Raw genomic sequence first — 576,716 nt, 5'->3', positions numbered from 1 at the left:
GGATTGCACTTTCTCATTCGACAAGCTGACTTATATCTAGGCCACTTATTAGTTTTGGGCATACACATACTTCAATGATTGTTAGGTTCCCAAGTAGACCTTAGTCTATTTTAGATAGAAGAGCGCAAGTGTATGGGATGTTGGCTTCACATAAGGCCTGGCCATCCATCAAGTTACAACTTAAAGTGCAATTTATGCAGTATTATAACACAAATACAATTAATCATATCTTGTCTAGGCAAGCATGTATACATGGGGTATGCTACCTTGAGTCCATAACTACAACACAATATAGTTAATCCTGATACCTTGCTTAGGCAAGCATAAACACATGGGGTATGCCACCTTGAGTCCATAGCTACTTCATAGCCTATATGGGCTTGATTACTTGGGTATATTTGGCTTTGTTCACTCTTTTTGATGGTGGCTTCTTCTTCTCCCTTCACTTCGTGCTGATGTGGCCCATGAGTGTGGAAGTCGACCTATGGTTTACCTTGGGTTAAATTGGGCGCAATCACATTTTTGACTTGAAAACATCAAAATAATGTTAGGATGAATTGGAAAAGGGTTTTTTGGAAAAAAGGAAAAAAATCTAATAAACGATTACATATTCAGAACTTTGGCCTTGACAAGAAAGACGAGGATTCATTCCCATACATGTTAACAAGATAAAAGACATAATTAATTAACTTACAAGCATTGGTGCACTGGTGGAAGAGGAGGATGCAAAACTAATACTTCTAAAAATCACGACTTTGGAAGAGTATGGGCCATTTGTGGCTACTGTCAAGCACCTTCAGGGGACCTAACATTTAGAGGAATAGAAGTAGATCTTATGGAGGAAGAGAAGGCACAAAAGCAAGGATACATCAAGAACACAGGACCAAAGTACAAAGGATCACGGAGCAAATTCATTTGCCACTACTGCAGGAAGGTAGGCCATGTGCTTAAGGATTGTTGGCATAAGAAGTAGGTTGAGGAGGCTACCATTATGGCTATCAAACAAGGAGACATCAATGAGGCTTCTCAGGAAGGAAGAAATCCCAATCAACTCTTCTACATGTAAAAAAAGGCCATGACCATCATCTTGTTAATTATAATGCTAATCCCTAGGTCCTTATGTAAAAATCCCATGTCTACATGGTATGTCTATTTTATAAAGGCAACTAGATTAACCCATTCATGTACCTTGGGGTCCAATGCCATCCTCTGATACCTTGTGGCCATTCATGGCATGTACCTTAGGTACATTTATGCCTATTTTATAAAAAAAACAAAGTGGTTCATGGCATGTACCTTGGGGTGGACTCTAGCACATAACAGAGATGAGATATGAATTTATCACTTGAGGGGGTGTGTTGGAAATATTGGTGATGAAGGGTGGAAAAGAATTGCATTAAGGGGGGATATGCAACCTTAGGACAAAATGGAGATGGATTTGATGTAGCAGCTTGTTGGTCCAGAGCTGGCAATGGCAGCTTTGACTATGAGTATGTTAATGAGGAAGATGAGGAAGAGGATGTGTCTGAGTTGGCTTCAGTGCAACCACCACTTGAGCTTGGTCTCTCGCTTGCAAGCCACCCGGAGGATGAAGATGAACAGGAGGAGGAGGAAGAGGCGGTTGATGGGTCCCTTATGAAAATGATGAGGCCTTCGCTAGAGCTTTACAAGAGGCTGAGCACCATGATGTAACCGCTTACATGTTGGGCATCATTGGTGTCGACGGATGAACATGCATACTTGCTTCTCCATATTGGTAATGAAGGGAGTGAATATGATACATCTGGCAGTGGCAGCTTACGTGTAATACCTTGAGGAAATCACCCGCCAGCTTACGTGTAATACCTTGGGGAAATCTCTCGAAGAGATACAAGCAATAAACGAGCGCAGCCTTTTTTAAAATGGAAGGCCGATTCTTAAGCTGCAAAAGGTGATGCAACGCCGCATCTCTTGCGGGAAAAAGGGGGAAAATAACCAGAGCGTGGGGGGGGCGAAAAGAAACCAGTGGGGCAGAAATCATAACCAGAGAGGAAAAAGACCAGTGCTTGCAATTTCTTGAGGACGGCGACTGTTCATGATGTCCTGGGTTTCAAACTGAAGAGGAAATGAAGAGTAATAAGAGGATACGATTCTCAGAAAAACCTTCATGCTACACATAACAGTGTCCTGACGCCTACAGCAAGGTGGCGAATAAAAGAAAAGAAGCGAAATCTGAAATTCGTTTCTTTTTCTTTTAAAGAGATAAGCGAATGCTTTTTTTTAAGGTTTCCCTCAAAAGGTTTTCGAATGAGGTCTTGTATAAGTTTTTTTTTTATTATTACTTTGGAGAACCTTGAAGCTTGGATTTCAAATTCTATTTAGCTGGTTTTTTGAATGCAAGATAGGGAACTTTCAAAAATCACAAGATTATGTGGTACATATGCTATGTTATTTTGCTTGTGAGATGTTAGAATATTAAGGCAGGTTTTCAGGTGATAAAGAGCATCTTGAAATGATGGTTTTGATGGCACTAGATGTAAAGAATGTAAATGGTCACATGTATGTTGGAAAAAATTGAAGGTTATGTTATGCCTACATGTGATTGGTTCAAAGGATTTGGAGAAAGGAGTCAGTGAATAAAGGGACAAGTACTTGATACGCAATTTTGTGCAATCATTAGGATGAATTCAAGGATGTATTGAGGTGATTCAACACATGTATATGTCATTAAAAATGGAGATGTCCAATACTCCTTGGGAAATTTTGTGTGCGAGTTTCCTTGTTAGATTTGGAACCTACTCTCACAGCTAGAAGTCTCGTACTTTCCTAGCTATACCGCACACGTCACGACAACGTGCGTTCAAGGGATATTTAAAAAAACCTTTCTGTAAATGTATCTTTGTAAAAAAAAATAACAATAAATTAAAAAACCCCTTCATTTGAACTCACGTGGTATACTTACATATTTTTAGGTGAACCCCCCGAGTTTCAGACATTGTGTGTCCATCTCATGTCATTGCCTAGATATTCTACTAATCTAGTTACTTCTAAAACCGTGTCTTTAATCCATTTCTACAATCCATAGCTTACTCTCAAGGTGTATTTAAACAAACCCTTCTATAAATGTATCTCTGTAAATTTTCTTTTTTAAAAATGAATTAAAAAACCCCTTTATTTTAACTCACGTGGTATACTTACATATTTTTAAGTGAACCCCCCGAGTTTCAGACGTTGTGTGTTCATCTCATATAATTGCCTTGGTATTCTACTAATCTAGTTACTTCTAAAACCGTGGCTTTAATCCATTTCTACAATCCACAGCTAACTCCTATGCTACATTCTCACATATATAAGTGCCTATAATAATGCATCAATATTAATGCTCATATAATACACCGGTACAAATGCCAGCAAAGCACTCCACAACGACACCTACACGGATGCAAAAATAGTGATGTTTATATACATGCTTAAGGTGCTACCCTTTTCTTTTCTCACTTCATTAGAATGTCAATTTAAATGTTAGGAACACATCTATCTCTTGTAGTGGATTTAATCAAGAGAAGACTAGGTAGCCTTTTATGCTTGTGCTCTTTTTTTTAGGGGGTATTTTTGTGTATCGACGTCGTATTAGTGGTGGTTATGCTCAGGTCCACCTGTAATCAAAAGAAGGGGTATTTTGATTCAAAATTTAGAAAAATTTTAACAGGATTACAATAACAGGAGGGATATTTTAATTCAATTTCAAACAAAAATCCGTTAGTTTATAAGTAAAGAGGGGTGGTTTAGCTAAGGGATTTTTTAAATGCCCCTTGAAAGCACGTGATACAATGATTTTTTAGAAGTGTACCCCCCAAGTGGTTATACTCCTTTATTCATTATTGTAGGCCTTTTCAAATCTAAGTTTAAGCCAAATCAAGAAACCAAATGATCAAGTTCTCTCCTCTACACTCATACTTTAGTAGAATATCAATAATCTTTTCTTTATATCCATACATTCTAAGTTTATTATATATTATTGGATGCCACTTAGAGGTCGGAGAGTTTAGATGGGATTTATTATCATTCTTCTTCACCTAACTTTAGGGAGAGACAAATAGGATTAAAACTATGAAGAAAAAGAAGAAGAATTTCTTATTTTTCTACCTTTAGATGTAAAAAAAAGAACTTTTATTGCATAGACCATAGAGCAAAGCTTGCATGTGGGACTAGTGCCTCTCCACAATCTTAAACCAAACAACAGTCGCATTATTCAACACTCAAGAGCATCAGTTTTTGCATTTTAAATTTTTCATTCACAGAAAATTTAACCATACCCTAAAACAAACCCTTCTAAAAGTTGATTATGTATCATCGATTCTAATTATGAATCTCCTCATGTATTTAAAGTAGTGCGATTAACTTATCACATTTCTATAAGTAGATCTAATATTTATTATCATTCCACCTTTGTTTATGATCATTTTACTTGTGTCTTGACTATTCTAAGAAATATAAGTAGGAAATATGTGGTCCATGATATACAAATGACCTTAAGCATGAGCTCTTATTTGCCTTACTAACCTCTCATGGATGTTTGCGATGAAAATATAATTACTTATAACATGTGGGTGGGTGTGATGTGTGTATAGAGGCAAGGCTTCTTTAGTTCTTAGTTGGATTATGGTGGGGAGATGCTCATGCATGATTATGGGTGTCAAGGTAATTCCATTCTGAGCCTCATCAACATGCAGATCTTATTGATTTTAATTAATTGTGATTGCATATGGCGACCCGTATAACTTATTTGTGCAAGAAGGAAGTGTATTTCTGCTCGCGTGTGCTGGCTGTCGGAGATACATGCTAGTGATATATATATATATAGATGGGTCATGTGCATGCGCAATGCGCATAACATAGCTTGGGATCTTCGCTCTCTCTTAATAATAAAATGGCAGACGGCACGGATTGTTGCGGCGGCAGCACTACCGTGTCCCATCTGCATGGAGCGCGCCTTCACGCCTGCTGTCACTAGATGTGGCCACCTCTTCTGCGAGCCTTGCGTTCAGACGTGGCTACACAAGACAAGTTCGTGTCCGTTCTGCCGAGCGAGACTGCCCAGGAGCCGGCCTTTCATATCCGTCTCAGTCAACGGCCCCTGCTCGTCCCCGCCGGACGCCCACAATACAGCCTTCTCTTGCCGCCGCTGCCTCAGGCTTCACGCTTCTCAGCCCGTCGTACCCTCTATTGCTGGCCGTGCCTGTACGCACTCCATTATGAGCACGAGCAGCCCAGCGACGACAAAGAAGCAGACGATAGAAAAAGATGTGCATGCGCATGCTTAGTGTGCTTCTGCGCTTTCACGCTCGAAGACGTTACTCCGGTTTTCATCGAGGAGGAGACATGCATGGCAGTTGCAGAAATGATACCCCCGCGTTCTGTACTGAACTGCAAGGTTAGCACAGGAAACTGCGTCTTGGCCGACGTAGAACGTGCCGAGCTCATAACCGGATCAAGCCAGAACAACCAGTCACTTCTGAGGATCTCAGCTGAGATGCAGGACTTCCTCCGCTCCATGGCGGAGCTGCGACGCGCCCTGGATCTACGGAGGCTTTAGCACATGAACGGACGCGATTACTTCATGACCCGGCCTCTTCAAATTACTGAAGAACCTTTTTGTCTATATATTTACCTTTTTGTCTGTGTGCATTAATTTGTTGCGTGCTTCAGTGGGCACCAAATTCGTGACGGAATTTCAGAAGGGGTGAGGTTACACGAAATTCATTACATGAAAATAAACGAGACAAGCAGCAGTTTATCACAATGGATTTTTAGAAACGAAAAGGTAACGTGGTGAACGACAAACAAGTGTCGTAGAGAGAAAAAAGCAACAAGATCAAAGTAAAAACACACAGTTCTTCTAAACAGAGAACTATAACCACGCTACAGGAAGCACGCGTCCGAATCCCAACAAATTTACAGACACATTGGGTGATAGCGGCACAAAGTCATCGCGATTGACGATGGCTTTTTTGAAGTTCTCAGTTTTCTCCCATAAGGAAAAATATGATGCTTGTTAGGCATGATCGTTCTCATAATCATCATATAGGATTGCTATGAATGCTCGACTCTGCATCACAACATGCATCTTCACTTTTTTCATTCTCATCTTTATTTCTGTCATTCTCATCTTCATCGACCTTGGAGTGCCCATGCAACGGATTGAAGTATCTTGCAATAGGAGTATCCATGAAGAAAATTTCATCTATGTCTATGCATTCACTACAACAGAATGATGGTCTAAGATCGAAAATAGCATCGTTTTTATAACTAGAAGGGTAGCTAGGTGTCGGGCCATTTTCGTTGCTCGAAACATTGCTATTTTCGTTGTAACGGGTTCACTGCTCAACAACAACATATCAATGCTCAACAATGACATTTTGTTGCAGAACAATGAAATATCGCTATACTGAGATCACTGCTCAGCCAACGATATTTTGCTACTATTTTCGTTGCTATAAGCAGCGACTTATATTTTTGTTGCTAAGCAGTGAACGCTCCGCACAGCAAAAAAAGAGCTGGGGTAGATTGGGGAGTGTACACAGGACTCCCCTGTCTACCTTGGCTCTTTTTTTTAAAATTACAATAGTCAGAGTTTCAGATTTATAATTTCGATAAGGTTTATTTTTCCTTTTTAAACCTTCAACAACACTCTGATACTTAGATTTAATGGGATCGAGAAAAAATAACTTTAACTAAGTCGAGCAATTGGCAGAAACTTAGAAAAGTTCTATCAGTGTATCAAAAATAGAGTATGCGTACTAGATGTGAATGTGACATCTGAGATGTGAGGAGTTGTGATGGGATGTAAATGGATGTGGATGTGAATGTGGTGAGATATGATGGGATGTTAATGGAGGTGGATGTGAATGTGATGAGATGTGATGATATGTGAATGGGTGTGAATGAATGGATGGATGTGAATGAATGTGATGAGATGTGAATGGTTGTGAAGGGATGTAAATGGATGTGGATGTGAATGTTGTGAGATGAATGTGATGAGATGTGAATGGTTGTGAAGGGATGTAAATGGATGTGGATGTGGATGTGAATGTTGTGAGATATGATGGGATGTAAATGGATGTAGTCAAGAATGTGACGAGATGTGATGATATCTAAATAGGTGTGATGAGATGTGAATGAATGGATGGATGTGAATGAATGTGATGAGATGTGATGGGATGTAAATGGATGTGGATGTGATGGGATGTAAATGGATGTGGATGTGAATGTGATGAGATGTGATGATATGTGAGTGGCTGTGAGATGAGATGTGATGTGATAGATGTGAGTGTGAATAAATGGATGGAGGTGAATGATTGTGATGTGATGTGGATGGATGTGAACGAGATGTGGTAAGATGAGAATGGCTGTGACAAGATGTGAATGAATGTGATGTGATGTGAATGGATGGATGAGATGTAATGTGGATGAATGTGACGTGAATGGATGTGATGTAGATCTAGGTAGATGTGAATGGATGTGATGTGATGTGATGAGATGTAAATGGATGTGAATGTGATGTGATGAGATGCGAATGGATGAGATGTGATGTGGATGGATGTGATGTGGTAAGATGTGGATCTGAATGAATATAAATGGATGTGATATAATGTGAATAGATGGATGATATGTAATATGGATGAATGTGATGTGGATCTGGGTAGATATGAATGGATGAGATGTGATGTGGACAGATGTTATGTGATGTGATGTGGAGAGATGTGATGTGGACCTGGATAGATGTGAATGGATGTGACGCGATGTAATGAGGATAGATATGGATAGATGTGATGAGATGTAATATGATGTGATTGGATGAGAATGGATGAAGGACAATGGGAATAGATATGACTCGATGTGGAATAAGCAACGTGAATTAATAACGAGAAATGATGTGGAACCATGTGGAAAGATAAGAGTTTAATAGAAATTGTATTTATGAAACCTATTTTTAAATGATTGTTTTATGTAAAGATTGCTGGGGGGAAGCATTTTGACCATCTTGTGAATGAGGTCGGGGAGACCTAAGTGATAAAGTTGTAACAACAGCTGATGGAAAGTCAATGGAGGACATCTCGCATAGCAAGGGAGACCGAGGTCTTGACTAGCCTCGGTTTCGATTTAAATGGTGAGCTTCTGGTACGGTGGATGAGGGACCAAGGAAGCAGCCTATGAGTGAAGCGCTAAGTGACCTGCGAAGGAGCCTAGAGGGTGCTGACCATACGGTGCTCGGTCTCTAGGTCGCCGAAGATACCCACATATGCATTGGGGAAAAAAATAGAACAAGGAGTTGGAGTTTTTTTCTGAACTCGGGCATGGATCTAGTTGATTGGCCTTGCTGGTCCTCAACAACAGATGAGTCCATGGCTCTTTTTATATGGATCTATTGGTTGATCTTGCGATAAAATATGGTAGTGGAAGAGAGCACTATGCTTGGGAGAATTATGAGTGTGGAAGAGCAAGGAAATAAGAAGATGAATGAGAGCCATATGTTTGAGAGAACTATGCTTGTGGCACAACAAGAAAGTAAGAAGATGAATGAGATAAATATTGAAGAGAAGTTGGGTAAGTCATGCACAACAAGCGTATTGCAATGTATCACAACTCAGGTGGGTGAACCAATTTTTTTCCTAGCCACATGCCTATTAGCATGGCTATAAATGTGGCTTTACACAGGACACAGCTCGCATACCTACACTGGTAGTTTTAAGTACAACTACGTGTATAGACACAACATATGCCATTGATAAAACTACTTGCACCATTGATATAAATACCACTCATACAATGGTAGGTGTTTGTATAACTATGTGTATAGACACAAAACACTCTTGAAAACATATTAGATGTTACCATAGTGGACTTACACTTGACATCTTGTAGTATAGTAAAAGATCAACTTGTATATTACTCTATGCCAACTTTTTAGCTTCACAAAGGTACCTCTTTGAAAAAACAAGAATGGAAATTTGTATGCCAAGGGGTGCAGTTGTTGTCCCATAGAGAGTAAGTGCTAAGAATTTAACCACAATCCCCTTGATAAGTCCATCAAGTATGCCCAAAATTGCTCCAATTATATAGCCTACGTAATATTTCTTTCATAGGGTTTGTAAACTTTTGCATTAAGGTGGCCAAAGTGTTCCACTTGTCATCTGTGATGAGATTGTGCACTTGCATTGCTTCGATACTTGTAGAGCCAACTTTTCTCTCTGGGTAGGCTCAAAAGTCAAGTTCCTTTTCTCCACCCACCTGTGGCTATTGTATTCCTCCTGATGGATTCATCGTCCTCCCACTAATCTATATCCTCCTCTTCCCTCACTAAGGGATTCATCATCTTCCCACTAATATATCTCCTCTTCTTCCCACACTAAGGGATTCATCTTCCCACTGATCTATATCCTCTTTTTCTTCATCGAGCATGCTCAAGCAAAGGACAAGAAAAACAAAACCATACTTGAATACATATGAAGGTGATTCTCTTTCATTCTTTGAACTTTTTTTTCATTTCTATCCCTAATAGCATTATGTTGTGTATGTTTTTCTAATTCTATTAGAGGTATTATGGATTGTATTGAACACTATTAGCATTAGACTTAGTATAAGGGAAAGAAACCCTAAATCTATCAAGTTTATAAAACATTTCAAAATCAAGTATAAAACAAAGTTTGATTCACCTCTTGATAGTTTTTTTCCCTTGGTTTCTTCTTAACTATATCTTTCTCTACTTCTTCCTTGATAAGTATATTTTTGATTCGGGTTAGTTGGACAATGATCTTTTTTGTATTTTTTTAATGTTTAGTATTCTTTTTTGTATTTTTTTGGAACTGATCACACACTTGCATTCCTTTTAGTATTTTAGGGCTTTGAAGCATAACTGTACATATGATCTCTCATGCTCTTAAGCATAGAGAGAGCTATGTACATAAACTATGCATAGCTCTTATTCTTGTATGCATGATATCGCTTATGTATGATGGAGCTATCTTATGCATATTTCTCCTGCTCTGTGTATATATTGAGAGCTCTTATGCATGTCTCATGCTCTTACATATATTAAGATTTCTTATGCATGAGACCTCTTGTGTATATCTCTCACACTCTTTTGTATTTTGAGAGATTTTATACCTAAAAGGGCTCACTTATGCATATCTCTCATGCTCTTATGTATATTATTAGCTCTTATGTATATTATTAGCTCTTTTGTATTTTGAGAGATTTTATACCTAAAAGGGCTCACTTATGCATATCTCTCATGCTCTTATGTATATTATTAGCTCTTATGTGCACTCTCATATGCTTAGAGCTATTTATAAGCTCTTTTGATCTTATAAATGAGATATATTGTGCATTACATTTCCTCTTATCCATGAGCTAATCACATGCTCTAATAATCTAATATTTTTTGGAACAATGATATGATCTTATTTCTTTTTTCTTTTTAGGGATTTAAAGCACAAGAGGCATCTCTCATTTAGGGATTTTAAGCGCAAGATTGTTCTCCCATTTAGGACTTCTTTTGTAAGATCCCTCCTTGCATCCCCCAAGGCTTGTATGTGAAAATCCTTCGATTTTCTACGTAAAATTTTAGAGAGGGAAAAGAGAAAGGAAATACTGATAAAAAGAGAGGAAAGAGAAAGGAAAGCTTTCCTCTCTTTTAAGTTTCTCTTTTCTTCTTTTTCCCTTCTTATCGAAGCTTAACCATTACGAGTATTTTTCCTTCTTATTTTTCCTTAATTAACACCTCTCCATTAAAGCTTCAAATGGTAAGAGATCTTGATTTTTCTTAATATTTTTTTTCTTCACTTGGTTTAATTTTGTAGGTTTTCAACACATACAAGCCTCATAAGAGATCTCTTTCTTGTATGTTTCTTCTTTCATGCTTTTACATGTTTTTAAGCTTTGTCACTTTTAAGGCTTTTAAGATTAGAATTTGCACTACCTAATATAACAAATTTCCCAAGCCTTATGTGTAACCTAATGCACTTCCTTGAAAAAACTACAAAACTACTAATTAAAATCCTATAACACTCAAACACATATGATGAATGTGCAAAATATCTAACAAAATCTTACACACTAACTAATACTAACAATATTTTAGCAAAAATCATAACAAGAACAACACATTCAACAAAAACTCATTTCTAATTCTCATTTCATCCAAATCAAATATCGCACTAGTTCTCTCACCAAATGTAGCAACACAAGCAACCAGCACTAAGTCTTTCAACCAAATAGAAATAAGAAAAATGAGCCCTACACAAGATTATTATCAAAAGCTACAACAAAGAAACCATGCTCCTTGGTAGTGGTGGTGCTATTGGAAAGCCCAAATACACCATGGTCAGTAGCACAAGACTAACCTATTACCTTTCTCTTGTCGTGGGGGACTTAGATGCTTGCTCTTATTGTCTTAGAGAAGAGAAGAATAGACAGTTAACACTTGAGAAGATTGTTTTATATAGTAAGCTAGCAAATGAGAAGATTGTCTCCCATTGTCACCATGTGATTTGTCTATGTTAAGGTTGAGACTCCAAGGGCCCGTAGAGCTCCAAGGTAGCTTTAAGATAAAAAGCCTCCCCTCACACATACCCTTACACTCTCAGTAGTAGCATTAATGGCAAGGCACATGGGAATAAAGAAATGACACACTGCACACTCTCACACCCACACACACAAGTATAGAACTGACAATAGGTAAGAAAGCATAGAGCTAGAGAGAGCAAGAGCACAAGAGACAAGAGAATAGTACTTCTTTTTAACCAGATCAAACCTAGCACTGGATCTCTCACCAAATGCAACAGCACATGCAACCAACACTTGGGTCTTTCACCAAATGGTTAATAAGAAAAAAAATCCCTACACAAGATTCTTATCACAAAAGCTAAGGCAAAGCAACCATGCGGTAGTAGTGGTGGTGGTAATGGAAAGCCCAAATACACCATGATTAGTATCACAAGACTAACCTATTACCTTTCTCTTGTCACGGGGACTTAGATTCTTTCTCTCATTGTCTTGGCACTTGAGAAAAAATGCATTGTAGAGCAAGCTAGCACTTGAGAAGATTGTGTTGTAGTAATCTAGCACACGAAAAGACTGCCTCCCATTGTCACCATGTGATTTGTCTATGTTGAGATTGAGACTCCAAGGACCCGAAGAGCTCCACGGTATCTTCAAGATAAAAGCTCCCCCCTTATACACATCCTTGCACTCTCACTTGCATTAATGGCAAGTCACATGGGAAAGAAGAATGACACACTACACACTCTCACACCCACACACACAAGTATAGAACTAGCAATAGGCAAGAAAGCATTGAGGTAGAGAGAGCAAGAGCACAAGAGGAAAGAGCATAGTTCTTAATTTGATAGGCAAGAAAGCATAGAGCTCAAGAGAGCAAGAGCACAAGAGGCAAGACTCACGTAGTCCTTAATCCAACCCAAGGGAATTGCCCTTTCTCATTAGGAAAGTTCACTTATATCTTGGGTTGTTAGGTGCTTAAGTAGACCTTGGTCTAATTTAGATAGAAGAGTGTCAGTGCATGGGATGTTGGATTCACATAAGGCCTAGCCATCCCATGGGTTACAACTTGAAGTGCAGTTTATGTAATATTATAACACAATACATTTAGTCATTTCTTTCTTAGGTACACATGTACACATGGGGTATGCCATCTTGAGTCCATAGATGCAACATAATACAATTAATCCTCCCAACTTGCTTAGGCAAGCATGTACACATGGGGTATTTCAACTTGAGTCCATAGCCACTTCATAGCCTGAGTGGCCTTGATTACTTAGCTTTATTTTTTTGTGTTCATCACTCTTTATTTCTTAATGATGGCTTGTACTGCTCCCTTCACTTCGTGTTGATGTGCCCAAAAGTGTGAAAATTGCCCTGTGAATAAAAATCTTTTCCAATCATCTCAACATTCTTTTGATGTTTTAAAGCTAGAAATGTGATTTTCCCTTATTTAACCCAAGGGAAATACTCTAATTTAAGATTATATATTCAAAATTATTTCCTTGACAAGACAGAAGGGGATTCATTTCCCATACATGAGAACAAGATGAAAGGCATAGTGAATTAACTTGCAAGAGTTGGTGCACTAGTGGAAGAGGAGGATGCAAAAGAAATCCTTCAAAAAAGCATTACATTGGAAGAGTATGGGCCATTGGTGGCTACTATCAACAAGAACCTTCGAGGGACCTAACATTTAGAGAAATAGAGGAAGATCTTGTGGAGGAAGAGAAAAGGCACAAAAGCAAAGGATACATTGAGAACAACAGCCACAGAGATAGCATTTCTCTCAAGTCAAAGTACAAAGGAGCTAAGAGAAGAGGATCTACAAGATAGAATTTCTCTCAATATAGGACCAAAGTAAAAAGGATCTAGAAGTAGTCATGTGCCACTACCATGGGAAGGTAGGCCATGTGGTGAAGGATTGTTGGCATAAAAGGTAGGTTGAGGAAGCTAACATGATGGTTATCAAAGGATCCATAAATGAGGGTTCCCAGGAAGGAAGCAATCCCAATCAACTCTTCTAGATGTAAAAAAGGGCATGACCCTCACCTTGTTAATTATAAAGCTAATCCCTACCCTTATGTAAAATTCCCACATCATACCTGCATGATATGCCGATTTTGTAAATGCAACTAGATTGGCCCATTTATGGGATGTACCTTGGGGTTCAATCATGGCATGTACCTTAGATCTATTTATGCCTGTTTTATAAAGGGAACTAGAGTGGTTCATGGCATGTAACTTGGGGTGTATACTCTAGCACATAACAGAGATATGAACTCATCACTTGAGGGGGGGGTGTTGGAAATATCGGTGATGAAGGGTGTAATAAATTTTCATTAAGGGGGGGATATGGAACCTTACGATAAAATGTAGATGGATTTGATGTAGCTTATAGCACAAAAACAAGTGCAATGTGAACTAGAATTAACCCCAAACTAGTTCAAAAGCCTCCTTAATGTGGGCCACTAGATGAGTTGTACTCAACAATCAACATTTACCACACCTCAAAGTGGAGGGAGGTTGCCCTTAATTAGTGAGATATTGAATAGGGATGATTATTGAGCCATGTTAGTGCTAGCGTTGATGTAATCTCTGCCTATTTAAGAGGCACCCATTTAATGTGTGTGTGTATTGCATTGTTATTTTACTAATGTAGTTACTACTAAAACCATGAGTTTAATCCATTTCTACAATCCTAAATTACTAGATTTCTATAAGTAAATCTAATATTTATGCTCATTCCACCTTTGTTTATGACCATTTTACTTGTGCCTTGACTATTCTAGGAAATTTATAAGTAGGAAATATATATTTAAGAAATATTTATGATCATTCCACCTTTGTTTATGACCATTTTACTTGTGCCTTGACTATTCTAAGAATTATAAGTACGAAATATGTGGTCTATGATATACAAATGACCTTACGCATGAGCTCTAATTTTCATCAATAACCTCTCGTGGATGTTTTTCATGAAATATAATTACTTATTACATGTGGGTGTGTGTGACGTGTATAGAGGCAAGCCTTCTTTAGTTCTTCATTGGATTATGGTGAGGAGATACTCATGCATGAATATGGGTGTCAAGGTAATTCAATTCGACTTAAATCAACATGCAAATGTTATTGATTTTTATTAATTGTGATTGTGTATAGTTCTTATCGTTGCCAGTGTATTTTTGCATGTGTGCTGGGGTGACTTTCGACTATCAGAGATACATGTGAGTGATAACTTGGGAATCCAAATGGATTAGTTGTAGGGTGGTAGTAGCCTTCAAATTACAAGGACTATGCCCCCTTTTCTTAAAAGGTTACCTTAAGCTCATCCCTTCAAAGAAGAAGGGAAAATTTCCACATTACCATTCTTTTGTAGGTTAACCCTTGTCCTTCTGTATTACAACTCTATATACACAATTTGGAAATTTTTGTTATACCTGCTCAATCTTACAAATCTAGACAAATGAATCCAGTAAAAGATTTAATTCATACCAAAAATATCAATTACAAATTACTCTAGAAAGATGTACTCCTGATTTAATTTTGATATCTTCTATCCTTTTTTGACTTCCACACACATCAAATATGTGATCCCAATTCACATTTTCAAGATTCTCTTCAATAGATAAGGGCATGAACATGAGCACATCTGAGGTTTTCAAGCTAAGACAAGACCTATAATAGTGACTCTATATTTGGTTTTTTTTCGAGAACCCTCTTTCACGCATGACTGAACTAGCGGTACAACAAGGACAGCTTTCCATAGCTTCAACATTTCAGGAAACACTTTCCTCCATTCAATCTGAGTACTACATTGTACCCAAGAGTTAAATATACCCCTAGTTAGATAAGACCACTAATTTAGGCACAAAACGAGCAAGTTCTTCTTTGCAAAGCTCTTTGTAAAATAATGAAGATGAGCCATCACCATCAAATCGATCGCATAATCAATATAAAAATTTTCTTGCAAAACGTTATCCTTCTACTTTATGGTCTGGATTTTTTTGGTAAAAATAGCTTCGTTGCATTAAACAAGTTACAATCATAAAATCTTTAATCAAAATTTGACACAAGTTTTTGAAAGAACTCCTTTGCTAAAAAATACACCCTTCCATGTCTTCTTCAGGAGTACTAGTTGGAACACTTTCATACTTGAGAACATGTGCATTTCTCAAGAATTTCATACTTGAGAACATGTGCGTTTCTCAAGTCTTCTTTGTCTTCCCATTCTAATACCCCACCCCTCGATATTTTTTTAAAATCCTTAAGATGTTTGGAGTCATGACCAAATACACTTCCGAAACACCTATCTTTTAATGCCTCAATCATAGTATTTATGTCTCTTGCAATAGTTGTGATATCTATATATATTTTTAAAAAAATTAACTTCACAAAATCCGCTTCTATAAATACATCAACCAAAAATGAATAAGAAATTGAACTTGAAATATCTCCCCTTGTGCACACAATCTCTCATTATTTTGCTTCCAAAATAAAAGAAGTGTAGGCATTATTTCTACCCTTTCCTCTTGAGAGCCATCTAGCACCATGCATTTGCAAAATTTGATAATGCTTCGTATCAAATGCATCATATATATCAATTAGCTTTTCTCGTCGTAGGGAAGATTCACCTAACCATTCTCTCACCTAGTTAGCAAACTTATATCAAGATACACAAAGTCTACAAAATTCTCACATGCATCTTTAAAACAAAAATATTCTCGTAGTGGTGCAATGTAATGCAAACCCACAACATGGGAGGAATCTTGTCTAATCTTTGCAAACAAGTCCTTCATTCATGCCAACCAAGGCACTAGTTCGAGCTAAAGCAAACCCAACCATCTTATCCTCTCTTAATTGCATATCTTTAAGCAATTGTTTCACTCCTTCATACATAGATTGGTCCCTCGCACCATGCATGTGCATAAGACTAACAAATAAAGTTATACACACACCACATCCTTCATTAAATAAGGATGTTATAAAAATAATTAGATATTTCTCATAACGATGATCTGTGCTTTCATCCACCAATTGTAGAAAAGAATGGACTTGCATGAATTTTGTCTTTGAGAATCTTCCAATATACTTCATAGCTTGCTTCTAGAAACTCCTTCCTAGATTGTGAATCAGTATAAGAAGAGTATTCACTTGACAAAGATATATTAGCTGTACACATATACATATGACAAGATTACTCTCTCTTAATTGAAAATCACCATCTCACTCTCTTTCTTGGTTGAAAATGAGCATCTCTGTCATAATCAAAATCCCTTAACAAACTCTCTCTCTCTCTCTCTCTCTCTCTCTCTCTCTCTCTCTCTCTCTCTCTCTCTTTAATTTGATTCAAAGATTGCTCTCTCTTTCCAAATTGAAAACAAGCATCTCTCTCTCTCAATCGAAAAACCATTTCTCTCTCTCAAAGTCAAAAAGTGACTAACATTCTCTCTCTTCCTCCTTCCCTTTTCTTTTCCTTTTGTGTGTGTGTGTGTGTGTATGCACGTTTTTTTTTAAATCTTAAGCTCTATCTAACCTAAGCTATTACCATCCATACTACTCCTAATTAGTAATTAATACTATTCCTAATGCTTCAATTAAATATTATCGCTAATGTTTTACATTAATGCTAACCCTAATACACTAATGACTAATAAACCTAATATAGTAGCTAATGTAAGCTAATTAAGTCATTTAAATATGTAGTTACTATAACTTAATGCACTACCTAATAGAATAGATTTCTTAATACACAACCTAATGCACTACCTTGATAAAACTACAAAACTACTAATTTAAATCCTATAACACTCAAACACACATGGTGAATGTCTAAAATCTCTACCAAAATCATACACACTAACTAATACTAACAATAGTTCAGCAAAAATCGTAACAACCACAACAACTTCAACAAAAAATCATTTCTTATCCTCCTTTCAACCAAATCAAACCTCTCATCAGATCTCTCATCACCAAATATAACAACACATGCAACTAACGCTAGGTCTTTCAACAAATGGCAATAAGGGAAACAAGCCCTAGAGAAGAGTCTTATCAAAGGCTAAGTCAAAGCAACTATGCTCCTTGGGAGTGGCACTAATGGAAAGCCCAAATACACTGTGCACTCAGTAGCATAAGACTAACCTATTACCTTTCCCTTGTCATGGGAAATTTAGACGCACACTCTCATTTTCTTGGACAAGAAGCATTGTAGAGCAAGATAGAACTTAAGAAGAATGCATTAGAGAGAAAGCTATCAATTGATAAGAATGTGTTGTAGTAAGCTAGGACATGAGAAGGGTACATCCCATTGTCACCATGTGATTCGTCTACATTGAGCTTGAGACTCCCACAGCCTGAAAAGAGCTCCAAAGTAGCTTGAAGACAATAGCCCTCTCCTCACCACACACCCTTACACTCTCACTAGCATTAATGGCAAGGCACATGGGAAAGAAATGACACACTGCACACTCTCACACCCACACACACAAGTATAGAACTACCAATAGAAAACAAAATCATAGAGCTAGAGAGAGCATGAGTAGAAGAGGCAAGAGCCTCATTCTTTATCCAAGAGGCAAGAAAGCATAGAGCTAGAGAGAGCATGAGTAGAAGAGGCAAGAGCCTCATTCTTTATCCAAGAGGCAAGAAAGCATAGAGCTAGAGAGAGAACGAGCAAAAGAGGCAAGAGTGTAGTCATTAATCCAACCCAAGGGATTGCGCTCTCATTCCGACAAGTTGACTTATATCTAGGTCATTTATTAGTTTTGGGAATACACATACTTCAATGATTGCTAGGTTCCCAAGTAGACCTTAGTCTATTTTAGACAGAAGAGCGCAAGTGTATGGGATGTTGGCTTCACATAAGGCCTGGCCATCCATCAAGTTACAACTTAAAGAGCAATTTATGCAGTATTATAACACAAATACAATTAATCATATCTTGCCTAGGCAAGCATGTATACATGGGGTATGTTACCTTGAGTCTATAGCTACAACACAATATAGCTAATCCTCATACCTTGCTTAGGCAAGCATAAACACATGGGGTATGCCACCTTGAGTCCATAGCTACTTCATAGCCTATGTGGGCTTAATTACTTTGGTATATTTGGCTTTGTTCACTGTTTATGATGGTGGCTTCTTCTTCTCCCTTCACTTCGTGTTGATGTGGCCCATGAGTGTGGAAGTCGACCTATGGTTTATTACCTTGGGTTAAATTGGGCGCAATCACATTTTTGACTTGAAAACATCAAAATAATGTTAGGATGAATTGGAAAAGCTTTTTTTGGAAAAAAGGAAAAAAATATAATAAACGATTACATATTAAGAACTTTGGCCTTAACAAGAAAGACGAGGATTCATTCCCATACATGTTAACAAGATAAAAGGCATAATTAATTAACTTACAAGCATTGGTGCATTGGTGGAAGAGGAGGATGCAAAACTAATCCATCTAAAAATCATGACTTTGGAAGAGTATGGGCCATTTGTGTGGCTACTATCAAGAACCTTTGGGGGACCTAACATTTAGAGGAATATAAGTAGATCTTATGGAGGAAGAGAAGGCACAAAAGCAAGGATACATCATGAATAGCTACAGAGATAGCATTTCTCTCAAGTAGAGGACCAAAGTACAAAGGATCAAGGAGCAAATTCATTTGCCACTACTGCAGGAAGGTAGGCCATGTGCTTAAGGATTGTTGGCATAAGAAGTAGGTTCACTACCACAGGAAGGTAGGCCATGTGGTTAAGGATTGTTGGCATAAGAAGTAGGTTGAGGAGGCTACCATTGTGGCTATCAAACAAGGAGACATCAATGAGGCTTCTCAGGAAGGAAGAAATCCCAATCAACTCTTCTAGATGTAAAAAAAGGCCATGACCATCACCTTGTTAATTATAATGCTAATCCCTAGGTCGTTATGTAAAAATCCCATGTCATAGCTACATGGTTGGCCTTTTTTATAGAGGCAACTAGATTAACCCATTCATGTACCTTGGGGTCCATTTCCATCTGATACCTTGGGGCCATTCATGATATGTACCTTAGGTCCATTATGCCTATTTTATTTAAAAAAATAGAGTGGTTCATGGCATGTACCTTGGGGTGTAGACTCTAGCACATAACAGAGATATGAATTCACCACTTGAGGGGGTGTGTTCGAAATATTGGTGATGAAGGGTGGACAAAATTTGCGCTAAGGGGGTATATGCAACCTTTGGATAAAATGGAGATGGATTTGATGTAGCTTGTAGCACAAAAAAGAGTGCAATGTGAACAAGAATCAACCCCAACCTAGTTCAAAAGCCTCATTCAAGTGGGCCACTGGATGAGTTATACTCAACAATCAACATTTTGTACACCTCAAAGTGGGGGGAGGTGACTCTTAGTTAGTTGAATGAGGATAATTATGGAGCCATGTTAGTTGCTAGTCCTGATGTATTCTCAGGCTATTTATGAGCTTGGGGAGTGCACTACTAGGAAACACGTGCATTCAAGGGATATTTAAAAAAACCCTTCTGTAAATGTATCTTTGTAAATTTTCTTTTTAAGAAATAAATTAAAAAACCCCTTCATTTGAACTCACGTGGCATACTTACATATTTTTAGGTGAACCCCCCGAGTTTCAGACATTGTGTGTTCATCTCATGTCATTGCCTAGATATTCTACTAATCTAGTTACTTCTAAAACCATGTCTTTAATCCATTTCTACAATCCATAGCTTACTCTCAAGGTGTATTTAAACAAACCCTTCTATAAATGTATCTCTGTAAATTTTCTTTTTAAAAAATGAATTAAAAAACCCCTTCATTTTAACTCACGTGGTATACTTACATATTTTTAAGTGAACCCCCCGAGTTTCAGACGTTGTGTGTTCATCTCATATCATTGCCTTGGTATTCTAGTAATCTAGTTACTTCTAAAACCGTGGCTTTAATCCATTTCTACAATCCATAGCTAACTCCTATGTTACATTCTCACATATATAAGTGCCTATTATAATAATGCATCAATATTAATGCTCATATAATACACCGGTACAAATGCTGACAAAGCACTCCACAACGACACCTACACGGATGCAAAAATAGTGATGTTTATATACATGCTTAAGGTGCTACCCTTTTTGTTTTCTCGCTTCATTACAATGTCAATTTAAATGTTAGGAACATGTCTATCTCTTGTAGTGGATTTAATCAAGAGAAGACTAGGTAGCCTTTTATGCTTGTGCTCTTTTTTTTGGGGGGTATTTTTGTGTATCGACGTCGTATTAGTGGTGGTTATGCTCAGGTGGTTCACCTCAAAAAAAATTAGTGTACCACGTGTAATCAAAAGATAATAGGAGGGGTATTTTAATTCAACTAAAAAATAATAATCCGTTAGTTCATAAGTAAAGAGGGGTGGTTTTATTGGGGGAAAAATTTTAGCTAAGGGATTTTTTAATAAATGCCCCTTGAACGCACGTGTGATACATATGATTTTTTACAAGTGTACCCTCCAAGTGGTTATACTCCTTTATTCATTATTGTAGGCCTTTTCAAATCTAAGTTTAAGCCAAAGCAAGAAACCAAATAAGCAAGTTCTCTCCTCTACACTCATACTTTAGTAGAATATCAATAATCTTTTCTTTATATCCATGCATTCTAAGTTTATTATATATTATTGGATGCCACTTAGGGGTCGGAGAGATAAGATGGGATTTATTATCATTCTTCTTCACCTAACTTTAGGGAGAGACAAATAGGATTAAAACTATGAAGAAGAAGAAGAAGAATTTCTTATTTTTCTACCTTTAGATGTAAAAAAAGGAACTTCTATTGCATAGACCATAGAGCAAAGCTTGCATGTGCGACTAGTGCCTCTCCACAATCTTAAGCCAAACAACAGTCGCATTATTCAACACTTAAGAGCATCAGTTTTTGTATTTTAAAATTTTCATTCACAGAAAATTTAACCATACCCCAAAACAAACCCTTCTAAAAGTTGATTATGTATCATCGATTCTAATTATGAATCTTCTCATGTATTTAAAGTAGTGCGATTAACTTACCACATTTCTATAAGTAGATCTAATATTTATTATCATTCCATCTTTGTTTATGACCATTTTACTTGTCTTGACTATTCTAAGAAATATAAGTAGGAAATATGTGGTCCATGATATACAAATGACCTTAAGCATGAGCTCTAATTTGCCTTACTAACCTCTCATGGATGTTTGTCATGAAAATATAATTACTTATAACATGTGGGTGGGTGTGATGTGTGTATAGAGGCAAGGCTTCTTTAGTTCTTAGTTGGATTATGGTGGGGAGATGCTCATGCATGAGTATGGGTGTCAAGGTAATTCCATTCTGAGCCTCATCAACATGGAGATCTTATTGATTTTAATTAATTGTGATTGCATATGGCGACCCGTATAACTCATTTGTGCAAGAAGGAAGTGTATTTCTGCTCGCGTGTGCTGGCTGTCGGAGATACATGCTAGTGATGTAAATATATATATAGATGGGTCATGTGCATGCGCAATGCGCATAACATAGCTTGGGATCTTCGCTCTCTCTTAATAATAAAATGGCAGACGGCACGGATTGTTGCGGCGGCAGCACTACTTCTAGTGCCTTAACGTGTCCCATCTGCATGGAGCGCGCCTTCACGCCTGCTGTCACTAGATGTGGCCACCTCTTCTGCGAGCCTTGCGTTCAGAGGTGTCCGTTCTGCCGAGCGAGACTGCCCAGGAGCCGGCCTTTCATATCCGTCTCACTCAACGGCCCCTGCTCGTACCCGCCGGACGCCCACAATACAGCCTTCTCTTGCCGCCGCTGCCTCAGGCCCGTCGTACTGTCGGGCTGCGGCCACCTCTATTGCTGGCCGTGCCTGTACGCACTCCATAATGAGCACGAGCAGCCCAGCGACGACAAAGAAGCAGACGATAGAAAAAGATGTGCATGCGCATGCTTGGTGTGCTTCTGCGCTTTCACGCTCGAAGACGTTACTCCGGTTTTCATCGAGGAGGAGACATGCATGGCAGTTGCAGAAATGATACCTCCGCGATCTGTACTGAACTGCAAGGTTTGCACAGGAAACTGCGTCTCGGCCGACGTAGAACGTGCCGAGCTCATAACCGGATCAAGCCAGAACAACCAATCACTTCTGAGGATCTCAGCTGAGATGCAGGACTTCCTCCGCTCGATGGCGGATCTGCGACGCGCCCTGGATCTACGGAGGCTTTAGCACATGAACGGACGCGATTACTTCATGATCCGGCCTCTTCAAATTGCTGAAGAACCTTTTTGTCTATATATTTACCTTTTTGTCTGTCTGCATTAATTTGTTGCGTGCTTCAGTGGGCACCAAATTCGTGACGGAATTTCAGAAGGGGTGAGGTTACACGAAATTCGTGACGTGAAAATAAACGAGACAAGAAGCAGTTCATCACAATGGATTTTTAGAAACCAAAAGGTAACGTGGTGAACGACAAACAAGTGTCGTAGAGAGAAAAAAGCAACAAGATCAAAGTAAAAACATACAGTTCTTCTAAACAGAGAACTATAACCACCCTACAGGAAGCACGCTTCTTAAGCCTACACACATTGGGTGATAGCGGCACAAAGTCATCGCCATTGACGATGGCTTTTTTTAAGTTCTCAGTTTTCTCCCATATAGAAAAATATGATGCTTGTTAGGCATGATCGTTCTCATCATCAATGATGATAGGATTGCTATGACTGCTCGACTGTGCATCACAACATGCATCTTCACTTTTTTCGTTCTCATCTTTATTTCTGTCATTCTCATCTTCATCGACCCTGGAGTGCCCATACAACGGATTGAAGTTTCTTGCAATAGGAGTATCCATGAAGAAAATTTCATCTATGTCTATGCATTCACTACAACATAATGATGGTCTAAGATCGAAAATAGCATCGTTTTTATAACTAGAAGGGTAGCTAGGTGTCGGGCCATTTTTGTTGCTCGAAACATTGCTATTTTCATTGTAATGGGTTCACTGCTCAACAACAACATATCGATGCTCAACAACAACATATTGATGCTTAACAATGACATTTTGTTGCAGAACAACGAAATATCGCTACTGAGATCACTGCTCAGCCAACGATATTTTGCTACTATTTTCGTTGGGCTAAGCAGTGAACGCTCCGCACAGCAAAAAAAGAGCTGGGGTAGATTGGGGAGTCTAAACAGGACTCCCCTGTCTACCCTGGCTCTTTTTTAAAAAATTACAACAATCACAGTTTTAGATTTATAATTTTGATAAGGTTTATGTTTTCTTTTTAAACATTTAACAACACTCTGTTAATTAGATTTAATGGTATCGAGAAAAAGTATCTTTAACTAAGTCAAGCAATTGGCAGAAACTTAGAAAAGTTCTATCAGTATATCGAAAATAGAGTAGTATCCATACTAGATGTGAATGTGACATCTGAGATGTGAGGAGATTTGATGGGATATAAATGGATGTGGATGTGAATGTGGTGAGATACGATGGGATGTTAATGGATGTAGATGTGAATGTGATGAGATGTGATGATATGTGCTACTGCCTAACACTGGTATTGTGGAGCCACAAAACACTAGCAATCTTGGAGAGAGATGCATGTGCTCGTGCACACGTTGTAAGTATCAAGTCACTCGAAAATGGAGAATTTGTAATAAGCATGTACGCATGTATGGTATATATCCAATGGAACATCTACAACATCTACATTTTCACTCTCACCAATATCTTTTTAATATCAATGATCATGTCGAGCATTTAGAAATCCATCCCGAGAGAACACTACCAACTATAATTTTGAGGGCAAAAAACCAAACAAACCAAAGTATACAAGAAAGTAATCCAGGGGAACCCATCCACCAACAGCATCAACAATGAGAGTACATGTTAGAGGAGGCTACGATGGACGAGATGTTGGATGCATTTACAGAATCACTTGGCAATATAACAAACAGTCATGGTGAGAAGAAGAATACCACAACACGAAGTTAAGATACAACACATGAAGAAGAGGAATTGTGTAAGCTTTCACAACTACCACTTTATCCTCAAGCTCGAATATCCAAATTATGCACGTTCCTGTCTATATTGAACTTACAATCAATGTTTGGGTGGTCTAAAGCTTGATAGAGCTATTCAATTATATATGACATGAGTATGATGTAATTTTCTTATGTGTATAATGTACACAGTGTTGATTAAGCATACCTATTTCATCTTGGGCAGGTTACTAAAGGACCAAATCTTGCCAGAGGAAAATGAGATGCTGAGATCTCACATAGAGGCCAAAATATTGTTAAGTGTGATGGCATGGACTACAATTGTATCCATGTTTGTCCCAACGATTATATCCTATACTGACACAAATACACACATCTCAGGGAATGTCTAAGTTGTGGGGCACTCAAATACAAGCAAGATGTTCAAGGGAAAAAGTTTCCTATGCAAGACACTTCCCTATCATACCTCAGATAAAACATATGTTCAAGTGAAAATCTATAGCAAGTTTAATGACATGGCATTAGTCTACTAGATCCACGGACAATGTCATGCGAGTCTCAGTTGATTCGCTCCCAGAACACATTGAGGAGAAGTGCCGTATTTTCAAGGAAGAGTCTCGTGACATTTATCTAGGGCTGTAAATGCATGGTATGAATCCATTTGGTCTACGGAGTTCATCATGGAGCACATGACCTGTTTGCCTTGTAAATTATAACCGTCCACCATGGTTGGCAATAAAGAAGGGACACCTCTTACTATCATTGATAGTTCCTCAGAAGTAGAAAGTAAAAAAAATGGATGTATACTTGGCACCATTGGTAGAGGAGATTCAAACACTTTATGATGGCATTCAAGTTCACGATATGTCCAGGCCCTATGGGCAAAGAGTGATAACTATGCAAGGTATACTAATGTGGACTATGCAAGATTGGCCAGGCATTAGGGAAAATATGGATTAGCTTAAGTTGCTATTTTTTTTGGGTTTAGAATGCTAAACTCGGCTCCATAGTAGGAGACAAGCTAATGAATACCCTACTTTTGGGTCCCTTTTTAGACTAGTAACTCCTAGATCCTCTCCTATTGTTACTCTAGGGTCCACTCACTTTTTCAAAAAGTTACCACTATTTTTAGAGTCCATTCTCATTTTTGAATTTTTTATGTTTGAGATTCCTCGAACAACTTGCCTTTTTTATGTGGTCCCACACTTCTCTCTTCCAAAAATTTAAAAAACGCGTATAAAAGGGACCCTAAAATTATGGTTTGTTTTTGAAATTTTGAAATTTCAACATTTTTAAATCAAATAAAGGTCCCTCAATCATATGTAACCTCCAAAAGTACCTTTCCAAGGTCACTTTAAGTCAATAACTTTCATCCTTCCATTTTAATCTAATCCTTCTTTCATTTTGTTGACCTTTGTCTAAACCATGCCTCCTTTAGGAGATATTACTAACACAAGAAAACATAAGATAGATCTTCATATTCGTGTAGAAGAGGAACATGCATCAATGAAACGTCCTTACATAAGAAAACTTTTGGATAACACATCCATTTCTTTACTTAGGGCTTAGGGAAAGAAACATCTAGACTTATGGGTTGATGGTGCACTCAATCCACGTGACCCATTAACCTTAGATAACCCAACGTTGATTCACTGATCTAACTAGTTTAGTACGTCACATTGGTGATGGGAAAAATGGGCTTCCTGGATATTGTAAACATCTAACAGTTTGTGGAGGGGCTTTTAAGCAAAATATATGCACATCAAATATGCATCTTCAATCAAATATTGAAGATTTAATAAAACAAGTGTAAAATTTAGAGAATAATAATAAAGACCGGGAGGTATAAATTAAGGAACAAGAAAAGAATTAAATAATTTTAGACTCAAATTAGATCATTTGAAGAAAACCCTAGTTGGTATAAGGGAATGCCAAAGAGAGCTATTAGAAATTAATAGGCTTACAACATGCTATGGTGTTAGGAAAAGGCGAATCATGGCAATAAGGTGATTAAAAATAATTGTGTTGAATAATTTTAATAAGAGTTCTACAAAACACTTTTCTTCAATGTTTATATTTTAGGAACTTTTTGATTTATGCATCGATGGGAATTCACAAACACATATCCAGAGTCTTTTGAAATCTTGCATTAGGAAGAAGGATGGCATGTGGGCTATTCTTTGTGACTCTAATTATAGGGAATTTCATGATGTTTTGACGAAAGATATTATGAAGGACATTGAAGGGATATTGAGTGCAGATGATACTCGAAGTGCTTGTGATGAAGCAGGTATAAGTCGCAAAGGCTATGAGTCCATCCATGCCATCACAAAGGAGGCTCTTCAGAACAAAAGTAAGAGATCAAAAGCCACTTACTTCCACCTCCGTACAAAGTTGCATTGGTAAAGAAGAGAAACAATGCACATGTAAGATCACTTGTCAGTGTATTTCCATGTGCAGGGAACAAAAGTATTGAATGACAAATCAAAGGGCGATATCAAAGTAGATTACGATGCCTTAAACAACATTCCCATGGATTTAAAGAGACTTCAACAAGGAATGATCAAATTTTATAAAGTCTCTCGTGAAGGTTAGTATGAATTAAACTTTCTTATTCATGGTGCATGAAGAAATCAAAGTAAAAAGTGCAAGAAGGAAGATGAATTGATGGAGTCATATCATGCAACTTGGAAGCACCGCCAGACAGAGATGCAAAGGATAATACATGGAATCGCATTATCTCATTCCCATGTGAAAAAATTCACTTCTGCACATTACATACCATGATGAGAATATTTGATAAGGTGTTCAAATTGTACATTGACTTTGCATTAGAATCAAAGAGACGTATTAGAGGAAACATTTATTATGGATATTTGGTCAAGTATAAAGGAAAACCTATGAAAGATATTGAACCAAAGTAGTGGGCTAAAATGCCATGCTACATGCTACGATGGTCAGAAATGACAAATTTTGGGTGAAACAACATTTAATTGTAAAGGACATTAATTTTTTAAGTTTCACACTAAATTTTCATTTTTGAAAATTTGACCTAATGTTGTAGTGCCTATAATAAGACTCTATCACCTCATTTTTATCATTTCACTTTGACTCTCCTCACTTTCTCACCCATGGCTCGAACAAAGAATATTGTGTGTAAAGTACTTCCTCGTCCTGCCATTGTTGCTACTGGTAGTAAAGCATCCTTGCGATCCTAATAGTAGGGAATTATCAACTGACAACAATGAGCAGGAGCAGGGTCCTCCACTATGGGAAGGACAAAATATTTCACCTCCACGAGGACAACGTTCTGGGAAGACCCTCCCTACCAATATGTGTCCCCTTCCGACACGAGAGGAAGTCTAAGTAGCAGACGAAGGACCTTTTTTGGTAACCTTTTTTGAGGATGCAAACCTCTGTGCTATCCATGCCAAGAGGGTTACTATAATGACAAAGGATCTTAAATTAGCTAGGCTTTTGCATCGTCAAGACTTGTAATCAATAGTGTTGCTATGTAAAAACTTATCTTTATCAATAGAAATCTCAAGTCTTTTTTGTCTTGTCTCATTTTAATCTTTATCTGCTATGGGGACCAAAGTGTGGTTTTGCCAATCTCTACATATGCGACCCACTCTTGCATCCTCTCCATTTACCCTCCATACAAGGAGCACAAAGCATGACAATATCCTTGATCATAGTGCAATAGTATCCGTTTTAGAATATCTATTTATAGAGTGCATAGACGATGAACATTTTACCATCATATAATTCCAATTATGGATTCTATGGGTATCAGTTTTAGAATATCTATTTATAGAGTGCATAGACGATGAACATTTTACCATCATATAATTCCAATTGTGGATTCTATGGGTATCACCTTTCTTTACTTCCCAAAAAACTCAAATTATTTCCCTTCTTTGCTTATCATAAAAGGTTGTGGATCTATTACTGAGGTGGACCCTCAAGAAAGCCACAACTTTAGCTGCACATGTAAGGATGACACTATCTATCTTTAATTGCTCATGTGTTAGAGCTCTTTTAATAACTACCCAGCGCCATCATGCTCCCCCTTTCCATGGCTTGAACAAAAGAAATTCCATGTCATTTCCATACCTGTGAGCTCCTAGTATCTAACAACAAAGTAAAAAAGGTTTCTTTTCTTTAAACTATGAAGCTACTCCATCACACCACACCCAGTGCTGCTTGAATGCAAGCCCTTGATCTTTTAGTCATTTAACATGTAATAGGAAATAATTATGCCCAACCAAGGTATTATGCACTTTATCATGTGAAATGAAGAAACACATGGTCTTCTTGATCTCACCCAAAGAAATGCGAAAATATATAATCATGACAAAAATGGTTATTTGACTTGTGAACCAATACATTGACTGAACATTTTCTTCTTTGAAGGAGTAGTTCTCCATAAGTCTACTACAGAGACCACATAATCATTAGGAAACTATGATAGACATTCCTTGAATTGATGAGCTTGCCACTTATATATAAAGTTATTCATAATAAATTTTTATAGGTGGTCTTTAAAAACTATAGAATATCATTTTCTTGTGAAAAATATCTTTACGTTTTTTCTTCTTCCCTTCCTCATCTTGCCCTATTTCTTTATCTTCAAAAACCTTAATAGATAGCTGCAAATTCAAGTATACAGGCTCTCTAGGACACATGCCCAATTGTGTCACACCACATGTATCACATGTTCCCATTACAAATTTGTATACATGAAAGGCAGACCCATTAGGGATGGGTAACAATATAGGCTCCTAAACAGATATAACACTCGTATATGTATTGCATGAGGTGGAACAGTCATGAGTGGCTCTCTTTACTATAAGACGTATCAAGCAATGACATCCACATGATGCCGCATGTATTCCAAACTAGTGATGACACATCTACTTAACTAAATCCTTTAAAAACATCATTTGTACATGTGCAATACAACAACAGGTGTAGTTGTCTTTCAATTTTTGAACAAGAAAAGGCTTTAACCTTTCAAAACAGCATTGTGAGATCTTCAATCCTAGATATGATGCCTTAAATCTTAAGAAAAGTTCAACTTGCAATATCCATATATGACTTAAAGCCCTTGAAAACCATAAAATGAATAGAAATTAGCATCTTCAACAAAACTCAAGTTGAAAACACAAATAGAAATCCACATGTACTAACTACTTCTTACTAGACAGCTTTCTCAAGTTGAAAACACAAATAGAAATCCACATGTACTAACTACTTCTTACTAGATGCCAATAGACAGTTTTCTCACCTGAGGCTCATCAAGAAGATGAACTGGATGCTTCACATATGCAGATCTAGCCAATCTTGTGACAAAAATCTTTCTTGTTAGGGGAGACCCTTTTATCACTTGACCAAAAAGCAAATACAAGGTCCATGATCTTTTGAGTGATATGGGTTTTGCATCCATGTTTTTGGCATGCCGCTAAAGGCAATAATCTATCTTCATCAATTAATAGCCAAGATTTTGCCGATTACAAATTTCTCTTATGGACCCCTAAAACCTTTGCACCTTGTGGAAGACTCATGTCATATGCTTCACTACCTTCACCATTCACCACCATCATGAGGGCTGATTTCTTCATGAAAAGCTCAGCTGACAACCCTCTCACCTTCACTCGGTTTAAGGTGCAGCGAACATTACTTAGAATTGTAGGTTCAACTTTTGAAGATTTATCTTGTGCGTACTCGCAAAGCGAGGTTGAGGAAGAAGTTGTTGGAAAATCTCCTTTCAAATACTTGAGTCCATTCCCATAGTCTCTTGATTGCACCATAGCCTGGCATATGTTGCATCTTCTTGCTCATCTACCACACCACTGTCTTGAGTCACTATATTATTAAATATTTCTCATTGCTTTCATTTGTGTTTTGCCCAATATTATCTCGAAGTATTCCTCTTAGATTTATAAGCCTCATGGTTACATTCTTCTGCATGTTCTTGAGAAATTTGTAGTAGTTGCACAGGTCGTATCTTCGTTCAATTCTTGTGATGGAGATGTCTCCATTTCCCTATGCCAATACATAACCATTTTCAGAAGAGTTAATATTTTCTCTAGGTATCCACCACAACTCCCTAGTAATTATGTAATTAAAATCTAGATTCCTTTGAGAATTCATATATGTAGCTACACAGTTTGTAGCTACACAGTTTTTATCCATAAGGAACACTCAACAAGAGAGGGTTATAGAGAATAACTTCACAAAAGCGCATGCGTACATAGAGAAGACCTTCACAAAAGTGCTTACGTACATTTAGAGGCATGCACACTTTCTTGTGTACATAGAGAGGCTTGCAGAAGAGCATATATGAGAAAAGTGAATCCTAAACACACAAAGAGCGGGATAAAGGGGGGATTCAGAGGGCGGGAGTAAATATTTGGATGGTGGGTGGGAGGTCACTAATGCTTACTACCCTTTGTGAGTTGGCAATTTAAAAAGTTAATAATATACATAAATTTTAAATTGCCTTTTATTTTAATTGTATTGTTAGTCACTTTTAAGCACCAAAAAATCAATGTCCTTGACACTACTTTTAGGGCTACCTATACCTGCTTTCATCTGAATGTCTCTCTCATATTTTAAAGTATGCTTATCCTCCATAAAGTAATGCTTGATACCTATTTAGAGATATGAGAAAGAGGTTTAATGGTAGGTTTTTCTTTTCATAAAAGTATGCACTTTTGAGGGTTTATGGTTAAGATAAGTAACTCTAGAGAAATCAAGAAAAACTCTCATAGAAAGATAGCAAAAATATGTAACCCTTAATATGCAATGTTTCTTTATTCTCTTTAAGTAGTTTTCGTAAGATAAATTGAAGACACAAGAATAAGGAGATTGTCTCCTTGTTTATTATTAAGAGTAGGGGTAATCTCAAGGACTAATAAGTATTGACTCATGGATATTATAGGATCTTGAATTCTAGGAGAGGTAACCAAGGGTCTATCATTTTAATGAACGGAGGAACCCTTGATCCTTGGGATCATTCATTAAGAAGTGAATTTCTAAGATAGGGAAGATGGTTGCTTGAATTCTTGTTTAATTTAGTTTGTTCCTAAAAGACAATGGATTTGAATCTGGTTAACACTCCTACGTTATCTTACGTACAAGTCTCCTAAGTAAATATATCGCCTATCAATGGTGTGTTTATCCCCAAGAGTGTGAAAAATATTAAAGAATGGTTTTAATTCTCTCCTCTTATTGATGGGTACTTGTATGATAAGACTAGAGGAACATTCTTGAATGAGTACACGTGTCATTATGAGCGGGGAGGTAGCTTACTCAATAGGTACAAGCAGGGCCAAGATCAAGGCTACCCCGATCACTATCACCCCACCTGACCTGAGACTAGGTTGGATCTTTTGATTACTTCTAAATCATTTTCTTTATCAAATAAAGGTAGACATAATGCTTAAATTTAGATTTAAGGTCTTGACTATATGATGCTTTGTTTGATTCTAAAGGATGTATTCCTAATTGGTTGTAAAAAGAATGATTTATGCAATTATGTGGAAAGTGATTACAAGCATGACCTAGAATATGGATGTTGCATTACAGTCCCAGTGTTTATGATAATGAAGATCTAGTGCACTAATGAATATTTCCATATGGTTTTCACCCGAGTGGTGCCTTAAATGGATCCATCTATCGAGGTAGTGATCCTCCTCAATATGTCACTAACGGTGTGCTCACAAATAGTTGGATGAAGAGAAATGAATCATCCTTTGAGTGATCGATATTGGTGGAGGTCTAACCATGGGGTCTTACAATTTATATCCAACTTAGGGGAAAAAGACCATTGGTGTGGTCTCTGCATGGTTGTGGGATTGGTGATGATAAAGTCATTTGTGGATAGTTGAGGGGAAAAAGACCATTGGTGTGGTCTCTGCATAGTTGAGGGGAAAAAGGCCATTAATGCAAACAACGAGTGGTCATAATTTGTGGATCAAGCCATTCATAGAGTGACTCATTAGTGGACATGTTCCCACAAAATCCTATGAACCCAGGCAAGTTTTGGAGAGGGAGATGTATGGTGATGTTTCCTCTATAATGTGCATGTTATAATTCCAAAACTAGACAAGGCTATCATTTGAGAGACCTAAAGTAATTGGTCACTTATGATTGTGGGGCCTAATGGGATTCGTCTCAGCCCAAACAAATTGGCCATGTGGGGCCTAATGGGATTCGTCTCAGCCCAAACAAATTGGCCATGAGTAAATTGTCTTTTGCATATGAAAGTGATGGTATTAGGTTGACATGTTGATTAATGGTTAAGGAAAAAGGATGGCTAAAATAATGAGTAAAACAAAGATAAAAGAGTGTTATTTTCAATATAAAGTTTTATTTTTATAAATCGGTATGCCTCTATTTGATGAGTGCATGAACCCTTAATACCAATGCTAAGGCTTAGAGAAGAACTCCCTTACACATGGGAACTTCCCTAATAACCCAAATTAGAATGCCAAATCCATAGTGTGATTGGTTGGGCAAATGGCTAGACCCATGACAATTGGATGAGGCTAGGATGAATTAGTGGATTCGGGAAGAAGGGAGAAAAGAAAAACTCAAGTAATGTAATTAGATTACAAAATCTTAGCACAACAAAAAGCCAAAGGAATCATCTACATTTCACCAAAAAGGAATTTTAGAATCATTTTTGGTTTAATCCTTAGAAAACCTTGGAGGATCCTCTACATTTCTCTACAAGATATTTTTGTTGTTGTGCCTCTCAGAGGGAGCCACTAGGATAGATAATTGTAGGAGAGCCCCCAAGTAATATGCTTTGCCCCCTTAAAATAGAATTCCATTATGTTGACCATTTAGAATTAAAATTACAAGGCATGAGCCTTATGACTAGTATTAGAGTGTTGTTTGATTTCTAACCACGAAATGTATTTCTTTTGTTTAGATGGCCCTAATTGTGATACCCAACCTTTTTCTAGAGGATGAGATGATAGCCTTTTCTTTTACTTATGTTGCTTCCAAGGGCCAAAGGGAGGACCATAAGATATAGTAATTGATAATTTTAAAGACATTTTCTTTCTAACCTAAGCGAATTAATGGCTCATGTGTCATTTTGGCAAGAGCATCCATGCTTATGTTGGGATGACCTGCTAGTGCTCCTAGGAGAACATTTATCTTACTATGATTTTGAGGCTATAGTTGAAGAGGTAATCCTTAGGGTACAATAGTGTGTAATAGGAGGTGTATTTTGACTATATATAGTCTTTTTCCTCTATGTACTGCATCATGAAACTATATCTGTATATCATTATAATACCACTAAACTAGTCTACCATGGTATACCTCTATGAAACTATTATTATTCCATGAGTTTGATGATAATATCTTATATGTAAAAGAAGAAATGAAAATTCTCTTTTTGTCTCTAAAATTGGATATGAGACTCTTTTAAGAAACATTGAGACACTCGTACAATAAATTACAAGGACCATGTCATCTAATGATGATGATACCCTTCTCAAAAGTCTCCCAAAATGAGATAAGAGTTTATGAGCAAGAAGGAGATCACCCAAGAAGCTCTCTTTCACATTTGTCATCATGAGAAGAATTATTATAAGGCCATAAGAATTGGAAAGATCTTAATGATTTATTATATCCAACTTCCCATCGGGCATCTAGATATAATAAATCATAATGTAATACTATGCCATGAATTAGAGGCAACACCCTGGTTGAATATTACTAGGTCATTGATCTAGACAATGCCTCTGATAACAAAGAAATAAGAAATTCAAGGGACCTTGAAGACAAACTCAAGCCATGATGAAAACTTGTAATGACTTGGGAAAACTTTTTTGGGAGAATGTATATTAATATAATATGTCCAAGGATAGTTCTAAAAAATGAAATCCTTTTTATTTAAATAATTTCTTTTCTCTACTAAATATATGTGCTTTTCACTTTAGAACATAGCTGAAGCTTAAGCCCTTGTCCTATCATGATGCTCCACTGCCGAGGTCTATGAATCATCTAGCACTGAGCAATGTTCTAGCTTTACATAAATTTCTTCTATTGACATAAACAACTATAATTCCTCTTTAGCATTGCTCCCAAACTCCTTCTTTCTAAGGCTTCAAAACATAGCTCAAGATTAAGCCCTTGTCCTATTAGGATGCTCCTCTGCTGATGATTCATGATCATCCAGTGTTGATGAATGCTCTAGCTTTACATAGATTTATTCAATTGCCACAAACAAATCCAATTCCTCTTTAGCACTATTCCCATACTCCTTATTTCTAAGTCTTGAAATTGCCATATTTCTCATCTTCTTCCTTTAGTCTACATACTTTGAACATGTGAGTGGGCTTATTATAGTAGAAACACTTTGCCTTTACAAGCTTAGCCATACTTGTGTGCAATGTCCAACATCTTTGTATGAGTCTCTCTTGTCTTTTTCTAGCCTCTTTTTGTGATTCCCTCTGAATCTCCTTGCTTTTATTATCCCTCTCTTGGGGCTCATGTATTCCCATGAGTAACTTGAGTTAAGGGCCCATAGTAATAGTGAAGCTTTCTACCATTAAATGAAAGTTTGCATTTGGATGTCCTCTAGAATTTCTAGTCTCCATTTAATGCAGGCAGAGCTTGCTACCATTAATGAAAGTTCCCATTTGGACACCTCAACACTTTCTAGAGTTTTTAAGTACACTGCAACACTCTTGTAGAATTCAACCACTTTGTAGGATCCTAGTCCACAAAGTTTTAGTTTCTTTTTTCCTTTCATACTATTATACACCAATACTAGGTCACCCACATGAAACTTGTATATCTTTACATTGGTATTAAACCAATGCTTCCTTTGGAACTTGTCTGTCCAAATTCCCACCACTACTACATATATTCTTGCCTCATCTAGATTTTCCAACTCTACTAATCATTTAGATAGACCATGCCCATCAAGATTTGCTTCCCTTAGTGTAGGGATAAATATATTTATAGGGGTGATATCATCTAGGCCATAAACAAGCTAAAAGATATTATGCCAATTATAGCTTTATAAGTTTTTCAATAAGGTAGAGCTTATATGCATTTGCATAGAGGGCTCTACCTGATACATGATGGCTATATATTCACATAAGGGCTCTACCTTATGCATGAGAGCTATATATTTACATAAGAGATCTACCTTATGCATTTCCATAGAGATCTCTACCTTATGCATTTCCATAGAGATCTCTACCTTATGCATGAGAGCTATATATTTACTAAGGTAGAGATCTCTATGGAAATGCATAAGGTATGCATGAGAGCTATATATTTACATAAGAGATCTACCTTATGCATCTCCATAGAGATCTCTACCTTATACATGAGAGATCTACCTTATGCATTTCCATAGAGATCTCTACCTTATGCATGAGAGCTATATATTTACATAAGAGATCTACCTTATGCATCTCCATAGAGATCTCTACCTTATTCATTTGCATAGAGGTCTCACCTTGTGCATGAGGTCTCTACCTTAGACATGAGAGCTATATCCTTATTTACATAATGGCTCTACCTTATGCATTTGCATAGAGGGCTCTATCTTACGCATGAGAGCTGTATATTTACATTTTCTTAGAGGGCTCTACCTTACGCATGAAAGCTATATATTTACATAAGGGCTCTTACCTTATGCATGAAAGCTATATATTTACATAAGGGCTCTTACCTTATGCATGAAAGCTATATATTTACATAAGGTCTCTTACCTTATGCATAGACATCTCTTTGATCTCTATTCATAAGGTAGATCCCTTATGTAGTTTGCATAGTACGCTCTACCTTTGCAGGAGAGCTCTCTACTATGAATTCGCATAAGGGATCTTACCTTATGCATAGATCTCTCTATAAATTTGTATAAGGGCTCTTACCTTATACATAGAGTTCCCTTTGAGCTTTATATATAAAGTGGAATCCTTATGTATGTTAAAATCTCACTTTGAACTCTATACATAAGGTGGAACCCTTATGTTAAAATCTCTCTTTGAGATTGATGAATAAGGTAAAGCCCTTATAATGCAAGTACAAATATGGATATATGCATAAGGTAGATTACTTATGCATATGGCTCTCTTTGAGATCTATGAACAAGGGAGAGCCCTTATGCAAATGCATAGAGGGATTTACCAAATGTATGAGAGATCTCTATGATTTTATATAAAGTATCTTACCTTATGCATAGACCTTTTTAAGCTCTATGAATTAGGTAAAGCCCTTATGTAAATGCATGGAGGGCTCTAACAAATGCATGAGAACTCTACTAAATGCATCAAGGCTCTCTATGCATTCGCACAATTGCTCTATATGCATGCATAGAGCTCTCAATGTTGTGTTGCCTTAAATTTTTGAAGTTCTTAAAACCATTTCTCATCCAAGATTTGTAATTGCACCAACACACATTAAGCATAAGCCTCATCATCATCATTCCTACATGCGAAGAGGTGCGAAGGCTAGTGATTTCCAATTCTATTGATATAATCCACTTCATAAACCACCTGAAAGGGATGAAACTGAGAGAGAGACAAGCAGAGTGATGCTCTAATTGCACCAGGTAATGTGATTTTTAATGAATTCAAATCTGATAATTGGGTTTACCTCCAATCGGTTACACTGTACAGGAAAAGAAAGACATTTTGGGTGGTTCTATAAGCCTATAAGCCTATAAGACTTTTGGTAAATGAACATCCTATCTTCTCTTCTTAGCATCCACAAGAAAAAGTAAAGATTCACAACTCTTTTCCACTCCATTATATTGCAATGGTGGCGACAATAGGAAGTTGATATAGCATGATTTGTTTAAATTTATGCAACAATGATACAATTAATTCATTCCTAAAAATTCTTCCTTCATCTTTAAGTATTTCCAATGGACATCCAAAACGAGTACATATGCACTCCATGAAAAATGATGTTATAGTGTCATCTCACTACCTTTGACGAGTTAGGAATCCCCTCTATCTATTTCACTTTATCCTTCAATAAATCATCTTTTCCATAAATAATTATATTATATTCAACCACATTATTTGATCTAGGATTAGGAAATTCCTTACCCTTCACCCAAATTACCTCTATCTATTTCACTTTATCCTTTAATAAATCTTCTTTTTCATAAATAATTACATTATACTCAGCTGCATTATTTTAGAGTAGAGGGAGTAGTAAGAGAAGGAGGAGGGGAGGAGGGGGGATCATGTACTGAAGTTATATTAATTAAATGCCACATCACTGGCATTTAATTAATACAAATATAATAATTTGAGTAATGAGGGCCCAAAACAATTTCTAAGGTTTTATTAATTTCTTGCCATGCATTAGTGTACACGTGTCTTGTTCTTCCGAATCATATCTTTCGCATGAGTGGACACATGTCCTTTGTCCATGTCTTCACATGTTCTATAGCACTTATTCTTCTTTGTTTTATCACTGGTCACATGGGTGTTCGTGTCATTCATCGATTGTCCACTGTGCTCTCGGCACTGCTGTCTTCTTCGACAGTTGTCCATGTTCATGGATTTTCTCTATTTGTGGACCAGCTCTGGCCTTGTGATCTTCCTTGCATGTTCAAGTGTTCTTGTGCAACTAGCCATTTTTCTTCACTTATCATGCTTCTAGATGTTTCATTGCTCGTGCTTTCAGATGGCACCCTCTACATATCATTGTGTCATTAGCTTCCCTAGTTATTAACCGAGAACCTTCGTGGGCGCATGCTTCTAGACTACTTTTGGACAACCTTCCCCGACGTGCTTCTGGACTTCTTTTGTGTATGCCATCCTTCTCGACGGTTTTTGATGGTCGTGGTTGTCGTTGCGTCGATGTTATTTGTTTGGTTCTTTAACATTAATATCCTTCCTTCACATGGCAGCTTCTACATCATCGACATGCATGTCGTTGTGTGATTGGTATCTGTTGGTGTTGTCCATACTATAGTGTGTCTTTCGTTTTTGGTTCGTATTCTTCCTTCACATGGCACGTTCTAAATCCATGCCCTACATGTCTCTATATAATTGGTATCTGTTCGTGTTGCCATACTATGGTGCGTCGTTCTTTTTTGGACTCTCTGTTACTTATTTAATGAGCTTTACTACTTCTTTGTTGCTTATTTAATGATGTTTACTCCTCCTCTATTGTCCTCGTCATGCCTCCTAGAAGGAAACCACTTAGAAATTCAAACATCAATGTGCTGTGTTGCGAACCACTGGAAGAGTTCATCAGAATGGAGTGCTTAAAGGGTTTGTTTGCACTGGAGAAAGGAGGCACTCTGAATCATTTACACTTTCAGATGGTGGTCACTCTCATAGCTCCATCACAAGGTCATTAACCGATACATGGGTTGGGACCTCTTCAAACTAGAGGGTGATATAGTCATGTACAGAGGTTTACCGAAAATAAGAATGCATACATCAGAAGACATGCTTGGCTATTGCACATGAAAGACTTGCACACACAACATTTTAAGTTCTTCTTGATAATAACATCTCCACAGAAGAGATAACAAGAGGGTGGCAACTTTACGCTCACCATGGATAGACTAACTTAAAGAACAAGGTTTTCTTATTGCCTGTTAATCTTTTTTAATGGCCTTATGTTTTCATGGATAATTACATTGCTAACAAGCTTGGTGCCTCACTCCAAAGCACTCTCCTAAGAATGGTCTGCACACTGGTAAATATTATCTAGCTGTATCTTGAATAATACCAAAGATGGGAAATGAGATGAGTAGTAGAAGGTCTTTTGAAATTTGCAAACTAATGAAGCTCCCTTATCTTACACAATCATTACACCATGTTGGGGCCATAGCAGCGTTTTTTACCAACGTTTTAGCGGTACTTTTTTTGGCGAGATGTTGGGGATTCTGTTCACTTTGAACAGCGCTCCTAATAGCAAAATTTGCCTGTTCCACAACGTTTATAGTAGTGAAATTTCGTTGCTAGGTAGTGCCTTTAGCAACTAAATTTCACTGGTATACTCTGATTGCGCTGCTGAACAACAAAGATAACATCAAAATTATGTTGCCATTTTTGCTGCATGAAATTCTAGAGAGTTATTGGATGCCAAATTCTGCAAATACATGTCACATACACATATAAAATGATATATAGTTTTAAAAAAACGTCCATTAAAACCCTTGGAGCTATGTTTTGAGTTAAAAAAAAATAGTTGAAAACTTTTGAGAAGCGAAACAATGTCAAGATCATGAATCTATCCCATCTTGTAATAAATCCATATGTGTTTCTTCACTAATGTCTATATTTAATGGAAGCTCAATGAAAAGATGGGATTCTATATCAATATCAATATCACTATAATGATCCAATGAAGCATTGTCATGATTGATAGGTGACTCATCATCTTCTTCCGATTGATGTTCCTCATGCTCTTTATCGGCCCCATCCAAAATGTTTTTTTTATTATCTTCTTCCAACAAACAATGAGCCTATTTGAGGTAGTACTTGAATCTCATATAAAGATTCGGCCTCCACATCTTGATCTTAAAAGATATGTTTTGAATGAGGGAAAACTTGTATAACATACCACCACTTTGGATCAATTCAATCAGCGTAAAACACAACCTAATATCACAAAGTAAAGGGGTTACACTTTTATTATACTACATCAAGATTTAATTTAGGATTGATTGGGTTACTAACTTGTGGATAGTGTTGAGGTAGTATGAAGGTATCTTTTGCATCATTCGAAAACTTGGTGGAATCAATTTGAAAGAACCCATTTGGATGTTTCTTCACGGTTTCTTGAGCACCTCTCTGTATCACCTTGAACCATTTGACATCAAAGATGAATAGACTGAATGCTCTAAATCCAACCTCAGGAATATCCTCTTGACATTAAAAAAAAGCATGACATTTAGTATAGTGCATTAAACAAGGTATATACGTGTGATAGAGATGAAGAATGTACTTACTTGAGGAACATATCCTCTTGCATACTCATGCTCTTCTTTTGTGATCATTTCTCCATTTTACGATGCCATTGATATTGCCATACAAAGCCATTCTATATTGATCACATTTGGTAGAGGCTCCAAGCTAGGCGGGAGTGGCAAGCGTATGTTTGCTCTTCTCCCATCCTTTCGTCTATTAATTGAATCCTTGTATCTCCCAATCCACTTATCCATGATGGGACTATTCAGAATGCAGAATGTATTCATCTTGTGGTTTAATGCTTCATCGAGTCTTCGTTGCCTTCATTTTTCCCTGAGGCACATTAGTCTGTCATTCTCCTTATTCCTTCACAATCATGGCATGGAAGGATCTATTGGAGATAGATGTTTTGAGATATACACAAGAGACTCTTTCATCAACCATCCCTGTGCCATGCCTGCTTCTGGCCTTGCTCTTTGTTTCACAAAGTTCTTAAGGTTCTCATGAAGGCTTTCAAGAGAAAACATCCATCAAACATGAACAACACCACTTCATCAACCAAATGCACCTCAAGATGCAATTGGCTAGTGAGAATTGTTCTAGGAAAGTTGTCCTCCTCGATCATACACATTGCCTCAACAGCATTGAGAACAGCATTGCCTCAACAGCATTGAGATAAGCCATCTCAATGGATGTAGGATATATCTCCTTTAAGGATATATACCTACATACATAGCAATTATGTATACTATTCACCAATACATAACTTGTGAGTGCATGAGAATTCCAAATGAGCAATATAACTTAAGTGAATGTAAGAGAATATTTATACCTAACCAAGCTTCCCATTTGTAAATATCCTCTCTCACCTTCTTGTCTCCATAACCAACTATAGCAATTGAAAGAATAAACTATGCATAGAAAAAATTGAAAATTAGTATATGAGCTTACAAATTATGTACCACAAAAAGAAAATGAAAAAGTGAATATTTATATATCTATAATATCTTGTGCCAGTCATGTGTCTTGAGGCCATATAATTGTTCCTCTCATTTCTTTTTGGTATTTGTGAAGACACCCTTCGATGAATGCATTACTCTTGTTGGTGTAAAAAAGGAGAAGATCATACTTTTCACCTTATTGTGCTCCCTCTTAGTTAATACCCATGGTGCCTTTGGTAGGACTATTTTGCCACTCTCACTTTCAATTGGCCATGCACTTTGAAGGTGTCCAATGTTTTGTAAGTCATCCCTTACACCCTTTGTATCTCTTTTACCAATTAAATGGTCCCAAATATTTGTTGCCACATTCTTGAAAATATGCATGGGATGTAAGAGAGATGATTGATCATGTCACACCAATATTTAAGTCGAAAGATGATTGAGTGTCTAGACATCCCATTTGGTGGTGGATTGGCAGTGCTTCTCCATGCCTCAAACCAATCTCTCCCTCTCATCACAAGTGGTGAGACATCATATGGCACATACTTCGGATGTGAAGGAGGGAGAAATCGATGATGTTTGTCATACACCACCTTCTTAAGTGTAGAGGGTCTTTCCAGAATAAGTGTTGGTCCACAAATCGGACATGATGTCCGAAGGTTGCCAGACCTATTTTAAAATTTAATGATTGAGATAGAGATATAAACTTAAAGTTTAAAGGCTAAAATCTTATGCATATAAGGTTCAAGTAGGTACCTGAGCACTCTGAGAAACTAGGATAGTCATGGATATAAGGTTCAAGTAGGTACCTGAGCACTCCGAGAAACCAGGATAGTCATGCATCATCCAAAGTAAAACTCCTTTCACCTCCGTGTCATTCCTATTTATGGCCTTGAAATGTCATGGACTTTGACACCTCGCCACAGTGTCTCAAGCTCCTCAATCAAAGGCTCTTGGTACACATCCATGTTTGCCACCTTGCCTGGTACAAGGAGAGCAAGCATGATATGACCTTTCTTGATTATCACCCATGGAGGGAGGTTGTAATTCACCAATACAATAGGCCAAGTAGACCATGATGTGGACTTGAAGCCAAATGGGTTCACACCATCCATGCCTAAGCCAAGATGTAAGTGACGAGGCTCCTCTTTAAACTCTGTCCATCGATGCTCCACATGTTTCCATGATAGTGAATTAGCACGATCCTCTCATGATGCCATCGGTCGAGCGATGTGTAGCATGCCATGTCATGAGTTCTACAATCCCCTTACATTTAAACGTGTTGGATGCGAGGAATGATAGGGAAGTGTCTCGAAACCTTTTGAGTAACTTTATCTTCTTGCAAATCATCCCTATAGTGGCTCTCCCCACATTGTAGACATTTTGTTGCATCTTTATTAACCCCTCTAAATAGTATGCAATCATTGGGACATGCATGTATTTTTATGTAATCCATGCCTAGCAGAGAGAGCATTTTACAACACCCATATCGTGAGTTCGGTAATAGATTTTGAGGGGGAAGAATCTTCTTGAGAAGCTTACAACATAGGGTAAGAAATCATATGTCAAAATATTAGCAAGGAGAGTATATAGAACATGAAATATTTTCAATAGAATGAGGCGGTCTTACCGAAGAAGACTTGTGACACTTGCATCGTTCCATCCATAAGTTGTTTGCAAGTTCAATATCTTCAAGTTTGCTCGGAGTGTGGAGTATGAACACCCCTCATAAAAAGGTGTGCTTGCCTCTCTATGCAAGTTTTCCTCCTCTTGTGTCATTGGAGCTTGCTCACCATCATCTAACTATGACCTCCCGTCCAAAGAAGTCTTTCACCATGTCATCCATGATGAGATTCTCTTCCTCCTCATGTGGCAATGGTGGAGGCACATCATTCATTGATTGGGGAAGATGAGTCTTAGACATGCTTTCCATATGAAGCCTTGCCACCTTCCACACTCTACCCCCACACTCTACCCGATGTCACCGAATGGTGTGGCATGTTATCTAGAACTCTCCTATGGTTCTCCTCCATGTCATCATCCTTACCTCTTTATACCTCTTCATTGTAAAAACTTTATGTATATAAGGCCAAAGGCCCAACAATTTCTGAAATATAATAACTTTTTGGGCTTAATTGCATTCTTCACAATGTATGTGTTTCTTATATTTGTGTTTGTGTTACAAATCTGAAACTGTGACTGTTTTAATTTTTTAAAAAAGAGCTAGGGCAGACACGAGAGTCCTGTGTAGACTCCCCGGTCTACCCCAGCTCTTTTCTTGCTGTGCAAAGAGAGTTCACTGCTCATTAACAAAAATATAAGTCGCTGCTTAGCAACAAAAATAGTAGCGAAATATCATTGCTAAGCAGTGATCTCAGCAGTGATATTTCGTTGTTCTACAACAAAATGTCACTATTTAGCATCAATATTTTGTTGGTGAGCAGCGAACCCATTACAACGAAAAGAGCAATGTTTGGAGCAACAAAAATTGCCCGACACCTAGATACCCTTCTAGTTATAAAAAAAATGCTATTTTCGATATTAGACCCTCATTTTGTTGTAGTAAATGCATAGACATAGATGAAATTTCCTTCATGGATACTCCTATTGCAAGATACTTCAATCCATTGTATGGGCACTCCAAGGTCGATGAAGATGAGAATGACAAAAATAAAAATGAGAATGACAAAAGTGAAGATGCATGTTGTGATGCACAACCGAGCAGTCATGGCAATCCTATCATCATTGATGATGATGAGAACGATCATGCCCAACAAGACTACAGTGCATCATATCTTTCTATATGGGAGAAAATTGAGAATTTCAAAAAAACCATCGTCAATGGTGAGATGACTTTGTGCCGCTATCACCCAATGTGTGTAAATTTGTTGGGCTTAAGAAGCGTGATTTGTTTAGGGTGGTTATAGTTCTCTGTCTAGAAGAACTGAGTGTTTTTACTTTGATCTTGTTGCTTTTTTCTCTCTAGGACACTTGTTTGTCATTCACCACATTACCTTTTCATTTCTAAAGTAATAAAATGCTTCTTGTCTTGTTTATTTTCACGTCACGAATTTCGTGTAACCTCACCCCTTCTCAAATTCCGTCACACGAATTTGGTGCCCACTAAAGCTTTGCTTTCCATATGAAACCTTGCCACCTTCCGCACTCTACTTGATGTCACCAAATGGTGTGACATGTTACCTAGAACTCGACTATGGTTCTCCTCCATGTCATCATCCTCACTTGGTCGTGCCACTGCCTCATGAACACCATATGTTTGGACATGCTCAATTGTTATACGACATTGTATATACTTGATCTTGCATCGATCACACACACATCAAATTTTTTCTCTCAACCATGTCTCAGATCCAACTTTTGGTGACTATGACTCTCGCCTACATCGCCAGCCGACAAGTGTCAATACCTACCTAGTTCCCCTATCCTTCACATGCACAACCCACACCTGTAGCGCTCAAGTTTTCCTCACACCTTAACTCATCCCTGAAGGGTATCGGATCAATCAAGTCTCCCTCTCCAAGGTAAGAACTTCTTGCTTTCTTTCGTCTTTCATGGTTTCATGTCTTCTTCCAAGATTTCATGGAAAGCTTGAAAATAGTTTTATGTGAGCTTCTCTCCCTTCCCCTCTCTCTTCTCCCTTCCCCTCTCTTTCCTCTCTCTTTTCCTAACCCTAGCCTAATGCATAGAGCTCTAATAGAGAGCTTTAATGCAGAACTCTCCATCAAAGCATTCTATGCATTATGCTAGGGTTTATGCTTAACATAAACTAGTGTTTACATTCACTTATGCATTAAGAGTAGGGTTTAGGGTAGTCACCTCTTTTTTCACTTCTTCTTCTTGCTTACTAATATGTTAATGTGAGGAGTAACTTTTCTATTTATTATGTTGCTTTTTTGTAGGATTATTCAAGTGAGCAAGGTTTTGGGCATAGCCTTTCGTATGGTAAGCCCTCTTTCCTCATTTGTGATTCTTGTCTTTCTGTTTTTGCACCCTTGGGTGCTGGGGATTAGGGTTAGGTCAATAGGCAATAGGCTTCTTTATGCAAATCCCTTATTATGCATAGCCCTCTTATGCAATAGGTATAGGCTATGCATAGGGCTTATGCATAGCCCCCTTCTGCATAGCCCTCTTATGCAATAGGGCTTATGCATAGCCTTATGCATAGGGCTATGCATAGGGTGTGCATAAGCCCTATGCATAGTCCTCTTATGCAATAGGTATAGGCTATGCATAGGGCTTATGCATAACCCCCTTATGCATAGTCCTCTTATGCAATAGGGCTTATGCGTAGCCCTATGCATAGGGCTATGCATAGGGTATGCATAAGCCCTATGCATTGTCCTCTTATGCAATAGGGCTTATGCATAGCTCTCTTCTGCAATAGGGCTTATGCATAGCCTTATGCATAGGCCTTATGCATACGCTTATGCATAGGGCTTATGCATACCCTTATGCATAGGCCTTATGCATAGCCCTCTTATATGCGCAATAGGCCCTATGCATAGCCCACTTATGTAAAAGGGCTTATGCATAGCCCTATTATGCATAGGCCATATGCATAGGCCTTATGAACTAAATGAACTAATGTTTTGATTTATTATGATAATCTTTTGTAGGTCTATTCAAGTGAACAACCACCAAGGGCATAGGCCACACATACGGTTTATACAGATTCGGCTCTCGTAGAGGTAAGGCCTATTTTTTTATGCTTCTTCTCTTTGTGTTTTTGCACCCTTGGGTGCCACGAATTAGGTTTCGGTCAGGAGCATTTAGGCCTTATGCATAGCGTATGTATAGGCTGTATGCATAGGCCATATGTCGTATGCATAGGCCTTATACATACTTTATATGCATAGGCCGTATGCATAGCCTTATGCATGGCCATATGCATAGGCCTTATGCATACCATATGCATACAGCATATGCATATGGCATACAGACTATGGTCTATACATATCATCTATGCATAGGCTGTATTATGCATACGCCGTATATGTATACGACCTATGCATACGCTATGGTTTATGCACTGCGAGTAGGTGGTTATAGTGCAGGGGGAGCCCTCGATCTTCTCACTATCCTTCTCTTTCAAAAAAAGAGTTGCCCTTGGCTTTAATAGTGGGGAGCATGTGGAAAGTCCTTAGGAGCTATCATCCAAAAGGAGAACTTTCCAGCCTAATTGTCTAAGCAATATTGTAGAAGGTCTTAACAATGTTCTTATATCATATGTTGTATTCTTTGTCGACACCGTGGAGGGAAAAATCTACCCCACTTGCTCAGTCCAGGCAGGCCACGCCTTTGATAGGTGCGGAGCCGAGTGGTGCAGGCCCATCACGATATGGTTGTGAGATGATGAGCCTACACCACCTTCCTCTACTTGTGCCATCCCCGCTTCCTCACTTCCATCTTCACCACATGAGGACAATGTAGTAGGGAGTGTGGGGGGGTAGTAGATGTGCTAGAGGGGGGGCAGGCTACTTTTGCTTTAGCAAAAGTAACACTAGGTCTCTCGATGTCTCCCCAAAGGGAGGCTCTTTATCTACACATTATGAGCCAGCCCCAAGGAGACCCTTGATGAGGATTATAGTTAGACACCTCTTTATACCTCTTTATTGTGAAAGCCTTATCTATATAAGGCCAAAGGCCCAACAATTTCTGAAATATAATAACTTTTTGGGCTCAATTGCATTCTCCACAATGTATGTGTTTTTTATATTTGTGTTTGTGTTATAAATCTAAAATTGTGACTGTTGTAATTTAAAAAAAAAGAGCTAGGGCAGATAGGGGAGTCCTATGTAGACTCCCCAGTCTACCCAAGCTCTTTTTTTGCTGTGTAGAGCGTTCACTGCTCAGCAAACGAAAATATAAGTCGTTGCTTAGCAATGAAAATATAAGTTGTGCTTAGCAATGAAAATAGTAGCAAAATATTGTTGTTGAGCACAACGATCTCAGTTGCGATATTTCGTTATTCTGCAACAAAATGTCATCGTTGAGCATCGATATGTTGTTGTTGAGTAGTGAACCCGTTATAACGAAAATAGCAATGTTTCGAGCAACGAAAATGGCCCGACACCTAGCTACCCTTCTAGTTATAAAAACGATGCTATTTTCGATGTTAGACCATCATTCTGTTGTAGTGAATGCATAGACATAGATGAAATTTTCTTCATGGATACTCCTATTGCAAGATACTTCAATCCGTTGTATGGGCACTCCAAGGTCTATAAAGATGAGAATGACAGAAATAAAGATGAGAATGACAAAAGTGAAGATGTATGTTGTGATGCACAGTCGAGCAGTCATAGCAATCCTATCACCATTGATGATGATGATGAGAACGATCATGCCAACAAGCATCATATTTTTCTATATGGGAGAAAACTGAGAACTTCAGAAAAACCATCGTCAATGGCGATGACTTTGTGCCGCTATCACCCAATGTGTCTGTAAATTTGTTGGGCTTAAGAAGCGTGCTTCTTGTAGGGTGGTTATAGTTCTGTTTAGAAGAACTGTGTGGTTTTACTTTGATCTTGTTGCTTTTTTCTCTCTACGACACTTGTTTGTCGTTCACCACGTTACCTTTTCGTTTCTAAAAATCCGTTGTGATAAACTGCTTCTTGTCTCGTTTATTTTCACGTCACGAATTTCGTGTAACCTCACCCCTTCTGAAATTCCGTCACGAATTTGGTGCCCACTGAAGCACGCAACAAATTAATGCAGACAGACAAAAAGGTAAATAGACAAAAAGGTTCTTCAGCAATTTGAAGAGGCCGGATCATGAAGTAATCGCGTCCGTTCATGTGCTAAAGCCTCCCTAGATCCAGGGCGCGTCGCAGCTCCGCCATGGAGCGGAGGAAGTCCTGCATCTCAGCTGAGATCCTCAGAAGTGACTGGTTGTTCTGGCTTGATCCGGTTATGAGCTCGGCACGTTCTACGTCGGCCGAGACGCAGTTTCCTGTGCTAACCTTGCAGTTCAGTACAGATCGCGGGGTATTATTTCTGCAACTGCCATGCATGTCTCCTCCTCGATGAAAACCGGAGTAACGTCTTCCAGCGTGAAAGCGCAGAAGCACACCAAGCATGCGCATGCACATCTTTTTCTATCGTCTGCTTCTTTGTCGTCGCTGGGCTGCTCGTGCTCATTATGGAGTGCGTACAGGCACGGCCAGCAATAGAGGTGGCCGCAGCCCGACAGTACGACGGGCTGAGAAGCGTGAAGCCTGAGGCAGCGGCGGCAAGAGAAGGCTGTATTGTGGGCGTCCGGCGGGTACGAGCAGGGGCCGTTGAGTGAGACGGATATGAAAGGCCGGCTCCTGGGCAGTCTCGCTCGGCAGAACGGACACCTCTGAACGCAAGGCTCGCAGAAGAGGTGGCCACATCTAGTGACAGCAGGCGTGAAGGCGCGCTCCATGCAGATGGGACACGTTAAGGCACTAGAAGTAGTGCTGCCGCCGCAACAATCCGTGCCGTCTGCCATTTTATTATTAAGAGAGAGCGAAGATCCCAAGCTATGTTATGCGCATTGCGCATGCACACGACCCATCTATATATATATATATATATCACTAGCATGTATCTCCGACAACACGCGACACTTCCTTCTTGCACAAATAAGTTATACGGGTCGCCATATGCAATCACAATTAATTAAAATCAATAAGATCTCCATGTTGATGAGGCTCAGAATGGAATTACCTTGACACCCATACTCATGCATGAGCATCTCCCCACCATAATCCAACTAAGAACTAAAGAAGCCTTGCCTCTATACACACATCACACCCACCCACATGTTATAAGTAATTATATTTTCATGACAAACATCTATGAGAGGTTAGTAAGGCAAATTAGAACTCATGCTTAAGGTCATTTGTATATCATGGACCACATATTTCCTACTTATATTTCTTAGAATAGTCAAGACACAAGTAAAATGGTCATAAACAAAGGTGGACTGATAATAAATATTAGATCTACTTATAGAAATGTGGTAAGTTAATCGCACTACTTTAAATACATGAGAAGATTTATAATTAGAATCGATGATACATAATCAACTTTTAGAAGGGTTTGTTTTGGGGTATGGTTAAATTTTATGTGAATGAAAATTTTAAAATGCAGAAACTGATGCTCTTGAGTGTTGAATAATGCGACTGTTGTTTGGCTTAAGATTGTGGAGAGACACTAGTCCTACATGCAAGCTTTGCTCTATGGTCTATGCAATAAAAGTTCCTTTTTCTACATCTAAAGTTAGAAAAATAAGAAATTCTTCTTCTTCTTCTTCATAGTTTTAATCCTATTTGTCTCTCCCTAAAGTTAGGTGAAGAAGAATGATAATAAATCCCATCTTAGCTCTCCGACCTCTAAGTGGCATCCAATAATATATAATAAACTTAGAATGCATGGATATAAAGAAAAGATTATTGATATTCTACTAAAGTATGAGTGTAGAGGAGAGAACATGATTATCTGGCTTCTTGCTTTGGCTTAAACTTAGATTTGAAAAGGCGTACAATAATGAATAAAGGAGTATAACCACTTGGGGGGTACATTTCTAAAAAATCATATGTATCACGTGCGTTCAAGGGGAATTTAAAAAATCCCTTAGCTAAAATTTTTCCCCCAATAAAACCACCGCTCTTTACTTATGAACTAACGGATTTTTTTTTTGAAGTTGAATTAAAATACCCCTCCTGTTATTGTAATCCTGTTAAAATTTTTCTAAATTTTGAATTAAAATACCCCTTCTTTTGATTACACGTGGTACACTAATTTTTTTTAAGGTGAACCACCTGAGTATAACCACCACTAATACGACATCGATACACAAAAATACCCCCCCAAAAAAAGAGCACAAGCATAAAAGGCTACCTAGTCTTGTCTTGATTGAATCCACTACAAGAGAGAGACATGTTCCTAACATTTAAATTGACATTCTAATGAAGTGAGAAAAGCAAAAGGGTAGCACCTTAAGCATGTATATAAACATCACTATTTTTGCATCCGTGTAGGTGTCATTGTGGAGTGCTTTGTTGGTATTTGTACCGGTGTTTTATGAACACACAATGTCTGAAACTCGGGGGGTTCACCTAAAAATATGTAAGTATACCACGTGAGTTCAAATGAAGGGGTTTTTAATTTATTTCTTAAAAAGAAAATCTACAAAGATACATTTACAGAAGAGTTTTTTTAAATATCCCTTGAACGCACGTGATACACACGGTTTCTTACTAGTGCACTCCCCAAGCTCTTAAATAGGCTGAGAATACATCAGGACTAGCAACTAACATGGCTCCATAATTATCCTTATTCAACTAACTAAGAGTCACCTCCCCCCACTTTGAGGTGTACAAAATGTTGATTGTTGAGTATAACTCATGTAGTGGCCCACTTGAATGGGGCTTTTGAACTAGGTTGGGGTTGATTCTTGTTCACATTGCACTCTTTTTTGTGCTACAAGCTACATCAAATCCATCTCCATTTTATCCTAAGGTTGCATATCCCCCCTTAGTATAAATTTTTTCCACCCTTCATCACCAATATTTCGAACACACCCCCTCACGTGGTGAATTCATATCTCTGTTATGTGCTAGAGTCTACACCCCAAGGTACATGCCATGAACCACTCTGTTTTTATTATAAAATAGGCATAATGGACATAAGGTACATACCATGAATGGCCCCAAGTTATCAGATGGCAATGGACCCCAAGGTACATGAATGGGTTAATCTAGTTGCCTCTATAAAATAGGCCTACCATGTAGCTATGACATGGGATTTTTACATAAGGACCTAGGGATTAGCATTATAATTAACAAGGTGATGGTCATGGCCTTTTTTTACATCTAGAAGAGTTGATTGGGATTTCTTCCTTCCTGAGAAGCCTCATTGATGTCTCCTGCCACAATGGTAGCCTCCTCAACCTACTTCTTATGCCAACAATCCTTAACCACATGGCCTACCTTCCTGTACTAGTGAACCTACTTCTTATGCCAACAATCCTTAAGCACATGGCCTACCTTCCTGAAGTAGTGGCAAATGAATTTGCTCCTTGATCCTCTGTACTTTGGTCCTCTACTTGAGAGAAATGCTATCTCTGTAGCTGTTCATGATGTATCCTTGCTTTTGTGCCTTCTCTTCCTCCATAAGATCTACTTCTATTCCTCTAAATGTTAGGTCCCCCAAAGGTTCTTGATAGTAGCCACACAAATGGCCCATACTCTTCCAAAGTCGTGATTTTTAGAAGGATTAGTTTTGCGTCCTCCTCTTCCACCAGTGCACCGATGCTTGTAAGTTAATTACTTATGCCTTTTATATTGTTAACATGTATGGGAATGAATCCTCGTCTTTCTTGTCAAGGCCAAAGTTCTTAATATGTAATCATTTATTAGATTTTTTTCCTTTTTTCCAAAAAAACCTTTTCCAATTCATCCTAGCATTATTTTGATGTTTTCAAGTCAAAAATGTGATTGCGCACAATTTAACCCAAGGTAAACCATAGGTCGACTTCCACACTCATGGGCCACATCAACACGAAGTGAAGGGAGAAGAAGAATCCACCATCATAAAGAGTGAACAAAGGCAAATATAACAAAGTAATCAAGCCCACATAGGCTATGAAGTAGATATGGACTCAAGGTGGCATACCCCATGTGTTTATGCTTGCCTAAGTAATGTATGAGGATTAACTGTATTGTGTTGTAGCTATGGACTCATGATAACATACCCCATGTATACATGCTTGCCTAGGCAAGATATGATACTGCATAAATTGCACTTTAAGTTGTAACTTGATGGATGGCCATGCCTTATGTGAAGCCAACATCCCATACACTTGCGCTCTTCTATCTAAAATAGAATAAGGTCGACTTGGGAACCTAACAATCATTGAAGTATGTGTATGCCCAAAACTAATAAGTGACCTAGATATAAGTCAACTTGTCGAATGAGAGCGCAATCCCTTGGGTTGGATTAATGACTACACTCTTGCCTCTTGTGCTCGTTATCTCTCTAGCTCTATGCTTTCTTGCCTCTTGGATAAAGAATGACGCTCTAGCCTCTTCTACTCATGCTCTATCTAGCTCTATGATTTTGTTGTGTATTGGTAGTTCTATACTTGTGTGTGTGGGTGTGAGAGTGTGCAGTGTGTCATTTCTTTCCCATGTGCCTTGCCATTGATGCTAGTAAGAGTGTAAGGGTGTGTGTGAGGAGAGGGCTATTGTCTTGCCATTGATGCTAGTAAGAGTGTAAGGGTGTGTGTGAGGAGAGGGCTATTGTCTTGAAGCTACCTTGGAGCTCTTTTCAGGCTGTGGGAGTCTCAAGCTCAATGTAGACAAATCACATGGTGACAATGGGATGTACCCTTCTCATGTGCTAGCTTACTACAACACATTCTTATCAACTGATAGCTTTCTCTCTAATGCATTATTCTTAAGTTCTATCTTGATTCTTTCTCTACAATGCTTCTTGTCCAAGAAAATGAGAGTGTGCGTCTAAATTTCCCATGACAAGGGAAAGGTAATAGGTTAGTCTTGTGCTACTGAGTGCATGGTGTATTTGGGCTTTCCATCAGTGCCACTCCCAAGGAGCATAGTTGCTTTGCCTTAGCCTTTGATAAGACTCTTCTCTAGGGCTTGTTTCCCTTATTGCCATTTGATGAAAGACCTAGCATTGGTTGCATGTGTTGTTCTATTTGGTGATGAGAGATCTGATGAGAGGTTTGATTTGGTTGAAAGGAGGATAAGAAATGATTTTTTGTTAAAGTTGTTGTGGTTGTTACGATTTTTGCTGAACTATTGTTAGTATTAGTTAGTGTGTATGATTTTGGTAGAGATTTTAGACATTCACCATGTGTGTTTGAGTGTTATAGGATTTAAATTAGTAGTTTTGTAGTTTTATCAAGGTAGTGCATTAGGTTGTGTATTAAGAAATCTATTCTATTAGGTAGTGCATTAAGTTATAGTAACTACATATTTAAATGACTTAATTAGCTTACATTAGCTACTATATTAGGTTTATTAGTCATTAGTGTATTAGGGTTAGCATTAATGTAAAACATTAGCGATAATATTTAATTGAAGCATTAGGAATAGTATTAATTACTAATTAGGAGTAGTATGGATGGTAATAGCTTAGGTTAGATAGAGCTTAAGATTTAAAAAAAAACGTGCATACACACACACACACACACAAAAGGAAAAGAAAAGGGAAGGAGGAAGAGAGAGAATGTTAGTCACTTTTTGACTTTGAGAGAGAGAAATGGTTTTTCGATTGAGAGAGAGAGATGCTCATTTTCAATTCAAAAAGAGAGAGCAATTTTTGAATCAAATTAAAGAGAGAGAGAGAGAGAGAGAGAGAGAGAGAGAGAGAGAGTTTGTTAAGGGATTTTGATTATGAAAGAGATGCTCATTTTCAACCAAGAAAGAGAGTGAGATGGTGATTTAAGAGAGAGTAATCCTATCATATGTATATGTGTACACCTAATATATCTTTGTCAAGTGAATACTCTTCTTATACTGATTCACAATCTAGGAAGGAGTTTCTAGAAGCAAGCTATGAAGTATATTGGAAGATTCTCAAAGACAAAATTCATGCAAGTCCATTCTTTTCTACAGTTGGTGGATGAAAGCACAGATCATAGTCATGAGAAATATCTAATTATTTATATAACATCCTTATCTAATGAAGGATGTGGTGTGTGTAAAACTTTATTTGTTAGGCTTATGCACATGCATGTGGTGCAAGGGACCAATCTATGTATGAAGGAGTGAAACCATTGCTTAAAGATATGCAATTAAGAGAGGATAAGATGTTTGGGTTTGCTTTAGCTCGAACTAGTGCCTTGGTTGGCATGAATGAAGGACTTGTTTGCAAAGATTTGACGAGATTCCTCCCATCTTGTGGGTTTGCATTACATTGCACCACTACGAGAATATTCCTGTTTTAAAGATGCATCTGAGAACTTTGTAGACTTCGTGTATCTTGATATAAGTTTGCTAACTAGGCGAGAGAATGGTTAGGTGAATCTTCCCTACGATGAAAAAAGCTAATTGATATATATGATGCATTTGATACAAAGCATTATCAAATTTTGCAAATCCATGGTGCTAGATGGCTCTCAAGAGGAAAGGGTAGAAATAATGCCTACACTTCTTTTATTTTGGAAGCAAAAGAATGAGAGATTGTGTGCACAAGGGGAGATATTTCAAGTTCAATTTATTATTCATTTTTGGTTGATGTATTTATAGAAGTGGATTTTGTGAACTTATTTTTTTTTATAAATATGTAGATATCACAACTATTGCAAGAGACATAAATACTGTGATTGAGGCATTAAAAGATACGTGTTTCGGAAGTGTATTTGGTCATGACTCCAAAAATCTTAAGGATTTTAAAATATCGAGGGGTGGGGTATTAGAATGGGAAGACAAGGAAGACTTGAGAAACGTACATGTTCTCAAGTATGAAAGTCTTGAGAAATGCACATGTTCTCAAGTAGGAACGTCTTCCAATTAGTACTCCTGAAGAAGACATGGAAGGGTGTATTTTTTAGCAAAGGAGTTCTTTCAAAAACTTGTGTCAAATTTTGATGAAAGATTTTATGATTGTAACTTGTTTAATGCAACGAGGATATTTTTACCAAAAAAATCCAGACAATAAGGTAGAAGGATAACGTTCTGCAAGGAAATTTTTATATTGATTATGCGATCGATTGATGGTGATGGCTCATCTTCATTATTTAACAAAGAGCTTTGCAAAGAAGAACTTGCTCATTTTGTGCCTAAATTAGTGGTCTTATCTAACTAGGCGTATTTTAACTCTTGGGTACAATGTAGTACTGAGATTGAATGGAGGAAAGTGTTTCCTGAAATGTTGAAGCTATGAAAAATTGTCCTTGTCATACTGCTAGTTCAGTCATGCGTGAAAGAGGGTTCTCAAAAAAAAACAAAATATAGAGTCACTATTATAGGTCTTGTCTTAGCTTGAAAACCTCAGATGTGCTCATGTTCATGCCCTTATCTATTGAAGAGAATCTTGAAAATGTGAATTGGGATCACATATTTGATGTGTGTGGAAGTCAAAAAAGGATAGAAGATATCAAAATTTAATAAGGAGTACCTCTTTCTAGAGTAATTTGTAATTGATATTTTTGGTATGAATTAAATCTTTAACCCGATTCAATTGTCTAAATTTGTAAGATTGAGCAGGTATAACAAAAATTTCCAAATTATGTGTATATAGAGTTGTAATAAAGAAGGACAAGGGTTAACCTACAAAAGAATGGTAATGTGGAAATTTTCCCTTCTTCTTTGAAGGGATGAGCTTAATGTAACCTTCTAAAAAAAGGGGGCATAGTCTTTGTAATTTGAAGGCTACTACCACCCTACAACTAATCCATTTGGATTCCCAAGTTATCACTCAAATGTATCTCTAATAGTCAAAAGTCACCCCAGCACACATGCAAAAATACACTGGCGATAAGAACTATACACAATCACAATTAATAAAAATGAATAACATTTATATGTTGATTTAAGTCTAGAATTGAATTACCTTGACACCCATATTCATGCATGAGTATCTCCTCACCATAATCCAATGAAGAACTAAAGAAGGCTTGCCTCTATACACGTCACACACACCCACATGTAATAAGTAATTATATTTCATGAAAAACATCCACGAGAGGTTATTGAGGAAAATTAGAGCTCATTCATAAGGTCATTTGTATATCATGGACCACATATTTCGTACTTATAATTCTTAGAATAGTCGAGGCACAAGTTAAATGGTCATAAACAAAGGTGGAATGATCATAAATATTTCTTATATATATATTTCCTACTTATAAATTTCCTAGAATAGTCAAGGCACAAGTAAAATGGTCATAAACAAAGGTGGAATGATCATAAATATTAGATTTACTTATAGAAATCTAGTAATTTAATCGCACTACTTTAAATACATGTGAAGATCTATAATTCGACTCTTCCAAATCGATGATACATAAAAAAACTTTTAAAAGGGTTTGTTTTATGATATGGTAAATTTTTTTGTGAATGAAAAATTTAAAATGCAACATCTTGATGCTCTTGAGTGTTGAGTAATGTCAGCGTTGTTTGGCTTAAGATTGTGGAGAGACACTAGTCACACATGCAAGCTTTTCTCTATGGTCTACGCAATAAAAGTTTTGTTTTTTATATCTAAAAGCAAAAAATAAGAAATTCTTCTTCTTCTTCTTCATAGTTTTAATACTATTTGTCTCTCCCTAAAGTTAGGTGAAGAAGAATGAGAATAAATCCAATCTTAGCTCTTTGACCTCTAAGTGGGACCCAATAATATAAAAAAACCTTAGAATGCATGGATATAAATATTATACTAAAGTATAATATTTATCTTAGCTCTTTGACCTCTAAGTGGGACCCAATAATATAGAAAAAACTTAGAATGCATGGATATAAAGTTTATTAATATTATAGTAAAGTATCAGTGTAGAGGAGAGAACTTGATTTTTTGATCTCCTATTTTGGCATAAAGTTAGATTAGAAAGGGTCTACAATAATCAATAAAGAAGCATAACCACCAAAAAACACAATCACAAAAGGCTACCTAGTCTTGTTCTTCTTTGCCTTATATGTCGAAAGGAGAAGAAGAAGATAATCATAAGGAATTCTTCTTTCTCCTCTTCTTATTCTATTGATTGAATCCACTAGAAGAGATATTCATCTTCCCAACATTTAAATTGGCACTCTAGTGAAGTGAGAAAAGAAAAACTGCAAGGCTTTAAGCATGGATATAAACATCACTATTTTTGCATCCGTGTAGGTGCCATTGTGGACTACTTTATTAGCATTTGTACTGGTGTATTATATGAGCATTATTATTGATGCATTATTAAAGGATCTTAGATATGTAAGAATCCAACATGGGAGTAAACTATGAATTGTAGAAATGGATTAAACTCATGGTTTTAGTAGTAACTACATTAGTAAAATAACAATGCAATACACACACACATTAAATGGGTGTCTCTTAAATAGGCAGAGATTACATCCACGCTAGCACTAACATGGCTCAATAATCATCCCTATTCAAGATCTCACTAATTAAGGGCAACCTCCCCCCACTTTGAGGTGTCGTAAATGTTGATTGTTGAGTACAACTCATCTATTGGCCCACATGAGGCTTTTGAACTAGTTTGGGGTTAATTCTAGTTCACATTGCACTTGTTTTTGTGCTATAAGCTACATCAAATCCATCTACATTTTATCATAAGGTTGCATATCCCCCCCTTAATGCAAATTTATTACACCCTTCATCACCAATATTTCCAACACCCCCCCCTCAAGTGATGAGTTCATATCTCTGTTATGTGCTAGAGTGTACACCCCAACTTACATGCCATGAACCACTCTAGTTCCCTTTATAAAATAGGCATAAATACATCTAAGGTACATGCCATGATTGAACCCCAAGGTACATCCCATACCTCTGTAAAAGATGGATCGTGCTCACATAAACCACGTAGTGATTCCAAGAAATCATTCTTGAAGACTGTGAAACTAAGTTCATTAATCTGTGTGGCATGCAACTAAGTGCATCTGCCACCACATTATACTTACCTTTTTGGTAACGTATCTGAAGGTCAAACTCTTGTAGAATCTTTGCCCACCGAGATTTTCTACCCTTCAGTTCATTTTGACTTGAAAGCCATTTCAGACTTTCATGGTCCGTCCGGATCTCAAAAGTAGCACCATATAAATAGTGTCTCCACTTTTTCAGTGCATGAACTATCGCTAGTAACTCTAGCTCATAAGCCGAGTAGTTACGCTATGCACGGTCTAACTTTCTACTCTCAAATGCAATTGGGCGTCCCCTTTGCATAAGTACGGCCCCAATGGCCTCATTACTAGCGTCTGTTTCCAAAACAAACGGCTCATTTGGATCGACAATAGTCAAAACAGGTGCAGCTGCTATGGTCACCTTGAGCTTATCAAAGCTTTTCTGTTGGGCATCCCCTCAACTAATGTTTTTAGTTTTTGACCGTAACTGGTCAGTCACAACGGGATTGCGATCTTTACGTAGTCCTTTACATACTGTCGGTAGAACCTCAACATGCCAAGAAAAATCTGCAGTTTCTCGAGATTCTTCGGCGCTGGCCATTTAAGAATAGCCTCTACTTTTTCTGGCTCCATCCGTGTACCATCGACGGATATAATATGGCCAAGGTAGTGAATTTCTGTTTCAAAAAATTCACATTTGCTCTTTTTTGCAAATAGTTTGTGGTCTCGCAATAACTCGAACACTAGACACAAATGCTCTATGTGTTCTTTCTTTGTCTTACTGTACACAAGAATATCATCTAGGAAAACTACTACGAATTTTCCTAGATGTGGATGTAAAATGCTGTCCATCAGCGTCATAAACGTCGCTGGAGCATTGGTTAGCCCAAATGGCATAACCAAAAACTTAAAATGCCCGAAACGGATCCTAAATGCTGTCTTCGCAACATCTTCTGCTTTTATCCTAACGATGATACCCAGATCTCAGGTCTATTTTTGTAAAGTATCTCGATCCATAGAGTTGATCAAACAACTCATCCATGCATGGCATTGGATACTTGTTCTTAATCATTATCTGATTTAAGAGCCCTATAGTCTATGCACATCCGTCTTTCTTCTTTACCAGAAGAATAGGCGATGCCACGGACTTGAACTAGGCCGAATAAAGCCTTTGTTTAAATATTCTGTTAATTGTTTTTCCACCTCCTGTGCCTCGGAGTGGCTTAATCTATAAGTAGGTTTGCTTATAGATTTGGATCCTGGCATAACTTCGATGCCATGGTCTACTTCTCTAGATCGTGGTAAACCATGGTAGATCATCAGGAAAAACATCCTGAAATTCCTCTAATAAATTCATTAAAGTATCTACCTACTTTTTCTTCAATGTCTCTTTCACCTTGGATTTTTTCTTGTTTGAATCGCATGCATGCCAAATAGAGTTTTCAAACAGTGGGTCTCGCCAAGGCTATTTTGTTTTCCTTGTTTGTCTACGCAAACATCAATTATTATTTCATCTATGGAAACAGAATTCAAAAGAGGGTAACAAGCATATACCTCTGCTATCTGGTCTCTACGGACTGCTGTACACAGCTCCATGGAGGAAATAAGTGGTGTGGCAGGGACAGTATAGTCGCCCTGTAGGGTAATGACTCTACCTCCGTGCTCAAAACATAGCGTATTATGTAAGTAATCCCGAGCTGGACTAGGGCCCAAGCCATATAGCTACTCCCTGCCTAGATATACGTCTGCTCTGGCTAAGTGCATGACCTGAAAGTCAAGCGGAGCCTCGTAGTCCTGCATAGATAATGGGACCCCCAATACTACGGTATTCCATACCGTTTTGTCATATCCGTTGGCTAGGCCAACAGTATACTCATGATCACTCCGGGTCTCAATCAACCCCAACTTCTTGACTAACAAGTAGTTCAAGAAGTTGTGGCTAGCTCCATCATCAATAAAAACTATGACTCTACGGCCACCTGGTGCCATACATGCGCACCAATGCGGACCTACAGTAGGCTACCACATCGCTGGTGTCACTGAACTAGCGTGATGCTCATCACAATGACACACTATCACCTCTCTGAACTCTGCGGAACTGAGAGGGAGTCTCTGCATTGTATGCAACTGCCTAGAAGATTTACCATCTTTTTTGGGCTCGTTGCCACTCGTGCTGGCTTTAGGCTTTGGACACTCAGCCTTCGTGTGCCCTACATCATTGCAATTAAAGCAGCGATTTTCCTTTCGCGCTTTAATATACTGCTCTTTCTTTTGGATTTCGCTGTCTCTTTTCTTCTTGGATGGTCGTGCTTTTTTAGACCAATGACCACCCTGTCCTTCCTGGTGCATCCTATCCCCTTGTTTATCACTGTGGAACCCTTTTCTTTTAAGGCCTGACCTCCTCTTTTCACTACCCTTGGCCCTGCTAGAACCACCACGCGCACTACGGCGCTTGATGTCATCAAATATCTGCGCATACTTAATTGCCTCTGCTAAGTCTTTAGGCTGTAAGGGCTCTACGTACTCAAGGTAATCATCTTTGAAGCCTCTCTTAAAGCCTCGCAATGTCTGGAATGCATCGATTCCCTTTAGCTTGAGTACTATCTCCCTATAGTCTGAGATGTACTGAGTTAGGGATTTGTTCTCCATCGAGAACTTGTCCCATAACTCCCAGCTTCTCTCTGCCTCATTGACAGGAAAAAATTATTTTCGAAACATCGTTTCAAACTCCGTCCAAGTGGCAGGACGAGTTGTCAAACTCATCCACCACTTGAGAGGCTAGCCTCTATACGGGCTGTATACGGCTAGGCTGCTATCGCAGCGCATGCAAATCTGACCACTTCGCTAGAAACATATTGACCGAGTCCTTGTTTATCTCCTTCTCCTCGCCACCAAAACTAGGCGGCTTTAAGTCTTTTAATAATGATGAAGCTATCGCTCGGACGGCCCCGACGGAGGCGCGTCGACATGTACTTCTGCAACCACTGGCGAGGCTACGCTCACCCGTGTCGCAGGAGCTCGGCTACCACGAGGAGTCGCAGTACTAGCCGAGGCGGCTATTAGTGCATCTAACCATGTGGAGATGCTCTATAGCATCGTGACTAAATCAGCCTGGACTTTACCCATATTGTTCAGTTTGGCATTAAGATATTTAAACAGTCCACTAGAGAGCTCCGTCTCTGTCAGGACGTCGGTAGGGTCCAATAGGTCATAATCATCGTCGTCGTACTCCAAGAGGTCCTCTTTGGTCCCCTCGGCGACGTCGGTGTTCATGTCCTTTGGCTCATCGACCAGAAAGGAGTCATTTGCTAATGCGACCACTGCGGGCTCGCTGGGTTCTAAGGTGGGGTCAATAGACGAGGAGGGCACTGGCGGATCACGCGTGATCAACGAGCGCACTCCGGACCGAACAACGGTCGCGGGCGTATATGGCCTGACAATTCGGTCGGGGTCAACCGAGGACAAGAGACCTGAAAACCCTACAGAAGTAGAAGGCGGTGGGGACACACTATGCCTAGCAGACATCTTTAATTCTTGCACAAATGACAATGCGAGAACTCAAAAATTACAAAAGAAAAACGCTAATAAAATGAGCAGTGGTGGAGAGAGAGAATAGTCACCCCCCTTACGGTCACCTGCCACCACCGTCGTCGACTGTAGATTTGTGTTGCGCTACGAGCCTCTACAAGCGTCGCTACTCCGGGATGCTCCGATCCGAGAGAAAAGTGCCTGCAACTCATAAAAAATTTAATTTGCTCAGGAAGCTGTGCCTGAAACACTCGGATTATTCCTTGTCGGGATTATCCCTCCCCAGCCAAGAGAGAGGATCCGTGTGAATTTACTTTCATTTTTCATTTTATTAAAAATGAATAATTAAAATATGAAAAAAAATTAATAATTTATTTATTTATTAATTTATTTTTTTGACTGGTTGCCTGTGGCTCGCCCGTCGGCTGCTTTGGTGGCCGTCGCCTGGCTGGCCACTGCCTGCTACGCTGGTTGGCTGGCCACCGCCGCGCTGGCTGTCGCCGTGCTGCTAGCCGCGCTGGCCTGGCTGGTCGGGTATGGCTTGGCCGCCGCAGTCGGGTATTCACAACCGCGAGGCCACAAGCTCCAGCAGCCGACTCAAGCCCGGAGGCCACAACTCCAGCAGCCGACTCAAGCCCGGAGGCCACAACTCCAGCAGCCGAACTCTCTTCACAGCTCGGAGGCCACAACTCCAGCAACCGTTAAGAGGTCGTGGGGCTGGTCTTCGCCCCCCCCCCCACAACTCCAGCAGCCGTTAAGAGGTCGTGGGGCTGGTCTTCGCCCCCCCACACAGTGGACAAACGCAGTATTTGCTCGTGGGGCTGGTCTTCGCTGCCCCCACACAGTGGGACAAACGCGTTATCTGCTCTACTCTCCTCCACCAAAACAAAACGTTTTCTGCAGACAAGCTTCAACGGCAAAAGAGAAACAAAAAATGCTTACCTGCTCTGCTGTCTGCAGATTCGCTACCGAGAGAGAGAGAGAGAGAGAGAGAGTTCTTCCTTTCAATTCTGGCCGCCTCCCTCCACACACTCCATTGTGGAGATAAGGATGAGATTTGAATGGTTGAAAACCATTGAGTGGGCTCCGGTCCCCGGTCACGCGCACAAACCTTGACGACCCAACCGAACCGATGCTCTGATACCAATGTTAGATACCCATAACGCCACTATGGGTGTTACCACGAGAGGGGACGGCCTCTGGCTCACCACCCAGCCATAGAGGAAGAATGAGGATTGCCCCTCATCCCCCAGGCTATATAGTGTGTGGCCTGCCGTCCACACTAGCCTGGCCGTCCAGGACTCCGCATGGGCGTCCTCTCCCACTGAACCCCGGATGGGCGTCCTCTCCCACTAAACCCTGGATGACCACGTCCTTGGCCATCTGGTCTGTCGCCGTCCGTCACAGGCGTTACAGCCTACATGACAAGTGTGATGGAGGTATTGCTTTGTGCCAAACAAAGTATATTGAGACATTGTTACGGAGATTTGGCCTTGAAGACTGCAAGCCTATTGCTACTCCAATGGAGACAGGTTTGAAGTTGAGTCTTCAGGATGCTGGAGATCACTTTGATGTTACACTGCCTCATTTATATATGCATTACGAGGCCGGGTATGCATTACGAGGCCGGACATTCAGTTTGCAATCTCACAGGTGAGCAGGTTTATGCATAGCCTAGGGTCTCAGCATTGGAAGGCAGTTAAACGCATCTTTTGCTACTTGAGTGGCACCATACATCTTGGGTTGTTTTATCCCAAGGAGGGATCGTTGGGATTGCCCGCCAGATTTGCATGCTTTTTCGGACTCAGATTGGGCTGGTTGCTATGACACAAGAGTGTCCACAAGTGGTTTTTGTTTCATGCTCAGTAGCTCATGCATATCTTGGTTGAGTAAGAAGCAACCTATTGTGGCAACTTCTAGTTGTGAAGCTGAGTACAGGGCAGCTTTCACAACTACGGTTGAGTGTGTGTGGCTCAGACGGCTTATGGTGGCTGACTTGGGTGTTGAACAAGAGTCTGCTACCTCTATCTTCACTCACTGATAGTCAGAGCGCATTGGTAGTTGTAAGAAACCCAATTTTTTATGCTCGCACAAAGTACATTGAGGTGCATTATCACTATGTCAGGGAGAGACTCTCAGCAGTCAGCAGAGATCAGCTTGGCCTATATGCCAACACAGGACAACCTTGCTGATCTTTTCACAAAGGCACTTCCTCGTGAGAAGTTTGAAGCTTTCCGCAAAGCTTTGGGCTTGCTCCCCTTTGTGGATTGATCTACTTCGGGCATGGCACTCCCCTATACATGAGTGCTAGCTCTCGTTCACACCATCACTCCCAGGGGGGATTTGTTGCCATATATATAGGCAGTGATGTGTGTGAACACACTTAGGACCGCTTGGGCACTTTTTCCCTCTTTAGGAGGTTTTTTCCCCCGGCTTGTATATACGCCCATCCTTCTAGGGCTAACTTATCTTTTGTACATTGACACAATCTAATACACTTTGTGTTGTGTGCATTCTTGCTTCTTCTTCTCCAAGATTTGTGTGCTTTCCTGCAACCCTAATTTCAACAAAGAGCTATTAGAAATTAATAGGCTTACAACATGCTATGGTGTTAGGAAAAGGCGAACCATGGCAATAAGGTGATTAAAAATAATTGAGTGTTGAATAATTTTAATAAGAGTTCTATAAAACTCTTTTCTGCAATGTTTATATTTTAGGAACTTTTTGATTTTTGCATCGATGGGAATTCACAAACACATACCCAGAGTCTTTTAAAATCTTGCATTAGGAAGAAGGATGGCATGTGGGCTATTCTTTGTGACTCCAATTACAGGAAATTTCATGATGTTTTGACGAAAGATATTATGAAGGACATTGAAGGGATATTGAGTGCAGATGATACTCGAAGTGCTTGTGATGAAGCTGGTATAAGTCGCAAAGGCTATGAGTCCATCCATGCCATCACAAAGGAGGGTCTTCACAGAACAAAAGTAAGAGATCAAAAGCCACTTACTTCCACCTTCGTACAAAGTTGCATTGGTAAAGAAGACAAACAATGCACATATAAGATCACTTGTCAGTGTATTTCCATGTGCAAGGAACAAAAGTATTGAATGACAAATCAAAGGGCAATATCGAAGTAGATTACGATGCCTTAAACAACATTCCCATGGATTTAAAGAGACTTCAACAAGCAATGATCAAATTTTATAAAGTCTCTCATGAAGGTTAGTATGAATTAAACTTTCTTATTCATGGTGCATTAAGAAATCAAAGTAAAAGTGCAAGAAGGCAGATGAATTGATGGAGTCATATCATGCAACTTGGAAGCACCGCCAGACAGAGATGCAAAGGATAATACATGGAATCGCATTATCTCATTCCCATGTGAAAAAATTCACTTCTGCACATTACATACCATGATGAGAATATTTGATAAGTTGTTCAAATTGTACATTGACTTTGCATTAGAATCAAAGAGACGTATTAGAGGAAACATTTATTATGGATATTTGGTCAAGTATAAAGGAAACCCTATCAAAGATATTAAACCAAAGTAGTGGGCTAAAATGCCATGCTGCATGCTACGATGGTTAGAAATGACAAATTTTGGTTGAAACAACATTTAATTTTAAAGGACATTAATTTTTTAAGTTTCACACTAAATTTTCATGTTTGAAAATTTGACCTAATATTGAAGTGCCTATAATAAGACTCTATCGCCTCATTTTTATCATTTCACTTTGACTCTCCTCACTTTCTCACCCATGGCTCGAACAAAGAATATTGTGTGTAAAGTACCACCTCGTCTTGCCAATGTTGCTACTGGTAGTAAAGCATCCTTGCGATCCTAATAGCACGGAATTATCAACTGACAACAACGAGCAGGAGCAAAAGCAGGAGTAGGGTCCTCCACTATGGGAAGGACAAAATATTTCACCTCCATGAGGACAATGTTCTGGGAAGACCCTCCCTACCAATATGCATCCCCTTCCAACACGAGAGGAAGTCTAAGTAGTAGACGAAGGACCTTTTCTGGTAACCTTTTTGAGGATGCAAACCTCTGTGCTATCCATGCCAAGAGGGTTACTATAATGACAAAGGATCTTAAATTAGCTAGGCTTTTGCATCGTCAAGACTTGTAATCAATAGTGTTGCTATGTAAAAACTTATCTTTATCAATAGAAATCTCAAGTTTTTTTTGTCTTGTCTAATTTTAATCTTTATCTGATATGGGGACCAAAGTGTGGTTTTGCCAATCTCATCATCAATAGTGTTGCTATGTAAAAACTTATCTTTATCAATAGAAATCTCAAGTCTTTTTTGTCTTGTCTCATTTTAATCTTTATCTGATATGGGGACCAAAGTGTGGTTTTGCCAATCTCTACATATGCGACCCACTCTTGCATCCTCTCCATTTACCCTCCATACAAGGAGCACAAAGCATGACAATATCCTTGATCGTAGTGCAATAGTATCAATTTTAGAATATCTATTTATAGAGTGCATAGACCATTGACATTTTACCATCATATAAGTCTAATTGTGGATTGTATGGGTATCACCTTCCTTTACTTCCCCAAAAACTCAGATTATTTCCCTTCTTTGCTTATCATAAAAGGTTGTGGCTCTATTACTGAGGTGGACCCTCAAGAAAGCCACAACTTCAGCTGCACATGTAAGGATGACACTATCTATCTTTAATTTCTCGTGTTAGAGCTCTTTTAACAACTACTGCCATCATGCTCCCCCTTTCCATGGCCTAAACAAAAGAAATTCCATGTCATTTCCATACCTGTGAGCTCCTAGTATCTAACAACAAAGTAAAAAAGGTTTCTTTTCTTTAAACTGTGAAGCTACTCCATCACACCACACCCAGTGCTGCAAGCCCTTGATCTTTTAGTCATTTGACATGTAATAGGAAATAATTATGCCCAACCAAGGTATTATGCACTTTATCATTTGAAATGAAGAAACACATGGTCTTCTTGACCTCACCCAAAGAAACACATGGTCTTCTTGACCTCACCCAAAGAAATGTGAAAATATTTAATCATGACAAAAATGGTTATTTGACTTGTGAACCAATACATTGACCGAACATTTTCTTCTTTGAAGGAGTAGTTCTCCATAAGTCTACTACAGAGACCACATAATCATTAGGAAACTATGATAGACATTCCTTGAATTGATGAGCTTGCCACTTGTATATAAAGTTATCCATAATACATTTTTATAGGTGGTCTTTAAAAAACTATAGAATATCATTTTCTTGTGAAAAATATCTTTACGTTTTTTCTTCTTCCCTTCCTCATCTTGCCCTATTTCTTTATCTTCAAAAACCTTAATAGATAGCTACAAATTCAAGTATACACACTCTCTAGGACACATGCCCAATTGTGTCACACCACATGTATCACATGTTCCCATTACAAATTTGTATACATGAAAGGCAGACCCATTAGGGATGGGTAACAATATAGGCTCCTAAACAGATGTAACACTTGTATATGTATTGCATGAGGTGGAACAGCCATGAGTGGCTCTCTTTACTGTAAGACGTATCAAGAAGGTACATCCACATGATGCCGCATGGATTCCAAACTAGTGATGACGCATCTACTTAACTAAATCCTTTAAAAACATCATTTGTACATGTGCAATACAACAACAGGTGTAGTTGTCTTTCAATTTTCGAACAAGAAAAGGCTTTAACCTTTCAAAACAGCATTGTGAGATCTTCAATCCTAGATATGATGCCTTAAATCTTAAGAAAATTTCAACCTGCAATATCCATATATGACTTAAAGCCCTTGAAAACCATAAAATGAATAGAAATTAGCATCTTCAACAAAACTCAAGTTGAAAACACAAATAGAAATCCACATGTACTAACTACTTCTTACTAGATGCCAATAGAAAGTTTTCTCACCTGAGGCTCATCAAGAAGATGAACTGGTGGATGCTTCACATATGGAGATCTAGCCAACCTTGTGACAAAAATCTTTCTTGTTGGGGGAGACCCTTTTATCACTTGACCAAAAAGCAAATACAAGGTCCAGGACCTTTTGAGTGATATGGGTTTTGCATCCATGTTTTTGGCATGCCGCTAAAGGCAATAATCTATCTTCATCAATTAATAACCAAGATTTTGCCGATTACAAATTTCTCTTATGGAAGACTCGTGGAAGACTCATGTCATATGCTTCACTACCTTTACCATTCACCACCATCATGAGGGCTGATTTCTTCATGAAAAGCTCAGTTGACAACCCTGTCACCCTCACTCGGTTTAAGGTGTTGCGAACATTACTTAGAATTGTAGGTTCAACTTTTGAAGATTTGTCCTGCGTACTCGCAAAGCAAGGTTGAGGAAGAAGTTGTTGGAAAATCTCCTTTCAAATACTTGAGTCCACTCCCATAGTCTCTTGATTGCACCATAGCATGGCATATCTTGCGTCTTCTTGCTCATCTACCACACCAATGTCTTGAGTCACTGTATTATTAAATATTTCTCATTGCTTTCATTTGTGTTCTACCCAATTTTATCTTGAATTATTCCTCTTAGATTTATAAGCTTCATGGTTACATTCTTCTGCATGTTCTTGAGAAATTTGTAGTAGTTGCACAGGGCGTATCTTCGTTCAATTATTGTGATGGAGATGTCTCCATTTCCCTATGCCAACCAATACATAACCATTTTCAGAAGAGTTAATATTTTCTCTAGGTATCCACCACAACTCCCTAGTAATTATGTAATTAAAATCTAGATTCCTTTGAGAATTCATATATGTAGCTACACAGTTTGTATCCATAAGGAACACTCAACAAGAGAGGGTTATAAAGAATAACTTCACAAAAGCGCATGCGTACATAGAGAAGACCTTCACAAAAGTGCTTAGGTACATTTAGAGGCATGCACACTTGCTTGTGTACATAGAGAGGCTTGCAGAAGAGCATATATGAGAAAAGTGAATCCTAAACACACAAAGAGAGGGATAAAGGGGGGATTCAGAGGGCGGGAGTAAATATTTGGATGGTGGGTGGGAGGTCATTAATGCTTACTACCCTTTGTGAGTTGGCAATTTAAAAAGTTAATAATATACTTTAATTTTAAATTGCGTTTTCTTTTAATTGTATTGTTAGTCACTTTTAAGCACCAAAAAATCAATGTCCTTGACACTACTTTTAGGGCCACCTATACATGCTTTCATCTGAATGTCTCTCTCATATTTGAAAGTATGCTTATCCTCCATAAAGTAATGCTTGATACCAATTTAGAGATATGAGAAAGAGGTTTAATGGTAGGTTTTTCTTTTCATAAAAGTATGCACTTTTGAGGGTTTATGGTTAAGATAAGTAACTCTAGAGAAATCGGGAAAAACTCTCATAGAAAGATAGCAAAAATATGTAACCCTTAATATGCAATGTTTCTTTATTCTCTTTAAGTAGTTTTCGTAAGATAAATTGAAGACACCAGAATAAGGAGATTGTCTCCTTGTTTATTATTAAGAGTAGGGGTAATCTCAAGGACTAGTAAGTATTGACTTATGGATATTATAGGATCTTGAATTCTAGGAGAGGTAACCAAGGGTCTATCATTTTAATGAACGGAGGAACCCTTGATCTTTTCGATCATTCATTAAGAAGTGAATTTCTAAGATAGGGAAGATGGTTGCTTGAATTCTTGTTTAATTTAGTTTGCTAAAAGACAATGGGTTTGAATCTGGTTAACACTCCTACCTTATCTTACGTACAAGTCTCCTAAGTAAATATATCGCCTATCAATGGTGTGTTTATCGCCAAGAGTGTGAAAAATATTAGAGAATGGTTTTAATTCTCTCCTCTTATTGATGGGAACTTGTATGAAAAGGCTAGAGGAACATTCTTGAATGAGTACACGTGTCATTTTATGAGCGGGGAGGTAGCTTACTCAAAAGGTACAAGTAGGGCCAAGATCAAGGCTACCTCGATCACTATCAGCCCACCTGACCTAAGACTAGGTTGGATCTTTTGATGACTTCTAAATCATTTTCTTTATAAAATAAAGGTAAACATAATGCTTAAATTTAGATTTAAGGTCTTGACTATATGATGCTTAGTTTGATTCAAAAGGATGTATTCCTAATTGGTTGTAAAAAGAATGATTTATGCAATTATGTGGAAAGTGATTACAAGCATGACTTAGAATATGGATGTTGCATTACAGTCCCAGTGTTTATGATAATGAAGATCTAGTGCACTAATGAATATTTCCATATGGTTTTCACCCGAGTGGTGCCTTAAATGGATCCATCTATCGAGGTAGTGATCCTCCTCAATATGTCACTAAGGGTGTGCTCACAAATAGTTGGATGAAGAGAAATGAATCATCCTTTGAGTGATCGATATTGGTGGAGGTCTAACCATGGGGTCTTACAATTTATAGCGAACTTAGGGGAAAAAGACCATTGGTGTGGTCTATGCATGGTTGTGGGATTGGTGATGATAAAGTCATTTGTGGATAGTTGAGGGGAAAAAGACCATTGGTGTGGTCTTTGCATAGTTGAGGGGAAAAAGGCCATTGATGCAATCAAGGAGTGGTCATTTGTGGATCAAGCCATTCATAGAGTGACTCATTAGTGGACATGTTCCCACAAAACCAGGCAAGTTTTGGAGAGGGAGTTTCCTCTACAATGTGCATGTTATAATTCCAAAACTAGACAAGGCTATCATTTGAGAGACCTAAAGTAATTGGTCACTTATGATTGTGGGGCCTAATGGGATTTGTCTTAGCCCAAACAAATTGTCCATGAGTAAATTGTCTTTTGCATATGAAAGTGATGGTTTTATGTTGACATGTTGATTAATGGTTAAGGAAGAAGGATGGCTATAATAATGAGTAATACAAAGATAAAAGAGTGTTATTTTCAATATAAAGTTTTATTTTTATAAATCGGTATGCCTCTATTTGATGAGTGCATGAACCCTTAATACCAATGCTAAGGCTTAGAGAAGAACTCCCTTACACATGGGAACTTCCCTAATAACCCAATTTAGAATGCCAAATCCATAGTGTGATTGGTTGGGCAAACGGATAGACCCATGACAATTGGATAAGGCTAGGATGAATTAGTGGATTCGGGAAGAAGGAAGAAAAGAAAAACTCAAGTAATGTAATTAGATTACAAAATCTTAGCACAACAAAAAGCCAAAGGAATCATCTACATTTCACCAAAAAGGAATTTTAGAATCATTTTTGGTTTAATCCTTAGAAAACCTTGAAGGATCCTGTACATTTCTCTACAAGATATTTTTGTTGTTGCGCATCAAAGGGAGCCACTAGGATAGATAATTGTAGGAGAGCCCCCAAGTAATATGCTCTGCCCCCTTAGAATAGAACTCCATTCTGTTGACCACTTAGAATTAAAAATACAAGGCACGAGCCTTACGACTAGTATTAGAGTGTTGTTTGATTTCTAACCAAGAAATGTATTTCTTTTGTTTAGATGGCCCAAATTGTGATACCCAACCTTTTTCTAGAGGATGAGATGATAGCCTTTTCTTTTACTTATGTTGCTTCCAAGGGCGGCCAAAGGGAGGACCATAAGATATAGTAATTGATAACTTAAAAGACATTTTCTTTCTAACCTAAGCTAACTAATGGCTTATGTGTCATTTTGGCAAGAGAATCCATGCTTATGTTGGGATGACCTACTAGCGCTCCTAGGAGAACATTTATCTTACTATGATTTTGAGGCTATAGTTCAAGAGATGGTCCTTAGGGTACAATAGTGTGTAATAGGAGGTGTTGGTGTATTTTGACTATACATAGTCCTTTTCCTCTATGTACTACATCATGAAACTATATCTGTATATCATGATAATACCACTAAGCTAGTCTACCATGGTATACCTCTATGAAACTATTATTATTCCATGAGTCTGATGATAATATCTTATATGTAAAAGAAGAAATGAAAATTTTCTTTTTGTCTCTAAAATTGGATATGAGACTCTTTTAAGAAACACTGAGATACTCGTACAATAAATTACAAGGACCATGTCATCTAATGATGATGATGATACCCTTCTCAAAAGTCTCCCAAAATGCGATAAGAGTTTATGAGCAAGAAGGAGATCACCCAAGAAGCTCTCTTTCACATTTGTCATCATGAGAAGAATTATTATAAGGCCATAAGAATTGGCAAGATCTTAATGATTTATTATATCCAACTTCCCATCTGGAATATAGATATAGTAAATCATAATGTGATAATATGCCATGAATTAGAGGCAACACCGTGGTTGAATATTACTAGGTCATTGATCTAGACAATGCCTCTGATATAAGAAAGAGTTTTGCCAAGAAATCTAAGTGCTCAAGTGATTGCTACCCATTAATAAAAAAAAATATCTCTGAAGAAATAAGAAATTCGAGGGACCTTGAAGACAAACTCAAGCCATGATGAGAACTTGTAATGACTTGGGAAAACTTTTTTGGGAGAATGTATATTAATATAATATGTCCAAGGATAGTTCTAAAAAATCAATCAAAACCTAAAAAATGAAATCCTTTTTATTTAAATAATTTCTTTTCTCTACTAAATATATGTGCTTTTCACTTTAGAACATAGCTCAAGATTAAGCCCTTGTCCTATCATGATGCTCCACTGCTATGGATGCCCATGAATCATCCAGCACTGAGCAGTGTTCTAGCTTTACATAAATTTCTTCTATTGACACAAACAACCATAATTCCTCTTTAGCAATGCTCCCAAACTCCTTCTTTCTAAGGCTTCAAAACATAGCTCAAGCTTAAGCCCTTGTCCTATTAGGATGATCCTCTGTTGATGATCCATGATCATCCAGTGTTGATGAATGCTCTTGCTTTACATAGATTTATTCAATTGACACAAACAAATCCAATTCCTCTTTAGCACTATTCCCATACTCCTTATTTCTAAGGCTTGAAATTGCCATATTTCTCAACTTCTTCCTTTAGTCTACATGCTTTGAACATGTGAGTGGGCTTATTATAGTAGAAACACTTTGCCTTTACAAACTTAGCCATACTTGTGTGCAATGTCCAACATCTTTGTATGAGTCTCTCTTGTCTTTTCCTGGCCTCTTTTTGTGATTCCCTCTAAATCTCCTTCCTTTTATTATCCCTCTCTTGGGGCTCATGTATTCCCATGAGTAACTTGAGTTAAGGACCCATAGTAATAGTGAAGCTTGCTACCATTCAATGAAAGTCTGCATTTGGATGTCCTCTAGAATTCTTAGTCTCCATTTAATGGCAGAGCTTGCTACCATTAATGAAAGTTCCCATTTGGACACCTCAACACTTTCTAGAAATTTTTAAGTACACTGCAACACTTTTATAGAATTCAACCACTTTGTAGGATCCTAGTCCACAAAGTTTTAGTTTCTTTTTTCCTTTCATACTGTTATACACCAATACTAGGTCACCCACATGAAAATTGTATATCTTTACATTGGTATTAAACCAATGCTTCCTTTGGAACTTGTCTGTCCAAATTCCCACCACTACTACATATATTCTTGCCTCATCTAGATTTTCCAACTCTAGTAATCATTCAGACAGACCATGCCCATCAACATTTGGCTCCCTTAGTAAAGGGAAAAATATGTCAATAGGGGTGATATCATCTAGGCCATAAACAAGCTATAAGATATTATGCCAATTATAGCTTTATAAGTTTTTCAATAAGGTAGAGCTTATATGCATTTGCACAGAGGGCTCTACCTGATATATGATGGCTATATATTCACATAAGGGCTCTACCTTATGCATGAGAGCTATATATTTACATAAGAGATCTACCTTATGCATTTCCATAGAGATCTCTACCTTATGCGCATGAGAGCTATATATTTACATAAGAGATCTACCTTATGCATCTCCATAGAGATCTCTACCTTATACATGAGAGATATACCTTATTCATTTGCATAGAGGTCTCACCTTATGCATGAGGTCTCTACCTTAGGAATGAGAGCTATATCCTTATTTACATAATGGCTCTACCTTATGCATTTGCATAGAGGGCTCTATCTTACGCATGAGAGCTATATATTTACATTTTCTTAGAAAGCTCTACCTTACGCATGAAAGCTATATATTTACATAAGGGCTCTTACATTATGCATGAAAGCTATATATTTACATAAGGGCTCTTACCTTATGCATAGACATCTCTTTGATCTCTATTCATAAGGTAGATCCCTTATGTAGTTTGCATAGTAGGCTCTACCTTTGCATGAGAGCTCTCTATGAATTCGCATAAGGGATCTTACCTTATGCATAGATCTCTTTATAAATTTGTATAAGGGCTCTTACCTTATACATAGAGTTACCTTTGAGCTTTATATATAAAGTGGAATCCTTATGTATGTTAAAATCTCTCTTTGAACTCTATACATAAGGTGGAACCCTTATGTTAAAATCTCTATTTGAGATTGATGAATAAGGTAAAGCCCTTATAATGCAAGTACAAATATGGATATATGCATAAGGTATATTACTTATGCATATGGCTCTCTTTGAGATCTATGAACAAGGGAGAGCCCTTATGCAAATGCATAGAGGGATTTACCAAATGTATGAGAGATCTCTATGATTTTATATAAAGTATCTTACCTTATGCATAGACCTTTTTAAGCTCTATGAATTAGGTTAAGCCCTTATGCATAGACCTTTTTAAGCTCATCATTTTCATAAGGGACCCATCAACCGCCTCTTCCTCCTCCTCCTGTTCATCTTCATCCTCCGGGTGGCTTGCAAGCGAGAGACCAAGCTCAAGTGGTGGTTGCACTGAAGCCAACTCAGACACATCCTCTTCCTCATATTCCTCATTAACATACTCATAGTCAAAGCTGCCACTACCAGCTCTGGACCAACAAGCTGAGAGAAGCTCTTTTTGATGGCTCGACGGACTTGGATGAGTTCTCACAACACTGGCTCCCACTGAATTTCTTTTAACTCATCTAGCATCAAACCTTTGCGTTTCCATACATGTCAAGAAGGGTGTTCCCTACTACAAGGTCCACCATATGCATAAAGCTCCATAATTCACACCACACTCATGTACAAAAACTCCTAGATCTGGCTCTGCCTCAACTCATCTTATTGAACCTCATTTAAAATATGACATATGTACATGGCATCATATAATGACTCATCATGGCACTTAACTCATGCATCTGGATTTGTATTTGATGGCCTCACATGCATGGTTTCACACCATAGACGTGCCATGGCACGACATCCACCCCCTCTAAACCTGCACATCCTCTGGTATGTGCCAAATCATCATCAAGGTCCACATATAACTGGATGTCGTCTTCATCTTCTGCATTACCAGGAAGATCATTCTCTTCCTCTTCAACCATATCCATACTACCACTGTCAAGCCTCTCATCCTGAGTCTCTTGTGAATCAAAAGGATCACTATCATGCCTTCTTTTAAATATCTTGATTCTTTTGCCTGCCACAAGATTCTTTATTTGTGTTCCATCAAGCTCACACAGAGTATACGTGGCATTTCCATGCACATGCTTGATAATGTAAGGGCCAAACCATCTTTTCGCAAATTTTCTTTGAACAGTGAATTGGTTGTCAAGGCTACTATCATACATTAGAACCCAATCACCTTCTTCAATAGGTTTTGGCCGGAGTCTGTGTCTACTATCAAATCTTTCTTTATTTTTCAGCCTTGCATCTTTCAAGCGAGCTTTAGCAAGCTCTACATCTTCAGGCCTCCTCTCCAACTGTCTTATTCGCAATGCAAGGAGGTCATCTCTGCTCAATCCTTCCAGGGCAATACATTCCAAGTTAGAACTACTTCTTCAACTGGCATCACTGGCTTCTGACCATACATTAATTCTGCAGGCATGTATCCTGTCACTGAGCTATGAGTTGTACGGTCAGCCCACAAGGCATATGGTAGCAGCTTTGGCCACTCTCGCATTCTTTCTCTGCATGCCTTAGCCAAAGCTTTAATGATTGGAGAATGTCCTCGCTCACTTTTTCCATTGCCCTCAGGATTGTAAGCACATGTTAGGGACAGTTTGATACCAATTCTAGAGAAGAATTCCCTTGCTTCTTCAACATCTAGCTCACCCCTATCAGCTGTTATTTTCCCAATACAACCATACCGACAGATCACATCTTCCAAGAGAAATTTGCATACTGTTTCCGTACTCTTTATTCTAAGAGCACGTCCTTCTACCTGATTTGTCAAATCTTCTCTTGCAAGTGCTATATACCGCATCTGCCAAATTCCCAAAGGCATTGTAACTAGATCCACTACCCATTTATAGTGTATGGCAGGTGGGTAGGTTGGTTGCAAGCCATCACGGTGCCGCACATTTGAGTACATTTGGCATACCATGCATGTTTCCACATATTGGGAAATATCCTTGTACATTCCTTTCCATCAATATTTTTCCTTTATTTTGGTAAAAGTGGCCCACACACTTCTATGTCCAGCCCAGAGACTCTCATGAAATTCTTTCATAAGCTTTCCTTGAGTCTCTTTATCACATATGACTCTCTGTGGCATAGCATTCTTCTGCTTAGGATGCTTCCAGAGGTACCCATCCTTTAGGAAATAACCATATGCTTTTCTGCGGATCCTCTTAAATTCTGAGTCAGACCAATTTCCTTGCCTTGTCAGAGTACTCAAATATTGACCAATAAGCAACCAATCTCCTTCATATATTTCCTCAATAAAAGACTCAAGTGCATTTGATAGGCAAATATGGTCCCCCTTTGCATATGCTGTAGTATAGAACTTTGTATCCACATCATCAATGTCACTTATCATCTCTTTCTCATCTTCATACCTTGCTCTTGATAGCATATCTGCAACTGGATTATCTTTTCCCACAATATGCTCAAACTCAGGATTTAGTGACTTGATATAAGCAATCCACCTAAGCATAGCAATATCTGGAGTGGTACAACTTGCTATCATCCCAAGAAGTGGCAAGCAATCTGTTTCCACAAGTACAGATGCCCCAATAAGATACTCTTTTTCACATTTTAGAGCAGTGACTATTCCCCATAACTCTCTCTTGATCTGTGGATACTTTCGTTGCCGAAAGCTTAATACCTTTGCCCCAAAACTAATTACATACCTATGATCATCCTCATCATCTTGCCCTACTGCCCATCCTATCCCAGTAGGACTAGTATCAATTGTAACAATCACAGGCCTGCCACACTCATAATCTGCCTTTCTCAGAGTGGGTGATGATTGGAGCAAACATTTCAGCTTCCGCATAGCTTTAATATGTACTGCACTCCATAGAAATTTTTGATTTTTCCTCAAAAGTTGATAAAGAGGATCTGCTACATGTGCATAATGTGGGATCCAAATAACATAAAAGACACATGCTCCAAGAAATCTCCTCAGCTCTGTAACATTAATGCATGTCTCTTTCATTCTTTGTATTGCATCTATCTTGGCTGGACAAGGTCGACGTCCACTAGTACTACAAAGATGTCCCACTATTAGCACTTCACCAACTCCAAACACTGATTTCAGCCCAGATAAAGTAAGATTCACTTCTTCAAGCCTGGATAGAATCATGTCACAATCCTTTATATGATTTGCCACAAACTTGCGGCACCCCTTTGAATCCAAATCCTCATCTTTATCTTTCTCATCACAACCCTTTATTGGCACATCATCCAAAAATGGCATAGTTTTTTTGTGGTATGAAGTCTCGTAAGACTTTATTCATTCCATTCATCATATGTGCCACTGAATTGGTGGCTCCCTGTGGTAAGGTACACATCCTTACTAATCCCAAAGGAGTTCTCATTGTGGTCAAGTCCCTGCTTTGTGGAACTGATCATATCCTGAATACAGATCACCTATAGAGTATATAGCTTTCCCTGCAAATGCTTCCGCAAACTCATCTACAATCGGACCTGCTCCCACATTCCTGATTGTGACTTTGTTTACAGGTTTCATGTCTTGGATAAAGCGCAATGTTCCATTTTTCTTTGGTACAGTAAACCATCTGTTAGAATATGGGGCACATGATGGCTCCAAGATTCCCATCCTGATCTTTTCTTTTAGTAATTCCATCAACTTTGGCAAGAGAGCCTTTGGTACTAGAATTGGCCGCAGGTTCCAGGGCACATGTGGAACAGTAAAGATCACCATTGGTGCTGTTACACTTGGATCAACACACCCTATTTCATGCGGCTGAAAAGCAAAGGCTTTCCCATGTTTTACAAGCATCTCCTCAAAGCATTCCCTTTCAACTGGCAACAGAAACTCCTCCTCACCAATCTTCAGCTCTTTTAGAGTTTCTTGGGTAAATTTATGCCCAATTTTCTTCGGATCCCTAAGATTTGGTTGCATAGAAGCTTCATCTATCTTCTCCTTGCTTCCTGGTGGCAAGGGCAAGGCAACTGGTTTCACCTTCTTTGCAACCGTTTTGTACTTTGTATCAACATGAGCATCCATCTCGCAATTCATGTTTTTACATTACACCCCTTCAAATTCCTGGATTATATCATACATCTCCACAAATGACACCTCTATCATTTCATTTCCACCCTGTAAGCATGCTCTTCCCATATCAAAAAGCACATCCATAGTATCTACAAATGACACCTCATCAAGCACCCCTGAAATAAACTCATTCTTCCCAAAAAGACCACACTGCTCAAAACTTTTTTGTTTATTTTGTATATGTTTTCGCATGCCACGCTTCAAATCCTTGCTTTTTACAAAAACCAATGACCCATAGCTGGAGAATCCCTGAAAATTTGCTGAAAAGCTATTTACATTGATTGAGTCCCGCAAGAACTCATTTCCCCTTGTACCATTGGAATCCCGCTTTACAATGGCACCTGGCCAAAATCCCTCATCTCCCTGTAATTCATGAATTCTCTATTTATCTTTGGAAGTGACTGTGCCCGAAGAGACTCACGATTTCTTTCATGGTTAATACAAACTGTCAAAAACTGAACAGCTTTTTTGCCATCTTTACTCCTTATTCTTGCATATGCTGAACCATCATCCAAAACCTTTGTTTCCATCCTTACAGCTGTAATGTAGGGTTGCCCAAGAATGAGGGATACAATGACATCTCCTGAACAAAGAAGTTCTGATCATCTTTCACATCCCCTATAGTTACCCTTACATTTGGACATGCTGCATAAAGCTCTCCAGATGAGTTATTAGCTGCCTTAATCATCCACCCATGATCCACATCCATTGGCCACTTACATTTGTTGTAGAGATTTTTAGCCATAAGATTTATTTCAGACCCATGATCAATTAGAGTGACATATGGCTCTTCCAAATCACCTATCTTGACAAGGGTTTCAGTGGTTGCTCTTGCCCAATGGCTCCTAGAGTAATGACTCTTTGTAAGAACTTCTTTTTCATCATCCTCTTCCACAAAGCGCACTTGTCGTGCCCCATCAGCAGAGTGATTACATTCCACCACATTTTCTCTCTCTTCCTTTTTCTGTACCCGTACTCCATGAGTCTTGGAAGTGCTTGCCTCCCCTTGTGATGGAATAGATTCAATTATGGACTGCCTTTTCCTTCGTATAATATCAATTATCTCATCATGAAATTCTTTCTTTGCAATCCCCAAGACTTCCCCTAGTGTGAATTCCACCGTGCTGTTTAGAATCCTCTCTTCAAGCACCTTTTTGAGATCTGTTGCAACTTCAATATCAGATTGAAGCTTGTAGAGTGGACTTTTCCCTTTATCCTTCTCCTTCATTTTTGCTGGCACTTCTTCCATTGAAACATCCTGTGGAGGTCTGCTATGCTGTGGAGGCATATGTGATGGCCCAGGATCCTTCTTTTCACTTCCACGTGTAACTCTTTTTGATGGCCCTCCTTCCTCATTTTCCCTTTTACGCTTCTCCTCTACCTGTGCCTCAAGACGTATACAATCACCTGCTTCATGCAAAGCTTGCTTTGACACTTTCTTCGACGCAATTAATTCCATTGTTGATGGCCAAAAATCCTCATTCTCATAATCCTCATCATTCTCAAATCCTTGCCAAGGGGTATAGTTGGCCAAAAATCCTCATTCTCATAATCCTCATCATTCTCAAATCCTTGCCAAGGGGTATAGTTGTTGTCCCATAGAGAGTAAGTGCTAAGAATTTGTCCATAATCCCCTTGATCAGTTCATCAAGTATGCCCAAAATTGCTCCAAATTATATATAGCCTACCTCCTTGGCTAAGAGAAGGATTTTTAGTAACATATTGTATTCCTTGGTGCCAATGCTTTACCCTTCCTTGACTTTGTTTTGCTAAATATTTCTTTCATAGGGTTTGTAAACTTTGGCGTTGAGGTGGCCAAAGTGTCCCACTTGTCATCTGTGAGAGCCAACTTTTCTCTCTGGGTAGGCTCAAAAGGTAAGATCTTTTTTTCCACCCACCTGTGGCTATTGTATTCCTCGTGATGGATTCATCGTCCTCCCACTAATCTATATCCTCCTCTTCCCTCACTAAGGGATTCGTCATCTTTCCACTAATATATATCCTCTTCTTCCCACACTAAGGGATTCATCTTCCCACTAATCTATATCCTCTTTTTCAAGCATGCTCAAACAAAGGACAAGAAAAATAAAAGCATACATGAATACATATGAAGGTGATGCTCTTTCATTCTGTGAACTTTTTCTTTCATTTCTATCCCTAATAGCATTATGTTGTGCATGTTTTTCTAATTCTATTAGAGGTATTATGGATTGTATTGAGCACTATTAGCATTAGACTTAGTATAAGGGAAAGAAACCCTAAATCTATCAAGTTTATAAAACATTTCAAAATAAAGTACAAAACAAAGTCTGATTCACCTCTTGATAGTTTTTTTCCCTTGGTTTCTTCTTAACTATATCTTTCTCTACTTCTTCCTTGATAAGTATATTTTTGATTCAGGTTAGTTGGACAATGATCTTTTTTGTATTTTTTTAATGTTTAGTATTCTTTTTTGTATTTTTTTGGAACTGATCACACACTTGCATTCCTTTTAGTATTTTAGGGCTTTGAAGCATAATTGTACATATGATCTCTCATGCTCTTAAGCATAGAGAGAGCTATGTACATAGACTATGCATAGCTCTTATTCTTGTATGCATGATATCGCTTATGTATGATGGAGCTATCTTATGCATATTTCTCCTACTCTATGTATATATTGAGAGCTCTTATGCATGTCTCATGCAATTACATATATTAAGAGCTCTTATGCATGTCTCATGCTCTTACATATATTAAGAGCTCTTATGCATGAGACCTCTTGTGTATATCTCTCACACTCTTTTGTATTTTGAGAGATTTTATACCTAAAAGGGCTCACTTATGCATATCTCTCATGCTCTTATGTATATTATTAGTTCTTATGTGCACTCTCATATGCTTAGAGCTATTTATAAGCTCTTTTGATCTTGTAAATGAGATATATTGTGCATTACGTTTCCTCTTATCCATGAGCTAATCACATGCTCTAAAAATCTAATATTTTTTGGAACAATGATATGATCTTTTTTCTTTTTTATTTTTAGGGATTTAAAGCACAAGAGGCTTCTCTCATTTAGGGATTTTAAGCGCAAGATTGTTCTCCCATTTAGGACTTCTTTTGTAAGATCCCTCCTTGCATCCCCCAAGGCTGGTATGTGAAAATCCTTCGATTTTCTAAGTAAAATGTTAGAGAGGAAAAAGAGAAAAGAAATACTCATAAAAAGAGAGGAAAGAGAAAGGAAAGCTTTCCTCTCTTTTAAGTTTCTCTTTTCTTCTTTTTCCCTTCTTATCAAAGCTTAACCATTACGAGTATTTTTCCTTCTTATTTTTCCCTAATTAACACCTCTCCATTAAAGCTTCAAATGGTAAGAGATCTTGATTTTTTCTTAATATTTTTTTTCCTTCACTTGGTTTAATTTTGTAGGTTTTCAACACATACAAGACTCATAAGAGATCTCTTTCTTGTATGTTTCTTCTTTCATGCTTTTACATGTTTTTTAAGCTTTGTCAATTTTAAGGCTTTTAAGATTAGAATTTGCACTACCTAACATAACAAATTTCCCAAGCCTTATGTGTAACCTAATGCACTTCCTTGAAAAAACTACAAAACTACTAATTAAAATCCTATAACACTCAAACACACATGATGAATGTGTAAAATCTCTAACAAAATCTTACACACTAACTAATACTAACAATATTTTAGCAAAAATCATAACAAGAACAACACATTCAACAAAAATCCATTTCTAATTCTCATTTCATCCAAATCAAATATCGCACTAGATCTCTCACCGAGTGTAGCAACACAAGAAACTAGCACTAAGTCTTTCAACCAAATAGAAATAAGAAAAACGAGCCGTACACAAGATTCTTATCAAAAGCTACAACAAAGAAACCATGCTCCTTGGTAGTGGTGGTGCTATTGGAAAGCCCAAATACACCATGCTCAGTAGCACAAGACTAACCTATTACCTTTCTCTTGTCATGGGGGACTTAGATGCTTGCTCTTATTGTCTTAGAGAAGAGAAGAATAGACAGCTAGCACTTGAGAAGATTGTTTTATATAGTAAGCTAGCAAATGAGAAGATTGTCTCCCATTGTCACCATGTGATTTGTCTATCATAAGGTTGAGACTCCAAGGGCCCGAAGAGCTCGAAGGTAGCTTTAAGATAAAAAGCCTCCCCTCACACATACCCTTACACTCTCAGTAGTAGCATTGATGGCAAGGCACATGGGAAAGAAGAAATGACACACTTCACACTCTCACACCCACACACACAAGTATAGAACTGACAATAGGCAAGAAAGCATAGAGCTAGAGAGAGCAAGCGCACAAGAGACAAGAGAATAGTACTTAATCCGATAGGCAAGAAAGAATAGAGCTAGAGAGAGTAAGATCACAAGAGGCAAGACTAGCATAGTCGTTAATCCAACCCAAGGGAATTTCCCTTTCTCATTAGGCAAGTTTACGTATATATAGGTCACTTATTAATCTTGGGCATCCATGGACTTCATTTATTGTTAGGTGCTTAAGTATACCTTAATCTAATTTAGATAGAAGAGTGTCGATGCAAGGGATGTTGGTGTCACATAAGGCCATAGCTACAACACAACACAAGAAACTTCGGTAGCAGAGAAAAACACAAGCAATATCACACACTAACTACACATGTCTTATCTCATTAGGAAATGCAAAATTCACAACAATATAGGACTATTGGTCATTAAACATTTATGAGGCTATTTAGGCAACAACATCCTTTTCTTTGGTTTTCCTCACTTCTAGTTTAATAACCATTTCTTGTAGCCCCCTTGTAACCCAACACAACTTGAACTTTTGAGGGCAACAACATCAAGAAAGCAAGGTACAGCACATAGGGAGGGGGCTAGCTAGTTATGTAAAAAATGGGGTAGAAAGATGGGTGCAAAGAGTAAGATGGGAGGTGGATCACCTTGATCGTCAGGTGGATTGTGAGGTGGGTCTCATAGATTGTGAGATGGACTTGCCTATATAGTGCTTGAAGGTTCCTTCCTTTCTCTATCTCTCCTCAATTTGGAGCAAGGATTAGATTACTCTCTCTTAATAGAAAATCACCATCTCACTCTTTTTCTTATCTCAAAATCAGCATCTCTTTCACAATCAAAATATCCTAACACTCTCTCCCCATAATCAAAGTCCCCTAACACTCTCTCTCTCCAGTTTGATTCAAAGATTACTCTCTTTCTCTCAGTTGAAAACCAGCATCTCTCTCTCTCTCTCTCTCTCTCTCTCTCTCTCTCTCTCTCTCTCTCTCTCTCTCTCAATAGTAGACCATTTCTCTCTCTCATAGTGAAAAGTCACTAACGCACACTCTCTTCCTCCTTCCCCTTTTTTTTTGTATGTGTGTACGTTTTTTTGAAAAAATATTAATCTCTATCTAACCCAAGCTATTGCCATCAATACTAACCCTAATTAGTGATACATACTATTCCTAATGCTTCAATTTAATATTGTCCCTAATGTAGTACCTTAATGATAACCCCAATACACTAATAAGTACTATTCCTAACATATTAACTAATGTAAGTTTATTAACTCATTTATATATGTAATTACTACAACTTAATGCACTACCTAATACAATAAATTTCCCAAGCCTAATGCACAACCTAATGAACTTCCTTCATAAAACTACCAAACTACTAATTAAAATCCTATAACACTCAAACACACATGCTGAATGTGTAAAATCTCTAGAAAAATCTTACACACTAACTAATACTAACAATATTTATGAAAAAATCATAACAATCACAACAAATTCACAAAAAATAATTTATAATCCTCTTTTTAACTAGATCAAACCTAGCACTGGATCTCTCACCAAATGCAACAGCACATGCAACCAACACTTGGGTCTTTGACCAAATGGTTAATAAGAAAAAAATCCCTACACAAGATTCTTATCACAAAAGCTAAGGCAAAGCAACCATGCTCCTTGGTAGTAGTGGTGGCGCTAATGGAAAACCCAAATACACCATGATTAGTATCACAAGACTAACCTATTACCTTTCTCTTGTCACGGGGACTTAGATTCTTTCTCTCATTGTCTTGGCACTTGAGAAAAAATGCATTGTAGAGCAAGCTAGCACTTGAGAAGATTGTGTTGTAGTAATCTAGCACACGAAAAGACTGCCTCCCATTGTCACCATGTGATTTGTCTATGTTGAGATGGAGACTCCAAGGGCCCGAAGAGCTCCACGGTATCTTCAAGAAAAAAGCTCCCCCCTTATACACACCCTTACACTCTCACTTGCATTAATGGCAAGTCACATGGGAAAGAAGAATGACACACTGCACACTCTCACACCCACACACACAAGTATAGAACTAGCAATAGGCAAGAAAGCATAGAGGTAGATTTAGAAAGAGCAAAAGAGGAAAGAGCATAGTTCTTAATTTGATAGGCAAGAAAGCATAGAGCTCGAGAGAGCAAGAGCATAAGAGGTAAGACTCACGTAGTCCTTAATCCAACCCATGGGAATTGCCCTTTCTCATTAAGAAAACTCACTTATATATAGGTCACTTATTAATCTTGGGTATCCAGAGACTTCACTGATTGTTAGGTGCTTAAGTAGACCTTAGTCTAATTTAGATAGAAGAGTGTCAGTGCATGGGATGTTGGATTCACATAACGGCTAGCCATCCCGTGGGTTACAACTTGAAGTGCAGTTTATGTAATATTATAACACGACATTTAATCATTTCTTTCTTAGGTACACATGTACACATGGGGTATTCCATCTTGAGTCCAAAGATGCACCATAATACAATTAATCCTCCCAACTTGCTTAGGCAAGCATGTACACATGGGGTATTTCAACTTGAGTTGGATACTACTCTGAGTATGAGTACGGTAGATCATCCGGAGTCTGATGGTCAAATTGAAAGAGTTAACCAAATTCTAGAGGATATGTTGCGTTCTTATGTTAGTAAGAAGCAATCTAATTGGAAAGAGTACTTGCCCTTATTGGAGTTTGCCTATAACAGCTCCAAACACTCAGCGAACGAGCGACTGGATTTACACCATTCATGTTAATGTATGGATTCCAGAGCTGAGATCTCCGATGGTTCTAGGCCTAGAAAAGGAGAAGATTCAATCTATCAAAAAGAATTTTCTTGAAGATATGAATGATATGCTCAGAGCCGCACATGAGAGCATTCGTAGCGCTCAGGATCGCGCTAAAACTTATGCGGATAAAGGACGTAGAAAGGTGACCTTTGCAAAAGGTGACTTTGTATTCCTCAAGGTTCCTACACAGTCACAAACCATGAAAACAGGAAAGTGTGATAAACTTTCCTCGAGATATTGTGGTCCTTTTAAAATCCTTAAGAAGATTGGGGACGTAGCATATAAACTTGAGACCGGAGAGTTCTCAAGTCCATCCTATCTTCCATCAGTACACTGAAGAAATCAGTTCTCACGGGTTAGAGAACGTAGTTTCTCTAGAGATTTTGGTGAACTTAATAGAGCCACCAGAGATACCACATGAACTTGAAAAGATTCTAGAGTATCGTGACAGACAAACCCGACATAAAGTGTACCAAGAGGTACTTGTTAAATGGACAGATAGAGATGAGGAGGTAGCTACCTAGGAACGCTGTAGTGCAATTTCCAAGAGGTTTCCCCAGTTTGTTTTCAAGGACGAAAACTCTTCTTGCATACTGGCAATACATGCTAAACACCCATTCTGTATCCTGCACAACATTACAGAATCTGCATTTGTAGAAGCATATGCTATTGTGGCTACATTTGACTCTTTCTTCTTTGCCTCTTTAGCCTTTAGCTTAGGGCAATTCTTAATGACATGATCAGTTGTCTTAGAATAGTTGCACCTGGTCTTTTTCTTGCCTTTATCAAGAGCCTTCTCAGACTTATTGTTGCTACCTGTGGAAGGAGAAGAAGTTGCAGACCTATTAATATGAGAAGAAACAATGGAAGGGGCTGCCTTACCACTTCTTCTCTGTTAGAGGGGCAGCAACAAATGCCTGATCAAATGTACGCTGCCTAGCCCTGTTTTGCCTGAACTGCGCTTCTTGCAAGAGCTTGTTGACTAAAGTATCATACTTGACAACATCAGGTCTGTCCTCAGTAACAAGTCTCCATGTGGAAGCAAAAATCTGATATGACTCAGGTAAAGCATCAAGAACAGTCTGCACTTATGCATAAGAACTATATGTTCGCATTTAGGGACTCTACCTTATGCATTTGCATAGAGAGATCTACCTTATGCATGAAGGGTCTACCTTATGCAAGAGAGCTATATACCTTATTTACATAATGGCTCTACCTTATGCATTTGCATAGAGGGCTCTACCTTATCATGCATGACAGCTATATATCTACATAAGGGCTCTTAACTTATGCATAAACCTCTCGTCAATTTTAATGCATAAGGTAGATCCCTTATGCATTTTGCATAGCATGCTCTATCTTATGCATGAGAGCTCTCTATGCATTTGCATAAGGGATCTTACCTTATGCATAAATCTCTCTATAAATTTGTATAAGGGATCTTAATTTATGCATAGAGCTCCTTTTTTGAGCTCTATACATAAGGTGGAACCCTTAAGCATTTGAAAATATCTTTGTGAGCTCTATGAATCGAGATCTATCCATAAGGTGGAACCCTGATGTTAAAAGCTATCTTGGAGGTCGATGAGTAACGTAAAGCCCTTACGCAAATAGAAAGAGGAATCTATGCACAAAGTAGATCACTTATGCATATATCTCTCTTTGAGATCTACGAATAAGGGATAGCCCTTATGAAAATGCATAGAGGACTTTACCAAATGTATGAGAGCTCTCTATGAATTTATATAAAGGATCTTACCTTATGCATAGTTATCTATGAATTTATATAAGGGCTCTTATTTTATGCATAGATCTCTTTTAAGTTCTATGCATTAGGTAAAGCCCTTATTGCAAATGCATAGAGGTCTCTTCAAGCTCTATATGCATTAGGTAGAGCCCTTATGTAAATGCATAGAGGGCTCTACCAAATTCATGAGAGCTCTATGCATAAGGTCTCTTACATTATGCATAGAGATCTATGCACATGGTTTTTCCAAATGCATCAAGGCTCTCTATGCATTTGCATAAGGGCTCTAGATGCATTCATAAGGCTCTTTATGTTGTCTTGGCTTGAAATTTTGAAGTTCTTGAAGCCATTTCTCATCCATGTTTTATAATTGCACCACCACGCATTGAGCATGAGCTCCACCATCTTCATTCCTACTTGCAAAAGAGGTGCAAAGACGAGTGATTTGCAATTCTATGGGTATAATCCACTTCATAAACCACCTGAAAGGGCATGAAATCAAGAGAGATATTTTGGGCAGTTCTATAAGCGTATATGCCTATAGGAATTTTGGTAAATGCACATCCCATCTTTCCTTCTTAGCATCTAGAAGCTTAGCTAAAGATCCACTAGTCTTTTCTAGACCTTTACATTGTGGATAATAGGAAGTTGATATAGCATGATTTATTTTAATCATTCACCACTATTAGAGGTGGGTGTAATTTTGACATTCAATATGGCAATGGGATGGCTTGTTCAAGAATCTCTTGTATACATAACAGAATTTCTTAGTACGTCAGACCTAGATATGCCACTATTGTTCAAGGAAGAAGAGGGTGGCTCATGTACTGAGGTTGTAACCTCAATTAAATGCCACGTCAATAAAATACAGCAATTTGAGTGATACGTACTACAGGAATTTGAAGAAGCCGGACAAGTAAGATAAGGAAGTAATCTTTGACAGCACGTGCCACCCTAAATTAGATGATTAACCAGAACATTGCAAATAAAAAGATCTTCGATTCCTCAGCAGTGACTTCTCGCTTGATCGCAGTTTCCTGTGCTAATCTTGCAGCTCAGTACAGATCGCGGGGGTATCATCTTCGAGCGTGAAAGCGCAGAAGCATGCACATCTTTTTATATCGTCTGCTTCTTTGTTGTCACTGGGCTTCTCGTGCTCATTTTGCAGTGCGTACAGGCACGGCCAGCAGCCCGACAGCACAAGGGGCTGAGAAGCTTCAAGCCGGAGGCAGAGGCAGCAAGAGAAGTCTGTATCGATACGGTGGGCGTCCGGCGAGACGGATATGAAAGGCCGGCTCCTGGGCAATCGCGCCCGGCAGGACGGACACGAGCTTGTTTTGTGTAGCCACGTCTGAACGCAAGGCTCGCAGCGGTGGCCACATTTATAGTGACAGCAGGCGTGAAGGCCCGCTGCATGCAACTAGAAGAGTGCAGCCGCCGCAACTGTCCGTGCCATCTGCGCATGCACATGATCCATGCATCTCCGACGGTCCGAAAGCAGTCACCCGAGCACGCGTGCAGAAATACACTTCCTTCTTGCGCAAGCTATATGGGGCAGTATTTTTTCCAATCAATCAAAATAAAACTTGTATTTTAAAATTTTATCCGGGATTCAAAGAGCCATGGCATTTTAAACCGGAGCTTTAAAGATGAATCAACTTATAATCTAGCCCTTTAAAGATGAATTGACGTATAATCTCGCCCGTGGAAAAAAGCTAAGTGTAGAGCATACTCAAATTTCTCGCTACCATCTCTACACACCCAAATTTCTCGCTCTAAAAGAGGTCCAAGTTGAATCATCTTGGTCGTTATAGGAATTGATTAACTCTTTGTCTGTCCATCAATTTGTGGATGTTCAGATGTACTCGTACTAAATTTGTGGATGTTCAGATGTACTCGTACTAAATTTGGTCTGCGACTTTTTGAACGCTTCTTTCCAAAAATGGCTTGTAAACTTTGTATCGTGATCGCTTATTATATTTGCTGGCAATCCACACAATCTATATAGATGATGGATAAACATTCTAGCTAATTCTGGTATTTTTATTTCTTTTTTAGTTGTTGGTAAAAAATGTACCAACTTGGTTAACTTATCCGCTACTACCCACATTGAATCATGCCCTCTACTTGTTTGGGATAATCCTACTATGAAATCCATAGAAATACTTTCCCTTAGGTATTTGTAGTGGTTATAATATTCTACCTACTTTTAGGTACTAGCTTTACTGACTTGGCATCTAGGGCTTATACAATAATTATGGACATCTTTCTTTAAACCTGCCCAATAAAGCTATCTTTTAACAAGTGCATAGGTCTTAAAAATCCTCGAGTGCCCTGCACTTGAATTGTTAGGACATTGTAGTAAAATACTCTCACGAATATTTTCTTCTTTGAGTACACAAATGCAACCTTTATATAATAAGTATCCATTATCGATGGAAAAAGTTTTCCAATGATCTTTTCCACTTATTGACCAATCTTTAAGTGATTCCTTTGAACCACTATTTTTTTAAATAAGTGACATCCTTTTATCACTAGCGCAGTTGCATTTTCTTTACTCTCTAATTGAGAGTTATATTTTTTAATCAAGTAATTCCAAACTACTTGATAGCTAGAGTCATTAGCACAGTTTCCTTTTAAGTGAACCAACAACTCACTTTCTAGTTTAGTAAAACTCAACCCATTTATTATGGGTGCTTGATTTAGAGCATCTGCCATGACATTAATTTTTTTTAATATTTCATTTGAAAATCAAACTCTTGTATGATTTCAACCCATTTAGCCTTCCTACCTTTTAACTCCTTTTGAGTACTTAATCATTTAAGCTTTTCGTGGGTGGTCAGATAATACTTCAAAATTAGCACCATAGAAATAATGCCACGTTTTTTAAGAGCATGTACAATTTCAAGTAGTTCTTTCTCATAAGTTGAATAGCTACTTTGAGCTTTGTTCAACTTTTTACTTTCAAATAATTTTAATTTTTTAGGAAATAATCATATTTTCCTCAATATTTGAAATACTTTTCCAAGGTGCTTTATATGCTCTTATTCATTTCGACCAAAGACTAGTATATCATTAATAAAAACCACCACAAACTTCCCTAAATAAGGATGAAGTTGTGCTCATCATGGTCATAAAAATAGCGGGAGCATTAGTTAGACCAAAAGGCATAACTAAAAACTCAAAGTGTCCAAAAGATGTCTTAAAAGTTATTTTTAGCACATCTTCAATTCTAATTATTACTTGATGATATCCAAACGTTAAATCTATCTTACTAAAATATTTAGCACCTTTGAGTTAAACAAACAACTCATCTATCCTAGGAATAGAAAATTTATTTTTTATTATAATTGAATTCAAACCACGATAATCCCATATTTTTTCTTCACCATAAATATTGGTGAAGCCTAGGGAGACTTACTCCTTGTCCTAAATATTCAACCAACTACTTTTCAACTTCTTATCTTTTAGTTAAACTTACTCTATAAGGTGGCTTACTAGTTTACTTTAAATCCTTTAAAACTTCTATGGGAAAATCTATCCCTTTATCTGGAGGTAAACCTTTAGGCAATGTTTCCAAAAAAACATATTTAGATTCTTATAATAAATTATTTAAAGAAGAATTAACTACTTCACAAATACTTGAGTCAAACTTTTCACAATGGTTTTTAAACTGAGGCATCGCATAATAGAAAAACAATTGTTCTATTCCATTATCTTGATGAAGGTTTTGGAGCTCAATATTACATATCAAAGGAGAAGATGGTATATTGTGCTCTCCTTTTGCAATCTAATAAACTTTCCTTTATGCTCAAATGTTAGTGTATTATGTAAATAGCTTCTCAAAAGTGTTTTTCCTAGTCAAAATAATTCAACTATTTTTCCTTTAAGCTTATCATTATTACCATTCCTAGTTAGTTCTTGTATTTGGGACTTAGGATAATTTCTTTATCATGTCCCGGCTCAAGACAAGAGAAACAAAGTTTTTCTTTAATCGCTCTCAAATGTCTTCAGTGAGGCAATCCTTTATTGCTATGGGGAGTACAATTTATAAAAACTTGTGCCAATCATGAGACTTGAGGCCACTAAGATCATCATCCTTTGTAAATGCACTTTTCAAGCAATGCATACAACCTGTAGGAGTCTGAAACTTTGAAATTGTCCTCTTCACTTGTTGTTCCTCCATCTTACTACTAAAAACCGATGGGACTCTTGGAAGTAGCACCTTTCTATTGGGTCTAGTGCGAGCCCACAACTCTTGCATGCAACCTATCTCTTCTAAGTCATCCCTTTGGCCTTTAGTCTCCTTTTTTCCTGTCATGGTCTTCCACAGAATGTCAACTACATTCTTGAAAATATGCATCGAGCAAATGGTTTATAAGAAGATCACCCCAATAGGGGAGTTGGTGAAAGATAGAGAGCCTCTTCATCCCAAGACATGCCAAGTTGCCACATTCCTCCCATTTGAGCTTCCAATGGCTTGCCTTCAGTGCACTTGTTGGAGGAGGTCTTCCTAGATTACCATCCCGCAATTCATGATTTTTTGGAAGATACCTAACATGTCCTTGATAGACATTCTTTCGTAATGCTTTTGAGTATCTTGAATCAAGTCGAGGACCACATAGAGGACATGCATTATAACCCGATATAGACAAACCTAAGCATTCTCCATAGACAGGCCAATCATGCATTGTCCACATGAGAATACCTTGCACAAATGCAAGTCTTTGGCCACTCTGCTTTGACATGTCCATCACTTCAATTCCGTTCCACAAGGTGCGTAACTCATCAATAAGTGGTGCCAAATATACATCCATGTTCTTCACCTTGTACTTTCCTGGAACTATTAAAAATGACCTTTCTTTATTGCTAACCATGGCGAAAGATTATAATTCACAAGGCAAACATGCCATGTGCTCCATGAAGAGCTCCATAAACCAAAAGGGTTTACACCATCCATTGCTAGGTCAAGACGGAGGTTACAAGGATCTTCCCTAAAAGCAAGCCATGGCGGAAGATTATAATTCACAAGGTAAACATGCCATGTGCTCCTTTCTTTATTGCTAGCCATGGTGGAAGATTATAATTCACAAGGCAACATGCCATGTGCTCCATGAAGAGCTCCGTAAACCAAAAGGGTTTACACCATCCATTGCTAGGTCAAGACGGAGGTTACAAGGATCTTCCCTAAAAGCAAGCCATTTCTCTTCAATGTGTCTCCATGCGGGTGAATCAGCAAGCACACGCCTCACTTCATCTGTGGATCGAGTTGTGGCAAGCTTGCTATAGATTTGCACCTGAACATGCTTTTTATTCTTGGGATGATTGCTAAGAACCTTTACTGGGACAGCTTTTTATTCTTGGGATGATTGAAAAGTGCCTAAGAACCTTTACTGGGATAGCTTCCCCCTGAACATCTTCTCTATATCTGTTAGAGCCACAATGGGGACATTCTTGCAAATGCTCGTATTCATGGCGGAAGAGAATACAATCATTGCAAAAAGCATGAATATTATTATAATCCATGCCTATGGATTTCAATAACTTCTTAGCATCTGCACGAGATGGAGGCATTTCGTTGTCGTATGGCAATATCTAGTCTTTCAAAAGCCTACAAGTATGGCAATATCTGATTGTTACTATTAAGATTTAGTCAGATACAAGTTGAAAATTTATCATTCCAGCATTAGGTGTAATCTCCATAAATCACTTACTTGAAGAGTTCAGTCAAAAATTTATCATTCCAACATTAAGTGTAATCTCCATAAATCACTTACTTGAAGAGTTCAGTGACACTTGTATTAGACCATCCAAAAATGGACTGTAAATTTAGGATCGTAAGAGATGCACTCAATATAGATATCTTAGCACCATTGTATAGTGGAAGGCATGCAAGTTTACGCATGACCTCTTCCTCTGGTTCATAATTTGACCGTTGAGAATGTCATGGTTGATGATCTTCATGTTCATGCTCCTCGAAGACACCTTCTTGTTGCCCGAGAAAGGCATCAAACATTTCCTCCATTGGATCTTCTTCCATTCTCTCGGGTGCTGTTAATTGAGCTCCATCTGTCACTCCCTCCTCCGATATTCTCATCCTTTGTTGGGGATGAGAATTCATAGGCGCATTGTTATCAAGATGTGGTTGCACACTTGCTTGGTTGTACGACTGTAAATTTTGTAAGCGCTCCATTGGAAATATGCCAGCGTCATGAATATGTTGGTTGCAAATCCTTCGTTTTTGAAATATTTAGTACTTACATCACGACATGCTATTCTCTCTTCAAGATTGAGAGGCTCTATCTAGTAGGATAACATGTATATGTAGCTCATTAAATGCAAATCATTACGCATTACACAAATCATTAAGCATTATTATGTAAACCATAAAAAGAGGGCTACTTTTTCCCAGCCGTGAGGGAGATTTTAAAAATAACATTTAAAGTGTCAAACCAGCTTCTTTTCCCCAGCCGTTGAGGGAGATCAAGTATACATTAGCGATGTTTAGGCATATACATTAGCTTATGGATATGTGCTTTAGGCATATACATTAGAGTATATACATATAGACATAGCATTGACATGCATGTCTTAGACATTAGATTTCAAGTCGAAAAAGAGACCGAAACACCATGGGTATGCGCCAAAAAGAAAATCTCTCTCTCTCTCTCTCTCTCTCTCTCTCTCTCTCTCTCTCTCTCTTGCAAAGTGTGTGTGTGTAAAGACAAATAATCACGTACATTAATTTCTTATGCACTCACATATATGCTAATATTAGCATATATGTGCATAAAACAACAAGCTGGCATACTCATAATTTCAATTAATAATTACAAATTGAGAACAAATTAAAACATAACAAAAAGAGAAGTAATAAAACAACATAATTGGTAATGTGCTTACCTATCGTGCGTGTTCGAAGCAGATCTGCAAGCTAGGACACACGCAGGAGGAACAAACCTACACACACATTGCATACATTAGTAATACATGCACATACACAAGCTCTCTCACTCTCTACATCTCTCACAACACACACATACAAATCCTCTCTCCATACAGAATTAAGAAGGTAAGAAGAAGGATGGAGAGAGGGAAGGGAGATATACACACACATCACACATTTACCCTAATTCTCTCCACACACACACACACACACACATAAGAAGATGAGGAGATGTGGAGAGGCAAAATGTCCAAGGAGAGAGAGGGAGATCTACACACACACTTCACTAATTCTCTCCACACACACACACACACACATGCACGCACGCGCACACACACACACACATCAAGAGTGGGTCGAATGGAACAAGGCGAGCACATCAGGGAGATGAGGGGAAAGACACGCATACCTTGTCTTGACACTCCAAGCCTTGCAAATAGAGAATGAGAGGTTCTTGGCTGTAAAAAAGTTATGGGCATCAGTATCTGCGTCAAAATTTACGTCGATATGTGCGTTGATATATGCGTCGGTATATCTGCTATACGATATAAGCATCGGTATACTCCCTTTTGAAAATTACCCGCCCATACTCTTTGCCTCCAAGTTTAGGACGTACATACCGACTCTCGACATTTGCGTCGATATTCTAGCATCGGTATGCCCTAAACCTCTAGTAGTATAGATGCATCTAGCTCTATGCATAGAGCTTAATGCATGCATTAAGTTAGATGCATCTAGCTCCATGCATAAAGATTAATGCATGCATGCTTCTTGCGTAAGCTCTATCATAGAGCTTACACAAAGTAAGTAACTTTTTTTCTTTGTAAGAAACTTTTCATTTTACTTATTGTTAGAGTAAACGGCTTCTCAAGGTGGAAAGGATAAAAATGGGGAGAAGGGAGAAAACCCAATGTTCTCTTTCCACATGAAAGAGGATATTACAAAAAAAATGAAATAGATAGGAAAGATTTAGATCTTTATAAGTATGATGATATAGAAATAAAGGAAATGAAAGAAAAAATCTCTAATATAGAGAATAGAATTGAGAAAGTAATGGGTCTTCTTAGCTCCTTGATGGGAGAGGAAGGATTGGGAGTAAAAGAAAGTAATGGGTCTTCTTAGCTCCTTGATGGGAGGGGAAGGATTGGAAGTAAAAGAAATATTTAAAAATAACATTGATGAGAAAAGGAAAAAAACCATTAAAAAAGGATTGAATGAAACCATATTTAAAGAGGTTCTCAAAACTAGAGATGAGGGTATGGTATTCAAAGATTTAAAGGCACCTACTTTTAGTGGAGAAGAGGAAATAAATAAAGATGCGGTTCATATTTATCTACAAAAATTGTAAGATTTGTATCTTTTAAGAAATGTGCTTGATCATAGCTGCCCCATTGAAGCTAGCCTATCCTTACAAGTCAAAGCTTATAATAGGTGGATGAGTTTAGCGAAAACTAAGACAAGTATCAGATTCTTGGAATTCATTCAAGGAACTATTCTTAAAGGAATATCTTCGTAGAAATGAAGAAGATCGAAATTGGAAAGAGTGGAAAAAGTATTTTATGGAACAAAAGAATTTAAATCTCACTCAATATATAGCTTGCTATAGATAACTTGTTTTAAAACTTAAGGGAATAGACAATTTTCAAAAAGTAAGAGGCTTCATTAGAGGCATAAAAAGGGAGTACAAGAAGGAAGTTCGCTCTAAAGAGCCGAAAAACTTAGATGAGGCTATAAAATTTATAAAAAAATTTGACGATACCATGGATAATGGTAATCGTAAAGAAAATGATAAAATATTTCATATAAACCTCATGAAGAAAATTTTGGCTCTAAAAAAAGAAAGGGTTTTTCTTTGAAAAGAAAGAATCTCTAAAAAAGGAAAAATCTAATCCTATTAAAAAAGCAAGATTTTGCTACTATCTATAAGATTAGCACATTGGTGCATTGGATTTCTTCAAAACAGATAAAGAGAGACACTTTGGAGACAGTGCGTTTAAACTCCATAGAGGCACTCTGCATGGTAGAGAAGTTTTTTCCTACAAGTTTATTAACAATCTAGATGCATCTGCTAGTTCATGTTGCTGGAACAGTCCATTCAAGATGGATGTTCCTTTTGGAGAGGTTTATGAAGACATCAAAGAGATTTGTTCGCCAAATGGCTCGACCAGAGGAAAGTATGTCAGAAGAGTGGCTGATACAAGAGTCCCTTGTTTACATCACTGAATATTTAAGTTCATTAGATCCAGAGATACCTCGACTATGGTCTCAAGAGTCTAACAGGCGAGTCATTGGTGAGGAACCTCAAGGCCAAGGCATTAAGAGAAAGATGGATAACAATTTACGAGAAAAAATCAACAAATTTGCATCTTGAACTCGCATTTAATGGAGAAGTGGATTGAGACATATGAATCTCTCAAGCGACAGCGACGATGAGTACAAGATCGTTTAAGTTTCAGAAGGAATCGCACTGCAAGAAATCTCCCATATCTAGAAGGTCTGCAAGCTCTTCCGGACTTTCCCATAGGTAGATGGCTAGAAGCCAAACGTGCTCGTTTAACTATAACAGAGGAAGAGGAGGAGCTTACAAAAGGATGCGATTGGCATGTAAGTGTTTAAGTTCTACATGTCTCTCTTTTTTTTCTCTACATGTCTCAGTTATTATTTGTCCATCAACAATCTTTATGTGCTATTTGTAGTATCACAAATATGGGGCGTTTTGGTCACATGGACGTTATTTTCGAGTAGAACGAATAGACCAAAGAAGAGCAACCTTTGATTGTGGTGTCACAGTACAATTTGTTCAAGAAAGTCGAGCAAGTGCAAGTGATGATAACACAATTAGTGGAATGCTTGATTACTTTGGAACCATTCAAGACATATTAAAGGTTAGCTTTAGAAGTTTTGAGTTGTTTATCTTTGATGTGAAGTGGTTCAAGGTAATCACAAATGGGCCACATGCAACTATACGTAGAGACAAGAGTGGCCTCATCCAAGTGGACTCCACAAAGGTATGGACCGATCAGCGAGATACTTTTGTGCGCCCAAAGCATTGTGAGCAGGTTGTCTTTAAAGCGGATCCAAAAGATCCGCGCTCGCTATTTGTGGTTCAAGTCGTGCACGTAGTAGGTCTTCGGGGGGAGGTTGTTGTGGTGGTAGTGCCACAGATGCTATGACACCACCACGTGAGTGTCCACTCTCATCTATGGATAGCACACCCATGGGTTCACCTTCCACTCCTTGGGGTGCACATGACCATGACAACAACAAGATATACATAATTAGGCATGGGGCACCTATAATGAATAGTGCAGGGAAGGCAATGAAGACACAAATTCGACAACTGTGCACTATACAGTTTCAAAACTCTGTTATGACTTTATGGGATCAGCAAGATAAGGAGAAGAAAAATTACATAAATACAAAGATAAAGCAAGAGTGTTAGCCATCTGACCGTAGGAATCCCGTCTCTAATGAGTGGATACAATATACAGCTCACATTTTGATGGGGCATCGTAGGTCAGAGGCGAGGGATGCATTTAGAGAGGGTAAAGAGAAACCTATTTGGTTAGATGATAGGGAGTGGGAAGGCATAGCTCACGAGCTCACAGAGACACCAGAGAGGTTTCAACAACAAAGAGAGGCGGCAAGGAACGAGACTCCAAACAGTAGGGGCTTCTAATCTTGGGAGTGGTGGTTACGAAACCATGCGCCATGAATTCGTAAGTATTTGTAGCAATTTTGTTTATCTAAATGTATGTATATGGGCTAAATGTTGATTTCTAAAAGCTGTAATTGTTAATCGTTTATGTAGGAGTTGGTCATGAATCGTCGCCTACCAAGTACGCGAGAAGAGAAGTACGCTCACAAATATGGCCTTGTGGCCTTACTTGAGATGCTTCAAGCAAAAGGAGAGACCATCAATTGGGAGGCATTACCATAATGTAAGTCCTCTAAACTATTAGTATATGATCAAAATATTCATGAGTAATGTTTCTTTATCTGAAAAATACAAAAACGAGCACGGTTGTCTTTTGTGCTCTATTTTGGAAAAAATGGTACTATCTGTTTATTGCTGTTGAGTCTTGTTGACTGCACCATGTAGGAGGCAACACCATTCTGTCTAAAAAAGATTATTGTTATGGTCGTCGGTATGTGTGTCGGTATGTGCTTCAGTATGTGCATCCGTATGTGCCTTGGTATGGCCTTCGGAGAGAGCGTCGGTACATATATAGAGTATTACCAATGCAGATATCGATGTTGTAGTTTCGACGCAGATACCGAGGTTTATACCGATGACAGGGCTTTTTTAGACCCCGTTTTAATGACGTCGATATAAGCACCAGTATTAGGTTATCATGTAGTAGTGCTAGCTCTATGCATAGAGCTTAATGTATGCATTAAGCTAGATGCATTAAGATCTATGCATCTAGCTTAGTGCAAGAAGTATGCATAGAGATTAATGTAAGAAGCATGCATGCATTAAGCTCTATATGCATAGAGCTAGATGCATCCAGCTCTATGCATAGAGCTACATGCATCTAGCTCTATGTATCTAGCTTATTGTAAGAAACATATATAGAGAAAGATGCATTAAGCTCTATGCATATAGCTTAATGTAAGAACCATGCATAGAGCTTAATGTAAGAACCATGCAGCTCTATGCATAGAGCTTAATGCATGAATTAAGCTAGATGCATCTAGCTTAATATGCATAGAGGTAAACCTAAGCTTGCATCATAGAGGTAAACATAAGCTTGCATAGAAGACTTGCATAGAGGTAAACCTAAGCAAGAGCTTGTAGGAAGGTTGTGCATAGAGCTTGCAACAAGAAGCCTATGCAAGCTCTATGCATAAGCTTCATGCAAGCTTGCAAGAAGCTTATGCATAGAGCTTACGCAATAATCCTAAGCAATCTCTATGCATGAGCTTTATGCATAAAATCTATACAAGGAAAAAAGCATATACGCAAGGTTTATCTACCCACCTCCCCATCTTGGGGCCTCTTTTATGCAAAGAAAAAAAGAGAAACAAAAACATAAGCAACAAGGGTTTATGTTACATACCTGAAAGTGAAGATATTGTGTAAAGAACTTGATCTCAAAATACACACAACACAAGCAAACCAAAAAGTGTAAATTAGACCATATTAGAGTTGGGAAATGCAAAGGAAACAAAGACCCATTACTTTTCACACCATTACCTTGAGTAGTAAGAGAAGGAGAATAAGAAATAAACTTGCAAAACAAAATAAACACACATACTAGAATACAAATAAACACACACACACACACACAAACACAAATTAGTAAATTCATGGCCATAAGAGGGAAACATGAAAAAAAAGGAGAGGGTGAGGAGTCTTCACCTGTGGATCCAACCCAAAACATCAAGAAAGAGGAATAACAGTTGCACAACAGAGTTCTGTAATTCTTATGGACGCCGGTATCAACATTGGTACAATAATTAAAATCATTTTTAAAATTGGTGTTTATACCAGTGATATCGGTGTTATTACCAATGTCCATAAGTTTTCACAATTTTTGAATTTGAATCTTTACCTTTTGATTTGCACGGCATTTGACATTTCATATTACATTGACCCTAAAAAATTTGGTCTTCCTTATATAAGAGATCCCTAGTAGCCCAAATTAAAAATGTAAGATTCCTCCCTCTAGTTTTTTAGATGTAAAGGTGTAAGAACCTCCCCTTCTGTTCTTGTAATTATTCCCCTCTCTGAAATAGAAGAAAGATCTTGTTTTACCCTATTTTGGCCTAGAGAGTGAAAATGTCTAGAGATATCTTTGGATACAAAAAACCTCCTAATTTCTAAAATGGATTCCCTTGAAACAGAAGTTCAAAATGAACTTTCTAATGTGCATTAGGAATTAATTGAAAATGGTATAAGGGATCTTAGTCTAAGGGTGTTTTTGGATTATGATCCAATTAAGGTTCCAATGGGATTAATCCAAGTGCTCGGATGAGATAAATCCAAAGAATAAAAGAAAATACCCAAAAATGAGTAAATGCCCACATAAGATGAAGAGTTGACTAAGTATAAGGTTTATTAGTTAAAAATTAAGAGATATTAGTAAAAAAACAAGATATTTTAGAGAAATGATGCATTTTTGCCATGTTGGTAAGGAAAGGGGGAACTTTGAGGTAGACTCCTTTTTCACATGTGTGGAAGGGTTCTTTTAATTCGAAAAAATGTGATATTTTTTTCTCTCCTCTCTCTTGGATCTAACTAAATCAAAAAGGGAACCAAACTAGTTCAAATTGAGTCAAACTGAACCTGGAAAATTCTAGAACCTAGTTCGACTTGGTTAGTGGCCTCCCTCACCTATAAATAGACCCTCATTCCTTTTTATTTTCATATTGGAGCTATACCATGCTAGTATTATATTAAAATAATCATATTTCTATTTTCCCTTAAATTTTCCTCTCTCTTGGGAGCTTGGAGCTTCTCTCTCTCTCTCTCTCTCTCTCCAACAATTCTTGAAGTTTCTCTTCTCCTCTTGGTGGACCAATTGATTGGTTGGGGGCTTCACTGCTAAATAAAGAATCAAGCCAAACTTGGAGGTAAAAAATGATTTATATGGTTTTTTCAAATTGTCTTAATTACTTTCTTCTTCTCAACCCCTCTCAAGCTTGAGAAGCTTTCAAAATGCTAGTTTTTATTCATATCAAGCTTTCCCTAAGTATCTTAATGTTTAACTAGCATTAAGTTAATCTTTATGCTTATTTGTAATGCTTTCTTTAAGTAAATCTCTCTTTCAAAAAGAATAGTCATCTTTATGGCTAATTCTTTAACAAAAATGTTTCTCAAAGATAATCTCTTATTTCAAAGCTAAACTCTAGGCATGATGAGCTAGCGATTGATATTTTCATGATTTTGTGCTATTAGAATAATGGCTATTTCTTTTAGATTGTTAATGAGTAATTAAACACTACTTTAATTCATTCTAAATGAGAAATGGATTATGCTAACAAAGTGAAAAAAGAGAAATATTGCGATTAGCTTAATCTAGTGGGATAATCATAGTTATGTTTATAATTATGGTTAAAATTATGATTTGAATACATAGTTTGATTTTAAGCATAAAAGAAGAACTACTATCATATTTTCATTACAAGCTTTTATAATTAGTTCACATTAATGAAGCTTAAGGAATGAAAATACAATACGTAAATGCTCTTTCTAAGTTTTTACAAAATTTTGATAAGGTTAAATTTTCCTTTTTAAACCTTCAACAACACTCTAATACTTAGATTTAATGGGATCAAGAAAAAGTACCTTTAACTAAGACAAGCAGTTGGCAGAAACTTAGAAAAGTTCTATCAGTATCGAAAATAGAGTATCTGTACTAGATGTGAATGTGACATCTGAGATGTGAGGAGATATGATGGGATGTAAATGGATGTGGATGTGAATGTGGGAGATATGATGGGATATTAATGGATGTGGATGTGAATGTGACCAGATGTGATGATATGTGAATGGGTGTGATGAGATGTGAATGAATGTTATGAGATGTGAATGAATGTTATGAGATGTGATAGGATGTAAATGGATGTGGATGTGAATGTTGTGAGATGTGATGGGATGTGAATGGATGTGGATGTGAATGTGACAAGATGTGATGATATCTAAATGGGTGTGATGAGATGTGAATGAATGGATGGATGAATGATATCTAAATGGGTGTGATGAGATGTGAATGAATGGATGGGTGTGATGGATGTGAATGAATTTGATGAGATGTGATGGAATGTAAATGGATGTGGATGTGAATGTGACGAGATGTGATGATATGTGAGTGGCTGTGAGATGAGATGTGATGTGATAGATGTGAGTGTGAATAAATGGATGGATGTGAATTGGATGTGAAATAAGCAACGTGAATTAATAACGAGAAATGATGTGGAACTATGTGGAAAGATAAGAGTTCAATAGAAATTGTATTTATGAAACCTGTTTTTAAATGCTTGTTTTATGTCAAGAATGCTGGGGGGAAGCATTTTGACCATCTTGTGAATGAGGTCGGGGAGACCTAAGTGATAAAGTTACAACAGCAGCAGTAGCTAACAGAGACTCAATGGAGGACATCTCGTGTAGCAAGGTCGACCGAGGTCTTGACTAGTCTCGGTTCGATTTAAATAGTGAGCTTCCAGTACAGTGGATGAGGGACCAAGGAAGCAGCCTATGAGTGAAGCGCTAAGTGACCTGGGAAGGAGCCTAGAGGGTGCTGACCATACGGTGCTCGGTCTCTAGGTCGGCGAAGATACCCACCTGTGCATTGGGGAAAAAAATGGAACAAGGAGTTGGAGTTGTTTTCTAAACTCGGGCATGGATCTGGTTGATTGGCCTTGCTGATCCTCAACAAATGAGTCCATGGCTCTTTTTATATGGATCTATTGGTTGATCTTGCGATCTTCAACGGAGATTCCATCTGAATTTTTTTTATGTGATTATATTTATGGATACTATGAGGTAGGAACTATTGAAAATTCCCCTGAGTGAACAGGTGGTGAGTGTTCTGGTTGCCAATGATGCCATACATACATCGATGAAGGAATGATTGGAAATTAGAATTCAAGCTAGATATTTTGGAGGATTATATGAGTGATACTATGTGTAGAGCGGTTCTCTCTACCGTGCAATATAGTGCTCATAGAGTACTACCGATCAACAAATGTGTTAAGAAACACAATGTCAAGAATGGATTAGTGCATGAAGGCTTATCCCTTGAGGGAGAGCTCACATACACAAACCACCACTTGACGATTCAACCATTCAAACACCTCAATCAATCTCTCAATCCCTTAAATCCACTACACTAATCAAGAGAACAAGCAATGCATGGCAATCTCTTAATCCCATTCAATGATTAAATCTTAGCTTTCCCTAATGCTAGCAAACCCATAAGCATGCATCTACTAACCCACAAGCTTAAGCAAGCATAGAATGTAACATTCACAAACCCACAAGCTCATAGGGAGATTCTATCCATGAATAACTCATTGCCAATGAAGTGGGCAAGAGCTTGCATCAATGGAGACTACACACACACACTACAAGCATGCAGCATACACAAGAGAAAGAAAGAAGCATTCAACTAATCATAGATTAATCTACTTCAATGATGCTAAAACAGATTAAGAGAAAGAAGTGGAGCTATACTCATTGGAGCTTGATGCTCATTAGAGTACAATAGAGAGAGAGTTAGAGAGTTGCCATAGCTTGAGAGCTCAAGAGCTTCACTCAATAGCTTATGAGAATGGCCAAAAACGTATCCTTTTCTTTAGCTAACATCTCTTTTATAGAGATGTCACTAACCCTAACCCTAGGCCTCTTTCACACATGGGTGGAAAACCCCATAAGTGAACCTTGCTTAATACACGTAGAACTCTCATTTAGAACCCACATTGGCTTAAAATGATTTACATTGCACTTCGGCACAAAAATATGAAAAAATTATGTGCGTCTTTATGTTCCCATGGCTACAATCCCACTCTCTCGCATTAATTGCTTCCGGTCTCCTTCCAATAATCCGTGTTCCCATGAGTGTTCCCGTGGAACATTCCCCTCTTCCTAAATCGCGCACGTCCTCGGGCGCGGTATAAACAAAAGCTACAAAAAACAATGGAAGACAAGTAAAGCCTTTTATTGAAAAAAAAACCAGCAATGACAATCTCACACGTGAGCATGCAAGTGAAAGGCCGATTAGAGTTTTAAAGAGTGCTAAAAGAAGCGAGTAAAGACTAGTCAAAGTAAGACTAAGTGGTAGATAGTGCTATATGCAAAGGCAAGTGTGCTTGTACACCGCAGGTTATGACCGCAGTCTCAATGTCCTACAAGTGTAAGTTATTCCTAAGTGGCAACCCTACTCCTAAATATAAGTTATGGTGATTGGACCTGTCTTCTTCTTCTTCTTCTTCTTCTTTTAAGAGAATGATTAAAGAGAATTATTATTTTTAGCTTGATAGAGAGGAAGGTTCCATCCCAATGAGACCCAAGCAATGGCCAAGAGACCTCCGCCAAGAGAATCTAAAGGCCGCTAAGTATCTCAAGGGCGACATAACTTTTCTTTCTTTTTGACATAAGGAGTACCCCATGAAGATGAGGGCATCGGTCTCGAGGGCCCATAATGTACCCAAGAGTCCTACCAGCATCTATCAAGGCGATAGAGTCCTTGTAGGTCTTCTTCTTAATCTTTTAGACGTCAGTGTTCACCCCATGGAAACCAAGGCATCGGCCCCAAGGTGCTAAAACAACCCAAGTTCCTACCAAGCATTCCACATGGCCGTAGACACGTTATGTCTCAAGTCACTTCTATATATTTTTTAGGGCATGTGTTTCGTGAATTTTTGTTTATCGTAGCACCTAGCCCATACCTAAGAGGTAGCTACCACTAGGGATAACTAATATACTTCTAGAGCATAAGAACTTGGCATACTCCGTTGGTATATGTCTTACACCGTCTTCAAATAGAAATACCTTCTACTAAGTCCTCTAAGAATCTAGAAATCACTCGCCAATAGTAACAACTAATTTAAAACTTAAACCAGCCAACTGTGTGTGAACATGCAAACAATATATGCAAAAGTGAAAAGCACATAAAGAACAAAAGATTATGATTTGAATACACCTGTTGTAGTGCTCGTTGATGTGGCGCGTTTGTCTTGATGCATTGCAGATGTGCAGATTGCTTCTCTTTGCTCTTTGTAGGCATTGAATGTCTCCTCCCTTCCTAATTTGTGTGCACTGTAGGTGGATTGTTGGAGCCTGTTTGTATGCTCTTGTTTTGCTAAGATCTCTGCAAAATGTCTTATTAACAAACAAGAAAAGAAAAGAATAAAATTTGTTATTGCCAATCGAATATAGCCGAGGGGAAAAACCCAGTGGGAGAAAAGTGCCCTGGCTTGTTGATCTTATTGTGGAGTTGATGTGCTTATCCTTGCACTGGCGGTGGATCCGTTTCCACTTCTGCTAGAAAGATTGTATCAATCACTTCAGGATGCAAGGACAACCCTGTACAAAAGCCGGCCTCTGGAGAAGGTGGTAGAGGAAGGAGTGCTTCCTCGCTAAAATATGGCATTAGTTCTATGGGAAGGTTAAACAGACAATTTCGATTTTGGAATTGCTCAATGTAGGTGCTCATAGTGATCCAAAATTGACATGTTGAGGCTAGGGGAAGAAGGGCTTGCAAGATAGGTGGTTGCAAGTCATTTATGCATGGATCCCTCCATTATTGTGCTTGAACCTCCTCAGGTAATCTACGTTGATTTGGTCCTCGGTCTGGTACTCTCACATCAAGAAGGTTATGGCATTGGGGTGTAGTCCCCACTATTTGTTTCATTAAGCCCATGCCATATCGTCGAAAGTAAGAGTGGCATAGCCAACAAATGTGTGAAGCTTCCCCTAATCTGAGTCGTGCACACTCTTGACAATGTGAAAATGGATGATGCTGTCGATAGAATAAAGTGACAAAGTGATGCCCACAACAAATTTCACCTGAGGGAGCATAAAAGTACCTAGAATGAGTTTGAAAAGGAGGATCACTATAACCCCCGCGATGTTCAGGTTGAGTACTATCAGGGTCAATGCATGGTGGACATGGATCTTGCCAAGCCTGGCCTTCTTTGAGCAGTGACTAGAGTAGTTGGAACATGCCAGCAGCAGCAGCCATGGCCCTTATTTGAGGACTCATCGATTATCCACATCATTTGTCTTGGAGCTTGAAGAGTAGATGTTGAAAGTGGGTTGTGTAAGGTAGAACTACCACCCTTTTGACATGATAAAACTGGTGGAGCAGCAGATCCCAAGATGCAATCAGAATCAATTTGCAATTTGTATTGTCTATTCTTCTAATCTAATGAACAATTGGTAGCACTTAACCATGATCGACCAAGAACAACCTCTACCACTGCCTTGGACTTACTAGCCACAAAAAAGGAAATTGACATCTGGTGATCTTGAATGGATATCATAATGACACATTTTCTCTCTATAGGGTTATCTTCACATGAGAAGCTTCGTAAGTCAATAGGAATGTGCACAAGTGTTGGTTGTCCCAAGGCTACCCATGTGTAAAATGAGAGAACATTATAATCTGCACCAGAGTAAATTAAGGCAGAGACAAAGTAGGTAGAGAGACAAAGTAGGTAGTCTCATGAAGATGAAGACACACGTCAATATTGAAAGGATCGACATATTGTTCATCATCAGTAGCCAACTGTAAGGTCAACACAGAAGCCTTGCGACACTCCTTGGCTTTTGCAACTCTAGCTTTAGCTTCTTCTTGAGCCTGATGTTTAAGTAGGTCATGTGCTTCTTTCCGTGTGTGGGCAGCATGCATTTGTTGAAGCATGGCTTCAGTTAATGGTTCATTGTATTTCTTGAGATGACTTCCATTAATGAAGTTAGGCATTTGCTCACCTTCTAGTGTCTCTAAATGCACTGCACCACTAGGAGTAAGCTCATTAATCACAAACGATCCTAGGCCAAGTTTCTTGAGCTTTCTCTTATGCTTCTTAAGTGTGTACAAGAGCACAAGGTCTCCTTTTTTGAATCGGCCAGTTGTTACATTTCGATCATACCATTGCTTTTGTCTCCTCTTCTCGGCATACATCCCCATTACCGCCAAATAAGCGGGTCTCATCAAGCTTTTCCAATTCATCAATGCGTTGAGAAAGCTCATGACCAGTCCAGTCCAATTGTTTAGCAACTCATAGAGTAGGTACAAGAAATTCAATGGGAAGAATTGCATCTAGCCCAAAAGCAAGCTCAAATGGGGTTGTGCCCACAGATGTTTTATAGGCTGTTCTATATGCCCAAAGAACTGAGTGCAACTTTTGCTCCCACAATCAGTCCTATGTCCCTCAACAATCTTTGTGAGTGCTGTGAAGAGAATCTTGTTAGTACTCTCAGCTTGACCATTGGTCTGGGGATGATAGGGTGCAGAACGCTTGTGAATTACCATAAATTCTTGAAGTAAAAACTCTATGACCTCATTCACAAAGTGCACACCTTGATCACTAACTATTTGGTCAAATAGTCAATTTTGCGACTATAATATATTCGGCATGCGTGTGACGAGCTAGAGGTTTAATGGGACCGACAAAATAAATACCCCATTTGGCAAAAGCACGTGTGCTGAACATAGGCCGCAATGGCATATTGTCCTTTGTGATGGGAAGTTTGGTCCTTTGACAATCGTCACAACATTTTACATATTCTTCAGCATCCATTTGTAAGGTTGGCCACCAAAGCCCAGACCACCTAATCAACTTAGCTGTGGTATTACGCGAAAAGTGTCCACCCCCAACACCTGCATGTGCATGAGTCAAGATTTTCAAGTAGTCAGCTTCACATACACACATGCGCAATTTGCTATCCTTGCCCCTCTTGTAGAGTTGGCCCTCTATCAGCATATATTTGGCCGCTTCAACTTCAATAGCACGCTTTCGATATTTAGGAATGGTTCGATCAGTATGACCATGCTGAAGATAGTCCACAATATACTTACTCCAACTTGGTGTAGTTGAAATTTGGAATAATGTGACATTATGAATTGGTTGCTAAATTTGACATGAAGCACAGTTACAAACAATTTTTTTGCATCTGCATGCATGGTAGGCCACCACTGCCCATCCTGAGTTATACGTCGCACACAATTGCATGGATTCCACCAATACTCTCATGTGCCCATGCCAAGATCTCCTCATATTGGTCACGCGGTTAGGTACAAGCCGCAACACTCCATCATTACCCTGACGATATAATCTCCCTGAGATTAACTTGAATGGTTGCCATAGGTCCACATTAGGACCCGCTAGTTGTATCTGCCCACTTGTCAAAATTTCTAAGATGGGTTCAGACCATTTAGGAGCTGTCTCTACAAGGAAAAGTGTTGAATCTAACATATCATCATCTACACCCACAAGAGCTTTGTAAGATTTCTCCCCCAGCCTCTCAGGATGTCTAGTATCTTCCCCTGTAATCAAATCCCTCTTCAGAAATATAAAAGATCTTGTTTCTATCAGTTTTGTCCTAGAGAGAGAAAATCTTCTAGAGAGTGGTTATTCAGATTTTAAATATTTTTGGATAGAAAAATACCTCATCTTATTAAAATAAGTTTCCTTGAAACAGAAGTTCAAAAAGATTTTCAGAAGGTGCATTAGAAATTAAGTATAATCTATTCAAGAGGCATTATCCTGGGGGTGAAGATTTTTTTGAAATTTTAAATTAAGGTTCCTATGGATCAATAAGATTCATCCAAATGTAGGGAGGAGATAAATGAAGAAATAAAAGGAAAATCTCCCAAAAATGAGTAAATACTCACATAAGATGAAGAGTTGACTAAGGACAAGGTTAATAGTTAAAAAGAGAGATATTTAGGTGAAATGATGCATTTTTGACACCTCTGCATGGGGAAATTCCCCTCATGAAGAGGGCGCCTATTTCACATGCTTGAATGAGTTTTAAACTCCCAAATAATGAGATATTTTTATCTCTCCTCTCTCCTATTTCAACTAGATCCAAAAAGTGAGCAAAACTGACCTAAAAATGGTTAAAAATTGACCAAACTGATCTGAAAATTTCTAGAATCAGTTTGCTTGGTTAGAGGCTCACTTTTTCCTATAAATAGAAGCCCTCCCCTTTGTTGAAACTTAATAATGTTTTTGCACTGTTACCCTGCCTCTCCCAAGTGCCAAAAACAATGAATTTTACTCATAATTCATTAGTTTTTGACCTTCCCTCTTCCAAAAGATTGGTGGCCACTCTTGTCTCAAACAAGAGTTGAACCCTCAAACCATCAAGCCAAAGGAAAGATCTCAAAGTCATTAGTAAGTTGGTGCTTCTTCTCTTTTTACACTTATTTTACGGTTTTTATGGTTTTAAATGGTCTAAAGTTATGCTTTATGTCTTCTCTAAAATTGTAAATAATGTTATGCCTCATTACAAAAAGGCATTCCCCTCTCTTCTCTAGTAAATCCAATGATTCTCTATCCTAGGTGAATGGTTAATGATTAAAGTCAGTTTTTTATAATATTTATCTTAATTAAGTAGAAAAATATTTACTTTAGAATAATTTCAATACTCTTGGTGCACTCTTAATTAGTTTTAAAGACTTACAAATTGAAAAATGGTCAGCCATACAAAGGAGGTTATGGTAAAATTTTTCAAAATTAGTGAAATAAAATTCATCTTTTATTATTCTAAAAGAGTAATCCTTATGGTTTCTATATTCTAAAGTATCATTTTCATGCATAGAAGATGCATTTTGATTTTTTGTATAAAGAAATTTAGTTCTATTATAAAAGATATTTTTTTAATTATAAAAGTGTTACTTTTATCATATTTGATTTTCATGCATAGAAGTATGCATAAAAGATAATTTTTTTATTATAAAAGTGTTACTTTTATCATAATTGATTTTCATGCATAAAAGTATGCATAAAAGATAATTTTTTTAATTATAAAAGTGTTACTTTTATCATATTTGATTTTCATGCATAGAGGTACGCATAAAAGATTATTATTTTATTGTAAAAGTGTTACTTTTATCATATTTGATTTTCATGCATAGAGGTACACATAAAAGATTATTATTTTATTGTAAAAGTGTTACTTTTATCATATTTGATTTTCATGCATAGAGGTATGCATAAAAGATTATTATTTTATTGTAAAAGTGTTACTTTATCATATTTGATTTTTATGTATAAATGGGTGCATAAAAGATATTTTTATATTAAAAGTGTGATTCTCATCATAAATGATTTTATGCATAAATTAGATGCATAAATAAAATTCTTTTATATTAAAAGAGTGATTTTCATCACAAATGATTGTATGCATAAACATATGCATAAAAGATATTTTTTAATTAAAAGTGTGATTTTCGTCATAAATGATTGTATGCATAAACATATGCATAAAAGATATTTTTTTAATTAAAAGTGTGATTTTCGTCATAAATGATTGTATGCATAAATAGGATGCATAAGAAAAATTCTTTTATTCTAAAAGTGTAATTCCTACTAAATTGAATTTACGCACGGAAAGATGCATAAAGAATTTATTTTAACCCAAAAAAGTTATTCTCATCAATTTCGATTTTATGCATAGAAAGATGCATAAAGAAATCTAATTTTAGTTCAAAAGAGTTATTTTCTTCAATTTTGATTTTATGCATAGGAAGATGCATAAAAGATTGATTTTTAAGTAAAAAATGTCATTCTCATTTAAAATGAATTTATTCATAGGAAGATACATAAAAGATTGATTTTTATATCAAAAGTGTTAGTCTCCTTAAAATGGAATTTATGCATAAATAGATGCGTAAAGAAATCTTATATCAAAAGTAACAATTCTCTTGTATTATATAAATAGATATGAGGATGTGAAACGAATCAAATAGATGAAAATGAACAAGGAATAGATGGAGATGTATGTATGTGAAAGAAATGGATGTATGAATGTGGGATGTGGGTATGGATGTATGGATGTGAATGTGAATGTGGATGTGGATGTGTGAATGGGGATATGGATGATATGGAATGTGGATATGGATGTATGGATGTGAATGTGAATGTGGATATGGATGTATGGATGTATGGATGTGAATGTGAATGTGAATGTGGATGTATGTGAATGTGAATGTGGATGTGTGAATGTGGATATGGATGTAGATATGGAATGTGGATGTGGATGTATGTGAATGTGAATGAGGATGTGGAATGTGGATATGGATGTATGGATGTGAATGTGAATGTGAATGTGGATGTATGTGAATGTGAATAAGGATGTGGAATTGGATATGGATGTATGGATGTGAATGTGAATGTGAATGTGGATGTGTGAATGGGGATATGGATGTAGATATGGAATGTGGATGTGGATGTATGTGAATGTGAATGAGGATGTGGAATGTGGATATGGATGTATGGATGTGAATGTGAATGTGGATGTGGATGTATGAATGTGGAATGTGGGTATGGATGTATGGATTTGAATGTGAATATGGATGTATGAATGTAAATGTGGAGCAATGATCAAATTTTATAAAGTCTCTCATGAAGGTTAGTATGAATTAAACTTTCTTATTCATGGTGCATGAAGAAATCAAAGTAAAAGTGCAATAAGGAAGATGAATTGATGGAGTCATATCATGCAACTTGGAAGCACCGCCAGTCAGAGATGCAAAGGATAATACATGGAATCACATTATCTCATTTCCATGTGAAAAAATTCACTTCTGCACATTACATACCATGATGAGAATATTTGATAAGTTGTTCAAATTGTACATTGACTTTGCATTAGAGTTAAAGAGATGTATTAGAGGAAACATTTATTATGGATATTTGGTCAAGTATAAGGAAACCCTATCAAAGATATTGAACCAAAGTAGTGGGCTAAAATGCCATGCTGCATGCTACGATGGTTAGAAATGACAAATTTTGGGTGAAACAACATTTAATTGTACAGGACATTAATTTTTTAAGTTTCACACTAAATTTTCATTTTTGAAAATTTGACCTAATGTTGAAGTGCCTATAATAAGACTCTACCTCCTCATTTTTATCATTTCACTTTGACTCTCCTCACTTTATCACCCATGGCTCGAACAAAGAATATTTTGTGTAAAGTACCGCCTCGTCCTACCAATGTTGCTACTGGTAGTAAAGCATCCTTGCGATCTTGATAGTAGGGAATTATTAACTAACAACAACGAGCAAGAGCAAAAGCAAGAGCAGGGTCCTATGGGAAGGACAAAATATTTCACCTCCACGAGGACAACGTTCTGGGAAGACCCTCCCTACCAATATGCGTCCCCTTCCAACATGAGAGGAAGTCTTAGCAGACGAAGGACCTTTTTTGGTAACCTTTTTTGAGGATGCAAACCTCTATGCTATCCATGCTAAGAGGTTTAAGCTTTTGTGTCGTCAAGACTTGTAATCAATAGTGTTGCTATGTAAAAACTTATCTTTATCAATAGAAATCTCAAGTCTTTTTTGTCTTGTCTCATTTTAATCTTTATCTGCTATGGGGACCAAAGTGTGGTTTTGCCAATCTCTACATATGCGACCCACTCTTGCATCCTCTCCATTTACCCTACATACAAGGAGCACAAAGCACGACAATATCCTTGATCGTAGTGCAATAGTATCAATTTTAGAATATCTATTTATAGAGTGCATAGACCATGAACATTTTACTATCATATAATTCCAATTGTGGATTCTATGGGTATCACCTTCCTTTACTTCCCAAAAAAATCAAATTATTTCCCTTCTTTGCTTATCATAAAAGTTTGTGGCTCTACTACTAAGGTGGACCCTCAAGAAAGCCACAACTTCAGCTGCACATGTAAGGATGACACTATCTATCTTTAATTGCTCATGTGTTAGAGCTCTTTTAACAACTACCCTGTGCCATCATGCTCCCCCTTTCCATGGCCTGAACAAAAGAAATTCCATGTCATTTCCATACCAGTGAGCTCCTAGTATCTAACAACAAAGTAAAAAAGGTTTCTTTTCATTAAACTGTGAAGCGACTCCATCACACCACACCCATGAATGCAAGCCCTTGATCTTTTAGTCATTTAACATGTAATAGGAAATAATTATGCCCAACCAAGGTATTATGCACTTTATCATCTGAAATGAAGAAACACATGGTCTTCTTGATCTCACCCAAAGAAATGCAAAAATAGATAATCATGACAAAAATGGTTATTTGACTTGTGAACCAATACATTGACTGAACTTCATTTTCTTCTTTGAAGGAGCAGTTCTCCATAAGTCTACTACAGAGACCACATAATCATTAAGGAAACTATGATAGACATTCCTTGAATTGATGAGCTTGCCACTTGTATATAAAGCTATTCATAATAAATTTTTATAGGTGGTCTTTAAAAAACTATAGAATATCATTTTCTTGTGAAAAATATCTTTACAATTTTTCTTCTTCTTCCCTTCCTCATCTTGCCCTATTTCTTTATCTTCAAAAACCGTAATAGATAGTTGCAAATTCAAGTATACACGCTCTCTAGGACACATGCCCAATTGTGTCACACCACATGTATCACATGTTCCCATTACAAATTTGTATACATGAAAGGCATACCCATTAGGGATGGGTCACAATATAGCCTCCTAAACAGATGTAACACTCGTATATGTATTGCATGAGGTGGAACAATGACGATGAGTGGCTCTCTTTACTGTAAGACGTATCAAGCAAGTACATCCACATGATGCCGCATGGATTCCAAACTAGTGATGTCGCATCTACTTAACTAAATCCTTTAAAAACATCATTTGTACATGTGCAATACAACAACAGGTGTAGTTGTCTTTCAATTTTCGAACAAGAAAAGGCTTTAACCTTTCAAAACAGCATTATGAGATCTTCAATCCTAGATATGATGCCTTAAATCTTAAGAAAAGTTCAACCTGCAATATCCATATATGACTTAAAGCCCTTGAAAACCATAGAATGAATAGAAATTAGCATCTTCAACAAAACTCAAGTTGAAAACACAAATAGAAATCCACATGTACTAACTACTTCTTACTAGATGCGGAGGCTCATCAAGAAGATGAACTGGATGCTTCACATATGCAGATCTAGCCAATCTTGTGACAAAAATCTTTCTTGTTGGGGGGAGACCCTTTTATCACTTGACCAAAAAGCAAATACAAGCACTACAACACAATGCTGCCATACACGCATTTCATACACGCGATAAATTACGAACGTGTGTATGGTCGCGCCTGTATTTGAATAGAATCGGGCGCGTGTATTTTAGCATTTAAGTTCGCATGTATGTTTGCATTTATCAATGCGTGTATAAACGCGTTTATATACACGCAGTAATACACGCATCTATACACGGTAATATTCACGGATTAATACTCGCTATTATACACGGATAAATACACGCTACTATACACGGATTAATACACGCATGGCAGAGAAAAACTGAAGAAAAACTGAATTCCTTTACAAAATTAAAAACTATTTTCCTTAAACCATCTCATAGTACATTACAGTATACATCATTACACAATCCCACTACATGCATTTACAACAATGAAATATATTCAAAAATAAATCATGCATATGAGATGATAGAAATGTCATCAATTTAGAACATACAGTGACGGATTGGTTAGGGTTCGATCTCATCTTCAATAAGATCCATCCTTGCCAAACGATCAACATCAATATCCATTTGATCAATTGGTAAGGCTACGATTAAGTTTATTCCACTATCGATATTCTGTACTCCATTGATAATGGTATCGATGTCCTGATCATCCTCATCAACATCGCCATCATCCTCAATGGTAGGGTCATTCTCATGATCATGAGAAATGGCATGCTCATCCTCATTATCATGATTATCTCTTATTTCTTGATCATCGATCACAACATCTTCAATGGCATGTTCGACATCATCTTCATTGCGGCTTGTTACATCCTCCATATGCTCCATATCAGTGAATGTATTGTACATCACTTTGGAACATGGTGCAATAGAGATGACGTACCACCATTTGATGTCATGCACCATTGGTAGATAGATAACCTACTCAAATACACACAGTACAGTAATTAATTAGCATATCAAAAGTCCAGGGGTACGCGAGCTTAGATATATATGTACATGAAACACATTAGTAAAAAAATGCATACCTGCTCACATTGTTGTGGCAATACGAGCCTATCTTTCTTTGTTTGCCAGAACTTTGTAGAGTCAATAGTTACATATCCACTTGCATGGCGTTTTATCGTTGCATCAGGCCCTTTTTCCACCACGTTCATTTGCCATTTGACATCCAAAACATACACAAAGAAGCGACGAAAGTCAAGCCTAAATATGTCTTGGATTATGCCACAATAATCATCCATTTTTCCATTAGCTCCCTCAAAGCTACTAATGACACCGCAATCTTGTGTATTTCTCTTTTCATCAATTCTTTGTGTTCGAAAATGCTTGCCTTCACACCATATAGCATTGAACATAGTGCACTGGACCAAAATAGAAGCAATATTTGTGTAAGCAATGTGAATAAATATTAAAAGCAAATCACTTACAACTAATGCAAAACATTAGTTCTATGTACCTTTGACATGCATCCTCGTGCATACTCCCATTCTTCCGCCGTGATATGCAGCCCCTCGTCGCTCTCTGCTCTCTCCATTTCCTCATGCAACCAATCAACATGGATATCATTCGGAAGTGTTGCATGCAGCTTCTCCTCTTCCGCGTCCACCGAGGAGACATACCTCGTCCCAGACACACTCACGTACACCCTCACAGCCACCATCACATGCTCCCTCAGAGCCACCATCACGTCAGGGCTCACAGGCACCGTCACGTAGACAATCCCCCAGTCGTGACTCCACCCGCAGCAGTAGGAAGAGTGGGAGTGGAGGATGCGGCGGGTGCTTTGGTGGGGGAGGTGGGGGAGGTGGGGGAGGTAGTAGGGCAGGCGGTGAGAGAGGAAATAGAGGGAGAAGAGTTAGAGGAGACAGTTCGGAAGAGGAGGAGATGAGAGAGATGGAGAGAGTGGTCTGCTATGATGTGACGGATAGGGGCGGGATAGTGATGGATGCGAGGGGAAGGGAGGTAATGGAGTACATGCGTGGGGTAGTATCAAACTCATATAGAAATTATTTTATTAAATTTAAAGATCAAAATAGCCGATTAGTTAGGGAGGTGATGGAGGCTGTACATAGTCGGTACCCCAATCCCCCACATGCTACATTCTCGGATGTATGGGGAAGGACGCGAATAAGGGAGATCTTAAGTAATAAAAGATCTCACCTTAAAAAACTCGCGTACGATGACCGGCTAAATGTAGCTGCGGGTGGCTATCCTGCCGAGAAACCTGCCACTGCGCACAAACGCGAGTGGAAGGAGGCAAAGAAACGAGCAGAGGGTGGCGTGAAGAGCAGGCAGCATGTGGAGGCATGACGGATCCAGATGGAGACCATTGGATCTTCGCATTTCGGATCTGGCAGCGTCGAGTCATGGGAGGCAGAGTTCGTAAGTATCTTGCCACTTTATTTGATTGTTTACTTAATTCATTGATTCTATGATTGTTTTAATCTTACAAATTGTGTTGATTATAATACAGCGACCGGTTACGGGGAGGAAGCCCACAACTCGCCGGCATAGCAGACGTGACACGTGGGCCATCTTCAGAGCCGAGGGACGTATTACGGACGCGCAGTTTGAGATGGCCATGAGACCATACGGTCGACAGGTACTTGAAAATTCTAAACGAATGGTTTTGGTTTATTGAATTACATATATATATACTTATATACTATATATTACTTGAACAGGCACAAGCTGCTGATGATCCACCGGCCGCCGCTGTGCAGAGGGTGGACATGAGCACTATTCATCGGACATTTCGACCGATGTGAGCTCATCTGAGCATGGAGGGAGCACCGAGTCATCATGTGGGTTTGAGTAGTACTCAGACTTATAGTATCACATTCAATATTGAGGATGTGATTGTATATATTTTTTTGTAAACTCAAGCCATGGGCTACTTCGAGATATGGACTCCCTTGTATACATGTATGAAATTTTGATCGTAATATTGAATTGATTGATCGATAGTATTACATTCATGTCTGTCTTGAATCGTGTATTGACAATGTATGCATTCATGTCTGTCTTGAATCGTGTATTGACAATGTATGCATTCATGTTATTCTTGTCTTAATCTCCCTCGTGCATATGTTCTTCGTGGATGGTCTAATGGGATGGTCTAATGCACAAAAAAAAAATCCAGAGAGTGCTATTGGGTGCTGGAATGCTGGAATAGTATTCAGGCACCAAATAGCACTCTCTGGATTTTTTTTTTGCTCTCTGTTCGCGTGTATAAACGCATCAAAACTGCTAAAACGCGCGTGTATCTACGCGGATACCCTGTAAAATACGCGTGTATTGATGCGTCAAAACTGGTAATTACGCGTGTATAAGCGCATCTAAATTCAAGAAACTCGTGTATAGACGCTAGTATAAACGTGTCTGAGACATCTGAACTTAACAGAACGCGGCTATACACCCGTGTATAATCGCGTCTAAAATAAGAAAAAGCGTGTATAGTCGCATGTATTAACGCGTCTGTAAAAAGAACGCGGCTACACACCCGTGTAAAAGCGCGTCTGAAAGGTGCTATACACGCGCTTTTACACGCATGTCTGTGGCCGCGATGATACACGCGCTGATACACGGGCCCGCTACTTTTTTTCACAAGTCATTTTTAGCGGCTAGGAGCGCGGGTATGAGCCCGATCCCTTGTAGTTAAGGTCCATGACCATTTGAGTGATATGGGTTTTACATCCATGTTCTTGGCATGCCGCTAAAGGCAATAATCTATCTTCATCAATTAATAACCAAGATTTTGCCGATTACAAATTTCTCTTATGGACCCCTAAAACCTTTGCACCTTGTGGAAGACTCATGTCATATGCTTCACTACCTTCACCATTCACCACCATCATGAGGGCTGATTTCTTCATGAAAAGCTCAGCTGACAACCATATCACCTTCACTCGGTTTAAGGTGTTGCGAACATTACTTAGAATTGTAGGTTCAACTTTTGAAGATTTATCCTACGTACTCACAAAGCGAGGTTGAGGAAGAAGTTGTTGGAAAATCTCCTCTCAAATACTTGAGTCCATTCCCATAGTCTCTTGATTGCACCATAGCCTGGCATATCTTGCGTCTTCTTGCTCATCTACCACACCAATGTCTTGAGTCACTGTATTATTAAATATTTCTCATTTCTTTCATTTGTGTTCTGCCCGATATTATCTCAAATTATTCCTCTTAGATTTATAAGCCTCATGGTTACATTCTTCTGCATGTTCTTGAGAAATTTGTAGTAGTTGCACAGGTCATATCTTTGTTCAAGTATTGTGATGGAGATGTCTCCATTTCCCTATGGCAATACATAACCATTTTCAGAAGGGTTAATATTTTCTCTAGGTATCCACCACAACTCCCTAGTAATTATGTAATTAAAATCTAGATTCCTTTGAGAATTCATATATGTAGCTACACAGATTGTATCCATAAGGAACACTCAACAAGAGAGGGTTATAGAGAATAACTTCACAAAAGTGCATGCGTACATAGAGAAGACCTTCACAAAAGTGCTTACGTACATTTAGAGGCATGCACACTTGCTTGTGTACATAGAGAGGCTTGCAAAAGAGAATATATGTGAAAAGTGAATCCTAAACACACAAAGAGAGGGATAAAGGGGGGATTCAGAGGGTGGGAGTAAATGTTTGGATGGTGTGTGGGAGGTCATTAATTCTTACTACCCTTTCTGAGTTGGCAATTTAAATAGTTAATAATATACATAAATTTTAAATTGCCTTTTCTTTTAATTGTATTGTTAGTCACTTTTAAGCACCAAAAAATCAATGTCCTTGACACTACTTTCAGGGCCACCTATACGTGCTTTCATCTGAATGTCTCTCTCATATTTGAAAGTATGCTTATCCTCCATAAAGTAATGCTTGATACCAATTTAGAGATATGAGAAAGAGGTTTAATGGTAGGTTTTTCTTTTCATAAAAGTATGCACTTTTGAGGGTTTATGGTTAAGATAAGTAACTCTCGAGAAATTGGAAAAAACTCTCATAGAAAGATAGCAAAAATATGTAACCCTTAATATGCAATGTTTCTTTATTATCTTTAAGTAGTTTTCGTAAGATAAATTAAAGACACCAGAATAAGGAGATTGTCTCCTTGTTTATTATTAAGAGTAGGGGTAATCTCAAGGACTAATAAGTATTGACTCATGGATATTATAGGATCTTGAATTTTAGGAGAGGTAACCAAAGGTCTATCATTTTAATGAATGGAGGAACCCTTGATCTTTGGGATCATTCCTTAAGAAGTGAATTTCTAAGATAGGGCAGATGGTTGCTTGAATTCTTGTTTAATTTAGTTTGTTCCTAAAAGACAATGGATTTGAATTTGGTTAACACTCCTACATTATCTTACGGACAAGTCTCCTAAGTAAATATATCGCCTATCAATGGTGTGTTTATCCCCAAGAGTGTGAAAAATATTGAAGAATGGTTTTAATTCTCTCCTCTTATTGATGGGAACTTGTATGATAAGACTAGAGGATCATTATTAAATGAGTACACGTGTCATTATGAGCAGGGAGGTAGCTTACTCAATAGGTACAAGTAGGGCCAAGATCAAGGCTACCCCGATCACTATCAGCCCACCTAACCTAAGACTAGGTTGGATCTTTTGATTACTTCTAAATCATTTTCTTTATCAAATAAAGGTAGACATAATGCTTAAATTTAGATTTAGGGTCTTGACTATATGATGCTTAGTTTGATTTAAAAGGATGTATTCCTAATTGGTTGTAAAAAGAATGATTTATGCAATTATGTGGAAAGTGATTACAAGCATGACCTAGAATACTATGATAATGAAGATCTAGTGCACTAATGAATATTTCCATATGGTTTTCACTCGAGTGGTGCCTCAAATGGATCCATCTATTGAGGTAGTGATCCTCCTCAATATGTCACTAAGGGTGTGCTCACAAATAGTTGGATTAAGAGAAATGAATCATCCTTTGAATGATCGATATTGGTGGAGGTCTAACCATGGGGTCTTACAATTTATAGCCAATTTAGGGGAAAAAGACCATTGGTGTGGTCTCTGCATGGTTGTGGGATTTGTGATGATAAATTCATTTGTGGATAGTTGAGGGGAAATGCAATCAACGAAGTGGTCATAATTTGTGGATCAAGCCATTCATAGAGTGACTCATTAGTGGACATGTTCCCACAAAATCCTATGAACCCAGACAAGTTTTGGAGAGGGAGATGTATGGTGATGTTTCCTCTACAATGTGCATGTTATAATTCCAAAACTAGACAAGGCTATCATTTGAGAGACCTAAAGTAATTGGTCACTTATGATTGTGGGGCCTAATGGGATTCGTCTCAGCCCAAACAAATTGGTGATGAGTAAATTGTTTTTTGCATATGAAAGTAATGGTTTTATGTTGACATGTTGATTAATGGTTAAGGAAAAAGGATGGCTATAATAATGAGTAACACAAAGATAAAAGAGTGTTATTTTCAATATAAAGTTTTATTTTTATAAATCGGTATGCCTCTATTTGATGAGTGCATGAACCCTTAATACCAATACTAAGGCTTAGAGAAGAACTCCCTTACACATGGGAACTTCCCTACTTAATAACCCAAATTAGAATGCCAAATCCATAGTGTGATTGGTTGGGAAAACGGCTAGACCCATGTGACAATTGGATGAGGCTAGGATGAATTAGTGGATTCGGGAAGAAGGAAGATCAGAAAAACTCAAGTAATGTAATTGCACAACAAAAAGCCAAAAGAATCATCTACATTTCACCAACAAGGAATTTTAGAATCATTTTTGGTTTAATCCTTAGACAACCTTGGAGGATCCTCTACATTTCTCTACAAGATATTTTTGTTGTTGCGCCTCAGAGAGGGAGCCACTAGGATAGATAATTGTAGGAGAGCCCCCAAGTAATATGCTCTGCCCCCTTAGAATAGAACTCCATTCTGCTGACCATTTAGAATTAAAATTACAAGGCACGAGCCTTACGACTAGTATTAGAGTGTTGTTTGATTTCTAACCAAGAAATGTATTTCTTTTGTTTAGATGGCCCAAATTGTGATACCCAACCTTTTTCTAGAGGATGAGATGATAGCCTTTTCTTTTACTTATGTTGCTTCCAAGAGCCAAAGGGAGGACCATAAGTTATAGTAATTGATAATTTTAAAGACATTTTCTTTCTAACCTAAGCTAACTAATGGCTCACGTGTCATTTTGGCAAGAGGATCCATGCTTATGTTCGGTTGACCTGCTAGTGCTCCTAGGAGAACATTTATCTTACTATGATTTTGAGGCTATAGTTGAAGAGGTGGTCCTTAGGGTACAATAGTGTGTAATAGGAGGTGTATTTTGACTATACATAGTCCTTTTCCTCTATGTAGTGCATCATGAAACTATATCTGTATATCATGATAATACCACTAAGCTAGTCTACCATGGTATACCTCTATGAAACTATTATTATTCCATGAGTCTGATAATAATATCTTATATGTAAAAGAAGAAATGAAAATTTTCTTTTTGTCTCTAAAATTGGATATGAGACTCTTTTAAGAAACACTGAGACACTCGTACAATAAATTACAAGGACCATGTCATCTAATGATGATGATACCCTTCTCAAAATTCTCCAAAATGAGATAAGAGTTTATGAGCAAAAAGGAGATCACCCAAGAAGCTCTCTTTCACATTTGTCATCAATCATGAGAAGAATTATTATAAGGCCATAAGAATTGGCAAGATCTTAATGATTTATTATATCCAACTTCCCATCGGGAATCTAGATATAATAAATCATAATGTAATAATATGCCATGAATTAGAGGCAACACCCTGGTTGAATATTACTAGGTCATTGATCTAGACAATGCCTCTGATAACGAAGAGTTTTGCCAAGAAATCTAAGTGCTCAAGTAACTGCTACCCATTAATAAAAAAAATATCTTCGAAGAAATAAGAAATTCGAGGGACCTTGAAGACAAACTCAAGCCATGATGAGAACTTGTAATGACTTGGGAAAACTTTTTTATTTTGGGAGAATGTATATTAATATAATATGTCCAAGGATAGTTCTAAAAAATGAAATCCTTTTTATTTAAATAATTTATTTTCTCTACTAAATATATGTGCTTTTCACTTTAGAACATAGCTCAAGCTTAAGCCCTTGTCCTATAATGATGTTCCACTGCCGATGTCCATGAATCATCTAGCATCGAGCAATGTTCTAGCTTTACATAAATTTCTTCTATTGACACAAACAACTATAATTCCTCTTTAGCATTGCTCCCAAACTCCTTCTTTCTAAGGCTTCAAAACATAGCTCAATCTTAAGCCCTTGTCCTATTAGGATGCTCCTCTATTGATGATCCATGATCATCGAGTGTTGATGAATGCTCTAGCTTTACATAGATTTATTCAATTGCCACAAACAAATCCAGTTCCTCTTTAGCACTATTCCCATACTCCTTATTTCTAAGGCTTGAAATTGCCATATTTCTCATGTTCTTCCTTTAGTCTACATGCTTTGAACATGTGAGTGGGCTTATTATAGTAGAAACACTTTGCCTTTACAAGCTTAGCCATACTTGTGTGCAATGTCCAACATCTTTGTATGAGTCTCTCTTGTCTTTTCCTAGCCTCTTTTCGTGATTCCCTCTTTTCCTAGCCTCTTTTTGTGATTCCCTCTGAATCTTCTTCCTTTTATTATCCCTCTCTTGGGGCTCATGTATTCCCATGAGTAACTTGAGTTAAGGACCCATAGCAATAGTGAAGCTTGCTACCATTAAATGAAAGTCTGCATTTGGATGCCCTCTAGAATTTCCAGTTTCCATTTAATGGCAGAGCTTGCTACATTAATGAAAGTTCCCATTTGGACACCTCAACACTTTTTAGAGTTTTTAAGTACACTGCAACATTCTTATAGAATTCAACCACTTTGTAGGATCCTAGTCCACAAAGTTTTAGTTTCTTTTTTCCTTTCATACTGTTATACACCAATACTAGGTCACCCACATGAAACTTGTATATCTTTACATTGATATTAAACCAATGCTTCCTTTGGAACTTGTATGTCCAAATTCTCACCACTACTACATATATTCTTGCCTCATCTAGATTTTCCAACTCTACTAATCATTCAAACAAACCATGCCCATCAAGATTTGCTTCCCTTAGTGTAGGGATAAATATGTCAATAGGGGTGATATCATCTAGGCCATAAACAAGCTGAAAGATATTATGCCAATTATAGCTTTATAAGTTTTTCAACAGGGGTGATATCATCTAGGCCATAAACAAGCTGAAAGATATTATGCCAATTATAGCTTTATAAGTTTTTCAATAAGGTAGAGCTTATATGCATTTGCATAGAGGGATCTACCTGATACATGATGGCTATATATTCACATAAGGGCTCTACCTTATGCATGAGAGCTATATATTTACATAAGAGATCTACCTTATGCATTTCCATAGAGATCTCTACCTTATGCATGAGAGCTATATATTTACATAAGAGATCTACCTTATGCATCTCCATAGAGATCTCTACCTTATACATGAGAGATATACCTTATTCATTTGCATAGAGGCCTCACCTTATGCATGAGGTCTCTACCTTAGGCATGAGAGCTATATCCTTTTTTACATAATGGCTCTACCTTATGCATTTGCATAGAGGGCTCTATCTTATGCATGAGAGCTATATATTTACATTTTCTTAGAGGGCTCTATCTTACGCATGAAAGCTATATATTTACATAAGGGCTCTTACCTTATGCATGAAAGCTATATATTTACATAAGGGCTCTTACCTTATGCATAGACATCTCTTTGATCTCTATTCATAAGGTAGATCCCTTACGTAGTTTGCATAGAGGGCTCTACCTTTGCATGAGAGCTCTCTATGAATTTGCATAAGGTATCTAACCTTATGCATAGATCTCTCTATAAATTTGTATAAGGGCTCTTACCTTATACATAGAGTTCCCTTTGAGCTTTATATATAAAGTGGAATCCTTATGTATGTTAAAATCTCTCTTTGAACTCTATACATAAGGTGGAACCCTTATGTTAAAATCTCTCTTTGAGATTGATGAATAAGGTAAAGCCCTTATAATGCAAGTACAAATATGGATATATGCATAAGGTAGATTATTTATGCATGTGGCTCTATCCATATATGTACTTGCATTATAAGGGCTTTACCTTATTCATCAATCTCTCTTTGAGATTGATGAATAAGGTAAAGCCCTTATAATGCAAGTACAAATATGGATATATGCATAAGGTAGATTATTTATGCATGTGGCTCTCTTTGAGATCTATGAACAAGGAAGAGCCCTTATGCAAATGCATAGAGGGGTTTACCAAATGTATGAGAGATCTCTATGATTTTATATAAAGTATCTTACCTTATGCACAGACCTTTTTCAGCTCTATGAACTAGGTAAAGCCCTTATGTAAATGCATGGAGGGCTCTACCAAATGCATGAGAGCTCTACTAAATGCATCAAGGCTCTCTATGCATTTGCACAAGGGCTCTATATGCATGCATAGAGCTTTCAATGTTGTGTTGCCTTAAATTTTTAAAGTTCTTAAAGCCATTTCTCATCCAAGATTTGTAATTGCACCAACACACATTATTTGATCCAGAAGGAAAAGAGGTATGGGCCAAGGGTAGGGAATTTCCAAAGTAAAATAATGTGGCTGAGTACAATGCATTAATTTGGGGATTAGAAGATTGCATAAAAGATGAAATTAAAGAGGTAGAGGTTAAAGGGGATTCACAATTGGTCATCCGACAAATGAAAGGAGAATATAAGGCAAGGAGTCCTAATCTCCAAAAAGTGTATAAAAGGGCAATGGAGTTGAAAGAAGCATTTGGGTTTTGTAAATTTGTGCATGTTAACAGGAAGGATAATCAAAAGGCTGATGAATTGGCTACTAAAACCTTGGCTTCTTTCAAAGTAGCTACTCTTGCATTAATGGATACAGGTTGGCCTGAGCTCCAAGATGTTCAACACTATTTAGATACAGGATACTTCCCTCCTAGATTGAATCCTCAACAGAAGCAAAGGCTTACCAGGAAAGCTCATCCTTACACAATTCTAGGGGATATTCTTTACAAGCAAGGTAAGGATAAGATTCTTAGGAGGGTGGTGAGCTTGGAAGAATCTAAAAGAATTATGGAATTATGTCATGAATGTTCAGGTCACTTTGCCTCAGCCAGCACAACTCAGAGGATCCTTAACACAGGGTATTATTGGCCTCGACTCAGCAAAGATGTCTATGAGTGGTGCAGAAGCTGTGAAGTATGCCAAGCATATGGGCATAAGCAATTGGTTCCCGGACCCTTAAACCCTATCCCAGCATATGGTCCATTTGAAAGGTTGGGATTAGATTTTGTGGGCCCACTTCCTCGTTCCTCACATGGAAAGTATTACATATTGGTGGCCACAGATTATGCAACAAGGTGGGCAAAAGCAAAGGCAATGGTCAATAATAAAGCAGTGGCTGTGGCATCCTTTCTCAGGGAATACATGTGTGCCTGATTTGGGTGTCCATTAGAAATCCTTACAGATGGGGGGAGGTCTTTTAGGAATGACTTGATTGAAGCTTTGGTGCAGAAATTAAAAATAAAGCATGCTATGTCAACTCCCTATTATCCCCAATGTAATGGTTTAGTAGAAAAAACTAATGGACTGCTTTGTGGATCTTTGTCTAAGCTAGTGGATACTATGAAGAGAAAGTGGGATGTGCATTTGCCAGAGGTCCTATGGGCCTACAAACTCTCTCTTGGTTTCACACCTTTTCAGTTAGTTTATGGAATGGAGGCTATTTTGCGAATAGAATTGGAAATCACAAGCCTTCGCACATATTTTGCACGCTTGAATAATGAAGAAGAAACACATGCCCGGGTGGTTGCAAGATCAGGGTGCCCAGTTTTGTCCACTCAGGCACCCTGAAAACAGTAAAAAAACAGGCATTTGTTTACCTTTAGTGGCTAATCTCTCCTAGTAAATGAAGGAATTTCATTTGAAGTTCTTTTGTTGGAACATCATATTCAAAGTTGAAAATATAGTTGCATAATTTGATTAAGCATTAGATAGTCAAAAGTCCTCATTTTCTTAGGTACAAAGTCAATGTATACACCCTGTCCCAAATTTAAACTGATTCCATAAAATGCTAATATCTTTTACATATAAACTCATATGAGATTCCCACTTTGTACCTTAGATCTTCACATAATATGGAGCTTAACTTGATTTTTTGAGAAAATTTTTAAGATATTTGTCTATTTTCTTTAAATATTTTAAGGTCTTTAAAGTGTTATAATATACGCCACATTTTGTACCCACACTAGCTACCACTTAAAATCCTCAATCTTGTAGATCAAAAGAGTAGGTAGATACTGAGACATTAGTAGAATGTGGTGGTTAGTAAAAATTGCAAATCCAATGGTTGGATTTTTAATGATCTCTTTTTCAAAGTTCTTCCAGACTGTCAGAAGGCCTGCAAATATTAATAATCTAATTAGTAAAATTACATTTTTGATGTGAATCATCTAAAACCTATAGGGACTAGTGTACTTGTAATGGTGCATCTATGGAAAAATAAATTGGATCACTCTAAGTATGGAAAGATCATTTGTTATCATTTTATCATATTTTTTATATATTTTAATTAATTAGACTAATTTATATTAATTTAAGTTATATTGAGTTAATTTAAGGGCAAGCGTATTTTCTATTATTTGCTTGATCTCGTTTTAAGTACCTTGTCCCCCAAAATTTGCTCTCCAAGCATTGTCCCAGTCCAGCATAAACTGGATAAAACTAGACACCCTGATCTTGCAACAACCCGCCCAACGCTTAGCACAACTGGAGATCTTGGATGAGAGGCGACTTCAGGCACTTCAAAATTTGGAGACTGCACAACAACGGTGCAAGGCAAGGCATGACACTCTCACAACAAGGAAGAAGAAGAAGCCAGAACTCAAGCAAGGAAGCTTAGTCATGAGGTATGATGGCCGTGTGGAGAAACGGCTAGATAAGAAGCTTCTTCGATGTTGGGAAGGCCCCTTCAGGATAAAGCAAACGTTCAAAAATAACACCTATCTTCTAGAGAATGCAAGTGGCCACCAGCGGACGTGCCAATGAGTACCGGCTAAAGATATTCTACCCTCGAGCACCATGGCTAGCAGACCCCCCAGACAAGCATGGAGGATCTGCTGGGGGGAAGATGTGACCTAAAAAATTGATATCTTTCATTTTTAATTTTGTGCATATTTTGATGGTTTTGCAATGGTAATAAGGTGGAAGCTTGTCTAAGAAGATTGCGGCACCCACAATGGAAGAACGGCGTGGTGATGCGGCGGCTTGGCGGCTACCTTGATAACAACATTCTATCTTCAAATATAATGGTTTTACTTGATTTAGGGTGCACACATTGTAAATGCCACAAGTATGCTTGATAAATACTTTGGTATGGTAGATAGGCTAGTAATGTGGAAAATAAAATTGGGCCTTCATGCTCACATGGATTTTAATTGTATTATTAATATAGTATTCACACCATAAGGCTACAAGTTGGGGAGTGTGGAAGGCATGTGGAGGAGTGTGTGTAGGTGCATAATTGGGAAAGATTCTTCTAGAATGCCTACATGGAAGAGGAGAATTCCGCCATGTGTAAGTGGGATCTCCACCTACATGCCACTTAGACTTGGCCATTATCTCATCACACTTTCAAAGTCAAAAAGTCTTCAATTTATTAATCAATAGAAGACTTAGCCTAAGAGGACAATTGATGGTGACATCTACCCTTATGTCACTGATGAAGGGTTGAAGATTTTTATGTTGTAATTTGTAACAATGGAAGAGAGGGTGATTCTCCACCTATAAAAGGAGCCCTCCTCTCCCTTTCAAATCAAGAAATGAGCCTCCTCAATTGAGCATTTTGTGTCATTGCCATTCTCTTATCTTTCAAACCCTTATTCAAACACTTTTTTTACATGTGAATATCTCATTTAGCATTAGCTCCTCATGCTTAACCCAATTTTGGACCTCTTTCATGATTCATGATAAGTGGGATAAGGAGTTATTATCTTGGTGGGCCTGTGACTTCTCAAGGTAGCCCTTGCCTTTGCCGTCCTCCTTTGGAGGTACCAATGGTTTTAGCGGTAATGAGCATGTGGAAAGACTTTGGGGACCATAGGTAAATCTTTACGATTTTCCGCTGAGCAATGTTAACCCTTACCCTCTAGCTTAAATCATGAAGGAGGTGAAAGGCAAGAGGCTATGTGAAAATTGAGGTTTCATGCAAAGAGAGGGAAGTGCAGTTTTTGTGGTCCAATACCCATATTTCAACCTCATCACTCGGGTATTGATTTCTAAAATTGATCATATGGCTAGGAAGCTCTTTATATACTCTTTCCACTCATGTAACTAATTTCTTAATCCTTTACTTCATTGATGATCAGAATTTCTCCCAAAGTTGCTAACTTTTAGGCGAATTTTGGCAGTTTTATAGTCTTGTAGTAAAATGCTCATAACTTTTCGCTCGGTTGCCCATTTTTGAAAGATTTTATATGGGTGCGAAGCTCTCTTCAATCTCTACGTATCTATCTAATCCTCTCTTTCACAGCCTATATGAATTTAAAACTGTAATTCTCTGTGTCTCTCTATTTTTATAGAATTTTGGCAGTTTTATAGTCTTGTAGTAAAACACTCATAACTTTTCGCTTGGTTGCTCGTTTTTGAAAGTTTTTATATAGATGCGAAGCTCTCTTCAAGATCTACGCATCTATATAATCCTCTCTTGCACAACCTATATGGATTTAAAACTGTAATTCTCTGTGTATCTCTATTTTTATAGACTTTTGGCCATTATTTCTTCTTAATCATAATTAATTTCTTCTAATCTCTTATCAAAAGGCAAACCCCATGTGTCTTATCCTCTTGTAAGTGATTGCTATATTCATTTCTTTTAATATGTTCCGTCCAAATCGCCCAATTCGAATGGATGGACCTTACCAATATTCCTCGTATGTTTCCGTTCACATAATCCTGAGTCGGAAGATTTTCTTCTAACAAAGAATCGCCCTCTTGTTTGGAGCTACAAGACTGGCAGAAATTCTTACTTCTCCGGAGCCTTTCATCTTTCCTTCCATGAATTATGATCTCACTTTCGATGTGTATATCTTTATCTTAACCTAGGGAGAGAAAGGGAGGTGAGGAGGCTGTGAGGTTTCATACAAGTGTGTTTTGATTTTAAGAAGTGACCGAAGTCCAAACCCCAACTTCGTGTCACAATATTATACTAAAGTATAAGTGGAGGAGAGAACTTTATTTTTTGATTTCCTTTTTTGGCATAAAGCTAGATTAGAAAGGGTTTACAATAATCAATAAAGAAGCACAACCACCACCAAGATAACACAAACCAAAAAAAAAAATCCAAAAAGCACAATCACAAAAGGCTACCTAGTCTTCTTCTTCTTTGACGTATATCTCTAAAGGAGAAGAAGAAGATAATCATAAGGAATTCTTCTTTCTCCTCTTGTTATTCTATTGATTGAATCCACTACAAGAGATATTCATCTTCCCAACATTTAAATTGGCACTCTAGTGAAGTGAGAAAAGAAAAGCTGCAAGGCTTTAAGTATGGATATAACATCACTATTTTTACATCTGTGTAGGTGTCATTGTGGAATACTTTATTGGCATTTGTACTAGAGTATTATATGAGCATTAATATTGATGCATTATTAAAGGAGCTTAGATAAACTATGGATTGTAGAAATGGATTAAACTTATCGTTTTAGTAGTAACTACATTAGTAAAATAACAATGCAATACACACACACATTAAACGGGTGCCTCTTAAATAGGCTGAGAATACATCAACACTAGCACTAACATGGCTCAATAATCATCCCTATTCAATCACTAATTAAGGGAAACCTCCCCCCACTTTGAGGTTTCATAAATGCTGATTGTTGAGTACAACTCATCTAGTGGCCCACATCAAGGAGGCTTTTGAACTAGTTTGGGGTTAATTCTTGTTCACATTTTTGTGCTATAAGCTACATCAAATCCATCTACATTTTATCGTAAGGTTGCATATCCCCCCCTTAATGCAAAATTATTGCACCCTTCATCATCCGTATTTCCAACAGCCCCCCCTCAAGTGATGAATTCATATCTCTGTTATAAGCTAGAGTGTACACCCCAAGCTACATGCCATGAACCACTTTAGTTCCCTTTATAAAATAGGCATAAATAGATCTAAGGTACATGCCATGATTGGACCCCAAGGTACATGCCATGAACCACTCTAGTTCCCTTTATTAAATAGGCATAAATAGATCTAAGGTACATGCCATGATTGGACCCCAAGGTACATGCCATGAATGGGCCAATCTAGTTGCCTTTATAAAATCGGCATACCATGCAGGTATGATGTGAAAATTTTACATAAGGGTAGGGATTAGCTTTGTAATTAACAAGGTGAGGGTCATGCCCTTTTTTACATCTAGAAGAGTTGATTGGAATCGCTTCCTTCTTGGTAACCTTCACTGATGGATCCTTTGATAACCATCATGTTAGCCTCCTCAACCTACCTCTTATGCCAACAATCCTTCACCACATGGCCTACCTTCCCATAGTAGTGGCACATGACTACTTTTAGATCCTCTTTACTTTGGTCCTATACTTGAGAGAAATTCTATCTTGTAGATCCTCTGCTCTTAGCTCCTTTATACTTTCACTTAAGAGAAATGCTATCTTAGTGACTATTGTTCTCAATGTATCCTTTGCTTTTGTGCCTTTTCTCTTCCTCCACAAGATCTGCCTATATTCCTCTAAATGTTAGGTCCTTCAAAGGTTCTTGATAGTAGCCACCAATGGCCCATACTCTTCCAATGTCATGCTTTATGTAAGGATTTCTTTTGCATCCTCCTCTTCTAGTGGTGCACCAAGTCTTGCAAGTTAATTCATTATGCCTTTCATCTTGTTCACATGTATGGGGAATGAATCCCCTTCTTTCTTGTCAAGGAAATTTTTTTGAATATATAATCTTAAATTAGAGTATTCCCCATTTTTCCTAAAAATCTTTTCCAATCATCCCAACATTTCCACACTTTTGGGAACATCAACACGAAGTGAAAGGAACGGTACAAGCCATCATTAAGAAATAAAGAGTGATGAACACAAAAAAATAAAGCTAAGTAATCAAAGCCACTCATGCTATGAAGTGGCTATGGACTCAAGTTGGCATACCCCATGTGTACATGCTTGCCTAAGCAAATTGGGAGGATTAATTGTATTGTGTTGCATCTATGGACTCAAGATGGCATACCCCAGATGTACATGTGTACCTAAGAAAGAAATGATTAAATGTATTGTGTTATAATATTACATAAACTGCACTTCAACTTGTAACCCACGGGATGGCTAGGCCTTATGTGAATCCAACATCCCATGAACCGACACTCTTCTATATAAATTAGACTAAGGTCTTCTTAAGCACCTAACAATCAATGAAGTCTCTGGATACCCAAGATTAATAAGTGATGTATATATAAGTGAACTTTCCTAATCAGAAAGGGCAATTCCCTTGGGTTGGATTAAGGACTACGTGAGTCTTGCCTCTTGTGCTCTTGCTCTCTCTAGCCTATGCTTTCTTGCCTATCAAATTAAGAGCTATGGTCTTTCCTCTTGTGCTCTTCCTCTCTCTCTACCTCTATGCTTTCTTGCCTATTGTTAGTTCTATACTTCTGTGTGTGTGGGTGTGAGAGTGTGCAGTGTGTAATTTCTTCTTTCCCATGTGACTTGCCATTAATGCAAGTGAGAGTGTGAGGGGGGAGCTTTTATCTTGAAGATACCTTGGAGCTCTTCGGGCCCTTGGAGTCTCAATCTCAACATAGACAAATCACATGGTGACAATGGGAGTTTATCTTTTCATGTGCTAGATTACTACAACACAATCTTCTCAAGTGCTAGCTTGCTCTACAATGCATTTTTTCTCAAGTGCCAAGACAATGAGAGCAAGAATCTAAGTCCCCCATGACAAGAGAAAGGTAATAGGCTAGTTTAAAGTTAATAGGTTAGTTTTGTGCTACTAACCGTGGTGTTTTTGGGCTTTCCCTTAGCGCCACCACTACCAAGGGAGCATGGCTGCTTTGCCTTAGATTCTAATAAGAAACTTGTGTAGGGATTCTTTTTCTTATTATTAACCATTTGGTGAAAGACCCAGTGTTGGTTGCATGTGTTGTTGCATTCGGTGAGAGATCCAGTGCTAGGTTTGATTTGGTTAAAAAGAGGATTAGAAATTATTTTATGTGAATTTGTTGTGATTGTTATGATTTTTATCTAAATATTGTTAGTATTAGTTAGTGTGTAAGATTTTTCTAGAGATTTTACACATTCATCATGTGTGTTTAATAACTTGGGTTAGATAGAGATCAATATTTTTTAAAAAATACGTACACATACAAAAAGAAAAGAAAAGGGAAGGAGGAAGAGAGAGTGTGCTATTGGCTTTTGACTGTGAGAGAGAGAAATGGTTTTCAATTGAGAGAGAGAGAGAGAGATGCTAGTTTTCAACTGAGAAAGAGAGTAATATTTGAATCAAACTGAAGAGAAAGAGTGTTAAGGGACTTTGATTATGGAGAGGGAGTGTTAGTGTATTTCGATTATGAAAGAATGCTGATTTTGAGATAAGAAAGAGAGTGAGATGGTGATTTTCTATTAAGAGAGAGTAATCTAATCCTTGCTCCAAATTGAGGAGAGATAGAGAAAGGAAGGAACCATCAAGCACTATATAGGTAAGTCCATCTCACAATCTATGAGACCCACCTCACAATCCACGTGACGATCCAAGTGATCTAGCTCCCATCTCACTCTTTGCACCCATCTTTCTACCCCGTTTTCTACATAACTAGCTAGCCTCCTCCCTGTGTGCTACACCTTGCTTTTCTTAATGTTGTTGCCCTCAAAAGTTCAAGTTGTGTTGGGTTACAAGAAATGGTTATTAGACTAGAAGTGAGGAAAACCAAACAAAAGGATGTTGTTGCCTAAACAAGCTCATAAATGTTTAATGACCAATAGTCTTATATTGTTGTGAATTTTGCATTTCCTAATAAGATAAGACATGTCTAGTTAGTTTGTGATATTGCTTGTGTTTTTCTCTGCTACCGAAGTTTCTTGTGTGATGTTGTAGCTATGGCCTTATGTGACGCCAACATCCCTTGCATCGACACTCTTCTATCTAAATTACACTAAGGTATACTTAAGCACCTAACAATCAATGAAGTCCATGGATGCCCAAGATTAATAAGTGACCTATATATAAGTAAACTTTCCTAATGAGAAAGGGAAATTCCCTTGGGTTGGATTAACGACTATGTTAGTCTTGCCTCTTGTGATCTTACTCTCTCTAGCTCTATTCTTTCTTGCCTATTGGATTAAGTATTATTCTCTTGTCTCTTGTGCTCTTGCTCTATCTAGCTCTATGCTTTAGATTGCCTATTTTCAGTTCTATACTTGTGTGTGTGGGTGTGAGAGTGTGCAGTGTGTCATTTCTTCTTTCCGATGTGCCTTGCCATTAATGCTAGTGAGAGTGTAAGGGTATGTGTAAGGGGGGGGTTTTATCTTAAAGCTACCTTGGAGCTCTTTGGGCCCTTGGAGTCGCAACCTTAACATAGACAAATCACATGGTGGGAATGGAAGACAATCTTCTCATTTGCTAGCTTACTATACAACACAATCTTCTCAAGTGCTAGATGTCTATACAATGCATTCTTCTCACGTGGTAGCTTGTCTACAATGTATTCTTCTCTTCTCCAAGACAATAAGAGAAATCATCTAACTAAGACTCCATGACAAGAGAAAGGTAATAGGTTAGCCTTCTGCTACTGAGCATGGTGTATTTGGACTTTCCATTAGCACCACCACTACCAAGGAGCATGGTTGCTTTGTTGTAGCTTTAAATAAGAATCTTGTGTAGGGTTCATTTTTCTTATTTTCCTTTGGTGAAAGACTTAGTGTTGGTTGCTTGTGTTGCTACATTCAGTGAGAGATCTAGTGCGAGGATTGATTTGGATGAAATGAGAACTAGAAATGATTTTTTGTTGAATTGGTTGTTCTTGGTATGTTTTTTTCTTAAATATTGTTAGTATTAGTTAGTGTGTAAGATTTTGTTAGAGATTTTACACATTCATATGTATGTTTGAGTGTTATAGGACTTTCATTAGTAGTTTTTGTAGTTTTTTCAAGGAAGTGCATTAGGTTGCACATAAGGCTTGTGAAATTTGTTATATTTAGGCTGCCATAGCAGCACCTCTGTACTCGGCCTCTATACTGGATAGAGCAACCATAGGCTGCTTCTTGCTTCCCCAAGTCACAGCAGCCAAAGAAAACATGAAGCTACTAGTAGATCTCCTATCTGAGATGCTACCAGCCCAATTAGCATCTGTGTACCCATGGACACATATCTTTGTCTCCTAGTTTCATAAAATAGTCCACAATGCAAAGTAGACCTCACATACCTCAGTATGCGTCTCAAGGCATCCAAATGCAGCTTCCGAGGAACGTGCATAAACTGAGTCACCGAGGAATCTGGCCTGGTGATCGTCATGTAGATCAAGCTTCCTACTATGTGCCTATACATAGTAAGATCCTCCAAAATCTCTCCTGAATCTGCACTCAACGTGCCATTTTGATCCAATGGCACAGAGATAGGCTTACAGCCTGTCATACCATACTTGGACAACATGTCCAAGCCATATTGTCTCTGCAGTAACCCAATACCATGTGGTGACCTAATCACCTCAATGCCCAAGAAATATCTGAGCTCCCCCAGATCCTTCATCTCAAACTTCTGTCTAAGTCAGATCTTTACATCAAAGATCTATGCATCATGGTCCCCTCTAATTCTACATAGATGGCAGCAAGCACAACCCCTCTATCACCGTCTCACATACAGCGAGAAATCTGCATTGGCTACATGAAAGCCAATAGTGAAGATATTCAGAAATCTTGTCAGATCATGCTTTTGGTGCCTGTTTTAAGCCATACAAGGATTTCTTCAACCTGCAAACATGCTCCGGGTGACTCACATCCTCATAACCAGGTGGCTGCAACATATACACCTCTTCCTGCAAATCTCCATGCAAGAATGCATTCTTTACATCCATCTGATGTAAAGACCATTTCTTTGACACAGCCCACTGCTATCACAACTCTCACTATTGCCATCTTGGCAACTGGGCTGAAAGTTTCCCCATAATCAATGCCATATGTCTGCACATATCCTTTGGCTACCAATCTAGCCTTGTACCTACTTATGCTTCCATCGCTGTTATGTTTTACTTTGTACACCCACTTGCATCCAATGGCTTTCTTGCCTTCAGGCAATTGCACTAGATCCCAAGTCTCATTTCCATATGGTGCATCCATCTCCTCATCCATAGCTTTCTCCCAACACACATTTCCAACAGCCTCATCAATGCATGTGGGCTCTACAACCTGCACAACCTTTGCCATGTATGCATAGTGATGTGCCACATAACCATCATAGGTAAACCTCTACATAGGGTTCTTTACTCTCCCAGATCTTCTGTAGAAACAGCCTCAGCCCATAGCTATGTGGCATATTCTTCTCTTCCATCAATGCTTGCGCAATCTCAGCAATGTGCCTGTTTTTCTGCTCAGCAACTCCATTTTGCTATGGAGTGTATCTACATGTAAACTGTCTCCGAATACCATTCTTCTTCAAAAATTCGGAGAACTCATTGGAGAAATACTCTCCCCCTCCATCTGACCTTAGGCACTTTACATATTTCCCTGTTTTCTTTTCAACCCCATAACTCTGAAATTTTGAAAGTGAGTAAACACCTCACCCTTCTGCTTCATGATGTATACCCACACTTTCCTTGTGTGGTCATCAATAAATGCACATAACACCTGCAGCCTCCTCCCATAGACATGGTCTTCGTAGGAACCCATGCACAACATCTAGTGCATTTCTGCTCACATTTCTGTTATGTGGAAATACATGCTTTGTTTGCTTTCCAAATTGGCATGCTTCACATATTCTCAGCATACCTTCAACTTTAAATTCTGGCAGCCCTGTCACAATTCCTTCAGTCTGCATAGACTTCATTCTCTCCACATTTACATGTCCAATTCTTTTATGCCAAATGTCTATGTCTGCAATAATTCCTGAACCATTTGCAAACATTGTATCACTCACTTCAGGCATGTTTACATTCAATGTAAACATTCTGCCCACTCTGTTACCTTTTGCAACCAACCTACACTCGTCTTTAAAGTCTTCAACATAACAACCATCAGGATTAAATTGAACCTGCAAACCCTGCTCAATCATCTGGCCAACTGAAACCAGATTCTTTGTTATATTTGGAACATGAAGTACATCTGTAAGGTACTTCACTTTGCCATCCTGCATAGACAATGGCACATCTCCAACATGGGCAATTGGATGAGCAGTGTCATCCCTTGTTTCCACAAACCTAGTCTTTCAAGGTTCTTCATCTCCTTGAACCACTCCCCATGACTTGTCATGTGGTTGGAAGCACCTGAATCAACGTACCATACATCATCTTTATGTGCTGCTTTAACATTTTCAGACATGGCATTAACGATATGTTGCATAACAAACAACCTTTCATTATCCTCATTGTTTTTGCTCGAGGATGCATAGTTGTTTTTGTTGGAATTAGGGTTGCAGGAATGCACACACAACTTCAAGAAGATGAGGAAGCTTGAGCACAACACAGTAGTGTATTATGAGTGCCAAAAATGAAAGATAACAAGCCCTAGAAGATAATGGGCGTATATACAATGCACGGGGGAAAAAACCTCCTAGTGAGGGAAAAAGTGCCCCGGCGGTCCTAAGTGTGTTCACACACATCACTACTATAATATGGTAACAAATCCCCCCTGGAGTGATGCGGTGAACAAGAGCTAGCACTCATGTATAGGGAAGTGTCTAGCTATGTGGACGAATCCACAAAAGGGAGTAAGCCCAAAGCTTTGCGAAAAGCTTCGAACTTCTCACGAGGCAGAGCCTTTGTGAAAAGGTCTGCAAGGTTATCCTGTGTTGGCACATAAGCCAAACTGATCTCTCCTGCAGAGAGTCTCTCCCTGACATAATGGTAGTGCACCTCAATGTGCTTCGTACGAGCATGGAACACTGGGTTCCGCGCAACTGCCAATGCGCTCTGACTGTCAGTGAAGATGGTGGTGGCAGATGGCTGCCCAACACCCAAATCAGCCATAAGGCGTCTGAGCCACACACACTCAACCGTAGCTGTGAAAGCTGCCCTGTACTCAGCTTCACAACTAGAAGTGGCCACAGTAGGCTGCTTCTTGCTCAACCATGATATGCATGAGCTTCCAAGCATGAAGCAAAAACCACTCGTGGACACGCGTGTGTCATAACAACCAGCCCAGTCAGAATCTGAAAAAACATGTAAATCTGGCGGCAATGATCCCCCTTTGGGATAAAACAACCCAAGATGCCGAGTACCACTCAAATAGCGAAAGATACGCTTCACTGCCTGCCAATGCTTAATGCCTGGGCTATGCATAAATCTGCTCACCTGTGAGACTGCAAACTGAATGTCTGGCCTCGTAATGCATACATAAATGAGGCAACCAACAGCTGTCTGATAGAGTGTGACATCAAAGTGATCTCCAGCATCATGAAGACTCAACTTCAAACCTGTCTCCATTGGAGTAGCAATAGGCTTGCAGTCTTCAAGGCCAAATCTCCGCAACAATGTTTCAATATACTTTGTCTGACACAAAGCAATACCTCCATCACACTGCTTAAATTGTATCCCCAAATAATGATGCAAATGCCCCAAATCTGACATCTCAAAAGAGGCATTCAAATCAGCCTTAAAATCAGCAATATGACTCTCATTTGGTCCTGTGAGCAGCATGTCATCGACATAGAGAGCAATGATTAGATGTACACCATCCACACGTTTAACATACAAAGTGCTTTCTGTTGGACTATTCTGAAACCCATGTGCAGTCAAATATGCATGTATTTTTTCATACCAAGCTCGTGGAGCTTGCTTTAAACCATATAAAGCCTTTTTTAACCTGCACACTTTGTTTTCCTGCCCTCTTTGAACAAAACCACGAGGCTGCGATACATACACCTCCTCATGCAAATCTCCATTTAAGAACGCAGTCTTTATGTCCAGCTGATGTACATTCCAACCATTATGAGCTGCTAATGCACAGATGCTACGAACAGTGGTCATACGACATGTGGGAGCAAAAGTCTCATCAAAATCAATGCCCTTCTCTTGAGCATAACCTTTTGCAACAAGCCTAGCCTTATGGCGATCCACTGTGCCATCAGGCTTACGCTTCAATTTGTATACCCACTTAGTGCCAATGGCCTTCTTGCCAGGGGGCAAGTCACATAAAGACCATGTACTATTCTTCATAATAGCATCGTATTCTGCTTGCATAGCAGCCATCCAATTTTCTGAACTTTGTGCCTCATCAAATGAAACAGGCTCACTTTCATCGCACATACTAGAAACAGCCAATGCATAACAATCTGACGCATAAGAGGCACCATGAGAGCCAGAACGAGTGCGACTAGACAAAGGGGCATCCAACTTGCTGTCACGCAAAGTCTGCACCAGCCATCTAGGCATGTTTCTAGAGCCCTCAATCTCTTGTCTCTCATCCTCAAGTGCATCATGCACATCTGCATCAGATATAGGCTGATCTGTGCCATCATTTAAAACCTGCATAGGCTGAAAAACTGCCTCATGAGGTATTGCACTTGACTGTGCACCACTGAAAAGAGGCAACAATGTATCATAGACATCACGTGAGCTGATATCTGTCTCCTTAGTACATGAAACCAAGGGCTGAACTGCATCTTCCACAAATACAACATCACGGCTAACCAAAATGCGCTTTGTCTGTGGATGATACAAACGATAGCCTTTGCTCTCAGCACTATATCCAACAAAAATACATTTGACAGCTTTGTCATCCAATTTTCTGCGATGTTGCACAGGCACTAATGCATATGCCAGGCAACCAAAAACACGTAAATGGCCAACAGATGGCTTGCGGCTATGCCAAGCCTCATATGGAGTGACAACCTGTAATGCTTTGGTGGGACACCTGTTTAGTACATAAGTGGCACACATGACAGCCTCAAGCCAAAAACCATGTGGTAGACTTTGACTCTTAACCATACATCTTGCCATTTCCATGAGAGACCTGTTTTTTCTCTCAGCCACACCATTTTGCTGTGGTGTATACGGCACTGTACATTGGTGTTTTATCCCACGCTCAGCCAGAAATGCATTAAATTCTGAAGACATATACTCCCCCCCTCGATCTAAACGGAGGGTGCCCATCTTACTTTCTGACACATTTTCAGCCATAACCAAAAACTGTTTGAAGCACAAAAACACTTCGGACTTTGCCTTCAAAGGATATACCCATGCATGCCTGGTAAAATCATCAATGAAAGTCACGAAGTAAAGGTAGTTTCCAAATGATGGAGTTTGCATGGGACCACAAACATCACTGTGAACAAGCTGCAATCTGCGTTCAGCTCTCACTGATCCATCTTTGGGAAAGGAAGCACGCTGCATTTTACCCAATATGCAGCCCTCACAAACATGCTTGACAGGTGCCTCAAGCTTAGGCAAAGAAGACACCATTTCAGATTTCTGCAGGCGCAGCAAACTTGCAAAATTCAGATGACCAAAACGTGCATGCCACAGTTTTGCATTTGAAATAGCCTGCGTATCCATAATAGCACATGCTGAATCCTCTACACATTTGCCATCCATATTGAGCTTATACAGCCCTCGACATAGTGAACCAGATGCTACAATGATGTCACCACAAGAGAGATCATGAACAGTACATCTGTCATCCACAAATTTTACAACCAAACCTGTTTTGGCAAATGCGGAGACTGACAGCAGATTCTTTTTGATCCCTGGCACATACAATGCATCAAAAAGTGTAAAGGTGTTGCAATTTGCAACATTCAGCACAATCTGTCCAACTCCTTTAACGCGATAAGAGGAGTTATTGGCACAAGTGACAGTATTCCCTGTGGGAGCAGACTCAAGGAAAGTGAATAAACTGCGCTGCGAGGTGATATGCTTAGTGGCACCACTGTCAAAGTACCATACATCTGAATCTACTGCAGACATACATGTGTCATGCAAAGATGGGTCATAACTGCACTGCGCATTGAATGCCCATTCTGTATCTTGAACAACATTAGCAGATTCATTGTTAGAAGGAGAGGCATCTGCAACAACAGCCATACCAGCCTCTTTCTTCTTAGCCTCTTTCGCAGCCAGCTTAGGACACGCTTTGATGACATGATCATTTCCCTTACAGTACTTGCAAAATGTCTTCTGTTTGTCACCCTTCTTCTCATCTTTGTCTTCCTTCTTTGGTTGCGCAGCATTTGCAGATTTCTGCTTACTAGAAGAAAAGCCAGCTTTACCTTTCCCGCTTCTCTGACTAGCAACGAAAGCTTGATCTGCGACACGCATAATATTCCTGTTTTGCCTTGACTGGTCTTCTTGCAGCAAAACAGAAACTAACTCCTCAAATGATAAGGCATTGGGATTGCCTTTCATCATCAAGCGAAGAGTGGAAGCAAAACCCTGATAAGAATCTGGTAGACCATTCAAAACAGTCTGCACAAGTGAACTGTCTGACAGGATTTCATCTGCAGAAATGAGCTGCTCTTTGAAATCCTTGATCTTTGTCAAAAAGCTATCCATAGAATCACCTTCGTTCATATGCTCACTCTCCAACTGTTTTCGGAGGTAAGCAACACGAGCCTCATTTCTTGCCTGATACAATGTGGCAAGTACATCCCAAGCATCCTTAGAAGTCCTGCAGGAGCGAATATGTGGGATAATGGTACGTTTGACAGACAGCGCAATCAAGGCATGAGCCTGCGCATCTCTACCATCCCAACGAATCTGCTCTGCTGAAAGTGGTGGTTCTCGAACAGCTGCTACAGCACTTGTGCCTGCACCATCATCAACAGTACCTGTTTCTGATGTGTTTGCAGCATTCCCAGCCACAATAGGACGTGCATCAATACCCTGCACAATGTTCCATAACCCCTTTGCTACCAATACATGTCGCATCATATATGCCCACAATGGATAGTTGGTGCCATCCAACTTATCCTCAGCAGCCAACATGCGGAATACATCATTGTTGTCAGCCATGGCCAATGACTGTACTACTAGATGTAAATGCTGTCTGTAAGAGGTAAACCTGTATAAAATCGACCTGTGCTATGTAGCACAGCCCAAAACAGACGAATGGGCACCTGTCCTGCAGATTTTAATCTTGACAGAAAATCTGCACAGTAGGACGATTTTGCCTGCGCAGTACTTGGAATGCAAAAACGGAGGGCGAAATGACTTCAGATCAAAATTCTGAAACGAACAAGCCCTATGGGCTTTCCCACGGCATATACTAACCTGCAGACGCTCGTGAAACCTCGTCGCAATCGGAGGAGATGAAGTGGCAGGTGCCGGTGATGCTGCCCGGGAGGAGGAAGCCTGCTCTGATACCAATTGTTAGAATTAGGGTTGCAGGAATGCACACACAACTTCAAGAAGATGAGGAAGCTTGAGCCCAACACAGTAGTGTATTATGAGTGCCAAAAATGAAAGATAACAAGCCCTAGAAGATAATGGGCGTATATACAATGCACGGGGGAAAAAACCTCCTAGTGAGGGAAAAAGTGCCCCGGCGGTCCTAAGTGTGTTCACACACATCACTACTATAATATGGTAACAGTTTTGCTACAATTTCCCATTTGGCATGTCACTCTGCTTCTTATAACAATCTGTCTCGGCACGTCGAGGCTTACCATAATAAAAGCATCCACGTGTATCATTATACTACCTTTGCCAATTTTCACGACCTCTGTGACTCCCTGTGCCTTCTGAATTGGCCTCTTCCACCTGCGTGTTGTTGTTGTTGTTGTTGTGAATTCTGGGACTGTTGTTGTTGCTCCTATTGGCCATAATTCTGATTACCTATTCGGCCACCTCCTTGACCGCGTTCCTGAACTTGTGTAGAAGGCCTGTTGCTCTGAACTGTTTTTTTTTTTGTGAAGACTGTTGGTCTCTTCTCTTCTATAATCAACATAGACACCAAATCTGTAAAATTGGGAATCTTTTCCCGAGTATGAATAGACGTCTTGAACGCCTTGTATTGTGGCCCAAGACCATGTAGACAGACTTCCACCTTATCATCATCATCTACTGAAACACCAATTGATGCAAGGGATTCCACAATACCCTTTATCTTCAATGCATAATCATTCACAGACATACTCTTTTTCTCCACAGTATGAAGTTCATTCTTCAACTCTATTTTGCGTGCCTTGGTATTCATGGATCCAAGGGCTAAATTTATGAATATGATTTAAATATTGCGTGTGGGTGTGGAGCCACACACGTTGGGGGGAGATTGCACCCAATCTTGTGTTCTTTTATTTTCATGCTCTTGATTTATGCTATGATGTTATGGTTTATTTATTTTATTATTTAATTTGTGAAATAATCTAATATCCATGTACCATGGTCTTATAACACTTTAGGGCATACGAACTCTCCTTACTCCTACACAATAGAAGGTCATCCATAGCCTAGACTTTGTTGTGGTATGATTTTTTGCAGCCTCATCATTCATCCTAATTAACCGTAAATGACCAACATCATGGGATACATTTCACCTTATCTTTGATCTCAATGAAGGCACGGATTAAGATCACATAGCTTTCTACTACTACCAAGTGTACAACTTGCCTGGTGACTACCATGTTACCTTTAAGGATACTCGCTTTATGGAAAACACATTCGGTGGATTGACATCAACACATGCTTGTCGTCATCATCAAAAACTCTACTTTGAAAAGAATAAAAAATCATTCACTGTGCAACCCAAAATAGTTTTTAGAGTTTATCATCAAATTCAAAATAGTTTAGAGTATGTCATTAAAACACAATTGGAGAGCTTTCAATCTTGGTCAATCTTTGTAACATGTGCTGTGTCATGTTTTCATTTATTTTCTCATTATTCATCATTTTTTGAGTCGCGTGTGATGGAGAGACATACATAAGATTCTAAGGGAAGTCACTTGTGTTAGATGGACAAGCATAAAATGTCAAACAATGCCTTATAACCCTTACGTGTATCCAACTAGGCACTTGCATTTGCATCAACATACTTACCTTTTCACCATCGACAATCTCCAGAAAATGATCCCCCCCAAGATTCGTTAACCTTGCCACATCAACACCTCCATTCTCTAGGCTTGATGATGAAGTTTGAACCTAGAACCAGAATGGCATAAGCAATCATTCACTAGTCTAAGTGTTAAGATTACATATGAATTCAACTACTTAATCTTATTATAATCCAACAATTAAAAAAAAAAGTCAAATTAAATATTAATCCACTCATTCTCAAGCTTACATTAATCCATTAAGCTAATGTTTAATCTTGTATTACATTAATCCAATGTCTATGTATATCTTACTCCGAGCATTCAAGATTGTTTTAATCCAAGCATTCAAGTATTCAAGATTTTATTAATCCAATCATTCAAGAATTCGATCGTGTCTTAATTTAAGCATTCAAGCGTGTCTTAATTCAAGAATTCAAGTGTGTCTTAATTCAAGCATTCAAGCTTGTCTTAATTTCAGCATTTTGATTCATGCATTCAAGCATTCAAGCATGTCTTAATTCAAGCATTCAAGTGTGTCTTAATTCAAGCATTCAAGCTTGTCTTAATTCACACATTCAAGCGTGTCTTAATTCACACATTCAAGCGTGTCTTAATTCACGCATTCAAGCATTCAAGCATTCAAGCATGTCTTAATTCAAGCATTAAATCTTGTCTTAATTCAAGCATTCAAGCTTGTCTTGACCCACCATTCAAGCATAAAGGCTTGTCTTGACCCACACATTCAAGCATTACAAGCTTGTCTTGACCCAAGCATTCAATCTTACCTTAATCCAAGCATTCAAGCATTCAAGATTGTCTTAATCCAACCATTTAAGCATTCTATTTTTTCAAATCTAAGAATACAAGTATTTATACTCACATTAATCTAGTGTCTAATCTTGAGCTGCCTATGTAAACAAATACTAGGCCTTCACTGTACACATTAGGATTTAATGTGAGTACTTGTTAATCCAATAAATTTTTTGATTTTGGAACAAAAAAGATTACTTTGTGAAGCTCAAATTACTCCAATAATGCACCATTTGATGTGTTTATCAAGCCCATACACTAACATTATGTTAGTATAAGACTATAGCTAGTGATTATGGCAACAAAATAGATCTAACAAGGAAAGGGAAAGTTTGCGCTAGAGAAATGGGAGCTTAGAAATGTTAATTAACTGAATCAACTGGTTAGAATAAATCTAATTTTTAGTTTTTGATAGATTAGTCGGTTCATGTGTACAAGACATATGGGGATTAAAATCAACTAAAAAACAAGAGAATTAATAGAATGGAATTTCCACCTTTCTTGCAGCAAGAATAAAAAATAAAATTAAGCAACTAAGCAATAGATTGATTCTTGAGTTTAGCATGCCTGGGGAGAAGGGCATGGTGATTACCTTGTGTGGAGAAGAGGCAGAGAGGTCTTTCAAGCTTGAGGTAAAGCAAGGTCACAAGCATGTGGAAAGAAGCCCATGCATTTTGTGAGGTGGAAAAGTAAAGAAGCTTAAACCCATTGGGTTGATTTATAGCCTTACACTAAATTTTCCCATATTAGTGAATATAATATTCACATGTCCTCACTTATGGAGCTTTGATTTGTGTTCTCCTTTTTCCTTTCACCTTCTTTATGCATGGGAAATTTCTAAAGCTCATTTATTTTGAAAGGATACTTAAGTTAACAATTTTTAATAAGGTTTTTAGTAAGGAATTTCCTAACTCTGCGTAAATTATTATTTCTAAAATTACATTCATCTCAACTTGGTTCTACACATGAGCTTGCTATTCCAAGGGATATTTACACAATGGTGCTTCATAGGAAACTTGGGGTGTCAAGTGAACATGGTGCATTAATGGCACATAATTATTTATAGGAGTTTACTTTCACTGTGAAGATGCTTCCAAATATCTTTAAATATTCTATAGACATTAAGAGGTTCCATGACCACATTTGGATCCTACATGACATCTTTGAGAATTTATATCCTATGAGATTGACTTTATAGCTCCGATTATGCGAGATGATATCTTAAAAATCTCACTTGTATGACACTTGATTTGAGCTCTGTTTGTTTGCACGGGTTCTTGGGATTTTAAGAACTTTTATTCATTTTTTTTTTCAAAATGTAAATTCTATCCCTAGAATAATTTTCTCTCTCTACTCTCTCTAATGTTTTACTTAGCAACAAATAGAAGGATTTTCACAGATACCAACTTTGGAGGATACAAGGAGGGATCTTTAAATGGGAGAACAATGTTGGGCTTAAAATCCCTAAATGAGAGAATCCTCTTGTGCTTGAAATACCCAAAAAGAAAAATTATCATATCATTGTTCCAAAAAATATTAGTGTATTAGAGCATGTGCTTAGCTCATGCATAAGAGGAAAAGTAATGTACAATATCTCTAATTTATAGGATCATAAGAGCTTATAATTAGCTATACAAATATGAGAGTACATGTATAAGATCTCTCAATATACATAAGAGAATGAGAGATATGCATAAGTGAGCCCTTTTAGCTATAAAACCTCTCAAAATACATAAGAGTGTGAGAGATAGTTAAGGAGAAACCAAGGGAAACAAACTATCAAGAGGTGAATCAAACTTTGTTTTATACTTGACTTTAAAATGGTTCACTTGATAGATTTAGGGTTTCTTGCCCTTATACTAAGTCTAATGCTAACAGGGTTCAAAACAATCCATAATACCTCTAATAGAATCAGAAAAACATACACAACGTAATGTTATTGGGGATAGAAATAAAAAAAAGGATCAGAGAATGAAAGAGAATCACCTTCATATGTATTCATGTATTCTTTTTTTTTATCGTGTCCTTTGCTTAAGAATGGTTGATGATGATGATGAAGATATAGATTAGTGGGAAGATGATGAATCCATGAGGATTAATACAATAGCCACAAGTGGGTGGCAAAAAAGGATCTTAAGTTTCGAGCCTACCGAAGAGAGAAAAGTTGGCTCTATGGGTATCGAAGCAAGTGCACAATCTCATCACAAATGACAAGTGGATCACTTTGTCCACCTTGACGCTAAAACAAACCCTATGAAAGAATGAGTCAGTAAACAAGGTCAAGGAGGGGTAAAGAAATGGCACCAAGGAAAATAATATTTTGCTAAAAAACCTTCTATTAGACAAGGATGTAGGCTAGATATAATTTGGAGAAATTTTGGGCATTCTTGATGGACTAATCAAGGGGCTTATGGATAATTTTTTAGCACTTACTCCCTATGAGACAACAACTGCACCCCTTGGCATATAAATTTCCATTGTTCCTTCTTCAAAGAGGTCCCTTTGTGAAGCTAAATAGTGGGCATAGAGTAATACACAAGTTTATCTTGTATTATACTAAATAATTGACAAATAATAGGCTCATAGATTCTAATTTTCCCCACTTGACCCATCATGGTAACATCTAATATGTTTTCAAGAGTGCTAAAGTTCCCTTCTCACATAAAAACTTGGCAACAACCATAGGCTTAGAAAATCTAATTTCCCCACCCCCATGCATTAAACCAAGCCTTCTACTAGCTTGTGTGTAAGTTTTGGCACTCCTTGGCATTCTTGTTTCCATGCTTCATTAAAAAAGGGGCCTAATATTGAGATATCAAGCTTACTAGTGTTCAAAAAGGGGCCTAGTCATTATTACAAGAGAATCAAGGCCATAGCCACGAAAGGTAGTCATAAAATAGTGAGAGAGTGTTGCAAGTATTAAATCAATGGCACCAACCATGATGTAGATATTTTGTGTCTATACACGTAGTTATGCGCATAGACCTACCAGCATATGAGTGGTAGTTATATCAATGGCACGAACCATGATGTGAATATTTTGTGTCTATACACGCAGCAAGAAAGAAAGTATTGAGAGAGTGGTGCAAGTAGTTATTTCAATGGGCCATGATGTGGATGTTTTGTGTCTATACACGTGGTTATACATACAACTACCAGCATAGATATGCTAGTTGTGTCATATGTAAAGCCACATACTACCTTTAAGAGTTAGTTCTCTATGCATTCATACAATGCTCATAGAGATAGAGATATCTATGAGCACATGATGCATAGAGGGTTTCACCATATGGATATATATATCTATACATGCATAGAGTTCTCTATGATCTCTATGCATAGAGGACTCTACTAAATTCATTCTATCTCTATGCATATGGTAGACCTCTATGCATAAGGGCTCTACCAACTCTACCAAATACATGAGATCTCTATTCATAATAGCTCTACCAATGCATAATGGCTCTACCAACTCTACCAAATACATGATATATCTATTCATAAGGGCTCTACCAAATACATGAGATCTCTATACATAAGTTGGAGCTTTATGCATAAGGGCTCTAGAAAACACATCAGCTCTAGTATGTATAGGTAGAGCCTTTATGAATTTGGATAGAGGACTCTACTTTCTGCATTAGAGATATACCTTATGCATTTGCATCGAGAGCTCCACCTTATGCATGAGAGATATATACCTTATTTACATAATGGCTCTACCTTATGCATTTGCATAGAGGGCTATAACTTATGCATGAAAGCTATATATTTACATATTAAGGGCTCTTATCTTATGCATAGACCTACCTTATGCATAAACCTTTCTTCAATGTCTATGCACAAGGTAGATCCCTTGTGCATTTTCCATAGCAGGCTTTGCCTTATGCATGAGAGCTCTCTATGCGTTTGCATAAGGGATATTACTTTATGCATAGATCTCTCTATAAATTTGTATCAGGGCTATTGCTTTATGCATAGAGCTCCCTTTCACCTCTATACATAAGGTGGAACCCTTATGCATGTGAAAATATCTTTGTGAGATCTATGAATAGAGCTCTATACATAAGGTGAAACCCTTATGTTAAAATCTCTTTTTGAGCACGATGAATAAGGCAAATCCCTTACATAAACACAAAGAGGGATCTATGCACAAAGTAGATCACTTATACATATAGCTATCTTTGAGATCTATGAATAAGGGAGCGCCTTTATGAAATTGCATAGAGGACTTTACCAAATGGATGAGGGCTCTCTATGAATTTATATAAGGGGTCTTACCTTATGCACAGATCTCTATGAATTTATATAAGGGCTCTTACCTTATGCACAGATCTCTATGAATTTATTAAGGCCTCTTACCTTATGCATAGATCTCTTTAATCTCTATGCATTAGGTAAAGCCCTTATGCAAATGCATAGAGGTCTCACTTCAAGCTCTATATGCATTAGGTAGAGCCCTTAAGTAAATGCATAGAGGGCTCTATCAAATTCATGAGAGTTCTTTGCATAAAGGCTCTTACCCTATGCTCTATATGCATGCATAGGGCTCTTTATGCTACGTTGGCCTGAAATTTGAAAGTTCTTGAAGCCATTTCTCATCCAAGTTTTGTAATTGCACCACCACACATTGAGCATGAGCCTCTCATCATCATCATTCCTACATGCAAAAGAGGTGCAAAGGCGAGTGATTTTGAATTCTATGGGTATAATCCACTTCATAAACCACCTGAAAGGGCATGAAAGCAAGATAGATATTTTGGGTGGCTCTATAAGCCTATATGCCTATAGGACTTTTGGTAAAGGAACATCCCATCTTCTCTTCTTATTAGCATCCAACAAGCTTAGCCAAAGACCCACTAGTCTTTTCTAGTCCATTACATTGCGGATAGTAGGAACTTAATATATCATGATTTATTTTAATCATTCACCACTATTATAGGGCGGGTGTAATTTTGATGTTTTTTTTATGAAAATGAACATGTCAAAAATCTTCGAAAGCATCCATATGCACGTCAATAAAAACGTCGATATGGAGCCATAGATATGCATGCTGATATACTCATGTATACATACATCAAAATACAAGTCCCTAAAAATGTCAAAAAAGGTCATTTTTTACAACATTGTTTTCGAAGCTTATGCGACACTCTTTCTGACATCAATACTGACAGTTCTTTCAATGCTTGTGTCAACATCTATTTCGACGGATGCAAATTTTTTTGAATAATGGTACACCCACGTGCAAACCCAAAAAAATATCAAAAGAATAATAAACATTTAAAAAAAATAAAAAAAGAACACTGTCCACCTAACTTGAATAAAAAATATACTTATCAAGGAAGAAGTAGAGGAGAAACCAAGGGAAAAAAACTATCAAGAGGTGAATCAAACTTTGTTTTATACTTGATTTTGAAATGTTTTATAAACTTGATAGATTTAGGGTTTCTTGCCCTTATACTAAGTTTAATGCTAATACGGTTCAATACAATCCATAATATCTCTAATAGAATTAGAAAAAAATACACCAAATAATGCTATTAGGGATAGAAATGAAACAAAAGATTAGAGAATGAAAGAGAATCACCTTCATATGTATTCATGTATACTTTTATTTTTCTTGTCCTTTGTTTAAGCATGCTTGTTGATGAGGAAGAATATATAGATTAGTGAGAAGATGATGAATCCATCAAGAGGAATACAATAGCCACAAGTGGGTGGTGAAAAAGGATCTTAAGTTTTTAGCCTACCAAAGAGAGAAAAGTTGGCTCTATTGGTATCAAAGCACTGCGAGTGCACAATCTCATCACTCACAAATGACAGGTGGAGCACTTTGGCCACCTCGATGCCAAAACAAACCCTATGAAAGTATTGCATCATACTTATGAAAGAGAAGATCTCGTTATCCTTATATGTATGATGTTTGTATTAGATAGAGATTTGTGAAACTAATAAAATATTTCATGAGCATTGATTTTCATGTATAGATTGCATCATACTTGTGAAAAAGAAAATATCGTTTATTTCTCATAGAAAATAAAGGTTTCTAGGAGAAAGAAGATCTTTCGTGAGTATATGTTTGCATGTATATATTTCTTCATACTTGTGAAAGAGAATATATTGTATGTTTTTCATAGTAGAGAAAGATTTTGGGAGAAAGAAGATTTTTCATGATATTAGTTTGTGTATGTATTGCATCATTCTTGCACATGTATATATTGCATCATACTTATGAAAGAGATAATATCTCGTGTTGTTCATAGAAGACAAAGATTTTTGAAAAAAAAAAGATGATCTTTCATGAGATTTAGTTTGCATGTATATATTGCATCATCGCACTTGTCTCACAAAGAGATAATATTGCATCACACTTGTCAAAGAGAGAATATTGCATCACACTTGTCAAAGAGAGAATATTGTTTGTTACTCATAGTAGATAGAGATTTGTGATAGAAAGAAGATTTTTCATGAGTATCAATCCTACTTATGAAAAAGAGGATATTGTTGGTTGAATATAGTAGATGATGGTTTGACATTGAATATATAAGAAGATAAGATTTAGTGTTTTGCAACATTATATTTCTCATATGTTGTAGATTTATTGATATCTAATTACTTCTTGATATGCACTCATAGATGCATACGAATCTTGTTATTGCTAACTATGTGATAGCCACTTATGGAAACAATATGGAAACAATGGGGATATTGTCAGTCAAGTTTTGAACGATGTAGTCCTCATACAGTTTACCTTGAGTTTCGAAATGTGTATTTCAGCTATACCTACTAGAAAGACAGTTGCCTTGGTTGGAAGGCATGGTTTTGGAATAAGCAGCATAATTTCTCTGGTAGATGGAAAAAATATCAACTATTCAGGAGTAGTTTGTGACTCTAAGGAAGATCTTGTGGAGACATAATCGTTATCTCCATCATACAATGGTAGCATTGGTTCTCCATCACGAAAACTGCTATATGGGTATCCATCAAGTGCGTGGAGGATACTCAAATCTCACTTTTCAGATGAGGAGCTAATAGATATGATTCTCATATGAAATCCTCAAGAAAAGGTATGTCAATTGTTTCTCCCATATTGATTGTGATGCTTTTAAATGCATCTTGTTTCTTTCATATTGATGGAATGGGCATCCATTGACTTGGTTTATCTTTGTATTAATGCTTTGGTGTTGGTTTCCTTCCATGATGATGGTTACATGTTTCCTCAAAATGTGCATGATGCCACGGTGCTGTTTTATGATGATTTTTCAAGCATACATATGGATGCTTTTTCGTCAAAATGTCCATGATGCCATGGTGTTGTTCCATGATGAATCATGGTTACATGTTTCATCCATGATGGTTGACTACGTTTCCATGGATTGTATCCATGATGCCATGGTGTTGTTCCGTGATGATGGTTACATGTTTCGTCGTCGATGATGGTTGACTATGTTTCCATGGATTGTATCCATGATGCCATGGTGCTGTTCCATGATGATGGTTAGATGATGGTTACATGTTTCATCGATGATGGTTGACTATGTTTCCATGGATCGTTGTTCCATGGTGATGGTTACATGTTTCGTTGATGTTGGTCATTCCAAGCTACATGTTTCGTTGATGTTGGTTCACTTGGCTAATCTATATTGGTTGATTGTGTTTCCACAAGGATTTTATCCATGATGCCATGGTGTTGTTCCATGATGAATCATGGTTACATGTTTCATCCATGATGGTTGACTACGTTTCCATGGATTGTATCCATGATGCCATGGTGTTGTTCCGTGATGATGGTTACATGTTTCGTCGTCGATGATGGTTGACTATGTTTCCATGGATTGTATCTATGATGCCATCGTGCTGTTCCATGATGATGGTTAGATGATGGTTACATGTTTCGTTGATGTTGGTCATTCCAAGCTACATGTTTCGTTGATGTTGGTTCACTTGGCTAATCTATATTGGTTGATTGTGTTTCCAAGGATTTTATCCATGATGCCATGGTGTTGTTTCATGATGATGGTTACATGTTTCATCAATGATGGTTGACTACGTTTCCATGGATTGTATCCATGATACCATGGTCATCAAGGATGCACCATGCCTTGGCTTTGGCTCATCAGATTGACTAGGTTTATTTAAGTCTATCAATGTCTTTTATGGTCGACAATGCAGCCATGTAGGTCTAAATGGTTATAATGGTGGTCAAGTCTTGGAATTCAATCTATGGCAACTAACAAGAAATTCTGTTGAGCATATTTCCCGAGAGGTTTGATTTCTCGTCCCGTCAGCTTATAAGGTTTATGTTCACGTCATGTCATCCTGACTACATGTCAGAGGTTTGATTTCTTGTCCCGTCATCTTACGAGGTTGGTTTACATTCACGTCATCTTACGAGGTTGGTTTACGTCATGTCATCCTGACTACATGTCAGAGGTTTGATTTCTCTTCCCGTCAGAGGTTTGATTTCTTGTCCTATCAACTTATGAGGTTTATGTTCACATCATGTCATCCTGGCTACATGCTGCCTGCGGATGTCAAAGGTTTGATTTCTCGTTCCGTTATCTTATGAGGTTTACTATCCTGATTGTGAATGTCCCGTCAACTTATGAGGTTTATGTTTACGTCATGTCATCCTGACTACATGTCAAAGGTTTGATTTCTTGTCCCGTCATCTTACGAGGTTGGTTTACGTACACGTCATCTTACGAGGTTGGTTTACGTTCACTTCATGTCATCCTCCTGACTACATGTCAGAGGTTTGATTTCTCTTCCCGTCTCAGAGGTTTGATTTCTCATCCTATCAACTTATGAGGTTTATGTTCACATCATGTCATCCTGGCTACATGTTCTTGTCCTATCAACTTATGAGGTTTATATTCACATCATGTCATCCTGCCTGCGGATGTCAAAGGTTTGATTTCTCGTTCCGTCATCTCATGAGGTTTACTATCCTGATTGTGAATGTCACATGTTTGATTTCTTGGCCTATCATCTTATGAGGTTTACTTTCAAGTACGTCATGTCAGAGGTTTGCCTTTTCATCCCGTCAGAGGTGTCTACATCCTAATTATTGTTTCATGTTAGAGGTTCGTTTTTTTTCATCATGTCTGGTCATCCTACCTATGGACGTCAGAGGTTTGATTTCTCGTCCTGTCATCTTATGAGGTTTACTTTCATATCATGTCATCCTAGAGGTTTGATCCAAGTTATAGTTGTCTCATTATCTTGACTCATAATATTGGAGGTTTGATCTTATGTCATAGATTTTTCCCATGGCAAAGATATGATTCTAGCTTTCCATGATATCCTTACTAACTAGAATGAGTGTCATTTTCTATTTTAGTGTTTATTGACAGGTCAATCTTCCAAGTCAACTTCTCCAAGTAACCAGATTCTCTTACCAAATCTAGCTCATTTAACATTGATTGGATGATCTTCCACAAGTTGACACTACCATGCATGTCCTTGCGGATGGACTATACTCCTAAGCAACCATATAATAGATACCTTTATGTCTATTTCTTTGTGTACAGCTTTTCGTGTACATCTCATATTTCTATAACAAAATTATGGTTTTCCATTTGTTATGGAGACTTCTTCCATATTACAGGGTTTATGGATCAGGATTGTATTTGGATATTGTTGAGCTTCAATATAGAGAAGAGACTACAAAAATATTATTTGGCATCATCACGAAGATAGACTCGCACCCAACCTACATGAATGGATCAAGACAACATGAAGATGGATGACGATGACTCCTTCGAAGCCTTCATGGCTATTGTACACATAAGAGTGATGAAGTATATATGGGAGTGATGTAGCCTTCATGGCTATTGTGTATATGGGAGTGATGTAGCTCCTTTGAATAATACCTTGTAACTATAAAATAATTTAATATAGCGGTAGGTGTATATAGAGCTGTGGGTTTTTCCCTTGAGCCCCCAAGGGTTTTTTCATCCACAGTTAGAGACCCTTCTTTGAGTGGGGGTGTTGGCTATATATAGAATGTCTCTATATATATAGCCCTAGGATCTCCTCTATATATACTCATCTATTGTGTGTATTCCACACACTTTGGGGTTTCAGTCTCTATGTCTCGTCTCTCTCTTCCTCTCACCTCTCGTCTTCCCAACAGAAAACTTTAGCTCCTGAAAAGAATTTTAGATACCGTGACCTAACTAGAAAGATCGAGACAACATTAGCAAAAGTTATCTTCAAGATCTAGTTGCCCAAATTCAAGTAAAAATGATTGCTAGATATTTCATAGAAGATTAAGACCAATTTGAAGATTCAAGAACCAAGCAAGTTTCTCGAGCCTTTGATTCAAGTTATCAATTGCTTCATCATCGAATTTTGTGATGATGAGAAAAGTAAAGAAATAGCTCTCAAGTGATTAAAAACCAAGCTTAAGTTGTATACCAATCACAATTACGAAGTTTATACCAATTCAAGTAAAGTTTTGTCTAAATTTTCAAGTGTTTTAGTTTAAGATCCATCCAAATACAAGATTCTTTCTAGACCAAGAATTGCTCTAAGTGAAAGATATATTCAACCACAAGATTTAAACCCCTTAAGAACAAGATTTATTCAAGAATTGTAATTATGATTAATTAAAGACTAATCTCTCAATTTTCATCCATTCAAGTATTTTTAATCTAAGCCAAGATTCATTACTAATATATCTAGTTCTTGCTATCAACTAGGGCACAACATATCTATTTTTCTTCAAGTTCTGATTTCAAGTTTAAGATTAAGCTTAAGATCAAGATCCCCTTTAGATTTCATTGTTTACAAGTAAGATTCACAAATTCAAGAATTATCAACCTCTTCAAAGTTTATAATTTTTGAATTTAGTTAGACAATTACAAGATTAAGATCAAGAACAAATCCCCAGAATTCATCAAGTTATTGACAGTAATGTAAGTGATTATTTTTCAATCTTAAGTTGATAAGAATTTCCATTTCGACCTAATTCATTTTTGGAATAAGACTTGTAGTCTAATTTTGAGGATAGAGAAAAGTTATGTCTGAATGAAAGTTTCAGAGGGAATTAGCTACCCGGTCTCAAACTTCTGTTCTTAAGGTAGTGTCATGTGGAATTAATCTATGGTATGGGACATTAGATTGATTTTACATGGCTACACTAGACGTATCTATGTCTTCTATCTTTCACTAGAGAGTGTTTGTATGTGGAAGGTACCTTTGTGGAATGGGACACTTAGATACATTTCACATGCGTTCACTTGTTTGGTTTTATTTTCAGAAATCGTTTGATGTGATGATCTTGCTCTCCACTTGTGCCATGAAGCCATCCACTTGTGCCATGAAGCCATCCACTAATTGATTGTGTAACTAAGGACAATTGATTCCCAATAGGGGGGACTGTTATGATCCATGTTATTTGACGAATGATAGTCATGGTCATTTCATATTTAATGGATACCTGAGATATGTTTTCGAGCTTATCCTGAGATCCTTCGTTCTTTTCAAACCCACGAAACGTGCAATTGAGGGCAATTGCAAACTCAAGCAAGAGGGATGTTATGAGAATATATTTTAAGTCCTCTTTAAAAATATTATTTTTTCCTCTTGAGTAATTTGGGGACGCCTACATTACTCTTGCGTCATGCTGGCTAGGTTAATATCATGGGTGACACCACTATAAATATTAATACGTGCAGTATATGATGTATGCTTGGGGCCGTCTATGATTATTTCAGTTAGGTTTATATTGGCAGAGTGATTCTCGAAGTACTTACGCCTGGTAGTCATGAGTTGGTTATGGTTTGTGCCTGTTTAATATTTGTGGGATTAATTTAATTATTAATTGAGCTTATATTTTTAGGTGAAGAAGATTACGAGGATTGATGAATAATGTCGAGGAGAATGTTTCTTATGCGTAATTAATTTAATTATTAATTGGGCTTATATTTTCAGGTGAAGAAGATTACGAGAATTGATGAATAATGTCGAGGAGAATGTTTCTTATGCGCATCATATTTAGTAACCTTAGTAGTTGATTTTTCCATTTTGATACATTGGAAAAAATACATTTACAATGTTGAATTTATTAAAGCCTAAAGGCTTTACCCTAGCCTCAATTTTTGGGACACTCTATTTTTGTTGTAGAAGAGTGTCGTGCTCTCTAAAAGCACACTTTGTATATTTTTTGGGGGCTATGGCCTATCTTTGGTTGAAAGCTAATAAAAATACTCTTGTGTGGGGAAGGCCACGCACAAGGGGGGGGGGAGATTGCACTCAGCATGGTGTTGATGGTGATGTTTTTATTTCTCTTGCCTTATGTTTTGTTATATGCTTTAATTTTTAATTTAATTCAAGTAGTTGTTTTAATATTTGATATATTTTATGAGTTTTTGATTACTCTTCAAGAAAATTGAAGGGTCCCGTGAGAGTGGTATCAGAGCTTTGGTGTAATTTAATTTTCTTGAAGGCAGTCAAAAGAGGTGAAAGAGACAAAAACAGAGGTGATTTCGGTAATTTTCTTGAATTTAAATGAAAGAAGAACACATATTTTGGGATTTTTGTTTATGTATGGATGAAATAAAGCTTGTTTTTAACCATTGGGTAATCAATCTCCATCAATCTATTGCCCAAAGGGTAAAACTAGGTGGACAACCATTAGTGGGTTTCCCAAAACCATAAGACCACCTTCCTCTTCACTAATCCTCTTCTTAATCTGTCTGTACGGATTAAAAGAGCAAGCAGAGGAGCATGAAGGGTCATAGCATGATTGCTAAACCAATAAGACTGTCTGAATTCTATAATCAAGGGTGGGAGGTGATGGATTTTTCTTAATTTCTCTCAATTAGTAATAGCGCAGTCTATGAGAAAAATGAGTAAAAGCCATATATATATATATATATATATACATAATCCTTCTCCTCCTCCCTGGCCAATGGCGTGCGCATCCTAAAGGGCAGGTCGGTTGTGCAAAATCTAGGAGGCGCTGAATTTTTTTCTCTTCTCCCTTTTTACTCTTGGGAGCTACGTGTGTGGCGCTGATTTTTTTTAAGTATTATTTTCCGTTTTTAATCTTGCACGCTACGTGCTGGTGTTGCGCGAATACTAGTGGGAGAGGTTGAAAATGTAAAGCTTATAAAAGCTTTAATAAGCTTAATTAAAAGCTTATTAACCAGCATAAAAGCTTTATATATATATATATAAGCTGCACCTATTGAAATCGTTGTGCAATTATAATTTCCTCCAAAGTCTGTGCACCCGATTTAGTGGAAAATCATGTTAAGTAAAGCTTTTATTAGTAAGCTTAATTAAGAAGCTCTATGAGCCTTAATTAATAAAGCTTTAATTTTAAAGGATATATAGATTATTTCTTAAAAATTTATGCATTTGTGTATTGAGCTAACTTGGCAGGACTCACATCTAGATCCACGTTCCATATGGCATAAGAAACCCTATCTTTTCTCTTGTTTTAAATTTTTCCTATTCCTTTTAACTGTCAGGAAATGGGTGAATATCTGCAGCACCGTCGTACTATTCAGGAACAGCTTGATTCTCTCCATATTCTTTTGAATAAAGAACGAGAGCATCGGGACAACTTTCAAAGAGAGATTGAACGATATCTGTCTAGAATGAACAAATATATTAAGAAGAAAGTTAAAACTGTGGAAGCATCTGACATGCTTAGCCCGACCAATGACATCGTATCCAAGCGGTCTATTGTCAAGTGTTTTAGGTATAAGATGATAGGACATTATGGTAGATCTTGCCCAACTAAAAAGAAAAACCAAATTGCAGCAAAGGACATGTTTGACACCAAAGAGGTTAACGCACTCGACACATTAACCAAAGGTGGAGGTATGTGTAAAAAAATTCTTTATTGTATAGAATTTCTTGTTTGCTTTTGTATCTGTTTTTTGAATATTCTTTCCTTCTAGACCTAGTTAGAAAACTTTAGCTCCTGAAAAGAATTTTAGATACCGTGACCCAACTAGAAAGATCGAGACAACATTAGCAAAAGTTATCTTCAAGATCTAGTTGCCCAAATTCAAGTAAAAATGATTGCTAAACATTTCATAGAAGATTAAGACAAATTTGAAGATTCAAGAACCAAGCAAGTTTCTCCAGTCTTTGATTCAAGTTATCAATTGCTTCATCATCGAATTTTGTGATGATGAGAAAAGTAAAGAAATAGCTCTCAAGTGACTAAAAACCAAGCTTAAGTTGTATACCAATCACAATTACGAAGTTTATACCAATTCAAGTAAAGTTTTGTCTAAATTTTCAAGTGTTCTAGTTTAAGATCCATCCAAATACAAGATTCTTTCTAGACCAAGAATCACTCTAAGTGAAAGATATATTCAACCATAAGATTTAAACCCCTTAAGAACAAGATTTATTCAAGAATTATAATTATGATTAATTAAAGACTAATCTCTCAATTTTCGTCCATTCAAGTATTTTTAATCTAAGCCAAGATTCATTACTAGTATATCCAGTTCTTGCTATCAACAACTAGAGCGCAAGATATCTATTTTTCTTCAAGTTCTGATTTCAAGTTTAAGATTAAGCTTAAGATCAAGATCCCCTTTAGATTTCATTGTTTACAAGTAAGATTCACAAATTCAAGAATTATCAACCTATTCAAAGATTATAATTTTTGAATTTAGTTAGACAATTACAAGATTAAGATCAAGAATAAATCCCCAGAATTCATCAAGTTATTGACAGTAATGTAAGTGATTATTTTTCAATCTTAAGTTGATAAGAATTTCTATTTCGACCTAATTCATTTTTGGAATAAGACTTGTAGTCTAATTTTGAGGATAGAGAAAAGTTATGTCAGAATGAAAGTTTCAGAGGGAATTAGCTACTCGGTCTCAAACTTCTGTTCTTAAGGTAGTGTCGTGTGGAATTAATCTATGGTATGGGACATTAGATTGGTTTTACATGGCTACACTAGACGTATCTATATCTTCTATCTTTCACCAGAGAGTGTTTGTATGTGGAAGGTACCTTTGTGGAATGGGACACTTAGATATATTTCACATGCGTTCATTTGTTTGGTTTTATTTTCAAAAATCGTTTGATGTGATGATCTTGTTCTCCACTTGTGCCATGAAGCCATCCACTCATTGATTATGCAACTAAGGACAATTGATTCCCAACAGAGGGGGGACTGTTATGATCCATGTTATTTGACGAATGATAGTCATGGTGGTCATTTCATATTTAATGGATACCCGAGATATTTTTCCGAGCTTATCCTGAGATCCTTCGTTCTTTTCAAACGCAGCAAACCTGCAATTGAGGGTAATTGCAAACTCAAGCAAGAGGGATGTTATGAGAATATATTTTAAGTCCTCTTTAAAAATATTATTTTTCCCTCTTGAGTAATTTGGGGACGCCTACATTACTCTTGCATCATGCCGGCTAGGTTAATATCATGGGTGACACCACTATAAATATTAATACTTGAGGTATATGATGTATGCTTGGAGCCGTCTATGATTATTTCAGTTAGGTTTGTATTGGCAGGGTGATTCCCGGAGTACTTACGCCTGGTAGTCATGAGTTGGTTATGGTTTGTGCCTGTTTAATATTTGTGGGATTAATTTAATTATTTATTGGGCTTATATTTTCAGGTGAAAAAGATTACGAGGATTGATGAATAATGTCAAGGAGAATGTTTCTTATGCGCGATTAATTTAATTGTTAATTGGGCTTATATTTTCAAGTGAAGAAGATTACGAGGATTGATGAATAATGTCGAGGAGAATGTTTCTTATGGACATCATATTTAGTAACCTTAGTAGTTGATTTTTTCATTTTGATACATTGGGAAAAATACATTTATAATGTTGAATTTATTAAAGCCTAAAGACTGTACCCTAGCCCCAATTTTTGGGACACTCTATTTTTATTGTGGAAGAGTGTCGTGCTCTCTAAAAGCACACTTTGTATATTTTTGGGGACTATGGCCTATCTTTGGTTGAAAGCTAATAAAAATACTCTTGTGTGGGGAAGGCCACGCACAAGGCGGGGGAAGATTACTCCCAGCATGCTATTGATGGTGATGTTTTTATTTCTCTTGCCTTATGTTTTGTTATATGCTTTAATTTTTAATTTAATTCAAGTAGTTGTTTTAATATTTGATATATTTTATGAGTTTTTTTATTATTCACTTCAAGAAGATTAAAGGGTCCCGTGAGAGTGGTATCAGAGCTTTGGTGTAATTTAATTTTCTTGAAGGCGGTCAAAAGAGGTGAAAGAGAAAAAAACAGAGGTGATTTCGGTAATTTTCTTGAATTTAAATGAAAGAAGAACACATTTAGGGATTTTTGTTTATGTATGAATGAAATAAAGCTTGTTTTTAACCATTGGGTAATCAATCTCCATCAATCTATTGCCCAAAGGGTAAAACTTGGTGGAAAACCATTAGTGGGTTTCCCAAAACCATAAAACCACCTTCCTCTTCACTAATCCTCTTCTTAATCTGACTGTACGGATTGAAAAAGCAAGCAGAGGAGAATGAAGGGTCATAGCATGATTGCTAAACCAATAAGACTGTCTAAATTCTATAGTCAAGGGTGGGAGGTGATGGATTTTTCTTAATTTCTCTCAATTAGTAACAGCGCAGTCTGTGAGAAATGAGTAAAAGCCATATATATATATATATATATATATATATATATATAATCCTTCTCCTCCTCCCTCCATCCGACGGCCGGCGGCGTGCGCATCCTAAAGGGCAGGTCGGTTGTGCACGCTACATGCTGGTGTTGCGCGAATACTAGTGGGAGAGGTTGAAAATGTAAAGCTTATAAAAGCTTTAATAAGCTTAATTAAAAGCCTATTAACCAGCATAAAAGCTTTATATATATATATATAAGCTGCACCTATTGAAATCGTTGTGCAAACACTGATTATAATTTCCTCCAAAGTCTGTGCACCCGATTTAAATTAGTGGAAAATCATGTTAAGTAAAGCTTTTATTAGTAAGCTTAATTAAGAAGCTCTATGAGCCTTAATTAATAAAGCTTTAATTTTAAAGGATATATAGATTATTTCTTAAAAAATTATGCATTTGTGTATTGAGCTAACTTGGCAGGACTCACATCTAGATCCACGTTCCATATGAGATAAGAAACCCTATCTTTTCTCTGCAGCACCGTCGTACTATTCAGGAACAGCTTGATTCACTCCATATTCTTTTGAATCAAGAACGAGAGCATCGGGACAACTTTTAAAGAAAGATTGAACGATATCTGTCTAGAATGAACAAATATATTAAGAAGAAAGTTAAAACTGTGGAAGCATCTAACATGCTTAGCCTGACCAATGGCATCGTTTCCAAGCTGTCTATTGTCAAGTGTTTCAGGTGTAAGATTATGGGACATTATGCTAGATCTTGCCCAACTAAAAAAAAAAACCAAATTGCAGCAAAGGACATGTTTGACACCAAAGAGGTTAACGCACTCGACACATTAACCAAAGGTGGAGGTATGTGTAAAAAAATTCTTTATTGTATACAATTTCTTGTTTGCTTTTGTATCTGTTTTCTGAATAGTCTTTCCTTCTAGACCTAGTTAGAAAACTTTAGCTCCTGAAAAGAATTTTAGATACCGTGACCTAACTAGAAAGATCGAGACAACATTAGCAAAAGTTATCTTCAAGATCTAGTTGCCCAAATTCAAGTAAAAATGATTGCTAGATATTTCATAGAAGATTAAGACCAATTTGAAGATTCAAGAACCAAGCAAGTTTCTCCAGTCTTTGATTCAAGTTATCAATTGCTTCATCATCGAATTTTGTGATGATGAGAAAAGTAAAGAAATAGCTCTCAAGTGATTAAAAACCAAGCTTAAGTTGTATACCAATCACAATTACGAAGTTTATACCAATTCAAGTAAAGTTTTGTCTAAATTTTCCAGTGTTCTAGTTTAAGATCCATCCAAATACAAGATTCTTTCTAGACCAAGAATTGCTCTAAGTGAAAGATATATTCAACCACAAGATTTAAACCCCTTAAGAACAAGATTTATTCAAGAATTATAATTATGATTAATTAAAGACTAATCTCTCAATTTTCATCCATTCAAGTATTTTTAATCTAAGCCAAGATTCATTACTAATATATCTAGTTCTTGCTATCAACTAGGGCGCAAGATATCTATTTTTCTTCAAGTTTTGATTTCAAGTTTAAGATTAAGCTTAAGATCAAGATCCCTTTTAGATTTCATTGTTTACAAGTAAGATTCACAAATTCAAGAATTATCAACCTCTTCAAAGTTTATAATTTTTGAATTTAGTTAGACAATTATAAGGTTAAGATCAAGAACAAATCCCCAGAATTCATCAAGAATTCATTTTTGGAATAAGACTTGTAGTCTAGTTTTGAGGATAGAGAAAAGTTATGTCTGAATGAAAGTTTGAGAGGGAATTAGCTACCCGGTCTCAAACTTCTGTTCTTAACACTAGTTCTGTCACATTGGACACTTAAGTGTCCTGAGACACTAAAGTGTCCTGAAAAGTTCTTGAAATTTTGTGGGCAATCTATTAAGAGTTTTGAAATGCTTAACATCCACAGATGTTCCTCAAGACCCAAAAAAATCCTTGAGATTTTTTAAATTGCACTTTTCTTAGCTTTTGCAAGGTAATATTTTAATTTTCTTAGACACATGCTGATAAAATGCATGATTTTTGCTGTTTTCAAAATAGTAGTAATTTGGACATAACTTTTAGAAGGGACATAGTTTGATCATGAAACTTGGCTTGATGGAAAGCTCATGATGTAAACTAAATCCTGGAATCATCAAACGACAATTATTGGATAAATTTTTGACTCGCTAATATTGAAATGACGTTTTTTATACAAGTGGAGCATGAATTTTTCTCCTTCCATATGCAAGCTAATAATGTAAAACTTGAGGTGCACCCATGTTATATAGGGTAAATACTACTTTGTTTTGAATTTTCCAAAACTTTAAAGCCACTTTTTGGGCCTCTTCTCATACATGACCTTTTGCGTAACATGTTTTTAATACATAAAATGTCTAATTATGAGCCTAATTTTGATTTTCATCAAAGGAAAAAGCTGTGTAAGTGCATTATTTGTTGTAACTATAGGTGTAGACTACTTGTGTAAGCATAGTTATGATTAGTTTTTTATAAAAGATGATCAAATTTTGCATTTTTATTTTTTTCAGTTTTTTTAGAACTAGGCGATAAGAACCTACTTAAGTGGAGGCTAACTTAGTGTCATACACATCAAATTATGGCTTATTTATCTCATATCAAGCATGAAAACCAATAATCAACATTCTCATTGATAGGGCTACATTATTTTTTAGTAGCGTGATTGAGTTTTGATAATACGCGTTACTTTTGCTGATTTTATGCAACTTTTTGGAAAAAAATCTAGGAAAGGAAAATGATTTTTTTGGTGAACTTCTACCTCCTTGGACTGATTTATGCTATCAAAATATCTTGGGAAAAATGCTATTGATATCATTGGATTTTTTTTTTGAGAGAATGATGCTTGCATATTTGGAAAAATCCTGAAAAATGTTCATTTTCAAGACATATGCTACTTTGTTGCTTATGTACTTCCAAATAAAAAGGCATTTTATATGTTTAGCATTTTTTACATAAGCATAGGGTTATGTTCTACATGCCCAATGAAGCATTTTGGTTTTTAAATCCTACATTAGGAGTTTGATTTTTTTTCGCAACCCCCAAAAAGGACACTTAAGTGTCCTGTTTTGGTACCAAACTAGTGTTAATGTAGTGTCGTGTGGAATTAATCTATGTTATGGGACATTAGATTGATTTTACATGGCTACACGAGACGTATCTATGTCTTCTATCTTTCACCAGAGAGTGTTTGTATGTGGAAGGTACCTTTGTGGAATAGGACACTTAGATACATTTCACATGCGTTCACTTGTTTCGTTTTACTTTCAGAAATTGTTTGATGTGATGATCTTGTTCTCCACTTGTGCCATGAAGCCATCCACTAATTGATTGTGCAACTAAGGACAATTGGGGGGATTGTTATGATTCATATTTAATGGATACCCGAGATATTTTTCCGAGCTTATCCTGAGATCCTTCGTTCTTTTCAAACCCAGGAAACGTGCAATTGAGGGCAATTGCAAACTCAAGAAAGAGGGATGTTATGAGAATATATTTTAAGTCCTCTTTAAAAATATTATTTTCCCCTCTTGAGTAATTTGGGGACGCCTACATTACTCTTGCGTCATGCTGGCTAGGTTAATATCATGGGTGACACCACTATAAATATTAATACATGCGGTATATGATGTATGCTTGGGGCCGTCTATGATTATTTCAGTTAGGTTTATATTGGCAGGGTGATTCCCGAAGTACTTACGCCTGGTATTCATGAGTCGGTTATGGTTTGTGCCTGTTTAATATTTGTGGGATTAATTTAATTATTAATTGAGCTTATATTTTTAGGTGAAGAAGATTATGAGGATTGATGAATAATGTCGAGGAGAATGTTTCTTATGCGTAATTAATTTAATTATTAATTGGGCTTATATTTTCAGGTGAAGAAGATTACGAGAATTGATGAATAATGTCGAGGAGAATGTTTCTTATGCGCATCATATTTAGTAACCTTAGTAGTTGATTTTTCCATTTTGATACATTGGAAAAAATACATTTACAATGTTGAATTTATTAAAGCCTAAAGGCTTTACCCTAGCCCCAATTTTTGGGACACTCTATTTTTGTTGTAGAAGAGTGTCGTGCTCTCTAAAAGCACACTTTGTATATTTTTTGGGGGCTATGGCCTATGTTTGTTTGAAAGCTAATAAAAATACTCTTGTGTGGGGAAGGCCACGCACAAGGGGGGGGGAGATTGCACTCAGCATGGTGTTGATGGTGATGTTTTTATTTCTCTTGCCTTATGTTTTGTTATATGCTTTAATTTTTAATTTAATTCAAGTAGTTGTTTTAATATTTGATATATTTTATGAGTTTTTGATTACTCTTCAAGAAAATTGAAGGGTCCCGTGAGAGTAGTATCAGAGCTTTGGAGTAATTTAATTTTCTTGAAGGCAGTCAAAAGAGGTGAAAGAGACAAAAACAGAGGTGATTTCGGTAATTTTCTTGAATTTAAATGAAAGAAGAACACATATTTTGGGATTTTTGTTTATGTATGGATGAAATAAAGCTTGTTTTTAATCATTGGGTGATCAATCTCCATCAATCTATTGCCCAAAGGGTAAAACTAGGTGGAAAACCATTAGTGGGTTTCCCAAAACCATAAGACCACCTTCCTCCTCACTAATCCTCTTCTTAATCTGTCTGTACGGATTGAAAGAGCAAGCAGAGGAGCATGAAGGGTCATAGCATGATTGCTAAACCAATAAGACTGTCTGAATTCTATAATTAAGAGTGGGAGGTGATGGATTTTTCTTAATTTCTCTCAATTAGTAATAGCGCAGTCTGTGAGAAAAATGAGTAAAAGCCATATATATATATATATATATAATCCTTCTCCTCTGGCCGACGGCCTGCGCATCCTAAAGGGCAGGTCGGTTTTGCAAAATCTAGGAGGTGCTGAATGTTTTTCTCTTCTCCCTTTTTACTCTTGGGAGCTACGTGTGGCGCTGATTTTTTTTAAAGTTGCACGCTACGTGCTGGTGTTGCGCGAATACTAGTGGGAGAGGTTGAAAATGTAAAGCTTATAAAAGCTTTAATAAGCTTAATTAAAATCTTATTAACCAGCATAAAAGCTTTATATATATATATATATATATAAGCTGCACCTATTGAAATCGTTGTGCAAACACTGATTATAATTTCCTCCAAAGTCTGTGCGCCCGATTTAAATTAGTGAAAAATCATGTTAAGTAAAGCTTTTATTAGTAAGCTTAATTAAGAAGCTCTATGAGTCTTAATTAATAAAGCTTTAATTTTAAAGGATATATAGATTATTTCTTAAAAATTTATGCATTTGTGTATTGAGCTAACTTGGCAGGACTCACATCTAGATCCACCTTCCATATGAGATAAGAAACCCTATCTTTTCTCTTGTTTTAAAATTTTCCTATTCCTTTTAACTGTCAGGAAATGGGTGAATATCTGCAGCACCATCGTACTATTCAGGAACAGCTTGATTCTCTCCATATTCTTTTGAATAAAGAACGAGAGCATCGCGACAACTTTCAAAGAGAGATTGAACGATATCTGTCTAGAATGAACAAATATATTAAGAAGAAAGTTAAAACTGTGGAAGCATCTGACATGCTTAGCCCGACCAATGACATCGTATCCAAGCAGTCTATTGTCAAGTGTTTCAGGTGTAAGATGATAGGACATTATGCTAGATCTTGCCCAACTAAAAAGAAAAACCAAATTGCAGCAAAGGACATGTTTGACACCAAAGAGGTTAACGCACTCGACACATTACCCAAAGGTGGAGGTATGTGTAAGAAAATTCTTTATTGTATAGAATTTCTTGTTTGCTTTTGTATCTATTTTTTGAATATTCTTTCCTTCTAGACCTAGTTAGAAAACTTTAGCTCCTGAAAAGAATTTTAGATACCGTGACCTAACTAGAAAGATCGAGACAACATTAGCAAAAGTTATCTTCAAGATCTAGTTGCCCAAATTCAAGTAAAAATGATTGCTAGACATTTCATAGAAGATTAAGACCAATTTGAAGATTCAAGAACCAAGCAAGTTTCTCCAGTCTTTGATTCAAGTTATCAATTGCTTCATCATCGAATTTTGTGATGATGAGAAAAGTAAAGAAATAGCTCTCAAGTGACTAAAAACCAAGCTTAAGTTGTATACCAATCACAATTACGAAGTTTATACCAATTCAAGTAAAGTTTTGTCTAAATTTTCAAGTGTTCTATTTTAAGATCCATCCAAATACAAGATTCTTTCTAGACCAAGAATCGCTCTAAGTGAAAGATATATTCAACCATAAGATTTAAACCCCTTAAGAACAAGATTTATTCAAGAATTATAATTATAATTAATTAAAGACTAATCTCTCAATTTTCGTCCATTCAAGTATTTTTAATCTAAGCCAAGATTCATTACTAGTATATCCAGTTCTTGCTATCAACAACTAGGGCGCAAGATATCTATTTTTCTTCAAGTTCTGATTTCAAGTTTAAGATTAAGCTTAAGATCAAGATCCCCTTTAGATTTCATTGTTTATAAGTAAGATTCACAAATTCAAGAATTATCAACCTATTCAAAGATTATAATTTTTGAATTTAGTTAGACAATTACAAGATTAAGATCAAGAATAAATCCCCAGAATTCATCAAGTTATTGACAGTAATGTAAGTGATTATTTTTCAATCTTAAGTTGATAAGAATTTCCATTTCGACCTAATTCATTTTTGGAATAAGACTTGTAGTCTAATTTTGAGGATAGAGAAAAGTTATGTCAGAATGAAAGTTTCAGAGGGAATTAGCTACTCGGTCTCAAACTTCTGTTCTTAAGGTAGTGTCGTGTGGAATTAATCTATGGTATGGGACATTAGATTGGTTTTACATGGCTACACTAGACGTATCTATATCTTCTATCTTTCACCAGAGAGTGTTTGTATGTGGAAGGTACCTTTGTGGAATGGGACACTTAGATACATTTCACATGTGTTCATTTGTTTGGTTTTATTTTCAAAAATCGTTTGATGTGATGATCTTGTTCTCCACTTGTGCCATGAAGCCATCCACTCATTGATTATGCAACTGAGGACAATTGATTCCCAACAGAGGGGGGACTGTTATGATCCATGTTATTTGACGAATGATAGTCATGGTGGTCATTTCATATTTAATGGATACCCGAGATATTTTTCCGAGCTTATCCTGAGATCCTTCGTTCTTTTCAAACCCAGCAAACCTGCAATTGAGGGTAATTGCAAACTCAAGCAAGAGGGATGTTATGAGAATATATTTTAAGTCCTCTTTAAAAATATTATTTTTCCCTCTTGAGTAATTTGGGGACGCCTACATTACTCTTGCATCATGCCGGCTAGGTTAATATCATGGGTGACACCACTATAAATATTAATACATGCGATAGATGACGTATGCTTGGGGCCGTCTATGATTATTTCAGTTAGGTTTGTATTGGCAAGGTGATTCCCGGAGTACTTACGCCTGGTAGTCATGAGTTGGTTATGGTTTGTGCCTGTTTAATATTTGTGGGATTAATTTATTTATGAATTGGGCTTATATTTTTAGGTGAAGAAGATTACGAGGATTGATGAATAATATCGAGGAGAATACTTCTTATGCGTAATTAAATTAATTATTAATTGGGCTTATATTATCAGGTGAAGAAGATTACGAGAATTGATGAATAATGTCGAGGAGAATGTTTCTTATGCACATCATATTTAGTAACCTTAGTAGTTGATTTTACCATTTTGATACATTGGGAAAAATACATTTATAATGTTGAATTTATTAAAGCCTAAAGGCTTTACCCTAGCCCCAATTTTTGGGACACTCTATTTTTGTTGTAGAAGAGTGTCGTGCTCTCTAAAAGCACACTTTGTATATTTTTGGGGGCTATGGCCTATCTTTGGTTGAAAGATATTAAAAATACTATTGTGTGGGGAAGGGGGGGAAGATTGCACATGCCGTTGATAGTGATGTTTTTATTTCTCTTGCCTTATGTTTTGTTATATGCTTTAATTTTCAATTTAATTCAAGTAGTTGTTTTAATACGTGAGGTATATGATGTATGCTTGGGGCCGTCTATGATTATTTCAGTTAGGTTTGTATTGGCAGGGTGATTCCCGGAGTACTTACGCCTGGTAGTCATGAGTTGGTTATGGTTTGTGCCTGTTTAATATTTGTGGGATTAATTTAATTATTAATTGGGCTTATATTTTCAAGTGAAGAAGATTACGAGGACTGATGAATAATGTTGAGGAGAATGTTTCTTATACTCGATTAATTTAATTGTTAATTGGGCTTATATTTTCAAGTGAAGAAGATTACGAGGATTGATGAATAATGTCGAGGAGAATGTTTCTTATGCACATCATATTTAGTAACCTTAGTAGTTGATTTTACCATTTTGATACATTGGGAAAAATACATTTATAATGTTGAATTTATTAAAGCCTAAAGGCTTTACCCTAGCCCCAATTTTTGGGACACTCTATTTTTGTTGTAGAAGAGTGTCGTGCTCTCTAAAAGCACACTTTGTATATTTTTGGGGGCTATGGCCTATCTTTGGTTGAAAGCTAATAAAAATACTCTTGTGTGGGGAAGGCCACGCACAAGGGGGGGGAAGATTGCACCCAGCATGCTATTGATGGTGATGTTTTTATTTCTCTTGCCTTATGTTTTGGTATATGCTTTAATTTTCAATTTAATTCAAGTAGTTGTTTTAATATTTGATCTATTTTATGAGTTTTTGATTATTCACTTCAAGAAGATTAAAGGGTCCCGTGAGAGGGGTATCAGAGCTTTGGTGTAATTTAATTTTCTTGAAGGCGGTCAAAAGAGGTGAAAGAGAAAAAAACAGAGGTGATTTCGGTAATTTTCTTGAATTTTAATGAAAGAAGAACACATTTAGGGATTTTTGTTTATGTATGGATGAAATAAAGCTTGTTTTTAACCATTGGGTAATCAATCTTCATCAATCTATTGCCCAAAGGGTAAAACTAGGTAGAAAACCATTAGTGGGTTTCCCAAAACCATAAGACCACCTTCCTCTTCACTAATCCTCTTCTCAATCTGTCTGGACGGATTGAAAGAGCAAGCAGAGGAGCATGAAGGGTCATAGCATGATTGCTAAACCAATAAGACTGTCTGAATTCTATAATCAAGGGTGGGAGGTGATGGATTTTTCTTAATTTCTCTCAATTAGTAACAGCGCAGTGTGTGAGAAAAATGAGTAAAAGCCATATTTATATATATATTTATAATCCTTCTCCTCCTCCTTGGCCGACAGCCTGCGCATCCTAAAGGGCAGGTCGGTTGTGCAAAATCTAGGAGGCGCTGAATTTTTTTCTCTTCTCCCTTTTTACTCTTGGGAGCTACGCGTGACGCAGATTTTATTTTAAGTATTATTTTTCCTTTTTAATCTTGCACGCTACGTGCTGGTGTTGCGCGAATACTAGTGGGAGAGGTTGAAAATGTAAAGCTTATAAAAGCTTTAATAAGCTTAATTAAAATCTTATTAACCAGCATAAAAGCTTTATATATATATATATATAAGCTGCACCTATTGAAATCGTTGTGCAAACATTATAATCTCCTCCAAAGTCTGTGCACCCGGCCGATTTAAATTAGTGGAAAATCATGTTAAGTAAAGCTTTTATTAGAAAGCTTAATTAGGAGCTGTATGAGCCTTAATTAATAAAGCTTTAATTTTAAAGGATATATAGATTATTTCTTAAAAAATTATGCATTTGTGTATTGAGCTCACTTGGCAGGACTCACATCTAGATCCACGTTCCATATGAGATAAGAAACCCTATCTAGATCCACGTTCCATATGAGATTAAGATCAATTTGAAGATTCAAGAACCAAGTAAGTTTCTCCAGTCTTTGATTCAAGTTATCAATTGCTTCATCATCGAATTTTGTGATGATGAGAAAAGTAAATAAATAGCTCTCAAGTGACTAAAAACCAAGCTTAAGTTGTATACCAATCACAATTACGAAGTTTATACCAATTCAAGTAAAGTTTTGTCTAAATTTTCAAGTGTTCTAGTTTAAGATCCATCTAAATACAAGATTCTTTCTAGACCAAGAATTGCTCTAAGTGAAAGATATATTCAACCATAAGATTTAAACCCCTTAAGAACAAGATTTATTCAAGAATTATAATTATGATTAATTAAAGATTAATCTCTCAATTTTCTTCCATTCAAGTATTTTTAATCTGAGCTAAGATTCATTACTAGTATATCTAGTTCTTGCTATATCAAGTAGGACGCAAGATATCTATTTTTCTTCAAGTTCTGATTTCAAGTTTAAGATTAAGCTTAAGATCAAGATCCCCTTTAGATTTCATTGTTTACAAGTAAGATTCACAACTTCAAGAATTTTCAACCTCTTCAAAGTTTATAATTTTTGAATTTAGCTAGACAATTACAAGATTAAGATCAAGAACAAATCCCCAGAATTCATCAAGTTATTGACAGTAATGTAAGTCATTATTTTTCAATCTTAAGTTGATAAGAATTTCCATTTTTTTATTTCTCTTGCCTTATGTTTTGTTATATGCTTTAATTTTCAATTTAATTCAAGTAGTTGTTTTAATATTTGATATATTTTATGAGTTTTTTTATTACTCTTCAAGAAAATTAAAGGGTCCCGTGAGAGTGGTATCAGAGCTTTGGCGTAATTTAATTTTCTTGAAGGCAGTCAAAAGAAGTGAAAGAGACAAAAACAGAGGTGATTTCGGTAATTTTCTTGAATTTAAATAAAAGAAGAACACATTTAGGGATTTTTGTTTATGTATGGATGAAATCAAGCTTGTTTTTAACCATTGGATAATCAATCTCCATCAATCTATTGCCCAACAAAGGGTAAAACTAGGTGGAAAACCATTAGTGGGTTTCCCAAAACCATAAAACCACCTTCCTCTTCACTAATCCTCTTCTTAATCTGTCTGTACGGATTGAAAGAGCAAGCAGAGGAGCATGAAGGGTCATAGCATGATTGCTAAACCAATAAGACTGTCTGAATTCTATAATCAAGGGTGGGAGGTGATGGATTTTTCTTAATTTCTCTCAATTAGTAACAGCGCAGTCTGTGAGAAATGAGTAAAAGCCATATATATATATATATATATATATAATCCTTCTCCTCCTCCCTGGCCGACGGCCTGCGCATCCTAAAGGGCAGGTCGGTTGTGCAAAATGCAGGAGGCGCTGAATTTTTTTTTCTTCTCCCTTTTTACTCTTGGGAGCTACGCGTGGCGTTGATTTTTTTTTTTTTTTTATTTTCCGTTTTTAATCTTGCACGCTACGTGCTGGTGTTGCGCGAATATTAGTGGGAGAGGTTAAAAATATAAAGCTTATAAAAGCTTTAATAAGCTTAATTAAAAGCTTATTAATCAGCATAAAAGCTTTATATATATATATATATATAAGCTGCACCTATTGAAATCGTTGTGCAGACACTGATTATAATTTCCTCCAAAGTTTGTGCACCCGATTTAAATTAGTGAAAAATCATGTTAAGTAAAGCTTTTATTAGTAAGCTTAATTAAGAAGCTCTATGAGCCTTAATTAATAAAGCTTTAATTTTAAAAGATATATAGATTATTTCCTAAAAAATTATGCATTTGTGTATTGAGCTAACTTGGCAGGACTCACATCTAGATCCACGTTCCATATGAGATAAGAAACCCTATCTTTTCTCTTGTTTTAAATTTTTCCTATTCCTTTTAACTATCAGGAAATGGGTGAATATCTACAGCACCGTCGTACTATTCAGGAATAGCTTGATTCTCTCCATATTCTTTTGAATAAAGAACGAGAGCATCGGGACAACTTTCAAAGAAAGATTGAACGATATCTGTCTAGAATGAACAAATATATTAAGAAGAAAGTTAAAACTGTGGAAGCATCTAACATGCTTAGCCCGACCAATGACATCATATCCAAGCTGTCTATTGTCAAGTGTTTGAGGTGTAAGATGATGGGACATTATGCTAGATCTTGCCCAACTAAAAAGAAAAACCAAATTGCAGCAAAGGACATGTTTGACACCAAAGAGGTTAACGCACTCGACACATTAACCAAAGGTGGAGGTATGTGTAAAAAAATTCTTTATTGTATACAATTTCTTGTTTACTTTTGTATCTGTTTTCTGAATATTCTTTCCTTCTAGACCTAGTTAGAAAACTTTAGCTCCTGAAAAGAATTTTAGATACCGTGACCTAACTAGAAAGATCAAGACAACATTAGCAAAAGTTATCTTCAAGATCTAGTTGTCCAAATTCAAATAAAAATGATTGCTAGACATTTCATAGAAGATTAAGACCAATTTGAAGATTCAAGAACCAAGCAAGTTTCTCCAGTCTTTGATTCAAGTTATCAATTGCTTCATCATCGGATTTTGTGATGATGAGAAAAGTAAAGAAATAGCTCTCAAGTGACTAAAAACCAAGCTTAAGTTGTATACCAATCACAATTACGAAGTTTATACCAATTCAAGTAAAGTTTTGTCTAAATTTTCAAGTGTTCTAGTTTAAGATCCATCCAAATACAAGATTCTTTCTAGACCAAGAATCGCTCTAAGTGAAAGATATATTCAACCATAAGATTTAAACCCCTTAAGAACAAGATTTATTCAAGAATTATAATTATGATTAATTAAAGACTAATCTCTCAATTTTCGTCCATTCAAGTATTTTTAATCTAAGCCAAGATTCATTACTAGTATATCCAGTTCTTGCTATCAACAACTAGGGCGCAAGATATCTATATTTCTTCAAGTTCTGATTTCAAGTTTAAGATTAAGCTTAAGATCAAGATCCCCTTTAGATTTCATTGTTTATAAGTAAGATTCACAAATTCAAGAATTATCAACCTATTCAAAGATTATAATTTTTGAATTTAGTTAGACAATTACAAGATTAAGATCAAGAATAAATCCCCAGAATTCATCAAGTTATTGACAGTAATGTAAGTGATTATTTTTCAATCTTAAGTTGATAAGAATTTCCATTTCGACCTAATTCATTTTTGGAATAAGACTTGTAGTCTAATTTTGAGGATAGAGAAAAGTTATGTCAGAATGAAAGTTTCAGAGGGAATTAGCTACTCGGCCTCAAACTTCTGTTCTTAAGGTAGTGTTGTGTGGAATTAATCTATGGTATGGGACATTAGATTGGTTTTACATGGCTGCACTAGACGTATCTATGTCTTCTATCTTTCACCAGAGATTGTTTGATGTGATGATCTTGTTCTCCAGTTGTGCCATGAAGCCATCCACTCATTGATTGTGCAACTGAGGACAATTGATTCCCAACAGGGGGGACTGTTATGATCCATGTTATTTGATGAATGATAGTCATGGTCATTTCATACTCGAGATATTTTTCCGAGCTTATCCTGAGATCCTTCGTTCTTTTCAAACCCAGCAAACCTGCAATTGAGGGCAATTGCAAACTCAAGCAAGAGGGATGTTATGAGAATATATTTTAAGTCCTCTTTAAAAATATTATTTTTCCCTCTTGAGTAATTTGGGGACGCCTACGTTACTCTTGCGTCATGCCGGCTAGGTTAATATCATGAGTGACACCACTATAAATATAAATACGTGAGGTATATGACGTATGCTTGGGGCCGTCTATGATTATTTCAGTTAGGTTTGTATTGGCAGGGTGATTCCCGGAGTACTTACGCCTGGTAGTCATGAGTTGGTTATGGTTTGTGCCTGTTTAATATTTGTGGGATTAATTTAATTATTAATTGGGCTTATATTTTCAAGTGAAGAAGATTACGAGGATTGATGAATAATGTTGAGGAGAATGTTTCTTATGCGCGATTAATTTAATTGTTAATTGGGCTTATATTTTCAAGTGAAGAAGATTACGAGGATTGATGAATAATGTCGAGGAGAATGTTTCTTATGCACATCATATTTAGTAACCTTAGTAGTTCATCTTACCATTTTGATACATTGGGAAAAATACATTTATAATGTTGAATTTATTAAAGCCTAAAGACTGTACCCTAGCCCCAATTTTTGGGACACTCTATTTTTGTTGTGGAAGAGTGTTGTGCTCTCTAAAAGCACACTTTGTATATTTTTGGGGGCTATGGCCTATCTTTGGTTGAAAGCTAATAAAAATACTCTTGTGTGGGGAAGGCCACGCACAAGGGGGGGGGAAGATTGCACCCAGCATGCTATTGATGGTGATGTTGTTATTTCTCTTGCCTTATGTTTTGTTATATGCTTTAATTTTTAATTTAATTCAAGTAGTTGTTTTAATATTTGATATATTTTATGAGTTTTTGATTATTCACTTCAAGAAGATTAAAGGGTCCCGTGAGAGTGGTATCACAGCTTTGGTGTAATTTAATTTTCTTGAAGGCGGTCAAAAGAGGTGAAAGAGACAAAAACAGAGGTGATTTCGGTAATTTTCTTGAATTTAAATGAAAGAAGAACACACTTAGGGATTTTTGTTTATGTATGGATGAAATAAAGCTTGTTTTTAACCATTGGGTAATCAATCTCCATCAATCTATTGCCCGGATGGTAAAACTAGGTGGAAAACCATTAGTGGGTTTCCCAAAACCATAAAACCACCTTCCTCTTCACTAATCCTCTTCTTAATCTGTCTGTACGGATTGAAAGAGCAAGCAGAGGAGCTTGAAGGGTCATTGCATGATTGCTAAACCAATAAGACTGTCTGAATTCTATAATCAAGGGTGGGAGGTGATGTATTTTTCTTAATTTCTCTCAATTAGTAACAGCGCAGTCTGTGAGAAAAATGAGTAAAAGCCATATATATATAATCATTCTCCTCCTTCCTCCATCCGACGGCCGACGGCCTGCGCATCCTGAAGGGCAGGTCGGTTGTGCAAAATCCACGAGGCACTGATTTTTTTCTCTTCTCCCTTTTTACTCTTGGGAGCTACGCGCGGCGCTAATTTTTTTTTAATTATTATTTTCCTTTTTTAATCTTGCATGCTACATGCTGGCGTAGCCCGAATACTAGTGGGAGAGGTTGAAAATGTAAAGCTTATAAAAGCTTTAATAAGCTTAATTAAAAGCTTATTAACCAGCATAAAAGCTTTATATATATATATATATATATATAAGCTGCACCTATTGAAATCGTTGTGCAAACACTGATTATAAGTTCCTCCAAAGCCTGTGGGCCCGATTTAAAATAGTGGAAAATCATGTTAAGCAAAGCTTTTTTTAGTAAGCTTAATTAAAAAGCTCTATGAGCCTTAATTAATAAAGCTTTAATTTTAAAGAATATATAGATTATTTTTAAAAAAATTATGCATTTGTGTATTGAGCTAACTTGGCAGGAGTCACATCTAGCTCCACGTTCCATATGAGATAAGAAACCCTATCTTTTCTCTTGTTTTAATTTTTTCCTATTCCTTTTAATTGTCAGGAAATGGGTGAATATCCGCAGCACCGTCGTACTATTCAAGAATAGTTGATTCTCTCTATATTCTTTTGAATTCAGGAACAGCTTGACTCTCTCCATATTCTTTTGAATCAAGAACGAGAGCAACGGGACAACTTTCAAAGAAAGATTGAACGATATTTGTCTAGAATGAACAAATATATTAAGAAGAAAGTTAAAACTGTGGAAGCATCTGACATGCTTAGCCCGACCAATGACATCGTATCCAAGCTGTCTATTGTCAAGTGTTTCAGGTATAAGATGATGGGACATTATGCTAGATCTTGCCCAACTAAAAAGAAAAACCAAATTGCAGCAAAGGACATGTTTGACACTACCGAAGAGGTTAACACACTCGACACATTAACCAAAGGTGGAGGTATGTGTAAAAAAATTCTTTATTGTATACAATTTCTTATTTGCTTTTGTATCTGTTTTCTGAATATTCTTTCCTTCTAGACCTAGTTAGAAAATTTTAGCTCGTGAAAAGAATTTTAGATACCGTGACCTTACTAGAAAGATCGAGACAACATTAGCAAAAGTTATCTTCAAGATCTACTTGCCCAAATTCAAGTAAAAATGATTGCTAGACATTTCATAGAAGATTAAGACCAATTTGAAGATTCAAGAACCACGCAAGTTTCTCCAATCTTTGATTCAAGTTATCAATTGCTTCATCGTCGAATTTTGTGATGATGAGAAAAGTAAAGAAATAGCTCTCAAGTGACTAAAAACCAAGCTTAAGTTGTATACCAATCATAATTACGAAGTTTATACCAATTCAAGTAAAGTTTTGTCTAAATTTTCAAGTGTTCTAGTTTAAGATCCATCCAAATACAAGATTCTTTCTAGACCAAGAATTACTCTAAGTCAAAGATATATTCAACCACAAGATTTAAACCCCTTAAGAACAAGATTTATTCAATAATTATAATTATGATTAATTAAAGACTAATCTCTCAATTTTCGTCCATTCAAGTATTTATAATATAAGCCAAGATTCATTACTAGTATATCCAGTTCTTGCTATCAACAACTAGGGCGCAAGATATCTATTTTTCTTTAAGTTCTGATTTCAAGTTTAAGATTAAGCTTAAGATCAAGATCCCCTTTAGATTTCATTGTAAGATTCACAAATTCAAGAATTATCAACCTACTCAAAGATTATAATTTTTGAATTTAGTTAGACAATTACAAGATTAAGATCAAGAACAAATCCCCAGAATTCATCAAGTTATTGACAGTAATGTAAGTGATTATTTTTCAATCTTAAGTTGATAAGAATTTCCATTTCGACCTAATTCATTTTTGGAATAAGACTTGTAGACTAATTTTGAGGATAGAGAAAAGTTATATCAGAATGAAAGTTTCAGAGGGAATTACCTACTCGGTCTCAAACTTCTGTTCTTAAGGTAGTGTCGTGTGGAATTAATCTATGGTATGGGACATTAGATTGGTTTTACATGGCTACACTAGACGTATCTATGTCTTCCAGAGAGTGTTTGTATGTGGAAGGTACCTTTGTGGAATGGGACACTTAGATACATTTCACATGCGTTCACTTGTTTGGTTTTATTTTCAGAAATTGTTTGATGTGATGATCTTATTCTCCACTTGTGCCATGAAGCCATCCACTCATTGATTGTGCAACTGAGGACAATTGATTCCCAACAGGGGGGACTGTTATGATCCATGTTATTTGACGAATGATAGTCATGGTCATTTCATATTTAATGGATACCCGAGATATTTTTTCGAGCTTACCCTGAGATCCTTCGTTCTTTTCAAACCCAGTAAACCTACAATTGAGGGCAATTGTAAACTCCAGCAAGAGGGATGTTATGAGAATATATTTTAAGTCCTCTCTTTAAAAATATTATTTTTCCCTCTTGAGTAATTTGGGGACGCCTACGTTACTCTTGCGTCATGCCGGCTAGGTTAATATCATGGGTGACACCACTATAAATATTAATACATGCGGTATATGACGTATGCTTGGGACCGTCTATGATTATTTCAGTTAGGTTTGTATTGGCAGGGTGATTCCCGGAGTACTTAGGCCTGGTAGTCATGAGTTGGTTATGGTTTGTGCCTGTTTAATATTTGTGGGATTAATTTAATTATTAATTGGGCTTACATTTTTAGGTGAAGAAGATTATGAGGATTGATGAATAATGTCGAGGAGAATGTTTCTTATGCGTAATTAATTTAATTATTAATTGGGCTTATATTTTCAGGTGAAGCAGATTACGAGAATTGATGAATAATGTCGAGGAGAATGTTTCTTATGCGCATCATATTTAGTAACCTTAGTAGTTGATTTTTCCATTTTGATACATTGGGAAAAATACATTTATAATGTTGAATTTATTAAAGCCTAAAGGCTTTACCCTAGCCCCGATTTTTGGGACACTCTATTTTTGTTGTGAAAGAGTGTCGTGCTCTCTAAAAGCACACTTTGTATATTTTTGAGGTATATGGCCTATCTTTGGTTGAAAGCTAATAAAAATACTCTTGTGTGGGGAAGGCCACGCACAAGGGGGGGGGAAGATTGCACCCAGCATGCTATTGATGGTGATGTTGTTATTTCTCTTGCCTTATGTTTTGTTATTTGCTTTAATTTTTAATTTAATTCAAGTAGTTGTTTTAATATTTGATATATTTTATGAGTTTTTGATTATTCACTTCAAGAAGATTAAAGGGTCCCATGAGAGTGGTATCACAGCTTTGGTGTAAGTTAATTTTCTTGAAGGCGGTCAAAAGAGGTGAAAGAGACAAAAACAGAGGTGATTTCGGTAATTTTCTTGAATTTAAATGAAAGAAGAACACATTTAGGGATTTTTGTTTATGTATGGATGAAATAAAGCTTGTTTTTAACCATTGGGTAATCAATCTCCATCAATCTATTGCCCAGAGGGTAAAACTAGGTGGAAAACCATTAGTGGGTTTCCCAAAACCATAAAACCACCTTCCTCTTTACTAATCCTCTTCTTAATCTATCTGTACGGATTGAAAGAGCAAGCAGAGGAGCATAAAGGGTCATAGCATGATTGCTAAACCAATAAGACTGTCTGAATTCTATAATCAAGGATGGGAGGTGATGGATTTTTCTTAATTTCTCTCAATTAGTAAAAGAGCAGTCTATGAGAAATGAGTAAAAGCCATATATATATATATATATATATATAAAATCCTTCTCCTCCTCCCTCCATTCGACGGCCGACAGCCTGCGCATCGTGAAGGGCAGGTCAGTTGTGCAAAATCCAGGAGGCGCTGAATTTTTTTCTCTTCTCCCTTTTTACTCTTGGGAGATACGCGCGGGTCAGTTGTGCAAAATCCAAGAGGCGCTGATTTTTTTAAAATTATTATTTTCCGTTTTTAATCTTGCATGCTACGTGCTAGCATTTCCCGAATACTATTGGGAGAGGTTGCAAATGTAAAGCTTATAAAAGCTTTAATAAGCTTAATTAAAAGCTTATTAACCAGCATAAAAGCTATATATATATATAAGCTGCACCTATTGAAATCGTTGTGCAAACACTGATTATAATTTCCTCCAAAGTCTGTGCGCCTGATTCAAATTAGTGGAAAATCATGTTAAGCAAAGCTTTTATTAGTAAGCTTAATTAAGAAGCTCTATGAGCCTTAATTAATAAAGCTTTAATTTTAAAGGATATATAGATTATTTTTTAAAAAATTATGCATTTGTGTATTGAGCTTACTTGGCAGGACTCACATCTAGCTCCACGTTCCATATGAGATAAGAAACCCTATCTTTTCTCTTGTTTTAAATTTTTCCTATTCCTTTTAATTGTCAGGAAATGGGTGAATATCCGTAGCACCATCATACTATTCAAGAACAACCTGATTCTCTCCATATTCTTTTCAATCAAGAACGAGAGCATCGGGACGATTTTCAAAGAAAGATTGAACGATATCTATCTAGAATGAACAAATATATTAAGAAGAAAGTTAAAACTGTGGAAGCATCTGACATGCTAGCTAATAAAAATCCTCTTGTGTGGGGAAGGCCACGCACAAGGGGGGGGACGATTGCACCCCCAGTATGGTGTTGATGGTGATGTTTTTATTTCTCTTGCCTTATGTTTTGTTATATGCTTTAATTTTCAATTTAATTCAAGTAGTTGTTTTAATATTTGATATATTTTATGAGTTTTTGATTACTCTTCAAGAAAATTAAAGGGTCCTGTGAGAGTGGTATCAGAGCTTTGGTGTAATTTAATTTTCTTGAAGGCGGTCAAAAGAGGTGAAAGAGACAAAAACAGAGGTGATTTCGGTAATTTTCTTGAATTTAAATGAAAGAAGAACACATTTAGGGATTTTTGTTTATGTATGGATGAAATAAAGCTTGTTTTTAACCATTGGGTAATCAATCTCCATCAATCTATTGCCCAAAGGGTAAAACTAGGTGGAAAACCATTAGTGGGTTTCCCAAAACCATAAAACCACCTTCCTCTTCAGTAATCCTCTTCTTAATCTGTCTGTGTATGGATTGAAAGAGCAAGCAAAGGAGCATGAAGGGTCATAGCATGATTGCTAAACCAATAAGACTGTTGGAATTCTATAATCAAGGGTGGGAGGTGATGGATTTTTCTTAATTTCTCTCAATTAGTAAAAGCGCAGTCTATGAGAAATGAGTAAAAGCCATATATATATATATAAAATCCTTCTCCTCCTCCCTCTATTCGACAGCCGACGGCCTGCGCATCCTGAAGAGCACGTCAGTTGTGCAAAATCCAGGAGGCGCTGAATTTTTTTTCTCTTCTTCCTATTTACTCTTGGGAGATACGCGCGGGTCAGTTGTGCAAAATCCAAGAGGTGCTGATTTTTTTTTAATTATTATTTTCCGTTTTTAATCTTGCACGCTACGTGCTGGCGTTGCTCGAATACTATTGGGAGAGGTTGCAAATGTAAAGCTTATAAAAGCTTTAATAAGCTTAATTAAAAGCTTATTAACTAGCATAAAAGCTATATATATATATATATATATATAAGCAGCACCTATTGAAATTGTTGTGCAAACACTGATTATAATTTCCTCCAAAGTCTGTGCGCCTGATTCAAATTAGTGGAAAATCATGTTAGGCAAAGCTTTTATTAGTGAGCTTAATTAAGAAGCTCTATGAGCCTTAATTAATAAAGCTTTAATTTTAAAGGATATATAGATTATTTTTTTAAAAATTATGCATTTGTGTATTGAGCTTACTTGGCAGGACTCACATCTAGCTTCACGTTCCATATGAGATAAGAAACCCTATCTTTTCTCTTGTTTTAAATTTTTCCTATTCCTTTTAATTGTCAGGAAATGAGTGAATATCCGTAGCACCGTCGTACTATTCAGGAACAACTTGATTCTCTCCATATTCTTTTCAATCAAGAACGAGAGCATCAGGACAATTTTCAAAGAAAGATTGAATGATATCTATCTAGAATGAACAAATATATTAAGAAAAAAGTTAAAACTGTGGAAGCATCTGACATGCTTAGCCCGACCAATGACATCGTATCCAAGCTATCTATTGTCAAGTGTTTTAGGTGTAAGATGATGGGACATTATGCTAGATCTTGCCCAACTAAAAAGAAAAACCAAATTGCAGCAAAGGACATGTTTGACACCAAAGAGGTTAACGCACTCGACACATTAACCAAAGGTGGAGGTATGTGTAAAAAAATTCTTTATTGTATACAATTTCTTGTTTGCTTTTGTATCTGTTTTCTGAATATTCTTTCCTTCTAGACCTAGTTAGAAAACTTTAGCTCCTGAAAAGAATTTTAGATACCGTGACCTAACTAGAAAGATTGAGACAACATTAGCAAAAGTTATCTTCAAGATCTAGTTGCCCAAATTCAAGTAAAAATGATTGCTAGACATTTCATAGAAGATTAAGACCAATTTGAAGATTCAAGAACCAAGTAATATTCTCCAGTCTTTGATTCAAGTTATCAATTGCTTCATCATCGAATTTTGTGATGATGAGAAAAGTAAAGAAATAGCTCTCAAGTGACTAAAAACCAAGCTTAAGTTGTATACCAATCACAATTACGAAGTTTATACCAATTCAAGTAAAGTTTTGTCTAAATTTTCAAGTGTTCTAGTTTAAGATCCATCCAAATACAAGATTCTTTCTAGACCAAGAATTGCTCTAAGTCAAAGATATATTCAACCACAAGATTTAAACCCCTTAAGAACAAGATTTATTCAAGAATTATAATTATGATTAATTAAAGACTAATCTCTCAATTTTCGTCCATTCAAGTATTTTTAATCTAAGCCAAGATTCATTACTAGTATATCAAGTTCTTGCTATCAACAACTAGGGCGCAAGATATTTATTTGTCTTCAAGTTCTGATTTCAAGTTTAAGATTAAGCTTAAGATCAAGATCCCCTTTAGATTTAATTGTTTACAAGTAAGATTCACAAATTCAAGAATTATCAACCTATTCAAAGATTATAATTTTTGAATTTAGTTAGATAATTACAAGATTAAGATCAAGAACAAATCCCCAAAATTCATCAAGTTATTGACAGTAATGTAAGTGATTATTTTTCAATCTTAAGTAGATAAGAATTTCCATTTCGACCTAATTCATTTTTGGAATAAGACTTGTAGTCTAATTTTGAGGATAGAGAAAAGTTATGTCAGAATAAAAGTTTCAGAGGGAATTAGCTACCCGGTCTCAAACTTCTGTTCTTACGGTAGTGTCGTGTGGAATTAATCTATGGTATGGGACATTAGATTGGTTTTACATGGCTACACTTGACGTATCTATGTCTTCTATCTTTCACCAGAGAGTGTTTGTATGTGCAAGGTACCTTTGTGGAATGGGACACTTAGATACATTTCACATGCGTTCACTTGTTTGGTTTTATTTTCAGAAATTGTTTGATGTGATGATCTTGTTCTCCACTTGTGCCATGAAGCCATCCACTCATTGATTGTGCAACTGAGGACAATTGATTCCCAACAGGGGGGACTGTTATGATCCATGTTATTTGAGGAATGATAGTCATAGTCATTTCATATTTAATGGATACCCGAGATATTTTTCCGAGCTTATCCTGAGATCCTTCGTTCTTTTCAAACCGAGCAAACGTACAATTGAGGGAAATTGCAAACTCAAGCAAGAGGGATGTTATGAGAATATATTTTAAGTCCTCTTTAAAAAAAGGATTTTCCTCTCTTGAGTAATTTGGGGAAGCCTATGTTACTCTTGCGTCATGTCGGCTAGGTTAATATCATGGGTGACACCACTATAAATATTAATACGTGTGGTATATGACGTATGCTTGGGACCGTCTATGATTATTTCAGTTAGGTTTGTATTAGCACAGGGTGATTCCCGGAGTACTTATGCCTGGTAGTCATGAGTTGGTTATGGTTTGTGCCTGTTTAATATTTGTGGGATTAATTTAATTATTAATTGGGCTTACATTTTTAGGTGAAGAAGATTATGAGGATTGATGAATAATGTCGAGGAGAATGTTTCTTATGCGTAATTAATTTAATTATTAATTGGGCTTATATTTTCAAGTGAAGAAGATTACGAGGATTGATGAGTAATGTCGAGGAGAATGTTTCTTATGTGCATCATATTTAGTAACCTTAGTAGTTGATTTTTCCATTTTGATACATTGGGAAAAATACATTTATAATGTTGAATTTATTAAAGCCTAAAGGCTTTACCCTAGCCCCAATTTTTGGGACACTCTATTTTTGTTGTAGAAGAGTGTCGTGCTCTCTAAAAGCACACTTTGTATATTTTTGGGGCTATCGCCTATCTTTGATTGAAAGCTAATAAAAATACTCTTGTGTGGGAAAGGCCATGCACAAGGGGGGGGAAGAGTGCACCCAGCATGGTGTTGATGGTGATGTTTCTATTTCTCTTGCCTTATGTTTTGTTATATGCTTTAATTTTCAATTTAATTCAAGTAGTTGTTTTAATATTTGATATATTAAAACAACTACTTGCCTTATGTTTTGTTATATGCTTTAATTTTCAATTTAATTCAAGTAGTTGTTTTAATATTTGATATATTTTATGAGTTTTTGATTACTCTTCAAGAAAATTAAAGGGTCCCGTGAGAGTGGTATCAGAGCTTTGGTGTAATTTAATTTTCTTGAAGGCGGTCAAAAGAGGTGAAAGAGACAAAAACATAGGTGATTTCGGTAATTTTCTTGAATTTAAATGAAAGAAGAACACATTTAGGGATTTTTGTTTATGTATGGATGAAATAAAGCTTGTTTTTAACCATTGGGTAATCAATCTCCATCAATCTATCTCCCAAAGGGTAAAACTAGGTGGAAAACCATTGGGTAATCAATCTCCATCAATCTATTTGCCCAAAGGGTAAAACTAGGTGGAAAACCATTAGTGGGTTTCCCAAAACCATAAAACCATCTTCCTCTTCTTAATCTCTCTGTACGGATTGAAAGAGCAAGCAGAGGAGCATGAAGGGTCATAGCATGATTGCTGAACCAATAAGACTGTCCGAATTCTATAATCAAGGGTAGGAGGTGATGGATTTTTCTTAATTTCTCTCAATTAGTAAAAGCGCGGTCTATGAGAAATGAGTAAAAGCCTTATATATATATATATATATATATATAATCCTTCTCCTCCTCCCTCCATTCGATGGCCTGCGCATCCTGAAGGGCAGGTCAGTTGTGCAAAATCCAGGAGGCGCTGAACTTTTTTCTCTTCTCCCTTTTTACTTTTGGGAGATACGCGCGGGTCAGTTGTGCAAAATCCAGGAGGCGCTGATTTTTTTTAATTATTATGTTTCGTTTTTAATCTTGCACGCTACGTGCTGGCGTTGCCCGAATACTATTGGGAGAGGTTGCAAATGTAAAGCTTATAAAAGCTTTAATAAGCTTAATTAAAAGCTTATTAACTAGCATAAAAGCTATATATATATATATATATAAGCTGCACCTATTGAAATCGTTGTGCAAACACTGATTATAATTTCCTCCAAAGTCTGTGCGCTCGATTCGAAGTAATGAAAAATCATGTTAAGCATAGCTTTTATTAGTAAGCTTAATTAAGAAGCTCTATGAGCCTTAATTAATAAAGCTTTAATTTTAAAGAATATATAGATTATTTTTTAAAAAATTATGCATTTGTGTATTGAGCTAACTTGGCAGGACTCACATCTAGCTCCACGTTCCATATGAGATAAGAAAGCCTATCTTTTCTCTTGTTTTGAATTTTTCCTATTCCTTTTAATTGTCAGAAATGGGTGAATATCCGCAGCACCGTCGTACTGTTCAGGAACAGCCTGATTCTCTCCATATTCTTTTAAATCAAGAAAGAGAACATCGGGACAACTTTCAAAGAAAGATTGAACGATATGTGTCTAGAATGAACAAATATATTAAGAAGAAAGTTAAACTGTGGAAGCATCTAACATGCTTAGTCCGACCAATGACATCGTATCCAAGCTGTCTATTGTCAAGTGTTTCAGGTGTAAGATGATGGGACATTATGCTAGATCTTGCCCAACTAAAAAGAAAAACCAAATTGCAACAAAGGACATGTTTGACAACGAAGAGGTTAACACACTCGACACATTAACCAAACGTGGAGGTATGTGTAAAAAAACTCTTTATTGTATACAATTTCTTGTTTGCTTTTGTATCTGTTTTCTGAATATTCTTTCCTTCTAGACCTAGTTAGAAAACTTTGGCTCCTGAAAAGAATTTTAGATACCGTGACCTAACTAGAAAGATCGAGACACCATTAGCAAAAGTTATCTTTAAGATCTAGTTACCCAAATTCAAGTAAAAATGATTGCTAGACATTTCATAGAAGATTAAGACCAATTTGAAGATTCAAGAACCAAGCAAGTTTCTCCAACCTTTGATTCAAGTTATCAATTGCTTCATCATCGAATTTTGTGATGATGAGAAAAGTAAAGAAATAGCTCTCAAGTGACTAAAAACCAAGCTTAAGTTGTATACCAATCAATTACGAAGTTTATACCAATTCAATTAAAGTTTTGTCTAAATTTTCAAGTGTTCTAGTTTAAGATCCATCCAAATACAAGATTCTTTCTAGACCAAGAATTGCTCTAAGTCAAAGATATATTCAACCACAAGATTTAAACCCCTTAAGAATAAGATTTATTCAACACTTATAATTATGATTAATTAAAGACTAATCTCTCAATTTTCGTCCATTCAAGTATTTTTAATCTAAGCCAAGATTCATTACTAGTATATCCAGTTCTTGCTATCAACTAGGGCACAAGATATCTATGTTTCTTCAAGTTTTGATTTCAAGTTTAAGATTAAGCTTAAGATCAAGATCCCCTTTAGATTTCATTGTTTACAAGTAAGATTCACAAAAAATTCAAGTATTATCAACCTATTCAAAGATTATAATTTTTGAATTTAGTTAGACAATTACAAGATTAAGATCAAGAACAAATCCCCATAATTCATCAAGTTATTGACAGTAATGTAAGTGATTATTTTTTTGTCTTGCACCCTTTCTAATAGATCTTCCAAACCTCATTGTAATCTAGAATCATATTCATCTTGCATAGGGGGGAGGTCCACTACTTCAAGCTATGAACATACAAACAAATGAACATTTTAGAAAGTTGTTATTAAAGATAACCTTCTTTAATTAAGATAAGATATAATTTGAGCCTCTAATATATACTTACAAATATTATTCGGATATCGAGTCTTCCTTCACATGTATCATCATGCCACAAGTTATTTGCCATCTAACCAAGAAAAAATATAAATACTTAAAACTCTTATGCACATGGCCTTATGATTCCTAGGCATGCATAGCAAGCTACTGGCATACAAGGTTGCTATCGGCATGCATAGGAAGCTACCGACATGCATAGGAAGCTACTGGCATGTATTGGAAGCTACCAACATGCCTAGGTAGCTACCGGCATGCCTAGGTTACTACCGACATGCCTAGGTAGCTACCGGCATGCCTAGGTTACTACCGACATGCATAGCAAGCTAACAATATGCATTGGAAGCTACTAGCATACCTAGGTTGCTACCGGCATATGTAGGTAGCTACCGGCATGTGTAGGCATCTATACTAGCATGCCTAGGTTACTACCGGCATGCCTAGGAAGCTATTGGCATGCATAGGAAGCTACAAGCATGTATAGCAAGCTACCGTCATTCATTGGAAGCTACCGGCATGCATAGGAAGCTACTTGCATGTCTAGGTTGCTACCCGCATGCATAGGAAGCTACCGGCATACATTGGAAGCTACCAGCATGCCTAGGCATGCATAGGTTACTAGTACTGGCATACATTGGAAGCTACCGGTCTACATTGGAGCTATCGGCATGTCTAGGTTTCTACTGACATGCATAAGAAGCTACTCATATGCCTAGGTTACTACTGGCATGCCTAGGTTGCATAGGAAGATACCGACATGCATAGGTTGCTACTAGCATGCATAGGAAGCTACCGGCATGCATTGGTTGCTACCAGCATGCCTAGGTTTCTACTGACATGCATAGGAAGCTACCAGCATGCCTACATTGCTACAGGCATGCATTGGAAGCTATCGGCATGCATAGCAGTGCACAACGAAACCACACAATGGAATTATAGGTGGATCTCTCTCCCTTGTAACATAGAACTTTGATAAGGAGTCTTGAAGAAGGCCAAGTTGCATCTTTGCCTCAAGCCCATGAAAAATGATTACTCTTGATCTTCATCTAATTCGTTGTTTGCTACATTAGTATCATTTTGTATGAACTCTAGTGCATCACTTGGTTCCCCCACATCTTCTTGCACTTAACCACTAAATGTTGCGTATTGCTTACTTCCATCTCACTTAACAATATCCGACATTGTTATGAGGATGAATTCATGGAATATTTTATATATTCCCATGTTGTGTATTTATGGATTCTTAAAAGAATTCATTGAATATTTTATATATTCCTTGGTTTTTATGTTATGAAATCTCATAGATGGGTTTAGATTGAATATTTTATATATTCCCATGTTGTGTATTTATGGATTCTTAAAAGAATTCATTGAATATTTTATATATTCCTTGGGGTTTTTATGTTATGAAATTGCCTAGATGGGTTTAGATTGAAACACCTTTCTAAATCCGAGAAATCGTAGCTTACTTTACGGGTACATGGGTGAATCTTTACATGCGTGAGAGTATTGGCTGCATCATCTTGATGATATGAAGTTTCGTATAGTTACTTGTATTTTGAGTCAATTAATTTTTTAATTCATTGGAGTAGTTGATGTAAGCGCAAATCATTGGATGTGATAATGGAAGCGAGCCCGCCGTGGGGGTAAGGAATATATTTTGTGAGACTCAACTTTGGATGTTGGTAGATACATGTGCTGAAAATGACTATTATCAATAATCTAAGATTGATTATTATTATTATCATTATCTTTATTCAAATCAAAATAATATAAAATATCAAAAGTAGAAATACCTGTTTTGTAAGATTTGTAGGTTCCTTGAATATGAAACTTTCCTTTCTTTCTATATCCTCTTTTCTTTTCCGATGAGATGTCTCCAAAGAGATTGATTGTACCAAATTACTTCATATCTTAATAAATTATTGAAATACTCATGTGTGAGACCGGGTCTCATGCATGGGGGGAGGGGAAATTGGACCCAATATAGTGTTTATGTCTCTATGCTTTATTTTCTTGAAAATATTATTTGAAGTTAAACTTTGATTAGTTTGATTTCAATTTGATCCACCACGCAATAGTGCTATCAAAGCTATGGCAATGCTCCACTCTAATGTGGAACAGAGTTTTGACCTAGTAAACGATTGAACCAGATTTCAACTTCTTCTATAAAGATGTAGAGCTTCTACGCTCAACCATATTTTAAGTGGAGCTGCCCATGATTATTTTTTATTTTGTGACAACTGAGAATAGTTATTTGTCACCCCCAGGGTATGTTATGAGGATGAATTCATAGAATATTTTATATATTTCCATGTTGTGTATTTATAGATTCTTTAAAAATTCATGGAATATTTTACATATTCCCTGGTTTTTATGTTATGAATTCTCCTAGACGGGTTTAGAATGGGGCACGTTTCTAAATCGAGGTGATCGTAGCTTACTTTACATTTATGCGGGTGAATCTATACATGCATGGGAGTATTGGTTGCATCGTCTTGATGGTATGAAGTTGAAGAGAATAATCAAAAACTCATAAAATATATCAAATATTAAAACAACTACTTGAATTAAATTGAAAATTAAAGCATATAACAAAACATAAGGCAAGAGAAATAAAAACATCACCATCAACACCATGCTGGGTGCAATCTTCCCCCCCCTTGTGCGTGGCCTTCTCCACACAAGAGTATTTTTATTAGCTTTCAACCAAAGATAGGCCATAGCCCCCAAAAATATACAAAGTGTGCTTTTAGAGAGCACGACACTCTTCCACAACAAAAATAGAGTGTCCCAAAAATTGGGGCTAGGGTAAAGCCTTTAGGCTTTAATAAATTCAACATTATAAATGTATTTTTTCCAATGTAACAAAATGGAAAAATCAACCACTAAGGTTACTAAATATGATGCGCATAAGAAACATTCTCCTCGACATTATTCATCAATCCTCGTAATCTTCTTCACCTGAAAATATAAGCCAAATTAATAATTAAATTAATCCCACAAATATTAAACAGGCACAAATCATAACCAACTCATGACTACCAGGTGTAAGTACTCCAGGAATCACCCTGCCAATACAAACCTAACTGAAATAATCATAGACCGGCCCCAAGCATACGTCATATACCGCACTTAAATAATATTTATAGTGGTGTCACCCACGGTATTAACTTAGCCGGCATGACGCAAGAGTAACGTAGGCGTCCCCAAATTACTCAAGAGTAACATAGGCATCCCCAAATTACTCAAGAGGGAAAAATAAAAATTTTAAAGAGGACTTAAAATATATTCTCATAACATCCCTCTCTTGCTTGAGTTTGCAATTGCCCTCAATTGCAGGTTTGCTGGGTTTGAAGAGAACGAAGGATCTCAGGATAAGCTCGGAAGAATATCTCGGGTATCCATTAAATATGAAATGACCATGACTATCCTTCGTCAAATAACATGGATCATAACAGTCCCCCCTGTTGGGAATCAATTGTCCTCAGTTGCACAATCATGAATGAGTGGATGGCTTCATGGCACAAGTGGAGAACAAGATCATCACATCAAACAATTTCTGAAAATAAAACCAAACAAGTGAACGCATGTGAAATGTATCTAAGTGTCCCATTCCACAAAGGTACCTTCCACATACAAACACTCTCTGGTGAAAGATAGAAGACATAGATACGTCTAGTGTAGCCATGTAAAACCAATCTAATGTCCCATACCATAGATTAATTCCACATGACACTACCTTAAGAACAGAAGTTTGAGACCGAGTAGCTAATTCCCTCTTAAACTTTCATTCTGACATAGCTTTTCTCTATGCTCAAAATTAGACTACAAGTCTTATTCCAAAAATGAATTAGGTCGAAATGGAAATTCTTATCAACTTAAGATTGAAAAATAATCACTTACATTACTGTCAATAACTTGATGAATTGTGGGGATTTGTTCTTGATCTTAATCTTGTAATTGTCTAACTAAATTCAAAAATTATAATCTTTTAATAGGTTGATAATTCTTGAATTTGTGAATCTTACTTGTAAATAATGAAATCTAAAGGGCATCTTGATCTTAAGCTTAATCTTAAACTTGAAATCAAAACTTGAAGAAAAATAGATATCTTGCGTCCTAGTTGTTGATAGCAAGAACTGGATATACTAGTAATGAATCTTGGCTTAGATTAAAAATACTTGAATGGACGAAAATTGAGAGATTAGTCTTTAATTAATCATAATTATAATTCTTGAATAAATCTTGTTCTTAAGGGGTTTAAATCTTGTGGTTGAATATATCTTTGACTTAGAGCAATTCTTGGTCTAGAAAGAATCTTGTATTTGGATGGATCTTAAACTAGAACACTTGAAAATTTAGACAAAACTTTACTTGAATTGGTATAAACTTCGTAATTGTGATTGGTATACAACTTAAGCTTGGTTTTTAGTCACTTGAGAGCTATTTCTTTACTTTTCTCATCATCACAAAATTCGATGATGAAGCAATTGATAACTTGAATCAAAGAATGGAGAAACTTACTTGGTTCTTGAATCTTCAAATTGATCTTATTCTTCTATGAAATGTCTAGCAATCATTTTTTACTTGAATTTGGGCAACTAGATTTTGAAGATAACTTTTGCTAATGTTGTCTCGATCTTTCTTGTTAGGTCACGGTATCTAAAATTCTTTTCAGGAGCTAAAGTTTTCTAACTAGGTCTAGAAGGAAAGAATATTCAAAAAATAGATACAAAAGCAAACAAGAAATTGTATACAATAAAGAGCTTTTTTACACATACTTCCACCTTTGGTTAATGTGTCGAGTGTGTTAACCTCTTTGGTGTCAAACATGTCCTTTGCTGCAATTTGGTTTTTCTTTTTAGTTGGGCAAGATCTAGCATAATGTCCCATCATCTTACACCTGAAACACTTGACAATAGACAGCTTGGATACGATGTCATTGGTCGGGCTAAGCATGTCAGATGCTTCCACAGTTTTAACTTTCTTCTTAATATATTTGTTCATTCTAGACAGATATCGTTCAATCTTTCTTTGAAAGTTGTCCCGATGTTCTCGTTCTTGATTGAAAAGAATATGGAGAGAATCAGGCTGTTCCTGAATAGTACGACGGTGCTGCGGATATTCACCCATTTCCTGACAATTAAAAGGAATAGGAAAAATTTAAAACAAGAGAAAAGATAGGGTTTCTTATCTCATATGGAACGTGGAGCTAGATGTGAGTCTTGCCAAGTTAGCTCAATACACAAATGCATAATTTTTAAAAAAATAATCTATATATCCTTTAAAATTAAAGCTTTATTAATTAAGCCTCATAGAGCTTCTTAATTAAGCTTACTAAGCTTTGCTTAACATGATTTTCCACTAATTTGAATTGGGTGCACAGACTTTAGAGGAAATTATAATCAATGTTTGCACAACGATTTCAATAGGTGCAGCTTATATATATATATATATAGCTTTTATGCTGGTTAATAAGCTTTTAATTAAGCTTATTAAAGCTTTTATAAGCTTTACATTTTCAACCTCTCCCACTAGTATTCGGGCAACGCCAGCACGTAGCGTGCAAGATTAAAAATGAAAAATAATAATTAAAAAAAATCAGCGCCGCGCGTAGAGCCGCGCGTAGCTCCCAAGAGTAAAAAGGGAGAAGAGAAAAAAATTCAGCGCCTCCTAGATTTTGCACAACTGACCTGCCCTTTCAGGATGCGCAGGCCGTCGGCCGTCGAATGGAGGGAGGAGGAGAAGGATTTTATATATATATATATATATATATATATATATGGCTTTTACTCATTTCTCACAGACTGCGCTTTTACTAATTGAGAGAAATTAAGAAAAATCCATCACCTCCCACCCTTGATTATAGAATTCCGACAGTCTTATTGGCTTAGCAATCATGCTATGACCCCTCATGCTCCTCTGCTTTCTCTTTCAATCCGTACAGACAGATTAAGAAGAGGATTAGTGAAGAGGAAGGTGGTTTTATGATTTTGGGAAACCCACTAATGGTTTTCCACCTAGTTTTACCCTTTGGGCAATAGATTGATTACCCAATGGTTAAAAATAAGCTTTATTTCATCCATACATAAACAAAAATCCCTAAATGTGTTCTTCTTTCATTTAAATTCAAGAAAATTACCGAAATCACCTCTGTTTTTGTCTCTTTCACCTCTTTTGATTGCCTTCAAGAAAATTAAATTACACCAAAGCTCTGATACCACTCTCACGGGACCCTTTAATTTTCTTGAAGAGTAATCAAAAGCTCATAAAATATATCAAATATTAAAACAACTACTTGAATTAAATTGAAAATTAAAGCATATAACAAAACATAAGGCAAGAGAAATAAAAACATCACCATGTGCGTGGCCTTCCCCACACAAGAGTATTTTTATTAGCTTTCAACCAAAGATAGGCCATAGCCCCCAAAAATATACAAAGTGTGCTTTTAGAGAGCATGACACTCTTCTACAACAAAAATAGAGTGTCCCAAAAATTGGGGCTAGGGTATAGCCTTTAGGCTTTAATAAATTCAACATTATAAATGTATTTTTCCCAATGTATCAAAATGGAAAAATCAACTACTAAGGTTACTAAATATGATGCGCATAAGAAACATTCTCCTCGACATTATTCATCAATCCTCGTAATCTTCTTCACCTGAAAATATAAGCCCAATTAATAATTAAATTAATTACGCATAAGAAACATTCTCCTCGACATTATTCATCAATCCTCGTAATCTTCTTCACCTAAAAATATAAGCCCAATTAATAATTAAATTAATCTCACAAATATTAAATAGGTATAAACTATAACCAACTCATGACTACCAGGCGTAAGTACTCCGAGAATCACCCTGCCAATACGAACCTAACTGAAATAATCATAGACGGCCCCAAGCATACGTCATATACCACACATATAAATATTTATAGTGGTGTCACCCATGATATTAACCTAGCGGGCATGACGCAAGAGTAACGTAGGCATCCCCAAATTACTCAAGAGGGAAAAATAATATTTTTAAAGAGGACTTAAAATATATTCTCATAACATCCCTCTTGCTTGAGTTTGCAATTGCCCTCAATTGCAGGTTTGCTGGGTTTGAAAAGAACGAAGGATCTTAGGATAAGCTCAGAAGAATATCTCGGGTATCCATTAAATATGAAATGACCATGACTATCCTTCGTCAAATAACATGGATCATAACAGTCCCCCCTCTGTTGGGAATCAATTGTCCTCAGTTGCACAATCATGAATGAGTGGATGGCTTCATGGCACAAGTGGAGAACAAGATCATCACATCAAACAATTTCTGAAAATAAAACCAAACAAGTGAACGCATGTGAAATGTATCTAAGTGTCCCATTCCACAAAGGTACCTTCCACATACAAACACTCTCTGGTGAAAGATAGAAGACATAGATACGTCTAGTGTAGCCATGTAAAACCAATCTAATGTCCCATACCATAGATTAATTCCACACGACACTACCTTAAGAACAGAAGTTTGAGACCGAGTAGCTAATTCCCTCTTAAACTTTCATTCTGACATAACTTTTCTCTATCCTCAAAATTAGACTACAAGTCTTATTCCAAAAATGAATTAGGTCGAAATGGAAATTCTTATCAACTTAAGATTGAAAAATAATCACTTACATTACTGTCAATAACTTGATGAATTATGGGGATTTGTTCTTGATCTTAATCTTGTAATTGTCTAACTAAATTCAAAAATTATAATCTTTTAATAGGTTGATAATTCTTGAATTTGTGAATCTTACTTGTAAACAATGAAATATAAAGGGGATCTTGATCTTAAGCTTAATCTTAAACTTGAAATCAAAACTTGAAGAAAAATAGATATCTTGCGCCCTAGTTGATAGCAACAACTGGATATACTAGTAATGAATCTTGGCTTAGATTAAAAATACTTGAATGGACGAAAATTGAGAGATTAGTCTTTAATTAATCATAATTATAATTCTTGAATAAATCTTGTTCTTAAGGGGTTTAAATCTTGTGGTTGAATATATCTTTGACTTAGAGCATTTCTTGGTCTAGAAAGAATCTTGTATTTGGATGGATCTTAAACTAGAACACTTAAAAATTTAGACAAAACTTTACTTGAATTGGTATAAACTTCGTAATTGTGATTGGTATACAACTCAAGCTTGGTTTTTAGTCACTTGAGAGCTATTTCTTTACTTTTCTCATCATCACGAAATTCAATGATGAAGCAATTGATAACTTGAATCAAAGACTGGAGAAACTTGCTTGGTTCTTGAATCTTCAAATTGTTCTTAATCTTCTATGAAATGTCTAGCAATCATTTTTACTTGAATTTGGGTAACTAGATCTTGAAGATAACTTTTGCTAATGGTGTCTCGATCTTTCTAGTTAGGTCTTGGTATCTAAAATTCTTTTCAGGAGCCAAAGTTTTCTAACTAGGTCTAGAAGGAAAGAATATTCAGAAAACAGATACAAAAGCAAACAAGAAATTGTATACAATAAAGAGTTTTTTTACACATACCTCCACGTTTGGTTAATGTGTCGAGTGTGTTAACCTCTTCGTTGTCAAACATGTCCTTTGTTGCAATTTGGTTTTTCTTTTTAGTTGGGCAAGATCTAGCATAATGTCCCATCATCTTACACCTGAAACACTTGACAATAGACAGCTTGGATACGATGTCATTGGTCGGGCTAAGCATGTCAAATGCTTCCACAGTTTAACTTTCTTCTTAATATATTTGTTCATTCTAGACAGATATCGTTCAAACTTTCTTTGAAAGTTGTCCTGATGTTCTCGTTCTTGATTGAAAAGAATATGGAGAGAATCAGGCTATTCCTGAACAGTACGACGGTGCTGCGGATATTCACCCATTTCCTGACAATTAAAAGGAATAGGAAAAATTCAAAACAAGAGAAAAGATAGGCTTTCTTATCTCATATGGAACGTGGAGCTAGATGTGAGTCCTGCCAAGTTAGCTCAATACACAAATGCATAATTTTTTAAAAAATAATCTATATATTCTTTAAAATTAAAGCTTTTTTAATTAAGACTCATAGAGCTTCTTAATTAAGCTTATTAATAAAATCTATGCTTAACATGATTTTCCACTAATTTGAATCGAGCGCACAGACTTTGGAGGAAATTATAATCAGTGTTTGCACAACGATTTCAATAGGTGCAGCTTATGTATATATATATATAGCTTTTATGCTGGTTAATAAGCTTTTAATTAAGCTTATTAAAGCTTTTATAAGCTTTACATTTGCAACCTCTCCCAATAGTAGTCGGGCAATGCCAGCACGTAGCGTGCAAGGTTAAAAACGGAACATAATAATTTAAAAAAAATCAGCGTCTCCTGGATTTTGCACAACTGGCCCGCGCGTATCTCCCAAGAGTAAAAAGGGAGAAGAGAAAAAAATTCAGCGCCTCCTGGATTTTGCACAACTGACCTGCCCTTCAGGATGCGCAGGCCATCGGCCATCGAATGGAGGGAGGAGGAGAAGGATTATATATATATATATTTATTTATATGGCTTTTACTCATTTCTCATAGACTGCGCTTTTACTAATTGAGAGAAATTAAGAAAAATCCATCACCTCCACCCTTGCTTATAGAATTCCGACAGTCTTATTGGCTTAGCAATCATGCTATGACCCTTCATGCTCCTCTGCTTGCTCTTTCAATCCGTACAGACAGATTAAGAAGAGGAAGGTGGTTTTATGGTTTTGGGAAACCCACTAATGGTTTTCCACCTGGTTTTACCCTTTGGGCAAATAGATTGATGGAGATTGATTACCCAATGGTTTTCAACCTAGTTTTACCGTTTGGGCAATAGATTGATGGAGATTGATTACCCAATGGTTAAAAACAAGCTTTATTTCAGCCATACATAAACAAAAATCCCTAAATGTGTTCTTCTTTCATTTAAATTCAAGAAAATTACCGAAATCACCTATGTTTTTGTCTCTTTCACCTCTTTTGACCGCCTTCAAGAAAATTAAATTACACCAAAGCTCTGATACCACTCTCACGGGACCCTTTAATTTTCTTGAAGAGTAATCAAAAACTCATAAAATATATCAAATATTAAAACAACTACTTGAATTAAAATTAAAGCATATAACAAAACATAAGACAAGAGAAATAAAAACATCACCAACAAGAGAAATAAAAACATCACCATGCTGGGTGCAATCTTCCCCCCCCTTGTGCGTGGCCTTCCCCACACAAGAGTATTTTTATTAGCTTTCAACCAAAGATAGGCCATAGCCCCCAAAAATATACAAAGTTATCTTTTAGAGAGCACGACACTCTTCTACAACAAAAATAGAGTGTCCCAAAAATTAGGGCTAGGGTAAAGCCTTTAGGCTTTAATAAATTCAACATTATAAATGTATTTTTCCCAATGTATCAAAATGGAAAAATCAACTACTAAGGTTACTAAATATGATGCGCATAAGAAATATTCTCCTCGACATTATTCATCAATTCTCGTAATCTTCTTCACCTGAAAATATAAGCCCAATTAATAATTAAATTAATTACGCATAAGAAACATTCTCCTCGACATTATTCATCAATCCTCGTAATCTTCTTCACCTAAAAATATAAGCCCAATTAATAATTAAATTAATCCCACAAATATTAAACAAGTACAAACCATAACCAACTCATGACTACTAGGCGTAAGTACTCCGGGAATCACCCTTTGCCAATACAAACCTAACTGAAATAATCATAGACGGTCCTAAGCATACGTCATATACCGCACGTATTAATATTTATAGTGATGTCACCCATGATATTAACCTAGCCGGCATGATGCAAGAGTAACGTAGGCATCTCCAAATTACTCAAGAGGGGAAAATAATATTTTTAAAGAGGACTTAAAATATATTCCCATAACATCCCTCTCGCTTGAGTTTGCAATTACCCTCAATTGCAGGTTTGCTGGGTTTGAAAAGAACGAAGGATCTCAGGATAAGCTCGGAAGAATATCTCGGGTATCCATTAAATATGAAATGACCATGACTATCATTCGTCAAATAACATGGATCATAATAGTCCCCCCTGTTGGGAATCAATTGTCCTCAGTTGCACAATCAATGAGTGGATGGCTTCATGGCACAAGTGGAGAACAAGACCATCACATCAAACAATTTCTGAAAATAACACCAAACAAGTGAGCGCATGTGAAATGTATCTAAGTGTCCCATTCCACAAAGGTACCTTCCACATACAAACACTCTCTGGTGAAAGATAGAAGACATAGATACGTCTAGTGTAGCCATGTAAAACCAATCTAATGTCCCATACCATAGATTCGATGATGAAGCAATTGATAACTTGAATCAAAGACTGGAGAAACTTACTTGGTTCTTGAATCTTCAAATTGATCTTAATCTTCTATGAAATGTCTAGCAATCATTTTTACTTGAATTTGGGCAACTAGATCTTGAAGATAACTTTTGCTAATGTTGTCTCGATCTTTCTAGGTAGGTCACGGTATCTAAAATTCTTTTCAGGAGCTAAAGTTTTCTAACTAGGTCTAGAAGGAAAGAATATTCAAAAAATAGATACAAAAGCAAACAAGAAATTGTATACAATAAAGAATTTTTTTACACATACCTCCACCTTTGGTTAATGTGTCGAGTGTGTTAACCGCTTTGGTGTCAAACATGTCCTTTGCTGCAATTTGGTTTTTCTTTTTAGTTGGGCAAGATCTAGCATAATGTCCCATCATCTTACACCTAAAACACTTGACAATAGATAGATTGGATACGATGTCATTGGTCGGGCTAAGCATATCAGATGCTTCCACAGTTTTAACTTTTTTCTTAATATATTTGTTCATTCTAGATAGATATTGTTCAACCTTTCTTTGAAAATTGTCCCGATGCTCTCGTTCTTGATTGAAAAGAATATGGAGAGAATCAGGTTGTTCCTGAATAGTACGACGGTGCTACGGATATTCACCCATTTCCTGACAATTAAAAGGAGTAGGAAAAATTTAAAACAAGAGAAAAGATAGGGTTTCTTATCTCATATGGAACGTGGAACTAGATGTGAGTCTTGCCAAGTAAGCTCAATACACAAATGCATAATTTTTTTAAAAATAATCTATATATCCTTTAAAATTAAAGCTTTATTAATTAAGGCTCATACAACTTCTTAATTAAGCTTACTAATAAAAGCTTTGCTTAACATGATTTTCCACTAATTCGAATCGGGCGCACAGACTTTGGAGGAAATTATAATCAGTGTTTGCACAACGATTTCAATAGGTGCAGCTTATATATATATATAGCTTTTATGCTAGTTAATAAGCTTTTATAAGCTTTAAATTTGCAACCTCTCCCAATAGTATTCGAGCAACGCCAGCACATAGCGTGCAAGATTAAAAACGAAAAATAATAATTTAAAAAAAATTAGCGCCTCCTGGATTTTGCATAACTGACCCGCACGTATCCCCTAAAAGTAAATAGGGAGAAGAGAAAAAAATTCAGCGCCTCCTGGATTTTGCACAACTGACCTGCCCTTCAGGATGTGCAGGCCGTCGGCCGTCGAATGGAGGGAGGAGGAGAAGGATTATATATATATATATATATATATATATATATATGGCTTTTACTCATTTCTCATAGACTGCGCTTTTACTAATTGAGAGAAATTAAGAAAAATCCACCACCTCCCACCCTTGATTATAGAATTCCGACAGTCTTATTGGTTTAGCAATCATGCTATGACCCTTCATGCTCCTCTGCTTGCTCTTTCAATCCGTACACAGACAGATTAAGAAGAGGAAGGTGGTTTTATTGTTTTGGGAAAGTCACTAATGGTTTTCCACCTAGTTTTACCCTTTGGGCAATAGATTGATGGAGATTGATTACCCAATGGTTAAAAACAAGCTTTATTTCATCCATACATAAACAAAAATCCCTAAATGTGTTCTTCTTTCATTTAAATTCAAGAAAATTACCGAAATCACCTTTGTTTTTGTCTCTTTCACCTCTTTTGACCGCCTTCAAGAAAGTTAAATTACACCAAAGCTCTGATACCACTCTCACGGGACCCTTTAATTTTCTTGAAGAGTAATCCAAAACTCATAAAATATATCAAATATTAAAACAACTATTTGAATTAAATTGAAAATTAAAGCATATAACAAAACATAAGGCAAGAGAAATAAAAACATCACCATCAACACGGGTGCAATCTTCCCTCCCCCTTGTGCGTGGCCTTCCCCACACAAGAGGATTTTTATTAGCATTCAACCAAAGATAGGCCATATACCCCAAAAATATAGAAAGTGTGCTTTTAGAGAGCACGACACTCCTCTACTCCACAGAAGGTAATCACCATGCCCTTCTCCCCAGGAATGCTAAACTTGTAGAAGTTTAATCAAGAATCAAGCTTTTGCTTAGTTCCTTATTTTTTTCTTTTATTCTTGCCACAAGAAAGGTGGAAATTCCACTCTTAATTCTATTGTTTTTTAGTTGATTTTAATCCCCATATGTCTTGTACATGAACCCACTAATCTATAAATTAGATTATTCTAACCATTTAATTGAGGTAGTTAGCATTTCTAAGCTCCGATTTCTCTAGCGCAAGCTTTCCCCTTCCTTGTTAGATCTATTTTGTTGCCATAATCATCACTGGCTATAGTTTTATACTAGCTTAACATTAGTGTCTGGGCTTCATAAACACATGAAATGGTGGTTATTGGAGTAGTTTGAGCTTCACAAAGTAAGATTTTTTGTTCCAAAATCTAAAAATTTCTTAGATTAACAAGTATTCACATTAAATCCTAATGTGTTCAGTGAAGGCCTAGTACTTGTTTACACAGGCTATTGAAGATTAGACACAAGATTAATGTGAGTCTAAATACTTGAATGCTTAGATTAAAACTAACTAGAATTTCTAAATGCTTAGATTAAGAAAATCTTGAATGATTGAATGGTTGGATTAAGGTAAGCTTGAATGCCTGGGTCAAGATAAGCTTGTATGCTTGAATGCTTGGGAAGACAGTTGAAGCTCATCGCACGGATTGGGATCTAAAGCTCACGACAGCTTTATGGGCCTATCGTACTGCGTACAAAGTGGCTATTGGTGGGTCAAGAGAAGCTTGAATTCTTGGATTAAGACACACTTGAATGCTTGAATGCCTGAATTAAGACATGCTTGAATGCTTTAATTAAGACAAGGTTGAATGCTTCAATTAAAACAAGCTTAAGATAGGCTTAGACATTGGATTAATGTAATACAAGACTAGACGTTGGGTTAATGGATTAATGTAAGCTTGAGAATGAGTGGATTAATATTAAATTTGACTTTTTATTTTTGGTTTTTGTATTATGATAAGCTTAAGTAATTGAATTCATATGTAAGCTTAACACTTAGACTAGTGAATGATTGCTTACACCATTCTGATTCTAGGTTAATCCTCAAGCCTAGGGAATGGAGGTGTCGATGTGGCAAGGTTAAGGAATCTTGGGGGGATCATTTTTCTAGAGGTTGTTGATGGTGAGAGGGTAAATATGTTGGTGCAAATGCATGTGCCTATTTGGATACATGTAAGGGTTCTATATATGAGTGCTTGAATGGTGTAAGCTCCTACATACTTATACGTATCACAAAAGTAAAAATACTATGTGGTGCAAGTAAGAGTATGTACAAGGAAGGGTGCTTGTTGTTGTTGACAAGGCTCTAACCATGGTGCATATTGTGTGTCTCAATGTATTGTGTATGAGTGATGTACAACCATGATAGATATATACTCCCCCCTCCTACATATAAGGCATTGTTTGACATTTTATGCTTGTCCATCTAACACAAGTGACTTCATTCAGAATATTATGCATGTCTCTCCATCACACGAGACTTGAAAAATGATGAATAATGAGAAAATAAAGGAAAACATGACACAAAAAATGTTACAAATATTGATCAAGATTGATAGCTCTCCAACTGTGTTGTGGGATTTGATGACTTTCGGCTTGCACAATGAATGATTTTTTATTCCATTTGAAGTAGAGTTTTTGATATTGAAGGAGAAGCATGTGTTGATGGTAATCCATTGAATGTGTTTCTATAGGTGAGTATCTTTAAAGGTGACATGGTTCTACAATTGGTAGTAGTAGAAATCTTTCTGATCTAGATCCGCGCCTTCATTGAGATCAAATATAAAGTGAAATGTATCCCATGATGTTGGTCATCTATGGTCAATTAGGATGAATGATGAGGCTACAAAAGTCACACCACAACAAAATCTAGGCCAGGGATGACCTTCCATTGTGTAGGAGTAGGGAGAGTATGTAGGTCCTAAAGTCCAGGAAAGAAGGCTAATGTGCCTGCTTGAACCTTGAAACGTTATATAGACATAGTTGGCATCCTTGTTTTGGAGTTTGTTAAACTCCTCTCATGTCCTCATTGATATGAGACAACCAAGATTTAAGTCGATGATTACCATCCCATACTAAAAACGTTTTCTTCTCAATTCTGACCACTCATCAAGGAGCTCTTTTTCAAACATAGTGTTGATTCTTGTCCACATTGGACCCCACTCCTACATATCATCATCATTCACTTGAATAAATCCCTACCTTGGCCTTTTCAAACTAATAATAAATGGTGTTGTAGCCTCAATACAACCAACTCTGTCAAATCTATCACAATATTGGTCACATCGCCTTGTGCCATCCTTTCTAGTCTCAGTGCACAGCTAAATCAGACAATGGAGTTAGAGGTGGATCTCTCTCCCTTGTAACATAGAACTTTGATAATAAGGAGCCTTGAAGAAGGCCAAGATGGATCTATTCTTTGAGCCCATGAGAAATGACCGTTGGTTATTGTTGGTCTTCATCTACTTTGTTGTTTGCTAGTAGCATTTTGTATGAACTCTAGTGCATCACTTGGTTGCACCACATCTTCTTGCACTTAACCATTGAATGTCGTGTATTTCTTACTTCCATCTCACTTAACAATATCCTTGTTTTTGTTGTTTGTGACATTGTTATGAGGATGAATTCATGAAATATTTTATAAATTCCTTGGTTTTTATGTTATGAAATCTCCTAGATGGGTTTAGATTGAAACACCTTTTTAAATCCAAGAAACCATAGCTTACTTTATGCATACATGTGTGAATCTTTACATGCGTGAGAGTATTGGTTGCATCATCTTGATGATACAAAGTTTTGTATGGTTGCTTGTATTTTCAGTCAATTAACTTATTAATTGACTGGAGTAGTTGATATAAGGGAAAATCATTGGATATGATAATGGAAGCGAGCTGGTGGGGGTCAGGAATATGTTTTGTGAGACTCAACTTTGGGTGATACGTGTGCCCAAAATTACTATTAAAAATAATCTAAGATTAATTATTATTTTTATTATTTTTATTCAAATCAAAATAGTATAAAATATTAAAAGTAAAAATAAATATACTTTAGTATCATATAATAACAACATATATATATATATACTAAAAAGATAATTAATAGACAAATAAACTTATCTCAAAATAGACCTCTCTACAGTAGCCTATTTTTACATATAATCGAATTTAGCGAAATGACCCACTTGGGATTGGAGACCTATTTTAGTCCCATAATTTTAAGTATGAACTCGACTATATATTTTGGTCGAAAGACTAAAGAGATATATCTGCTTGCAAGTTGTGCATGCCTATACCTACATATAGGGAACCAAGATAGGCTAAGACACACAAACGGCTATAGAGAGTATCAGTTTCTTTTGTAGTTTCTTTTAGTGTTTTTATTATATATTTTGACAAAAGAGATATAGCTGCCTGCAAGTTGTGTATGCCTATACCTACATACAGGGAACCAAGACAGGCTAAGACACAGAAACGGCTATAGAGAGTATCACTTTCTTTTAGTGTTTTTATTATATGATTTAATTTTCTCATGAGAGAGAGAGGGAGTGAGATCTCTATTAAATGTGTTTTGTAAGATTTCCAAGTTCCTTGGATGAAGCTCTCCTTTTTTTCTATATTCTCTTTTCTTCTATGATGAGATGTCTTCAAAGAGATCTATTGTACCAAATTACTTCATATCTTAATAAATCATTAAAATACTCATGTGTGATACCAAGTCTCACACGGGGGGAAAATTGGGGACCCAATATAGTGTTTATGTCTCTATGCTTTATTTTCTTACAAATTATTATTTGAAGTGAAACTTTGATGATTTTGATTTCAATTTGATCCAGTGCGCAACACTGGTATCAGAGCTATGGCAATACACCACTCTAACATGGAACATAGTTTTGACCTAGTAAACGATCAAGTCAGATTTGGACTTCTTCTATAAAGTTGAAGAGCTGCTGCTGCTCAACCATCTTTTAAGTGGAACTACCAAAGACAGTGAATTCATGGTTATTTTCTATTCTCAATTACATTTTCTTTGTTAATTATAGAATTAAAGAGAGGTATTAGGGGAAACATTTATTATGGATATATGGTCAAGTATAAAGGACACACTATCAAAGACTAGTAATGGCTTCCTGATAATGTCCTCTTGCCTATCCATCCTTGATAGCAAGGATATATTATTTTTTATTTTGTGACAACTGATAGCTTCCGATGCTTCACAAGGTAGTAAGACATCTCTTTCTTGTATGGTTCTCTTCTTATGCTTTTACATGTTATAGGATCTGTAAGTTTAGGGTTTGTTATTTTTTCCATGCTCCATGCATGCCGATAGCTTCCAATGCATGCCGGTATGAACCTACGCATTCTGATAGCTTCTAAGGCATGCCGATAGCTTCCTATGCATGCCGGTAGCTTCCAATGCATGCCAGTAGCAACCTAGGCATGCCAGTAGCTTCCTATGCATGTCAGTAGTAACCTAGGCATGCCGCTAGCTACCTATGCATGCCGATAGCTTCCAATACATGCCTGGAGCAACGTAGGCATGCTGGTAGCTTCCTATGCATGCCGGTAGAAAAACACAAGCAATATCATAAACTAAGTACACATGTCTTATCTCATTAAGAAATGCAACATTCACACTATTATAAGACTAATGGTCATTAAACATTTATGAGGCTGTTTAGGCAACAACATTCTTTGGTTTGGTTTTCCTCGCTTCTAGTCTGACAACCATTTCTTGTAACGTCGAGGGATTCACCTAAACATAGTTCAAATGGAAGGGTTTTTTAATTCATGAATTTAAGGTACATCAATATAGAAATATATTAATAGAAGGGGTTTTTTAAATAGTTCTTTTCTTTAAAATGTTAGTCTATAAAGAAAAAATGGTCATTTTATTCATGAGGAGTTAATAGGTTAGGGATTTTTTTAATACCTCTTGTGCAACCGGAATCTTATTCTAGGAATTGATTGTGGAAAGATAGAGAATTAATTCAATCATAAAAACCATTGCTTGTAAGCTTCAACTAAATCAAAGCAATTGAAAAATTAAACACTTAAACAAAAATACTTAGCTCCAAAAAGACCATATTGGGTGCAATCTTCCCCCCTCTTGTGCGTGGCCTCTCCCCACACAAGAGTATTTCTTTATTAGCTTTTCTTTTCACCAAAATTAGGCCATAGCCCCCAAAATACAAGATGTGCTTTTTAGAGAGCACGGCACTCTTCTTTAACAAAAATAGAGTGTCAAATTGGGACTAGGGTAAAGCCATAAGCTTTAATAAATTCCACAAAAATAAATGTATCTTTCCTAAAGTTCAAAATGGAAAAATCATTTAATAAGATTACAAGCTACTATGCTTGTCAAAAATGAAATGTGATGATCCAAGACATTTCTTCCAAAGTAAACTCTTCAATTCCCATAGTCTTCATCACCTGAAAATATAAGCCCAATTAATTATTAAATTAATCCCACAAATATTAAACAGGCACAAATCATCACCAACTCATGACTACCAGGCGTAAGTACCCCAGGAATCACCCTGCCATACAAACCTAACTGAAATAATCATAGGTGGCCTCAAACATACGTCACATACCGCACGTATTAATATTTATAGTGGTGTCACCCACGATATTAACCTAGCCGGCATGACGCAAGAGTAATCTAGGCGTCCCCAAATTACTCAAGAGGGGATAAATAATATTTTTATAGAGGACTTAAAATATATTCTCATGACATCCCTCTTGCTTGAGTTTGCAATTGTCCTCAATTGCGGATTTGCTGGGTTTGAAAAGAATGAAGAATTTCAGGGTAAACTCGGAAAAATTTCTCAGGCATCCATTTAGCATCTTCTTGTGGATGATTCTTAAAAGTCAAAAGATACTTGAAGTATTGATTACATGTCCTTGTTGTTGTTATCTCTTGGTCAATGATTGCATCAGGAACTAAGACTTCTTCCTCTCCTTCAATAAGAGGTGGTTCCTCATATGTTGGGTGAGTAGGAAGTGTTCCTCGAAAAGGTTTCAAGAGATGGATATGAAAAGAATTGTGGATATTCCAATTAGATGGAAGCTCTAGTCTATAGGCCACATCATTAATCTTTTGAAGGATTTTAAATGGCCCATAATATCTAGGCGCTAGCTTCACTGCAGGGAATTTGTCCACACTCTTTAATCGACGCTTTTCAATTCTCAAGAGTACATAATCACCTTCTTGAAATGAAAAATCTTTGCGCTTCCTATTTGCTTGAGATGTATACTTCTCTTGAGCTCTTTGAATACAATGACAGATAGAATGCGATCAAAGTCTCTAACATATTGGTCGGCTGCTTCAATCTTATGAGAGAGTCTAGTAGCCGGAATAGGCAATGCTCTTCCATAGATGATCTCAAATGGTGCTCGACCAATAGCAGTATGAGGAGTATTATTATAAGCAAATTGGAGTAGGTGTATGTACTTATCCCATGCACTAGGTTGCTGGGAAACATAGGCTCTAAGCATATCTAAGATAGTGCTATTTGTAACTTCGGTTTGTCCATTCGATTCCGGATGGAAAGCCGTGGAAAAATCTAACTTAGTGCCTAAGTTTGAGAAAAGAGCAACCCAAAAGTGACTACAAAATTTAGAATCTCTATCAGAAACTATCACTTTGGGTAGACCATGATGAACAAAAATTTGCTTAACAAATATGTTCGCGGCTTGCTGAGAAGTTAGTGTCTTTTTGCATGGAATGAAATAGGCTTGTTTACTAAATCTGTCCACTATTGTCCAAATCATATCATGGTGACTGGAAGTAGTAGGGAAGCCAGTAATGAAATCCATAGACACTTGTTCCCATGGTCTATCAGGAATAGGTAGAGGCATAAGCAATCCTAAAGCTTTGCCTTTGTAGCTTTTGATTGTTTGGCAAATGTTACATTCAGCTACAAACTTAGCTACATCATTCTTCAAATGGGGCCAATAGAATTCTCGAGAAACTACTTGAAGTGTTGCAGAAACTCCTCTATGTCCGACAAATGGTGGTTGGTGCATCTCTTCCAAGACAAGTTGTCTGTAAGGTTGAGTAACACACAATCTTTTCTCAAAGAAAAGATAGCCATCATTATGTGAATAACTTCCTTGAGGTGTCCAATTGTTTTCACGCAATTTGATCCATATTTGAGAAAAATCTGGATCAACTTCGTCAGTTTCTTTCATGAGAACGAATGGTTCACTTTCAATTATAGAAATGTTGTTGATATTTGGTCTTCGACTCAAAGCATCGGCAACAACATTATCTTTTCCAGGTTGATATTGAATCATAGGTTGGAAACTTTGAATGAAAGCTGTCCATTTGATATGCCTATCTGAGATAAGAGGTTGCGTAAGCAAATGCCTAATGCTTTGTTGGTCTGTCTTGATAAGAAATTCAGAGCCCATTAGGTAATGCTTCCAGATTTTCAAAGCATGCACTACTGCTGCTAATTCTTTATCATAAGTGCTATAATTTTGCTCTACAGGCTTAAGCTTTCTACTTTGATAGGCAATAGGATGGTTGTCTTGCATAAGAACAGCTCCAAATCCTTTGCCACTAGCATCAGTCACTACTATAAAGAATGGTCTTTGAAAATCAGGTAGTGTAAGAACTGGTGCTTGTGTTAAAGCATTCTTGAGTGTTGCAAAAGATTTATCTTGCTTATCAGTCCAATTGAAATTTGTAGCTTTCTTAAGGATTTCAGTCAAAGGATTGGCAATACAAGCAAAATTCTTGACGAACTTCCTATAATAACTACATAAAGCCAAGAAAAGATCTAAGATCATGTATGTTTCTAGGCGTAGGCCAAGAAGCAATACACTCAATTTTCTTAGGATCTACACGAATTCCTTCGGCCGAGACTATATGTCCTAAGTATTCAATCTCCTCTTGAAAGAAAGAACTCTTTTCAGGATTGACATACAATTCATTTTCTCTCAAAAGTTTGAACACTTGTTCCAAGTGTTGTTTATGCTCTTGTCGATCCTTGCTAAAAACAAGAATGTCATCAAAGAACACTATAACAAAACTTTGAAACTTAAGGAATGACTCAACAAAGGACTCATTTCTCCTTTGACTTGACACTGGAAGATAATATTTTCATTGTCCTTCATTAGAGAAATACTATGAGTGTCATAGTCTATAATAGGATTGTATTTGTGTCTCCAAGGCGTACCCAAAATTATATCTACCCCTTGTAAAGGTGCAACTAAGAAATCCCTTTTTTCTGTTAAAGGTTTGATGCATAAATCCAAATCTTTCACTACTTGCATGCAATTGTACTTTGTTCCAGTAAATGCTGCTTTGACTTTATAGTGCGTAGGTGAAGAATGAAGATTTAATGCTCTAAGTACCTTTTCAGAAATGAAATCATGTGTACTACCATCATCATGAAAAATAAGAACTTCATGTCCATTTATCGTTCCTTTTATTTTAAGCAAAGAATGAACATGAGGTTTACCTTCTTGTTCTGAGTAATCTGGATCGGAATTACCCTCTTGCTCGAATGATTCTTCTTCATTGTCGTCTTCTTCAATCATGTTGACTCGAGCTGCTGCTGCTGTGCGGTTGAATTCTTGGTACGCTCTGGACAATTCGGTGCTATGTGACCTTCTTTGTGGCACTTGAAACATTTGATAGGCGATGTCTTCGGTTTGCCACCATTGACTTTCTTATTGGTACTCATGTTGCCTTTAGCCTCGTCCTTGCCTTTGTCATAACCTGGTTTATACATCTTCTTTGAAGCATAAAAAGATTTAGTAAATGGTTTAGAAGAAGTTCCCTCATGTGCTTTAGTCTCTTTAGGAAAACCATTTTTACGTTTTGAATTAGTTGCCAAGGATATTGCAGAAGATAGTGAATGAGGTCGAATCATATTCACATCGGCCCTAATGGTAGATCTAAGGCCCGATATGAACTTCCTTTTTTGATCCTTCTCACTAACTCTATCCACAACCTGCACCTGTAATAAAGTATTCCAGAACTTTTCTACATACTGTGACATAGTTTCCTTTTCCAATTGATGCAAAGTGTCCCATTGGTGCCTAACTTTGGACTTGAATTGTGAGGGTAAAAAGTGCTTTTTGACCAGCCGTTGAAATCTTTTCCAAGAATCTGGCTTGTCACGACCTTGCTTAACTACACTCCACCATAAAGCTGCACTGTCTACCATATGATTGACTGCACATTTAATCTTATCATTCTCTGAAAATTTTTCTCCAGAAAAATAGTCATCTAGTTGACTAAGCCAAGCTAAAATGACCCTAGCATCCTTCTTTCCATCATAATTTTGAAATGTGAAAGCTTTCCGACTAATCTTGGATTCTTTTTGTGACCTTTGTGCTTGCAATGTAGCATTTACAGCCCTTTGAATAGTGTCATCTTCGTCATCAAAAGATAGCGAAGAGTCACGCTTGCGTCTACGATTTGAGAGCTGTCTCTCCAATTCAATACGCTTCTCTCTTTCTTCTACAATTTGATGTTGTAAAGAAAGGAGTTGCTCTTGAATTGATGGCGAGATAGGCAAATCTGCCATAGTGCTTGTGCAAATGATGTAGATAAATAAAATTTTACTTTATTTGATGTAAATAAATAAAGCAAAAATGAGTACTTATCTTATTTTTCTCCTGCAATTCGATCTTGGTTGAAGCTGAACAAGACGTTGTTCAATGGCTGAATTGAATTCTCGTCGCCTCAAACAAATCCCGAACGATTCCGCGTGATTCAAGAGTCTTGGGCTAGTCGAATTGTTGATGAAATAATTTTTTTGCACTTTGAAACCTGCTGAAACAGTCCTATAAACCTTGCCCAAACTCTGTAATATTTTTCTGAAATTTTCAGAATTTTTCAGAAGCGATTTCGGAATTTTCTAGCCTTTTCTAGGCAATTTCCAAGCTTTTTAAAACCTGTAAATCACTTTTCTGCAGCCAAAAATTTTCAGAATTGTAAAACCTTTGAATTTCTCCTCAAATTTGGAAATTGGGAAAAGTAGAGGTTGAAAAAGGAGTGATATGACTTGCATAGGGATTGGGAAAAGTAAACTTGATTAGGAATAAGAGAAAATCAAGATTATGGAGTGATTAGCTTATGAAGCTAATTTTTTTCTCTTTCTTCTCTCCACGCGTTTTGCGCCGGCAGACTGCCCGCCGGGCGCTCCTTGCTCCAAAAGATTATTGTGGTTTATATAATGTCTTTTGCATGGATTTATCTGCTCCATCCATTATAGATTCACTCAATCTTGAAGCTTTCTGATTTCTGAGAGTTACCCGTGAGGTTTTTGGCTATGAGAATATCATCCATACGGTCAGATTCTGATTTCACTGAGTATTTGGAAAAACCACTTTTTGATAAAGAGGGATGGTTTTGCAGGGTGGTGAGTGGGTTTGAGAGTAGATCTAGTTTTGAATCTTTGACCTTTGGGTAAAGACCTGCAAAACACCCTTCTGTCCACTGGATAAATTCCTGCACTTTCTTGATTTTTGAGAAGTTGAAGCCCTTTCCTACCTTCTCCACAAATCTCCTAGCCCAAGCTCTGATACCACTGCAACCGGAATCTTATTCTAGGAATTGATTGTGGAAAGATAGAGAATTAATTCAATCATAAAAACCATTGCTTGTAAGCTTCAACTAAATCAAAGCAATTGAAAAATTAAACACTTAAACAAAAATACTTAGCTCCAAAAAGAGCATATTGGGTGCAATCTTCCCCCCCTCTTGTGCGTGGCCTCTCCCCACACAAGAGTATTTCTTTATTAGCTTTCCTTTTCACCAAAATTAGGCCATAGCCCCCAAAATACAAGATGTGCTTTTTAGAGAGCACGGCACTCTTCTTTAACAAAAATAGAGTGTCAAATTGGGACTAGGGTAAAGCCATAAGCTTTAATAAATTCCACAAAAATAAATGTATCTTTCCTAAAGTTCAAAATGGAAAAATCATTTAATAAGATTACAAGCTACTATGCTTGTCAAAAATGAAATGTGATGATCCAAGACATTTCTTCCAAAGTAAACTCTTCAATTCCCATAGTCTTCATCACCTGAAAATATAAGCCTAATTAATTATTAAATTAATCCCACAAATATTAAACAGGCACAAATCATCACCAACTCATGACTACCAGGCGTAAGTACCCCAGGAATCACCCTGCCATACAAACCTAACTGAAATAATCATAGGTGGCCTCAAACATACGTCACATACCGCACGTATTAATATTTATAGTGGTGTCACCCACGATATTAACCTAGCCGGCATGACGCAAGAGTAATCTAGGCGTCCCCAAATTACTCAAGAGGGGATAAATAATATTTTTATAGAGGACTTAAAATATATTCTCATGACATCTTGACTCTATGTTATACATAGGATTTCTTAGTAGTGTGCCCCCCCACCCTCTCGAGCTTGTAACCCACCATAACTTAAACTTTTGAGGGTGACAACATCAAGAAAGTGAGGGGCACTTGGATCGTGATGTGGATTGTGAGGTGGGTCGTGCCATGGATTGTGAGGTGGATTGTTAGGTGGGATTATGAGGTGGGTCTCCTAGATTATGAGATGGACTTACCTATATAGTGCTTGATGGTTCCTTCTCTTTCTCTCTGTGTCTCTCTCTCTCTCTCTCTCCTTAATTTGGAGCAAGGATTACTCTCTTAATTGACAATCACGATCTCACTCTCTTTTTTACCTAAAAATCAGCATCTCTTTCACAATCTAAATCCCCTAATACTCTCTCTCCATAATCAAGATCCCCTAACACTCTCTCTCTCTTTAGTTTCATTCAAAGATTACTCTCTTTCTCAATTTAAAACCAGCATCTCTCTCTCTCTCTCTCTCTCTCTCTCTCTCTCTCTCTCTCTCTCTCTCTCTCAATTGAAAACCATTTCTCTCTCTCATAGTTAACGCACTTTCTCTTCCTCCTTCCCTTTTCTTTTCTTTTTTGTGTGTGTACAGTTTTTTGAAAAAATATTAATCTCTATCCAACCCAAGCTATTACCATCAATACTAACCCTAATGAGTGATACATACTATTCCTAATGCTTCAATTCAATATTATCCCTAATGTATTACCTTAATGCTAACCCTAATACACTAATAAGTACTAATCATAGTATAGTAACTAATGTAAGTTAATCAGTTGATTTAAATATGTAATTACTACAACTTAATGCACTACCTAATACAATAAATTTCCCAAGCCTTATGTGCAACCTAATGCACTTCCTTGAAAAAACTACAAAACTACTAATTAAAATCCTATAACACTCAAACACACATGATGAATGTATAAAATCTCCAACAAAATCTTACACACTAACTAATACTAATAATATTTTAGCAAAAATCATAACAAGAACAACACATTCAACAAAAATCCATTTCTAATTCTCATTTCATCCAAATCAAATCTCGCACTAGATCTCTCACCGAATGTAGCAACACCAGCAACCAGCACTAACTCTTTCAACCAAACAGAAATAAGAAAAATGAGCCCTACAAAAGATTCTTATCAAAAGCTACAGCAAACACTTGAGAACATTGTTTTATATAGTAAGCTAGCAAATGAGAAGATTGTCTCCCATTGTCACCATGTGATTTGTCTATGTTAAGGTTGAGACTCCAAGGGCCCGAAGAGCTACAAGGTAGCTTTAAGATAAAAAGCCTCCCCTCACACATACCCTTACACTCTCAATAGTAGCATTAATGGCAAGGCACATGGGAAAGAAGAAATGACACACTGCACACTCTCACACCCACACACACAAGTATAGAACTGACAATAGGCAAGAAAGCATAGAGCTAGAGAGAGCAAGAGCATAAGAGACAAGAGAATAGTACTTCATCCGATAGGCAAGAAAGAATAGAGCTAGAGAGAGTAAGATCACAAGAGGCAAGACTAGCATAGTCGTTAATCCAACCCAAGGGAATTTCCCTTTCTCATTAGGCAAGTTTATGTATATATAGGTCACTTATTAATCTTGGGCATCCATGGACTTCATTGAGTGTTAGGTGCTTAAGTATACCTTAGTTTAATTTAGATAGTAGAGTGTCGATGCAAGGGATGTTGGCGTCACATAAGGCTATAGCTACAACACAACACAAGAAACTTCGGTAGCAGAGAAAAACACAAGCAATATCACAAACTAACTACACATGTCTTATCTCATTAGGAAATGCAAAATTCACAACAATATAGGACTATTGGTCATTAAACATTTATGAGGTTATTTAGGCAACAACATCCTTTTGTTTGGTTTTCCTCACTTCTAGTCTAATAACCATTTCTTGTAGCCCCCTTGTAACCCAACACAACTTGAACTTTTGAGGGCAACAACATCAAGAAAGCAAGGTACAGCACATAGGAAGGGGGCTAGCTAGTTATGTAAAAAATGGGGTAGAAAGATGGGTGCAAAGAGTAAGATGGGAGGTGAATCACCTCGATTGTCAGGTGGATTGTGAGGTGGGTCTCATAGATTGTGAGATGGACTTGCCTATATAGTGCTTGATGGTTCCTTCCTTTCTCTATCTCTCCTCAATTTGGAGCAAGGATTAGATTACTCTCTCTCAATAGAAAATCACCATCTCACTCTTTTTCTTATCTCAAAATTAGCATCTCTTTCACAATCGAAATATCCTAACACTCTCTCCCCATAATCAAAGTCCCCTAACACTCTCTCTCTCCAGTTTGATTCAAAGATTACTCTCTTTCTCTCAGTTGAAAACTAGCATCTCTCTCTCTCTCTCTCTCTCTCTCTCTCTCTCTCTCTCTCTCTCTCTCTCTCTCTCTCAATAGTAGACCATTTCTCTCTCTCATAGTGAAAAGCCACTAACACACACTCTCTTCCTCCTTCCCTTTTCTTTTCTTTTTGTATATGTGTAGGTTTTTTTGAAAAATATTAATCTCTATCTAACCCAATCTATTACCATCAATACTAACCCTAATTAGTGATACATACTATTCCTAATGCTTCAATTTAATATTATCCCTAATATATCACCTTAATGATAACCCCAATACACTAATAAGTACTATTCCTAACATATTAACTAATGTAAGTCAATTAACTCATTTATATATGTAATTACTACAACTTAAGGCACTACCTAATACAATAAATTTCCCAAGCCTAATGCACAACCTAATGAACTTCCTTGATAAAACTACCAAACTACTAAATAATTAAAATCCTATAACACTCAAACACACATGGTGAATATGTAAAATCTCTAGCAAAATCTTACACACTAACTAATACTAACAATATTTAAGAAAAAATCATAACAATCACAACAAATTCACAAAAAATAATTTATAATCCTCTTTTTAACCAGATCAAACCTAGCACTGGATCTCTCACCAAATGCAACAGCACATGCAACCAACACTTGGGTCTTTCACCAAATGGTTAATAAGAAAAAAAATCCCTACACAAGATTCTTATCACAAAAGCTAAGGCAAAGCAACCATGCTCCTTGGTAGTGGTGGTGCTAATGGAAAGCCCAAATACAACATGATTAGTATCACAAGACTAACCTATTACCTTTCTCTTGTCACGGGGGACTTAGATTCTTTCTCTCATTGTCTTGGCACTTGAGAAAAAATGCATTGTAGAGCAAGCTAGCACTTGAGAAGATTGTGTTGTAGTAATCTAGCACATGAAAAGACTCCCTCCCATTGTCACCATGTGATTTGTCTATGTTGAGATTGAGACTCCAAGGGCCCGAAGAGCTCCACGATATCTTCAAGATAAAATCTCCCTCCTTATACACACCCTTACACTCTCACTTGCATTAATGGCAAGTCACATGGGAAAGAAGAATGACACACTGCACACTCTCACACCCACACACAAGTATAGAACTAACAATAGGCAAGAAAGCATAGAGGTAGAGAGAGCAAGAGCACAAGAGGAAAGAGCATAGTTCTTAATTTGATAGGTAAGAAAGCATAGAGCTCGAGAGAGCAAGAGCACAAGAGGCAAGACTCACGTAGTCCTTAATCCAACCCGAGGGAATTGCCCTTTCTCAGTAGGAAAGTTCACTTATATATAGGTCACTTATTAATCTTGGGTATCCAGAGACTTCACTGATTGTTAGGTGCTTAAGTAGACCTTAGTCTAATTTAGATAGAAGAGTGTCAGTGCATGGGATGTTGGATTCACATAAGGCCTAGCCATACCGTGGGTTACAACTTGAAGTGCAGTTTATATTATAACACAACAATACATTTAATCATTTCTTTCTTAGGTACACATGTACACATGGGGTATGCCATCTTGAGTCAATAGATGCAACATAATACAATTAATCCTCCCAACTTGCTTAGGCAAGCATGTACACATGGGGTATTTCAACTTGAGTCCATAGCCACTTCATAGCCTGAGTGGCCTTGATTACTTAGCTTTATTTTTTTGTGTTTATCACTCTTTATTTCTTAATGATGGCTTGTACCGCTCCCTTCACTTCGTGTTGATGTGCCCAAAAGTGTGGAAATCGCCCTGTGAATTACCTTGGGTTAAATAAGGGGAAATCAAGTTACATCAAAAGAATGTTGAGATGATTGGAAAAGATTTTTACGAAAAATGGAAAATACTCTAATTTAAGATTATATATTCAAAATGTTTTCCTTGACAAGAAAGAAGGGGATTCATTTCCCATACATGAGCAATATGAAAGGCATAGTGAATCAACTTGCAAGAGTTGGTGCACCAGTGGAAGAGGAGGATGCAAAAGAAATCCTTCCAAAAGGCATGACATTGGAAGAGTATGGGCCATTGGTGGCTACTATCTAGAACCTTTGAGGGACCTTACATTTAGAGGAATAGAGGCAGATCTTGTGGAGGAAGAGAAAAGGCACAAAAGCAAAGGATACATTGAGAACAACAGCCAACAGAGATAGAATTTCTCTCAAGTGAAAGTACAAAGGAGAGCTAAGAGAAGAGGATCTACAAGATAGAATTTCTCTCAATATAGGACCAAAGTAAAAAGGATCTGGAAGTAGTCATGTGCCACTACTATGGGAAGGTAGGCGATGTGGTGAAGGATTGTTGGCATAAGAGGTAGGTTGAGGAGGCTTACATGATGGTTATCAACGGATCCATCAATGAGGGTTCCCAAGAAGGAAGCAATCGCAATCAACTCTTCTAGATGTAAAAAAGGGCATGACCCTCACCTTGTTAATTATAAAGCTAATCCCTACCCTTATGTAAAATTTCCACATCATACCTGCATGATATGCCGATTTTATAAATGCAACTAGATTGGCCCATTTATGGCATGTACCTTGGGTTTCAATCATGGCATGTACCTTAGATCTATTTATGCCTATTTTGTAAAGGGAACTAGAGTGGTTCATGGCATGTAACTTGGGGTGTACACTCTAGCACATAACAGAGATATGAACTCATCACTTGAGGGGGGGGTGTTGGAAATATCGGTGATGAAGTGTGCAATAAATTTGCATTAAGAGGGGGATATGCAACCTTACGAGAAAATGTAGATGGATTTGATGTAGCTTATAGCACAAAAACAAGTGCAATGTGAACTAGAATTAACCCCAAAATAGTTCAAAAGCCTCTTCAAGAGTCAACAATCAACATTTACGACACCTCAAAGTGGGGGGAGGTTTCCCTTAATTAGTGAGAGCTTGAATAGGGATGATTATTGAGCCATGTTAGTGTTAGCGTTGATGTAATCTTTGCCCATTTAAGAGGCACCCATTTAATGTGTGTGTGTATTGCATTGTTATTTTACTAATGTAGTTACTACTAAAACCATGAGTTTAATCCATTTCTACAATCCATAGTTTACTCCCATGTTGGATTCTCACATATCTAAGATCCTTTAATAATGCATCAATATTAATGCTCATATAATACACCCGTACAAATGCTAATAAAGTAGTCCATAATGGCAGATGTTTATATCCATGCTTAAAGCCTTGCAGTTTTTCTTTTCTCACTTCACTAGAGTGCCAATTTAAATGTTGGGAAGATGAATATCTCTTGTAGTGGATTCAATCAATAGAATAAGAAGAGGAGAAAGAAGAATTCCTTATGATTATCTTCTTCTTCTCCTTTGGAGATATAAGGCAAAGAAGAAGAAGACTAGGTAGCCTTTTATGATTGTGTTTTTTGGTGGTTATGCTTCTTTATTGATTATTGTAGACCCTTTCTAATCTAACTTTATGCCAAAATAGGAGATCAAAAAATCAAGTTCTCTCCTCTACACTTATACTTTAGTATAGTATTAATAAACTTTTATTTATATCCATGCATTCTAAGTTTTTTTATATTATTGGGTCCCACTTAGAGGTCAAAGAGCTAAGATTGGATTTATTCTCATTCTTCTTCACCTAACTTTAGGGAGAGACAAATAGTATTAAAACTATGAAGAAGAAGAAGAAGAGATCCTTATTTTTCTGCTTTTAGATATAAAAAACAAAACTTTTATTGTATAGACCATAGAGAAAAACTTGCATGTGTGACTAATGTCTCTCCACAATCTTAAGCCAAACAACACTGACATTATTCAACACTCAAGAGCATCAAGATGTTACATTTTAAATTTTTCATTCACAAAAAAAAATTACCATATCATAAAATAAACCCTTTCAAAAGTTTTTTTATGTATCATCGATTTGGAAGAGTCGAATTATAAATCTTCACATGTATTTAAAGTAGTGCGATTAAATTACTAGATTTCTATAAGTAAATCTAATATTTGTACTCATTCCACCTTTGTTTATGACCATTTTACTTGTGCCTTGACTATTTTAGGAAATTTATAAGTAGGAAATATATATATAAGAAATATTTATGATCATTCCACCTTTGTTTATGACCATTTTACTTGTGCCTCGACTACTCTAAGAAATATAAGTACGAAATATGTGGTCCATGATATACAAATGACCTTACGCATGATCTCTAATTTTCCTCAATAACCTCTCGTGGATGTTTTCCATGAAATATAATTACTTATTACATGTGGGTGTGTGTGACGTGTATAGAGGCAAGCCTTCTTTAGTTCTTCATTGGATTATGGTGAGGAGATACTCATGCATGAATATGGGTGTCAAGGTAATTCAATTCTAGACTTAAATCAACATGCAAATGTTATTGATTTTTATTAATTATGATTGCGTATAGTTCTTATCGCCAGTGTATTTTTGCATGTGTGCTAGGGTGACTTTCGACTATCAGAGATACATGTGAGTGATAACTTGGGAATCCAAATGGATTAGTGGTAGGGTGGTAGCAGCCTTCAAATTACAAGGACTATGCCCCCTTTTTTTAGAAGGTTACCTTAAGCTCATCCCTTCAAAGAAGAAGGGAAAATTTCCACATTACCATTCTTTTGTAGGTTAACCCTTGTCCTTCTGCTGTATTACAACTCTATATACACATAATTTGAAAATTTTTGTTATACCTGCTCAATCTTACAAATTTTGACAAATGAATCGGGCAAAAGATTAAATTCATACCAAAAATATCAATTACAAATTACTCTAGAAAGAGGTACTCCTGATTAAAATTTAATATCTTCTATCCTTTTTTGACTTCCACACATCAAATATGTGATCCCAATTCACATTTTCAAGATTCTCTTAAATAGATAAGGGCATGAACATGAGCACATCTAAGGTTTTCAAGCTAAGATAAGACCTATAATAGTGACTCTATATTTTGTTTTTTTTTCGAGAAATCTCTTTCACGCATGACTGAACTAGCGGTATGACAAGGACAACTTTCCATAGCTTCAACATTTGAGGAAACACTTTCCTCCATTCAATCTCAATACTACATTGTACCCCAGAGTTAAATATACCCCTAGTTAGATAAGACCACTAATTTAGGCACAAAATGAGCAAGTTCTTCTTTGCAAAGCCCTTTGTTAAATAATGAAGATGAGACATCACCATCAAATCGATCGCATAATCAATATAAAAATTTCCTTGCAAAACGTTATCCTTCTACTTTATTGTCTGGATTTTTTGGTAAAAATAGCTTCGTTGCATTAAACAAGTTACAATCATAAAATCTTTCATCAAAACTTGACACAAGTTTTTGAAACAACTCCTTTGCTAAAAAATACACCCTTCCATGTCTTCTTCAGGAGTACTAATTGGAAGACTTTCGTACTTGAGAACATGTGCATTTTTCAAGACTTTCATACTTGAGAACATGTGCGTTTCTCAAGTCTTCCTTGTCTTCCCATTCTAATACCCCACCCCTTGATATTTTTTTAAAATCCTTAAGATGTTTTGAGTCATGACCAAATACACTTCCGAAACACCTATCTTTTAATGCCTCAATCGTAGTATTTATGTCTCTTGCAATAGTTGTGATATCTACATATTTTTAAAAAAAATTAAGCTCACAAAAACCACGTCTATTAATACATCAGCCAAAAATGAATAAGAAATTGAACTAGAAATATCTCCCCTTGTGCACACAATCTCTCATTCTTTTGCTTCCAAAATAAAAGAAGTGTAGGCATTATTTCTACCCTTTCCTCTTGAGAGCCATCTAACACCATGGATTTGTAAAATTTGATAATGCTTTGTATCAAATGCATCATATATATTAATTAGCTTTTCTCGTCACGTAGGGAAGATTCACCTAACCATTCTCTCACCTAGTTAGCAAACTTATATCAAGATACACGAAGTCTACAAAGTTCTCACATGCATCTTTAAAACAAGAATATTCTCGTAGTGGTGCAATGTAATGCAAACCCACAAGATGGGAGGAATCTAGTCTAATCTTTGCAAACAAGTCCTTCATTCATGCCAACCAAGGCACTAGTTCAAGCTAAAGCAAACCCAACCATCTTCTCCTCTATTAATTGCATATCTTTAAGCAATTGTTTCACTCCTTCATACATAGATTGGTCCCTTGCATCATGCATGTGCATAAGCCTAACAAATAAAGTTTTACACACACCACATCCTTCATTAGATAAGGATGTTATGTAAATAATTAGATATTTCTCATAAGGATGATCTATGCTTTCATCCACCAACTATAGAAAAGAATGGACTTGCATGAATTTTGTCTTTGAGAATCTTCCAATATACTTCATAGATTGCTTCTAGAAACTCCTTCCTAGATTGTGAATCAGTATAAGAAGAGTATTCACTTGACAAAGATATATTAGGTGTACACATATACATATGACAAGATTACTCTCTCTTAATTGAAAATCACCATCTCACTCTCTTTCTTGGTTGAAAATGAGCATCTCTTTCATAATCAAAATCCCTTAACAAACTCTCTCTCTCTCTCTCTCTCTCTCTCTCTCTCTCTTTCTGAATTGAAAACGAGCATCTCTCTCTCTCTCAATCGAAAAACCATTTCTCTCTCTAAAGTCAAAAAGTGACTAACATTCTCTCTCTTCCTCCTTCCCTTTTCTTTTCCTTTTGTGTGTGTGTGTGTGTGTGTGTGTGTATGCACTTAAAAAAAAATCTTAAGCTCTATCTAACCTAAGCTATTACCATCCATACTACTCCTAATTAGTAATTAATACTATTCCTAATGCTTCAATTAAATATTATCGCTAATGTTTTACATTAATGCTAACCCTAATACACTAATGAATACCAAACCTAATATAGTAGCTAATGTCAGCTAATTAAGTCATTTAAATATGTAGTTACTATAACTTAATGCACTACCTAATAGAATAGATTTCTTAATACACAACCTAATGCACTACCTAATAGAATAGATTTCTTAATACACAACCTAATGCACTACCTTGATAAAACTACAAAACTACTAATTTAAATCCTATAACACTCAAACACACATGGTGAAAGTCTAAAATCTCTACCAAAATCATACACACTAACTAATACTAACAATAGTTCAGCAAAAATCATAACAACCATAACAACTTTAACAAAAAATCATTTCTTATCCTCCTTTCAACCAAATCAAACCTCTCATCAGATCTCTCATCACCAAATAAACACATGCAACCAATGCTAGGTCTGTCAAAAATGGTAATAAGGGAAACAAGCCCTAGAGAAAAGTCTTATCAAAGGCTAAAGTAAAGCAACTATGCTCCTTGGGAGTGGCACTAATGGAAAGCCCAAATACACCGTGCAATCAGTAGCACAAGACTAACCTATTACCTTTCCCTTGTCATGGGAAATTTAGATGCACACTCTCATTTTCTTGGACAAGAAGCATTGTAGAGCAAGATAGAACTGAAGAAGAATGCATTAGAGAGAAAGCTATCAATTGATAAGAATGTGTTGTAGTAAGCTAGCACATGAGAAGGGTACATCCCATTGTCACCATGTGATTTGTCTACATTGAGCTTGAGACTCCCACAGCCTGAAAAGAGCTCCGAGGTAGCTTCAAGACAATAGCCCTCTCCTCACACACACCCTTACACTCTCACTAGCATCAATGGCAAGGCACATGGGAAAGAAATGACACACTGCACACTCTCACACACACACACATAAGTATAGAACTACCAATAGGCAACAAAATCATAGAGCTAGAGAGAGCATGAGTGGAAGAGGCAAGAGCGTCATTCTTTATCCAAGAGGCAAGAAAGCATAGAGCTAGAGAGAGAACGAGCACAAAAGGCAAGAGTGTAGTCATTAATCCAACCCAAGGGATTGCGCTCTCATTTGACAAGTTGACTTATATCTAGGTCACTTATTAGTTTTGGGCATACACATACTTCAATGATTGTTAGGTTCCCAAGTAGACCTTAGTCTATTTTAGATAGGAGAGCACGTGTATGGGATGTTGGCTTCACATAAGGCCTGGCCATCCATCAAGTTACAACTTAAAGTGCAATTTATGCAGTATTATAACACAAATACAATTAATCATATCTTGCCTAGGCAAGCATGTATACATGGGGTATGTTACCTTGAGTCCATAGCTACAACACAATACAGTTAATCCTCATACCTTGCTTAGGCAAGCATAAACACATGGGGTATGCCACCTTGAGTCCATAGCTACTTCATAGCCTATGTGGGCTTGATTACTTGGGTATATTTGGCTTTGTTTACTCTTTATGATGGTGGCTTCCTCTTCTCCCTTCACTTCGTGTTGATGTGGCGCATGAGTGTGGAAGTCGACCTATGGTTTACCTTGGGTTAAATTGGGCGCAATCACATTTTTGACTTGAAAACATCAAAATAATGTTAGGATGAATTGGAAAAGTTTTTTTTGGAAAAAAGGGAAAAAATCCAATAAACGATTACATATTCAGAACTTTGGCCTTGACAAGAAAGATGAGGATTCATTCCCATACATGTTAACAAGATAAAAGGCATAATTAATTAACTTACAAGCATTGGTGCACTGGTGGAAGAGGAGGATGCAAAACTAATCCTTCTAAAAATCAGGACTTTGGAAGAGTATGGGCCATTTGTGTGGCTACTATCAAGAACCTTCGGGGGACCTAACATTTAGAGGAATAGAAGTAGATCTTATGGAGGAAGAGAAGGCACAAAAGCAAGGATACATCATGAACAGCTATAGAGATAGCATTTCTCTCAAGTAGAGGACCAAAGTACAAAGGATCAAGGAGCAAATTCATTTGCCACTACTGCAGGAAGGTAGGCCACGTGCTTAAGGATTGTTGGCATAAGAAGTAGGTTCACTACTACAGGAAGGTAGGCCATGTGGTTAAGGATTGTTGGCATAAGAAGTAGGTTGAGGAGGCTACCATTGTGGCTATCAAATAAGGAGACATCAATAAGGCTTCTCAGGAAGGAAGAAATCCCAATCAACTCTTCTAGATGTAAAAAAAGGCCATGACCATTACCTTGTTAATTATAATGCTAATCCCTAGGTCCTTATGTAAAAATCCCATGTCATAGCTACATGGTAGGCCTATTTTATAGAGGCAACTAGATTCACCCATTCATGTACCTTGGGATCCATTGCCATCTGATACCTTGGGGCCATTCATGGTATGTACCTCAGGTCCATTATGCCTAATTTATAAAAAAAAACAGAGTGGTTCATGGCATGTACCTTGGGGTGTAGACTCTAGCACATAACAGAGATATGAATTTACCACTTGAGGGGGTGTGTTCGAAATATTAGTGATGAAGGGTGGAAAAAAATTGCGCTAAGGGGGGATATGCAACCTTAGGATAAAATGGAGATGGATTTGATGTAGCTTGTAGCACAAAAAAGAGTGCAATGTGAACAAGAATCAACCCCAGCCTAGTTTAAAAGCCTCATTCAAGTGGGCCATTGGATGAGTTATACTCAACAATCAACATTTTGTACACCTTAAAGTGGGGGGAGGTGACTCTTAGTTATTTGAATAAGGATAATTATGGATCCATGTTAGTTGCTAGTGTTGATGTATTCTCAGCCTATTTAAGAGCTTGGGGAGTGCACTACTTAGAAACCCTGTGTATCACGTGCGTTCAAGGGATATTTAAAAAACCCCTTCTATAAATGTATCTTTGTAAATTTTCTTTTTAAGAAATAAATTAAAAAACCCCTTCATTTAAACTCACGTGGTATACTTACATATTTTTAGGTGAACCCCCCGAGTTTCAGACATTGTGTGTTCATCTCATGTCATTGCCTACTAGATATTCTACTAATCTAGTTACTTCTAAAACCCTGTCTTTAATCCATTTCTACAATCCATAGCTTACTCTCAAGGTGTATTTAAACAAACCCTTCTATAAATGTATCTCTGTAAATTTTCTTCTTAAAGAATGAATTAAAAAACCCCTTCATTTGAACTTCAAGGGGTATTTTAATTCAAAATTTAGAAAATTTTTAACAAGATTACAATAACAGGAGGAGTATTTTAATTCAACTTCAAAAAAAAATCGGTTAGTTCATAAGTAAAGAGGAGTAGTTTTATTGGGGGGAAAATTTTAGCTAAGGGATTTTTTAAATGCCCCTTGAACGCACGTGATACATATGATTTTTTAGAAGTGTACCCCCCAAGTGGTTATACTTCTTTATTCATTATTGTAGGCCTTTTCAAATCTAAGTTTAAGCCAAAGCAAGAAACCAAATAATCAAGTTCTCTCCTCTACACTCATACTTTAGTAGAATATCAATAATCTTTTCTTTATATCCATGCATTCTAAGTTTATTATATATTATTGGATGCCACTTAGAGGTCAGAGAGCTAAGATGGGATTTATTATCATTCTTCTTCACCTAACTTTAGGGAGAGACAAATAGGATTAAAACTATGAAGAAGAAGAAGAAGAATTTCTTATTTTTCTACCTTTAGATGTAAAAAAAGGAACTTTTATTGCATACACCATAGAGCAAAGCTTGCATGTGGGACTAGTGTCTCTCCACAATCTTAAGCCAAACAACGGTCGCATTATTCAACACTCAAGAGCATCATTTAAAGTAGTGCGATTAACTTACCACATTTTTATAAGTAGATCTAATATCTATTATCATTCCACCTTTGTTTATGACCATTTTACTTGTGTCTTGACTATTCTAAGAAATATAAGTAGGAAATACGTGGTCCATGATATACAAATGACCTTAAGCATGAGCTCTAATTTGCCTTACTAACCTCTCATGGATGTTTGTCATGAAAATATAATTACTTTTATAACATGTGGCTGGGTGTGATGTGTGTATAGAGGCAAGGCTTCTTTAGTTCTTAGTTGGATTATGGTGGGGAGATGCTCATGCATGATTATGGGTGTCAAGGTAATTCCATTCTGAGCCTCATCAACATGGAGATCTTATTGATTTTAATTAATTGTGATTGCATATGGCGACCCGTATAACTTATTGATTTTAATTAATTGTGATTGCATATGGCGACCCGTATAACTTATTGATTTCAATTAATTGTGATTGCATATGGAGATCTTATTGATTTTAATTAATTGTGATTGCTTGTTTGTGCAGAGGAAGTACATGTGCTGGGGTGATGCTGTCGGAGTACATGCTAGTGATGGGTCATGTGCATGCGCAATGCGCATAACATAGCTTGGGATCTTCGCTCTCTCTTAATAATAAAATGGCAGACGGCACGGATTGTTGCGGCGGCAGCACTACTTCTAGTGCCTTAACGTGTCCCATCTGCATGGAGCGCGCTTTCACGCCTGCTTTTCTGCGAGCCTTGCGTTCAGACGTGGCTACACAAGACAAGCTCGTGTCCGTTCTGCCGAGCGAGACTGCCCAGGAGCCGGCCTTTCATATCCGTCTCACTCAACGGCCCCTGCTCGTCCCCGCCGGACGCCCACAATACAGCCTTCTCTTGCCGCCGCTGCCTCAGGCTTCACGCTTCTCAGCCCGTCGTACTGTCGGGCTGCGGCCACCTCTATTGCTGGCCGCGCCTGTACGCACTCCATAATGAGCACGAGCAGCCCAGCGACGACAAAGAAGCAGACGATAGAAAAAGATGTGCTTCTGCGCTTTCACGCTCGAAGACGTTACTCCGGTTTTCATCGAGGAGGAGACATGCATGGCAGTTGCAGAAATGATACCCCCGCGATCTGTACTGAACTGCAAGGTTAGCACAGGAAACTGCGTCTCGGCCGACGTAGAACGTGCCGAGCTCATAACCGGATCAAGCCAGAACAACCAGTCACTTCTGAGCATCTCAGCTGAGATGCAGGACTTCCTCCGCTCCGTGGCGGAGCTGCGACGCGCCCTGGATCTAGGGAGGCTTTAGCACGTGAACGGACGCGATTACTTCATGATCCGGCCTCTTCAAATTGCTGAAGAACCTTTTTGTCTATATATTTACCTTTTTGTCTGTGTGCATTAATTTGTTGCGTGCTTCAGTGGGCACCAAATTCGTGACGGAATTTCAGAAGGGGTGAGGTTACACGAAATTCGTGACGTGAAAATAAACGAGACAAGAAGCAGTTTATTACATCGGATTTTTAGAAACGAAAAGGTAACGTGGTGAACGACAAACAAGTGTCGTAGAGAGAAAAAAGCAACAAGATCAAAGTAAAAACACACAGTTATTCTGAACAGAGAACTATAACCACCCAGTTCTTCTAAACAGAGAACTATAACCACCCTACAGGAAGCACGCTTCTTAAGCCTAACAAATTTACAGACACATTGGGTGATAGCGGCACAAAGTCATCGCCATCAAAGTCATCGCCATTGACGATGGCTTTTTTGAAGTTCTCAGTTTTCTCCCATATAGAAAAATATGATGCTTGTTGGGCATGATCGTTCTCATCATCATCATCAATGATGATAGGATTGCTATGACTGCTCGACTGTGTATCACAACATGCATCTTCACTTTTGTCATTCTCATCTTTATTTCTGTCATTCTCATCTTCATCGACCCTGGAGTGCCCATACAACGGATTGAAGTATCTTGCAATAGGAGTATCCATGAAGAAAATTTCATCTATGTCTATGCATTCACTACGAAAGAATGATGGTCTAACATCGAAAATAGCATCGTTTTTATAACTAGAAAGGTAGCTAGGTGTTGGGCCATTTTCGTTGCTTGAAACATTGCTATTTTCGTTGTAACGGGTTCACTGCTCAACAACAACATATCGATGCTCAACGATGACATTTTGTTGCAGAACAACGAAATATCGCAACTGAGATCGCTGCTCAGCAACGATATTTTTCTACTATTTTCGTTGCTTAGCACAACTTATATTTTCGTTGCTAAGCAGTGACTTATATTTTCGTTTGTTGAGCAAGCAGTGAACGCTCTGCACAGCAAAAAAAGAGCTTGGGTAGACTGGGGAGTCTACATAGGACTCCCCTATCTATCCTAGCTCTTTTTTTTTAAATTACAAAAACAGTCATAGTTTCAGATTTATAACACAAACACAAATATAAGAAACACATACGTTGTGGAGAATGCAATTGAGCCCAAAAAGTTATTATATTTCAGAAATTGTTGGACCTTTTGCCTTATATAAATAAAGTTTTCACAATAAAGAGGTATAAAGAGGTGTCTAACTATAATCCTCATCAGATTCCGAGTGATCTTCATCATCCAATTCCTCGTCCTCTTCACTTGCTTCACGCTGATAACGTGGATCCTCCTCTTCTTCTTCCCTTCTTTCATCCTACATACATGCCATCAAGTGTAAGGTAAGCAAGAGCATTAAAATACAATTAGAGGTAGAAAAGAGAATGGTTTAGGCAACACATCACCTCATCAGCTTGAGTCCCCAAAAAAACCGACGCATTCAAGCGTACACCTCGCGTATGCATCGACACCCACAATTGTGGACAGGGGGGCTCGATACCCATAGTCATGTTCCTCCTTTGTTGAGTCACACCCAACAACCTGCCACCATAAAAACCAATTAAGAAAATATACAATTATTTCAAGAAAATAATATAGTATAAAACGAAATCAAAGGAGAGAAGAAATGATACTTACGAAATGAGCAAGAAAGGAGGATTTCACACCGGAGCCAAAGTGCGAAGCCCCTTGCTTCCGTAGTCAGGAAGCATTCTCCCGCTACTTGTTGTTGAAAAGCACCTGGTTGCTTTCTCACAAATCTCCATGCGTACCTCCACTCCTTGTCCGTACACACGCTAGGCTTCTCCAAATTATTCTTTACTACTCTCTTGATATTTGCTCTCCTATTAGAGATAAAAATCTTGATGCGCTACTTCATCCACTCCTTGGAGAAGCAAAGACCCACATGTGGCACAGGGAACTCGGACTTAAGCACATCGATAACATATTACTTAGAAAATTCATTTTGTGCTTTCCAGTTTTTGAAGGAGTTCACAAACTCCAGGTTCACAAGTACATGCATACGATTCATGACTCGCTTTCCTCGTGCATCCATCATAAGGGCACCATCTGCATCAATAGTGTATGGTACGAGGCGTGGATTGAATAGTGGAATGGGTCTCCTTGGGGCTGGCTCATAATGTGTAGATAAAGAGCCTCCCTTTGGGGAGACGCATCGGGAGACCTAGTGTTGCTTTTGCTAAAGCAAAAGTAGCCTCCCCCCCCTCTAGCACATCTACTACCCCCCCACACTCCCTACTATATCGTCCTCGTGTGGGGAAGATGGACGTGAGGAAGCAGGGATGGTGCTAGTAGAGGAAGGTGGTGTAGGCTCATCAACCATATTGTGATGGGCCTGCACCACTGGGCTCCGCACCTATCAAAGGCGTGGTCTGCCCGGACTGACCCAGTGGGCTAGATTTTCCCCCCCACGGTGTCGACAAAGAATACATGTGATATTAGAACATTGTTAAGACCTTCTACAATATTGCTTAGACAATTAGGCTAAAAAGTCCTCTTTTTGGATGATAGCTCCTGAGGACTTTCCACACGCTCCCCACGATTAAAGCCAAAGGCAACTCCTCTTTTGAAAGAGAAGGATAGTGAGAAGATCGAGGGCACCCCCTGCACTATAACCACCTACTCGCAGTGCATAAACCATAGCGTATGCATAGGCCGTATACATATACGGCCTATGCATACAGCCTATGCATAGATGATATGCATAGGCCATACTCCGTATGCCATATGCATATGGTATGCATAAGGCCTATGCATATACAGTATTTATAAGGCCTATGCATATGACCTATGCATACCCTATGCATAGGACTTATGCATAGGCCTTATGCATATGGCCTATGCATACGACATATGGTCTATGCATACGGCCTATACATATGACGCTATGCATAAGGCCTAAAGGCTCCTGACCGAAACCTAATTCGTGGCACCCAAGGGTGCAAAAACACAAAGAGAAGAAGCATAAACAAATAGGCCTTACCTCTACGAGCCGAATCTGAATAAACCGTATGTGTGGCCTAAAGGCTCCTGACCAAGACCTAATTTGTGGCACCCAAGGGTGCAAAAACACAAAGAGAAGAAGCATAAACAAATAGGACTTGCCTCTACGAGCCGAATCTGTATAAACCGTATGTGTGGCCTATGCCCTTGGTGGTTGTTCACTTGAATAGACCTACAAAAGATTATCATAATAAATCAAAACATTAGTTCATTTAGTTCATAAGGCCTATGCATATGGCCTATGCATAATAGGGCTATACATAGGGCCTATGCATAATAGGGCTATACATAGGGCCTATGCATAAGCCCTTTTACATAAGAGGGCTTTGCATAGGGCCTATTGCATATAAGAGGGCTATGCATAAGGCCTATGCATAAGGGTATGCATAAGCCCTATGCATAAGGCCTATGCATAAGGCTATGCATAAGCCCTATTGTAGAAGAGAGCTATGCATAAGCCCTATTACATAAGAGGACTATGCATAGGGCTTATGCATACCCTATGCATAGCCCTATGCATAAGGCTACGCATAAGCTCTATTGCATAAGAGGGCTATGCATAAGCCCTATGCATAGCCTGCATAAGAGGACTATGCATACCCTATGCATAGCCCTATGCATAAGGCTATGCATAAGCCCTATTGCATAAGAAGGCTATGCATAAGGGGGCTATGCATAAGTCCTATGCATAGTCTATACCTATTGCATAAGAGCGCTATGCATAATAAGGGCTTTGCATAAAGAAGCCTATTGCCGATTGACCTAACCCTAATCCCCAGCACCCAAGGGTGCAAAAACACAAAGACAAGAATCACAAATGAGAAAAGAGGGCTTACCATATGAAAGGCTATGCCCAAAACCTTGCTCACTTGAATAATCCTACAAAAAAGCAACATAAAAAAAAAAGTTACTCCTCATTAACACATTAGTAAGCAAAAAGAACAAGAGAAAAAAGAGGTGACTACCCTAAACCCTACTCTTAATGCATAAGTGAATGTAAAAACTAGTTTATGTTAAGCGTAAATCCCAGCATAATGCATAGAATGCTTTGATGGAGAGTTAAAGCTCTCTATTAGAGCTCTATGCATTAGGCTAGGGTTTGGAAAAGAGAGAGGAAAGAGAGGGGAAGGGAGAAAAGGAGAGAGGGGAAGGGAGAGAAGCTCACATAAAACTATTTTCAAGCTTTCTATGAAATCTTGGAAGAAGACATGAAACCATGAAAGACGGAAGAAAGACATGAAACCATGAAAGACGAAAGAAAGACATGAAACCATGAAAGATGGAAGAAAGCAAGAAGTTCTTACCTTGGAGAGAGGGAGACTTGATTGATCCAACACCCTTCAGGGATGAGTTAAGGTGTGAGGAAAACTCGAGCGCTGCAAGTGTAGGTTGTGCATGTGAAGGATAGGGGAAGTAGGTAGGTATTGACACCCGTCTCGGCGCGATTTAGGGCAAGAGTCATAGTCACCAAAAGTTGGATCCAAGGCATGGTTGAGAGGAAAAATTTGATGTGTGTTTGATCGATGCAAGATCCAGTATATACAACGTTGTATAACAATTGATCATGTCCAAACATATGGTCTTGGTAGTGGCACGACCAAGTGAGGATGATGACATGGAGGAGAACCATAGGAGAGTTCTAGGTAACATGTCACACCATTTGGTGACATCAGGTAGAGTGCGGAAGGTGGCAAGGCTTCATATGGGAAGCAAGGCTTCAGTGGGCACCAAATTCGTGTGATGGAATTTTAGAAGGGGTGAGGTTACATGAAATTCATGACATGAAAATAAACGAGACAAGAGGCATTTTATTACAGATTTTTAGAAACAAAAAGGTAACGTGGTGAATGACAAACAAGTGTCGTAGAGAGAAAAAAGCAACAAGATCAAAGCAAAAACATATAGTTCTTCTAAACAGAGAACTATAACCACCCTACACAAAGCACCCTTCTTAAGCCCAACAAATTTACACACACTGGGTGATAGCGGCACAAAGTCATCTCACCATTGACGATGGTTTTTTTGAAGTTCTCAATTTTCTCCCATATAGAAAGATATGATGCACTGTAGTCTTGTTGGGCATGATCGTTCTCATCATCATCAATGATGATAGGATTGCCATGACTGCTCGGTTGTGCATCATAACATGCATCTTCACTTTTGTCATTCTCATTTTTATTTCTGTCATTCTCATCTTCATCGACCTTGGAGTGCCCATACAACGGATTGAAGTATCTTGCAATAGGAGTATCCATAAAGAAAATTTCATCTATGTCTATGCGTTTACAACAACAGAATGAGGGTCTAACATCGAAAATAGCATTTTTTCAATAACTAGAAGGGTATCTAGGTGTCGGGCCATTTTTGTTGCTCCAAACATTGCTCTTTTCGTTGTAATGGGTTCGCTGCTCAACAACAAAATATTGATGCTAAATAGTGACATTTTGTTGTAGAACAACGAAATATCACTACTGAGATCGCTGCTCAACGATATTTCGCTACTATTTTTGTTGCTAAGCAGCGACTTATATTTTTGTTAATGAGCAGTGAACGCTCTGCACGGTAAAAAAAGAGCTGGGGTAGATTGGGGAGTCTACACAGGAGCTCTTTTTTTTTAATAAAAACAATCACAGCTTCAGATTTGTAACACAAACACAAATATAAGAAACACATACATTGTGAAGAATGCAATTAAGCCCAAAAAGTTATTATATTTCAGAAATTATTGGGCCTTTGGCCTTATATACATAAAGTTTTTACAATGAAGAGGTATAAAGAGGTGAGGATGATGACATGGAGGAGAACCACAGGAGAGTTCTAGATAACATGCCACACCATTCGGTGACATCGGGTAGAGTGTGGAAGGTGGCAAGGCTTCATATGGAAAGCATGTCTAAGACTCATCTTCCCCAACTAATGAATGATGTGCCTCCACCATTGCCACATGAGGAGGAAGAGAATATCATCATGGATGACATGGTGAATGACTTCTTTGGACGAGAGGTCATAGTTAGATGATGGTGACCAAGCTCCAATGCCACAAGAGGAGGAAACCTTGCATAGAGAGGTAAGCACACCTTTTTATGAGGGGTGTTCATACTCCACACTCCAAGCAAACTTGGAGATATTGAACTTGCAAAGAACTTATGGATGGAAAGATGCAAGTGTCACAATTCTTCTTCGGTAAGACCGCCTCATTCTATTGAAAATATTTCATGCTCTATATACTCTCCTTGCTAATATTTTGACATATGATTTCTTACCCTATGTTGCAAGCTTCTCAAGAAGATTCCTCCCCCTCAAAATCTATTATCGAACTCACAATATGGGTGTTGTAAAATTCTCTCTATGCTAGGCATGGATTACATAAAAATACATGCATGTCCCAATGATTGCATACTATTTAGAGGGGTTAATAAAAATGCAACACAATGCCTAGAATGTGGGGAGAGCCACTATAGGGATGATTTGCAAGAAGATAAAGTTACTCGAAAGGTTTTGAGACACTTCCCTATCATTCCTCGCATCCAACACATGGTTAAATGTAAGGGGATTGTAGAACTCATGACATGGCATGCTATGCATCGCTCGACCGATGGCATCATGAGGATCGTGCTGATTCACTACCATGGAAACATGTGGAGCATCGATGGCCAGAGTTTAAAGATGAGCCTCGTCACTTACATCTTGGCTTAGGCATGGATGGTGTTAACCCATTTGGCTCTTCAAGTCCACATCATGGTCTACTTGGCCTATTATATTGGTGAATTACAACCTCCCTCCATGGGTGACAATCAAGAAAGGTCATATCATACTTGCTCTTCTTGTACCAAGCAAGTATAAGGTGGCAAACATGGATGTGTACCTAGAGCCTTTGATTGAGGAGCTTGAGACACTATGGTGAGGTATCAAAGAACATGACATTTCAAGGCCATAAATAGGCATAATGCGGAGGTGAAAGGAGTTTTGCTTTGGATGATGCATGACTATCCTGGTTTCTCGGAGTGCTCAGGCACCTACTTGAACCTTATATCCATAAGACGATGCATGAGAAGAGCATGAGTATGCAAGAGGATATGTTCCTCAAGTAAGTACATTCTTCATCGCTATCACACGTATATACCTTGTTTAATGCACTATACTAAATGTTAAGCTTTTGTTTAATGTCAAGAGGATATTCTTGAGGTTGGATTTAGAGCATAAGTCTATTCATCTTTGATGTCAAATGGTTCAAGGTGATACAGAGAGGTGCTCAAGAAACCGTCAAAAAACCCAAATGGGTTCTTTCAAATTGATTCCACCAAGTTTTGGAATGATGCAAAAGATACCTTCATACTATCTCAACACTATCCACAAGTTAGTAACCCAATCAATTCCAAATTAAATCTTGATGTAGTATAATAAAAGTGTAGCCCCTTTGCTTTGTGATATTAGGTTGTGTTTTACGCCGATTGAATTGATCCAAAGTGGTGGTATGTTATACAAGTTTTCCCTCATTCAAAACATATCTTTTAAGATCAAGATGTGGAGGCCGAATCTTTATATAAGATTCAAGTACTACCTCAAATAGGCTCATTGGAAGAAGATAATAAAAAAAACATTTTGGATGGGGCCGATGAAGAGCATGAGGAACATCAATCGGAAGAAGATGATGAGTCACCTATTAATCATGACAATGCTTCATTGACATTAGTGAGGAAACACATATGGATTTATTACAAGATGGGATAGATTCATGATCTTGACATTGTTTCGCTTCTCAAAAGTTTTCAACTATCTTTTTTTAAACGCAAAACATAGCTCCAAGGGTTGTAATGGACGTTTTTTTAAAACTATATATAATTTTATGTGTGTATGTGACATGTATATAATTTTATGTGTGTATGTGACATGTATTTGCACAATTTGGCATCCAACAACTCTCTAGAATTTCATGCAGCAAAAATGGCAACATGATTTCGCTGTTATCTTTGTTGTTCAGCAGCAAAATCAGAGAATACCAGTGAAATTTAGTTGCTAAAGGCACTGCCTAGCAGCAAAATCAGAGTATACCAGTGAAATTTAGTTGCTAAAGCCACTGCCTAGCATCAAAATTTCACTGTTATAAACGTTGTGGAGCAAGAAAATTTTGCTATTAGGAGCGCTGCTGAAAGCGAACAGAATCCCCGACATCTCAGCAAAAAAAAAGTACTGCTGCTAAAACGTTGATAAAAAACGCTGTTATGGGCCCAACGTGTTGTAATTATTGTGTAAGATAAGGGAGCTTCATTAGTTCCCAAATTTCAAAAGACCTTCTACTACTCATCTCATTTTCCATCTTTGGTATTATTCAAGATATAGCTAGATAATATTTACCCGCGTGGTGCAGACCATTCTTAGGAGAGTGCTTTGGAGTGAGGTACCAAGCTTGTTAGCAATGTAATTATCCATGAAAACATAAGGCCATTCAAAAAGATTAACGAGCAATAAGAAAACCTTGTTCTTTAAGTTAGTCTATCCATGCTGAGCGTAAAGTTTCCACCCTCTTGTTTTCTCTTCGGTGGAGATGTTATTATCAAGAAGAACTTAAAATGTCGTGTGTGCAAGTCTTTCATGTGCAATAGCCAAGCATGTCTTCTAATGTATGCATTCTTATTTTTGGTAAACCTCTGTACATGACTATATAACCCTCTAGTTTGGAAAAGTCCAACCCATGTATTGGCTAATGACCTTGCCAATTCTAATGAGTGATGGAGCTATGAGAGTGACCACCATCTAAAAGTGTAAATGATTCAGAGTGCCTCCTTTCTCCAGTGCAGAAAAACCCTTCAAGCACTCCAATCTGATGAACTCTTCCAGTGGTTCGCAACACAACACATTGATGTTTGAATTTCTAAGTGGTTTCCTTCTAGGAGGCATGACGAGGACAATAGAGGAGGAGTAAACATCATTAAATAAGCAACAAAGATGTAGCAAAGCTCATTAAATAAGTAACAGAGAGTCCAAAAAAAGAACGACGCACCATAGTATGACAACACGAACAGATACCAATTATAGAGACATGTAGGGCATGGATTTAGAACGTGCCATGTGAAGGAAGAATACGAACCAAAAACCAAAGACACACTATAGTATGGATAACACGAACAGATACCAATCACACAACAACATGCATGCCGATGTAGAAGCTACCATGTGAAGGAAGGATATGAATGTTAAAGAACCAAACAAATAACACCAACGCAATGACAACCACGACCATCAAAAACCGTCGAGAAGGTAGGCATACACAAAAGAAGTCCAGAAGCACGTCAGGGAAGGTTGTCCAAAAGTAGTCTAGAAGCATGCTCCCACGAAGGTTCTTGGTTAATAACTAGGGAAGCTAATGACACAACGATATGTAGAAGGTGCCATCCGAAAGCACGAGCAACGAAACATCTAGAAGCACGATACATGAAGAAAAATGTCTAGCTGCACAAGAACACTTGAACATGCAAGGAGGATCACAAGGCCAGAGCCGGTCCACAAGTAGAGAAAATCCATGAACATGGACAACTGTCGAAGACAGCAGTGCCAAGAGCACAGTGGACAATCGATGAATGACACAAACACCCATGTGACCAGTGCTAACAAAGAAGAATGAGTGCTACAGAACATGTCGAAGACAGCAATGCCGAGAGCACAGTGGCGATGAATGACACAAACACCCATGTGACCAGTGCTAACAAAGAAGAATGAGTGCTACAGAACATGTGAAGACATGGACAAAGGCCATGTGTCCACTCATGCGAAAGATCTGATTCGAAAGAACAAGACACCTATACACTAATGCATGGCAAGAAATTAATAAAACCTTAGAAATTGTTTTGGGCCCTTATTACTCAAATTATTATACTTGAATTAATTAAATGCCATTGACGTGGTATTTAATTAATATAACTTCAGTACATGATCCCCCCTCCTCCTCCTCTTACTACTCCCTCTACTCTAAAAATAATGCGGCTGAGTATAATGTAATTATTTATGAAAAAGAAGATTTATTAAAGGATAAAGTGAAATAGATAGAGGTAATTTGGGTGAAGGGTAAGGAATTTCCTAATCCTAGATCAAATAATGTGGTTGAATATAATGTAATTATTTATGGAAAAGAGGATTTATTGAAGGATAAAGTGAAATAGATAGAGGGGATTCCTAACTCGTCAAAGGTAAACTATCCCCCCAGCCCCACATTGCCTGGAAGGGCTAAAGGCTCCATCAAAATGCATAGTGAAAGTAGTTGGTGGTGTCTCCAAATCTTCATACACTTCTTCCTTTGCTCCTGTTTCTTCTTCCTCTTCCTTCCTTGTGAGCAAATCTGCAAGAGAGGCCCTAGCGGTGTTTTCTGTAATAAAAGTGGAAGAGAATTCTTGAAGCTCACAAATCCACTTTGCAAACTTTCCTCCTGCAAGATTGGGTTTTCGGACCAAGAATTGTAAACAAGGTTGAGATGTGAGAAAGAAAAAAGGGTGAGGTAACAAGTATGGCCTGAACTTCTTTACTGGAAAAACAAGAGACAAACCACCTTTCTCCATTTCACCATACCTCTCCTCGGCATCAGTGAGTTGTCGGCTTGCATAGTACAGTGGTTGCATACGCCCTTGCTCTCCCTTTTGCAAGAGTATAGTACCCACTGAATGTGTTGAGACACTTGGGTTCACATAAAAGTCCTCCCCCCACCTAGGAGGCTGCACAATTGGACTTTGACTCATGCATTCCTTGAGCAAACAAAAAGATTGAATTTGATCGGGCCCCCATTGGAAAGAAACATTCTTCTTTGTTAACAGATTTATAGGATACATCTTCTCAGAGAACATGTCAACAAAGCGTTGGTAATACTTTGTTTTACCCCTCCTTACCTCCCTTACATTGGTAGGTGGTGGGAGGGCCACAATTGCGTGCACCTTCTCACGATCCATCTCTCTGCCTTCTTCTGAGATAACATGTCCCAAGAGAACCACCTTCCTTCGTGCCAAGCAGCATTTTCTAAGATTAAGACACCCTTTTGTATCATCAATACTTTGCAAGGCCAACCTCAACTTTTCCAAGTGATCCATGCGGCTTGAATAAATGCAAAAATCATCCAGAAAGACCCTTATAAACTTTCCCAAGTAAGGTGCAAATACTTGACTCATGAAGCGTTGAAAAGTTGCTGGTGCATTGGTCAAGACAAATGGCATCACCCTATAGGCATACACTCCCCAAGGGGTGATAAATGAGGTTTTCCTTTGATCTTCTTCACAAATCCAGATTTGAAAGTATCTAGAGTATCCATCACACACACTAAATACAACTCATGACTTGCAACTTGATCCAAAATCTCATCCTGAAAGGGTAGAGGATAATAATCCCTCTTTGTGCATGCATTCAGAGGGCGAAAGTCCACACTCACACGCCATTTTCCACCCTTTTTGGGAGTGACTACAACTAGGGAAATCCACTCTGAATTCTCTACTGGGAAAAATAAATCCAGCTTCAAGCAAATTAGTTACCTCCTTCTTAAGCACCTCTGCTTGCACTACTCCCAAACGCCTTAGCCGCTTTACCACTGGCTTACTTTGGGGCTTGAGATCAATCTTGTGCTCTACTACGGTAACTTGGCGTACTTGTGAGTAGCTATTTGCAAAAAGGTTAGGAAATCCATCTAACATTTTTAAGTAATTCTCCCTTTCAGTACCTGCTATGGACTCATCAAGAAGAAGTTTATTTTGTTGGTGAAGACTAGTGAGATCCACATCTCCTTTCTTGCAATGGTTGAAGAAGCTTCCCCTTCCAAGGCTCCATTTTCTTCAGCATCCCCTTGATCCCGTCCCAGGGAAAGACTAAATGCAACTCCCTCCACCTCCCCTTCTGAGATGGAATCCTCGGAGCTACCACTTGTCTCTTCTTCATCGCATGACTCTGACCTTCAACTTTCGGAAGTTGAAGGTTCACCTCTTACCACTTTCTTGCGGGACGACTCTTGATGTTGTAGTGGACCTTCTTATTCTCACCTTGTAGAATAAGATCACCTGTCTCCCACTTTTGAATTGCCTTGACTTGGCGGCGAAGCCATGGCTTACCCAATATCAATGGGTAAGCCCTAGCATCAGGCTTTGTAGGAATGACCTAGAAAGTTGTAGGCACAGAAATACCACATACATCCAGTCCCAAATTCCTGACAATTCCTAAGGTTTCACCCTAGTATTATCAACAAGTTTGATGCCATAGGGAGAGTTAGTAGAAAACTTTAAATCAGCATCTTTCATTGTTTTTTCACTCATGACATTGATTGACGCACCTCCATCAATGTATGCATTAGAAATTGTTTGCCCCTCAATGATGACATCAATCACAGGCACACCATCTCCTACATCAATATCCACTTTTTGAACCATAGGAGTTCCATTATCCCTCTTCTTCTTTTTCTTAGATTCCCTTGTGCTAGCCAGCTTACCCCATTCCTTTCTGAGCTTGGGAGAGAGTGCTAAAAGCTGCCCAAATGTGATTTGTGGCGTTTTCTCCCTAAGATCTGTCAAGAGGTCATAACTAAGAGATCCTTGTCCAAGAGGAAAATCAGATTGCCCAATTTTTCTCCTAGATGACTTCTTCTTCTTCTTATTTTTCTCCTCTTCTTCAGATTTATCTTCTTGTTCTTCTTCCTGACTCCTAGTTTTATGACCCCTTTTTGCCATTAATGGCATCAATGTTTCCTCTTCTTCTTCTGAGCATGTTTCCTCTAAAAGTGCTAAACTTTTATCCTCACTTTTCCTCAACTTTGGACACAATGCGATAGTGCCCCTTGTCTTGACATTCATAGCATGTGATACTACTTCTATCCCTAGGTTTATCCTCAGCTCGTGGAACCCTAGGTGGCCTTGCATTAACTAAGTGTAACTTCAAATCAACAAATTCTGCCATAAGTTGTGCAATGTTATGATCCAAGGATGGAGCTTGTACCTGAGATGTTGAGGCTATCTCTACTCGTGGTGTGGTTGGCACATTCGGAGAAGATTGGAATGTGGACTCAATATGAAGAGTGGCCTCCTTCTTCAAAGCAATACGAAGAGCCTCTTTAAAATTAGTGGGATCTTTGCTAAGAACTTTTCCATGCAAGCGGGGATCCACAGCCCTGATAAACTTGCTCATCTTTAGGTGCTCCATTGCTAAAGAACTCTTTGAATCTTCCATAGAAGGTGAAGAAGAAGCAGCAACATGTAAAGCAGCTTGTTGATATTTGATGAATAAGATTTCATATGTAAGATTCCTCCCCCAACCCCCTTTTTGATGTCTAGTATCTTCCCCTGTCAACCCTCTTCAGAAATATAAAGACCTTGTTTCTATCTGTTTTAGCCTAGAGAGAGAAAAAATATTCTAGAGAGAGAATATTCAGATTTTGAATATTTTTGGATAGAAAAATATCTCTTATAATTCAGATGAGTTCCCCTGAAATAGAAATTCAAAAAGAATTTTCCAATGTGCAATTGGAATTAATTGGAAATAGGTATAAAGAACCTTAGTCTAAGGGTCTAGATTTTCAGAAATCTTTAGACTATGGTCCAATTAAGGTTCCTATGGGCCAATAGCATCAATCCATGTGTAGGGAAGAGATAAATCCAAATTTGTAAAAAAGAAGATACCCAAAAATGAGTAAATGCTCACATAAGGTGAAGAGTTAAAAATGTACAAGATTTATTAGTAAAAAACTATGAGCAATATTAAAAATATGAGATATTTTGGGTATCCAAAAATGAGTAAATGCTCACATAAGATGAAGAGTTGAAAATGTACAAGGTTTATTAGTAAAAAACTATGAGCAATATTAAAATGATGCCATTATGACACATATGTAAGGAAGGGGAATTCTTTAAAGGAGGTGCATATTTCACATAAGATGAAGAGTTGAAAATGTACAAGGTTTATTAGTAAAAAACTATGAGCAATATTAAAATGATTCCATTATGACACATATGTAAGGAAGGGGAATTCTTTAAAGGAGGTGCATATTTCACATAAGATGAAGAGTTGAAAATGTACAAGGTTTATTAGTAAAAAAAAACTATGAGCAATATTAAAATGATTCCATTATGACACATATGTAAGGAAGGGGAGTTCTTTAAAGGAGGTGCATATTTCACATGCTTGAATGAGTTTTAAACTCATAAAAATTGAGATATTTCATCTCTCCTCTCTCCTCATTCAAGTCTAGTTCCAAAAAGTTAGCTTAACTGACCTAAAAATGGTCAAATATTGACCAAACTGATTTAGAAAATTCTAGAATCAGTTTGTTTGGTTAGGAGCTCAATTTTTCCTATAAATAGAAGCCTCCCCCTTGTTGAAAAATAGTTAGTGTTTATGCATCGTTACTCTACTCCACCTAAGCCAAGAACTGTGAATTCATTTAATAATTCACTAGTTTTTGGAGCTTCCCTCTTTCTTCAATCCCCATTAGTGGCTCCATCAACATACTTAACCAATTGATTGGTTGGGGGCCTCTACCGTGAACAAAGAATCAAGCAAGTTGTAAGGTAATTAGTGAATATTGATCTTTCTATAATTTCTCAATGTTTCTCTCTTCTCAACCCCTCTCAAGCTTGAGAAGTTTAATTGGTATGGTTTTTTTTTAAATACTATTGAAGTTTGAATAGTAGTGAAGAGTTACATAAGTTAATAAATGCTATTGAAGTTAATTTTCATTTATGTTTAAATTCTAATGATTTTTATGTAAATTCTCTCTCTCACTCAAGAAATGGTCATACTCATGACCCGTTCTCAATCCAAATCAAGCTTTTCATAAAGCTTTTCCTTAATCCAAGATTAAGCTATGCTTGAGGCCAATTTAATGGCTTTTTTCTATGCTTTTAGTTTATGCATATTGATGATTCAATCCACTATAGATTAATGATCCAATTAGAGATCATTTTAATTATTTTCTTAATGATAAGCTTTATCCCTTAGAAAAAATTGAGATTTATCAGTCATAGCAGCGGAGCTATGGCAAAATTTTTATAAAAATTATGCATAAAATAATTTCATTCAAAGCATAAAAAGAGGACTTCCTACCATATTCTAGGAATTATCATCCTAGATTAATTGAAAGAATTTCATTATAATCATGGAGAAATTGAATTTTAATATCATGCATAAAGGATAATTTTTTTTATATCAAAAGTGTTACTTTTATCATTTTCAATTTTCATGCATAGAAGGATGCATAAAGGAAAATTTTTTATATCAAAAGTGTTACTTTTATCATTTTTAATTTTTCATGCATAGAAGTATGCATAAAGGATAATTTTTTTTATATCAAAAGTGTTACTTTTATCATATTGGATTTCATGCATAGAGGTATGCATAAAAGTTGAATATTTTATTATAAAAGTGTTACTTTTAGCATAATTGAATTTCATGCATAGAGGTATGCATAAAAGATATGGGAAGTGATAAGATATGATAAGATGCATGTGGATGTGGATGTGGATGTATGAATGTGGATGTATGGATGTGAATGTGGATGTGGATGTGGATGTATGAATGTGGATGTATGGATGTGGATGTGGATGTATGAATGTGGATGTATGGATGTGAATGTGGATGTGGATGTGGATGTATGAATGTGGATGTATGGATGTATGAATGTGGATGTATGGATGTGAATGAGGATGTAGATGTGGATGCATGGATGTAAATGTGGATGTGGATGTATGGATGTATGCATGTAGATGTGGATGCATGAATGTGGATGTATGGATGTGAATGAGGATATAGATGTGGATGTATGGATGTGAATGTGCATGTAGATATGGATGTATATATGTGAATGGGAATGTGGATGTGGATGTATGTATGCATGTGGATGTGGATATGGATGTGTATGTATGAATGTGGATATGGGATGTGGATGTATAAATGAGGATGTGAAAATGGAGATAAGCATGTAGATGTGGATGTATGGATGTGAATGTGGATGTGGATGTGGATGTATGAATGTGGATGTATGGATGTGAATGAGGATGTGGATGTGGATCTCATGTGGATGCATGGATGTAAATGTGGATGTGTATGTATGGATGTAGGCATGTAGATGTGGATGCATAAATGTGGATGTATGGATGTGAATGAGGATATAGATGTGGATGTATGGATGTGAATGTGCATGTAGATATGGATGTATAGATGTGAATGAGAATGTGGATGTGGATGTGGATGTATGTATGTATGTATGTGGATGTGGATGTATGAATGAGGACGTGATAATGAATGTATGCATGTGGATGTGGATATGGATGTGTATGTATGAATGCGGATATGGATGTGGATATGGATGTGTATGTATGAATGTGGATATGGGATGTGGATGTATAAATGAGGATGTGAAAATGGAGATAAGCATGTAGATGTGGATGTGGATGTGGATGTGGATGTGGATGTATAGATGTGGATATGGATGTGAATATATGATATGTGATGTGAAGGAATCTGAAGTGAAGAGATGGAAAATGATATGATTGGATGAGTACACATATAAATGAAATGTGGAATAAGTAATGTGGATTGCATGAGGGATAATGTGGAAAAATGAGAGTTAATATAGAAATTGTATTTGTAAACTGTTTGTAAATGCTGTTTGTAAATGGCTGTTTTATGTCAAGAATGCTGGGAAAGCATTTTGACCGTCTCGTGATTAAGGTCGTGGAGACCTAACTGATAAAGTTGCAACTGCTGACGGAGAGTCAATGGAGGACGTCTCGCGTAGCAAGGTCGGCCGAGGTCTTGACCAGCCTCGGTTCGATTAAAATGGTGAGCTTCCGGTACGGTGGATGAGGGACCAAGGAAGCGGCCTATGAGTGAAGCGCTAGGTCACCTGCGAAGGATCCTAGAGGGTGCTGACCATACGGTGCTCGGGCTCTGGGTCGCCCAGGATACCCACGCGTGCGTCGAGGAAGATATTGGAACAAGGAATAGAGTTGTTTTCTGGAACTGGGCATGGATCTGGTTGACTGACCTTGCTGGTCCTCAACGGATGAGTCCATGGCTCTTTTATATGGATCTGTTGGTTGATCTTGCTGATCTTCAACGAGAGTCCATCTTGATAAGTGATTATATTGTTGAGTATTATGGGCTAGGAACTATTGAAACGGCCCCTGTGTGGACAGGTGGTGAGCGTTCTAGTTGCCAATGATGCCATAGATACTCTGATGAAGGAATGATGGGAAATTATGAATCAACTGGATAAATTGGGAGATTGTGATCAGTGGTACTATGGTTTCATTAAAGGATTGTTTTAAAGTTAGCTGATGCTAAGAAAAAGGCAATTTTCATATTGGGTGTGTAAGTGGTGTGGCTAGTTTTATGTTTGCATGAAATTCCGGCTAGGGGGCCTTGGAACTCTTTTCCTTGGTACCCGGAACAAAACCTAACCAAATTCCAAATTGGATCCCATCACTACAGTGGTTGGGCGGTTGGCTAACCCATGGGATCGGATGGGGTTAGGCTGGACTGATGGATCCGTAAATCGAGACTCAATTTCTGTTATTACGATAGATAAAGTAAATCCCGGATAGTAATTGTTCTATGGATAGAAATCAACGGCTGTGCCTCCTTGGTGGGGAAAAAAGCGTTGATCCCAATGATCCAAGTGCAAGTTTCTTCCTTGATCTGACCAAGTATCTTTATAGATGCAGTCGGATCTGTTTGATCAGTAAGAGTTTTGACTACGTTAGAGTAAAAATTATCCTGGTGGAATCGCCCGTGCTTTCCGGATAAGGGAAGTTTTTCCGGGTCTGGTTTTGGAAAAACCGACGGATTAGTCTTTTGTCCGGATATCCGTGGACGAGGCCCTGAGTGTGGGACCCTGCCTCGCGCAAGAAGTGCTACTTCCGCTGCTAGTACCCCGAATCCGTTGCGCGGTGGGAACAGGGATCTCACATCATACCTCACTGAAAAGGCAGAAACTGACTCTCCATCCTTTTGGAAAATTTGATCCAATTGCAATAGTAAAACATTTGGCGACTCCACTATCCCAAATCTCTCCTTCATTATTTTGGTTAACCTTTCCCAATCATTCTTGGACTCCTCTCGCAAAGCCTCATGCCAAGTTAAGGAGGCCACACCCTCCAAGAAATCTGGAAGTATTTGTGCCCTCTCCTTCATAGACCAACCCGTCAAGCGGCATGTTTGGTTAAACTCTCGGAGATAACTCCCCGGGTCTTCTCCTTCCGATCCTTGGAACAGCGGAATGTTGAACATCTTGCACCAAAAGATGAGTAGCAACAACAAGGGAAATTTGCTTATTTCAAAATAACTTTCCTTTGATCATGCGGGACCTTGAGGTTAAAATAGAATAATTCTAAGTAAAACCTGCCCACCGTCTCCACCAAAAAAAGATGTTACACGAAGTTGGGGTTTAGACTCCGGTCACTTCTTAAAATCAAAACACACTTGTATGAAACCTCACAACCTCCTCACCTCCCTTTCCTAGGTTAAGATAAAGATATACACATCGAAAGTGAGATCATAATTCATGGAAGGAAAGATGAAAGGCTCCGGAGAAGCAAGAATTTCTGCCAGTCTTGTAGCTCCAAACAAGAGGGCGATTCTTTGTTGGAAGAAAATCTTCCGACTCAGGATTATATGAACGGAAACATACGAGGAATATTGGTAAGGTTCATCCGTTCAAATTGGGCAATTTGGACGGAACATATTAAAAGAAATGAATATAGCAATCACTTACAACAGGATAAGACACATGGGGTTTGCCTTTTGATAAGAGATTAGGAGGAATTAATCATGATTAAGAAGAAATAATGGCTAAAAGTCTATAAAAACAGAGATACACAAAGAATTGCAGTTTTAAATCCATATAGGTTGTGCAAGAGAGGATTATATATATACGTAAAGATTGAAGAGATCTTCGCGTCTATATAAAAACTTTCAAAAACGAGCAACCGAGCGAAAAGTTATGAGTATTTTACTACAAGACTATAAAACTGTCAAAATTCTATAAAAATAGAGATACACAGAGAATTGCAGTTTTAAATCCATATAGGCTGTGCAAAAGAGGATTAGATAGATGGGTAGAGCTTGAAGAGAGCTTCGCGTCCATACAAAAACTTTCAAAAACGGGCAACCGAGCGAAAAGTTATGAGCATTTTACTACAAGACTATAAAACTGCCAAAATTCACCTAAAAAATAGCAACTTTGGGAGAAATTCTAATCATCAATGAAGTAAAGGATTAAGAAATTAGTTACATGAGTGGAAAGAGTATATAAAGATCTTCCTAGACATATGATCAATTTTAGAAATCAATAACCGAGTGATGAGTAATTACCGGTTGAAATTTGGGTATTGGACCATAAAAATTGCACTTCCCTCTCTTTGCATGAAACCTCAATTTTCACATAGCCTCTTGCCTTTCATCTCCTTCATGATTCAAGATAGAGGGTAAGGGTTAACATTGCTCAGCGGCGAACAATCGTAAAAATTTACCTATGGTCTCTAAAGTCTTTCCACATGCTCATTACCGCTAAAACCATTGGTACCTCCAAAGGAGAGCGACAATAAGGCAAGGGCTACGTTGAGAAGTCACAGGCCCAACAAGATAATAACTCCTTATCCCACTTATCATGAATCATCAAAAAGAGGTCTAAAATTGGGTAATGAGATATTCACATGTAAAGAGAGTGTTTGAATAAGGGTTTGAAAGATAAGAGAATGGCAATGACACAAAATGCTCAATTGAGGAGACTCATTCCTTGATTTGAAAGGGAGAGAAGGGCTCCTTTTATAGGTGGAGAATCACCCTCTCTTCCATTAATACAAACTACAACATAAAAATCTTCAACCCTTCAGTGACATAAGGGTAGATGTCACCATCAATTGTCCTCTTAGGCTAAGTCTTCTATTGATTATTAAATTGAAGACTTTTTGACTTTGAAAGTGTGATGAGATAATGGCCAAGTCTAAGTGGCATGTAGGTGGAGATCCCACTTACACATGGCGGAATTCTCCTCTTTCATGTAGGCATTCTAGAAGAATCTTTTCCAATTATACACCTACACACACTCCTCCACATGCCTTCCACACTCCCCAACTTGTAGCCTTATGGTGAATATCGTATTAATAATACAATTAAAATCCATGTGAGCATGAAGGCCCACTTTTATTTTCCACATCACTAGCCTATCTACCATACCAAAGTATTTATCAAGCATACTTGTGGCATTTACAATGTGTGCACCCTAAATCAAGTAAAACCATTATATTTGAAGATAGAATGTTGTTATCAAGGTAGTCGCCAAGCCGCCGCATCACCATGCCGTTATTCCATTGTGGGCGCCGCAATCTTCTTGGACAAGCTTCCACCTTATTACCATTGCGAAACCAGCAAAATATGCACAAAATTGAAAATGAAAGATATCAATTTTTCATGTCACAATATTAATAAACTTTTCTTTATATCCATGCATTCTAAGTTTATTATATATTATTGGGTCCCACTTAGAGGTCAAAGAGCCAAGATTGGATTTATTCTCATTCTTCTTCACCTAACTTTAGGGAGATATAAATAGTATTAAAACTATGAAGAAGAAGAAGAAGAATTTCTTATTTTTTTGCTTTTAGATGTTAAAAAAAACTTTTATTGCATAGACCATAGAGAAAAGCTTGCATGTGTGACTAGTGTCTCTCCAAAATCTTAAGCCAAACAACGGTGACATTATTCAACACTCAAGAGCTTCAAGATGCTGCATTTTAAAATTTTTATTCACAAAAAAAATTACCATACCATAAAACAAACCCTTCCAATAGTTTTTCATGTATCATCGATTTAGAAGAGTCGAATTATAAATCTTCACAAAGTAGTGCGATTAACTTATAAGATTTCTATCAGTAAATCTAATATTTATGATCATTCCACCTTTGTTTATGACCATTTTACTTGTGCCTTTACTATTCTAGGAAATTTATAAGTAGGAAATATATATATAAAAACAAATATGCATAAGAGATCTCTCATGCATTTAGTTGAGCCCTCTATGCAAAAGTATAACAGCTCTACCTTATTCATCGGCCTCAAAGAAGAGAGCTCTAACCTTAAGTTAAGAGACCTTATGAAAATGCATACAGTGTAAATAGAGATCTATGCAAGGCAAGAGACCTTAAGAAATTATATAGTTCTTTCATGTAGAAATCTATGCATAAGGTTATGCAAATATATATAGAGCCCTTATGAATATATATATAAACCTCTTATGCATTCAGTACAGCCCTCTATGCATTTGAATAAGGGATCTACCTTATCCATATATCTCAAAGAGAGCTCTATGGATAAGGTAAGTTTGCTTTTGCATAGAGCTCTTGTGCATTATGTAGAGTCCTCTATCCAAATGCATAAGGGCTCTCAGCATTCTGCATGGAGCTCTCATGCATTTGGTGGAGCCCTCCATGCATTAGAAAAAGGGATCTAGCTTATGCATGGAGCTCAAAGAGAGATCTATGTATAAGGGATCTACCATATGTGTAGGAGCTCAAAGATGCATGAGGTAAGAGCCCTTATCTATGCATATACAAAGAGAGCTCTATGTATAAGGGAATGGAGAGGGGGAATAGAGTCTTACAGGATAGATGAAAGGCCTAAACATTAAAAAAACATGAGTTATGTAAAAATAATTATGCATTATACTCTATGCATAGAGGAGAAAGTAGAAAGCTCATACCTAAATCCTAAACATAGAAAGCTCATAGCCTAAACCCTAGAGTAGAAAGTAGAAAGCTGATACCTAAACCTTACACACATGAAAAAACCATAAAACCATAAAACAAGAGCATTGATTTTTTAATTAGAGCTTACCTCAATAGTTAGCCAAAGAGAGAATGCCCTAAAGAGTCTTTACCTTAACAAAAAACTAACACAAGAAAGAATATTAAATCAATAGAGAACGAATGGTTCTAGAGGAGGAATAGAGAAGAACATAGAAATATATAAACATTTTGATTGAGACACATACCTTATTCTTGGGAGAAGTATGATTGTGGAAGAGAGCACTATGCTTGAGAGAACTATGCATGTGAAAGAGCAAGGAAATAAGAAGATGAATGAGAGCACTATGTTTGAGAGAACTATGCTTGCTGCAGAGCAAGAAAGTAAGAAGATGAATGAAATAAATGTTGAAGAGAAGGTAGATAAGTCATGCACAACGAGGGTATTGCAATGTGTCACAACTGCGGTGGGAGAATCAAATTTTCCCCGAGTTAACACGTGGCTAGCCACACGACTATTAGCATGGCTATAAATGTGGCTTTACACATGACACAACTAGCATAGCTATGCTGGTAGTTGTATGTATAACTACATGTATAGACACAAAACATCCACATCATGGCCCATTGAAATAACTACTTGCACCACTCTCTCAATACTTTCTTTCTTGCTGCGTTTATAGACACAAAATATTCACATCATGGTTGGTGCCATTGATATAACTACCACTCATATGCTCATAGGTCTATGTATAACTATGTGTATAGACACAAAATATCTACATCATGGTTGGTGCCATAATACTTGCAACACTCTCTCACTATTTTATGACTACCTTTCGTTGATATGGCCTTCATTCTCTTGTAATGGCTAGGCCCCTTTTTGAACACTAGTAAGCTTGATATCTCAATATTAGGCCCCTTTTTTAATGAAGCATGGAAACAAGAATGCCAAGGAGTGCCAAAACTTACACTTGAGCTAGTAGAAGGCTTGGTTTAATGCATGGGGGTGGGGAAATTAGATTTTCTAAGCCTATGGTTGTTGCTAAGTTTTTATGTGAGAAGGGAACTTTAGCACTCTTGAAAACATATTAGATGTTACCATGATGGGTCAAGTGGGGAAAATTAGAATCTATGAGCCTATTATTTGCCAAGTATTTAGTATAATACAAGATAAACTTGTGTATTGCTCTATGCTAACTGTTTAGCTTCACAAAGGGACCTCTTTGAAGAAGGAACAATGGAAATTTATATGCCAAGGGGTGTAGTTGTTATCTCATAGGGAGTAAGTGCTAAAAAGTTGTCCACAAGCCCCTTGATTAGTCCATCAAGAATGCCCAAAATTTCTCCAAATTATATCTAGCCTACATCCTTGTCTAATAGAAGGTTTTTAGCAAAATATTGTTTTCCTTGGTGCCATTTCTTTACCCCTCCTTGACTTTGTTTACTGACTCTTTCTTTCATAGGGTTTGTTTTGGCGTCAAGGTGGACAAAGTGTTCCACTTGTCATTTGTGATGAGATTGTGCACTTGCAGTGCTTCGATACCCATAGAGCCAACTTTTCTCTCTTTGGTAGGCTCGAAACTTAAGATCCTTTTTTGCCACCCACCTGTGGCTATTGTATTAATCTTCATGGATTCATCATCATCTTCATGGATTCATCATCTTCCCACTAATCTATATCTCTCATCATCATCATCAACCATTCTCAAGCAAAGGACACAAAAAAAAAGCATACATGAATACATATGAAGGTGATTCTCTTTCATTCTCTAATCTTTTTTTTCATTTCTATCCCTAATAACATTATGTTGTGTATGTTTTTCTAAATCTATTAGAGGTATTATGGATTGTTTTGAACCCTGTTAGCATTAGACTTAGTATAAGGGCAAGAAACCCTAAATCTATCAAGTAAACCATTTCAAAGTCAAGTATAAAACAAAGTTTGATTCACCTCTTGATAGTTTGTTTCCCTTGGTTTCTCCTTAACTATCTCTCACACTCTTATGTATTTTGAGAGTTTTTATAGCTAAAAGGGCTCACTTATGCATATCTCTCATTCTCTTATGTATATTGAGAGATCTTATACATGTACTCTCAGATTCTTATAGCTAATTATAAGCTCTTATGATCTTATAAATTAGAGATATTGTACATTACTTTTCCTCTTATCCATGAGCTAAGCACATGCTCTAATACACTAATATTTTTTGGAACAATGTATCATATTTTTTCTTTTTAGGTATTTCAAGCACAAGAGGATTCTCTCATTTAGGGATTTTAAGCCCAACATTGTTCTCCCATTTAGGAATTCTTTTTTAAGATCCCTCCTTCTATCCCCCAAAGTTGTTATATTTGAAAATCCTTCTATTTGCTAAGTAAAACATTAGAGAGAGAAAATTATTCTAGGGATAGAATTTACATTTTGAAAAAAAAAATAAATCAAAGTTCTTAAAAATCCCAAGAACCCCTGCAAACAAACAGAGCTCAAATCGAGTGTCATACAAGTGAGATTTTTAAGATATCGTCTCGCATGATTGGAGCTATAAAGTCAGTCTGATAGGATATAAATTCTCTAAGATGTCATGTAGGATCCAAAACTGGTCATGGAACCTCTCAATGTCTATCGAATATTTAAAGATATTTGGAAGCATCTTCACAGTAGTGAAAGTACACTCCTATAAATAATTATGTGCCATTAATGCACCATGTTCACTTGACACCCCAAGTTTCCTATGAAGCACCAGTGTGTAAAGAACCCTTGGAATAGCAAGCTCATGTGTAGAACCACGTTGAGATGAATGTAATTTCAGAAAAATAATTTACGCAGAATTAGGAAACTCCTTATTAAAAATTGTTAACTTAAGTAGCCTTTCAAAATAAATGAGCTTTAGAAATTTCGAATGCATAAAGAAGGTGAAAGGCAAAAGGAGAACACAAATCAAAGCTCCATAAGTGAGGACAGGTGAATATTATATTCACTTATGTGGGAAAATTTAGTGTAAGGCTATAAATTAACCCATTGGGTTTAAGCTTCTTTACTTTTCCACCTCACAAAATGCATGGGCTTCTTCCCACATGCTTGTGACACATGCTTGTGACCTTGCTTTACATCAAGCTTGAAAGACCTCTCTGCCTCTTCTCCACACAAGGTAATCACCATGCCCTTCTCCCCAGGCATGCTAAACTCAAGAATCAATCTATTGCTTAGTTGCTTAATTTTATTTTTTATTCTTGCTCTACAAGAAAGGTGAAAATTCTTGCTTTGCAAGAAAGGTGAAAATTCCATTCTCTTAACTCTCTTGTTTTTTAGTTGATTTTAATCCCCATATGTCTTGTACATGAACCGACTAATCTATCAAAAACTAAAAATTAGATTTATTCTAACCATTTGATTTAGTTAGACACGCTTGAATGCTGAAATTAAGACAAGCTTGAATGCTTGAATTAAGACACACTTGAATGCTTGAATTAAGACACGCTTGAATCCTTAAATTAAGACACGATCGAATTCTTGAACGATTGGATTAATAAAATCTTGAATACTTAAATGCTTGGATTAAAACAATATTGAATGCTTGGATTAAGATATACATAGACATTGGATTAATGTAATACAAGATTAAACATTAGCTTAATGAATTAATGTAAGCTTCAGAATGAGTGGATTAATATTTAATTTGACTTCTTAATTTTAATTATTGGATTAAGATAAGATTAAGTAATTGAATTTATATGTAATCTTAACACTTAGACTAGTGAATGATTGCTTATGCCATTCTGGTTCTAGGTTCATCCTCAAGCCTAGGGAATGGAGGTGTTGATGTGGCAAGGTTAACGAATCTTGGGGGGGATCATTTTCTGGAGATTGTCGATGGTGAGATGGTAAGTATGTTGATGCAAATGCAAGTGCCTAGTTTGATACACATAAGGGTTATTAATAAGGCATTGTTTGACATTTTATGCTTGTCCATCTAACACAAGTGACTTCCCTTAGAATCCTATGTATGTCTCTCCATCACATGCGACTCGAAAAATGATGAATAATTAGAAAATAAATGAAACCATGACACATGTAAGATCCCTGTCCCCAGCGCACAACAAATTTAGGGGTGCTAGCAGCGAAAGTAGCACTTCTAGCGCGGGGCAGGGTCCCACACCCGGGGCCTTGCCCACAGATATCCGGACAAGAGACTAATCCATCGGTTTTACCAAAACCGAACCCGAAAAAACTTCCTTTGCCTGGAAAGCACAGGCGATTCCACCAGGATAACTTTTCCCTGACGTAGTCAAAAGCCTTAACTAACTGAGCTCATCTGAGCAAACCTGTAAGTCCCATAGTCAGATCAGGGAAAAGACTGTACTTGGATCATAGAGACAAATGCTTTTTTCCTCATTGAGAGGCACAACCATTGATTCTTTTCCAGCATAAAATAATTTTTGTCTAGAATTTACTTCATCTATGGAACTAAATAGAAATTGAGTCTCGATTTGCAGATCCATCAGTCCAGCCTAACCCCATCCAATCTCGTGGGTTAGCCAACCACCCCACCACTATAGTGATGGGATCCAATTAGGAATTTGGTTAGGTTTTGTCCCAGGTACCAGGAAAAAGATTTCCCAGGCCCCCTAGCTGGATCTTCATGCAAACATAAAACTAGTCACACCACTTACACACCCAATATGAAATTGCCTTTTTTTCTTAGCATCAGCTATCTTTAAAACAATCCTTTAAAGAAACCATGGTCTTTCTTAATTTACATTACGTCTCATCATATCCATTTCTTATTACATCTCATTCATTCACATCTTATATTATTCATTCACATTCTGATTCACATGACATCTCATCTCATCCATTCGCTCATATCGACTTCATATCCATTCACATACATATTCGCGTTCATTATTCCACATACACATCCACATTCACATCTATATCCATACATCCACAACCATATCTACATCCATACATCCACATCCACATTCATACATCCACATCCACATCCATACATCCATACATCCACATCCACATTGACATTCATACATCCATACATCCACATCCATATCTACATTCATACATCCACATTCACATCCACATCCACATCCATATCTACATTCATACATCCATTTTCACATCCACATCCACATCCATACATCCACATCTATATCTACATCCATACATCCATTTTCACATCCACATTCATACATCCACATTCACATCTACATCCATACCTCCATTTTCACATCCACATTCATACTTCCACATCCACATCCACATTCATACATCCACATCCACATCTACATCCATACATCCATACATCTACATTCACACATCCACACCCACATCCACATCCATACATCTACATCCACATCCATATATCTACATTCACATCTACATCCATACATCCATACATCCACATTCACATCCACATCCACATCCATACATCCACATCCACATCTACATTCATACATCCATACATCCACATCTACATCCATACGTCCATTTTCACATCCACATCCACATCCACATCCACATCCACATCCATACATCCATACATCCACATCCACATCCACATCTACATTCATACATCCATACATCCATACATCCACATCTACATTCATACATCCATACATCCACATCCACAGATCAACATTCATACATCCACATCCACATCCACATCCATATCTACATTCATACATCCATTTTCACATCCACATTCATACATCCACATCCACATCCACATCCATACATCCACATCCATATATACATCCATACATCCATCATCATAAATGGATTTTATGCATAAATTAGATGCATAAGAGATTCTTTTATTCTAAAAGTGTAACTCCTACTAAATTGGATTTATGCATGGAAAGATGCATAAAGAATTTATTTTAATCCAAAAGTGTTATTCTCATCAATTTTTATCTTATGCATAGAAAGATGCATAAGAGAAATCTATTTTTAGTTCAAAAGTGTTATTTCCCATCAATTTTGAGTTTATGCATAAGAAGATGCATAAAAGATTGATTTTTAATTCAAAAGTGTCATTCTCATTTAAAATGAATTTATGCATAGGAAGATGCATAAAAGATTGATTTTTATTTCGGTGTTATTCTCCTTAAAATGAAATTTATACATAAATAGATGCGTTAAGAAATCTTATATAAAAAAAAGAGTTCTCTTGTATTCTATAAATAGATATGATGATGTGAAATGAATCAGATAGATAATAATGAACGAAGAATAAATGGAGATGTATGGATGTATGGATGTGGATGTGTATGTATGAATGTGGATGTGAAAATGGATGTATAGATGTAGATATGGATGTGGATGTATGGATGTGGATGTATGGATGTGGATGTATGGATGTGGATGTGGATGTGGATGTATGGATGTATGAATGTAGATGTGGATGTGGATGTATGAATGTGGATGTGGTTGTGGATGTATGGATGTAGATATGGATGTGATGTATGGATGTAGATGTGAATATGGATGTATGGATGTGGATATGAAAATGCATATATGGAAAAAGATATGGATGTGGATGTATGAATGTGGATGTGAAAATGGATGTATGGATGTAGATATGGATGTGGATGTATGGATGTCGATATGAATGTATGGATGTGAATATGGATGTGGATGTATGGATGTCGATGTATGAATGTGGATGTGAAAATGGATGTATGGATGTAGATATGGATGTGGATGTGGATGTGGAGTATGAATGTAAATGTGGATGTGGATGTATGGATGTATGAATGTAGATGTGGATGTGGAGTATGAATGTAGATGTGGATGTGGATGTATGGATGTATGAATGTAGATATGGATGTGGATGTATGGATGTATGAATGTAGATGTGGATGTGGATGTATGGATGTAGATGTGAATGTAGATGTATGGATGTGGATGTATGAATGTGGATGTGGATGTGGATGTATGAATGTGGATGTGAAAATGGACGTATGGATGTGGATGTGAATGTGGATATGAAAATGGATGTATGGATGTAGATATAGATGTGGATGTATGGATGTGGATGTGGATGTATGAATGTGGATGTGAAAATGGATGTATGGATATAGATATAGATGTGGATGTGGATGTGGATGTGGATGTATGAATGTAGATGTGGATGTGGATGTGGATGTATGGATGTGGATGTGGATGTATGAATGTGGATGTGAAAATGGACGTATAGATGTAGATGTGGATGTGGATGTATGAATGTGAATGTGAAAATGGATGTATGGATGTAGATATGGATGTGGATGTGGATGTGGAGTATGAATGTAGATGTGAATGTGGATGTATGGATGTATGAATGTAGATGTGGATGTCGATGTATGGATGTATGGATGTAGATGTGAATGTAGATGTATGGATGTGGATGTGGATGTATGAATGTGGATGTATGGATGTGGATGTATCGATGTGGATGTGGATGTGGATGTGGTTGTGGTTGTGGATGTATGAATGTGGATGTGGATGTGGATGTGCAAATGGACTTATGGATGTAGATGTGAATGTGGATGTATGAATGTGGATGTGAAAATGGATGTATGGATGTAGATATGGATGTGGATGTATGGATGTGGATGTGGATGTGGATGTATGAATGTGGATGTGAAAATGGATGTATGGATGTAGATATGGATGTGGATGTATGAATGTAGATGTGGATGTGGATGTATGGATGTATGAATGTAGATGTGGATATGGATGTATGGATGTGGATGTGGATGTGTGGATGTAGATATGGATGTGGATGTGGATGTATGGATGTAGATATGGATGTGGATGTATGGATGTAGATGTGAATGTGGATGTACGAATGTGGATGTGTATGTGCAATAATGAATGCGAATATGTATGTGAATGGATATGAAGTGGATATGAGCGAATGGATGAGATGAGATGTCATGTGAATCAGAATGTGAATTAATAATATAAGATGTGAACGAATGAGATGTAATGAGAAATGGATGTGATGAGACGTAATGTAAATTAAGAAGATAGAAATGGATGTTATGTGAAATGAATGAATCCGATGTGATGGGATGGAAAATGATGTATCTGGTCAAGAATGGATACACATATGATTTGGATTTGGGTTAAGTAATATGGATTGATGTGGAATGATCTGGAAAGATGTGAGTTCATTATAGAAACTGTATTTGTGAACTATTTGTAAATGACTGTTTTATGTCAAGAATGCTGGGGAAGCATTTTGACTATGTTGAGAATGTGGTCGTGGAGACCTATCTGATAAAGTTGCAATAGCTGATGGAGAGTATCAAACAGAGGATGTCTCCCGTAGCAAGGTCTCGGCCGAGGTCTTGACCACTAGCCTCGGTTCGATTTAAATGGTGACTCCTTCTGGTATAGTGGAGGAGGGACCAAGGAAGCGGCCTATGAGTGAAGCGCTAGGTGACCTACGAAGGATCCTAAAGGGTGCTGACTATACGGTGCTCGGGCTCTAGGTCGCCAAAGATACCCACACGTGCGTCGTGGAAGATATTGGAACAAGGAGTAAGAATTGTTTTCTGAAACCGAGTATGGATCTGGTTGAATGATTGCTGGTCCTCAATGGATGAGTCCATGACTCTTTTTTACAGATCTGTTGGTTGATCTTGCTGATCTTCCCACGGAGATTCCATTTTGCTATGTGAATATATTGCCGATTACTATGAGCTAGGAACTATCGAAAAGGCCCCTGTGTGAACAGATGGTGAGCATTCTGGTTGCCAATGATGCCATAAGTACACCGATGAAGGAATGATTGGAAATAAGGATTCAACCAGGGATTTTGAGGATTGTGATTAGTGACATAATGGTTTCTTTAAAGGATTATTTTAAAGATAGCTGATGCTAAGAAAAAAGGCAATTTCATATTGAGTGTGTAAGTGGTGTGACTAGTTTTATGTTTGCATGAACATCCGGCTAGGGGGCCTGGGAACTCTTTTCCCTGGTACGCGTGACAAAACCTAACCAAATTCCTAATTGGGTCCCATCACTACAGTGGTTGGGCGGTTGGCTAACCCACGGGATTGGATGGGGTTAGATAGGACTGATGGATCTGCAAATCGAGACTCAATTTCTGTTTAGTTCAATAGATGAAGTAAATTCCGGACAAAAATTGTTCTATGGAAAAGAATCAACGGCTGTGCCTCTCAATGAGGAAAAAAGCGTTGGTCTCTATGATCCAAGTACAGTCTTTTTCCCTTATCTTACTATGGGACTTACGGGTTCGGTCAAATGAGCTCAATTAGTTAAGGCTTTTGACTACGTTAGGGAAAAGTTATCCTGGTGGAAGCGCCCGTGCTTTCCGGGCAAAGGAAGTTTTTCCGGGTTCGGTTTTGGAAAAACCGATGGATTAGTCTCTTGTCTGGATATCCCGAGTGTGGGACCCTGCCCCGCGCTAGAAGTGCTACTTCCGTTGCTGGCACCCGTGAATTTTTTACGTGGTGAGTGCAGATAGGGATCTTACAGTTTGTATCAGAGCTATTTGGCTAATGAGGATCAACCGAGAAGCCAAATATGTCAAAAATTTATCAACAAGTACTAAAAGGTTGTAATTGTGTGATAAAAATTCATATGATTTGATGGCCAAACTGAAATTCGTAATTTGGTAATTGGGTCTTCAGATGGAAGTACCGCAATTGTATAGAACCCCTGACTTGCTTGAGGCCTAGACATGATAGTATTTACCTTATAATTCCAAGAACTAGGGCTACCCGTATATACCGAGGGTATATCTACAGCTCTTTACTGGCGGTATATACGAGTAAATCTAAGACTTAAAATTATTAGCATCAATACTATCCAGATGATGAATTCGAATGTGGTTGATATGATTTTAAATTCTGATTGAGAAATGATGAGTTGATTTGGATTGTGATTGAAAAATGAAGATTTCTGAATTTTGGCTGAATTGTAATAACTAAGCAAAACCTCAATGAGGATGAATGGGACGAGTCCCTGTGATAATGTTCGTAGTTAGAATGACGTTAAGGACTCCACCAAATCACTATGAGATTAGTGGATTGTGCTGGCAGATTGTTGTTGTTGACACTTGACCCAGTGGATCAAGTTAAAGAAGGTCAAATTAAAAATTAAAGAAGGTCAAGTTAAAGAAGGTCAAATTAAAAATTTGCATAAATGAAAGATTTCCATGAAGGACTGTTCAGGTAGAAATTTCGATCTAATGGACCATTATTGTGGTAAGGAGTTGAATGTTATGATCTGAGTAAATTGTTATTTAATAATGAGTTTTATATAAGGGATTTTTATCCAAGGATTTTGTTTGGGTTCACCAAAATATAAGGAACCCATAATCAGTTGGATCTTAAGAAAAAGAATTCTCCTCTAGTTTTGCGAGATGAGAACATCTTGCATTTTTTAAGTGGGATAGAATATAAGATTCCTCCTCAGCCTCTCACGATGTCCAATATCTTCCCCTGTAGTCAAATCCCTCTTCAAAAATATAAAAGATCTTGTTTCTATCTGTTTTGGCCTAGAGAGAGAAAATATTCTAGAGAGAGATTATTCAGATTTTGAATATTTTTGGATAGAAAAATTCTCATCTTATTAAAATAATCTCCCCTAAAATAGAAGTTCAAAAAGATTTTCAGAAGGTGCATTAGAAATTAAGTATAATCTGTTCAAGAGGCCTTATCCTAGGGGTCCAGATTTTCGAAAAATTTTAAAGTAAGGTTCCTATGGACCAATAAGATTTATCAAAATGTAGGGAGGAGATAAATGGAAGAATAAAAGAAAAATCCCCCAAAAATGAGTTTATACTCACATAAGATGAAGAGTTGACTAAGGACAAGGTTAATAGTTAAAAAAGACAGATATTTAGAAGAAATGATGTATTTTTGACTTCTGAGTATGGGGGAATTCCCCTCATGAAGGAGGCGCCTATTTCACATGTGTGGGAGAGTTTTAAACTCCCAAATAATGAGATATTTTTATCTCTCCTCTCTCCAGTTTCAACTAGATCCAAAAAGTGAGTTAAACTGACCTACTAAAAATGGTCAAAAATTCACCAAACTGATATGGAAAATTCTAGAATCAGTTTGCTTGGTTAGAGGCTCACTTTTTCCTATAAATAGAAGCCTTCCCCTTTGTTGGAGCTTAATAGTGTTTTTACACTGTTACCCTACTTCTCCCAAGAGCCAGAAAACTGTGAATTTACTCATAATTCATTAGTTTTTTGACCTTCCCTCTTCTCTAAAGATTGGTGGCCACTCTTGTTTCAAACAAGAATAGAACCCTCAAACCATCAAGCCAAAGGAAAGCTCTCAAATTCCTTCGTAAGTTGGAGATTCTTCTCTTTTTTATTCATTTTATGTTTTTTTTTTAATTTTTGTCTTCTCTAAATTGAATATGATATTATGCTTCATTGAAAAAAGGCATTCCCCTAGACTCTTCTTTAGTAAATCCAACCATTCTTTATCCTAGATGAATGATTAATGGATAAAACCAAGTTTTCATAATGTTTCTCTTTGATAAGTACAAAATGTTTACATTAGAATGATTTAAATACTCTTGGTGACCTTCTAAATAATTTTAGAGAGTTAAAAATTGAAAAATGGTCAGCCATATAAAGGAGGTTATGGCGAACTTTTTCTAAAAAATGTGTAAAATAAGTTTTACTTTTTCTATTCAAAAAGAGTAATTCCCATCGTATATGTATTCTTAAAGTGTTAATCTTCATCCTAGATATAGGAAAATGCATACTAAAAATATTTTATTAAAAAAGTGTTACTTTCTTTAGAATTAAATTCTATGCATAGAAGGAAGCATATTGAAATTGTTATTTTGATTATTAAAGTGTTATTTTCATCATAAATGAATTTATGCATAAATTAGATGCATAAAAGAAATTCTTTTATATTAAAAGAGTGATTTTCATCATAAATGATTTGTATGCATAAAAGATATTTTTTTATATGAAAAGCGTGATTTTCATCATAAATGATTTTTATGTATAAATTAGATGCATTAAACAAATTATTTTATATTAAAAGAGTGATTTTCATCATAAATGATTTGTATGCATAAAAGTTTTTTTTATATTAAAAGTGTGATTTTCATCATAAATGATTTTTATGCATAAAAGAAATTCTTTTATATTAAAAAAGTCATTTTCATCATAAATGATTTGTATGCATAAAAGATTTTTTATATTAAAAGTGTGATTTTCATCATAAATGATTTTTATGCATAAATTAGATGCATACAAGAAATTATTTTATATTAAAAGAGTGATTTTTATCATAAATGATTTGTATGCATAAAAGATTTTTTTATATTAAAAGTGTGATTTTCATCATAAATGGATTTCATGCATAAATTAGATGCATAAAATAAATTCTTTTATATTAAAAGAGTGATTTTCATCATAAATGATTTGTATGCATAAACATATGCATAAAAGATACTTTTTTATATTAAAAGGGTGATTTTCATCATAAATGATTTTTATGCATAAATTAGATGCATAAAAGAAATTCTTTTATATTAAAAGAGTGATTTTCATCATAAATGATTTGTATCCATAAAAGATTTTTTTATATTAAAAGTGTGATTTTCATCATAAATGGATTTTATGCATAAATTAGATGCATAAAAGAAAATCTTTTATATTAAAAGAGTGATTTTCATCATAAATGATTTGTATGCATAATTTTTTTTTAAAGATTAGAAGTGTGATTTTCATCATAAATGATTTTTATGCACAAAAGAAATTCTTTTATATTAAAAGAGTGATTTTCATCATAAATGATTTGTATGCATAAAAGATATTTTTATATATTAAAAGTGTGATTTTCATAAATATTTTTTATGCATAAATTAGATGCATAAAAGAAATTCTTTTATATTAAAAGAGTGGTTTTCATCATAAATGATTTGTATGCATAAAAGATTTTTTTATATTAAAAGTGTGATTTTCATCATAAATAGATTTTATGCATAAATTAGATGCATACAAGAAAATCTTTTATATTGAAAGAGTGATTTTCATCATCATAAATGAATTGAATGCATAAAATATTCTTTTATATTAAAAGTGTCATTTTCATCATAAATGGTTTTTATGCATAAATTAGATGCATAAGAGAAATTCTTATATTCTAAAAGTGTAACTCCTACTAAATTGGATTTATTCATGGAAAGATGCATAAAGAATTTATTTTAATCCAAAAGTGTTATTCTCATCTTTTATGCATAAAAAGATGCATAAAGAAATCTATTTTTAGTTCAAAAGAGTTATTTCCCATCAATTTTGATTTTATGCATAAGAAGATGCATAAAAGATTGATTTTTAATTCAAAAGTGTCATTCTCATTTAAAAGAATTTATGCATAGGAAGATGTATAAAAGATTGATTTTTTTTTCGAAAGTGTTATTCTCCTTTAAATGGAATTTATGCATAAATAGATGCGTAAAGAAATCTTATATCAAAAAAAGAATTCTCTTGTATTCTATAAATAGATATGAGGATGTGAAATGAATCAGATAGATGAAAATGAACGAAGAATAAATGGAAATGTATGGATGTGGATATGGATGTATGAATGCAGATGTGAAAATGGATGTATGGATGTAGATATGGATGTGGATGTATGGATGTGGATGTGGATGTGGATGTGGATGTATGAATGTAGATGTGGATGTGGATGTATGGATGTGGATGTATGAATGTGGATGTGGATGTGGATGTATGGATGTAGTATGGATGTGGATGTATGGATGTAGATGTGAATGTGGATGTGAAAATGGATGTACGGATGTAGATATGAATATGGATGTATGAATGTGGATTTGGATGTGGATGTGAAAATGGATGTATGGATGTAGATATGGATGTGGATGTATGAATGTGGATGTGAAAATGGATGTATGGATGTAGATATGGATGTGGATGTGGATGTCGAGTATGAGTGTAGATGTGGATGTGGATGTATGGATGTATGAATATAGATGTGGATGTGGAGTATGAATGTAGATGTGGATGTGGATGTATGGATGTATGAATGTAGATGTGGATGTGGATGTATGGATGTATGGATGTAGATGTGAATGTAGATGTATGGATGTGGAAGTATGAATGTGGATGTGGATTATGATGTGGATGTGGATGTATGAATGTGGATGTGAAAATGGACGTATGGATGTAGATGTGAATGTGGATGTGAAAATGGATATCACACTTTTAATATAGATTTTTTTTAATGCATAAGTTTATGCATACAAATCATTCTTTTAATATAAAAGAATTTCTTTTATGCATCTAATTTCTGCATAAAATCCATTTATGATGAAAATCACACTTTTAATATAAAAAAATCTTCTATGCATATGTCTGTGAATACAAATCATTTATGATGAAAATCACTCTTTTAATATAAAAGAATTTCTTTTATGAATCTAATTCATGCATAAAATCCATTTATGATGAATATCACACTTTTAATATAAAATAATCTTTTATGCATATGTTTATGGATACAAATCATTTATGATGAAAATCGCTCTTTTAATATAAAAGAATTTCTTTTATGCATCTAATTTATGCATTAAAATTATTTATGATTAAAATCACACTTTTAATAAATAAAAAAATCTTTTATGCATATGTTTATGCATACAAATCATTTATGATGAAAATCACGCTTTTAATATAAAAGAATTTATTTTATGCATCTAATTTATGCATAAAAATCATTTATGATGAAAATCACACTTTTAATATAAAAAAATCTTTTATGCATACAAATCAATTATGATGAAAATCACTCTTTTAATATAAAAGAATTTCTTTTATGCATCTAATTTATGGATAAAAATCATTTATGATAAAAATCACACTTTTAATATTAAAAAATCTTTTATGCATATGTTTATGCATACAAATCAATTATGATGAAAATCACTCTTTTAATATAAAAGAATTTCTTTTATGCATCTAATTTATGCATAAAAATAATTTATGATAAAAATCACATTTTTAATATAAAAAAATCTTTTATGCATATGTTTATGCATACAAATCAATTATGATGAAAATCACTCTTTTAATATAAAAGAATTTCTTTTGTGCATCTAATTTATGCATAAAAATCATTTATGATGAAAATCACACTTTGAATATAAAAAAATATCTTTTATGCATATGTTTATGCATACAGATAATTTATGATAAAAATCACTCTTTTAATATAAAAGAATTTCTTTTATGCATCTAATTTATGCATAAAATTATTTATGATGAAAATAACACTTTTATAATCAAAATAACAATTTCAATATGCTTCCTTCTATGCATAGAATTTAATTTTAAAGAAAGTAACACTTTTTTAATAAAATATTTTAAGTATGCATTTTCCGATATCTAGGATGAAAATTAACACTTTAAGAATACATATACGATGGGAATTACTCTTTTTGAATAAAAAGAGTTAAACTTATTTTACACAATTTTAGAAAAAATTCGCCATAACCTCCTTTGTATGGCTGACCATTTTTCAATTTTTAACTCTCTAAAATTAATTAGAAGGTCGCCAAGAGTATTTAAATCATTCTAATGTAAACATTTTGTACTTATCAAAGAGAAACATTATGAAAACATGATTTTATCCATTAATCATTCATCTAGGATAAAGAATGGTTGGATTTTGTAAAGAAGAGAGAGGAATGCCTTTTTTCAATGAGGCATAACATCATATTCAATCTAGAGAAGACAAAAATAAAAAAAACCATAAAATGAATAGAAAAGAGAAGAATCTCCAACTTACGAAGGAGTTTGAGAGCTTTCCTTTGGCTTGATGGTTTGAGGCTTCTACTCTTGTTTGGAGTGGCCACCAATCTTTAGAAGAGGGAAGGTCAAAAAGCTAATGAATTATGAGTAATTTCACAGTTTTCTGGCTCTTGGGAGGAGAAGTAGGGTAATTGTGCAAAAACACTTTTAAGCTCCAACAAAGGGGAAGGCTTCTATTTATAGGAAAAAGTGAGCCTCTAATGAAGCAAACTGATTCTAGAATTTTCCAGATCAGTTTGGTGAATTTTTGACCATTTCTAGGTCAGTTTAGCTCCCTTTTTGGATCTAGTTGAAACAGGAGAGAGGAGAGATAAAAATATCTCATTATTTGGGAGTTTAAAACTCTCCCACACATGTTACATAGGCGCCTCCTTCATGAGGGGGACTCCCCCATACCGAGGTGTCAAAAATGCATCATTTCTTCTAAATATCTCTCTCTTTTAACTATTAACCTTGTCCTTAGTCAACTCTTCATCTTATGTGAGTATTTACTCATTTTTGAGGGATTTTCCTTTTATTCTTCCATTTATCTCCTCCCTACATTTGGATAAATCTTATTGGTCCATAAGAACCTTAATTTAATTTTTTTCTCAAAAATCTGGACCCCTAGGATAAGGCCTCTTGTGAACAGATTATACCTAATTTCTAATGCACCTTCTGGAAATCTTTTTGAACTTCTGATTCAAGGGAACTTATTTTCATAAGATGAGAAATTTGTCTATCCAAAAATATTCAAAATCTGAATAACCTCTCTCTAGAATATTTTCTCTCTCTAGGCCAAAACAGGTAGAAACAAGATCTTTTATATTTCTCAAGAGGGATTTGACTACAGGGGAAGATACTGGACATACTGAGAGGCTGGGGAGGAATCTTACAACACAGAACATGTTACAAAGATTGACCAAGATTGAAAGCTCTCCAATTGTGTTTTGATGACATACTCTAAACTATTTTGAATTTGATGATAAACTCTAAAAACTATTTTGGGTTGCATAGTGAATGATTTTTTATTGTTTTCAAAGTAGAGTTTTTGATGATAAGGACATGCATGTGTTGATGTCAATCCACCGAATGTGTTTTCCATAAGTGAATATCCTTAAAGGTAACATGGTAGCCAGGCAAGTTGTACAATTGGTAGTAGTAGAAAGCTATGTGATCTAAATCCGCGCCTTCATTGTTGAGATCAAATATAAAGTGAAATGTATTCCATGCTGTTGGTCATCTATGGTTAATCAGGATGAATGATGAGGCTGCAAAAAATCATACCACAACAAAATCTAGGCTATGGATGACCTTCCATTGTGTAGGAGTAAGGAGAGTTTGTACGCCCTAAAGTGTTATAGGACCATGGTACATGGGTATTAGATTATTTCACAAATTAAATAATAAAATAAATAAACCATAACATCATAGCATAAATCAAGAGCTTGAAAATAAAAGAACACAAGATTGGGTGCAATCTCCCACCCAACGTGTGTGGCTTCACTCCCACGCGTGATATTTAAATCATATTCATAAATTTTAGCCCCCTGACGTGTGTGGCTCCACTCCCACATGCGATATTTAAATCATATTCAAAAATTTTAGCCCTTGGATCCATGAATATCCTAGCTTTTACAAAGTTGGGCTTTTACAAAATTGAACCATAGTCCAATGCTTTTAAAGCATCTCATAAAAAATAAGGCCTGCCCAACATATGTACAATGGGCCAAACCATACAAAATCAACTATTTAGCACACATGTGCTTGGCTAGATAATCTCGTCCGATTTCTACCTTAATTGTCCCGCACTCATGATCTATACTCAACATAGTCTGCAATGTTAGATCACAATTACTTTGGAATCACTCACAAAAATAATTCTAACAAATGGAAATCATTCACTACCATGCTTCACACATGAACTATGCATCATATCTAATTATTTGGATTCACTCCCATGATAAAATATTCTAAAAAATCTCACTCCCGTGTGATAGTTCTCGTGTTTGAGAAAACAATCATCCTCGGTTGTAACTATCAGGATACATGAGTGATTAAACACATTAATTGTTCCCACATTGGATTCACTCACAATGTCATTATGTATTTAAGTGGATTCACTCCCACATGTCCTCACACGTGTATTAGAGTTGATAAGATTCACTCACAATCAAACCCACATAACATTTACACACGTCACACGTGTCTTGAGTTGATTGGATTCACTCACAATCCAACTTGTACATTGGATTCACTCACAATGTTTTCATACATGTCACATGCATTCACAAAGTATATTGCACATTTCACACGTGTAACAGCTAGTTGGATTCACTCACAACCAACTAGGGTCATCCTCATCAAGAATTGATTCAAAAAAGTTGATTGGATTCACTCACAATCCTCACACATTTCTTACACGTGTCACACATGTCACAGTTGGTTGGATCCACTCACAACCAAATTAATCACACTTGGGTCACCCAAGTTATTCTTTTCACTTTTTGGATCACCTAATAATAAATTAATTTGCCATAACATTCCCTCCTTTTTGGGTTGCAACTGACCTCAGTTGCATATTTAATTAGAAAGTGAAGAGAGTCAGAATATAATATCCATCTCATAGATAGAATCCCTCTCAACACTAGATTGTGATAAGTGAAGAGAGTCAGAATATAATATCCATCTCATAGATAGAATCCCTCTCAACACTAGATTGTGATAAGTTATCCATCATAGATAAATATCACTTAGATTATCCGTCATGGACATCAAAAGAGTATCCTTCACATACACCAATATGAGTATCTTTCACAGACACTTACATGAGTATCTTTCACAGACACCAACACAAGTATCTCTCACCGACACCAACACAAGTATCTCTCACATACACCAACACAAGTATCTTTCATAGACACCTGGTTATCCTTATTTGAAATAGAAAAGATAATAATTTGAAGAAAGTATGTTAAATGAGGTGTTAAAGTTTAATGGTTGAATGTGAAATAACAACAAGTTACATACATTCTTCGGTGATCCGTCTCATGAGAAAATTATATGTGCATCATTATTAGTTCACTCAAGTCCTAATAGTGAATGGTCTAATATGTATTTTCTTTCGCGTGTAGAAAGTACATGTCAATTGTTAAACTATCTTGACGAATATATTTGAATCCTAACTGTAGTTTTTTTAAAATATATATATATATTGAACAATGCATAAGTATGAATTTTAGAGTGACCTCTCTAGTGGTAGAAATTATGATTGGGAGTACCCACTTGCTTAGCTTGGTTGCATTTGTCTTTGTCTTTAATCACATTCACAACCGTAACTTGATTCTTTCTCTTTTTTGGTCACTCATATGCATAATGTCCTTCTTTGTCGCACCTGTAGCATGTAATCACACAAGGTTTTTGATCCCCATTGTGGGTCTTCTTTGTAGCTTTAGTTTTCTTCCCATTCACTTGTGGACCATTATGCTTCTCTTCTTTATCTTTGTTCTAAAACTTCTCAAAATGTGTAGATCAAGAAAACTTAGAAATATGAGAATCTATCATTGTAGTATCCCTTGGAAATCCATTTTTCTTCTCGTAATTTTTTGCTAGAGAGATGGCATTGCTAAGAGAACGAGGATCAAACATGTTCACTTATGCTCTAATAACTGGCTTCAAACCTGCTATGAAATTCCTCGTTTTCTCTTTTTAATGATCTTTCTCAATAGCTTACAGTTGTAATAAGGTTTGCCAAAATCTGTCAACATAGGCTGAGATGTTCTCTTTTTTTAGAGCTATCTAAAAATATCCCATTGATGTCTGGCTTTACTCTTATATGATGGAGCTAAGAAATCCTTCTTGATCATCTTCCGGAAGTCTTTCAATGACTTTGGTTTGCATTTACCCTGTCTAATAACATTCCACAAAAGAGTTGCACTACCTACCAAATGATTAGTAGCACATTTAACCTTATCCTTCGTAGAAAAATTTTCTCCAGAAAAATAATAATCAATTTAGCTCAACCATGTGAGTATGATGTGTGCATCCTTTTTGCCATCAAAATCCTAAAAAGTAAAAGCCTTTCTGCTAATCTTGTGTCCCTTTCGAGACTCTTGAGCTCTGAGAGTAGCTTGCACAATCCTTTGGATAGGGTGCTCGTCTGAATCCAAGGAATCTGATTCAAAATATGCACGTCTTCGTTTCTTTTTGCGAGTAAATTTATGCTCAAGATCTTCTCTTTGCCTCATCTCATGCAACAATTGAGCTTGAAGTATGTTTACTTTATCTTGGATAGTAGGTGGTTGTGGATAGATTGCCATTGTAGAAAAAAACAAGTAAAATATTATAAAAATGTAAAAATAAAATAGAAAAGGTAGTAAACTTATCTGACTCCCATGTATTTCAAAAGAAGGGTTGTTGAAGTGCTTGATGTCGATGGCGTACCACAAAGAATAAAAATGATAATCTAATTATCGCCTTGATGTGAACAATTCAGAAAGAAGTCCGCCGTTCAAAGCCGCTCCAAAAAATCTTCAGAAACATTGCTGAGAAATAACGCTGAAAATATTTTTTACAAGAGGCAACAATTCAGAAAGAAGTCTGTCGTTCAAAGCCGCTCCAAAAAATCTTCAGAAACATTGCTGAGAAATAACGCTGAAAATATTTTTTACAAGAGGCATCTAAATAATATGAAGAAGTTCTAGTAATTTTTTACAATTTGTGGAAATTTTGATTCTCCCCTTGAATTATGTTCATGCTACGAAATCCTTATATCCCTTTGATGTTAAGCTTTTATAAACTTATGAAGTAAACAGTAAGTCTTTTTTTTAAAGCTTTAACTTTTAAATCTTTAATACGAAGATTTTAATTGAATCTTTGTTATGAAAGCTTAATAAAAAGCTTCTCCAACCCTCATGGCCTGGATGATGCAATGAACAGTTGAAACCCGTAACCCATTTACATAAGTTTTTTTTTTGAAAGGTTATAAGCCTTATAAGTTTTAAGATTTAAAGCTTAACCACAAGAATCTCCACCCAACCAAATAGAGCAGCGCAGAAGGCAAAAATTTAGAATAATTTCCCTTGGATTTTTGCTTTTGGCTCTCCCGTTGAAGCTTGGAGAGAAAACTTTACTTTACCTTATGTGTCAAAAGAAATTCAATGCTTCAGAGTTTGCCAACAATTTTTCCAATTAACCTAAGATCCCTCTAATATGTGTTTATAATTTTAACTCCAAATTGACTTGAGAGCAAACCTATGCCATCCATTATACAAATCTGTCATGCTGAGTAGTTTAGCAATCCGAAAGCTAAGCCCATTCCTCCTTCAATTGCATATTTCATTTATATGGGCAAATCAATAAGAGGTTGAGAATCTATGAAAACCACTTTTGTTTGAACAGGGTGGTTTCTTGCAAATCCACTTATGGTTTTCCACATTCTTTCCTTGCCCTTGATTTTGAATCACATCCAAGGGTGTACAAAATTCACATAGCCATGTCTTCTTTTTCCCAAAGGTCTTTCACGCCTTCTCTTCTTTGTCTTGTCTTTGTTCAAAGTCTTTGTACCCTTGCTGCAGATTCTGCTCTTCCCTGTGCAAGTATTTTGAATTTGTTGAAAATCCTTCAAATTTTCTCCAAGCCAATAACCTTTGAGTAAAAATCAATTTCTTCATTTTTTCAACTCTCCATGACTCAAATTCAATACTTCAATTTTTTGTGCTCTGATACCACTGTTAAAAGGACCATGGTACATGGAGGTTAGACTATCTCACAATAATAAAAGAAATAAACTATGACATCATAGTATAAATCAAGAGCATGAAAATCAAAGAAGACAAGATTGGGTGCAATCCCCCCCGGGCGACATGTGTGGCTCCACTCCCACATGCGGTATTTAAATCATATTCATAAATTTATTCCTTGGAGCCATAAATAGCATAGCTTTTTCAAAATTGGTCTTTTACAAAATTGAACCATAGTCCAATGCTTTTAAAGCATCTCATAAAAAATAATCCTTGCCCCAATATATGTACTGTGACACAAAGTTGAGGTTTGGACTTCGGTCACTTCTTAGAATCAAAACACACTTGTATAAAACCTCACAGCCTCCTCACCTCCCTTTCTCTCCCTAGGTTAAGATAAAGATATACACATCAAAGGTGAGATCATAATTCATGGAAGGAAAGATGAAAGGCTCAAGAGAAGCAAGGATTTCTGCCAGTCTTGCAGCTCCAAACAAGAGGGCGATTCTTTGTTGGAAGAAAATCTTCCGACTCAGGATTATGTGAACGGAAACATACGGGGAATATTGGTAAGGTTCATTCTTTTGAATTGGGCGATTTGAACGAAACATATTAAAGAAAATGAATATAGCAATCACTTACAAGAGGATAAGACACATGGGATTGGCTTTTTGATAAGAGATTAAGAGGAATTAATCATTATTGAGAAAGAATGGCCACAAGTCTTAAAAAAACAGAGATACACAGAGAATTACGGTTTTAAATCCATAAAGGCTGTGTAAGAGAGGATAACATAGATGCGTAGAGCTTGAAGAGAGCTTCGCGCCTATATAAAAACTTTCAAAAAGGACAACCGAGCGAAAAGTTATGAGCATTTTACTACAAGACTAAAATTCGCCTAAAAGTTAGCAACTTTGGGAGAAATTCTTATCATCAATGAAGTGAGGGATTAAGAAAATAGTTACATGAGTGGAAAGAGAATCTAAAGAGCTTCCTAGACATATGATGAATTTTAGAAACCAATACCCGAGTGATGAATTACCGATTGAAATTTGGGTATTGGACCACAAAACTGCACTTCCCTCTCTTTGGATGAAACCTCAATTTTCACATAGCCTCTTGCCTCTCATCTCCTTCATGATTCAAGCTAGAGGGTAAGGGTTAACATTGCTCAGCAGACAATCGTAAAGATTTACCTATGGTCCCCAAAGTCTTTCCACATGCTCATTACCGCTAAAACCATTGGTACCTCCAAAGGAGGGCGGCAATAAGGCAAGGGCTACCTTGAGAAGTCACAGGCCCGCCAAGATAATAACTCCTTATCCCACTTATCATTAATCATCAAAGAGGTCCAACATTGGGTTAAGCATGAGGAGCTAATGCTAAATGAGACATTCACATGTAAAGAGAGTGTTTGAATAGGGGTTTGAAAGATAAGAGAATGGCAATGACACAAAATGCTCAATTGAGGAGGCTCATTCGTTGATTTGAAATGGAGAGGAGGGCTCCTTTTATAGGGGGAGAATCACCCTCTCTTCCATTGTTACAAATTACAACATAAAAATCTTCAACCCTTCAGTGACATAAGGGTAGATGTCACCATCAATTGTCCTCTTAGGCTAAGTCTTCTATTGATTATTAAATTGAAGACTTTTTGACTTTGAAAGTGTGATGAGATAATAGCCAAGTCTAAGTGGCATGTAGGTGGAGATCCCACTTACACATGGTGAAATTCTCCTCTTCCATGTAGGCATTCTAGAAGAATCTTTCCCAATTATGCACTTACACACACTCCTCCACATGCCTTCCACACTCCCCAACTTGTAGCCTTATGGTGAATACCATATTAATAATACAGTAAAAATCCATGTGAGCATGAAGGCCCACTTTTATTTTCCACATCACTAGCCTATCTATCATACCAAAGTATTTATCAAGCATACTTGTGGCATTTACAATGTGTGCACCCTAAATCAAGTAAAACCATTATATTTGAAGGTAGAATGCTGTTATTGGGGTAGCCGCCAAGCCGTCGCATCACCATGTCGTTATTCCATTGTGGGCGCGGCAATCTTCTTGGACAAGCTTCCACCTTATTACCATTGAGAAACCATCAAAATATGCACAAAATTGAAAATGAAAGATATCAATTTTTCATGTCACATCTTCCCCCCCCCCAGCAGATCCACCATGCTTGTCTTAGGGGTCTGCTGGCTATGGTGCTCGAGGGTAAAGTATCTTTAGCCGCCGGTACTCATTGGCACATCCGGGAACCTCCTAGCCACTTGCATCCTCTAGAAGATAGATGTTATTTTTGAACTTTGAAGGGACCTTCCCATCGTCGAAGAAGCTTCTTATCTAGCCGTTTCTCCACACGGCCATCATACCTCATGACTAAGCTTCCTTGCTTGAGTTCTGGCTTCTTCTTTGTGAGAGTGTCATGCCTTGCCTTGCGCCGTTGTTGTGCAGCCTCCAAATTTTGAAGTGCCTGAAGTCGTCTCTCATCCAAGGTCTCCAGTTGTACTAGGCGTTGGGCATGTGTTTCTTCTTCATTATTCAAGTGTGCAAAAGATGTGCGAAGGCTTGTGATTTCCAATTCTATTAGCAAAATGGCCTCCATTGGCCTCCATTCCATAAACTAACTGAAAAGGTGTGAAACCAAGAGAGAGTTTGTGAGTTGTCCTATAGAACCATATGACCTCTGGCAAATGCACATCTCACTTTCTCTTCATAGTATCCACTAGCTTAGACAAAGATCCACAAAGCAATCCATTAGTTTTTTTCTACTAAACCATTACATTGGGGATAATAGGGAGTTGACATAGCATGCTTTATTTTTAATTTCTGCACCAAAGCTTCAATCAAGTCATTCCTGAAAGACCTCCCCCCATCTGTAAGGATTTCCAATGGACACCCAAATCGGGCACATATGTATTCCCTGAGAAAGGATGCCATAGCCACTGCTTTATTATTGACCATTGCCTTTGCTTCTACCCACCTTGTTGCATAATCTGTGACCACCAATATGTAATACTTCCCATGTGAGGAACGAGGAAGTGGGTCCACAAAATATAATCCCCATCTTTCAAATGGACCATATGCTGGGATAGGGTTTAAGGGTTCGGGAACAAATTGCTTATGCCCATATGCCTGGCATACTTCACAGCTTCTGCACCACTCATGGACATCTTTGTTGAGTTGAGGCCAATAATACCCTTTGTTAAGGATCCTCCGAGTTGTGCTGGGTGAGGCAAAGTGACCTGAACATTCATGACATAATTCCATAATCCTTTTAGACTCCTCTAGGCTCACCACCCTCCTAAGAATCTTATCCTTACCTTGCTTGTGAAGAACATTCCCTAGAATTGTGTAAGGATGAGTTTCCTGGTAAGCCTTTGCTTTTGTTGAGGATTCAATCCAGGAGGAAAGTATCCTGTATCTAAATAGTGTTGAACATCTTGGAGATCAGGCCAACCTGTATCCATTAATGCAAGTACAGCTACTTTGAAAGAAGCCAAAGTTTTAGTAGCCAATTCATCAGCCTTTTGACTATCCTTCCTGTTAACATGCACAAATTTACAAAACTCAAAAGCTTCTTTTAACTCCATTGCCCTTTTATACAATTCTTGGATATTAGGACTCCTTGCCTTATATTCTCCTTTTATTTGTCGGATGACCAATTGTAAATCCCCTTTAACCTCTACCTCTTTAATTTCATCTTTTATGCAATCTTCTAATCCCCAAATTAATGCATTGTACTCAGCCACATTATTTAATATAGCCTTTGGAAATTCCCTATCCTTGGCCCATACCTCTTTTCCTTCTGAATCAAATAAAACTATCCCCCCAGCCCCACATTGCCTGGAAGGGCTAAAGGCTCCATCAAAATGCATAGTGAAAGCAGTTGGTGGTGTCTCCAAATCTTCATATACTTCTTCCTTTGCTCTTGTTCCTTCTTCCTCTTCCTTCCTGGTAAGCAAATCTGCAAGAGAGGCCCTAGTGGTGTTTTCTGTATAATAAAAGTGAAAGAGAATTCTTGAAGCTCACAAATCCACTTTGCAAACTTCCCTCCTGCAGGATTGGGCTTGCGGACCAAGAATTGTAAATAAGGTTGAGATGTGAGGAAGAAAAAAGGGTGAGGTAATAAGAATGACCTGAACTTCTTTACTGCTCCAAACAAGAGGGCGATTCTTTGTTGGAAGAAAATCTTCCGACTCAGGATTATGTGAACGGAAACATACGGGGAATATTGGTAAGGTTCATCCGTTCGAATTGGGCGATTTGGATGGAATATATTAAAGAAAATGAATATAGCAATCACTTACAAGAGGATAAGACACATGGGATTAGATTTTTGATAAGAGATTAAGAGGAATTAATCATTATTAAGAAAGAATGGCCAAAAGTCTAAAAAAAATAGAGATACACAGAGAATTACAGTTTTAAATCCATATAGGCTGTGCAAGAGAGGGCTACATAGATGCGTAGAGCTTGAAGAGAGCTTTGCACCTATATAAAAACTTTCAAAAATGGGCACTTCGAGCGAAAAGTTATGAGCATTTTACTACAAGACTATAAAACTGCCAAAATTTGCCTAAAAGTTAGCAACTTTGGGAGAAATTGTGATCATCAATGAAGTGAGGGATTAAGAAATTAGTTACATGAGTGGAAAGAGCATATAAAGAGCTTCCTAGATATATGATCAATTTTAGAAACCAATACCCGAGTGATGAGTAATTACCGATTGAAATTTGGGTATTGGACCACAAAACTACACTTCTCTCTCTTTGGATGAAACCTCAATTTTCACATAGCCTCTTGCCTCTCATCTCCTTCATGATTCAAGCTAGAGGGTAAGGGTTAACATTGCTCAGCAGACAATCGTAAAGATTTACATATGGTCCCCAAAGTCTTTCCACATGCTCATTACCGCTAAAACCATTGGTACCTCCAAAGGAGGGCGGCAATAAGGCAAGGGCTACCTTGAGAAGTCACAGGCCCGCCAAGATAATAACTCCTTATCCCACTTATCATGAATCATCAAAGAGGTCCAAAATTGGGTTAAGCATGAGGAGCTAATGCTAAATTAGACATTCACATGTAAAGAGAGTGTTTGAATAGGGGTTTGAAAGATAAGAGAATGGCAATGACACAAAATGCTCAATTGAGGAGGCTGATTCGTTGATTTGAAAGGGAGAGGAGGGCTCCTTTTATAGGGGGAGAATCACCCTCTCTTCCATTGTTACAAATTAAAACATAAAAATCTTCAACCCTTCAATGACATAAGGGTAGATGTCACCATCAATTGTCCTCTTAGGCTAAGTCTTCTATTGATTATTAAATTGAAGACTTTTTGACTTTGAAAGTGTGATGAGATAATAGCCAAGTCTACGTGGCATGTAGGTGGAGATCCCACTTATACATGGCAGAATTCTCCTCTTCCATGTAGGCATTCTAGAAGAATCTTTCCCAATTATGCACCTACACACACTCCTCTTCCATGTAGGCATTCTAGAAGAATCTTTCCCAATTATGCACCTACACACACTCCTCCACATGCCTACCACACTACCCAACTTGTAGCCTTATGGTGAATACCATATTAATAATACAATAAAAATCCATGTGAGCATGAAGGCCCACTTTTATTTTCCACATCACTAGCCTATCTACAATACCAAAGTATTTATCAAGCATACTTGTGGCATTTACAATGTGTACACCCTAAATCAAGTAAAACCATTATATTTGAAGATAGAATGCTGTTATCGGGGTAGTCGCCAAGCCGTCGCATCACCACGCCGTTATTCCATTGTGGACGCCGCAATCTTCTTGGACAAGCTTCCACCTTATTACCATTGAGAAACCATCAAAATATGCACAAAATTGAAAATGAAAGATATCAATTTTTCATGTTACAGTACAATGGGCCAAACCATACAAAATCAAATATTTAGCACACGTGCATGGCTAGATAATCTCGTCCAACCAATGTCTACCTTGGTTGTCCCGAACTCATGATCTATACTCAACATAGTTAACAATCTTAGATCACAATTACTTTGGAATCACTCAGAAAAATAATTCTAACAAATGGAAATCATTCACTACCACGCTTCACACATGAACCATGTATCACACATAATTATTTAGATTCACTCCCATGATAAAATATTCTGAAAAATCTCACACCCATGATATAAAGGGTGCCTGCTTGAACCTTGAAACATTAGACATAGTTGCACAAGGTAGAGCTCTCTATACAAATGCAGAAGGTAGAGCCCCTAAATGTGAATATATAGTTCTTATGCATAAGCTAGAGTCCTCTATGAAAATTCATAAAGGCTCTACCTTATGCATACTAGGGCTCATGTGTTTGTGAGAGACCTTGTCCATAAAGCTCTACCTTATGCATAGAGATCTCATCTATTTGGTAAAGCCCTTATGCATTGGTATAGCCCTTATGAATAGAGATCTCATGTATTTGGTAGAGTTGGTAGAGCCCTTATGCATTGGTAGATCTCTTATGAATAGAGATCTCATGTATTTGGTAGAGTTGGTAGAGCCCTTATGCATAGAGCTTTACCGTATGCATGCATAGAGATATCATGCATTTGGTAGATTCCTCTACCTTATGCATAGACATCAAATGAATCTGGTAGATCAGTCCTCTATGCATAGATATCATAGAGGACTCTATGTATGCATAGAGATGTATATCCATATGGTGAAACCCTCTATGCATCATTTGCTCATAGATATCTCTATCTCTATGAGCATTGTACGCATGCATTGAGAGCTATATCTTTAAGGTAGTAGTAGAGACCTTTACCGCTATTGGCTCTATGCATGCAAACACTACAAGACCTTTACCTCTATTGGCTCTATGCATGCATACACTACAAGACAATGCTGCCATACACGCGTTTCATACATGCGATAAATTATGGGCGCATGTATGGTCGCGCATGTATTTGAATAGAATCGGGCACGTGTATTTTGGCATTTAAATTCGCGTGTATATTGGCATCTATCAGCGCGTGTATAAGCGCGTGTATATACACGTGCTTGTACACGTATTAATACACGCTTGGTAAAGAAAAACTGAATTCTTTTACAAAATTAAAAACTATTTTTTTTAAACCATCTCATAGTACATTACAATATATATCATTACACAATCCCACTACATGCATTTATAACAATGAAATATATTCAAAAATAAATCATGAGATGATAATTAAAAGACAACACATACAATAGAAATGTCATCAATTTAGAATGATACAGTGACGGATTGGTTAGGGTTCGATCTCATCTTCAATAAGATCCATCCTTGCAAACGATCAACATCAATATCCATTTGATCAATTTGTAAGGCTACGATTAAATTTATTCCACTATCGATATTCTGTCCATTGATAATGGTATCGATGTCCTGATCATCCTCATCAACGTCACCATCATCCTCAATGGTAGGGTCATTCTCATGATCATGAGAAATGGCACGCTCATCCTCATTATCATGATCATCTCTTATTTCTTGATCATCGATCACAACATCTTCATTGGCATGTTCGACATCATCTTCATTGCGGCTTGTTACATCCTCCATATGCTCCATATCAGTGAATGTATTATACATCACTTTGGAACGTGGTGCAATAGGGATGACGTACCACCATTTAATGTCATGCACCATTGGTAGATAGATAACCTACTCAAATACACATACTGCAGTAATTAATTAGCATATCAAAAGTCAAGGGGTACGCGAGCTTAGATATATATGTACATGAAACACATTAGTAAAAAAATGCATACCTGCTCACATTGTTGTGGCAATACGAGCCTATCTTTCTTTGTTTGCCAAAACTTTGTAGAGTCAATAGTTACATAGCCACTTGCATGGCGTTTTATCGTTGCATTAGGCCCTTTTTCCACCACGTTCATTTGCCATTTGACATCCAAAACATACACAAAGAAGCGACGAAAGTCAAGCCTAAATATGTCTTGGATTGTGCCACAATAATCATCCATTTTTCCATTAGCTCCCTCAAAGCTACTAATGACACCGCAATCTTGTGTATTTCTCTTTTCATCAATTCTTTGTGTTCGAAAATGCTTGCCTTCACACCATATAGCATTGAATATAGTGCACTGGACCAAAATAGAAGCAATATTTGTGTAAGCAATGTGAATAAATATTAAAAGCAAATCACTTATAACTAATGCAAAACATTAGTTCTATGTATCTTTAACATGCATCCTTGTGCATACTCCCATTCTTCCGTCGTGACATGCAGCCCCTCGGCGCTCTCTGCTCTCTCCATTTCCTCATGCAACCAATCAACATGGATATCATTCGGAAGTGTTGCTGGATGCTTAGGGTACGCCTTACGAGAGCCATGTTACCTCCGAAAGAGAGCTCTTTCTGCTTGCCTTTTTGTCTTTGCATCCTCATATCTTGTAACCCATCTGCTCATCACATCACTAATAAGGATGCAAGTGAAATTGAGATCATCAATCAATGTTCTGTCAATTACTTTACTCTGTCCTTTTCCTTGAGGCACAATAGAGGTCATCCTCAAGTCCTCTTCATTGCTCCATAGTCGTGGCAAAGAGTTGTCCACCTGACCAAGAAATTCTGAAATATATACAAGAGACTCTTGTATCAACCAACCCTCAGCCATGCTTCCTTCAGGCCTTGCACTTTGCCTCACAAAGTCTTTTAAGGTCTTCATGAAGCGCTCTAGAAAGAACATCCACAACGTGCATGCACAGTGCCACATAAAGCGATTTCGTCCACTAAATGCACAATGAGATGTAGTTGACTTGTGAGAATGGTTCGCGGAAAAGTCTCCTCTACCAAACAAACCACCTCCACTGCCATAACACGCGCATCATCCAACGTGGCTGGATCAATTGCTTTGGAACTAACATATCTGAAAAATAAATAAATAGTACGTTATACCTCATGCACATTCATTTTGCAAGGTATAATGAAGGGTGATCTGACATGGGTTTTACATACCTCACAAGCTTGCCCATCTTATAAATACATTTTTTCAAACTCTTATTTGCATAATGGTCGATGCTAGTAGGTAGTATGAACTGCGCACATAAGAGCACATGTATGTATGGTTTATGGTCGATGCTAGTAGGTAGTATGAACTGCGCACATAAGAGTACATGTATGTATGGTTTATGGCATTACAAAATTTAATTTCAACGTACAAGACTTGGAAAACACTTACTTGGAGCATCTTGTGCCAATCGTGGGACTTCAACCCATATAGTTGCTCAACGCCTCTTTTCTTAGTGGTTGTAAAGGCTCCCTTCAATGATCTCATGCATCCAGTGGGAGTACGCAAAGTGGTGATGGCCTGCTTTACCTGCTTCTCCTCTTTCTTTGATATAATCCATGGTGCAGGCAGAAGACAAACATGCCCACCCTCCTCTCGTGGGGCCAAGCTTGACGCATACATCCTGCGACCCGCAAGTCCTCACGTACGCTAACATTGTCTTGTTTACCAATAACATGTTCCCAAATACCAGATCCCACATTCTTGAAGATGTGCATGGGATCAAGAAGATGGTTGATCTTAAGATGGGTCCAATATGGTAGCCGAAAAAAATGGAGTACCTACACAAGGGATTGCTCTATGTGACCATTAATCCAATTAGAGACTACACAAAACAAGATTGAAAAACATTACTATACCTATTCATGCCATCTGGAGGAAGAATATTTGTAGACTCCCAAATACGCTTCCAATCTTTTGCACGAAGTGTTTGTGGAGGAATGTTACTCTTACTAGCAACATATTTAGGATGATTTGAGGGGAGAAATCGATGATGATTATCGAATATGGTCTTACACAAACCGTCAGCATACTCATGTACTAACGAAGGGCCACAAATAGGACATGCATGTTTACCCGATGTTTTCAAACCTGTTAAAATATAAATAAAAGTTAGAATAATAAAGTCAATATTTATAATTAATATAGCCAATAGTATTAGAGTAGGGAGGTAATTATAATTCTTACCAGAACAATCCCTGTATCCTGGAAAGTCATGCATTGTCCACATCAACACTGCTTTTAAGTCGAAGTGTCGAGAGGAGGGAGGCCTACTAATGTCCACCACTGCAACACCTCTCCATAGTTCCTCCAACTCATCAATCAACGGTTCGAGATAAACATCCATATGCTTGAATTAGAAGGGATAACATAAGATGTCCCTTCTTGATCGCCATTGATGGTGGAAGGTTGTAATTCACCAACACAACTGGCCACACGCTGTATGCGGTGCTTTTGAAACCAAATGGATTCACTCCATCCATACCTAGGCCAAGTCTCAAGTTTCTGGGCTCTGTTTTAAAGCTGGGCCACTCATCTTCAATATGCTTCCAAGCAGGAGTGTCTGCGGGAATTCTCCACATGCCATCATCTAATCGATGTGAGGAATGCCATGACATGAGCTCTGCTATGGATTTGCACTTGAACATGTGTTTGATGCGAGGAATTATAGGAAAGTGTCGCAAGACTTTACGAGGTACATCAAAACTCTTCACATCTGTTCTATACCTTGCTTCACCAAAAGTGGGACAATGTCGAGCCTCCTTATGCATCCCACGAAAGAGAATGCAATCATTGATGCATGCATGTATGCGATCATAATCCAATCCTCCAAGAGATGTCACATAGTGCCTCACTATGTCTCTTGAGGTGGGTAGTCTATTTCCCTTTGGAAGCATGTTTGATAATAGCCTGCATCCAATATCATTAATTAGTCCTAAATCCTAAACCTTAAACCACTAATTCAAATTTGCAAGTTAGAATGCTTACTTCAATAATGCATCAAGACTTGCATTGCTCCATCCATAAACTGTTTGTATATTGAGTAGTTTAAGTGAAGCACGTAAAATAGAGAATGTGCACCTTCAAAAACCGGTGTCGATGAAGCCTTGTAAAGATGCTCTTGTTCCATATCATCATCGTCTATACCTTTGGGATCATCCTTAAAAAGATTCCGCACCATATCATCAAACACTTCCTCTTCCACAACTTCGTGGGGTGCAGGGCTATTGTCATCCCTTTCCCACTCATCTCTGACAATAGATCCCGAAGCTCCAGCATCATCTTGTCGACGCTTTGCATGCTCTCGCCGCGCGTAGGGCACCATGTTAGGGTGTGGTACTGCATCCTTCTTCAATTAGAGTTTATATATTACAACTCCATTAATTTAATTTGGATACCATGAGTCATTTGAATACCATCAATTTCTACTCACCTCTAAACCTGTTTGATTCCATTCTCCATACATGGAGATGTGATTCAAGGTAATTCGACGTGCTCGTACAATGCATCCTTGACATCGATTACACATACATTTGATCCGTTGTCCCAACCACACATCACGATTATGATGACGCATTGTCTCATCTTTCCCAGAACTACTTGAGGAGGTTGATGACATCCTATGTACAAACCAGAAACCACAAAAACATAATATGTTTTTAATGAAAGTATAAAAATCGCGTGTATTAACGCGGTTATTTCCTAAAAATTGCGTGTATTAATGCGGCTATTTCCTAAAAATCGTGTGTATTAACGCGGGTACTTCCTAATTTTCGCGTGTATAAACGCGGCTAATTTATCATACACGCAAAAATACACGCGTTTCTACACGCGACGACCTGTTTAAACTAAAAATAACCCTCCTTTCCCAAATAAACATTTTGAACTAACATATCTGCTCTCTTTTGTTTTTGCCTCTTCCAACAAACACTAAACCTAAGTGCAAGGAGGGAGTAGAGAAGGAGCACACATGGGTGAAGGAAATCGACCAAGAAAGAAGACTCACTTTTTCAGAGGTGAGTCAGTTTGTCCTTTACCTTGTCTCCTTCCTCAGATTTGTCCTCAGATTTGTTTATGCTATTTTCTCTTTGCTTTTTGGGTTTGTCTCCGTCCTTTTACTTCTCTGGTTGCGATTTCGGGTGAACGATTCTGACAAGGGCGACAGTGGGCCTTTTATAAAGACACATTATCGGAGGTCGGTCGCTTTCAAATTTTTTTTTGCGCAGGTCGTGTGTAAAAACGCGTGTATATCTACATGTATCCTGTCTGCACAGACTGTTCACGTGGATATACACGCGTTTCTGGACGGGTGTATACATGCATTTTTGGACAGGTGTATACACGCATTTCTGGACGGGTGTATACACGAGACTGTGTTTCCTGTTTCTATGGTTTTCAGGTTGATAGGTGACTTAGATGATGATATTTGTGTGAGTCAAGAGATAGCCCATGATGTACATGAGGATTATTTTTGCAGATTCCTTATGGATATTTCAGGTTCATCCGATCCATTTGCGTACAGCAATTGGCTGATGGAGATGCTAAATCATTTTGGGCACCATCCTGGTCCAGTTGAGCTTACAGAGTACATGTATGCCCATCCCCCTCCTTCCATGCCTGGTGTCTATACCCCTACCACGAGTATCCAGGGCACTCCACTGTCGTCTATGCCTACGAGTCTGACGAGATGGCATGCAGCTTCTCTTCCACGCCCACCGAGGAGACATACCTTGTCCCAGACACACTCACGCACACCCTCCCAAGCACCGTCACGTCAGGGCTCACAGCCACCATCACGTACTCCCTCAGAGCCATCGTCACGTTAGGGCTCACAGCCACCATCACGTGGGTATGATGATGGGAATATCCATGACCATGGTGCCAATGGGGATGGTGTTAAGCTAGTGCCAACAACAAGAAAAGGTTCTAAAAGAGAGAGAGAGAGCACCTATGAGTTGCCGCCTTAGCATTTGGGATTATAAGATTCGTAATGAGCACATGATGTAGGGGAAGGGTCTTACGGGCTACTTCGTACAACCAGGAGAGCCTAGGTAGCAAAAGATTGAAGATGTTGCTTTTGGGTAGGCCATAGATTAGGAGAGAGGCATAGCCTTATTGCATGCACATGAAAGCCAAGGCTCGCCATGAAAGTAGCCAAGGTGAGATGCATAAGAAGAGGTCCATAGAGAGACCATAGTGGAAGCAAGCCAAAAGGGTGAGTATAAATCGGGTAATCCTGTAAAATAGGAAAGAGAGAGAAAGAGATTTGATCACTTTGACATGGTGCATAATTAAAAGTAAAAGCATGAGAGTGTGAGAGAATGTATTTGTATGCCTTATTCTTGTGTTTGCGTTTCAGGAGGAGGAGGCTGGAGAAAGAAAGAGCTAGAGAAAGAAAAAGAGCTAAAGAAAGAGCTAGAGAAAGAGAAAAAGAAAGAGAAAGAGAGAAAAAGGAGAAGAAGAAGAGAATTCATGAGAATAATGAGTAGAGAGAGAGAGTAAAGAGTAGAGTAAAGTGAAGATTAGCCAACTGTGGAGTGCAGTGATGCTGTTGTCTGCTGAAACATGGAAGTGTTGAAATATCGGTTCTTTCTTGGAAACAATTTAAAACAAAATCATTTTAATATTAAATTTCTTTATTCAGTTTAAAAAGTGAAGTTGTGTCTTGAAGATCTGTTGGGGTCGTAGTTTGTTTTTTTTTCCATTTGTGTGTCCGTGTGGGTGTGTGTTTCTAGGAGTTAGGCTCTGTGTGGTTGTTATCTAGGACGCATTCATTGTTTTAGTGGATATTTAGTGCGTTGGACTAGAGAGTGGGAAGGCAGGTCACACACTCTCTCTTCCTCCTTCCCTTTTGTTTTCTTTTTGTATGTGTGTACGTTTTTTTGAAAAAATATTGATCTCTATCTAACCCAAGCTATTACCATCAATACATACAAACCCTAATTAGTGATACATACTATTCCTAATGCTTCAATTTAATATTATCCCTAATGTATTACCTTAATGATAACCCTAATACACTAATCAGTACTATTCCTAACATATTAACTAATGTAAGTTAATTAACTCATGTAATTACTACAACTTAATGCACTACCTAATACAATAAATTTTTCGAGCCTAATGCACAACCTAATAAACTTCCTTGATAAAACTACCAAAATACTAATTAAAATCTTATAAACACACATGATGAATGTGTAAAATCTCTAGCAAAATCTTACACACTAACTAATACTAACAATATTTAAGTAAAAATCATAACAATCACAACAAATTCACAAAAAATAATTTCTTATCCTCTTTTTAACCAAATCAAACCTAGCACTGGATCTCTCACCTAATGCAACAACACATGCAACCAACACTGGGTCTTTCACCAAATGGTTAATAATAAGAAAAAAAATCCCTACACAAGATTCTCATCAAAATCTAAGGCAAAGCAACCATGCTCCTTGGTAGTGGTGGCGCTAATGGAAAGCCCAAATACACCATGGTTAGTAGCACAAAACTAACCTATTAACTTCAAACTAACCTTTTACCTTTGTCTTGTCATGGGGGACTTAGATTCTTGCTCTCATTGTCTTGGCACTTGAAAAAAAATGCATTGTAGAGCAAGCTAGCACTTGAGAAGATTGTGTTGTAGTAATCTAGCACATGAAAAGATAAACTCCCATTGTCACCATGTGATTTGTCTATGTTGAGATTGAGAATCCAAGGGCCCGAAGAGCTCCAAGTTATCTTCAAGATAAAAGCTCCCCCCTTACACAAACCCTTACACTCTCACTTGCATTAATGGCAAGTGAGATGGGAAAGAAGAAATGACACACTGCACACTCTCACACCCACACACACAAGTATAGAACTAAGAATAGGCAAGAAACCATAGAGGTAGAGAGAGGAAGAGAACAAGAGGAAAGAGCATAGTTCTTAATTTGATAGGCAAGAAAGCATAGGCTAGAGAGAGGAAGAGCACAAGAGGCAAGACTCACGTAGTCCTTAATCCAACCCAAGGGAATTACCCTTTCTAATTAGGAAAGTTCACTTATATATACCTCACTTATTAATCTTGGGTATCCAGAGACTTCATTGATTGTTAGGTGCTTAAGTAGACCTTAGTCTAATTTAGACAGAAGAGTGTCGGTTCATGGGATGTTGGGTTCACATAAGGCCTAGCCATCCCGACGTGGGTTACAACTTGAAGTGCAGTTTATGTAATATTATAACACAATACATTTAATCATTTCTTTCTTAGGTACACATGTACACATGGGGTATGCCATCTTGAGTCCATAGATGCAACACAATACAACTAATCCTCCCAACTTGCTTAGGCAAGCATGTACACATGGGGTATGCCAATTTGAGTCCATAGCCACTTCATAGCCTAAGTGGCCTTGATTACTTAGCCTTATTTTTTTGTGTTCATCACTCTTTATTTCTTAATGATGGCTTGTACTGTTCCCTTCACTTCGTGTTGATGTGCCCAAAAGTGTGGAAATCGCCCTGTGAATTACCTTGGGTTAAATAAGGGGAAATCACATTTCTAGCTTTAAAACATCAAAAGAATGTTGGGATGATTGGAAAAGATTTTTAGGAAAAATGGGAAATACTCTAATTTAAGATTATACGAGAAGGATGGCATACACAAAAAAAGTCCAGAAGCACATCGGCGAAGGTTGTCCAAAAGTAGTCTAGAAGCACGCTCCCACAAAGGTTCTCGGTTAATAACTAGGGAAGCCAATGACACAATGACATGTAGAAGGTGCCATCCGAAAGCACGAGCAACGAAACATCTAGAAGTACGATGTGTGAAGAAAAATGGCTAGCTACACAAGAACGCTTGAACAGGTAAGGAAGATCACCAGGCCAGAGCCGGTCCACAAGTAGAGAAAATCCATGAACATGGACTATCGAAGACAGCAGTGCCGAGCACAGTGGACAATCGATGAATGACATGAACACCCATGTGACCAGCGCTAACAAAGAAGAGTGAGTGCTATAGAACATGTGAAGACATGGACAAAGGACATGTGTCCACTCATGCGAAAGATCTGATTCGGAAGAACAAGACGTGTGTACACTAATGCATGGCAAGAAATTAATAAAACCTCAAAAATTGTTTTGGGTCCTTATCACTCAAATTATTGTACTTGTATAAATTAAATGCCACTAACATGGCACTTAATTAATACAACTTTAGTACAGGAGCCCCCCTCCTCCTCCTCTTACTACTCCCTCTACTCTAAAAATAATGTGGTTGAGTATAATGTAATTATTTATGGAAAAGAAGATTTATTAAAGGATAAAGTGAAATAGATAGGGGTAATTTGGGTGAAGGGTAAGGAATTTCCTAATCCTAGATCAAATAATGTGGTTGAATATAATGTAATTATTTATGGAAAAGAGGATTTATTGAAGGATAAAGTGAAATAGATAGAGGGGATTCCTAACTAGTCAAAGGTAGTGAGATGACACTATGACATCATTTATCATGGAGTGCATATGTGCTCGTTTTGGATGTCCATTGGAAATCCTTAAAGATGAAGGAAGTATTTTTAGGAATGAATTAATTGTATCGTTGGTGCAATAATTTAAACAAATCATGCTATGTCAACTTCCTACTATCGCCACCATTGCAATATAATGGAGTGGAAAAGAGTTGTGAATCTTTGGTTTTTCTTGTGGATGCTAAGAAGAGAAGATAGGATGTTCATTTACTTTTCCTTTAGGCTTATAGGCTTATAGAACCACCCAAAATCTCTCTCTCGGTTTCATGCCCTTTCAGGTGTTTTATAAAGTGGATTATATCGATAGAATTGGAAATGACTATGAGGCTCATGCTTAATGTGTGTTGGTGCAATTACAAATCTTGGATGAGAAATGGCTTTATGAACTTCAAAAATTGAAGGCAACACAACATAGAGAGCTCTATGCATGCATATAGAGCCCTTGTGCAAATGCATAGAGAGCCTTGATGTATTTAGTAGAGCTCTCATGCATTTGGTAGAGCCCTCCATGCATTTACATAAGGGCTTCACCGAATTCATAGATCTTATAAAGGTCTATGCATAAGGTAAGATCCCTTATTCAAAATCATAGAGATCTCTCATACATTTGGTAAATCCCTCTATGCATTTGCATAAGGGCTCTCCCTAGTTCATAGATCTCAAAGAGAGCCATATGCATAAGTGATCTACCTTATGCACAAATCGATATTTGTACTTGCGTTGTAAGGGCTTTACCTTATTCATCAATCTCAAAGAGATATTTCAACCCAAGCTATTACCATCAATATTAACCCTAATTAGTGATACATACTCTTCCTAAAGCTTCAATTTAATATTATCCCTCATGTCTAGTTATAAAAATGATTCGATTTTCGATGTTAGACCCTCATTGATGAAATTTTCAATACTCCTATTGCAAGATACTTCAATCTGTTGTATGGGCACTCTAGGATCAATGAAGATGAGAATGATAAAAATAAAGATGAGAATGACAAAAGTGAAGATGCATGTTGTGATGCATAGCCGAGCAGTCATAGCAATCCTATCATCATTGATGATGATGATGAGAACGATAATGCCCAACAAAACTACAGTGCATCATATCTTTCTATACAGGAGAAAATTGAGAACTTCAAAAAAGCCATCGTCAATAGTGATGACTATGTGCGGCTATCACCCAATGTGTCTGTAAATTTGTTGGGGTTAAGAAGCGTGCTTCTTGTAGGGTGGTTATAGTTCTCTGTTTAGAAGAACTGTGTGTTTTTACTTTGATCTTGTTGCTTTTTTCTCTCTACGACACTTGTTTGTCGTTCACCACGTTACCTTTTTGTTTCTAAAAATCCGTTGTAAAATAAACTGCTTCTTGTCTCGTTTATTTTCACGTCACGAATTTCGTGTAACCTCACCCCTTGTGAAATTCCGTCACGAATTTGGTGCCCACTGAAGCACGCAACAAATTAATGCACACAGACAAAAAGGTGAATATATACACAAAAAGTTACTTCAGCAATTTGAAGAGGCCGGATCATGTGCTAAAGCCTCCAGGGCGCGTCGCAGCTCCGCCCCATCGAGCGGAGGAAGTCCTGCATCTCAGCTGAGATCCTCAGAAGTGACTGGTTCTTCTCGCTTGATCCGGTTATGAGCTCAGCACGTTCTACGTCGGCCGAGATGCAGTTTCCTGTGCTAACCTTGCAGTTCAGTACAGATCGCGGGGGTATCATTTCTGCAACTACCATGCATGTCTCCTCCTCGATGAAAACTGGAGTAACGTCTTCGAGCGTGAAAGCGCAGAAGCACACCAAGCATGCGCATGCACATCTTTTTCTATCGTCTACTTCTTTGTCGTCGTCGCTGGGCTTCTCATGCTCATTATGGAGTACGTACAGGCACGGCCAGCAATAGAGGTGGCCGCAGCCCGACGGTACGATGGGTTGAGAAGCTTGAAGCCTGAGGCAGCGGTGCCAAGAGAAGGTTGTATTGTGGGCGTCCGGCGTGGGGACGAGCAGGGGCCATTGCGCGAGACGGAAAGGCTCGGTAGAACGGACACGAGCTTGTCTTGTGTAGCCATGTTTGAACGCAAGGATCGCAGAAGAGGTGGCCACATCTAGGCGTGAAGGCGCGCTCCATGCAGATGGGACACGTTAATTAGAAAAATAAGAAATTATTCTTCTTCTTCTTCATAGTTTTAATCCTATTTGTCTCTCCCTAAAAGTTTTAATCCTATTTGTCTCTCCCTAAAGTTAGGTAAAGAAGTCCCATCTTAGCTCTCAAGACCTCTAAGTGGCATCCAATAATATATAATAAACTTAGAATGCATGGATATAAAGAAAAGATTATTGATATTCTACTAAAGTATGAGTGCAGAGGAGAGAACTTGATTATTTGGTTTCTTGCTTTGGCTTAAAGTTAGATTTAAAAAGGTTTACAATAAGGAATAAAGGAGCATAACCACTTGGGGGTTACACTTCTAAAAAATCATATGTATCACGTGCGTTCAAGAGATATTTAAAAAATCCCTTAACTAAAATTTTTCCCCCAATAAAATGACCCCTCTTTACTTATGAACTAACAGATTTTTTTTTGAAGTTGAATTAAAATACCCCTCCTGTCATTGTAATCTTGTTAAAATTTTTCCAAAATTTGAATTAAAATACCCCTCCTTTTGATCACACGTGGTACACTAAATTTTTATGAGGTGAACCCCCCCAAGGATAACCACCACCACTAATACGACACACACAAAAATATGAGGTGAACCCCCCCAAGCATAACCACCACTAATACGACACACACAAAAATACCCAAAAAAAAAAGCACAAGCACAAAAGGCTACCCAGTCTTCTCTTAATTAGATCCACAACAAGAGATAGACATGTTCCTAACATTTCAATTGACATTCTAATGAAGTGAGAAAAGAAAAAGGGTAGCACCTTAAGGATGTATATAAACATCACTATTTTTGCATCCGTGTAGGTGTTGTTATGGAGTGCTTTGTTGGCATTTGTACCGGTGTATTATATGAGCATTAATATTGATGCAGTATAATAGGCACTTATATATGTGAGAATGTAACATAGGAGTTAGCTATGGATTGTAGAAATGGATTAAAGCCACGATTTTAGAAGTAACTAGATTAGTAGAATACCAAGGCAATGATATGAGATGTAAGTATACCACGTGAGTTCAAATGAAGGGGTTTTTTAGTTCAATTTTAAAAAAAAATTACAGAGATACATTTACAGAAGGGTTTGTTTAAATACCCCTTGAGAATCTAACATAGGAGTAAGCTATGGATTGTAGAAATGGATTAAAGCCATGGTTTTAGAAGTAACTAGATTAGTAGAATATCAAGGCAATGACATGAGATGAACACACAATGTCTGAAACTCAGGGGTTCACCTAAAAATATGTAAGTATACCACGTGAGTTCAAATGAAGGGGTTTTTTTACTTTATTTTCTTAAAAGAAAATTTATAGAGATACATTTACAAAAGGGTTTTTTTAAAATATCCCTTGAACGCACGTGATACATAGGGTTTCTTAGTAGTGCACTCCCCAAGCTCTTAAATAGGCTAAGAATACATCAGCACTAGTAACTAACATGGCTCTATAATTATCCTTATTCAACTAACTATATGAGTCATAATCATCCTTATTCAACTAACTATGAGTCACCTCCCCCCCGCTTTGAGGTGTACAAAATGTTGATTGTTGAGTATAACTCATCTAGTGGCCCACTTGAAGGAGGCTTTTGAAGTAGGTAGGGGTTGATTCTTGTTCACATTGCACTCTTTTTTGTGCTACAAGCTACATCAAATCCATCTCCATTTTATCCTAAGGTTGCATATCCCCCCTTAGTCCAATTGTTTTCCACACACCCCCCTTAGTCTAATTGTTTTCCACCCTTCATCACCTATATTTCCAACACACCCCCTCAAGTGGTAAATTCATATCTCTGTTATGTGTGCTAGAGTCTACACCCCAAGGTACATGCCATGAACAACTCTAGTTTTTTTTATCAAATAAGCATAAATGGACCTAAGGTACATGCCATGAATGGCCCCAAGGTATTGGATGGCAATGGACCCCAAGGTACACGAATGGGTTAATCTAGTTACCTTTATAAAATAGGCATACCACGTAGCTATGACATGGGATTTTACATAAGGACGTAGGAATTAGCATTATAATTAACAAGGTGATGATCACGGCCTTTTTTTACATCTAGAAGAGTTGATTGGGATTTCTTCCTTTTCTTGAGAAGCCTCATTGATGTCTCCTTGTTTGATAGCCATAATGGTAGCCTCCTCAACCTACTTCTTATGCCAAAAATCCTTAACCACATGGCTTACCTTCTTACAGTAGTGAGCCTACTTCTTATGCCAATAATCTTTAAGCACATGGCCTACCTTCTTTCAGTAGTGGCAAATGAATTTGCTCCTTGATCCTTGTACTTTGGTCCTCTAATTGAGAGAAATGCTATCTCCTAGCTCCTTTTCTCCTAGATCCTTTATACTTGTACTTGAGAGAAATGCTATCTCCTAGCTCCTTTTCTCCTAGATCCTTTATACTTTTACTTGAGAGAAATGTTCTCTATAGTTGTTCTTGATGTATCCTTGCTTTTGTGCCTTCTCTTCCTCCATAAGATCTACTTCTATTCCTCTAAATGTTAGGTCCCTCGAAGGTTCTTGACAGTAGCCACAAATGGTCCATACTCTTCCAAAGTCGTGATTTTTTGAAGGATTAGTTTTGCATCCTCCTCTTCCACAAGTGCACCAATGCTTGTAAGTTAATTAATTATGCATTTTATCTTGTTAACATGTATGGGAATGAATCTTGGTCTTTCTTTTCAAGGCCAAAATTCTGAATATGTAATCGTTTATTAGGTTTTTTTCCTTTTTTCCAAAAAAAACTTTTCCAATTCATCCCAACATTATTTTGATGTTTTTAAGTAAAAATTGTGATTGCGCCAAATTTAAGCCAAGGTATAAACCATAGGTCAACTTCCACACTCATGGGCCACATCAACATGAAGTGAAAGGAAAAGAAGAAGCCACCATCATAAAGAGTGAACAAAGCCAAATATACCTAAGTAATCAAGCCCGTATAGGCTATGAACTAGCTATCGACTCAAGGTGGCATACCCCATGTGTTTATGCTTGCCTAAGCAAGGTATGAGGATTAACTGTATTGTGTTGTAGCTATGGACTCAAGGTAACATACCCCATGTAAACATGCTTGCCTAAGCAAGATATGATTAATTGTATTTGTGTTATAATACTGCATAAATTGCACTTTAAGTTGTAACCTGATGGATGGCCAGGCCATATGTGAAGCCAACATCCCATACACTTGCGCTCTTCTATCTAAAATAGACTAAGGTCTACTTGGGCACCTAATAATCATTGAAGTATGTGTATGCCCAAAACTAATAAGTGACCTATATATAAGTCAACTTGTCAAATGAGAAAGCGCAATCCCTTGGGTTGGATTAATGACTACACTCTTGCCTCTTGTGCTCGTTCTCTCTCTAGCTCTATGCTTTCTTGCCTCTTGGATTAAGAATGATGCTCTTGCCTCTTCTGCTCATGCTCTCTCTAGCTCTGTACTTGTGTGTGTGGGGGTGTGAGAGTGTGTAGTGTGTCATTTCTTTCCCATGTGCCTTGCCATTGATGCTAGTGAGAGTGTAAGGGTGTGTGTGAGGAGAGGGCTGTTGTCTTGAAGCTATCTTGGAGCTCTTTTCAAGCTCTGGGAGTCTCAAGCTCAATGTAGACAAATCACATGGTGACAATGGGAGGTACCCTTATCATGTGCTAGCTTACTATAACACATTCTTATCAATTGCTAGCTTGCTCTCTAATGCATTCTTCCCAAGTTCTATCTTGCTTGACAATGCTTCTTGTCCATGAAAATGAGAGTGTGCGTCTAAATTTCCCATGACAAGGGAAAGGTAATAGGTTAGTCTTGTGCTACTGAGTGCACGGTGTATTTGGGCTTTCCATTAGCGCCACTCCCAAGGAGCATAGTTGCTTTGCCTTAGCTTTTGATAAGACTCTTGTCTAGGGCTTCTTTCCCTTATTTCCATTTGGTGAAAGACCTAGCATTGGGGTTGCATGTGTTGTTGTATTTGGTGTGATGAGAGATCTGATGAGAGGTTTGATTTGGTTGAAAGGAGGATAAGAAATGATTTTTACTTCAGAACATAGCTCAAGCTTAAGACCTTATCCTGTCAAGATGCTCCACTATCGATGTTCCATGAATCATCTAGTGCTAAGGAATGTTTTATCTTTACATAGATTTCTTCTATTTCCACAAACAACTCCAATTACTCTTAAGCATTGTCCCTAGACTCCTTTCCAAGGCTTCAAATTGCCATTCTTCTTATCTTCTTCCTTTGAACGACATACTTTGACCATGTGATCGGGCTTATTATAGTAGAAGCACTTTGACTTATATTTTTCCTTATTTTTAAAAGCATTGGGACTAGCAAAGCCCTTTCCCTTGCCTTTATTCACATTTACACAAAGAAATCTTTCCATCTCTAGCTTTGAAATTTATCTCTCCTCCACTAACATTTCATTGAACTCCTCAAAAGTAAGAGATGGGTTATGCACTTGCATGTTCACTAAGGTTAAAAAACTATCATACTTTATGGGAAACCCTCTCATGCATCTTTGTACCAATTCTTCACTAGTCTTAGTGATCCTCACCATTGTCATCTGATCTTACATATTCTTTATCCACAATCTGAACTTGTTCTTACATTAGAGTGCCTTTCTGCTCTATAAGAAGCTTATTCTAAAGGTTTTGAATCCATGTCTGATTTCTCATCTCATACTAGTTCTTAGAACTTCCCCATGCTTCAGAAGCTATGGTAGTATGCTCAATCAGGGTCATTTTACTGAATCAATGATGTTAGTTATGATGTCATATAGTGGATCTATATTTCTTTGCAAGGTTTTGAATCCCTGTCTGATTTGTTATCACGTACTGGTTCTTTAGATCTTACCATGCTTCAAAAGATGTGGTGGTATGTTGAATCAAGGTCATCATTGAATCAATGATGTTGGTGATGATGGCTCATATTGTATTTGCACTCCTTCACCTCCATGATAAAGAGAGAGAATAATATCATGATATGGTCTATAGGGGAGGTGGTGTAGAACTCAACTTTGCATCAACCCCTATTGTGGTTTCCAAAAACTCATATGAATCAAGAATGGACCTAATCTTGAACTTAAAGATAGTAATTTGTCCCATCCAGCTTCCCATCACCAAAAGGTGGAGGTGAAGCAAGAGCTACTATATTATTTACTATTTGGGCCACCTCTGCAAATCTACCTTCAAATGGCAAATTGCCAAAAAACAACCTTTTCCTAGAGCCTATTCTCTAATACCATATAAGAATACACAATAGTGGAAGCTAGATCAATGCAATACAAAGCACTCATGTAAGATTCCTCCCCAGCTTGTCAAGATGTCCAGCATCTTCCCCTGTAATCAATCTCCTCTTCAGAAATATAAAAGATCTTATTTCTAACTGTTTTAACCTAGAGAGAGAAAATATTCTAGAAAGAGAATATTCAGATTTTGAATATTTTTAGATAGAAAAATTTCTCATATTATTAAAATGAATTCCCCTGAAAGAGAAATTCAAAAAGAACTTTCCAATGTGCAATTGGAATTAATTGGAAATAGGTATAAAGGACCTTAGCCTAAGGGTCTAGATTTTCAGAAATTTTGGATTATGGTCCAATTAAGGTTCTTATGGACCAATAAGATCAATCCATGTGTGGGGAGGAGATAAATCCAATTTTGTAAAAGAAGATACCCAAAAATGAGTAAATGCTCACATAAGATGAAGAGTTGACTATGTACAAGGTTTATTAGTAAGAAACTATGAGCAATATTAAAAATATGAGATATTTTGGGTATAATGATTCCATTTTGACACATATGTAAGGAAGGGGAGTCCCTTTAATGAGGTGCATACTTCACATGCTTGAATCAGTTTTAAACTAAAAAATAATGTGATATTTTTATCTCTCATTTCTCTTGAACCAAACCAAATCAAAATGGAACCAAACCGAATCAAAAAGTAACCAAACTAGGTCCAAATCTAGTCCAAATTCAACCAAACTGAAATCTGGAAAATTCTAGAAATCAGTTAGCTTTGGTTAGAGCTTCCCTCTCCTATAAATAGAACATGAATCCTTTGAAAAAAATAGGAGAATTTTACTATATTAGAATTATGCTGAAATAATGCTAATTTTTACTATTCTCTAAAATTCTCTCCAAATTGGAGAAATTGGAGCTTCCCTCTTTCTTCAATCCCCATTGGTGGCTCCATCAACATACTAAACCAATTGATTGGTTGGGGACCTCTACCGTGAACAAAGAATCAAGCAATTTGTAAGGTAAATGGTGAATTTAGATCTTTTCTATAATTTCTCAATGTTTCTCTCTTCTCAACCCCTCTCAAGCTTGAGAAGCTTAATTGGAATGGTTTTTGAATGCTATTGAAGTTAATTGATGAATGGTAGTGAAGAGTTACATAATTTGATGAATGCTATTGAAGTTAATTGATTAATAATAGTTAAGAATTACATAAATTTTCATTTATGCTTAATTCTAATGGTTTTTATGTAATTTCTCTCTCTCACTCAAGAAATGGTCATACTCATGACCCATTCTCAATCCAAATGAAGCTTTTCATAAAGCTTTTCCTTAATCCAAGATTAATCTATGCTTGAGGCTAAATTAATGGCTTTTTTCTATGCTTTTAGTTTATGTATTTCATGAATATTGATGATTCAATCCATACGTATGCATAAAAGATGATTATTTTATTTTAAAAGTGTTACTTTTATCACATTTGAATTTCATGCATAGAGGTATGCATAAAAGATGATTACTTTATTGTAAAAGTGTTACTTTTAACACATTTGAATTTCATGCATAGAGGTATGCATAAAAGATGATTATTTTATTATAAAAGTGTTACTTTTATCATATTTGAAATTCATGCATAGAGGTATGCATAACAGACGATTATTTTTTTATGAGATGTGATAGGATGTGCTAAGATGAGTTAGGATGTGATAAGATGTGTATGGAATGAGGAAAAGAGTGTATCTGATGGGATAAGATGTATATGGGTTGTGATAGGGCGAGTATGGATGTGTATGTATGGAAGTGGATGTATGAATGTAGATATGGAATGTGGATAAGGATATGGATGTGGATATGGATGTAAGAATGAGGATGTATGTGAATGTGAATGTGGATGTATGTGAATGTGAATGTGGATGTGTGAATGGGGATATGGATGTGGATATGGATATAAGAATGAGGATATGGATGTGGATATGGATATAAGAATGAGGATGTATGTGAATGTGAATGTGGATGTATGTGAATGTGAATGTGAATGTGGATGTATGGAATATGAATGTGGATGTGTGAATGGGGATATGGATGTAGATATGGAATGTAGATGTAGATGTATGGATGTGAATGTGAATGTGGATGTGAAAATGGATGTATGTATGTAGAAGTGGAGGTATGGATGTATGAATGAATGTGGATGTGGATGTATGAATGAATGTGGATGTGGATATATGCATGTAGATGTAGATGTATGGATGTGAATGTGAATGTGGATGTGGATGTATGCATGGAGATGTGGATGTATGGATGAGATGTGGATGTGGATGTGAATGTATGGACGTGAATGAGAATGGGGATGTGGATGTATGCATGGAGATGTGGATGTATGCATGTAGATGTAGATGTTTAGATGTGAATGTGAATGTGAATGTGGAAGTGGACGTATGGATGTAGATACGGATGAGGATGTGGATGTGAATGTATGGATGAGATGTGAAAATGGATGTATGCATGTAGATGTGGATGTATGGATGTAAAGGTGGATGTGGATGTGGATGTATGGATGTGGATATGGATGTGTATGTAAGAATGCGGATATGGGATTGGATGTATGATGTGGATATGTATGTAGAATAATGAATGTGAATGTGTATGTGAATAATGTGTCGTCGATATGAGTAAATGGATGAGAATGAGTACACATTGAATGGAATGTGGACTGAGGAGGGATAATGTGGAAAGACAAGAGTTCGATATAGAAACTATATTTTGTGACTGTTTGTCAATGATTGCTTTATGTCAAGAATGCTGAGGAAGCATTTTGACCATCTTGTGCATAAAGGTCATGGAGACCTAACTGCTGGTAAAGTTGCAACTGCTAACGGAGAGTCAATGGAGGACGTCTCGCGTAGCAAGGTCGACCGAGGTCTTGACCAGCCTCGGTTCGATTTAAATGATGGTGAGATTCCGGTACGGTGGATGAGGGACTAGGGAAGCAGCCTATGAGTGAAGCGCTAGGTCACCTGCGAAGGATCCTAGAGGGTGCTGACCATACGGTGCTCGGGCTCTAGGTCGCTGAAGATACCCACACGTGCGTTGTGGAAGATATTGGAACAAGGAGTAAGAGTTGTTTTCTGAAACCGGGCATGAATCTGGTTGATTGACCTTGATGGTCCACAAACGGATGAGTCCATGGCTCTCTTATATGGATTTGTTGAGATTGATCTTGCTGATAACGAGGATTCCATCTTGATTTTTATATGTGAAAATATTACCGGGTACTATGAGCTAGGAACTATTAAAAAGGTCCCTGAGTGAACAGGTGGTGAGCGTTCTGGTTGCCAATAATGCCATAAGTACACTGATGAATGAATAATTAGAAATATGGATTCAACCAGAGATTTCGAGGATTGTCATTAGTGACATAATGGTTTCATTAAAGGATTGTTTTAAAGTTAGTTGATGCTGAGAAAAAGGCAATTTCATATTGGGTGTGTAAGTGGTGTGACTAGTTTTATGTTTGCATGAACTTCCGGCTAGGGGGCCTGGGAACTCTTTTCCCTGGTACCCGGGACAAAACCTAACATAATTCTTAATTGGATCCCATCACTACAGTGGTTGGGCGGTTGGCTAACCCATGGGATTGGTGGATGGGTATAGGCTGGACTGATGGATCCGTAAATCGAGACTAAATTTCTATTATTACGATAGAAGAAGTAAATCTCGGATAGTAAATGTTCTATGGATAGGAATCAACGGCTGTGCCTCTTGATGGGAAAAAAAGCGTTGATCCCAATGATCCAAGTGCAAGTTTCTTCCTTGATCTAACCGAGTACCTTTATAGGTGCAGTCGGATCAGTTTGTTCAGTAATGGTCTTGACTACGTTAGAGTAAAAAGTTATCCTGGTGGAATCGCCCATGCTTTCCGGGTTCGGTTTTGAAAAAACCGACGGATTAGTCTCTTTTCCGGATATCTGGACGAGGCCCCGAGTGTGAGATTCTGCCCCACGCAAGAAGAGTTACTTCCGCTACTAGCACCCCGAATCCATTGCGCGGTGGGAACATGGATCTTACAACTCAATTACAGAAAGAAGTGAAGAGTAAATAATATTACTGTTTGTAGAAACTTGATTACAAATTGATGGCATCCACCCACCCGTGTGTGCTCTAGGTAAGGAGCTATCATGGTGATCTCTCGGTGATCTAAACAGACTCTAGTAGATGGAGGATATGTTACTACAAGACTTCTTGAACACAATGAGCTTAATGATGAACTAAGGCTACTAAAATAGTCTGTATATAGTGCTAAGGGTTGGCAAAGATGTAGGTCAGCCACGTCCAACCAACCCACAATCATCCATCTAGACCCTCAATAGGCCCCTCACCCAAGAACATATTATGTCCTTGGTTTTCTATATATAGTGCTAAGGGTTGGCATAGATGTAGGTCAGCCACGTCCAACCAACCTGCTAGGAATTGGTCCAAAATGACCAACCAACCCACAACCATCTATCTAGACCCTCAATAGGCCCCTCACCCAAGAACATATTATGTCCTTGGTTTTCTATCCACAACAGTCACTAATGCGATCACATAGCAGCATAAGCATGCATCCTACTTGGTATAGAGAGTGCTAAGTAGGATGGTTGATGTAGACTTGGTAGAGTGCCAAGTCTACATAAGTTGTCTCCTAACCATCTGCCAAGTCTACAGAAGCCATATCTGGATACACTTGGCATCTAAACTAGGAACTTTTGGGTCTTGGGTACTCACCACTGGCCACTCTTCATAAAGGGGGGCCTTATAGAAAAAGTGCACATCCATCACCTGCAACAAACAACTTGAGGGTGGAAAGTTTGACTACAAGATGTCAAGTCACAAGACGTTGTTAAAAGCCTTCAATGGTAGTGCAGTCATGGTGGAAGGTTTTTCACACATAGAGGGTGTAGGCATAATGCATTCAATGGAACAACCAAAAGATTATCTTCATTAGGTAGGTTTATATTTTTATCCTTTGATAGGAGAATATTGAATTGTTGATCAAAAAAATCTTAATAGAGGATTTCTAAAATCCTAGTCCATCGTGCATTTGTAGTGGCCCATCTAATTTCTCCCCAATACGATCTAAATCGGTAGAGCACTAGTAGGAATTATAAAGAATTTTGATTTAGCACCTGGAGTTGTTAAAAAGAATTTTCCTTCTACTAGGTTGTCAACTATGCCAAAAATCATTTTGCACACACCTAAACAAATCACCATTTGGTTACCATTTGCACCTTTGCAAGATAGTGGGGGTTTTCCAAGAGAAGTCAAAGTCTCATAAGACATTAGGTTGTGGCTTTCACCACAATCTAGAAGATCTAGTTTGAGTGCAAAGTTGTTGCCCTCTAGCATGCATATGCAACCACAATCTCGAAGATCTAGTTTGAGTACAAATTTGTTGCCCTCTAGCATGCATATGCAACCACAATCATGCAAGCTTAACTTTCAAATCCTCTTCTTCCTTAGCCATACTTGTGTGCACATCCAACATCTTTGTTTGAGTTTTTCTTGCATTTTCTTGACCTCTTTCTGGGCTTCCCTTTGAATCTCCTTCCAGTAGCCCTCTCTTGGGGCTCATGTATTCCCATTTACTTTAGTTAAGGACCCATAGTAATGGTGGAGCTTGCTACCATTAATGAAAGTCTCAATTTGGACATCTTCTAGAGTTTCCAGACTCCATTTAATGGCATATCTTGCTACCATTGATGAAAGCCTCCATTTGGACACCTCAACACCTTCCAGAGTTTTTAAGTGCATTAAACCATTCTTGGAGAATTTAGCCACTTCATAGGGTCCCTGTCCATAGAATTTAGCCACTTCATAGGGTCCCTGTCCATAGAATTTTAGTTCCTTTTTTCCTTTCATAATATTATACACCAATAATAGGTCACCCACATGAAACTTGTATTTCTTCAAATTGGTATCAAACCTATGCTTCCTTTGGCACTTCTCTGTCCACATTCCCACCACTACTACATATAGCCTTGCCTCATCTAGCTTTTCCAGCTCTACCAATAATTCATATAGGCCATGCTTATCAATATTGGCTTCATTTTCTTCCCTTAGTTTAGGGATCAATAGGTAACTAGGGGTGGGTGATAGCATCTAGGCCATAAACAAGGTGAAAAGGTGTTATGACAATTATATATCTTTAAAAGCTAGATGATAAACCTAAATAGTAGCTAAAAGATTTTGTTTCCACTTTATGTAGAAGGATTGAAATACAACCATAAGACCAAGGAGTAGCTAAGAGATTTTGTTTCCACTTTGTATGCAAGACTTCAACTGTCTTTGTGATGAGGATTGAGCAAAGGACCTTGTTGGTGGATTCAACTTTTCCGTTTTCTTGTGGAAAAGGTGATTACTTCCTATATGGACTCCCATGAATTCATCTAATAAGAAGGACACTACCTCATTTAGGAAGTACATTCCTTGGTCTCATCATCACTGATAATCTCCAACAGATAACAAAATTTGGTGATTATATTTTCATAAAGAAACTTGGCCCATTGATTCCATCAACTTGTTGCCTTTGTTTCCACCCATTTGGTGCAATAGCATGTAGCCACAATGATGTAGCGAGCTTGGGTATGGCTAGGCGAGGACTAACGAGTCCTACAAATTCTATGCCCCATCTAGCAAAAGGCTATAAGGACATAATTAAATTCATGGAAATATGGTCTATGTTTGAGTCAAAAGCATTGGCAAACATATCACATCTTTTGAATAATTCTAATGCATTGCCATAAAAAGCTTCCTCTAGGATCTCTCTATGTAATGATCTTCATGGATAAAAATCCTCAAAATGTCATCCTTGCCTTGCCTATACATGTTTCTAGCTATAAGTGTATATGAAGCAACTAACTTAAAGAACTTGTGAGGCCAATCAGGAGTCATTTATTTATCCAAGGGGTAAAATCGGTGGACAAACAATTGACTATCTCATGACTCCAATCTAGTACTATGCTCAATCGAAATAATTAGGCATCATGTAGGTTATCTTTCATAAATTAAGGACTAAGATAAATGTTCAAAGCTAAAACATGATGAGAACCCTTCCTAACCATTATCACGAATTTAAATTAAGGACTAAGATAAATGTTCAAAGCCAAAACATGATGAGAACCCTTCCTAACCATTATCACGAGTTTAAATTAAAACAAGATCAACAACTATCGGGTGATAGAGCTAGTGGGTGCAAGGTTTGTTCACAAAATATAAGAGGGATTGGTGATCCACAAAGAACACAAACTTGTGGCAAGCAGGTAGTGTCTAAATTTCTTCACTGTGTAGACCATACCTAAACCTTCTCTTTTTGTGGTCATGTAATTCTTCTTGGCATTATTTAGTTGTTTGCTTCCATAGCATACAAGAAAACCCATATTTCTCTCACAGACCTAGTTGGGTCAAGATATAGTAAATGAAAATCCATATTTCTCTCACAGACCTAGTTGGGTCACGATATAGTTAACGAAAAATGCACATCCCATCTTGGTGGCCTAAGAATGCGACCTGGCATTCATGATTTCTTTAGCTTTTAAAATGATTCCTCACTTTTTTCAATCCACATGAAAAAAATTAGCCAACCTAGAAAAAGAGGTCTTGCCACCCATGAAGATGAATCTTTTGTAGTATATAGAGTGACCCATAAATCTGTAGACCCCCTTGAACTTAAGGGGTCTTGGAAAGTCAAGAAAGAACTTGGTCTTACTCCCATCAGAGTGGATATGTCATTCCTAGGGACAATGAAACCATGGTGCAGCATGACCTGACAATTTTTGGGGTTAAGAGAAATCTGATTCAGCCTACATAGCTTAATGACTTTCCTTAGGTAATTTGCATGTTCTTTCTCAGAGGAATTCACACATAGATCATCCATGAACACTTCTAAGAATGTTGGGAGGAGATCCTAAGTTGAAACTTATACTCCTAAGTCTTTGGAACATGGTAGGAGCATTGGGGTAAGTCCAAAGAGAATGACTTTGTAAGCAAAAATACCCCATTAAATAGCAAAGGCCATCTTATATTGGTCCTTGTGGGACCAATCATCACTTGATTATCCCCTCAAGAAACCATCAACAATGTGTCTAAGAATTACAATGTGGTGTACCATGAACTAAAAATGTTTGGGGTTAAGAGAAATTTGATTTATTTTATATAGCTTCAACACTTTCCTTAGGTAATCTATGTGTTCTTTCTAAGAGGAATTCACACATAGATCATCCATAAACATTTCTAGAAGCATTTCTGGAGGAAATCCTTAGTTTGAGAGTTGTATTTGTAAGTATTTGGAAAGGTGGGAACATTGGTAAGTACAAAGGGCGTGAATTTGTAAGAAAAAATACCCCATTGAGTAGCAAAGGCCATCTTATGTTCGTCCTTGTTGGGAACAATCATCACTTGATTATACCCCATCGAAAAATCTCCTTTTAATGAATAAGAAGAATTTATTTCCCCATCATCACTCTCAATGATTAAATTACCTTCTTTATTAGCCCTAGTTGTCTTTTCAATTCGAAGGTTCTGACTTCTTACATTGTTTCTTATGTCAGTTGTTTTGTCCCTTGGATATCTTTGGGGAACTGTGTAGATTTCATGAGTCTCTTTATACATAATATCTTGGATAATCTTGGAATTGGTTTGATCGCTTCAATATACGTTTTGGTGTCTTAAGCATACAAACTTAAAAGTTGTCGGGGACAATGTGCATTTAGAACCTACTCTTTGAGCTCTTTCCAATGATATGTCACATGTGAGGGTTTTGACAAAAGCATAAAAAGGTTCACCATGGTCCCTTTTTTATAATCTTGCAAAATGAGAATTGGGATTTTTCTAAATTCTCTAATATGGTGTTTTATGTGTTACTTACCTCGTTAACTTGAGTCACCAAAATGTACTTATTCAAACGCACACCTTGCATATGCATCCAAGCCCACAATTGTGGATGGGGGGCTCTATACCATAATCATACTTTCTTTTGTTGCGTCACGCCCACCAACCTCCCTCTATTTTTTTAAAAAACGATACAATTAGATTAAAGGGAACAATATAGTTTAAAACCAAAATAGATTAAATAAAAGAGAATAGTAAATTAGACACTTACAAAGTGAGAAATAAAGGAGGATTTTCCTCCCAAGAAAAATTTCCAGTCTCCTCTCTTTCATAGCCTTAAATCACTTGCCACCGCTTGTTGTTTTGAAAAGCAATAGGATGCATCCTCATGAAGCTCCATTCATGCTTACACTCCTCTTGCAAGAAAACACTTGGCTTCTCCATGTTGTTCTTGTCTTCTCTCTCAATGTTTTCTATCTTATTAGAGAGGAGAAGCTTTATTCTCTTCTTCATCAAGTCATCCAAGAAGGCAAGGCATGGACGTGGAACAAGAAACTCAGTTTTAAGCACATCAAGAATATATTGCTTTCATAGCTCATCTTGTGCTTTCCACTTCTTACAAGAGTTTGTGAACTCCAAGTTTGCAAAAGTACATGCATCCTATTGACTTGATTCCATCTACAATCCATCATGAGTACCCCATCCGCATCTATGTTATATGGTAGGCTTCATGGATCAAACTATGGCATGGATCCTCGGGGGTGGCTCAAAGTGAGCAGATGATGGACCCCCCCTCGGTCGAAGATATCTTGAGAGACTTAGTGCTACTTTTCTCAAATCAAAAGCACCCTCCCCCTGCTCTACTACATCTAGTAGATTCCCCAGACTCTCTATAATGTCGTGTGGTGAAGTTGGATGTGAGGGAGTGCAGGTGAGTCTAGTTATTGACGTTGGCGGTTGTAGGATCATCAAAACCATAGCAGGTGGGCCTACACCACTTGGACCTTGGCTTATCAATGGAGTAGATAGTCCCCATGGAGACAATTGACCATAAGGAGTAGATTGGCCTTATGAAGTAGATTGGCCTAATGGTATGTTGGCGTATATATAAGGATGTATGAATGGGCTTACAAAATGCATAAGGGAGGCATAAAATATTTAAAAGCTAAATATTGTGTATGTGAGAAGGGGTCATGAAACATACATGCATATGTGAAAACTATGACCATGTTTGCTACCCATAACATTGGTTGATGCTGTTATGAGCATGTTCATGATATCTGGGTCTTGATTAGGGTCGATTGACATTTTATAAATATATCTTTAAAAAAAAAACACACATAAGAGTCAATTGCTCAAACCATAAAACATTCAAAAATAGCTATACATAAAGGCTTTATACGGAAAGCGTTATGCATAAAGCTTGCATAAGCTTTATGAAAGCTCTATGCATAAAGCTTGCATAAGCTTTATGAAAGCTCTATGCATAAATCTTATGCAAGCTTTGGGCATAAAACTTATGCATAAGATTTATGCATAGAGCCTATGTATAAGCTTTATTCATAGAGGGCATAAAGCCTATGCATAAATCCTACGCATAAAGCTTTATGAATAAAGCTTTATGCATAAATCCTACGCATAAAGCTTTATGAATAAAGCCTTTGCAAGATTTATGCATAAAGACTACACATAAAGCTTTATGAATTAAGGCTATGCAAGTTTTATGCATAAACAAAACCTAAACCTAGTACCCAAGGGTGTAATAAACATAGAAAAACATTTCATCAAGCCTATGCACAAATCTTACATAAATTTTTATGCAAGCTTTATGTATAAAGCCTATGCATAACGCTTTATGCATAAAGTCTATGCAACCTTATATATAAAGCTTATGCAAGCTTTATGTATAAAGTCTACACATAAAGCTTGCATAAAGCCTATGCATAAAGCATAGTATGCATAAAGTCTATGCATAAGATGTATGCATGGAGCCTACGCATAACACTTATGCATAAAGCCTACAAATAAGGCTTATGCATAAAGCCTATGAAAGCTTTATAGATAAACCCAGCAAGCCTAGTATGCATAAAGTCTATGCATAAGATGTATGCATGGAGCCTACGCATAACACTTATGCATAAAGCCTACAAATAAAGCTTATGCATAAAGCCTATGAAAGCTGTATAGATAAAGCCTGCTGTGCGCTTTTGCCGCACAGGTCGTAGCTGGGGACTTGCCGGACACCGTATGCGAGCCACGAATGGCTGCAAGCATACAACCAGGAAGGCAAGCTCAAAACAGAATGCAGAAGGTGTGTCACTCACCGCTTAACTGCCGCCTTGAAGGATTCCCGCGTCGCAGCCGTGAAGGAGGAGCCGCCGTCGCCGCTCTACTGCCTCGCCGCCGCCGCCGTGCCGCTACACAGTGCGCTCGATCGCTCTCTCACTCTCGCTCTCTCTCTCTCTCTCTCACACACGCAGGAGAAGGAAACCAAGGAGATAAGGCAAGAGCACTCTTGTATTCACAACACATGAGAATGAGGATTTTAGGGTTACATTTGACTCATATAGGTGACTTAGCCGTTCACACTTGGGCACCCATACATGGCCGGCTGACCCTAACCCTTATCCTACTGATATCCAAGGTGCGCCTCTCATCGGCGATCACCCAATCCCTTCATCCTTAACATATGGTGCCGACAAGCCCGGCCCATGACTCAGAATATTTAAATTAATGACGTAAAATATAGTATGTCGCAATGTCCGCCATGGGTTAACATGCCCCCCTTCCTGATGTAGATTCCGTCCTCGGAAGCTATGGTATGGTAAGCTCGAGAGGGTTGTTGTGGTAGACCATCTGCAAAACAGGGAAGTAGAGTGAAGGTATGCTGGAATTCAAAAGATATAAAGTGTATAAATTCAAGCGTATGAGACCACAATGGATTAGCTATTAGAACTTAGTTTAAGGGTACATGAGTGAGCTAGTGTAGCAAATTAATAGGAGTTTAAAATTATTGAAAGGAATTCAAGAGTTAGCAAGGTGTCAAAGGTTAATCAAGGTTCATAACTGGCCTAAGTCAAGGAAAATAACCAAGCTTAATAAATAAACAGATGACCATACTATGTCTACTCTAAGAACAAGTAGTTACCACGAGCCTAGGGACACAAGAAACATCAGAGTTACAGGAGCCTTTTGCCTATTTTTTGTTTTTTTGCATATGACAATTTTTATACACAATGGCGACCTTCCTAAGGCAAAACTAACATCGATCCTGGTACCATGTTTAACACAAGGCATTATCCAGGAATCTATTAGCTCACTTTAGGCAAGGCTACCCCCTACCAACCAAGGCATCGGTCTGGAGTAGAATACTCCTCGCCTACCAAGTATCAATAAGGCGATAGGCCAACATTAAAGCACATCATAGACTTGTATTGCCATTTATTGTAGGCTTTTTTTTTTTTTAAAAGTTTGTTTTGATCTTCGCTCCTGAACTAAAATGTGTTCTTACATCTTTTCGACAAGGGGTAAAATCTATGTCCTAGAGGTCAACACACACACAGCCAGGTGTTCAAACATTAAGATGGTTTGACCCTAGACCTAAGACAATCGTATTCCAAGGTTAACTAAAGACGTCATGCTGCCTAGGAATATTTCCAATAAAGTTAAGCTCATTAATGATTTACACTAGCATGCAAGCAACTTCAAAAACTAAGTAGTACATTGATAATTTCCATGTGGTCATGCATTATAGTTTATGCAATTGATTGAACAGTAAAAACGAAAGAGAGTGGGTATGGAAGAATTACACCTGTAATTGGAGATCTCCTTGATTTGACGAGACAGCTTGCAATTTGATGTAGATATATTTTGATGAACGTTGCGGCAGTCTCTGGACTTGGAAGCGAACCCACCTCAAACTTTTTAACCTGTACAATCAACTAACAAGCACTATACCTCGAGAGGCACATGAGTGTGAAAATTTCAAGACTCGTTTAAAGAATCTAAACTAGAAAAAACTTGAAAACACTAACCTACCTACCAGTCACCACACTACTACTGAGGATACGGTAAGAGGATGTTGTAGAGTCCTGGCTCTAGCCCTAAGGCTAAGCCTCTATCCGCATCATCCAAATAAATAAAATCAACCTCAGTAGTGCCATGAGTTTCATCCGTCCATTCATCATTGTCAGATATTCCCTTTTCATTTTCCCATCCACATAGACTCATCAAGAATGTAACCATGCGAGGATAGTCATCTTGTGGAAAAGGAAAGCATTGGGCTATCGGGGATATGTCCTCTACGGAGTAGGGGTCAGTCATGGTTAATAGGCGAATTAGCCATTCTAATTCCTCAACATTTTCCTCTCTGGCTAATACATCTATATGATTCCATTCAGTTTCAATTACAGGATAGCACATGTGAAATATCTGAGAAAGGTACAGATGATACCTCTCATCAAAGGCGGGAGTTGATGAAGTGTATGATGATCGTGCATCTGCCATATCTGCAAACACAGATATAGCATCAGTAGGTTTGTGAGACAGGTCAATCTAGTTCTTGATTGTATACGGATATTTATCCTCTTTTTGTGCTCTTGCTCTTTTTATTTTTTTTGTTTTTCTTTTCTTTGTTTTGTTTTGTTTTTTTTTTGTTTTTTATAATGTATGAAGCTATATATATACATCCCCTTGAATTTGGCAATTACATGGTCAGGGGAGAAGGTTAAGGAGGAAGCATTAGAATGTCGAGCGTGAGTACATGCTCCCCCTTTCCTTGGGCAGATCATATTATTTGCAATGATGTTGCAGCCTCTTGGAACCAATTTGCCCAGCGGGTCATAGGTTGTGATGTGGGCAGATAGCTTTTTATGACCCTTGTGGCCACATCCAATTGCAAAGATGGTAGTGTACGCTCCCATTGACGAATGGAGGAAATGGTTTCCATCGATACTATTACAAGGGGAGATGTAAGCTCATCGGTTTTTTGTTGGGTGTTGACAAGAGTAGGTGTAGAGCATGTAGAAACTTCTATATGAGTGTGTGCCTGGCATGAGGAGCTAGAAGCTTCATGTGGCTCCCCCCTTCCTGAGCTAGGTGGTAATGATCGATATCGTTTGGGAATCCAAACTAACTCTGGAAGTGGTGCGGAGCACTCTGTTACCTTTCCCTTACCACGGTCTTGAATTGTCATTGGGGTGGCAACAATTGGTTTGCAAGGTTTTACAGGTGATGTAGAGGGATTCACCTTATGTTTAGGGACCCAAATCTGGTCATTCCCCTCGTAGTACCCTTGGGCTACTAATAATTTTTTAGGGATCCATCGCGATGTTACATTGCCCTTTCTCGGGTAGGTAGCTGCTTTCCTTTTACGAGGCTTCTTGGTGGCTGAACGAGATTGAGCAGGGGAAGTAGCTATTAACGAAGCTTTTGGGACCCATTTGTATGTGTTTTTTGGCATAGTAAGCGAAGCTTTAGGGACCACCTTGTCTGTTTCCACTCTTATCATTGAAGCGTTAGAGGGGTGGCCAACAATCGAAGATGGTTTTGCCACTGGACTTGGTGATTTTTCGTTATCCATCATTTTGTCCAGAGTGGATGGCTTAGGAGCGAGATTTTGAGCGATCAGACCTAGTGTTGGTTCTTGCGTTGTGACTCGTCTGGTTGCCCAATCGATATTGCACTTGGTGGCCATCATCCATTTGCGCCCTAAGATTACAGTCCCTCCCATGGTACCAGTAGGCATAACCAAAAAGCTTTGAATTATGGTTCCCTTGTCATAGGCAACCGGAGTGTGCAGAATTCCTGATACAGGGGTTTTCTTCTTGTTGATTCCTTGAACTTGGATAGAACTCTTGGTTAAAGGTGGTTTTCCCAGTTGACACCACACACCATATGCTAGCAAATTATGTTGAGCTCCTGTATCCAATAATGCATTATACAGCACCTCCCCGTAAGGACTCTGTAACTCAATTGGGTATCTTAGAGGTGGGTCAGATTCCAGTGCATCCTCCTCTGCTTCCTCGAAAAATACTTGCGTAATTCCCAAGTTGGCTTCACGTTGTCGCCTAGCACGCTGTTGACGTTCTTTAGCTTCGACTCTCGCTTGTATCTTTTTAAGCTCAGCTTGTTCTTTAGCTGCCTTCTTTTGATGGATTGCATGTAACTCCTCCTGGCTCAGGGGGTCATAGTATCGTTTGAATTTACTCCCATTAAGGAATCCAATGGTTTCAACTCCGTCGAGAGTCTCCACTCTGATGGTACCTTGCGGGGTAATTTCACATACTCTATATGGTCCCTTACCAGCATATTTGAGCTTCTTCTTTTCATTTCGCACTCCATACATCAGGACTTTATCCCCAACCTTGATGTCCTTGTCCTTTAGATGGCGATCAAACCATTTTTTCCTTCTATCCTTCTCCACAAGGGCATTGTATACAGCCAATTGTCTTTCTTCGTTTAGCCTCTCAAGGATATATAGACGCTCTACTAAGGGATTACCATCCCATCCCTCTTGAGTAGCAACACGAAGACTAGGAATGACAAATTCCCACGGCATGACTGCTTCTTGGCCATATACCATTTTGAATGGTGTACAATTAATAGCCACTTTGTACGCAGTACGATAGGCCCATAAAGCTGTCGTAAGCTTTAGATCCCAATCCGTGCGATGAGCTTCAACTGTCTTTGTCAAAATAGAGATTAAAGTCTTGTTGGTACTCTCGGCTTGGCCATTCGCTTGCGGATAGTAAGGAGTAGATTTATGATGGGATATCATGAAATTTGTTGTGAGCTCCTTAATCACTTCATTTATAAAATGCGTACCATTGTCACTCACAAGTTCAAAAGGACAACCGAATCGTGTGATTATATTTTCAAAGAGGAACTTGGCTGTTGTCCTCGCATCTGCCTTACGTGTCGCTTTCGCTTCAGCCCATTTGGTCATATAGTCAGTGGCCACAATAATATAGCGAGATTGTGTGTTTCGGGCCGCTGGGCTAATTGGACCTACAAAGTCTAAACCCCACTTTTCAAATGGTTGGTTTACTTTGATCGGATGTAGGGGCATCTGATCTTTCCTCTGCGGTTTCTTGTATCGTTGGCATTCATCGCAACCCTTCACAAAGAGTGATGCATCTTGGAACATAGTGGGCCACCAATACCCTGATTGTAAGATCTTTCGCGCAGTTAAGTCTCCTGAGAAGTGACCACCGGCTACGCCCATATGTGCCTCTTGTAAAATGTATAGATACTCATCCTCTCGGGCACAACGCCTAAGAACGTCATCCTTTCCTCTTTTATAAAGAGTCCCGGCTATCAGGCAATAGGGTTCGCATTCTTTGATCAGCTTCCGAGCTAGATCTTTGCGAAGCTCCTTGGGTGGAAAGCCATTAACCAAAAAGTTAACAATCTTCTCACTCCATTCAGGCATTGTCTCCACCATGAACAGGGAAGTGTCGGGTAAGTCATCATCAACCCCCGTAGAAGCCTCACCATTAGGTATGCGAGACAAATGATCAGCCATAACATGTTTCTTGCCAGGTCTCACAACAACCGTGAAATCAAACTCAAGAAGAATCAATAGCCATCGTGTGATTCTTCCTGTGGAGCATGGTTTGTTTTACCAGATACAACAATGCTTGATGATCCACATAGAAAACAAACTTGGTGGCAAGGAGGTAATAACGAAATTTCCTTACTGCATATATCATTGCCAACCCTTCTCGCTCCGTAGTGGTGTAGTTCATCTCAGCATCGTTCAACTGGCGACTGGCAAAGCTAATGGGGTAGTCTAGCTTGTGTTCTCCAGGTTGAGTTAACACACACCCAATAGCAAAGTTTGATGCATCAATATGCACATGGAAGAGTAAATCCCAGTTAGGCATTCTCAAGATTGGAGCACTCGCCAAGGCCTTCTTTAATAGCTCATAGGCACGGTCACATTCTTCGGTCCAAATAAACTCGATGAGAAGCTTATACAATGGTCGAGCTATCTCGGCGAAGAAGAGAATAAACCTTCGATAATAACCAACGTGGCCCATAAAGCGTTGGACTCCCTTGTAGTTGGTGGGTGGGGGTAATTCCAGAATGACCTTGATTTTACTCTCGTTAGTGGAAATCCCATTTTTGGACACTATATGCCCTAAGATAACTCCGTGTTTAACCCAGAATTGGCATTTGAAAGGATTCAAGGAGATGCGATATAATCTACATCTTTCAAATATTTTTCGTAAACACATCAAGTGCTCGTCCCAAGAGGAATGAACACAAAGATCATCTAAGAAAGCTTCACAGAAGTCCCTTAGATATTCCTTAAAGGCCGTGTTTATCAATCGTTGGAATGTTGCAGGTGCATTGGTCAAGCCAAAAGCCATGACGCGAAAGGCAAACACTCCAAACTCCGTGATAAATGCTGTTTTAGCTTGGTCCTTGACTGCAATTGTGATCTGATTGTAACCCGAGTACCCATCTAAAAAGCTATATGCCTCCTTGCCTGCCACTCTTTCAAGCACATGTTCAGAATACGGCAAGGGGTAATGATCCCTTCTGGTGGCTGCATTAACCTTTTTGAGATCAACGCACACTCTGAGTTTCCCATTCTTCTTTGGTACGATGACTATCGGAGAAACCCATTCTGAGTGCTCAATAGGGTATATGAATCCACATTTTACAAGCTTTTCAATTTCCTCTTGTACAGTCTTTGCGTACTTAGGATTCATTGGGTAGGGACGTTGCTGGACTGGTTTAGCAGTGCTAATCATTGGAATCGTGTGTTGCACCACCGAGGGTGGAACACCCTTCATATCATGATATGTCCAAGCAAATATGTCCTTGAATTCTTTAAGAAGCTTCGTAAGTGCAGCTTCTTCCGCCTTGGTGAGGTCTTGAGCAATATAAACTGGTTTAGACTCCTCACCCGGATCTGCTAAGTCTATCTCCTTAACTACCGCAGGGCCATCGTAGACACCGCTACTCCCATTGGTAGGCGTTCGTTGGGCTTTTGTGTAGACTACTTTACGTTCCCCTGTGGTGAAGGATTTGAAATGCTCGGGTGCGGGGTGTAAGTCTACTGGTTCTTGTTGTGCCAGACTTTTTTCTTTCAATTCCGCTTCCTTTTGTTGTTGAGCCAACTCTTGGTTTTGCCGCCTTCTTGCAGTACGACTTAGTTTCGGCTTCTCTTCGATTTCTAATTGGGCGACGTCATGAGGTTGCGGAATACACCACATGACACTTTGGAGGTATTGTCCCCAATTATCCGCTATCTTCCGATGAGCATCAATGGCTCCTACATAACTAAGCCATTCTGCAGTGGATCTTTCCTTGTTTATTGCGGTTCGTACATTAGCTCGATAGCGTTGGCGCTTATGTCTCGTTTTCTTCTTACCAAGTTTTTGATTTTTGTTTCTATCCGATTCGGACTCACTTGGTCGATCTTCACTTTCAGATGAACTGCAGGAGGTCACTATCCTAGGCCTTGAGCACCTTGCTTCCACATTTGGGTGAATATTTGATTCATTTTTCCCATCAGGCTCAGGGTCAGTTTCTTCTTGAGATTCATACTCAGAGTTGCATTGGTCAGAGTCTTCGCTACTTTTAGTGTCGGTGGAGTTTGCCACGTTCTCGCCATCAGGAGTCAAGTGCATAACACCTATCATGTTTATTGGCACTAACGGTGGCATATCTTGCCCCTCAGGTGTTACCCAACTTGTGCCTCTATTTCCCCATGTGTCTATGGTTACCGCTAGGTGTACCCAATCCACGTTATCCGACTCAGTCATACCCGGTAGGACATCCATGTAAGGAGAATCTTTCCCATCATCTGTCTCTTTTTTGCATGTATAGCAATACCTTAATGGGGCGGAATGAACAGTGGTATCCGATCGATTATCGATGATAACCTTGCTTCCTAAAGGATGTGCACGACCATTCTCAAGATCAACTCGAATGACAGAGTCCTGGAATTGTAGGTAGACATGGTTTTTCGACCAGTCATGTACCATTTGTGCTTCCCTCATGAAAGGACGTCCTAAGATCATTTGATATGACATAGGATGCTTGGAGAAATCCATTACAATGAAGATATGTTTTACCTTGTATCCCAGGACCTTGATCTTGAGGTCCCTTAACATTCCAATAGGTTTAGCTATGGTTCCGTTTGCCATCTTAACCACTATGTTTGTGACTTCGAGGTGAGGCCTTCCCATAGATTCCCAACAGTTTTTAGTCACAATGCTCACTCCAGCACCACCATCAAGGATTCCCTTTAGAGTTAATCCCTTGGTAGTAATGGGGAGGGTGGCATTAGATTCGTCACCTTCAAAGTACTGTCCCAACTTGTTCACAGGTATTTCCACGACCGAATCTTCATCAAAGTTGGGTTGTAGATCCCAATGCTCCCCTTCATCTTGAAGCGTGTCAGGTCTATCCATATTTGCAAATTGTGGTAGCCCCGCCTTTAGTTCTCCATTGAGAAATGCCCGAAGAGCTAAGAATAGCTCAGGATCTCCGTATAATTTGGATATGATCGTGGTTCTGATCTCGGAGGACATGAAATCCATTAGCTTAGACACATTCAATGGTACTTTTCGAGACATCGCCCCTTGACTAGGGACTGGTGAAGATGGAATCACTTCCTCTTCGATGGGGTCAGGCATTCCCTCACTAAACATTCGTTCAAGCAAAAAGGGTGTTTGCCCACTTCCTGATGTCCTATCCTCACTTTCTTCCCGAATGATACTAGGTATAGCTAACGGTTTATGGTTCCGGTGAGGCTGAACTTGCGTAGGAAACACTGTGTCTGGAATTTTGATTTTTCTCGGGTTTGGCTCCAGTTCTCTTTGTGTTTCTTCCACCAAACCCCTTAAGTGTTGCACTTGTTCAATCTCCTCAACTGGGTTTGGGTAAGTTCCAATCTTTTTCTTGAGGGTTTTTGGCCCATGTGGCTTGTCTTGGGGAGTCTCAGTCAGTTTGGGTGGTCGAGAGGGCATTAACTGACTTGGTTGTGGGGCCGAGGAAGTTTCCTTCTGTTTCCCCTTATTTATGTATTCGCTTGATTCGTTGAGCCCCCGAGTAGGTTCCTCTCTTAAGGTAGTGGCTTTGGTCCCCATGGTTTCTATTGAATCAGAATCATCTTCAGGATCATTCATATACACGGGGTCGTCTCCTGTCCCTATGTTAGTCTTTGAACTAGGCTTGGAGCTCGTGGCATTAAGCGATCTCTTTCGCCGTGTTTTCTTTTTCTTTGCCTGAGCGATTGATGCAGTATCCCTTTCTTCAAGAATGTAGTTTTGATTTTGAAGCATTGACCGTGTAACTACATTCGCGGGTACAGCGGGTGTGGTTCTTCGTGCTTGGTTGGTGACCTCAACCAAATTCAATGGCGTAATCTTGGGTGCATTAGGATTATGTGGACATTGAGCGATCAAATGATCTATGCCACAACGATTACATGTAAGTACCGGCATTCCCGATGTGCTCCCTTGATTTGGTTGCATCTGAGTAGTGATCTTTTGTAGCCTATTAGGGCACTCCGCTACACGATGCGGTCCACCACAATCGTAGCATTGAAGAGGTGGTCTCCTCGCCAAGGTATTAAGGTTTTGCCCTCTTGTGGCGAGAGCAGCCGCTTGATATACAGGCTTAACTTGCCCGAAATGATTCTCCATGTAGTACTGGGGAATCATTTCCAACGTATCAATCCCGTATGGAGCAGTAGGGTCTATCTCCTCTTCATAATCCCCACATGCACTATGTGACTCACAACCCATCTGGTTTATTGGGGTAATCCTTGGATGTGGAGGTTGTGGTCCTAGCACTGGCGGTGGTAACGGCACAGACTGGACTACATTCGGATTCCTTGGAACTATGTGCTGTGACGGTTGCTCGATAGGTTGTGCAGGCATTAGCGCGGGTACTTGAGGTGTGTTTGACCAAGCTAGTGGTGCCTGGTTTGCCAACATTCGCTTAAGTGTTAGGCAATCTTTAGATTGATGGCCATACTTACCACATGCATTGCAATTCCCATTGAATTTGACTCTAAATGTGGGACATTCACTCGTGCTATGTGGTCCTAAGCACACCGAACACCATTGTTGCTCTCTTCTTGGGTACATATGGCTATTCTGAGGAGCTCGATTACCCCTAAAGTATTCTTGGAGAGCCTTAGTAAGGTCGGTCACAGACATTTCAGATATCTTGGGCTCCTTGGCAATTGGTTTTACCGTCATTGGCTCGTGCCCAGATACTTGCGAACTAACGGATTTTGTTTCTGAAGACACCTTTTTACCTGCAATCATCAAGTTGTCTTCTAACTGGATTGCATTGGCAGTGACTGCTTCCCACGTTGTAAGACCTCTAATGACTAGGCCATTGTAAATGTCCTCGTGGCGCAATCCTCGGATGAATCTATCGAGGAGTTGGTTGTTATTGAAGCGTTCATCGGGAGTGCAGCGAGAATTTAGATGTTTCAATCGACTTATAAAGTCTCTCACTGACTCCCCTTCCTCGCGTTCAGATTTTTGGAGTTGAGATGCTACCCCCCAAAGCACACCCTCGCGTATGTATTCTTTCAAGAACAATCTCTTGAGAGTGGGGTAGTGAGTGCGCTCTTCAACCCTTAAGGTTCGATACCAATCTCCGGCCTTCCCACTCAAGGTTAAGCCTAAGGCTTTACACTTGTGCAGCTCATTGTGCTCTTCCAAGGAATCACACACGTGTTCAAAGACTTCAATGTGCTTCCTAACATCCTCGTTACCACTGAAGTTTTGAGTGAGCTTAGCCACTTGTACTGCCTTGCTTCTAGGTTCTCTCTCAGGCATACCCCGCATGTTTTCTGCAATGGATCGTCCGATCGTCTGAGCAAATGCTGCGAGATCACCTAAGTGAGCAGGCATAGTTGGTGGAGGCACTTCTGGGATAGCCTGGCTGATAGGAGTTGGCGTTGGTCTGAGTAAGTTGGCAAATGACGTAGGATATGATATGTGTCTAGGCCTAGCTCCCCTTGGATAATGGTTATGATAAGGCGGTCGTGGAGCATACGCCATTGGCATACTAGGAGGCGTAGGAGCTACCTGAGCATGAGCAGCGATAGGTACATAGGGTCGATAGGCACTGGCACGCACTGTTGTAGGTACTGTTCCACTAGGTAGTGGTGTCGTACTAACTACAGTGGTAACAGGTGCGCTTTCTGTCATGCTCATCATTGGGGTAGGCATTGCAGATTCCTTAATGGAAAGTTGAGCCAAGGTTGGAAAACTAAAGTTACTACTCGTGGGCTCAACCTGCATTGAGACTCCAGGCGAAACAACATATGAAGGGTCTATGGGACTCACCGAGGGAGTCTCCAATTGTGATAGGGTTGGTTGTTTGGCCTTTCCCGTATCCAAAAACCTCATAGGGCCAGTGGAAACTAGGTCCACTCCCCTATTTTGCCTCTCAATTTGGATAATTCTATGAATCACCTCACATATCATGTGTTGTTGCTCCTCTAGATTAGTGGCGCTAGATGTAGATCGTAGGACTTCTAACCAGCCTACATGGTATGTGTAACCCGTGTATAGGTCCGTTAGAGTCTCTGTGTGTAGATCATATTCCCAATTTTCATTGAGAAATATCCCATCTAGACTTGGTGTGCCAAACGGTTCTCTTGAAGTGGACGCAATGTCACTTCTTATGGATTGGCTTCTAGGGACCTCTACTTTAGGAAGAGCATCGGAATGTGGTAGCTCAGTAGGGCCCTCATTAAACGAAGTGGGTAGAATATCCACATGGACACTCTTTGGGAGGGTAGGGTCCACATAAGATGTGAATGGTGAATCTACTACCCCTCCTTCCTCATTTACTTCGCTTGTCGCATGCTCAGAGCGTGTAGCTCTACTAAAGGTCTCTATTAAACGACTAAACATGCTAGATCCGGGCTGTGGGGCCCACACTGGCATGTTTTGGCTTGTCTCCTCAGGGTTCTTGGTAGGGTGCCCTTCCATGGCTTCTGAGTCGGAGGATGAGTCACTATCCACTATTCGTGGATCTTGGGTTGCACTCCCTTGGGTTCCAGCCGAAGGCCAAGATGCCAACGTGGAGGGATGGTGTGAGCCTGCGTAGACTGAAACGCTTTCTAGTGGTTCAGGCTCTAGCACCCGACCAGAACGTAGATACATGTGACGTGGGTACCCTACGTGCGTTGGTAACTACCCTTGAAACTCACACAAGTGGTTTCTTAGGTGTTTCGCACCCCGTTTTTACTTGTTTTTGTGTTGTTTTTAACCCGTTTTTGACCCCCTTACTTACGGTCGAACTTGGACTAGGGCGTGTGATAGCTCGAAACGAGCGTATCGTTTAAAGGGTCCTAGTGTGCTTTACAGCACCGTGTTCGCCTATCTAGAGCTCCTGTAATCCTCAAAATAGTCCGTTTCCTTTGGGGGGAAAGGGCAAAAGCCTATTTGCTTGTGGAGGAAAGGGTGAGGGCTTTATCCCACATGCTCACTTTACTCCTTGGGGAGTGGGCTACATATAGGGCACAACTTCCCATAAGCTCTCACTTGAGAGAAAGCTATGGAGGCTCACTCTCCTATATATATATATCAAAAGACCGAGGCCGGGGCCGGGGCCGGGGCTGGGGTCGGGGTCGTGGGTCAATTGGGGTTCTTTCTTTTCAAAATTTTTTTCTACAATTAGAAAATCTTTCCTCTCCACATGTTTGGTTCTTTCTTTGAAAATAAAATTTAATTTTTTGTTTTTTATTTTTTATATTTTTTTTGTTTTTTTATTTTCTGTTTTTTTTTTGTGAGATACGTTTTCTAGGGTTTCCTTAGGGTTCAGCCTTGGCCGCGGTGCAGTTCGCACACACAGCACAGATCTGGGGATTCAGAAATCTCTCTCACACGCGGAAACCAGATAACAGAATGCACGCCCACACGCGGAGCGGAAAAATAACAAAAAGAAACAGAAATGCAGAAGACAACTTGCAGAAACAGAGATTGAAAACCACAGAAACACCACAACAGCAACACAGACGCCTTTCCTACAGTAGTGTAAATTAAACTTCACGCAGCAGCAGCCGAGCTGCAAACTGGAGCTTGGTGCAGGGCAACTCCCCGGCAGCGGCGCCAAAAATGTGCGCTTTTGCCGCACAGGTCGTAGCTGGGGACTTGCCGGACACCGTATGCGAGCCACGAATGGCTGCAAGCATACAACCAGGAAGGCAAGCTCAAAACAGAATGCAGAAGGTGTGTCACTCACCGCTTAACTGCCGCCTTGAAGGATTCCCGCGTCGCAGCCGTGAAGGAGGAGCCGCCGTCGCCGCTCTACCGCCTCGCCGCCGCCGCCGTGCCGCTACACAGTGCGCTCGATCGCTCTCTCACTCTCGCTCTCTCTCTCTCTCTCTCACACACGCAGGAGAAGGAAACCAAGGAGATAAGGCAAGAGCACTCTTGTATTCACAACACATGAGAATGAGGATTTTAGGGTTACATTTGACTCATATAGGTGACTTGGCCGTTCACACTTGGGCACCCATACATGGCCGGCCGACCCTAACCCTTATCCTACTGATATCCAAGGTGCGCCTCTCATCGGCGATCACCCAATCCCTTCATCCTTAACATATGGTGCCGACAAGCCCGGCCCATGACTCAGAATATTTAAATTAATGACGTAAAATATAGTATGTCACAATGTCCGCCATGGGTTAACACCTGCGTTATGCACAAGCTAAACCTAAACCTAGTAGTTAAGGTTACAATACATGTAGAAAAATAGGGCTTACCTCTTTATCGTTAAGCCAAAGGAGAGGATTAGTGCAAGACCTATAAAACATAAAATTAAACAAAGTTATTAGTAACACATTTAATGAATCTTATTATATACTCTCTTAATCATTAGGATTAAGCATAATGCATGCATTGAGAGATCTAGACTAGCTCTATGCATGCATTGAGAGCTCTTAATCCATGCATTGAGAGATAATCCTAAAAGCATAAAACCCAAAAAAATACAAAACTCTAAAAACATAAGAGAAATGAATCATCTCGTCCCCCAAGAATATTGTAAGTGTTGACTTGAATAAGCCTAAATAATATTAACAAAATAAAACAAAAAGTAAAAAATTATACTACATTTTAACTTATGATGAGAAATCAAGAGGACAAGTGAAAGAGGAGAAGGGGAAGGGGACAAAAACAAGGTAAGTCTCCTTAGCCCTAACCCTAATACAAACTCAATAAAAAGCTTGTGGTTTATAAAACCCTAACCCTTGCTTCTAAATAGAAATCCTATTAGAGAGATTTCATGAAAGCTCTATATTGGCACTTCTACGTAGAAGCTATGGTTAGGGGCAAGGAAAAGAGACAAGAGAAAGAGAAAGGAAAGAGAGAGGAAGGAAGAGAAAAGCCCACCTCAAAGCTTTCCATGAAAGCTTGAGAGTAAGGGAGAAGGGGATGAAGCTTTCCATGAAAGCTTGAGAGCATAGGAGAGGGAGAGAATAGTACATATCTTTGAAAAGGATGAGTTTTGATGGGAGAAATAGGTGGAAGGGAATAGAAAAAAAACATAAAACCATAAAACAAGAGCATTAGTTTTAGGACTAGAGCTTACTTTAAGAGTTAGCCAAAGAGAGCATGCCCTAAAGAGCCTTAACCAAAAACCAAACACATAAGAAAGAATATTATATCAATAGAGAAAGAGGGATTATAGATAGAGGATTAATGGAGAAGAACATAGAAAATATGAACATTTTGATTGAAAAATGTAGAAGGAAGGAGAAACATACCTTATGATTGAGAGAACTATGCTTGTGCAAGAGAGCACTATGCATGTGGAAGAGCAAGCAAGTAAGAAGATGAATTAGATAAAGGTTATGTACAATAGTGCATAACCTTTAACGAGAAGGTAGGTTATGCACAATAGTGCTTGACCTACCTTAGATGCACACAATGTGCAACATATCCTAGCACCAAAGTTGGGAGAATCCAAAAATTTCCCAATTAACACATGGCTATCTATGCAGCTATTAGCATGGCAGAAACTCACTGTTGAAACATCATTATGTTCCTGGCATCCCGCTTCCAGATGTAGAAAGCATGATGAATGCACAAACCACTGTTCTATACAAATGGCATAACTAGAAACACTATGCTAGTGGTTGCATGTATAGCTGCATCATGTATATACACGAAATAACCACATCATGGTGAGTGCCATACCGATATCACTACTTCCACAACTCTCTTACCACTTTCTTGCACCTACCTTTCACGAGCTATGGATATCACTACTTACACATGACTCTCTTTCCACTTTCTCTCACTACCTTTCTTGGATATCGATATCACTACTTTACCACTTTCTCTTACTAATTTGTAGCTACCTTTCATGGCTACAGCCTTCATCCTCTTATAATTATTGGGCCCCTTTTTGAATCAAGTGTGGAAAACAAAGCACTACAACAATGTAGATTAAAAATGATACATTTTTAAACGGGTGTTGTTTAGGCGATGATGGTTGTCTTATAAGTCACGAAAAGTTTTTAACAAAAAAAATCATCGTGTATGCAACACGTGGCGTCACATGGTATGTCGCATAAATATGGGTTATTATGTGTTGCTTACATGGTGTCTATAACGATGCTTGCAAACTAGCTTTTCGTAGTGGCATCGCTTAGGCGACACCCGCATGTTTTCCAAAAAACCATAAAACAGATCTCTTCTGGCCAAAATCTCAAGAGAAATCTATTTAGAGAGAGAGAGAGAGAGAGAGAGAGAGAGAGGATTGCCACCACTGTGCTCTGCATCGCCCACTCCCCATCGTGCCGCCACCACTGCAACATACTCTGGCGCCTAGAGGTCCTACACACTGGGATAGGCCACTCCCTATCTCCTGTGCCATGTCAGTAAACGTCTCTTAAACGGCTATATGTGTAATTGATAAGTTTAAGAAGGTACTCTAGCTTTATACCATCGTATCAATCAAAGTAAACATCAAGCTCTCTCTCACTCTCTCACACGCATATCCAAAAAAATCACCTCTCTCTCTCTCTCTCTCTCTCTCTCTCTCTCTCTCACAGCGCCTTGCCACAACTTTCTGATGTGTGTGTGTGTGTGAGAGAGAGAGAGAGAGAGAGAGAGAGAGAGAGAGAGAGGTGTATGTGTGTGTGTGTGAGAGAGAGAGAGACAGGAGAGAGGGATGTGTATGTGTGTGTGTTTGTGTAAGAGAGAGAAGTGAGTGATGTGTGTGTGTGTGTGTGAGAGAGAGAGAGAGAGAGAGAGAGAGAGATGTGTGTGTGTGAGAGAAAGAAAGTTGTTTTAATATCTTCATAAGAGCAAAATGACCTATGAGACCAAAATACTACATCATCATGGAATTGAAAGTAAAACAAAAGAAAATATCCATGAAAAAAAAACACAAAGAGCCTTAAGCTCTCGCATCAACCCAAGAATATTGTGCATAGGGCGCTGCAACATGGTACCCATTTTAGTGAGGCTTATAGGGCAAGTGAAAGTCCTCTAGTGGTGGGAAATGATGGCTTAGATCCTCTTGAGGTGATGTGAGCGTGGGCAGTTGGCCACTATGTTAGGAGCGTGGGGCTTTACATAGCTTGGTGGCTCTATCTTATGTCACTCCTCTTGGGCAGGCAACTGCATTAGCCTGGAGGTCAAGGGAAATGGGTGGATCTCCTCTTGTGGCTCTAGTATGGAAGAAGTCAGTGAGAGCTCTATGTGCTAGTCCTCGAGCAAGTGCAGCTGATCTAGGCTAGATTAGGGATTCCCTGTGCTTGTTGCGTAGCTCCATAAGAAAGAGCTCTAAGCATCTCTATCCTCTTTTCTATTGTACCATCCTCTCCAATGAGATCAAAATGAGATGCTGCAAGGACGATTTATCAACTCAAACATGCTTCACCTTTCTCCTAGAAATGATTGTTCTCCAATTAAGCACTCTCCGATTATGTTCTCTCTCCCTTATTCAATTCCAGATCTATCTAGCTTCACATTCACATGGCTTTAGATTTATCTCAATCAAGTTGACCCTCCTCATAATTATGAAAACTTATCTTATATGTTCCTTATTCTATACTGGGTCCAAGGAATCCTAGTCCCTCTTGTTGCTATGCTTCTCATTTAACCCTTTGGAGCATAAACTTGAATTTTCATCCAGCTATCCATTATTGATAACTCTTGAATAAACCATAGAATTCAAATACCCAATGCTTGCTAGCAATGCATGCTTAACTTTTGAAGTCTAATAAAACTCTTTGAATTAATGAAGATGAACTAATACAATGAGAGTTTGACCTCTCTTGCTCAAGACATAGACAAGCGCAGGGCTTAGAATTCACAGCCAACAATCCATTGTTCGAACATTGAGCAATTAGATACTAAACATTTAGAACTGTCACTCAACACATTGATACATGAGAAAACATATAGTATACCCTCCTCAATGGAACTTATAGAAAAAAGAGGAAAGAAATGATGGTACTGTATGCTTCTGAAGATGAGAAACTTGATCAAGTTGTAGGAGATAAAGCCCTCTATGCTATATTGTCACCAAGTCACAACTAACCCATAGATATTATGGATCTCAATCACCATCATGTTTGTGATGGAGTCAAATTCTAACACGGTGAGACTTCTAGGTGCTCTAGCTCTCCAGCCCTCCTGAGCCTTCACCTATACAAACCCTGCTCTGGCTCTGAATCCCACAAACCCATATGGTTTAGGAGCCTCTCCAACTTCAATTTTAGCTCTTGAAACTACTGCTCTCATCAATTCGAGCAAAATCCGACCTCTGTATCCATCCTTTGCTGCCTTGTACAAAACATGACGTCTTATCTATCTCCAACCCTTTCATCAACATCTTTAATTATCCAAGATCCCATCTCTGTCTCTCTGTCTCTTCTCTACTCTCTGTTTTGTGTATTCTACCCTATGTCCAGTAGCATCTTCTCCTTCAATTGGCCAAGATCAGCCTAGAATTAGCCCTCTCTGCTCTCTGCATGTAACTCCCCTAAAAAAAACCAACTTTTTTCCCAACTCCCCTGCTGGTGAGGATCCCTTGTTCCAATTTAGCAACATCACCTACCTTCCATTTTGATTGCCAGTTTCCTGCCCCTTCCACAACTAATGGTGCCTCCCCATTCTGACAAGTGGAATCCCTCCATGTATAGACATGTATAGACATGGGAGGTCCAATGACATCTACTCTCCACTTATCAAATGCCCCATAATGCATGATATGATGCATGGGCTTTGGCATCAACATCATTTTTTGGAAGGCTTGGCATTCTCTATAGCTCCTACACCAATGGGTGATGACCCTATTCATGCTTTGCCACATCAGTTGAGCTTCTAAAACCTTCCTTCTAGTAATATCTAATCCATAGCCCTCCTCATGGCATGCTCATAAACATGGTTGTATCTTATCATGATATAGTACTCTCCTTAGAATCCCATCTGAGCCTTTGTGATGTAGTTTCTCCCCTGTTAGTAGATACCTGATGGCCCTCTTAGCTACTGCTTGCTTGTTTGAAGCATTTAGACCTCTTCTAGAAAACCCAATCAATAGGACATGCTCTTCCTCATGTAAAGTCTCTCTCACCTGATACAATGGTTCTTGAATCTTTATTCCATGTGCGGTTAATACTGCTTAGCCAGCTCATGGGCTCTTTGATTTTGTGCCTTGGACACATGCCAAATCTGATAGCTTAAAAGCTCTCAAGAAACCTTCTAACTCTGAAGAACAACTACTTCAATTCATCCTTGTTTGCTTTCCAAACCCCTTGTACTTTTCCCATAACTAACAAAGCATCCCTTTTTATGATTAATTTTTTTATTTTCCTTTTCTTGCACTCTTCTAATCCCTAAGACAAGCTGCTTTATTCAACTTCATTGTTGCTTTTCACCTACACACAATGCCTCTTGTTCCTGTACATTTAGAAACACATATAAAGCCCCACCTCTGCACCATGCCTCTTCATGGCATCCACACCATGCCTCTTGTCGCTATGCATTTAGAAACACATATCCAACCCCACCTCTACAAAAGCTTCTCTCGAAAGCTCCATCAAAATACATGGTTCCTTTTCCATCCTGCAACTCCTCATGTAGAGTAGGGACAGCAACTACTTGTCTCTTCAGGTCTTTGACTATTTTAGGCTTAACGTGCATCCCCTTGCATGTTAGTAGATTAGCCATATGTGCCCTAACACTATCCTCTCTAATGAAACTCATGTTAAACTCCTATAGATCTAAGATCCATCTTTGTAACTTGGGGTTTTCTCCTAGGGATCTCAATAAATGGGGCAACAGATTGCAGATTGTCAATACCACAAAGGGTCTATATATCAGATAGCTTCTTAGTCTCTTGACTGCATATACTAGTGTCCACACTAGATTGTCAATACCACAAAGGGTCTATATATCAGATAGCTTCTTAGTCTCTTGACTGCATATACTAGTGTCCACACTAGCATCTCTAGTTCATGCTTGGGTCCTTCATCTCCCATGGTTTTGCTTATGTAATATACACGTCTCATATATGACTACTTTATCCCTTTTTGCATGAAAACTACCCCAACTGCATTTTTGGCCACAATAAAACTCAAGTAAAAAGTTTGTGACCAGTCTGGTGGTGGCATCATTATGAGCATGGTAGAAAGCAAGTCCTTGATGTTGTTAAAAAGCTTTTCTTATTCTATACTCCAAACAAAGGGATCATGTTGGCTCACCTTCTCTACAAAGGATAAAGATACTCAGCTAACATGCAGAATGATTTGGACAAACCTTACCTTTTGGATGAAGCTATTGAGTTCCTTGATGGTATTGGGGCTGTCCATTTGTAGACTAGACTTTCAACCTTGGATGAGTCAACAGAGATCCCATTCACTAACTTCATGCCAAGAAATACTACCCTTGCTCTTGACAGCTTGCACTCACCTAGATTAAACTAAGCCCCATCCTCATCAAGTCTTTGAAAAACAACATGCAACGTTTTTACATGAAGAAACCTATCACTATAAATGCATATGTCATCCATAAAGACTCTCAAAAAAGAACCTAAATATGGTCTAAGTATCTTGTCCGTCCAACTCTGAAAGCTTGCATAGGCATTGAAGAGTTCAAGAAAGTATCCACCACTAAATCCATCACATACTAAGTATCTCTCACTCCTTGTTGAAACTTGATCTAGGATATCATCTTGAAAAGGAAAGTGGTAATGGTGTCTTTTTGTGGCTGCATTTAGGGATTTGTAGTCAACATAGACTCTCCATTTGTTTCCCTTCTTTGGCATTACTACCATAGGGGGGATACCCAATCTGATTTAGCCACCCTCTAGATGAATCTAGCTTGTAAAAGTTTGGACATGAGATCAAGCTGAAAGAGGGAGTGCAACCCATGGCACAAAAGCTCAGAAGGATTGGAACCATTCAAAGGAAGGTACTTGAGTTAGAGGTGAACTACACTGAAAGTCCTTCTCATCTAGGTATACTCTTTTGCAAACAGCTTGGAATATTTATCAAAGAGACTTCTTTTCTTCCCCAATCAGATCCTTATTCATCATTTCCATTAGCTCCTAGCTCCCCCTTTGGGACAGTGAAGTCCTCAATGTGGGCAAGTTGTCCTACTCGATTTCTAGCCTTTCCCTTCTCTTTGATCTCAACTGGAACATACTCATGTGTACGTTTTTTTTTTTTTGGTGGTGCATTTGACTTGTGATTTTTAGAATCCATGTTTAATGTTGAAAAGTTGGAAATACCTCAAGGACATAAAAGATTAATTTTGGCCACAAATTGAGTAATTTTAGAGATGTTGATTTTTGGCAATTTTGGGGCTTTTTATACCTGTTTTGTGCTATCAGTTGTAAGTGATTTCTATTCTATACTTAGCCATATTAGATAATGTATATGAGGGTTTCAGTGAGTAGTTTAGACTAAAGGACACTCATATGGACTTTTACATAGTAAATATAACTGCAATAGGTGCCTAAAATAGAGCCCGGACACCAATTTGACCCTTAATTTTTTAGTAACGTCTTTGCATGAGGGGGTAGATAACTTTATTTATCAGAGAGAAGTATTAAAGAAAGTTAGATCATCACACATTCGCACTTCGGCTCCAGTGGGAAATCCTCCTTTCTTGCTTATTTTGTAAGTATCATTTCTTCTCTCCTTTCATTTTATTTTATACTATATTGTTTTCTTGAAATAATTGTATATTTTCTATTATTTTTTATAGAGGGAGGTTGTTGACGAAGGAGAAATATGACTATGGGTATAGAGCCGCAGTTGTGGGTGTGGATGCATACGTGAGGTGTACGCTTGGATGCATCCGTTTTTTTGGAAACTCAAGCTGATGAGGTAATGTGTTACCTAAACCATTCTCTTTTCTACGTCTAATTGTATTTTAATGCTCTTGCTTACCTTACACTTGATGGCATGTATGTAGAATGAAGGGGAAGAAGAAGAAGAGGATCTAGATTTATCAGAGTGAAGAAGCAAGTGAAGAGGACGAAGAATCGGATGATGAGGATCACTCGGAATCCGATGAGGATTACAGTTAGTCACCTCTTTATATCTCTTTATTGTAAAAACTTTATGTATATAAGGCCAAAGACCCAACAATTTCTGAAATATAATAACGTTTTGGGCTCAATTGCGTTCTCCACAATCTATGTGTTTCTTGTATTTGTGTTTGTATTATAAATCTAAAACTATGATTATTTTAATTTTAAAAAAAAGAGCTAGGGCAGACATGGGAGTCCTGTGTAGACTCCCCACTCTACCCAGCTCTTTTTTTGTTGTGCAAAACGTTCGCTACTCATCAGCACAACGAGCTTAGTGTGAGGTGAAAAAAAGAAGAAAGAACCACTACCTCTATAGCCCTTCCACCTCGCAAACTTGGAATCACACACACGAACGGGGGCACCACCAGCCACCGGCTGGAACACTCTCTCACACTTCACCACCCAACCCAGACAGCAAAAACAGGGACACCATAGACCAAGATAAACACCCAGCAATATACCAGATCAACACTTCATACAAGCTTCTCTCGACACAGAAGCCTTACTCACACAACCATAAACAAAACACTGACTCAGACCTGCCGAGGATACACCACATCCCCAATCACCACATGATCCACTCGCCTGCATGCTGTACCAATCACACCAGAATGAACTTGGCCACTCACTCTTCAGAAGGCGCCCCACTAGCTCTCTGTAGTCCATCACTTCTGCATGTGTCGTTAGCAGCAGCTACACCAACACTTCTCTCTCTCACTCTCTCTGTCTCTGTGCTGATCCTCTGCCAGCCTCACAACAAACCCAAGCAGCTTATCTGCCCTGCTATTGGCCCCACTAGCTCAGCAGCAACACCTCATCTCTCTCTGCTTCACTCGGCACCCTGCCTGTTGTCCACTGTCGGCTTCACCTACGCGGCCCACACCAGCCAACCCTCAGCAACCTCAACACATCAAACACTCTGACCAAGGCGGTTCTTCCTCTCTCTCTTTGCACCAGCCACTCTCACTAGTGCCCTCCACGCTCACCAGCCCGTCGGCCTTGTCCACCAGCTAGAGTCTGCAGCTGCGCCCTTCTCTTCTCGCCAGCAGCTACCTGCTCTTTGCCACGATTACTCTTCCTTTCAAACTAGGCGGCAACGCCAGCCCATCACCTTCCTTCAGCCTCTGTTTGCTCTCCATGCTCACACACGAGTGCGCTACCCTATCTGCTAACCATCCCAAGGCGGCTCCTGTGCCACCAGCGCTTGCGCCCAGTTGCTCTGCATAGCCCGTCGGCTCCCTGCAGCATCACCAGAGCGGCCACACCAGCCCTGCGCCAGCCACTCTTTGGCTCCGTCCTGCTAAACCTTTCGCTCTGTCAGCCCGTCAACCAGGCTCCAGCTCCTCTTCTTTCACACCACCTCTACTTTCACCCGCTCTCTTCGCATTCAGTGCCTCTTCATCAAGGCTGCACTTCATCACGAACCTCTGTCATCGCTGACGACCAGCCTTTCGCACCTGGATGCTCACCTCTTCACACTGCGAAGGCAGCCTTCTCTTCTCTTCTTACGCGTGTCCTCCACGCTCAGCTACCCACTGTCGCCTCTCAGTCACCAAGGGGGGTCTCACCTCAACAAACAAGGCGACGACTTCTCGTTTTCGTCCACTGCCGAGTCCAGAGCCCGCCACCCTTCAACTATCTTACGCACACAGAGGTGGTCTCCCCTCTTCTTCGCTGCTATCCTCTGTGGCCTGCAGTTGCGCCCCTTTTGTCCTAGCCAGCACCCATCGGTGCTTCAGCCACGCCAGCCCTTACCAGCTGCGCTCACCTCTTCACAACACGGGAGGCCCCACCAGCCCTCTGCAGCAGCTACCTCTTTGCTGCGCGCTCACCTGGCTGTGCAGCTATGCCCAAGAGTCTCGAAACAACACTGTGACGGCCTCACTTACCCCAGCCTGTAGCTGTGCCCGACTCTTCATGCTCTGCCAGCTTCCAGAAGATGCGCTAGCAGCACGTAAAACATCCACGTAGCTAACCTTATAAGTGGCCACGTTTACTATTATCTCTTTATTTTCCAAGGCCTACAAGATGGCCGCCCAAAATAGCTTTCACACCATGCTCTTTGATACATCGGCCACATCAATCATTAATTGCTCCCATGCTCCACATACTCTTCAAACACAACCTTCACAGTGCCCGCTCTGCGTCTCACGCTCACATTTCCAGAGCCATTGAGCAGCTGATACTCTTCCAGCAGCTACGTTTCAGACAGGCCTCAAAACAAAACCATCCATTCTGTACACCTGGCAACGACCTCAAAAGCCAAGCTCTTCACAACAACTGCCATGCACACGTATGTACACAAGCCATAAAAACCTCTCAGAAAAATGCTTGACATACTTTGCCAACCCCCCCATCTGCTACAGCATTCATGCTCAGCAGCAAAAGCATAAATCCAATAGCTATCCACCAGGATCAAAAGAAAACAGCTGCAACTCACCATCCCATTCCCTAGTATCTTTGAAACACAATGGCTGCATCTTTGCATACCAAACATCCACCATATCCAGAAAATCATCCACGTCCACTTCACCCACAACAAACTTCCTCGTTTTCAAAATCTATGGCATTGCAGCATTTAGCATCCCATTCATCAACTCCAGTGAAGGCCAGGTTCTAGCATCTTGACCTTTTTCCACACAAAAATCCACATCCTCTCCAACAGCAGTGTCCACAAGCACTTCCAGCTCAACTGGTTCAGGATCCTTGTCATCCAAGGACTTTGCCTTTAGCATGTCAGCAACACGCATAGAAGCCTTAGTTACACTCTCGACCATACCTGCATCCATCTCCACCTCTGGCTCCTGCTTATCAAGGCTAGCAACTTCCCAGATATCATCCTCAAGCACAATGCTCACCTCACAACGCTCTTCATTAGCCAAATCTACATGCATACCTTCTTGAATGTTGCCAACCCCCCTAGTATCATCGTCCAAAGACTCCTCAGCACCTAATGCATCAAACGGACAAACATCCATACCATTCATTGCAGGTACCAGACCATCATCAAACTGTCCAAGAAAATCCATAATGATAGGATCTTCCTCCATGCTCTCCACATCCGCATCACAAGCCATCTTTGCTTCATCAGAAGTCTCTACCCCATCCTCCTCCCTTGTAGAATCTGGCAAAGAATCATCCTCAAAACATCCTGTATCCAGCTCCTCTTCCTTCTTATCAGCCAATCCCAAGGCATCATCCCCTTTGCTTCCCTGTGCATGCATATCATCCAAATCCAAAGAGGAATCTACTGGCAACTCCTCATCTTCACTTTGCTCCTTCACCTGCTTTTCATCCACCTGCACCACCTGCTTTTAAAAAATCAGAAGGCATATAAAACATCCCCCTTTGCACCTGTATCGGCCTTTGAGGCTCCTGTCTTATCAAACTTTGCATACGACTCTTATCCACCTCGACCAAATTAACCTGCATATCCCTTGTAGCACAGACACAACACCTTCATACGGATATATACCCATCTCCATCTGCTTCAAAACCTTGCCTTCCTTTTCCCTAGCAACCCTAACAGCATCATCAAAAGATTTGGGATTCTTCAACTCAACTCTGACCTTCAAATGGGGTAACAGACCATCAATAAACAAGCTCTTCTTAAAAAACATAGGAGGAACTTCCTGCTTCAATGTCATACACCACTTACTCCACAAACATGTAAATACCTTCACAAAATTGTCTAATGATTGCCCATGAACCTGCTTCAAGACGCTCAATTCCTGCCAAAGCACACTAGAATCCTCCGCTTGCTGAAAACACTCCCAAAGGCCTTCTTTCAACCTGTCTAAGGTCAAAACACCAGCATCCTGTGCTTCAAAATCCTTAAGCCAGCTTCGGGCATCTCCCTTCAAGAAAATCCTTATCATCTTCAGAACCTGCTCTTCATCTGTCACATGATTGCTAATGCATGCCAACTCCATCTGCTCCAAAAAGTCACACACATCTTCACCCTTCCTGCCATGAAATTTCGGATAAGACCACATCATGACAACCTGTAACAATCCCTGACTGAGTTCTCCTCAGTGGAACATACGCCCTTTCAGTCAGACAATGCCAGAGCAACTCCTCAGTGGAGGCACCAGAAGGATGTGAGGTGAAAAAAGAAAGAAAGACCCTGCCTCTATAGCCCTTCCACCTCGCAAACTTGGAATAACAACACGAACGGGGACACCACCAGCCACCGGCTGGAACACTCTCTCACACTTCACCACCCAACTCACGCTAGACAGACAGCACCAAACAGGGGCACCATAGACCAAGATAAACACCCAGCAATATATTCCCAGAAAACACACTTCATACAAGCTTCTCCCGACACAGAAGCCTTACTCACACAACCACACAAACACTAACTCAGGCGAGTCACCACTGCCGAGGATACACCACATCCTCAATCACCACATGATCCACTCGCCTGCCTGCTGTACCAATCACACCAGAATGAACCCGACCACTCTCTTCAGAAGGCACCCCACCAGCTAACCCTCAACTCTCTGTAGCCCATCACTTCTGCATGTGTCATCAGCAGAGCAGCTACACCAACACTTCTCTCTCTCACTCTCTCTATGCTGATCCTCTACCAGCCTCACAACAAACCCAAGCAGCTTATCTACAGTGCTACCGGCCCACCACCAAGCAGCAACACCGTCCTTCTCTTCTCTTCACTACTCTCGACACCCTACTCTCTGTCCACTTTGACTAACCGAACCAAGGCCACACCACCTCAGTCCGTCCACGCTCCAGCCTTTGCTGCTCTTTACTTCACCACTAGTCGCGAGCCCTCCTGGGCATCCCACCTTCCCACTTGTCGAAAGCCCAAGCGGCTTCTCACAACCTGTCAGCCATCAACCACGCAGCTCTTGTCTCCTGCATCTTCTCAACCTGCATAGGCCACCCCAGCAGCCTCTGTATCTACACAATCACCCTCAACTTCTACCTCTCACTGTCCCCAGGTGACCTCCAGCACCAGGCGGCCACTCCTTTTGGCTTTCTCTCTTCAAAGCCTCCTCTTGCGCCAGTCTGCAGTTACCACTGTCTGCTGCAGCTTTTAGCCATGCACCTACAGCTGCGCTTACCTCTTCACACGGGAGGCCCCACCAGCCCTCTGCAGCTACCTCTTTGCTGCGCGCTCACCTGGTTGTGCAGCTACGCCCAAGAGCCCCCACCAAAACAAAACGAGGCGACTTCCTTTTCTCTCCAGCCCATGCCGACTTCGCTTCACGTGCATCGCCAGCTTCCAGAAGATGCGCTGGCAGCAGCTCTTTCCTCCATGTAGTTTCAATATTGTAGGCCACGTAAATATTATAATTTTTTTTATTTTTTTGGTAAGGCCTAATGAATGGCCACCCCCACCTTTTCACACCAATACTCAATACTACCTTGGCCACATCTTTATTTGCCCATGTTCCACACACCTTCCAAATACAGCCTTTAATTGCCCAGTTATATATTGGACGCGCACACATTTCCAGAACCATCGAACGGCTAATAGCACATGCAGCTGATCACGTTCCGGACAGGCCTACAACAAGCCCAAATCAAATGCCGTCCACACTGAACACCTGGCAGCGCCCTTCAAGCCAAACTCTCCACACACGCCATGCACACGTATGTACACGAACCCAAAATACTCCTTAGAAAAATGCCTGACACTTAGCAAGGAAAATAGTAGCAAAATATCATTACTACTGATGAGCAGCGATAATGTTTCGAGCAACGAAAATGGCCCGACAACTAGCTACCCTTCTAGTTATAAAAACGATGCTCTTTACGATGTTAGACCCTCATTCTGTTGTAGTGAATGCATAGACATAGATGAAATTTTCTTCATGGATACTCCTATTGCAAGATACTTCAATCCGTGTTGTATGGGCACTCCAAGGTCGATGAAGATTAGAATGACAGAAATAAAGATGAGAATGACAAAAGTGATGATGATGATGAGAATGATCATGCTCAACAAGACTATAGTGCATCATATCTTCCTATATGGGAGAAAACTGGGAACTTCAAAAAAGCCATCGTCAATGGTGATGACTTTTTGTGCCGCTATCACCTAATGTGTCTGAAAATTTGTTGGGCTTAAGAAGCGTGCTTCTTGTAGGGTTGTTATAGTTCTCTGTTTAGAAGAACTGTGTGTTTTTACGTTGATCTTGTTGCTTTTTTCTCTCTACGACACTTGTTTGTCGTTCACCACGTTACCTTTTTGTTTCTAAAAATCCGTTGTAATAAACTGCTTCTTGTCTCGTTTATTTTCACGTCACGAATTTCGTGTAGCCTCACCCCTTCTGAAATTCCGTCACGAATTTGGTGCTCACTGAAGCACGCAACAAATTTGGTGAATACAGCAATTTGAAGAGGCCGGATCATGAAGTAATCGCGTCCGTTCATGTGCTAAAGCCTCAGCTCCGCCATCGAGCGGAGGAAGTCCTGCATCTCAGCTGAGATCCTCAGAAGTGACTGGTTGTTCTGGCTTGATCCGGTTATGAGCTCGGCACGTTCTACGTCGGCGGAGACGCAGTTTCCTGTGCTAACCTTGCAGTTCAGTACAGATCGCGGGGGTATCATTTCTGCAACTGCCATGCATGTCTCCTCCTCGATGAAAACCGGAGTAACGTCTTCGAGCGTGAAAGCGCAGAAGCACACCAAGCATGCGCATGCACATCTTTTTCTAGCGTCTGCTTCTTTGTCGTCGCTGGGCTGCTCGTGCTCATTATGGAGTGCGTACAGGCACGGCCAGCAATAGAGGTGGCCGCAGCCCGACAGGACGACGGGCTGAGAAGCGTGAAGCCTGAGGCAGCGGCGGCAAGAGAAGGCCGTATTGTGGGCGTCCGGCGGGGACGAGCAGGGGCCGTTGAGTGAGACGGATATGAAAGGACGGCTCCTGGGCAGCCTCGCTCGGCAGACCGGACACGAGCTTGTCTTGTGTAGCCACGTCTGAACGCAAGGCTCGCAGAAGAGGTGGCCACATCTAGTGACAGCAGGCGTGAAGGCGCGCTCCATGCAGATGGGACACGTTAAGGCACTAGAAGTAGGCCGCCGCAACAATCCGTGCCGTCTGCCATTTTATTATTAAGAGAGAGCGAAGATCCCAAGTTATGCGCATTGCGCATGCACATGACCCATCTATATATATATATATATATCACTAGCATGTATCTCCGACAGCCAGCACACGCTAGCAGAAATACACTTCCTTCTTGCACAAATAAGTTATACGGGTCGCCATCATAGTATAAATTTGAGATTTTCATAAAATTACCATCGGTAACATATTCTAAATTTTGAGTTACAATTTGGTAATTTTCTAGATCTTAAAGTTTCCAAAGATCTCTTCATTTCTTTCATACATGCTAGATGTTGTATGAGTTTCAAAAAATTAAAGCTATTTCTATCAGTTTATTGAGAGAACTTGGAAAAAATTAGCAAGATATTATAGTGATTTCTACTTGGTGAGCCTCAAGTTATCAATTTCAGCCTTGTTAAGTATGCATCATATAGGCTTATAGAAAAACCCTAATGGTAATTTTTCTTAAAAGGTGACTTATCATTTGGTAATTTTTTACTAGTGCAAAGTTACCAAATGGTAATCATCAATCTAAATTAGCTTACAATTTGTAACTTTTTAGTAGTCGTTTGGTTCCAAGGTGGTTACCAAATTTATAATGTGGTCGCCATATGCAATCACAATAAGATCTCTATGTTGATGAGGCTCAAAATGGAATTACCTTGACACCCATAATCATGCATGAGCATATCCCCACCCACATGTAAGTAATTATACTTTCATGACAAACATCCATGAGAGGTTAGTAAGGCAAATTAGAGCTATTGTATATCATGGACCACGTATTTCCTACTTATATTTCTTAGAATAGTGAAGGCACAAGTAAAATGGCCATAAGAAAAGGTGGAATGATCATAAATATTAGATCTACTTATAGAAATGTGGTAAGTTAATCACACTACTTTAAATACATGTGAAGATTTATAATTAGAATCGATGATACATAATCAACTTTTAGAAGATTTTGTTTTAGTGTATGGTTAAATTTTCTGTGAATGAAAAATTTAAAATGCAGAAACTAATGCTCTTGAGTGTTGCATAATGTGACCGTTGTTTGGCTTAAGATTGTGGAGAGACACTAGTCCCACATGCAAGCTTTGCTCTATGGTCTATGCAATAAAGTTTTTTTTTAACATCTAAAGGTAGAAAAATATGAAATTCTTCTTCTTCTTCTTCATAGTTTTAATCCTATTTGTCTCTCCCTAAAGTTAGGTGAAGAAGAATGATAATAAATCCCATCTTAGCTCTCCGACCTCTAAGTGGCATCCAATAATATATAACAAACATAGAATGCATGGACATAAAGAAAAGATTATTGATAATATACTGAAGTATGAGTGTAGAGGAGAGAACTTGATTATTTGGTTTCTTGCTTTGGCTTAACATTTGATTTGAAAAGGCCTACAATAATGAATAAAGGATCATAACCACTTGGGGGGGTACACTTCTAAAAAATCATATGTATTACGTGCGTTCAAGGGGCATTTAAAAAACCCCTTAACTAAATTTTTTTCCCCAATAAAACCACCCCTCTTTACTTTCGGATTTTTTTTTAAAGTTGAATTAAAATACCGCTCCTGTAATTGTAATCCGATTAAAATTTTTCCAAAATTTGAATTAAAATACCCCTCCTTTTGATCGCACGTGGTACACTAAATTTTTTTGAGGTAAACCCCCTGAGCATAACCACCACTAATATGACACACACAAAAATACAAAAAAAAACAGCACAAGCACAAAAGGCTACCTAGTCTTCTCTTGATTAAATCCACTACGAGATAGACATGTTCCAAACATGGGAGCCTTGAGAAGTGCTTAGAGGCCGCTCTTCTTGTTGCCCGCCCCGGACTGCCTCAATGCATAGGCCTTATGCATAGGCCCTATGCATAGCCCTGTTATGCATAGGCCTTATGCATAGGTCTTATGAACTAATGACTAATGTTTTGATTTATTATGATAATCTTTTGTAGGTCCATTCAAGTGAACAACCACCAAGGGCATAGGCCACGCTACGGTTTATACAGATTCGGCTACCAGTCGAGGTAAGTCCTATTTGTTTATGCTTCTTCTCTTTGTGTTTTTGCACCCTTGGGTGCCAAGAATTAGGTTTCGGTTAAGAGCCTATAGGCCTTATGTGCATAGCGTATGTATAGGCCGTATGGCCGTATGGCCTATGCATAAGGCCTATGCATAGGGTATGCATAGGTCGTATGCATAGGGCTTATGCGTAGGCCTTATACATACCGTATATGCATAGGCTGTATGCAAAGGCCTTATGCATACTATATGCATACAACCTATTCATAAGGCATACGGACTATGGCCTATGCATATCATCTACGCATAGGCTAAGTGCATAGGCCATATGTATACGGCATATGTATATGCTATGGTTTATGCACACTGCGAGTAGGTGGTTATAGTGTAGGGGGAGCCCTCGATCTTCTCACTATCCTTCTCTTTCAAAAGAGGAGTTTCCTTTGGCTTTAATAGTGGGGAGCGTGTGGAAAGTCCTCAGAAGCTATCATCCAAAAGGAGCACTTTCCAGCCTAATTGTCTAAGCAGTATTGTAAGAGGTCTTAACAATGTTCTAATATCACATGTTGACACCGTGGGGGAGAAACCTACCCCACTTGCTTAGTCCGGGTAGACCACGCCATTGATAGGCGCAGGGCCGAGTGGTGCAGGCCCATCATCATGATGAGCCTACACCACCTTCCACTACTAGAGCCAACCCCTACGAGACCCATTCCACTATTCAATCCACACCTCCTACCATACATTGTGGATGCAGATGGTGCCCTTGTGATGGATGCACGAGGAAGCGAGAATCGTATGCATGTACTTGCGAACCTGGAGTTTGTGAACTCCTTCAAAAAGTCGAAGCACAAGATGAACTTTCTAAAGCAATATGTTATCAATGTGCTTAAGTCGGAGTTTCCCGTGCCAAATGTGGGTCTTTGCTTCTCCGAGGAGTGGATGAAGAAGCGCATCAAGATTTTTCTCTCTAATAGGAGAGCAAATATCAACAGAGTCGTAAAGAATAATTTAGAGAAGCCTAGCGTGTGTATAGACAAGGAGTGGAGGTATGCACGAAGCTTTGTGAGAAAGCAACCAGGTGCTTTTCAACAACAAGCGACCGTGAACGCTTTTCAACAACAAGCGGCAGCAAATGCTTCCTGACTGCGGAAGCAAGGGGCTTAGCACTTCGGCTCTGGTGGAAAATCCTCCTTTCTTGCTCATTTCGTAAGTATCATTTCTTCTCTCCTTTCATTTCATTTTATACTATATTATTTTCTTGAAATAATTGTATATATACCCATTCCACTGTTCAATCCACACCTCCTACCATACATTGTGGATGCGGATGGTGCCCTTGTGATGGATGCACGAGAAAGCGAGTGATGAATCGTATGCATGTACTTGCAAACCTGGAGTTTGTGAACTCCTTCAAAAAGTCGAAGCACAAGATGAACTTTTTAAAGCAATATGTTATCGATGTGCTTAAGTCGGAGTTCCCCAAGCCAAATGTGGGTCTTTGCTTCTCCGAGGAGTGGATTTAGAAGCGCATCAAGCTTTTTCTCTCTAATAGGAGAGAAAATATCAACAGAGTAGTAAAGAATAATTTAGAGAAGCCTAGCGTGTGTATGGACAAGGAGTGGAGGTATGCACGAAGCTTTGTGAGAAAGCAACTAGGTGCTTTTCAACAACAAGCGGCGAATGCTTCCTGACTACGGAAGTAAGGGGCTTAGCACTTCGGCTCTGGTAGGAAATCCTCCTTTCTTGCTCATTTCATAAGTATCATTTCTTCTCTCCTTTCATTTCATTTTATACTATATTGTTTTCTTGAAATAATTATATATTTTCTTAATTGTTTTTTATAGAGGGAGGTTGTTGGGTGTGACCCAATAGAGGAGGAATATGACTATGGATATAGAGCCCCTCGTCCGTAATTGTGGGTGTGGATGCATACGGGAGGTGTACGCTTGGATGCATCCGTTTTTTTGGGGACTCAAGCTGATGAAGTAATGTGTTGCCTAAACCATTCTCTTTTCTACCTCTAATTGTATTTTAATGCTCTTGCTTACCTTACACTTGATGGCATGTATGTAGGATGAAGGGGAAGAAGAAGAGGAGGATCCAGATTATCAGCGTGAAGTAAGTGAAGAGGACGAGGAATCGGATGATGAAGATCTTTCGCAATCCGATGAGGATTACAGTTAGACACCTCTTTAAACCTCTTCATTATAAAACTTTATGTATATAAGGCCAAAGGCCCAACAATTTATGAAATATAATAACTTTTTGGGCTCAATTGCATTCTCCACAATGTATGTACTGTTTCTTATATTTGTATTTGTGTTATAAATCTTAAACTATGACTGTTTTAATATATATAAAAAAGAGCTAGCGCAGACAGGGGAGTCCTGTGTAGCCTCCCCTATCTACCCCAGCTCTTTTTTTGCTCTGCAGAGCATTCGTTGCTCAGCAAACGAAAATATAAGTCGCTGCAACGACAATAGTAGCGAAATATCATTGTTGAGCAGCGATCTCAGTAGCGATATTTCATTGTTCTCCAACAAAATGTCATTCTTGAGCATCGATATTTTGTTGTTGAGCAACGAACCCGTTACAATGAAAATAGCAATGTGTCGACCAACGAAAATGGCCCGACACTTAGCTACCCTTCTACTTATAAAAACGATGTTATTTTTTATGTTAGACCCTCATTCTGTTGTAGTGAATGCATAGACATAGATAAAATTTTCTTCATGGATACTCCTATTTGCAAGATACTGCAATCCGTTGTATGGGCACTCGAGGGTCGATGAAGATGAGAATGACAGAAATAAAGATGAGAATGACAAAAGTGAAGATGCATGTTGTGATGCACAGCCGAGCGACATAGCAATCCTATCATCATTGATGATGATGATGAGAACGATCATGCCCAACAAGACTACAATGCATCATATCTTTCGATATGAGAGAAAACTGCGAACTTCAAAAAAGCCATCGTCAATGATGGTGACTTTGTCCCGCTATCACCCAGTGTGTCTGCAAATTTGTTGGGCTTAAGAAGCGTGCTTCCTGTAGGGTGGTGGTTATAGTTCACTGTTTTAGAAGAACTGTGAGTTTTTACTTTGATCTTGTTGCTTTTTTCTCTCTACGACACTTGTTTGTCGTTCACCACGTTACCTTTTAGTTTGTAAAAATCCGTTGTAATAAACTGCTTCTTGTCTCGTTTATTTTCACGTCACGAATTTCGTGTAACCTCACCGCTTCTGAAATTCCGTCACGAATTTGGTGCCCACTGAAGCACGCAACAAATTAATGCACACAAACGAAAAGGTTCTTCAGCAATTTGAAGCGGCCGGATCATGAAATAATCGCATCCGTTCATGTGCTAAAGCCTCCCTAGATCCAGGGCGCAGACGCACATGCACATCTGAAGTGCTCGTGCTCATTATGGAGTGCGTACAGGCACGACCAGCAATAGAGCTGGCCTGAGAAGCTTGAAGCCTGAGCATGCACCCATTTTATTATTAAGAGAAAGCGAAGATCCCAAGCTATGTTATGCGCCGCAACAATCCGTCCCGTCTGCCATTTTATTATTAAGAGAAAGCGAAGATCCCAAGCTACGTTATGCGCATTGAGCACGCACATGACCCATCTATATATATATATATCACTAGCATGTATCTCCGACAGCCAGCACACGCAAGCAGAAATACACTTCCTTCTTGCACAAATAAGTCAACTTGTCGAATGAGAAAGCGCAATCCCTTGGGTTGGATTAATGACTACACTCTTGCCTCTTGTGCTCGTTCTCTCTCTAACTCTATGCTTTCTTACCTCTTGGATTAAGAATGACGCTCTTGCCTCTTTTGCTCATGCTCTCTCTAGCTCTATGATTTGTTGCCTATTGGTAGTTCTATACTTGTGTGTGTGGGTGCGAGAGTGTGTAGTGTGTCATTTCTTTCCCATGTGCCCTGCCATTGATGCTAGTGAAAGTGTAAGGGTGTGGGTCCTGAGAGGGTTGTTGTCTTGAAGCTACCTTGGAGCTCTTTTCAGGTTGCCAGAGTCTCAAGCCCAATGTAGACAAATCACATGGTGACAATGGGAGGTACCCTTCTCATGTGCTAGCTTACTACAACACATTCTTATCAAAATTGCTAGCTTGCTCTCTAATGCATTCTTCTCAAGTTCTATCTTGCTCTACAATGCTTCTTGTCCAAGAAAATGAGAGTGTGCGTCAAAATTTCCCATGACAAGGGAAAGGTAATAGGTTAGTCTTGTGCTGCTGAGTGCATGGTGTATTTGGGATTTTCATTAGCGCCACTCCCAAGGAGCATAGTTGCTTTGCCTTAGCTTTTAATAAGACTCTTGTCTAGGGCTTGTTTCCCTTATTGCCATTTGGTGAAAGACTTAGCGTTGGTTGCATGTGTTGTTGTATTTGGTGATGAGAGATCTGATGAGAGGTTTGATTTGGTTGAAAGGAGGATAAGAAATGATTTTTTGTTAAAGTTGTTGGTGTTGTTATGATTTTTGCTGAACTATTGTTAGTATTAGTTAGTGTGTATGATTTTGCTAGAGATTTTAGACATTCACCATGTGTGTTTGAGTGTTATAGGATTTAAATTAGTAGTTTTGTAGTTTTATCAAGGTAGTGCATTAGGTTGTGTATTAAGAAATCTATTCTGTTGTGCACATACATGATGCGAGGGACCACTCTATGTATTAAGGAGTGAAACAATTGCTTAAAGATATGCAATTAAGAGAGGATAAGATGGTTGGGTTTGCTTCAACTGGAACTAGTGCCTTGGTTGGCATGAATGAAGGACTTGTTTGCAAAGATTAGACGAGATTCCTCCCATCTTATGGGTTTGCATTACATTGCACACTACGAGAATATTCTTGTTAAAGATGCATGTGAGAACTTTGTAGACTTCGTGTATCTTGATATAAGTTTGCTAACCAGGTGAGAGAATGGTTAGGTGAATCTTCCCTATACGATGAGAAGCGCTAATTGATATATATGATGCATTTGATACGAGGCATTATCAAATTTTGCAAATCAATGGTGTTAGATGGCTCTCAAGAGGAAAGGGTAAAAATAATGCCTACACTTCTTTTATTTTGGAAACAAAAGAATGAGAGATTGTGTGCACAAGGGGAGATATTTCAAGTTCAATTTCTTATTCATTTTTGGTTGATGTATTAATAGAAGTGGATTTTGTGAGCTTAAAATTTATAAAAAAATATGTAGATATCACAACTGTTGGTAGAGACGTGAATACTATGATTGAGGCATTAAAGATAGGTGTTTCGGAAGTGTATTTGGTCATGACTCAAAACATCTTGAGGATTTTAAAAAAAGATCGAGGGGTGGAGTATTAGAATGGGAAGACAAGGAAGACTTGAGAAACACACATGTTGTCAAGTATGAAAGTCTTGAGAAACACACATGTTCTCAAGTACGAAAGTCTTCCAAATAGTACTCCTCAAGGAGACATGGAAGGGTGTATTTTTTAGCAAAGGAGTTCTTTCACAAAAACTTGTGTCAAGTTTTGATGAAATATTTTATGATTGTAACTTATTTAATGCAACGATGCTATTTTTACCAAAAAAATCTAGACATTAAAGTAGAACGATAACATTTTGCAAGGCAATTTTTATATTGATTATGCGATCGATTTGATGGTGATGGCTCATTTTCATTATTTAACAAAGAGCTTTGAAAAGGAGAACTTACTCATTTTGTGCCTAAATTAGTGGAGTCTTATCTAACTAAGGGTATATTTAACTCATGGGTACAATGTAGTACTGAGATTGAATGGAGCAAAATGTTTCTTGAAATGTTGAAGCTATGGAAAATTGTCCTTGTCATACCGCTCTAGTTCAGTCATGTGTGAAAGAGGGTTCTCCAAACAAAACAAAATAAAGAGTCACGATGATAGGTCTTGTCGTAGCTTGAGAACCTTAGATGTTCTCATGTTCATGCCCTTATCTATTGAAGAGAATCTTGAAAATGTGAATTGGGATCACATATTTGATGTGTCGAAGTCAAAACAGGATAGAAGATCTCAAAATTTAATCAGGAGTACCTTTTTTTAGAGTAATTTGTAATTGATATTTTCGGTATGAATTAAATATTTTGCCTGATTCATTTGTCTAAATTTGTAAGATTGAGCAAGTATAGCGAAAATTTTTAAATTATGTGTATATAGAGTTGTAATCAACAGAAGGACGGGTTAAAAAAGCCTATAAAAGAATGGTAATGTGGAAATTTTCCCTTCTTCTTTGAAGGGATAAGCTTAAGGTAACCTTCTAAATAAAGGGGGCACAACCCTTGTAATTTGAAGGCTACCACCACCCTGCAACTGTTCCTTTTGGATTCACAAGTTATCACTCACATGTATCTCTAATAGTCGAAAGTCACCCCAGCACACGTGCAAAAATACACTGGCGATAAAAGAACTATACGCAATCACAATTAATTAAAATCAATAACATTTGCCTATTGATTTAAGCCTAGAATTGAATTACCTTGACACCCATAATCATGCATAAGTATCTCCTCACGGGGATGCCCATTTTCTGAGCACAAACTTCTGAGCGTCTGAGCGAAGGGAGAAGTATCTGAAAGAATACTCATCAAAGATGTAGTTTTTTATCATGCAACTTAGCGAAGGGAGAAGTATCTGAAAGAATACTCATCAGAGATGTAGTTTTTAATCATGCAACTTAGCATGGTTTCGTTAAGAAACTATAGAAGAAAATTATATGTACAAACACCTATTTAACAACAAAGCTCACACTTACCTCCTCTCTCTCTCTCTCTCTCTCTCTCTCTCTCTCTCTCTCTCTCTCTCTCTCTCTCTCTTCGTGGACAGTTAGCAACCATGAAATTTTCTCTCTCTATAGTTGGATTTCGCAGGTCATGGAAGAGGAAGAGGCAGTCAAAGAGGAAGAAAAGGCTTTTTACTCTCTGCAGATTCACAGAACAAAAAGGAGGAAAAGGAAGACACTTGCTTCTCTCTCTCTCTCTCTCTCTCTCTCTATCTATCTCTATCTCTCTCTCTATCTCTCTCTCTCTCTCTCTCTCTCTCTCTCTCTCTCTCTCTGTGTTTTCTTAGGCACGAGGAAGAAGAGTAAGAAGAGGAAGCTGAAGGGGAAGGTGAAAGAGGAATTGAAGGGGAAGAAGGTAGAGGCTATCATGCCCAGAGATCAAGAGAGAAAGATGCCCTCCTCAACCTATCGATCCACTTCCAAATGATGCTATTGATTTTGGAAGGAGACAAATTGGCAGATATTGTTCTTGGTATTCTTGCATGCCCTCCTCAACCTATTGGTCCACTTCTGAATGATGTTATTATTATCAAAGGTCCTATTTTTTAACAGTGGTGGAAAATTGATCATGCACACTGGATTCGTCTCCTCGTGATAAGCCTACTCGTCGGGATATACTTTTTGCCCTTAATGATTCACTCATGCTAGATGTTAATCCATTATCCACGTCATATGCTATATGGGACTATCTTATCACTATGTTTGAGAAGAAAACTGTTACAGAGATTATGTATCTCCGTAATCTCCTGGGTAAGCTTCAATTCAAGGCAGGTACATCCATGTCTAGTCACATTGAATCATTCAAAGGTATTACGAATCAACTTTTTGCTGCAAGGGATCCTATTCCTTGAACTCAATTGGTTACACACCTTCTTAATACGGTGAAGGATCCTTTGTATAATAATATTGTCACTATATTATCTAACAAAGGATGGAATTGACTTTGAGCATACATGTATTTCTTTGATTGAGGGTGGTTGCAAGATCAGGGTACCCAGTTTTGTCCACTCAGGCACCCTGTAAATAGTAAAAAAACAGGCATTTGTTTACCTTTAGTGGCTAATCTCTCCTAGTAAATGAAGAAATTTTGTTTCAAGTTCTTTTGTTGGAACATCATATTCAAAGTTGGAAATATAGCTGCATAATTTGATTAAGCATTAGATAGTCAAAAGTCCTCATTTTCTTAGGTACAAAGTCAATGTATACACCCTGTCCCAAATTTGAACTGATTCCATAAAATGCTAATATCCTTTACATATAAACTCATATGAGATTCCCCCTTTGTACCTTAGATCTTCACATAATATGGAGCTTAACTTGATTTTTCAAGAAAATTTTAGGATATTTATCTATTTTCTTTAAATATTTCAAGGTCTTTAAAGTGTTATAATATACGCCACTTTTTGTACCCACAATAGCTACCACTTAAAATCCTCAATCTTGTAGATCAAAAGAGTGGGTAGATACTAAGACATTAGTAGAATGTGGTGGTCAGTAAAAATTACAAATCCAATGGTTGGATTTTTAATGATCTCTTTTTCAAAATTCTTCCAGACTATCAGAAGGCCTGCAAATATTAATAATCTAATTAGTAAAATTACATTTTTGATGTGAATCATCTAAAACCTATAGGGACTAGTGTACTTGTAATGGTGCATCTATGGAAAAATAAATTGGATCACTCTAAGTATGGAAAGATCATTTGTTTATCATTTCATCATATTTTTGATTAATTTTGATTATTTAGACTAATTTATATTAATTTACGTTATATTGGGTTAATTTAAGGGCAAGCGTATTTTCTATTATTTGCTTGATCTCATTTTAGGTACCTTGCCTCCCAAAATTTGCTCTCCAAGCATTGTCCCAGTCTAGCATAAACTGGATAAAACTCGACACCCTGATCTTGCAATAACCCTTGAATATTCTCAACGTCATGATCGTCAGGCATCGATAACTCATGAAACGGTCATGATTGCCCAAGAGTACACAGAATCAGAGATAGCCTTTGCTGTCCAGAGACGTCCATTTCAGCAACGCCCTTCTTCCTCCTCTCAATTTACATCTCGTGGCTTCCAAAGAGGAGGTAATTCTTCTCGTTTGAGATTTTCTCAAAAGCGTATGTGAATGTTGGGCACGAGAGTACGATGAAGAACACTGTATTACAAAAAAGTAACCTCGTTTATCAAGGGGTTCTTCCTCTTATGCAACCTGTGAATATTGTGGGAGCATAAGGCATTCATCCACTGGATGCTTCAAGAGGCGTTATGATAAAGCTCAAAATCAAGCTCATGCTACTCAACAAAATTCTCATGATAAAGACAATGTTCATCACAAGAGGGTAATTTGGTTCATTATAATGTCTCTCCAGAAATGGTACTACATGTTCGTGATGGTTCTCTCTTTATTGTTGATTTTGGTGCTATTGGCAACATGACATATCAATTGCAATGGTTACACAATTATCATCAAATACCTATCAAGAAAGTGGTTTATCTTGATGCTAAGACAACTTTCCAAGTAATGGGTATTGGTGACTTGTATTTGGGAACTTCTTCCTCAACCAAAATACTGCGAGGAGTTTTATATGTTTCTGATTTAGAAAGAAACTTACTTTCTGTTCTGTGGCTTGTGGATCTTGGTCTATTTGTTGGATTTGATAATACAAAGTGTCGCATCGAAAAAGGATGGCACCACTATTGCGGTTGTTCCTCGACATGGTAGTCTCTTTGAACTTTCATTGAATGAGGATGTTGCAAGTGTTGTTACAGCTCTAGAAGATCTGGATTGGAAGCTATGGCATCATCGCTTATTCTTCGAAGTGATAATGGTGATGAATATATTTCCAACTTATTTCATGATCATTGCATCAATCACGGCATCCACCATGAGTATACCATTCCATATTCTCCCCAACAGAATGGAGTTGCAGAGTGAAAGAATCGTACAATTTTGAATGCAATTAGATGCATGCTTATTCATTCTGGATTATCTCGCTCTTTTTGGGAGAAGCACTATTGAGAGTCGTTTTTGTTCAAAATCATCTTCCAACTACTGCACCTTCTAGTAAGATTCCAATCATAGCTTGAGTAGGTCAAACTCCTTCTATTGCACATTTCAAAGTCTTTGGGTGTATTGCTTATATTCATGTCCCAAAAGAGACATGACACAAGCTAGAACCTTCAGGTTTGAAGGTTATTTTTATTGGTTAAGACAACTCAAAGGGTTACAAGTTTTACGATCCAAGTTCTCAAAAGGCAATTGTTAGTCAAGATGCTATATTCAATGAGCAGTTGATGGGAGGTTTGTGGTCCTTAGATAATGCTGATGATACAAAAACATTACTCACTTCTTTTCCTTTTCTACTTTTGGACAATGACTTACATGATGACAACACTCTTTTGATGGATATTGGAGACAAGTCTTTTGATGTTCATCCTATGGTTTCAAAGGAGACTGCTACAGATCTTGATATCGATGTTAATCTTCTTATTGAACTTGAGCACGATGCAAATCATGTCTAGGATGATAACCTTAAATCACGTATTGGCTGTTTGTTGTTGTGAAGATCCTTCAACTTATGCAGAAGCTATGCTTTGTATGGACTAAAACAAGCTTCACGATCATGGTACATCAAGATTGATCAATTTCTCACATCTCAGGGGTTTGTTTCTTGCTTCTCTGATCCAAATCTTTATATCAAGTGCAATGTGGATAACCATTTTGTGATATTGGCCCTTTATGTTGATGACACTATACTTGTGTCTAATAATCTATCTTTCATGCAACAAGTAAAAAAGGTTTTATCCTCAGCCTTTGATATGGTGGATCTTGGCGACATCCATTCATGCCTTAGTATTCAAGTTCAAAGGTATCGTCACAATGGTATTTTGCTTCTTCATCAAACAAAGTTTATCCAATCATTGACTTTAAATCAATCCTATGCTAATCTTGTTGGTTGTCTTCAATTTGTGGGCATGAGCACTCGTCTTGATATTCTGTTTGCAGCAAATCTGTTAGGACAATACTTGTCCTCTCCATCTACAAGACATTGGTCTCAAGCTAAATGTGTTTTGAAGTACTTGAAGGGCACTGCAGATTTCGGACTTGTATATCGCCGTCAAGAAGACATGTCTTCATCAACTTCTCTTAATCTTTTGGGTTATTCATATGATGATTGGGAAAGCTCTAACTTGTCCATGCAATCCACCAGTGGTAATTGCTTCTTTATCAATGGCTGTTTGGTATCTTGGGCTAGCAAGAAACAACGCTGTATTGTAGTTTCTACTATAGAGTCTGAATATGTAGCTGCATCTTTAGCAGCTCGTGAATTGGTTTGGCTTTGACAATTGCTTGCTGATATTGGTCATTCTCCTTCCTCAAGCACTCCTCTTAGATGTTACAACCAAAGTGCTATTAGTCTAGCCAAGGACTACGTGCAACATAGCAAGTCCAAGCATATTGAAGTTCATTATCACTATGTTCGACATGAAGTAAGGAAAGGAGCAATAATGGTATAACATTGTCCAATTGATCAAATGATTGTAGACACTCACCAAAGGACTCCATGAAGATCAGTTTACACTTTTGCGATCAGAACTTGGAGTTATGGCAGCCTCTCTTTTGGAGATTAGCACATCTCACGTCATGTCAATTTTGTCTAGACTTGCACATAGCCTATAGACTTTAGGACACTTCACACATTACTTCACATCATGCACATTTATTCTTTGTACTTTGTATATAGAAGCACATTGCACATGGACTTTAAGGTGGCATTGTACATTTATATGTAGGAGCTCGGGTATCTCCCTCGTGCTCCCAAGGGTTTTTTTACTCATAGCTGGAGACCTTTATTTGAGTGGGGGTGTTGGAGCTATATATAGCTAGCCCTAACTCACTCTAGGTCTTGCCTATATATATGTAACTTGTGACTAATATGATTCATTCTTTTGGAGCGTATGTGGTGTCTCTTGTCTCGTCTCTCTCCCTCTCTCAACAACAAACACTTTGCACAGCAAAAAAAGAACTAGGGTAGACTGGGGAGTCTATACAGGACTCCCCTGTCTGCCCTAGCTCTTTTTTTTAAAATTAAAACAGTCACAGTTTCAGATTTTTAACACAAAGACAAATATAAGAAACACATACATTGTGGAGAATGCAATTGAGCCCAAAAAGTTATCATATTTCATAAATTGTTGGGCGTTTGGCCTTATATACATAAAGTTTTACAAATGAAGAGGTATAAAGAGGTATCTAATTGCAATCCTCATCGGATTCCGAGTGATCTTCATCATCCGATTGCTCATCCTCTTCACTTGCTTCACGCTGATAATCTGGATCCTCCTCTTCTTCTTCCCCTTCATCTTACATACATGCCATCAAGTGTAAGGTAAGCAAGAGCATTAAAATACAATTAGACATAGAAAAGAGAATGGTTTAGGCAACACATTACCTCATCAGCTTGAGTCCCCAAAAAACAGATGCATCCAAGCATACACCTCGCGTATGCATCCACACCCACAATTGTGGAGACGAGGGGCTCTATACCCATAGTCATATTCCTCCTTTGTTGGGTCACACCCAACAACCTCCCTCTATAAAAAACAATTAAGAAAATATACAATTATTTCAACAAAACAATATAGTATAAAACGAAATGAAAGGAGAGAAGAAATGATACTTACAAAATGAGCAAGAAAGGAGGATTTTCCACCGAAGCTAAAGTGCAAAGCCCCTTGCTTCCGTAGTGTGAGGAAGCATTCCCCGAAGCACTTGTTTGCTTTCTCACAAAGCTTCGTGCGTACCTCCACTCCTCGTCCCCACACATGCTAGGCTTCGCCAAATTATTCTTTACTACTCTCTTGATATTTGCTCTCCTATTAGAGAGAAAAAGCTTGATGCACGGCTTCATCCACTCCTCGAAGAAGCAAAGACCCATATGTGGCATGGGGAACTCCGACTTAAGCACATTGATAACATATTGCTTAGAAAGGTCATCTTGTGCTCTCCACTTTTTGAAGGAGTTCACAAACTCTAGGTTCGGCGTGGATCGAATAGTGGAATGGGTCTCCTATTGGGGGCTAGCTCATAATGTGTAGATGAAGAGCCTCCCTTTGGGGAGACGCATCGAGAGACTTAGTGTTGCTTTTGCCAAAGAAAAAGCAGCCTCCCCCCCCCTCTAGCACATCTACTACCCCCCACACTCCCTACTACATCGTCGTCATGGGTGAAGATGGACGTGAGGGAGTGGCGATGGCTCTAGTAGAGGAAGGTGGTGTAGGCTCATCATAACCATATCGTGATGGGCCTGCACCACTCAGCCTCACACCTATCAAAGGTGTGGTCTGCCCCCCCGGACTAAGCAAGTGGGGTAGATTGCCCCCCCACGGTGTCAATAAAGAATACAACATGTGATATTAGAACATTGTTAAGACCTCCTACAATACTACTTAGACAATTAGGCTAGAAAGTGCTCCTTTTGGATGATAGCTTCTGAGGCCTTTCCACACACTCCCCACTATTAAAGCCAAAGGCAACTCCTCTTTTGAAACAAAAGGATAGTGAGAAGATCAAGGGCTCCCCTGCACTCGCAATGCATAAACCATAGTGTATGCATAGTCCATATACATACGGCCTATAGATACAGCCTATGCGTAGATGATATGCATAGACCATAGGCTGTATACATATGGTATGCATATGGCCTATGCATATGGTTCGTATCCTTCCTTCTTTGGTTTTTGGTTCGTATCCTTCCTCCACATGGCACGTTCTAATATCATGCGCTACATGTCTCTATATAATTGGTATCCGTTCGTGTTGCCATACTATGGTGCATCGTTCTTTTTTTGGACTCTTTGTTGTTACCTATTTAATGAACTTTACTACTTCTGTGTTGCTTATATAATGGTGTTTACTTCTCCTCTATTGTCTTGGTCATGCCTCCTAGAAGGAAACCACTTCGAAATTCAAACATCAATGTGTTGTGTTGGGAACCACTTGAAGAGTTCATCAGAATGGAGTGCTTGAAGGGTTTGTTTGCACTAGAGAAAGGAGGCACTCTGAATCATTTACACTTTCACATGGTGGTCGCTCTCATAGCTCCATCACTCATTAGAATTGGCAAGGTCATCAACCGATACGTGGGTTGGGACTTCTTCAAACTAGAGGGTGATATAGTCATGTACAGAGGTGTACCCGAAAATAAGAATGCATACATTAGAAAGCATGCTTGGCTATTTCACATGAAAGACTTGCACACACCACATTTTAAGTTCTTCTTGAAAATAACATTTCCACAAAAGAGATAACAAGAGATAATAGGAGGGCTATGCATAGGGCCTATGCATAAGGGTATGCATAAGCCCTATGGATAAGCCTATACATAAGCCCTATGCATAAGGCCTATGCATAAGGCTATGCATAAGTCCTATTGTAGAAGAGAGCTATGCATAAGCCCTATGCATAGCCTAGCCCTATTGCATAAGAGGACTGTGTATAGGCCTTATGCATACCCTATTCATAAGCCCTATGCATAAGGCTACGCATAAGCCCTATTGCATAAGAGGGATACGCATAAGGGGGCTATGCATAAGCCCTATGCATGGCCTATACCTATTGCATAAGAGGGCTATGCATAAAGAGGGCTTTGCAAAATAGGGCTATGCATAAAGAAGCCTATTGACTATTGACCTAACCCTAATCCCCAACACCCAAGGGTGCAAAAACACAAAGACAAGAAGCACAAATTAAGAAAGAGGGCTTACCAAAAGTAGTCTAGAAGCACGCTCCCACGAAGGTTCTCAATTAATACCTAGGGAAGCCAATGACACAACGACATGTAGAAGGTGCCATCCAAAAGCACGAGCAACAAAACATCTAGAAGCACAATGTGTGAAGAAAAATGGCTAGTTGCAAAAGAACGCTTGAACAAGCAAGGAAGATCACAAGGCCAGGGCCAGTTCACAAGTAGAGAAAATCCATGAACATGGACAACTGTCGAAGAAGACAGTAGTGCCGAGCACAGTGGATAATCAATGAATGACATGAACACCCATGTGACGAGTGCTAACAAAGAAGAATGACTGCTATAGAACATGTGAAGACATGGACAGAGGACATGTGTCCACTCATGCAAAAGATCTAATTTGGAAGAATAAGACATGTGTACACTAATGCATGGCAAGAAATTAATAAAACCTCAAAAATTGTTTTGGGTCCTTATCACTCAAATCATTGTACTTGTATTAATTAAATGCCACTGACGTGGCATTTAATTAATACAAATTCAGTACATGAGCCCCCCTCCTCCCCTCCTCCTCTTACTACTCCCTCTGCTCTAAAAATAATGTGGCGGTTGAGTATAATGTAATTATTTATGGAAAAGAAGATTTATTAAAGAGGATAAAGTGAAATAGATAGAGGTACTTTGGGTGAAGGATAAGGAGTTTCCTAATCCTAGATCAAATAATGTGGTTGAATATAATGTAATTATTTATGGAAAAGAGGATTTATTGAAGGATAAAGTGAAATAGATAGAGGGGATTCCTAACTTGTCAAAGGTAGTGAGATGACACTATGACATCATTTATCATGGAGTGCATATGTACTCGTTTTGGATGTCCATTGAAAATCCTTATAGAACCACCCAAAATCTCTCTCTCGGTTTCATGCCCTTTCGGGTGGTTTATGAAGTGGATTATATCGATAGAATGAAATCACTAGACTTCACACCTCTTCGCATGTAGGAATGATGACGATGAGGCTCATGCTTAATGTGTGTTGGTGCCATTACAAATCTTGGACGAGAAATGGCTTTAAGAACTTCAAAAATTGAAGGCAACACAACATAGATAGCTCTATGCATGCATATAGAGCCCTTGTGCAAATGCATAGAGAGCCTTGATGCATTTAGTACAACTCTCATGCATTTGGTGGAGCCCTCCATGCATTTACATAAGGGCTTTACCTAATGCATAGAGCTTCAAAAGGTCTATGTATAAGGTAGGATCCCTTATATAAAATCATAGAGATCTCTCATACATTTGCTAAATGCCTCTATGCATTTGCATAAGGGCTCTCCCTTGTTCATAGATCTCAAAGAGAGCCATATGCATAAGTGATCTACCTTATGCATAGATCCATATTTGTACTTGCATTATAAGGGCTTTACCTTATCTCATCAATCTTAAAGAGAGATTTTAACCCAAGCTATTACCATCAATACTAACCCTAATTAGTGATACATACTATTACTAATGCTTCAATTTAATAGTATCCATGATGTATTACCTTAATGATAACCCTAATACACTAATAAGTACTATTCCTAACATATTAACTAATGTAAGTTAATTAACTCATTTATATATGTAATTACTGCAACTTAATGCACTACCTAATACAATAAATTTCTAAAGCCTAATGCACAACCTAATGAACTTCCTTGATAAAACTACCAAACTACTAATTAAAATCCTATAACACTCAAACACACATGATGAATGTGTAAAATCTCTAGCAAAATCTTAAACACTAACTAATACTAACAATATTTAAGTAAAAATCATAATAATCACAACAAATTCACAAAAAATAATTTCTAATCCTCTTTTTAACCAAATCAAACCTAGCACTAGATCTCTCACCGAATGCAACAACACATGCAACCAACATTGGGTCTTTCACCAAATCATAATAAGAAAAAAATCCCTACACAAGATTCTTATCAAAAGCTAAGGGAAAGCAACCATGCTCCTTGGTAGTGGTGGCATTAATGGAAAGCCCAAATACACCATAGTTAGTAGCACTAATGGAAAGCCCAAATACACCACAGTTAGTAGCACAAGACTAACCTATTACCTTCAAACTAACCTATTACCTTTCTCTTGTCGTGCAGGACTTATAATCTTGCTCTCATTGTCTTGGCATTTGAGAAAAAATGCATTGTAGAGCAAGCTAGCACTTGAGAAGATGGTGTTGTAGTAATCTAGCACATGAAAAGACCGCCTCTCCCATTGTCACCATTTGATTTGTCTATGTTGAGATTGAGACTCCAAGGGCCCGAAGAGCTCCAAGGTATCTTCAAGATAAAAACTCCCCCCTTACACACACCCTTACACTCTCACTTGCATTAATGGTGGCAAGTCACATGGGAAAGAAGAAATGACACACTGCACACTCTCACACCCGCACACACAAGTATAGAACTAACAATAGGCAAGAAAGCATAGAGGTAGAGAGAGGAAGAGCATACTTCTTAATTTGATAGGCAAGAAAGCATAGAGCTAGAGAGAGCAAGAGTACAAGAGGAAAGACTCACGTAGTCCTTAATCCAACCCAAGGGAATTGCCCTTTCTCATTAGGAAAGTTCACTTATATATAGGTCACTTATTAATCTTGGGTATCAAGAGACTTCACTGATTGTTAGGTGCTTAAGTAGACCTTAGTCTAATTTAGATAGAAGAGTGTCGGTGCATGGAATATTGGATTCACATAAGGCCTAGCCATCCCGTGGGTTACAACCTGAAGTGCAGTTTATGTAATATTATAACACAATACATTTAATCATTTATTTCTTAGGTACACATGTACACATGGGGTATGCCATCTTGAGTCCATAGATGCAACACAATACAATTAATCCTCCCAACTTGCTTAGGCAAGCATGTACATATGGGGTATGCCAACTTGAGTCCATAGCCACTTCATAGCCTGAGTGGCCTTGATTACTTAGCTTTATTTTTTTATGTTCATCACTCTTTATTTCTTAATGATGGCTTGTACCGCTCCCTTCACTTCGTATTGATGTGCCCAAAAGTGTGGAATCGCCCTGTGAATTACCTTGGGTTAGATAAGGGGAAATCACATTTCTAGCTTTAAAATATCAAAAGAATGTTGGGATGATTGGAAAAGATTTTTAGGAAAAATGGGAAATACTCTAATTTAAGATTATATATTCAAAAGTTTTTCCTTGATAGGAAAGAAGGGGATTCATTTCCCATACATCTGAACAAGATGAAAGGCATAATGAATTAACTTGCAAGAGTTGGTGCACCGGTGGAAGAGGAGGATGCAAAAGAAATCATTCCAAAAAGCGTGACATTAGAAGAGTATGGGCCATTGGTGGCTACTATCAAGAACCTTCAAGGGACCTAACATTTAGAGGAATAGAGGCAGATCTTGTGGAGGAAGAGAAAAGGCACAAAAGCAAAGGATACATTTTGAGAACAACAGCCACAAAGATAGCATTTCTCTCAAGTGAAAGTACAAAGGAAATAAGAGCAGAGGATATACAAGATAGAATTTCTCTCAAGTATATGACCAAAATAAAAAGGATCTAGAAGCAGTTATGTGCCACTACTATGGGAAGGTAGGCCATGTGGTGAAGGATTGTTGGCATAAGAGGTAGGTTGAGGAGGCTAACATGATGGTTATCAAAGGATCCATCAATGAGGGTTCCCAAGAAGGAAGCAATCCCAATCAACTCTTCTAGATGTAAAAAAGGGCATGACCCTCACCTTGTTAATTATAAATCTACTCTAGATTGATTTGTGCTAGGTTTGTATTCTACATGCACACGCACACACATGCATGCATATAATTTCTCATATGCAATCGTACTCTCTCCCTCTCTCAACATGGTATCAAAGCAATTCTAATCATAAGCGAAGCATCTACGTCTTCTTGTTCAATTTGTGATTATGATTTCATGTCTTACAAGATTGATCTTTGGTAATAGTTTTGTGTAGGGTTGATTGGTTCTTTGATTATATATTGCCTACATGATTTTATAGCTCCACTTGTTGTAATTAGAATTGTTTCTTAATCGCGTCCTTAAAACCAAAACCCGACATGGCAAACACCATACTTGTTAATGGATTTCCTTCTAGCCAGCATTATGTTCCTCTTTTCCAAGGCCAAGGATTTCCAAGTTGGAAATACAAGATGCTATTGATTTTGGAAGGAGACGAATTGGCAGATATTGTTCTTGGTATTCTTGCATGCCCTCCTCAACCTATTGATCCACTTCCGAATGATGTTATTATTATCAAAGGTCCTATTTTTTAACATTGGTGGAAAATTGATGCACACTGGATTCGTCTCGTGATAAGGCTGCTCGTCGGGATATACTTTTTGCCCTTAACAATTCACTCATGCTAGATGTTGATCCATTATCCACGTCATATGCTATATGGGACTATCTTATCACTATGTTTGAGAAGAAAACTATTACAGAGATTATGTATCTCCGTAATCTCCTGGGTAGGCTTCAATTCAAGGCAGGTACATCCATGTCTAGTCACATTGAATCATTCAAAGGTATTATGAATCAACTTTTTGCTGCAGGGGATCCTATTCCTCGAACTCAATTGGTTACACACCTTCTTGATACGATGAAGGATCCTTTGTATAATAATATTGTCACTATATTATCTAACAAGGATAGAATTGGCTTTGAGCATACATGTATTTCTTTGATTGAATATTCTCAACATCATGATCGTCAGACATCGGTAACTCATGAAACAGTCATGATTTCCCAAGAGTACACAAAAACAGAGACAGCCTTTGCTGCCCCGAGACGTCCATTTCACCAACGCCCTTGTTCCTCCTCCCAATTTACATCTCGTGGCTTCCAAAGAGGAGGTAATTCTTCTCGTTTGAGATTTTGTCAAAAGCATATCTGAATGTTGGGCACGAGAGTACGATGAAGAACACGGTATTACAAACAAGCAACCTCGTTTATCAAGGGGTTCTTCCTCTTCTGCAACCTGTGAATATTGTGGGAGCACAAGGCATTCATCCAGTGGATGCTTCAAGAGGCGTTACGATAAAGCTCGAAATCAATCTCATGCTACTCAACAAAATCCTCATGTGATGAAGACAATGTTCATCAAGAGACTAATCATATAATGTCTCCCCAGAAATGGTACTCCATGTTCGTGATGGTTCTCTCTTTATTGTTGATTTTGGTGCTATTGGCAACATGACATATCAATTGAAATGGTTACACAATTATCATCAGATTCCTATCAAGCAAGTGGTTTATCTTGCTGATAATACCACTTGCCAAGTAATTGTATTTGGGAACTTCTTCCTCAACCAAAATACTGCGAGGAGTTTTATATGTTCCTGATTTACAAAGAAATTTACTTTCCGTTTTGCGGCTTGTGGATCTTGGGTCTATTTGTTGGATTTGATAATACAAAGTGTCGCATCGAAAAAGGATGGCACCACTATTGCGGTTGTTCCTCGACATGGTAGTCTCTTTGAAATTTCATTGAATGAGGATGTTGCAAATGTTGTTAGAGCTCTAGGAGATCTGGATGATTGGAAGCTATGGCATCATCGCTTTGCTCACTCAAATTTCTCAAAGCTTCTTGATATTCATCATCATGATCTTGTGAGAGGTATGGGCCTCAAATCTCACCCGCATCTCAGGATATATGAATATTGTGCTCTAGGCAAACATCATCGTAAGCCATTTCCAATGTCTACAAATATTCATTCAAATAATCTTTTGGATCTCATTCATACTAATATTTGTGGACCCTTTCCTCCATCCAAATCTTGCTATCGTTACTTCATTACTTTTATTGATGACAGTTCACAATATACAAATGTCTTTTTGCTATGACATAAATCAGAAGAATTGGACACATTCCAAATATCTGTGTCGAAGAGTCAAAATTCTTCGAAGTGCTAATGGTGGTGAATATATTTCCAACTTATTTCATGATCATTGCATCAACCACAGCCTCCACCATGAGTATAACATTTCATATTCTCCCCAACAGAATGGAGTTGCAGACCGAAAGAATCATACAATTTTAATTGCATACAAGATTGATCTTTGGTAATAGTTTTGTGTAGGGTTGATTGGCTCTTTGATTATATATTGCCTACATGATTTTATAGCTCCACTTGTTGTAATTAGAATTTTTTCTTAATCATGTCCTTAAAACAAAAACCCGACATAGCAAACACCATCCTTGTTAATAGATTTCCTTCTAGCTAGCATTATGTTCCTCTTTTCCAAGGCCAAGGATTTCCAAGTTAGAAATACAAGATTCTATTGATTTTGGAAGGAGACGAATTGGCAGATATTGTTCTTGGTATTCTTGCATGCCCTCCTCAACCTATTGATCCACTTTCGAATGATGTTATTATTATCAAAGGTCCTATTTTTTAAGAGTGGTGTAAAATCGATCATGCACACAAGATTCCTCTCGTGAGGCTGCTTGTCGGGATATACTTTCTGTCCTTAAGGACTCACTCATGCTAGATCTTTATCCATTATCCACGTCATATGCTATATTGGACTATCTTATCATTATGTTGGAGAAGAAAACTATTACAGAAATTATGTATCTCCGTAATCTTCTAGGTAAGCTTCAATTGAAGGCAGGTACATCCATGTCTAGTCACATTGAATCATTCAAAGGTATTATGAATGAACTTTTTGCTGCAGGGGATCCTATTCCTCCTCGAACTCAATTGGTTACACACCTTCTTGAAACGGTGAAGGATCCTTTGTATGATAATATTGTCACTATATTATCTATCAACAATGGAACTGACTTTGAGCATGCATGTATTTCTTTGATTGAATATTCTCAACGTCATGATCGTCAGATGTTGGTAACTCATAAAACGGTCATAATTGCCCAAGAGTACACAGAATCAGAGACAGCCTTTGCTGTCTCGAGACGTCCATTTCAGCAACGCCCTTCTTCCTCCTCCCAATTTACATCTCCTGGATTCCAAAGAGGAGGTAATTCTTCTCGTTTGAGATTTCCTCAAAAGCGTATCTGAATGTTGGGCACGAGAGTACGATGAAGAACATGGTATTACAAATAAGCAACCTCGTTTATCAAGGGGTTCTTCCTCTTCTGCAACCTGTGAATATTGTGGGCACACAAGGCATTCATCCCCAGTGGATTCTTCAAGAGGCATTATGATAAAGCTCGAAATCAAGCTCATGCTACTCAACAAAATCCTCATGATGAAGACAATGTTCATCAAGAGGCTAATTTGGCTTATTATAATGTCTCTCTAGAAATGGTACTACATGTTCATGATGGTTCTCTCTTTATTGTTGATTTTGGTTGTACTGGCAACATGACATATCAATTGCAAAGGTTACACAATTATCATCAAATTCCTATCAAGAAAGTGGTGTATCTTGCTGATAATACAACTTGCCAAGTAATGGGTATTGTGGCGACTTGTATTTGGGAGCTTCTTCCTCAACAAAAATACTGCGAGGAGTTTTATATGTTCCTGATTTACAAAGAAATTTACTTTCTATTGCGAGGCTTGTGGATCTTGGTCTATTTGTTGGATTTGATAATACAAAGTGTCGCATCGAAAAAGGATGGCACCACTATTGCGGTTGTTCCTCGACATGGTAATCTCTTTGAACTTTCATTGAATGAGGATGTTGCAAATGTTGTTACAGCTCTAGGAGATCTGGATTGGAAGCTATGGCATCATCACTTTGCTCACTCAAATTTCTCAGCTTCTTGATATTCATCGTCGTGATCTTGTGAGAGGTATGGACCTCAAATCTCACCCGCATCTGGGGATATTTGAATATTGTGCTCTACGCAAACATCATCGTAAGCCATTTCCAATGTCTATAAATATTCATTCAAATAATCTTTTGGATCTCATTCATACTGATATTTGTGGACCCTTTCCTCCATCCAAATCTTGCTATCGTTACTTCATTACTTTTATTGATGACTATTCACAGTATACAAATGTCTTTTTGCTACGACATAAATCAGAAGAATTGAACACATTTAAGAGGTACCAAATATTTAAGAGGTATCGTTACTTCATTACTTTTATTGATGACTGTTCACAGTATACAAATGTCTTTTTGCTACGACATAAACCAGAAGAATTGGACACATTTAAGAGGTACCAAATATTTGTGTCGAAGAGTCAAAATTCTTCAAAGTGATAATGGTGGTGAATATATTTCCAACTTATATCATGATCATTGCATCAACCACGGCATCCACCATGAGTATACCATTCCATATTTTCCCCAACAGAATGGAGTTGCAGAGCGAAAGAATCGTACAATTTTGAATGCAATCAGATGCATGCTTATTCATTCTAGACCATCTTGCTCTTTTTGGGCAGAAGCAGTATTGAGAGTCGTTTTTGTTCAAAATCATCTTCCAACTAATGCACCTTCTAGTAAGATTCCAATCACATCTTGGACAGGCCAAACTCCTTCTGTTGCGCATTTCAAAGTCTTTGGGTGTATTGCTTATATTCATGTCCCAAAAGAGACACGACACAAGCTAGAACCTTCAGGTTTGATAATGGTAGAACATTGTCCAACTGATCAAATGATTGTAGACACTCACCAAAGGACTCCATAAAGATCAGTTTACACTTTTGCGATCAAAACTTGGAGTTATGGCAGCCTCTCTTTTTGGAGATTAGCGCATCTCACGTCATGTCACTTTTGTCTAGACTTGCACACATAGCCGATAGACTTTAGGACACTTCACACATTACTTCACATCATGCACATTCCAAAAAGTTATTATATTTCATAAATTGTTGGGAATTCGGCTTTATATACATAAAGTTTTACAAATGAAGAGGTATAAAGAGGTATGTAATTGCAATCCTCATTGGATTCCGAGTGATCTTCATCATCCGATTGCTCATCCTCTTCACTTGCTTCGTGCTAATAATCTCGATCCTCCTCTTCTTCTTCCCCTTCATCTTACATACATGCCATTAAGTGTAAGGTAAGCAACAGCATTAAAATACAATTAGACATAGAGAACAGAATGGTTTAGGCAACACATTACCTTATCAGCTTGAGTCCCCAAAAAAACAAATGCATCCAAGCGTACACCTCACGTATGCATCCACACCCACAATTGTGGAGATGAGGGGATCTATTCCCATAGTCATATTCCTCCTTTGTTGGGTCACACCCAACAACCTCCCTCTATAAAAAACAATTAAGAAAATATATAATTATTTCAAGAAAACAATATAGTATAAAATGAAATGAAAGGAGAGAAGAAATGATACTTACGAAATGAGCAAGAAATGAGGATTTCCCACGGGAGCTGAAGTGTGAAGCCCCTTGCTTCCGTAGTGTGAGGAAGCATTCCTCACTGCTTGTTGTTGAAGCACTTGGTTGCTTTCTCACAAATCTTTGTGCGTACCTCCACTCCTCGTCCGTACACACGCTAGGCTTCTCCAAATTATTCTTTACTACTCTCTTGATATTTGCTCTCCTATTAGAGAGAAAAATCTTGATGCGCGGCTTCATCCACTCCTCGAAGAAGCAAAGACCCATATGTGGCATGGAGAACTTCGACTTAAGCACATTAATAACATATTGCTTAGAAAGGTCATCTTGTGCTTTCCACTTTTTGAAGGAGTTCACAAACTCCAGGTTCGCAAGTACATGCATACAATTCATGACTTGCTTTCCTTGTGCATCCATTCACAAGGGCACCATCCGCATCCACAATGTATGGCAGGAGGCATGGATTGAACATTGGAATGGGTCTGCGTGTGGAAAGTGAGAAGATCGAGGGCGCCCCTGCACTATTACCACCTACTCACTATTACCACCTACTCACTGCATAAACCATAGTGTATGCATAGTCCATATACATACAGCCTATAGATACAGCCTATGCGTAGATGATATGCATAGACCATAGGCCGTATGTTGTATGCATAGGCTGTATGCATATGGTATGCATAAGGCCTATGCATACGGCCTATGCATATGGCTCGTATCCTTCCTTCTTTGGTTTTTGGTTCGTATCCTTCCTTCACATGGCATGTTCTAAATTCATGCCCTACATGTATCTATATAATTGGTATCTATTCATGTTGCCATACTATGGTGCGTTGTTATTTTTTTGGACTCTCTGTTAGTTATTTAATGAGCTTTACTACTTCTTTGTTGCTTATTTAATGATTTTTACTCCTCCTCTATTGTCCTCATCATACCTCCTAGAAGGAAACCACTTCGAAATTCAAACATCAATGTGTTGTGTTGAAAACCACTCAAAGAGTTCGTCAAAATGGAGTGCTTGAAGAGTTTGTTTGCACTAGAGAAAGGAGGCACTCTGAATCATTTACACTTTTAGATGGTGGTCACTCTCATAGCTCCATTACTCTCATTAGAATTGGCATGGTCATTAACCAATATGTGGGTTGGGACTTCTTCAAACTAGAGGGTGATATATTCATGTACAGAGGTTTACCCGAAAAAAAGAATGCATACATTATAAAGCATGCTTGGATATTACACATGAAAGACTTGCACACACCACATTTTAAGAGAGGGTGACAACTTTATGCTCAGCATGGAAAGGCTGACTTAACGAACAAGGTTTTACATGCTGAAGAAAGGCTGACTTAACAAACAAGGTTTTCTTATTGCCGATGGTTAATATTTTTGAAAGGCCTTATGTTTTCATGGATAATTACATTGCTAACAAGCTTGGTGCCTCACTCCAAAGCACTCTCCTAAGAATGGTCTGCACACTGAAAAATATTTTCTAGTTGTATCCTGGATAATACCAAAGATGAGAAACTAGATGAGTAGTAGAAGGTCTTTTGAAATTTGGGAACTAATGAAGCTCCCTCATCTTACACAATCACTACAACATGTTGGGGGCATAGCAGCTTTTTCTAGCAATGTTTTAGTAGTACTTTTTTTGCCGCCCGGGATGTCGGGGATTCTGTTCGCTTTGAGCAGTGCTCCTAATAGCAAAATTTTGCTGCTCTCCAGAGCGTTTATAGCAGTGAAATTTTGCTACTAGACACTGCCTTTAGCAGCTAAATTTCACTGTTGTGAACAACAAAGATAACAGCGAAATTACGTTGCTATTTTTGCTGCATGAAATTCTAGAGAGTTGTTGGATGCCGAATTCTGCAAATACATGTCACATAAACACATAAAATGATATATAATTTTAAAAAAACATCCATTAAAACCTTTGGAGCTATGTTTTGAGTAAAAGAAAAGATATTTGAAAACTTTTGAGAAGCGAAACAATGTCAAGATCATGAATCTATCCCATCTTGTAATAAACCTATATGTGTTGCTTGACCAATGTCTATATTTAATGGAAGCTCAATGAAAAGATGGGGTTCTATATGAATATCAATATCACTATCATGATCCAATGAAGCACTCATCATCTTCTTCTGATTGATGTTCCTCATGCTCTTTATCGGTCCCATCCAAAATGTTTTCTTCATTATCTTCTTCCAATGAGACGATTTGAGGTAGTACTTGAACCTCATCTAAAGATTCGGCCTCCACATCTTGATCTTGAAATATATGTTTTGAACGACGGGAAACTTGTATAACATACCACCACTTTGGATCAATTCAATCGGCGTAAAACACAACCTAATATCACAAAGCGAAGGGGTTACACTTTTATTATTCTACATCAAGATTTAATTTGGGATTGGTTGGGTTACTAACTTGTGGATAGTGTTGAGGTAGTACAAAAGTATCTTTTGCATTATTCCAAAACTTGGTGGAATCAATCTGGAAGAACCCATTTGAATGTTTCTTCATGGTTTCTTGAGCACCTTCATGTATCACCTTAAACCCTTTGACATCAATGATGAATAGACTAAATGCTCTAAATCTAACCTCAAGAATATCCTGAATAGTTCCACAATACTCAAGATTGTCCTCTATGACATTGGTATCATGTCTAGTGGCTCGACTTTCTTGCTCAAAAGTTGCCATCACACCACAATTAAATGTGTTTCTTTTAGAATCCACAAGCTCCATGAAAACGTGCCTTCCCTCTGACCATATTGCATTATATAGTTTGCACTAACATTAAACAAAAGCATGACATTTAGTATAGTGCATTAAACAAGGTATATACATGTGATAGAGATGAAAAATGTACTTACTTGAGGGTCATATCCTCTTGCACGCTCATGCTCTTCTCTTGTGATCATGTCTCCATTTTATGATACTATTGATATTGCCATACGAAGCCATTCTATATTGATCACATTTGGTAGAGGTTCCAAGCTAGGCAAGAATGGCAAGCGTCTGTTTGCTCTTCTGAAAGCTCTTCTCCCATGCTTTCATCTTTTGATTGAATCCTTGTATCTCCCAATCCACTTATCCATGATGGGACTATTTAGAATGCAGAATGTATTCATCTTGTGTGTTAATGCTTTATCCAGTCTTCGTTGCCTTCCTTGTCCGTGAGGCACATTAGTGATAAGTCTGTTGTTCTCCTCATTACTTCACAATCGTGGTGTGGACAGATCTATGCGAGATAAATGTTTTGAGATATACACAAGAGACTCTTACATCATCAACCATCCCTCTGCCATGCGTGCTTATGGCCTTGCTCTTTGTTTCACAAAGTCCTTAAGGTTTTCATGAAGGCTTTCAAGGAAAAACATCCATCGAACATGAACAACACCACTTCATCAACGGAATGCACCACAATATGCAAATGGCTAGTGAAAATTGTTCTAGGAAAGTTGTCCTCCATCATACACACTGCCTCAATAGCATTGAGATACGCCATCTCAATGGATGTAGGATATATCTCCTCTAAGGATATGTACCTACATACATAGCAATTATGTATACTATTTACCAAGACATAACTTGTGAGCGCATGAGAATTTCAAATCAGCAATATAACTTGAGTGAATTTAAGAGAATATTTATACCTAACGAAGCTTCCCATTTGTAAATATCCTCTCTCACCTTCTTGTCTCCACAACCAACTATAGCAATTGGAATAATAACCTATGCATAGAAAAAAATGCAAATTAGTATATGAGCTTACAAATTATGTACCACAAAAAGAAAATGAAAAAGAGAATATTTATATATCTGTAATATCTTGTGCCAATCATGTGTCTTGAGGCCATAAAATTGTTCCTCTCCTTTCTTTTTGGTCTTTGTGAAGGCACCCTTCAATGAATGCATTACTCCCGTTGGTGTAAAAAAAGAGATCACACTTTTCAGCTTATTGTGCTCCCTCTTGGTTAATACCCATGGTGCCTTTTGGTAGGACTATTTTGCCACTCTCACTTTCAATTGGCCATGCACTTTGAAGATGTCCAATGATTTATAAGTCTTCACTTGCACCCTTTGTATCTCTTTTACCAATTAAATGGTCCCAAATATTTGTTACCACATTCTTGAAAATATGCATGGGATCTAAGAGATGATTGATCTTCATGTCGCACGAATATCGAAGTCGCGAAAGACAATTGAGTGTCTAGACATCCCATTTGGTGGTGGATTGGCAGTGCTTCTCCATGCCTCAAACCAATCTCTACCTCTCATCACAAGTGGTAAGACATCATGGGGCACATACTTGGGATGTGAGAAGGAGGGAGAAATTGATGGTGTTTGTCATACACCACCTTAAGTGTAGAGGGTCTTTCCAAATTAAGTGATGGTCCACAAATCGGACATCCATGATGTTCGGAGGTTGCTAGACCTATTTTAAAATTGAAACGATTGAGATACAGATATAAACTTAAAGTTTAAAGGCTAAACTCTTATGCATATAAGGTTCAAGTAGGTACCTGAGCACTCCGACAAATCAGGATAGTCATGCATCATCCAAAGCAAAACTCCTTTCACCTCTGTGTCACGCCTATTTATTGGCCTTGAAACGTGATGTACTTTGATACCTCGCCATAGTGTCTCAAGCTCCTCAATCAAAGGCTCGAGGTACACATCCATGTTTGCCACCTTATACTTGCCTCGTACAAGGAGAGCAAGCATGATATGACTTTTCTTGATTGCCATCCATGGGGGGAGGCTGTAATTCACCAATACAATAGGACAAGTAGACCATGATGTGGACTTGAAGCCAAATGGGTTAACACCATCCATGCCTAAGCCAAGATGTAAGTGGCGAGGCTCATGTTTAACCTCTGGCCATTGATGCTCCACATGTTTCCATGCTAGTGAATCAGCCACACGATCCTCATGATGCCATCGATCGAGTGATGGTGGGTAGCATGCCATGTCATGAGTTCTGCAATCCCCGTACATTTAAACATGTGTTGGATGCGAGGAATGATAGGGAAGTGTCTCAAAACCTTTCGGGTAACTTTATCTTCTTGCAAAACGTCCCTATAGTGGCTCCCCATATTGTAGACATTATGTTGCATTTTTATTAACCCCTCTAAATAGTATGCAAAATGTCCCTATAGTGGCTCTCCCCATATTATAGACATTATGTTGCATCTTTATTAATCCCTCTAAATATTATGCAATCATTGGGACATGTATGTATTTTTATGTAATCCATGCCTAGCATAGAGAGCATTTTACGACACCCGTATCGAAGTTCGGTAATAGATTTTAAGGGGGGGAAAATCTTCTTGAGAAGCCAACAACATAGGGTAAGAAATCATATGTCAAAATATTAGCAAGGAGAGTATATAGAACATGAAATATTTTCAATAGAATGAGGTTGTTTCCGAAGAAGACTTGTGACACTTGCATTGTTCCATCCAAGTTCAATAGCTCCAAGTTCAATAGCTCTAAGTTGTTTGCAAGTTCAATAGCTCCAAGTTTGCTCACAGTGTGGAGTATGAACATCCCTCATACAAAGGTGTGCTTGCCTCTCTATGCAAGGTTTCCTCCTCTTGTGCCATTCAAGCTTGCTCACTATCATCTATGACCTCCTGTCCCCAAAGAAGTCATTCACCATGTCGTCCATGATAAGATTCTCTTCCTCCTCATCTGGCAATGGTGGAGGCACATCATTCATTGGTTTGGGAAGATGAGTCTTAGCCATGCTTTCCATATGAAGCCTTGCCAGCTTTCGCACTCTAGCCGATGTCACCGAATGGTGTGGCATGTTACCTAGAACTCTCCTATGGTTCTCCTCCATGTCATCATCCTCACTTGGTCATGTCACTGCCTCATGAAGACCATATGTTTGGACACGCGCAATTGTTATACGACGTTGTTTTATATACTGGCTCTTGCATCGATCATACACAAATCAAATTTTTTCTTTGAACCATGCCTCGGATCCAACTTTTGGTGACTGTGACTCTCACCTAAATCATCGGCGCGGCCGATGGGTGTCAATACCTGCCTACTTCTCCTATCCTTCACATTGACAACGTACACCTATAGCCTAAGTTTTCCTCACACCTTAACTCATCCCTCAAGGTGTTGGATCAATCAAGTCTCCCTCTCCAAGTTAAGCACTTCTTCCTTTCTTCCGTCTTTCATGGTTTCATGTCTTCTTCGAAAGCTTGGAAATAGTTTTATGTGAGCTTCTCTCCCTTCCCCTCTCTGCTTTTTTCCCTTCCCCTCTCTTTCCTGTCTCTTTTCCTAACCCTAGCCTAATGCATAGAGCTCTAATAGAGAACTTTAGTGGAGAACTCTCCATCAAAGCTCTCTATTAAGCATTCTATGCATTATGCTAGGGTTTAGGCTTAACATAAACTAGTTTTTACATTTACTTATGCATTAAGATAGGGTTTAGGATAGTCACCTCTTTTTTATCTTGTTCTTCTTGCTTACTAATGTGTTAATGAGGACTAACTTTTTTATCTTGTTCTTCTTGCTTACTAATGTGTTAATGAGGACTAACGTTTCTATTTATTATATTGCATTTTGGTAGGATTATTCAAGTAAGCAAGGTTTTGGGGATAGCCTCTCATATGGTAAGCCCTCTTTCTTCATTTGTGATTCTTGTCTTTGTGTTTTTGCACTCTTGCCTGCTGGGGATTAGGGTTAGGTCAATAGGCAATAGGCTTCTTTATGCTACATAGCCCTATTTCGCAAAGCCCTCTTTATGCATAGCCCTCTTATGCAATAAGTATAATCTATGCATAGGGCTTATGCATAGCCCCCTTATGCATAGCCCTCTTATGCAATAGGGCTTATGTGTAGCCTTATGCATAGGGTATGCATAAGCCCTATGCATAGTCCTCTTATGCAATAGGGCTAGGCTAGGCATAGGGCTTATGCATAGCTCTCTTCTACAATAGGTCTTATGCAAAGCCTTATTGTTACATTCTCGTAACGCCGCTTCGGGCGTTACCACAAGAGGGGACGGCCTCTGGGGCTCACCACCCAGCCCATAGAGGAAGAATGAGGATTGCCCCTCATCCCCCAGGCTATATAGTGTGTGGCCTGCCGTCCACACTAGCCTGGCCGCCCATGACTCCGCATGGGCGTCCTCTCCCACTGAACCCCGGACATGGCCATCCGGTCTGCCACCACCGTCGGTCATTACCCCCCCTTAAGAAGAGTTTTTGTCCTCGAAAACAAACTGGGGAAACCTTTTGGAAATTGCACTACGGTGTTCCCAGGTTGCTACTCCTCATCCCTATCTGTCCATTTAACAAGTACCTCCTAGTACACTTTATGTTGGGTTTGTCTGTCACGATACTATAGAATCTTTTAAGATTCATGTGGTATCTTTGGTGGCTCTATCAAGTCCACCAAAATCTCTGGAGAAACTGCGTTCTCTAACCCGTGAACTGATTTCTTTAGTTTACTGACATGGAAGACAGGATGGACTTGAGAACTCTCCGGTAACTCAAGTTTATATGCTACGTCCCCAATCTTCTTAAGGATTTTAAAAGGACCACAATATCTCGGAGAAAGTTTATCACACTTTCTCGTTTTCATGGTTTCTGACTGCGGAGGAACCTTGAGGAATACAAAGTCACCTTCTGCAAAGGTCACCTTTCTACGTCCTTTATCCTCATAAGTTTTAGCGCGATCTTGAGCGCTACGAATGCTCTCACGTGCGGCTCTGAGCATATCATTCATATCTTCAAGGAAATCCTTGACAGATTGAATCTTCTCCTTTTCTAGGCCTACAACCATCGGAGATCTCGGCTGGAATCCATACATTAACATGAATGGTGTAAATCCAGTCGTCGCTGAAAGCTTGGAGTTGTTATAAGCAAACTCCAATATGGGCAAATATTTTTCCCAATTTGATTGCTTCTTACTTACATAAGAACGCAAAATATCCTCGAGTATTTGGTTAACCCTTTCTGTTTGACCATCAGACTCCGGATGATCTACCGTACTCATACTCAGAGTAGTATCCAACTTTTTGAAGATTTCCCTCCAAAAATGACTGTTGAACTTTCTATCTCTATCTGACACTATATCTGCAGGCAGGCCATATAGCTTGTAGAGATGTTCAATAAAGAGTTTTGCCAACTCTGGCGTTTTAACAATTTTCTTCGTGTGGCAATAAACTTTGCCATTTTAGTTAAGCTGTCCACTACCACCCACACCGAGTCATTCCCTCGACTCCTCTGGGTAAATCGGTAATTAAATCCATGGAAATGCTTTACCATTTCCCTTGAGGAATCTCCAGCGGATGGAGTAGTTCTCCAACCTTAAGACGTTCATGTTTATTGACCTGGCACTTACTGCATTTCAGCACATAAGTCTGGACGTTCTTAAACAAATTAGGCCAATAAAACAATATTTTACTAGTGCGTAGGTCTTCTGAATCCCAGGATGACCCGCACTTGGACTATCAAAACAATACCCCGAAGACTCGACTAGCCTCTTCGGACTAACTCTCGCTTCGCTACCCGCCGCACCTACGGCCAGTCTCTCCGGACTAGCATTACGTGTCGGGGAGGAAGGTGGGCGAGGCTGTGACAAAGTGCGTACGCGTACAGCGCGCCAGACCTCTGTAAAGACAGGATCATGCTCACACAAGCCATGATTTGGTATTTCAACCAAAATCCCAAGGTAAATTTCATGCCTTGATTTTGCATCATGTCATTAGCACAGAAGCTAATGTACTGGAGAGCACTCTATTAGCGCAAGTTCTTAGACTATGCTACTAGATATTTGTAGACTACGCTACCATGTTGCTTCACCAACTTGTTAAAACTTCTCCTTGGAAAGCTCTACGGCCAATCTAATCATGCATCACAAGGATTAGTTCCAAAGTTGAGAGATACTTCCTCTCAGAGTAACATCTTTGCACAAGCATATGCTCTAGAATCTTGTTGAGTTTCTAACTACCATCAATCTACGGATGGTTAAACTCCACTCTAACTCAGAGTAAATGTAAGTTTTTTGAAGATTTTTCTTCAAATATAACAATCAAACTTCCTATCTCTTATGCCATACTATATATGCGGACATACCATATAGTATGTGGAGATGTTTGATAAAGATTGTTGCACCACTACGGGTGTCTGGAGTTACATCCAATCACTTACAACTCTTTGTTGCTATTACCAGACACATCTTTTCAAGTATTGTTTGGACTCACACAACTATTCCAGTTTATGTGATATTTGAGGATATTTCTCCTTTCCCTCAAGAAAGGTTTTTGTCCTCAAAAACTCTACTCTCAAGCGGACTACACGCTAGTGTCATAGGTCCAAGAACAAATCTAGACCGTGTTTAGTATCATATGTTATATTCTTGAGTCCTTCCAAGAAACTTTTAAACATCTTGCAACGAAGATGTGGTATAGTGTCTACGCACATATGGTGGTACTATTGATAAACTGCTTTGCAAAACAGATCAGTGGTTTCACACTTATAACAAAGTGCTTCACTGTTGCATATTATTACCCTTCATAAGTGGTTACACACTTATGAATTATATGGGTGGGTTGTACCATCTATCAAGAAAAATTCCAAACTACTAATAACCACATTATCAATCCACAGATAATGACTGAGCTTGCTGCGAAGCCATAGGTTGCTAGATAATTGATGGTAATTACACAAGCCCAATGTCTCATTACATCATACATTCAATATAAATGCAAACATCACAGTACTTCGTGATGATGAACTTAGGAATTTCATCCTATCCCTGTTTGGTGTTGGTATGAAGTATAACTATGAGAACATTATTTGCTGCCTCCTCATCATAGCGGCAAAGCTACCTACCCATCTCACAGGTGGAAATCTCTGCCAAGCTATAACCAATGACTAGCAAATAAACGAGTACTCTTGTAAGAACTTCATAACCATATCTCACACCCAACTCATAATCACTACGGATTAAATGCCAGGGCTTGCAAAATTGAATGTTGTCTGATAGGTAGAGGGGATCATCAAACTACGGATGACCTCGACAACTCACTAGGACTAGTGATGTGTAACTTTTAAGTTACTCCACTCTCCTTGCTTATTCCATACCATCGAACAAATTGGTCCCTCGATTTGAGCAACGTCAACATATTAATGAGTACCTCGATACTCATGGATTGTGGTTCGGTAATTTGAAATGTTGATCTAGAGTATCTTTCACTCGAGGATCTTAATGTTATTAGCAGTTATGTATTAGTAATGAGTAACTACGTACCCACTATCATCACATTAGTAGCTCCATACTAGTCTGTGAGTAACTCCGTACCCAATGGCGTACCTCCCCCGAGTGGGAGTACCATATACAACCATCTATAACAAGATGCTTAAGTCACTTGTTGCTAAGAAGTGACTACACAAATTGACCCCTCCATTGCACATTGCAGTACAATCTCTGGTATTACAACACAAATTTTTGGACGTCCTTATCATAGAGGTCAACTTAAAAACTAGTGCATAGGTCTTGTGGAGTCTCGGCTGACCTAACCACACCACTGGTGACTTCCTACAAAAAATGTGGTGCCGAAGTCACCACCTATGTACTTTAACTCCGTAAAGTACATGGTCTTCATCTATCATCTATGGAAAGTTGTAAAACATTCCTGCGATGGATTTTTATCACTCTAAAATTATTGTGCACTATTTTAGTGTGAAGAGCTTTTTTCCTGGGTACCATGGTTCACCCTAAGCTCATCTGTTTTGCTAAATTCTCCGATTTAACAAAAGATATGTTTGCCTCCGAACACTCCAATTCAGCCCCAGACTTTGAGTTTACTTCTTAACACTCCGGTTAATTCAAAACTCACCAGATACAGTAGGACTTACCACTAAGCTCTCCGGCTTAGCCTCCTATCCTAACTTAGCCCGAGTTTATGTACACTTCATATGTCGGATCCGATACTAACAACAACCAGGCTCATCTAGAGTGAGATACTACTCACTATTGCCATGTAAAACCTTATTAAATCCTAGAAATGCTCCATTCACTTCCCAGGGGTTATACGACTTATAGGGTTTACACGCACATGAACTTTGTAAGCAAAATAGCCTGTCATGCAATATTACAATTGCTTATGTAGGAAAGTAATATATTTTCCAAATTCATATGGTAGCAACAAAAATGTGCTCACAATCGCACACTTATGTCGAACATAGGCAAGACTACGCTTGCAAAATGCTATAGGACGTCCCCCATGCATGAAACTGTCCAACCAAGCTAGTCTTACTGCTAACCTCTAGATTTAGATCACTCCGGAACTAAATCACTCTGTTAGCACTAACACACCATCATGGTCTTGCTACCTAGAGCTTCTCCGAACTCTGTAACTGGGTTTTATCCCAACTTATGGCTATATTTGGTAATTTTCAAAGTTCAAATTTTATTTTGCACACTTTATCACTACAGACAAGTGTACATACAGACCTGCCAAAGAGTCAAGTTACATGCACAAGCCTTGGCGTCCCATTCCACCAAGACTACAATCGATTCCGTGAGAATTTGATGTCCCATACCATCAAATTACCGCCAAACTAATTGATGTGACATATAAAAAGGCTCTTTCTCCCCTCGAAAGATCACCACAAACTCTCGAGCAGTGGGATGTCGACACATGGCAATAAAAAGAAGAGAAAACCATGCTAGTAAGTTTAAGAACAGTTCTCTTCGTCGATCAACTTCTATAAGGGCATTGAGCATTACATCTCAAGACTATACCCCTTCAGATTTACCTTTGATTTCTACAAATCAATTCTAAATCTGCTATTATTATCTAGGCGTATGCTAATCCTTCAGATTAGTACTCCTAGATAAACCAAATTGAGTACTGCTAGCAGCACTGCTAGCACCTTTATGCCAAGTAATACACACCTTAGGGATTACTTTTACTAGGCAATCATGTGACTAAATCAAACTAGTCACTACTCTCTAGGCCCAAGTAGTTTTACACTATAGCCAAACTAGGTGACTTTTATGGTCAATACTAAATCTATGCTCAGCTTAAATTTAGTCTGTCTGAACCAAATGTGTGATCTCTACATGTGCTACTCTCGAGGTGCTACGGTCATAGACGTGTTCACTAGGCACAACGGCCATAGAACGGCTCTCTCTCGAAGGACTCGGCACTACGGCCGTGGGATTTGTCTCTTTCTTAGCACGCAGCGCTACGGCCATGTGCAGTGGGTGTCTTTCGTGGAAAACAAGCACTACAACCATACGACACAACGGCCGTGTGGATTTGTTTCGTGGGGTGTGCCGTTGTTTTGTGTTTTTTTTTTTTAAAATAAAATAAAATAAAATAACGGGCCGGGCCGGCCCTCGCCGCTTCGGGCGTGGCTACCCGCCCGTGGGGAGTGTCCACAGGATTCTGGTTGGCCGCTCGTTGCCAGCTGTGCGCTGGGCATGCCCATATGTGGTATCAAGGACTGGTCGCCCGTTATTTTCATTATTCATTATTCATAAAAATGAAAATGAAAATATATTTAAAAAAATAAATGGTTTTTAACCCCCCTTTTTTTTTCTTTTTTTTTTTCATATGGCGACGTTTGCTGGGCTGGTCGGCTGCCTGGTGGTTTGCTGCCGCCGTTGGCCGCCCTGGCTGGCTGGCGGCCACGCCGCTTCGGGCGTTACCACAAGAGGGGACGGCCTCTGGCTCACCACCCAGCCATAGAGGAAGAATGAGGATTGCCCCTCATCCCCCAGGCTATATAGTGTGTGGCCTGCCATCCACACTAGCCTGGCCGCCCATGACTCCGTATGGGCGTCCTCTTCCACTGAACCCCGGACATGGCCATCCGGTCTGCCGTCGGTCACAGGCATTACAGCCTACGTGACACTTATGCAAAGTCCTTATGCATAGGGCATATGTATACACTTATGCATACCCTTATGCATAGGCCTTATGCATAGCCCTCTTATGTAATAGGCCCTATACATAGCCCTCTTATGTAAAAGGGCTTATGCATAGGCCCTATGCATAGCCTTGTTATGCATAGGCCGTATGCATAGGTCTTATGAACTAATGAACTAATGTTTTGATTTATTATGATAATCTTTTGTAGGTCTATTCAAGTGAACAACCACCAAAAGGGCATAGGCCATGCATATGGTTTATACAGATTCAGCTAGTAAAGGTAAGTCCTATCTGTTTATGCTTCTTCTCTTTGTGTTTTTGCACCCTTGGGTGCCGGGAATTAGGTTTCGGTCAGGAGCCTATAGGCCATATGTCGTATGTATAGGCCGTATGCATAAGGCCTATGCATACGGCCTATGCATACCCTTAGGTCATATGAATCGGGCTTATCCATAGGCCTTATACATGCCGTATATGTATAGGCCGTATGCATAGGCCTTATGCATACCATATGCATAAGGCCTTATGCATACTGTATATGCATAGGCCGTATGCATAGGCCTTATCCATACCATATGCATACGGCATACGGACTATGGCCTATGCATATCATCTACGCATAGGCTAAATGCACAGGCCGTATGTATATGGCCTATGCATACGCTATGGTTTATGATGAAATTTCCTTCATGGTGGATACTCCTATTGCAAGATACTTCAATCCATTGTGTGGGCACTCGAGGGTCGATGAAGATGAGAATGACAGAAATAAAGATGAGAATGATGAAAGTGAAGATGCATGTTGTGATGCCACAGCTGAGCAGTCATAGCAATCCTATCATCATTGATGATAATGATGAGAACGATCATGCCCAACAAGACTATAGTGCATCATATCTTTCTATATGGGAGAAAACAGAGAACTTCAAAAAAACCATCATCAATAGTGATGACTTTGTGCCGCTATCACCCAATGTGTCTGTAAATTTGTTGGGCTTAAGAAGTGTGCTTCCTGTAGGGTGGTTATAGTTCTGTAGGGTGGTTATAGTTCTCTGTTTAGAAGAACTGTGTGTTTTTACTTTGATCTTGTTGCTTTTTTCTCTCTACGACACTTGTTTGTCGTTCACCACGTTACCTTTTCGTTTCTAAAAAACCGTTGTAATAAACTACTTCTTGCCTCGTCTATTTTCACGTCATGAATTTTGTGTAACCTCAACCCTTCTGAAATTCCGTCACGAATTTGGTGCCCACTGAAGCACGCAACTTATTAATGCACAGACAAAAAGGTACTTCAGCAATTTCAAGAGGCCACATCATGAAGTAATCGCGTCCGTTCATGTGCTAAAGCCTCCCTAGATCCAGGGGTTGTCGCAGGCTGCAGCTCTGCCATCGAGCGGAGGAAGTCCGCATCTCAGCTGAGATCCTCAGAAGTGACTGCAGTTATGAGCTCGGCGCGTTCTATGTCAGCCGCAGTTTCCTGTGCTAACCCTGCAGTTCAGCACAGATCGCGGGGGTATCATTTTTGCAACTGCCATGCATGTCTCCTCCTCGATGAAAACCAGAGTAACGTCTTCGAGCGTGAAAGCACAGAAGCACACCAAGCATCTGCATGCACATCTTTTTCTATCATCTGCTTCTTTGTCATCGCTGGGCTGCTCGTGCTCATTATGGAGTGCGTACAAGCACGGCCAACAATAGAGGTGGCCACAGCCCGACAGTACGACGGGCTGAGAAGCTTGAAGCCTGAGGTAGCGGCGGCAAGAGAAGGCTGTATTGTGGGCATCTGACGGGGACGAGCAGGGGCCGTTGAGTGAGACGGATATGAAAGGCCGGCTCCTGGGCAATCTCGCTCGGCAGAACGGACACGAGCTTGTCTTGTGTAGCCATGTCTGAACGCAAGGCTCGCAGGAGAGGTGGCCACATCTAGTGACAGCAGGCGTGAAGGCGCGCTCCATGCAGATGGGACACGTTAAGGCACTAGAAGTAGTGCTGCCGTTGCAACAATCCGTGCCGTCTGCCATTTTATTATTAAGAGAGAGCGAAGATCCCAAGCTATGTTATACGCATTGCGCATGCACATGACCCATCTATCACTTGCATGTATCTTCGACAACAGTCACCCCAGCACACGCAAGCAGAAATACGCTTCCTTCTTGCACAAATAAGTTATACGGGTCACCATATGCAATTAAAATCAATAAGATCTCCATGTTGATGAGGCTCAGAAATGGAATTACCTTGACACCCATAATCATGCATGAGCATCTCTTCACCATAATCCAACTAAGAACTAAAGAAGCCTTGCGTCTATACACATGTCACACCCACCCACATGTTATAAGTAATTATATTTTGATGACAAACATCCATGAGAGGTTAGTAAGGTTAATTAGAGCTCATGCTTAAGGTCATTTGTATGTCATGGACCACATATTTCCTACTTATATTTCTTAGAATAGTCAAGACACAAGTAAAATGGTCATAAACAAAGGTGGAATGATCATAAATATTAGATCTACTTATAGAAATGTGGTAAGTTAACTGCACTACTTTAAATACATGTGAAGATTTATAATTAGAATCGATGATACATAATAAACTTTTAGAAGGGTTTGTTTTAGCGTATGGTTAAATTTTCTGTGAATGAAAAATTTAAAATGCAGAAACTGATGCTCTTGAGTGTTGAATAATGTGACCATTGTTTGGAGTAAGATTGTGGAGAGACACTAGTCCCACATGCAAGCTTTGCTCTATGGTCTATGCAATAAAAGTTTCTTTTTTTACATCTAATGGTAGAAAAATAAGAAATTCTTCTTCTTCTTCTTCATAGATTTAATCCTATTTGTCTGTCCCTAAAGTTAGGTGAAGAAGAATGATAATAAATCCCATGTTAGCTCTCCGACCTCTAAATGGCATCCAATAATATATAATAAACTTAGAATGCATGGATATAAAGAAAAGATTATCGATATCCTGTTAAAGTATGAGTGTAGAGGAGAGAACCTGATTATTGGTTTCTTGCTTTGGCTTAAAGTTAGATTTGAAAAGGCCTACAATAATGAATAAAGGAGCATAACCACTTGGGGGGTACACTTCTGAAAAATCATATATATCACATGCGTTCAAGGGGCATTTAAAAAACCCCTTAACTAAAATTTTTCCCCCAATAAAACCACCCCTCTTTACTTATGAACTAATGGATTTGTTTTTGAAGTTGAATTAAAATACCCCTCCTGTTATTGTAATCCTGTTAAAATTTTTCCAAAATTTGAATTAAAATACCCCTCCTTTTGATCGCACGTGGTACACTAAATTTTTTTGAGGTGAACCCTCCGAGCATAACCACCACTAATACGAGACACACACAAAAATACCCCCCAAAAAAAAAAGCACAAGCACAAAAGGCTACCTAGTCTTCTCTTGATTAAATCCAGTACAAGAGATAGACATGTTCCTAACATTTAAATTGACATTCTAATGAAGTGAGAAAAGAAAAAGGGTAGCACCTTAAGCATGTATATAAACATCACTATTTTTGCATCCTTGTAGGTATTTTTGTGGAGTGCTTTGTTGGCATTTGTACCGGTGTATTATATGAGCATTAATATTGATGCATTATTATAAGCACTTATATATGTGAGAATGTTACATAGGAGTTAGCTATGGATTGTAGAAATGGATTAAAGCCACGGTTTTAGAAGTAGCTAAATTAGTAGAATATCAAGGCAATGATACGAGATGAACACACAACGTCTAAAACTCGGGAGCTTCACTTAAAAATATGTAAGTATACCACGTGAGATCAAATGAAGGGGTTTTTTAATTCATTTTTTAAAAAGAAAATTTATAGAGATACATTTACAAAAGGGTTTGTTTAAATACCCCTTGAGAATCTAACATAAGAGTAAGCTATGGATTGTAGAAATGGATTAAAGCCACAGTTTTAGAAGTAACTAGATTAGTAGAATATCAAGGCAATGATATGAGATGAACACACAATGTCTAAAACTCGGGGGGTTCACATAAAAATATGTAAGTATACCACGTGAGTTCAAATGAAGGGGTTTTTTAATTTATTTTTTAAAAAGAAAATTTACAGAGATACATTTACAGAAGGGTTTTTTTAAATATCCCTTGAACGCATGTGATACATAGGATTTCTTAGTAGTGCACTCCCTAAGCTCTTAAATAGGCTGAGAATACATCAGCACTAGCAACTAACATGGCTCCATAATTATCCTTATTCAACTAACTAAGAGTCACCTCCCCCCACTTTGAGGTGTACAAAATGTTGATTGTTGAGTATAACTCATCCAGTGGCCCACTTAAAGGAGGCTTTTGAACTAGGTTGGGGTTGATTCTTGTTCACATTGCACTCTTTTTTGTGCTAATAGCTACATCAAATCCATCTCCATTTTATCCTAAGGAGGTTGCATATCCCCGCTTAGTGCAATTTTTTTCCACCCTTCATCACCTATATTTCCAACATGCCTCCTCAAGTGGTAAATTCATATCTCTGTTATGTGCTAGAGTCTACACCCCAAGGTACATGCCATGAACCACTCTAGTTTTTTCAATAAAATAGGCATAAATGGACCTAAGGTACATGCCATGAATGGCCCCAAGGTATCGGATGGCAATGGACCCCAAGGTACATGAATGAGTTAATCTAGTTGCCTTTATAAAATAGGCATACCATGTAGCTATGACATGGGAGTTTTACATAAGTCCTAGGGATTAGCATTATAATTAACAAGGTGATGGTCATGGCCTTTTTTTTACATCTAGAAGAGTTGATTGGGATTTCTTCCTTCCTGAGAAGCCTCATTGATGTCTCCTTGTTTGATAGCCATAATGGTAGCCTCCTCAACCTACTTTTTATGCCAACAATCCTTAACTACATGGCCTACCTTCTTGCAGTAGAGTGAACCTACTTCTTATGCGCCAACAATCCTTAAGCACATGGCGAACCTTCCTCCAATAGTGGCAAATGAATTTGCTCCTTTATCCTTGTACTTTGGTCCTCTACTTGAGAGAAATGCTATTTCCTAGCTTCTTTTTACCTAGATCCTTTATACTTTTACTTGAGAGAAATGCTATCTCTATAGTGTTCTTGATGTATCCTTGCTTTTGTGCCTTCTCTTCCTCCATAAGATCTACTTCTATTCCTCTAAATGTTACGTCCCCCGAAGGTTCTTGACAGTAGCCACAAATGGCCCATACTCTTCCAAAGTCGTGATTTTTAGAAGGATTAGTTTTGAATCCTCCTCTTTCACCAGTGCACCAATGCTTGTAAGTTGATTAATTATTCGTTTTATCTATTATCATGTATGGGAATGAATCCTGGACTTTCTTGACAAGGCCAAAATTCTGAATATGTAATCGTTTATTATATGTAATCGTTTATTATATGGGAATGAATCTTGGACTTTCTTGACAAGGCCAAAATTCTGAATATGTAATCGTTTATTATATTTTTTTCCTTTTTTCCAAAAAAATCTTTTCCAATTCATCCCAACATTATTTTGATGCTTTTAAGTCAAAAATGTGATTGGGCCCAATTTAACCAAAGGTAAACCATAGGTCGTCGACTTCCACACTCATGGGCCACATCAACACAAAGTAAAGGGAGAAGAAGAAGCCACCATCATGAAGAGTGAATAAAGCCAAAAATACCTAACTAATCAAGCCCATATAGGCTATGAAGTAGCTATGGACTCAAGGTGGCATACCCCATGTTTTTATGCTTGCCTAAGCAAGGTATGAGGATTAATTATATTGTGTTGTAGCTATGGACTCAAGGTAGCATACCCCATGTATACATTCTTGCCTAGGCAAGATATGATTAATTGTATTTGTGTTATAATACTGCATAAATTGCACTTTAAGTTGTAACTTGATGGATGGCCAGGCCGTATGTGAAGCCAACATCCCATATCTTGCCTAGGCAAGATATGATTAATTGTATTTGTGTTATAATACTGCATAAATTGCACTTTAAGTTGTAACTTGATGGATGGCCAGGCCGTATGTGATGCCAACATCCCATACACTTGCGCTCTTCTATCTAAAATAGACTAAGGTCTACTTGGGCACCTAACAATCATTGAAGTGTATGCCCAAAACTAATAAGTGACCTATATATAAGTCAACTTGTTAGGTGCCCAAGTAGACTAAGGTCTACTTGGGCACGTAACAATCATTGAAGTATGTGTATGCCCAAAACTAATAAGTGACCTATATATAAGTCAACTTGTCGAGTGAGAAAGCGCAATCCCTTGGGTTGGATTAATGACTACACTCTTGCCTCTTGTGCTCGTTCTCTCTCTAGCTCTATGCTTTCTTGCCTCTTGGATTAACAATGATGCTCTTGCCTCTTCTGCTCATTCTCTCTCTAGCTCTATGACTTGTTACCTATTGGTAGTTCTATACTTGTGTGTGTGGGTGTGAGAGTGTGCAGTGTGTCATTTCTTTCCCATGTGCCTTGCCATTGATGCTAGTGAGAGTGTAAGGGTGTGTGTGAGGAGAGGGCTGTTTCTTGAAGCTACCTTGGAGCTCTTTTCAAGCTGTGGGAGTCTCAAGCTCAATATAGACAAATAACATGGTGACAATAGGAGGTACCCTTCTCATGTGCTAGCTTACGACAACACATTCTTATCAATTGCTAGCTTGCTCTCTAATGCATTCTTCTCGAGTTCTATCTTGCTCTACAATGCTTCTTGTCCAAGAAAATGAGAGTGTGCGTCTAAATTTCCCATGACAAGGGAAAGGTAATAGGTTACTCTTGTGCTACTGAGTGCACGGTGTATTTGGGCTTTCCATTAGCACCACTCCCAAGGAGTTAAGTTGCTTTGCCTTAGCTTTTGATAAGACTCTTGTCTAGAGCTTGTTTCCCTTATTTTGCCATTTGGTGAAAGACCTAGCGTTGGTTGCATGTGTTGTTGTATTTGGTGATGAGAAGTGGATTTTGTGAACTTAAAATTAAAAAACAAATATATAGATATCACAACTATTGGAAGAGACATGACTACTATGATTGAGGCTTTAAAAGATAGGTGTTTCGGAAGTGTATTTGGTCATGACTCAAAACATCTTAAGGATTTTAATAAAAAAAGATCGAGGGGTGGGGTATTAGAATGGGAAGATAAAAAAGACTTAAGAAACACACATGTTCTCAAGTACGAAAGTCTTCCAAATAGTACTCCTCAAGGAGACATGGAAGGGTGTATTTTTTAGCAAAGGAGTTCTTTCAAAAACTTGTGTCAAGTTTTGATAAAAGATTTTATGATTGTAACTTGTTTAATGCAACGAAGCTATTTTTACCAAAAAAATCTAGACAATAAGTAGAACGATAATGTTTTGCAAGGTAATTTTTATATTGATTATGCGATCAATTTGATGGTGATGGCTCATCTTCATTATTTAACAAAGAGCTTTGCAAAGGAGAACTTGCTCATTTTGTGCCTAAATTAGTGGAGTCATATCTAACTAAGGGTATATTTAACTCTTGGGTACAATGTAGTACTAATATTGAATAAAGGAAAATGTAAAGCTATGTAAAATTGTCCTTGTCATACCGCTCTAGTTCAGTCATGTGTGAAAGAGGGTTCTCCAAACAAAACAAAATCTTTAAAGAGTCACGATGATAGGTCTTGTCTTAGCTTGAAAACCTTAGATGTGCTCATGCTCATGCCCTTATCTATTGAAGAGAATCTTGAAAATGTGAATTGGGATCCCATATTTGATGTGTGGAAGTCAAAAAAGGATAGAAGATCTCAAAATTTAATGAGGAGTACCTCTTTCTAGAGTAATTTGCAATTAATATTTTCGGTATGAATTAATTCTTTTGCCCGATTCATTTGTCTAAATTTGTAAGATTGAGCAGGTATAACAAAAAATTTTGAATTATGTATACATAGAGTTGTAATACAATAGAAGGACAAGGGTTAAAAAAACCTACAAAAGAATGGTAATGTGGAAATTTTCCCTTCTTCTTTGAAGGGATGAGCTTAAGGTAACCTTCTAAAAAAAGGGGGCATAGCCCTTGTAATTTGAAGGCTACTACTACCCCACAACTGTTCATTCCTAAGTTATGACTCACATGTATCTTTGATAGTCAAAAGTCACCCCAACACACGTGCAAAAATACACTGGCAATAAAAGAACTATACGCAATCACAAGTAATTAAAATCAATAACATTTGCATGTTGATTTAAGCCTTGACACCCATAATCATGCATGAGTATCTCCTCACCATAATCCAATGAAGAACTAAAGAAGGCTTGCCTCTATACACGTCACACACACCCACATGTTATAAGTAATTATATTTCATGAAAAACATCCACGAGAGGTTTTTGAGGAAAATTAGAGCTCATGTGTAAGGTCATTTGTATATCATGGACCACATATTTCCTACTTATATTTCTTAGAATAGTCGAGGCACAAGTAAAATGGTCATAAACAAAGGTGGAATGATTATCAATATTTCTTATATATATATTTCCTACTTATAAATTTCCTAGAATAGTCAAGGCACAGGTAAAATGGTCTTAAACAAAGGTGGAATGATCATAAATATTAGATTTACTTATAGAAATCTGGTAAGTTAACCGCACTACTTTAAATACATGTGAAGATTTATAATTCGACTCTTCCAAATCGATGATACATAAAAAAAATTTTGAAAGGGTTTGTTTTATGGTATGGTAAATTGTTTTGTGAATGAAATTTTTTTTTGAAAGGGTTTGTTTTATGGTATGGTAAATTGTTTTGTGAATGAAAAATTTAAAATGCAGCATCTTGATGCTCTTGAGTGTTGAATAATGTCACCATTGTCTGGCTTAAGATTGTGGAGAGACACTAGTCACACATGCAAGCTTTTCTCTATGGTCTATGCAATAAAAGTTTCTTTTTTTATATCTAAAAGCAAAAAAATAAGAAATTCTTCTTCTTCTTCTTCATAGTTTTAATACTATTTGTCTCTCCCTAAAGTTAGGTGAAGAAGAATGAGAATAAATCCAATCTTAGCTCTTTGACCTCTAAGTGGGACCCAATAATATATAATAAACTTAGAATGCATGGATATAAAGAAACCCACTACAAGAGATATTCATCTTCGCAACATTTAAATTGGCACTCTAGTGAAGTGAGAAAAGAAAAACTGCAAGGCTTTAAGCATGGATATAAACATCACTATTTTCGCATTTGTGTAGGTGTCATTGTGGGCTACTTTATTGGCAGTTGTACTGGTGTATTATATGAGCTTTAATATTTATGCACTATTAAAGGATCTTAGATATGTGAGAATCCAACATGGTAGCAGCTAAATTTCACCGGTATACTCTAATCTCGCTGCTAAATAGCAAAATTATGTTGCTATTTTTGCTGCATGAAATTCTAGAGAGTTGTTGGATGCTGAGTTTTACCAATACATGTCACATAAACACATAAAATGATATACAGTTTTTTAAAAAAATCCATTAAAATCCTTGGAGCTATGTTTCGAGTTTAAAAAAAAGATAGTTAAAAACTTTTGAGAAGCAAAACAATGTGAAGATCATGAATCTATCCCATCTTGTAATAAATCCATATGTGTTGCTTCACCAATGTCTATATTTAAGGGAAACTCAATGAAAAGATGGGGTTCCATATGAATATCAATATCACTATCATGATCTAATGAAGCATTGTCTCATGATTGATAGGTGACTCATCATCTTCTTCCGATCGATGTCCCTCTATTCTTTATCGGTCCCATCCAAAATGTTTTCTTCATTATCTTCTTCCAACAATGAGTCAATTTGAGGTAGTACTTGAGCCTCATCTAAAGATTCGACCTCCACATCTTGATCTTGAAAGATATTGTCAGGACTATGGTCCTACGGAAGTCGAACCCTAGCATAAGTTAATAGCTTTCGGAGTCTCGAGAGTATTATTAGTGCTAGCGGGGTTCAGGGGTTAATGGGCGTTAGGGTTTGGTCCATGTGTGTACACATCTAAGTTAGCACGGCTCTTAAGTAAGATGGGCGGCCGGGCTAGGAGGTGTGGACACAGGCCAAGGTTTTGGTATAAAACCCAACGAGAAACCCTAACTCGTCAATGTATGGTTGGGAGGTGAACCGACTTCCACCCTCTCTTCTTCTCCACGCCGAGGCTATGGCGGCTTGAGGAAGACGCAGCCGTAGCGGAGGCGTTACACTGGTATCAGAGCTAGCGGCGACCGGCGTGACCTGCACGAGAAAAAGAGCTCAACGCTGCAGCAAAAGAAACGAGCGCCGCCGCCACCTACCCGTCGTCCGTACGGCCACCACACGGACGCCCAAGGCGGCGACCAAGGCAGACCGGCAGTCCTCGAAGGCGATCGGTGAGCGATCGTTGGCGCGCCGTTGGCGAGCGCGTGAGAATTCTCCCTTACTTGAGTGGCACAAGGGGGAGGCTTCACCATCCAAGGAGTGGGGTTTTGAACCCACAACCTCAAGCTCCAAGGCAAGTGTGCTAGCCACTTCACCTTTTCACTTGTGTTGTTCTTCTCTTCAAAAGAGCTCTACTTATTCTTTCAAGGGAGGACACAAACTACAAGGAAAGTGACACAAACTACAAGGAAAGTGACCTTTTCACCTTCAACTTTCCTTCTTTCAATTTGTGAGAGGAGTTTTCTATGCTCCAAGTTTGGAAGTTTTTGGTGGACGGATCTTCAACGACATGCTACTTGCAACACACTTTTTTGCATGCATGTGTTGATTGACGACTCAAGTGGTGATTTCTTCTCGATTTCCGTGCATGCAAGAGGAATTCTTCTACGACGCTTCAATTGGAGTTCGCTTTTGAAGGTAATCCGTTCTCTATTTGTAAGCACGTGCATACCATGGCCTCAGCGGAACCGTCTCATGTTCACTTCGATTTTGAGAATGATATGCATGATGTTAGTGAGGCACACCCTTTGGGTGGTGGTGTGGGTGATTCGCGACAGGCCGTTGCGCCTGATCGAGATGACAACATGACCGATGCCGAAGGGGGTGCGAGTCCAATAGATGATTATGGTTTGGTAGACACGGTAGAGTTTGGGCGTCTCACTTCAAGGGTAGTTGCACTTGAGCGCACTATAACAAATGTCAATACCAATCTCACAAACATGAGCACGCTTTTTACTGAATTTATGGCACGTTTTGCAAGTGGATCGGCGGCAAGTGGAGAGCCTATTCCGATAGTTATGCCTCCTCTTGTTCCAAATCCTATAGTAGAATCTATTGCACCATCTGCAACGCAGGAAGGGGCTATGTTGAAAAACGTGAAGCCGCCTGTGTTTAAGGGAGAGGAGCACGATCGTAACAAGGATGCGGTCCATACATTTTTACACAAGTGGACGGACTTGCATCGCTTACGCCGCACTCCCGCTGCTGTTATGGTCACTGAGACGAGTCTCACACTTGAAGGTAAAGCCTACAAGTGGTGGATGAGTCTACCTATTGAAACTCACCCTAAGACTTGGGAGGAGTTTGCGACAGCATTTAAAAAGGAGTTCTTACCACAAAACGAGAAAGATCGGAGTTGGACAGCCTGGGACAAGTGCAAGATGGAAGGTCTTACACTTAATCAGTATGTGTCCAAATACCGTGAAGTCATTCTCAAGCTAGATGGTTTGGACGACTTTCAAAAGGTTCGTGGGTTTGTTAGAGGCCTTGATAAAGAATATCAGGCAAAGGTTAAAACCCAATATCCTAAAACTTTGGAAGTGGCTATCCAAAGTGCCCTTATCTTTGATGACACCATGGATAAGAAGGGCATGGATAGACCGGCCAAATTCAATGGCTCGCAATTTAATGCTAATAAGCGTAAACTTGCCAGCAATTCTACTGAAAACACAAAGAAGTCTAAAGGGTCAAGTGGTCCGTTGTCTCCACAAGACTTTGAACGGGCCAAGAAGGAGAAACTATGTTATCATTGCTTCGGTAGTGATCATGAGAAGAAAAATTGTCCACAGTTGCCTCGCAAGAATAAGGATAAGGAGAAGGTCAAGGAGAAGGCTGTACACATGGTGCAAACACTTCCCTTGGATGCTGATCCTAAGTATTCTGCGGTAGAGGTTTCGCACACTGCCGAGATGCATGAGTGTAATCTCACTGCATCTATGTGGCAAGAGACAGTTGGACCACATGATTTGGTCCGTATGCATGGCTCCATTTATGGTCATCGAGTACGTATTCTCATTGATGATGGTGCCACGCACAATTTTTTGAACTATGCATTAGTTAAGAAATTAAAGTTGCCGGAGACAAAGAGTTCTCATCGTTATGTGGTGTCCACCATTCAGGGGGATGATCACGATGTGTGGGATACTCTAGTACGGCAAGTGCCTGTGTTTGTGCAAGAACACACTATGGTTCTTGACTTCCAAGTGATGAATATGTCTCGTGCCGATGTCATCTTAGGACGGGAGTGGTTATATGGGTTAGGGTCATCACTCAAAAGGAGTTATGAACATAATACGTTTACGTTTGAGGCCAATGGTAAGCATGTTTTACTTATTGGGGAACGTGATGTACCCCCAACACCACTCATATGTAATGCCGAACTCTCTTTTTTGGAGCATAGTAATCAAATAGAAGAAGTCTATTTTTGTTATTCTGTGTCTCAAACTAGTGGGTTTGATGTGCATGATGTTTCTTCTTCAAATGAATCTTCCTCAGCGATGCCTTCTTTCTCTTTACCTTCTTCTAAAATCTCTTTAAATAATCTTAAGCAACCAGTTAATGCTTTGTCTTTGCAACAACTGTTACAAGAATTTAAAGATATTTTTCCTAATGAATTACCAGAGGGTTTGCCACCCGAATGATCTTTGCCTCATCGCATTGATGTCGTTCCGGGCACCAAACCAATTAGTAAGCCGTCGTATAGGCTTAGTGCGACTGAAGCAGCTGAGGTGGAACGTCAGCTTGCTGACTACCTTAGTAAGGGCTTCATTCGCCATAGTGCTTCACCATGGGCATCGCCCATTCTTTTGGTGAAGAAAAAGGATGGATCCATGCGCATGTGTGTGGATTATCGCTCCTTGAATGCGGTAACCATTAAGAACAAATACCCGCTACCTAAGATCGATGAGTTGTTTGATCAACTCAACGGTGCGAAGTATTTTTCTAAAATTGATTTACGTTCAGGATATCATCAAGTGCGTATTAACGCTGATGATATAACCAAGACTGCGTTCCGAACTCGCTTTGGACACTATGAGTTTTTGGTTATGCCGTTTGGGCTTACTAATGCCCCGGCAACGTTTATGACGCTTATGGATAGCGTACTAAGGCCGTACTTAGGCAAATTTGTCATTGTCTTTCTTGATGACATTTTGGTCTATAGTTCGACTTTAGAAGAGCATTTGGAACACTTACGAAAAGTTTTTCAGTTACTACGCGAGAATGCACTTTACGCGAAAGAAAGTAAGTGTGAATTTCTCAAGGATAGCATACAATACCTAGGTCATGTAATTTCTGCAGACGGAATTGCTATGGATGCTAGTAAGGTTGATGCTATTATGCGATGGCCAACACCTCGAAGTAAGGAAGAACTTCAAATCTTCTTGGGAATGGCAGGATTTTATCGCAAATATGTGAACGGTTATGCAAAGATTGCCGCTCCCATGATTGATCAATTGAAAGGTGCGGCAATTACCTTTCAATGGCGTGAGGAGCAACAACATAGCTTTGATACGCTTAAAGTTGCTTTGGCTACAGCTCCCATCTTGGCAATTGTGGATCCTCAAAAACCATTTGTGATTGAAACGGATGCCAGTGCTAAGGCAGTGGGTGCGGTTCTCATTCAAGATGGTCATCCTGTTGCCTATGAGAGCAAGAAGCTCAATCGTGCTCAACAAAACTACTCAGCTTACGAGCGTGAGCTCTTTGCCATCATATATGCCTTACGAAAATGGCGATATTACTTATATGGTGCGCAATTCGAGCTTGTTTTTGATTACGAAAGCATAAAGTGGTTTATGAACCAAACAGATTTGCAGGGTCGAAAGGCCAGATGGGCTGAGATCCTTCAGGAGTATGATTGCAAACTACGCTATCGCAAAGGACGTTACAATATTGTAGCTGATGCCTTGAGTCGTATGCCGGAGATTAATTCGCTGCTATTCACAGAGTTGAAAAGCGAATTGTTAGAATCTTTACGAGGCAAATGCAAGCAGGATTCAACATACTCAAAGGTGTGGAATCATGTTCAAATGAGGGGTCCCTCTCACTCAAACGGTAGTGTTTCCAGTTCTTCCACACATGGTTCTTCTTTATCACAAGATGAACTACAGCAATGGAAAAACTTTTCCATCGATGATGGATACTTACTCCACAAGGGGAGAGTTTGTGTTCCATTGGACTTAGACACTAGGCGCCAAATTCTTTTTGAGTGTCATGATAGTCCAAGTGCAGGTCATGCGGGCATTCGCAAAACGTATGCTCTCGTAAGAAAGCATTTCTATTGGCCTGGACTTCACAAGGATGTTACTGACTATGTTCTGCAGTGTCAGAAGTGTCAAGTGAACAAAGCAGAACGTCTTAAAGCTGGCGGGTTACTGCATCCATTAGAGATTCCTGATGGAAAGTGGGAAAGTATATCTATGGATTTTATAACGGGCTTGCCCACAACGAATCGTGGACATGATGCCATTTGGGTAATCGTGGATCGATTAACCAAGCTTTGTCGGTTTGTGCCTACTAAGAAAACAGTTACAACTCCAGAATTGGGACGCCTTTTCGTGGAGAATGTTTACCGACTTTATGGCTTACCATCCAATATTGTCAGTGATCGCGATCGCAAGTTTAACAGCCATTTTTGGCGAGCAGTATTCAGTAAGTTGGGTACTATGTTGAACCTTAGTACAGCTGATCATCCGCAGACAGATGGTCAGACTGAACGGGTTAATCAAGTGCTGGAAGATATGCTTCGGGCATATGTCAGCAAAAAACAATCTGATTGGGAGTCTTATTTGCCTATTCTTGAGTTTGCTTACAATAGTGCAAAGCATGTCTCGACAGGCTTTAGCCCTTTCATGTTGATGTATGGTTTTCAGCCACGTTCACCAGTGTCGGTGGGACTGGCGAATGAGAAAATCAGTCAGGTTAAGGATTTTATCCAAGACCATATGGATATGTTGCGCCTTGCACGATTAAATGTTCGTCAAGCGCAAGATCGTTACAAGAAGTTTGCGGACCAGAAACGTAGGCCACTTCACTTTCAAGAAGGTGATTGGGTGTTTCTGAAGGTACCAGAAAACTCCATCAGTTTAAAAACGGGTCCCGTACCAAAATTGTCGCCCCGATTTTGTGGACCGTTTAAGATACTCAAGAAGGTGGGCCCAGTAGCCTATAAACTTGAGTTACCAGCACATTCCAAGGTTCATCCCATCTTTCACATAAGCCGTTTGAGGAAACGCCTTATGGGTCATGAAAGGCCGGTGGATGATTCTTTCTTGGTAGAATATGTGGAACCCCCAATACTGCCTCATGAACCAGAAAGAGTATTGGATTATCACATGTTACGTACTCGCCACCTCTTCTTCTCCACGCCGAGGCTATGGCGGCTTGAGGAAGACGCAGCCGTAGCGGAGGCGTTACAGATATGTTTTAAACAAGGGAAAACTTGTATAACATACCACCACTTTGGATCAATTCAATCGGCGTAAAACACAACCTAATATCACAAAGCAAAGGGGTTACACTTTTATTATACTACATCAAGATTTGATTTGGGACTGGCTGGGTTACTAACATGTGGATAGTGTTGAGGTAGTACGAAGGTATCTTTCGCATCATTCCAAAACTTGGTGGAATCAATTTGGAAGAACCCATTTGAATGTTTCTTCACGGTTTCTTGAGCACCTCTATGTATCACCTTGAACCATTTGACATCAAAGATGAATAGACTAAATGCTCTAAATACAACCTCAAGAATATCCTGAATAGTTCCATAATACTCAAGATTGTCCTCTATGACATTGGTATCATGTCTAGTGGCTCGACTTTCTTGCTCAAAAGTTGCCATCACACCACAATCAAATGTGTTTCTTTTAGAATCCACACGCTCCATGAAAATATGCCTTCCCTCTGACCATAATGCATTATATAGATTGTACTAACATTAAACAAAATCATGACATTTAGTATAGTGCATTAAACAAGGTATATACATGTGATAGAGATGAAAAATGTACTTACTTGAGGGTCATATCCTCTTACATACTCATGCTCTTCTCTTGTGATCATGTCTCCATTTTATGATGCTATTGATATTGCCATACGAAGCCATTCTATATTGATCACATTTGGTAGAGGTTCCAAGCTAGGTAGGAATGGCAAGCGTCTGTTTGCTCTTCTGAAAGCTCTTCTCCCATGCTTTCATCTATTGATTGAATCCTTGTATCTCCCAATCCATGATGGGACTATTTAGAATGCAGAATGTATTCATCTTGTGTCTTAATGCTTTATCCAGTCTTCATTGCCTTCCTTTTCCGTGAGGCACATTAGTGATTAGTTTGTTGTTCTCCTCATTGCTTCACAATCATGGCGTGGAAGGATCTATGCGAGATAGATGTTTTGAGATATACACGAGACTCTTGCATCAACCATCCCTCTGCCATGCATGCTTCTAGCCTTGCTCTTTGTTTCACAAAGTCCTTAAGGTTTTCATGAAGGCTTTCAAGAAAAAACATCCATCGAACATGAACAACACCACTTTATCAACCGAATGCACCACAAGATGCAAATGGCTAGTGAGAATTGTTCTAGGAAAGTTGTCCTCGGTCATACACACTGCCTCAATAGCATTGAGATGAGCCATCTCAATGGATGTAGGATATACCTCCTCTAAGGATATGTACCTACATACATAGCAATTGTGTATACTATTTACCAATACATAACTTGTGAGCGCATGAGAATTCCAAATCAGCAATATAACTTAAGTGAATTTAAGAGAATAATTAAACCTAACCGAGCTTCCCATTTGTACATATCCTCTCTCACCTTCTTGTCTCCCACAACCAACTATAGTAATTGGAAGAATAAACTATGCATAGAAAAAAATGGAAATTAGTATATGAGCTTACAAATTATGTACCACAAAGAGAAAATGAAAATGTGAATATTTATATATCTGTAATATCTTGTGCCAATCATGTGTCTTGAGGCCATAAAATTGTTCCTCTCCTTTCTTTTTGGTCTTTGTGAAGGCACCCTTCAATGAATGCATTACTCCCGTTCGTGTAAAAAAAGAGGAGATCACACTTTTCACCTTATTGTGCTCCCTCTTGGTTAATACCCATGGTGCCTTTGGTAGGACTATTTTGCCACTCTCACTTTCAATTGGTCATGCACTTTGAAGGCATCCAATGTTTTGTAAGTCTTCCCTTGCACCCTTTGTATCTCTTTTACCAATTAAATGGTCCCAAATATTTGTTGCCACATTCTTGAAAATATGCATGGGATCTAAGAGATGATTGATCTTCATGTCACACCAATATCGAAGTCAAAAGATGATTGAGTGTCCAAACATCCCATTTGGTGGTGGATTGGCAGTGCTTCTCCATGCCTAAAACCAATCTCTACCTCTCATCTCACAAGTGGTGAGACATCATGGGGCACATACTTGGGATGTGAAGAAGGGAGAAACCGATGGTGTTTGTTGTACACCACCTTATTAAGTGTAGAGGGTCTTTTCGAAGTAAGTGATGGTCCACAAATCAGACATGCATGATGTCCAGAGGTTACTACACCTATTTTAAAATTGAAACGATTGAGATAGAGATATAAACTTAAAGTTTAAAGGCTAAACTCTTATGCATATAAGGTTCAAGTAGGTACTTGAGCACTCGGATAAACCGGGATAGTCATGCATCATCCAAAGCAAAACTCCTTTCACCTCCGCGTCATGCCTATTTATTTGCCTTGAAATGTCATGTACTTTGACACCTTGCCATAGTGTCTCAAGCTCCTCAATCAAAAGAAGGCTCAAGATACACATCCATGTTTGCCACCTTATACTTGCCTGGTAGTACAAGGAGAGAAAGCATGACCTTTCTTGATTGCCACCCATGGAGGGAGGTTGTAATTCACCAATACAATAGGCCAAGTAGACCATGATGTGGACTTAAAGCCAAATGGGTTAACACCATCCATGCCTAAGCCAAGATATAAGTGGCGAGGCTCATCTTTAAACTCTGGCCATTGATGCTCCACATGTTTCCATGCTAGTGAATTAGCCACGATCCTCATGATGCCATCGGTCGAGTGATGGGTAGCATGCCATGTCATGAGTTTTGCAATCCCCGTACATTAAAACATATGTTAGATGCGAGGAATGATAGGGAAGTGTCTCAAAACCTTTTGGGTAACTTTATCTTCTTGCAAATCGTCCCTATAGTGGCTCTCCCCACATTGTAGACATTGTCTTGCATCTTTATTAACCCCTCTAAATAGTATGCAATCATTGGGACATGCATGTATTTTTATGTAATCCATGCCTAGCATAGAGAGCATTTTACGACACCCATATCGTGAGTCGGTAATAGATTTTGAGGGAAAAGAATCTTCTTGAGAAGCCTACAACATAGGGTGAGAAATCATGTCAAAATATTAGCAACAAGGAGAGTATATAGAACATGAAATATTTTCAATAAAATGAGGCAGTTTCCGAATACGACTTGTGACACTTGCATTGTTCCATCCATAAGTTGTTTGTTAGTTCAATAGCTCCAAGTTTGCTCGCAGTGTGGAGTATCCTCATACAAAGGTGTGCTTGCCTCTCTATGCAAGGTTTCCTCCTCTTGTGCCATTAGAGCTTGCTCACTATCATCTATGACCTCCCGTCCAAAGAAGTCATTCACCATGTTGTCCATGATGAGATTCTCTTCCTCCTCATGTGGCAATGGTGGAGGCACCTCATTCATTGGTTGGGGAAGATGAGTCTTAGCCATGCTTTCCATATGAAGCCTTGCAACCTTCCGCACTCTACCCGATGTCACCGAATGGTGTGGCATGTTACCAAGAACGCTCGTATGGTTCTCCTCCATGTCATCATCCTCACTTGGTCGTGCCACTGCCTCATGAAAACCATATGTTTGGACATGCTCAATTGTTATACGATGTTGTTTTATATACTAGCTCTTGCATTGATCACACACACATCAATTTTTCTCTCTCAACCATGCCTCGGATCTAACTTTTGGTGACTGTGACTCCCACCTAAATCGCTGGCCGACGGGTGTCAATACCTACCTACTTCCCCTATTCTTCACATTATGCACAACCTACACCTACAGCCCGAGTTTTCCTCACACCTTAACTCATCCCTCAAGGGTGTTGGATCAATCAAGTCTCCCTCTCCAAGAAGGTAAGCACTTCTTACTTTCTTTCGTCTTTCATGGTTTTATGTCTTCTTCTAAGATTTTATGGAAAGCTTGGAAATAGTTTTATGTGAGCTTCTCTCCCTTCCCCTCTCTCCTTTTCTCCCTTCCCCTCTCTTTCCTCTCTCTTTTCCTAACCCTAGCCTGATGCATAGAACTCTCCATCAAAGCTTTCTATTAAGCATTCTATGCATTGTACTAGGGTTTAGGCTTAACATAAACTAGTGTTTACATTCACGTATGCATTAAGAGTAGGGTTTAGGGTAGTCACCTCTTTTTAATCTTGTTCTTCTTGCTTACTAATGTGTTAATGAGAACCAACTTTTCTATTTATTATGTTTCTTTTTTGTAAGATTATTCAAGTGAGCAAGGTTTTGGGCATAGCCTCTCATATGGTAAGCCCTCTTTCTTCATTTGTGATTCTTGTCTTTGTGTTTTTGCACCCTTGGGTGCAAGGGATTAGGCTTAGGTCAATAGGTAATAGACTTCTTTATGCATAGCCCTATTTTGCAAAACCCTCTTTATGCATAGCCAATAGGTATAGGCTATGCATAGGGCTTATGCATATCCCCCTTATGCATAGTCCTCTTATGTAATAGGGCTTATGCGTAGCCTTATGCATAGGGCTATGCAAAGGGTACGCATAAGCCCTATGCATAGTCCTCTTATGCAATAGGGATAGACTATGCATAGTCCTCTTATGCAATAGGGCTAGACTATGCATAGGACTTATGCATAGCTCTCTTCTACAGTAGGGCTTATGTATAGGGCTTATGTATATGCTTATGCATAAGGCTTATGTATACCCTTATGCATAGGCCTTATGCATAGCCCTCTTATGCAATAGGCCCCATGCATACCCTTATGCAATAGGCCCTTATGCATACCCCTTTTATGTAAAAGGGCTTATGCATAGGCCCTATGCATAGCCTTGTTATGCATAAGCTGTATGCATAGGTCTTATAAACTAATGAACTAATGTTTTGATTTATTATGATAATCTTTTGTAGGTCTATTCAAGTGAAGGGCATAGGCCACGCATACAGTTTATACAGATTTGGCTAGTAGAGGTAAGTCCTATTTGTTTATGCTTCTTATCTTTGTGTTTTTGCACCCTTGGGTGCCCAGAATTACGTTTTGGTTAAGAGCCTATAGGCCTTATGCATAGCATATGTATAGGCCATATGCATAGGTCATATGTCACATACATAGGCCGTATGTATAGGCCATATGCATAGGTCATATGTCACATACATAGGCCGTATGCATAAGGCCTATGCATACGGCATACGGTTTATGCATAAGGCCTATGCATAGGGTATGCATAAGTCGTATGCATAGGGCTTATGCATAGGCCTTATACATACCGTATATGCATAGGTCTCATGCATACCATATGCATACAGCCTATGCATACGGCATACAGACTATGGCCTATGCATATCATCTATGCATAGGCTAAATGCATAGGCCGTATGTTTACGGCCTATGCTTACGCTATGGTTTATGCACTACGAGTAGGTGGTCATAGTGCAGGGGGAGCCCTCGATCTTCTCACTATCCTTCTCTTTCAAAAGAGGAGTTGCCTTTGGCTTTAATAGTGGGGAGCGTATCGAAAGTCCTCAGAAGCTTTCATCCAAAAGGAGCACTTTCCAGCCTAATTGTCTAAGCAGTATTGTAGGAGGTCTTAACAATGTTCTAACATCACATGTTGTATTCTTTGTCGACACCCTGGGGGGAAAATCTACCCCACTTGCTCAGTCCAGGTAGACCACGCCTTTGATAGGTACGTGGCCGAGTGGTGTAGGCCCATCACGATATGGTTGTGATGAGCCTACACCACCTTCCTCTACTAGAGCCACCCCCGCTCCCTCACGTCTGTCTTTACCACACGACGACGATATAGTAGGGAGTGTGGGGAGGTAGTAGATCTACTAGAGGGAGGGAAAGGCTGCTTTTGCTTTGGCAAAAGCAGCACTAGGTCTCCCAATGCATCTCCCGAAAGGGAGACTCTTTATTTACACATTATGAGCCAGCCCCTAGGAGACCCATTCCACTGATCAATCTATGCCTCCTACTAGACACTGTGGATACGGATGGTGCCCTTGTGATGGATGCATGAGGAAAGCGAGTCATGAATCGTATGCATGTACTTGCGAACCTAGAGTTTGTGAACTCCTTCAAAAAGTGGAAAGCACAAGATGAACTTTCTAAGCAATATTTTATCGATGTGCTTAAGTCGGAGTTCCCCGTGCCACAAGTGGATCTTTACTTCTCCGAAGAGTGGATAAAGCAGCGCATCAAGCTTTTTCTCTCTAATAGGAGATCAAATATCAAGAGAGTAGTAAAGAATAATTTGGAGAAGCCTAGCGTGTGTATGGACAAGGAGTGGAGGTATGCACGAAGCTTTGTAAGTAACCACGTGCTTTTCAACAACAAGCGGTGGCGAATGCTTCCTGACTATGAAATCAAGGGGCTTCGCACTTTCGCTCCGGTGGAAAATCCTCCTTTCTTGCTCATTTCGTATCATTTCTTCTCTCCTTTCATTTCGTTTTATACTATATTCTTTTCTTGAAATAATTGTATATTTTCTTTATATGGAGGGAGGTTGTTGGGTGTGACCCAACAAAGCAGGAATATGACTATGAGTATAGAGCCCCTCGTCCGCAATTGTGAGTGTGGATGCATACGCGAAGTGTACGGTTGGATGTGTCCGTTTTTTGGGGGACTCAAGCTGATGCGGTAATGTGTTGCCTAAACCATTCTCTTTTCTACGTCTAATTGTATTTTAATACTCTTGCTTACCTTACACTTGATGGCATGTATGTAGGATGAAGGGGAAGGAGAAGAGGAGGATCCAGATTATCAGCATGAAGCAAGTGAAGAGGACGAGGAATCGGATGATGAGTATCACTCCGAATCCGATGAGGATTACAGTTAGACACCTCTTTATACCTCTTCATTGTAAAAACTTTATATATATAAGGCCAAAGGCCCAACAATTTTTGAAATATAATAACTTTTTCAATTGCATTCTCCACAATGTATGTGTTTCTTATATTTGTGTTTGTGTTATTAATCTGAAACTGTGACTGTTTTTTTTTTTAAGGGTTAGGGCAGACGGGGGAGTCCTGTGTAGACTCCACAGTCTACCCTAGCTTCTTTTTTGTTGTGCAGAGCTCAGCGAAAATGTAAGTCGCTGCTTTTAGCAACGAAAATAGTAGCGAAATATCATTGCTGTGAGCAGCAATCTTAGCAACGATATTTCATTGTTCTACAACAAAATGTCATTGTTGAGCATCAATATTTTGTTGTTGAGTAGCGAACTCGTTACAACGAAAATAGCAATGTTTCGAGCAACGAAAATGGCCCAAAACCTAGCTACCCTTCTAGTTATAAAAACGATACTATTTTCGATGATAGACCTTCATCCTGTTGTAGTGAATACATGGACATAGATGAAATTTTCTTCATGGATACTCCTATTGCAAGATACTTCAATCCGTTGTATGGGCACTCCAGCGTCGATGAAGATGAGAATGACAAAAATAAAGATGAGAATGACAAAAGTGAAGATGCATGTTGTGATGCACAGCCGAGCAGTCATAGCAATCCTATCATCATTGATGATGATGATGAGAAACGGTCATGCCCAACAAGACTACAATGCATCATATCTTTCTATATGGGAGAAAACTGAGAACTTCAAAAAAGCCATCGTCAATGGTGATGACTTTGTGCCGCTATCACCCAATGTGTTTGTAAATTTGTTGGGCTTAAGAAGCGTGCTTCCTGTAGGTGGTTATAGTTCTCTGTTTAGAAGAACTGTGTGTTTTTACTTTGATCTTGTTGCTTTTTTCTCTCTACGACACTTGTTTGTCGTTCACCACGTTACCTTTTCGTTTCTAAAAATCCGTTGTAATAAACTGCTTCTTGTCTCGTTTATTTTCACGTCACGAATTTCGTGTAACCTCACCCCTTCTGAAATTCCGTCTCGAATTAGGTGCCCACTGAAGCACGCAACTTATTAATGCACACAAACAAAAAAGTGAATATATAGACAAAAAGGTACTTCAGCAATTTTAAGAGGCCGGATCATGAAGTAATCGCGTCCGTTCATGTGCAAGCCTCCCTAGATCCAGGGCGCGTCGCAGCTCCGCGAGGAAGTCCTGCACCTCGGCTGAGATCCTCAGAAGTGACTGGTTATTCTCGCTTGATCCGGTTATGAGCTCCGCACGTTCTACGTCGGCCGAGACGCAGTTTCCTGTGCTAATCTTGCAGTTCAGTACAGATCGCGGGGGTACCATTTCTGCAACTGCCATGCAGAAATGATACTTCTTCTATCGTCTGCTTCTTTGTCGTCGCTGGGCTGCTCGTTATGGAGTGCGTACAGGCACGGCCAGCAATAGAGGTGACCGCAGCGACGGGCTGAGAAGCTTGAAGCCTGAGGCAGCGGCGGCAAGAGAAGGCTGTATTGTGGACGAGCAGGGGCCGTTGAGTGAGATGGATATGAAAGGCCGGACACGAGCTTGTCTTGTGTAACCACGTCTGAACGCAAGGCTCGCAGAAGAGGTGGCCACATCTAGTGACAGTGCCATTTTATTATTAAGAGAGAGCTATGTTATGCGCATCACTCGCATGTATCTCCGACAGCACATGACCCATCTATATATATCGCATGTATCTCCGACACGCGAGCAGAAATACGCTTTCTTCTTGCACAAATAGGTCGCCATATGCAATCACAATTAATTAAAATCAATAAGATCTCCATGTTGATGAGGCTCACAATGGAATTACCTTGACACCCATAATCATGCATGAGCATCTCCCCACCATAATCCAACTAAGAACTAAAGAAGCCTTGCCTCTATACACATGTCACACCCACCCACATGTTATAAGTAATTATATTTTCATGACAAACATCCATGAGAGGCAAATTAGAGCTCATGCTTAAGGTCATGTGTATATCATGGACCACATATTTCCTACTTATATTTCTTAGAATAGTCAAGACACAAGTAAAATGGTCATAAACAAAGGTGGAATGATCATAAATATTAGATCTACTTATAGAAATGTGGTAAGTTAAGTGCACTACTTTAAATACATGTGAAGATTTATAATTAGAATCGATGATACATAATCAACTTTTAGAAGGGTTTGTTTAAGCATATGGTTAAATTTTCTGTGAATGAAAAATTTAAAATGCAGAAACTGATGCTCTTGATTGTTGAATAATGTGATCGTTGTTTGGCTTAAGATTGTGTAGAGACACTAGTTCCACATGCAAGCTTTGCTCTATGGTCTATGCAATAAAAGTTTCTTTTTTTACATCTAAAGGTAGAAAAAAAGAAATTGTTCTTCTTCTTCTTCATAGTTTTAATCCTATTTGTCTCTCCCTAAAGTTAGCTGAAGAAGAATGATAATAAATCCCATCTTAGCTCTCCGACCTCTAAGTGGCATCTAATAATATATAATAAAATTAGAATGCATGGATATAAAGAAATGATTATTGATATTCTACTAAAGTATGAGTGTAGAGGACAGAACTTGATTATTTGGTTTCTTGCTTTGGCTTAAAGTTAGATTTGAAAAAGGCTACAATAATGAATCAAGGAGCATAACCACTTGGGGGGTAAACTTCTAAAAAATCATATGTATCACGTGCTTTGTACTTTAACTTGAGAGAAATGCTATCTCTATGGCTGTTGTTCTCAATGTATCCTTTGCTTTTGTGCCTTTTCTCTTCCTCCACAAGATCTACCTCTATTCCTCTAAATGTTAGGTCCCTCGAAGGTTCTTGATAGTAGCCACCAATGGCCCATACTCTGCTAATGTCATGCTTTTTGGAAGGATTTCTTTTGCATCCTCCTCTTCCACCGGTGCACCAACTCTTGCAAGTTAATTCATTATGGCTTTCATCTTGTTCACATTTATGGGAAATGAATCCCCTTCTTTCATGTCAAGGAAAAACTTTTGAATATATAATCTTAAATTAGAGTATTTTCCATTTTTCCTAAAAAACTTTTCCAATCATCCCAACATTCTTTTGATGTTTTAAAGCTAGAAATGTGATTTGCTGAGAGCAGAGGACATACAAGATATAATTTCTCTCAAGTATAGGACCAAAGTAAAAAGGATCTAGAAGTAGTCATGTGCCACTACTATGGGAAGGTAGGCCATGTGGTGAAGGATTGTTGGCATAAGAGGTAGGTTGAGGAGGCTAACATGATGGTTATCAAAGGATCCATCAATGAGGGTTCCCAAGAAGGAAGCAATCCCAATCAACTCTTCTAGATGTAAAAAAGGGGATGACCCTCACCTTTTTAATTATAAATCTAATCCCCACCCTTATTTAAAATTTCCACATCATACCTGCATGGTATGGCAATTTTATAAAGGCAACTAGATTGGCCCATTCATGGCATGTACCTTGGGGTCCAATCACATACCTTAGATCTATTTATGTCTATTTTATAAAGGGAAATAGAGTGGTTCATGGCATGTAGCTTGGGGTGTACACTCTAGCACATAATAGATATATGAATTCATCACTTGAGTGGGGGGTGTTGGAAATACCGGTGATGAAGGGTGCAATAAATTTGCATTAAGGGGGGGATATGCAACCTTACCATAAAATGTAGATGGATTTGTTGTAGCTTATAGCACAAAAACAAGTGCAATGTGAATAAGAATTAACCCCAAACTAGTTCAAAAGCCTCCTTGATGTGGGCCACTAGATGAGTGGTACTCAACAATCAACACTTTCAACACCTCAAAGTGGGGGGAGGTTGCCCTTAATTAGTGAGATCTTGAATAGGGATGATTATTGAGCCATGTTAGTGCTAGTGTTGATGTATTCTCAGCCTTTTTAAGAGGCACCCGTTTAATGTGTGTGTGTTGCATTGTTATTTTACTAATGTAGTTACTACTAAAACCATGAGTTTAATCCATTTCTACAATCCATAGTTTACTCACATGTTGGATTCTCACATATCTAAGATCCTTTAATAATGCTCATATAATACACAAGTACAAATGCCAATAAGGTAGTCCACAATGACACCTACACGGATGCAAAAATAGTAATGTTTATATCCATGCTTAAAGCCTTGTAGTTTTTTTTTTCTCACTTCACTAGAGTGCCAATTTAAATGTTGGGAAGATGAATATCTCTTGTAGTGGATTCAATCAATAGAATAAAAAGAGGAGAAAGAAGAATTCCTTATGATTATCTTCTTCTTCTCCTTTAGAGATATAAGGCAAAGAAGAATTCCTTATGATTATCTTCTTCTTCTCCTTTAGAGATATAAGGCAAAGAAGAAGAATACTAGGTAGCCTTTTGTGATTGTGCTTTTTGGATATATTTTTTTGTTTGTGTTATCTTAGTGGTGGTTATGCTTCTTTATTGATTATTGTAGAGCCTTTCTAATCTAACTTTATGCCAAAATAGGAAATCAAAAAATCAAGTTCTCTGCTCTACACTTATACTTTAGTATAATATTAATAAACTTTTCTTTATATCCATGCATTCTAAGTTTATTATATATTATTGGGTCCCACTTAGAGGTCAAAGAGCTAAGATTGGATTTATTCTCATTCTTCTTCACCTAACTTTAGGGAGAGACAAATAGTATTAAAACTATGAAGAAGAAGAAGAAGAATTTCTTATTTTTCTGCATTTAGATATATAAAAAGAACTTTTATTGCATAGACCATAGAGAAAAGCTTGCATGTGTGACTAGTGTCTCTCCACAATCTTAAGCCAAACAGTGGTGACATTATTCAACACTCAAGAGCATCAAGATGCTACATTTTAAATTTTTCATTCACAAAAAAATTTACCATACCATAAAACAAACCCTTTCAAAAGCTTTATATGTATCATCGATTTAGAAGAGTCTAATTATAAATCTTCACATGTATTTAAAGTAGTGCGATTAACTTACCAGATTTCTATAAGTAAATCTAATATTTATGATCATTCCACCTTTGTTTATAACCATTTTACCTATGACGCCTTGACTATTCTAGGAAATTTATAAGTAGGAAATATATATATAAGAAATATTTATGATCATTCCACCTTTGTTTATGACCATTTTACTTGTGCCTCGACTATTCTAAGAAATATAAGTAGGAAATATGGGGTCCCTGATATACAAAGGACCTTACACATGAGCTCTAACTTTCCTCAATAACCTCTCGTCGATATTTTTCATGAAATATAATTACTTTTATGACATGTGGGTGTGTGTGACGTGTATAGAGGCAAGCCTTCTTTAGTTCTTCGTTGGATTATGGTGAGGAGATACTCATGCATGATTATGGGTGTCAAGGTAATTCAATTCTAGGCTTAAATCAACATGCAAATGTTATTGATTTTAATTAATTGTGATTGTGTATAGTTCTTATCGCTAGTGTATTTTTACAGATGTGCTGGGGTGACTTTCGACCATCAACAAAGATACATGTGAGTCATAACTTGGGAATCCAGATGGAACAGTTTGCAGAGTTGTAGTAGCCTTCAAATTACAAGGGCTATGCCCCCTTTTTTTAGAATGTGCTTATCCCTTCAAAGAAGAAGAGAAAATTTCCACATTACCATTTTTTTGTAGGTTTTTTAACCCTTGTCCTTCTGTTGTATTACAACTCTATATACACATAATTTGAAAATTTTTGTTATACCTACTCAATCTTACAATTTAGACAAATAAATCAGGCAAAAGATTTAATTCATACCGAAAATATCAATTACAAAATACTCTAGAAAGAGGTACTCCTGATTAAATGTTTAGATCTTCTATCCTTTTTTGACTTCCACACATCAAATATGTGATCCCAATTCACATTTTCAAGATTCTCTTCAATAGATAAGGGCATGAACATGAGCACATCTAAGGTTTTCAAGCTAAGACAAGACCTATCATCGTGACTCTTTATTTTGTTTTGTTTGGAGAACCCTCTTTCACACATGATTGAACTAGAGCAGTATGACAAGGACAACTTTCCATAGCTTCAACATTTCAGGAAACATTTTCCTCCATTCAATCTCAGTACTACATTGTACCCAAGAGTTAAATATACCCTTAGTTAGATAAAACTCCACTAATTTAGGCACAAAACGAGCAAGTTCTCCTTTGCAAAGCTCTTTGTTAAATAATGAAGATGAGTCATCACCATCAAATCAATCGCATAATCAATATAAAAATTGCCTTGCAAAACGTTATCGTTCTACTTTATTGTCTGGATTTATTGGTAAAAATAGTTTCATTGCATTAAACAAGTTACAATCATAAAATCTTTCATCAAAACTTGACACAAGTTTTTGAAAGAACTCCTTTGCTAAAAAATACACCCTTCCATGTGTCCTTGAGGAGTACTATTTGGAAGACTTTCGTACTTGAGAACATGTGTGTTTCTGAAGACTTTCATACTTGAGAACATGTGTGTTTCTCAAGTCTTCCTTGTCTTCCCATTCTAATACCCCACCCCTCGATCTTTTTTTTATATCCTTAAGATGTTTTGAGTCATGACCAAATACACTTCGAAAACACCTATCTTTTAATGCCTCAATCATAGTATTCACATCTCTTCCAATAGTTGAGATATCTACATTTTTTAAAAAAAATTAAGTTCACAAAATCCACTTCTATCAATACATCAACCAAAAATGAATAAGAAATTGAACTTGAAATATCTCCCCTTGTGCACACAATCTCTCATTCTTTTGTTTCCAAAATAAAAGAAGTGTAGGCATTATTTTTACCCTTTCCTCTTGAGAGCCATCTAACACCATGGATTTGCAAAATTTGATAATGCTTCGTATCAAATGCATCATATATATAAATTAGCTCTTCTCGTCGCTCACCTAACCATTCTTTCACCTCGTTAGCAAACTTATATCAAGATACACGAAGTCTACAAAGTTCTCACATGCATCTTTAACAAGAATATTCTCGTAGTGTGCAATGTAATGCAAACCCACAAGATGGGAGGAATCTCATCTAATCTTTGCAAACAAGTCCTTCATTCCTACCAACCAAGGCACTAGTTCCAGCTAAAGCTAACCCAACCATATTATCCTCTCTGAATTACATATCTTTAAGCAATTGTTTCACTCCTTCATACATAGATTGGGCCCTCACATCATTTATATGCATAAGCCTAACAAATCATGTTTTACACACACCAAATCCTTCATTAAATAAGGATGTTATGTCAATAATTAGATATTTCTCATAACGATGATCTGTGCTTTCATCCACCACTAAGCATGAAGTTTGTCTTTGCGAATCTTCCAATATACTTCTTCATAGCTTGCTTCTAGAAACTCCTTCCTAGATTGTGAATTAGTATAAGAAGAGTATTCACTTGACAAAGATATATTAGGTGTACACATATATATATGACAAGATTACTCTCTCTTAATTGAAAATCACCATCTCACTGTCTTTCTTGGTTGAAAATCAGCATCTCTTTCATAATGAAAATCCCCTAATAAACTCTCTCTCTCTCTCTCTCTCTTCAATTTGATTCAAAGATTGCTCTCTCTTTCTTGGTTGAAAATCAGCATCTCTTTCATAATGAAAATCCCCTAACTCTCTCTCTCTCTCTCTCTCTCTCTCTCTCTCTCTCTCTCTCTCTCTCTCTTTAAATTGATTCAAAGATTGCTCTCTCTTTCTCAATTGAAAATGAGCATCTCTCTCTCTCAATCAAAAAACCATTTCTCTCTCTCAAAGTCAAAAGTGACTAACATTCTCTCTCTTCCTCCTTCCCTTTTCTTTTCCTTTTGTGTGTGTGTGCGCTTTTTTTCAAAAAATCTTAATCTCTATCTAACTTAAGCTATTACCATCCATACTACCCCTAATTAGTAATTAATACTATTCCTAATGCTTCAATTAAATATTATCGCTAATGTATTACCTTAATGCTAACCCTAATACACTAATGAATACTAATGTATTCATTAGTCTCGCTAATGTATTACCTTAATGCTAACCCTAATACACTAATGAATACTAAACCTAATATAGTAACTAATGTAAGCTAATTAAGTCATTTAAATATGTAGTTACTATAAATTAATGCACTACTAATAGAACAAATTTCTTAATACACAACCTAATGCACTACCTTGATAAAACTACAAAACTACTAATTTAAATCCTATAGCACTTAAACACACATGGTAAATGTCTAAAATCTCTTAGCAAAATCATACACACTAAATAATACTAATAATAGTTCAGCAAAAATCATAACAACCACAACAACTTAAACAAAAAATCATTTCTTATCCTCCTTTCAACCAAATCGATAGTGGAGCATCTTGACAGGATAAGGTCTTAAGCTTGACAGGATAAGGTCTTAAGCTTGAGCTATGTTCTGAAGTAAAAAACACATATATTTAGTAAAGAAAAGAACTTATTTACAGAAAAAGGATTTCATTTTTTAGAACCATATTTAGACGTCTTTTATTTAAAATATAAGTTCTCCCAAAAAATATTCCTTAAGTCATTACAAGGTCTCATCATACCTTAACTTTCAAAAGTCTTCAAGCTCCCTCAAATTTCTTATTTTTTAGAGATAATTTTTATCAATGGCTAGCAATTACCTAAGCACTTAGATTCTTGGCAAAACTCATTGTTACCATAGGCATTGTCTAGATTGATAGTGACCTAGTAATAGTCTACCAGGGTGCTACCTCTAATTCATGGCACATTATTACATTATGATCTATTATATCTAAGTTCCCTATGGGAAGTTAGATTTTCCAAGAAAAGAAGTTTTCATCACATCATTTAGACCATTGGAAATGCTCATGGCCTTGTAATAATTCTTCTTGTGATCAAAAATATGAAAGAGAGCTCGGTGGTGATCTCCTTCTTGCTCATAAGATCTTGTCTCGTTTTGGAGATTTTTGAGAAGGATAATATCATTCTTAGATGACATGGTCCTTGTAATTTATCGAACGAGTGTCTTAGTGCTTCTTAAAAAAGTCTCATCTCAAATTTTAGAGCCAAAAACAAAATCTTCATTTCTTCTTTATTTATGTATAAGCTATCATCATCAAACCCTATGACTCATGAAATGATGATAGTTTCATGGAGGTATACCATGGCAGAGTAGCTCAAGGGTATTATCATGATATATAGAGATCTTTTCATGTGGTACATAGAGAAAAGGACTCTATGTATAGTCCAAATCCACCTCCTAAATTATGCACTATCCTACCATAAAGGACCACCTCATGAACTATAGCCTTAGATAGCTAGTAATCATAGTAAGACGAATGCTTTCGTTGAGCACTAGTGGATCATCCTAGCATAATCATGGACCCTCTCACCAAAATGACACATTAGCCACTTGTTAGCTTAGGTAAGAAAGAAAATGTCTTCAAAATGCTCAAATACTATATTGGATGGTCCTCTCTTTGGTCCTTGGAGGCGAGATAAGTGAAAACAAGGCTATCATCTCATCCTCTCTAGAAAAAGACCGAGCATCACAATCTGGGCCATTAGAATAAAAGAAATGCATTTGTTGGTTAGAAACCAAAAAACACTTTGATACTAGTTGTAAGGCTCCTACCTTGTTATTTTAATTCTAAATGGTCATCAGCGGAAGTCTATTCTAAGGGGGTAGAGCATCTTACTTGGAGTCTCTCCTACAGTTATCTATTCTAGTGGCTCAACTAGAAAAATTATCTTGTAGAGAAATGTAGGGAATTCCTCCAAGGTTTCTAGGAATTAAATTGAACATGATTCCAAAATGTCCCTTTTGGTGAAATGAAATGCAAATTACTCCTTTGGCTTTTTCTTGAGCTAATCGTTTCTAATCTAATTGCATTACTTGAGTTTTTCTTTTCTTCCTCCTTCCCAAATCCACTAATTCATCCTAACCTCATCCAATATCCATGGGTATAGCCATTTGCTCAACCACTCAAACTATGGATTTGGCATTTCAATTTGGGTTATCAGGCATGTGCCCATATATAAGGGAGTTCTTCTCTCTAAGCCCTATAGCTGGCACTAGTATATCGAGGGTCTATGCATCATCAAATAGACGCACACCACTTCTTTAAAAAAATATTCAATTGCAAAAAACACTCTTTTTGCTTTGTGTAAAATTCCTCCCTCCCGCTTTTGAGGTGTGCAAGTGTAAGGACCTCCCCTTCTGATCTTATAATTATTCCCCTCTCTGAAATAAAAGAAAGATCTTGCTTATCCCTCTTTTGGCTTAGAGAGAGAAAATATCTAGAGAGAGGTAATTCAAAATTGAGATATTTTTGGATATAAAAATCCTCCTAGTGTCTAAAATGATTTCCCCTGAAACAATAATTCAAAAAGAACTTTTCAATGTGCAATTGGAATTAATTGAAAATAGGTATAAAGGACCTTAGCCTAAGGGTCCAGATTTTTAGAAATTTTTAAATTATGGTCCAATTAAGGGTCCTATGGACTAATAAGATTAATCCAAATGTAGGGAGGAGATAAATTGAAGAATAAAAGAAAAACCCCCCAAAAATAAGTAAATGCTCACATAAGATGAAGAGTGGACTAAGGACCAAAGAAAACAATTAAAAAACTGAATTTTGACACCTCACTGTGGGGATCTCCCCTCATGAAGTAGGTGCCTTTTTCTCATCATTACCCCCAATTTTTAATCAATAAAATGAGATATTTTCATCTCTCCTCTCTCCTATTTCAAAACTAGATCCAAAAAGTAAGCTGAACTAACCCGAAAATGGTCAAAAATTGACCAAACTGAGCTGGAAAATTCTAGAATCAATTTGCTTGGTTAGGGGCTCACTTTTTCCTATAAATAGAAGCCTCCCCCTTTGTAAAAGCTTAATGGTATTTATGCACTGTTACTTTGTTCCTGTCCTGAGCCATGTACATTGAATTTTTTAATAATTCAATTGTTTTGGCCTAATCCTCTCCAAAGTGAATTGGTGGCCACTCTTGCTTCAAACAAGAGTAGAAACCTCAATCCCTCAAGCCAAAGGAGAGCTTACAAGCTCCATGTAAGCTAATTTTCTTACTTGCTTAATGAATAATCTATGGTTTTCTTAATTTTTATGTTTTGCAGATGTTGAATTAAATTCAAATACTATGCCTTTGATAAAAAGGCCACCCCCTTCTCCTCTTTACATTCCAACCTTTTTCGATCCTAGAAAGATTAACTAACGGATTAGTTAAACTCTTTTTATTGTTTACTCTCTTGAATTTAGAAAATTGTGTAGATTAGAGTTCTATAAATCTAATTACGGTTAATTTAAGTTAAATATAGAATGAAAAAAATGAGAGATGGTCAGCCATACAAAGGAGGTTATGGCAAAATTTTTCATAATTTTGTGGAAAAGAAAGTTTGTTTTTATGTTATTCCAAAAGAGTAATTCCCACCATTTTCGCATCTAAAAGAAATATTCTAATTACTCCATGTACATATTCACCTATGAATATGCATGGATATCACTGATATTAATTATTAAAATTAATTTTTATGCATAAAGGAATTTTTTTTATTACAAAAGTGTTATTCTCATTAAATTTGATTTTTATGCATAAAAAGATGCATAAGGGATTTTTTTTTATTACAAAAGTGTTGTTCTCATTAAATTTGATTTTTATGCATAGAAAGATGCATAAATGAATTTTTTTTAATACAAAAGTGTTATTCTTATTAAATTTGATTTTTATGCATAGAAAGATGCATAAAGAAATTTTCTTATTACAAAAGCATTATTTTTATAAAAATTGATTTTCATGCATAAATAGATGCATAATGAAATTCTTTTTATTTTAAAAGTGTTATTCCTATTAAATTTGATCTTATGCATAAATAGATGCATAAAAGGATTTTTTTTATAAAAATGTTATTCCCATTGAAGTTGTTTTTTATGCATAAATAGATGCAAAAAGAATTTTTTAGAATTCTCAAATTCTATGTTTAAATTCTATGAGCTATCGGATTGTAAAAAGAAAATTCAGAAAATCTATTGAGATCAAAATATTCAGATAAATGATTAATTTATTCCTCATTGGAACTAATAACTAATTTAGAGATCAGTTTAGTGATGATTCAAAGAAAGAAATTCAGTAAAATAGTAACTGAATTATCAAACCTTTTCGAGAAAGATAGTTCAAGAAAAATCTTATCCGACTCGAACCTTGAATCAGACTATGACCAAGACCAAACTCTTTCATCAGTTTCCAGGAAAGAAGGTGTGACCAGTTTAGAAAGATACACTCAAAACTCCTGCCAAATCTGAAACTAAGTTTGAGACCCTTCGAATTGATATGTGGATCAAGGTTATAGAATTCGAGGAATTCTGGTATGAAATTGAGAATTCCGATCAAGAAGTTTTGGGGATACTGATTCAAGAAATACTCCTTGTATTCAAAAGAAAAACAAACTGAAAACTTGCATAGAAAAATAGATGTGATGAGATGTGATGTGAATCGATAGATGTAAATGAATGGATGAGATGTAATGTGATGTGAATCAGATAGATGTGAATGAATGGATGAGATGTAATGTGATGTGAATCAGATAGATGTGACTGAATGGATGAGATGTAATGTAATAAGAATCAGATAAATGTGAATGAATGGATGAGATGTAATGTAATAAGAATCAGATAGATGTGAATGAATGGATGAGATCTAATGTAATAAGAATCAGATACATGTGAATGAATGGATGAGATGTAATGTGATGTGAATCAGATAGATATGAATGAATGAATGGATGAGATGTAATGTGATGTGAAACGAGATAAGAGTGAATGAGATGTGATGTGGGAATCGGGATGTAAATGAATGATATGGGATGTGAATGGATGTGAATGTGTATCTGAAAATGGATGTAAATGTGTATGTGAAGAATGGATGTGAATGTGTGGATGTGAATGTGTATGTGAAGAATGGATGTGGATGAGTATGTGAAGAATGGATGTCGATGAGTATGAGAAAGAATGGATGTGGATGTATGTGAAAGAATGGATGTGTATGTGAAAGAATGTGATGTGATGTAAAGAGATGTGATGTGACATGAATATATGTGGATGTGAAGTGATAGATATGAATGTATGGATAGATGTGAGTAGTCGTACATGTGAACGATTGGATGAATGTGGATGAGATGTGTATGAATAAGATATGATGTGGATAGAAGTGATGTGATATAATGTGCATAGAATGCATGTAATGGGATGGTTATGAGAATGAATGTGGTTGATGTGAGATGAATGAGATGAGATGTGTATGAATAAGATATGATGTGGATAGAAGTGATGTGATATAATGTGCATAGAATGCATGTAATGGGATGACTATGAGAATGAATGTGGTTGATGTGAGATGAATGAATGTGATGGATATGAATGAATGTGATGTGATGGATGTAAATGGATATGATGTAAATGAATGTGATGGACGTGAATAGATGTGATGTGATGTGATGGACGTGAATAGATGTGATGTGATGTGAATTGGGATGTGAATGAATGAGATGTGATGTCATGTGAATCGGGATGTGAGTGAATGAGATGTGATGTAAATTGGGATAGATGTGATATATGTGATGAGAATGAATATGATGTGATGAGATGTGGATATGGGTAGATATTAGTGGATGAGATCTGATGTGGATAAATGAGAAAGGGTGAAACCATGTATAGGTGGTACCAAAAAAGAGTGTCTTGGACACTCCTTTTAGCCACCCCTTTGGGAGGAGAAAGAGGCTTAAATTTGAAATAGAGGCAGGCTTGAAAATGCAACTGAGCATTCATTAAGGGAATGACGTGCCCATTAAACGCTTTTGAATATTCTCTCTCCTCCACGAGTCTACACTCGTCCTACAACAATCACTCTCTCCCTCTCACTCTCCGCCTCTCTCTCTCTCTGCCATAGCATAGCCTGTGCTTCCCGCCTACACAAAAGGGCCTCTCTTCCCGCCTGAGCGCAAGCTGTATTCAACTGTACTATCTCCCTCTCTCCCTCTCTCTCTCTCCATGAAGACTACAGTTGTGCTTTAATGGTCTTCTTTGCAGCAATAACCTCAGCCTCCTAGCTCCCTCATAACTAGCTCCACATGGAGTCTCATAGTATATAGAATGGCAATACAGGCTCTGTATATCTTCCCCCATTGTCTATCACACAACACATCCCGAGAGAACTTCTGCCAGGTCTTCGAAACTACCAGGTCTTCTGCCAGGTCTTCGAAACTACTAGGTTACAAAGAAGAGGGAACAAAGAAGCATTGAGAAGAGGATGGCACGTACGCGTGAGGATGGTGACATTGATGAGCGAGAGGCAAAGAAAATCTACAGAGCAGTTTCTCGTCAGTGCTGGCGCAAACAAACAAACAAATGGGATTTTTGAGGGCCTTCAAACAAAGATTTTACAACAGCTCCTCCATCATCCAACGTTCTCAGTGTTGCAGCACACGTCAGGGACAGTTGAGAGACTCATTTTCTCTAACATTTGTCATACATTATCTGAGGTGAAGACACCCCATTCAAATAACGAGTTGTTTTTAAAGCAGGCTATTGTCGTGGAATGCCTCAATGGCGCATCTGGTGTTGACAATCAAATGAGTGGTAGAGAAGTTGCCAAGGCTTTAGGAGTTCATCGAAGGAATGTCATTGCAGCCAATTTTTGGCTGCAACATGAAGCGGAGGAAGGGTCACTTCCCTTGGATTCTTGTCACCATCAATTGCATAGGGCAAGCACCATCACCAATGAAATCAAAGGGAAATCGTGTTTCAGTTTTGGTCGGTGGAAACTCGCATCTCCCCAAACAAGAAAGATGTTGTTCGAAAGAGGATAGGCAAGAGTGCGCATGTACTGCATCCAGTGTATCTACTCGATTTGCCTCAGGTATATCACTGTGTTGAGAGTGTGTTATAAGAGCTACATAGTTTCTCGCATATGATTGATAGTGTATCCGGATATGCTCTTCTATACGATACTGATTTCTAAATGTCAGTGGTTTTTAGAGTGCTTTGAGAGTACTAATATTTTATATGATAGGGCATTAGAGTGCTTTACCATGCTTCCAAATGTTTGCAAGTGCCTCACAGTGCATTACAATGCTTAACCATGCACTATAGTGCTTTACGAAGCTTTACAATTGATTTCAGATGCTTCTGAGTGCTTCATGGTGATTCCAAGAAATTCCAAGTCATGAGTGCATCTTAGTGCTTCTAAGCATTTTCAGACCACTTCTGAGTGCCCGACAGTGCACTATATTGCTTAACCATGCTTTATAGTGCTTGACATACTTCTTCAAGTGATCACAAGTGCTTCTAAGTGGTTCATAGTGGTTCCAAGTAATTTTATGTCATTCCAAGTGCATCTAAATGTTTCTGTGTGCTTCTAAGTGCCTTTTCTTGCTTCTGAGTGCTTAATAGTGCTTCAAAAAGCTGCCAAGTGTGCCTGAGAGTTCTTCCAAATGCTTCCAAGTGCTTATGCTCCATGAATGTTATTCAAATAATCACCCTGCTGTGGATAGGTTCTTTCGGGTTGAGCTTTAGCAGCTGCACAATTCTCAAAGGCAAACCCCCTAGCAAACTTTGTCATTAGTTCCCCATTAGAGGGGGCAGCCTGGTACACTTTCTGGTACAAAAGATGGCAAGCATCGTATAGGTGATCCTGCACCATATGCAGAAAGACCTTTGTCTTCTTCTTTTCGGGAACTTTGAAGACAGTCAGCCACTCCTCAGGTGGCAAATCCTTAATAGTAAGGTCTTTGGGAAGCTTTCCCTCCATGCTCAAGCCGTACTCAGCATGCAACTCAGCTACTGAGTAGCAAAAATAGAAGAGCTTTACGTACTCAGATGACGTTGTCAATAAGAGAACAAGCAAACGTTAGTTCTCAAGTGGAGCATGCATTGACAGGGAAACAATGTGCAAACAAAAGCCAGCTGTTTTTCTATATTGCATCTATTGTAAAACCTTTGACCACCATGATAATAAAAAGTGTCCTGCTTAATCCATGATGGACTCAAACCTCTTGTGCACCAAACAAAAATAGTCCAAAGGGTAGAAACTACTCAGGAAGCAGTTAATTGGACGCTTCAATGTTTCTATTATCATGGACCTCACAAGGTGGCAGACTGCACAGTTTGGAATACTTCCATGCCCATAGTCACTGACACCTTTTGTGAGACTAATGTGTGAACAGTGTGGCATTGATCACATGTTCTAGGATTGCCCAAGATGAGTTGCTTCAATGCAACTTGTCTCACAAAATACAACTCTTAACATCTTAAGTGTACAAAACAGGCAATTGTCCACGGTGCCATTAAATGTGCTTAGATGCTTACAAGCCAAGGCACGACAAATAGCCAAGAAGAGTGTAAAAGATAACACCTCAACATGGGTAGAAGAACATGCTTTAAAACAGAACCCAAAAGAGAAAACAAAACCTTCTAAACAACCCAAGAAAAACAAAGGACAAAAAACTGTCGAAACCAAGGTCAAAGTAAAAGACAGGGAAAAGGAGTTGGTAGAAGTAAAAGACAGGGAAAAGGAGTTGGTAGAAGTAAACCCAAAATAGGACATAAACAAGACAAAGCCAAAAGCTATACATGATGCAAAAGCATCCACATCAAAGACTACCACACAAACTTCAACACCCATATGTGCAACACAGGATACAAAAACCCAAAAGAAAATTCGATCTCGTCGCATGGGTAAACATAGTGAAAAACTAACAAACCAAAGGAAGTCACAGAATGAAACAAGTTCTACTACATCACTAAGTGAGGTGAGAAAAGTTCTTACTCTTCGCTTAGTGCACTATATAGACCCATCAAGAAACTAGAACCCATCCAACCACCCCAAATGAATAATAATGATCACATGACATATGCAAAATGCAAAAAATGAGCTTGAGTGCATGATTAGCATGGTTGAATGTCTTACAAGGTCACCAATTGTGATTCAGCCTCATAATGCCAAACCTACACACCAGCAACCAAGATACAAAGCCTAGAGGAGTATCGCTTTCCCTTTCAAGAGGAAGACATACTCTCTACAGAGAAGAGTCATTTAAGATAGATTGTATAAACTATAGGCTTGAGAAAGCACATAAGGAATTCGATAAAACCCTTACAAGATTAAAACAGTCTCTCAAAACCTCATTCGGAGGAACGCTCTTCTCTCATGATAAAGCCAGAATCATATCAACACTTGCACCTTTAATGGCTCAACCTGAGTTATACAAGGACATAACGAACTACATAAAATAGGACTATCAAGATTCGCAAGTTTCCAAACAACCCTCATTAAGAATTGTCAGAGGGCCAAGTGTGCCATTATACTCATTGGAAAAGCTGAGACCCAAATAAAGGATGAAAGTGAATAGGAATATGAAACAGACACAGGATCTGAAGCTGAAACAATAACCGAAACACCCATGGCTCCTTTGGAAGACTCTATCATGGTATGGTTGGATTTTCCTACAAGCAATGATGTTTAGTGTGTGCAAGCGTGCATTGATTAGCCCTCGAGCAAGTCATAACATCATGACAATAGACACTTGGGTGTCATTGGGACAACCTAACCTCACCCCGACAATAGGAAATAGTCTTGCAAAAGGAACCAATGAACAAAACATTGAAGTTGCAAGCCTCCTTGATTCCTCACTCATAAACCTCATCAATGATGCATAGAAAGATGCATAGAATTTGACTTTTATGCATAGAAAGATGCATAAATGAAATTTTTTTAATACAAAAGTGTTATTCTTATTAAATTTGATTTTTATGCATAGAAAGATGCATAAAGAAATTTTCTTATTACAAAAGCATTATTTTTATAAAAATTGATTTTCATGCATAAATAGATGCATAATGAAATTCTTTTTATTTTAAAAGTGTTATTCCTATTAAATTTGATCTTATGCATAAATAGATGCATAAAAGGATTTTTTTTATAAAAATGTTTTTCCCATTGAAGTTGATTTTTATGCATAAATAGATGCAAAAAGAATTTTTTAAAATTCTCAAATTCTATGTTTAAATTCTATGAGCTATCGGATTGTAAAAAGAAAATTCAGAAAATCTATTGAGATCAAAATATTCAGATAAATGATTAATTTATTCCTCATTGGAATTAATAACTAATTTAGAGATCAGTTTAGTGATGATTCAAAGAAAGAAATTCAGTAAAATAGTAACTGAATTATCAAACCTTTTCGAGAAAGATAGTTCAAGAAAAATCTTATCCGACTCGAACCTTGAATCAGACTATGACCAAGACCAAACTCTTTCATCAGTTTCCAGGAAAGAAGGTGTGACCAGTTTAGAAAGATACACTCAAAACTCCTGCCAAATCTGAAACTAAGTTTGAGACCCTTCGAATTGATATGTGGATCAAGGTTATAGAATTCGAGGAATTCTGGTATGAAATTGAGAATTCCGATCAAGAAGTTTTGGGGATACTGATTCAAGAAATACTCCTTGTATTCAAAAGAAAAACAAACTGAAAAATTGCATAGAAAAATAGATGTGATGAGATGTGATGTGAATCAGATAGATGTAAATGAATGGATGAGATGTAATGTGATGTGAATCAGATAGATGTGAATGAATGGATGAGATGTAATGTGATGTGAATCAGATAGATGTGACTGAATGGATGAGATGTAATGTAATAAGAATCAGATAAATGTGAATGAATGGATGAGATGTAATGTAATAAGAATCAGATAGATGTGAATGAATGGATGAGATCTAATGTAATAAGAATCAGATACATGTGAATGAATATGAGATGTAATGTGATGTGAATCAGATAGATGTGAATGAATGAATGGATGAGATGTAATGTGATGTGAAACGAGATAAGAGTGAATGAGATGTGATGTGGGAATCGGGATGTAAATGAATGATATGGGATGTGAATGGATGTGAATGTGTATCTGAAAATGGATGTAAATGTGTATGTGAAGAATGGATGTGAATGTGTGGATGTGAATGTGTATGTGAAGAATGGATGTGGATGAGTATGTGAAGAATGGATGTCAATGAGTATGAGAAAGAATGGATGTGGATGTATGTGAAAGAATGGATGTGTATGTGAAAGAATGTGATGTGATGTAAAGAGATGTGATGTGACATGAATATATGTGGATGTGAAGTGATAGATATGAATGTATGGATAGATGTGAGTAGTCGTACATGTGAACGATTGGATGAATGTGGATGAATGAGATGAGATGTGTATGAATGAGATATGATGTGGATAGAAGTGATGTGATATAATGTGGATAGAATGCATGTAATGGGATGGTTATGAGAATGAATGTGGTTGATATGAATGAATGAATGTGATGGATATGAATGAATGTGATGTGATGGATGTAAATGGATATGATGTAAATGAATGTGATGGACGTGAATAGATGTGATGTGATGTGAATTGGGATGTGAATGAATGAGATGTGATGTCATGTGAATCGGGATGTGAGTGAATGAGATGTGATGTAAATTGGGATAGATGTGATATATGTGATGAGAATGAATATGATGTGATGAGATGTGGATATGGGTAGATATGAGTGGATGAGATCTGATGTGGATAAATGAGAAAGGGTGAAAGCATGTATAGGTGGTGCCAAAAAGGAGTGTCTTGGACACTCCTTTTAGCCACCCCTTTGGGAGGAGAAAGAGGCTTAAATTTGAAATAGAGGCGGGCTTGAAAATACAACTGAGCATTCATTAAGGGAATGACGTGCCCATTAAACGCTTTTGAATATTCTCTCTCCTCCACGAGTCTACACTCGTCCTACAACAATCACTCTCTCCCTCTCACTCTCTCTCACTCTCCGCCTCTCTCTCTCTCTGCCATAGTATAGCCTGTGCTTCCCGCCTACACAAAAGGGCCTCTCTTCCCGCCTGAGCGCAAGCTGTATTCAACTGTACTATCTCCCTCTCTCCCTCTCTCTCTCTCTCCATGAAGACTACAGTTGTGCTTTAATGGTCTTCTTTGCAGCAATGACCTCAGCCTCCTAGCTCCCTCATAACTAGCTCCACATGGAGTCTCATAGTATATAGAATGGCAATACAGGCTCTGTATATCTTCCCCCATTGTCTATCACACAACACATCCCGAGAGAGCTTCTGCCAGGTCTTCGAAACTACTAGGTCTTCTGCCAGGTCTTCGAAACTACTAGGTTGCAAAGAAGAGGGAACAAAGAAGCATTGAGAAGAGGATGGCACGTACGCGTGAGGATGGTGACATTGATGAGCGAGAGGCAAAGAAAATCTACAGATCAGTGCTGGCGCAAACAAACAAACAAATGGGATTTTTGAGGGCCTTCAAACAAATATTTTACAATAGCTCCTCCATCATCCAACGTTCTCAGTGTTGTAGCACACGTCAGAGACAGTTGAGAGACTCATTTTCTCTAACATTTGTCATACATTATCTGAGGTGAAGACACCCCATTCAAATAACGAGTTGTTTTTAAAGCGGGCTATTATCGTGGAATGCCTCAACAATGGCACATCTGGTGTTGACAATCAAATGAGTGGTAGAGAAGTTGCCAAGGCTTTAGGAGTTCATCGAAGGAATGTCATTGCAGCCAATTTTCGGCTGCAACATGAAGCGGAGGAAGGGTCACTTCCCTTGGATTCTTGTCACCATCAATTGCATAGGGCAAGCACCATCACCAATGAAATCAAAGGGAAATCGTGTTTCAGTTTTGGTCGGTGGAAACTCGCATCTCCCCAAACAAGAAAGATGTTGTTCGAAAGAGGATAGGCAAGAGTGCGCATGTACTGCATCCACCAGTGTATCTACTCGATTTGCCTCACGTATATCACTGTGTTGAGAGTGTGTTATAAGAGCTACATAGTTTCTCGCATATGATTGATAGTGTATCCGGATATGCTCTTCTATACGATACTGATTTCTAAATGTCAGTGGTTTTTAGAGTGCTTTGAGAGTACTAAAATTTTGTATGATAGGGCATTAGAGTGCTTTACCATGCTTCCAAATGTTTGCAAGTGCCTCACAGTGCATTACAATGCTTAACCATGCACTATAGTGCTTTACGAAGCTTTACAATTGATTTCAGATGCTTCTGAGGGCTTCATGGTGATTCCAAGAAATTCCAAGTCATGAGTGCATCTTAGTGCTTCTAAGCATTTTTAGACCACTTCTGAGTGCCCGACAGTGCACTATATTGCTTAACCATGCTTTATAGTGCTTGACATACTTCTTCAAGTGATCACAAGTGCTTCTAAGTGGTTCATAGTGGTTCCAAGTAATTTTATGTCATTCCAAGTGCATCTAAATGTTTCTGTGTGCTTCTAAGTGCCTTTTCTTGCTTCTGAGTGCTTAATAGTGCTTCAAAAAGCTGCCAAGTGTGCCTGAGAGTTCTTCCAAATTCTTCCAAGTGCTTATGCTCCATGAATGTTATTCAAATAATCACCCTGCTGTGGATAGGTTCTTTCGGGTTGAGCTTTAGCAGCTGCACAATTCTCAAAGGCAAACCCCCTAGCAAACTTTGTCATTAGTTCCCCATTAGAGGGCGAAGCCTGGTACACTTTTTGGTACAAAAGATGGCAAGCGTCGTATAGGTGATCCTGCACCATATGCAGAAAGACCTTTGTCTTCTTCTTTTCGGGAACTTTGAAGACAGTCAGCCACTCCTCAGGTGGCAAATCCTTAATAGTAAGGTCTTTGGGAAGCTTTCCCTCCATGCTCAAGCCGTACTCAGCATGCAACTCAGCTCTACTGAGTAGCAAAAATAGAAGAGCTTTACGTACTCAGATGACGTTGTCAATAAGAGAACAAGCAAACGTTAGTTCTCAAGTGGAGCATGCATTGACAGGGAAACAATGTGCAAACAAAAGCCAGCTGTTTTTCTATATTGCATCTATTGTAAAACCTTTGACCACCATGATAATAAAAAGTGTCCTGCTTAATCCATGATGGACTCAAACCTCTTGTGCACCAAACAAAAATAGTCCAAAGGGTAGAAACTACTCAGGAAGCAGTTAATTGGACGCTTCAATGTTTCTATTATCATGGACCTCACAAGGTGGCAGACTGCACAGTTTGGAATACTTCCATGCCCATAGTCACTGACACCTTTTGTGAGACTAATGTGTGAACAGTGTGGCATTGATCACATGTTCTAGGATTGCCCAAGATGAGTTGCTTCAATGCAACTTGTCTCACAAAATACAACTCTTAACATCTTAAGTGTACAAAACAGGCAATTGTCCACGGTGCCATTAAATGTGCTTAGATGCTTACAAGCCAAGGCACGACAAATAGCCAAGAAGAGTGTAAAAGATAACACCTCAACATGGGTAGAAGAACATGCTTTAAAACAGAACCCAAAAGAGAAAACAAAACCTTCTAAACAACCCAAGAAAAACAAAGGACAACAAACTGTCGAAACCAAGGAGTTGGTAGAAGTAAAAGACAGGGAAAAGGAGTTGGTAGAAGTAAAAGACAGGGAAAAGGAGTTGGTAGAAGTAAACCCAAAATAGGACATAAACAAGACAAAGCCAAAAGCTATACATGATGCAAAAGCATCCACATCAAAGACTACCACACAAACTTCAACACCCATATGTGCAACACAGGATACAAAAACCCAAAAGAAAATTCGATCTCGTCGCATGGGTAAACATAGTGAAAAACTAACAAACCAAAGGAAGTCACAGAATGAAACAAGCTCTACTACATCACTAAGTGAGGTGAGAAAAGTTCTTACTCTTCGCTCAGTGCACTATATAGACCCATCAAGAAACTAGAACCCATCCAACCACCCCAAATGAATAATAATGATCACATGACATATGCAAAATGCAAAAAATGAGCCTGAGTGCATGATTAGCATGGTTGAATGTCTTACAAGGTCACCAATTGTGATTCAGTCTCATAATGCAAAACCTACACACCAGCAACCAAGATACAAAGCCTAGAGGAGTATCGCTTTCCCTTTCAAGAGGAAGACATACTCTCTACAGAGAAGAGTCATTTAAGATAGATTGTATAAACTATAGGCTTGAGAAAGCACATAAGGAATTCGATAAAACCCTTACAAGATTAAAACAGTCTCTCAAAACCTCATTCGGAGGAACGCTCTTCTCTCATGATAAAGCCAAAATCATATCAACACTTGCACCTTTAATGGCTCAACCTGAGTTATACAAGGACATAACGAACTACATAAAACAGGACTATCAAGATTCGCAAGTTTCCAAACAACCCTCATTAAGAATTGTCAGAGGGCCAAGTGTGCCATTATACTCATTGGAAAAGCTGAGACCCAAATAAAGGATGAAAGTGAATAGGAATATGAAACAGACACAGGATCTGAAGCTGAAACAATAACCGAAACACCCATGGCTCCTTTGGAAGACTCTATCATGGTATGGTTGGATTTTCCTACAAGCAATGATGTTTAGTGTGTGCAAGCGTGCATTGATTAGCCCTCGAGCAAGTCATAACATCATGACAATAGACACTTGGGTGTCATTGGGACAACCTAACCTCACCCCGACAATAGGAAATAGTCTTGCAAAAGGAACCAATGAACAAAACATTGAAGTTGCAAGCCTCCTTGATTCCTCACTCATAAACCTCATCAATGATGCATAGAAAGATGCATAGAATTTGACTTTTATGCATAGAAAGATGCATAAATGAAATTTTTTTAATACAAAAGTGTTATTCTTATTAAATTTGATTTTTATGCATAGAAAGATGCATAAAGAAATTTTCTTATTACAAAAGCATTATTTTTATAAAAATTGATTTTCATGCATAAATAGATGCATAATGAAATTCTTTTTATTTTAAAAGTGTTATTCCTATTAAATTTGATCTTATGCATAAATAGATGCATAAAAGGATTTTTTTTATAAAAATGTTATTCCCATTGAAGTTGATTTTTATGCATAAATAGATGCAAAAAGAATTTTTTAGAATTCTCAAATTCTATGTTTAAATTCTATGAGCTATCGGATTGTAAAAAGAAAATTCAGAAAATCTATTGAGATCAAAATATTCAGATAAATGATTAATTTATTCCTCATTGGAATTAATAACTAATTTAGAGATCAGTTTAGTGATGATTCAAAGAAAGAAATTCAGTAAAATAGTAACTGAATTATCAAACCTTTTCGAGAAAGATAGTTCAAGAAAAATCTTATCCGACTCGAACCTTGAATCAGACTATGACCAAGACCAAACTCTTTCATCAGTTTCCAGGAAAGAAGGTGTGACCAGTTTAGAAAGATACACTCAAAACTCCTGCCAAATCTGAAACTAAGTTTGAGACCCTTCGAATTGATATGTGGATCAAGGTTATAGAATTCGAGGAATTCTGGTATGAAATTGAGAATTCCGATCAAGAAGTTTTGGGGATACTGATTCAAGAAATACTCCTTGTATTCAAAAGAAAAACAAACTGAAAACTTGCATAGAAAAATAGATGTGATGAGATGTGATGTGAATCAGATAGATGTAAATGAATGGATGAGATGTAATGTGATGTGAATCAGATAGATGTGAATGAATGGATGAGATGTAATGTGATGTGAATCAGATAGATGTGACTGAATGGATGAGATGTAATGTAATAAGAATCAGATAAATGTGAATGAATGGATGAGATGTAATGTAATAAGAATCAGATAGATGTGAATGAATGGATAAGATCTAATGTAATAAGAATCAGATACATGTGAATGAATGGATGAGATGTAATGTGATGTGAATCAGATAGATGTGAATGAATGAATGGATGAGATGTAATGTGATGTGAAACGAGATAAGAGTGAATGAGATGTGATGTGGGAATCGGGATGTAAATGAATGATATGGGATGTGAATGGATGTGAATGTGTATCTGAAAATGGATGTAAATGTGTATGTGAAGAATGGATGTGAATGTGTGGATGTGAATGTGTATGTGAAGAATGGATGTGGATGAGTATGTGAAGAATGGATGTCAATGAGTATGAGAAAGAATGGATGTGGATGTATGTGAAAGAATGGATGTGTATGTGAAAGAATGTGATGTGATGTAAAGAGATGTGATGTGACATGAATATATGTGGATGTGAAGTGATAGATATGAATGTATGGATAGATGTGAGTAGTCGTACATGTGAACGATTGGATGAATGTGGATGAATGAGATGAGATGTGTATGAATGAGATATGATGTGGATAGAAGTGATGTGATATAATGTGGATAGAATGCATGTAATGGGATGGTTATGAGAATGAATGTGGTTGATATGAATGAATGAATGTGATGGATATGAATGAATGTGATGTGATGGATGTAAATGGATATGATGTAAATGAATGTGATGGACGTGAATAGATGTGATGTGATGTGAATTGGGATGTGAATGAATGAGATGTGATGTCATGTGAATCGGGATGTGAGTGAATGAGATGTGATGTAAATTGGGATAGATGTGATATATGTGATGAGAATGAATATGATGTGATGAGATGTGGATATGGGTAGATATGAGTGGATGAGATCTGATGTGGATAAATGAGAAAGGGTGAAAGCATGTATAGGTGGTGCCAAAAAGGAGTGTCTTGGACACTCCTTTTAGCCACCCCTTTGGGAGGAGAAAGAGGCTTAAATTTGAAATAGAGGCGGGCTTGAAAATGCAATTGAGCATTCATTAAGGGAATGACGTGCCCATTAAACGCTTTTGAATATTCTCTCTCCTCCACGAGTCTACACTCGTCCTACAACAATCACTCTCTCCCTCTCACTCTCTCTCACTCTTCGCCTCTCTCTCTCTCTGCCATAGCATAGCCTGTGCTTCCCGCCTACACAAAAGGGCCTCTCTTCCCGCCTGAGCTCAAGCTATATTCAACTGTACTATCTCCCTCTCTCCCTCTCTCTCTCTCTCCATGAATACTACAGTTGTGCTTTAATGGTCTTCTTTGTAGCAATGACCTCAGCCTCCTAGCTCCCTCATAACTAGCTCCACATGGAGTCTCATAGTATATAGAATGGCAATACAGGCGCTGTATATCTTCCCCCATTGTCTATCACACAACACATCCCGAGAGAACTTCTGCCAGGTCTTCGAAACTACCAGGTCTTCTGCCAGGTCTTCGAAACTACTAGGTTGCAAAGAAGAGGGAACAAAGAAGCATTGAGAAGAGGATGGCACGTACGGGTGAGGATGGTGACATTGATGAGCGAGAGGCAAAGAAAATCTAGAGAGTAGTTTCTCATCAGTGCTGGCGCAAACAAACAAACAAATGGGATTTTTGAGGGCCTTCAAACAAATATTTTACAACAGCTCCTCCATCATCCAACGTTCTCAGTGTCGCAGCACACGTCAGAGACAGTTGAGAGACTCATTTTCTCTAACATTTGTCATACATTATCTGAGGTGAAGACACCCCATTCAAATAACGAGTTGTTTTTAAAGCGGGCTATTGTCGTGGTATGCCTCAACAATGGCGCATCTGGTGTTGACAATCAAATGAGTGGTAGAGAAGTTGCCAAGGCTTTAGGAGTTCATCGAAGGAATGTCATTGCAGCCAATTTTTGGCTGCAACATGAAGCGGAGGAAGGGTCACTTCCCTTGGATTCTTGTCACCATCAATTGCATAGGGCAAGCACCATCACCAATGAAATCAAAGGGAAATCGTGTTTCAGTTTTGGTCGGTGGAAACTCGCATCTCCTCAAACAAGAAAGATGTTGTTCGAAAGAGGATAGGCAAGAGTGCGCATGTACTGCATCCAGTGTATCTACTCGATTTGCCTCAGGTATATCACTGTGTTGAGAGTGTGTTATAAGAGCTACATAGTTTCTCGCATATGATTGATAGTGTATCCGGATATGCTCTTCTATACGATACTGATTTCTAAATGTCAGTGGTTTTTAGAGTGCTTTGAGAGTACTAAAATTTTGTATGATAGGGCATTAGAGTGCTTTACCATGCTTCCAAATGTTTGCAAGTGCCTCACAGTGCATTACAATGCTTAACCATGCACTATAGTGCTTTACGAAGCTTTACAATTGATTTCAGATGCTTCTGAGTGCTTCATGGTTATTCCAAGAAATTCCAAGTCATGAGTGCATCTTAGTGCTTCTAAGCATTTTTAGACTACTTCTGAGTGCCCGACAGTGCACTATATTGCTTAACCATGCTTTATAGTGCTTGACATACTTCTTCAAGTGATCACAAGTGCTTCTAAGTGGTTCATAGTGGTTCCAAGTAATTTTATGTCATTCCAAGTGCATCTAAATGTTTCTGTGTGCTTCTAAGTGCCTTTTCTTGCTTCTGAGTGCTTAATAGTGCTTCAAAAAGCTGCCAAGTGTGCCTGAGAGTTCTTCCAAATGCTTCCAAGTGCTTATGCTCCATGAATGTTATTCAAATAATCACCCTGCTGTGGATAGGTTCTTTCGGGTTGAGCTTTAGCAGCTGCACAATTCTCAAAGGCAAACCCCCTAGCAAACTTTGTCATTAGTTCCCCATTAGAGGGGGCAGCCTGGTACACTTTCTGGTACAAAAGATGGCAAGCATCGTATAGGTGATCCTGCACCATATGCAGAAAGACCTTTGTCTTCTTCTTTTCGGGAACTTTGAAGACAGTCAGTCACTCCTCAGGTGGCAAATCCTTAATAGTAAGGTCTTTGGGAAGCTTTCCCTCCATGCTCAAGCCGTACTCAGCATGCAACTCAGCTACTGAGTAGCAAAAATAGAAGAGCTTTACGTACTCAGATGACGTTGTCAATAAGAGAACAAGCAAACGTTAGTTCTCAAGTGGAGCATGCATTGACAGGGAAATAATGTGCAAACAAAAGCCAGCTGTTTTTCTATATTGCATCTATTGTAAAACCTTTGACCACCATGATAATAAAAAGTGTCCTGCTTAATCCATGATGGACTCAAACCTCTTGTGCACCAAACAAAAATAGTCCAAAGGGTAGAAACTACTCAGGAAGCAGTTAATTGGACGCTTCAATGTTTCTATTATCATGGACCTCACAAGGTGGCAGACTGCACAGTTTGGAATACTTCCATGCCCATAGTCACTGACACCTTTTGTGAGACTAATGTGTGAACAGTGTGGCATTGATCACATGTTCTAGGATTGCCCAAGATGAGTTGCTTCAATGCAACTTGTCTTACAAAATACAACTCTTAACATCTTAAGTGTACAAAACAGGCAATTGTCCACGGTGCCATTAAATGTGCTTAGATGCTTACAAGCCAAGGCACGACAAATAGCCAAGAAGAGTGTAAAAGATAACACCTCAACATGGGTATAAGAACATTCTTTAAAACAGAACCCAAAAGAGAAAACAAAACCTTCTAAACAACCCAAGAAAAACAAAGGACAACAAACTATCGAAACCAAGGTCAAAGTAAAAGACAGGGAAAAGGAGTTGGTAGAAGTAAAAGACAGGGAAAAGGAGTTGGTAGAAGTAAACTCAAAACAGGACATAAACAAGACAAAGCCAAAAGCTATACATGATGCAAAAGCATCCACATCAAAGACTACCACACAAACTTCAACACCCATATGTGCAACACAGGATACAAAAACCCAAAAGAAAATTCGATCTCGTCGCATGGGTAAACATAGTGAAAAACTAACAAACCAAAGGAAGTCATAGAATGAAACAAGTTCTACTACATCACTAAGTGAGGTGAGAAAAGTTCTTACTCTTCGCTCAGTGCACTATATAGACCCATCAAGAAACTAGAACCCATCCAACCACCCCAAATGAATAATAATGATCACATGACATATGCAAAATGCAAAAAATGAGCCTGAGTGCATGATTAGCATGGTTGAATGTCTTACAAGGTCACCAATTGTGATTCAGCCTCATAATGCCAAACCTACACACCAGCAACCAAGATACAAAGCCTAGAGGAGTATCGCTTTCCCTTTCAAGAGGAAGACATACTCTCTACAGAGAAGAGTCATTTAAGATAGATTGTATAAACTATAGGCTTGAGAAAGCACATAAGGAATTCGATAAAACCCTTACAAGATTAAAACAGTCTCTCAAAACCTCATTCGGAGGAACGCTCTTCTCTCATGATAAAGCCAGAATCATATCAACACTTGCACCTTTAATGGCTCAACCTGAGTTATACAAGGACATAACGAACTACATAAAACAGGACTATCAAGATTCGCAAGTTTCCAAACAACCCTCATTAAGAATTGTCAGAGGGCCAAGTGTGCCATTATACTCATTGGAAAAGCTGAGACCCAAATAAAGGATGAAAGTGAATAGGAATATGAAACAGACACAGGATCTGAAGCTGAAACAATAACCGAAACACCCATGGCTCCTTTGGAAGACTCTATCATGGTATGGTTGGATTTTCCTACAAGCATTGATGTTTAGTGTGTGCAAGCGTGCATTGATTAGCCCTCGAGCAAGTCATAACATCATGACAATAGACACTTGGGTGTCATTGGGACAACCTAACCTCACCCCGACAACAGGAAATAGTCTTGCAAAAGGAACCAATGAACAAAACATTGAAGTTGCAAGCCTCCTTGATTCCTCACTCATAAACCTCATCAATGATGCATAGAAAGATGCATAGAATTTTATTTTTATGCATAGAAAGATGCATAAATGAAATTTTTTTAATACAAAAGTGTTATTCTTATTAAATTTGATTTTTATGCATAGAAAGATGCATAAAGAAATTTTCTTATTACAAAAGCATTATTTTTATAAAAATTGATTTTCATGCATAAATAGATGCATAATGAAATTCTTTTTATTTTAAAAGTGTTATTCCTATTAAATTTGATCTTATGCATAAATAGATGCATAAAAGGATTTTTTTTATAAAAATGTTATTCCCATTGAAGTTGATTTTTATGCATAAATAGATGCAAAAAGAATTTTTTAGAATTCTCAAATTCTATGTTTAAATTCTATGAGCTATCGGATTGTAAAAAGAAAATTCAGAAAATCTATTGAGATCAAATTATTCAGATAAATGATTAATTTATTCCTCATTGGAATTAATAACTAATTTAGAGATCAGTTTAGTGATGATTCAAAGAAAGAAATTCAGTAAAATAGTAACTGAATTATCAAACCTTTTCGAGAAAGATAGTTCAAGAAAAATCTTATCCGACTCGAACCTTGAATCAGACTATGACCAAGACCAAACTCTTTCATCAGTTTCCAGGAAAGAAGGTGTGACCAGTTTAGAAAGATACACTCAAAACTCCTGCCAAATCTGAAACTAAGTTTGAGACCCTTCGAATTGATATGTGGATCAAGGTTATAGAATTCGAGGAATTCTGGTATGAAATTGAGAATTCCGATCAAGAAGTTTTGGGGATACTGATTCAAGAAATACTCCTTGTATTCAAAAGAAAAACAAACTGAAAACTTGCATAGAAAAATAGATGTGATGAGATGTGATGTGAATCAGATAGATGTAAATGAATGGATGAGATGTAATGTGATGTGAATCAGATAGATGTGAATGAATGGATGAGATGATGTAATGTGATGTGAATCAGATAGATGTGAGTGAATGGATGAGATGTAATGTAATAAGAATCAGATAAATGTGAATGAATGGATGAGATGTAATGTAATAAGAATCAGATAGATGTGAATGAATGGATGAGATCTAATGTAATAAGAATCGGATACATGTGAATGAATGGATGAGATGTAATGTGATGTGAATCAGATAGATGTGAATGAATGAATGGATGAGATGTAATGTGATGTGAAACGAGATAAGAGTGAATGAGATGTGATGTGGGAATCGGGATGTAAATGAATGATATGGGATGTGAATGTGTATCTGAAAATGGATGTAAATGTGTATGTGAAGAATGGATGTGAATGTGTATGTGAAGAATGGATGTGGATGAGTATGTAAAGAATGGATGTCAATGAGTATGAGAAAGAATGGATGTGGATGTATGTGAAAGAATGGATGTGTATGTGAAAGAATGTGATGTGATGTAAAGAGATGTGATGTGACATGAATATATGTGGATGTGAAGTGATAGATATGAATGTATGGATAGATGTGAGTAGTCGTACATGTGAACGATTGGATGAATGTGGATGAATGAGATGAGATGTGTATGAATGAGATATGATGTGGATAGAAGTGATGTGATATAATGTGGATAGAATGCATGTAATGGGATGGTTATGAGAATGAATGTGGTTGATATGAATGAATGAATGTGATGGATATGAATGAATGTGATGTGATGGATGTAAATGGATATGATGTAAATGAATGTGATGGACGTGAATAGATGTGATGTGATGTGAATTGGGATGTGAATGAATGAGATGTGATGTCATGTGAATCGGGATGTGAGTGAATGAGATGTGATGTAAATTGGGATAGATGTGATATATGTGATGAGAATGAATATGATGTGATGAGATGTGGATATGGGTAGATATGAGTGGATGAGATCTGATGTGGATAAATGAGAAAGGGTGAAAGCATGTATAGGTGGTGCCAAAAAGGAGTGTCTTGGACACTCCATTTAGCCACCCCTTTGTTGGGAGGAGAAAGAGGCTTAAATTTGAAATAGAGGCGGGCTTGAAAATGCAACTGAGCATTCATTAAGGGAATGACGTGCCCATTAAACGCTTTTGAATATTCTCTCTCCTCCACGAGTCTACACTCGTCCTACAACAATCACTCTCTCCCTCTCACTCTCTCTCCCTCTCTCTCTCCCTCTCTCTCTCTCTCTCCCTCTCTCCCTCTCTCTCTCTCTCTCTCTCTCTCCATGAAGACTACAGTTGTGCTTTAATGGTCTTCTTTGCAGCAATGACCTCAGCCTCCTAGCTCCCTCATAACTAGCTCCACATGGAGTCTCATAGTATATAGAATGGCAATACAGGCTCTGTATATCTTCCCCCATTGTCTATCACACAACACATCCCGAGAGAACTTCTGCCAGGTCTTCGAAACTACCAGGTCTTCTGCCAGGTCTTCGAAACTACTAGGTTGCAAAGAAGAGGGAACAAAGAAGCATTGAGAAGAGGATGGCACGTACGCGTGAGGATGGTGACATTGATGAGCGAGAGGCAAAGAAAATCTACAGATCAGTGCTGGCGCTCACAAACAAACAAATGGGATTTTTGAGGGCCTTCAAACAAATATTTTACAATAGCTCCTCCATCATCCAACGTTCTCAGTGTTGCAGCACACGTCAGAGACAGTTGAGAGACTCATTTTCTCTAACATTTGTCATACATTATCTGAGGTGAAGACACCCCATTCAAATAACGAGTTGTTTTTAAAGCGGGCTATTGTCGTGGAATGCCTCAACAATGGCGCATCTGGTGTTGACAATCAAATGAGTGGTAGAGAAGTTGCCAAGGCTTTAGGAGTTCATCGAAGGAATGTCATTGCAGCCAATTTTCGGCTGCAACATGAAGCGGAGGAAGGGTCACTTCCCTTGGATTCTTGTCACCGTCAATTGCATAGGGCAAGCACCATCACCAATGAAATCAAAGGGAAATCGTGTTTCAGTTTTGGTCGGTGGAAACTCGCATCTCCCCAAACAAGAAAGATGTTGTTCGAAAGAGGATAGGCAAGAGTGCGCATGTACTGCATCCAGTGTATCTACTCGATTTGCCTCAGGTATATCACTGTGTTGAGAGTGTGTTATAAGAGCTACATAGTTTCTCGCATATGATTGATAGTGTATCCGGATATGCTCTTCTATACGATACTGATTTCTAAATGTCAGTGGTTTTTAGAGTGCTTTGAGAGTACTAAAATTTTGTATGATAGGGCATTAGAGTGCTTTACCATGCTTCCAAATGTTTTCAAGTGCCTCACAGTGCATTACAATGCTTAACCATGCACTATAGTGCTTTACGAAGCTTTACAATTGATTTCAGATGCTTCTGAGTGCTTCATGGTGATTCCAAGAAATTCCAAGTCATGAGTGCATCTTAGTGCTTCTAAGCATTTTCAGACCACTTCTGAGTGCCCGACAGTGCACTATATTGCTTAACCATGCTTTATAGTGCTTGACATACTTCTTCAAGTGATCACAAGTGCTTCTAAGTGGTTCATAGTGGTTCCAAGTAATTTTATGTCATTCCAAGTGCATCTAAATGTTTCTGTGTGCTTCTAAGTGCCTTTTCTTGCTTCTGAGTGCTTAATAGTGCTTCAAAAAGCTGCCAAGTGTGCCTGAGAGTTCTTCCAAATGCTTCCAAGTGCTTATGCTCCATGAATGTTATTCAAATAATCACCCTGCTGTGGATAGGTTCTTTCGGGTTGAGCTTTAGCAGCTGCACAATTCTCAAAGGCAAACCCCCTAGCAAACTTTGTCATTAGTTCCCCATTAGAGGGGGCAGCCTGGTACACTTTTTGGTACAAAAGATGGCAAGCGTCGTATAGGTGATCCTGCACCATATGCAGAAAGACCTTTGTCTTCTTCTTTTCGGGAACTTTGAAGACAGTCAGCCACTCCTCAGGTGGCAAATCCTTAATAGTAAGGTCTTTGGGAAGCTTTCCCTCCATGCTCAAGCCGTACTCAGCATGCAACTCAGCTACTGAGTAGCAAAAATAGAAGAGCTTTACGTACTCAGATGACGTTGTCAATAAGAGAACAAGCAAACGTTAGTTCTCAAGTGGAGCATGCATTGACAGGGAAACAATGTGCAAACAAAAGCCAGCTGTTTTTCTATATTGCATCTATTGTAAAACCTTTGACCACCATGATAATAAAAAGTGTCCTGCTTAATCCATGATGGACTCAAACCTCTTGTGCACCAAACAAAAATAGTCCAAAGGGTAGAAACTACTCAGGAAGCAGTTAATTGGACGCTTCAATGTTTCTATTATCATGGACCTCACAAGGTGGCAGACTGCACAGTTTGGAATACTTCCATGCCCATAGTCACTGACACCTTTTGTGAGACTAATGTGTGAACAGTGTGGCATTGATCACATGTTCTAGGATTGCCCAAGATGAGTTGCTTCAATGCAACTTGTCTCACAAAATACAACTCTTAACATCTTAAGTGTACAAAATAGGCAATTGTCCACAGTGCCATTAAATGTGCTTAGATGCTTACAAGCCAAGGTACGACAAATAGCCAAGAAGAGTGTAAAAGATAACACCTCAACATGGGTAGAAGAACATGCTTTAAAACAGAACCCAAAAGAGAAAACAAAACCTTCTAAACAACCCAAGAAAAACAAAGGACAACAAACTGTCGAAACCAAGGTCAAAGTAAAAGACAGGGAAAAGGAGTTGGTAGAAGTAAAAGACAGGGAAAAGGAGTTGGTAGAAGTAAACCCAAAACAAGACATAAACAAGACAAAGCCAAAAGCTATACATGATGCAAAAGCATCCACATCAAAGACTACCACACAAACTTCAACACCCATATGTGCAACACAGGATACAAAAACCCAAAAGAAAATTCGATCTCGTCGCATGGGTAAACATAGTGAAAAACTAACAAACCAAAGGAAGTCACAGAATGAAACAAGTTCTACTACATCACTAAGTGAGGTGAGAAAAGTTCTTACTCTTCGCTCAGTGCACTATGTAGACCCATCAAGAAACTAGAACCCATCCAACCACCCCAAATGAATAATAATGATCACATGACATATGCAAAATGCAAAAAATGAGCTTGAGTGCATGATTAGCATGGTTGAATGTCTTACAAGGTCACCAATTGTGATTCAGCCTCATAATGCCAAACCTACACACCAGCAACCAAGATACAAAGCCTAGAGGAGTATCGCTTTCCCTTTCAAGAGGAAGACATACTCTCTACAGAGAAGAGTCATTTAAGATAGATTGTATAAACTATAGGCTTGAGAAAGCACATAAGGAATTCGATAAAACCCTTACAAGATTAAAACAGTCTCTCAAAACCTCATTCGGAGGAACGCTCTTCTCTCATGATAAAGCCAGAATCATATCAACACTTGCACCTTTAATGGCTCAACCTGAGTTATACAAGGACATAACGAACTACATAAAACAGGACTATCAAGATTCGCAAGTTTCCAAACAACCCTCATTAAGAATTGTTAGAGGGCCAAGTGTGCCATTATACTCATTGGAAAAGCTGAGACCCAAATAAAGGATGAAAGTGAATAGGAATATGAAACAGACACAGGATCTGAAGCTGAAACAATAACCGAAACACCCATGGCTCCTTTGGAAGACTCTATCATGGTATGGTTGGATTTTCCTACAAGCATTGATGTTTAGTGTGTGCAAGCGTGCATTGATTAGCCCTCGAGCAAGTCATAACATCATGACAATAGACACTTGGGTGTCATTGGGACAACCTAACCTCACCCCGACAACACGAAATAGTCTTGCAAAAGGAACCAATGAACAAAACATTGAAGTTGCAAGCCTCCTTGATTCCTCACTCATAAACCTCATCAATGATGCATAGAAAGATGCATAGAATTTTATTTTTATGCATAGAAAGATGCATAAATGAAATTTTTTTAATACAAAAGTGTTATTCTTATTAAATTTGATTTTTATGCATAGAAAGATGCATAAAGAAATTTTCTTATTACAAAAGCATTATTTTTATAAAAATTGATTTTCATGCATAAATAGATGCATAATGAAATTCTTTTTATTTTAAAAGTGTTATTCCTATTAAATTTGATCTTATGCATAAATAGATGCATAAAAGGATTTTTTTTATAAAAATGTTATTCCCATTGAAGTTGATTTTTATGCATAAATAGATGCAAAAAGAATTTTTTAGAATTCTCAAATTCTATGTTTAAATTCTATGAGCTATCGGATTGTAAAAAGAAAATTCAGAAAATCTATTGAGATCAAATTATTCAGATAAATGATTAATTTATTCCTCATTGGAATTAATAACTAATTTAGAGATCAGTTTAGTGATGATTCAAAGAAAGAAATTCAGTAAAATAGTAACTGAATTATCAAACCTTTTCGAGAAAGATAGTTCAAGAAAAATCTTATCCGACTCGAACCTTGAATCAGACTATGACCAAGACCAAACTCTTTCATCAGTTTCCAGGAAAGAAGGTGTGACCAGTTTAGAAAGATACACTCAAAACTCCTGCCAAATCTGAAACTAAGTTTGAGACCCTTCGAATTGATATGTGGATCAAGGTTATAGAATTCGAGGAATTCTGGTATGAAATTGAGAATTCCGATCAAGAAGTTTTGGGGATACTGATTCAAGAAATACTCCTTGTATTCAAAAGAAAAACAAACTGAAAACTTGCATAGAAAAATAGATGTGATGAGATGTGATGTGAATCAGATAGATGTAAAAGAATGGATGAGATGTAATGTGATGTGAATCAGATAGATGTGAATGAATGGATGAGATGTAATGTGATGTGAATCAGATAGATGTGAGTGAATGGATGAGATGTAATGTAATAAGAATCAGATAAATGTGAATGAATGGATGAGATGTAATGTAATAAGAATCAGATAGATGTGAATGAATGGATGAGATCTAATGTAATAAGAATCGGATACATGTGAATGAATGGATGAGATGTAATGTGATGTGAATCAGATAGATGTGAATGAATGAATGGATGAGATGTAATGTGATGTGAAACGAGATAAGAGTGAATGAGATGTGATGTGGGAATCGGGATGTAAATGAATGATATGGGATGTGAATGTGTATCTGAAAATGGATGTAAATGTGTATGTGAAGAATGGATGTGAATGTGTATGTGAAGAATGGATGTGGATGAGTATGTAAAGAATGGATGTCAATGAGTATGAGAAAGAATGGATGTGGATGTATGTGAAAGAATGGATGTGTATGTGAAAGAATGTGATGTGATGTAAAGAGATGTGATGTGACATGAATATATGTGGATGTGAAGTGATAGATATGAATGTATGGATAGATGTGAGTAGTCGTACATGTGAACGATTGGATGAATGTGGATGAATGAGATGAGATGTGTATGAATGAGATATGATGTGGATAGAAGTGATGTGATATAATGTGGATGAATGAGATGAGATGTGTATGAATGAGATATGATGTGGATAGAAGTGATGTGATATAATGTGGATAGAATGCATGTAATGGGATGGTTATGAGAATGAATGTGGTTGATATGAATGAATGAATGTGATGGATATGAATGAATGTGATGTGATGGATGTAAATGGATATGATGTAAATGAATGTGATGGACGTGAATAGATGTGATGTGATGTGAATTGGGATGTGAATGAATGAGATGTGATGTCATGTGAATCGGGATGTGAGTGAATGAGATGTGATGTAAATTGGGATAGATGTGATATATGTGATGAGAATGAATATGATGTGATGAGATGTGGATATGGGTAGATATGAGTGGATGAGATCTGATGTGGATAAATGAGAAAGGGTGAAAGCATGTATAGGTGGTGCCCAAAAGGAGTGTCTTGGACACTCCATTTAGCCACCCCTTTGTTGGGAGGAGAAAGAGGCTTAAATTTGAAATAGAGGCGGGCTTGAAAATGCAACTGAGCATTCATTAAGGGAATGACGTGCCCATTAAACGCTTTTGAATATTCTCTCTCCTCCACGAGTCTACACTCGTCCTACAACAATCACTCTCTCCCTCTCACTCTCTCTCCCTCTCTCTCTCCCTCTCTCTCTCTCTCTCCCTCTCTCCCTCTCTCTCTCTCTCTCTCTCTCCATGAAGACTACAGTTGTGCTTTAATGGTCTTCTTTGCAGCAATGACCTCAGCCTCCTAGCTCCCTCATAACTAGCTCCACATGGAGTCTCATAGTATATAGAATGGCAATACAGGCTCTGTATATCTTCCCCCATTGTCTATCACACAACACATCCTGAGAGAACTTCTGCAAGGTCTTCGAAACTACCAGGTCTTCTGCCAGGTCTTCGAAACTACTAGGTTGCAAAGAAGAGGGAACAAAGAAGCATTGACAAGAGGATGGCACGTACGCATGAGGATGGTGACATTGATGAGCGAGAGGCAAAGAAAATCTACAGATCAGTGCTGGCGCTCACAAACAAACAAATGGGATTTTTGAGGGCCTTCAAACAAATATTTTACAATAGCTCCTCCATCATCCAACGTTCTCAGTGTTGCAGCACACGTCAGAGACAGTTGAGAGACTCATTTTCTCTAACATTTGTCATACATTATCTGAGGTGAAGACACCCCATTCAAATAACGAGTTGTTTTTAAAGCGGGCTATTGTCGTGGAATGCCTCAACAATGGCGCATCTGGTGTTGACAATCAAATGAGTGGTAGAGAAGTTGCCAAGGCTTTAGGAGTTCATCGAAGGAATGTCATTGCAGCCAATTTTTGGCTGCAACATGAAGCGGAGGAAGGGTCACTTCCCTTGGATTCTTGTCACCGTCAATTGCATAGGGCAAGCACCATCACCAATGAAATCAAAGGAAAATCGTGTTTCAGTTTTGGTCGGTGGAAACTCGCATCTCCCCAAACAAGAAAGATGTTGTTCGAAAGAGGATAGGCAAGAGTGCGCATGTACTGCATCCAGTGTATCTACTCGATTTGCCTCAGGTATATCACTGTGTTGAGAGTGTGTTATAAGAGCTACATAGTTTCTCGCATATGATTGATAGTGTATCCGGATATGCTCTTCTATACGATACTGATTTCTAAATGTCAGTGGTTTTTAGAGTGCTTTGAGAGTACTAAAATTTTGTATGATAGGGCATTAGAGTGCTTTACCATGCTTCCAAATGTTTTCAAGTGCCTCACAGTGCATTACAATGCTTAACCATGCACTATAGTGCTTTACGAAGCTTTACAATTGATTTCAGATGCTTCTGAGTGCTTCATGGTGATTCCAAGAAATTCCAAGTCATGAGTGCATCTTAGTGCTTCTAAGCATTTTCAGACCACTTCTGAGTGCCCGACAGTGCACTATATTGCTTAACCATGCTTTATAGTGCTTGACATACTTCTTCAAGTGATCACAAGTGCTTCTAAGTGGTTCATAGTGGTTCCAAGTAATTTTATGTCATTCCAAGTGCATCTAAATGTTTCTGTGTGCTTCTAAGTGCCTTTTCTTGCTTCTGAGTGCTTAATAGTGCTTCAAAAAGCTGCCAAGTGTGCCTGAGAGTTCTTCCAAATGCTTCCAAGTGCTTATGCTCCATGAATGTTATTCAAATAATCACCCTGCTGTGGATAGGTTCTTTCGGGTTGAGCTTTAGCAGCTGCACAATTCTCAAAGGCAAACCCCCTAGCAAACTTTGTCATTAGTTCCCCATTAGAGGGGGCAGCTTGGTACACTTTTTGGTACAAAAGATGGCAAGCGTCGTATAGGTGATCCTGCACCATATGCAGAAAGACCTTTGTCTTCTTCTTTTTGAGAACTTTGAAGACAGTCAGCCACTCCTCAGGTGGAAATCCTTAATAGTAAGGTCTTTGGGAAGCTTTCCCTCCATGCTCAAGCCGTACTCAGCATGCAACTCAGCTACTGAGTAGCAAAAATAGAAGAGCTTTACGTACTCAGATGACGTTGTCAATAAGAGAACAAGCAAACGTTAGTTCTCAAGTGGAGCATGCATTGACGACAGGGAAACAATGTGCAAACAAAAGCCAGCTGTTTTTCTATATTGCATCTATTGTAAAACCTTTGACCACCATGATAATAAAAAGTGTCCTGCTTAATCCATGATGGACTCAAACCTCTTGTGCACCAAACAAAAATAGTCCAAAGGGTAGAAACTACTCAGGAAGCAGTTAATTGGACGCTTCAATGTTTCTATTATCATGGACCTCACAAGGTGGCAGACTGCACAGTTTGGAATACTTCCATGCCCATAGTCACTGACACCTTTTGTGAGACTAATGTGTGAACAGTGTGGCATTGATCACATGTTCTAGGATTGCCCAAGATGAGTTGCTTCAATGCAACTTGTCTCACAAAATACAACTCTTAACATCTTAAGTGTACAAAACAGGCAATTGTCCACGGTGCCATTAAATGTGCTTAGATGCTTACAAGCCAAGGCACCACAAATAGCCAAGAAGAGTGTAAAAGATAACACCTCAACATGGGTAGAAGAACATGCTTTAAAACAGAACCCAAAAGAGAAAACAAAACCTTCTAAACAACCCAAGAAAAACAAAGGACAACAAACTGTCGAAACCAAGGTCAAAGTAAAAGACAGGGAAAAGGAGTTGGTAGAAGTAAAAGACAGGGAAAAGGAGTTGGTAGAAGTAAGCCCAAAACAAGACATAAACAAGACAAAGCCAAAAGCTATACATGATGCAAAAGCATCCACATCAAAGACTACCACACAAACTTCAACACCCATATGTGCAACACAGGATACAAAAACCCAAAAGAAAATTCGATCTCGTCGCATGGGTAAACATAGTGAAAAACTAACAAACCAAAGGAAGTCACAGAATGAAACAAGTTCTACTACATCACTAAGTGAGGTGAGAAAAGTTCTTACTCTTCGCTCAGTGCACTATATAGACCCATCAAGAAACTAGAACCCATCCAACCACCCCAAATGAATAATAATGATCACATGACATATGCAAAATGCAAAAAATGAGCTTGAGTGCATGATTAGCATGGTTGAATGTCTTACAAGGTCACCAATTGTGATTCAGCCTCATAATGCCAAACCTACACACCAGCAACCAAGATACAAAGCCTAGAGGAGTATCGCTTTCCCTTTCAAGAGGAAGACATACTCTCTACAGAGAAGAGTCATTTAAGATAGATTGTATAAACTATAGGCTTGAGAAAGCACATAAGGAATTCGATAAAACCCTTACAAGATTAAAACAGTCTCTCAAAACCTCATTCGGAGGAACGCTCTTCTCTCATGATAAAGCCAGAATCATATCAACACTTGCACCTTTAATGGCTCAACCTGAGTTATACAAGGACATAACGAACTACATAAAACAGGACTATCAAGATTCGCAAGTTTCCAAACAACCCTCATTAAGAATTGTCAGAGGGCCAAGTGTGCCATTATACTCATTGGAAAAGCTGAGACCCAAATAAAGGATGAAAGTGAATAGGAATATGAAACAAACACAGGATCTGAAGCTGAAACAATAACCGAAACACCCATGGCTCCTTTGGAAGACTCTATCATGGTATGGTTGGATTTTCCTACAAGCAATGATGTTTAGTGTGTGCAAGCGTGCATTGATTAGCCCTCGAGCAAGTCATAACATCATGACAATAGACACTTGGGTGTCATTGGGACAACCTAACCTCACCCCGACAACAGGAAATAGTCTTGCAAAAGGAACCAATGAACAAAACATTGAAGTTGCAAGCCTCCTTGATTCCTCACTCATAAACCTCATCAATGATGCATAGAAAGATGCATAGAATTTGATTTTTATGCATAGAAAGATGCATAAATGAAATTTTTTTAATACAAAAGTGTTATTCTTATTAAATTTGATTTTTATGCATAGAAAGATGCATAAAGAAATTTTCTTATTACAAAAGCATTATTTTTATAAAAATTGATTTTCATGCATAAATAGATGCATAATGAAATTCTTTTTATTTTAAAAGTGTTATTCCTATTAAATTTGATCTTATGCATAAATAGATGCATAAAAGGATTTTTTTTATAAAAATGTTATTCCCATTGAAGTTGATTTTTATGCATAAATAGATGCAAAAAGAATTTTTTAGAATTCTCAAATTCTATGTTTAAATTCTATGAGCTATGTTTAAATTCTATGAGCTATTCAGAAAATCTATTGAGATCAAAATATTCAGATAAATGATTAATTTATTCCTCATTGGAGTTAATAACTAATTTAGAGATCAGTTTAGTGATGATTCAAAGAAAGAAATTCAGTAAAATAGTAACTGAATTATCAAACCTTTTCGAGAAAGATAGTTCAAGAAAAATCTTATCCGACTCGAACCTTGAATCAGACTATGACCAAGACCAAACTCTTTCATCAGTTTCCAGGAAAGAAGGTGTGACCAGTTTAGAAAGATACACTCAAAACTCCTGCCAAATCTGAAACTAAGTTTGAGACCCTTCGAATTGATATGTGGATCAAGGTTATAGAATTCGAGGAATTCTGGTATGAAATTGAGAATTCCGATCAAGAAGTTTTGGGGATACTGATTCAAGAAATACTCCTTGTATTCAAAAGAAAAACAAACTGAAAACTTGCATAGAAAAATAGATGTGATGAGATGTGATGTGAATCAGATAGATGTAAATGAATGGATGAGATGTAATGTGATGTGAATCAGATAGATGTGAATGAATGGATGAGATGTAATGTGATGTGAATCAGATAGATGTGACTGAATGGATGAGATGTAATGTAATAAGAATCAGATAAATGTGAATGAATGGATGAGATGTAATGTAATAAGAATCAGATAGATGTGAATGAATGGATGAGATCTAATGTAATAAGAATCAGATACATGTGAATGAATGGATGAGATGTAATGTGATGTGAATCAGATAGATGTGAATGAATGAATGGATGAGATGTAATGTGATGTGAAACGCGATAAGAGTGAATGAGATGTGATGTGGGAATCGGGATGTAAATGAATGATATGGGATGTGAATGGATGTGAATGTGTATCTGAAAATGGATGTAAATGTGTATGTGAAGAATGGATGTGAATGTGTATGTGAAGAATGGATGTGGATGAGTATGTAAAGAATGGATGTCAATGAGTATGAGAAAGAATGGATGTGGATGTATGTGAAAGAATGGATGTGTATGTGAAAGAATGTGATGTGATGTAAAGAGATGTGATGTGAAAGTGATAGATATGAATGTATGGATAGATGTGAGTAGTCGTACATGTGAACGATTGGATGAATGTGGATGAATGAGATGAGATGTGTATGAATGAGATATGATGTGGATAGAAGTGATGTGATATAATGTGGATGAATGAGATGAGATGTGTATGAATGAGATATGATGTGGATAGAAGTGATGTGATATAATGTGGATAGAATGCATGTAATGGGATGGTTATGAGAATGAATGTGGTTGATATGAATGAATGAATGTGATGGATATGAATGAATGTGATGTGATGGATGTAAATGGATATGATGTAAATGAATGTGATGGACGTGAATAGATGTGATGTGATGTGAATTGGGATGTGAATGAATGAGATGTGATGTCATGTGAATCGGGATGTGAGTGAATGAGATGTGATGTAAATTGGGATAGATGTGATATATGTGATGAGAATGAATATGATGTGATGAGATGTGGATATGGGTAGATATGAGTGGATGAGATCTGATGTGGATAAATGAGAAAGGGTGAAAGCATGTATAGGTGGTGCCCAAAAGGAGTGTCTTGGACACTCCATTTAGCCACCCCTTTGTTGGGAGGAGAAAGAGGCTTAAATTTGAAATAGAGGCGGGCTTGAAAATGCAACTGAGCATTCATTAAGGGAATGACGTGCCCATTAAACGCTTTTGAATATTCTCTCTCCTCCACGAGTCTACACTCGTCCTACAACAATCACTCTCTCCCTCTCACTCTCTCTCCCTCTCTCTCTCCCTCTCTCTCTCTCTCTCCCTCTCTCCCTCTCTCTCTCTCTCTCTCTCCATGAAGACTACAGTTGTGCTTTAATGGTCTTCTTTGCAGCAATGACCTCAGCCTCCTAGCTCCCTCATAACTAGCTCCACATGGAGTCTCATAGTATATAGAATGGCAATACAGGCTCTGTATATCTTCCCCCATTGTCTATCACACAACACATCCCGAGAGAACTTCTGCCAGGTCTTCGAAACTACCAGGTCTTCTGCCAGGTCTTCGAAACTACTAGGTTGCAAAGAAGAGGGAACAAAGAAGCATTGAGAAGAGGATGGCACGTACGCGTGAGGATGGTGACATTGATGAGCGAGAGGCAAAGAAAATCTACAGATCAGTGCTGGCGCTCACAAACAAACAAATGGGATTTTTGAGGGCCTTCAAACAAATATTTTACAATAGCTCCTCCATCATCCAACGTTCTCAGTGTTGCAGCACACGTCAGAGACAGTTGAGAGACTCATTTTCTCTAACATTTGTCATACATTATCTGAGGTGAAGACACCCCATTCAAATAACGAGTTGTTTTTAAAGCGGGCTATTGTCGTGGAATGCCTCAACAATGGCGCATCTGCTGTTGACAATCAAATGAGTGGTAGAGAAGTTGCCAAGGCTTTAGGAGTTCATCGAAGGAATGTCATTGCAGCCAATTTTTGGCTGCAACATGAAGCGGAGGAAGGGTCACTTCCCTTGGATTCTTGTCACCGTCAATTGCATAGGGCAAGCACCATCACCAATGAAATCAAAGGGAAATCGTGTTTCAGTTTTGGTCGGTGGAAACTCGCATCCCCAAACAAGAAAGATGTTGTTCGAAAGAGGATAGGCAAGAGTGCGCATGTACTGCATCCAGTGTATCTACTCGATTTGCCTCAGGTATATCACTGTGTTGAGAGTGTGTTATAAGAGCTACATAGTTTCTCGCATATGATTGATAGTGTATCCGGATATGCTCTTCTATACGATACTGATTTCTAAATGTCAGTGGTTTTTAGAGTGCTTTGAGAGTACTAAAATTTTGTATGATAGGGCATTAGAGTGCTTTACCATGCTTCCAAATGTTTTCAAGTGCCTCACAGTGCATTACAATGCTTAACCATGCACTATAGTGCTTTACGAAGCTTTACAATTGATTTCAGATGCTTCTGAGTGCTTCATGGTGATTCCAAGAAATTCCAAGTCATGAGTGCATCTTAGTGCTTCTAAGCATTTTCAGACCACTTCTGAGTGCCCGACAGTGCACTATATTGCTTAACCATGCTTTATAGTGCTTGACATACTTCTTCAAGTGATCACAAGTGCTTCTAAGTGGTTCATAGTGGTTCCAAGTAATTTTATGTCATTCCAAGTGCATCTAAATGTTTCTGTGTGCTTCTAAGTGCCTTTTCTTGCTTCTGAGTGCTTAATAGTGCTTCAAAAAGCTGCCAAGTGTGCCTGAGAGTTCTTCCAAATGCTTCCAAGTGCTTATGCTCCATGAATGTTATTCAAATAATCACCCTGCTGTGGATAGGTTCTTTCGGGTTGAGCTTTAGCAGCTGCACAATTCTCAAAGGCAAACCCCCTAGCAAACTTTGTCATTAGTTCCCCATTAGAGGGGGCAGCCTGGTACACTTTTTGGTACAAAAGATGGCAAGCGTCGTATAGGTGATCCTGCACCATATGCAGAAAGACCTTTGTCTTCTTCTTTTCGGGAACTTTGAAGACAGTCAGCCACTCCTCAGGTGGCAAATCCTTAATAGTAAGGTCTTTGGGAAGCTTTCCCTCCATGCTCAAGCCGTACTCAGCATGCAACTCAGCTACTGAGTAGCAAAAATAGAAGAGCTTTACGTACTCAGATGACGTTGTCAATAAGAGAACAAGCAAACGTTAGTTCTCAAGTGGAGCATGCATTGACAGGGAAACAATGTGCAAACAAAAGCCAGCTGTTTTTCTATATTGCATCTATTGTAAAACCTTTGACCACCATGATAATAAAAAGTGTCCTGCTTAATCCATGATGGACTCAAACCTCTTGTGCACCAAACAAAAATAGTCCAAAGGGTAGAAACTACTCAGGAAGCAGTTAATTGGACGCTTCAATGTTTCTATTATCATGGACCTCACAAGGTGGCAGACTGCACAGTCTGGAATACTTCCATGCCCATAGTCACTGACACCTTTTGTGAGACTAATGTGTGAACAGTGTGGCATTGATCACATGTTCTAGGATTGCCCAAGATAAGTTGCTTCAATGCAACTTGTCTCACAAAATACAACTCTTAACATCTTAAGTGTACAAAACAGGCAATTGTCCACGGTGCCATTAAATGTGCTTAGATGCTTACAAGCCAAGGCACGACAAATATCCAAGAAGAGTGTAAAAGATAACACCTCAACATGGGTAGAAGAACATGCTTTAAAACAGAACCCAAAAGAGAAAACAAAACCTTCTAAACAACCCAAGAAAAACAAAGGACAACAAACTGTCGAAACCAAGGTCAAAGTAAAAGACAGGGAAAAGGAGTTGGTAGAAGTAAAAGACAGGGAAAAGGAGTTGGTAGAAGTAAACCCAAAACAGGACATAAACAAGACAAAGCCAAAAGCTATACATGATGCAAAAGCATCCACATCAAAGACTACCACACAAACTTCAACACCCATATGTGCAACACAGGATACAAAAACCCAAAAGAAAATTCGATCTCGTCGCATGGATAAACATAGTGAAAAACTAACAAACCAAAGGAAGTCACAGAATGAAACAAGTTCTACTACATCACTAAGTGAGGTGAGAAAAGTTCTTACTCTTCGCTCAGTGCACTATATAGACCCATCAAGAAACTAGAACCCATCCAACCACCCCAAATGAATAATAATGATCACATGACATATGCAAAATGCAAAAAATGAGCTTGAGTGCATGATTAGCATGGTTGAATGTCTTACAAGGTCACCAATTGTGATTCAGCCTCATAATGCCAAACCTACACACCAGCAACCAAGATACAAAGCCTAGAGGAGTATCGCTTTCCCTTTCAAGAGGAAGACATACTCTCTATCTACAGAGAAGAGTCATTTAAGATAGATTGTATAAACTATAGGCTTGAGAAAGCACATAAGGAATTCGATAAAACCCTTACAAGATTAAAACAGTCTCTCAAAACCTCATTCGGAGGAACGCTCTTCTCTCATGATAAAGACAGAATCATATCAACACTTGCACCTTTAATGGCTCAACCTGAGTTATACAAGGACATAACGAACTACATAAAACAGGACTATCAAGATTCGCAAGTTTCCAAACAACCCTCATTAAGAATTGTCAGAGGGCCAAGTGTGCCATTATACTCATTGGAAAAGGTGAGACCGAAATAAAGGATGAAAGTGAATAGGAATATGAAACAGACACAGGATCTGAAGCTGAAACAATAACCGAAACACCCATGGCTCCTTTGGAAGACTCTATCATGGTATGGTTGGATTTTCCTACAAGCAATGATGTTTAGTGTGTGCAAGCGTGCATTGATTAGCCCTCGAGCAAGTCATAACATCATGACAATAGACACTTGGGTGTCATTGGGACAACCTAACCTCACCCCGACAACAGGAAATAGTCTTGCAAAAGGAACCAATGAACAAAACATTGAAGTTGCAAGCCTCCTTGATTCCTCACTCATAAACCTCATCAATGATGCATAGAAAGATGCATAGAATTTGATTTTTATGCATAGAAAGATGCATAAATGAAATTTTTTTAATACAAAAGTGTTATTCTTATTAAATTTGATTTTTATGCATAGAAAGATGCATAAAGAAATTTTCTTATTACAAAAGCATTATTTTTATAAAAATTGATTTTCATGCATAAATAGATGCATAATGAAATTCTTTTTATTTTAAAAGTGTTATTCCTATTAAATTTGATCTTATGCATAAATAGATGCATAAAAGGATTTTTTTTATAAAAATGTTATTCCCATTGAAGTTGATTTTTATGCATAAATAGATGCAAAAAGAATTTTTTAGAATTCTCAAATTCTATGTTTAAATTCTATGAGCTATCGGATTGTAAAAAGAAAATTCAAAAAATCTATTGAGATCAAAATATTCAGATAAATGATTAATTTATTCCTCATTGGAATTAATAACTAATTTAGAGATCAGTTTAGTGATGATTCAAAGAAAGAAATTCAGTAAAATAGTAACTGAATTATCAAACCTTTTCGAGAAAGATAGTTCAAGAAAAATCTTATCCGACTCGAACCTTGAATCAGACTATGACCAAGACCAAACTCTTTCATCAGTTTCCAGGAAAGAAGGTGTGACCAGTTTAGAAAGATACACTCAAAACTCCTGCCAAATCTGAAACTAAGTTTGAGACCCTTCGAATTGATATGTGGATCAAGGTTATAGAATTCGAGGAATTCTGGTATGAAATTGAGAATTCCGATCAAGAAGTTTTGGGGATACTGATTCAAGAAATACTCCTTGTATTCAAAAGAAAAACAAACTGAAAACTTGCATAGAAAAATAGATGTGATGAGATGTGATGTGAATTAGATAGATGTAAATGAATGGATGAGATGTAATGTGATGTGAATCAGATAGATGTGAATGAATGGATGAGATGTAATGTGATGTGAATCAGATAGATGTGACTGAATGGATGAGATGTAATGTAATAAGAATCAGATAAATGTGAATGAATGGATGAGATGTAATGTAATAAGAATCAGATAGATGTGAATGAATGGATGAGATCTAATGTAATAAGAATCAGATACATGTGAATGAATGGATGAGATGTAATGTGATGTGAATCAGATAGATGTGAATGAATGAATGGATGAGATGTAATGTGATGTGAAACGAGATAAGAGTGAATGAGATGTGATGTAGGAATCGGGATGTAAATGAATGATATGGGATGTGAATGGATGTGAATGTGTATCTGAAAATGGATGTAAATGTGTATGTGAAGAATGGATGTGAATGTGTGGATGTGAATGTGTATGTGAAGAATGGATGTGGATGAGTATGTGAAGAATGGATGTCAATGAGTATGAGAAAGAATGGATGTGGATGTATGTGAAAGAATGGATGTGTATGTGAAAGAATGTGATGTGATGTAAAGAGATGTGATGTGACATGAATATATGTGGATGTGAAGTGATAGATATGCATGTATGGATAGATGTGAGTAGTCGTACATGTGAACGATTGGATGAATGTGGATGAATGAGATGAGATGTGTATGAATGAGATATGATGTGGATAGAAGTGACGTGATATAATGTGGATAGAATGCATGTAATGGGATGGTTATGAGAATGAATGTGGTTGATATGAATGAATGAATGTGATGGATATGAATGAATGTGATGTGATGGATGTAAATGGATATGATGTAAATGAATGTGATGGACGTGAATAGATGTGATGTGATGTGAATTGGGATGTGAATGAATGAGATGTGATGTCATGTGAATCGGGATGTGAGTGAATGAGATGTGATGTAAATTGGGATAGATGTGATATATGTGATGAGATGTGATATATGTGATGTAAATTGGGATAGATGTGATATATGTGATGAGAATGAATATGATGTGATGAGATGTGGATATGGGTAGATATGAGTGGATGAGATCTGATGTGGATAAATGAGAAACGGTGAAAGCATGTATAGGTGGTGCCAAAAAGGAGTGTCTTGGACACTCCTTTTAGCCACCCCTTTGGGAGGAGAAAGAGGCTTAAATTTGAAATAGAGGCGGGCTTGAAAATGCAACTGAGCATTCATTAAGGGAATGACGTGCCCATTAAACGCTTTTGAATATTCTCTCTCCTCCACGAGTCTATACTTCGTCCTACAACAATCACTCTCTCCCTCTCACTCTCTCTCACTCTCCGCCTCTCTCTCTCTCTACCATAGCATAGCCTGTGCTTCCCGCCTACACAAAAGGGCCTCTCTTCCCGCCTGAGCGCAAGCTGTATTAAACTGTACTATCTCCCTCTCTCCCTCTCTCTCTATCTCCATGAAGACTACAGTTGTGCTTTAATGGTCTTCTTTGCAGCAATGACCTCAGCCTCCTAGCTCCCTCATAACTAGCTCCACATGGAGTCTCATAGTATATAGAATGGCAATACAGGCTCTGTATATCTTCCCCCATTGTCTATCACACAACACATCCCGAGAGAATTTCTGCCAGGTCTTCGAAACTACCAGGTCTTCTGCCAGGTCTTCGAAACTACTAGGTTGCAAAGAAGAGGGAACAAAGAAGCATTGAGAAGAGGATGGCACGTACGCGTGAGGATGGTGACATTGATGAGCGAGAGGCAAAGAAAATCTACAGATCAGTGCTGGCGCTCACAAACAAACAAATGGGATTTTTGAGGGCCTTCAAACAAATATTTTACAACAGCTCCTCCATCATCCAACGTTCTCAGTGTTGCAGCACACGTCAGAGACAGTTGAGAGACTCATTTTCTCTAACATTTGTCATACATTATCTGAGGTGAAGACACCCCATTCAAATAACGAGTTGTTTTTAAAGCGGGCTATTGTCGTGGAATGCCTCAATGGCGCATCTGGTGTTGACAATCAAATGAGTGGTAGAGAAGTTGCCAAGGCTTTAGGAGTTCATCGAAGGAATGTCATTGCAGCCAATTTTTGGCTGCAACATGAAGCGGAGGAAGGGTCACTTCCCTTGGATTCTTGTCACCCTCAATTGCATAGGGCAAGCACCATCACCAATGAAATCAAAGGGAAATCGTGTTTCAGTTTTGGTTGGTGGAAACTCGCATCTCCCCAAACAAGAAAGATGTTGTTCGAAAGAGGATAGGCAAGAGTGCGCATGTACTGCATCCAGTGTATCTACTCGATTTGCCTCTGGTATATCACTCTGTTGAGAGTGTGTTATAAGAGCTACATAGTCTCTCGCATATGATTGATAGTGTATCCGGATATGCTCTTCTATACGATACTGATTTCTAAATGTCAGTGGTTTTTAGAGTGCTTTGAGAGTACTAAAATTTTGTATGATAGGGCATTAGAGTGCTTTACCATGCTTCCAAATGTTTGCAAGTGCCTCACAGTGCATTACAATGCTTAACCATGCACTATAGTGCTTTACGAAGCTTTACAATTGATTTCAGATGCTTCTGAGTGCTTCATGGTGATTCCAAGAAATTCCAAGTCATGAGTGCATCTTAGTGCTTCTAAGCATTTTCAGACCACTTCTGAGTGCCCGACAGTGCACTATATTGCTTGACCATGCTTTATAGTGCTTGACATACTTCTTCAAGTGATCACAAGTGCTTCTAAGTGGTTCATAGTGGTTCCAAGTAATTTTATGTCATTCCAAGTGCATCTAAATGTTTCTGTGTGCTTCTAAGTGCCTTTTCTTGCTTCTGAGTGCTTAATAGTGCTTCAAAAAGCTGCCAAGTGTGCCTGAGAGTTCTTCCAAATGCTTCGAAGTGCTTATGCTCCATGAATGTTATTCAAATAATCACCCTGCTGTGGATAGGTTCTTTCGGGTTGAGCTTTAGCGCTGCACAATTCTCAAAGGCAAACCCCCTAGCAAACTTTGTCATTAGTTCCCCATTAGAGGGGGCAGCCTGGTACACTTTTTGGTACAAAAGATGGCAAGCGTCGTATAGGTGATCCTGCACCATATGCAGAAAGACCTTTGTCTTCTTCTTTTCGGGAACTTTGAAGACAGTCAGCCACTCCTCAGGTGGCAAATCCTTAATAGTAAGGTCTTTGGGAAGCTTTCCCTCCATGCTCAAGCCGTACTCAGCATGCAACTCAGCTACTGAGTAGCAAAAATAGAAGAGCTTTACGTACTCAGATGACGTTGTCAATAAGAGAACAAGCAAACGTTAGTTCTCAAGTGGAGCATGCATTGACAGGGAAACAATGTGCAAACAAAAGCCAGCTGTTTTTCTATATTGCATCTATTGTAAAACCTTTGACCACCATGATAATAAAAAGTGTCCTGCTTAATCCATGATGGACTCAAACCTCTTGTGCACCAAACAAAAATAGTCCAAAGGGTAGAAACTACTCAGGAAGCAGTTAATTGGACGCTTCAATGTTTCTATTATCATGGACCTCACAAGGTGGCAGACTGCACAGTTTGGAATACTTCCATGCCCATAGTCACTGACACCTTTTGTGAGACTAATGTGTGAACAGTGTGGCATTGATCACATGTTCTAGGATTGCCCAAGATGAGTTGCTTCAATGCAACTTGTCTCACAAAATACAACTCTTAACATCTTAAGTGTACAAAACAGGCAATTGTCCACGGTGCCATTAAATGTGCTTAGATGCTTACAAGCCAAGGCACGACAAATAGCCAAGAAGAGTGTAAAAGATAACACCTCAACATGGGTAGAAGAACGTGCTTTAAAACAGAACCCAAAAGAGAAAACAAAACCTTCTAAACAACCCAAGAAAAACAAAGGACAACAAACTCTCGAAACCAAGGTCAAAGTAAAAGACAGGGAAAAGGAGTTGGTAGAAGTAAAAGATAGGGAAAAGGAGTTGGTAGAAGTAAACCCAAAACAGGACATAAACAAGACAAAGCCAAAAGCTATACATGATGCAAAAGCATCCACATCAAAGACTACCACACAAACTTCAACACCCATATGTGCAACACAAGATACAAAAACCCAAAAGAAAATTCGATCTCGTCGCATGGGTAAACATAGTGAAAAACTAACAAAGCAAAGGAAGTCACAGAATGAAACAAGTTCTACTACATCACTAAGTGAGGTGAGAAAAGTTCTTTCTCTTCGCTCAGTGCACTATATAGACCCATCAAGAAACTAGAACCCATCCAACCACCCCAAATGAATAATAATGATCACATGACATATGCAAAATGCAAAAAATGAGCTTGAGTGCATGATTAGCATGGTTGAATGTCTTACAAGGTCACAAATTGTGATTCAGCCTCATAATGCCAAACCTACACACCAGCAACCAAGATACAAAGCCTAGAGGAGTATCGCTTTCCCTTTCAAGAGGAAGACATACTCTCTACAGAGAAGAGTCATTTAAGATAGATTGTATAAACTATAGGCTTGAGAAAGCACATAAGGAATTCGATAAAACCCTTACAAGATTAAAACAGTCTCTCAAAACCTCATTCGGAGGAACGCTCTTCTCTCATGATAAAGCCAGAATCATATCAACACTTGCACCTTTAATGGCTCAACCTGAGTTATACAAGGACATAACGAACTACATAAAACAGGACTATCAAGATTCGCAAGTTTCCAAACAACCCTCATTAAGAATTGTCAGAGGGCCAAGTGTGCCATTATACTCATTGGAAAAGCAGAGACCCAAATAAAGGATGAAAGTGAATAGGAATATGAAACAGACACAGGATCTGAAGCTGAAACAATAACCGAAACACCCATGGCTCCTTTGGAAGACTCTATCATGGTATGGTTGGATTTTCCTACAAGCAATGATGTTTAGTGTGTGCAAGCGTGCATTGATTAGCCCTCGAGCAAGTCATAACATCATGACAATAGACACTTGGGTGTCATTGGGACAACCTAACCTCACCCCGACAACAAGAAATAGTCTTGCAAAAGGAACCAATGAACAAAACATTGAAGTTGCAAGCCTCCTTGATTCCTCACTCATAAACCTCATCAATGATGCATAGAAAGATGCATAGAATTTGATTTTTATGCATAGAAAGATGCATAAATGAAATTTTTTTAATACAAAAGTGTTATTCTTATTAAATTTGATTTTTATGCATAGAAAGATGCATAAAGAAATTTTCTTATTACAAAAGCATTATTTTTATAAAAATTGATTTTCATGCATAAATAGATGCATAATGAAATTCTTTTTATTTTAAAAGTGTTATTCCTATTAAATTTGATCTTATGCATAAATAGATGCATAAAAGGATTTTTTTTATAAAAATGTCATTCCCATTGAAGTTGATTTTTATGCATAAATAGATGCAAAAAGAATTTTTTAGAATTCTCAAATTCTATGTTTAAATTCTATGAGCTATCGGATTGTAAAAAGAAAATTCAGAAAATCTATTGAGATCAAAATATTCAGATAAATGATTAATTTATTCCTCATTGGAATTAATAACTAATTTAGAGATCAGTTTAGTGATGATTCAAAGAAAGAAATTCAGTAAAATAGTAACTGAATTATCAAACCTTTTCGAGAAAGATAGTTCAAGAAAAATCTTATCCGACTCGAACCTTGAATCAGACTATGACCAAGACCAAACTCTTTCATCATTTTCCAGGAAAGAAGGTGTGACCAGTTTAGAAAGATACACTCAAAACTCCTGCCAAATCTGAAACTAAGTTTGAGACCCTTCGAATTGATATGTGGATCAAGGTTATAGAATTCGAGGAATTCTGGTATGAAATTGAGAACTCCGATCAAGAAATTTTGGGGATATTGATTCAAGAAATACTCCTTGTATTCAAAAGAAAAACAAACTGAAAACTTGCATAGAAAAATAGATGTGATGAGATGTGATGTGAATCAGATAGATGTAAATGAATGGATGAGATGTAATGTGATGTGAATCAAATAGATGTGAATGAATGGATGAGATGTAATGTGATGTGAATCAGATAGATGTGACTGAATGGATGAGATGTAATGTAATAAGAATCAGATAAATGTGAATGAATGGATGAGATGTAATGTAATAAGAATCCGATAGATGTGAATGAATGGATGAGATCTAATGTAATAAGAATCAGATACATGTGAATGAATGGATGAGATGTAATGACAGTGATGTGAATCAGATAGATGTGAATGAATGAATGGATGAGATGTAATGTGATGTGAAACGAGATAAGAGTGAATGAGATGTGATGTGGGAATCGGGATGTAAATGAATGATATGGGATGTGAATGGATGTGAATGTGTATTTGAAAATGGATGTAAATGTGTATGTGAAGATTGGATGTGAATGTGTGGATGTGAATGTGTATGTGAAGAATGGATGTGGATGAGTATGTAAAGAATAAATGTCAATGAGTATGAGAAAGAATGGATGTGGATGTATGTGAAAGAATGGATGTGTATGTGAAAGAATGTGATGTGATGTAAAGAGTTGTGATGTGACATGAATATATGTGGATGTGAAGTGATAGATATGAATGTATGGATAGATGTGAGTAGTCGTACATGTGAACGATTGGATGAATGCGGATGAATGAGATGAGATGTGTATGAATGAGATATGATGTGGATAGAAGTGATGTGATATAATGTGGATAGAATGCATGTAATGGGATGGTTATGAGAATGAATGTGGTTGATATGAATGAATGAATGTGATGGATATGAATGAATGTGATGTGATGGATGTAAATGGATATGATGTAAATGAATGTGATGGACGTGAATAGATGTGATGTGATGTGAATTGGGATGTGAATGAATGAGATGTGATGTCATGTGAATCGGGATGTGAGTGAATGAGATGTGATGTAAATTGGGATAGATGTGATATATGTGATGAGAATGAATATGATGTGATGAGATGTGGATATGGGCAGATATGAGTGGATGAGATCTGATGTGGATAAATGAGAAAGGGTGAAAGCATGTATAGGTGGTGCCAAAAAGGAGTGTCTTGGACACTCCTTTTAGCCACCCCTTTGGGAGGAGAAAGAGACTTAAATTTGAAATAGAGGCGGGCTTGAAAATGCAACTGAGCATTCATTAAGGGAACGACGTGCCCATTAAACGCTTTTGAATATTCTCTCTCCTCCACGAGTCTACACTCGTCCTCCAACAATCACTCTCTCCCTCTCACTCTCTCTCACTCTCCGCCTCTCTCTCTCTCTGCCATAGCATAGCCTGTGCTTCCCGCCTACACAAAAGGGCCTCTCTTCTCGCCTGAGCGCAAGCTGTATTCAACTGTACTATCTCCCTCTCTCCCTCTCTCTCTCTCTCCATGAAGACTACAGTTGTGCTTTAATGGTCTTCTTTGCAGCAATGACCTCAGCCTCCTAGCTCCCTCATAACTAGCTCCACATGGAGTCTCATAGTATATAGAATGGCAATACAGGCTCTGTATATCTTCCCCCATTGTCTATCACACAACACATCCCGAGAGAACTTCTGCCAGGTCTTCGAAACTACCAGGTCTTCTGCCAGGTCTTCGAAACTACTAGGTTGCAAAGAAGAGGGAACAAAGAAGCATTGAGAAGAGGATGGCACGTACGCGTGAGGATGGTGACATTGATGAGCGAGAGGCAAAGAAATTCTACAGATCAGTGCTGGCGCAAACAAACAAACAAATGGGATTTTTGAGGGCCTTCAAACAAATATTTTACAACAGCTCCTCCATCATCCAACGTTCTCAGTGTTGCAGCACACATCAGAGACAGTTGAGAGACTCATTTTCTCTAACATTTGTCATACATTATCTGAGGTGAAGACACCCCATTCAAATAACGAGTTGTTTTTAAAGCGGGCTATTGTCGTGGAATGCCTCAACAATGGCGCATCTGGTGTTGACAATCAAATGAGTGGTAGAGAAGTTGCCAAGGCTTTAGGAGTTCATCGAAGGAATGTCATTGCAGCCAATTTTTGGCTGCAACATGAAGCGGAGGAAGGGTCACTTCCCTTGGATTCTTGTCACCATCAATTGCATAGGGCAAGCACCATCACCAATGAAATCAAAGGGAAATCGTGTTTCAATTTTGGTCGGTGGAAACTCGCATCTCCCCAAACAAGAAAGATGTTGTTCGAAAGAGGATAAGCAAGAGTGCGCATGTACTGCATCCAGTGTATCTACTCGATCTGCCTCAGGTATATCACTGTGTTGAGAGTGTGTTATAAGAGCTACATAGTTTCTCGCATATGATTGATAGTGTATCCGGATATGCTCTTCTATACGATACTGATTTCTAAATGTCAGTGGTTTTTAGAGTGCTTTGAGAGTACTAAAATTTTGTATGATAGGGCATTAGAGTGCTTTACCATGCTTCCAAATGTTTGCAAGTGCCTCACAGTGCATTACAATGCTTAACCATGCACTATAGTGCTTTACGAAGCTTTACAATTGATTTCAGATGCTTCTGAGTGCTTCATGGTGATTCCAAGAAATTCCAAGTCATGAGTGCATCTTAGTGCTTCTAAGCATTTTCAGACCACTTCTGAGTGCCCGACAGTGCACTATATTGCTTAACCATGCTCTATAGTGCTTGACATACTTCTTCAAGTGATCACAAGTGCTTCTAAGTGGTTCATAGTGGTTCCAAGTAATTTTATGTCATTCCAAGTGCATCTAAATGTTTCTGTGTGCTTCTAAGTGCCTTTTCTTGCTTCTGAGTGGTTAATAGTGCTTCAAAAAGCTGCCAAGTGTGCCTGAGAGTTCTTCCAAATGCTTCCAAGTGCTTATGCTCCATGAATGTTATTCAAATAATCACCCTGCTGTGGATAGGTTCTTTCGGGTTGAGCTTTAGCAGCTGCACAATTCTCAAAGGCAAACCCCCTAGCAAACTTTGTCATTAGTTCCCCATTAGAGGGGGCAGCCTGGTACACTTTTTGGTACAAAAGATGGCAAGCGTCGTATAGGTGATCCTGCACCATATGCAGAAAGACCTTTGTCTTCTTCTTTTCGGGAACTTTGAAGACAGTCAGCCACTCCTCAGGTGGCAAATCCTTAATAGTAAGGTCTTTGGGAAGCTTTCCCTCCATGCTCAAGCCGTACTCAGCATGCAACTCAGCTACTGAGTAGCAAAAATAGAAGAGCTTTACGTACTCAGATGACGTTGTCAATAAGAGAACAAGCAAACATTAGTTCTCAAGTGGAGCATGCATTGACAGGGAAACAATGTGCAAACAAAAGCCAGCTGTTTTTCTATATTGCATCTATTGTAAAACCTTTGACCACCATGATAATAAAAAGTGTCCTGCTTAATCCATGATGGACTCAAACCTCTTGTGCACCAAACAAAAATAGTCCAAAGGGTAGAAACTACTCAGGAAGCAGTTAATTGGACGCTTCAATGTTTCTATTATCATGGACCTCACAAGGTGGCAGACTGCACAGTTTGGAATACTTCCATGCCCATAGTCACTGACACCTTTTGTGAGACTAATGTGTGAACAGTGTGGCATTGATCACATGTTCTAGGATTGCCCAAGATGAGTTGCTTCAATGCAACTTGTCTCACAAAATACAACTCTTAACATCTTAAGTGTACAAAACAGGCAATTGTCCACGGTGCCATTAAATGTGCTTAGATGCTTACAAGCCAAGGCACGACAAATAGCCAAGAAGAGTGTAAAAGATAACACCTCAACATGGGTAGAAGAACGTGCTTTAAAACAGAACCCAAAAGAGAAAACAAAACCTTCTAAACAACCCAAGAAAAACAAAGGACAACAAACTGTCGAAACCAAGGTCAAAGTAAAAGACAGGGAAAAGGAGTTGGTAGAAGTAAAAGATAGGGAAAAGGAGTTGGTAGAAGTAAACCCAAAACAGGACATAAACAAGACAAAGCCAAAAGCTATACATGATGCAAAAGCATCCACATCAAAGACTACCACACAAACTTCAACACCCATATGTGCAACACAGGATACAAAAACCCAAAAGAAAATTCGATCTCGTCGCATGGGTAAACATAGTGAAAAACTAACAAAGCAAAGGAAGTCACAGAATGAAACAAGTTCTACTACATCACTAAGTGAGGTGAGAAAAGTTCTTTCTCTTCGCTCAGTGCACTATATAGACCCATCAAGAAACTAGAACCCATCCAACCACCCCAAATGAATAATAATGATCACATGACATATGCAAAATGCAAAAAATGAGCTTGAGTGCATGATTAGCATGGTTGAATGTCTTACAAGGTCACAAATTGTGATTCAGCCTCATAATGCCAAACCTACACACCAGCAACCAAGATACAAAGCCTAGAGGAGTATCGCTTTCCCTTTCAAGAGGAAGACATACTCTCTACAGAGAAGAGTCATTTAAGATAGATTGTATAAACTATAGGCTTGAGAAAGCACATAAGGAATTCGATAAAACCCTTACAAGATTAAAACAGTCTCTCAAAACCTCATTCGGAGGAACGCTCTTCTCTCATGATAAAGCCAGAATCATATCAACACTTGCACCTTTAATGGCTCAACCTGAGTTATACAAGGACATAACGAACTACATAAAACAGGACTATCAAGATTCGCAAGTTTCCAAACAACCCTCATTAAGAATTGTCAGAGGGCCAAGTGTGCCATTATACTCATTGGAAAAGCAGAGACCCAAATAAAGGATGAAAGTGAATAGGAATATGAAACAGACACAGGATCTGAAGCTGAAACAATAACCGAAACACCCATGGCTCCTTTGGAAGACTCTATCATGGTATGGTTGGATTTTCCTACAAGCAATGATGTTTAGTGTGTGCAAGCGTGCATTGATTAGCCCTCGAGCAAGTCATAACATCATGACAATAGACACTTGGGTGTCATTGGGACAACCTAACCTCACCCCGACAACAAGAAATAGTCTTGCAAAAGGAACCAATGAACAAAACATTGAAGTTGCAAGCCTCCTTGATTCCTCACTCATAAACCTCATCAATGATGCATAGAAAGATGCATAGAATTTGATTTTTATGCATAGAAAGATGCATAAATGAAATTTTTTTAATACAAAAGTGTTATTCTTATTAAATTTGATTTTTATGCATAGAAAGATGCATAAAGAAATTTTCTTATTACAAAAGCATTATTTTTATAAAAATTGATTTTCATGCATAAATAGATGCATAATGAAATTCTTTTTATTTTAAAAGTGTTATTCCTATTAAATTTGATCTTATGCATAAATAGATGCATAAAAGGATTTTTTTTATAAAAATGTCATTCCCATTGAAGTTGATTTTTATGCATAAATAGATGCAAAAAGAATTTTTTAGAATTCTCAAATTCTATGTTTAAATTCTATGAGCTATCGGATTGTAAAAAGAAAATTCAGAAAATCTATTGAGATCAAAATATTCAGATAAATGATTAATTTATTCCTCATTGGAATTAATAACTAATTTAGAGATCAGTTTAGTGATGATTCAAAGAAAGAAATTCAGTAAAATAGTAACTGAATTATCAAACCTTTTCGAGAAAGATAGTTCAAGAAAAATCTTATCCGACTCGAACCTTGAATCAGACTATGACCAAGACCAAACTCTTTCATCATTTTCCAGGAAAGAAGGTGTGACCAGTTTAGAAAGATACACTCAAAACTCCTGCCAAATCTGAAACTAAGTTTGAGACCCTTCGAATTGATATGTGGATCAAGGTTATAGAATTCGAGGAATTCTGGTATGAAATTGAGAACTCCGATCAAGAAATTTTGGGGATATTGATTCAAGAAATACTCCTTGTATTCAAAAGAAAAACAAACTGAAAACTTGCATAGAAAAATAGATGTGATGAGATGTGATGTGAATCAGATAGATGTAAATGAATGGATGAGATGTAATGTGATGTGAATCAAATAGATGTGAATGAATGGATGAGATGTAATGTGATGTGAATCAGATAGATGTGACTGAATGGATGAGATGTAATGTAATAAGAATCAGATAAATGTGAATGAATGGATGAGATGTAATGTAATAAGAATCCGATAGATGTGAATGAATGGATGAGATCTAATGTAATAAGAATCAGATACATGTGAATGAATGGATGAGATGTAATGACAGTGATGTGAATCAGATAGATGTGAATGAATGAATGGATGAGATGTAATGTGATGTGAAACGAGATAAGAGTGAATGAGATGTGATGTGGGAATCGGGATGTAAATGAATGATATGGGATGTGAATGGATGTGAATGTGTATTTGAAAATGGATGTAAATGTGTATGTGAAGATTGGATGTGAATGTGTGGATGTGAATGTGTATGTGAAGAATGGATGTGGATGAGTATGTAAAGAATAAATGTCAATGAGTATGAGAAAGAATGGATGTGGATGTATGTGAAAGAATGGATGTGTATGTGAAAGAATGTGATGTGATGTAAAGAGTTGTGATGTGACATGAATATATGTGGATGTGAAGTGATAGATATGAATGTATGGATAGATGTGAGTAGTCGTACATGTGAACGATTGGATGAATGCGGATGAATGAGATGAGATGTGTATGAATGAGATATGATGTGGATAGAAGTGATGTGATATAATGTGGATAGAATGCATGTAATGGGATGGTTATGAGAATGAATGTGGTTGATATGAATGAATGAATGTGATGGATATGAATGAATGTGATGTGATGGATGTAAATGGATATGATGTAAATGAATGTGATGGACGTGAATAGATGTGATGTGATGTGAATTGGGATGTGAATGAATGAGATGTGATGTCATGTGAATCGGGATGTGAGTGAATGAGATGTGATGTAAATTGGGATAGATGTGATATATGTGATGAGAATGAATATGATGTGATGAGATGTGGATATGGGCAGATATGAGTGGATGAGATCTGATGTGGATAAATGAGAAAGGGTGAAAGCATGTATAGGTGGTGCCAAAAAGGAGTGTCTTGGACACTCCTTTTAGCCACCCCTTTGGGAGGAGAAAGAGACTTAAATTTGAAATAGAGGCGGGCTTGAAAATGCAACTGAGCATTCATTAAGGGAACGACGTGCCCATTAAACGCTTTTGAATATTCTCTCTCCTCCACGAGTCTACACTCGTCCTCCAACAATCACTCTCTCCCTCTCACTCTCTCTCACTCTCCGCCTCTCTCTCTCTCTGCCATAGCATAGCCTGTGCTTCCCGCCTACACAAAAGGGCCTCTCTTCTCGCCTGAGCGCAAGCTGTATTCAACTGTACTATCTCCCTCTCTCCCTCTCTCTCTCTCTCCATGAAGACTACAGTTGTGCTTTAATGGTCTTCTTTGCAGCAATGACCTCAGCCTCCTAGCTCCCTCATAACTAGCTCCACATGGAGTCTCATAGTATATAGAATGGCAATACAGGCTCTGTATATCTTCCCCCATTGTCTATCACACAACACATCCCGAGAGAACTTCTGCCAGGTCTTCGAAACTACCAGGTCTTCTGCCAGGTCTTCGAAACTACTAGGTTGCAAAGAAGAGGGAACAAAGAAGCATTGAGAAGAGGATGGCACGTACGCGTGAGGATGGTGACATTGATGAGCGAGAGGCAAAGAAATTCTACAGATCAGTGCTGGCGCAAACAAACAAACAAATGGGATTTTTGAGGGCCTTCAAACAAATATTTTACAACAGCTCCTCCATCATCCAACGTTCTCAGTGTTGCAGCACACATCAGAGACAGTTGAGAGACTCATTTTCTCTAACATTTGTCATACATTATCTGAGGTGAAGACACCCCATTCAAATAACGAGTTGTTTTTAAAGCGGGCTATTGTCGTGGAATGCCTCAACAATGGCGCATCTGGTGTTGACAATCAAATGAGTGGTAGAGAAGTTGCCAAGGCTTTAGGAGTTCATCGAAGGAATGTCATTGCAGCCAATTTTTGGCTGCAACATGAAGCGGAGGAAGGGTCACTTCCCTTGGATTCTTGTCACCATCAATTGCATAGGGCAAGCACCATCACCAATGAAATCAAAGGGAAATCGTGTTTCAATTTTGGTCGGTGGAAACTCGCATCTCCCCAAACAAGAAAGATGTTGTTCGAAAGAGGATAGGCAAGAGTGCGCATGTACTGCATCCAGTGTATCTACTCGATCTGCCTCAGGTATATCACTGTGTTGAGAGTGTGTTATAAGAGCTACATAGTTTCTCGCATATGATTGATAGTGTATCCGGATATGCTCTTCTATACGATACTGATTTCTAAATGTCAGTGGTTTTTAGAGTGCTTTGAGAGTACTAAAATTTTGTATGATAGGGCATTAGAGTGCTTTACCATGCTTCCAAATGTTTGCAAGTGCCTCACAGTGCATTACAATGCTTAACCATGCACTATAGTGCTTTACGAAGCTTTACAATTGATTTCAGATGCTTCTGAGTGCTTCATGGTGATTCCAAGAAATTCCAAGTCATGAGTGCATCTTAGTGCTTCTAAGCATTTTCAGACCACTTCTGAGTGCCCGACAGTGCACTATATTGCTTGACCATGCTCTATAGTGCTTGACATACTTCTTCAAGTGATCACAAGTGCTTCTAAGTGGTTCATAGTGGTTCCAAGTAATTTTATGTCATTCCAAGTGCATCTAAATGTTTCTGTGTGCTTCTAAGTGCCTTTTCTTGCTTCTGAGTGGTTAATAGTGCTTCAAAAAGCTGCCAAGTGTGCCTGAGAGTTCTTCCAAATGCTTCCAAGTGCTTATGCTCCATGAATGTTATTCAAATAATCACCCTGCTGTGGATAGGTTCTTTCGGGTTGAGCTTTAGCAGCTGCACAATTCTCAAAGGCAAACCCCCTAGCAAACTTTGTCATTAGTTCCCCATTAGAGGGGGCAGCCTGGTACACTTTTTGGTACAAAAGATGGCAAGCGTCGTATAGGTGATCCTGCACCATATGCAGAAAGACCTTTGTCTTCTTCTTTTCGGGAACTTTGAAGACAGTCAGCCACTCCTCAGGTGGCAAATCCTTAATAGTAAGGTCTTTGGGAAGCTTTCCCTCCATGCTCAAGCCGTACTCAGCATGCAACTCAGCTACTGAGTAGCAAAAATAGAAGAGCTTTACGTACTCAGATGACGTTGTCAATAAGAGAACAAGCAAACATTAGTTCTCAAGTGGAGCATGCATTGACAGGGAAACAATGTGCAAACAAAAGCCAGCTGTTTTTCTATATTGCATCTATTGTAAAACCTTTGACCACCATGATAATAAAAAGTGTCCTGCTTAATCCATGATGGACTCAAACCTCTTGTGCACCAAACAAAAATAGTCCAAAGGGTAGAAACTACTCAGGAAGCAGTTAATTGGACGCTTCAATGTTTCTATTATCATGGACCTCACAAGGTGGCAGACTGCACAGTTTGGAATACTTCCATGCCCATAGTCACTGACACCTTTTGTGAGACTAATGTGTGAACAGTGTGGCATTGATCACATGTTCTAGGATTGCCCAAGATGAGTTGCTTCAATGCAACTTGTCTCACAAAATACAACTCTTAACATCTTAAGTGTACAAAACAGGCAATTGTCCACGGTGCCATTAAATGTGCTTAGATGCTTACAAGCCAAGGCACGACAAATAGCCAAGAAGAGTGTAAAAGATAACACCTCAACATGGGTAGAAGAACGTGCTTTAAAACAGAACCCAAAAGAGAAAACAAAACCTTCTAAACAACCCAAGAAAAACAAAGGACAACAAACTGTCGAAACCAAGGTCAAAGTAAAAGACAGGGAAAAGGAGTTGGTAGAAGTAAAAGATAGGGAAAAGGAGTTGGTAGAAGTAAACCCAAAACAGGACATAAACAAGACAAAGCCAAAAGCTATACATGATGCAAAAGCATCCACATCAAAGACTACCACACAAACTTCAACACCCATATGTGCAACACAGGATACAAAAACCCAAAAGAAAATTCGATCTCGTCGCATGGGTAAACATAGTGAAAAACTAACAAAGCAAAGGAAGTCACAGAATGAAACAAGTTCTACTACATCACTAAGTGAGGTGAGAAAAGTTCTTTCTCTTCGCTCAGTGCACTATATAGACCCATCAAGAAACTAGAACCCATCCAACCACCCCAAATGAATAATAATGATCACATGACATATGCAAAATGCAAAAAATGAGCTTGAGTGCATGATTAGCATGGTTGAATGTCTTACAAGGTCACAAATTGTGATTCAGCCTCATAATGCCAAACCTACACACCAGCAACCAAGATACAAAGCCTAGAGGAGTATCGCTTTCCCTTTCAAGAGGAAGACATACTCTCTACAGAGAAGAGTCATTTAAGATAGATTGTATAAACTATAGGCTTGAGAAAGCACATAAGGAATTCGATAAAACCCTTACAAGATTAAAACAGTCTCTCAAAACCTCATTCGGAGGAACGCTCTTCTCTCATGATAAAGCCAGAATCATATCAACACTTGCACCTTTAATGGCTCAACCTGAGTTATACAAGGACATAACAAACTACATAAAACAGGACTATCAAGATTCGCAAGTTTCCAAACAACCCTCATTAAGAATTGTCAGAGGGCCAAGTGTGCCATTATACTCATTGGAAAAGCAGAGACCCAAATAAAGGATGAAAGTGAATAGGAATATGAAACAGACACAGGATCTGAAGCTGAAACAATAACCGAAACACCCATGGCTCCTTTGGAAGACTCTATCATGGTATGGTTGGATTTTCCTACAAGCAATGATGTTTAGTGTGTGCAAGCGTGCATTGATTAGCCCTCGAGCAAGTCATAACATCATGACAATAGACACTTGGGTGTCATTGGGACAACCTAACCTCACCCCGACAACAAGAAATAGTCTTGCAAAAGGAACCAATGAACAAAACATTGAAGTTGCAAGCCTCCTTGATTCCTCACTCATAAACCTCATCAATGATGCATAGAAAGATGCATAGAATTTGATTTTTATGCATAGAAAGATGCATAAATGAAATTTTTTTAATACAAAAGTGTTATTCTTATTAAATTTGATTTTTATGCATAGAAAGATGCATAAAGAAATTTTCTTATTACAAAAGCATTATTTTTATAAAAATTGATTTTCATGCATAAATAGATGCATAATGAAATTCTTTTTATTTTAAAAGTGTTATTCCTATTAAATTTGATCTTATGCATAAATAGATGCATAAAAGGATTTTTTTTATAAAAATGTCATTCCCATTGAAGTTGATTTTTATGCATAAATAGATGCAAAAAGAATTTTTTAGAATTCTCAAATTCTATGTTTAAATTCTATGAGCTATCGGATTGTAAAAAGAAAATTCAGAAAATCTATTGAGATCAAAATATTCAGATAAATGATTAATTTATTCCTCATTGGAATTAATAACTAATTTAGAGATCAGTTTAGTGATGATTCAAAGAAAGAAATTCAGTAAAATAGTAACTGAATTATCAAACCTTTTCGAGAAAGATAGTTCAAGAAAAATCTTATCCGACTCGAACCTTGAATCAGACTATGACCAAGACCAAACTCTTTCATCATTTTCCAGGAAAGAAGGTGTGACCAGTTTAGAAAGATACACTCAAAACTCCTGCCAAATCTGAAACTAAGTTTGAGACCCTTCGAATTGATATGTGGATCAAGGTTATAGAATTCGAGGAATTCTGGTATGAAATTGAGAACTCCGATCAAGAAATTTTGGGGATATTGATTCAAGAAATACTCCTTGTATTCAAAAGAAAAACAAACTGAAAACTTGCATAGAAAAATAGATGTGATGAGATGTGATGTGAATCAGATAGATGTAAATGAATGGATGAGATGTAATGTGATGTGAATCAAATAGATGTGAATGAATGGATGAGATGTAATGTGATGTGAATCAGATAGATGTGACTGAATGGATGAGATGTAATGTAATAAGAATCAGATAAATGTGAATGAATGGATGAGATGTAATGTAATAAGAATCCGATAGATGTGAATGAATGGATGAGATCTAATGTAATAAGAATCAGATACATGTGAATGAATGGATGAGATGTAATGACAGTGATGTGAATCAGATAGATGTGAATGAATGAATGGATGAGATGTAATGTGATGTGAAACGAGATAAGAGTGAATGAGATGTGATGTGGGAATCGGGATGTAAATGAATGATATGGGATGTGAATGGATGTGAATGTGTATTTGAAAATGGATGTAAATGTGTATGTGAAGATTGGATGTGAATGTGTGGATGTGAATGTGTATGTGAAGAATGGATGTGGATGAGTATGTAAAGAATAAATGTCAATGAGTATGAGAAAGAATGGATGTGGATGTATGTGAAAGAATGGATGTGTATGTGAAAGAATGTGATGTGATGTAAAGAGTTGTGATGTGACATGAATATATGTGGATGTGAAGTGATAGATATGAATGTATGGATAGATGTGAGTAGTCGTACATGTGAACGATTGGATGAATGCGGATGAATGAGATGAGATGTGTATGAATGAGATATGATGTGGATAGAAGTGATGTGATATAATGTGGATAGAATGCATGTAATGGGATGGTTATGAGAATGAATGTGGTTGATATGAATGAATGAATGTGATGGATATGAATGAATGTGATGTGATGGATGTAAATGGATATGATGTAAATGAATGTGATGGACGTGAATAGATGTGATGTGATGTGAATTGGGATGTGAATGAATGAGATGTGATGTCATGTGAATCGGGATGTGAGTGAATGAGATGTGATGTAAATTGGGATAGATGTGATATATGTGATGAGAATGAATATGAGGTGATGAGATGTGGATATGGGCAGATATGAGTGGATGAGATCTGATGTGGATAAATGAGAAAGGGTGAAAGCATGTATAGGTGGTGCCAAAAAGGAGTGTCTTGGACACTCCTTTTAGCCACCCCTTTGGGAGGAGAAAGAGACTTAAATTTGAAATAGAGGCGGGCTTGAAAATGCAACTGAGCATTCATTAAGGGAACGACGTGCCCATTAAACGCTTTTGAATATTCTCTCTCCTCCACGAGTCTACACTCGTCCTCCAACAATCACTCTCTCCCTCTCACTCTCTCTCACTCTCCGCCTCTCTCTCTCTCTGCCATAGCATAGCCTGTGCTTCCCGCCTACACAAAAGGGCCTCTCTTCTCGCCTGAGCGCAAGCTGTATTCAACTGTACTATCTCCCTCTCTCCCTCTCTCTCTCTCTCCATGAAGACTACAGTTGTGCTTTAATGGTCTTCTTTGCAGCAATGACCTCAGCCTCCTAGCTCCCTCATAACTAGCTCCACATGGAGTCTCATAGTATATAGAATGGCAATACAGGCTCTGTATATCTTCCCCCATTGTCTATCACACAACACATCCCGAGAGAACTTCTGCCAGGTCTTCGAAACTACCAGGTCTTCTGCCAGGTCTTCGAAACTACTAGGTTGCAAAGAAGAGGGAACAAAGAAGCATTGAGAAGAGGATGGCACGTACGCGTGAGGATGGTGACATTGATGAGCGAGAGGCAAAGAAATTCTACAGATCAGTGATGGCGCAAACAAACAAACAAATGGGATTTTCGAGGGCCTTCAAACAAATATTTTACAACAGCTCCTCCATCATCCAACGTTCTCAGTGTTGCAGCACACATCAGAGACAGTTGAGAGACTCATTTTCTCTAACATTTGTCATACATTATCTGAGGTGAAGACATCCCATTCAAATAACGAGTTGTTTTTAAAGCGGGCTATTGTCGTGGAATGCCTCAACAATGGCGCATCTGGTGTTGACAATCAAATGAGTGGTAGAGAAGTTGCCAAGGCTTTAGGAGTTCATCGAAGGAATGTCATTGCAGCCAATTTTTGGCTGCAACATGAAGCGGAGGAAGGGTCACTTCCCTTGGATTCTTGTCACCATCAATTGCATAGGGCAAGCACCATCACCAATGAAATCAAAGGGAAATCGTGTTTCAATTTTGGTCGGTGGAAACTCGCATCTCCCCAAACAAGAAAGATGTTGTTCGAAAGAGGATAGGCAAGAGTGCGCATGTACTGCATCCAGTGTATCTACTCGATCTGCCTCAGGTATATCACTGTGTTGAGAGTGTGTTATAAGAGCTACATAGTTTCTCGCATATGATTGATAGTGTATCCGGATATGCTCTTCTATACGATACTGATTTCTAAATGTCAGTGGTTTTTAGAGTGCTTTGAGAGTACTAAAATTTTGTATGATAGGGCATTAGAGTGCTTTACCATGCTTCCAAATGTTTGCAAGTGCCTCACAGTGCATTACAATGCTTAACCATGCACTATAGTGCTTTACGAAGCTTTACAATTGATTTCAGATGCTTCTGAGTGCTTCATGGTGATTCCAAGAAATTCCAAGTCATGAGTGCATCTTAGTGCTTCTAAGCATTTTCAGACCACTTCTGAGTGCCCGACAGTGCACTATATTGCTTAACCATGCTCTATAGTGCTTGACATACTTCTTCAAGTGATCACAAGTGCTTCTAAGTGGTTCATAGTGGTTCCAAGTAATTTTATGTCATTCCAAGTGCATCTAAATGTTTCTGTGTGCTTCTAAGTGCCTTTTCTTGCTTCTGAGTGGTTAATAGTGCTTCAAAAAGCTGCCAAGTGTGCCTGAGAGTTCTTCCAAATGCTTCCAAGTTCTTATGCTCCATGAATGTTATTCAAATAATCACCCTGCTGTGGATAGGTTCTTTCGGGTTGAGCTTTAGCAGCTGCACAATTCTCAAAGGCAAACCCCCTAGCAAACTTTGTCATTAGTTCCCCATTAGAGGGGGCAGCCTGGTACACTTTTTGGTACAAAAGATGGCAAGCGTCGTATAGGTGATCCTGCACCATATGCAGAAAGACCTTTGTCTTCTTCTTTTCGGGAACTTTGAAGACAGTCAGCCACTCCTCAGGTGGCAAATCCTTAATAGTAAGGTCTTTGGGAAGCTTTCCCTCCATGCTCAAGCCGTACTCAGCATGCAACTCAGCTACTGAGTAGCAAAAATAGAAGAGCTTTACGTACTCAGATGACGTTGTCAATAAGAGAACAAGCAAACGTTAGTTCTCAAGTGGAGCATGCATTGACAGGGAAACAATGTGCAAACAAAAGCCAGCTGTTTTTCTATATTGCATCTATTGTAAAACCTTTGACCACCATGATAATAAAAAGTGTCCTGCTTAATCCATGATGGACTCAAACCTCTTGTGCACCAAACAAAAATAGTCCAAAGGGTAGAAACTACTCAGGAAGCAGTTAATTGGACGCTTCAATGTTTCTATTATCATGGACCTCACAAGGTGGCAGACTGCACAGTTTGGAATACTTCCATGCCCATAGTCACTGACACCTTTTGTGAGACTAATGTGTGAACAGTGTGGCATTGATCACATGTTCTAGGATTGCCCAAGATGAGTTGCTTCAATGCAACTTGTCTCACAAAATACAACTCTTAACATCTTAAGTGTACAAAACAGGCAATTGTCCACGGTGCCATTAAATGTGCTTAGATGCTTACAAGCCAAGGCACGACAAATAGCCAAGAAGAGTGTAAAAGATAACACCTCAACATGGGTAGAAGAACGTGCTTTAAAACAGAACCCAAAAGAGAAAACAAAACCTTCTAAACAACCCAAGAAAAACAAAGGACAACAAACTGTCGAAACCAAGGTCAAAGTAAAAGACAGGGAAAAGGAGTTGGTAGAAGTAAAAGATAGGGAAAAGGAGTTGGTAGAAGTAAACCCAAAACAGGACATAAACAAGACAAAGCCAAAAGCTATACATGATGCAAAAGCATCCACATCAAAGACTACCACACAAACTTCAACACCCATATGTGCAACACAGGATACAAAAACCCAAAAGAAAATTCGATCTCGTCGCATGGGTAAACATAGTGAAAAACTAACAAAGCAAAGGAAGTCACAGAATGAAACAAGTTCTACTACATCACTAAGTGAGGTGAGAAAAGTTCTTTCTCTTCGCTCAGTGCACTATACATGACAAAGCCAAAAGCTATACATGATGCAAAAGCATCCACATCAAAGACTACCACACAAACTTCAACACCCATATGTGCAACACAGGATACAAAAACCCAAAAGAAAATTCGATCTCGTCGCATGGGTAAACATAGTGAAAAACTAACAAACCAAAGGAAGTCACAGAATGAAACAAGTTCTACTACATCACTAAGTGAGGTGAGAAAAGTTCTTACTCTTCGCTCAGTGCACTATATAGACCCATCAAGAAACTAGAACCCATCCAACCACCCCAAATGAATAATAATGATCACATGACATATGCAAAATGCAAAAAATGAGCTTGAGTGCATGATTAGCATGGTTGAATGTCTTACAAGGTCACCAATTGTGATTCAGCCTCATAATGCCAAACCTACACACCAGCAACCAAGATACAAAGCCTAGAGGAGTATCGCTTTCCCTTTCAAGAGGAAGACATACTCTCTACAGAGAAGAGTCATTTAAGATAGATTGTATAAACTATAGGCTTGAGAAAGCACATAAGGAATTCGATAAAACCCTTACAAGATTAAAACAGTCTCTCAAAACCTCATTCGGAGGAACGCTCTTCTCTCATGATAAAGCCAGAATCATATCAACACTTGCACCTTTAATGGCTCAACCTGAGTTATACAAGGACATAACGAACTACATAAAACAGGACTATCAAGATTCGCAAGTTTCCAAACAACCCTCATTAAGAATTGTCAGAGGGCCAAGTGTGCCATTATACTCATTGGAAAAGCTGAGACCCAAATAAAGGATGAAAGTGAATAGGAATATGAAACAGACACAGGATCTGAAGCTGAAACAATAACCGAAACACCCATGGCTCCTTTGGAAGACTCTATCATGGTATGGTTGGATTTTCCTACAAGCAATGATGTTTAGTGTGTGCAAGCGTGCATTGATTAGCCCTCGAGCAAGTCATAACATCATGACAATAGACACTTGGGTGTCATTGGGACAACCTAACCTCACCCCGACAACAAGAAATAGTCTTGCAAAAGGAACCAATGAACAAAACATTGAAGTTGCAAGCCTCCTTGATTCCTCACTCAACCTCATCAATGATGCATAGAAAGATGCATAGAACTTGATTTTTATGCATAGAAAGATGCATAAATGAAATTTTTTTAATACAAAAGTGTTATTCTTATTAAATTTGATTTTTATGCATAGAAAGATGCATAAAGAAATTTTCTTATTACAAAAGCATTATTTTTATAAAAATTGATTTTCATGCATAAATAGATGCATAATGAAATTCTTTTTATTTTAAAAGTGTTATTCCTATTAAATTTGATCTTATGCATAAATAGATGCATAAAAGGATTTTTTTTATAAAAATGTTATTCCCATTGAAGTTGATTTTTATGCATAAATAGATGCAAAAAGAATTTTTTAGAATTCTCAAATTCTATGTTTAAATTCTATGAGCTATCGGATTGTAAAAAGAAAATTCAAAAAATCTATTGAGATCAAAATATTCAGATAAATGATTAATTTATTCCTCATTGGAATCAATAACTAATTTAGAGATCAGTTTAGTGATGATTCAAAGAAAGAAATTCAGTAAAATAGTAACTGAATTATCAAACCTTTTCGAGAAAGATAGTTCAAGAAAAATCTTATCCGACTCGAACCTTGAATCAGACTATGACCAAGACCAAACTCTTTCATCAGTTTCCAGGAAAGAAGGTGTGACCAATTTAGAAAGATACACTCAAAACTCCTGCCAAATCTGAAACTAAGTTTGAGACCCTTCGAATTGATATGTGGATCAAGGTTATAGAATTCGAGGAATTCTGGTATGAAATTGAGAATTCCGATCAAGAAGTTTTGGGGATACTGATTCAAGAAATACTCCTTGTATTCAAAAGAAAAGCAAACTGAAAACTTGCATAGAAAAATAGATGTGATGAGATGTGATGTGAATCAGATAGATGTAAATGAATGGATGAGATGTAATGTGATGTGAATCAGATAGATGTGAATGAATGGATGAGATGTAATGTGATGTGAATCAGATAGATGTGACTGAATGGATGAGATGTAATGTAATAAGAATCAGATAAATGTGAATGAATGGATGAGATGTAATGTAATAAGAATCAGATAGATGTGAATGAATGGATGAGATCTAATGTAATAAGAATCAGATACATGTGAATGAATGGATGAGATGTAATGTGATGTGAATCAGATAGATGTGAATGAATGAATGGATGAGATGTAATGTGATGTGAAACGAGATAAGAGTGAATGAGATGTGATGTGGGAATCGGGATGTAAATGAATGATATGGGATGTGAATGGATGTGAATGTGTATTTGAAAATGGATGTAAATGTGTATGTGAAGAATGGATGTGAATGTGTGGATATGAATGTGTATGTGAAGAATGGATGTGGATGAGTATGTGAAGAATGGATGTCAATGAGTATGAGAAAGAATGGATGTGGATGTATGTGAAAGAATGGATGTGTATGTGAAAGAATGTGATGTGATGTAAAGAGATGTGATGTGACATGAATATATGTGGATGTGAAGTGATAGATATGAATGTATGGATAGATGTGAGTAGTCGTACATGTGAACGATTGGATGAATGTGGATGAATGAGATGAGATGTGTATGAATGAGATATGATGTGGATAGAAGTGATGTGATATAATGTGGATAGAATGAGAATGAATGTGGTTGATATGAATGAATGAATGTGATGGATATGAATGAATGTGATGTGATGGATAAAAATGGATATGATGTAAATGAATGTGATGGACATGAATAGATGTGATGTGATGTGAATTGGGATGTGAATGAATGAGATGTGATGTCATGTGAATCGGGATGTGAGTGAATGAGATGTGATGTAAATTGGGATAGATGTGATATATGTGATGAGATGTGATATATGTGATGTAAATTGGGATAGATGTGATATATGTGATGAGAATGAATATGATGTGATGAGATGTGGATATGGGTAGATATGAGTGGATGAGATCTGATGTGGATAAATGAGAAAGGGTGAAAGCATGTATAGATGGTGCCAAAAAGGAGTGTCTTGGACACTCCTTTTAGCCACCCCTTTGGGAGGAGAAAGAGGCTTAAATTTGAAATAGAGGCAGGCTTGAAAATGCAACTGAGCATTCATTAAGGGAATGACGTGCCCATTAAACGCTTTTGAATATTCTCTCTCCTCCACGAGTCTATACTTCGTCCTACAACAATCACTCTCTCCCTCTCACTCTCTCTCACTCTCCGCCTCTCTCTCTCTCTACCATAGCATAGCCTGTGCTTCCCGCCTACACAAAAGGGCCTCTCTTCCCGCCTGAGCGCAAGCTGTATTCAACTGTACTATCTCCCTCTCTCCCTCTCTCTCTATCTCCATGAAGAATACAGTTGTGCTTTAATGGTCTTCTTTGCAGCAATGACCTCAGCCTCCTAGCTCCCTCATAACTAGCTCCACATGGAGTCTCATAGTATATAGAATGGCAATACAGGCTCTGTATATCTTCCCCCATTGTCTATCACACAACACATCCCGAGAGAACTTCTTCCAGGTCTTCGAAACTACCAGGTCTTCGAAACTACTAGGTTGCAAAGAAGAGGGAACAAAGAAGCATTGAGAAGAGGATGGCACGTACGGGTGAGGATGGTGACATTGATGAGCGAGAGGCAAAGAAAATCTACAGAGCAGTTTCTCATCAGTGCTGGCACAAACAAACAAACAAATGGGATTTTTGAGGGCCTTCAAACAAATATTTTACAACAGCTCCTCCATCATCCAACGTTCTCAGTGTTGCAGCACACGTCAGAGACAGTTGAGAGACTCATTTTCTCTAACATTTGTCATACATTATCTGAGGTGAAGACACCCCATTCAAATAACGAGTTGTTTTTAAAGCGGGCTATTGTCGTGGAATGCCTCAACAATGGCGCATCTGGTGTTGACAATCAAATGAGTGGTAGAGAAGTTGCCAAGGCTTTAGGAGTTCATGGAAGGAATGTCATTGCAGCCAATTTTTGGCTGCAACATGAAGCGGAGGAAGGGTCACTTCCCTTGGATTCTTGTCACCATCAATTGCATAGGGCAAGCACCATCACCAATGAAATCAAAGGGAAATCGTGTTTCAGTTTTGGTCGGTGGAAACTCGCATCTCCCCAAACAAGAAAGATGTTGTTCGAAAGAGGATAGGCAAGAGTGCGCATGTACTGCATCCAGTGTATCTACTCGATTTGCCTCAGGTATATCACTGTGTTGAGAGTGTGTTATAAGAGCTACATAGTTTCTCGCATATGATTGATAGTGTATCCGGATATGCTCTTCTATACGATACTGATTTCTAAATGTCAGTGGTTTTTAGAGTGCTTTGAGAGTACTAAAATTTTGTATGATAGGGCATTAGAGTGCTTTACCATGCTTCCAAATGTTTGCAAGTGCCTCACAGTGCATTACAATGCTTAACCATGCACTATAGTGCTTTACGAAGCTTTACAATTGATTTCAGATGCTTCTGAGTGCTTCATGGTGATTCCAAGAAATTCCAAGTCATGAGTGCATCTTAGTGCTTCTAAGCATTTTCAGACCACTTCTGAGTGCCCGACAGTGCACTATATTGCTTGACCATGCTTTATAGTGCTTGACATACTTCTTCAAGTGATCACAAGTGCTTCTAAGTGGTTCATAGTGGTTCCAAGTAATTTTATGTCATTCCAAGTGCATCTAAATGTTTCTGTGTGCTTCTAAGTGCCTTTTCTTGCTTCTGAGTGCTTAATAGTGCTTCAAAAAGCTGCCAAGTGTGCCTGAGAGTTCTTCCAAATGCTTCCAAGTGCTTATGCTCCATGAATGTTATTCAAATAATCACCCTGCTATGGATAGGTTCTTTCGGGTTGAGCTTTAGCAGTTGCACAATTCTCAAAGGCAAACCCCCTAGCAAACTTTGTCATTAGTTCCCCATTAGAGGGGGCAGCCTGGTACACTTTTTGGTACAAAAGATGGCAAGCGTCGTATAGGTGATCCTGCACCATATGCAGAAAGACCTTTGTCTTCTTTTTTTCGGGAACTTTGAAGACAGTCAGCCACTCCTCAGGTGGCAAATCCTTAATAGTAAGGTCTTTGGGAAGCTTTCCCTCCATGCTCAAGCCGTACTCAGCATGCAACTCAGCTACTGAGTAGCAAAAATAGAAGAGCTTTACGTACTCAGATGACGTTGTCAATAAGAGAACAAGCAAACGTTAGTTCTCAAGTGGAGCATGCATTGACAGGGAAACAATGTGCAAACAAAAGCCAGCTGTTTTTCTATATTGCATCTATTGTAAAACCTTTGACCACCATGATAATAAAAAGTGTCCTGCTTAATCCATGATGGACTCAAACCTCTTGTGCACCAAACAAAAATAGTCCAAAGGGTAGAAACTACTCAGGAAGCAGTTAATTGGATGCTTCAATGTTTCTATTATCATGGACCTCACAAGGTGGCAGACTGCACAGTTTGGAATACTTCCATGCCCATAGTCACTGACACCTTTTGTGAGACTAATGTGTGAACAGTGTGGCATTGATCACATGTTCTAGGATTGCCCAAGATGAGTTGCTTCAATGCAACTTGTCTCACAAAATACAACTCTTAACATCTTAAGTGTACAAAACAGGCAATTGTCCACGGTGCCATTCAATGTGCTTAGATGCTTACAAGCCAAGGCACGACAAATAGCCAAGAAGAGTGTAAAAGATAACACCTCAACATGGGTAGAAGAACATGCTTTAAAACAGAACCCAAAAGAGAAAACAAAACCTTCTAAACAACCCAAGAAAAACAAAGGACAACAAACTGTCGAAACCAAGGTCAAAGTAAAAGACAGGGAAAAGGAGTTGGTAGAAGTAAAAGACAGGGAAAAGGAGTTGGTAGAAGTAAACCCAAAACAGGACATAAACAAGACAAAGCCAAAAGCTATACATGATGCAAAAGCATCCACATCAAAGACTACCACACAAACTTCAACACCCATATGTGCAACACAGGATACAAAAACCCAAAAGAAAATTCGATCTCGTCGCATGGGTAAACATAGTGAAAAACTAACAAACCAAAGGAAGTCACAGAATGAAACAAGTTCTACTACATCACTAAGTGAGGTGAGAAAAGTTCTTACTCTTCGCTCAGTGCACTATATAGACCCATCAAGAAACTAGAACCCATCCAACCACCCCAAATGAATAATAATGATCACATGACATATGCAAAATGCAAAAAATGAGCTTGAGTGCATGATTAGCATGGTTGAATGTCTTACAAGGTCACCAATTGTGATTCAGCCTCATAATGCCAAACCTACACACCAGCAACCAAGATACAAAGCCTAGAGGAGTATCGCTTTCCCTTTCAAGAGGAAGACATACTCTCTACAGAGAAGAGTCATTTAAGATAGATTGTATAAACTATAGGCTTGAGAAAGCACATAAGGAATTCGATAAAACCCTTACAAGATTAAAACAGTCTCTCAAAACCTCATTCGGAGGAACGCTCTTCTCTCATGATAAAGCCAGAATCATATCAACACTTGCACCTTTAATGGCTCAACCTGAGTTATACAAGGACATAACGAACTACATAAAACAGGACTATCAAGATTCGCAAGTTTCCAAACAACCCTCATTAAGAATTGTCAGAGGGCCAAGTGTGCCATTATACTCATTGGAAAAGGTGAGACCCAAATAAAGGATGAAAGTGAATAGGAATATGAAACAGACACAGGATCTGAAGCTGAAACAATAACCGAAACACCCATGGCTCCTTTGGAAGACTCTATCATGGTATGGTTGGATTTTCCTACAAGCAATGATGTTTAGTGTGTGCAAGCGTGCATTGATTAGCCCTCGAGCAAGTCATAACATCATGACAATAGACACTTGGGTGTCATTGGGACAACCTAACCTCACCCCGACAACAGGAAATAGTCTTGCAAAAGGAACCAATGAACAAAACATTGAAGTTGCAAGCCTCCTTGATTCCTCACTCATAAACCTCATCAATGATGCATAGAAAGATGCATAGAATTTGATTTTTATGCATAGAAAGATGCATAAATGAAATTTTTTTAATACAAAAGTGTTATTCTTATTAAATTTGATTTTTATGCATAGAAAGATGCATAAAGAAATTTTCTTATTACAAAAGCATTATTTTTATAAAAATTGATTTTCATGCATAAATAGATGCATAATGAAATTCTTTTTATTTTAAAAGTGTTATTCCTATTAAATTTGATCTTATGCATAAATAGATGCATAAAAGGATTTTTTTTATAAAAATGTTATTCCCATTGAAGTTGATTTCTATGCATAAATAGATGCAAAAAGAATTTTTTAGAATTCTCAAATTCTATGTTTAAATTCTATGAGCTATCGGATTGTAAAAAGAAAATTCAGAAAATCTATTGAGATCAAAATATTCAGATAAATGATTAATTTATTCCTCATTGGAATTAATAACTAATTTCTAGATCAGTTTAGTGATGATTCAAAGAAAGAAATTCACTAAAATAGTAACTGAATTATCAAACCTTTTCGAGAAAGATAGTTCAAGAAAAATCTTATCCGACTCGAACCCTGAATCAGACTATGACCAAGACCAAACTCTTTCATCAGTTTCCAGGAAAGAAGGTGTGACCAGTTTAGAAAGATACACTCAAAACTCCTGCCAAATCTGAAACTAAGTTTGAGACCCTTCGAATTGATATGTGGATCTAGGTTATAGAATTCGAGGAATTCTGGTATGAAATTGAGAATTCCGATCAAGAAGTTTTGGGGATATTGATTCAAGAAATACTCCTTGTATTCAAAAGAAAAACAAACTGAAAACTTGCATAGAAAAATAGATGTGATGAGATGTGATGTGAATCAGATAGATGTAAATGAATGGATGAGATGATGTAATGTGATGTGAATCAAATAGATGTGAATGAATGGATGAGATGTAATGTGATGTGAATCAGATAGATGTGACTGAATGGATGAGATGTAATGTAATAAGAATCAGATAAATGTGAATGAATGGATGAGATGTAATGTAATAAGAATCAGATAGATGTGAATGAATGGATGAGATCTAATGTAATAAGAATCAGATACATGTGAATGAATGGATGAGATGTAATGACAGTGATGTGAATCAGATAGATGTGAATGAATGAATGGATGAGATGTAATGTGATGTGAAACGAGATAAGAGTGAATGAGATGTGATGTGGGAATCGGGATGTAAATGAATGATATGGGATGTGAATGGATGTGAATGTGTATCTGAAAATGGATGTAAATGTGTATGTGAAGATTGGATGTGAATGTGTGGATGTGAATGTGTATGTGAAGAATGGATGTGGATGAGTATGTAAAGAATGGATGTCAATGAGTATGAGAAAGAATGGATGTGGATGTATGTGAAAGAATGGATGTGTATGTGAAAGAATGTGATGTGATGTAAAGAGATGTGATGTGACATGAATATATGTGGATGTGAAGTGATAGATATGAATGTATGGATAGATGTGAGTAGTCGTACATGTGAACGATTGGATGAATGTGGATGAATGAGATGAGATGTGTATGAATGAGATATGATGTGGATAGAAGTGATGTGATATATTGTGGATAGAATGCATGTAATGGGATGGTTATGAGAATGAATGTGGTTGATATGAATGAATGAATGTGATGGATATGAATGAATGTGATGTGATGGATGTAAATGGATATGATGTAAATGAATGTGATGGACGTGAATAGATGTGATGTGATGTGAATTGGGATGTGAATGAATGAGATGTGATGTCATGTGAATCGGGATGTGAGTGAATGAGATGTGATGTAAATTGGGATAGATGTGATATATGTGATGAGAATGAATATGATGTGATGAGATGTGGATATGGGTAGATATGAGTGGATGAGATCTGATGTGGATAAATGAGAAAGGGTGAAAGCATGTATAGGTGGTGCCAAAAAGGAGTGTCTTGGACACTCCTTTTAGCCACCCCTTTGGGAGGAGAAAGAGGCTTAAATTTGAAATAGAGGCAGGCTTGAAAATGCAACTAAGCATTCATTAAGGGAATGACGTGCCCATTAAACGCTTTTGAATATTCTCTCTCCTCCACGAGTCTACACTCGTCCTACAACAATCACTCTCTCCCTCTCACTCTCTCTCACTCTCCGCCTCTCTCTCTCTCTGCCATAGCATAGCCTGTGCTTCCCGCCTACACAAAAGGGCCTCTCTTCCCGCCTGAGCGCAAGCTGTATTCAACTGTACTATCTCCCTCTCTCCCTCTCTCTCTCTCTCCATGAAGACTACAGTTGTGCTTTAATGGTCTTCTTTGCAGCAATGACCTCAGCCTCCTAGCTCCCTCATAACTAGCTCCACATGGAGTCTCATAGTATATAGAATGGCAATACAGGCTCTGTATATCTTCCCCCATTGTCTATCACACAACACATCCCGAGAGAACTTCTGCCAGGTCTTCGAAACTACCAGGTCTTCTGCCAGGTCTTCGAAACTACTAGGTTGCAAAGAAGAGGGAACAAAGAAGCATTGAGAAGAGGATGGCACGTACGCGTGAGGATGGTGACATTGATGAGCGAGAGGCAAAGAAAATCTAGAGAGCAGTTTCTCATCAGTGCTGGCGCAAACAAACAAACAAATGGGATTTTTGAGGGCCTTCAAACAAATATTTTACAACAGCTCCTCCATCATCCAACGTTCTCAGTGTTGCAGCACACGTCAGAGACAGTTGAGAGACTCATTTTCTCTAACATTTGTCATACATTATCTGAGGTGAAGACACCCCATTCAAATAACGAGTTGTTTTTAAAGCGGGCTATTGTTGTGGAATGCCTCAATGGCGCATCTGGTGTTGACAATCAAATGAGGGGTAGAGAAGTTGCCAAGGCTTTAGGAGTTCATCGAAGGAATGTCATTGCAGCCAATTTTTGGCTGCAACATGAAGCGGAGGAAGGGTCACTTCCCTTGGATTCTTGTCACCATCAATTGCATAGGGCAAGCACCATCACCAATGAAATCAAAGGAAAATCGTGTTTCAGTTTTGGTCGGTGGAAACTCGCATCTCCCCAAACAAGAAAGATGTTGTTCGAAAGAGGATAGGCAAGAGTGCGCATGTACTGCATCCAGTGTATCTACTCGATTTGCCTCAGGTATATCACTGTGTTGAGAGTGTGTTATAAGAGCTACATAGTTTCTCGCATATGATTGATAGTGTATCCGGATATGCTCTTCTATACGATACTGATTTCTAAATGTCAGTGGTTTTTAGAGTGCTTTGAGAGTACTAAAATTTTGTATGATAGGGCATTAGAGTGCTTTACCATGCTTCCAAATGTTTGCAAGTGCCTCACAGTGCATTACAATGCTTAACCATGCACTATAGTGCTTTACGAAGCTTTATAATTGATTTCAGATGCTTCTGAGTGCTTCATGGTGATTCCAAGAAATTCCAAGTCATGAGTGCATCTTAGTGCTTCTAAGCCTTTTCAGACCACTTCTGAGTGCCCGACAGTGCACTATATTGCTTGACCATGCTTTATAGTGCTTGACATACTTCTTCAAGTGATCACAAGTGCTTCTAAGTGGTTCATAGTGGTTCCAAGTAATTTTATGTCATTCCAAGTGCATCTAAATGTTTATGTGTGCTTCTAAGTGCCTTTTCTTGCTTCTGAGTGCTTAATAGTGCTTCAAAAAGCTGCCAAGTGTGCCTGAGAGTTCTTCCAAATGCTTCCAAGTGCTTATGCTCCATGAATGTTATTCAAATAATCACCCTGCTGTGGATAGGTTCTTTCGGGTTGAGCTTTAGCAGCTGCACAATTCTCAAAGGCAAACCCCCTAGCAAACTTTGTCATTAGTTCCCCATTAGAGGGGGCAGCCTGGTACACTTTTTGGTACAAAAGATGGCAAGCGTCGTATAGGTGATCCTGCACCATATGCAGAAAGACCTTTGTCTTCTTCTTTTCGGGAACTTTGAAGACAGTCAGCCACTCCTCAGGTGGCAAATCCTTAATAGTAAGGTCTTTGGGAAGCTTTCCCTCCATGCTCAAGCCGTACTCAGCATGCAACTCAGCCTACTGAGTAGCAAAAATAGAAGAGCTTTACGTACTCAGATGACGTTGTCAATAAGAGAACAAGCAAACGTTAGTTCTCAAGTGGAGCATGCATTGACAGGGAAACAATGTGCAAACAAAAGCCAGCTGTTTTTCTATATTGCATCTATTGTAAAACCTTTGATCACCATGATAATAAAAAGTGTCCTGCTTAATCCATGATGGACTCAAACCTCTTGTGCACCAAACAAAAATAGTCCAAAGGGTAGAAACTACTCAGGAAGCAGTTAATTGGACGCTTCAATGTTTCTATCATCATGGACCTCACAAGGTGGCAGACTGCACAGTTTGGAATACTTCCATGCCCATAGTCACTGACACCTTTTGTGAGACTAATGTGTGAACAGTGTGGCATTGATCACATGTTCTAGGATTGCCCAAGATGAGTTGCTTCAATGCAACTTGTCTCACAAAATACAACTCTTAATATCTTAAGTGTACAAAACAGGCAATTGTCCACGGTGCCATTAAATGTGCTTAGATGCTTACAAGCCAAGGCACGACAAATAGCCAAGAAGAGTGTAAAAGATAACACCTCAACATGGGTAGAAGAACATGCTTTAAAACAGAACCCAAAAGAGAAAACAAAACCTTCTAAACAACCCAAGAAAAACAAAGGACAACAAACTGTCGAAACCAAGGAGTTGGTAGAAGTAAAAGACAGGGAAAAGGAGTTGGTAGAAGTAAAAGACAGGGAAAAGGAGTTGGTAGAAGTAAACCCAAAACAGGACATAAACAAGACAAAGCCAAAAGCTATACATGATGCAAAAGCATCCACATCAAAGACTACCACACAAACTTCAACACCCATATGTGCAACACAGGATACAAAAACCCAAAAGAAAATTCGATCTCGTCGCATGGATAAACATAGTGAAAAACTAACAAACCAAAGGAAGTCACAGAATGAAACAAGTTCTACTACATCACTAAGTGAGGTGAGAAAAGTTCTTACTCTTCGCTCAGTGCACTATATAGACCCATCAAGAAACTAGAACCCATCCAACCACCCCAAATGAATAATAATGATCACATGACATATGCAAAATGCAAAAAATGAGCTTGAGTGCATGATTAGCATGGTTGAATGTCTTACAAGGTCACCAATTGTGATTCAGCCTCATAATGCCAAACCTACACACCAGCAACCAAGATACAAAGCCTAGAGGAGTATCGCTTTCCCTTTCAAGAGGAAGACATACTCTCTACAGAGAAGAGTCATTTAAGATAGATTGTATAAACTATAGGCTTGAGAAAGCACATAAGGAATTCGATAAAACCCTTACAAGATTAAAACAGTCTCTCAAAACCTCATTCGGAGGAATGCTCTTCTCTCATGATAAAGCCAGAATCATATCAACACTTGCACCTTTAATGGCTCAACCTGAGTTATACAAGGACATAACGAACTACATAAAACAAGACTATCAAGATTCGCAAGTTTCCAAACAACCCTCATTAAGAATTGTCAGAGGGCCAAGTGTGCCATTATACTCATTGGAAAAGCTGAGACCCAAATAAAGGATGAAAGTGAATAGGAATATGAAACAGACACAGGATCTGAAGCTGAAACAATAACCGAAACACCCATGGCTCCTTTGGAAGACTCTATCATGGTATGGTTGGATTTTCCTACAAGCAATGATGTTTAGTGTGTGCAAGCGTGCATTGATTAGCCCTCGAGCAAGTCATAACATCATGACAATAGACACTTGGGTTTCATTGGGACAACCTAACCTCACCCCGACAACAAGAAATAGTCTTGCAAAAGGAACCAATGAACAAAACATTGAAGTTGCAAGCCTCCTTGATTCCTCACTCATAAATCTCATCAATGATGCATAGAAAGATGCATAGAATTTGATTTTTATGCATAGAAAGATGCATAAATGAAATTTTTTTAATACAAAAGTGTTATTCTTATTAAATTTGATTTTTATGCATAGAAAGATGCATAAAGAAATTTTCTTATTACAAAAGCATTATTTTTATAAAAATTGATTTTCATGCATAAATAGATGCATAATGAAATTCTTTTTATTTTAAAAGTGTTATTCCTATTAAATTTGATCTTATGCATAAATAGATGCATAAAAGGATTCTTTTTATAAAAATGTTATTCCCATTGAAGTTGATTTTTATGCATAAATAGATGCAAAAAGAATTTTTTAGAATTCTCAAATTCTATGTTTAAATTCTATGAGCTATCGGATTGTAAAAAGAAAATTCAGAAAATCTATTGAGATCAAAATATTCAGATAAATGATTAATTTATTCCTCATTGGAATTAATAACTAATTTAGAGATCAGTTTAGTGATGATTCAAAGAAAGAAATTCAGTAAAATAGTAACTGAATTATCAAACCTTTTCGAGAAAGATAGTTCAAGAAAAATCTTATCCGACTCGAACCTTGAATCAGACTATGACCAAGACCAAACTCTTTCATCAGTTTCCAGGAAAGAAGGTGTGACCAGTTTAGAAAGATACACTCAAAACTCCTGCCAAATCTGAAACTAAGTTTGAGACCCTTCGAATTGATATGTAGATCAAGGTTATAGAATTCGAGGAATTCTGGTATGAAATTGAGAATTCCGATCAAGAAGTTTTGGGGATATTGATTCAAGAAATACTCCTTGTATTCAAAAGAAAAACAAACTGAAAACTTGCATAAAAAAATAGATGTGATGAGATGTGATGTGAATCAGATAGATGTAAATGAATGGATGAGATGTAATGTGATGTGAATCAAATAGATGTGAATGAATGGATGAGATGTAATGTGATGTGAATCAGATAGATGTGACTGAATGGATGAGATGTAATGTAATAAGAATCAGATAAATGTGAATGAATGGATGAGATGTAATGTAATAAGAATCAGATAGATGTGAATGAATGGATGAGATCTAATGTAATAAGAATCAGATACATGTGAATGAATGGATGAGATGTAATGACAGTGATGTGAATCAGATAGATGTGAATGAATGAATGGATGAGATGTAATGTGATGTGAAACGAGATAAGAGTGAATGAGATGTGATGTGGGAATCGGGATGTAAATGAATGATATGGGATGTGAATGGATGTGAATGTGTATCTGAAAATGGATGTAAATGTGTATGTGAAGAATGGATGTGAATGTGTGGATGTGAATGTGTATGTGAAGAATGGATGTGGATGAGTATGTAAAGAATGGATGTCAATGAGTATGAGAAAGAATGGATGTGGATGTATGTGAAAGAATGGATGTGTATGTGAAAGAATGTGATGTGATGTAAAGAGATGTGATGTGACATGAATATATGTGGATGTGAAGTGATAGATATGAATGTATGGATAGATGTGAGTAGTCGTACATGTGAACGATTGGATGAATGTGGATGAATGAGATGAGATGTGTATGAATGAGATATGATGTGGATAGAAGTGATGTGATATAATGTGGATAGAATGCATGTAATGGGATGGTTATGAGAATGAATGTGGTTGATATGAATGAATGAATGTGATGGATATGAATGAATGTGATGTGATGGATGTAAATGGATATGATGTAAATGAATGTGATGGACGTGAATAGATGTGATGTGATGTGAATTGGGATGTGAATGAATGAGATGTGATGTCATGTGAATCGGGATGTGAGTGAATGAGATGTGATGTAAATTGGGATAGATGTGATATATGTGATGAGAATGAATATGATGTGATGAGATGTGGATATGGGTAGATATGAGTGGATGAGATCTGATGTGGATAAATGAGAAAGGGTGAAAGCATGTATAGGTGGTGCCAAAAAGGAGTGTCTTGGACACTCCTTTTAGCCACCCCTTTGGGAGGAGAAAGAGGCTTAAATTTGAAATAGAGGCGGGCTTGAAAATGCAACTGAGCATTCATTAAGGGAATGACGTGCCCATTAAACGCTTTTGAATATTCTCTCTCCTCCACGAGTCTACACTCGTCCTACAACAATCACTCTCTCCCTCTCACTCTCTCTCACTCTCCGCCTCTCTCTCTCTCTGCCATAGCATAGCCTGTGCTTCCCGCCTACACAAAAGGGCCTCTCTTCCCGCCTGAGCGCAAGCTATATTCAACTGTACTATCTCCCTCTCTCCCTCTCTCTCTCTCTCCATGAAGACTACAGCTGTGCTTTAATGGTCTTCTTTGCAGCAATGACCTCAGCCTCCTAGCTCCCTCATAACTAGCTCCACATGGAGTCTCATAGTATATAGAATGGCAATACAGGCTCTGTATATCTTCCCCCATTGTCTATCACACAACACATCCCGAGAGAACTTCTGCCAGGTCTTCGAAACTACCAGGTCTTCTGCCAGGTCTTCGAAACTACTAGGTTGCAAAGAAGAGGGAACAAAGAAGCATTGAGAAGAGGATGGCACGTACGGGTGAGGATGGTGACATTGATGAGCGAGAGGCAAAGAAAATCTACAGAGCAGTTTCTCATCAGTGCTGGCGCAAACAAACAAACAAATGGGATTTTTGAGGGCCTTCAAACAAATATTTTACAACAGCTCCTCCATCATCCAACGTTCTCAGTGTTGCAGCACACGTCAGAGACAGTTGAGAGACTCATTTTCTCTAACATTTGTCATACATTATCTGAGGTGAAGACACCCCATTCAAATAACGAGTTGTTTTTAAAGCGGGCTATTGTCGTGGAATGCCTCAATGGCGCATCTGGTGTTGACAATCAAATGAGTGGTAGAGAAGTTGCCAAGGCTTTAGGAGTTCATCGAAGGAATGTCATTGCAGCCAATTTTTGGCTGCAACATGAAGCGGAGGAAGGGTCACTTCCCTTGGATTCTTGTCACCATCAATTGCATAGGGCAAGCACCATCACCAATGAAATCAAAGGGAAATCGTGTTTCAGTTTTGGTCGGTGGAAACTCGCATCTCCCCAAACAAGAAAGATGTTGTTCGAAAGAGGATAGGCAAGAGTGCGCATGTACTGCATCCAGTGTATCTACTCGATTTGCCTCAGGTATATCACTGTGTTGAGAGTGTGTTATAAGAGCTACATAGTTTCTCGCATATGATTGATAGTGTATCCGGATATGCTCTTCTATACGATACTGATTTCTAAATGTCAGTGGTTTTTAGAGTGCTTTGAGAGTACTAAAATTTTGTATGATAGGGCATTAGAGTGCTTTACCATGCTTCCAAATGTTTGCAAGTGCCTCACAGTGCATTACAATGCTTAACCATGCACTATAGTGCTTTACGAAGCTTTACAATTGATTTCAGATGCTTCTGAGTGCTTCATGGTGATTCCAAGAAATTCCAAGTCATGAGTGCATCTTAGTGCTTCTAAGCATTTTCAGACCACTTCTGAGTGCCCGACAGTGCACTATATTGCTTGACCATGCTTTATAGTGCTTGACATACTTCTTCAAGTGATCACAAGTGCTTCTAAGTGGTTCATAGTGGTTCCAAGTAATTTTATGTCATTCCAAGTGCATCTAAATGTTTCTGTGTGCTTCTAAGTGCCTTTTCTTGCTTCTGAGTGCTTAATAGTGCTTCAAAAAGCTGCCAAGTGTGCCTGAGAGTTCTTCCAAATGCTTCCAAGTGCTTATGCTCCATGAATGTTATTCAAATAATCACCCTGCTGTGGATAGGTTCTTTCGGGTTGAGCTTTAGCAGCTGCACAATTCTCAAAGGCAAACCCCCTAGCAAACTTTGTCATTAGTTCCCCATTAGAGGGGGCAGCCTGGTACACTTTTTGGTACAAAAGATGGCAAGCGTCGTATAGGTGATCCTGCACCATATGCAGAAAGACCTTTGTCTTCTTCTTTTCGGGAACTTTGAAGACAGTCAGCCACTCCTCAGGTGGCAAATCCTTAATAGTAAGGTCTTTGGGAAGCTTTCCCTCCATGCTCAAGCCGTACTCAGCATGCAACTCAGCCTACTGAGTAGCAAAAATAGAAGAGCTTTACGTACTCAGATGACGTTGTCAATAAGAGAACAAGCAAACGTTAGTTCTCAAGTGGAGCATGCATTGACACGGAAACAATGTGCAAACAAAAGCCAGCTATTTTTCTATATTGCATCTATTGTAAAACCTCTGACCACCATGATAATAAGAAGTGTCCTGCTTAATCCATGATGGACTCAAACCTCTTGTGCACCAAACAAAAATAGTCCAAAGGGTAGAAACTACTCAGGAAGCAGTTAATTGGACGCTTCAATGTTTCTATTATCATGGACCTCACAAGGTGGCAGACTGCACAGTTTGGAATACTTCCATGCCCATAGTCACTGACACCTTTTGTGAGACTAATGTGTGAACAGTGTGGCATTGATCACATGTTCTAGGATTGCCCAAGATGAGTTGCTTCAATGCAACTTGTCTCACAAAATACAACTCTTAACATCTTAAGTGTACAAAACAGGCAATTGTCCACGGTGCCATTAAATGTGCTTAGATGCTTACAAGCCAAGGCACGACAAATAGCCAAGAAGAGTGTAAAAGATAACACCTCAACATGGGTAGAAGAACATGCTTTAAAACAGAACCCAAAAGAGAAAACAAAACCTTCTAAACAACCCAAGAAAAACAAAGGACAACAAACTGTCAAAACCAAGGTCAAAGTAAAAGACAGGGAAAAGGAGTTGGTAGAAGTAAACCCAAAACAGGACATAAACAAGACAAAGCCAAAAGCTATACATGATGCAAAAGCATCCACATCAAAGACTACCACACAAACTTCAACACCCATATGTGCAACACAGGATACAAAAACCCAAAAGAAAATTCGATCTCGTCGCATGGGTAAACATAGTGAAAAACTAACAAACCAAAGGAAGTCACAGAATGAAACAAGTTCTACTACATCACTAAGTGAGGTGAGAAAAGTTCTTACTCTTCGCTCAGTGCACTATATAGACCCATCAAGAAACTAGAACCCATCCAACCACCCCAAATGAATAATAATGATCACATGACATATGCAAAATGCAAAAAATGAGCTTGAGTGCATGATTAGCATGGTTGAATGTCTTACAAGGTCACCAATTGTGATTCAGCCTCATAATGCCAAACCTACACACCAGCAACCAAGATACAAAGCCTAGAGGAGTATCGCTTTCCCTTTCAAGAGGAAGACATACTCTCTACAGAGAAGAGTCATTTAAGATAGATTGTATAAACTATAGGCTTGAGAAAGCACATAAGGAATTCGATAAAACCCTTACAAGATTAAAACAGTCTCTCAAAACCTCATTCGGAGGAACGCTCTTCTCTCATGATAAAGCCAGAATCATATCAACACTTGCACCTTTAATGGCTCAACCTGAGCTATACAAGGACATAACGAACTACATAAAACAGGACTATCAAGATTCGCAAGTTTCCAAACAACCCTCATTAAGAATTGTCAGAGGGCCAAGTGTGCCATTATACTCATTGGAAAAGCTGAGACCCAAATAAAGGATGAAAGTGAATAGGAATATGAAACAGACACAGGATCTGAAGCTGAAACAATAACCGAAACACCCATGGCTCCTTTGGAAGACTCTATCATGGTATGGTTGGATTTTCCTACAAGCAATGATGTTTAGTGTGTGCAAGCGTGCATTGATTAGCCCTCGAGCAAGTCATAACATCATGACAATAGACACTTGGGTGTCATTGGGACAACCTAACCTCACCCCGACAACAAGAAATAGTCTTGCAAAAGGAACCAATGAACAAAACATTGAAGTTGCAAGCCTCCTTGATTCCTCACTCATAAACCTCATCAATGATGCATAGAAAGATGCATAGAATTTGATTTTTATGCATAGAAAGATGCATAAATGAAATTGTTTTAATACAAAAGTGTTATTCTTATTAAATTTGATTTTTATGCATAGAAAGATGCATAAAGAAATTTTCTTATTACAAAAGCATTATTTTTATAAAAATTGATTTTCATGCATAAATAGATGCATAATGAAATTCTTTTTATTTTAAAAGTGTTATTCCTATTAAATTTGATCTTATGCATAAATAGATGCATAAAATGATTTTTTTTATAAAAATGTTATTCCCATTGAAGTTGATTTTTATGCATAAATAGATGCAAAAAGAATTTTTTAGAATTCTCAAATTCTATGTTTAAATTCTATGAGCTATCGGATTGTAAAAAGAAAATTCAGAAAATCTATTGAGATCAAAATATTCAGATAAATGATTAATTTATTCCTCATTGGAATTAATAACTAATTTAGAGATCAGTTTAGTGATGATTCAAAGAAAGAAATTCAGTAAAATAGTAACTGAATTATCAAACCTTTTCGAGAAAGATAGTTCAAGAAAAATCTTATCCGACTCGAACCTTGAATCAGACTATGACCAAGACCAAACTCTTTCATCAGTTTCCAGGAAAGAAGGTGTGACCAGTTTAGAAAGATACACTCAAAACTCCTGCCAAATCTGAAACTAAGTTTGAGACCCTTCGAATTGATATGTGGATCAAGGTTATAGAATTCGAGGAATTCTGGTATGAAATTGAGAATTCCGATCAAGAAGTTTTGGGGATATTGATTCAAGAAATACTCCTTGTATTCAAAAGAAAAACAAACTGAAAACTTGCATAAAAAAATAGATGTGATGAGATGTGATGTGAATCAGATAGATGTAAATGAATGGATGAGATGTAATGTGATGTGAATCAAATAGATGTGAATGAATGGATGAGATGTAATGTGATGTGAATCAGATAGATGTGACTGAATGGATGAGATGTAATGTAATAAGAATCAGATAAATGTGAATGAATGGATGAGATGTAATGTAATAAGAATCAGATAGATGTGAATGAATGGATGAGATCTAATGTAATAAGAATCAGATACATGTGAATGAATGGATGAGATGTAATGACAGTGATGTGAATCAGATAGATGTGAATGAATGAATGGATGAGATGTAATGTGATGTGAAACGAGATAAGAGTGAATGAGATGTGATGTGGGAATCGGGATGTAAATGAATGATATGGGATGTGAATGGATGTGAATGTGTATCTGAAAATGGATGTAAATGTGTATGTGAAGAATGGATGTGAATGTGTGGATGTGAATGTGTATGTGAAGAATGGATGTGGATGAGTATGTAAAGAATGGATGTCAATGAGTATGAGAAAGAATGGATGTAGATGTATGTGAAAGAATGGATGTGTATGTGAAAGAATGTGATGTGATGTAAAGAGATGTGATGTGACAGGAATATATGTGGATGTGAAGTGATAGATATGAATGTATGGATAGATGTGAGTAGTCGTACATGTGAACGATTGGATGAATGTGGATGAATGAGATGAGATGTGTATGAATGAGATATGATGTGGATAGAAGTGATGTGATATAATGTGGATAGAATGCATGTAATGGGATGGTTATGAGAATGAATGTGGTTGATATGAATGAATGAATGTGATGGATATGAATGAATGTGATGTGATGGATGTAAATGGATATGATGTAAATGAATGTGATGGACGTGAATAGATGTGATGTGATGTGAATTGGGATGTGAATGAATGAGATGTGATGTCATGTGAATCGGGATGTGAGTGAATGAGATGTGATGTAAATTGGGATAGATGTGATATATGTGATGAGAATGAATATGATGTGATGAGATGTGGATATGGGTAGATATGAGTGGATGAGATCTGATGTGGATAAATGAGAAAGGGTGAAAGCATGTATAGGTGGTGCCAAAAAGGAGTGTCTTGGACACTCCTTTTAGCCACCCCTTTGGGAGGAGAAAGAGGCTTAAATTTGAAATAGAGGCGGGCTTGAAAATGCAACTGAGCATTCATTAAGGGAATGACGTGCCCATTAAACGCTTTTGAATATTCTCTCTCCTCCACGAGTCTACACTCGTCCTACAACAATCACTCTCTCCCTCTCACTCTCTCTCACTCTCCGCCTCTCTCTCTCTCTGCCATAGCATAGCCTGTGCTTCCCGCCTACACAAAAGGGCCTCTCTTCCCGCCTGAGCGCAAGCTATATTCAACTGTACTATCTCCCTCTCTCCCTCTCTCTCTCTCTCCATGAAGACTACAGCTGTGCTTTAATGGTCTTCTTTGCAGCAATGACCTCAGCCTCCTAGCTCCCTCATAACTAGCTCCACATGGAGTCTCATAGTATATAGAATGGCAATACAGGCTCTGTATATCTTCCCCCATTGTCTATCACACAACACATCCCGAGAGAACTTCTGCCAGGTCTTCGAAACTACCAGGTCTTCTGCCAGGTCTTCGAAACTACTAGGTTGCAAAGAAGAGGGAACAAAGAAGCATTGAGAAGAGGATGGCACGTACGGGTGAGGATGGTGACATTGATGAGCGAGAGGCAAAGAAAATCTACAGAGCAGTTTCTCATCAGTGCTGGCGCAAACAAACAAACAAATGGGATTTTTGAGGGCCTTCAAACAAATATTTTACAACAGGTCCTCCATCATCCAACGTTCTCAGTGTTGCAGCACACGTCAGAGACAGTTGAGAGACTCATTTTCTCTAACATTTGTCATACATTATCTGAGGTGAAGACACCCCATTCAAATAACGAGTTGTTTTTAAAGCGGGCTATTGTCGTGGAATGCCTCAATGGCGCATCTGGTGTTGACAATCAAATGAGTGGTAGAGAAGTTGCCAAGGCTTTAGGAGTTCATCGAAGGAATGTCATTGCAACCAATTTTTGGCTGCAACATGAAGCGGAGGAAGGGTCACTTCCCTTGGATTCTTGTCACCATCAATTGCATAGGGCAAGCACCATCACCAATGAAATCAAAGGGAAATCGTGTTTCAGTTTTGGTCGGTGGAAACTCGCATCTCCCCAAACAAGAAAGATGTTGTTCGAAAGAGGATAGGCAAGAGTGCACATGTACTGCATCCAGTGTATCTACTCGATTTGCCTCAGGTATATCACTGTGTTGAGAGTGTGTTATAAGAGCTACATAGTTTCTCGCATATGATTGATAGTGTATCCGGATATGCTCTTCTATACGATACTGATTTCTAAATGTCAGTGGTTTTTAGAGTGCTTTGAGAGTACTAAAATTTTGTATGATAGGGCATTAGAGTGCTTTACCATGCTTCCAAATGTTTGCAAGTGCCTCACAGTGCATTACAATGCTTAACCATGCACTATAGTGCTTTACGAAGCTTTACAATTGATTTCAGATGCTTCTGAGTGCTTCATGGTGATTCCAAGAAATTCCAAGTCATGAGTGCATCTTAGTGCTTCTAAGCATTTTCAGACCACTTCTGAGTGCCCGACAGTGCACTATATTGCTTGACCATGCTTTATAGTGCTTGACATACTTCTTCAAGTGATCACAAGTGCTTCTAAGTGGTTCATAGTGGTTCCAAGTAATTTTATGTCATTCCAAGTGCATCTAAATGTTTCTGTGTGCTTCTAAGTGCCTTTTCTTGCTTCTGAGTGCTTAATAGTGCTTCAAAAAGCTGCCAAGTGTGCCTGAGAGTTCTTCCAAATGCTTCCAAGTGCTTATGCTCCATGAATGTTATTCAAATAATCACCCTGCTGTGGATAGGTTCTTTCGGGTTGAGCTTTAGCAGCTGCACAATTCTCAAAGGCAAACCCCCTAGCAAACTTTGTCATTAGTTCCCCATTAGAGGGGGCAGCCTGGTACACTTTTTGGTACAAAAGATGGCAAGCGTCGTATAGGTGATCCTGCACCATATGCAGAAAGACCTTTGTCTTCTTCTTTTCGGGAACTTTGAAGACAGTCAGCCACTCCTCAGGTGGCAAATCCTTAATAGTAAGGTCTTTGGGAAGCTTTCCATCCATGCTCAAGCCGTACTCAGCATGCAACTCAGCTACTGAGTAGCAAAAATAGAAGAGCTTTACGTACTCAGATGACGTTGTCAATAAGAGAACAAGCAAACGTTAGTTCTCAAGTGGAGCATGCATTGACAGGGAAACAATGTGCAAGCAAAAGCCAGCTGTTTTTCTATATTGCATCTATTGTAAAACCTTTGACCACCATGATAATAAAAAGTGTCCTGCTTAATCCATGATGGACTCAAACCTCTTGTGCACCAAACAAAAATAGTCCAAAGGGTAGAAACTACTCAGGAAGCAGTTAATTGGACGCTTCAATGTTTCTATTATCATGGACCTCACAAGGTGGCAGACTGCACAGTTTGGAATACTTCCATGCCCATAGTCACTGACACCTTTTGTGAGACTAATGTGTGAACAGTGTGGCATTGATCACATGTTCTAGGATTGCCCAAGATGAGTTGCTTCAATGCAACTTGTCTCACAAAATACAACTCTTAACATCTTAAGTGTACAAAACAGGCAATTGTCCACGGTGCCATTAAATGTGCTTAGATGCTTACAAGCCAAGGCACGACAAATAGCCAAGAAGAGTGTAAAAGATAACACCTCAACATGGGTAGAAGAACATGCTTTAAAACAGAACCCAAAAGAGAAAACAAAACCTTCTAAACAACCCAAGAAAAACAAAGGACAACAAACTGTCAAAACCAAGGTCAAAGTAAAAGACAGGGAAAAGGAGTTGGTAGAAGTAAACCCAAAACAGGACATAAACAAGACAAAGCCAAAAGCTATACATGATGCAAAAGCATCCACATCAAAGACTACCACACAAACTTCAACACCCATATGTGCAACACAGGATACAAAAACCCAAAAGAAAATTCGATCTCGTCGCATGGGTAAACATAGTGAAAAACTAACAAACCAAAGGAAGTCACAGAATGAAACAAGTTCTACTACATCACTAAGTGAGGTGAGAAAAGTTCTTACTCTTCGCTCAGTGCACTATATAGACCCATCAAGAAACTAGAACCCATCCAACCACCCCAAATGAATAATAATGATCACATGACATATGCAAAATGCAAAAAATGAGCTTGAGTGCATGATTAGCATGGTTGAATGTCTTACAAGGTCACCAATTGTGATTCAGCCTCATAATGCCAAACCTACACACCAGCAACCAAGATACAAAGCCTAGAGGAGTATCGCTTTCCCTTTCAAGAGGAAGACATACTCTCTACAGAGAAGAGTCATTTAAGATAGATTGTATAAACTATAGGCTTGAGAAAGCACATAAGGAATTCGATAAAACCCTTACAAGATTAAAACAGTCTCTCAAAACCTCATTCGGAGGAACGCTCTTCTCTCATGATAAAGCCAGAATCATATCAACACTTGCACCTTTAATGGCTCAACCTGAGTTATACAAGGACATAACGAACTACATAAAACAGGACTATCAAGATTCGCAAGTTTCCAAACAACCCTCATTAAGAATTGTCAGAGGGCCAAGTGTGCCATTATACTCATTGGAAAAGGTGAGACCCAAATAAAGGATGAAAGTGAATAGGAATATGAAACAGACACAGGATCTGAAGCTGAAACAATAACCGAAACACCCATGGCTCCTTTGGAAGACTCTATCATGGTATGGTTGGATTTTCCTACAAGCAATGATGTTTAGTGTGTGCAAGCGTGCATTGATTAGCCCTCGAGCAAGTCATAACATCATGACAATAGACACTTGGGTGTCATTGGGACAACCTAACCTCACCCCGACAACAGGAAATAGTCTTGCAAAAGGAACCAATGAACAAAACATTGAAGTTGCAAGCCTCCTTGATTCCTCACTCATAAACCTCATCAATGATGCATAGAAAGATGCATAGAATTTGATTTTTATGCATAGAAAGATGCATAAATGAAATTTTTTTAATACAAAAGTGTTATTCTTATTAAATTTGATTTTTATGCATAGAAAGATGCATAAAGAAATTTTCTTATTACAAAAGCATTATTTTTATAAAAATTGATTTTCATGCATAAATAGATGCATAATGAAATTCTTTTTATTTTAAAAGTGTTATTCCTATTAAATTTGATCTTATGCATAAATAGATGCATAAAAGGACTTTTTTTATAAAAATGTTATTCCCATTGAAGTTGATTTTTATGCATAAATAGATGCAAAAAGAATTTTTTAGAATTCTCAAATTCTATGTTTAAATTCTATGAGCTATCGGATTGTAAAAAGAAAATTCAAAAAATCTATTGAGATCAAAATATTCAGATAAATGATTAATTTATTCCTCATTGGAATTAATAACTAATTTAGAGATCAGTTTAGTGATGATTCAAAGAAAGAAATTCAGTAAAATAGTAACTGAATTATCAAACCTTTTCGAGAAATTCAGTAAAATAGTAACTGAATTATCAAACCTTTTCGAGAAAGATAGTTCAAGAAAAATCTTATCCGACTCGAACCTTGAATCAGACTATGACCAAGACCAAACTCTTTCATCAGTTTCCAGGAAAGAAGGTGTGACCAGTTTAGAAAGATACACTCAAAACTCCTGTCAAATCTGAAACTAAGTTTGAGACTCTTCGAATTGATATGTGGATCAAGGTTATAGAATTCGAGGAATTCTGGTATGAAATTGAGAATTTCGATCAAGAAGTTTTGGGGATACTGATTCAAGAAATACTCCTTGTATTCAAAAGAAAAACAAACTGAAAACTTGCATAGAAAAATAGATGTGATTAGATGTGATGTGAATCAGATAGATGTAAATGAATGGATGAGATGTAATGTGATGTGAATCAGATAGATGTGAATGAATGGATGAGATGTAATGTGATGTGAATCAGATAGATGTGACTGAATGGATGAGATGTAATGTAATAAGAATCAGATAAATGTGAATGAATGGATGAGATGTAATGTAATAAGAATCAGATAGATGTGAATGAATGGATGAGATCTAATGTAATAAGAATCAGATAGATGTGAATGAATGGATGAGATCTAATGTAATAAGAATCAGATACATGTGAATGAATGGATGAGATGTAATGACAGTGATGTGAATCAGATAGATGTGAATGAATGAATGGATGAGATGTAATGTGATGTGAAACGAGATAAGAGTGAATGAGATGTGATGTGGGAATCGGGATGTAAATGAATGATATGGGATGTGAATGGATGTGAATGTGTATCTGAAAATGGATGTAAATGTGTATGCGAAGAATGGATGTGAATGTGTGGATGTGAATGTGTATGTGAAGAATGGATGTGGATGAGTATGTGAAGAATGGATGTCAATGAGTATGAGAAAGAATGGATGTGGATGTATGTGAAAGAATGGATGTGTATGTGAAAGAATGTGATGTGATGTAAAGAGATGTGATGTGACATGAATATATGTGGATGTGAAGTGATAGATATGAATGTATGGATAGATGTGAGTAGTCGTACATGTGAACGATTGGATGAATGTGGATGAATGAGATGAGATGTGTATGAATGAGATATGATGTGGATAGAAGTGATGTGATATAATGTGGATAGAATGCATGTAATGGGATGGTTATGAGAATGAATATGGTTGATATGAATGAATGAATGTGATGGATATGAATGAATGTGATGTGATGGATGTAAATGGATATGATGTAAATGAATGTGATGGACGTGAATAGATGTGATGTGATGTGAATTGGGATGTGAATGAATGAGATGTGATGTCATGTGAATCGGGATGTGAGTGAATGAGATGTGATGTAAATTGGGATAGATGTGATATATGTGATGAGAATGAATATGATGTGATGAGATGTGGATATGGGTAGATATGAGTGGATGAGATCTGATGTGGATAAATGAGAAAGGGTGAAAGCATGTATAGGTGGTGCCAAAAAGGAGTGTCTTGGACACTCCTTTTAGCCACCCCTTTGGGAGGAGAAAGAGACTTAAATTTGAAATAGAGGCGGGCTTGAAAATGCAACTGAGCATTCATTAAGGGAATGACGTGCCCATTAAACGCTTTTGAATATTCTCTCTCCTCCACGAGTCTACACTCGTCCTACAACAATCACTCTCTCCCTCTCACTCTCTCTCACTCTCCGCCTCTCTCTCTCTCTGCCATAGCATAGCCTGTGCTTCCCGCCTACACAAAAGGGCCTCTCTTCCCGCCTGAGCGCAAGCTGTATTCAACTGTACTATCTCCCTCTCTCCCTCTCTCTCTCTCTCCATGAAGACTACAGTTGTGCTTTAATGGTCTTCTTTGCAGCAATGACCTCAGTCTCCTAGCTCCCTCATAACTAGCTCCACATGGAGTCTCATAGTATATAGAATGGCAATACAGGCTCTGTATATCTTCCCCCATTGTCTATCACACAACACATCCCGAGAGAACTTCTGCCAGGTCTTCGAAACTACCAGGTCTTCTGCCAGGTCTTCAAAACTACTAGGTTGCAAAGAAGAGGGAACAAAGAAGCATTGAGAAGAGGATGGCACGTACGCGTGAGGATGGTGACATTGATGAGCGAGAGTCAAAGAAAATCTACAGAGCAGTTTCTCATCAGTGCTGGCGCAAACAAACAAACAAATGGGATTTTTGAGGGCCTTCAAACAAATATTTTATAACAGCTCCTCCATCATCCAACGTTCTCAGTGTTGCAGCACACGTCAGAGACAGTTGAGAGACTCATTTTCTCTAACATTTGCATCTTAGTGCTTCTAAGCATTTTCAGACCACTTCTGAGTGCCCGACAGTGCACTATATTGCTTGACCATGCTTTATAGTGCTTGACATACTTCTTCAAGTGATCACAAGTGCTTCTAAGTGGTTCATAGTGGTTCCAAGTAATTTTATGTCATTCCAAGTGCATCTAAATGTTTCTGTGTGCTTCTAAGTGCCTTTTCTTGCTTCTGAGTGCTTAATAGTGCTTCAAAAAGCTGCCAAGTGTGCCTGAGAGTTCTTCCAAATGCTTCCAAGTGCTTATGCTCCATGAATGTTATTCAAATAATCACCCTGCTGTGGATAGGTTCTTTCGGGTTGAGCTTTAGCAGCTGCACAATTCTCAAAGGCAAACCCCCTAGCAAACTTTGTCATTAGTTCCCCATTAGAGGGGGCAGCCTGGTACACTTTTTGGTACAAAAGATGGCAAGCGTCGTATAGGTGATCCTGCACCATATGCAGAAAGACCTTTGTCTTCTTCTTTTCGGGAACTTTGAAGACAGTCAGCCACTCCTCAGGTGGCAAATCCTTAATAGTAAGGTCTTTGGGAAGCTTTCCCTCCATGCTCAAGCCGTACTCAGCATGCAACTCAGCTACTGAGTAGCAAATATAGAAGAGCTTTACGTACTCAGATGACGTTGTCAATAAGAGAACAAGCAAACGTTAGTTCTCAAGTGGAGCATGCATTGACAGGGAAACAATGTGCAAACAAAAGCCAGCTGTTTTTCTATATTGCATCTATTGTAAAACTTTTGACCACCATGATAATAAAAAGTGTCCTGCTTAATCCATGATGGACTCAAACCTCTTGTGCACCAAACAAAAATAGTCCAAAGGGTAGAAACTACTCAGGAAGCAGTTAATTGGACGCTTCAATGTTTCTATTATCATGGACCTCACAAGGTGGCAGACTGCACAGTTTGGAATACTTCCATGCCCATAGTCACTGACACCTTTTGTGAGACTAATGTGTGAACAGTGTGGCATTGATCACATGTTCTAGGATTGCCCAAGATGAGTTGCTTCAATGCAACTTGTCTCACAAAATACAACTCTTAACATCTTAAGTGTACAAAACAGGCAATTGTCCACGGTGCCATTAAATGTGCTTAGATGCTTACAAGCCAAGGCACGACAAATAGCCAAGAAGAGTGTAAAAGATAACACCTCAACATGGGTAGAAGAACATGCTTTAAAACAGAACCCAAAAGAGAAAACAAAACCTTCTAAACAACCCAAGAAAAACAAAGGACAACAAACTGTCGAAACCAAGGTCAAAGTAAAAGACAGGGAAAAGGAGTTGGTAGAAGTAAAAGACAGGGAAAAGGAGTTGGTAGAAGTAAACCCAAAACAGGACATAAACAAGACAAAGCCAAAAGCTATACATGATGCAAAAGCATCCACATCAAAGACTACCACACAAACTTCAACACCCATATGTGCAACACAGGATACAAAAACCCAAAAGAAAATTCGATCTCGTCGCATGGGTAAACATAGTGAAAAACTAACAAACCAAAGGAAGTCACAGAATGAAACAAGTTCTACTACATCACTAAGTGAGGTGAGAAAAGTTCTTACTCTTCGCTCAGTGCACTATATAGACCCATCAAGAAACTAGAACCCATCCAACCACCCCAAATGAATAATAATGATCACATGACATATGCAAAATGCAAAAAATGAGCTTGAGTGCATGATTAGCATGGTTGAATGTCTTACAAGGTCACCAATTGTGATTCAGCCTCATAATGCCAAACCTACACACCAGCAACCAAGATACAAAGCCTAGAGGAGTATCGCTTTCCCTTTCAAGAGGAAGACATACTCTCTACAGAGAAGAGTCATTTAAGATAGATTGTATAAACTATAGGCTTGAGAAAGCACATAAGGAATTCGATAAAACCCTTACAAGATTAAAACAGTCTCTCAAAACCTCATTCGGAGGAACGCTCTTCTCTCATGATAAAGCCAGAATCATATCAACACTTGCACCTTTAATGGCTCAACCTGAGTTATACAAGGACATAACGAACTACATAAAACAGGACTATCAAGATTCGCAAGTTTCCAAACAACCCTCATTAAGAATTGTCAGAGAGCCAAGTGTGCCATTATACTCATTGGAAAAGGTGAGACCCAAATAAAGGATGAAAGTGAATAGGAATATGAAACAGACACAGGATCTGAAGCTGAAACAATAACCGAAACACCCATGGCTCCTTTGGAAGACTCTATCATGGTATGGTTGGATTTTCCTACAAGCAATGATGTTTAGTGTGTGCAAGCGTGCATTGATTAGCCCTCGAACAAGTCATAATATCATGACAATAGACACTTGGGTGTCATTGGGACAACCTAACCTCACCCCGACAACAGGAAATAGTCTTGCAAAAGGAACCAATGAACAAAACATTGAAGTTGCAAGCCTCCTTGATTCCTCACTCATAAACCTCATCAATGATGCATAGAAAGATGCATAGAATTTGATTTTTATGCATAGAAAGATGCATAAATGAAACTTTTTTAATACAAAAGTGTTATTCTTATTAAATTTGATTTTTATGCATAGAAAGATGCATAAAGAAATTTTCTTATTACAAAAGCATTATTTTTATAAAAATTGATTTTCATGCATAAATAGATGCATAATGAAATTCTTTTTATTTTAAAAGTGTTATTCCTATTAAATTTGATCTTATGCATAAATAGATGCATAAAAGGATTTTTTTTATAAAAATGTTATTCCCATTGAAGTTGATTTTTATGCATAAATAGATGCAAAAAGAATTTTTTAGAATTCTCAAATTCTATGTTTAAATTCTATGAGCTATCGGATTGTAAAAAGAAAATTCAGAAAATCTATTGAGATCAAAATATTCAGATAAATGATTAATTTATTCCTCATTGGAATTAATAACTAATTTAGAGATCAGTTTAGTGATGATTCAAAGAAAGAAATTCAGTAAAATAGTAACTGAATTATCAAACCTTTTCGAGAAAGATAGTTCAAGAAAAATCTTATCCGACTCGAACCCTGAATCAGACTATGACCAAGACCAAACTCTTTCATCAGTTTCCAGGAAAGAAGGTGTGACCAGTTTAGAAAGATACACTCAAAACTCCTGCCAAATCTGAAACTAAGTTTGAGACCCTTCGAATTGATATGTGGATCAAGGTTATAGAATTCGAGGAATTCTGGTATGAAATTGAGAATTCCGATCAAGAAGTTTTGGGGATATTGATTCAAGAAATACTCCTTGTATTCAAAAGAAAAACAAACTGAAAACTTGCATAGAAAAATAGATGTGATGAGATGTGATGTGAATCAGATAGATGTAAATGAATGGATGAGATGTAATGTGATGTGAATCAAATAGATGTGAATGAATGGATGAGATGTAATGTGATGTGAATCAGATAGATGTGACTGAATGGATGAGATGTAATGTAATAAGAATCAGATAAATGTGAATGAATGGATGCGATGTAATGTAATAAGAATCAGATAGATGTGAATGAATGGATGAGATCTAATGTAATAAGAATCAGATACATGTGAATGAATGGATGAGATGTAATGACAGTGATGTGAATCAGATAGATGTGAATGAATGAATGGATGAGATGTAATGTGATGTGAAACGAGATAAGAGTGAATGAGATGTGATGTGGGAATCGGGATGTAAATGAATGATATGGGATGTGAATGGATGTGAATGTGTATCTGAAAATGGATGTAAATGTGTATGTGAAGATTGGATGTGAATGTGTGGATGTGAATGTGTATGTGAAGAATGGATGTGGATGAGTATGTAAAGAATGGATGTCAATGAGTATGAGAAAGAATGGATGTGGATGTATGTGAAAGAATGGATGTGTATGTGAAAGAATGTGATGTGATGTAAAGAGATGTGATGTGACATGAATATATGTGGATGTGAAGTGATAGATATGAATGTATGGATAGATGTGAGTAGTCGTACATGTGAACGATTGGATGAATGTGGATGAATGAGATGAGATGTGTATGAATGAGATATGATGTGGATAGAAGTGATGTGATATAATGTGGATAGAATGCATGTAATGGGATGGTTATGAGAATGAATGTGGTTGATATGAATGAATGAATGTGATGGATATGAATGAATGTGATGTGATGGATGTAAATGGATATGATGTAAATGAATGTGATGGACGTGAATAGATGTGATGTGATGTGAATTGGGATGTGAATGAATGAGATGTGATGTCATGTGAATCGGGATGTGAGTGAATGAGATGTGATGTAAATTGGGATAGATGTGATATATGTGATGAGAATGAATATGATGTGATGAGATGTGGATATGGGTAGATATGAGTGGATGAGATCTGATGTGGATAAATGAGAAAGGGTGAAAGCATGTATAGGTGGTGCCAAAAAGGAGTGTCTTGGACACTCCTTTTAGCCACCCCTTTGGGAGGAGAAAGAGGCTTAAATTTGAAATAGAGGCGGGCTTGAAAATGCAACTGAGCATTCATTAAGGGAATGACGTGCCCATTAAACGCTTTTGAATATTCTCTCTCCTCCACGAGTCTACACTCGTCCTACAACAATCACTCTCTCCCTCTCACTCTCTCTCACTCTCCGCCTCTCTCTCTCTCTGCCATAGCATAGCCTGTGCTTCCCGCCTACACAAAAGGGCCTCTCTTCCCGCCTGCGCGCAAGCTGTATTCAACTGTACTATCTCCCTCTCTCCCTCTCTCTCTCTCTCCATGAAGACTACAGTTGTGCTTTAATGGTCTTCTTTGCAGCAATGACCTCAGCCTCCTAGCTCCCTCATAACTAGCTCCACATGGAGTCTCATAGTATATAGAATGGCAATACAGGCTCTGTATATCTTCCCCCATTGTCTATCACACAACACATCCCGAGAGAACTTCTGCCAGGTCTTCGAAACTACCAGGTCTTCTGCCAGGTCTTCGAAACTACTAGGTTGCAAAGAAGAGGGAACAAAGAAGCATTGAGAAGAGGATGGCACGTACGGGTGAGGATGGTGACATTGATGAGCGAGAGGCAAAGAAAATCTACAGAGCAGTTTCTCATCAGTGCTGGCGCAAACAAACAAACAAATGGGATTTTTGAGGGCCTTCAAACAAATATTTTACAACAGCTCCTCCATCATCCAACGTTCTCAGTGTTGCAGCACACGTCAGAGATAGTTGAGAGACTCATTTTCTCTAACATTTGTCATACATTATCTGAGGTGAAGACACCCCATTCAAATAACGAGTTGTTTCTAAAGCGGGCTATTGTCGTGGAATGCCTCAATGGCGCATCTGGTGTTGACAATCAAATGAGTGGTAGAGAAGTTGCCAAGGCTTTAGGAGTTCATCGAAGGAATGTCATTGCAGCCAATTTTTGGCTGCAACATGAAGCGGAGGAAGGGTCACTTCCCTTGGATTCTTGTCACCATCAATTGCATAGGGCAAGCACCATCACCAATGAAATCAAAGGGAAATCGTGTTTCAGTTTTGGTCGGTGGAAACTCGCATCTCCCCAAACAAGAAAGATGTTGTTCGAAAGAGGATAGGCAAGAGTGCGCATGTACTGCATCCAGTGTATCTACTCGATTTGCCTCAGGTATATCACTGTGTTGAGAGTGTGTTATAAGAGCTACATAGTTTCTCGCATATGATTGATAGTGTATCCGGATATGCTCTTCTATACGATACTGATTTCTAAATGTCAGTGGTTTTTAGAGTGCTTTGAGAGTACTAAAATTTTGTATGATAGGGCATTAGAGTGCTTTACCATGCTTCCAAATGTTTGCAAGTGCCTCACAGTGCATTACAATGCTTAACCATGCACTATAGTGCTTTACGAAGCTTTACAATTGATTTCAGATGCTTCTGAGTGCTTCATGGTGATTCCAAGAAATTCCAAGTCATGAGTGCATCTTAGTGCTTCTAAGCATTTTCAGACCACTTCTGAGTGCCCGACAGTGCACTATATTGCTTGACCATGCTTTATAGTGCTTGACATACTTCTTCAAGTGATCACAAGTGCTTCTAAGTGGTTCATAGTGGTTCCAAGTAATTTTATGTCATTCCAAGTGCATCTAAATGTTTCTGTGTGCTTCTAAGTGCCTTTTCTTGCTTCTGAGTGCTTAATAGTGCTTCAAAAAGCTGCCAAGTGTGCCTGAGAGTTCTTCCAAATGCTTCCAAGTGCTTATGCTCCATGAATGTTATTCAAATAATCACCCTGCTATGGATAGGTTCTTTCGGGTTGAGCTTTAGCAGCTGCACAATTCTCAAAGGCAAACCCCCTAGCAAACTTTGTCATTAGTTCCCCATTAGAGGGGGCAGCCTGGTACACTTTTTGGTACAAAAGATGGCAAGCGTCGTATAGGTGATCCTGCACCATATGCAGAAAGACCTTTGTCTTCTTCTTTTCGGGAACTTTGAAGACAGTCAGCCACTCCTCAGGTGGCAAATCCTTAATAGTAAGGTCTTTGGGAAGCTTTCCCTCCATGCTCAAGCCGTACTCAGCATGCAACTCAGCTACTGAGTAGCAAAAATAGAAGAGCTTTACGTACTCAGATGACGTTGTCAATAAGAGAACAAGCAAACGTTAGTTCTCAAGTGGAGCATGCATTGACAGGGAAACAATGTGCAAACAAAAGCCAGCTGTTTTTCTATATTGCATCTATTGTAAAACCTTTGACCACCATGATAATAAAAAGTGTCCTGCTTAATCCATGATGGACTCAAACCTCTTGTGCACCAAACAAAAATAGTCCAAAGGGTAGAAACTACTCAGGAAGCAGTTAATTGGACGCTTCAATGTTTCTATTATCATGGACCTCACAAGGTGGCAGACTGCACAGTTTGGAATACTTCCATGCCCATAGTCACTGACACCTTTTGTGAGACTAATGTGTGAACAGTGTGGCATTGATCACATGTTCTAGGATTGCCCAAGATGAGTTGCTTCAATGCAACTTGTCTCACAAAATACAACTCTTAACATCTTAAGTGTACAAAACAGGCAATTGTCCACGGTGCCATTAAATGTGCTTAGATGCTTACAAGCCAAGGCACGACAAATAGCCAAGAAGAGTGTAAAAGATAACACCTCAACATGGGTAGAAGAACATGATTTAAAACAGAACCCAAAAGAGAAAACAAAACCTTCTAAACAACCCAAGAAAAACAAAGGACAACAAACTGTCGAAACCAAGGTCAAAGTAAAAGACAGGGAAAAGGAGTTGGTAGAAGTAAAAGACAGGGAAAAGGAGTTGGTAGAAGTAAACCCAAAACAGGACATAAACAAGACAAAGCCAAAAGCTATACATGATGCAAAAGCATCCACATCAAAGACTACCACACAAACTTCAACACCCATATGTGCAACACAGGATACAAAAACCCAAAAGAAAATTCGATCTCGTCGCATGGGTAAACATAGTGAAAAACTAACAAACCAAAGGAAGTCACAGAATGAAACAAGTTCTACTACATCACTAAGTGAGGTGAGAAAAGTTCTTACTCTTCGCTCAGTGCACTATATAGACCCATCAAGAAACTAGAACCCATCCAACCACCCCAAATGAATAATAATGATCACATGACATATGAAAAATGCAAAAAATGAGCTTGAGTGCATGATTAGCATGGTTGAATGTCTTACAAGGTCACCAATTGTGATTCAGCCTCATAATGCCAAACCTACACACCAGCAACCAAGATACAAAGCCTAGAGGAGTATCGCTTTCCCTTTCAAGAGGAAGACATACTCTCTACAGAGAAGAGTCATTTAAGATAGATTGTATAAACTATAGGCTTGAGAAAGCACATAAGGAATTCGATAAAACCCTTACAAGATTAAAACAGTCTCTCAAAACCTCATTCGGAGGAACGCTCTTCTCTCATGATAAAGCCAGAATCATATCAACACTTGCACCTTTAATGGCTCAACCTGAGTTATACAAGGACATAACGAACTACATAAAACAGGACTATCAAGATTCGCAAGTTTCCAAACAACCCTCATTAAGAATTGTCAGAGGGCCAAGTGTGCCATTATACTCATTGGAAAAGGTGAGACCCAAATAAAGGATGAAAGTGAATAGGAATATGAAACAGACACAGGATCTGAAGCTGAAACAATAACCGAAACACCCATGGCTCCTTTGGAAGACTCTATCATGGTATGGTTGGATTTTCCTACAAGCAATGATGTTTAGTGTGTGCAAGCGTGCATTGATTAGCCCTCGAGCAAGTCATAACATCATGACAATAGACACTTGGGTGTCATTGGGACAACCTAACCTCACCCCGACAACAGGAAATAGTCTTGCAAAAGGAACCAATGAACAAAACATTGAAGTTGCAAGCCTCCTTGATTCCTCACTCATAAACCTCATCAATGATGCATAGAAAGATGCATAGAATTTGATTTTTATGCATAGAAAGATGCATAAATGAAACTTTTTTAATACAAAAGTGTTATTCTTATTAAATTTGATTTTTATGCATAGAAAGATGCATAAAGAAATTTTCTTATTACAAAAGCATTATTTTTATAAAAATTGATTTTCATGCATAAATAGATTCATAATGAAATTCTTTTTATTTTAAAAGTGTTATTCCTATTAAATTTGATCTTATGCATAAATAGATGCATAAAAGGATTTTTTTTATAAAAATGTTATTCCCATTGAAGTTGATTTTTATGCATAAATAGATGCAAAAAGAATTTTTTAAAATTCTCAAATTCTATGTTTAAATTCTATGAGCTATCGGATTGTAAAAAGAAAATTCAGAAAATCTATTGAGATCAAAATATTCAGATAAATGATTAATTTCTTCCTCATTGGAATTAATAACTAATTTAGAGATCAGTTTAGTGATGATTCAAAGAAAGAAATTCAGTAAAATAGTAACTGAATTATCAAACCTTTTCGAGAAAGATAGTTCAAGAAAAATCTTATCCGACTCGAACCTTGAATCAGACTATGACCAAGACCAAACTCTTTCATCAGTTTCCAGGAAAGAAGGTGTGACCAGTTTAGAAAGATACACTCAAAACTCCTGCCAAATCTGAAACTAAGTTTGAGACCCTTCGAATTGATATGTGGATCAAGGTTATAGAATTCGAGGAATTCTGGTATGAAATTGAGAATTCCGATCAAGAAGTTTTGGGGATATTGATTCAAGAAATACTCCTTGTATTCAAAAGAAAAACAAACTGAAAACTTGCATAAAAAAATAGATGTGATGAGTTGTGATGTGAATCAGATAGATGTAAATGAATGGATGAGATGTAATGTGATGTGAATCAAATAGATGTGAATGAATGGATGAGATGTAATGTAATAAGAATCAGATAAATGTGAATGAATGGATGAGATGTAATGTAATAAGAATCAGATAGATGTGAATGAATGGATGAGATCTAATGTAATAAGAATCAGATAGATGTGAATGAATGGATGAGATCTAATGTAATAAGAATCAGATACATGTGAATGAATGGATGAGATGTAATGACAGTGATGTGAATCAGATAGATGTGAATGAACGAATGGATGAGATGTAATGTGATGTGAAACGAGATAAGAGTGAATGAGATGTGATGTGGGAATCGGGATGTAAATGAATGATGTGGGATGTGAATGGATGTGAATGTGTATCTGAAAATGGATGTAAATGTGTATGTGAAGAATGGATGTGAATGTGTGGATGTGAATGTGTATGTGAAGAATGGATGTGGATGAGTATGTAAAGAATGGATGTGGATGAGTATGTAAAGAATGGATGTCAATGAGTATGAGAAAGAATGGATGTGGATGTATGTGAAAGAATGGATGTGTATGTGAAAGAATGTGATGTGATGTAAAGAGATGTGATGTGACATGAATATATGTGGATGTGAAGTGATAGATATGAATGTATGGATAGATGTGAGTAGTCGTACATGTGAACGATTGGATGAATGTGGATGAATGAGATGAGATGTGTATGAATGAGATATGATGTGGATAGAAGTGATGTGATATAATGTGGATAGAATGCATGTAATGGGATGGTTATGAGAATGAATGTGGTTGATATGAATGAATGAATGTGATGGATATGAATGAATGTGATGTGATGGATGTAAATGGATATGATGTAAATGAATGTGATGGACGTGAATAGATGTGATGTGATGTGAATTGGGATGTGAATGAATGAGATGTGATGTCATGTGAATCGGGATGTGAGTGAATGAGATGTGATGTAAATTGGGATAGATGTGATATATGTGATGAGAATGAATATGATGTGATGAGATGTGGATATGGGTAGATATGAGTGGATGAGATCTGATGTGGATAAATGAGAAAGGGTGAAAGCATGTATAGGTGGTGCCAAAAAGGAGTGTCTTGGACACTCCTTTTAGCCACCCCTTTGGGAGGAGAAAGAGGCTTAAATTTGAAATAGAGGCGGGCTTGAAAATGCAACTGAGCATTCATTAAGGGAATGACGTGCCCATTAAACGCTTTTGAATATTCTCTCTCCTCCACGAGTCTACACTCGTCCTACAACAATCACTCTCTCCCTCTCACTCTCTCTCACTCTCCGCCTCTCTCTCTCTCTGCCATAGCATAGCCTGTGCTTCCCGCCTACACAAAAGGGCCTCTCTTCCCGCCTGAGCGCAAGCTATATTCAACTGTACTATCTCCCTCTCTCCCTCTCTCTCTCTCTCCATGAAGACTACAGCTGTGCTTTAATGGTCTTCTTTGCAGCAATGACCTCAGCCTCCTAGCTCCCTCATAACTAGCTCCACATGGAGTCTCATAGTATATAGAATGGCAATACAGGCTCTGTATATCTTCCCCCATTGTCTATCACACAACACATCCCGAGAGAACTTCTGCCAGGTCTTCGAAACTACCAGGTCTTCTGCCAGGTCTTCGAAACTACTAGGTTGCAAAGAAGAGGGAACAAAGAAGCATTGAGAAGAGGATGGCACGTACGGGTGAGGATGGTGACATTGATGAGCGAGAGGCAAAGAAAATCTACAGAGCAGTTTCTCATCAGTGCTGGCGCAAACAAACAAACAAATGGGATTTTTGAGGGCCTTCAAACAAATATTTTACAACAGCTCCTCCATCATCCAACGTTCTCAGTGTTGCAGCACACGTCAGAGACAGTTGAGAGACTCATTTTCTCTAACATTTGTCATACATTATCTGAGGTGAAGACACCCCATTCAAATAACGAGTTATTTTTAAAGCGGGCTATTGTCGTGGAATGCCTCAATGGCGCATCTGGTGTTGACAATCAAATGAGTGGTAGAGAAGTTGCCAAGGCTTTAGGAGTTCATCGAAGGAATGTCATTGCAGCCAATTTTTGGCTGCAACATGAAGCGGAGGAAGGGTCACTTCCCTTGGATTCTTGTCACCATCAATTGCATAGGGCAAGCACCATCACCAATGAAATCAAAGGGAAATCGTGTTTCAGTTTTGGTCGGTGGAAACTCGCATCTCCCCAAACAAGAAAGATGTTGTTCGAAAGAGGATAGGCAAGAGTGCGCATGTACTGCATCCAGTGTATCTACTCGATTTGCCTCAGGTATATCACTGTGTTGAGAGTGTGTTATAAGAGCTACATAGTTTCTCGCATATGATTGATAGTGTATCCGGATATGCTCTTCTATACGATACTGATTTCTAAATGTCAGTGGTTTTTAGAGTGCTTTGAGAGTACTAAAATTTTGTATGATAGGGCATTAGAGTGCTTTACCATGCTTCCAAATGTTTGCAAGTGCCTCACAGTGCATTACAATGCTTAACCATGCACTATAGTGCTTTACGAAGCTTTACAATTGATTTCAGATGCTTCTGAGTGCTTCATGGTGATTCCAAGAAATTCCAAGTCATGAGTGCATCTTAGTGCTTCTAAGCATTTTCAGACCACTTCTGAGTGCCCGACAGTGCACTATATTGCTTGACCATGCTTTATAGTGCTTGACATACTTCTTCAAGTGATCACAAGTGCTTCTAAGTGGTTCATAGTGGTTCCAAGTAATTTTATGTCATTCCAAGTGCATCTAAATGTTTCTGTGTGCTTCTAAGTGCCTTTTCTTGCTTCTGAGTGCTTAATAGTGCTTCAAAAAGCTGCCAAGTGTGCCTGAGAGTTCTTCCAAATGCTTCCAAGTGCTTATGCTCCATGAATGTTATTCAAATAATCACCCTGCTGTGGATAGGTTCTTTCGGGTTGAGCTTTAGCAGCTGCACAATTCTCAAAGGCAAACCCCCTAGCAAACTTTGTCATTAGTTCCCCATTAGAGGGGGCAGCCTGGTACACTTTTTGGTACAAAAGATGGCAAGCGTCGTATAGGTGATCCTGCATCATATGCAGAAAGACCTTTGTCTTCTTCTTTTCGGGAACTTTGAAGACAGTCAGCCACTCCTCAGGTGGCAAATCCTTAATAGTAAGGTCTTTGGGAAGCTTTCCCTCCATGCTCAAGCCGTACTCAGCATGCAACTCAGCTACTGAGTAGCAAAAATAGAAGAGCTTTACGTACTCAGATGACGTTGTCAATAAGAGAACAAGCAAACGTTAGTGCTCAAGTGGAGCATGCATTGATAGGGAAACAATGTGCAAACAAAAGCCAGCTGTTTTTCTATATTGCATCTATTGTAAAACCTTTGACCACCATGATAATAAAAAGTGTCCTGCTTAATCCATGATGGACTCAAACCTCTTGTGCACCAAACAAAAATAGTCCAAAGGGTAGAAACTACTCAGGAAGCAGTTAATTGGACGCTTCAATGTTTCTATTATCATGGACCTCACAAGGTGGCAGACTGCACAGTTTGGAATACTTCCATGCCCATAGTCACTGACACCTTTTGTGAGACTAATGTGTGAACAGTGTGGCATTGATCACATGTTCTAGGATTGCCCAAGATGAGTTGCTTCAATGCAACTTGTCTCACAAAATACAACTCTTAACATCTTAAGTGTACAAAACAGGCAATTGTCCACGGTGCCATTAAATGTGCTTATATGCTTACAAGCCAAGGCACGACAAATAGCCAAGAAGAGTGTAAAAGATAACACCTCAACATGGGTAGAAGAACGTGCTTTAAAACAGAACCCAAAAGAGAAAACAAAACCTTCTAAACAACCCAAGAAAAACAAAGGACAACAAACTGTCGAAACCAAGGTCAAAGTAAAAGACAGGGAAAAGGAGTTGGTAGAAGTAAAAGACAGGGAAAAGGAGTTGGTAGAAGTAAACCCAAAACAGGACATAAACAAGACAAAGCCAAAAGCTATACATGATGCAAAAGCATCCACATCAAAGACTACCACACAAACTTCAACACCCATATGTGCAACACAGGATACAAAAACCCAAAAGAAAATTCGATCTCGTCGCATGGGTAAACATAGTGAAAAACTAACAAACCAAAGGAAGTCACAGAATGAAACAAGTTCTACTACATCACTAAGTGAGGTGAGAAAAGTTCTTACTCTTCGCTCAGTGCACTATATAGACCCATCAAGAAACTAGAACCCATCCAACCACCCCAAATGAATAATAATGATCACATGACATATGCAAAATGCAAAAAATGAGCTTGAGTGCATGATTAGCATGGTTGAATGTCTTACAAGGTCACCAATTGTGATTCAGCCTCATAATGCCAAACCTACACACCAGCAACCAAGATACAAAGCCTAGAGGAGTATCGCTTTCCCTTTCAAGAGGAAGACATACTCTCTACAGAGAAGAGTCATTTAAGATAGATTGTATAAACTATAGGCTTGAGAAAGCACATAAGGAATTCGATAAAACCCTTACAAGATTAAAACAGTCTCTCAAAACCTCATTCGGAGGAACGCTCTTCTCTCATGATAAAGCCAGAATCATATCAACACTTGCACCTTTAATGGCTCAACCTGCGTTATACAAGGACATAACGAACTACATAAAACAGGACTATCAAGATTCGCAAGTTTCCAAACAACCCTCATTAAGAATTGTCAGAGGGCCAAGTGTGCCATTATACTCATTGGAAAAGCTGAGACCCAAATAAAGGATGAAAGTGAATAGGAATATGAAACAGACACAGGATCTGAAGCTGAAACAATAACCGAAACACCCATGGCTCCTTTGGAAGACTCTATCATGGTATGGTTGGATTTTCCTACAAGCAATGATGTTTAGTGTGTGCAAGCGTGCATTGATTAGCCCTCGAGCAAGTCATAACATCATGACAATAGACACTTGGGTGTCATTGGGACAACCTAACCTCACCCTGACAACAGGAAATAGTCTTGCAAAAGGAACCAATGAACAAAACATTGAAGTTGCAAGCCTCCTTGATTCCTCACTCATAAACCTCATCAATGATGCATAGAAAGATGCATAGAATTTGATTTTTATGCATAGAAAGATGCATAAATGAAACTTTTTTAATACAAAAGTGTTATTCTTATTAAATTTGATTTTTATGCATAGAAAGATGCATAAAGAAATTTTCTTATTACAAAAGCATTATTTTTATAAAAATTGATTTTCATGCATAAATAGATGCATAATGAAATTCTTTTTATTTTAAAAGTGTTATTCCTATTAAATTTGATCTTATGCATAAATAGATGCATAAAAGGATTTTTTTTATAAAAATGTTATTCCCATTGAAGTTGATTTTTATGCATAAATAGATGCAAAAAGAATTTTTTAGAATTCTCAAATTCTATGTTTAAATTCTATGAGCTATCGGATTGTAAAAAAAAAATTCAGAAAATCTATTGAGATCAAAATATTCAGATAAATGATTAATTTATTCCTCATTGGAATTAATAACTAATTTAGAGATCAGTTTAGTGATGATTCAAAGAAAGAAATTCACTAAAATAGTAACTGAATTATCAAACCTTTTCGAGAAAGATAGTTCAAGAAAAATCTTATCCGACTCGAACCCTGAATCAGACTATGACCAAGACCAAACTCTTTCATCAGTTTCCAGGAAAGAAGGTGTGACCAGTTTAGAAAGATACACTCAAAACTCCTGCCAAATCTGAAACTAAGTTTGAGACCCTTCGAATTGATATGTGGATCAAGGTTATAGAATTCGAGGAATTCTGGTATGAAATTGAGAATTCCGATCAAGAAGTTTTGGGGATATTGATTCAAGAAATACTCCTTGTATTCAAAAGAAAAACAAACTGAAAACTTGCATTAAAAAATAGATGTGATGAGATGTGATGTGAATCAGATAGATGTAAATGAATGGATGAGATGTAATGTGATGTGAATCAAATAGATGTGAATGAATGGATGAGATGTAATGTGATGTGAATCAGATAGATGTGACTGAATGGATGAGATGTAATGTAATAAGAATCAGATAAATGTGAATGAATGGATGAGATGTAATGTAATAAGAATCAGATAGATGTGAATGAATGGATGAGATCTAATGTAATAAGAATCAGATACATGTGAATGAATGGATGAGATGTAATGACAGTGATGTGAATCAGATAGATGTGAATGAATGAATGGATGAGATGTAATGTGATGTGAAACGAGATAAGAGTGAATGAGATGTGATGTGGGAATCGGGATGTAAATGAATGATATGGGATGTGAATGGATGTGAATGTGTATCTGAAAATGGATGTAAATGTGTATGTGAAGAATGGATGTGAATGTGTGGATGTGAATGTGTATGTGAAGAATGGATGTGGATGAGTATGTAAAGAATGGATGTCAATGAGTATGAGAAAGAATGGATGTGGATGTATGTGAAAGAATGGATGTGTATGTGAAAGAATGTGATGTGATGTAAAGAGATGTGATGTGAGAGGAATATATGTGGATGTGAAGTGATAGATATGAATGTATGGATAGATGTGAGTAGTCGTACATGTGAACGATTGGATGAATGTGGATGAATGAGATGAGATGTGTATGAATGAGATATGATGTGGATAGAAGTGATGTGATATAATGTGGATAGAATGCATGTAATGGGATGGTTATGAGAATGAATATGGTTGATATGAATGAATGAATGTGATGGATATGAATGAATGTGATGTGATGGATGTAAATGGATATGATGTAAATGAATGTGATGGACGTGAATAGATGTGATGTGATGTGAATTGGGATGTGAATGAATGAGATGTGATGTCATGTGAATCGGGATGTGAGTGAATGAGATGTGATGTAAATTGGGATAGATGTGATATATGTGATGAGAATGAATATGATGTGATGAGATGTGGATATGGGTAGATATGAGTGGATGAGATCTGATGTGGATAAATGAGAAAGGGTGAAAGCATGTATAGGTGGTGCCAAAAAGGAGTGTCTTGGACACTCCTTTTAGCCACCCCTTTGGGAGGAGAAAGAGGCTTAAATTTGAAATAGAGGCGGGCTTGAAAATGCAACTGAGCATTCATTAAGGGAATGACGTGCCCATTAAACGCTTTTGAATATTCTCTCTCCTCCACGAGTCTACACTCGTCCTACAACAATCACTCTCTCCCTCTCACTCTCTCTCACTCTCCGCCTCTCTCTCTCTCTGCCATAGCATAGCCTGTGCTTCCCGCCTACACAAAAGGGCCTCTCTTCCCGCCTGAGCGCAAGCTATATTCAACTGTACTATCTCCCTCTCTCCCTCTCTCTCTCTCTCCATGAAGCCTCCTTGATTCCTCACTCATAAACCTCATCAATGATGCATAGAAAGATGCATAGAATTTGATTTTTATGCATAGAAAGATGCATAAATGAAATTTTTTTAATACAAAAGTGTTATTCTTATTAAATTTGATTTTTATGCATAGAAAGATGCATAAAGAAATTTTCTTATTACAAAAGCATTATTTTTATAAAAATTGATTTTCATGCATAAATAGATGCATAATGAAATTCTTTTTATTTTAAAAGTGTTATTCCTATTAAATTTGATCTTATGCATAAATAGATGCATAAAATGATTTTTTTTATAAAAATGTTATTCCCATTGAAGTTGATTTTTATGCATAAATAGATGCAAAAAGAATTTTTTAGAATTCTCAAATTCTATGTTTAAATTCTATGAGCTATCGGATTGTAAAAAGAAAATTCAGAAAATCTATTGAGATCAAAATATTCAGATAAATGATTAATTTATTCCTCATTGGAATTAATAACTAATTTAGAGATCAGTTTAGTGATGATTCAAAGAAAGAAATTCAGTAAAATAGTAACTGAATTATCAAAGCTTTTCGAGAAATTCAGTAAAATAGTAACTGAATTATCAAACCTTTTCGAGAAAGATAGTTCAAGAAAAATCTTATCCGACTCGAACCCTGAATCAGACTATGACCAAGACCAAACTCTTTCATCAGTTTCCAGGAAAGAAGGTGTGACCAGTTTAGAAAGATACACTCAAAACTCCTGCCAAATCTGAAACTAAGTTTGAGACCCTTCGAATTGATATGTGGAGGTTATAGAATTCGAGGAATTCTGGTATGAAATTGAGAATTCCGATCAAGAAGTTTTGGGGATACTGATTCAAGAAATACTCCTTGTATTCAAAAGAAAAACAAACTGAAAACTTGCATAGAAAAATAGATGTGATGAGATGTGATGTGAATCAGATAGATGTAAATGAATGGATGAGATGTAATGTGATGTGAATCAGATAGATGTGAATGAATGGATGAGATGTAATGTGATGTGAATCTGATAGATGTGACTGAATGGATGAGATGTAATGTAATAAGAATCAGATAAATGTGAATGAATGGATGAGATGTAATGTAATAAGAATCAGATAGATGTGAATGAATGGATGAGATGTAATGTAATAAGAATCAGATAGATGTGAATGAATGGATGAGATCTAATGTAATAAGAATCAGATAGATGTGAATGAATGGATGAGATCTAATGTAATAAGAATCAGATACATGTGAATGAATGGATGAGATGTAATGACAGTGATGTGAATCAGATAGATGTGAATGAATGAATGGATGAGATGTAATGTGATGTGAAACGAGATAAGAGTGAATGAGATGTGATGTGGGAATCGGGATGTAAATGAATGATATGGGATGTGAATGGATGTGAATGTGTATCTGAAAATGGATGTAAATGTGTATGTGAAGAATGGATGTGAATGTGTGGATGTGAATGTGTATGTGAAGAATGGATGTGGATGAGTATGTAAAGAATGGATGTCAATGAGTATGAGAAAGAATGGATGTGGATGTATGTGAAAGAATGGATGTGTATGTGAAAGAATGTGATGTGATGTAAAGAGATGTGATGTGACATGAATATATGTGGATGTGAAGTGATAGATATGAATGTATGGATAGATGTGAGTAGTCGTACATGTGAACGATTGGATGAATGTGGATGAATGAGATGAGATGTGTATGAATGAGATATGATGTGGATAGAAGTGATGTGATATAATGTGGATAGAATGCATGTAATGGGATGGTTATGAGAATGAATGTGGTTGATATGAATGAATGAATGTGATGGATATGAATGAATGTGATGTGATGGATGTAAATGGATATGATGTAAATGAATGTGATGGACGTGAATAGATGTGATGTGATGTGAATTGGGATGTGAATGAATGAGATGTGATGTCATGTGAATCGGGATGTGAGTGAATGAGATGTTATGTAAATTGGGATAGATGTGATATATGTGATGAGAATGAATATGATGTGATGAGATGTGGATATGGGTAGATATGAGTGGATGATATCTGATGTGGATAAATGAGAAAGGGTGAAAGCATGTATAGGTGGTGCCAAAAAGGAGTGTCTTGGACACTCCTTTTAGCCACCCCTTTGGGAGGAGAAAGAGACTTAAATTTGAAATAGAGGCGGGCTTGAAAATGCAACTGAGCATTCATTAAGGGAATGACGTGCCCATTAAACGCTTTTGAATATTCTCTCTCCTCCACGAGTCTACACTCGTCCTACAACAATCACTCTCTCCCTCTCACTCTCTCTCACTCTCAGCCTCTCTCTCTCTCTGCCATAGCATAGCCTGTGCTTCCCGCCTACACAAAAGGGCCTCTCTTCCCGCCTGAGCGCAAGCTGTATTCAACTGTACTATCTCCCTCTCTCCCTCTCTCTCTCTCTCCATGAAGACTACAGTTGTGCTTTAATGGTCTTCTTTGCAGCAATGACCTCAGCCTCCTAGCTCCCTCATAACTAGCTCCACATGGAGTCTCATAGTATATAGAATGGCAATACAGGCTCTGTATATCTTCCCCCATTGTCTATCACACAACACATCCCGAGAGAACTTCTGCCAGGTCTTCGAAACTACCAGGTCTTCTGCCAGGTCTTCGAAACTACTAGGTTGCAAAGAAGAGGGAACAAAGAAGCATTGAGAAGAGGATGGCACGTACGCGTGAGGATGGTGACATTGATGAGCGAGAGGCAAAGAAAATCTACAAAGCAGTTTTTCATCAGTGCTGGCGCAAACAAACAAACAAATGGGATTTTTGAGGGCCTTCAAACAAATATTTTACAACAGCTCCTCCATCATCCAACGTTCTCAGTGTTGCAGCACACGTCAGAGACAGTTGAGAGACTCATTTTCTCTAACATTTGCATCTTAGTGCTTCTAAGCATTTTCAGACCACTTCTGAGTGCCCGACAGTGCACTATATTGCTTGACCATGCTTTATAGTGCTTGACATACTTCTTCAAGTGATCACAAGTGCTTCTAAGTGGTTCATAGTGGTTCCAAGTAATTTTATGTCATTCCAAGTGCATCTAAATGTTTCTGTGTGCTTCTAAGTGCCTTTTCTTGCTTCTGAGTGCTTAATAGTGCTTCAAAAAGCTGCCAAGTGTGCCTGAGAGTTCTTCCAAATGCATCCAAGTGCTTATGCTCCATGAATGTTATTCAAATAATCACCCTGCTGTGGATAGGTTCTTTCGGGTTGAGCTTTAGCAGCTGCACAATTCTCAAAGGCAAACCCCCTAGCAAACTTTGTCATTAGTTCCCCATTAGAGGGGGCAGCCTGGTACACTTTTTGGTACAAAAGATGGCAAGCGTCGTATAGGTGATCCTGCACCATATGCAGAAAGACCTTTGTCTTCTTCTTTTCGGGAACTTTGAAGACAGTCAGCCACTCCTCAGGTGGCAAATCCTTAATAGTAAGGTCTTTGGGAAGCTTTCCCTCCATGCTCAAGCCGTACTCAACATGCAACTCAGCTACTGAGTAGCAAAAATAGAAGAGCTTTACGTACTCAGATGACGTTGTCAATAAGAGAACAAGCAAACGTTAGTTCTCAAGTGGAGCATGCATTGACAGGGAAACAATGTGCAAACAAAAGCCAGCTGTTTTTCTATATTGCATCTATTGTAAAACCTTTGACCACCATGATAATAAAAAGTGTCCTGCTTAATCCATGATGGACTCAAACCTCTTGTGCACCAAACAAAAATAGTCCAAAGGGTAGAAACTACTCAGGAAGCAGTTAATTGGACGCTTCAATGTTTCTATTATCATGGACCTCACAAGGTGGCAGACTGCACAGTTTGGAATACTTCCATGCCCATAGTCACTGACACCTTTTGTGAGACTAATGTGTGAACAGTGTGGCATTGATCACATGTTCTAGGATTGCCCAAGATGAGTTGCTTCAATGCAACTTGTCTCACAAAATACAACTCTTAACATCTTAAGTGTACAAAACAGGCAATTGTCCACGGTGCCATTAAATGTGCTTAGATGCTTACAAGCCAAGGCACGACAAATAGCCAAGAAGAGTGTAAAAGATAACACCTCAACATGGGTAGAAGAACATGCTTTAAAACAGAACCCAAAAGAGAAAACAAAACCTTCTTCTAAACAACCTAAGAAAAACAAAGGACAACAAACTGTCGAAACCAAGGTCAAAGTAAAAGACAGGGAAAAGGAGTTGGTAGAAGTAAAAGACAGGGAAAAGGAGTTGGTAGAAGTAAACCCAAAACAAGACATAAACAAGACAAAGCCAAAAGCTATACATGATGCAAAAGCATCCACATCAAAGACTACCACACAAACTTCAACACCCATATGTGCAACACAGGATACAAAAACCCAAAAGAAAATTCGATCTCGTCGCATGGGTAAACATAGTGAAAAACTAACAAACCAAAGGAAGTCACAGAATGAAACAAGTTCTACTACATCACTAAGTGAGGTGAGAAAAGTTCTTACTCTTCGCTCAGTGCACTATATAGACCCATCAAGAAACTAGAACCCATCCAACCACCCCAAATGAATAATAATGATCACATGACATATGCAAAATGCAAAAAATGAGCTTGAGTGCATGATTAGCATGGTTGAATGTCTTACAAGGTCACCAATTGTGATTCAGCCTCATAATGCCAAACCTACACACCAGCAACCAAGATACAAAGCCTAGAGGAGTATCGCTTTCCCTTTCAAGAGGAAGACATACTCTCTACAGAGAAGAGTCATTTAAGATAGATTGTATAAACTATAGGCTTGAGAAAGCACATAAGGAATTCGATAAAACCCTTACAAGATTAAAACAGTCTCTCAAAACCTCATTCGGAGGAACGCTCTTCTCTCATGATAAAGCCAGAATCATATCAACACTTGCACCTTTAATGGCTCAACCTGCGTTATACAAGGACATAACGAACTACATAAAACAGGACTATCAAGATTCGCAAGTTTCCAAACAACCCTCATTAAGAATTGTCAGAGGGCCAAGTGTGCCATTATACTCATTGGAAAAGCTGAGACCCAAATAAAGGATGAAAGTGAATAGGAATATGAAACAGACACAGGATCTGAAGCTGAAACAATAACCGAAACACCCATGGCTCCTTTGGAAGACTCTATCATGGTATGGTTGGATTTTCCTACAAGCAATGATGTTTAGTGTGTGCAAGCGTGCATTGATTAGCCCTCGAGCAAGTCATAACATCATGACAATAGACACTTGGGTCTCATTGGGACAACCTAACCTCACCCCGACAACAAGAAATAGTCTTGCAAAAGGAACCAATGAACAAAACATTGAAGTTGCAAGCCTCCTTGATTTCTCACTCATAAACCTCATCAATGATGCATAGAAAGATGCATAGAATTTGATTTTTATGCATAGAAAGATGCATAAATGAAATTTTTTTAATACAAAAGTGTTATTCCTATTAAATTTGATTTTTATGCATAGAAAGATGCATAAAGAAATTTTCTTATTACAAAAGCATTATTTTTATAAAAATTGATTTTCATGCATAAATAGATGCATAATGAAATTCTTTTTATTTTAAAAGTGTTATTCCTATTAAATTTGATCTTATGCATAAATAGATGCATAAAAGGATTTTTTTTTAAAAAATGATATTCCCATTGAAGTTGATTTTTATGCATAAATAGATGCAAAAAGAATTTTTTAGATTTCTCAAATTCTATGTTTAAATTCTATGAGCTATCGGATTGTAAAAAGAAAATTCAAAAAATCTATTGAGATCAAAATATTCAGATAAATGATTAATTTATTCCTCATTGGAATTAATAACTAATTTAGAGATCAGTTTAGTGATGATTCAAAGAAAGAAATTCAGTAAAATAGTAACTGAATTATCAAACCTTTTCGAGAAATTCAGTAAAATAGTAACTGAATTATCAAACCTTTTCGAGAAAGATAGTTCAAAACAAATCTTATCCGACTCGAACCTTGAATTAGACTATGACCAAGACCAAACTCTTTCATCAGTTTCCAGGAAAGAAGGTGTGACCAGTTTAGAAAGATACACTCAAAACTCTTGCCAAATCTGAAACTAAGTTTGAGACCCTTCGAATTGATATGTGGATCAAGGTTATAGAATTCGAGGAATTCTGGTATGAAATTGAGAATTCCGATCAAGAAGTTTTGGGGATACTGATTCAAGAAATACTCCTTGTATTCAAAAGAAAAACAAAACAAACTGAAAACTTGCATAGAAAAATAGATGTGATGAGATGTGATGTGAATCAGATAGATGTAAATAAATGGATGAGATGTAATGTGATGTGAATCAGATAGATGTGAATGAATGGATGAGATGTAATGTGATGTGAATCAGATAGATGTGACTGAATGGATGAGATGTAATGTAATAAGAATCAGATAAATGTGAATGAATGGATGAGATGTAATGTAATAAGAATCAGATAGATGTGAATGAATGGATGAGATCTAATGTAATAAGAATCAGATACATGTGAATGAATGGATGAGATGTAATGACAGTGATGTGAATCAGATAGATGTGAATGAATGAATGGATGAGATGTAATGTGATGTGAAACGAGATAAGAGTGAATGAGATGTGATGTGGGAATCGGGATGTAAATGAATGATATGGGATGTGAATGGATGTGAATGTGTATCTGAAAATGGATGTAAATGTGTATGTGAAGAATGGATGTGAATGTGTGGATGTGAATGTGTATGTGAAGAATGGATGTGGATGAGTATGTGAAGAATGGATGTCAATGAGTATGAGAAAGAATGGATGTGGATGTATGTGAAAGAATGGATGTGTATGTGAAAGAATGTGATGTGATGTAAAGAGATGTGATGTGACATGAATATATGTGGATGTGAAGTGATAGATATGAATGTATGGATAGATGTGAGTAGTCGTACATGTGAACGATTGGATGAATGTGGATGAATGAGATGAGATGTGTATGAATGAGATATGATGTGGATAGAAGTGATGTGATATAATGTGGATAGAATGCATGTAATGGGATGGTTATGAGAATGAATGTGGTTGATATGAATGAATGAATGTGATGGATATGAATGAATGTGATGTGATGGATGTAAATGGATATGATGTAAATGAATGTGATGGACGTGAATAGATGTGATGTGATGTGAATTGGGATGTGAATGAATGAGATGTGATGTCATGTGAATCGGGATGTGAGTGAATGAGATGTGATGTAAATTGAGATAGATGTGATATATGTGATGAGAATGAATATGATGTGATGAGATGTGGATATGGGTAGATATGAGTGGATGAGATCTGATGTGGATAAATGAGAAAGGGTGAAAGCATGTATAGGTGGTGCCAAAAAGGAGTGTCTTGGACACTCCTTTTAGCCACCCCTTTGGGAGGAGAAAGAGACTTAAATTTGAAATAGAGGCGGGCTTGAAAATGCAACTGAGCATTCATTAAGGGAATGACGTGCCCATTAAACGCTTTTGAATATTCTCTCTCCTCCACGAGTCTACACTCGTCCTACAACAATCACTCTCTCCCTCTCACTCTCTCTCACTCTCCGCCTCTCTCTCTCTCTGCCATAGCATAGCCTGTGCTTCCCGCCTACACAAAAGGGCCTCTCTTCCCGCCTGAGCGCAAGCTGTATTCAACTGTACTATCTCCCTCTCTCCCTCTCTCTCTCTCTCCATGAAGACTACAGTTGTGCTTTAATGGTCTTCTTTGCAGCAATGACCTCAGCCTCCTAGCTCCCTCATAACTAGCTCCACATGGAGTCTCATAGTATATAGAATGGCAATACAGGCTCTGTATATCTTCCCCCATTGTCTATCACACAACACATCCCGAGAGAACTTCTGCCAGGTCTTCGAAACTACCAGGTCTTCTGCCAGGTCTTCCAAACTACTAGGTTGCAAAGAAGAGGGAACAAAGAAGCATTGAGAAGAGGATGGCACGTACGCGTGAGGATGGTGACATTGATGAGCGAGAGTCAAAGAAAATCTACAGAGCAGTTTCTCATCAGTGCTGGCGCAAACAAACAAACAAATGGGATTTTTGAGGGCCTTCAAACAAATATTTTATAACAGCTCCTCCATCATCCAACGTTCTCAGTGTTGCAGCACACGTCAGAGACAGTTGAGAGACTCATTTTCTCTAACATTTGCATCTTAGTGCTTCTAAGCATTTTCAGACCACTTCTGAGTGCCCGACAGTGCACTATATTGCTTGACCATGCTTTATAGTGCTTGACATACTTCTTCAAGTGATCACAAGTGCTTCTAAGTGGTTCATAGTGGTTCCAAGTAATTTTATGTCATTCCAAGTGCATCTAAATGTTTCTGTGTGCTTCTAAGTGCCTTTTCTTGCTTCTGAGTGCTTAATAGTGCTTCAAAAAGCTGCCAAGTGTGCCTGAGAGTTCTTCCAAATCCTTCCAAGTGCTTATGCTCCATGAATGTTATTCAAATAATCACCCTGCTGTGGATAGGTTCTTTCGGGTTGAGCTTTAGCAGCTGCACAATTCTCAAAGGCAAACCCCCTAGCAAACTTTGTCATTAGTTCCCCATTAGAGGGGGCAGCCTGGTACACTTTTTGGTACAAAAGATGGCAAGCGTCGTATAGGTGATCCTGCACCATATGCAGAAAGACCTTTGTCTTCTTCTTTTCGGGAACTTTGAAGACAGTCAGCCACTCCTCAGGTGGCAAATCCTTAATAGTAAGGTCTTTGGGAAGCTTTCCCTCCATGCTCAAGCCGTACTCAACATGCAACTCAGCTACTGAGTAGCAAAAATAGAAGAGCTTTACGTACTCAGATGACGTTGTCAATAAGAGAACAAGCAAACGTTAGTTCTCAAGTGGAGCATGCATTGACAGGGAAACAATGTGCAAACAAAAGCCAGCTGTTTTTCTATATTGCATCTATTGTAAAACCTTTGACCACCATGATAATAAAAAGTGTCCTGCTTAATCCATGATGGACTCAAACCTCTTGTGCACCAAACAAAAATAGTCCAAAGGGTAGAAACTACTCAGGAAGCAGTTAATTGGACGCTTCAATGTTTCTATTATCATGGACCTCACAAGGTGGCAGACTGCACAGTTTGGAATACTTCCATGCCCATAGTCACTGACACCTTTTGTGAGACTAATGTGTGAACAGTGTGGCATTGATCACATGTTCTAGGATTGCCCAAGATGAGTTGCTTCAATGCAACTTGTCTCACAAAATACAACTCTTAACATCTTAAGTGTACAAAACAGGCAATTGTCCACGGTGCCATTAAATGTGCTTAGATGCTTACAAGCCAAGGCACGACAAATAGCCAAGAAGAGTGTAAAAGATAACACCTCAACATGGGTAGAAGAACATGCTTTAAAACAGAACCCAAAAGAGAAAACAAAACCTTCTAAACAACCCAAGAAAAACAAAGGACAACAAACTGTCGAAACCAAGGTCAAAGTAAAAGACAGGGAAAAGGAGTTGGTAGAAGTAAAAGACAGGGAAAAGGAGTTGGTAGAAGTAAACCCAAAACAGGACATAAACAAGACAAAGCCAAAAGCTATACATGATGCAAAAGCATCCACATCAAAGACTACCACACAAACTTCAACACCCATATGTGCAACACAGGATACAAAAATCCAAAAGAAAATTCGATCTCGTCGCATGGGTAAACATAGTGAAAAACTAACAAACCAAAGGAAGTCACAGAATGAAACAAGTTCTACTACATCACTAAGTGAGGTGAGAAAAGTTCTTACTCTTCGCTCAGTGCACTATATAGACCCATCAAGAAACTAGAACCCATCCAACCACCCCAAATGAATAATAATGATCACATGACATATGCAAAATGCAAAAAATGAGCTTGAGTGCATGATTAGCATGGTTGAATGTCTTACAAGGTCACCAATTGTGATTCAGCCTCATAATGCCAAACCTACACACCAGCAACCAAGATACAAAGCCTAGAGGAGTATCGCTTTCCCTTTCAAGAGGAAGACATACTCTCTACAGAGAAGAGTCATTTAAGATAGATTGTATAAACTATAGGCTTGAGAAAGCACATAAGGAATTCGATAAAACCCTTACAAGATTAAAACAGTCTCTCAAAACCTCATTCGGAGGAACGCTCTTCTCTCATGATAAAGCCAGAATCATATCAACACTTGCACCTTTAATGGCTCAACCTGAGTTATACAAGGACATAACGAACTACATAAAATAGGACTATCAAGATTCGCAAGTTTCCAAACAACCCTCATTAAGAATTGTCAGAGGGCCAAGTGTGCCATTGTACTCATTGGAAAAGCTGAGACCCAAATAAAGGATGAAAGTGAATAGGAATATGAAACAGACACAGGATCTGAAGCTGAAACAATAACCGAAACACCCATGGTTCCTTTGGAAGACTCTATCATGGTATGGTTGGATTTCCCTACAGGCAATGATGTTTAGTGTGTGCAAGCGTGCATTGATTAGCCCTCGAGCAAGTCATAACATCATGACAATAGACACTTGGGTGTCATTGGGACAACCTAACCTCACCCCGACAACAAGAAATAGTCTTGCAAAAGGAACCAATGAACAAAACATTGAAGTTGCAAGCTTCTTTAGATACACTACTCGATATGGAATTTACATTTCATGTAACCCTAGATTCCCTTGAGTATGATGTCATCATTGGCGGACCTTGGATAAGTGAATCATTGTATTCAATAGATGAATCCATGCAAACAATCACCTTGAACACTCATGCATGCAATGTACAATTACTATTACAACGGGAGAAAGAAACCTTGCAGGATCTGGAACTTCCAACATATCTTACTGATGAAAAGATCCCTAGGATTTTGGTTGGATTGAAAATTTCAAATGAAATCACCACAACTCAAGCACAAGTTTATCCTCCACAAGAACACAATCTCATGACCCTCGAGCTATGGGATTTGTTAGGTCAACCAACACTCATGGCACATCCTGAAAGGATTACCTTTACACAAGACTTGAACATGCCATGTTTAGGGTACTTTGAACATACAATGTATATTGAAACTAACCCCCTCACTTGAAGTTTTTGTGGTTGAGTATGTGTTGGAAGAAGATTTGATCTTGGGGCTTAAATAGAATGTTGTTGCCCAAGCACCAATGTGCTTTGCTACTAGCGATAGAGTCATCAATGATGGTCAACGACAAGAAGTTGACAATACCATACTGCGAGGAAGAGGATCCAACTTTAAAGGATATCTATGATGATGAACGCAAAAGGATACAAGACTCTTCCACAAAAACCCCTCTACACAATGACCTGCCATTTGCATCAACAACCAACTCCGATAAAGCCTCTACTCCATCAATCCCATCCTCATCTACGAAGTTCAATGCCAAAACCTCACAATTAGTAGCTATTCTTGAAGAATTTCCCATAGCCCAACCATCTATCTCTAGTAGGAAACTCAAAGGAAAGACCCCGGCTCCTATACATCTTCATCAAAGGAGATAACCACATGCTCAAAGGCCTCGTCATTGAGAGCCACTCAACAAAAGACTCTAATATCATCATCAACAATGCCAATGAGTCTCAAACCTATAGCCTTAGCACCAACCAAAGTCAAGGAGGGCCCCAAACCTTCCACATCACCCCAAAAGAAAACTCCACTGAGACTACCACAATCACTATACCTTAATAGTATCAAAATGTGGGTGGAGAAGCAGCTACTTGTAGCTCAAGGCTACTATGAAGGTGCCAATCACATTTGGGTGCCTCGACAGTCAAAACCTCTTCCCCACCAAAGCACTCAAAAGCCAAGGAAGAACAAGAGTAATCCACAATAGCGTCCACAAAATCCTATGTGAGTTCCTCAAAGAACTCTACCAATGCAACAAGTGTGGGTACTAAAAACACTACTGCAAGCACAAGGGTACTACCAAAGAAATACCAAAGCTTGGATCCCCAAGCGCATCAAAAAGTCCCCTAATCTTGCACAAAAAAGAAAGCCTCAACAACAAGCACATCGGCCACCAAATTATAGTGTTCATCAAAGATGGGTGCCTATGCATATGCTTCAATAACAAGGATACCATGATCATAATTCCATCATATGGTTGCCAAAATCGAACAATGTGAAGAAAACCTCACCACCGACTTCAATCCCAACAACTTCCCCTATAGTTTGACAAGAATGGAGGCCCAAGAAACAGCAAGCAAATCCCTCAACCACTCTCGTGCATCCACCAGCAGCAGCAGCACAAGAGCACATCAAGAACAAAATAACAATGCTCTTGTCACCCCTTTGGAAATGATAAATGATCCATCCTAAGCAAGTGCAAACACAGTTGTAAAGTCACGACCCATGTCAGTCCCTACACTTTCATGTCTGCTCTTTCACATCATGACTTTCACGTCTGCTATTTCATGTCATGACTTTCACGTCTGCACTTTCACGTCTTGGATCTTCACGTCATGACTTTCATGTCTGCTATTTCACGTCATGACTTTCATGTGTGCTACTTCACATCATGACTTTCACGTCTTAGATCTTCACGTCATGACTTTCACGTTTGCTATTTCATGTCATGACTTTCAAGTGTGCTATTTCATGCCATGACTTTCATGTCTGCTATTTTACGTCATGACTTTCACATCTGCACTTTCATGCCTTCTCTTTCACAAGTCATGACATTCATGTTTGGTCTTTCACGCCTCAGTGTTTCGCGTCTTAGCAGTTCACGTGGAGAAAAAAAATGAGGCCAAATTTACAAATTCAAGGAGTCCATCTCAAGGCTTAAGTACTTGCACTTTCACGATTTAAGTCTCATCATGGATTAAGACATATCACACAATAGCCACTATATATTTGTTAAGCTTATTGCTTACTATTCTTGTGGCTAGATTAATGTAGCAGCTGCTCCATGAGTAGGAATCCATACTCATGCACTTGAGAACATTTGCACCAATGCCTGTTGCTTGCAAATGAAGATCAATACCACGATGCAACAAAAACGATACTTAGGGCTCTTGTAAAGAGTTCCACTTTGTAGATGAATGTGGGAGAGGGTTTGATAATAATCCCACATGGGGACTTATGGGAGTCCTAGAATTTTTGTATAAAAGGTGGCTCATTTGAGAGCTTAGACACACTTTTGGGCTTAGTTCATGTAAGAGCTCCTTTGAGAGACCTACTCTCCCTCTTCTCCATAGAGGTGAAGACTCTTCTCTCACCCCATCTACATCATTGTATGAGGTAAATCTCTTCATTGAATCATTAGCAATGTCATGAGTCTTTCTCATCCTCTTCTCTAATCATTTTACTCTTATGCATGCTTTTAGTATTTCATTTTTGAGTACATGGATTGATTTGAAGCTTTCATGGAAGCTTGATGCTTGAATGTATGCATGCTTGTAGGAAGATAGGAGTGGAGTGAGGTCTTTCTCTTTGCTTGAGTGCATAGTGATTGTATTCCTCTTGCTTGTATTTGTGAATGAAGGGGTGTGTAGGAATGTGGACAAGTTGAGCTTGTGTGCATGCTTAGTCTAGTGTCAAGTGATGGTAGCCATGAGCATTCTCTCCATTTGTGGATAAGCTCTTGTGCACCGGTACGGGTCGAATCCCTAGCTCCGACAGGGATGCAAATCCCATTGGATTGAGCTACATGTGGATCGTGCTACTCTTACTACAAGTGAGAGAGTTTTCCGTCTCTCCATTGGCGCCGCTGCCGGGGAGAAGACTCAAATCCGGTTGAGAGTGTGTGGAAACCACCACTATTTCCTCTTTTGGTTGCAAAACCATTGAGTGATTAGGTTAAGTTTGGGTGTGTGATCCCGGTGTGAGTTGATAAGGTAAACCATTGAGCGGTTGAGGTTTCTCCCGCATTGTTTTTTTTATGTTTTATTGTTTATTGCTTTTCAAGTACCGTCATTATGCTTACATTCATTGTTTTTGGTCATTTCATGCTTTCATGCTTTTCGCTAACATGCAAAAAATAATAAAAATTTTGGTAGCAAGCAAGCAAGTAAGCGGTGCCATTCCCTTTCATCAAGATCACTATTGTAATATATAAAATCTATATCATCTTCTTGGTGTGTTGTCTTGGATGGTGGCAAGAAGAGGTAAGGGCTGCTGCCCTTTGGCGGAAGGAGGAAGAGGCAGATGACGTAGCTGTTTATTAAAAAAAAAAAAATTTGAAGAGAAAGCGACTTAATACATATATTTATATAGAAATATACATTGGAAAGGCTCTGTGGGCGGCCAGCTGGAAGTGAAGGTGGCTGGAGCTGAGGAAGCGGCCAGAGCAGGCAGTCGGCGGCAGCGTTGGCAAAGGTCTGCAGAGCAGACGAGAGGAGAGCTTGCTGCAGCTGCTATTGCAGGAGTACCTTCTCTCTTCATGCGGCTAGGGGTAATAACTAGGCGTCTCACAGCTTGAGACGTGGTGGTGGGTGCAGTCTTGGTGGCAGTCTCTGGAGTTGAGCATCTGGAGCAAGTACTCGAAGAAGACGGCCTCGCAAGGGATGGTGAGGGCAGACTTTCGGGATTGATGCTATACGGCTGAAAGGAGTAGGCGCAGCGGCGAGAAGGAAGAGAAGGCGGTGAAGCTGACTGTAAGCGAAGGTGACAGCAGAGGTGGTGACGGCAAGGAGGCGAAAAAATAAAAATAAAATTTAAAAAAAGCCACCTGCAGCTGACGGGCTGCGTGGAGGCGACGGCTGGCAGCAGCTGTGCGAAGGCGGCAGCAGACGTTGTAGGCCGTCGAACAGAAGCGAGCAGCAGGCGGCAGCTATGGGCAGCCGGCAGAAGCTGCAAGAAGGAGACGCTCGCATAGGCTGGTAGAAGCGCTCAGGCGAGCTGGTCGTCAGCCAAGCGGAGGCGGCTGCTCTCTGCAGGCGAGGAGAAAGGTCAGCGTGGGTTGTAGTAGGCGACGGGTTGCAGCCGACGTGGAGCTGCGTGAAGGAGGGCTGCAGAGCCAGTAAATCTGTGGGAGGTGTGGAGTGAAGTCGCCTGCAGTAGAAGGCGGTGGACGAAGGCCAGCTGTGAAGATTATCAAAGCCAGGCATGTGAAGGTGCGTGGGTGCAGCGACGAATCCGGGCGGCGAGCGGCGAGCAAGACGATAAGGTTAGTGGATTTTTCTTTTTTTTTTTTTTTAAATTAATTTTTATGTTTTTTTATTTTTAAATTAAAAAAAACAAACAAAAAAATAATAATATTTCTTATTTTAAAAAAAAGAAAAAAAAAGAAAAAAATAGATTTTAAAAAAAAGAAAAAAAAAAGAAAAAAAAGAATAGTGGAAAATTTTAAAAAAAAGAGAGAAAGAAAAAAAGAAAGAAAAAAGAAAGAAAAACAATTACATTTAGAAAAAGAAATTTTAAAAAAAAAGGGAAATCAAAAAAAAACAATTTTTTTATTTTTCTCCATTGTGCATAATCAGTAGATTTATATTTTTTTTTTGTAATTTGGCACGAAATTTATTCATTTTATTAAAAAAAACAAAAAAACAAAAAAAAACAAACAAACAAAAAAAAACAAACAAACAAACAAAAGGAGGAAAAAACAAACAAAAGAAAATTTTTTGATTTTTTAGGAGTCTATTATTTTTCGCATATTTTGTAGTTCTTCATTAGTGTAAACTGCATTTTTTTAATTTTTTGTAAATTTGTGCATAATTAGTATTTTTTTTAAGTGTGATTCATAATTTTTGAGTAAATTCAAAAAAAAATCATAAAATCATTAAAAAAACATTTAAAAATAAGAAAATAGGATAGATAGTTACATACTCCTTTTAGTTGCCTTTAGGGGTTAGGTAGGGAAATATATATATATATATACATATATATATATATATTTTTATCAGAAAAAAAAAACAAAACAAAACAAAACACAAAAACCAAAACCAAAACAAAAACAAAAACACATAAAAAAAAAACCAAAAAAATTTGACCTTATGCACTTGCGGTCGGGACGTCTTGTAGAGTCTAGGGCACCTTCTCGAGTACCTACGCAAGAAAGCGGAACCCAATCGGTAGGCAATTTGGCAGATATTGCTGAAACCCTTACTGAATCCCAATCCGATACCCTTTCCTCCAGAACAACTAGTTCATTGTCCATGGACAATCTAGAGCCGACAAATAGTCATCCCGTAGTCCAAAATAGGACACCCACACGATCCTTTAATCCATTTGAGGCTGACACCATGGGGTTAACATTCAATGTGCGACTCCAATATGTCTACACAAATGCTCAAGGAGCTGAGATCTTTAGGGACCCACAACAACGCTATCTTGTTAAGATCGCCGACATATTCTCAGAACTTGATAGAGCACCTCTAGTCAATGACCAGGGTAACATGTATATGGGTGGAGATGGTGTTCGCTATGAAGTCACCTACCATACGGAAAAGGTAGACAAATTAGGGGAGCTCTCTAAAACTGAGTTGTTAGACTATTCACAACTTTCCAGAGCAAAAGAGTCTAGAGATGACTGGCTTATCGAGCCGGACATGCCTGGACCATCCAATGCCCAATCCTCAAAGCCATCCACCATAGATGATTTACTTCTTGTAGATCTAAATTTGGACAAGGATAGGAAAGGCAAGTGTAAAATGGATCAGGGGGCTGAATGCCAATGGGAGTTTGTACGACAAATTCCTGTGACGAAGGTCTTACAGGATGACCCACTTCAAGAGGTCTATAAGGATTCGTTAGAGGGATACTATGCCACAACAAAATCGCCAGAGCTGGATCTTCCTCTAGCTTATGTAGTGGTAGTTGAGAAGTGTGCAGGACACATGAACAGAATAGTTGATAAATGGGCCAATGAATATCGAACGTTAGATTGGAAAGAGATTAGGGAACTCACGTGGAAAGGACAACCATTATTTATGGAAGTGTTCTCAACACATACAGCCAAACCAGGAGAGACAGCCTTTCTTGGAGAAACTGTTGCTCCTCCCCTACGAGAGTTCACTAGAGAGGGACCTTCAACATCTAAGTGGACCACTGCTAGTAGCCCAACTCTAGCACCACGATATCGTCCTACACCAAATGTGCGACCACAGGTCACACCAAAACAACATCTTTCCCACTATGACAATCGGATGAGAAGGGAGCCAACTAGGCCTCCTATAAATGCACCTCCTGAAATGAGGGTGACAAGATCTTTAGAGGGGTTTGGTGAGGCTGGTAATAGGGTACCCACACCAATTTTGGAAACATGTGGACCATCTTTCCAAAGAGAGGAACAATTTCCACTGAGAGTGAGAGGCCGTAGGCCCTACGATGAGTATTCACGACAAGTAAGACCATCAACTCTTCAGAAATTGGTAAAGAAATATGAAGGGTCGGGAGATCCATACGATCATGTAGCAGCTTTTAGGCAAGCAGTTCGAGCTGAGCAAGTTGCTGATAAGCATACTCAAATAGAAGGGTTTGGACTCACTCTTGAAGGAAAAGCCCTTGCTTGGTTTCAGGCATTAGAAGCTTCAGACAAAACTTCTTTACGAGTTTTGGAAGAGAGATTCATTGCAGCTTTTTCCTTGATGGGAATTCAACATGACACGGTAGCACACATCTACTCTTTCAAGCAGGGTGAGAATGAGAGTGTTAGAGACTGTGTAAATAGAATGAAGCAGTACATTAATCGTTGCCCAGAAGATGAGAAGCCCGCCCAAAGTCGATTAATTTCTCTCTTCTTAAAAGGCCTCAAAAATTCGACACTGCATACACATCTCTATGCGAAGAAGCATACAAGTTTCAATGAGTGTTGCCATGATGCTATGGATTTCACCGATAACTTCAAGTTCCAAGATGGTTCTGGCCCTGAGGTGAAACCTAGAAATCAGTGGGGTGATGACCAAAGTTCAGGGTCTAGCGCGCTAGTAAATCCTGACCAGATAGCTAACCTAGTACTAAGGAGATTGGGACAGACCTATCGTCCACCCATGCAGCCACAACAACAGCAGCAGAGAATGAGGAGTGTGCTTCCTACAGGTCCTCATCTTTGTGGAGCATGTGGCGGTGACCATAAAACAGAGGACTGTAATACCTTTTCTCCTCTAGTCACAAACCAACCCACGAAGAAGTGGTGCCAAGCCTGTGCTTGGAACTTTACTCATACCACACAGGAATGTACTCGCATTGCGAGAATGAGACAGGAACGTGAGCAGTCGAGGGGTGGAGTGGCTCCACAAATGTATCAACAATATACAAATTTTGAACGTAAGCCATCGATGACACAAGAACAAGCACGACCTGTTCTTGGTGCTCAACCTCCTGCTCCAGGGACTGATCCTGTGAGGGTTGTCGACTACGACAATTCAAATATGTGTAGAGAATTGGTAAACCCAGGCTATGTGGAGGAAGAATATGTATCATATTCATCCAAAGAAAATATCTTTGAAAGTCCCGCATACCCAAGCCCAGCACTGGAGACTCAACCAGGGGAACAAAACTCTTTAATGTTGCTAGGTGGCTACCAACCTAGGACTCCAGGCCCCTCAGGTCAATGGCAGCCAAGGAAAGTAGAGACCAAACCAATGGGCCCCTGTTATGAGTGTGGAGAACCCCATTGGGCTCGTGATTGTCCACATCGCTCAAGGCAAGCATCTAGATCCAATACAACAGCACAACAATTTCCACCAATAGAGAGATATTGTCTAGGGTGTTGTGTCGAACACTTCCCGAAGGATTGTCTGTTGAAACCACATGAGGAAGGCACCTCTCAACCAAAGGTTTCACTTAACCTTGTAGGGGCAATTCCATCGCCACCTTCATCTGAGAATGAGGATGTCGTGCCACTTAGAGTCATGACTCGATCACAGACACGAAACGCTGAAATACAGACTGATGAGACACCTCGAACTAGGGACGCAAAGACAAATCTAGTGGACAAGACCCTACAGTCCAATAGACAAAAAACCACTAGGAGAAAGAAGAACCGAAACAAACAAACTAAAAGTACATCCACTAGTTCTCAGGAGACCTCTAAACAAAACATACGGGATAAAACTTTTACATCCCAGGAAGTGCGTGAGGAACATCAACCTCAACCTGAGCCTAGTGCTAAACAAGATGAGGCTAGTACGACTGAGGTTAGTTCTGGGGGTTCTGTTTTTGTGGATAAAGTGAATGAGACTCTAGAGGCCATCATTGATGCTCATAGAAGTCGCATTGCAGCTTTATCTGAGCTACCCAAAAAGCTTCAAGAATACCCAAACCCTCGTGAGGAGAAGATCAATCTAGCTGTACATCAGCAACTCATTAGGGAAGCTCAGTCGATACTTGAGGGACCACCACCACCTATTTCTCGGGGCCCAACTTCTCTTAAGCCAACATTAGAAACCATACCGGAAGTGTCATCAAGTCGGGAAATGAAAAGTGAGCTCATTTCACAAGCTCAGAGTGAAAGGTCTGCACCAATTGACACTCCATTAAAAGATGACATTCTGCCATCACCTAGCCTTGTCTTCCCATGCAATGATGAAGTTATTGATGCTAATGAGGACATGGCAAATGAAATGTGGGCCGCAGTAACTGAGAAAATTAATGAGAACATGTCTTCTGTTAGTTCGCCTCCATTCTCTGAGGTGGATTTTACAAGAGACTCGGAAAACAAATTTAGACACCCAAGCATCCAGGAGGAAGTTCAAACAATTGTTTCTCCTAGAAGTAAGCATACAATGAAAACCTTACCATCCTATCTGGGAGAATATGAGAACTGTTCTCAAACCTTGAGGATACCCTCAATGCATAAAAGGTTGACAAAGGAAAAAGATATGAGTATGGTGCAGGCTATTTTGTCAGCACCAGTGGCTTGTACCTTACCTTTGCTTGAGTTGATAAAGCTTAAACCTGAGTTGTGGAATGATATTGCCACATGTTTGTCAGAGCAGGTATTGCTACAAAAGGGTCCCCATGAGTGTACTATACACCCTGAGACAAAGCATGTAATGCCAGTTCCTATCAACAAAGTAGGAAAATTTTGTGAAGACGATCAGGGAAATGCTACCCTCCCATTAGAAGTGCGAAAATTATCTTCAACTGCAATACTTGATAGTGGCGCAGGAGTGGGCATTGTGACAAGGTCCATTTGGGAAAAATGGGGCAAACCAGCTATTAGGAGTACAAGGATGCGCTTGCAGCTAGCAGATGGAAGCTTAGAACATCCCCTTGGGCTGCTTGAAAACATATTGGTCACCACATGTGGGATTGAATATGAGCATACCTTTGCAGTAGTGGATTTCGGAAAGCATCCAAATTACGAAGTGATATTGGGTAGACCATTCATGCGACAATTTCAAATGATTCAAGATTGGGGATACAATTATTTGTACCTCCGACATGATTCTGTCATCACAAGGGTCAACCTAAGGAATCACTCATACCGTGATGTAACAAAGTCTCCAATAGATGAGTTTGATTCTGCTTCATCCGAGGGCTCAAGAGTTACATTGTCAGATGGGCGAGAAGATCTATGGATGTGTGGAGCCTCATGTAGGGATTTCAACACTGAGAGACTTAAGGGTAATCGAAGTGTATCAGATGAGGCATACATTCCACAACCCTTCCCGGAGCATTTAATTGATCCATTAGAATGGAGTCATGTCCTTGCAACATTATCGACATGTGCTTTACCGAAGCCAATTCAATTCTGTGACTCAGATGGATATGATATTGTTCCTATACGAATGGTACAACCACGTACCCTTCTAGATGATTTGTACGATAGGGATACATCCACAACAGCACTGCATGTAGAGGAAGTCTCTGCTACTCCACGAGCTTTGTCATGTCAAAAGGGTAATGTTTCTACCTTACCCAACCCACAATCAAAATCTGCTCTTGAAGCTCCAAAACAAATGATGTGGATAATTGATGAGTACTCAAGTGAGGGCCATGGCTGGCATGTTCCAACTACTCTCGTTGCTGCTCAAAGAAGGCCAAGAAAGAAGGAATTATCAATGTGGCTACCCAAAGATGCGTACAAACTTGTACCATCTAGTCCAGTTGCTAAGCCTCTTAAGAAGCACATCATTTCCAAGCCCAAACCTCGGATTGTTACTCGATGGGTCCCAAAACGGGTTCTTAAAGCACAAGGCTATTATGAGGGTGCACCAGCAATTTGGCTTCCAAAATGCCATGCTTTGCTAGGGGTAACAGAATCTTTCAGAAAGATTCAAAATATCACCCTTGATTTTCCATATCAGTGGGTGCAAAAGAAATCAACACAAATTCTTCAAGAAAGGAAAGGTGGCTGTGATAGCACCTACAAAACTACTTGTGTTGATCTTCCTAAAACATGTCTTGAAACACCTGTTGTCCCAATTTCTCCTTATTACCCAATTCCATCATCAACTGATGTACCTAAGACTCATCCAACTTCAAATGAGTCTCATTTGAGCATAGATTCTAGCAATTCAATGCCTAAATCCTCTTATCTTGCTCAAATTCCAAGACAATTGATAAAAATCCCACCCAAGAAGGACATACCTAAAACCAAAGATAAGGCATTAACACTACAAATGAAGCTCTTTGGTAGATCAATGTTTGAATAGTGTGGTGCCGTACGCCTTTAAAGGATTATGTTCTTTTTGAGATAATCTCCACCACCAGCGCAAGGGTAAGTTCAACGACTCCACAATAAGAACGACAAGCCAGGGCACTTTTCTCCCATTGGGTTTTTTCCCCTCGGCTATATTTGGTGTTTGGCACCACTAACAAATTTTATTCTTTTGTTTTTTCTTTGTTTGTTAATAAAACTTTGTGCAGAGATCTCCGCTTAAGAAGAGCATCAGATACGCCCCTACAGTCCACCTATCGTGCACACAAATTAGGAAGGGGGGAGACATGCTACGCCTACAAAGATCAAGGAGGAACAATCTGCACCAAAATCAGCAATGCCTCAATGCAAACGAACAACATCAACAGAGCACTACAACAGGTGTATTCAAATCTTAATCTCTACTTCTTTTTGTGCTCTTATCTTTCGAATATATGGTTTGCATGTTCACACAATATTGGCTGGCTTGAGTTTTTGATTTGTAGTTAAAATATGGTGAGTGAATTCTAGAGTCTTAGAAGACTTAGTAAAAGATATGTCTATCCAAAGACAGTGTAGGATATATACCAAGGGAGTATGCCAAGTATTTATGTCTTCAAGGTATATTAGTTATCCCTAGTGGTAGTTATCTCTTAGATATGAGCTAGGTGCTATGAGTAATAAAAATTTATGAAAATATACCCTACAAAAATATATATACAAGGTGAATTGCGACATGAAGTGTCTACCGCCATGCGAAGTGCTTGGTAGGACCTGGGGATGTCTCAGCACCTTGGGGCCGATGCCTTGGTTTCCATGGGGTGAACACTGATGTCTAAAAACTTCAGAAGAAGAACTTTGAGGAATCTATCGCCTTGATAGATGTTGGTAGGACTCGGGGGTACACTATGGGCCCTCGAAACCGATGCCCTCATCTTCAAGGGGTACTCCTTAGGTCATAAAAGAAAGAAAAAGGGTCTGTCGCCCTTGAGATACTTAGCGGTCTTTAGATTCTCTTGGCGGAGGTCTCTTGGCCATTGCTCGGGTCTCATGGGGATAGAACCTTAATCTTTATCACCTTCTACACACATATTTAAAAAATAATATAAAAAAGAAAAAAAGAAAAAAAGAAAATGAAAAACAAGAGAGAGCTCCAATCACCTTTGCTCATATTTAGGAGTAGGTTTGCCACTTAGGAATAACTTAAGTACTGGTAGGACATTGAGACTGCGGTTATAACCGGAGGTGTACAAAGACACTTGCCTTTGCATAGCATTATCTACTACCTAAGTCTCACTTTGACTAGTTTTTACTCACCTCTTTTAGTACTCATTAAAACTTTAATCAGCCTTGCACTTGTATGCTCACGTATTATTATTGCTGATTTTGCTTTTCTTTTCTTTTTATCAATAAAGGACTTTACTCGTATCAATTGTTTTTTTTGTTGCAGCTTTTGCTACTACCGCGCTCGAGGACGTGCGCAAAATAGGAAGGGGGGAGTGTTGCTTGCAAATGAAGATCAATACCAGGATGCAACAAAAACGATACTTAGGGCTCTTGTAAAGAGTTCCACTTTGTAGATGAATGTGGGAGAGGGTTTGATAATAATCCCACATGGGGACTTATGGGAGTCCTAGAATTTTTGTATAAAAGGTGGCTCATTTGAGAGCTTAGACACACTTTTGGGCTTAGTTCATGTAAGAGCTCCTTTGAGAGACCTACTCTCCCTCTTCTCCATAGAGGTGAAGACTCTTCTCTCACCCCATCTACATCATTGTATGAGGTAAATCTCTTCATTGAATCATTAGCAATGTCATGAGTCTTTCTCATCCTCTTCTCTAATCATTTTACTCTTATGCATGCTTTTAGTATTTCATTTTTGAGTACATGGATTGATTTGAAGCTTTCATGGAAGCTTGATGCTTGAATGTATGCATGCTTGTAGGAAGATAGGAGTGGAGTGAGGTCTTTCTCTTTGCTTGAGTGCATAGTGATTGTATTCCTCTTGCTTGTATTTGTGAATGAAGGGGTGTGTAGGAATGTGGACAAGTTGAGCTTGTGTGCATGCTTAGTCTAGTGTCAAGTGATGGTAGCCATGAGCATTCTCTCCATTTGTGGATAAGCTCTTGTGCACCGGTACGGGTCGAATCCCTAGCTCCGACAGGGATGCAAATCCCATTGGATTGAGCTACATGTGGATCGTGCTACTCTTACTACAAGTGAGAGAGTTTTCCGTCTCTCCAATGCCTCACCATCAACAACTTCTAGGTACATCTCTCGATGGGGGGGCCATGGTGGGAGAAAGCCTAGTCAATGGTACAACCCATCGCTTGGAATTTTTCTTCAAATTACAAACCTCTCCACCAAATGATGCCACCATCTTTACAAATTAGTGATCTTCAATCCTTAGTGAAGATATCTATATTAGCCTCACAAGTCAACATAAGTCTTTCAATCCTCATCAACAAGTCGCAACTCAATTCTTGTACTTCATGTAAATCAGCTTCATAAGAGCACTTAAATATGCATAAAAACATAAAAAGCACATGGGCAGAAGAAGACAAGATCAGGTCCTACTCAACAACATTTAACAAGAATCCTGCCACACATAGGGACATCATTACAAGCCAAATACTTCAAATGATGAATGTTGCTTCAATGAATCAAATGAGGAATTGAGAATCACCGTCTCATTCTGATGTGATAAAGTCTACGTTCCTCTGGATCCTTCTCTCTCTTCTCTCCCATTATTAACATCTCTTAGTGTCCCCACTAACTAAAATCACATGTAATGTTTGCCGATGATTGCCAAAAACAAAGTGAGCAAAAAATAACCAAAAAAACAGCTCACACAAATATAAAAATGCAATCATTTTGCAAAAACCCCCCACCCTGTTAGGAATTTCCGATACACTACTAACCTCTTCATTCATTAACTAGCCTTTCTTATCCCTTTTGGAGGAACAAAGACCATTTAATGTCATTCAGCATCAAAGCCATCGACAAAGCTTGTTCATTCTCCCCACACAAAGGTCTATAACGCGATCACGAGGACGCAATCATCATCAGGAAGAGGGGAATGTTAATCCAATTCTAGGATTACCAAGAGCTACTGCCATTATCTTACATCAAGGAGTTACGATAGATACACCAAAAGGTCATACATTCAAGATATCAAGTAATAGTGTCCAAAGCTGCAACTTGGACAGGCGCCCGTGTGTGACGGAGTATTTATGGCGATTCCCACTTCAAGAGCGTGTGGTAACAAGTTAGGATGAAGTCCTAAGTGATGTAATTCATGGATATAGTATGAGAATAGTCATTATAATAGCATTAGGACTCTTATGAGCCTAAAGTGATTGATCGACCATAGTTTAAGTGAATGTGAACACTTATGGCTATGTATATAAGTGAATTTCTTTCATAATACAACATACTCTCCCATTGTGCAATTGAGTCTTGCTCTTGCTAATCCTCTTGCTAATCTCTCTCCCTAATGCATGCTAGTGAGTGTGTGTGAGTGAGGTGAGGTGAGAGGAGGGACAAGGACCCGTAGTGCAATGCGGCGATGTGACAACGCTCGCGGGAGACATGGTGGAATTGCTTCTCAAGGAGTTGTAGAGCTTGGAGACCTCAAGGATTACGAGCTCGGCCATTGGAAAGATCCTCATGACAGTTGAGGTTCACCGGGTAATCTCTTTTAGATGTGTTTCAAGGAGGGTTAGGGTAAGCCTTAACACAAGGCAAGTACTATGCAAATAGTGTTCATTCAAGCTGTTGAGGCAAAGGTTTCACTACATCAAAACCTTTAGCCTGTGAAAAACCTTGTGCAACTAACCTAGCTCCTCATACAGTGTGATTCCTTTGAGCGCCTTTAGGTAGGATCTATTGAGAATGTAAACTATAGTGTTGTCTACTTCACCCCAAAAAGAGTCTGGTAACCCTTTCCCTTTTATCATACACCTTGCCATTTCTACAACTGTGCGATTGTAGCATTCTATAACTCCATTTTGTTGAGGCATATGTGTAATAGTGAGCTAGCACTTGATGCCATGCTCACTATAGTATTCATTGAATCCACTTGAAGTGAATTCTCCTCGATCCGTCCAAAACTTCTTCACCTTTTGTTCTATCTCATTCTCCACACATTTATGCCACTATTTAAACTTGCCTTATAATTGTCAACTAACAACATAAAGTAAGAAGATCCCCCCAACGTAGCAGTAGACATCTTACCACCCATAGGAGACTTTGCTCAATTCTTTTCTCTTGTGGAAATATCTTATGTTGTTGCTAGCTCATCATACAAGCTTCACATGGTTCCTGAAATTCTGAAAATGTAGGTAAATTTTCCACCATCCCCATTTTCTACATCTCCTTCAGCACAAAAAATCCGATGTGACCAAATCTCTCATCCCCAAAGTTTGTTTTTTCCCTTGTCTGCAAATAGCTATAAGAGCACTCATCTCATACAAATTGTTATTCCTCATAGCTTCCCCTTAGCATCTAGAATTTGTGCTACTATTTTCCTTGAAGCATACTTCAAGGCCACGATCTGTATTGCAACACTAAGAGAAGGTTTCTCTTTATTTGAGGTGCATAGAGCACATGAGACAGCTTCTTTTCTTCACCTAAAGTAGCTCCCACAAATGAGATGGTTCCAGACCCTTTGACTAGACATTTGGCCTTATTAGCAACAATAACATTTGATGGATTCCTATAAAGGCTACCAAGAACTTTACCGTTCCTTTTTGCTCATCATATGTCGAGATGCCCCACTATCCAAAATCCATGAACGACTAACAGCTGGAGCCTGAGCATATAGCATACCTCTTCTACAATGTCCCAAAGTTCCAACTCAGCTTGATCATTATTAGAGGTTGACTTCTTCCATAAAGTCTTCATGGTGCCATTCTTCTCATTAGCCTGCTTCTTTCTATAGTCTTTAATGGCATGACTCTTCTTGTCACACTAGTACCACGTACCAAAAAACTTCTTCTTATCTTCAAAAATAGCCCCACCTTTTCCTTTTACATTGGTCGTAAATGCAATGTCACCACCACCATCACAGGTCTTGAACCGCATCTCCTCCTCAAATAGCATAGCACTAAATTCTTCAAAAGAAAGAGGTGGTACTCTAACCTGGGTGTTTGGTGTCGTAAACAAGCCATCATACTTCAGCAGTAGAATTCAAATACATCTCGGAGCCAACTCTTCACTGGTCTTCATGATTCCCACACAGCAGCCATCTGGTCTCACGTGTTTTTTATTCAAGACATAAACGCTTTTGCAACCTCTCCTTCAGCAAACTTTTTAACAGCAAGCTGATTCTCTAGGTTTTAAATCTTGGTTTAATTCCGGGTCTCATTGATTCCTCGGTATGGTCTAAGCCACACAGATGACCTGATTGTGTGTTGAATCAAAGTAAGATCTCTTTACGCTAGTAACAACGTCACAAAGTGCATCTGCATTGCACCGCTTCCATTCCCAAAAAGAAGAGCAGCATTTGGTGGATCATTTTTCTATTAAGGTCAATGGTTTCCATCGATTCTTGGTCCATTCCTAGAACGGTCTCTAGCAGCTCATAGGAATCAAGGATGGCATTCATTTTGAACTTCCAAAGAGTCTATTTTGTCCCATCTAACTTGCCTTTAGTGGTGCAGGTGGATGGATGCACAACACTGGAATAGTAGCAGAGTAGCAACACCAGACCCTAAAGTAGACATCACTCCAAGCTACTTCTATAAAGACTAGATTTTATGTACTATTATTGCTAAGAGCACCTATAGCTCTGATACCATGTAAGAATATGGCACAGCGGAAAAAGATATAGCAAAAGAAAGTACACTAGACAATGTAATAGAGAGAATGGAGAAAATTTGAAAATTCTAATTATACCAACTAAGAGATAGGTACAATATGATGGTGTTTTCCACCCGTGCACTCTAGTGTAGAGCTTAGATGGTGATCTAGATAGAATCTGGATGGAGGGTGTACTGAGAGCATGGAGAATATATGCTCACAAGCATTGGATGCCTTAGCTTGCCAACTATGTCCATTTATAATGTTATAGGTGTCGTGGATGCGTCCAATATGTGGGTGGCTATGTTGCATTGACACGGCTCACTACCCGTGTATTCATAACACGTCCTAACCAATCACTTCCCACTAATGATGAAATTAGTATCCAAAGGAATATTCTAAGTAATATTCCCTATACCTTTTCAAGATGGGGCTACGTAATGCTTGTGCCCCTCATCATCTCCTAACCATCAATGTTCACAACTACAACCCTGTCTAGCATCTAAACTAGGGTTCCCACTAAAGATATATACACTAACCATCTCCTAACCATCAATGTTCACAACTACAACCCTGTCTAGCATCTAAACTAGGGTTCCCACTAAAGATATATACACTAATGGCTTCTCCTCATAATGGGGGTCGTACAAATGTGCACGATACATTAATGTGAGATACATGATGCTGAGAGGAGGGCATTGAACATATACTAATGTATGGCACTAGGGGGTGTTAAGAAATATGGTGTAATGAGCACAAGGATGGTAGAGAGTGAGTATAAGTCTCTAGCACGCTACCACATGAGTAAGTAGGAATTATCCCACATGAGCTAATAAAGTCAAGATGTACCTACCTCATATACAAGTGGTCATTTTCAAGCAATCTCTCAAGTCTTTCTATGTCAAGTATGAGTCTCAAGCTTGTAACCTAACTGAACTTGAGTCTAAAGCTTAATTAGTTTACTTACTCATCATTATGAATGCACTTAGGCATCATCCACCTTAGATTAGGATTTTGTATCATCTCTTTAGGTCACAGCTTCCATAGCCATAGCTTGAGGCACTGTGTGTTTTAACAAATCCTTCTCCCAACCAAGGATGTAGGCTAGATATAATTTGGAGTAATTTTGGGCATACATGACTGATCAAGGGGCTTGTGGATAAATTTTTAGCATGTACTCTCTATGGGATAACAATTGCACTCTTTGGAATATATATATCCATTGTTACTACAAAGAGGTCCCTCTAGAGCTAAAACTTTGGCGTAGAGTACTACACAAGTTCATCTTTTATTGTACTACAAGCATGTAAAGTGCAAGCCCATTATGGTAAAATCTAATATGTTTCTAGGAGTGCTAAAGTGACCTTCTCATGAAAATACTTGGCAATCATAGACTCAAGGATTACAAGTTTCCCTAGCCCAAAGAAGGCTTTATTTTTCTCCAATTAGCCCCTATGCAACAAAGCCCTCTACTAGCTCAAAAGCACCCACATATCAAATTTTTAGATTTTGTTGTGTGAATTTTGGTTCCTTGGCATTCTATTTTTTATACCTAATTCAAAATATGCCCCCGTAAGTATAAGAGAATGAAGGCCATAGCCATGAAAGGTAGCTACAAAATAGTGAGAGAAAGTGGTCAAGCAATAATATCAAGAAGCCAAGAAAGATAGTGAAAGTGGTAAAAGAGTCACATGCTAGGTGGTGATATGGATAGCCATGAAAGGTAGCTATAAGAAATTAGTAAGAGAGTGTTGTAAGTAGTGATATCAATACGGCACCAACCATGATGTTGGGAAGAGTGAAAAGACTCAGGTCTCTATATCATTCAATCACTCAAAACAACCAACTCAAGACACCCAGCAACCCTCCAGTAATCCTTTGACCCTCAGTTGATACAATCAAATACCTAACCTTCCTCATCATCAGTTATCCAACCAACAAAATGTGATAGTGGGTTAAACCTAACTCTCAACAACTCTGATCTTTAGTCCTAACACCTCAGCTGACCTCCTCTAATATGCCTGTGCCGCCCTCCTCTGATCTTCCTGGTTGACCTTATTTGACCCCAACTGACCTTCAACAGAGCTAACTATTGTTGCTGACGCATGTCTCATGTCGGCTAACTTTTTTAAACTTTCAGGTAGTTTTTTGTCCTCTAAACTCCCAAATTTTTCTTCATGACCAACAACCCTCAAATCCCTTGCTCTAGAACCCTGCTGATCATGTTAGCTGACCTCTGTTGAATGCCTACTGATTCCTATTGGATTTAGTCCCAACTCGGCTAAATGTCTAATTCAACTGAATTCATACCTTACTATTTTTGTGTCTTCTGACACATACAAATATAGCTCCTTATTTGACATCACAACTGACATCCAACTCACAAAAAAACCATGTCTATCTTGCGAAAAGTCTTCTGATTGTCCAACTCAGATAGTCTTCTAGTTATCAAACTTGACACTAACTAACCTCCTCTCAGCCCAAAAAGATTATTTCTACCCTTCTACACTCTTAGCTGTCTTTTTTGGGACTTAGTTGATTCTATCTGCATTAATTGTCACTCAATTGACCTTCAGTTGATCCTCAGCTGACCGTATCCCCAGTTAGCCAACTCTCAATATTAACTTAAACATCACTCATAACTTATCTTCTCAACAATCTCAATCAAAACAACATAACCATCTAGCTTATCATATCTTCAGAGTATCCTCAGCTATGTGGCTGACCATATCCCTAGTCAGCCAGCTCTCAATACTAACTTAAACATCACTCATAACTTATCTTCTCAACAATCTCAATCAAAACAACATAACCATCTCAATGAAATCACCATATCCCAAACTCAACCATTTACTCACAACAAGTTCAAACCCAAGCACTCTATATTCTTCATATTTGCAAAATGAAAACTACTCTCAACAGCCCTAAGACTGTGGGTTCAAACAAGAAAGAAAAACATAAAAAAGAGAGGGAACCTATACTAATATCTCCCTACACAATAGCTCTAAAACTTCATCTTCATCCCCACATCTTCAAACCTTTTGCTAGATTCTGCTAAACATCTTCCACAAATTTCCTTCTCTCTTTTACTCACTCTCTCAGTCTTATTTTTCAAACATAGACTGCAATCAAGCAAGTACTAGTGGGTGGCACCAAGTTCACAACAAAGATTCAAACAGAGATCCTAGGCTTTCCTCCTACAACCCTTAGCTGATCCTTTGACTCTCTCACTCTCTTTACACCTACTCACACTATTTTGACAGACTTCCCCCTCTGAGCTCTTCTTCCCTCTAAGTCTCTCCTTTCTCCCTCTCTCTGGGTCTATCACGATCTCCAGCCAAAGCCCTCTTTTATCCAAAACCAAAAGAACATTTTTTCTACCTTCCTTCCTAAAAGAAAACGCCGCCCAATATCCTTAAAACCCCCATTCCCTTTTCTTTTTTGTCACCATCATTCTTATGGGTCTCCCGCATCTTCACTCATGAATAGCTTCCCTTTTAGCAAGTGTATGGCTTACCCACATGCCTTGGCTATTTAGAATCATGATGACATAGAGCACAAAATTGTTGTCACATATTTGCCCCAACCCCATTGTGAAACACTTTCAAGTGTTTCACTCTGTCTTCTTTGCTCTCTTTTTTTTTCTATTAGATCAAATACGATTTCAATTTGGGGACTTCTATCTCCAAAACCTACCTAGCCTCCTCAACATTTGAGCCACTAGTTTTGCACCTTCTTTTAGCTTTATCTCATGAACCACACTTGAAGTGCCCCTCATTTGATTGTAATCCTTGGCAAATAGCTTTGGATACATGTCACATAAATCCCCATACTATTCTTTTATCTCATTAGTCAGGTCCAATAGTTCAGCTTTTGGTACATTCGGCTCTATATGTTGACCTGTATGATCTTGCTCAGTCATATGACTAACCATACGAGCTCTATATGTTGACCTGTATGATCTTGCTCAGTCATATGACTAACCATACGAGCTCTTTTAACCTCACTTACATGCACCTGACACATGTCCACCTCCATCTCCAACAAGCTTTGATCCAATTCTCTATCATTAGATTCATATTAGGATCCTATAGAATAAGCATCATATCTATCAAAAGAGGTTGAATCAGCCCCTGTATCCATTTCCAACTTCTCTCCAAGCTCCAAAATCTTGCATGTCTTCAAATCATACCTTATCCTCTTCTCTTTAGGCCTATCAACAAACAAGTCAATACATCCCTTCTACCAATCCTGACTTGACTTCATAGAAATCAACCAAGGTCTTCCCAAAAGGATGGGATATGCCCCAAGCCCTACTGGCATCACATGCATATCAATCACTGAATTTTTAGATTTCTTCATCAATACCATCTTGCCCTCTATTTGACTCTATAACACTTGGAACCTCCACACGGGGTTCTGTTTCCACATGCATTTCCATAGGGAAAGGCTGCACCACATTCCCACATGGCACATGGTCATGTCTAGCATGCATGCTTCTTCCCTTTCCTTTCTTGCCAACTCTTGTTTCCTTACCTTCTTCCTCCATTGCTCTGTAGCTCCACTTTTTCCTTAATAATCCTATGAATTTGCCTTACTTTAGGAAATTTAGTGGCACCTGATTCTCTTCCAAAACCCTCAAAATTCTTTTCTAAACCGCTTCAAATCTACCCAAAAAAGTTGCAATCTCTTATTCCTCCCCTTGATACAACTTGCTTAGTTCTCTCCAAAGATCTTCTAGGTTGTCAAATTTTCTATATCTCCTTCTCAAGGCACCCCTCAACCGGTCCCAATTTCCTCTTTCTTCCTCTAAAGCCACATAATCATACCACTCTCTAGCTGCTCCTTCCAAAAGCAATCCCATCATTATTATTTTGTAAGCATCTTCATCCTTATTATTGCCAACTGCTCTGCCAATTCAATTCTCCTTAGGAATTGGTCCACATCTTCACCCCTCTCTCCTTTAAATGTCTCATACCTTGCTCCTCCCCCATAGGTCTTAAGTTGATCTTCAAGTGGTCTCCAACCTGTTAATCAAAGCTCTATAATAGAACTCTTGGATCCTCAGTGGGGGCACCAAAACATGGGAAGAGAAAAAAGACTCATGTCTCCATAACATCTAAATCACTCAAAACACCCAAGTCAAGACATCCAGCAGCCAACAATCCTCTGACCCTTACTGATGTAGTCGAACACCTAACCTTCCTCAGCCTGAATTAGTTGTCCCATCAAAATTTCCTCATGGGTCAGACTTGACTCTCAACAACTCTGATCTTTAGTCCTAACACCTCAGCTAACCTCCTCTGATATGTTGCTGACCTTATCGGACCCCAACTAAACCCCAACTAACCCTCAACTGACTGTTGTTGACTCCTATCTAATCTAGGATGACTTTTTCAGGCAGCTTCTTATCCTCTAAACTCCCAAATTTTCCTTTAGGACCAACAACCCTCAAATCCCTTACTCCATAACCTTGTTGATCATGTCACCTCACCTCTCCTCAATGCTACTGATTCCTATCTAACTCAATGTGGACTCAGCGCGAGACAGTTTGATTTGGCACTGATTCGGACCTCTCTTGAATGCTTTTGCTAGTTCCTATCTAGCTCAGTCTTGACTTAGCTCACTGTCTGATTTAGTTAAATTCAAACCTTCCTATTTTTGTATCTTTTGACACATACAAATCCTCGAACACCTTTGGTCCCACAATGATTCAGCATTACATCTTCTTATTTTTGGGCATCAGCTCACATCTAGCTCACAAAAGAGTCTATCTAAATTAGTCAATCTTTTGGCTATCATACTTGGCCTTAACTAACCTCCTCTCAACTCAAAAAGATTTTTTCTACCCTTCTACACTATCAACTGTGTTATCTTACACTCAGTTGATTCTATTTGACCATTAACTAACACTCAACTGACCTTCGAGCTAATCCTCAGTTGACCCTGTCCCTAGTAATCTAGCTCTCAATACTAACATAAACATCACTCATAACTGGTCTTCTCAACAATCGCAATCAAAATAACATAACCATCTCAATGAAAACATCATATCCCAAACTCAACCATCCACTCACATAACAAGTTCAAACCCAAGCATTGTGTGTATTCTTCATATTTAAAAAATGAGAACTTGTCTTAACAACCCTCAGACTTTGGGTTCAAACAAGAAAGAAAAACATTGAAAACAAGGGGAATCTATACTGATAGCTCCCTACACAGTAGCTCTCTAAAACTTCATCTTCATCCCCACAGCTTCAAACCTTTTTCTTAATTCTACAAGCATGTTCTCTGTAAATTTTCTTCTCTCTTTACTCACTCTCTCAATCTTCTTCTTCAAACATAAACTATAGTTGAGCAAGTATTGGGTGGCACCACATTCCAACAGAGATTCTGACAGAGATCATAGGCTTGCCTTCTGCAACACTTAGCTGATCCTTTGACTCAATCACTCTCTTTACTCTGGCCTAATCCACACCTACTCACATTGCTCTGGCAGAATTCTCCCTCTGAGCTCTGCTTCCCTCTGAGTATCTCCTTTCTCCCTCCCTTTGGGTCTATCACAATCTCTAGCTAGAACCCTCTTTTATCCAAAACCAAAAGAACACTTTTTCTACCTTGCTTCCTAAAAGAAAACTCCACCCGATATCTTTGAAGCCCCATTCCCTTTCCTTTTTTATCCCCTTCATTCTTCTAAGTCTCCCCACATCTTCACAAACAACTTCCCTTTTACCAAGTGCATGGCTTACCCACATGCTTTGGTTATTTAGATTGATTTTAAACTATGTCGTGACCACCTTGGCCAACAAAATCTTATTCCAAACCAACATTTGTTGCGACTTCCTATCTATCATGATTGCATAGGGCAAAAAAATCATGTCACAATGTGGTTATTTCATGTCTATACATGCAGCTACTAGTATAGTGTTTCTAGCTATGCCATTTGTATAGCCATGTATATAGTTGTGCTAATAATAGCTATGTGGAGGGTATACATTGTTGTGAAGTGCATAGCCTATCTTTGCGTTGAAGGTTTTGCACTGTTGTGCATAGCCTTTATCTAATTCATCTTCTTACTTACACAACAAAGGGTGGAAAAAAAATTATGAGCATCACATATATGACGCCTAGCACAACAAAATGTGGAAAACAAATGTGGGCATCATATATGACGCCTAGCATCACATATATGACGACAAGTGTAGCATAAGTGATGAGATTTTTTTTACAATTATAGCATCCACAAACAATGCAAACTGCATCACTAAGCACATCATTTAAATGACTTCATTTTTTATGTTAGTTAAGCGACGCGTTTTTAGCAATGCCTACATACTAGAATTACATCACTCACATGAGTCACTTAAATGTCATTGCGGAAGTTTGAAACAAAAAACTATCCCCGCCGCGAACCCACATCTTTCTCGCGACCTATCCATAGTTAATTCTCTCTCTCTATCTCATGCATTTGTCGATCTCTCTCTCACACATACATGTGTGTGAGAGAGAGAGAGAGAGAGAGAGAGAGAGCGAGAGAGAGTGAGAGAGTAACCCATGTTAATCACCATCATCACATTGTGTGTGTGTGTGTGTGTGTGTGTGTGTGTGTGTGTGTGTGTGTGAGAGAGAGAGAGAGAGAGAGAGAGAGAGGGAGGGAGAGAGAAAGAAAGCACAACATTGGCTAGTCTGTATGTGTGTGTGTGAGCGAGAGAGAGGGAGAGAGAGAGAGAGAGAGAGAGAGAGAGAGAGAGAGAGAGAGAGACTCACGTATACTCACCTATACCATGACTCATGCCCATTTGTGCTACTAGCTACTAGGAGGGCTATAGGGCGAGCTTCGAGAGTCTCGAGGGGGGCCATAGCATTGATCCTATGAATATATGTGACTGTCTAGAAGAGTGCCTCTACCATGTGACTGTCTATGAATATATGTGACTGTCTAGAAGAGTGCCTCTACCATGTGACTGTCTATGAATATATGTGACTCTCTATGAATACATGTGACTGTCTATGAATATATGTGACTGTCTAGAAGAGTGCCTCTACCATGTGATTGTCTATGAATACATGTGACTGTCTATGAATATATGTGACTGTCTATGAATACATGTGACTGTCTATGAATATATGTGACTGTCTATGAATACATGTGACTGTCTATGAGTACATGTGACTGTCTAGAAGAGTGCCTCTACCATGGGTGCTGCAAACATAATATCATATGGGATGAATGGTTTTCTACACCTCATGATTTGAGGCCATCTTTAGCCATTTGGTTGTTGTAAGATCAGGTGCCCAAAAGGGTGTTCCATACAACAATGCCGGAGTGACCGAGGTGTCAAATAGCCACATCTTAGTCCTTGGCTCCTAGAAATGGGCCTAGAAGCACTATCTCTCCATGAGAGCAAGAGAAGCATATCTTGCATATCAGTCTAGCCTCTACAGCAAAAGACTGGTCCGATAAAAGTGACTCCCAAGTACACATTAGTGTGCAATCTCCACTTGGCTTCCCATATAGGTGAAACTCAGTCAAGATGTGAAAAGAGGGATGTGTTGAAGACCATAACCTTGGTTTCCTAAGGTTTACTGTGTGAGATCCTACTATGTTAAAAAATCCTATAATGTATCAAGATGCCTCAGAAGAGCCTTTGGAGAATCTACAATAAGCACAATGGCATTAGCATAAAGTTGTATGGTGTAAGGCCATCCTAAATAGGGAAACCTTAAGATAGTCTACTAGATCTAACAAGAGAAAACTTTCCTACTTGTCGACACCTCAACCATGTAAGGATGTGAAGATACGACTAATAGGTAATACCTAGCTCTATCCCATAGGAGGAGCGTGGTCTCCTAAATGACTCTAAAAATCAAATCACCCATGGAGTGATTGACCTTAACTTGGGCAACCTCTATTCTTGATTCCTAGAAATAACACCTTTTTTCCCATCTATGCGAGGCACGGCCACTAGCCTAAACCTCTAGAGTAGGATTGCCCAGGGACATACCTACCTAACGTAGAGCTTTCAAATTAATTCTATTGGAAAGCTACCCAACTAATCGCGTCCACCCGTGCCGTCAAAAATTTCATCCTCCCACTTTCCACCCAACTCACGCATCAATTTTGTTTTCTAATTAGTCCTACCACGTTGTGTGACATACAAGCTCCTTAATTAATGACCTTACACAGTGTTCGTTTAAACAGCCCTTAACAATGATACAACAATGCTAGCAAATAAGGGATTTAATAATAAAAAAATAGTTACAATGTTCAAATCTATCCATAGCCAGATCCAGTCTCTCTTATTCCTTTGCTTTATTCTACTGCCGACGATCTAGAATCTGGCCTTCTATCCTCTATAGACTAGGCAATCCCTATGGGACCATACACCTCGTCATTAGTAGGTGGGGCGAGGACTCAAGTCGGTCTGTCACCCTCTCAGGCTCCATCGAGGTATCAGCCATGGGGGGGGGTCTATATATATAAGGGCTGGTACAGATACGGGTGTAGGGAAAGGGAGAGCAAAGTGGAGTGCAAACAGACAGTGTACAGTGAAAGTACATGGGTCTGTGGCTGCATGAGACTGGGGAAAGGGATGGTGCCTATGCAAAAGGTGAGGTACGCATGTACCTTTCAAGTCAATGGCCACAAGGGTGTCCATGTGGCGACGGCCAATGGGGACCGTATGCTAGGGCGGTCGGCCTTTTGTTCTTATGACGCGACCATTGTACGGGTGCCCAAGTATGTGTATAGCATCTTTTTGGGGCCAAGACCCCTTTTTTAGGACATCAGACTCGATATGCATGCCGATGTGCCTGGTAGCTGTGCCAAAAAAAAATTTGGTGAAAATATCCAAGGTGTTTCCTTGGTCATAGGGGCGCAGTCCGTTTGTCAATTGAACACCCGAACATGCATTTATTAAGGTTGCATAGAGGCTTATTCTCGTGTCCATTTTGAGTGCTGTAAAATCCTATATAATAGCGTAAAATCACCCGCCCGCGGATTTCAAATTTGGACTCAAAATTTTACGATTCTAAATGGAATTAGCTCAATTATTAAAATTGATGATTTCTATACCATAAATCATCTATTAAATGGACATATATTATTATTGAAGATAGGAATGTTACATCCTTCCTCCCTTAAAGAAATCAAGATGTCCTCATCTCATCATGAATTCGAGCTAATCTTTTAAGAGTGTAGATTCATCTTCCCAAGTTGCATCCTCTTCAGGGTAATCTTTTCATTGTACTAGATGTTCTATAAGAGTTCTATTATGGACTTGCCTTTCTCTAGAATCTATGATCCTACTAGACTGCAACTCAATGACTCCTTGGGTTTAGATTAAAACTTTCTCATCAACGAGAATATGATCAAGAATGGATACATAAGGCTTTAACAAGCTTACATGAAATACATTGTGGACCTTAATATGGGCTGAGAGCTATAGCTTATAGGCACTTCTGCCCAGACACTTGATGATTATATAGGGTCCACAATATCTTAGGTTGAGCTTCTTATATTTTCCAAGTGACAGAGAGCTACGCTTGGGTCACACCCACAAAAGAACTTTGTCTCCTTCCTTGAAGATCCTCTCAGACCTCCTTGTGTCGGCAGAATACTTTTGCCGATCTTTTAATATCTTTTTGGATAGCCTTGGTCTGTTCTTCCATCTCCTCGAGCATTTTTTTGGAGGCTTTCACTCTTAAGGTTGGATCAAAGAAATTTAGAGAAGATAAGCATTCCTTCCCATAGAGTGCTTTAAATGGTGACATCCCTATGCTCTAGTGATAAGATGTATTATAGGCAAATTCTACTAGAGAAAGGTATTGAATACATCTTCTTGGCTCCCATCCACAATAGGCTATGAGAATGTCCTCAATTACTTGGTTGACTCTCTCAGTCTAGTCATCAGTCTCTGGGGTTGATAAGCTATACTAAAGAAAATTTGAGTACCCGAGGCCTGAAATAAGGACTATTGACTATCCTTTTTAGTAGACCATGAAGCTTAAAGACCTCCTTGATGAATGATTGGGAAACATCAAAAGCTTTAAAGGTTTTCTTGGTGGGGCCGGTATAAGATGAGACACTTTGGTGAGCAATTCCACCACCACCACAAAAATGGAATCATATCCTCCTTGTACAGTGGGGAGACTTGTGAAAAAAAATCCATACTAATGCACTCCCACTTCATTTGGGGGATATCCAAGGGTTTAAGCATCCCAGGAATCTTGACTCTCTCAACTTTAATCCTTTAACATAAGAGACATTGCTTTAAATATCGAAGGACATCATTTTTTGAGCCTGCCCAATGATAGCTCTTCCTTAGAGCATTCAATGTCTTTGCATAGCTTGGATGCCCTCCATCGGGGCTATCATGAGCTTCATGGAGGATTAGCGCTAATCCTCCATGAAGCTCATGATAGTCCCGATGGAGGACATCATTTTTTGAGCCTGCCCAATGATAGCTCCTCCTTAGAGCATTCAATGTCTTTGCATAGCCTGGATGCCCTCCATCGGGGCTATCATGAGCTTCATGGAGGATTAGCTTCTTTAGGGAAGGATCCTTAGGAATACATAGCATGTGATTGAAGTAAAGGCACCCATCATGGGTGAAGTAACCCTTGATTAGATTTTTCTCTTTCTCTAAAGTTCCCCCTTCTTCGACTAATTTCACCATCCTTTTTGGTAATTAGGATCATGAAATGAGACTTCTTTCACATTGACCAGTATGGGGTCATTTGGCATCGAAATTGCACTCAAGATAGAGTTGTGGCTAAGTGCATCTGCTACTACATTATCCTTCTCCCAGGGTAGAATTTAATGTCGAAGTCATACTCTTGTAGGATTTTAACCCATCTTCTCTACCTCATATTGAGGTTAGGTTGGGTGAAGATCCACTTTAAACTCTTATAGTCACTTACAAGATGGAATTTTTACCCTAAGAGATAAATTCTCCATAACTTGAGGCAATGAACAACTGTTAACAACTCCAAATCATGGGTGGCATAGTTGGCCTAATATTTCTTCAGCTTGCGAACGAGAAGTATAAGCCACTGGTATTCCTTCTTGGGCTAAGACACCACCAACTGCTAGACTATTGGCATCAGTAATCACCTCAAATTCCCTAGTGAAATTAAAAAGTTTCAAGACTGGTGCTAAGGTAATGATGGCTTTGAGTTGATCAAAGCTGACTTGATGGATTAGCAACCACGCTATTTTGCAATCCTTCTTAAGAAAATCGGTCAAAGGTGCAGCTACCAAGGAATAATCTTTCATGAAAATCCTGTACCATTCCCAAAAATCCACAACCTTCACGAACTGATTTAGGGTGTGGCCATTCCGGTATATCCTTTCCCTTGGCAGGAATCTACTGAGATAACATCTTGGGAGAAAATGAAATTAAGATACTCAATTTGGTGAGTAAAGAAGGTACATTTACTTTTCTTAAGATACTCAATTTGGTGAGTAAAGAAGGTACATTTACTTTTCTTAACATAGATTTTATGTCTACCTAGTAATTGCAGAACTCTACACACATGCTCTTCATGCTCTTCCACCAACTTGAAGTAGACTAAGATGTCATCAAAAAATACAAGCATAAATTCATCCAAGTAGGGACAAAATATATCTTGAATTAGGTGGTTGAAAGTTGCAAGAGTATTAGTTAACCCGAATGACATTCTAATAAACTCATAGTGGCCACCATAATGGATATTCAAAGTTGTCTTAGGTATATCTGCTCCTTGACTCTGATGTGATAGTAACTAGACCTCAAATCTATTTTGAAAAAACCTTGGCCTCATGAAGCCTAACAAGAAGCTCATCGATGCAAAGGATAGGATACTTATTGTTATATGCACATTATATGTGCATATACTAGGAGGCTAACCCACCCTAGGCATGTGAGAAGGATAATGTCGAAGCATGGGAATAAGCTCTAGTGGGACAAGGGTTAGGTCTAACCTTAGGTCGAGGTTAGGGTCAGGCAACCAAGGGTCACACATGGAAATGGAGAGTCAAGAGTCACTTGAGGGCCTGAAAAGATGCAGGGGAGAAGAGAGCTTGAGCTCTTGCAAGCACACACACACTCACAAAACCCTAAAAGAGAGCACACAAGGTGAGAGGCTGAAAATCTTCTTCTTCTTCACACAACACTCAACACACCATATACAAAGATAAGAGTACACACACTATGAAAAGGTACTCAACCAAATACATACTATGAAAAGGTACTCAACCAAATACATACTAGGGTTCTCTATAGTGTGAACCCAACTAAATGAGGTGGCGCTATAACTATGACAGTCTCTAGAATGGCTGTCACACAGCCTATCATCCCACTGGCCGCATATCATCCATGATCTCACCAACCATGGCAGTGGTGTAAGTGTGGGGCCTATCCCTCACACGGGTATGATCAGTGTCCACGGCCTCACTAGATAAGCTCGATATCTCAACACTCCCCCTCGAGCTCAACTCCATCTCATGTACACCAAGTGAAGCCCTGAATCTGTGGAGCTTCTCTGTACACCCAATGCTTTGGTAAAGATGTCAGTGACCTGGTCCTATGTGGTGCTGACATAAACAAGGTCAATGTCTCCTGCCAAAACCTTCTCTCTGACAAAATGGTAGTGGACCTCTATATGCTTCATGCGAGCATGAAAAATTGGGTTCCTGGGCTACTGCTAATGTTGTCACACAGAAAATGACAACTTGTCTACACTGATAGACCAAAATCTGCAAGTAGCTTTCTCAACCAAGCTACCTCACATGTTGCCATAGCAGCACCTCTATACTCGGCCTCTGTCTGGATAGAGCAACTGTAGGCTGCTTCTTGCTGCTCCAAGTCACAGTAGCACTCCCCAAAGAAAACATGAAGCCACTAGTAGATCTTCTATATGAGATACTACCAGCCCAATCGGCATCTGTGTACCCATGTACACATATCTCTGTCCCAGTTTCATAAAATAGTCCACAATGCAAAGTAGACCTCATATACCTCAATCTCTTCAATATGCATGCATGGACACATGCCCATAGATCTCATTGATCATGTTATGCATTGATTTCATCAAGGGAATTGCATATACCCACAAGTGGATCATTGAAGTCAAATTACCATTCATTTTTGGGGTTTCTTTGTGCAATTTGCATTTATTTATTTCGACATGAATCCATGGAGATTGAAGACATTAAGAAGCCATGGATATTGAAGACATCAAGAAGCTCAATTGTATTCCCAAACAACCTCTTCTATGACATTAGCTTCATATGTTGGATGATCATGGCATGCAACTGTAAGTGCCGATTGTAAGTGGATTCACATACACTTTCAAGTTCATGTTTCACAACTCACACACACTTGTACTCACATCTCAATTCCTAGTAATCAAGTGATCTGTGAGGGTATCTTAACATTTGGAGGAGAGGCCATGGGGAGCATGTCTTGAATCTGCCTTGCCGTGAGTGTCTTGGAAAAGTGGTAAGGTGGACAATTAGGTACCAGTGGTGGGGTGAAGAAATGGCCCCAACTTATGCCTAGTTTTGACCTAGGTACGAGGGTGGGAAGAGCTTGGCCAGGAGATTGGCAAGCTTCAACGCTCTACATCGACTTCTGAGTGCCTATTGTGGATGCATTTTATTGGGCAAGGATATTGAGATTTGATTGCAAAAAAAAGGAGGTGCTGCCAAAATTTTCACAAAAAAAGAACTTATGCAAGGCACTTGAGGTTACATGTGGATTGCCAAGTTACAAATTAATGAGATTCATATTGATTGCAAAAAAAAGGTGCTGCTGCCAAAAAATTTTCAAAAAGAACTTATGCAAGGCACTTGAGGTTACATGTGGATTGCCAAGGTACAAACTAATGAGATTCATACCTTCAAATAAGGTCTAAGACATTCATATTGCAAAAGGGAAGTGAGGATTGAATTGGAGAGAAGTTTGACAGTTTTTTACTATGGCACTTATCCCTAATTTAGTCTGAGAGGGTTAAGGCTACTTCCACGGTGGTTGCATAGCCTCATTCTACTCTCCAAGGGCTACGTTTGGAGCCCTCAAGTGTTTGATTCGGACTCCATTTACTTCTCCAATTGGCAAGTCTACCTACAAGACAAGAAGGCTGCCCAGTCAAAAATAGCACATCATTTTGGCAAAGTGAGCATAGGGCTAGGTTCCCCATACCCTAAGATTTCTATCTAGCATTATACCTCACCATTCGGACACCAAAGCTATACGCTACATCCATTTTTCCACTGGATACCCTGTTTCTCCAAAAATTAGGGTTTTTAGACTAAACCTATTTTGACACCATAGCTGGATAGTATGCTCTTCCCTCATTCCAGCAAGCTAAAAACTTCAAGATTTGGACCCCATTTTCTTGGTCAAAGTTTTAAATAACTCACTAGTTGACTTTTCAAAGAAGTCAAAATAGAGAGTACTTACACATTGACCGTGGGGTCAAAGTGATCATACATAGGTGTTCTACACATCATTGCCTCTCCATAGAGCTAAAGAACTTGTAAATTGGAGTTTGAAAACATATCCAACTTGAAATTGGTTATTTCCCAATGGCATCAAAGTCAAAGGCCAAGGCTACATTCAAGGAAGTAGTTGAGCATGAGGGTGGTGTTCTACACATCATTGCCTCTCCATAGAGCTAAAGAACTTGTAAATTGGAGTTTGAAAACATATCCAACTTGAAATTGGTTATTTCCCAATGGCATCAAAGTCAAAGGCCAAGGCTACAGTCAAAGGCCAAGGCTACATTCAAGGAAGTAGTTGAGCATGAGGGTGGTGTTCTAGAAACAAGGCAAGATGCAAGCAAGATGTCCAAGAGCATGTGCAAGGTAATATTGACTTGCATCAAGGGTCAAACTTACCACAAGGGTCCATTCAGAATCTAGGGATGATGCAATGGTTGGAGAAGATGTTTCTTGAGCAACAAAAGACTAACTTTGAGCAACAAAGAACTATGAGCAATTGGTACAGCTTATGAAGAACTTAGGCCAAAAATCTCAAGATGATGCAAGTGAGAATTAATTCTTTAACCACTTGGATCAAAGATTTAAAGCCATGGATCAAAATTTCAGAAAGGTTAGTGACACCTTGCATGATGGATTTGTTGAGATGAAGGAAGGATTCACTAGCTTAAGGCAAGAATTGGGCAAGTGAAAGGAAGTTATCAATGAGACAATGGGATCTCGAGCATTGGGACCCCAACCTCTTGGATCTACCGTGGGAACTTTTAATGAAAATGCTACACAACTACCTCAAGCTAGTCCTCATCAACCTGAATCAAGCCACGGGCCTCCTAAGATGTACCAAGGTGGAACAAGCACATTTGGAATGCCGATGCAACAAGGTGGTTATGGGATGCAATAAAGTGCTTATGGGATGCCTATGCAATCAAGTGGAAATAATATATGCCTATGCATCAAGGGAATGCTAATATGGCAAGTACATCGAGGCATGGGTTATCTCCAATTCAAGGGAGAAGTTTGGAGAGAGGAAAAAGTATTCCATTAGGTGAAACACCTCCATTTGGCAATTGGAATGTTTCTCCAAGTTTGCAAGATCGTTATTCCAATGACTAGGGTGGCCGTTTCCTCAATGATTTGGGGGCAAGTCATCATTTCAATGGTTCAGGACCTCATCACATCAGGCCACCTCAATTCAATGGATTCAATGATATGGGTGCTTTTCATCCAATACCGTGTGATCGTCATAGAGATGATGAGGAGGAAATCAAAGGTGCTAAGGATAAGATTACCTTCACTAAGTTCAAAGGAGAGGGTTCATCGAATGATGAACTTGAAGAATGGATTGATAAGATGGAGCTTTACTTTAAACTTATCCCTCGTAGTGATAGGGCCAAGGTTTTGTTTACTACTTTGCATCTAGAAAGTTATGTCCATGCATGGTGGCGGCACTTGAATGCTTATGGTTATTTGATCACTAATTGGGATGATTTCAAGCTTGAAATGAGGAGAGCCTTTGTTTCAACCCTCAATAGATCAAGGATGATGGAGAAAATGAATGATCTCACTCAAACGGGAAATGTCAAGGACTATGTGCACAAGTTTATGAAGCTTTCACTTCATGTGGAAGGTTTGAGTGAGGAGTACAAATTGAGGAATTTTATCAAAGGGCTGCAAAACAACATCAAAGTTGATGTGGATGCTCAAAGGGCCGACACCATCAAGGAAGCCATGCTTCTTGCCAGAGATCTATGAGGCAAAATATGCACATGCTAGTGGATCAAGGCATGGAGTTAGGGCTAATATTGGCACTTCAACTTTTAGCAAATCTTCAAGTGGAGTTGCTTATCACGGGAGCTAGGGCTGATATTGGCACTTCAACTTTGGGCAAATCTTCAAGTGGAGTTTCTCATCACACGGGTCCTCCTAGATTTCCAACCGTCTACGGAAGAGGTGGAAGAGGAAATTTTAGATTTGGTAACACTTTTTCTCCACCTCCACATGGTGATGGGAAGCAAGTTGATGCAAAAGCATCTAACAAGAGCAAGGCTTTGGTGGGAGCGTATTAATGACCTTTATGAAAAGGGTTCATGCTATAAATGTGGTGACAAATGGAACAAGGATCATTGGAAGGTTTGTAAGGCCAAGAAAATGGCCCTAAGCATGATTCTCACCAAACCTTACCGAACCATGAGGACCTTAAGGAGGATGTGGATGAGTATGAGGAGTACTATGAAGATGCCAACAAACGAAGTTGAGGATGTAAAGAAGGATGGTGAATTTCCCTTTGATTCGGGTGGATTAAAGAAGGGAGATGTTGACTATGATAATGGGTTACCAATGCCTGTGTGTGCTTATCACATGACAAAGACAATATGGTTACTCTATGCAATATGTCAAGTGATGCCTATGCTGGTTACAAAGGATCTAATACATTAAGGCTGAAGGATGCATTAATGAAAGGGTGGCACATGTTTTGATAGTGGAAGCACACATAGCTTTATCAACACCAAATCCATGTGCAGTCTCAAATTACAGACCATAGCTTTATCTTTGTGGCATGAAGTTCAAGTGGCTAATGGGGAAAAGATGGATTGCACAATGGTATGCAAGAATGTGAGGTTGATTCTCACCAATGATTATACTTACAAGGCTAATTTACTGGTATTGGATATGGGTCCCCATTGACATTGTTTTCAGATATGCGATTGGTTGGCAACTCTTGGGTTTTTTGCATATGAATTTATAGAAAGGTTGTATGAGTTTACATTGACCGAAACTCATGTAGGCTAGTATCAAGATGATTCTCACCAATGATTATACTTACAAGGCTAATTTATTGGTATTGGATATGGGTCCCATTGACATTGTGTTCAGATGCGATTGGTTGGCAACGCTTGGGTTTTTTGCATATGAATTTATAGAAAGGTTGTATGGGTTTTATGCATAGAAACCATGTCATTGAGGTTACATTGACCGAAACTCATGTGCCTAGTATCAAGATGATCAATGCCTCACAACTCAAGAGGGAGCTAAAGAAGATGGGATATGTTTTACAGCTTTGCAAAGAGGAAGGAAATGAAAAAAAGGGTGAAGTTATGCATAAAGTTATGAAGGACTTTTTGAAGGAGTATGAGGACGTGTTCCAAATGCCAAAGTGCTTGCCACCAAAAAGGGAGGTGGATCATCAGATAGCGCTTGAACCACATACCAAACCCATCAACAAGCCACTTTATAGATTGTCAAAAGTGGAGAAGGATGAAGTGGCAAAGAAAATGCAAGAGATTATGGATATGGGATGGGTTACTCCTAGCCAATCACCTTTTGCATCACCCGTACTCTTGGTCAAGAAGGATATCACTTTTCACATGTGCGTGGATTATAGGGATTTGAACAAATCTACAATCAAGAATAGATTTCCCATTCCACTAATTGATGACTTGCTTGATGAGTTGAAAGGTGCATGTTTCTTCTCCAAGATTGATTTGAGATCGGGCTATCACCAATTGAGAATCAAGGAAGGTGATGAGTATAAAACGGCATTTTGGACCAAGAGGGGTCTCTATCATTATTTGGTTATTCCGTTTGGGTTGTGCAATGCATTGGCCACATTTCAAGCTCTAATGAACAAGGTGCTTGGACCTTTCCTGTACAAATGGGTGCTTGTATTCTTTGATGATATCTTGATATATAGCAAAGGTGGGAAGGAGCACTTGATGCATGTAAGGGTTGTTTTGGATGCTTTAAGAGCCAACAACTTATATGCAAAGGAGAGTAAATGTACATTTATGGCACAAAAGGTTGAGTATCTTAGACACATAGTGAGCAAAGAAGGCATTATGGTGGACCCTAAGAAGGTTGAGTTTGTTAAGAATTGGCCTACGCGCCAACAAATACCACTCAATTAAGGGGATTATTGGGCTTGTCATCATTTTATAGGAGGTTCATTAAGAGGTATGCTCATATTGCCGCACATTTCACCGACAAGCTTAAGAAGGAGGCTTTCTTTTGGGATGCTATAGCCGATAAGAGCTTTGAAGAGCTCAAGGAGATGCTCATATCAACCCCTATACTTATATGCCCAGACTTCTCAAAGCCATTTGTGGTTCAAGGTGATGCATGTGAAAGAGGCATTGGGGCTGTTTTGTTCCAAGAACATGGAGTGATCGCTTTTGAGAGTCGAAAGCTTGATGAGAAGGAAATGGTTATGCATGTCTAGGATCAAGAGATGTTGGCAATACTTCATGCAATAAAGAAGTGGCATCATTACTTGTATGATGGGAGTCATTTCTTTGTAAAGAGTGATCCATAGAGTGCTTCAATACTTCTTGTCTCAACCTACACTCTCTCCCAAGCAAAGAAGGTGGATGGCTACATTGTAAAATTATGACTTTGATATCTCTTACATGAAGGGGAAAGAGAATTTTGTGGTGGATACATTGTCATGCATATGGGCATGTAGATACATGGCAATTTCAAAGGTACATAAAGATTGGATTTTGGATATCCAAGAAGAGTACCTATTGGATGAGGAAGTGGCACCATTGTAGTGGAAATTGTAGCAAGGATCCCATGATGATTTGCTACATTTTGAACTTCATAATGGACTCATCTACTACGAAGGCAAAGTATACCTTGTGCCTACTTCAAGCTACAAGAAGAGGGTGTTAGAAAAGAGGCATTCTTCTCCATTGTTGGGGCACATGGGGCTATTTAAAACCTTTGAGAAGGTGCGGAAGAGTTTTATATGGAAGGTAATGTGGAAAGATGTGTATACTTTTATGACAAGTTGCTTGCCTTGTCAAAAAAACAAAGATCCCACACATAAGCCCGGTGGTTTGCTTCAGCCTTTGCCTATTCTCGATGGAAAATGGACACACATTTCCATGGATTTGATCATGGGGCTTCCTCATACAAGGAGGGGATTGGATAGCATATGTGGTGGTAGATCGCTTGACAAAAATGGTGCAATTTATTCCTTCCAAGGTCAAATTTCTAGCATTTATAGTTGCAAAACAGTTTATGGATCATGTGTTCAAGTTGCATGGAGTGCCACAACAAATTGCTAGTGATCGAGATGTGAAGTTTATGAGTTCATTTTGGAGGACATTGTTTGAGATCATGGGGACTGTTTTCACACCTAGCACTACCTATCACCCCGAAATCGACGGGCAAACCGAGAGGGTGAACAAGTGGGTGGAAACTTACTTAAGGCACTATTGCCATGATACACAAGGTGTTTGTGTATGATGAGTGGTGCTGTTTGAATCATGGTGGTTTGGCTAGAGTGCCATTCATGATTAATGAATGGCTAGAGTGCCATTCATGATTAATGAAAACTTAAAATGAGAGAGAGAGAGAGAGAGAGAGAGAGAGAGAGAGAGAGAGAGAGAGAAGCAAAATAGCACTACTCTTGTATTATAGTTGCTTGTCTCAAAAGAGATGGTACATGGGCTTTATATAAGAGCTGGAGTAGGTTGTGAATGACATCATTGATGAGGTTTATGAGTGAGGAATCAACTCCTAGCTTCTCTCCACGTTTTTGACCTTTTGGGTGACTTTTACACCTCATAACTTTATGTATGTGCATGTATCCTTCATGCTTTTACACCTAGGCATCATACCAAACAATATGTGCTCATTTAGGCTAAGGTGTGGGCACAAATTAGGGCTTATTTCTAACACCCCCCTTAAGCCAAATTTGTGAACCCTTAAGGATGATTGCCAACACCCAACATAAAAGCCTTGGCCTTATTCCCCCCTGATAAAATGAGAAAGAGTCCCCCCTTATTTTAACTAGGGTGTGTGTACTCTTCTCTTTTATAAATACCAGAGTCGTGTAGGATAAAAATGGCTATACACATGGTAGGATCATTTTCTTTGACAAAATCCTCCATAAAAGTGTTTGCCACTAGGCTTGGGCCACATAGGGTGTGTGTTAAGAAGGCAATCACATATTTTGATGCATGTTGGGCGGGTCTTACCTCCAAGATTTTTCTTTCTTGTTCGGGACAGAGTCTATTACCCTTACAAAAATTGTAGCACACATGGTTTTTCTTCTTGACAAAGAGGGAAGTAGCTTATAATGAATTTTGACAATTTTTGTTTTGTGGTGTTTGAATGTGAAAGCCTCTTGTGATTGTTTTTAATGCAGGATTTTTGTGGCTGTGTTCATGTGAGAACATCCCCTTACGTAGCTAGTAGAAGCTAGTGAAAAAACTCTTAAAAACAAAGTGCATTCTATTGTTGGGAATAATCCCTTGAGTAGAGACACCTTCCGGAGAAATCGTCCGACCGGTGTGAACAGTCGAGAACGCTGCTAACCAGCCCACCAATCTCGCCACCTTATCGGGTAATTGCACCCCAACAGAAACTACCATGTAATGTTGATCAAAGCATTGAGCTATTTGACCAAAAAAGGTAAGCGCGCCAGACAGGGATCGAAATAGCATCTCTTAGTTAATATCATTATTAGGCATTGGTGGTCTTGGAGCAATTTCAGAGGAGCAGACGAAGCAGAGGACGGCCGAGCCCATAGCTCATCATCATCACCTTCAAGCTCTCCCATAGATTCCTACAAGCAGCAGAACTGCATAACTATTGCAGGAGCGGCCACTGTGGACAAACCAGCTACTTTGGTGGCGTGGATTGAGGCAACTAGTGATCTTTGGTGAGCCGCAGGCTGCTATTTCGGCTTTAGGTAGATTTCGGGGTGCCAGTATACGTGGCACCCCTTTTGACCGGGCCCACAGCTGGTAGTCAGCACCCCCGCTCGCAAGTGTATAAATACCGGGCTATATACATGTGCAGACATGGGTTGGTCGTCACGGTTGTGCCATAGTGGAGTTGGTAAGGCACATGCTTGGGATGATGGAGGTCCCGCGTCCGAATCCCACCTCCCACATATCTATACGCGTGATGTCTAGACATGTGTTTGTACATATGTTCATAACATTTTGCACGGACCAATGTTTGGACATGGCTTTGGGACTTAGAAAAATTTCTAAGCCCCAAAGCCAGATGACCGGCTACCGGGGTCGATGAGGTGCCACGTATACTGGCACCCCGAAATCTACCTAGAGCCAGAATCTAACTACTTAGATAAATCATTTGGTCACATGGACAAAATGATCTAGCATAGAGATTAAAGCTACAGAGGAGGACCTTACATGCTCTAATACCATGTTTGAATCATGGTGGTTTGGCTAGAGTGCCATTCATGATTAATGAAAACTTAAAATGAGAGAGTGAGAGATCAAGAGAGAGAAGCAAAATAGCACTACTCTTGCATTATAGTTGCTCGTCTCAAAAGAGATGGTACATGGGCTTTATATAAGAGCTGGAGTAGGTTGTGAATGACATCATTGATGAGGTTTATGAGTGAGGAATCAACTCCTAGCTTCTCTCCACGTTTTTGACCTTTTGGGATACTTTTACACCTCATAATTTTATGTATGTGCATTTATCCTTCATGCTTTTGCACCTAGGCATCATACCAAACAATATGTGCTCATTTAGGCTCAGGTGTGGACACAAATTAGGGCTTATTTCTAACAGTTGCTGCTTGCCGAGTTTTCTCATAATAGCACACATCATGAGAGCATTGGCATCTCCTTTTAAGCCACTTTATGAGTCCAAAGTAAATATGCCAATGATGGTTCAAAAGCAAGAAGGGGTGAATCCTAATGCAAAAGAGGAGATGGAAAAGTTGGATACACTCTTGCAACAATGCAAAGCTAATATGAAGCAAGCTCAAGAAAGGATGAGGCATTATGCTAATGCTCATCGAAGGCCATTGGAATTCATGAAAGGTGATTGGGTATTCTTAAGGATTCCCAAGAAAAGATATGTTTCTCTCAAGAGCACGACAAATACCAAGCTAGCTCATCGCTACTATGGGCCATACAAGGTGGTGAGGCGTGCTAGTGAAGTTGCTTATCGATTGGCACTTCCATCAACCTCAAAGATTCATGATGTGTTCCATGTATCACATCTCAAAGCTTACCTTTGGCTGGAGGTATTTGTGCAAGATGAATTGCCTCTAGTAATGGATGAGGAGCGAATGATTGAGTATGTTCTAGAAGCAATTTTGGGTACAAAAGAAAGAGTCCTTCGCAAACCGTACATTAGTGGAGTACTTGATCAAATGGTGAGGGCTACCTAAGGAAGAAGATTCTTGGCAACCCACCTCTACATTGGAAGGATTTGAAGGGTTGTTAGATGCATTTTGGAAGTCCAACGAGGGTCATGAACAGTGAATTAGCTTGCTAGAAATTACTGTAAATTCACTGTGGACAGCCCTATACCTTTGGGAATTCGATGCATGATGATTGGAAGCTACTCAAGGTTCTTTTACCATTATGGGAAAGAAGTTATAGCTTGTTTTAAAGGCTTATTGAGCAATTTACAGCCAAAAAAAAGTGATTTTGATATCCCATACATGGTGAAAGCATAAGCTTCATATACTCCATCCATCGGAATTGTAATTGTACATATCAATGGTTTCGAGGAAGAAACCTTTTGGGTGGGGATGGTCTGTAACAAAGTGGAATGGTCTCATATAAATAATGGGCCCAAGGCCAATTGACCATGCCCATGGATAACACTTATGATAGTGTGAAATGGGGGTCATGTATATAGGTCGCATACACCATACTTTTGATACCTTTTGATAACCAAGATTACACAAGTCCTTTGCTTTCTCTTCTTGTTATAATCCTAGGCTAATCTAGATTGCCACTTTCTTTCAGTTAAGAGTTGTCATCATTTGATTAGTTGAAAAATATGTTTTTTTCGAGTGACTGTGTGGAAGTCCTAAGGAAAAATACACAAAGACATGTTAGTGTCGACATGCTAGTGCCCCTTCCAAATTTGGAACAAGTGCATACCAAATTGAAATTGGCTCTATCACATTACCAACCACCATCCCTATTACACTTCTTTTTATACCATTATTCTCAAACAAGGTGTATTTGAATTCTATTTTGGATGTCCTTGGGCTCCAGATTTATCTAGTCCAAGTAGAAAGTTCCTACAAGTTGTTGATATGCAGCAGTATGAAGTACATGCCAATGTCATCAAAAACGAAAAGAAATTTCAAAACTATTTTGGCCTGGTTTTTATGGATCAAAAGATAATGTTCCATAGTTACCCCAAAGGATGTAAAGCAAGAAGCCTTTGTGAAATTTCATCTAGTTGGTTTCCTTTTCTATAAGGATTGTGAGATGAATTTTTTCTTGCTTATCCAAATTCTCTCCATATGTGCATAATGACACAACCTTACCTAGTACTGTTGCCATATATATAGGCAGTGATGTGTGTGAACACACTTAGGACCGCCGGGGCACTTTTTCCCTCTTTATTTATTAGGAGGTTTTTTCTCCCGGCTTGTATATACGCCCATTATTCTAAGGCTAACTTATCTTTTGTACATTGACACAATCTAATACACTTAGTGTTGTGTGCATTCTTGCTTCTTCTTCTCCAAGCTTTGTGTGCTTTCCTGTAACCCTAATTCCAAAAATTAGTATCAGAGCAGGCATCGGCTCCCAGGGCTACGCCGCCAGCACCCTCCGACTCACGTTCTCCGATTGAGGTGAGTTTTCACAAGCGCTTGCAGGTCCCTATACTCTGCAAATAGGCTCGAAGGGCTTTACGTTCTCAGAATTTGCATCTGAGGTCGTTTCCGGCTCCGTTTTTGCATTTCAAGTTCTGCACAGGTGTTTTCGTCATTTTTTGCAGAAATTTTGACAGTGCAGTTTTCTGCAAAACAGGCATACATGTTCTATTGTGGACCGTACTACATAGCACAAGTTGTCTTCTGTTCAGTCTTTGCTTCATTTATAGGTAGCTTTTGCATCAGTTTCAGTCAGTGGCCATGGCTGATAACAACAATGATGTATTTCGCATGTTATCTACTAATGACAATTTGGATGGAGACAGCAACTACCCACTTTGGGCATACATGATGCAGCATGTTTTGGTTGCAAAAGGAGTGTGGAACATTGTGCAGGGTATGGATGTAGGATCTGCTAAGGATGTTGCAGGTTCTAGCAGCTCTTGCTGCTGTTTTACCCACTGCTGAACAAGCTCGTTGGGATGGTAAAGATGCGCAGGCTCATGCCTTGATTGCACTTTCTGTCAAACGTAACATCACCCCACATATTCGTTCAACTAAAACAGCAAAACAGGCTTGGGATATTCTAGCTGGTTTATATGCAGGTCGTAACGAGGTAAAAATCGCTTACCTGCGTAAAGAGCTAGAATTGAAGATTATGCAAGAAGATGATGACATAAATGTTTTTCTTGCTGAGATTAAAGATCTCAAAGAACAGTTGATTTCTGCAGGTGAGATTATTCCTGATCATTCTCTTATGCAGACTGTTCTTGATGCTTTACCTGAGACATATCAGACTTTTACTTCCACATGGAGACTTCTTAATGAGGACCGACCTGATGCTATCAAGTATGATACTTTAGTCAACAAACTCTTGCAACAAGAAGCGCAGTCCAGGCAAAACAGGGCCAGGCAGCGTGCAGTTGATCAAGCATTTATTGCTGCCCAGCAGTAGAGAAGAAGTGGTAAGGTAGCCCCTTCCACTGTTTCTTCTCCTATTAGTAGGTCTGCAACTTCTTCTCCTTCCACAGGTAGCAACAATAAGTCTGAGAAGGCTCTTGATAAAGGCAAGAAAAAGACCAGGTGCAACTATTGTAAGGCAAATGATCATGTCATTAAGAATTGCCCTAAGCTAAAGGCTAAAGAGGCAAAGAAGAAAGAGTCAAATGCAGCCACAATAGCGGATGCTTCTACAAATGCAGATTCTGCAAATGTTGTGCAGGATACAGAATGGGCGTTTAGCGTGTATTGCCAGTATGACCCATCTGTACATGATGCATGTTTGGCAGTTTCTGTTGACTCTCATGTTTGGTATTTTGACAGTGGTGCTACAAAGCACATTACCTCACATCATGATATGTTCACTTCTCTTGAGGCTGTCCCTAATGGGAATACTGTCATGTGCCAATAATGCTTCTTACCCAGTGAAGGGCGTTGGTAAAATTATGCTTACGGCTGCAAATGGCAGCACTTTCACACTTTCAGATGCTTTGTATGTGCCAGGGATAAAGAAGAATCTATTGTTTGTCTCTGCGCTTGCTAGACTTAGACTTGTAGTCAAATTTGTGGATGACAGATGTACTGTTCATGATTTGACTTCTGGTGATACGATTATTGTATCTGGCACCTTGTTTCGTGGGCTGTATAGGCTCAATTCTTATGACAAGTGTGTGGAAGATTCAGCAAATGCAATTTCTGATGAAAAGGCAGTTTCACATGCAAAACTATGGCATGCTCGTTTTGGTCATCTAAACTTTGCTAGTTTGCTGCGTTTGCATAAATTTGATATGGTTGCTTCATTGTCCCCTCTTGAGGCACCATTGAAACATGTTTGTGAAGGCTGTATTTTGGGCAAAATGCAGCGTTCTGCATTTCCAAAGGAAGGTTCCGTGCGGGCCACTCGCAAATTGCAACTTGTACATAGTGATATATGTGGGCCTATGCAAACACCGTCATTTGGTAAACACTTGTACTTCGTGACTTTCATTGATGATTACTCAAGGCATGCATGGGTATATCCACTGAAGGCAAAGTCTGAAGTGTTTTTATGCTTCAAACAGTTTTTTCTTATGGTTGAAAATGTATCCAATTGTAATGTGGGCACCCTCCGTTCTGATCGAGGGGGGGGAGTACATGTCTAAAGAGTTTGATGCATTTCTGGCTAGTCGTGGGATAAAACACCAATGTACAGTGCCATATACCCCTCAGCAAAATGGTGTTGCTCAGAGGAAAAACAGGTCACTTATGGAGATGGCACGATGTATGGTCAAGAGCCAAGCTTTGCTACATGCGTTTTGGCTTGAGGCTGTCATGTGTGCTGCATATGTACTCAACAAGTGTCCCACTAAGGCCTTGCAGTCTATTACTCCATACGAAGCTTGGCATGGCAGGAAGCCTTCTATTGGTCACTTGCGTGTCTTTGGTTGCTTGGCCTATGCTTTAGTGCCTGTGCAACAACGCAGAAAATTGGATGATAAGGCTATCAAATGCATTTTTGTTGGTTATAGTACTGAGAGCAAGGCTTACAGATTGTATCATCCGCAGTCAAAGCGTATCTTGATTAGTCGAGATGTTGTTTTTGTGGAAGATGCTGTGCAGCCTTTGTTATCATGTACCAAAGAGACAGGTGTGAGCTCACGGGATGTATTTGATACATTGTTGCCTCTATTTACAGGTGGGAATTCAAATGTAAGTCCTAATGAGGTAAATATTCAGCCTATGCAGATTTCAAATGACATCATAGATCAGCCTATTTCTGATGCAAATTTACACGATGTAATTCATGAGGATAGGGCTGAAAATGAGCAGGCTAGAGGTATGCCTAAATGGCTGGTGCAAACCTTGCGTGATAGTAAGATTGATGCACCTATGACTAGTCGTACTCGTTCAGGTTTTCAGCATGCCTCTTATACATGAGATTGTTATGCTTTTTGGCTGTGTCTAGTATGTGTGAAGAGGAAGAACCTCTTTCATTTGATGAGGCACAAAATTCAAAAAATTGGTTGGCTGCAATGCAAAGTGAATATGATGCTATAATGAAGAATGGTACATGGTCTTTGTGTGATTTGCCTATTGGTAAAAAGACCATTGGATGTAAAGCCAGATGGCAGTGTTGATCGCTATAAGGCTAGACTTGTTGCAAAGGGTTATGCTCAAGAAAAAGGGCATTGATTTTGATGAGACCTTTGATCCCACTTGTCGTATAGCTACCATTCGTAGCATTTGTGCATTGGCAGCTCATAATGGTTGGAATGTACATCAGTTGGACATGAAGACTGCATTCTTGAATGGAGATTTGCATGAGGAGGTGTATGTATCACAGCCTCGTGGTTTTGTTCAAAGAGGGCAGGAAAACAAAGTGTGCAGGTTGAAAAAGGCTTTATATGGTTTAAAGCAAGCTCCACGAGCTTGGTATGAAAAGATACATGCATATTTGACTGCACATGGTTTTCAGAATAGTCCAACAGAAAGCACTTTGTATGTTAAACGTGTGAATAATGTACATCTAATCATTGCTCTCTATGTCGATGACATGCTGCTCACAGGACCAAATGAGAGTCATATTGCTAATTTTAAGGCTGATTTGAATGCCTCTTTTGAGATGTCAGATTTGGGGCATTTGCATCATTATTTGGGGATACAATTTAAGCAGTGTGATGGAGGTATTGCTTTGTGTCAGACAAAGTATATTGAGACATTGTTGCGGAGATTTGGCCTTAAAGACTACAAGCCTATTGCTACTCCAATGGAGACAGGTTTGAAGTTGAGTCTTCATGATGCTGGAGATTACTTTGATGTCACACTCTATCAGACAGCTGTTGGTTGCCTCATCTATGTATGCATTACGAGGCCGGACATTCAGTTTGCGATCTCACAGGTGAGCAGATTTATGCATAGCCCAGGGTCTCAGCATTGGAAGGCAGTTAAACGCATCTTTTGCTACTTGAGTGACACCATACATCTTGGGTTGTTTTATCCCAAGGGGGGATCGTTGCCACCAGATTTGCATGCTTTTTCGGACTCAGATTGGGCTGGTTGCTATGACACAAGAGTGTCCACAAGTGGTTTTTGTTTCATGCTCGGTAGCTCATGCATATCTTGGTTAAGCAAGAAGCAACCTACTGTGGCCACTTCGAGTTGTGAAGCTGAGTACAGGGCAGCTTTCACAGCTACGGTTGAGTGTGTGTGGCTCAGACGGCTTATGGCTGAATTGGGTGTTGGACAGGAGTCTGCCACCTCTATCTTCACTGACAGTCAGAGCGCATTGGCAGTTGCGAGAAACCCAGTTTTTCATGCTCGCACAAAGCACATTGAGGTGCATTATCACTATGTCAGGGAGAGACTCTCAGCAGGAGAGATCAGCTTGGCTATGTGCCAACACAGGACAACCTCGCCGATCTTTTCACAAAGGCGCTTCTTCGTGAGAAGTTTGAAGCTTTTCGCAAAGCTTTGGGCTTGCTCCCCTTTGTGGATTGATCTACTTCGGTCATGGCACTCCCCTATACATGAGTGCCAGCTCTCGTTCACACCATCACTCCCAGGGGGGATTTGTTGCCATATATATAGGCAGTGATGTGTGTGAACACACTTAGGACTGCCGGGGTACTTTTTTCCTCTTTAGGAGGTTTTTTCCCCCGGCTTGTATATACGCCCATTATTCTAGGGCTAACTTATCTTTTGTACATTGACACAATCTAATACACTTAGTGTTGTGTGCATTCTTGCTTCTTCTTCTCCAAGCTTTGTGTGCTTTCCTACAACCCTAATTCCAACAAGTACAATTATTAAAAAGGTAATTTTCTCATGGGAGGGACCATTGCCAAAGGTCTTACATGTGTAGCTAGATAAGATCACAAGGGGACCAAAAAAATCATTTTGTTTTGCAAATTTGAATTGTTGGTTTCTTAAGGGGGGGTTTTGAGAAGGTAAAGTTTGTGTTTCTTGTTTTTGGGCAGCACAGTGATTAAATGCTTAATAACTTTATTGTGTAATTAAAAAATCAAAAGGAAAGGGAAGGGAAAGAGATGACAAAATCTTCCAAGTACAAGCAATCTTGATTTAACTCAACTCAACAACATTGTCTACAACTTTGAGTCACTTGAAAAATCCATTAAGTGATACCACTATAATATTAAAAGTGGTTACTTAAAAAAACTCATTAATTAATATCACCATGGTAAAAAGTAACCTTTTAAAGTTGCTTCATTCATGATACAAGGAAACAAGAATCATCTTTAGGCTTGCATCATGATTATGGTGGTGCTTTTGTTGAAAGAAGACTTATTAACTTCTTCCTTATGTAAGACTTTAAGGATGAATGAAGGTGTACAAAGTGATGATGATACATATAAGTAGAGATAGCATATTTTATGAATGTGTATTAAGGATGATATAGATATATATGACATTTTTAAGGTTGATGCTGCTTTTCCTTTTCTCCACTAAGATATCCAAATTTTGCACTTAATAATTAAAGTGCATATTTTCTTTTCCCTTTTCCCACTTTGTAAGTTATTTTTAAATATGGACACTTGGAATATTTTTCTAGGAAACGTACTTTGAATATTTAAAGTCTTAATTTATTAGTTTTTAGACAAAAGTTGTTGAAATGACCTTGCATATTATCACCATAGATCTTTATGATTCTTGCTTTGCGAAAACAAAAAACCATTTTCAACACCTCCTTCAAATCTTTTGATAATCGTCTTGCATAATATTATATTCCTCTTTTATTCAACACACTCAAGATTCAAGAAAGGTTTATCCTTTAGAAATTGAAACCCTTTGATGATGAAAACGTGCAAAATTGTTCTTCATTGAAGAAAAAGTACTTTTTACAAAAAACCAAGATAAATCATTGCATCATATGTTAAATTAATATGTAGATAAAGAGGCATTATGCAACAAACTTACAAGGGGACTTTATATGATTAGTAGCCCAGGGTGACTAAACTCTTTGAGATTTATAAGAATGATATTGGATATTAGAATGCATAAATCAAGAAAAAGGTAGATAGTATTAGATGATGTATTGAGTGTTATAGTAAAATTATACATAACCTTATATATATGATTCACCTTAAAATTTGAGCTAAAACCCTTTCACTTTTGCAAAACTTTTGTGAGGACTACCACACAAACACTATTTTTTCACCCCATTGTGGACTGAGGGGAGGGGTTGAACTAGTTCCCACGAGAAGAAAGGATGCCACCTTCATCCACCTAGTTGTTGTCCCTACTCCCAACACTTTGGGAACTTATATCATGTGCGTTTACTTATATCATGCACCAAAAAGTTTGAGTTCAAAATACTTTCATTTATGAAACTTATACTCAATAAAACAATGTTCAAATGAAACTTCCAAGGAGATACTAAAGATTGTTTCTAGCCCAAAGACACAAAAAAGGTCATCCTTCACATGCTTTCTAAAAGGCTATAGGTTCTAAAAATGAATGAGTTAGTAAAGACTATAAAAGAGTATAGATATAAAATTATTATTTTTATGTATTTGTCAAGAGTATTTTAGATATATACTAGAAACTCTCAAAGTTTTTATAAGAATAAAGATGTATTCTTTGAATAAGACACAACAAACTTTGGAAGATGTTTCTTTTTTTAAACAACTTGTCATAAATAAAAATCATTTATAACTACTATCATGGGATATGTAGTATATGTACACAAAAAGTGGTGTTGACTATTAGAATAAAAATTACAATATACACAAAGAAGTCAAAGTCCCAACATTGAGAACTTAAATTTGCACCTCCTTCAACACACTTTCATCAATATTATGCACAAGATGTGCATCTAAACGTGGTGAATGTTTATGTGTGACCATGTGTGCCCATGTATGAAAGTTATATTTGACTTGGTCTCAATGTTTAGCTCAAAGCAAAAATATTTTTAGAGCTATCTTCATATTTGCTTCTATCCATTGACACCTCTCTTTTGTTGAAGTGTACAAGACAACAAGAGGTTTTTTGTTGATATGCTATAACAATGCATGACAACTTCATAATTTCTTAAAATGTTTTGGCAAGTCCTTTTGACACTAATGGTTGTTGTTTTTAGGAATTCTCAATCATAAAAGTTTCAAAGTCACAAGTGATGTACATGTTTATTTTATACCAAGGCACTTTTTTGATGCAACCAAGTTGTATAGATTATCAATTATATGTATTGAAATTGATGGAAGAGTATGATGCCTTTTTGAAGCAACCACGTTCAATTGCGTGTATTGAGTTTACGTGTGGCCATGCATGCAAGTTCTATTGCGTAAATAAGTCACTTGGTTGAAAGAAGAAATGTTTCTAGAACTATCTTTATATTTGCTTTTATCCCATGATACGTATCTTTTGTTGAAGTGTACAAGACAAAAAGAACATGTTATAAAAGTGCATGTTCTTAAAATGTTTTGGTAAGTCTTAATAACAAATGATGGTTGTTGTTCAATGAATTATAGATCACGCAAGTTTCAAAGTCACAAGTGCTTGAAATGTTTATTTTTTTTACCAAGTTATATAGATTATCAATTGCAAGTATTGAAATTAATAGAAGACTATGAAGCCTTTTTGAAGCAACCAAGCTGTATAGATTATGAATTGCAAGACTATGACACACCACCACCAGAAGGCTTATTGAATGAGTTATATGAGCTAAGCCTCTCAACTCAAGCTTACAATTCGACAGCTCTACATCCATATATGCCTCTCTCTCTAAATAGAAAAACACACACACACTTGTCAAACTTTCATTCTCTCTCTCTCTCTCTCTCTCTCTCTCTCTCTCTCTCTCTCTCTCTCTCTCTCTCTCTCTCTCTCTCTCTCTCCACACTTACATTGGATCTTGAGCTCCTCCATGGCCAAGCTGTATAGATTATGAATTGCACGTATTTCGAAATTGATGGAAGACTATGACACACCACCACCTGAAGGCTTATTGAATGAGCTATATAAGCTAAGCCTCTCAACTCAAGCTTGCTCTACATCCATAAATATCTCTCTCTCTCTAACACACACACACACACACTTGAGACACTTTCATTGGATCTCTCCATATCTCTCTCTCTCTCTCTCTCACACACACACACACACACTCACACACACACACACACTCTTCACACTTACATTGGATCTTGAGCTCCTCCATGGCCAACAAGCTCCACCTAGTGCTAGCACTAGCTTGCGTCCTTGTGCTATTGATGAGTAGCCCATCAGCGTATGGAGCCAAGCAACAACCGAGCAATTTCACCTTCTATCTGCACAACACCATCTACAACGAGACGCTAAACAACACGGACTACTTCAACTCGGTGTTTAGCGCGCGCCCAAGCGGGGGCTTCGCAAACCCATGGTCGTTCGGGGTGTTGGCCACCTTCGAGGACCCGCTCACCATCGCGGCCTCCAACACGTCCACACAGATTGGGGTTGGCCAAGGCTTCTACCTCTACGACAGCCAAAAAGGGTACGTCCTGTTTCAGACCTTCACGGCCACCATCGACACGGGCGACTACACGGGCACCATCGACATCTTCGGCCAGATCCGGGAGGCCCTCCCCACGCGCACTCTCTCTGTCATCGGCGGAACCGGCGATTTCCTACTGGCCAGAGGCTTGGCCGCCGCCCAGCTTGTCGATCTCTACACTGGCCCCCCCGGCCCCGCCAGATGGACCTTGTCTTTCGACCTTACCCTCTACTACTAAATAATAACATCATTTCATTCAATAAATTGGTGACCTTACCCTCTACTACTAAATAATAACATCATGTCATTCAATAAATTGGTGACATAGCTACTGGCCTCAAGTATTTCTCATTTGTATTTTCATTAATGGCATACTTGGCATCTCAAGTAAAAAAAGCATTGTGCTCGTCGTGAATCTCTCGAGTTTTGAGGCCAATCCAGAAAAAAATGGTTGAGCTAGTAGCCTATTTGGCTTTCCATGCTACTAATTTCGCACAAAGGTTTACAAGTTCATATAATAGATTATCTTGTTGATTAAGAAAAGGTGTGTCTTTTGTGTGTGTGTGTGAGAGAGAGAGAGAAGAGTTCAGAAAAAAATGGTTGAGCTGGTAGCCTATTTGGCTTTCTAGCTTACCCTATGCTACTAATTTCACACAAAGGTTTACAAGTTCATATAATAGATTATCTCGTTGATTAAGAAAAGGTGTGTCTTTTGTGTGTGTGTGTGTGTGTGTGTGTGTGTGTGTGTGTGTGTGTGTGTGTGTGTGTGTGTGAGAGAGAGAGAGAGAGAGAGAGAGATCATGGCTCAACTAACTTCTAAGCATGAATGGACCATAACTTCCCATATTTTAATGAATTTGCAAACTTTTGCAAATCATTTATTGTATTAATATAGTAGGCAAACCTAGGAGTCCTACACAATACAACCATGAAAAGTTGGACTTTTTCGAAAAAGTAGATGGGCAAGGAGATGGATGTGGGGGCACCCTACGCAAAAGCCAGAGATCTTCCCCAAACTTTGCACTTTTTCCAGGTAAATGCATGGGCACCCAAAGTCTATGGATTCCCTTAGTACCATTTTTTCTTTTACAGATATAATAAATCAACAAGTTTCCATGATAACTAACGGTGTTTTAATGCTCCTTGGCACAAGGTGGCTCTCTATCATAAATTCATATATTCTAATGATATAAATATTCATATACACCTCATCAAGGTCTAGTAACAAGAAGCATGTGCAACATTGATAGGGTTCCCATGAAAGATTAGATAAATTTGTTTATAATTAGTCTCTGTAGTGGTGATTACGTAGATTCAAAGTTGACCAATGAGAGAAACCATAAACTCCTTACTTATAATCTTTATATGTGATTATAATTATCATTTTGTATATGGAAACATAATACCAAAAAGTGCTTTATAATGATCTTTCAAATATACTATTAGTGAATATGCAACATTATTAAAAATTATTGCACACAAGCATTGTGCAAGTAGGCAAGCAATATGAGCTTTGTCTAAGCTTCTTGGTATTTCCCTTTCTCCCAAATACTATCAAAAAATTACCTAAAAATGTGTGTGTGTGTGTGTGTGTGCGTGTGCGTGTGCATGTGCGTGTGCGTGTGTGTGTGCGTGCATGCATGCGTGCATGCGTGCGTGCATGCGTGCATGCATGCGTGCGTGCATGCGTGCATGCATGCGTACGTATGTGTGCGTGTGCGTGTGCGTGTGCGTGTGCGTGTGCGTGTGCGTGTGCGCGCGTGTCTGTGTGTGTTCGGGGGGGGGCATGCATGCATGCTCCTTGAAAAGGGCTAAAATTGTCCATATAGGGCTTCTGTACTGGCACATGCCCACTCAAATTAGTCAATTTAGTCCTTTTAGATGTATGACTATGCCCATAACTCTAATGCTTTGCTTCAAAGTCCAAGAAGGGTACACCTCAAAACTCTATAAATAAAGAGGAGGGAAGAGAGGGGGGAGGGGTGCAATGCTCAAAAAAAAATCCATTGGCAATGTAATTTTTCCTGATAAAATTTTCAAAATATGGGTCAAAATTTTTCATTGCTTTTCTTTTTAAGGGTAAAATATTATACATTTTAGTTATAATTGTGGCATTTGTGGCATGTGCCTGATTATTTAATACTAAAAGAAAACATTTTTTGGAGCATTGGGGTTTGGGGGGGTGACAAAAAGTGGAGGGTCCACATGAAATCTCTTTTTCAAAAGTAGGGAAATGATAACAATATGAACTTCATTTTCTTTTTGATAGTGAAAGAAGATATTTTTTTCCCAACATTGGGGGATTTTTTATTTTTTTTGGGGGGGGGCGGGGGGGGGAATGTGATTTTTTATTTTTTTTGGGGGGGCGGGGGGGGGAATGTGAAGTGGTCAACAAGGGTCCAAATGGAAAATCGTTTTTCATTTTAGGGAAAAGATAATAATATGAATTTCCCTAAAAAATTAGTTAAATGATAACAATATAAACTTCACTTAACTTGTGTCCATGGTGGTAACCTTGCAACCCTTTCGTAAGATAGTGCTAAAGGTGTTCTTGAATTGTGGGTCATGCAAGCCTACTAATCTTGTGCAAGAAGAATAAATAAATAGAATAAAGGTAATTGAGAAAAACACAAGAATAGGACTTAGCTCTTTTGCTCCTAGTTTTGACTTGAAGCTCATATGAGCTTTGTATGAGGCTAGGTGAGCTATGCAAACGCTACGTGAGCTAGGCAAAGGCTTAAGCATCATATGAGATTTGTATCAAGCTAGGTGAGCTATGCAAAGGCTCCAAATTACTCTAGTTGAAGGCAGCAAAAATATAGCAAAACTCGGTAAAAGCGTGAGATCTTGGTCATAATATTTACGATGTATTAAGCTAGCTCTAGAGGCAAATCACAAGTTATTTGGTGCACTGGTGGTGGAGAAATTAAGTAACCACTGAGTTGCAATTTACACTAAAACACTTAGGCATATACAATTGCTACCATAGTTTGAGGTGACTATTTGAGAGCCTTTGTCATCATTTTAAGGCTACTACAATTAGGCATCTCGAGTCTTTGTCATCATTTTGAGGCAACTATTTGAGGGTATTTCTCAAGGACTTTTTAATATCCCTCTTTTGTGAGGTTTAGCCTTCAAATAGGTTGAGTATATGTGGTGATAGCTCAATAAAAGGTTGAAGCATTTGTGATTAATTATTGCTAAAAAGTTAAGCAAAAAATACAGGTTACATTTAGCTCAAGACCATCACATGTATGATGCAAATAGTGAGATGTATGTGAGCTTAGTGTTTGATTGATATATTACAAGAGTGTTGTAGATCTGGGTGTATGTGATGTGAGTTTGGTGTATGTGATGTGTTTGATTGACATTATGAGTGTTGTAGAGATTGGTGTATGGGATGTGAGTTCGGTGTATGTGATGTGATTGACATTACTATAAGAATATGGCATAGCGGAAAGAGATAGCAAGACAAAGCACTATAGACAATGCAATAGATACACAATGGAGAGAGTTTAAAATTTTGATTATACCAAAGAGGTACAAGTGATGGTGTTGTCCACCCGTGCGCTCTCAAGTAGAGCTTTGATGGTGATGTAGACAGACTCTGGATGGAGTATGTGTATGAGGTGTAGAAGGGGGTGGATACTCACAAGCATTGGATACCTTAGCTCATGGCATCAAGAATGCGGCCCATCGACCACCGCCCACTAATGATGGACCTAGTATCCAAGAGAATATTCTAGGGAATATTCCTCATACCATTGCCGAGGCGATGCCTTGGACCCCAGCTAATGCTCGTACCCTTGACCATCTCCTAACCATCATCAATGGTCACAATAATGACCCCATTGGCATCTAAGCTAGGGTTCCCACTGAAGACATATGCACCATGGCTACTCCTCATAATGGGGCCTAACAAATGTGCATTATACATCAAAGTGAGATACATGTTGAGAGGCAGGCATTGAGTGTATACTAACACCCCCCCCTCAATGTCCACCAGAAGATGAACTAGGTTTTTGGCCCAACACCAAGTCGATGAAGATGCCGAGTGAGCTGGTCCTTCCCAAAAGCCTTGGTGAAGATGCCGAGTGAGCTGGTCCTTCCCAAAAGCCTTGGTGAAGATGTTGGCGCAGTTTTTCTCTGTAGAGCAATACTCCAGCTCCACTATCTCATCCTCTATCAGCTCCCACAGATAATGATACTGAATCTCAATGTGCTTCGTGTGAGCATGAAACACAGGGTTCTTGGAGATAGCCATACAACTCTGATTGTCGCATCTCAAGACTGTAGCATCCCGATCTGAACTCCCATGTCAACCAAGATTCTCCTCAGCCATACTACCTCACATGAAGCAAAGCAAGCTACCTTATACACTCAGCCTCTGTGGAAGAAAGTGCCACTATAGGTTGCTTTTGCTAGTCCAAGCGAAAGCACCGAAACCAAGCGAAAAACAATATCTAGAAACTAATTTCCTAGAATCACAATCTCCTGCCCAATCTGAGTCACAATAACCTGTCAGAGTGTCACCCATGCTCTAAGTGATGCCATACTCAAGAGTACCTCTAATTTTCCTAAGTACCCTCATCCCTTCCTTCCAATGACTCTCTCATGGCTTGTTGGAAAATCTACTCAACACACCAACTGTGAAGCTGATATCAGGTCTAGTGTTAGTGAGAAAAATCAAACTCCCCACCAACTTCCTGTACTTCCTGATGTCAACAAGTGATGATGCAAAAAGCTTCATGTTCACTTCCATTGGTGTAGACATAGGCTTGCAGTTTGTCATCCCAAATTCTTTGTTGAGAATCTCCCAAGCATACTTTTGCTATGAAATGAAGATTTTACCTAACTCTTCCTAGACCTCAATCCCCAAACAGAAATGCATAAGACCCAAGTATGTCATCTCAAACTCGTGGCTCGGCATATCCATTATCTTCTTTTGGATCATCTCTTCATTGTCACCTGAAATGTTTAAGTCATCTACATATAAGACAACCAAAACAATCTTGCCATGACTTTTTAGAACATACAAGTTAGCATCAGAAGCACTTCTTATAAACCCAATCTTTTTGAAAAATTGGTCTATCTTGTGATACCATGCCCTTGGGCGGCCTGTTTCAGCCCCCGTACAATGCCTTCTTTAGCCTGCAAACTTTGTTTTCTAATCTAGGCATCTCAAAACCTGGTGGTTGAGCTACATATACCTCCTCCTTGAGATGGCCGTTCAGAAATGCCGATTTGACATCCATGTGAAAGACTGACCACTTTTTGTGAGCAACCAAGGCAAGTACCACCCTAATAGTTGTCATACAAGCTGTGGGAGCAAAGGTTTCATCAAAGTCGAAACCCTCTACCTATGCAAATACTTGTGTAACCAACCTAGCTTTGTATTTTTCAAGTGAGCCATCAACCTACTTAGCTTTCCAAACCCATTTGGTACCAATTACCTTTCTGTTTGGTGGTCGGTCAACTAGATCCCAGGTGTTGTTCTTTATGATGTTGTCATACTCAGACTGCATCGTGGCTTTCCACTTTGGATTTTCTAAGGCTTCATCCAAGGTGGCTGGCTTCTTCACTATTCCCATTATCTCAGCCCATCAAGGCCATATTGACAATGCATTAGGAAGTGAATGGGGTCTTCTTGGGCCCTTTAATTTGCCCAAGCCTAATCAAGGTGATTAAGGAATAGCCAAATGGGGGGTTGCCATGTGGACTGAAATGTTGGGTTTGTAAGAGAGGTGTAAGAGTGGTCAAAGGGTGCACTTTTTCCCCAAAAAGGGGGGGAGGCAATTTTACAATTTTCGGACCTCCATAACTTCTACATACAAGCTCCAATCTGAGCGGAGATTATAGATCCGTGATCTACGCATCAAGAGCTTTCCATAGATATGTTACATGATATGGTTTTATCCGCTAGATTTTAAATTCCATTTTCCCTCCAAAATTCAAATTCGAATAAAGTAGCCGTTTTGAAGCTTCTAATTAGAAAACGTTTCTTCTTAAGAGAAAAGGTTTGACTCCTTAAACTGCCAAATAAAAGGGCCCAAGAAGCCTTCCATTGAGGTCCTAATGAGATCAAATGCTCTTCTTTGCTCATCTATTCTCCTTGATCTATGTGGTCCATTTGCTAAAGATTCTAGCTTCTCACGTACTGCATTACACTCATCAAAGAGCTGTTGTGCCCACTTTGGAAGTGGCTTTTCTTGTGGTGCAACAGCAAGCTGTTGTGATGTGTGAGAGTCTTCATCCTCTAAAAACTCCTCCTCCTTGAGAGGAAATCTGACTAGTGGGCTATTCCTCCAGCTGATGATAGAGTGGACGGACCTCCTTCCTCCACTAAGTGTGGCTGTTCTACAAATACCACATCTCAACTAGCCACAATCTTCTTTGTCTCTGTATCATAGAGCCGATATGCCTTCGACTCTTGACTATATCCAAGAAAGATACACTTCTTACTTTTGACATCTAGCTTGGTCCTGTGGATGCATCTAGAATATGCACATAACATTCACAGCCAAATGTTCCGAAATGAGAAACTAAAGGTTTCTTACCAAAGTAGGCCTCTTGAGGTGTAACATCCTTGAGTGCCTTTGTGTAGCACCATTTCAGGGCATAAACTGTTGTGTTGACTACGTCAGCCCAAAGTGTATTGGGCAAACCCTTTGCCTTCAACATGCATCGAGCCATCTCCATGATAGTTCTACAACACCATTCTGCTAAGGTGTGTGAGCAATGGTGAGTTGGCACTTGATGCCATTCTCCTTGCAGTAGAGCTGTCAAATTCCGTTGAAAGGAATTCTCCTCCTCGATCTGTAGTACAAACTTCTTCACCTTCTTTCCTGTCTCATTTTCCACAAGTTTATGCCACTGCTTGAACTTGCCAAAAGCTTGAACTTGCCACAAGTTTATGCCACTGCTTGAACTTGCCAAAAGCTTCAGCCTTATCCAAAAGGAAATAAACCCACATCTTCCTATTGTAATCGTTGACTACCAGCATAAAGTAAGAAAATCCCCCTAATGCAGTAGTAGACATTTCACCACAAAGATCAGCATGTACTAGCTCTAGAGGAGTCTTTGCCCAATTGCTACTTTCCTGTGGAAATGCCTTGTGTTGTTGCTTGCCCATCATACAAGCTTCACATGGTTCTTGCAATTCTGAAAATGTAAGCAAATTAGCTACCATACCCTTTTTCTGCATCTCCTTTAGCACGGCAAATCAAATGTGACCAAATAAAGCTTGCTTGTGCTCTTATCTGCAGACACTGTAAGGGCACTCAGCTCGTAGAGATTTTTGCGCCTTACTCCTTTTCTTGTGCTCTTATCTGCAGACACTATAAGGGCACTCAGCTCATAGAGATTTTTGCGCCTTACTCCTTTGCTGTGACTACCTTGCCAACAACATCTAGAATTTCTACTTTAATTTTCTTGAAGCACACTTCAAGCCCGCGATCCATCATCTCAGCACAACTGATAGTAGATTTCTCTTTATCTAGGGTACGTAGAGCACATTTGACACCTTCTTCTCTTCACCTATAGCTGCCACACAAGATA

The 576,716-nt window shown here is 38.3% G+C and overlaps 1 protein-coding gene across 1 annotated transcript; it reads left to right on the top strand.

The window, feature by feature from the left end:
- The first annotated feature begins 568,562 nt into the window (after nt 1-568,562).
- On the top strand, nt 568,563-569,567 carry LOC147622685 (disease resistance response protein 206-like). The gene has a single exon (XM_086822680.1). The coding sequence runs from the start codon at nt 568,843-568,845 to the stop codon at nt 569,395-569,397; it is 555 nt and encodes a 184-aa protein (XP_086678806.1). The 5' UTR covers nt 568,563-568,842; the 3' UTR covers nt 569,398-569,567.
- Nucleotides 569,568-576,716: the final 7,149 nt, after the last annotated feature.

This window comes from Cibotium barometz, chromosome 28 (assembly GCF_041138505.1).
Source record: "Cibotium barometz isolate CiBa-2024 chromosome 28, ASM4113850v1, whole genome shotgun sequence".
Taxonomy (NCBI): Eukaryota; Viridiplantae; Streptophyta; class Polypodiopsida; order Cyatheales; family Cibotiaceae; genus Cibotium; species Cibotium barometz.
This window is presented reverse-complemented; position numbering and strand designations above follow the sequence as displayed.

Bases quoted from the DNA above. Each gene is read 5' to 3' on its own strand.
- LOC147622685 (XM_086822680.1), top strand. From the start codon at position 568,843: ATGGCCAACAAGCTCCACCTAGTGCTAGCACTAGCTTGCGTCCTTGTG.